General features: G+C 37.2%; 18 protein-coding genes, 13 long non-coding RNA genes, 2 other non-coding genes and 8 pseudogenes across 52 annotated transcripts; 21 read left to right on the top strand and 20 right to left on the bottom strand.

Annotated features, from left to right (window-relative positions):
• The first annotated feature begins 49,111 nt into the window (after positions 1–49,111).
• Positions 49,112–49,729, top strand: LOC145739557 (uncharacterized). Its single transcript, XM_081994951.1, has one exon. The coding sequence runs from the start codon at positions 49,112–49,114 to the stop codon at positions 49,727–49,729; it is 618 nt and encodes a 205-aa protein (XP_081851077.1).
• A 548-nt stretch (positions 49,730–50,277) lies between these two features.
• LOC145739556 (uncharacterized) lies at positions 50,278–67,405 on the top strand. The gene is made up of 6 exons (XM_081994950.1): positions 50,278–50,420; positions 66,399–66,593; positions 66,658–66,726; positions 66,839–66,898; positions 66,952–67,131; positions 67,174–67,405. The coding sequence occupies exons 1-6, from the start codon at positions 50,278–50,280 to the stop codon at positions 67,403–67,405; spliced, it is 879 nt and encodes a 292-aa protein (XP_081851076.1).
• Positions 67,406–81,201: 13,796 nt separating this feature from the next.
• LOC145739555 (uncharacterized) lies at positions 81,202–83,291 on the top strand. The gene is made up of 2 exons (XM_081994949.1): positions 81,202–81,417; positions 82,573–83,291. Exons 1-2 carry the CDS (start codon positions 81,258–81,260, stop codon positions 83,121–83,123), a joined length of 711 nt encoding a protein of 236 aa, XP_081851075.1. The 5' UTR covers positions 81,202–81,257; the 3' UTR covers positions 83,124–83,291.
• Positions 83,292–83,450: 159 nt separating this feature from the next.
• On the bottom strand, positions 83,451–98,394 carry LOC145739516 (uncharacterized). The gene is made up of 2 exons (XM_081994909.1): positions 95,953–98,394; positions 83,451–83,835 (listed from the first exon to the last, which is right to left on the bottom strand). Exon 1 carries the CDS (start codon positions 98,222–98,224, stop codon positions 97,493–97,495), a length of 732 nt encoding a protein of 243 aa, XP_081851035.1. The 5' UTR covers positions 98,225–98,394; the 3' UTR covers positions 83,451–83,835; positions 95,953–97,492.
• A 10,580-nt stretch (positions 98,395–108,974) lies between these two features.
• On the bottom strand, positions 108,975–112,005 carry LOC145739512 (uncharacterized). The gene is made up of 2 exons (XR_014181062.1): positions 109,420–112,005; positions 108,975–109,292 (listed from the first exon to the last, which is right to left on the bottom strand). It is a non-coding gene; the product is annotated as an uncharacterized LOC145739512 (long non-coding RNA).
• Positions 112,006–116,547: 4,542 nt separating this feature from the next.
• On the bottom strand, positions 116,548–124,269 carry LOC145739520 (uncharacterized). 2 transcript variants are annotated; one of them, XM_081994910.1, is made up of 3 exons: positions 118,851–124,269; positions 118,640–118,787; positions 116,548–118,583 (listed from the first exon to the last, which is right to left on the bottom strand). In XM_081994910.1, exon 1 carries the CDS (start codon positions 121,700–121,702, stop codon positions 119,207–119,209), a length of 2,496 nt encoding a protein of 831 aa, XP_081851036.1. In that variant the 5' UTR covers positions 121,703–124,269; the 3' UTR covers positions 116,548–118,583; positions 118,640–118,787; positions 118,851–119,206. Both variants share the same exon structure in this region, with proteins under 2 accessions (XP_081851036.1, XP_081851037.1).
• A 35,306-nt stretch (positions 124,270–159,575) lies between these two features.
• On the top strand, positions 159,576–162,095 carry LOC145739554 (zinc finger MYM-type protein 1-like; annotated as a pseudogene).
• Positions 162,096–174,743: 12,648 nt separating this feature from the next.
• On the bottom strand, positions 174,744–176,576 carry LOC145739553 (uncharacterized). The gene is made up of 2 exons (XM_081994948.1): positions 175,859–176,576; positions 174,744–175,678 (listed from the first exon to the last, which is right to left on the bottom strand). Exons 1-2 carry the CDS (start codon positions 176,574–176,576, stop codon positions 174,744–174,746), a joined length of 1,653 nt encoding a protein of 550 aa, XP_081851074.1.
• Positions 176,577–176,672: 96 nt separating this feature from the next.
• LOC145739509 (protein claret segregational-like) lies at positions 176,673–179,799 on the bottom strand. Of its 2 annotated transcripts, XM_081994907.1 has the most exons (3): positions 179,659–179,799; positions 178,679–179,577; positions 176,673–178,639 (listed from the first exon to the last, which is right to left on the bottom strand). In XM_081994907.1, exons 2-3 carry the CDS (start codon positions 179,224–179,226, stop codon positions 178,468–178,470), a joined length of 720 nt encoding a protein of 239 aa, XP_081851033.1. In that variant the 5' UTR covers positions 179,227–179,577; positions 179,659–179,799; the 3' UTR covers positions 176,673–178,467. The 2 variants fall into 2 exon arrangements, with proteins under 2 accessions (XP_081851033.1, XP_081851032.1); XM_081994906.1 differs by having other exon boundaries at positions 176,673–179,577.
• On the bottom strand, positions 178,405–178,477 carry TRNAK-CUU (transfer RNA lysine (anticodon CUU)). Its single transcript has one exon. It is a non-coding gene; the product is annotated as a tRNA-Lys (tRNA).
• Positions 179,582–179,776, top strand: LOC145739511 (uncharacterized). Its single transcript, XR_014181061.1, has 2 exons — positions 179,582–179,623; positions 179,663–179,776. It is a non-coding gene; the product is annotated as an uncharacterized LOC145739511 (long non-coding RNA).
• A 25-nt stretch (positions 179,800–179,824) lies between the features above and the next one.
• On the top strand, positions 179,825–179,897 carry TRNAK-CUU (transfer RNA lysine (anticodon CUU)). Its single transcript has one exon. It is a non-coding gene; the product is annotated as a tRNA-Lys (tRNA).
• Positions 179,898–180,041: 144 nt separating this feature from the next.
• Positions 180,042–181,808, bottom strand: LOC145739510 (uncharacterized). Its single transcript, XR_014181060.1, has 2 exons — positions 180,999–181,808; positions 180,042–180,935 (listed from the first exon to the last, which is right to left on the bottom strand). It is a non-coding gene; the product is annotated as an uncharacterized LOC145739510 (long non-coding RNA).
• A 16,182-nt stretch (positions 181,809–197,990) lies between these two features.
• On the bottom strand, positions 197,991–199,121 carry LOC145739513 (uncharacterized). The gene is made up of 2 exons (XR_014181063.1): positions 198,367–199,121; positions 197,991–198,312 (listed from the first exon to the last, which is right to left on the bottom strand). It is a non-coding gene; the product is annotated as an uncharacterized LOC145739513 (long non-coding RNA).
• A 5,215-nt stretch (positions 199,122–204,336) lies between these two features.
• LOC145739514 (uncharacterized) lies at positions 204,337–204,927 on the bottom strand. The gene is made up of 2 exons (XR_014181064.1): positions 204,713–204,927; positions 204,337–204,658 (listed from the first exon to the last, which is right to left on the bottom strand). It is a non-coding gene; the product is annotated as an uncharacterized LOC145739514 (long non-coding RNA).
• A 16,116-nt stretch (positions 204,928–221,043) lies between these two features.
• LOC145739522 (uncharacterized) lies at positions 221,044–383,883 on the top strand. Its single transcript, XM_081994913.1, has 2 exons — positions 221,044–221,807; positions 380,113–383,883. The coding sequence occupies exon 2, from the start codon at positions 380,376–380,378 to the stop codon at positions 383,325–383,327; it is 2,952 nt and encodes a 983-aa protein (XP_081851039.1). The 5' UTR covers positions 221,044–221,807; positions 380,113–380,375; the 3' UTR covers positions 383,328–383,883.
• On the top strand, positions 242,767–245,897 carry LOC145739515 (uncharacterized). Its single transcript, XM_081994908.1, has 3 exons — positions 242,767–243,370; positions 243,458–243,654; positions 243,711–245,897. Exons 1-3 carry the CDS (start codon positions 243,240–243,242, stop codon positions 244,625–244,627), a joined length of 1,245 nt encoding a protein of 414 aa, XP_081851034.1. The 5' UTR covers positions 242,767–243,239; the 3' UTR covers positions 244,628–245,897.
• Positions 250,100–258,195, bottom strand: LOC145739567 (uncharacterized). 2 transcript variants are annotated; one of them, XR_014181076.1, is made up of 4 exons: positions 254,886–258,195; positions 254,084–254,196; positions 253,812–253,923; positions 250,100–251,963 (listed from the first exon to the last, which is right to left on the bottom strand). It is a non-coding gene; the product is annotated as an uncharacterized LOC145739567 (long non-coding RNA). The 2 variants fall into 2 exon arrangements; XR_014181077.1 differs by having other exon boundaries at positions 250,100–251,929.
• Positions 251,970–253,164, top strand: LOC145739552 (uncharacterized). The gene is made up of 2 exons (XM_081994946.1): positions 251,970–253,085; positions 253,150–253,164. Exons 1-2 carry the CDS (start codon positions 251,985–251,987, stop codon positions 253,162–253,164), a joined length of 1,116 nt encoding a protein of 371 aa, XP_081851072.1. The 5' UTR covers positions 251,970–251,984.
• On the bottom strand, positions 264,447–268,793 carry LOC145739566 (uncharacterized). The gene is made up of 2 exons (XM_081994960.1): positions 265,189–268,793; positions 264,447–265,040 (listed from the first exon to the last, which is right to left on the bottom strand). The coding sequence occupies exon 2, from the start codon at positions 265,038–265,040 to the stop codon at positions 264,723–264,725; it is 318 nt and encodes a 105-aa protein (XP_081851086.1). The 5' UTR covers positions 265,189–268,793; the 3' UTR covers positions 264,447–264,722.
• LOC145739565 (uncharacterized) lies at positions 272,195–296,843 on the bottom strand. Of its 2 annotated transcripts, XR_014181074.1 has the most exons (4): positions 296,339–296,843; positions 296,062–296,254; positions 274,093–275,854; positions 272,195–274,028 (listed from the first exon to the last, which is right to left on the bottom strand). It is a non-coding gene; the product is annotated as an uncharacterized LOC145739565 (long non-coding RNA). The 2 variants fall into 2 exon arrangements; XR_014181075.1 differs by lacking the exon at positions 272,195–274,028 and having other exon boundaries at positions 275,763–275,854; positions 296,074–296,254; positions 296,339–296,634.
• Positions 297,142–299,210, top strand: LOC145739521 (uncharacterized). Its single transcript, XR_014181067.1, has 2 exons — positions 297,142–297,511; positions 297,568–299,210. It is a non-coding gene; the product is annotated as an uncharacterized LOC145739521 (long non-coding RNA).
• Positions 304,745–318,058, top strand: LOC145739524 (uncharacterized). Of its 4 annotated transcripts, XM_081994919.1 has the most exons (8): positions 304,745–305,809; positions 305,868–305,953; positions 306,015–306,498; positions 306,562–306,888; positions 306,939–307,054; positions 307,104–307,309; positions 307,377–313,773; positions 313,830–314,481. In XM_081994919.1, exons 1-3 carry the CDS (start codon positions 305,797–305,799, stop codon positions 306,177–306,179), a joined length of 264 nt encoding a protein of 87 aa, XP_081851045.1. In that variant the 5' UTR covers positions 304,745–305,796; the 3' UTR covers positions 306,180–306,498; positions 306,562–306,888; positions 306,939–307,054; positions 307,104–307,309; positions 307,377–313,773; positions 313,830–314,481. The 4 variants fall into 4 exon arrangements, with proteins under 4 accessions (XP_081851045.1, XP_081851044.1, XP_081851042.1 ...); XM_081994918.1 differs by lacking the exons at positions 304,745–305,809; positions 305,868–305,953; positions 306,015–306,498; ... (1 more) ...; positions 306,939–307,054; positions 307,104–307,309 and having other exon boundaries at positions 313,067–313,773; positions 313,830–313,961; positions 314,030–318,058; XM_081994916.1 differs by lacking the exons at positions 304,745–305,809; positions 305,868–305,953; positions 306,015–306,498; ... (1 more) ...; positions 306,939–307,054; positions 307,104–307,309 and having other exon boundaries at positions 313,067–313,773; positions 313,830–318,058.
• LOC145739533 (uncharacterized) lies at positions 310,863–488,595 on the bottom strand. Its single transcript, XR_014181070.1, has 2 exons — positions 488,485–488,595; positions 310,863–311,062 (listed from the first exon to the last, which is right to left on the bottom strand). It is a non-coding gene; the product is annotated as an uncharacterized LOC145739533 (long non-coding RNA).
• Positions 317,177–319,949, bottom strand: LOC145739532 (uncharacterized). The gene is made up of 2 exons (XR_014181069.1): positions 318,232–319,949; positions 317,177–318,165 (listed from the first exon to the last, which is right to left on the bottom strand). It is a non-coding gene; the product is annotated as an uncharacterized LOC145739532 (long non-coding RNA).
• LOC145739508 (uncharacterized) lies at positions 370,044–378,943 on the top strand. Its single transcript, XR_014181059.1, has 2 exons — positions 370,044–377,346; positions 377,407–378,943. It is a non-coding gene; the product is annotated as an uncharacterized LOC145739508 (long non-coding RNA).
• On the bottom strand, positions 433,128–460,961 carry LOC145739529 (NADH-ubiquinone oxidoreductase chain 5 pseudogene; annotated as a pseudogene). The gene is made up of 2 exons (XR_014181068.1): positions 459,316–460,961; positions 433,128–435,263 (listed from the first exon to the last, which is right to left on the bottom strand). The product of XR_014181068.1 is annotated as an NADH-ubiquinone oxidoreductase chain 5 pseudogene (transcript).
• LOC145739526 (ATP synthase subunit a-like) lies at positions 433,259–434,751 on the top strand (annotated as a pseudogene).
• LOC145739527 (NADH-ubiquinone oxidoreductase chain 5 pseudogene) lies at positions 435,658–437,044 on the bottom strand (annotated as a pseudogene).
• Positions 437,443–439,530, bottom strand: LOC145739543 (NADH-ubiquinone oxidoreductase chain 5 pseudogene; annotated as a pseudogene).
• On the bottom strand, positions 439,742–440,903 carry LOC145739542 (NADH-ubiquinone oxidoreductase chain 4-like; the record flags this gene model as incomplete). The annotated part of the gene is given in 4 exon segments (XM_081994937.1): positions 439,742–440,155; positions 440,157–440,384; positions 440,386–440,528; positions 440,531–440,903. Coding segments are annotated over 4 exon segments (954 nt in total), but the record flags the coding sequence as incomplete, so codon positions are not given.
• On the bottom strand, positions 442,995–443,949 carry LOC145739541 (NADH-ubiquinone oxidoreductase chain 1-like; the record flags this gene model as incomplete). The annotated part of the gene is given in 5 exon segments (XM_081994936.1): positions 442,995–443,237; positions 443,239–443,295; positions 443,297–443,605; positions 443,607–443,807; positions 443,809–443,949. Coding segments are annotated over 5 exon segments (732 nt in total), but the record flags the coding sequence as incomplete, so codon positions are not given.
• On the top strand, positions 452,908–456,201 carry LOC145739540 (NADH-ubiquinone oxidoreductase chain 2-like; annotated as a pseudogene).
• On the top strand, positions 457,135–457,990 carry LOC145739525 (ATP synthase subunit a pseudogene; annotated as a pseudogene).
• Positions 458,125–458,789, top strand: LOC145739531 (cytochrome c oxidase subunit 3 pseudogene; annotated as a pseudogene).
• LOC145739528 (NADH-ubiquinone oxidoreductase chain 5-like) lies at positions 461,500–462,144 on the top strand. The gene has a single exon (XM_081994921.1). The coding sequence runs from the start codon at positions 461,515–461,517 to the stop codon at positions 462,094–462,096; it is 582 nt and encodes a 193-aa protein (XP_081851047.1). The 5' UTR covers positions 461,500–461,514; the 3' UTR covers positions 462,097–462,144.
• On the top strand, positions 478,939–502,514 carry LOC145739530 (uncharacterized). Of its 9 annotated transcripts, none has more exons than XM_081994927.1 (18): positions 478,940–479,097; positions 479,204–479,329; positions 491,099–491,249; positions 491,302–491,528; positions 497,231–497,461; positions 497,733–497,825; positions 497,896–498,035; positions 498,096–498,312; positions 498,410–498,671; positions 498,722–498,837; positions 498,925–499,083; positions 499,151–499,349; positions 499,407–499,567; positions 499,648–499,826; positions 501,392–501,588; positions 501,653–501,937; positions 502,001–502,101; positions 502,161–502,514. In XM_081994927.1, exons 6-9 carry the CDS (start codon positions 497,763–497,765, stop codon positions 498,413–498,415), a joined length of 426 nt encoding a protein of 141 aa, XP_081851053.1. In that variant the 5' UTR covers positions 478,940–479,097; positions 479,204–479,329; positions 491,099–491,249; positions 491,302–491,528; positions 497,231–497,461; positions 497,733–497,762; the 3' UTR covers positions 498,416–498,671; positions 498,722–498,837; positions 498,925–499,083; positions 499,151–499,349; positions 499,407–499,567; positions 499,648–499,826; positions 501,392–501,588; positions 501,653–501,937; positions 502,001–502,101; positions 502,161–502,514. The 9 variants fall into 9 exon arrangements, with proteins under 9 accessions (XP_081851056.1, XP_081851053.1, XP_081851055.1 ...); XM_081994929.1 differs by having other exon boundaries at positions 499,407–499,826; positions 502,161–502,246; positions 502,310–502,514; XM_081994925.1 differs by having other exon boundaries at positions 498,410–498,625; positions 499,407–499,826.
• A 14,807-nt stretch (positions 502,515–517,321) lies between these two features.
• LOC145739507 (uncharacterized) lies at positions 517,322–520,676 on the top strand. Of its 2 annotated transcripts, XM_081994905.1 has the most exons (7): positions 517,322–517,690; positions 517,749–517,843; positions 517,927–517,984; positions 518,043–518,117; positions 519,422–519,591; positions 519,647–519,804; positions 519,857–520,676. In XM_081994905.1, the coding sequence occupies exons 1-5, from the start codon at positions 517,637–517,639 to the stop codon at positions 519,497–519,499; spliced, it is 360 nt and encodes a 119-aa protein (XP_081851031.1). In that variant the 5' UTR covers positions 517,322–517,636; the 3' UTR covers positions 519,500–519,591; positions 519,647–519,804; positions 519,857–520,676. The 2 variants fall into 2 exon arrangements, with proteins under 2 accessions (XP_081851031.1, XP_081851030.1); XM_081994904.1 differs by having other exon boundaries at positions 518,043–519,591.
• Positions 520,677–530,265: 9,589 nt separating this feature from the next.
• On the top strand, positions 530,266–534,135 carry LOC145739504 (uncharacterized). The gene is made up of 2 exons (XR_014181054.1): positions 530,266–531,181; positions 531,245–534,135. It is a non-coding gene; the product is annotated as an uncharacterized LOC145739504 (long non-coding RNA).
• A 5,639-nt stretch (positions 534,136–539,774) lies between these two features.
• Positions 539,775–543,479, top strand: LOC145739550 (uncharacterized). Its single transcript, XM_081994944.1, has 2 exons — positions 539,775–539,827; positions 539,891–543,479. The coding sequence occupies exons 1-2, from the start codon at positions 539,775–539,777 to the stop codon at positions 543,477–543,479; spliced, it is 3,642 nt and encodes a 1,213-aa protein (XP_081851070.1).
• Positions 543,480–553,793: 10,314 nt separating this feature from the next.
• LOC145739505 (uncharacterized) lies at positions 553,794–571,914 on the bottom strand. 3 transcript variants are annotated; one of them, XR_014181057.1, is made up of 7 exons: positions 571,760–571,914; positions 571,436–571,635; positions 560,471–560,718; positions 560,278–560,415; positions 559,192–559,982; positions 554,343–554,554; positions 553,794–554,202 (listed from the first exon to the last, which is right to left on the bottom strand). It is a non-coding gene; the product is annotated as an uncharacterized LOC145739505 (long non-coding RNA). The 3 variants fall into 3 exon arrangements; XR_014181056.1 differs by lacking the exon at positions 560,278–560,415 and having other exon boundaries at positions 553,794–554,554; positions 560,513–560,718; XR_014181055.1 differs by lacking the exons at positions 559,192–559,982; positions 560,278–560,415; positions 560,471–560,718 and having other exon boundaries at positions 553,794–554,554.
• Positions 571,915–576,716: the final 4,802 nt, after the last annotated feature.

Raw genomic sequence — 576,716 nt, 5'->3', positions numbered from 1 at the left:
TTTAGGTTCTTCAATGTAGTAGTCTGTGCGGTAGTTGGAAAAATATAGTACAGGATGGTACTAGTTCGTGAAGAAGATAGACCACTTCAGAAAATATTCTGGCGTTCAAACCCAAAGGATGATTTGAAGGTGTGTGACCAGCTCAACGCGGTCACCTATGGAACCAAATCCGCGTCTTACTTGGCTATTCGTTGCTTAAAACAGCTTGGGTTGGAATGTGAAGAATCAGCTCCTGAGGTTTCAAATATTATTTTTCATAATTTTTTCGTAGATGATATGTTATTTGGTATTAATACTATCGAAGAGGCTGTTAGTTTGATTAAGCAAGTTTCCAGCACTTTGAAGAAAGGTGGTTTCAATTTGAGAAAGTGGATTTCTAATTATCCAGAGGTATTGTCTCAAATTGGGGATTCTTCAACTCGGCCTGGAAATATATTTCATTTTGGTGAAAAGTCTGAAAATAAAACTCTCGGTTTGTACTGGGACTTTTGTAGAGATACTCTTATGTATCACATATCTTTGAATGTTGTTGAAAAATACACTAAACGTACAGTGCTTTTGTCGATAGCCAAAATTTTTTATCCTCTTGGACTTTTGGCTCCTTGCATAATATTTGCAAAAATAATTTTGCAAAGGTTGTGGAGTGAACGCATCGGTTGGGATGAATCTTTGCCTGCCGATCTTCATACTTCTTGGCACAAATTTAGAATGCAGTTAAACTGTTTAAATGACCTTCATGTAAATCGTCAAATTGTTTGTGAAAATTATGTTTCAGTGGAATTGCGCGGATTTTGTGATAGCTCTATTAATGCTTATGGTGCATGTCTATATCTTAGAAACATGGATTCGTCTGGAAAAATCGCGATTTCACTTGTTTATGCAAAAACTCGAGTAGCCCCTTTGAAGGTTGTCACTTTTCCCAGATTAGAACTGTGTGGAGCGCTTGTTTTGGCTAAATTAGTTCATTGTTTTCATAGTTCCATCAGTTTGACAGTTGAAAAAACCTTCTTATGGACTGACTCTACTGTCAAAATGGCCGCAATCTAATTTTATTTTAAATGACACCTCGGTTGATGAGCAGTCAAATTCAACACTTTTGGTGGGTAGTTGTCAAGTAGTTCCTGAATTTTTTTCTTTATCTAGATTCTCGAATTTAACGCATCTTAAAAGATGCTTTGCTTATGTTGTTCGTTTTTACAGAAATTGTGAGTTTGTCGAACAGATCGGACATTTGGTTCACTCTCTGTTGATGAATTGGCACACTCTTTCAACGAGTTGCTAAAGATTTCTCAAAAGGAATCATTTCCTGAAGAGATCAAACTTTTGAGGACATCAAAATCATGTTTAAAAAGTTCTTTGAGTTCACTGAACCCTTTTATTGATGCGCTAGGTGTGGTTAGAGTGGGAGGTAGCAACTCTCAAATTTGGACTATGCTAAGAAGCATCCTACGGTTTTGTCACGTTTACTAGGCTTATATTTGTGCATGAGCACAAGCGATTGTTACATGCTGGACCTCAACAGCTGTTAGCTTCTCTTCGAGAAAATTATTGGCCTTTAGGTGGTAGGAATTTAGCTAGACAAGTTACTCGCAGGTGTGTTATTTGCTTTCGCCGGTATCGGTTGAACCCCAGATGGGTAACTTACCTACTGAACGAATAAATCTTTCTCCTCCATTTTATGTTACTGGAGTGGATTACGCCGGTCCTTTCAATATAAAATCAAAATCAGGTCGCGGAGCAAAAATAACAAAGTGCTATTTATGTTTATTCGTTTGTTTTTCAACTCGCGCCACACATTTAGAACTCGTATTAGAACTAACTTCTGAGGCTTTTATCGCTACGTTTCGTAGTTTTGTGGCCTTCTGCAATTTGGTCAGATAACGGACTGAATTTTGTTGGCGCCCACTCAGAATTAAAAGATCTAGCCACATTTTTGGAAAGCAAGAGTTAGAGGTGTTTGAAAATGAGGGCGTACAATGGAAGTTCATTCCCCCAAAATCTCCTAACTTCGGTGGTTTGTGGGAATGGGAGTCTGTTTAAATTTCATTTAAAAAGGGTAATGGGAAATGCCTATGTAATCGCTCCACCACGTGGCGGAGCGATCTCATACGTTTATACAAACGACACATGGCCTGTGCGGCATCAACTCCGCATAAAATACCGCTCCGACTCAAATCGTTTCGTCCGACGAAATCCGACTCAAAAAAGCGGCAACACCGCGGCATAACTCACTGGAGGCCAGTTGATCGAGAGCATATACCAAATTTCGTAGTTGCATATAAGAGTGAGGGGATTGGAGGCCAAATGATCGAGAGTACATAACGAATTTGAAGGCCACTCAACTTATATTAATATATACTGGGCGTCCTAACTAGTTTGCTGTATTATACAGAGTGTCGCACCAATATCGGCTTCATTAATTGAATGTGTGATCTTTTAAAAAGTTATGTATCAAACTAAAGCTGACTTGGCATACTCATTTAGAATATTTTCTAGAGAGAGGCACTTTTATTCATGTCGGAAGTAGAGACCAACTGGTTGACTTCATTTTTTTAATTCTGTCTATTATAAGTTTTCGACTTTGATAGTATTGCGCTAACTTGGAAAGGAACCAAAAATTTAAATATTTTCGACCTTCTTTTGAAACAGCAAAATTTCTGGTTATTTTGTGAACTTTATCAAGAGACAGAAATTAATCTTTCTACCGTGGTTTGTATACTATTTTATTTTCAACCATTTATCAAAATCTCATCAAACTTTTAATAAATCATTTAGTTGAAATATTGATTGCTAATAGTCTCTAACAATAAGGTAGTATAGGTTCGAGTAGTTATGACTTCAACCATAATAAACGACTGGTGATTTGTTTACTATCTTGACAACGCCATTATTGTGCTATTCTGTCTTTCATATGTGGAGCTGAAACGTCTCTTAAAGTGCTTTTAACATGGAGATTTCTGAAGACGCAGATGTTACTCATCATCACCTGAGCTGCGAGCTGTTGCAGAGGTGGCGGCACAGTCTCTTAACTATAAAAAGTAAGCTCAGATATGACAAAACGCATATTGATCTTATCCACCCGGGTGGAAAGTGACATTTACCCGGGTGGAAAGTAAGAGCAGGTAATTTTCATCTTTCCACCTGGTTTACACATAAGAAATAACGTTATTAAATACCTGGTTGAAAATAAAAGTAATTTCTTTATTAATTACAGTAAGTAATACAGGATACGAAAAATTGTACTAGACGTTTTTGCATACAACCTAGATTAATTAACAGCTGGGAACATTTTAGAACTTTACTTGTGTCATATACAATAATAGGTCTGAATGGTATCTCAAAACACACGTTTGGAGATTTTTAAAATTTAAAAATTGCTACCCATGTTTCGAAATTTTTAAATTACGGTGTATTTTTGAAAGATGTCTTCTGTTTAGATCTCTAATAGTAAAAGGTTAAAATTTAATTCACAAACTTCCAAGCGGAATGTCTATTTTAATATTACATTTTATGGTGTTGCACCTTAATTCGAACACTTCCACCATTAGGAGAATTGACTAGTAGGAGTGCAGTTTTTGAAAAGTAACTTAGAAGGATAACCAACTTAAACATATCTAACTAATTAGCTTTTACTCTTTTAAAGTCTTAGTGTTGTGAAAAATTTCAGTATTTTGTTGTACAAAAATGTCAGTCAAAAATGTAAAAATTGTCAAATGGACAGAAGTAATTTTTTAATTTTTTACGTTCATTTATTTTGACAGTAATTATGTACTAGGTTAAGAGCCAGTAAAATAAAAGTATAGTAGTAAAAGTATACCATTCTTGAATGGATTGCTATAAAACTTTTAGACAATATTGTTTGAATACTATTTAGTAGCTAATATCAAAAATACCTATTTAACAAGAACAGACAGTTGAAAAGAGAAGGCGAATTAGAGAGAGATGGACTCTTCCTACCAAAGTTAAATTGACAATCGAATGATTAAAACACTTTGACTCAAAAGAAGTAAACAATGATTATGAAAAATTAGTTTATATTATATTTGATTCTGAAAATTGGATGCAATTTTCATTTCAAAGAAAGAGACAACCGGCAACATGTTTCCTACCAAAAGGAAACCGAGGTCAGCCAAAAACATCACCCCATCATCAAAGAAATTATGTCCCTTCTTGTTAAAATATATTAGGCATTTCACATTTTTTTTGCATATTGAATTTGTATTAGCGCCATGCGCATTGCATACTGCTGCAATAAAAAATAACAATAAGCTTCAAATAACAACATTTTAAGACAAGTTAATATACAGTGTGCTGCACCTGAAAACCCTCGGATGCATACGGATTTATATCTTGCCCAATTGAAAAAAATAAGTGTCGGTTGCAACAGGCTGTCCCAGAAAATTGTGGTGTAGAAAAGATTTGCTTTAAAGTTTAACACCCTGTATACTAAGGCAATCATTCCTTTATGTGGCACTCTGAAGATAAAATGTAAACATTTACTAATACAGTTCTAAATTATTATGTTTTTAAACAAACTGTAAGAACTAGTTATTTGCCACAGCCTTTTTTATCGACCTATGGTTCGACAACAAATTTATAACTTTTATTTATTTTGAGGTGTGCTTATCCCTTACATAAATATGCGCAATTTGCTAAAAGATGGCATGCGTTTTAAGCAATAGACAACATGCTCTACTAAAAGATGGCATGGCCATCTTGTCCATAGATGACTCTCTTCTCAGTTTCTTCCAAATATAGCTAATTCTCTCTCTCTCTTCACACTGATTTCCGGCTGCCATACTCGAAATAAACTTTGGTCCATATTTATGGCAGGTAGTACATCAGTTTCATTGAGAATAACTTGTTTTTGGACAAACTATAAAGGTTTAAATTCCATCAAATATTTTATTGTGAATAGTTTTATTTCTTTATAAGAAGGATTAGTTATATGCTGAATTAAATCTAAATTTAAAGCAGACATTTTATTCCAAGTTTTGTCAAACTTTTTTTTTACCCGAAAAGGATCACAAAAGGCATTTTGACATAGTTTAGATAAATGAAAACGTGCAAGTCAAATTCCTTGACGTTCACTACTTCTAATTTCTTCTTTGGTTTTCGGATTTGCAAACATGGAAATTTTGCTCTTGCACGCTTTTTTCTGAGAAAACGATGCACGCTAGAAGTGTCATTAATTTAACAAATCCTTCTGCTACATGCTACCCATGTTTCGAAATTTTTAAATTACGGTGTATTTTTGAAAGATGTCTTCTGTTTAGATCTCTAATAGTAAAAGGTTAAAATTTAATTCACAAACTTCCAAGCGGAATGTCTATTTTAATATTACATTTTATGGTGTTGCACCTTAATTCGAACACTTCCACCATTAGGAGAATTGACTAGTAGGAGTGCAGTTTTTGAAAAGTAACTTAGAAGGATAACCAACTTAAACATATCTAACTAATTAGCTTTTACTCTTTTAAAGTCTTAGTGTTGTGAAAAATTTCAGTATTTTGTTGTACAAAAATGTCAGTCAAAAATGTAAAAATTGTCAAATGGACAGAAGTAATTTTTTAATTTTTTACGTTCATTTATTTTGACAGTAATTATGTACTAGGTTAAGAGCCAGTAAAATAAAAGTATAGTAGTAAAAGTATACCATTCTTGAATGGATTGCTATAAAACTTTTAGACAATATTGTTTGAATACTATTTAGTAGCTAATATCAAAAATACCTATTTAACAAGAACAGACAGTTGAAAAGAGAAGGCGAATTAGAGAGAGATGGACTCTTCCTACCAAAGTTAAATTGACAATCGAATGATTAAAACACTTTGACTCAAAAGAAGTAAACAATGATTATGAAAAATTAGTTTATATTATATTTGATTCTGAAAATTGGATGCAATTTTCATTTCAAAGAAAGAGACAACCGGCAACATGTTTCCTACCAAAAGGAAACCGAGGTCAGCCAAAAACATCACCCCATCATCAAAGAAATTATGTCCCTTCTTGTTAAAATATATTAGGCATTTCACATTTTTTTTGCATATTGAATTTGTATTAGCGCCATGCGCATTGCATACTGCTGCAATAAAAAATAACAATAAGCTTCAAATAAGAACATTTTAAGACAAGTTAATATACAGTGTGCTGCACCTGAAAACCCTCGGATGCATACGGATTTATATCTTGCCCAATTGAAAAAAATAAGTGTCGGTTGCAACAGGCTGTCCCAGAAAATTGTGGTGTAGAAAAGATTTGCTTTAAAGTTTAACACCCTGTATACTAAGGCAATCATTCCTTTATGTGGCACTCTGAAGATAAAATGTAAACATTTACTAATACAGTTCTAAATTATTATGTTTTTAAACAAACTGTAAGAACTAGTTATTTGCCACAGCCTTTTTTATCGACCTATGGTTCGACAACAAATTTATAACTTTTATTTATTTTGAGGTGTGCTTATCCCTTACATAAATATGCGCAATTTGCTAAAAGATGGCATGCGTTTTAAGCAATAGACAACATGCTCTACTAAAAGATGGCATGGCCATCTTGTCCATAGATGACTCTCTTCTCAGTTTCTTCCAAATATAGCTAATTCTCTCTCTCTCTTCACACTGATTTCCGGCTGCCATACTCGAAATAAACTTTGGTCCATATTTATGGCAGGTAGTACATCAGTTTCATTGAGAATAACTTGTTTTTGGACAAACTATAAAGGTTTAAATTCCATCAAATATTTTATTGTGAATAGTTTTATTTCTTTATAAGAAGGATTAGTTATATGCTGAATTAAATCTAAATTTAAAGCAGACATTTTATTCCAAGTTTTGTCAAACTTTTTTTTTACCCGAAAAGGATCACAAAAGGCATTTTGACATAGTTTAGATAAATGAAAACGTGCAAGTCAAATTCCTTGACGTTCACTACTTCTAATTTCTTCTTTGGTTTTCGGATTTGCAAACATGGAAATTTTGCTCTTGCACGCTTTTTTCTGAGAAAACGATGCACGCTAGAAGTGTCATTAATTTAACAAATCCTTCTTACAAACAATAAAACTATTTAAATAAATGTAATATAAGGCATTTAAAAAAATGCAACTTTACCACATCTTAAATTCCTGCGGCACTCTGTAAAGTTGACCATGAATTCCACGGATTATAGTTATATGATGGTGTTTTTAGGCACAATGCCTGATATTAGACAGTTATTGGTAAGGTTACGTTTTTAAACTTTTTCTTCATATTGGCTCATGAATATTGTCGCAGATTCCAACATTTACATACCTATCGTACTATACACCGAATAATCGCGTATGTCAGCAAGTCTAGTAGGAATCTGGGTCAATCGACGAGTATTTATTCAGCAAGGCTGGCCATCTAAAATCACTGGTCTCCGGGTCGGTCGGCGAGCAACAGTCTCTAACTTGAAGTGGTGGGACGGCTCGCTACCGTCTTAGGATCCCAGGCTGATAAGAGAAGGGTTCTCTCGCAACTTGAAGTGACCGTTAGAACCCTTAACCCTGTCAGTTGTTCACTTGGTCTTTTGGTCACATCGTACAAGAACACCTTTGCGTGCCCCTTTACGGTGTAGCTGAAGGACTAAAACCCCCACTCGTCTCTCCCGAACTCACATGCGCTCTACGACAGTTACGGCCGTGTTGGCCCTTTTATTCTGGGGGTAAGAATAACCCCTCTTAAGTGTATAGTTTACATTGTTTTATAATAAACGAGGCTTGCCTGTGACCTAGGTTGTTTCTCTACCATCCCTCACTACGCACCCCTAAACGTGACATGGTGGAGGCGCTCCGTTCAATCCCCGTCTATTAATCTCCATATTGGTAGACACACCCTCGCAGCCCAAGCCACTGAAGGCGAAGGGGAAAAAAAGGAATGAATAGAGGGAATTACAACCTGAGGTCTATAAAGCCAGACAGCCCATTTGAACCGAGACATAGAAGCTCGAGTGTAGGGGATACACGAAGACAAGAGCCAGAGGGCTTACCTGAATACATCACCCTCACTGTAGTGAGACAGAAAGAAAAAGCAATACTTGAAAAGAAAGAAGGCAGACAGGGGGACAACGAGGATACAGAAAGCGAACTCGACGTAACAATAAGAGAGAAAAACTTACCCCCGCTAGCACAAGCACAATCAGAGAGATTAGAAAGCAGAAAGAAAGTGATAATAGGCACCAACGTCATGGCAGACGTTACAATCTCCACTGTAGAGACAGGAGAAAAAACACCCGCACTACCCCAGTTCATCAGCCCCCCAACTTTCAACCCCTGTACAGACTCAGCACCAGTATTTATAGCTACCTACGAGCGAACAGCGGTGGCTAACAACTGGAATGATGCCTTAAAAATACTGTACTTTCACTCCTTCTTACAGGGGGCTGCAAACATATGGTACAGGGAATATAAAGAAACTTACCCCGACAGTAATTGGCACCATATCTGCCAGGCCTTTAAAATCGAGTTTAGTGACGGCGACATCAATTCACGGCTACTCTCAAAAGTGCGGGAAAGGAAACAAGGGTCCCTGGAACCAACAAAAAACTACTTTTACGACCTAAGGGTTCTATACGAAGAGTACAAGCAAGTGGTAGACCTTGACGAGTTCCAAGAAATTTTTCACAACGGCCTAAGAGACGAATCCAGAGCAAGATACTACTGGCTCACGCATTTCCCCAACCGGGCCCATCGAAACTTGGATGAAATGAAAATGCTGTGCATTACAATGGACAACGCTCCTGTAGAAACCACCCCACCACCAGCATTTAGACCCCAGCGCCAATTCGAGTACAATTCAGCCCCCAGGCAACAGTCAAGCTACGAAGTAAACCGCCCCTATCGAGAAAGAACCCCGCCACCACCCAGAAGGACGAGACAATAAACCCGCGTGCTATTACTGCGGGAAACCAGGGCACTTTGCTGCAGTCTGCAGAAGCAGGCAGCAATACCCAAACGCCAGGGGGTGGCAAAACTAAGCCCTGTCACCCTCTCCACTCAGGGCCCAACATGCTGCAAAATTCTACACATCAACGCGGTGGTGAACGGTTACTATGTACCAGTAATTATCGACACAGGTGCAGAGTTAAACATAATAAGCCACCACCTCACAGAGGGGGTGTACAAGCGTGGCCAACACCCAACCCTACTACTCACAGCACGAGGACAAAGAATAGCTAGTCAAGGAGAGACATGGGCATCTCTTGAACTTAGGGGCAACCAAGTAAGAAAATTGAAAGTGAAAGCAACAGTATTGTCAGGCCCTCCCCAACCTTTGATATTAGGGATGGAATTTTTAAGGGAAATGAAGGCCTCCATATGTTTAATAATGAACACACTCAGCTTGGCACAAAACATGATTATACCACTAAGACAGAATACAAAAAGCACCCACAAGCTGCACCCAATTGCCAATATAAGAAGCACCCACAATTTTAAATTAGAGCCAAGACAGGAAAACAGCATACGAAGCTGGAAAGAAGTTTTCCGAGAAATGCCCGGATCAATTTTCAGCTTGCCGAGCAACGTTGCATGGGCCTTTACGTGCTCCACTACACCAAGCAAAGACAGAGGAGTCGGAAAAGCCATTAGAAATTACCTAGCGGAGAAAGAAACAGGCAAAATAAGCTTAGGCAATACGACCAGCTTTCAGAAAGGAAACAGGCACGTCCTACAGATGGCGATAATAGAAAATAATGGTGAATGCACGTCCGCCCAGACACTTAAAAACTGCTGCACTAAATTAAAAGAATGGACAGTACGGCACGGTATCTCTAACATAGCCATCCCTAGGTCGACTGCCGCAAATAACAAATCCGACTGGACAGAAATTAAAAATGCACTCTACGAAGAATTCAAAGACACAAACCTAACAGTATGGGTCTCTAAGGATAAGAACCCGCGGCCAAAACCCCATAAACTGAGCAAAGGCAGCTCATGGGACGCCCTGCCGTACTTCGTAAAGGACGAAGAAAACATGGCTGAAAAAATAAGAATGTCTGAAGATTGCGTCCTTAATCCAGGGGAAAAGAAAACAGTAAAAGTTGAACCTCAGCCCCCAGGAAACGACAAAAAATTCATGGTGCCAAACGAAGGGTGGTTGGTCCGCAATAACCTCTTGTGCAGCTTAGATCAGGCCGGAGAAAAAATCACGGTAAATCTGACAAACATAGGACCCACAAATAGAGTAATTTTCAAAGGTACAACGATAGCATGGTTAGAAGCTACAAATGAAGACATAAGCCACCTCTATACAACGTACAAAACTGAAGAGGACGTAGTGACACTAGACGACCATAAGTTAGATCACATCGCAGAAAAAGAATTCAAAAAGAAGCTGGAAAATTTGCTAACCGAATATGAGGACATTTTTTGTAAATCGCCTAAGTACATGGGAAAAACACAACTCATAGAGCACAAAATAGAAGTCACGGAAAATAAACCAGTCAAGTGCCGCCCTTACAGAGTATCTCAAACTGAGCAAGAAATCATTGACGCACAGATACAAGAAATGTTAGAGTGCGGCGTAATAAGACCGTGCCATTCACCCTGGGCAAGCCCAGTTGTACTGGTGAAGAAAAAAGATGGCTCCACCAGATTCTGCGTTGACTACAAAAGAACAATAAACCCAGTGACTAAAAAATCTTGCTACCCAATACCGCAGATCGACGACATTCTTACATATCTGGGAAATGCCAAGTACTTTACCACCTTGGATATGTTTTCAGGGTATTGGCAAATACCAATCGAGGAGTCATCAAAACAATACACCGCATTCACGGCACAAGGACACGGGTCATACGAGTTCAATGTGTTGAGTTTCGGTCTGTGCAACGCACCGGCAACTTTCCAACAATTAGCAGATAGGATATTCAAAGACATGAAATGGAAAGACATCCTAATATACCTAGATGACATTATAATTTACTCAGAAAACCTAGACGACCACATCACAAAATTAAGAAAAGTGTTTCAAAAAATGAGAGAAGCACATTTAACCCTTAAGCCAAGCAAGTGCGAATATTTACAGCAAAAGATAAGAATTCTAGGATTCTCTGTAAGCAGTGATGGAATAAGCCCCGAAGAGGATAAGTTAGCTGGAATTAAGCAATTTCCCACCCCTAAGAAAACAAAGGAATTACAAAGCTTTTTGGGATTATGTAATTTTTATAGAAAGTTTATTAAAAATTACGCAGTATTAGCTCGGCCCTTGCATGAGGCCACAAGTGTCGCGGACACCGCCTCTTCCGGCCGTAGATTGACTGCGAACTTCCCCGGCAGCCAGTCCGAACTCCGAACCGGGGAGGGCAGCCGAACGACCGGCCGCAGCGGGCGCTACGTGTCCCGTGTAGCGTGGAGTTGGGTTCTGTGTTGGCGGAAGATTTAGATGGGAGGAAAATGCGGCCAAGGGGTCGAGTTCATCTAAATTAATCAAACGATCGTCCGCTTGGTCCATGTTAGGGGCAATGATACTGTACAAATCAATGTCAGTATTTTAAAAACTCAAAAAAAAGTTAGAAAGAGTGATGTCAGCTGTTCAGACCTTCATGAGTATGCACATTAAATTAATAAGTGAACTCGGTCATAGTTTCATCATACCATCACCCTTACGACCGTGACTGGTTCTTCGACTTTAAAAATTATGAAACCGAAAAAAAAATTAAAATCTTAACTTTAAACCCCTTTAGAAAAATTATTACTGGACTGACTTTAATCGTTTTTTATAGTCACGGCCGTCTACCGGCCCCTGAATCGAAAAATCAAAAAAATATAAAAAATTATTTTATTTAAAAAAAATTCAAAAATCAAAACAACGGGATGCCAGACTGTTTTCGGCCAAACAGTCAAACCTTAAATTTAAATTTTTAAAGAGAGCAACCTGAACCAAGGGTTGCTGCACGCTATGGCCAAGTGCCTTAAAAAATTTAACCCTTTAAAGAAAATTTTTAATTTAATAAAAAATTAAAAAATAAAAAAAATACAAAAAATAAACTTTGACCCCAAGGTTAGGTTAGGGAGAGGATTTGGTGAGTGAGTTTAGGTAGGGGAACTGCAGCAGTCGTCCGGACGCCCAGCACACCCGATGAACCTAATCCTGAAAGAAAACCCAAAATTTTCCACCCCGTGGAAAATCAGCACAACTCACAAATCCTGGAAAAAACCCCTGAAAAATAAGGTCCCCGACGCTTTTCCCTGGGTGTACCGGCGAAGAGAGAACTGGAACGGCCTACGGTGGACGATTCCCAACACTTCACTTCACTTTCACTTTTCACTCACTTTCACTTTTTTCACCCACTGTTCACTTTTCACTTTTCACTTTTTTCCCGATTTGAAGTCCCGAACACGCGCGCACTAACTGTCTCTCCGCTGCGAAACGACCCTTCTTTTATACTCTCCCGTATAACGAAGGTCGTTCCTGATTGGTCCGTTTGGGTTCCAAACTGCAGGGGGCGGAGCTTGTTTACGGACTCGGGTCTCTCTTAAAAGCGGGCACGAGAAAATGTACCGCGCTTGCAGATTAGCCATGGCTCTGGATTAGCCATGACTCTGTGGATTTTCTGAATCCACGACAACAAGAAAGAACAAATTCTGCTGGGGTAGGGAACAAGAAGAAGCATTCCAAGTACTAAAAGAAAAACTCACTTCAGCACCAGTCCTGAAACATTACAACCCCAACATTGGCTGCACAATGCATACAGACGCCTGCACAGAAGGAATAGGGGCAATTCTACTACAGGAGAGCGACGACGGACAAGAACACCCTATAGCCTATACAGTGCGTTTTTTTTAACGCGCAACATAGGATTTTACGTGTTAAATTTTAAAGCCCATGTTAGACCACGTTGTTTTGGAACTACAAGTGTAAAACTTGACGGGTGTGTGTTTAGTACCCTGAAGCTTAAGTAAGTTTACCAATTCGGTCTAAAAAGTGTTTACAAATTAACAAAAAATCATTTTTTTTCGAAAAGATTTTATCTTTCCATACTCCCTGTATGCATGGTAGGTGCTTGTTGTTTTTGATACTGGCACGACAGGTAGCAGGTAAAATTTGGCGTAGAAAGTAAAACAGGCTGATCAAAATGCTAATATTAACTTTATATCAAGAAAATTAAGAACAAAAGAAGTATTTCTATAAATGATTGTTCAAAGTGACCTCAATTTGAAGCCAAACAGTATCCCAAACGATCATAAAATGCCCTTTTGACATTTTAAATAAATATGTCACTCTACCTGCTACCTGCCCTACCAGTATCAGAAACAAACACCTACCATGCATACAGGGAGTATGGAAAGATAAAATCTTTTCGAAAAAGATGATTTTTCGTTAGTTTGTAAACACTTTTTAGACCGAATTGGTAAACTTACTTAAGCTTCAGGGTACTAAACACACACCCGTCAAGTTTTACACTTGTAGTTCCAAAACAACGTGGTCTAACATGGGCTTAAAAATTTAACACGTAAAATCCTATGTTGCGCGTTAAAAAAAACGCACTGTATAAGCAGGTCACTGTCAAAAGCGGAAAAAAATTATTCAATCAGCGAATTAGAGTTATTAGCAGCAGTTTGGGGAATGACCTACTTAAGGCATTTAATTTATGGACACCCAGTAAAAATAGTAACCGATCACCACGCTTTATGCTGGATTCATAATATTAAGGATCACTCAAGGAGGTTGGCACGCTGGGCTCTCAAACTAGCAGAATTCGATTACACTGTAGTGTACAAGAAAGGGAGTAAACATCAGGATGCAGACTGCCTGTCGCGGAACCCAGTGAGTAGTGCAGATGAGTACGTCATAGAAGACTTAGACGAGGTACCAACGTTCACCATCTCAACAGTTAATATGGGGTACTTGCAGGATCAAGACAAGAATTTACAGGACTTGAAACTTGCAATACGCAACCCTGAAGAAATCAGTATTAACGCACTGACACGCAGAAAAGCAAAAAATTATAGACTAGAAAACGACATTTTGTTCAAAACTACCCCTACGAAAGATGGATTGGAATACGCACTCGTAATTCCAAGGGCTTTAAGAGAAGAAATCCTATGGGAAGCTCATAATGCACCCACCAGTGGACACATGGGCGTCACGAAGACACTAAGCAGATTAGTCCCTAAATATTACTGGGACTCTATGATTAAAGATGTCCGCGGATACATTAGAGGTTGCAGGGATTGTCAGGCTAGGAAGGGGCCCACAAACAGAAAACCACTAGGGTTTCTTCAACCCATAAAAGTTGGTCGGGTTTTTGATCAAATAGGCATAGACTTACTTGGGCCATTCAGGAAAAGCAGCCAGGGAAAAACCACCATTATAGTAGTAACGGACTATGCAAGCAGATATGCCATTACAGCTGCCCTACCCAATGGAAAAGCAGGTCCCGTGGCAAAATTTCTGCTAGAAAAAGTAATACTGATTCACGGGGTCCCACGGAGCATCCTCAGTGATAGGGGAAAAGTTTTTCAGTCGGAAATAGTGCAGGAGTTGCAGCAAATCATGGGGATGAGGAGTACCTTTACAAGTGCCTACCATCCATCCTGCAATGGCCTTACAGAACGGCTGAACAAAACACTGGCTGACATGTTGTCACTCTACTGCAGCTCTGATCAAATAGACTGGTGCTCATACTTGCCTTTCGTCACCTTTGCTTATAACACAGCAAAACAAGAAACAACGCAGTTCAGTCCTTTTCAACTGGTGTTAGAGACCCCACACTGCCGCTAGACGCATCTTTACTGGACAGTAATGATGACTTAAACTCCCATAAATTGAGAGAAAAGGCACTACTTCTAAGGGCAACAGCAGTAGATAATATCCACAAGAAACAGGACAAAGACAAGGGCATTTATGACGGCAAACACAGAGAAGGGGAATTTGAAGTAGGTGACAGGGTCAAAATTTTCATCCCAATTAGAAAAGTGGGTAAAAGTGAGAAATTGCTACTACGTTGGTTTGGGCCCTATAAGATCACGAAAAAACTTAGTGAGGTGAATTACGAGGTGAAGCAAGAGAAAGGGAAGAAAACAGACGTAGTGCATATAGGAAGAATCTTGCCATTTTACGACGAATGGACGCTGGGGGACGCGTCAGAAGATAACTCAGATGAGGAAAACGTGGTGGAAGAACAATAACTGGCGCAGGTCAGCCAGGGCCCTTATTACAAATATGGTATAAAGAGAAAGCATAAAGGGAAATCATATTTTGGTTGTATATATTATTGTTTAAACTTAACGAAATACGCTTTGACAAACATTCATTCCTGCAGGCAGACAACAAACCACACTAAACCACAAGCGCCTCTAGCAGCATAAACAAGCACTCTCCGAGGAACGACACAGCAAACTACCCGGACTTAGCTGATAACTTCATGCAAATGTGCCAGCGAACCGTAAGATGGCAGGGTACCACCACCTGCGAACTGAGTAACAGGTGCTCGGGTACCAGTCAAACGAAGTCCAACCCGGGCCTACCTCAACACCAAGCCGCTTGTCCAGGAACGATGCAGCGTTATATATAAGAATCAGTGAGCGTACAATTTAGGTTATATTATTTTACAAATAAAGGCAGTGGCCACACCTCCTGATAGAATAAGGCATTACAACATAAAACTAGGATAAGCAGTGTTCGGGGCGAACACTTTTTGGGGAGGGAGATGTCGCAGATTCCAACATTTACATACCTATCGTACTATACACCGAATAATCGCGTATGTCAGCAAGTCTAGTAGGAATCTGGGTCAATCGACGAGTATTTATTCAGCAAGGCTGGCCATCTAAAATCACTGGTCTCCGGGTCGGTCGGCGAGCAACAGTCTCTAACTTGAAGTGGTGGGACGGCTCGCTACCCTCTTAGGATCCCAGGCTGATAAGAGAAGGGTTCTCTCGCAACTTGAAGTGACCGTTAGAACCCTTAACCCTGTCAGTTGTTCACTTGGTCTTTTGGTCACATCGTACAAGAACACCTTTGCGTGCCCCTTTACGGTGTAGCTGAAGGACTAAAACCCCCACTCGTCTCTCCCGAACTCACATGCGCTCTACGACAGTTACGGCCGTGTTGGCCCTTTTATTCTGGGGGTAAGAATAACCCCTCTTAAGTGTATAGTTTACATTGTTTTATAATAAACGAGGCTTGCCTGTGACCTAGGTTGTTTCTCTACCATCCCTCACTACGCACCCCTAAACGTGACAATATATGTATTAGACTCAGCAAATAGTTTTTGTCTACAAGCATCAAATAATAATGCATTTTTTTTACTTTGGTATTATGAAAATTACATGTGTGATTTGTGTTGATTTTTTTGTAACAAATCAGTTAAAAGACACTAAAAGTTCCTGAAAATACGAAAATTTTAGTTTATAAACTGAACAAATTTTTGAACATATTATAGGCAAGGCTTTTTTACACTAAAATGTTACTTGGTCGTCAAAAAAAAATGACAGGCCTTTTTAATATATAAGCGTTATAAGTTAGAACGTTCTTTAATTTGCCACCCTAAAAACTATAATTTGTTTCCCCCAAAAAACTAGAATTTAAAGTTTTAAACAAACATTAGGAAAATTTCCTTTTTAACGACCTATTGAAAAATTGAGGACACAAAAATGACCCAACTCAATAAACATTGTTAATCTAAGGAATAAATCACGTATATAAAATAATAACAATATTGATTTTAAATACTCAAGGACTGGTATTATATTTAAAACGAGATAGTCTAGAAATGCAAGTCAAAGTGAACATAATAAATTAATAAACGATTTATAATTATATTGCAATGTTTGACAAAACTTGTTCAACCATATATTTTATCAATTTCCTTGAGTTAATGAAGTATTAAAAAAGAAATGTCATTATATTCAGTTACTGTTAGACGTGTGTCTAATATTAGAATGAATAACGCAGAAACTATACGATCAGTATATAATATAGAACACCAAAAACTTTCTAATGTGGCTCCTGTAGCGATCGAAAAACAACGTAAATACGGCTGGCCTGAATAGTAAAATACGCTTCCTGTTCCAAGAAATCTATTTTTAGCTGTCAAGGCCAAATCAGTCGGCGAACCAGACAGATAAACTTGGCAACTGTGTCGGTGACGCCTGAGTCGGTTCCACATGGCGCTGTATATTGCGCGGAGGCCAGTTAACCGCAGCATCGTGGAGACCGGTTACATTTAAACCCATACCGTATATACAACTTTTTTCCTTATAGTTTTTCCTTACCCCTCTGCTGTGCCCATGAAAAACCTTGAATTATGAAGCGTAATCATGCAAAATACACTCCTGTAACTATGGCGGTTATAGTGGAGGCTTGGGCGCCTGGGTTATGTATGGAGGCGACTAAGACAGAAATGCATGTACATATATACAGTGTGACCCATTTAGAATGGAAACACCCCTATAAAATTTTAGGTTATTAACCGATTTCAATGAGTTTTTTTTTGAAATAATTAGGAATGAAATGTCTATTACGGGAGAAAATTTTAAATATTTATTTCAGTTTTCAGGTCATATTACGAGACTTTTTCTTGATAGAAAATGGATAATTTTTATTAGCGATTTTTTTATTGAAAAAATTACTACGCCACTGGATCTATAGTGCTTTCAAATAGCTGTGACCAAATTTTTTTTTGATTTTTTTTTATTTTTTTTTTGATATTTTTTTTTGATTTTATTTTTTATTTTTTTTTGATTTTTTTTTTTGATTTTTTTTTTTTAGAAATTAATCAATTAATAAGTAATAATAAACAAGTAAATAGTAACACCATTTCTATGGCAACAGTTGATGCAGGGTGTTCTTTTGTGACCGTTAGCTTAGAGGATTTTTGAATTTTAATTTGTCATAACTTTGTTATTAATGAATGGATTTTCATGAAATTTTGGTCACAGCTATTTGAAAGCACTATAGATCCAGTGGCGTAGTAATTTTTTCAATAAAAAAATCGCTAATAAAAATTCTCCATTTTCTATCAAGAAAAAGTATCGTAATATGACCTGAAAACTGAAAAAAATATTTAAAATTTTCTCCCGTAATAGACATTTCATTCCTAATTATTTCAAAAAAAAAATCATTGAAATCGGTTAATAACCTAAAATTTTATAGGGGTGTTTCCATTCTAAATGGGTCACACTGTATATATATATTTTCCATTTTTTTTCCTTTTCCTTTTTTTGGTATTAGGGATTCCGGGCGGAGGTCCATTTCTTTAAGGTTCGGGGTGAGGATTGGCCGCCGGTACCTCCGGCGGGGCACATCGTCGTCTACGAGGGTCCTTGTTGTGGGCAGATGTGCCTACTGACCTTTACCCCGCGGCTTCGGAGGCCCATTGTGCATTTCTATTGTTAAATAAATTAAATTAACTAAAGCTTTGTCTTATCTAGTACTTATTTAATCCTTATTTGTCCTGCTGTGTTGGCTTGGTGTCAGTCACTTGTCGCTCAAGTTGGCAGACCACACCTTTTTCTAACTCATGCGCTAGGTCGGATGATTCGTCAATTTTGATGACGAAGGTGTTCTGCCGCGCACCGTTTCCGGTACCATTTCCTGGTTGTTGTCGGTGAGGTGTCTGGCTTCGTATCTATTTTTCCTTCTGTGCCCGTGGCTAGTTCGTCTGGAGGTGAGAAAATGTTTTATTATACTATATACGAGTACTGTGATTACTAGTGCCCCTGTAGACCAGGTAAAAATGAGCAACCAGGAGCGGTTTGTTGCCGTACTGGGCATCGCCATGGTTGATGCACCTGTTGGTACCGCGTAGGTGACCGCCATTATGGCTGGCCTTCTGAGGAGCAGGTAGGTTACAGCTAAGGATAAGGTAATATTCCATAAAAACATGAAGGAGTGATTTCCGCTGTGCACGGCGACAATGTTGGCCGTTGGGACTTTGTTCCAATTTTCTTCTAACGTATGTCTTAGGGTTCTTTCCGAAGATAGATTAAAATGGGGCAGGTCTGTTGTCCAATTGCCATTTAGGCACTCCGAGAAGTTGTGGAAGGTAGGTAAATATGCTTGGTTGTTTGTTGGTTTTAGTACAAATGTCTTTAGGTTAGTTCATGCGGCTGGTAAAATGTGCTTAATGGAGGCCGTTGACTTGTCGGATTTGCAAAGGAAGCGTTTTTGGATCATGGTTTCCCCATTCACGCTCAGCTGGCATTGATAAGGTAGGGTTATCTTTAATGCCCCTGGTAGGCGTAGCATCTGAGTTTGCAGGTTAGAAGTTTCCCGGGGGCACATAATTGTGGTGTTGGGTTTAGGATGTGTCAGCAAAAATTCTTCTGACCCAATTTCCGATATAATCATGAGGCTTGACTGATGGCAGTGCATTGGACAGTGTTCTGCGATGTCCTCAACCGTGGTTCCGTGGAATAATTTGCGTGCACGGGCCTTGTGTTTGATCCCCCGCAAACCTCGGTAAGTAGCATAACCTATCTTGGTATGGTTTACATTCGTGAAGTGCAATGCCTGTTACTTTCTTTAGTATTCTTCGAGTTTCTGTGGCGGCTACTGCCATCATCAATGGTGCATGTCTAATTGTGCATGTTTGACTTTCCCATGCAAATGGAGATGTTAGTAGTAGGAATAGACGCCACTGACTGCCCCGAGAGATAATCGGAATTTATATGTGCACCACCAGCAAGCCTTCAGAGAATGTGCATTCACTGATGGGTAAACGGAAATATGATGACAACTGGTGGATTGATATAAGTTCAAATCCATTTTTATTTATTTCTCCCTCTATTTTCCGCAAATCTGATAGTAGTGTTTCTGGTTTTATTAGTGCCATGGGAATTTGTTTCTGCCTGCACTCCTGGAGTGCTGCCTGGCTCCGCATTTTTCTCAGTAAGTTAGTTTGAATCATGCCTGACACCCATTCACCCTCTAGCTGTTCTTATATATCATATTGTCATGAAGGTCCGTTATATGGGTCTCCAATTTACTTTCTTCCATAGACATGGAGTCCATTTTTGTGTTGCTACGCCGCAAAAATAGTTCAGTCCATCTGCTATGAATCCCAGCGAAAACGTGCGTTTTGCTCTTAATGACCTTGGTGCTTCCTCATCTGAGTACCAATTTGCCCTGTATAGCTTCATTTCTTCGTCTATTGCGTCTTCTAAGTCTCTCGTGTTTTCGAGCTTGACAGAGGGAGCTTTGATTTCCCTTCATGCAGTTTTCCAAGGGGCTTCTTCTGGGGACCGGGTTTACTTTTGGTTCTGACCAGGGTATTATATAGGTTAACGGGATAGTGCTTTCGTATATGATGGTACTAGGTAGTTCCTTCCAGGTGGCTCCTGCTGTTACCTCTACGTGCTGGGAGTTTACCGAACAGTACCTGGAAAAACGTTCTGCCTTAGTATTATTTTCGAATTTGTGGGTGCCCTGTGGCCTTTGTCATCCCCCTTTTCTTCTTCTTCTGATATGTCTCCCAGTGTCCATTCATCATAGAATGGTAGTATTCTGCCTATGTGTACTACATCAGTTTTTCTGTCTCCCTCTTGCTTTACTTCGTATTTTACCTCGCTTACTTTTTTCGTAATTCTGTACGGCCCAAACCACCTTAACAACAATTTTTCGCTCTTGCCCAGTTTCCTTATTGATATGAATATTTTTACGTCTCCAACTTCATACTCTCCATCTCTATGTTTGATATCGTAAAGCTCCTTATCTTTCACCTGTTTTTACTGTATGTTGTCCACGGCTAATGCCCTTATTAGCAACGCTTTCTCCCTTAGTTGCTTGGCATTCGTGCTTGTTTCTTTCTATAAAAGCGTTGCGTCCAAAGGTAGGGTCGGGCTTCTTGCGAATATCAATTCAAAGGGCGTGAATTGCGTAGTCTTTTGTTTCGCTGTGTTGTAAGCGAAGGTGACGAAGGGCAGGTACGAACACCAGTCTGTTTGTTCCGTCTTACAATACAGGGACAGCATGTCGGCTAGTGTTTTGTTCAGTCTTTCCGTCAAGCCATTGCACGAAGGGTGATATGCTGTTGTAAAAGTGCTTTGGACACCCATTATTTGTTGTAACTCTTGAACTATTTCTGACTGGAAAACCTTTCCCCTGTCGCTCAGAATGGTACGAGGTATACCGTGTATCAAGAGTACTTTTTCCAGCAAGAATTTTGCCACTGGTCCTGCCTTGCCGTTAGGTAGGGCCGCCGTTATTGCACATCTCGTTGCATAGTCTGTTACCACCACGATGGTTGTTTTTCCCAGACTGCTTTTCCTAAAAGGACCCAACAGATCTATCCCCAGCTAATCGAACACTTGCCCTACTTGAATAGGCTGTAGTAGCCCCAAGGGTTTCCTGTTTGAAGGTCCTTTTCTCGCTTGACAGTCCCTGCACCCTCGGATGTACTTGTGCACGTCTTTCACCATGTTGTCCCAGTAGTTGGGCTAAGTTTACTCAGGGTTTTAGTCATGCCCATGTGTCCACTTGTGGGTGCGTTGTGGGCTTCCCATAGTACTTCCTCTCTTAGTGTCCGTGATATTACAAGTGCATACTCTAAGCCGTCTTTATCTATGGTGGCTTTGTATAATACGTTATCTTTTATCCTAAAATTCTTCGCTTTTTGTCGCGTTATGGCGTTACAGGTGCTGTTATCTGGGTCTAAAATTGCTTTTTTTAATTCCCTTAAATCCTTGTCCCTGTCTTGAAGTTCGTCTATTTTCACCGTCGAGATGGTGAAGGTGGGCACGTCATCCAATTCCTCTATTTCCATATTATCTATGTGTAGTGCGGGGTTGCGAGATAGACAGTCTGCGTCTTGGTGCTTGCTGCCTTTTTTGTATACCACCGAGTAGTCGAACTCGGCCAATTTTAGTGCCCACCGTGCTAATCGCCTCGAGTGGTCTTTTATGTTGTGGATCCAACAGAGTGCATGGTGATCGGTGACTATTATCACCGGCCTTCCGTAAATGAGATGTCTCAAGTACGTCATCCCCCATACAGCGGCTAGCAGCTCTAGTTCGCTTATAGAGTAGTTTTTTTCAGCTTTTGATAGTGACCTGCTTATGTATGCTATGGGATGGTTTTGCTTGTCTTCCCCTTCCTGCAGTCGTGATTGCCCCTATGCCTTCTGTGCATGCGTCTGTGTGGAGAGTGCACCCGATGTTAGGGTTGTAGTGTTTCAATACTGGGGCTGTTGTTAGCAACTTTTTCAGTTCCTGGAATGCTTCTTCTTGCTCCGTACCCCAACGGAATTTGTTTTTCTTTGTGGCCTCATGTATGTGTCGAGCTAACACTGAATAATTTTTTATGAACTTCCTATAGAAGTTGCATAAGCCCAGGAAACTTTGAAGTTCTTTAGTTTTCTTCGGCGTCGGGAATTCTTTAAGTCATGATGTGGGTATAAAAACAGCTTACTTAAACAAACATGTTGTTACATTACAACAAAACAATGGTCTTACTGGAAGTAAGACCATTGTATCAATCATCTTGAATAAAAGTGGATTACCGGTACACCTGTGGTTTCCGTCTTCTGAGCTACTCCTTAACGTGACGTTTTTCCAGCTTCTTGATGTGATCCTCTAGGTTTTCGGAGAATATTATTATGTCGCCTAAATATATCAGTATTTCTCTCTATTTAAGATCTCCAAAAAATTTGTCTGCCAGCTCCTGGAAGGTGGCTGGGGAGTTGCAGAGTCCGAAACTTAGTACATTGAATTCATACGAGCCATGGCCTTGTGCTGTGAAAGCCGTATATTGCCTTGAAGATTCTTCGATCGGAATCTGCCAGTACCCCGAGAACATGTCCAGTGTCGTGAAATATCTGGCGTTTTCTAGATTCTGTAGTAGGGGGTAGCAGGATTTCTTTCTCACTGGGTTAATGGTTCTCTTGTAATCCACACAGAATCTGGTGGAACCGTTCTTTTTCTTAACTAGGACTACCGGGCTTGCCCATGGTGAATGGCAGGGTCTTATTACCCCAGAGTCTAACATTTTCTGTATCTGGGCATCTATTATTTCTATTTTGTTACGTGAGACTCTGTACGGGCGGCATTTTACTGGTTTGTTCTCAGTTACCTTTATCTTGTGTTCGATAAGGTTTGTTGGGCCCATGAACTTAGGTGATTTGCAGAACACGTCTTCCTAATTCGCCAATAATTGCTTTAACTTTTCTTTAAAGCGTCCTTCTGGTATGTGCTCGAGTTTATGGTCCTCTAGGTTCACTCTTTCATCGTTCGATTGGCGGACCGAGAATACTTGACTGGACGCCGTTTCTTTTTCCATCTTTGCTATGGTGGTACCTTTATACACTATTCTTGGTGTCGGGCCGACGTTCTTGAGCTCTATCTTGGTGCTCTCTCTGTTCTGCCCGCAGCTGCACAGCAGGTGATTTTTAATTAACCAAAACTTTCATTAGGTACCACGTGTGATCCCTCTGTTGGGGTATTTTCTGTTCCTGTTATTATTGCTCTTGTTTCGCCAGGCATGATGACCACGTCTTCCGTAGCCCTTAACTTGGTCTGTTTTGGCGACAATTCCTCAAAATAGTTAGGGAGGGTTTTCCATTCAGTTTTTGCCTTGCCGGCGCGCGTTTTCCTCTTTCCTTTTCCTTCGATATCCAGATTTCTATGTTAGTGTCCCTAAAAGTGTCTGATAATATTGTCACGTTAAGGGGTAGCCCAGAGGGAGTAAAACTCAGGTTTCCACAGGTAACCCACTTTATTTGGAAACAACAGATATGATAATCTTAACCCCAGATCGCCAAGATGGCGAAGAGCATGATGTGGGAAGATGGTCGGGGTTGAAGGGAGGTTCACGGAGGGCGACGCTTTATCGGGGATGAATGAACCCTAGACTCGTGTCGGAGGGCATTCACCGGGCCGGTAAAGTCGTTATGTACCTAGCAAAGGGAGGTAAGTAGGTGCGGCAACTCTTGCTGCACGCCCACACCATTATTCCACTATTTCCTTTGCTAGGGCTGATACTCGGGTGTGGCACTTGGTCACCTACTGCTCCAAGTTGCGTTGCACAATAGGCGTACCCAGACTAACCCAGAGATCATTCAGTGACCTCCCTCTGGGGAAGACCTCAGAGTTCGGTGATTTAGTCGAGCTACGGTGCATCTTTTATATTCGTCAGCGACCTCATGATGCTAACCTTGCTGACTGTGCTGGTTACTGGGTGTGCACCGTAACTACTAACACGGGTGTGACAATATTTCTTTCTTGGTTACCCAGCCTGTGTGGTAGTCTCGTTGGCTTAGTCTCAGCAAGGCAATGCTCTTAATTTTCCTTTGATTTGCCCACTGTTTCAGTGCCGTGCAACATCTTCTGAAGAGACGACCGAATGGGTGTTTTCCTGCTTGGCCGTCATTTGAACTATCTGTCGGCCGTTCTTTGAGAAAAAATCCAGTTCTCCCAAGTAAGAGTCATTCCTATTTTTTACCCCGGCGTAGCTTCTGATGGCTCTTGCAATACTCCGATCGTTGCAGGATGTCGTTGATACTGTAAATGCCCACGCCGTATCCTGGGGGAAGGAAAATATTGATCTGGGCACCTCATGTATGCTTGTCTTTGGTGTGGGCGTGACATTGCTTGCCTTTTCCCGCTTTTGCTTCCTGGGTTGCTAGGTTTATGCGTTCTGCGTGCTTTAGTTTTGGTGTTTTGCGGGTGTAAACGTGGGGTTTGTTGGTTTGTGCTTTTTGCTTGGTGGCTGAATTTTATGGCCAATGTTTCTTCCAAGGTTAGGGTTTTATTCGCCACGTTAATCGTGGCTCTTGTTTCTTCCAAAAAATTCATGCCTAAAATGAGCGGCTGGGGCGGGTTTTCCAGTATAGTTGCCCGTATGTCCCATTTTCTGATGTGATTCCCCACTATCTCTAGTGTAGTATCTCTAGTAGATCATGCGCCTTATCAACATCATTTTTTATACCTCTTAATATTATATTCTTATCTATATAAATTGCAATTAAATTATTTATATATTCCTTACTCATTTCTACTTTTGTATCTTTTATAATTAACAATAAATTATCTATATATTCCTTAGTAGTTGCATCATTTTCGTCTATAGGTGGTTTTAAATTACAAATTCTCAAATTTTCTGCATCAATATCTCCTTCAGGTGTATGGGGTAACACTGATTTGGAGTAACTTGTTGCAGCTTGTTTTCTGGAGTGACGTCCGAACTTATCAAGACTCATTTTCATACTGAGACCTAATAAATAATATTTGCTTCTTTAAGTTCCTCAATTATTGATGCGATTTCATTATCATGGGAAGTATTGCCGGCCCCTTTCGATGCATATAACAGTCGTAATCGGTCAACTAGTTCATTGACATCATTCCACCATACATAGTCAACTGGATTTGTATTATAAATCATTTTCACTTCACCACCTTTTTTCTGAGGTGTGGGAGCAGGTAATAGATAATTACGAACAAGATTCTTATATTTAGCAGATGAACTCCCCTTTATTTTCCCAGCAGGTAGAAAGTCTGTTCTGTATAAATTAGTCAGATTTACAATTTTTTTATAATTCTCATGGTCGCTGGTTGCAAAATCACTTGGATCTTTGTAAAACAACAAATTGTAAAGCCCCCTAGTTCCTTTAAATCGTGTACCGTTTATTATTATATCACCATTATCTTTAAAACTGAGATCTGACTTTCCTAAAGTCCATTTATCGGCAGCTTTATTAAATGCAGGTCCAAATGTTATATCTATTTTTGGCGATGCCTTGAGGTATTCTGTGATGTACGTTTGTGCAATCTTAGAGTAGTCAGAATCAGAAGATTCATAATAGTCATCACTTGTGTCATCACTATTCTGCTCTATTTTGGTTTCATTATTTATATCCTCATCGTCCCCCTCAACCTCCTCCTCCTCCTCCTCCTCCTCCTCCGCCTCAAACAATTTCTTAGGTTTTAGTTCTTGATGAGGTTGAACTAGTTGTTGTTGTTGTTGTTGTTGTTGTTGTTGTTGTTGTTGTTGCGTTAGAATTAAAGCAAGTGGTTTTGTAACTGGTTTGAACAATTCGTTCAACGTTTTGTCCTCTTCAGATCGGCCTAGCTTAAGAGATTGATATTTTTTCCGAACATTTTGACTCAATTCGGCAATTCTTCTTTTACGCTCTGCATCTGCTTTACTAAGGAGTTTCATAACGGAAATAAAGTATACAAACAGTTACAACACTTTTATATACTTGTCAAAACCCTTACGGTACCGCCCACTATCTAAATCAAAATCTTTAGCAATAATTAAAACTCCAAACTTATCATTCCAGCATTCAGAACACAATTTTTTAAAAACATCATAAGTCATGTCTGGTGACACGTGTTCATCAAAAGCATGTCTCAAATTCACATCATCTTGTTTAAACAAAACTATTATATTGCAATTATCTCTGATTAATTGTTTGGGTATTTTCGAATACGTTTGACAAATGTAAACAACATCAATGTCATTATGTCGACCCATTGAAAAATATGAACGTATTTTATCCTGTTTTTCACATGCAATATCATCAAATATAAATATGGAATTCTTTTTAGCATTTTGATAGTCAATTATAATGGAAAATACCCCACACCTTTAACATTTTTTAACACTTCCTCCAATAGCGCATATTTAGGTTGAAAAAGAGATTTTGAATACACATACACATTTTCAAATCGTAATCCATTCACATTAAACAATAACGATAAAAACAGGTTTGTCTTTCCACAACCACTTCGCCCACAAATTATGGCGCGAAAACAATTTGGCAATAATTTGCTATGTTTTACATCTTCAGTTGTTTTAAAGTCTAAATTCTCTATTGGAAGATCTATGTCTTGCAGCACTACCTCCATTTTCATAGAGAAAAATGGTTCTTGTTTTAGGTGAACAACCTATTTATATAGCTGTTTTACAGATGGTAACTTCAGTAGTATGTTAATAATCCAAGAGCACACAGGTGCTGGTATTGTCAACTCCCTAATTAACAAATTACCCTTTGAACTACATCTACCTTCCTATCAGTGGTGTGGACCCGGAACTCGTGTGAAAGAACGCTTAGCTAGAGGAGACACTGGAATTAATCCTTTAGATAGTGCCTGCAAAGAGCACGATCTTGCATACAGCAAAAATAAATCGTTACAAGACCGACATAAAGCTGATGCAATATTAGAAAATCAAGCTTGGGACCGTGTTAAGGCGAAAAATTCAAGTTTTGGTGAAAAAAGTGCTGCGTGGCTAATTACAAACACTATGAAAGTAAAAAGAAAATTGGGAATGGGCATGAAAAAGAAAGCAAAGAAAACCCTATCATTCAACACCATTTTAAGACCTACTGCCAAGTCGTTGACTGAACTACTTAAAAATAAGAATAATTTGTTAAATGGTAAGAATGGTAAATTGTTAAGGAAATCATCGTTACATGCGCTTCGTGCAGCGCGTGTTGCTATAAAGAAAGCTGGAGGTAAAATAAAAATTCGAATTCCCCGAAGCATCCCTTTTGATGATAAAAAATTGGGGAATATACACTATATTGGGAAATATTACCACTTTTACCAATTCTCTCGGCGTTAGGAGCGCTTGGAGCACTGGCTGGGGGTGCATCAACTGTCGCCAAGAATGTCATAGATATTACAAATGCAAAAAATAAACTAACAGGAGATAAAAAGAAAACTGAGGAAATTGGAGTGAAAGGCTCGGGACTTTATCTGAAAAAAACGCAACGGGGATTTGGGTTATATTTAAAAAAAAAAACTTCCAATAGCCCTTCCCAAACATGCCTTGAGCAATTATGAAATTTTAAATTATATAAAACAATTGCAAATACCTCATTTTAGAGGGGTCTTTATGCGAGATACGCTTCCCAAAACTATTAAATACAGGGAATGTGGTATAGTCAACTTGGACTCTTCAGTTCATAAAGGTACTCACTGGGTGGCATACAAAAAACATGGCAACACTGTAAATTATTTTGATAGTTTCGGCCAATTAAAACCACCACAAGAACTAGTTCGTTACTTTGGTTCTAATGTTAAAATATTATACAATAAGGATCGTTATCAGAAATTCAACACATATAATTGCGGCCATCTTTGTATTGAATTTTTATATAATGTAATTGAATAATGTAATTGAATAAAATTTTATGTTTTTAGTAACATTTGTCTATAAAATACCCCACAATCCCACTACTGTCAGTCAGTATGTCCTTAATCTTCACTTTAAAAGGACGTCAATCAACTTTATCTATAGACCTCCCCATACCCATCAATTTGAACCCAAGTTTCCAATATAGTCTTGCTTTAATTGGATTTCATTCGTATAATACAATACCCAACATCGAAACAAGCAACAGTATATTTCATTATATAGATAATACCGAATCCGCAAAATCTATCAACATTCCTCCCGGAGCTTATGAAATAACCGATATATACAATTATTTAAAAAGCTTCTTTCAACAGGGGTCAAACAATATAGTTAAAGAAGGAGAGCCAACGTTTTTCTTGCGACCAAATAATAATACCTTAAAGTGTGAAATATTTCACCCCACTTTCGACATAGACTTTAGGCCTGAGAATTCATTAGCCGGACTTTTGGGTTTTTCGCATCGGCTGTTAAAAGCTGGTGAAGTACATAAATCCGATCTACCTGTAAACATTGTAAAAGTACGAACCATTCATATTGATAGTAACATAACACAAGGAGCTTACTACAACGATCGACCTTCACACACCATCTACGAACTTCCGATAAACAGCGACCCCGGATTTGCAATTGACGAAGTGCCGCGAAATTTAATATATTTACCGATCGATCGTACTGATATCAGTAACATTACTCTACAAGTTCTTGATCAGAATTCTAATTTAGTAAATTTTCGTGGCGAAGAAATTATTATTCGATTGGAATTAAAAAAATGGTCTTAGTGATCACACCCTATAAAAATCAAGTGCATGGTACACCGTCAGCAGTTCCCTTGCGGTTCAGCAGGAGTAAAAACCTAAGCGGAACGTTATCTACCGTCAACAGTTTATTCTTATCTTCAATCGGCTATGTTGTCAAGCCAAATTTTAGACCTCTACCAACTGCCTACAAGCGACAATTCCATTAATCACATCGAATTTCGAACGTATTTACCATACATAAAATCCTTTCAAAACAATGATATTATTGAGATAACTGTAAACCGCAATGATGCTTGGGTTCTATTATGCGATGCAGCTTTGTCTATTAAAGGAAAACTATCAAAAATAGCGGGAACGGGTGATGTGAAATTAGTGAATAATGCAGCAGGATTTTTCTTTGATTCCATGACCTATGAACTAAACGGTGTTGAAGTTGAACATGTTAAAAATCCCGGAATTGTCAGCCTAATTCGTGGCTATCTGTGTTACAATACAAGTGATAAAAATCATTTAAAAACAGCCAGCTGGAGTTACCCAGAGAATGTGTCAGTAAATACGGATGGTACTTTTTACATGAGGATACCCTTAAAACACTTTTTTGGCATTTTCCAAGATTATCAAGTAATTATGAGTGGAAGACACACTTTTAGATTCGTTCGTTCACGAACTGACACTAATTGTGTTCTCGTATCCAAGGATGATACAACATTCACCTTAACTATTAATAATATTGAATTAAAAGTCAAACATGTGGCACCCAATGATCAAACTAAACTTGAGCTGCTAAAATCATTACGTAACGATAAACCCATTCTAATTCCATTCCGAAAATGGGAACTACATGAATTACCTAGCCTTAATGCAGGTTCTACAAAAGAGATTTGGAGTGTGAAAACAACTACAGATGTAGATTGCCCTCGTTACATCATCGTTGGATTTCAAACAAACAGAATTAATCAAGCTTTGAAGGACATAACTCAGTTTGATAATTTGAATATATCTGATATCAGACTATTTCTCAACGGTGAATATTATCCTTATGAGCGATTGAATTTAAATTTTACCAATAATGATTATGCTGACGCCCACTACAACTATGTACAATTTGCATCGAGTTTCTTTAATTCAGCGGAAAGGAGGGAAACACTTTTGGATTATGATGCTTTTAAAACCCACAGTATTTTTGTTATTGACTGTTCTCGGCGTGATGATAGCCTAAAATCATCTGCTATTGATGTTAAAATAGAAATTGAAACAAGAGTGGGTATACCCGCAGCTACTAAAGCTTATTGTGTAATAATTCAGGATTGTATTATGGAGCAATTACCACTTAGTGAAATTGTTCGCAAAGTAAATTAAATAAACAAGTTTTTTTTTTTTGTTTTTCAAGTGGGGGTACTAATAAAAACAATGTTGCTGCTGCTGTAAGAGAGTTTTTGTGTGGAAAAATAAAGAACCAAAAAGTATAAAAAACACATTTTATTCTTCTTCTTCTTCTCGTGCTCCCCATAATTTTACCATTTCTAAACGTTTATGTATTTTGTTGCCCCAAACACATGAAAAATTGAAATTATAGGCGCTTGTTTTACAACACACATCACAATTCATATGAAAAAAGTTATGCTCATGCACTAGCAAAAAAGACACACCCTTGTAGTGATAAGCCACTTTCTTGTAAAACTCATCGTCAAAATCTTCATGGCATTCGGGGCAAATATTCATAACTAAATTTATAGATCTTATCTCGAGAACATAATGGAAATTGCAAAAAACTATTAAATCATGGTGCTGTACAGCACGATTCCACAACCACCAATCCTTGTCTCGTTGATTCACATCTCCAGTAATGCTGTGGATGCGCTTGTCAACCTGGGCCTCATAAAAATCATTCACTTCCCTTATTCGTAATCTCACGTCAATATTCGGATTGTACGTACAGCAGCTATAGGTATCACTTACGACATCTTCACCATCATTATTTTGGTTTTCTTCTTCTTCAATCACTTCGTCGGGCCGGATTTGTGGTGGTGTAACAATGTTGCACAACTCGATGAGGGTTTCAGCACAATCACTAATGGCAGGTGACTTAGACATTGTTCTTTGTTGTATCTTAGCTGCTGCAAACTGACTTGGAAGAAAAGAACTGTTTATTTTTACTACTGCGTTCGCTGCTTTTATATGCAGTTGTGACCAAAGAAAGGGGAGATAGGACATTACCAAAAACATATTTTTGTCACTTTTGAATATATTTTTGTGGTCAGATTTATGAAAAATAAGCGAAAAACAACAATTATGTATTGATAGTAGGCCCGATAGGACATTAACAAACCCCATATTTGTTGTTTTTAAATATATTTTGTGGGTAGATACATGAAAAATAAGCGTACATCAACAACAATTATGTGTCAATGGTGGGAAAAGTGCAGCACCAAATATGGGCTGATAGGACATTAACAAAAAGCATAATTTGTTGTTTTTGAATATATTTGCAACCAAATACCTAATTACTTGAAAAATAAGCGTAAAAATTACTACGTAGTGACCCTGGTCAGACCATGTATGAAATTAAAAATCACTTTTTGATCATTTTTCAGTAGGTGTCCGACTGTTGACCTAAAAAGTTGAGCTCTCTCTCTGAAAAAAATGAAAGTGTTTGCTGTTGATATTCAAGGTTTTACCTTAAACGGGGTGCAAGGTTCAGAATTTATTGCTAAAGAAGTTACCATTTCAAATGGGTCGCAAGTTAACCATTACCTGTTTGAATCGCCAATGACGTACGCATCCTTATCTGCTGCTAATAAGAAAAGAGTCAGTCGGGCAACATTTAATTACCATGGACTTCAATTTGCGCGTGGTAATATTAATTATAACCGAATAAATGATATAATTAAACGAGCGCTGTACGGTTGTGACGCCGTTTACGTTAAAAGTGTTGCAAATAAAGATTTCTTAGAAAAAGTTCTCAATGGTTTAGATATTAGCCCAAGTATTATTGATATGTCATTGGATTGGTCCGCACCGCCAACTCAACCGAGTTACCCAAAATGCATGGAGCATTTAGCAGATAAACCATATGTTTGTAGTTTTCGCAATTGTATTGAAATACATGATTGGGTGTCTAATACACTCCCGCAATAAAAAAACATTAAGTACTTAGTATTTTTTTTTATTTTCCACTAGTGGTTGTTTTGGGTTCGGGTTAGGGGTTGGGGTTGGGGTGTAGGGGTTGGGGTTAGGGGTTGGGGGTTAGGGGTTGGGGGTTAGGGGTTGGGGGTTAGGGGTTGGGGGTTAGGGGTTGGGGGTTAGGGGTTGGGGTTGGGGTGGGGGTGACCTTCACCGAACCTGTTTTGACAAGTGACACGCAGGCACCGGGACGCGCCCACCAAAATGGTGACAGGTGGGGTATGACAAGTGACAGGGGGCCCCACCCACCAAAATGACAAGTGACAGGTGGGGTGACGTATGACAAGTGACAGGGGGCCCCACGTGTGACGTATGACAAGTGACAGGGGGCCCCACGTCACGAGGGGGCCCCCGCGCGGGGCTACGGGGGGCAACACGCTACGCCTCGCGCCTTCACCATTTCATCAAAATGGTCCAGTATCCCCATTGCTCTACTACTGTTGTCAAATACCTGTTTAAGTCATTAGGATTCCCATCGAATTGTGGGACACATTGTAAGTACTCTGGTTTAAATTGTGGCATTGTAAAACTACTTAAAATACGATTAGATAAATCTTTTACTTCTTCTTTTGTAATTAGTGGAACTTGAAGCAATTTTTTAGAATTATCAATAGAGTCAGTTAAAGGGATCTTTGGCAACTGTCAACGATTCTGGAATTTCACAGCTGTTCATTTTTTGGTAAGGAACTATCACATTACCATTTTCAACCGTAGTTTTTAGCTTAATTACTTGCTCCATGCGGGGACTTGCAGTAATAAGACAATTTACAGAATTTGTTTGATGAAATTGAATTCCGATACTTGCAAAAAGGGTGACCAAACGTTTTGTATTATAGTTAATGATGGCTTGAAATATTTTAAGTTATCTAATCCTAACAAACCGTCGAACGCATGATGAATTTTAAAAAGATAGAACTTTAAATCTTGGTTATTTGGTAAATTAAATATTTTTGAAAAGTTGGCAACAATGCACTAAACTCGTGGTTTGATTTTTGGAAAACTGTACTTACTACAAACGGGTCGTAAGATATTCGATCAGGATAAATTGCCTTTACTACGTCAGGATTCATGAAAGATCTAGTTGATCCTGAGTCAATGAGTATCTTTAAGTTATGTTTAGGGATTATTATATATTGTCGCAGACTCCAACATTTACATTCACCATACCAATCGTACAATATACTGAATAATCGTTTATGTCAGCAAGTCTGGTAGGAATCTGGGTCAATCGACGAGTGTTTACGTTTAGAATCGCCTAGCTGAATTTTTATTAGTGGCAACAACGCCATGTTTTCTGACCACACGTTGGCAACAAGCAGCCAACGCCCGATGCGCCAGCGCCATCACCTGTTACGGCGGTCCGCCGCACCGCCGCAGCAGTTGTCTATGAAGCCCCAAGCCGTTGATATCGTTTGCCACGGTTTATTGGCATTTTTTAGTAGACACCCCAGCCCCCCATCGTTATTAATACGTTTATTTCATTAATATACCGTTCAAGGTGGAGCTGGGCATTTTCATTCATCAGTAACAATCCGTTTTCATTTAATACAGTCCACTCAATTAACATTAGGGCCAGTAAAGCCCGAACATATTTGGTCATTCGAGCCTGATTTAAACAAGTTTTAAATCAGCAGTCACCGGCAAGTTCGACGTATTTCGAACCATTAACATTGTGTTTTTAGGCGTGCGTCAAATGCACATCTAAAAGGGAATCTTTGGAACTGCACCATTAAGTTCTGGACGTCATTATTGCTTATAATTATAGCAAAGTCTATAGCGAGAAAAGGCTTTGAAACATTGAAGCAAAGGAAATCAAGTAAAAGCATAATAGCCAGGTATTTTCATACAGAAGGGAACAGTGCTAAGGAACAAATACAAGCCTTCCTGCATTCTGGAGTCCAAGGTAACACCTGCATGTTTTTTTGTGCAACTGAAACGGAGTTAAGTGTCGTGTGCCACCGTTTTGGAGTTCAAGCTTCGGTAGCTGATTTCAATAAAAACTTTCGGTGATTTTTCGAAGTTTTTCACAATACCTACTACCTTCTTTCTGTGTTGGCACATCGCACCGTTTACAGTCTGTTTGCTTAGGTATTGTTACGATTTTCCCGTGGGTTCACACAAAGTCAATTTAACTCAACAATTAATAAATTTATTCACACTTCAAAACACTCCGTACAATAATTAACACAGCTACTAAAAACACTACTACAATTCCACAATTATTCCGCTATGTAAAATTTACCGCGTTCCCAAATTCACTACTATACTACTTCCTAACTAACTACGCCGTCGTCAACGCCGCTTCTTTTATATTCGCAAACCACGTTCTAGAATGACCGCGAAACGCTTCGCGGGTTGCCTTGACCATTCAAGAATATTCCAGGTAGCGCTTCCTAACTGTGGCCTACTTTAATACGCGCCCGGCCAGATATTGCGGCGCATCGGTTTCATCCCGAAGCGAGCGCCCGTTAAGAAGTATCGAGCATAGTAGGCCCAGACCGTAACACTGCCCCCCTCTTAAAGCTGATCGTCCCGATCCGCTTCATCTAGTCCCTGGTATTTCTTGAGTCTGTCCAGATGGACAATTTTCATCTTGCCTTTGGGGCTGCGTTGGACTCTGTATGCGACGTCGTTTAACCTTTTTACCACATTGTAAGGTCCCTCCCAGTGTCGTTGCCATCTTTGACTTAATCCTTTGCTCCTCCTGGGTTGAAACATCCACACAGCATCACCTTCCTTATAATTGCCACCAGTTGGTCTGTGGTCCAGCGTCATCTTCATACGGTCGTTGTTTGGTTTCATCTTCTCTCTCTCAGGTTCCCGAATTGTGATGGATTCCTTCTGTAACGAACACTGGTCACACCGTTTACACCATTCCTCAACGTCCTTTCTGAAGTTAATCCAGTAAAACCGATCTCTTATTCTAGCCAAAGTCTGGTTTACTCCAAAGTGTCCTCCTCCGCGACTGTCATGTAGTTCTCGCAGCACATTCTCTTTGCAGGAATTGGGCACTATTGTCTGGTAAACAAAGCGTTTTCCGTCTGGACTTTCCCATTTGCGAGTAATTAAGTCATCTCGCAGTCGAAGCGAATTCCACTGCAACCAGTAACCCCTTACTGTTGGTCCATATCTGGAAATCTGTTGCCAATCCGGTTTCAAATCCTTCTCCAACCATCTTCTGATTACTTTCAAATCAGAGTCTGAGCGCTGTCCTTTTATTATGTCTTCCTTAGAAACGCTGCTCTTCATTCTTCTTGTAGCCTCTTTATCCGTCACCTTCGCGATTTGACCAATCCTCCAACCATTATGAATTTGTCCTTTCCGGTACCTTAAGTCACTATCCAAAGCTTGACGATCCTCTACATATCGCGGTAAATGTCTTTCCGGATTCTTCATTTCCTGCTCCTGGTTACGCCAGTTCTGCGGGGTCGGTAAACGAGACTGCTGTCTGCAATTCCATTGGTAATGTCCTTTACGTCCACAAATATAACATGTAATATTTATTTTAACAGAGGAGTTCCGGTGATTTGTTCTGATGTCCTGATTTCGTCGACACTGTGGGTTTGGAGAACAAGACCGCTGTCTGCAATTCCTTCTAATGTGTCCCGTACGTCCGCATCGATAACACTCCACTCTCGTGATCGGACGTGACCGTTCTAACTGTCTGGACTGACCATTTCCTAATGCTGCCATTTGTTGCACTAATTGGCCGAACATTGATTCAATTTTATTTATTGATGTAGCAACATGATCGGCTGGCGGTACTCCTTCCTCTTGAATAGGCTCTGGCTTTAAATCATTGCACGCAGCTTCAATTTCCAGCGCTCGAATCAGTAATTCGCTGTTGTTGCTCCCTTTGAACATCTTCAGCCATTTCTTTACCTCCAGATCTCGAATCCCATCTACAAAATACTGTGCCACAAGTTCTTCTTGGATTTCATCCGGGACGGCTGGGTAAGCCAGATGCACAAGGCGACGAATTTCGGTTTCAAACTCTTCTAGATTTTCACCAGTTTTCTGCTGTCTTGCCATTAATTGTGTTCGATACAGTCCGTTCTTATGTTGATCCCCATAACGACGTTCTAATGCAGCTACTAATGCTTCATAGTTGCTTCGTTGGGCGATAGGCAGAGTCTGTAACAGCTCCAATGCAGGTCCTCGTAATGCCACCACCAGTGCTACAGCCTTTTCCTCGTTACTCCATCTATTTGCATTTGCAGCGGCCTCAAATTGGAGTTGGTACGTTGCCCATGAAGTTTGACCATCGTATGTGGGAGGCTTGATCTTGTTGAGCCCGTTTCCGGTGAACACTGTAGAGCTGACTCCTGTGCTGTCAATTTTCTGCTCTAAGTCGCGTAGCTTTATCTCAACATCATTCTGAATTTTATTAATGTCCTCCCGAACATCAATCTGAATTTTATTAATGTCCTCCCGAACATCAATCTGAATTTTATTAATGTCGTCCCGAACATCATTAATGTCTTCCCGAACATCGTTTAATTTTAACTGAACATCACTCTCCATCTTTCTGAGACTATCGGTTACATACTCTTGGATTTCTGTTTTAGTCCCCGCTAGAACGTTCAATATTTCTTCGTTACCCTTTTCATGCCGCTCTCTGTCTTCTTCTTTGTCTTGTTGTCGAATTCTTTCTTGTTCTTGTCGAATCCTTTCTTGTTCTTCCTTGTCTTGTTGTCGATGTTGTTTAAGCATGTCCATAATAGCTGCAAATTGGGCCTCCATGTTTGCACTTTGACGTCTTGTTACTGGCATAAAATAAATTTAACACACCACTGTTCCGAAAATCTCTAGTCCGGTTCTGAACACAAGTCTTTAACCCGAAGTTTAGTTCCAATTCACGTCGCACTAAAGTCTGATCCCACTTCTGACACCAATTGTTACGATTTTCCCGTGGGTTCACACAAAGTCAATTTAACTCAACAATTAATAAATTTATTCACACTTCAAAACACTCCGTACAATAATTAACACAGCTACTAAAAACACTACTACAATTCCACAATTATTCCGCTATGTAAACTTTACCGCGTTCCCAAATTCACTACTATACTACTTCCTAACTAACTACGCCGTCGTCAACGCCGCTTCTTTTATATTCGCAAACCACGTTCTAGAATGACCGCGAAACGCTTCGCGGGTTGCCTTGACCATTCAAGAATATTCCAGGTAGCGCTTCCTAACTGTGGCCTACTTTAATACGCGCCCGGCCAGATATTGCGGCGCATCGGTTTCATCCCGAAGCGAGCGCCCGTTAAGAAGTATCGAGCATAGTAGGCCCAGACCGTAACAGTATAATACCATTTACATTTTCCACGTTTTTTTTGTACATTGAATTAATTCTTATTATTTTTATCACAATATGGCACCCAAAAAAGATAAACTTAAGAAAGTTTCAACCACTAATGATGCAGAGAGTGTGTTTGTTGATATTGATGATAAAATTCGTTGTTTAATTCATAAACGTGCAAATATTAAAAGCAAGCTGACTCGTTTTTCAAATTATTATAAATCTGTTAGGGAGGAGACTCCAAACTCAGCTACTTTACTGCAATTAGAATTACGTTTATCTGATCTAGAGTTTAACTTGTTGAATGAATATTCAGAAGTCTCCCTTGAGCTAGAGAGCTTAGATCAAGGTCAAGTAGATGAAAATGATTTAGTCACTTTTGAAAATTTGTATTTTACAACAATATCAAATGTAAAACAATTTCTTGTTTCTTTTAAAACGCCAATAAATGAGGTTCCAGTGCTTCCACCAACCGGAGAGGTATCATTTCCAAGTGTTCAAGTTAGAAAACCAAATGCAAAATTACCAGTCATTGAGTTACCCAAATTTGCTGGTATTTCTGAAAAATGGCTTGAATTCAGAGACCTTTTCTTATCTTTGGTACATGATAACTCAACTCTTGATGACATTGAAAAATTCCACTATTTAAAGGCCTCACTTGAAGGTTCTGCTTCTCATTGTATTCAAGCTATCAGTGTTACTGCTGACAACTACAAAATAGCTTGGGAAATTTTATGTCAAAGATTTGAAAACAAACGTTTAATGGTTCACAGCCATATCAAAGCGTTATTTAACATTTATGAAGTCAAACAGGACTCTTCACACGCCTATAGAAATCTTGTAGATACAGTTTCAAAAAATATACGTTCTTTACAATCTTTGGGCATCGAAACAGCTTTTTGGGATCCTTTAATATTTTTTTTGGTTACTTCTAAGCTTGATGTTGACACTATTAAAGACTGGGAACAACAAGAGTTTGCAAATGATTTACCTACTCTTGACGAATTAAAACAATTTCTGTCCTCAAGGGCCGACTTTTTAGACAAGGTAGCAATGCATAAAGGTAAGGTGCGCAAATCATTTTATACAGGTTCAACCAGTAAAAATCCATCTTGCTTTTATTGCTCCGAAGCTCATTTAATTTATGACTGTGCCAAATTTTTGTCCTTACCTATTTCTGAGCGTAAAATTAAAGTTGAAAATTTAAATCTTTGTTTTAATTGTTTACAAAAGGGTCATAGTGTGCAAAGGTGTAGATCACGAAACTGCAAGCATTGTCAAAAAAAGCACAATTCACTTTTGCACAACGACCAAAGTACAAACATTAACATGAACGTAAGTTCGAATACTCCACAAGTTTCTTTGCATAATCAAACAATTCAGAGCCAAGTTATTCTTGCTACTGCAGTGGTTGAAGTTTTTGACACAAACGGCAAATTACATTTATGTCGGGCTCTTTTAGATAATGCCTCTATGTCTAATTTCATTTCTAAAGAGTTTGCAAGCATTTTGGGCATTAAGTAACAAAAAATTAGTTCATCGATTTCAGGCATTGGCCAGACAGGCTCCAACATTACTGCATCCTGTAACATTGCATTAAGGTCACGTCATTTTAACTATGCTAAAAATCTGAATTGTCTGGTTATCTCTCAAATAACAAATGAACTACCAAACTCAACTTTCGATCCAAGTATCTTAAATATACCCTCACACTGCCTTTTGGCCGACTCTACTTTCTACGAACCAAACAAAATTGATCTTCTAATAGGTGCTGAAGTTTTTTGGGACTTGCTATGCCTAGAAAGAATTTCTTTGGGTTCCGACATGCCATATCTTCAAAAAAGCAAGTTAGGTTGGTTTATTTCTGGTCCATTATCATTACCCAATCCTAATAAAGTGTCATTGTGTCTCCTTTCGAGAAACTTAGATGTTCAAGCTCAGCTTCAGAAATTCTGGGAAATTGAAGAGCTTTCTTCTGAACCAGTTCGATCAAAAGAAGAGCTCGAAGCTGAAAAAAACTTTTGTGACAATGTTTCTCGTTCTAAAGATGGTCGTTTTATAGTGTCCATTCCACTAAAGCAATCACCCGAGGTGTTAGGGGATTCATTGTCGCTAGCCACTAAACAATTTCACTCCCTTGAAAGAAAACTTGCACGAGATTCACTTCTAAAACAATCATATTCTGAGTTTTTGCGAGAATATTTGGAGTTAGGACACATGTCTCACTACTCGCCTTCTAGTGACCAAGAAGTTAAATATTATTCACCTCATCATGGGGTTCTGAGGGAACAAAGCCTAACAACAAAACTTAGAGTGGTTTTCAATAGTTCCGCCAGGTCTTCATCAGGCGTGTCATACAATGACATTCAACTGGTAGGTCCTCAAGTTCAAGATGATCTTTTATCTATTATGCTTCGATTTCGTCAATATCAGTACGTTGTTTCAGCTGATATATGTAAAATGTACCGCCAAATACTAGTCATGGACAAATTTAGACCCTTACAGCTTATTTTATGGCGAGAAAACCCGACTGATGACTTGCAAACCTTTTGCTTAAATACGGTAACTTATGGCACTGCTAGTGCCTCTTTTTTGGCTACACGCTGTCTGCAGCAGTTGTCAATCGAACATCAACATTCTCATCCTCGAACTTCCAACATAATAAGTAAAGATTTCTATATGGACGATTTGCTTACAGGAGCTGATTCTTTACCTGAGCTTGTTCAGTTAAGCAGTGAAATATTATCAATTTTAAAAAAAGGATGTTTTGATCTTCGCAAATGGAAATCCAATAGTACTGAAGCGCTAAAACAACTTGACCCTTCAGAATCTTCTCAAGATTCTTATTTTTTTTGCTCGTCTGAAGTCAGTAAAACACTTGGCATGCTATGGTCCTGTCAATCAGACACTTTTCACTTTTCAGTATCTTCTCTAAATTTAGTTAAACCCGTTACTAAAAGAGTAATACTATCAGAAATATCAAAGATCTATAATCCTTTAGGATTAATTAGTCCTGTCATTATAAAAGCTAAGATAATTCTTCAAATTCTATGGTCATTGAAGTTAACCTGGGACCAGCCTGTCCCTCCTGACCAAGCAAAACAATGGGCAGGTTTTGCCTCTCAATTACCACGATTAAAGGATTTGTCCATTCCTAGGTGGGTATCTAGCCAACGCACTGCTTCTATGCAATTACACGGGTTCTGTGATGCTTCAAATGCCGCTTATGGCGCCTGTCTCTATGTGCGAGTTTTAAGATCCGATGGATCTGCTAGGTCAAAATTATTAATATCTAAAACACGCGTTGCACCACTAAAATCCTTAACCATTCCCCGCTTAGAACTTTGCGCTGCTGTTCTGCTGGCAAACTTATTTCACAAGGTTAACACAGCCATGGATATGAATTCTATCGATACCTTTCTTTGGTCAGACTCAACAGTTGCCCTAGCTTGGTTAAAATCATCTCTAAATAATTTGCAAGTATTCGTAGCTAATCGAGTAGCTACTATTCAGTCTCTTACTTCAACTTGTTCTTGGAGATACTTACCTAGCAAGGACAATCCTGCAGATATCCTTTCCCGAGGCTTGTCTCCAAATGAATTAGTTCTTTCAAAACTATGGTTTTGTGGTCCTGAATGGCTCGAAACCTCTGAAAGCCTATTGACATTACCTCACAAAGTCCCTTTCCAGTTGAGCAGCTTCCGGAGACAAAATGTAAAACAAGTCAAGTTTTTGTCGAAGTAGACTATAACGACAACTTTCCTTTTAATCGTTTTTCGTCTTTTATACGATTAGTGCGTACTACAGCCTACTGTTTAAGATTTATACGACTAGGAAAAACACTCCATCTTAAATCTCAAAGATCCACCGGTCATTTGACAATTCAAGAACTTCGCCAAGCTAAACTGGTCTTAGTAAAACTTGCCCAAAGGCAATCTTTTCCATCTGAAATTCACGATTTAATAGCCAGGGGTGTGGTTTCCAGAAAGAGTAGTCTTCTTAGCTTGGTTCCCTTTCTTGATGATGAACTTATTCGAGTTGGAGGCAGGTTAAAAAATTCATCTTACTCATTCGATAAAAAGCACCCGGCGATTCTTTCAGCAAGGCATCCTTTCACAATACTATTGTTCAAACATGAACATAAAATGCTTCTACATTGCGGACCTCAAATGCTTTTGGCCCACATTCGTAATAATTTTTGGCCTGTTGCCGGTCAAAGATTAGCCAAACGGACTGTCCGAGAATGCTTAGTATGTTTTCGCTACACTGCAAGGAATCCTACTCCATTGTGGATCTAAAACCATAAAATGTTATCTATCATTATTCATTTGCTTATCCACAAAGGGAGTTCACCTTGAGGTTGTGACAGAACTGTCTACAAGCTCATTTCTTGAAGTTTTACTGCGGTTTATCTCTAGACGAGGAAGGCCTTTGAATATTCACAGCGATAATGGTACTAATTTCGTTGGTGCAAGCAATCAGCTGAAGGAACTCGGAAAATTTCTTCGCGACAATAAATCTAGCTTAACATCATGGTGGCATATGGGAGGCTGGAGTAAAATCCGCTAAACATCATTTACGTCGCGTCTTATCAAATACTTTGCTCACTTTTGAAAGCTTTTCTACTGTCATAACACAGATAGAAGGTATATTAAACTCGCGGCCGCTAACACCGCTCTCTTAGGACCCTAATGATCTTGAGGTGCTAACACCCGCGCATTTCCTCATCGGTCGTTCGCTCCAGTCTCTACCATTCCCGAGCGTTAAGGACATTCCAACGAATCGGTTGACTCATTTCGAGCAAATAGAAGCAATGAAACAGCATTTCTGGACCAGATGGTCGAATGAGTATATAAATCAACTCCAACAGCGTATCAAGTGGAAGCTTCCAGAGAAAAATGTTACGTTAGACACTTTAGTGCTAGTGCGCGAAGACCATTTACCTCCATGTAAGTGGCTCGTCGGCCGAGTAATTGAGCTTCACCCGGGAAGTGACGGAATTGTACGCGTTATATCGTTAAGAACACATAAGGGTATAATTAAGCGCCCCGTTGTAAAATGTTGTCCTCTTCCTTAAGTTATTTGCAACTTGACTGTTTAGTTTTAAGTTGTTCATATAATGTTATTTTAGTGTAAGTTTGACTTTGTTGAAATTTCAATTAATATTTCAAGGTGGGGGGCATGTTTACGTTTAGAATCGCCTAGCTGAATTTTTATTAGTGGCAACAACGCCGTGTTTTCTGACCACACGTTGGCAACAAGCAGCCAACGCCCGATGCGCCAGCGCCATCACCTGTTACGGCGGTCCGCCGCACCGCCGCAGCAGTTGTCTATGAAGCCCCAAGCCGTTGATATCGTTTGCCACGGTTTATTGGCATTTTTTAGTAGACACCCCAGCCCCCCATCGTTATTAATACGTTTATTTCATTAATATACCGTTCAAGGTGGAGCTGGGCATTTTCATTCATCAGTAACAATCCGTTTTCATTTAATACAGTCCACTCAATTAACATTAGGGCCAGTAAAGCCCGAACGAGTATTTATTCAGCAAGGCTGGCCATCTAAAATCACTGGTCTCCGGGTCGGTCGGCGAGCAACAGTCTCTAACTTGAAGTGGTGGGACGGCTCGCTACCCTCTTAGGATCCCAGGCTGATAAGAGAAGGGTTCTCTCGCAACTTGAAGTGACCGTTAGAACCCTTAACCCTGTCAGTTGTTCACTTGGTCTTTTGGTCACATCGTACAAGAACACCTTTGCGTGCCCCTTTACGGTGTAGTTGAAGGGCTAAAACCAAACTCACCCTCCCCGAACTCTCATGCGCTCAACGACGATTACGGCCGTGTTGGCCTTTTTATTCTGGGGGTAAGGATAACCCCTCTTAATTGTTTGGTTTAAACTATTTTTATAATAAACGAGGCTTGCCTGTGACCACTGAAGGCTCAAGAGGAAAAAGGAATGAATAAAGGGTATAACCTGAGGTCAATAAAGCCAGACAGCCCGTTTGAACCAAGACATAGAAGCTCGAGTGTGGGGGGTACACGAAGACAGGAGCCAGAGGGCCTACCTGAATACATCACCCTCACTGTAGTGAGACAGAAAGAAAAAGCAATAGTTGAAAAGAAAGAAGGCGGACAGGGGGACAACGAGGATACAGAAAGCGAACTCGACGTAACAATAAGAGAGAAAAACTCACCCCCGCTAGCACAAGCACAATCAGAGAGATTAGAAAGCAGAAAGAAAGTGATAATAGGCACCAACGCCATGGCAGACGTTACAATCTCCACTGTAGAGACAGGAGAAAAAACACCCGCACTACCCCAGTTCATCAGCCCCCCAACTTTCAACCCCTGTACAGACTCAGCACCAGTATTTATAGCTACCTACGAGCGAACAGCGGTGGCTAACAACTGGAATGATGCCTTAAAAATACTGTACTTTCACTCCTTCTTACAGGGGGCTGCAAACATATGGTACAGGGAATATAAAGAAACTTACCCCGACAGTAATTGGCACCATATCTGCCAGGCCTTTAAAATCGAGTTTAGTGACGGCGACATCAATTCACGGCTACTCTCAAAAGTACGGGTAAGGAAACAAGGGTCCCTGGAACCAACAAAAACTACTTTTACGACCTAAGGGTTCTATACGAAGAGTACAAGCAAGTGGTAGACCTTGACGAGTTCCAAGAAATTTTTCACAACGGCCTAAGAGACGAATCCAGAGCAAGATACTACTGGCTCACGCATTTCCCCAACCGGGCCCCTCGAAACTTGGATGAAATGAAAATGCTGTGCATTACAATGGATAACGCTCCTGTAGAAACCACCCCACCACCAGCATTTAGACCCCAGCGCCAATTCGAGTACAATTCAGCCCCCAGACAACAGTCAACCTACGAAGTAAACCGCCCCTATCGAGAAAGAACCCCGCCACCACCCAGAAGGACGTACGATACAAGGCGCACGCCCCCGCCAGAAAGGCACTACGTATCCACAAGAAACAGGACAAAGACAAGGGCATTTATGACGGCAAACACAGAGAAGGGGAATTTGAAGTAGACGACAGGGTCAAAATTTTCATCCCAATTAGAAAAGTGGGTAAAAGTGAGAAATTGCTACTACGTTGGTTTGGGCTCTATAAGATCACGAAAAAACTTAGTGAGGTGAATTACGAGGTGAAGCAAGAGAAAGGGAAGAAAACAGACGTGGTGCATATAGGAAGAATCTTGCCATTTTACGACGAATGGACGCTGGGGGACGCGTCAGAATATAGCTCAGATGAGGAAAACGTGGTGGAAGAACAATAACTGGCGCAGGTCAGCCAGGGCCCCTATTACAAATATGGTATAAAGGGAAAGTATAAAGGGAAATCATATTTTGGTTGTATATATTATTGTTTAAACTTAACGAAATACGCTTTGACAAACATTTATTCAGCAGGCAAGCAAAAAACCATACCAAGCACCTATAGCGGCAAACGAGGACTCTCCGGGAGACAACACAGCAACCTACCCGAGCATAGCTGGTGATTTCATGCAAATGAACAGGCGAACCGTAAGATGGCAGGGTACCACCACCTGCGAACTGAGTAACAGGTGCTCCGGTACCAGTCAGACAAAGTCCAACTTGGGCCAACCTCAACACCTAGCCGCTTGTCCAGGAACGATGCCACGTCATAAATAAGAAACAGTGAGCGTATAATTTAGGATATATTATTTTACGAATAAAGGCAGTGGCCACACCTTCTGATAGATTAAGGCATTACAATAGAAACTAGGATAAGTAGTGTTCGGGGCGAACACTTTTTGGGGGAGGAAGATGTCGCAGATTCCAACATTTACATTCACCATACCTATCGTACAATATACTGAATAATCGTTTATGTCAGCAAACTGGTAGGAATCTGGGTCAATCGACGAGTATTTATTCAGCAAGGCTGGCCATCTAAAATCACTGGTCTCCGGGTCGGTCGGCGAGCAACAGTCTCTAACTTGAAGTGGTGGGACGGCTCGCTACCCTCTTAGGATCCCAGGCTGATAAGAGAAGGGTTCTCTCGCAACTTGAAGTGACCGTTAGAACCCTTAACCCTGTCAGTTGTTCACTTGGTCTTTTGGTCACATCGTACAAGAACACCTTTGCGTGCCCCTTTACGGTGTAGCTGAAGGGCTAAAACCAAACTCACCCTCCCCTAACTCTCATGCGCTCAACGACGATTACGGCCGTGTTGGCCCTTTTATTCTGGGGGTAAAGATAACCCCTCTTAATTGTTTGGTTTAAACTATTTTTATAATAAACGAGGCTTGCCTGTGACCTAGGTTGTTTCTCTACCATCCCTCACTACGCACCCCTAAACGTGACAATATGATAACTCGCTGTTAGAATCTAGGTTAAAGGATATAATTTGGGGTTTAGTTGGTGGTGTTATTAAGTGTTGTTGTCGCTTTCGAAAAGTTGGTGAAAATTTCCTTCTTGAGGGACTGTTGAACAGATTCCTCAGGCATTGTTTCTTGAAAAAAATTATTTTCGGTTTGTTCATTGACGGTTCCGTCAAGATAATATGTACTTGGATTTTCACATTGGTAATTAGATAGACATTGATCGTATATAGGGTCTAATTTGGTATTGTATACTTCTTTAATGACTGGCATATTCCGGGGACGGAAGTTTGAAGAGAAAGGACCTAGTCTTGAACCGTAATTAGATCTGTTTGCATTGGAACCAAAGCTTCGTTGTGTACATACGGACATAGGTGTCGGCTTAGGTAATTGTTTCGAAGGGTCAGGTTTAAAAACATTCGTTGGCTTATTACCAAAAACTTGCGAATTTAGAAAGAATCTTTGAGGTCGTGCGTTAGGGTTAGGTGTGATATTAATTGGTTGAGACGGAAAAGATTAGAACTCAGAGAGGGGTTCTAAAGGATCCCTCAAGAGGCAAATGCAGCCTGGCATGACGCCTCCTGAGGGGAAATTGGGCAAGCGGCGTCGAGGGGCTGACACGTCCCAAGGCGCCAGCTATTCCCTAATTGTTGCTGAGGACAGGGACCTGCAGGTCGTCGTGACCAGGGAGGTAAATCCAGACTTGGGCTTCAACGTCGACCAACTGGCAGAGTTCCTGGACGCAGCGGGGGAAGTCGTCCCCTCAGAAGGAGGCATGGCCGTCCAGTTCCTCTCCACAAGATTGTGGAGGGGACAAATTCTGGTGACGGCGGCCAACCAAACATCGAGGAGGTGGCTTCTAGAGACACTTCCTCTCATTCGACCATGGGGACCGGATGTGCCACTCGTCGCCGCTGATCCCGAAAGGTTTCGGCTGCGGAGGGCCACGCTCTGGATCCCCGGAAAAAAGCACCCGTCGACTGAGATCGCGATGGCTCGGCTGGCTAGCCAGAATCCGAGCCTGGGGTGCTCAGGATGGCGGGTGTGGAGTAGGAAGGAGGAGCCCACAGGCCTCTCGCCGGTAGTGGGGATCGGGGAAAACTCGGTCGCCGCGCTGGCGGGGATCGGGAACCGTCCTTTCTATGGACTGACGAGGGCGAGGCTGTTAATTCTCTCGCCCTCGAGAAATGAAAACGAGGGTGGTACCTCAGAGGCAAGTAGTCAGCCCCTCGCTCCTGTCGAAGGACAGGGGCAGGTCGCGGCTGTCACCGTCTCGGAGGCTACCTCGGGGACAACCCTGGAGTCGGTGGGGGAGCCCGTGAGAGCGGGACTTCCCCCCGGTTCAGGGGAGACGGGAGAAACCGAGGCCATGGGCGGGGCGCTGGATAGCGCCTCGATACCGGGAGCCAGGGGACATACCGCCTCGTCGGACGAGGAGTCTTCTGATTCGGAAGGTGGTCAGAACATGACTGTGGTCGAACGAGAGTAGGGCGCGCAGGCTCAATGATAGATAATATTTTTATCGCACTAATGGATAAAACGCGCTTTATTCAGATAAACCTTCAGCACGGGAGAGCCTCAACGGCGCTCCTCTGTAGGGCCAGCAGTCTGTCATCGACCTTACGATCTGCGGTGGGCCCTTAAAACTACAAGTAAAGCGATGGTGCGTGTCGGAGGAGGATTCCCTCTGCGATCACCGACACATCCTTTTCGATGTCGAGGGGATAAGCACAATCCCCTCTTTCATTTACAGGAACCCCCGGACTACTGACTGGAGCCTCTACAGCGATGAGCTGGCCAGTAGGATAAGGGTCATGTATAAAAGGACGCGCACGGCAGAGGACGTTGAGGCCTCGGTCGAGGAACTCAACGCCGCCGTACTAGCGTCATACGAGCACAACTGCCCGGCTAAGGAACGGGTAGTTGGAGGAACGCCATGGTGGAACTCTCTCTTAGAGAGACACCGTAAGAAGGTCCGTAAGCTTTTTAACAAAGCAAAAAGGATCAATACTGTAGAACACTGGGACAACCACAAGTTGGCTCAAAAGCTCTACAAGAAAGCGATACGAGACTCCCGTAGAGATACGTGGAGGTACTGCTCGGACATTTAGGACACCACTGAGGCGTCCAGATTAACGCGGATCCTCAGGAGGGAGTCGTGCTTGCGCCTGGGCTCTGTGGCCCGGCCGGAGGGGGGCTTTAACGAGACATCGGAGGAGACCCTAGGCATCATGCTTGGGACTCACTTCCCGGGGTCGAGTTAGGTAAGGCCAATACTCACGGATAGCGGAAAGTGTGACGTACGGGCAGACCGTGCGTTTGCAGACCGTATCGTTAGTTTTGAAAGGGTAAAATGGGCTATATGCTCGTTTGCCCCGTTTAAGTCGCCGGGGACTGACGGTATCTTTCCGGCGCTTCTCCAGAGGAGCCCGGAGGAGATGACCCTGGTCCTGCTGGGGATATTTAGGCGATCGCTCACTCTGGGGTACATCCCTGAGGCCTGGAGAAGAGTGAGAGTCGTGTTCATTCCTAAGCCGGGAAAGGCGGATTATTCTAATCCGAAATCATTTCACTCTCGAGCTTCATGTTGAAGACTCTTGAGCGCATTGTGGACCGTCATATTAAGGAGGAGCTGCTCACTGTGGCTCCTCTACATGAGAAGCAATACGCTTACAGGGCGGGTAGGTCTACGGAGGCCGCACTTTATCACCTCGTACAGAGGCTGGAGAAGGGCAGAGCGCCCGGATGCGCCACCCTGGCGGTGTTTGTGGATATAGAGGGGGCGTTTGACAACACCTCCTTTACATCGATATGCCAAGCCCTTGAGCGACGTGGGGCCCATCCGGTGGTTGCCGGGTGGGTGAAAACCATGTTGTCCAACCGTTTGGTTTTTGCGGAGCTCAACGCAGTCACGTCGGTGGCGTGGGTCGCCAGGGGATGCCCCCAAGGGGGCGTTCGATCAACACAGGTTTGGTGTGAGGGGGAGGGGCTTTCTGTGAACCCGGAAAAAGTGGAAGTCGTCATCTTTACGAGACGACGAAAACTCGGGCCGTTGCCGGACTTAAATCTGTTCGGCCACATTCTGGGGTACAAATCCCAGGTCAAATACCTAGGGGTCCTAGGAGAGGGAGGACTGGAATTTTTTTCAAAACTCTATCCTCCCGTCGCATGGAGACGTCTGGTTTACAGATGGATCCAAAACCGTGACGGGGGCAGGGGCAGGTGTGTATGGTGCAACTTCGGGGACGAGGCTTAGCTTCCCTCTAGGCTGCCACTGTACCATCTTCCAGGCCGAGATCTTTGCGATCATCCGATGCGGAGAGTTTATTTTAAACTCACCGCTATACCGGAAAGATATATTTATCTGTACGGACAGCAAGGCAGCAATGGCTGCCTTAAATTCAACGACGTCTGCGCTGGTGCTGGAGTGTAAGAAAACACTCTTGTCGCTTGCGCGGATGGCCAAGGTACGCCTAACTTGGGTCCCAGGGCACTCCGGTGTTAGGGAAAACGAGGAGGCGGACAGGTTGGCCCTATGTGGCTCCAAAGAGAGACCCGTAGGGCCCGAACCTATTGTAGGACTTGCCCGTGCGGTCGGATCCGCCATTGTGGACCGTATCTTCTGGCAAAGATCCGATATTGCTTGGGAGGAGGCCGGAGGCATGCGGCAGTCGCGATGTCTCATGGGCTTCTTTTCAAGGAACAAGTCGAAGTCACTGATGGAATTATCCAGAAAGGACCTCAGATGTGTGACAGGACTTCTCACGGGTCACTGTCAGATGAGAAGACACAAGCACATTCTGGGTCTGTCACAGGATCCGATATGTCGCTTGTGTCTGGAAGACGAGGAAACTCCGATAAATGTTCTCACACAGTGCCCGGCACTTGCGAAGATCAGAAAAGAGCTTTGGGGTAAGAGTGTGATCAACCCCTTAGATATTCAAGGTACCCGGCCAAGGAGGCTCTGCAGCTTTGTCAGAGCCACCGAATTGGAGGGGTACTAGCTTGTGATGGGTCACAATGGGCCCGGCTAGCGGCCTAAGTGTCTTCTCCGTAGGGAGGCCATCTAACTACATTCATTCACCAAGTAGACAATTCAACAAATAGGTATTTTGAAAATTATTTCTATTGGTTCTTCATAAAAATGATCAGAGACTTACAAGTTGCTAAAAACCTGTTTAACTCATTCGAGTGTTACCATCAAATTGTGGTACGCAATTCAGATACTCGGGTTTAAACTGAGCCATATCTGTCATTAAATTATTTGTACTAGAAATTGGTAATACAACTGTTCCCGTTTCAAGAACTTTTTTAAGATTTTCTTCAAAAACTTTAATATTAAAATTAGATTTTGTATTACTATTAATGCTTTCTTGCACTTTCCGACCGAAAAGCGGAGTCAGAGTCACTTAAAGGTTCGATATTACTAATAGATAAATTATTCAGTAAATCAGATAAAGTGTTTTCACTTTCTGTCATTGAGAAAAATTGCACTTACATAGCTAGTGAATTCTTCATGCTGGTTATAGGCGGTAAGAATTTTTTTGTAGCCATGTCGTCCACTTCCAAATTCCCGTCTACCTGCGAACTCGATCAAGCCTTTGATCGAACTGGATCCCATACCGCTAATATCCAAATAGTCGTCAATGGCGATTTTGGTCCAATTTCGATTTTAGGAGCCCGCGAAATCGATGGGTAGATTTCCACGATAACGACTTATTGACCGTTCGCTTCACTGGTAGGTGCTTTTCGCGATAAAAATACCTGATTTTGTGATTGCTAATTAACTCGGAAAATCAATACACGATGTACTGAATTTTGGCAATCCTACCGACTGCGCCACTTAAGATTTGTGATTGAACGATGCCGTTTTCAAAAACTAACTTTTATTACTAAAATCAGAAATTACAAACTAAAGAAATAATACGTCTTAACAAATACAAGGCTAGACTCTCACTGCCTTAATACAAATTTTAATAAAATAATGAAAAATAATTATGGCCGATTCCCAGCAAACTAGTCAGCAGTATAATGGCTAGCTAGCAGGATTCCTGGAATAGGTTGCCTCATAACTCATGGAAAATACTGTGTAATGACAGAAGAAGACGCATTGGGCAAAGCATACAAAATAGCTTTTAAAAACTAAAAATAAAACACAGTAAGGTTCCAACGCAGGTAGTCCATGAACAAGTGATATAGCTCTTTCCCCAAAAAGAACACATTAGATGGCCAGCCATTGGTGTAAATCAATATGAGATATGTAGAAGAGTGAGATATGTGAATATGAGAAGAAAAAGCCCCTGGTATCGATAAAATAACAGCTGAAGTAATAAAAGAGTTTGTTAATACTGTTACGATTTTCCCGTGGGTTCACACAAAGTCAGTTTAACTCAACAATTAATAACTTTATTAATACTTCAAAACACTCCGTACAATAATTAACACAGCTACTAAAAACACTACTACAATTCCACAATTATTCCGCTATTTAAACTTTACCGCGTTCCCAAATTCACTACTACTGCGGTCGAGACCGCGTCTTTTATATTCGCAAACCACGTTCTAGAATGACCGCGAAACGCTTCGCGGGTTGCCTTGATCATTCAAGAATATTCCAGGTAGCGCTTCCTAACTGTGGCCTACTTTAATACGCGCCCGGCCAGATATTGCGGCGCATCGGTTTCATCCCGAGGCGAGCGCTCGTTAAGAAGTATCGAGCATAGTAGGCCCAGACCGTAACACTGCCCCCCTCTTAAAGCTGATCGTTCCGATCCGCTTCATCTAATCCCTGGTATTTCTTGAGTATGTCCAGATGGACAATTTTCATCTTGCCTTTGGGGCTGGTACACGATGTCGTTTAACCTTTTTACCACATTGTAAGGTCCCTCCCAAACAGGTGTTAATTTCGGTGATTTGCCTTTCTTCCTCTGAGGGTTAAACAACCAAACTTTATCATCCTTCTGGAACCCTCCCGAATTGGCCCTCAGATCATAACGAGCTTTCATCTTATCGCTAGCTAGATTCAAACTTTCCCTGACCAGATCATGGATGTTCAGTAATCTGTCTTGCAACTCGTCAACGTAGTTCTCAATGTTCGTGCTTTGGCCTGTTGGAGATCCGAACACCACATCACATGGAAGTCGCAGTTCTCGACCAAACAGAACTTTAGATGGTGACTGTCCCGTTGAGTTGTGGACTGCTGCTCTATAAGCCATCAAGAAGAGCGGAATATGCTGGTCCCAATCTTTCTGATGCTGATCAACAACCTTTGAGAGATGTTGCTCTATGGTCTTATTAAATCTCTCGACCATGCCATCCGACTGAGGATGAAGCGGCGTTGTTCGGGTCTTCCTAATGCCTAGCAGGTCACAGAGCCTCTGAAAGAGCTTGGACTCAAAGTTTCGTCCCTGATCAGAGTGTAACTCCAACGGCACACCAAATCTACTGAAGACATTTTCGACGAGAATATCAGCGACTGTGCTGGCTTCTTGATTTGGAATCGCAAACACCTCAGGCCATTTGCTAAAGTAATCCATGGCAACAAGAATGTACTTGTTGCCTCTGTTGGTCTCAGGAAAAGGCCCAGCAACGTCTATGGCTAAACGTTCGAACGGCAATCCTACGTTGTACTGCTTCATAGGCCCCGGGATCTCGTCTGTGGTCCGTGGCTAGCTGCACAAATGGAACATTGTCGACACCATGATTTCACGTCTTGGCAGTAGTTCACCCAGTAAAAGCGTTGCCGGATTTTGTCCAAAGTCTTATTTACTCCCAAATGAGCACCAGTCTTTCCATTGTGCATTTCCTCCAGTACGTGGTCGACCCTTCCTCTGGGAACTACCAGCTGCTTCCTTATCTCTTTTCCATCGGCACTCTCCCAAGCTCTTTTTAGCAAGCCGCCTTCAACCACAAGCGAGTCCCACTGAGCCCAAAGTGCTTTGAACGTCAGGCCTTTGCTAGAGATTTCTTGCCATGTTGGTCTTGGCTCGCTTTGTTCCTTTCTCAACAACAATGGGCCTATGTCGCTGTCTTCTAGTTGATCCTTCCTAATCTCATCGGGACTCCATTCGTCATCGGTCTTCAGCTGAACTATTCTGATGGACGCAACGCCTTCACGTTGTTCCGCTTTCTGGCAATGTTTGCATTCTTCGGCGCAAGGTCTTCTTGATAGAGCATCTGCGTTATTATGCAGCTTTCCGGGTCGATGCTTGATGTTGAAATTTTTCAAGCCATCTTGCTATGTGTCCTTCCGGTTGTTTCATTCCGAGGAGCCACTTGAGTGCCGCATGGTCAGTCCTTATCAAAATTCCTGTCCGTACAAGTACTTGTGAAAGTGATCGACTGATTTTACTATTGCCAGTAGCTCTTTTCTCGTTACACAGTAGTTCCGTTCTGCTTTGGTAAGTTCCTACTGAAGTATTCTATAACATGTTCTTCCCCGTTTTTGGACTTGAGACAATACAGCTCCAATACCAGAATTACTGGCATCTGTGTCTAAAATGAACTTTCCTTTTGGTTGTGGATAACTGAGGATGGGACTGGAGCAAAGTGATGCCTTTAATCTTCTGAACGCCTGATCACATTGGGTATTCCAACAGTAGGGTGTTTTGTCCTCAGTAAGTTGATGTAGCGGAGCTGCGATGTTGGCAAATCCTTCCACAAACCGTCTGTAGTAGGTGGCAAGTCCTAGAAAGCTTCTGAGTTCGTGTTTATCCTTTGGTACTGGCCATTCTCTAATTGCTTGGATCTTCTTGTCGTCCGTCTGGATTCCGTCGACCGTCACCACATGCCCAAGGAATTCGACTTGCTTTGGAAGTACCAACACTTTTTGGCGTTCAATCGAAGATGGGCACCACCTATTCTAGCAAATACTTCTTGCAAGTTGTCCAGATGTTCTTCAAAAGTTTTTCCATCACCATGATATCGTCCAGATAAACCAAGCAAGTCTTCCAGTTAAGGCCACGAAGCACAATTTCCATTAGTCTTTCAAACGTAGCAGGAGCATTACAAAGTCCGAAGGGCATCACATTGAATTGGTACAGCCCATTTCCAGCAGAAAAAGCAGTCTTCTCCTTATCTTGCTTCTCAATGCCAACTTGCCAGTACCCACTCTTCAAATCTAAAGTAGAAAACCAACAGGATCCTGCCAAAGTCGTCAGTGTGTCGTCGATACGGGGAAGTGGATAGCTGTCCTTTTTGGTCACGTCATTCAGTTTTCGGTAATCTACACAAAATCTGCTTGATCCATCTTTCTTAGTGACCAGAACAACAGGTGATGACCAAAGGGCTGCAGAATTCTTCTATAACTCCGTCGTCAAGCATCCTGTCCACTAATTCCTGCACTTCCTGTTGTTTGGCTATTGGTAGTCTCCTAGGTGGTTGTCGAATCGGTTGTGCATTGCCGGTGTTAATTCGGTGTTTTACAATGGTAGTTTTTCCCATATTGTTCGGGTGTTCCAAATATGCTACCATGGTCCAAAATCAGTTTCCGAGCCTTCTTCAGTTGTGGTGTTGACAGCTGTTTCCAGGTCTTTTCAAGTTCATTTAAGAGCTTGTTTTCCCCAACTGCTCCTCCTGTTCTGGTAACCCATCGCAATTGGTTATTTTGACTACAGGCTCGAATACCGCAATAATTTCGCCTTTGTTGATTTTTACGTCGTCTGAAAAAATGTTTGCAACTCTTATTGGGACTTCACTTCCTCCATTTACAAGTGATTTCCCAATGAGGCATCTTCCTGGTCGGTCCGGGTTTCGTACAAGTCCAACACAGCTCCCAGAATTCTGCTCCAATTGTCCAATAATTATTTGCTCGGAATTGCCCGCTTATTTTTACTGTCTGAGATGCCAAAACATTAATGGGTGACTCACAGCGGTGACTGGTTGACAGGATGAACTCTTCACTTCCAAACCTTAGGATATTTGTTCGGGATCAAAAGAAATCCATGTTGACGAATCAGGTCCATTCCCAGAATAAATTCATCTTCAATATCCGCTACTAACACAGTGTGGTAAAACGTAATCCTTCCAAGGCAAATCTTGACTGTTATTTCTCCCTAAAACTTTAGCCGATTCTCCAGTCACAGTGCGCAGGAGAATACTTCTTCGTAAAGGCTTAATTTGACTTTTATCCACAAGGTTTGACCGGATCAAAGATACTGCCGCACCGGTATCCAAAGTAAAAGTAACGTTCATCGCATCCACCTTTCCATCTACGTTCAGGCTTCCCATTGATCTACCCAGGCTTCTGATGGAGATAATTCTGGGGGCTTTGTCTTCGCTAGCCAACATTCGCCCCGTAATGTTGACTAGTGGGAGTTTTCCTGGTCCCTCCTGGATGGTTGTACGTCCCTCGTTGGAGAGCGGGACGGTATCCTTACTCGACAATCTCGTTTGATGTGTCCCGTACGTCCGCATCGATAACACTCCACTCTAGTGATCGGGCGTGACCGTTCTAACTGTGTGGACTGGCCATTTGCTAATGCTGCCATTTGTTGCACTATTTGGCCGAACATTGATTCAATTTTATTCATTGGTGTAGCAGCATGATCGGCTGGCGGTTCTCTCTCCTCTTGAATAGTCACGGCCCTGATCCTTGGCTTTAAGTCATTGCACGCAGCTTCAACTTCCAGCGCTCGAACTAGTAATTCGCTGCTGTTACTTCCTTTGAACATCTTCAGCATTTTCTTTACTTCCAGATCTCGAATCCCATCTACAAAACACTGTGCCACAAGTTCTTCTTGGAAGCCAGATGCACAAGGCGACGAATTTCGGCCTCAAACTCTTGTAAATTTTCACCAGTTTTCTGCAGTCTTGCCTTTAATTGTGTTTGGTACACTCCTTTCCTATGCTGATCCCCATAACGTCGTTCTAATGCAGCTACTAATGCGTCATAGTTGCTTTGTTGGGCGATAGGCAGAGTCTGTAACAGCTCCAATGCAGGTCCTCGTAATGCCACCACCAGTGCTACAGCCTTTTCCTCGTTACTCCATCGATTTGCATTTGCAGCGGCCTCAAATTGGAGTTGGTACGTTGCCCATGAAGTTTGACCATCGTATAATAAATGAATAACTCTCCTCAACCAACTTATAGAACATATCTCCAACAATTTATTATGTTTATATTTCAATAATATACAGGGTGTCTTAGAAATAAGTACCGTAAATTTAGGGATAAACTGAGCTGGCCCAAATATGAAAAAAGTTTAAAATATACGTGGATCCGAAAACTCTTCGTTTTCGAGATATAGAGAGTCAAACACTCTAAAAAATACAAAACTATAAACTTCTGCAAAGCCGTCTCATCAATTTAACTCAAACTTTGTGGGTAGTGAATGGTTGTTTATTTTCAATAATTTTATATATTTTTTAAATACATTTATTTGTTTTATTCTATTATTCTTTATTTATTAATACATGTATTTCTGAGACACCCTGTAATTTTTATATTTTATTAGGAAAATAAGTGTGTTTGTGTCATTTCATACACATTTTTATTGAACAAATAGTTTTATAAAATGATGAGTCAATAGAGCCCGTTTATGTGCCTGATTTTATGTACTTTATTTGTAACTGGATTATACACATTTAAAATAAAACAAAAACCTACGATGTTTTCAATTTGTCAATGACGTTGAGAATTACTTTATTTTACTAGTACTATTAGGTCTACTAGTTTTTATTAGGTTAGGTGAGGTATTATTGTAACTCGTATTGGGTGTTTCAACCACGGAGTATAGCACTCATAACAAAAATAATTGTAAAGTAGGCGTCGTGACATAAGATGACAATGTAATAGAAAAGTTTGACCCTTACACTTTGACTCTTATACCTTCACTAAACTGATGTTTGAAAATAATAATTAAATTTATAAAGATTTGTGTAAAGTATAAACCTGTTTTCGTTTTAATTATGTTACTTTATTTGCAAATAAATACACAGAACGTTAAAGATATATATTTTTCGCGTTTCTATCACCTCCATAATTTTTTTAGTAAATTTCCGAGTCGACACTACTAGATTATGAGTTGATGCACAAGCCGTTGCGCTAGTCACCTAGTGCTTTAACTGAAAGGAAATATATAGTATAAGTATAAAAAATACCATGCCTACTTGGTTTTTCTTCCATCCCACCATTGTTTATTTGAACAGACCAATCCCATCCACCGATTTGTTAAAGTCGAACGCAAAAGGGCTCCTCTCTCCCCTACACCCTTTCCAATCCCATCCACGGATTTGTTAAAGTCGAACGCAAAAGGGCTCCTCTCTCCCCTACACCCTTTCCAATCCCATCCACTGATTTGTTAAAGTCGAATGCAAAAGGGCTCCTCTCTCCCCTACACCCTTTCCAATCCCATCCACCGATTTGTTAAAGTCGAACGCAAAAGGGCTCCTCTCTCCCCTACACCCTTTCCAATCCCATCCACCGATTTGTTAAAGTCGAACGCAAAAGGGCTCCTCTCTCCCCTACACCCTTTCCAATCCCATTCCACCGATTTGTTAAAGTCGAACGCAAAAGGGCTCCTCTCTCCCCTACACCCTTTCCAATCCCATCACCGATTTGTTAAAGTCGAACGCAAAAGGGCTCCTCTCTCCCCTACACCCTTTCCAATCCCATCCACCGATTTGTTAAAGTCGAACGCAAAAGGGCTCCTCTCTCCCCTACACCCTTTCCAATCCCATCCACCGATTTGTTAAAGTCGAACGCAAAAGGGCTCCTCTCTCCCCTACACCCTTTCCAATCCCATCCACTGATTTGTTAAAGTCGAACGCAAAAGGGCTCCTCTCTCCCCTACAACCCCTTTCCAATCCCATCCACTGATTTGTTAAAGTCGAACGCAAAAGGGCTCCTCTCTCCCCTACACCCTTTCTAATCCCATCCACCGATTTGTCGGTCAAGTCGAACGCAAAAAACGGTTTACGGCTTGAAATTTTGACAGAGTTTACAAATAAAATTTTCCGGTTCAGTAAATGAAGAATCTTATTCATAAATGCAATTTTGATGCCACCAGCGGTTACACATTTCACACAATAAAGATTTTGAATTAGACTCATTTGTATCATTGCCGCATTTTAGGCATAACTCTTTCATATTTCCTGCAGAATTAATAATAAAATTTTGAATTTCGAGTCTATATATATTTGCATCAAAAATGTTTGAATTTATACTTTCTTGTGATAAATAACATTTACTTATATATATCAGAAATACTCCACAATTATACGAATCTTTTTGCTGAGGAACTGCAATGCTCTCCAAAACGTATTTTGTTGGTTTCTTATGTGAAGGAAATTTTTTATTAAATATCTGTATAAAGTGCTCGAATTAATTTTTTTTTCTCAATTTTTTCTTTGAGGTTACTAGGGTTTTCTGCCGAATTTAAATATTGAAATGTCCCTTTTTGAAAATTTACGTACACCAAAGTCCAGTGCTGGCCCTCTCTGGTTTATAGGAATTAAAATTTCTGTGGCTTTTTTCTAATAATGCCAAGTTTGCATCTTTTGCTTTGGGTATAATACCTTCAGAGTTCTGCTGAGGAAATATAGTCGTTCCTTCGTACCAAGATAGCACAGTAATGTTAGAATTTAACTGCATTTTATATTGTTCCAAAACTAAGTCTATAGCAATATTATCCAGCCAGTATATGTCAGTATTCATCTCGTCCGATTGAGGTATTTTTAAAGTTGAAAACTTTCGTAGTTAATAAATTGATGCCTAAAACCTGCTACTTTGAAACTTGCTCACTACAAAATTAATATTGATGTTTTGCTGATAATATCTAATGTCATTTACAAGCCCATTACATAAAAATTTTAAATTTGTAAAATCGTTTTAATTTGCTGAAATCTTTTTGCTTAAGATAAATTTTACTGTTAGCTGCCTTATAATACGAACCAATCTTCTTTATTCTTTTAGACCAACTTTCTATATGTTCCTTTCGTTTTCTTTTATTTACACCGCACGATTTTCTACTAATCTGAAATTGTACCGTCCGATGTGTAGCCAAAACATACTCCCGTACTTTCCTACAAAACCTTGAAGGTTTTTGTCGCAGTTGTTCTGAAGGATTTCATTTTTTAAGTAATTAAATAATTTTCTATTGGCGCATTCGACATTCGCGGTTTTACTATAATTGCCGTCCACAAAGGCAAATAAGTAACGTATCTTTTTAATAGAATATTTAAAAAAATCGGATTATAATATTTATTCAGATTATTATCGCCATCGTTACATATAGTTTTTGAAATACCCTCTCTAATTGAGGAAAAGTTCAAAAAGAACTTCGATTTACTATAGAAATTATCTCTTTGATCAAAAATTGTTGGTTTTTTTCGGCTTCGTCTGAATAAATTCATCCTTTAGAGTACGTGCGAGTGGACGTTAAGTTCTAATATACATTTTTCTGCGTTTTCCACTGATAAGCAGTTAAATTTCGAGTCAAGTAAAATGGTGAGGTATTCAAAAAACATTTCTAACTCATGAATGTTGCTCATGGTGGTCATTGAGGCTAAAGTTTCTTTGAGTAAATCCTAACATTTTTTTCTTTAAAATGTTCATTTACTAATGATGAAAAAAATTTTCATCATATGGGCGCAACACAACTGTATTGGAGTAATATTGCTGTTAATAGAAATATTTTTGTAACTTAATTCATAACAATAGTTAATGTACACTAAGAGTGTCTGTTCATTAAACGAATTACATACGGCATGTATTTCCGCAAGAGAAAAATCTGTCACTATTCGATCAAAAATTGGCCAACTATTTTTAAATTTAAGCCAATAACTTTTAAATTTTAATAACCAGTTACCTATTGAATTGGTATCATGAGTGGACGAGATTAATTCGATCACTGGACATACGCATCTGTTACCCAATTTGGCGGATCCGATTTGAATAACACCGGCGTAGTATAATATGCGCTTCTCGGTTTCGAACCCTTCAAATATAGATGGCTGTCTTACTACAGTTCCAGTGGCGTCCAAGAAATAAAACTGTTTTCTTATTTTCTGATTTTTTCATTTCGTGAATTATCATTTCATTTTGTTCCTTGCTAAATATGTATACAGTTAGTGGTTCGCCAGTAAACTGTATATACTCTCTAGTACTCTACCTAGCAGATGAATGTCTATTTTATCGTCATCGTCCCGGTCTTTCCTTCCTTTAAATTCCGATTTTATATTTTATAAACACTATCAGATTTTATTCCTTGCAGATTTTTTGATTCTAATAATGTTGTATCCGCAACAAGCACGTTTCGCATTCTTATCTGAACCATATTTTTATCAGAATACAGTTTTCCAACTAAATTTCTTTCAACTCCTCTTACTTGTCGCGTTAAGTTATCCGTGTGTGAGAAATTAAACGAAGAACTATATACCTTAAATTCGTATAAACCGGTCACTGTAGGGTTAATTAAATTGCAAACTACTTTAAATGTTTTACAAGAGTAATGCCCGCATACCCGTAAACTTTAATCGATTTTAAATTAATTCGATAAGATTTACTATAAAATGACACGTGCTATTGACTTCTTTTATTTTTTCCTTTAGAAAATACACATAAACACCTTCTTCAAATTTTAACTGCCCCGTTGCATCACAAATAAATGTCATTTCTTCGAGGTCGCATTTGGAAACAAAAAAACTCCCTTCAAATATAGGACAATTAAAAGAAAATTTTCGAGAACTGTTTAAACTTTCATTTGAAGGATTAAAAATATTATTTGTATTTTGAGGTAAAATTTTGACAGAATTTGAATTTTTCCGTTGTACGTCAAAGAATGTTTTTTCCGCATATTGCGGCACGTCAATTTCGTCATCCGTGAGATAATTATTTTCCTGTCTCTCTTTGCGCAAAAAAATGGTACCCTTTTCAACAATTTCCGATTTTTCTACAATTTCTGTTCCCGTAATAGTGCTTGAAAAAGTTTCTTCGTGCAATATAAAAAACAACCTAATTATCCCTGAATTTTTAAGCAAAACCCGTTTAACATTTCTACGATATTCGTACGTGTCCGCCCCGTAAGTATCAATAGCAGCTTGTCGCATTATTTCAGAATCTAATGACAAGTTGCATGCATCACTGTAAGAATGCCCCGATTGACTAAACAAACGCGTGATTTTTTGAAAATCCGTTTAATTTTACGAGAAGTCATATTAAAAACAAAATAAAAACACAGTCACAAAACATGCAATAATAAAAAAACTACTACTACTTAGTAGACACTTTATGGCCAACCAAATACCAAACTCAAACAAACAATAAAAAAACTGTAAACATGCACAAACACACTGAACTTTAAAGTATTAACGAAAAAAATCTACAATCTACTATAACACATGCAGGTATTAAAAACAAATAAAAAAAAACTAATTATGATCTAAACGAAATACTAGTAAATCGTAATATCTAATCTACAAAATCGTGCAGGGTTAACTTGCGTATTTCCAAATATCAAAAATGTAAATGCTAGAAAGTCGCTCTTATATTCGCTAACAAAACCAATTCAACCACTTTGTCAGATATATTTAGAGCAACTAAACTAAGCCTAAAAACGTTTAAAACAAAAGCATACCCACAAGACGTGAGGAAAAGAAATAAATAATACGATATGACTCTTATTCTTTCTAGACAATTTTTATATAGGCTTTGCCAATTTTTCGGCGGTTTCCAACGACTTCGGCTTCTTATACGTCGGCTTACATCAAAGAACACCGTCCTGGCGGTGTCTGGATCTAATGTAAACAAACATCACGCGTCAAAATAGAAAACGCTGAGCCTTGCAACAAGCTCCTGGTCAAAGAAGGCAATGTTGCCAATACGAACGTACTTAACCACCAACTGAATTATCTTTCAAAAATGATTTTTTTTTACGATACATCCATAAGAAAATAAGAGTCGGGTTTTCCAAGGTCTTCCAAGAATGTGATAGCTACATGTATCCTACTTGAAAAATCCTTACTATTTTCATCACCGCTCATTTAATTCACCTTACGTCCCTTAAAAGGGTCGGTCTTAAAAGTTGGCCATTCAAAGGTCTCGCCAGAATGTAATAGATATATGTACACTAAGTCCTTTTAGTTAAAAAAACCCCCAGCAACGGTCCATTTTCAACCCTTAAAAACAATTTAAATTGTAAAATGTTTCTACTTTTTCCACCACCTCGCATTTAATTAACCCTCACTCCCTTAAAGTACCCGGCCTTTCAGAGTTTTTGACAGGATATTATTCCTATATCTACCCTTAGTCGATTTAGTGAAAAAAACCCCCAGCAACGGTCCATTTTCAACCCTTAAAAACAATTTAAATTGTAAAATGTTTTTACTTTTCCACCACCTCTCATTTAATTAACCCTCACTCCCTTAAAGTACCCGGCCTTTCTGAGTTTTTGACAGGATAATATTCCTATATCTACCCTTAGTCGATTTAGTGAAAAAAACTCCCAGCAACGGTCCATTTTCAACCCTTAAAAAATGTTTAAACAAAATACTTGGTTTATTTTTCTTACCATTTCCCATTTGATTAACCCTCACTCCCTTAAAGTACCCGGCCTTTCTGAGTTTTTGACAGGATATTATTCCTATATCTACCCTTAGTCGATTTAGTGAAAAAAACCCCCAGCAACGGTCGATGTTCAACCCTTAAAAACAATTTAAATTGTAAAATGTTTCTACTTTTTCCACCACCTCGCATTTAATTAACCCTCACTCCCTTAAAGTACCCGGCCCTTTCTGAGTTTTTGACAGGATATATTCCTATATCTACCCTTAGTCGATTTAGTGAAAAAAATCCCCAGCAACGGTCCATTTTCAACCCTTAAAACAATTTAAATTGTAAAATGTTTCTACTTTTTTCACCACCTCTCATTTAATTAACCCTCACTCCCTTAAAGTACCCGGCCTTTCTGAGTTTTTGACAGGATAATATTCCTATATCTACCCTTAGTCGATTTAGTGAAAAAACTCCCAGCAACGGTCCATTTTCAACCCTTTAAAAAATGTTTTAAACAAATATTGGTTTTATTTTTCTTACCATTTCCCATTTGATAACCCTCACTCCCTTAAAGTACCCGGCCTTTCTGAGTTTTTGACAGGATATTATTCCTATATCTACCCTTAGTCGATTTAGTGAAAAAACCCCCAGCAACGGTCGATGTTCAACCCTTAAAAAAATTAAATTGTTAAAATGTTTCTACTTTTTCCACACCTCGCATTTAATTAACCCTCACTCCCTTAAAGTACCCGGCCTTTCTGAGTTTTTGACAGGATATTATTCCTATATCTACCCTTAGTCGATTTAGTGAAAAAAATCCCCAGCAACGGTCCATTTTCAACCCTTAAAAACAATTTAAATTGTAAAATGTTTCTACTTTTTTCACCACCTCTCATTTAATTAACCCTCACTCCCTTAAAGTACCCGGCTTTTCTGAGTTTTTGACAGGATAATATTCCTATATCTACCCTTAGTCGATTTAGTGAAAAAAACTCCCAGCAACGGTCCATTTTCAACCCTTAAAAATGTTTTTAAACAAAATACTTGGTTTATTTTTCTTACCATTTCCCATTTGATTAACCCTCACTCCCTTAAAGTACCCGGCCTTTCTGAGTTTTTGACAGGATATTATTCCTATATCTACCCTTAGTCGATTTAGTGAAAAAAACCCCCAGCAACGGTCGATGTTCAACCCTTAAAAACAATTTAAATTGTAAAATGTTTCTACTTTTTCCACCACCTCGCATTTAATTAACCCTCACTCCCTTAAAGTACCCGGCCTTTCTGAGTTTTTGACAGGATATTATTCCTATATCTACCCTTAGTCGATTTAGTGAAAAAATCCCCAGCAACGGTCCATTTTCAACCCTTAAAAACAATTTAAATTGTAAAATGTTTCTACTTTTTTCACCACCTCTCATTTAATTAACCCTCACTCCCTTAAAGTACCCGACCTTTCTGAGTTTTTGACAGGATATTATTCCTATATCTACCCTTGGTCGATTTAGCGAAAAAAACCCCCAGCAACGGTCTATTTTCAACCCTTAAAAACAATTTAAATTGTAAAATGTTTCTACTTTTCCACCACCTCGCATTTAATTAACCCTCACTCCTTTAAAGTACCCGGCCTTTCTGAGTTTTTGACAGGATATTATTCCTATATCTACCCTTAGTCGATTTGGAGAAAAAAACCTCCAGCAACGGTCCATTTTCAACCCTTAAAAACAATTTAAATTGTAAAATGTTTCTACTTTTTCCACCACCTCTCATTTAATTAACCCTCACTCCCTTAAAGTACCCGGCCTTTCTGAGTTTTTGACAGGATATTATTCCTATATCTACCCTTAGTCGATTTAGCGAAAAAAACCCCAGCAACGGTCTATTTTCAATCCTTAAAAACAATTTAAATTGTGAAATGTTTCTACTTTTCCACCACCTCGCATTTAATTAACCCTCACTCCTTTAAAGTACCCGGCCTTTCTGAGTTTTTGACAGGATATTATTCCTATATCTACCCTTAGTCGATTTAGCGAAAAAAACCCCCAGCAACGGTCTATTTTCAACCCTTAAAAACAATTTAAATTGTAAAATGTTTCTACTTTTCCACCACCTCGCATTTAATTAACCCTCACTCCTTTAAAGTACCCGGCCTTTCTGAGTTTTTGACAGGATATTATTCCTATATCTACCCTTAGTCGATTTAGCGAAAAAAACCCCCAGCAACGGTCTATTTTCAACCCTTAAAAACAATTTAAATTGTAAAATGTTTCTACTTTTCCACCACCTCGCATTTAATTAACCCTCACTCCTTTAAAGTACCCGGCCTTTCTGAGTTTTTGACAGGATATTATTCCTATATCTACCCTTAGTCGATTTGGTGAAAAAAACCTCCAGCAACGGTCCATTTTCAACCCTTAAAAACAATTTAAATTGTAAAATGTTTCTACTTTTCCACCACCTCGCATTTAATTAACCCTCACTCCTTTAAAGTACCCGGCCTTTCTGAGTTTTTGACAGGATATTATTCCTATATCTACCCTTAGTCGATTTGGTGAAAAAAACCTCCAGCAACGGTCCATTTTCAACCCTTAAAAACAATTTAAATTGTAAAATGTTTCTACTTTTTCCACCACCTCTCATTTAATTAACCCTCACTCCCTTAAAGTACCCGGCCTTTCTGAGTTTTTGACAGGATATATTCCTATATCTACCCTTAGTCGATTTAGCGAAAAAAACCAACAGCAACGGTCTATTTTCAACCCTTAAAAACAATTTAAATTGTAAAATGTTTCTACTTTTTCCACCACCTCTCATTTAATTAACCCTCACTCCCTTAAAGTACCCGGCCTTTCTGAGTTTTTGACAGGATATTATTCCTATATCTACCCTTAGTCGATTTAGTGAAAAAAACCCCCAGCAACGGTCGATGTTCAACCCTTAAAAACAATTTAAATTGTAAAATGTTTCTACTTTTCCACCACCTCGCATTTAATTAACCCTCACTCCTTTAAAGTACCCGGCCTTTCTGAGTTTTTGACAGGATATTATTCCTATATCTACCCTTAGTCGATTTGGTGAAAAAAACCTCCAGCAACGGTCCATTTTCAACCCTTAAAAACAATTTAAATTGTAAAATGTTTCTACTTTTCCACCACCTCGCATTTAATTAACCCTCACTCCTTTAAAGTACCCGGCCTTTCTGAGTTTTTGACAGGATATTATTCCTATATCTACCCTTAGTCGATTTGGTGAAAAAAACCTCCAGCAACGGTCCATTTTCAACCCTTAAAACAATTTAAATTGTAAAATGTTTCTACTTTTTCTACCACCTCTCATTTAATTAACCCTCACTCCCTTAAAGTACCCGGCCTTTCTGAGTTTTTGACAGGATATTATTCCTATATCTACCCTTAGTCGATTTAGCGAAAAAAACCCCCAGCAACGGTCTATTTTCAACCCTTAAAAACAATTTAAATTGTAAAATGTTTCTACTTTTTCCACCACCTCTCATTTAATTAACCCTCACTCCCTTAAAGTACCCGGCCTTTCTGAGTTTTTGACAGGATATTATTCCTATATCTACCCTTAGTCGATTTAGTGAAAAAAACCCCCAGCAACGGTCGATGTTCAACCCTTAAAAAAAACAAGTTTATTAACTTATCTTTGCATCTTTGACTTAATCCTAGAATGATGCACAATAATTACTTAATAATTACTATAATAAATTTTTAATTATTTAATTGTATTTTATATTTCTACAGTAGTTATAGCAAGAGCAGGCTAGACGGGAGAACAAACGGTAGAAAGCGTAAAGTGTAATACGCGCGACCACTGGTGGAAAAACGAACTGCCGATTTCGTTGCCGAGAATCGTTGCTAACATGTCTCCGGTCAATAATATGCCTATTTTTTTTTTAAATTTTGATATTTTGATCTAAATAAACCAGTAATCAAAGCAATGCATGTCATAACTACTTTATTGTTACTTTCCAGAAAATATTGTTTAATTATCATTATGTAGGTCTTATGTGGCGAAAAATGTAAATCAAGCTAGAGAAGGTTTTATTTTTAAGTTAACAATTTTAGGTATTACTCTATTTCACCATATAATAAAAAAAATATGATTAGGATTAGGCAAAGGTTTTTGAAAGCTAAGTAACTAACACTAACATCAATATTTTAGATTCCCTGCCAATGTGGAGAAACGAAATGTTTGGTTTGCTGCATTGGCAATTGACCCAGAAGCCACATTGCCAAAAGTTTCTTTGGTGTGTTCATCCCATTTTCAGCCATCTGATTACCATTATAAATTAGATGGCAGAAAATACCTCAACAGGGATGCTATACCAAAGATGGTTGAATTTCCTGTGTCATCTAGGTAATTTTTTTACTTTTATTTACATTAAAAGCTTCCTGTAATTAAAATATTTCTGATATTTTAGCTCAAGCCCTACTGCTCAAGGTGTTCAAAGTGAAGATGAAAAGTCAGATTCTTTAAGTGGAATTGAAAGGTATGTTTTTTTTAGTTATCGATTTTTTTTGCCTATAAATGAATTGTTTTATTATTCAGAAAAAGTTTTGTTTTGTGATAGGTATGTTTAAACCAAATATTTTTTATTGCAGTCTTCCAAAGGATGAAGAAGTAGATGAAGAGATAAATGTATCTTCAGAGGTGGTTCGATGGTAAACTTAGCCTTTTTTATATTTATAATTGTTATTTAATATTATTCTTTTAGTTTGTCTGTCGATCCTAGAGGATCTTATGGGTTATTAGAATCTCAACCTGGACCGTCTAATATCCAATTTTTCAAACAGCCAGCATCCTCATCTTCGACTTATACGGCCTCCTCAACAAATATACAATTAAGGAGCAAAAGGGAAAAGCATTTAAAAATGAAAAAAGCTTCTTTAAAAAGGTTTGTTCTTCCTTTCTGTTTAAGGTAAATCAATTATACGAGAAAGAGGTATCCAGGTGATTTATCATCAGATGATTTTGATACACCCACTAAGCGCAAAAGAAATTTTGCAACTATAAAGGGTGCTTTGAAACGAAAAAATTTTAAAATTAAATCCCTTCAAAGCCATGTAAGATTTTTGAAACGAAAAATATTTAATCTGAAGGGACTGCTGGATTATTTTAAGCAGAAGTCTTATTTATCTGAGCATTCAGCATCCATTGTAAAGGTGTAAACTTTGTAGGATCAAAGCCTACATCTGATTTTCTTCTAAACTTTAATAATTTATTTGATATTTTTAATTCTAGAGGTAAATGGGCAAAATATATATATAAAAAACGTTTATCGAAAGAAAATGTAGGCCATTTTTTGCCTATTTTCAGGAAACGAAAAATTATATTTTGGGGTTAAAGTTGCAGGGCCGTTTAATAACGGAAACTCGTAGAAAAACCGGATTTGTAGGATTTTTAGTAGCTATTGAGTCACTTAAATCTCTGTATCAGGAAACAGTAGAAGAAGCTTCAGTTTTAAAATATATAGCTACATATAGATTATCTCAAGACCATTTAGAACTATTTTTTGGTGCAATAAGAAGTAAGGGAGGTTTTAATAATAATCCTACTGCTCGGCAGTTTCAGGCAGCATATAAGCGCTTACAGGTCAAACTTGAATTGTCTGGATCAAGTTCTGCAAATATTTCTGATTTGGAAAATATCACTATATTAAACTGTAGTGGTATTACCAAGTCAGAGGAAGGTGAAAACTTGGAAGCTACTGAGGCTTTCATTGAATTAGAGAGCAAAATAAATGAAGATATTAATAGGTACAAGTATTTAAATTCTCAAACTTGGGATTTAACACTATATGCTGAAGATATAGTGGGATATATTTCAGGATTTATTTTAAGAAAACTTAAAAACTGTGTATCCTGCCCAAAATGCTTAACTTTGTTGGAAAGTGATATATCAACAAGTCATTTGCAAAAGAGAAAGACTTATGGGAAGTTGGTGAAAGCTTCTGACCTTGTAATAAGTATTTGTAAGTCCGGTGAGAAATTTTTCAGATTTTTTTTAAAAACCGAAAATATATTTAATAAAAAGATTGATAATTTAATTCAATTGCTAACAACCCATACTATGACAAACATGAGTCACTCAATTTTGACCGATAATTTTGATGATCATTTTTATGATGGTGATGTTATGAATGGCCATGCATCATTATTAAGTAAATTAATATTAAAACATTATTTCAAACTTCGTCTGCACCATGAAACTAATAAAAGACTAGATCAATCTAAGCCAAGAGTTAGAAGTGTTAACACAAAAACCATTTTGTTTAGAACTGAATAATAAAATTATCGAAAAACAAATAGTTTGTATTTGAAAAAAGTTGATCTTGATTAGACTTGATTTTTTTTTTCAAAAATTCGTAATTTGAAAGATATGTAAGTGGTACACGTAAAAAAAACTCAACTGGTAAATTTAAGTCCACATTATGTCTTTTTTTAGGTTTTTTTTTACATTATTAACAAATTGACAATCTTGGTAACATGATAACACCTTTTTTTATCCAGGTACTATTATTACCTATCCAACATTATTAACAACGTATTTTACGGCTGTTTTTTCATAAAACGTAGCATTGGTCGTAGTAAACATTAGATGCGCAACTCTGGAGTAAACTGCGTTTTTCATCTCAGCTTCTCATCGGGGCTCAAATTGTTCGAGGGAGCAAAACCTCTCATGTTGCGCAAATAACTATTGGTGCATAGATACAAAAATAAATCGTAATTTGAAATAATGCTTTCAGACTAATTTTGTTATCGGTCACATATTAGTACAGAATTGTCGAAAAAAAAAACATTCTAATTAATATTCATTGCACTTTATACAATACTGAAAAATATTCCCCCCCCGTTGCATTCTTACAAATTTCTATTACTAAGTAACCATTTGCTATTATTCTTCCTTACCCGTTTATAAGACATTGAAGTAGCTTTTTTCCAGAATGAAGATTACAAGCAAATTTGAAACGTATTTCCGCAAAATGTTTTCTCTAATAAAACTTTCTAATTAGGTTGAAAAAATCATTTGATAAATATCATAGCATATACTAAATTATGTTGATGGGATGTTAAGATTTTTTTTACAAACCGACAAATTGATAACATCATAAAATAACTATATTTTTTGTAACAGCAGCGTCAAATGTTAAATGAGTTACTAATATTTAAAACAACCACTTTTTTATCTCGACTATTTTTTTTACCATGGGCCCTGTTTATAGCTTTCTAATACCATACAGGAACTTCTATGATTTACTTAAGCCGCACAGTAAAAACTTTTCGAGTTTTAACTCGCTATGTCTTTCCCTTGGTCTTTCCATAAATTCTAGTTGATATGTCAAATAATTCTCATTTCGTCTTTCACAATAATGTGAAATGGTGACTTAACAAGAAATACATATTTTTCATGTAACTAGAAACTCTTTATTACGTTTTGGTTTACTGTAACATATAATTATTTCTTATATATAATTATTACTAAGTTCAAAATTGATCAAATAGTCCAGTTGAAAACCATAAATATAATATAGAAAATGTATAGGGTTCTTTTTTTAAGCATGTTAACAATATTTATAGATAACTGATTTTGTTTAAAATAAATGTAAATTATATTATGCCACTCGTTTGGCATTTGGTTTTGTTAACTTTTGTAGAGAATTGTTAGAAAACTGTACTTATATGTATATCAAACTGTATCTAGAACCTAAGGCTTCAAACAAGAAACTAAACACTCTGTAACATAAAATAGAAGTAAATTTTATTTCTTCCAATAAGTCTAGAGCTTCTGATAAAACAACTTATTATACTTAAATGATCTTTATCTTATTATTGATTAATTATTTTCTTCATTGTATTAGCATCTAATCAAATATACCTGCCAATAATAATAGTGTATTTCTAGTTCCACCAGTTAGAGCCGTTTTACTGATTAAATCACTAGCTGATAAAGTTTAACAGAGATATAATCCAGCTCTTTCGAATGAATTCGTTTTTTTGCCGCGTTTCATACAGTAATAATTTTAATTTGTTCAGTTTGACGCCGCCACTGGAATTTTAATCGCGAGGCGTGGCCGAATCGAGAGCGCGTGGTTTTGTTTTCCTACATTTTTATCCCTACTCTGGTGGGTTTCATTCATTAATCGTTTGTTTACGTCGATAGAATAGATTCGATGTGGAATAAAGAATTTCGGTATTTATGAATTACTTGTCTTGTCTATATACGTTAGCATATATTAATGTCTTTGGTTAGGAATTGACAATTCGAAAATTGGAAAATGTCTATGTGAAGAGTTTTAAAAGGTTTATCTGATAGTAGTGGACCTTCGAATGCAATTCTATACGGGTGTCTTTCGTATTTATTTTGTAAACATATTTCACATTTATTTATGTAATTGGTTATTGATTCTCTTAATTTTGGCCAGTAATATTTTTGTTTAAGGTGGTTATAGGTCTCAGTTATACCATTATGATTGTGTTGATGGTATTGTGAAATTATTTCTATCTGCTGTTCTGTATTCGTTACATCGGTTAAGTATATGTTTGATAACACAAGTTTAGCGGTGGTATTTAAATTTACAGCGATTAATCTTTGAAATTCAATCCGTAACTCTGTATTTGGAATATGAACTGTAAAAGTCACGTCTGGTTTAATTATTTCTTTTAGGATTTTCAAAATATGTTCTTGTCTGTCTTCTTGAGAAATGCGAACAAAGTGATGATTTTTATTAAAAGGTCTTGTGAATTTGTGTTCGAAATTTTTGCCGTAATCGATAATTAATCGATTAGAAGCGTGATTTACTGGTAATTCGGAAATAGGAAGGTATTTTCCTTCGGGGTCATTATTTGAGTGAACAGTGGTATCAGACAAAGTTTCATTTCCTTTCCTTTGTTTATCAGTGGTAGACTGCGGTGTTGTGTTCGGATCATTTTCATTAAAGTATCCTTGATTTAACACATAGTCAGCTTAGTCAAAGTCTGCAAGATTTGCAACTGTCTCGTCGGTGTTAGGTACAATCGACTGCAACTCGTTATTAACGCAAGATCGAGTTTCTTTCGTATTAATGTCTATCCGAGACAATGCGTCGGCAATGACATTTTCTTTTCCTTTTTTGTACTTAATTTCAAAATTGAATTCTTCTAGTTTTAATTTCCAACGTATTAATCTTGAGTTTGGTTCTTTAATTTTTGAAAGCCAAACAAGAGGATTGTGGTCAGTTTCAATTACAAATTTAACACCATAGAGATAGCAACGAAAATGTTTAGTTGACTCTACAATTGAAAGAAGTTCTTTTTCTATAGTAGAGTAATTTTTCTCAGCAGAATTGAGAGTTCGAGAGTAAAAAGCTATAGGATGGTCGTTTTGAGATAAAACACTACCTATTGCTACATTGGATGCATCAGTTAACAATTTGAAAGGTTTGTTAAAATCTGGATATTGAAGAACAGGTGAATTACTAATAAGTTCCTTACATTTCTGGAAAGCTTCTTTAAATTCTTGATTTCCGATATAATTTTTACTTCCTTTACGAAGGCATCTTGTCATTGGAAAAGTAATTTTAGAAAAGTTTTTAATAAACCTGCGATAATAACCAACTAGTCCTAAGAAAGCCATAAAGGCTCTTTTTGAGTTGTAGGAATTGGATATCGTTGGATTACTTCGATTTTTAAAGGGTTTGGTTTAATACCTTCGGACGTTATAAGATGTCCAAGAAAAGCAACTTCTTTACGCAAAAATTCGGATTTATCTAATTGCATTTTGAGATTTACTTCTTTGAACTTTTTGAATATAATTCTGATGTGATCAATATGTTCTGAGAGATTTCGAAAATATTACTACATCATCCATATACACAAAACAAAATCGGTAGAGATAATCACGTAAAATTTCATCCATCATCCTTTGAAAGGTCGCTGGCGCGTTTTTTAAGCCAAATGGCATGCGCAGATACTCATAATGGCCATTATTTACTGAAAAAGCTGTTTTTTTAATAGATGAAGGATCCATTTCAATTTGATGAAAACCTTGAGCTAAGTCAAGTGTAGTAAAATAAGTACATTTACCAAGATTATCTAAAATTTCTTCTATTCTGGGTAACGGGTATTTTTCTTCAACAGTAACATCGTTTAGTCTTCGATAATCGATAACCATTCGAAATTTTCGTTTTCCAGATGCGTCTTGTTTTTTAGGAACTATCCAAACAGGGGCAGAATATGGTGATATTGAGGGTCGAATAATTTTGTTGTCAAGCAATTTTTGAATCTGAGATTGAATTTCTTGATTCATGCTTGGGGGGTGTCTAAAGGATTTTACATAGACTGGTCTATCGTATGAAGTGTTTTGTTTGACTTGTAAATGTCAAATCACAATCTTCATTGTACATTATATTTTTAAATTCATGACATAGTGGTAAAATTTTTGATTTTTCTAGATGGGTTAAATGATCAAGTCGTAATTGATGTTCAGGGTTAAATTATATATTACTTGTCGGTGGGTCAAGTAAGTCGAATTGGTCTTGCGGGATTACTTTTATTTGATGGAAATTAACTTGTACATTTGGTGTTGGATTGGGAACTTTACATAAACCATTATTTACTTCGACTATTGAGTCTGGTATAATATGTTCATTTATGTTAAAAGATGGTAAAATTGCACCTTTTTCATAGTTTACTGGTGTAACAAAAAAATCGTTGTTTAAATTTTCTATTGGTCTAGTTAGAGGTTTGTTGTATGCAAGAGAAAAGGAGATTTTTATGCCATTAATGGTTAGAGTTTTAGTTTTATAGCATAAATTAGCATTTAAGTTCTTCAAATCTCGTGTGCCTATAAGAGCATCAAAATCATTATGCCAATTTAAAACACGAAGCTTAAATGTGTAGTTAATACCTAGTTCTTCTAGCAAATTTAATTTTAAATTCCTATTTTCTTGATGGATTTGTTTACAAGAAATTATTTCGAAAGGTTCAATGTACATATTATTTGAAAATAATTCTGCAAATTTTGGTGAAATTATAGAATCGGATGCTCCGGAATCTATAAGAATTGTGATTTTGTTTTCGGGGTAGTTGGAAGTAAGGCAACTCAATCAAGGAGTCATCATATAGGGGAGTCTGTGAGTTAACTTCAACGTTGGTAAGTTCTTGAGATATAAAGTTACGTGGTCCTGTAGGAATAAACGTATTATGTCTCACTAGGGGTTGTCTTTGTTGATGTAAGAAACGAGAAGGACCGGCAGTTGAAATAGACATAGGTGTAGGTGTATCTTGTCTCGGTCTATTTTGATGAGGTATTTGTCTTGACTTGCCAAAAACTTGTGAGTTTGTGGGATAATGTCTCGGAACAAATCTAGGCTGAACATTTATAGGTTGACTTGGAAAAGGTTGAGGTCGAATTTGGTTAGTATTATGTTGATTAGTATGAAGGTTAATAAAATTATTATTAAAACCTCTGTTATTGTGATTTAATGATTGGTGTGGTTTTTCCATATGATTTCGCATAGGAGAATGGTTGTCAGTAAAATTTACTTGAGAATCAATCATATTATAGTTAATGACATGTTGAAGAGTAGTGTCTAATGTGTTAAGTCTTTGTCTCATTAACATGGTTTTTAAATACAAAAGGAAGGGAATGACACGCAGTCGTCTCCACAAATCTTTATTACGACCTTCAAAGGCCTGCTCTACTAGTTTCGGACATATAAATGGCTTTTCAGGAGCTACAAGAATAACTTACTCTACTTATGCGTAACAGGTGTTTAACAAACGGGAAAAAACCTACCTCAACTCGACAATCAATGTGCGGGCTGTCTTTTTAGAAAGGGGGAGACAGTGAGACCCATGTTGTAAAGGTTTTGTGAATTTAAGGTTGTTAAAGGTGGGAATACAGCTATAAAAAAATTTAACACGTGTAGTATAAATTAAAAGGGTTTTAAAAAATTTAATAATTACCTGAATGGAGAAAAAAAGAAAAAACTGACACTACATCCTATTTAAACAAAAATACTTAAAATTAGACCCATTTTAAGGGCTGGGTTAGACCCTAGGGGGAAAAAAATAAATGTAAATCCAATCCACCATCCACGGCAGAGGCGATCGAACTGGAAACAAAATGGTGATTTTTAAAAAACTTTGAAAAACCGCAGTGATAAGCCGTTAATACGAAGGCAGGGGGAACGTTTAAGAGGGGATTACAATAAAATCAATAACCTAGGTGACAACAGGTGGGTAGTTCTCATTGTCGAGTTGAGGTAGGTTTTTTCCCGTTTGTTAAACACCTGTTACGCATAAGTAGAGTAAATTATTCTTGTAGCTCCTGAAGATGGCCATTTATATGTCCGAAACTAGTAGAGCAGGCCTTTGAAGGTCGTAATAAAGTATTGTGGAGACGATTGCGTGTCATTCCCTTCCTTTTGTACTTGTACAACTACACTGAAAGAAAATGGACTACTACTTCTTCATGGTTTTTAAAGTTTGTGGTGAATTTGCAGTTAGTAATAAAACAGATGTATTTTCTACTTGAGAAAGTAAAGTTGTCTTTCAAATCGGTGTCAATGTCACTTCAAATCGGTAACTTCGCATTGAATTTTAGCAATAATTCGTTGCACAAAGGTTTTTAATCGGTCAACAAATTCTAACATTGATTCATTTCTATTAATTTTAATGTATTGCATTTGTTGCATTAAAACAATCAATCAAGTCACTGGATCGCCAAACTTTTGTCTAAGTGCTGCTCTAATAGCAAGCCAATCATTTAAATCTGGTCTAGAAAGATAGAAATTTCTAGCATCATCAACTAACTTTGATTTAATTGCGGCTGTTACGAGCTGTTTTTGGGCTTCACTATTGCCGTAATATAATGCATAAAATTCGCCGATAGCTAGAATAAAGCTTTCAAGGTGTTCTTGTTTGCCAGAGAAAGTGGGCAAAAGAGAGGTATGGAATCTAATATTTTCCATTTTAAAGTTATTATTATTACTACTTTGTACCTCCTTACTTGTATGACTAGAGTTCTCTAAAATTAAGTTGTCAAATAAATATACTAATTCCTTTTCTTTAGGATTTGAATCGTATCTTGTTTTCTCTTCGCTATCTGAGCTTTCGTTCTCACTTGAACTTGAATCTGAACTGTTTCGTTCTTTTACTAAACCTAAACGAGCCCTATTTCTATACAATATTTCTTTTAGTCGTTTTGACGCTTGAGACATGAAAAACAATGGTCATTCAGCAAAAACTTACAGTAGAGTCAAAGAAGAACCCATAAAGCCTGCACTGCAGCGGTTCACAACCATAGGAGTCCTATAAAGGCGTGGCTGATGTCCTGGGGTTTAGCTTGTCTTGGAATGTCAATCTTCCCGTCTTGTCCCGAAAAATTGGTTACAGATAGTGCACTAAGATTTAAAAACCACTTTCGCACAACGGAATCCGATAAAGGGCGAAATTGCACTATCCTACCGGCTGCGCCAATTAAATGAGAAGTCAGACGGAGTAACTTTTAAAAAAGAGTTTATTTGTTGAAATAGGACGTTTACTAAACTAAAAACTTAAAATTATGGTGAACAATTAAGCCGAACAGCCTGAAGCTTTGACACGGTCTTAATGATTACGGTTGCAGCGTTACAATCGCCTTTATAAAACTTACTACTAGCGTCAGCAGAAATATTGGGTGCATCAGCAGAAATACTAGGTGCATATATGGTTAACGGATATTTCTCGCGGAAATAATAAATGCACCGCGTAGAAATGCCCTTAGCGATTCAAATTTTGAAAACATGGTTCTTATTAAGGCAAATGGGATAACCATAAAGGATAAGAAATAAAATAATTATTGTAATAAATAAAATAATATTAACTGCGTAGAATCGTCGACTGACAGGCTCGAAGCTATTTTTTAACTTTTGTGTTTGTACGAAAGGAAGGAAATGACAAACAGTCTTCTCCACAATACTTTATTATGACCTTAGATGGTAAGGTCTGCTCAACAAATTTCGGTCACATAAATGACCATCTTCAGGAGCTACAAGAATAACCTACTTTACTTGGTGTACCAGAAGTTAAAAGTTAAAAAACGAGATGTTAAAGAACGAGAAAACATACCTCAAATCAGTCGATCAATGTGACTACTGTCTTTTTACAAGGGGAGAGACAGAGAGACCCATGTTATACCGAATTAATGAATTTAACATAGTTCAATAGGCGAACAAAGCTGTAAAATTTAACACATGTAACATGAATTAAAAAGATTATGGGAAATTTAAATGGTTACCTCCTTATGGAGAAAAAACTAACTCTAGCACATTAAATTAAAAACAAAAAACTTAAACTAGACCCATTTAAGGGCTGGGTGAGACCCTATGGGGAAAAAAGAGTTTAAAAGTTATACACCATCCGCAGAAGAGGCGATTAAACAGGAAACAAAATGGAGGTGGAAATTTTTTTTTAAAAAATTCACATTGATAAGTTGTTAATTTGAAGGCAGAGGGGGAAACGTTAAGAGGGGGTTACAATAAAATCAATAACTTAGCTGACAACAGGTAGATAGTTCTGCAACCCACAAAGCAATTGAAGATTAACAATAGAAAGGTTAAAAACCCGCAACCATTCATACCGCAGGTAGTGAAGTTGAAAGTAAACAATGCACCAAACCAGCAAACAGGTGGACAACGTATTAAGCCAGATGGGGGTGGCTAATAGGGGTTCAAACAAGGTGGTAAAACTCGAAGAAGTGCCGATACCGACACACGCCACGGTGAGGGAGGAGATGGTGAAAGAGGAGGTGTTAGGGTTGCGTAAAAGGGTATGGGATGCATTAAAAGGTTAAGGACCTAAAAAAGGAGGTTGATGTATGGTTAAGCTGATCATTCAGGCAGGTGCACCCAGCATCCCCAGTAGCCTTGTTAATCTCAAGCATCTCAAGGTGGTTAAGGAGGCTGCCCTTACCACACACATGCAGAATCTTGAAACCCTGTTCGGTGTTGAAGGTATGATCATTCTGACGAAGATGTCGAGAGAAATTAGATTTCATATAAGTGGTATTTAGGTTGGGGTTGTTGGTGAACTTCAAGTACTCCCGAGTGTGTTCATGAATGCGAGTGGAGAACTTCCTGCCCGTCTGACCAACATAGAGAGCATTACATCCTGGGTACAACAGGACAGTTGGTAAACGCCTGATTTATGGAGTTGGGGAGTAGGATCTTTGGAGTGGGAAAGGAATTGTCTGGAGGTGTTAGAGACTTTGAAGCAAATATTTATGTTATTTAACCTGAAAATGTTTTTAATCTGAAGTGACAGTGGACCCAAAAAGGGGATGGAAAAGAATTTTGGTTTATCAGGTTTTTCTGAATGTATTAAATTCTTATTAACAAATTTTTTAAAATGGTTAAAATAAATTTTATTTACTAATGTGTTTGGAAAATTATTATTGGTTGCTACTGTTCTGATCCAAGAAAGTTCTAAGTTAAAGTTTGTTTCAGACATTGGTATGTTAAATAGACGGTTAAAGAAACAGTTTAATGACGCAACCTTTTGATTAATTGGATTATTGGATTGGAAGGGGATTATGCAGTCAGTGCTTGTGGGTTTGTGATAGATGGAAAACTCAATGTGGTTACAAGACCTGTAAAGCAAAATATCAAGGAAAGGTAGTTTATGGGATGGCTCTAGTTCCATGGTGAATGAGATTGAATGGTGCAAATCATTAAGAAACATGAATAATTGTTGAAGGTCATCAAGAGACCCATCAAAAATACAAAAAATGTCATCCACATATCTTTTGAAAAAGAGTATTTTATTGAAGGAGGGGTAGGATTCTAGGGAATGTTCAATGTTGGACATAAAAATCTCTGCTAGCAGAGGGGAAAGGCATGAACCCATAGCCAGGCCCCCGGACTGTGAATAGAAGGTGTTGTTGAACTGGAAAAAGTTTTGGTCCAGTACCAGAGCCACCAGGGTTAATAAGTCTTCTACCTGGAAAGGGTCCAGACCTTCTGAAGCGGACAACAAATCCTGGACCAAGTTTAAACAATCATTATAGTGATTGTATATTTAACATACCAATGTCTGAAACAAACTTTAACTTAGAACTTTCTTGGATCAGAACAGTAGCAACCAATAATAATTTTCCAAACACATTAGTAAATAAAATTTATTTTAACCATTTTAAAAAATTTGTTAATAAGAATTTAATACATTCAGAAAAACCTGAAAAACCAAAATTCTTTTCCATCCCCTTTTTGGGTCCACTGTCATTTCAGATTAAAAACATTTTCAGGTTAAATAACATAAATATTTGCTTCAAAGTCTCCAACACCTCCAGACAATTCCTTTCCCACTCCAAAGATCCTACTCCCCAACTCCATAAATCAGGCGTTTACCAACTGTCCTGTTGTACCCAGGATGTAATGCTCTCTATGTTGGTCAGACGGGCAGGAAGTTCTCCACTCGCATTCATGAACACACTCGGGAGTACTTGAAGTTCACCAACAACCCCAACCTAAATACCACTTATATAAAATCTAATTTCCCTCGACATCTTCGTCAGAATGATCATACCTTCAACACCGAACAGGGTTTCAAGATTCTGCATGTGTGTGGTAAGGGCAGCCTCCTTAACCACCTTGAGGTGCTTGAGATTAACAAGGCTTCTGGGGATGGTGACTGCACCTGCCTGAATGATCAGCTTAACCATACATCAACCTCCTTTTTTAGGTCCTTAACCTTTTAATGCATCCCATACCCTTTTACACAACCCTAACACCTCCTCTTTCACCATCCCCTCCCTCACCGTGGCGTGTGTCGGTGTCGGCACTTCTTCGAGTTTTACCACCTTGTTTGAACCCCTATTAGCTACCCCCATCTGGCTTAATACGTTGTCCACCTGTTTGCTGGTTTGGTGCATTATTTACTTTCAACTTCACTACCTGCGGTATGAATGGTTGCGGGTTTTTAACCTTTCTATTGTTAATCTTCAATTGCTTTGTGGGTTGCAGAACTATCTACCTGTTGTCAGCTAAGTTATTGATTTTATTGTACCCCCTCTGCCTTCAAATTAACGGCTTATCAATGTGAATTTTTTAAAAAAATTTTTGTACCTCCATTTTGTTTCCTGTTTGATCGCCTCTTCTGCGGATGGTGTATAAGTTTTAAACTCTTTTTTCCCCATAGGGTCTCACCCAGCCCTTAAATGGGTCTAGTTTAAGTTTTTTGTTTTTAATTTAATGTGCTAGAGTTAGTTTTTTCTCCATAAGGAGGTAACTATTTAAATTTCCCATAATCTTTTTAATTCATGTTACATGTGTTAAATTTTACAGCTTTGTTCGCCTATTGAACTATGTTAAATTCACTAATTCGGTATAACATGGGTCTTTCTGTCTCTCCCCTTGTAAAAAGACAGTAGTCACATTGATCGACTGATTTGAGGTATGTTTTCTCGTTCTTTAACATCTCGTTTTTTAACTTTTAACTTCTGGTACACAAAGTAAAGTAGGTTATTCTTGTAGCTCCTGAAGATGGTCATTTATGTGACCAAAACTTGTTGAGCAGACCTTACCATCTAAGGTCATAATAAAGCATTGTGGAGAAGACTGTTTGTCATTTCCATCCTTTCGTACTCTTGCGACTCCACTGAAAGAATATGGACTACTACTTCTTTTTGTATTTGTGTTTTGATAGTTTTCATGTCAATAAATATTTGTGTGTATGTTATTTCAGGTAATCAAAAATGTGTGGCGTAAATTTTATATTTTATTAAAAACATCAGATGAAATAAACTTTTAATAAATTAGAAAAACTAGTAACGTTAAACAACAACAAGTTTAACCGATATTTATTAAATTTCACCCTATTATTAGGTAATTATTCAATGCTTAGCAACGATTTAAACAATCTTTTATTATATAAATAAGAAAGAAAAGTTTTATTTACTATAAAAGTCGTAGAAAAACAATTTTCAGTTTATTAGTAAATAGAACATTGTTTAAATCGTTGTTAAGCGTTAAATAGTTAAACTATAATAAGACGAAATTTCATAATAAATAAAATTAGAAAATTTTAACAAATCCGTCATCAAAATTACTCCGCTGGCGTACTAAATTAGAGGAATTTGACTATAGCATAGGAAAACTAAAAGGAAAACTTAATACGAATGCAGATGTATTGTCTCGTATTCAGATTCATGTTAAAGAAACAGAAAACCCTGATAACTTTGATGTAGACAAGTTTGTTAACGAGGTGTATGACAACACCGTTGAACCTGACACGAATCGCGATATGGATCAAGTTTCTATTATTGCACAACCAGATAATGACCCGCTGGAAATGCCTGACGATGATGATAATAATACGATTCACACTAATGCCGAACAAGATCCAATTGTAGGAATACCAATTTCTGAAACAGCTGTAAATTACGGAGCAAATCAAATTATTATTCATAATGTTTTGCACTCTCCATCCAAGTTTACAACCCACATCTTGCATAAAAGTAAAAAAAGAATTCACGTACAATTATCAAAAAACTATTTTGATCACGACGTAATCAATTTTGTTCAAGCAGCAATGGTACCTAATAAAAGGTCCTACCTATATTTTCAAGATTCCAATATGTTCGAGCCCTTTTGTGAAATAATTAGACAAACTTTTCGTTGGCCTTCGTTCAAATTCATACGTTGCTTGAAAAAATTAATAGATGTACATCTTAAAGATGATATTAGGGATATTATTAAAAATTACCATGAGGGGAAAACTAATCACCGAGGTATAAAGGAAACAGTCAAACGCTTAAAGGCTCGCGCGCACTAGACCGGCCCGGCCCGCTACAGCCCGCACCGCTACGGAACGCGAATGTATTTTTACTTGGTACGTATATCGAGCAGCGCGCACTTATCGGCAACGGACGACAACGTCGCGGCCGGTCGTCGACGGAAATCTCGGGTGAGAATTCTTTTGCCGGTAGTCCGTTGCGTTCCGTCGTGATGTGGAGTAGTGGGCGCTAGATTGTTCGACAAAAAAGACGTAATTAGGTCATAAAATGGATGAAGAAAGGCTTATTTTGCTGGTTAGCGAGTACAGCGAACTATATGATTTAAGTCATAAAAATTACTCTAATCTAGACATAAAAAATAATTGTTGGAAGGAAATTGGGAAAGCGATAGGTCAACCAGGTAAGTTATTGCAAAGAAAAAATGTTATTATTATTCTAAAGAAAAATATTAAAACTATCAAAAATTACAGATATTTTTAACATTGGTTTCTAAAGCCCCTTTGTACCATGTCCATCTGCCAGTTTACAGCGCCTGTAGTGTAAAAATAATTTTTAAATTCGTCTCTAATGCGCATTGCTTCGTCAGTGGGCCTACCGCCAATGTTTCTCAGCTCTTGAAGTGTAGATGCGTTGGTATCCAAATTATTTTCTTGTGTGCCACATTCCATTTGGGGTATATCGTTCGTGAGGAAGTTATGCAAGCACCATGTTGCTAAAATAACATCATCTATGTGCTCCGGGGACATTTGTAACCGTCTTTGATAGATCCTAAACCTTTGGGTTAAAATACCAAACACATTTTCTGAGAGCCTTCGTGCGCGACTCAGTCGATAATTAAAAATTGTCTTTGCTTTATCATTTCCTGTTTGGGTCCCAGGATAGGGACGCATTATACTATTGTACAAGGGAAATGCCTCGTCACCCACAATTACGTGTGGTAAAGCAGTATCAGTACCAGGAAAAATTTTGTTCGGTGGTATTGACAGTTTTCCTTGCAGTAAAGCTTTTCCCATAGTAGAGTTTGAAAAGATCCCACCGTCGGCGGGAACATCGGCGATAAGTATTTTATAATTTGCATTCACCAACGCCATTAATACTATGCTAAAAGTTTTTTTGTAGTTAAAATAGAGCGATCCAGTGTTGGGTGGAACTTGAATTACGACATGTTTGCCGTCTATTGCACCCACGCAATTCGGAAAATGTGCCATTTTTCAGAAAAATCCTTTTCTATATTTTTCCACATTTGTTCTGTGGGAGTGGGCATGTATAGAGGTTGCAAGACTTTCCAAATCGACGAACAGGTTGAATGGACAATCTCTCGTACCGTGGTGTGTCCAAGTCTGTAACTGAAGGCTATTGTTTTGAAAGAGTCGCCGTTAGCTAGAAACGTCCGTCGCCCGTAGCTAGAAAAAAATATATATATTAGGATAAAGGCAGTAAAATGATTTAATATAAATTTACAATACATTTTTTTGACATATTCAAACTTGCATATTTTTCCATTTTAAGAGCTAAAATTAGTACAAACACACACCCACTAATATTATACGGATCGCAGACTATCAAGTATTTTTTTTTCCAGCTTCCGAATGCAAACAAAGGTGGTACAGAATCCGGGACAATTTTAGAAAAGCTCTAAAATTTAGACAATGCAAAAGTGGAGACGCTGCTTCCAAAATTAAAGAATACAAATACGAACAGGAGTTGTCATTTTTAAAGCCATTTTCGTCTGATCGTATTCAAAAATCCAACTTGAGCTCACATTCCCAAGAAGAAGAGAGTAATGATGACACACAAGATGGCAATAATTTTGTTGAATCAGAGCCATCAACACCTACATCGGTAACTAGTATTGAAACTACACCAACGGTAGCTACATCAAACGTGCCAACGTGCTGGAAAATTGCAATGGCTGATACTGCCGAGACCTTTCCCCCTGAAATACAGATAGAAGTTAAATCCAAAGTATTTAAAATAATAGAGGAAGCTGAAATCAAGTGCCTTCAGCCGAAAATAAATGCACCGCCACAGCCTTCTTCTTCTTCTTACGGGTTTTCGCATTCTGGATTTCAAGATGAAAACTCCTCCCACTTCACTAATTACCCGCAGGGATCTCAGACACCTTATCCGTAAGGATCTCAGAGACCTTATCCGCAAGGATCGCAGACTCCTTATCCGCAAGGGCCTCAGCCACCTACGCAGCCCAACATCCAAAACTATTCCAATGATGCAACCGATTTAAATTTTGATATCACTTAAAAATATTATTATGTTTATTGTTTATAAATCTTACTTGCATTTGTATTTTTGTTCTACTTTATTTTATTTGCATTTAATAAAAATTAATTCATATTAACTTTTATTTTGAATCATTAGGATAGGATTTATAATGAATGCCTAGCTAAAAACAAAAACTTACCGGAAAGTTACGGCTAATCGTTCTTCGGGTGGGATGCTGCTTCTAAAATTGGTGTTTTGCCTTGTTAAATCAGTTTTTAATAAGAATAACAGTTCCTGAAATTTTTCATGTGTTATTCTAAAATACTGAAAAAAATTCTCCTGATGCGTGATTAAATCCGGGAATAAAGTTGCAAATTCACCGTCTCTCTTCCTTTTTCTGCAAATTTCGTGAACCCATTTTCGCTTTCTCTTAGCATTTTCTTGATTGCGTTCCTCTTCTTCGCAGAGCAAACTAACAACTATGATGTTTACGTCCATCTCCAACAAAATTTGTATACTGACCGGAAAAATTGAAACATTTTGCCGACTAGTGAGCGCGGAGACCAAAATTCGCGTTCCGTAGCGGTGCGGGCTGTAGCGGGCCGGGCCGGTTAGTGCGCGCGAGCTTTAAAAGAAAAATATTATTGGCCTGAGCTAAAATCTTCAGTCTAAACCTATATTAACGATTGTGAAATATGTGCGCGAAGCAAATACGAATGAAATCCCGTTAAAATTACAATAAATATCACCCCTACAGCTTCAAGACCTTTCGAAATCTTACATCTAGATACTTATACTTTGGAAAAATCTAAGTTTTTTACCATAATAGATAGTTTTTCAAAGTATGCACAAGCATATTATTTGAATTCTTTTGCATTAACGGAAATTGCTGACAACCTACTAAATTATTTTTCACATTATGGTATCCCTAAGCAAATTATAGTGGATAATGGTACAGAATTTAAGAATACAGTGATAACTGAACTTCTTACTTTACATAAAATTAAAATTCATTTTTGTTCGCCGCATCATCCTGAATCAAACGGAGTCGTTGAACGGCTACATTCTACTTTAGCGGAACTGTTACGACTCTACGTAAATAAAGATCAACGTGACAACCCTGCCGCGACGATTAATAACGTGATTGCCGCGGAAACTGAAAGAGAGAGACAGCGATAAATCGCGACCGGGGTGTGTTGTTAAAAAAAAGTCGATTTTGTACACGTTTTGTTGTTGCACGCATTTTTTCACGTTTTGCACGAATAATTTGTCAATTAATCAAATATTAATTGATCTTGCGACTTTAACCCGTTAACTAAATCTAAATTATTTGTTAAGTTCACAATAAACCAATTTTTTGGTAAACGGTCCTTCGAATTTATTTGCTGTTTGCATAACCTCAGAAAGAAGTGCAGTCCAATTAGCTTCACGACTAAACATTTGGTCACTTCAGCCGGATTTAGGACATCTGGATGATGGAATGCATCAACCTCCAACCTATGGAATTGGGAATTGAATCGATTGATATTGATTAACTTGAAGAAGCTGCCGAAAACATCGGTGAGTCCGTTCCTTTCTTATGTTTGTTTTCCATACTTTTTGCCATTACCTATCTCGTTTTGTCCTTGAACCACACTGTTACAGTGAACGTTGGTTGTTAGACATAGGTTTATCAAATTATTCAATATTTGTTTTCCCCGTTCAGTAACGTTTATTGCATGTAAACATTCACGTAAATGAAATTTGTCTATCTCTGCAGGCCTACTATATTAATCCTGTTTAATTTTATTGATTTAAGCTTGAAATGGCCGCGAAAGGGAAAAAAGGTAAAGCTCACTCAGACGAAACAGTTGATGATGAATTTCGGGAACTTTTACATATTCGTAAGGTTATAATCGAGCGGTTGTCCCGATTTGAACAGTATCTATTGACTAACACGGAAATCACACAGCTTTATCAGCTTGAAATTCGTCTCAAAAGTATAGAAGACGATTTTCAAGAATTTGACCGTATTCAAATTCGTTTGGAATTTCTTGATAAAACAGAAAAGCAACATAGGCTTGAAACTGAATCGTCGTATTAAAGAAGAATTAATTAACTCGTTCAGTAACAATCGGTCATTACCGGTAAATTATCAGATTTAGGATTACCTTCATATTATGGGAGCACTGAAACATGGTTTAGCTTTAAAAACATATTCGAATCTTTAGTACATAATACTGTTTAACTGAACCCGAAAAACTGTTGTATTTGAAGCTATGTTGTAAAGGAGACGCTTTTAAGCTCATAGAAAATTTGGACATAACTGCAGACAATTATACTATCGCTTTTAACTTGCTAGAAAAAAGATATGAGAATAAAAAGGTAGTTATAAATTATCACGTAAAAAATATACTTTTTAAACTACCAAGTGTAAGCAAAGAATCATCATCAAATCTAAGAAAGTTGTCAGATACAGTTCAACAGCATAAATCGGCGTTAGAAAAGCTAAAATTGCCTTTAGAACAATGGGACGCATTAGTAATCCCTATCGTTTTGAGTAAGTTACATGAGCAAACTAATAGAGAATGGGAACTTAAACAAAGTAGTAAGGAATTACCTACATTGCTTTAGAAACTGTACGTGATTTCTCGAAACCATTGTCACAAAAAGAAAAACCTGATAACAAAGTTACAAACTTTAAAAATTATTCATACGCTATTACAGAAAATCCCGTAAATAAGTGTTGTATTTGTAGTGAAAATCATCACATCTATCAATGTCCGAAATTTATTAGTTTATCTTTATCAGAAAAATATAATGAAATAAAAAAACATAAACTTTGTGCAAATTGCTTTCGAACTGGTCACATGAAGTACGAATGCAATTCGCGTGGTTGTAAAAAGTGTAATAAAAAGCAACACGGCATTACACGTAGAAAGAACCTTTCAGGGTCAAGATTTCGATGAAAGAGGTCTCAGTAGTGGCAACAGTGCGTTGCAGACGCATTTGGATGTCGCACCGCCTTTGTCTAATAACAGAAATCGCTCTAATGACCTACAAGAGTCGGGTTTTCAAGGCTCTCGTAATTCGCACGGTTTTAATAGGCCTACGCTTGTCACAATCGACCGGAAAAATGACTCGGTAACTGTTGAATACAACGAAAATAATACGCATGAAGAATTTCACAACCCTGACAACTCTTTAACTTTATCTTGCTCAAGTTTAGGTAGAAATCAAGTCTTACTATCAACAGCAATGATTCTTATTGCTGACAGAACTGGACATTGGCATAATTGTAATGCGCTTATTGATTGTGGCAGTCAATCAAATTTAATTAGTGAATCTTTGTGTCGCAAATTAAATTTGTATTGTCATAAAATCGATCTACCATTGTTAGGAGTAAGTAAGATAATCACAAAAATTAACAATCGTACGCAAACCGCGATAAGGTCTCGAGTTAGCGATTATAAAACTACTTTGTCGTTTTTAGTTTTGCCCGTTATCACGGAAAAATTGCCGTTATTGAAATTTGAGAAGTCGCAACTTGACATTCCAAAAGAAATTAATTTAGCAGACGAGAGATTTAATGAACCTAAACAGATCGACGTACTTTTAGGCGCTGAAATATTTTATGATCTGCTCGGAACCGGACAAATTAAATTGGGAAATTCGCTGCCAATACTTCAAGAGACTTCTTTGGGTTGGGTAATATCAGGAAATTTGGTACTTAGTAATTTTTGCAGACAAAAAACAATATGTCACTTAACAACAAACTCTGTCACGAATAAAATGTTGCATGACTCCTTCACAAAATTTTGGGAGTTTGAGACTTTGAGAGCTGCAAATTTCTAACAAAAGAAGAAAACTTTTGTGAACAGTACTTTGAAAAAACTACAACTCGAGACAAAGATAACAGTTTTATTGTTAGATACCCATTTAAAGAGGATTCGAATCTTTGGTTAGGAGATTCAAAAGTAAGCGCTTTAAAGCGACGCTTTTAAGGGAAAAGAGAAATTCCCTCGAAAAAAGATTTAATAAAGACGAAAATCTTAAAAAACAATATTTTGACTTTATGCGCCAGTATGAAGGGCTCGGACAAATGACTCTTCAAGGATCCCTTAAAAACGAGAATTATGAACACAGTGATTCTTTATCAAACGATATTTATTATTTACCCCATAGTGCGGTATTTAGGGATTCTATTACTACGAAATGTCGCGTAGTTTTTGATGCGAGTTCAAAAACAACTTCGGGATACTCGTTAAATGATTGCTTATGGTAGGACCGACGGTGCCAAAGGACTTGTACTAAATTTTGTTGGGAACACGGCTTAGAAAAATTGTACTTAGCGGTGACATCAAAATGATGTATCGAAATATCAAAATTCACGAAGATGAACGAAATTTTCAAAAAATTTTGGCGTTGGAATGAAAGGGACCCAGTAGATATATACAAGCTTAACACAGTCTCGTATGGCACGGCAAGTGCACCCTTCCAAGCTTTAGGTTGTTTAAAAGAATTAGCAAATTTGAATCAGAATGTTTACCCGCAGACGTCAAACATAATCAAAAAGTCATTTTACAATTTACATCAACTCTGAAGCAGAAGCAATTGAAGTGTATCAAGAACTTAATACAATTCTAGGACAAGCTAATTTTAAAATGAGAAAATGGTCTTCAAACAGTGAAGAAGTGTTGACTAAAATTGTTGAGTTTAATAATAACGATAATAATGACAATCTTGTTTTGTTCCAAAATGGTGAACATTTGAAAACCTTAGGCATTGTTTGGGATTCTAAGCAGGACTTATTAAGGTACTCGATTAACGTAACTTCTTCCTCCAATAAAGTAACAAAGCGAACGATCTTGTCCACAATATCGCAGATTTTCGATCCGCTTGGATTGGTGGGTCCGGCTTTAATTAGAGCAAAAATTATCATTCAATCCTTGTGGAAATTACAACTTAGCTGGGACGAAGAAGTTCCTAACGATTTAAAACAATTGTGGATCGAATTTTCAAACCAAATATCTTGTTTAAACAAAGTTCAAATAGAAAGACTTGCTATTATTCCCGAATCGAAACATATTGAACTCTACGGATTTAGTGATAGCTCGGAAAAGGCATACGGAGCCTGCATTTATTTATGTCCTGTAGATACTTTAGGAAAAAGAGAAATTAGACATTTGACTGCGAAATCTAAGGTAGCTCCGGCTAAAAAATTAACTTTACCGCGACTCGAATATTTAGCTGTGTTTTTATTGGCTAAATTAATGCATAAAGTATTACAAACCATTGATATCAAACATGCTAACGTTAAATCTCTTACCGATTCAACTATTGTATTGTCTTGGTTTAGAATTGATCCCGCTAAGCTTAAGACCTTTGTAGCCAATCGCGTTTCTAAGATAACGGAAATTTCTGAATTAAACGATTGGGCGCATGTATCAAGCAAAAATAATCCCGCTGATGTAATCTTTAGGGGATTAAGTCCTAAAGAATTGTTAGGATGCAACCTTTGGTTTAGAGGACCTGACTTTTTACAACATTTTGAATACAATAACCACTCATGCAATTCTAGTGACGACGTAAATCAACTTTTTACTTTAGAAAATGTACTTGAATTTAAACCTGATGTAACAATTATAAATAATGCTGTAGAGATAAAAATTGATCTACCTGACTTGGATATTTTTGACAAGTTTTCAACTTTACATAAATTGCTAAGAATTGTAGCGTACATTTGTAGATTTAAAAATCGTGGATTAAAGAAAATACAGCCAAAATGTAATACGTTGACAATCGAAGAACTGGACGAATCTTTCGTTTCGAAAATGCGTTTTTACAATGAAACAGTTCACTTGCAACGACGTAACAAAATTTTAAACAACAGTAGAATTTTGAATTTAAATTCTTTTTTAGACTCAAACGGAATCTTACGAGTAGGTGGACGAGTAACTAATTCCAATTATAGTTTTGACCAAAGCCATTCTATTATTTTGCCCTAAAAGCACAAGTTTACCGATTTGTTAATCATGAGTGAACACATAAAACACCTTCATGCGGGGATTCAGAATTTATTGACAATTATCCGTCTTCGATTCTGGATAATAAACGGGAAAAATGCGATTACTTTTTAACGAGGGGGCATGTTACGACTCTAAGTAAATAAAGATCAACGTGACAACCCTGCCGCGACGATTAATAACGTGATTGTGTGAGAGACGGCGATAGATCACGACCGGGGAACGGTGTGTTGTTAAAAAAAGTCGATTTTGTACACGTTTTGTTGTTGCACGCATTTTTTCACGTTTTGCACGATTAATTTGACAATTAATCAAATACTAATTGTTCTTGCGACTTTAACCGGTTAACTAAATCTAAATTATTTGTTCACAAATTATGAGTTCACAATAAACGAATTTTTTGGTTCGAATTTATTTGCTGTTTGCATAACCTCAGAAAGAAGTGCAGTCCAATTAGCTTCACAACTAAACAGGAACATATCCGATTATTAAAAAATCAAGAATATGGCGATACCCCAATCAAAACAAAAATGATTTACGCTATTCTCGCTTACAACCATACCATTCATTCTGTTACAAATCTGAAACCAAAGACCTCATCCAAGGACACCTTACTACCAACGACACTTTTGATATAAAATTAGATCAAATTTTAATAAACGATTATATCAATAATTACAAAGAAAATACTAAAGCTTTATATTCCCAATTAAATGCTAATTTACTCAAAAAACAAAGAAAATTTAGCTGAAAAATTAAACAAACATAAAGATGATGTAAATGAACTTTTCAAACCCGATCAAAACCTGTACCTTAAAAAACACAATAGGCAAAAACATACTGATAAATTTTCTAAACCTACTATATTAGTTAGTATAAATACTAAGAAGAAGACGGGAAAAACAGAAAATAAAGAAAAGGTACACCTTTCCAACATTAGGCGACCGTGACAACAAAAGTATAGTTTCTAATAACAGTAATTTTATTCCAGATTTCTTCACATAGTAATTGCAATAGCAATTGAAGAAAAAATAACAGTTGGTTAATTTCAATTAAATTGGGGCAAGCAAAATTGGAAGAATATTCATATACACTTTTGCACTACTACGATATGAACCCCATAATCGAAGAAGAACTAAATAAACTCCATTCTAAATCATTCAACTTGAGTGAAACTAAAACATAAGGAAATAATTCCGCATTCCCATAGGTACAAGCGTGGCTTAATAAATAAACGGTATAGGATCAATTTTCAAAGTAATCACTAACTACAACTAAGTCAAAATAAATTAGCCTCAAATATTAGAAAAGAGAATTCCTTATCTCTCAACCTTTTAGAGAAATTTAACAACACAATTGATACAGTCCAACACGATGAAAAGTTGCTAGAAACTAAATTAGATCAACTCGGACTAATTGTGCAAAAAAAACACATTACGGGAAAACACAGCTTTTATAAAAGATGTTTTAAACCAAGTCATAAATCTGTATGAAATTATCGATGCAATATTAACAGATATAGAAATTGAAATTACATTTTTCAAAATTGAAAATTTTGCATCCAAGCATTTTTAAACCTAAAGATCTCTATTTTGAGCTAATAAACGTAAAAAAGGTCATTGATACAAATCGTATGCCACTGGAAGTAACATTGCAAAATACAATACTGTATGAGAAACTTATTAAAGTAGAAAGCTACATTTTTAACAACATAGTTAACTTTTTACTAAGAATACAAATAACTTCCCCGAAAAATTAAACTACTATCATTTTTATTGAGCTCCAACACATGTTCAGAGTCTCTTTAAGGTTATTTTGCTAAAAAGTAAATATTCACCAAAAAACCAATTGCACTATTCATATCGCAACACTGAAGGTTTTTTTTATTAACTTCCGACTGTTAACGCATGCTCTATGCGTTTATCGCGTTCAGGCAACCCAAATTTCAAATCTTGGACCAGCTCTGATTGCACCGCCGACTGTTCGTGCAGAGTTTGTGGTTGGTTTGATGGCTGTCGGAGCAGTTTGAGGATTCGAGTCAAACTGTAGAGTTTGAGACATGCGTAATACATATTTTGACGGTGGCGTGCTATTTTGCTCGAGCTTTTGTGCTACAAACTTTTACATCAAAAGACATTTCTACTTGTAAGCTCCAACAGAGTATATTGGAGAAAGGCGTAGCGAGATTATCTTGTGAGGGTGTTGGTATAGAACAAGATCAAGTTGGAAAAAAATAAATTGTTAATCCTAGATGTCATGAACAACCTACTACGTTTTAAAAACTAACTACCATTTTAATTTAGATTTTCTTCTGGTGTAGCATTTTGGTTGCCTTTCACCCATATATAAGAGGCATCTGTATGTACAGATGGGACAACTAAGGTATGTACCTGCACGATTCATCAATAAAATATCTGTATTGTTCATAATCGATGTAATGGCAGTTTTCCACTAAACACGCAATACAAAAACAAAACAGAAACTCCTATAGAATAAAACAAAACTGCAACTTTTTGCAAACATTTGAGAGCTACCATTTGAAACAGTTTGAGATTTGTTTTTAGTGTATCCCGCTCACTGAAAAGAAAAGTTTGTCTTTGTTTTTCTAGTTATAAAAACCACAAACAAACCAGCAAGAACCAGAACCGCTATCACATTATAAATTGTCTGCGAATTATATACGTACCATCCATTGTCAATTTATCTTCTAAATTTCTTTTTAGCTCACCAGACTTAAGATTACCCAAAGTTAAAATACAAAGAATTATCAAATTTTTATCTTCTTTGTTAACAGCCCATAGTTGTTCTATTAGATTTTTTGCCCAATTTATTGGTATTTTAGTGTCAGCCTGTCCAGCAGTAAAGTATGGAAAATTATACACTAAAGAGTTTGAAAGGCACACATATTTAGCCTTAAAGGAGTCTAACCAGAACTACAAGACAAAATTGTCAATGCCATTGGTATTCCGAAATGAACTTTCCTGGTGGACTAGTATTATATCCAATTATTTTAATGAAATTCGCACTCATGACTTTTACTTAGAAATTTTCACTAATGCTAGCAAAACTGGTTGGGGGGCAGTCTGCGGTTTACAGCATGCGAGAGAGTTGTGGTTACAACCAGAGCTCTCCCGCCATATAAACTTTCTAGAACTCAAAGCAACCCCCCTTGGCTTGAAATGTTTTACTAAAAACATTAGACGTAGATCCATTCTTCTGTATACCCTCCACAAACCATGTAACCAGAGAAATTTGGCAGTGGTGTGAGAAGAATAACTTATGGGTATTTGCATCTTATATTAAGTCTTCTTCTTCTTCTAGCCGTTTTCTATCCTTTGGATATAGGCCTCTCTCATATTTTTCCAGTTTTCCCTGTTCTGTGCCACTTGGTTCCAGTTAAGTCCGGCTGTTCTTTTGATGTCATCATGCCATCTTTGTTGTGGTCTGCCGGTGCTTCTTTTCTCCCCCCAAGGTCTCCATCTTGTTATTTTTCCGCTCCAGTTGTTTTTGTTTCGGGCAACATGTCCGGCCCAGTTCCATTTAAGACTGCCTATTCGCCTCACTATGTCCTCTACCTTGGTTCTATTTCTTATCCACTCATTGGTTTTATGGTCTTTAAGCGTTATTCCTATCATTTTTCGTTCTATTGATCTTTGGTGTATCTTTAATTTATTTAAGATTTTCTTTGTTAGGACCCATGTTTCACATCCGTAGGTTGTTACTGGGAGAATGCATTCCATGTAAACCTTGGTTTTTAGTTTGAGGGGTAGGTTGGAGTTGAAGACGTGACGCATCTTCCCGTAGGCCGCCCATCCTAGATGTATTCTGTGGTTAATTTCAAGTTCTTGATTGGCTTTACCCAATGTTAACTCTTGACCTAGGTAGACATAAGAGTTCACCTTCTTTACCTCTTGTCCTAGCACATTTATACTCTCTATTATATTAAGTCTGATTGCACCAAAGCTGATAAGAGTTCACGGGTCCTTCTCGATGACTGCGAATGGAAATTGGCGAATTATGCATATGTAAAAATAGTCCTGGAGTTTGGTACTCCAGACATTGACTTTTTGCATCTCGCATAAACAAGAAATGTCAGAAGTACATTTCTTGGGAAATCGACTCCGAATCTGTCAATATTGATGCCTTTACGGTATCTTGGAAAGGACTAAAATTTTATGCTTTTCCTCCTTTTGTCCTTATCTGTAAGGTCCTAAATGAAATAGTCGTAGATCAGGCCGAAGGAATTTTAGTAGTTCCAAAGTGGCCTTCTCAACCCTGGTATCCAATATTTAATAAACTCGCTCATTTATCTAATATTATTGAATTCCAACCTAACAGTGCATTTTATCTTCGCCTTTCAGATCTCATCACCCCTTATATAAGGACCTTAACCAGGTGGCGGCAGTGTTATCAGGGCGGCATTTAAATTAAAGGATATTCCTGAAGAGGCTATAAACACTCACATTAAATCCATTTCCGAGTCTACCATAAAGCAGTACAATAGTTGCACCAAATATTGGTGAGATTACTGTGCCTTAAAGAACGTTCCATATTTTTTAGCTAAACCCCCTGAGGTAATAGCTTTTTTCCATTACCTCATGGACAACAACAAAAGGTAGTTTTTAGTAAGTTTTGCACTTTTAATTCATGTCAAGCTGCCCTAGCTTTGATTCTGCCAGAGGCAACTTCTAATGTCATTCGCCTTAGGCGATATTGTCACGAATGAAAAATCCATTAATTCAAAAGATGGACTTACTGACTTAAAAACATAAGAATATTTGAGGATTGCGAAATATTAAGCGCACGAGGCAAGGTCGCACCATGATGCATCGAGTGCATCATGCACCGGGTACACCATATCAGTGATGAGTGGCCACCACCTGCTTTGCAGGAATATGAAAAATAGGCGACGAACAATAACAGACTACGTCAGCCAATCGGGTATAAAACACGCCGAAGTGTTTAATAGAAAACTCAGTGTTTGATTCCATCCTTAAAACTGAGATCCCGGCGCGACGTTTAACGTCGTGAGTCAGTTTAATTGATGAACCCAGAAGGGCTCATAAATTAAACGTGACATTTGGTGGAGGCGCCGGTCTGTTTTGAGATGGATGAAAAACAATAGTTGAGTTTTTTATCTTTATTTTATTTTTTGGGGTATGATACAGATTCAGGAAAATAATGTGTGGGCTATAAAAGAAATTTTAAGTATTATTTTCTTTTGGCTAGGGATAGTGACGTTGATTTATTTAGTGATTTTTTGGGGATTACCTTTGCTATTGAAGCGCTCATTTGATAAAATTTTGGTTTAATATGGGTGGTACATCTTCAAAAGAGGAGGAAATTATTATTTCTCAAGCGGGAAACAGTGGAGGTGTATCAAATAGTTCGGGAAAAGATAATTTATGGTCAGCTAAGGAAATTTTAATTATTATTTTTTTTTCATGGGGGTATTAATGCTAGTGTAGTTTAGCGTTAAAAAATTATTAGTTTGATGAACAAGCAAATTCGTAAAGAAATTGCCAGGAATAATCAACTTGTTTAAAAAAAAACGAAAATAATTTGAAAAAAAATAAATATAGCACATAAATGAATTTAAACATTGTCCATGAGTCGAGTTACAAAGATCGAGTAAAAACTCGCAGTACGGCTCAAAGTTTGTCGGAAAAAGAAAAATTCGTGTTACGTGAAGCTATCGCTAGAGGTCGAAACCCAGAAAAGGTGATAAAAGAATTAAAAGATTTCAAACCCGAGCATCACAGTTCGACTGTGAGTTCTCCTGCTCCGACACAAACGGCAACTTCTTCACAAAAACAAAAGCTTGACAAACCCAGTTCAGTTGTTTGTTTGACAAGCAGTGAGGACGAAGAAAATACTCTTGACAATACTGTCGTGAGCGGTCAAGCTCAAACTCCCCAAGCCTCGACTTCAACTTCTAAGCCCCAATCCACGGAAGTTTATTTCAAACCAAGAGCTTCGTTAAGTAGAACTCCGCCTAAACCGCGAGAAACAGAAGGGCCTTGGCAGGGAAGTCCCTTAGAAGTGGTAGTGCCACCAAAGATTATCTCCATCCCGCCCCCCAGAATTATTACAAAGTTCTAATAATCCTTGCCCACCCCCTGTGATTCGGGAAAGAAACCGTGCCATACGCCCTAACAATACTTCAGTAATGGCTAACATGACTTTACAGGCAGCTTTGGCTGAGCCAAAAACTCCAGCCACCCCAAAGTTTACATGCCCATCTACATTTAACCCTTCTATTGACTCTCCCAGTATTTTTCTAAATAAATACGAAAAAGCAGCGATTGTGAATAGCTGGTCAGAAAATCACAAAATATCTTATTTAGCTAATTTTTTGGAAGGTCCAGCCCATACATGGTTTGGTAATTATATTAGTGAGCCAGAAAATCAGATGAAAACATGGCTAAATATAAAATCAGATTTTTTGAAAGAGTTTTCTGGAGAACAGCCACTCCGAAAGTTAAAATTTCGATAAAACACTCGCAAACAGCAAGACGTCGAGGATATTGTCACGTTTAATTTATGAGCCCTTCTGGGTTCACCAATTAAACTGACTCACGACGTTAAACGTCGCGCCGGGATCTCAATTTTAGGGATGGAATCAAACACTGAGTTTCCTATTAAACACTTAAATCTATTAAATATGGTATACACAAACGTGTCTGCACAATACGGTTATAAACACTAAAAGTTGACAATTCTACAATTGTACTTACATAGTCACAAGCTAAGGACTTAGCATTTCCTGGTGGCTGGCTTGGTCACTTCGCGTTTGAACAACTTTGGAGAACGGACTAATTAACTTGATCTTTTCCCGAGGAGAGTCGACATTTCGACTTCTCGGGTCAGCTGGTCGCACTACCGTTGATCGGTTCACACTTATCCTATACTGCTAAAATCGGCGTATTTTATACCCGATTGATCGGCTGACGCAGTTTGTTATTGTCGCTTGTTTTTCACATTTCTGTAAAGCAGGTGGTGGTGACTCATCACCGATACGGTGCACTCGGTGCATGACACATTCGGTGCATCGTGATGCGACCTTGCCTCGTGCGCTTAATATTTCGCAATCCTCGAATACTCTTATGTTTTTTAAGTTAATCAGTCCAACTTTCGAATTAACGGATTTTCTATTCGTGACATATGCCTCCGCCCCAGAAAAACTGGTCCCCAGTTTTATATGAACAATAATAAAAACTTTAAACAATAGAAAAAACATATCGTTAACATAAATGTAAAAATTACATGTGTACATACCAAGGCATCCTGATAAATGGTTAGTAAGTTTACATATGTGAGTATTTCATAGTACCCAGTTAAGTTTACAACCATTTCTTAATAATAAGTTAGTACTTATTCTAACAAGAAACTCAATAAAATCTTTCCTCTCCTGAAATTATACATAAACAATATCATGCACTTTTAATCTATTCGGTTCCGGCAATGGCAGAACAAAAAAAATATTGCAACACTGAGAAAAGTTCAATTGAGGCTTAGTCCTATGAGCCAAACTTCGCATCTCACATCACTGAACACCATTGTGATCACTGTTCCATAAATGTTTGTGGTGTGGGTCGATTATTGAATCGATGATTCGGCTAGCTTGGACCTCCGTATCAACGTACAGACCCATCGGGAGTTCCAACAACAATAATGGCTCATCATAGTTCGCCTCTTTCTTACATAGCCCTCAGTGTTACATGAAATATAAGACAAAAGGTTAGTATGTGCTACTTAAGGCTTAATATACAATATTATGTCTTATAACAAAATTAATTTTAGCATCATCTGTAACCGTTATTTATTTGTTAGTATGTACGATCCATTTTCCATTAAAAAATAAAAAATGGAACGTGTGAAATTTATTTTCCAAATGCTGTAAAGCAAGGAATCCCGTGTATGCACCGCGCGATAAAAATTAGTTATGTAAACAACTTGAATTTTTATGTTAGTAGTTCGTCAACAACCAACAAGATTGTCGGAGCGTCATGTCAGGAATATTCGCTCCTTAAGCGAAACATTTTTTATCGCACCTTACTAGTTCATGGCGCTAAAAAATAATTGGATTAATTTCATGACTAGGTTATACTCGCTATTTGGGGATAATATGACATCATACATTCCATTTTTTTTTATTATCATTTTTTTTTATATATATCATCCATGTGTGTATATTATGCCTGTATCAACATATGTATACATATAGCCATTAAAATACAAAACAATAATAAGGTAACATAAATTAAATTGTAGACCTCATAGCTGCTGATAAGTAGCATATGGCCCCATGTCGTCAAACGGTTCTAATTGCGCGATAAACGGCTGTGTTACCGCGTGTCTAAGAACTTCTTCAGTTTGTTGCTGATTAATGGGCCCCCCTTTTTGCACCTGCGCCAGGTTTTCCGGATTCGGGCATAGTGCCGGATTGCGGTCGACCTGACTTGCGTGTGATTCAGGAGGTCCAAATGCACCTCCAGAAGATGTGCCAGCAGAACTGATTTCTGATGTTTCATCCCTTTCTTGTGTTTGGGGCACTACTGGTACCCGAAACTGATATGTCATATCATTTACATAAGCATGCGGATATGGCGGATGACCTGGTTGACTCAAAAATTGAGTTCTCCCGTACACACATGTAGCACAAGGACATCCTTGCACAAATACATTTTCCCATGCTCGCCAAAAATCCTCAGGTCGATATTGAGGTTGTTGGGGTGATATGCAAATTGCACAATCACATGTCGAAAACGGAGTGCCCCCTTGACGTACTTTCTCGCCAAGTAGAAGTATGGTATACTCCGTATGAATGATTTGAGTCCACAGGCCAAGTAGAGATTTTGTAATCCCTAATAATTGTATTGGTACCACTCGATCAAACTCTCCTTGCAGTTCCCACAAGTGGTACAGTGCCAATTTGTATAAATACAGTTTGGTGTTTATTTCGGTAACACACCTAATATAAAACAAGAAATTCACTATCCATTCCATTTTTGGCACTTTCGCGAAACTTATAGGTTAACTTCACCCAAGTGTTACTTCACGACCGATTTCTAAAATGACACTGTAAATTGTTGTCCCATTCGGGTTTATTTAAACCAATCTAGTAATTAGTCATTATTCATAACTGCGCGTAGCGATGAATCAAATTTGTCTTATCGCTCGCGAGTTAGTTGCTTTCTTCACCAAATGCAAAAACAACTATATGGTCAAGGTGATTATTACACTGACAACATCATTATTTATCTTAAAACTGATATCTGTTCTTGAATTTTAAGAATTTGCGCAATAAAAATTCAGACGCAGATAACAGAATAAAATCCTTGGGCCCTGTAAAAATAGGTACATAGCTCAATATGTGGAGCCGTACATTATAATTGTTACTTTGTTTTAAACATTATGCTTAATTGCATTTTTGCATTTTATGCATTAATCGGTCTGCAATGAACAATGTCTGGTCTCATTAAGATATTATTCCGAACTGGCCAAATCAGCGAATCCCATGGGTTTAAGCATGGTGCACCATTTAACTGTTGGGAAAACATTTCTCTGATAACCTTAACATTTGACAAGTTCATCGTCTGGAAGTATTTTGCTAATTTCAGCATCCTGGCTTTCCGGTGGAGAGGGATCTGAATTGTATTTATACGGTTTTCTTATCACATTCTCCACAGTTCGTCCTCCGACCCATACCAGAGCCTGTTCTTTTTTTTCTTTAGTGTATCTTGTTGTGTGCCATATTTGAAAGTAAGTATAAGTGTTCCTTTTTCTTTTATTCATTATTTCCATATAGTTTTTCTTCCAAAGAAAAATTTACTTTGTTTCGCTATCCAATGTTAACAATATTTTCCCTTTCAGATGGAACCTGGAAACGAAGGGGATTTTGAAAAGTGCCGGGGCCGCGGTGCCCGATTGATGGCCCTATTAGCCGCCCAGCGGGCCCGAAAAACCGTGGGTGCGGCCACGCTCAAACTGGGGGCTGAAACCGATGCTGGTCCTTCCATGGCCAGTGAGGTGGAGGCCCCCCCTCAGGTGGCCAGCGAGGTGGAGGCTCCCCCCGGGGTTCCAAACTCCCCCGACGACGAGAAAACTGAAGAGGAAGGCGGCGTCGATGACTCCCCCTCAGTGGTGGCGCCGCGTTTGGCGGTGCAAGCTATCGGCAGCAATGCCAAAACTGTCAACTTTTATTTTTTTTTAAATAAAAAAAACAAAAATAAATTATTAATCGAAATGCTTGTATTATTTTAGTTGCGGGGTTCCTTCTGGTGTCCATGGGTCATGGTAATGTAAAATTCTGCTTACATGGACTACTTCAGTTTTAGATTTTTGTGAAATGCCTTTTCGTATTTCATAGTCCACATCGGACATTTTCCGATTTATGTAATAAGGACCAAACCATCTAAGCAGTAATTTTTCACTTTTTCCCACTTTCCTAATAGGGGTGAAAACTTTCACTTGGTCACCCACTTCAAATTCAACATGGCGGTGTTTACAATCATAACGTAATTTATCTATGTCTTGTCGCCGTTTTATATTTTCAACTGCCAAATTTCTGACTGCCAAACCAATGTCTCTAATTTGGTCGCTATTACTACTTTCCAAGGGTGGCAACAAGTTTGCTTCTGTTGGTAAAATAGGTTCACGACCGTACACCAGCATGAATGGTGAAAATTTAGTACTATCCTGTTTCTCAGAATTATACGCAAAAGTCACATGTGGAAGATATTCATCCCAATTTGATTGATTAGTATTAGTATACATAGATAACATATTGGCTAAAGTTTTATTAAATCTTTCTGTCAAGCCATTAGTTGCGGGATGATATGCAGTAGTAAACTGACTCGTTGTCCCCATCTTTTTTAGCAATTCCGTAACCAATTCTGATTGAAAAACCTTCCCTCTATCGCTTAACAATTCCTTGGGTGCACCGTGTTTTGTAATAATTCTCTCCAGTATAAATTTCGCTACAGGTCCGGCTTTGCCGCTCGGTAATGCGTCAGTCTCCGCCCACCTTGTGGCGTAATCTGTCGCTACCACTATCATGGTTTTGCCGCTGCTACTTCTGCGAAACGGACCTAACAAATCTATTCCAACTTTTTCAAATGGGGTGCCAACTGGAATAGGATGTAACAGACCGATAGGCTTTTGATTTTGTTGGCCTTTCCTGGCCTGACAATCCGGGCATCCTTTTACAAAACGTTCCACGTCCTTTTGCAACCCTTGCCAATAGTATCTTTGTTTTATTTTCGCTAGGGTCTTTGACAATCCCAAATGGCCACTCAGCGGTTCTGAGTGGTGGGAGTACAAAATTTCCCCTATTAACTGTTGCGGTATCACTAAAAGTTTAGTCCGGCCCACTCCATGCGGGTTTATACGGTACAAAACTTCTGATTCAAGCCTAAAATTTTTCGCTTGCTTGCGTATACCAATTGTAGCTTCTTCAGGATGTTTTATAGCCTGAATTATCTCCAAAATGTTTTTATCTTTTGCTTGCAATTCTGCAATGTTACGCATATCCAATAGAAAGGTCGGTATTTCGTCAATTTCTTGTACTTTCGTATTTGCTGGCAAAACAGGATATCTGCTTACGCAGTCTGCATCTCTGTGAGCAATTCCTGATTTATGATGTACTGTGTAGTCAAATTCTGATAACTTTAACGCCCAACGCGCTAAACGTCCAGTAGTCTCTTTCAAGGTTTTTAACCAACATAGCGCATGATGATCAGTCACTATTTTTATAGGTTTTCCATAAATAACATGTCTAAAATAGGATAGCGCCCATATAGCTGCTAACCCTTCAAGTTCTGTTATCGAATAATTCTTCTCAGCTTTACTAAGGCTTCTACTTGCATATGCTATTGGGTGTAACGCATTTTCATGATCTTCCTGCAATAATATTGCTCCGATTCCATCTTTACATGCATCTACCCTCAATTCACATCCTTTATTTGGTTGAAAATGTGCCAAAACTGGTTCACTAATCAATTTTTGTTTTAGTGTTTCAAATGCTTTGTCATGTATGTCCTGCCAATCAAATTTATTTTGTTTCTTTGTTAGATCATGTAAGGGACGTGCAATTTTTGCAAAATTTTCTATAAATTTCCGGTAGTAGTTACAAAGTCCCAAAAAACTTTGTACACCCTTTACATTTTTTGGCCTTGGAAAATTTTCAATTGAAACTAATTTCGATTTATCTGGAAAAATTCCATCTTTCGAAATTGTATAACCAAGAATATTAATTTTTTCTTTTAAATATTCACATTTTTTAGGTTTTAGTGTTAAGCCTGCACTTCGGAGTCTATTGAAAACTTTACGTAATTTTTCCAAATGTTCATCTATCGTTTTAGAAAAAATTATAATGTCGTCCATGTAAATTAAAATTTCTTTCCATTTTAAATCTCTAAACACTACATCTCCTAACTGTTGAAATGTTGCCGGGGCATTGCACAATCCAAAAGGCATTACATTAAATTCCCATAATCCGTGACCTGGCGCTGTAAAGGCAGTAAGTGGCTTACTTTCTTCTTTTACTTTGACTTGCCAATAACCTGAATACATGTCTAACGATGAGAAATATTTGGCGTTTCCTAAGTACGTCAAAATATCCTCAATATTAGATCCTGACCATGAATTTTTTACTGTCACATTGTTTAACTTGCGATAATCCACGCAAAGTCGTGTCTCTCCAGACTTTTTCTTTACTAATACGACGGGACTTGCCCAGGGCGAGTTACTTTGCCTTATTATGTCGTATTGTTCCATTTCTCTTATCTGCTCATCTATTATCTCTCTTTCTTTTTGTGCCACTCTGTAGGGTTTCTGTTTTATCGGTTTAGCATTCCCTACATCAATCTCATGTTCAATGACATCGGTTTTTCCCATATATTTTGGTGTTTTTGAAAAAACGTCACTATATTCTGACAGTAATGTCTGCAATTTGTTATACAATTCTGGGTTCGTTATATTGCTTAGGTTATGGTCATTCATGGTAATCATTTCTTCATCATCTTCAGTTTCATCAATACAATGAACTGGAATTTTTGCTATATCCATTTCTATATTTTTCTCTAAATAACCAATTGTGGAATTTTTCAATATGAACACTTTTTCAAACCTCCTATTGTCAATTTTGATGTACCATTTGCCATTTCTTACAAAAATATTTGAACAAATCAACCCTCTTGGTCGTAGGTATTTATCGTTCTCGATAAAGCAGTACTTCGTGAACTCGTGCGGAGATAAGGCACAGTTCAGTCGTACCGTTATCTCGCGACCAACCTCGACCATGTAGTCGGTTTCAAGTGCAACCTTCAAACTTCGCGCGGTTGACTCAATCTCGACGTTCGCAAATACCTTATTAGTATCTTCCATTTGTTCTATTTTCCCTATGTTGCTGTTGATATTGTTGCCAAAATGTAAAATCAGTATTGGTATTATAGTCAATCAATGATTTTTTACTAGCCAAAAAGTTATGTCCCAAAATTAAGGCTTTTGATAAATTTTGCACCACTAGTGCCTCAATGGAAATAATTGTGCCATTCACTTTTATAATTACCTCAGAATTACCGAGAGGTTGAACTGGATAGCCTCCTGCGGTTATCAGTTGTATATTGTCTCGTAACCGTCCCATGTTACTGATATAATCTATGTCGACTACATTTTTACAAGCTCCTGTATCAAGTAAAACAGGGACGTTATCTTTATCGTTAACCGTGATATGTACTATTAATGTCTTACTGGTGCCCGTAGATGATAATTGGACAATTTCGTTCGGGCTTCTCAATTTTGAAACTGTCCTCTGTCGTTTGGGTTTCTTCGGCCTTGAGGTGCATTCCTTTGGAAAGGCCTGTTATTGAAATTACAAGACACGTGACCGGGCCTACGGCAATCAATGCAAATAACCCGGCCGTCGTGCGTTCTCGTACGAGGCAAATAATTATTGTTATTATTATTTCTCCAGTTCTGATTAGAAAACTGATTTCTGTTCCCATTAAAAGTATCCTGGTTCCGGGGTTGTTGCGAATTGTTTCTTACAAATTGTCGCCCCCTATTGAATGAGTTGTTCCTCGGATTATTTTGATTTGGTCTAAAATTATTCACCCTTGGAACATAGGTATTTCGTGTCTGATTTTGAACCGTATTTGAAAAATTTCTATTAAAAAATGTCCGTGCCCTGGTGTCATTCCAGGTCCTTTGCCGGTTTGTTGGGTTATTACCACTGTTACTGTTCACTGCCGCAGATGCTGACAATAAAGCTGTACTTTGTGTCATTTGGTTTACCAATGTCCTTTCTTTTATATCGCTTATTTTAATGACCAATTGCTTTAAATCGTCAAAATTTCTATTGCTAGAACTAAGCAAATAATACATCTCATAGTAAGACGGATGTAAACCATTTTCAAAATGATCCCTAAACGCGTCAAAAGTCATTTCTGGGTCAATCTCGTTTGCGATTGCCAATAGATCATAATAGTACTTTTTAATATCCTCGACGTCTTGCTGTTTGCGGGTGTTTAATCTAAATTTTAACTTTCGGAGTGGCTGTTCTCCTGAAAACTCTTTCAAAAAATCTGATTTAATATTTAGCCATGTTTTCATTTGATTCTCTGGCTCACTAATATAATTACTAAACCACGTATGGGCTGGACCTTCCAAAAAATTAGCCAAATAAGATATTTTATGATTTTCCGACCAGCTATTCACAATCGCTGCTTTTTCGTATTTATTTATAAAAATACTGGGAGAGTCAATAGAAGGGTTAAATGTAGATGGGCATGTAAACTTTGGGGTGGCAGGAGTTTTTGGCTCAGCCAAAGCTGCTTGTAAAGTCATGTTAGCCATTACTGGAGTATTGTTAGGACGTATGGCACGGTTTCTTTCTCGAATTACAGGGGGTGGGCAAGGATTATTACAACCTTGTAATAAATCCGTGGGGCGGGATGAGGTAGGAACTCTTCTGATTCTCGCGGTTTAGGCGGAGTCCTACTCAATGAAGCTCTTGGCTTAAAAAACTGTTCTGAGGATCGTGATCTTGCTTTGGAATCTTTAGCTTTCTGAACTCGAGAAGTCGAAGCTTTGGTTGTTTGAATTCGCGGGGTTTCAATTTGAGCACTTACGACAGTTTTTTCGAAAGGGCTGTTCTCGTCCTCACTACTTGTTAAACTGTGAATAAAAGTTGTTCTGTCAACTTCTGGGCCACCTGCAGATATCGATGCCTGCACAGAAGCAGAGGAACCGACAGTTGAGCTATGATGCGCGGGTTTAAACTCTCTCAACTCTTTTAAGACTTTTTCGGGGTTTTTTCCTTGGGCTAGTGCTTGTTGCAAAACAAATTTTTCTTTGTCTGATATACTTTGAGCTCTACTGCGAGTTCGTACTCGTGATTTGTCACTTGGTTCACTCATGTAAAATTTAATATGAAATGTTTGGCATTATTTTTAATTTTTCGGTCAAAATTTAAACGATTTTTTTTTTAAACAATTTGATTATTCCTAGCAATTTCTTTGCGAATTTGCTTGTTCATCAAACTAATAATTTTTTTGACGCTAAAATACACAAGCATTAATACCCTGCACTGGGTTAGTATTACTACCCCCCACTGCTACTATGCACAGAAAAATAATAATCAAAATTTCCTTTGCTGACCATGAATTATCTTTTCCTGAACTATTTGATACACCTCCACTGTTTCCCGCTTGGGAAATAATAACTTCCTCCTCTTTTGAAGATGTACCACCCATATTAAACCAAAATTTTCTCAAATGAACGCTTTTATAGCAAAGGTAACCCCCAAAAAATCACTGAATAAATCAATGTTACTATCCCTAGCCAAAAGAAAATAATACTTAAAATTTCTTTTATAGTCCACACATTATTTTCCTGAATCTTTATCATACCCCAAAAAATAAAAATAAAAATAAAAACTCAACTATTGTTTTTCATCCATCTCAAAACAGACCGGCGCCTCCACCAAATGTCACGTTTAATTTATGAGCCCTTCTGGGTTCACCAATTAAACTGACTCACGACGTTAAACGTCGCGCCGGGATCTCAGTTTTAGGGATGGAATCAAACACTGAGTTTTTCTCATATAACACTTAAATCTATTAAATATGGTATACACAAACGTGTCTGCACAATACGGTTATAAACACTAAAAGTTGACAATTCTACAATTGTACTTACATAGTCACAAGCTAAGGACTTAGCATTTCCTGGTGGCTGGCTTGGTCACTTCGCGTTTGAACAACTTTGGAGAACGGACTAATTAACTTGATCTTTTCCCGAGGAGAGTCGACATTTCGACTTCTCGGGTCAGCTGGTCGCACTACCGTTGATCGGTTCACACTTATCCTATACTGCTAAAATCGGCGTATTTTATACCCGATTGATCGGCTGACGCAGTTTGTTATTGTCGCTTGTTTTTCACATTTCTGTAAAGCAGGTGGTGGTGACTCATCACCGATACGGTGCACTCGGTGCATGACACATTCGGTGCATCGTGATGCGACCTTGCCTCGTGCGCTTAATATTTCGCAATCCTCGAATACTCTTATGTTTTTTAAGTTAATCAGTCCAACTTTCCAATTAACGGATTTTCCATTCGTGACAATATAAAGAAGTACTATTATCATCTAGTAGCAATTGCAAACGAAATTGACCCAGAAATGACTTTTGATGCGATTAGGGATCATTTTGAAAATGGTTTGCATCCGTCTTATTATGACATGTATTGCTTAGTTCTAGCAACAGAAATTTTGACGATTTAAAGCAATTGGTGATTAAGATAAGCGATATAAAAGAAAGAACATTGGTAAATCAAATGACACAAAGTACAGCTTTATTGTCAGTATCTGCGGCAGTGAACAGTAATAATAACCCAACAAACCGGCAAAGGACCTGGAATGACACAAGGCCACGAACATTTTTTAATAGGAATTTTTCAAATACAGTTCAAAATCAGACACGAAATACCTGTTCCAAGGGTGAATAATTTTGGACCAAATCAAAATGGTCGACAATTTGTAAGAAAATTGTAAGAAACAATTCGCAACAACCCCAGAACCATGATACTTTTAATAGGAACAGAAATCAGTATTCTAATCAAAACTGGAGAAATAATAATAATAATAATTATTATTTGCCTCGTACGAGAACGCACGACGGCCGGGTTATTTGCATTGATTGCCGTAGGACCGGTCACGTGTCTTGTAACTTCAATAACAGGCCTTTTCAAAGGAATGCACCTCAAGGCCGGAGAAACCCAAACAACAGAGGACAACTTCAAAACTAAGAAGCCCGAACGAAATTGTCCAATTGTCATCTACGGGCATTAGTAAATAAACATTAATAGTACATATCACAGTTAACGATAAAGATAACGTTCCTGTTTTACTTGATACGGGAGCTTGTAAAAATATAGTCGACATAAATTATATCAGTAACATGAAACGGTTACAAGACAATATACAACTGATAACAGCAGGAGGTTATACAGTCCAACCTCTCGGCAATTCTGAGGTGATTATAAAAGTTAATGGCACAATTATTGCCGTTGAGGCACTAGTGGTGCAAAATTTATCAAAAGCCTTGATATTGGGACATAACTTCTTGGCTAGTAAAAAGTCATTAATTGACTATAATACCAATACTGTGACATTATACCATGAACTTGACCCATTGATTTTACATTTTGGCAACAATGTCAACAACAACATGAGGAAAATAGAACAAATGGAAGTTACTATTAAGGTATTTGCAAACGTCGAGATTGAGTAAACCGCGCGAAGTTTGAAGGTTACACTTGCAACCGACTACATGGTCAAGGTTGGTCGCGAGATAACGGTACGACTGAACTGTGCCTTATCTCCGCACGAGTTCACAAAGTACTGCTTTTAAACCTACGACCAAGAGGATTGATTTGTTCTAATGTTTTTGCAAGAGATGACAAATGGTACATCAAAGTTAAAAATATGAGTTTTAAAGAAGTGTGCATATTAAAAAATACCACAATCGGTTATTTAGAGAAAAATATAGAAATGGATATAACAAAAATTCCAGTTCATTGTGTTAATGAAACTGAAGATGATGAAGAAATGATTACCATGAATGACCATAATCTAAGTGATATAACGAACCCAGAATTGTGTAACAAATTGCAGACATTACTTTCAGAATATAGTGACGTTTTTTCAAAAACACCAAAATATATGGGAAAAATTTTATTTATGGAAAGCCGATAAAAATAGTGACTGATCATCATGCGCTGTGTTGGCTAAAAACCTTGAAAGAAACTACTAGACGTTTAGCGCGTTGGGCGTTAAAATTATCTGAATTTGACTACACAGTACATCATAAATCTGGAATTGCTCACAGGGATGCAGACTGCGTAAGCAGATATCCTGTTTTACCAGCTAACACAAAGGTACAAGACATTGACGAAATACCTACTTTTATATTGGATATACGTAATATTGCGGAATTGCAAGCAACAGACGGAAAAATTTTGGAAATTCTTCAAGCTATAAAAAATCCTGAAAAAAGTACAATTGGTTTGCAGAAATAGGCAAAAGATTTTATGCTTGAGTTAGAAGTTTTGTACCGTATAAACTCGCATGAAGCGGGCCGGACTAAACTCTTGGTGATACCACAACAGTTAGTAGGGGAAATTTTGTATTCTCACCACTCAGAACCGCTGAGTGGCCATTTGGGATTGTCAAAAACCCTGGCAAAGATAAAACAACGATATTATTGGCAAGGCTTGCAAAAGGACGTAGAACGTTTTGTACGAGGGTGTCCGGATTGTCAGGCTCGGAAAGGCCAACAAAATCAGAAACCTATGGGTTTGTTACACCCCATTCCGGTTGGCACTCCATTTGAGAAAGTTGGGATAGATTTATTAGGTCCGTTTCGCAAAAGTAGCAGCGGCAAAACCATGATAGTAGTTGCAACGGATTACGCCAACGGTGGGCGAAGACCGACGCAATACCGAGCGGCAAAGCCGGACCTGTAGCGAAATTTATACTGGAAAAGATTATTACTAGACACGGTGCACCTAAGGAATTGTTGAGTGATAGAGGAAAGGTTTTTCAATCAGAGTTGGTTACGGAATTACTGAAAAAGATGGGGACGACAAGTCAGTTTACCACGGCTTATCATCCCGCAACTAATGGCTTAACAGAAAGATTTAATAAAACTTTAGCCAATATGTTATCTATGTATACTAATAAAAATCAATCAAATTGGGATGAAGTTCTTCCACATGTGACTTTTGCGTACAATTCTGCAAAACAGGATAGTACTCAATTCTCACCAGTTATGTTGGTATACGGTCGTGAGCCAATTTTACCAACAGAGGCAAACCTGTTGCCGCCCTTAGAAAGCAGTAGTAACCAAATTAGCGACGTTAGTTTAGCAGTCAGGAATTTGGCAGCTGAGAATATAAAACGGCGACAAAATATAGATAAATTACGTTACGATTGTAAACACCGCCATATTGAATTTAAAGAGGGTGACCAAGTGAAAGTATTCACCCCTATTCGAAAAGTAGGAAAAAGTAAAAAATTACTGCTTAGATGGTCCGGACCTTACTACATAAATCGGAAGATGTCTGATGTAGACTATGAAATACGGAAGGGTATTTCACAAAAATTTAAAGCTGATTAATGAATTGAAATTAAATTTTACCATACCATGACCACTGAGCACCAGAGGGAACCCCGCAAATAAAATAAGTAATATTTGCTTTTTTTCAACTATTTTTATTAAGGTTTTTCTTATTGAGTTACGAAATAAATGTTTTGCGCATACGCCCCGACGTGCATTATGCTCACCCGGGGCGCAGCTACTTGGAAAATTTGGTCGTCCGGGGGAGCCTCCTGCGAAGCCGGAGTAGGTTGCGGCGGCACCGGAGGAGGGGAGGCCTCCGCCACGTTGGCGGTAGATTCTCCCTCGGGAGCAGGGCGGTCTTCCCGGGGCCCGGGTCTTCGGGCCGCCAACGTGGCCATCAAAGCCTTGCCACGACCCCTGCCGCTGGTGAACTGTCTAGGTGCGTTTCCATCTAAATAGAAAGGGAATTGTAATAAAGAGAAAAATTTTTAAAAATTATTATAGAATCGGAACGAAAAAAAAAAGCCCATTGATCCTGGAAAAAAAAAAGAGAAAAGGAAAACAAAAGGGATACTTACGGTTTGAAACAGTAACAATTTTAACACAACAACAAATGGAAAAACGTGTCACTTGAGGCTAGGTTGAACAGCACTATAAGAATGAAACGTTGTTGAACGAAACCAAGTAAACAATTATCAAAGCACTCTCCACTGGAAAACCAGTATGCTGAGACTAACAAAATTAATTCCAGACACTGAGCTTGTCATATAAGGTTATCAGGAAAAATTTTTCCCAACTGTTAATAAGTGCACCATGCTTAAACCCATGGGATTCGCTGATTTCGCCAATTTGGAATATTATTTCAATAAGACCAGACATTGTTTAGTACAGACCGAGGAATGCATAAAATACAAAATGCAATTAAAGCATAATGTTCAAACAAAGTAACAATTATGATGTACGGCTCCACATATCGAGTAGTGTACATATTTTGTTTTTCGGGCAAAACCCAAGGATTTTATTCTTTTATCTGCGTCTGAATTTTTATTGCGCAAATTTCGAAGATTCATGAACGGATATCAGTTTAATTTTCCGTGGATGTTAAAAAATAGTTAAATAAATGATTGAATTTAAGCATGTTTAATATTTTTCTTTTGTAGGCGCCTACCTATAATTATGTATAAAGATAAACCACTGATGGTTAAAAAGAGAGTATATTTTTGTCTGTACAATAATGCGGTAATAGACGTATTACCTTAGGCATATAAGTTGTTTATGCATTTGGCAAAGAATGTAATTCGCGAGCGATGAGAAATGAATTTGTCGCCGCGCGCATAAATAAATGACTAATTACAGATATTATTTAAATAGTCCGAGTTGGGAAGACGTTTTACAGTTTTATTATTCGGTCTTGCAGCAATACTTGTGAAGTGAAGCCAATAAATAAATTTCGCGAAAGTGTCAAACATGGAGTGGATCGTAAATTTAATGTTTTATATTCGATATGTTACTGAGGTGAACGCTAAAATATATTTATACAAATTGGCACTGTACCACTTGTGGGAACTGCAAGAAGAGTTTAATCGAGTGGTACCAATACAACTATTAGGGATTACGAAATCTCTACTCGGCCTTTGGACTCAAATCGTACATACGGAGTATACGATAGTTCTGCTAAATGAGAAGGTACGTCATGGAAGTACCCCATTACCACATACCTGTGATTGTGCATTATGTGCACCACCCCAACAACCACAATATCTACCTGAACAGTTTTGGCAAGCATGGGCAGGTGTGTTTTTGCAAGGATGTCCCTGTACTATTATAGTAGTAGTATTCCAAATACACGCATACTTATATACCGAATGCTACGTTTCACCAGTTTCGGGTACCAGTAGTACCCCGAACACAACAAAGGGATGAAACATCAGAAGTAAATACTGCTGGCGCATCTTCTGGAGGTGCATTTGGACCACAAACTTTTATGGGACCACCTGAATCACACGCAAGTCAGGTTGACCGCAATCCGGCACTGTGCCCAAATCCGGATAACCAGGCGCAAGTGCAAGCAGGGGGGCCCATTAATCCTCAAACTGGAGAGAATCCTGAGCAAGCGGTAGCACAGCCGTTTGTTGCTCAGTTGGAGCTCTTTGGAAATATAGGGCCATATTCTGCTTATCAGCAGCAATAAGGTCGACTTATCGATTATTCTTATTGGAAATTATACATTAATGTTTATACGAATATAATATACGCATATATATCCACATATTGTTATTGTTGAAATAAAATAGTTAAAATTCATAATAGTGTCATATTTAACCCTAATAACGAGAATAATATAGCCATGAAATTAATCTAATTATTTTTTAGTGCTTTACACTGAGAAGGTGCGAACCATATACGATGTTTCGCTGAAGATGCGAATAGTCCCGAACCAATGCTCCGGCAACTTCGCTGGTTGATGCTATTTTGATTTTGTTCGCGCGGTGTATACACGGGAAATTACATCCCAATCCTTGCTTGCAGTATTTTTTGTTGTTCTGCCATTGCCAGAACCGAATAGATTTAGGGTAAATAAAAGTGCATAATGTTGTTTATGGATAGTTTGGTTACATACAACTCACAACTCATTGTCCGTCGGCTCGGTCGGTTTATATATGTGTGGGTGATCGATTCTCGAATGTTCCTGTATGCACAGAATGTTCCCGCTATACGTCCAGTAAACGTTTATTGTATCGCGAACATTCCATCCGATGCGCCGATCCAAGTTTAAAGATACCGGGACATGTCCAAAAGTAGCTGTTTTGTGGATTTGCATTTTACATGGGGTTAAATGGGTAACTTCCTTATTTTAAGGCCTAGAGGGTTGAGACTTCGTATTAGGGGGGTAAGTTTGGGACACCCCTAGGATGCGGTGTTGCCACGTTGTGCACTTTTTCCCTAAATTTAGGGAAATCTTAATCTGGCTATGAGGCCTTTGTAACAGTATCATTGAATGGTCGGTTATTGGCTGTTGGAGGTTTTAATAACCGTCATGACAGTTTAAATTCGGTGTAAGAGTTTGTTAAAACCAATAAATGGACATTAGTCACATGTATGCTTTCCCAAAAAGGTGGATTTGGAGGAGCAGTGCTGGATTTGGTCAATTTAGAGCACCTCGTGGGACAAACTAATACCTAGTTAATGAGAACAATGTGATATGTACATTTGATGATTGATGATTTGTGATCATTTATAATGTCCCCCCTCTCAACTTTTTTATTTTTCACATTAGAAAAAAATTATGAATAGAAAAGTTGTACGAGATGATGTGCAGGACTATTTGCAGAATATATTGTTATTTATACAGGACGTTTCAGAAATGCGTGACAAGTCAAAGTTATATTTTTTCAAATAGAACACCCTATATATTTTTAATTTTCTAGAATTATCAAACAATTCTGAACATTTTTTTTTATAATATGTCCCATACCTAAATGTAATGGTTTTCGAAATATTCGCATTTCCACTAAGCTGCTAGATTCTAGAAAATAATCGATAGATTCCAGTTCTAGGTGGCGGTGAATTACGCGGTCACAAAAAAACAAAAACTTTGTTTATTACTGACAGTAGTGACAGTTACACGTTGTGGGAATATAACATTATTTTAATTAAAATGCCTTATTCCGAAAGAGAAAAACAATTTATTCTGCAAATATTTATTAAAACAAATAATAAAGTTAAAATTGCTCAAAGGGTACTCCATAGAATTAACCCCCGGATGCATATTCCAGATAAGAAAACATTTTATAGGATCTATGAAAAGTTTCAACGAACATCCAGCCTATTGAGACGAAAAAGAACAATGGAAAGAGGTGAAAATATGGATTTGAATATTCTGCTAAAAGTTGAAGAAAATCTAAACATTTCTCTGAGAAAAATATCGAAGAGTTTGGAAGAAGAGCATGGCGATAAAAAAAATACCTCTTATGGGAGGATACAAAACACTCTCAAGAAATCAGGATATAAAGCATTCAAAATAAGGCCCACAACAAAATTAACGCCGAGACAAAGGGAAAAAAGAGTTGAATTTTGCCAAACCATGTTGGAAAAAAATAACTTGAATAACACGTATTTGAAAAATGTATTCTGGACCGACGAGTCATCATTTGCGACCAGCGGTACAAACACCAGACAGTGGGCCACAGTAAATCCCCACTGCTACAGGGAACTTCAATTTCAAGGTCGCCAAACTGTCAATGTTTGGTGTGCTATCCTGTATAACAAAATAATAGGTCTTTCTTTACCGTTACTTTGAACGGAGATGTTTACTTTGAATGTTTACGGAGAATTTTCTCCATCAAGAACTAGAGGACTTTTTTTGATGAGCTTCCGTTGGAACAAGAGAGAAACATTGTTTTCCAACAAGATGGCGCTCCACCTCACAGTGTCGTAGCTGTTAGAAACCATCTAAGTCAACGGTTCAATGAATGGATTGGGAGGGATGCACCGATAAAATGGCCTTATAACAGCCCTGACTTGACGCCGATTGATGCATTTTTATGGGGAACGCTAAAAGATCGAGTGAATGCACATAGCATTGAAAATACTGAACATTTGAAAGAACTTATTAGAATGGAAATTCAAATTCTGAATGAAGATTATAACCAATCGCTCACTCCGTGTGAGAAAGGTTACGAAAAACGTATATCAAATGTATTGAAGAAAACGAGGGCCCAGTTGAGCAATTTGATTTGTGAAAACTACATGCTTTATTATATATTATTATATCTATAGTTGTTTCAGATATTGAATTTCACTTCAAAATAAAATCATTGATATTTTCTTTATAAAAAGGTCATGAATAGTGGTCTCGTATTGATGACTAATTCACCAATTCACCAATTATTCACAGCTACAAGAACGAGAACTTGTTTTTCTTTTCGAATTTAGCCGCTTAGTGGAAATGCGTGTAACGAAGTTACTAAGTTTTACCGTTTTCTTAATTAAATCGATCAACCGGAATCATCATTTTAAGTACTTAAGTTCCAACAGTCGGATTTTCTCCGTTCTTGTCAGTTTAGGTTCGGGATGTCGGTTACTTTTCGTTAGGGTCATAGCGATGTGTCGCGGAAAACCGCTAATTGATAAGTGCGTGGTTAATAAGTTTTACGCGGCCGAATGTTCAGCGGCTATAGTACCGCAGTTAACCTGCAAAGGCGTCCTGCCGGCACCCAGTGTGTGGCAGTGCGCGCGGTTCCGGTCCCCCATACGTGGTACGTAGGTGAGTGGGAGATTGCAGGAAATAAAACTGGCCTGCACGTGGCAAACGGCCTCTTCCACCTGCGGTCAGCGTCTGAACCAGTCAACCTGCTCCGACTCGAAACCCGACCAGCAGTAAGTACCATTCAACCACGTGTACCGGTACGGCATCTGTTCTGGGCCTATACCGCAATACCTGTCCGTTCCTTTTGATTTTTCCCTGTATTTAGTACACCGTAATTAGCCGTCGTTGGACTCGTATTGACCCGACGGATTTCCCCAGAAATTAGTATACCGTAGCTAGCACCCGAATTTCTCCTGTTCTTGACCGCCAGGACAGCTGCCGTAGACACCGTTAACGCGTACACTTTTTATTTGACCGCTTTTATTGGTACGTTTAACTGCTTTGTCACCCGCGTCCCGACTTACACGCTTTAGGTGGAAATTGATCACTTAAAACAAAGTTACACGCTCTCTCTCATTTTTTACACTTGCTTTTGTTTCTGTTTAAGACTTAAGATACCGTTAGGGTTCCGACTTTTGTTTTTCCGATTGGTTCTGTTCGTTAACCACCGTAGGTCCGTAGTCATAATTTTTGGTTAAGTGTTTCCGAGTGTTAATTTCTGTTTAGTTTATTTGGAAACACGACCCGGTGAGCTTGTAAATTTACTTTTGTCTTTCATTGGGCCTGTCAGCCTTGCAAAACCTTAGCGCCCGCTTTCCTTCTTCGACTGTCTTAAAAGTTACCCCGATAGACGGAGCGTTTTCCTGGTTTACGCTCCGCGGTTGTTTGAAACCAGGTGGCGCCCGAGGCAATTAAAATCAGACTAGTGTCAAAAGGGGTATTTCATTTGCCCCCCAACAAAAGAGCGTCACATGCGAATATTTCGAAAACTATTACATTTAGGTATAGGACATATTATAAAAAAAATGTTCAGAATTGTTTGATAATTCTAGAAAATTGAAAATATAACTTTGACTTGTCACGCATTTCTGAAACGTCCTGTATAAATAATATATTCGGCAAATAGCTGGCATCATCTCGTACAACTTTTCTATTCATCATTTTTTTCTAATGTAAAAAATAAATAAGTTGAGAGGGGGAGGACATTATAAATAATCACCGTGTACACGGCGTTAATTATTTTAACAGATTATTAGGCTAGTTGCTATATTACAAAACCAAAGCTTTAATTTTGCAAAAGAAAAACGGAGCAGTGTGTTCCGTGATATCGTACTTCGGTAGGTTAATAACCCAGCTTCCCCCATCTTCCACCATCCCCTCCCTCAACAGCGTGTTGGCCGTTGTTCGCACTTTTTCTGGGGTTTACCACCTTATTTGAGCCCTTAGCTACCCTCATCTTGCTCATTGCGTTGTCCACTTGCCACCTGTTTGCTAGTTTGGTGCATTGTTTGTCTAATTTTAACTTTCCATCTTGTTGTATGAATGGTTGCGGCTTTAACCTTTTTATTGTTAATCTTTGATTGATTTGTGGGTTGCAGAACTATCTACCTGTCGTCACTTAGGTTATTGATTTTATTGTAATCCCCTCTTAAACGCTCCCCCTGCCTTCGAATTAACGGCTTATCATTGCGGTTTTTTCAAAAAATTTAGCATCTCCATTTTGTTTCCTATTTGGTCGCCTCTGCCGTGGATGGTGAATTAAATCTAAAGTTATCTTTTCTCTCCCCATAGGGTCTAACCCAGTCCTTAAAAATGGGTCTAATTTAAGGTTTTAGTTTTGTGATTAAATATGTAGTGTCAGGTTTTTTTCTCCATAATCAGGTAATCATTCAATTTTAAACCTTTTTTATTCATACTAAAATACTAATATTATACTTGTGTTAAATTTTATAGCTTTATTTCCCCCTTTAAACAACTTTTTAAATGGGTTCACTGTCTCTCCCTTTCTAAAAAGACAGCCGGCGCATTCATTGTCGAGTTGAGGTAGGTTTTCTCGTTTCTTAAACATCTGTTACACATAAGTAGAGTAAGTTATTCTTGTAGCACCTGAAGATGGCCATTTATATGTCCGAAACTAGCAGAGCAGGCCTTACCCTTTGAAGGTCGAAATAAAGTATTGTGGAGACGACTGCGTGTCATTCCTTTCCTTTTGAACTTAATAAATATTTTGTGGAGATCGACTAAGTTTTGTTTTCACTTAAATCAAAATCCGTTGGAACAGATGACTTGAATATCACCCTTATAAACTTCTGTTGTCCCACAATATTACCCTTCTTAACACACAGTATAACGATGGTTAAATTACAACATCTCGTAAGTCCAGTTTTTTTCGATTATGGGGTTTTGATGAAAAAAGTTTCAAAATAGCCTATTCCTTTAAGTGCACTTTACATTATCAGACTTTTTTATCTGACTTTTTAATTTATCGAATCCACAACCGATTTAAATGTATACATCGTTGGATTTTTACATTAGATCAGTTGTGTTGGATCTCGCTTTCAATTTTTCCATCTGATTTTTAGGAATAGAGCGGTAGCTATTTCAATTCGATTTTTGCTTTCAATTAATCTATGGCGCATGCGCTTTCACACAGCCGCCTGTCAATAGTGTCAAATGGCAATACGATTCTAACCTAAATGTTTTGTTCATTTCATACAGTGATTGACGATTGTCAGTGATTTCATGTGTTCATTTGGTTTTGATTTCCCCGGATTTTTCTGCAGTTTTAAGTTTAAAATATGGACCCCAAAGGCATACAGAGTATAGGGATAGAGGAGGGAGGTGGAGAGCCTGTAAAAAAAAAGCTAGAAATGTATGTCCTGGTAAGCTGACCATGTGCATATATAGATAATTTGAACACTGTTTTTTTAGAGCCTGGTTGTTTGGACTAAAGAGGCACTCACAAATTTATTCGCCGAATACGAAGGATACCCTTGTTTGTATGATACGAAATCTAAATTTTATTGCAATAAGCATGCTAGAGCAGATGCTCTTGCTAAAATTGTGATCTCATTAGCAATCCCAGGCCTAACCCTAGATGACTTAAAACCAAAAATTTATAATATAAGGACTCAACTGTCTCACGAATTGAAAAAAATGAAATCTAATCGCAGTGGGGATGGAACAGATGAAAAATATGAACCTGTTTGGTGGTTTGACTTGGCTCAATTTTTGTTACCACACGTAAAAACCCGCAAAGCTCATGATTCACTTGTAGAATTTAAGGTAAGTTAGAAGTAACACAAGAAAGTGAGACTCTTGGGGATATTGATTTTTCTGCATCCCTTATAACTAGTGATAATGAAGAATCTTCACTTTCATCTGTGATCAACAGAGGTATTTCTTATACTCCTACTTCCCAGACCAAGCCCATAGTTGGGTCCAACAGAAGAATTGAGGATAATGATGATGTTTATAAGTCAACATTGCAGACTCTTCAAAATTTGTCTGCAAGCATAGAAAAAAAAACTGTCACACCAGAACACGGGGAGCAAGACTTTGCGAACTTTATTGCCAAAGAATTGTTTGAAATAAATAACCCAGAATTATTACTTCAAGCTAAACATGAAATTACTAACACCATCTTTCGAATAAAACGACAGTGGATAGAAAGCCATAAAAATGTTGTTTTTGAAGTAGTAGAATAAAACCAACTTATGCTAATTATAAAATAGTATATTTTATTTATCCTCATTTGACAAGTAATAAACCAGAAAGTATTTAAGTATTTTTTAAAAATTGAATTTTGCTACAGCTTTTTCTTGCCATGGAACTAAATAAATAAGCAGTAAATTTTTCTCGTATGTCTAATGTTTCATTTGAAGATCTGTTGCCTGCATTATGTTGCAGATTTGTAAGAAAAATATTTCTTCTCCATTCACCATCTGTTACTGTCATGTCACTTATATTATCAATATCAACTCCACTTAGATATTTTTTTCCATCTTTACTTTTAACAAAGTTATGTAAGGAACAACATGTTAGTGTAATTTGTTCAACTGTTTCAACAGGTAAAATAATTTCTGATTGAAGAACTTGAAATTTATTACTTAAAATGCCAAAGGCGTTCTCAACAACACGGCGGGCCCTACTGAGCCTATAGTTAAATATTTTCTTCTGCTTTGAAGTTCGTTGTCCCCAAGGCTTCATTAAAACTCTTGTTGCTTTGAAGGCTTCATCAGCAATTATTACATATGGTACTTTGTCATGTATTCCAGGTAAAAACTGATCTTTTGGAAAATCAAGTGTATTGTTTTGTATAGCAGTACTAAGTCCACTGTTATTGTAAACTCCACCATCACTCACTCTTTCATTACAACCTGCATTTACATAAATAAAATTGTATTCTGCATCCACCAACGCTAATAGTACAATGCTATGAAAGCCCTTATAATTATAATAATATGATCCATCTGATTTCCTTGGTCGAAAGGCAATATGTTTTCCATCAAGGGCACCCAGACAAAAAGGAAAATTCCACATCTTTAAGAATTTGTCAGCAATTTTTGTCCATTGCTCTGCTGATGAAGGTGTCTGTCATAATAATAAAAGTTGTGATACATAATACATTTTGTTTTAAACTAAAATACCTTTAAGTAATCTTTATTTAATGTTTCGTATATGGCTGCTACTGTTTCTGGTATTATGCATGAGATTGATGATACTGATATTCTAAAACTGTAACTTAAACTTGTAAACTTTTCACCAGTTGCAAGGTATCTTAGGGTAACAAGTAATCTAAAACACAGTAATTCGATAAATCATTTACATACATATAAATAATTGTTACAGATTACTTACCTGGTATCAACAGGAATTCATTCTCTAAATACAGTGTCTTTTCTCTGGATGTGTCCAGCAACTTTGGAGAGTAACATTTCAAATGTTGAAGAACTCATTCTAGTGAAATTCTTAAAGCCACTAGGATCTTCAAGCTTGAGTTCATCAAAAACTAAACGTGCCGCACCTCGTCCTTCGTTTCTACGTAACAGCCATTTCCTAGACCATAATTTCCTATTTCTATGTTTTTGAAGTTGTTTTGGTCTTCTCCTGCCCAATTGCACTGTTAGCAATGCTAATATAATACAGAGCTCTAGATCTATAGTCATTGTTGTCTATTCTATTTGCAAATGTTCCTTCCTTCCTTCCTGAATCCCCTATCCAACTAGGGGAATATGGCTTCTGCTCCCTATAGTTAGACGGTTAACCAACTTGTTTGTTGGACTCTCAATCAGACTAGGAAAACCCATGGGGGATGATGCACCACCACTCTGCAGGTCTCTATAAAGGTCAAAGACTCCATCATAGTTGATAGGGCACTGGAAAAATATGTGATTTAAGTCCTCAATTGCTCCACATTCACAAAATGGTGAATCTGCAATCCCAATTCTAAATTGATGTTCCTTAGTAAGGCAATGCCCTGTTCGCATTCTTATAATGGTTGTGATAATTTTTCTGTTTTTATATTTTATTTTTTTGAACCAGGGTACTCGGTTTAAGGCATCCTTCTTTCCCACGTAATGTATACCTTTTGTTCTAAAGCCAATCTGCATCTCGTTCCTCTCTCTATTCATCAATTCTTGCCTTGTGTAAGGCAAGATGTGACTTATGCTTAGTTCTAGTTGCTTAGGTACATTAAGGTTTCTCCCTAAATTTGCCAATTGATCCACTTTTTCATTGCCGTTTATTTTGGAATGGCTTGGTATCCAAGCTAAAGAAATCTCAAATCCTGCGTCTCTTGCCTCAATTAAAAGTCTTTTTGTTTTTAAAGTGATATGGTCATTTTTTGGGTTTATGGTACAATCATCCAACTTGTGTATGGCACTCTTAGAGTCGGTGAGAATTAAGGCCTTCTTGATATTTTTCTTCAGTGCATAGTTAGCGGCCTCATTTATTGCCACTATCTCAGCTGAACATATATCTAGTTCATTTGGTAAACGTGAAGTGTAGCTGTGGTTATTTGTGGGGCAATATACTGCATATCCCGTGCGTCCGTCTTTTTTTGAACCGTCTGTGTATATAAAGATGTTTTCCTTTCTCAGTTTCTCTGTTCTTTCTCTGAACATAATTGAGGCATCATTGGATTTTGGGATGAGTAGATGTATCTGGGGGATGGTCTGTATTTGGGTTTCTCGGTCCATTTCGAAGCATGGTAGAGTGTGACTTTTGTACAACCGATTTTTGTATGGGTAGAATAGTTTGTAGGATTCTACCAAATATGGGACCTCTTCACCCTTCCAATAATTGACATTTCTTTGTTTGTGTTTTAATATGTTTGTTAACATTGGGATAATTGAATGATCTTTTATTTTGATTATTTTTGACGAAAAATTGTTGGCAAGTAATTGTCTCCTAGATTCGAGTGATGACTCTCCTGCTTCCGCTCTCAAGGCATTTATCGAGGTTGATCTCATGCACCCCAATGAAATTCTAATGCTTTGGTTTTGAATTTTTTTCATTTTTAATGCGTTTTTTTTGGATATTGGTTTAAAAAGGAATGACCCGTAGTCCAAGTCAGATCTTACGATCCCTTTGTAGACAATGAGTATGGTCGAAGGGTCCCCTCCCCACCATACCCTGCAGAAAGATTTTATTATGTTTAGACCTCTTTGAGCTTTATTTACACAGTACTCTATATGTTTGTTCCAGTTTAGCCTGTTATCAAGTAGCATACCCAGGTATTTAATATAGTTATTGAGTTTTACCCTTTGCTGATTAATCATAATTGGAGGGACCTCCTTCCTGTCATATCCTCTAGTGAAGTATATCGCCTCGCACTTATTGAATGCTAGCGTAAGGTTATGTTCTGTAGTCCATTGATTGATTACCTCTAACTGGATGTTAAGTCGATTGGTGGTATTTTCAATGTTTTTGCCCTTGGTGAATACTATTAAATCATCTGCATATCCCAATATTTCAATTTCTTGGCCCATAATGTCGTAAACTCCTTTTGTATATATATTGAATAGGATTGTGGATAGGGGTGATCCCTGAGGGAGTCCAACAGATGTTATGTTTGGTCCTAAGAGTTCATCCTGATTTTCACTTCTAATAAATATATTCCTATTTTGTAGTATTCTGAAAGTAATATTACAGAGTTCTATTGGGATATTTATTTTCACCATTATGTCATACAATTTGTGTATATCTACGCAATCAAATGCTGATTTTAGGTCAAGTGCAACTGCCAAGACGTGCTTCTTTTCATTGAAAGCCAAATTTATGTAAGTGGTCAAGTAAGCTATGTTGTCGTGCACACTCATATTTTTCCGGAATCCTGTCTGTGTATGGCTGAAGCATTTACGGTTTTCTAAATCCCATTCCAATCGATTTTTAATTATGGTTTCCAAGATTTTAAGCAGGCAGGATAATAATATAACTGGCCTGTAGCTTGTCGCAAGCTTTGGGTCTTTGCAGGGTTTTAGATTTCCTCGAAGTATTCCATTGTATATATCCAATAATTGTAGTCTTGTGTTTGTGGGAAAGTGTTGGATCATTGAGTATGAGACTTCATCCATGCCTGGGCTGGTATCTTTTTTTCCATTTAGTGCTGCTTGCAACTCAGTTTTTCGTATCGTAAGATGATATATGTCGTGTCTAAGTAGGTCAAAGGTGGGATTCCAGGTGATTGGTGTGGCGTTGTTCAATATCATTCTCCTAATATCATTATTAATTTTGGTACTTTTATTGATTTTATTGATTTCTTTGATTGATTTATTGATATATTCCTGAAAATTTTTTCACTTTGTCCCATACACTTTTTATATCAGTGTTTCTGTTGAGTGAATCGCAGTATTCTATAAACTTTTGCCTCTTCTTTTTTTTTAGGAATCTTCTGACCTTGGCAATGGTGTGTTTCATTTCCATGTAGTTGTCCATATTTACCGATTTCTTATACTTGTCTATAGCTGCTTTTCTTTCTTTGACTTTCTGGGAGCATTCCTTGTCCCACCAAGGATTACCTGTCCGCCTTTTAAAACATGCTTTTTTCCTAGGTATTGTAGCCTCTGCTGTCTGTTGTATAATTTCATCCAGTTTCTCGAATATTAGAACTGATTTCTGTCGGGTTTTTTCTTCCATTAAGTATTCAAACTCGGTCCAGTTAGCTCTGTGGTACATTCTTTTTTCCGGTAGTCTGTTATAGTAGAAGGCATCATTTAGATTATACTGAGGTTTGATTTTTATCAAAGTAGGAAAGTGATCGCTTCCATCAGAGTCAGCAACCACCTCCCAAGAGATATTACTGGCCAATTCCATACTTGATATTGTCAGGTCAACACTACATTCATTTTGGTTAGGTGAAGTTATTCTGGTAGGGGTCCCGTCATTATGGACCACTAGGTTGTGTTCTGAGATAATATTTATTATCGATCTGCCATTCGGATTAACATTTTGTCCGCTCCAAATATGGGAGTGTGCGTTTAGGTCCCCTACAAGAATAACTTCACCCTCAATATGGTTGAGGATAAGATTTAAGTTTGATTCAAGGTGGGGAGATTGTCTGGGGATGTATGCAGTCAGTATATTAATTTTACCTATGCTTATACCTAGGAATTGAAAGTTATCTCCTCTTTCTGGAAGTTGGGTCTGTATTACTTCATACGAAATATGTTTTTGGACCAGTATGGCAACGCCACCGTATCCATCATCCCGATCATTCCTGATAATATTATATCCCTTAATGTATACATTTTTATTATTTTTCATCCATGTTTCATTAAGTGCTATTATATGGGGGTTGTGTTCCCAAATGAGGGAAAGCAGTGCATGCCTATTACTTACTAGGCTCCGAATATTCCATTGCAAAATTTTGAAGTGTTTGCAATTAGCCATTTTTAATTTTTTGTCTTGTGATTTCCTGCTTTCTCTTCTTTGAGAACATCTATAAATTATTTACTATTTAGTTAGAATTCGCTATCCGAACCCATTTGGTCATCCTGTGTTTCCTGGCTGTTTATAATGAATGGCATTAATGTTTTTACAATAAGTTGTATTGTGTTATTAGGCATTTCCTTAAAGTATTTCAATATGTCCTCTTTTGTAGAGAACATTCTGTTTTGATTACGATGATCTGCACTAGGTGGCTGAGTCTGTTGGGTTGAGGGTGTATTTGTGGTTTGTCTTATTGTATTAATCCCATAAAGCAGGCATGCATAGCATTGGGTGACTGGTGGAATTGTTGACGGTGAATGTGTGAATGTTAAATTAAAAACTTTTATTTCTTTTGGTAGGTATGTTCCATCAAAAGTAATTAAAATAGAGCTGGTTTTTGGATATACAAATTTGGGGCTATTTGGGTTGTCCTCTTTGTAGTCTTTATTAAGAGCTCTTCTGTTTAGTCTTGTAATATTGATTATGTTGATTGGGGAGTAAATATAATCTTGTAATGTTTCTTCTTCAAAATCTAAATCTACTTTTTTAACCACTCCTTTACAAGAGGTATTATTGTAAGGTATGGTAGTGACAAGTCCTTTGTCCAAAAGTCTTTTATCAAGTACAAACTCATTGGCTGCAGCAGCATCTATCATTTCCACACTTATTTTATTTCTGCCTTTGACCTGGGTTTTAACTATGGAGTTTATTCTCATATCACATATTTCTTTTGCTATTTTCATGGCCGAATATTTACCAATGTTTACAGTGTTGGATTCTATATTAACTATATATGGTTTAGGGTCTGTGTTTTTATAGAGCCTTTGATATCTTTTTTTATTGTTGACATTGTTATTGCTAGATGTATCTTTACTTTCTTGGTTTTGCATTTCCCCATGAGTTATTACATCATTGCTTCCTATATTTGCTAAAATATCAGTTTCGGGTAGTGTAAAGGGAGGGCCGCCCCCCCCCTGGATCGTACATGTTTATGTGTAACTTATTCACTTAACAACAATAATAAGGGAAGATGAACAATAAATATAGTACTTACAATTCGTATACGTCCCACTACTAATTAATAGGGTACACTAAACAAAGGTTAGTACTACTGCACCTGATTTTTCCGCTTTTCGGGTGAACTCGACAAGCGGTTGACTATTCCACGCGCTAGCCCAGAACCGAATCATTTGCAAATGTTTAAGTTTAATTACATATTACATGTAAACAAATAGTAAACATAAACATTGAGATGACAGATGACTTTTAAGACTTGACAAATGACACGATGACAAGTGACAGTATATCGAATTGGAAAATTACATAGATGTAAAACTTCTAAAATTTGCGTCCTTATTTTTATCGAACAAAAATATCCAACAGAAAAGTGGAATAGAAATATCTAACCATGTAAAGGGCACTTAAAACTGCAAAAACTAGTAAGTGAGCTTTGATTATTAATACCCTATAGCGCCATCTATAAAAACCTCGTAAAACTGATACTGAAAATAGAAAAATGCAGAAACCTTCTTAGTTGACTTACGAGGTTTTAATATTTAAAATTATTTTGTTTACCCTGACTAAACTCGTCTTAAAAGGCTATGTAGAACTTTTGAATAGTGATGGCAGGTTCCCAGTTTTCTTAAGAATAAAAACGCAGTTATGTCGGGCTTTCGCGGTAAATATATATTGAGTTTAGTACGTTCTACGGAAAACAATGGGTAAGTAATTCTGATCTTTTCTTCTTATCGACCGATATTGAGAGGTAAAATGTTATGTTTTTGTAGTTGTGAAAACAAAAATGATATTTTAGACGCTAATACAAGTATTATCGTTGGAAGAGACGTAAACTTGCACAGTTTTTCGGATCCACAACAATCAAATTCAAATTCCGATGTCGAAAGCGATTGTAGAAATAATCCTGGGAGAAGCACTCTGAACAAGAGCTATACTAATTTTGTGCCATTGACATCAAATAATACATTATACAACACTGAAAACGAGGGCAGTGAGGAGAGTGAGCCTTTCCAAGACAGTGGTTCTGAGTATCGAAACTCTGAAAGTGCTGATTCTGAACAAAGTCGATGTTCTTTAGAGGCAAAACCTACAGAAAATGGTCAAGGCGAGATAAGAAATGTTGCTGGAGTTGTATCTAAAAGACCTGTATCTATAGGACCTGCTTGTAATTGTGCTCTTTCAAAAAAATCAAAAAAGATGTATTCATCATTATATGTCAATCATTTTTGGAAGTGGAAAGAAAAATTCTATTTGATAACTTTTGGCAAAAAATGGATTGAAACGCAAGAAAAGTATACATTACCGAACTAGTTGATATAGCACCAATTAAATCTCGTCGTACTGGTAATTTTTTTTAACTAACTTCAAAAAGTTTTTTGATTTAAAGCTTTGCAGATGTTGGAAATGATAAGCAGAGAAACGCATCTTTTATTTTTCACCTCAAAAAGGACAGGATTTGCGACAACGGGTTTGCAAAAAAATGTTTCTCTCAACCCTTACTATTGGGGAGTGGAGTGTTCATAGTTGGTTGAAAAATGACATGCAGAAGGCTCAACCTAGTAGCGAAACAACTGCACAGATAATGACAGATCCAAGACCTTGTAAAACTAAACCAGTCTCTAAAGATAAGGAATTTCTTATTAGGTACCTGTCGGAACCTCCTAAAATGGAAAGTCATTATTGTCGCAAAGATACAACAAAATTATATTTAGACTCTCAATGGCAAAATGTTAATGAGTTATACAGGGTGTCTCTAAAAGGTCTGTACAAAATCCTATGACATATTCCTGACATCAAAATGATCGATTCCATCCCGAATCGAGTGCTCGTTCAGAAGTATCGAGCATAGTAGGCCCAAACTGTAACAGTATTATTTTCAAATCTGGTACCCAGCGGTTTTTTGAGATGCGAAACCCGAATTTAGACACATTTTTACTGCGGCCGGTAGAGGGAGCTTTACAGTGTACTTTTGATGGTTTTAAGTGACCGTGACTTTTTTCTCGGTGCAATTTTCCTGCTAACGGTACTCCTGCTAAGAACCGTTAATGTAAACCGTTGTCGAGATATTTCGGTTTTTATTGTTCGATACTGTACCGTAATACTGTCACCGGAAATTTGTTCAAATTGTAAGTGTCTAAATTCGGTTTTCGCATCTCAAAATATCTCTGGCTACCAGATTTGAAAGTAATATGCTACAAAATGTACAATAAATTTTACCAAGGTAAACTTTACCACGCTGTATCTCGAAAATGGGGTAGTTTCGGACTATGATAAGTTGCTTTAAATCGGCTTATTTTGATATCAGGAATATGTCATAGTATTTGACCCAGTTCACAGGGTGTCTCTAAAAGGTCTGTACAAAATCCTATGACCTATTCCTGATGTTAAGAAATAATAATCAATTTTTTAAAATTTAATGGACGTTTTGTAACGTATTACTTTCAAATCTGGTACCCGGTACCCAGGGGTTTTTTGAGATGCGAAACACGAATTTGGACACCTTTTAACTAGTGGTCGTTAGGGAGCGGTTTACAGTATATTTTGATGGTTTTAAGTGACTTACTAAAAGTTTATGATATGTAATTAAATGTACTTTCAAAATTCGGGTTTTGCATCTCAAAAAATCCCTGGGTACCAGATTTGAAAGTAATACGTTACAAAATGTACATTATATTAAAAAAAATAGAATTTTATTTTTTAACTTTACCACCCTTTATCTCAAAGACAGAGCAATTTCGAACTAAGGTAAGTTGCTTCAAATCGGCTTATTTTGATGTCAGGAATATGTCATATGATTTTGTACAGGGTGCTGCATTTTCGATGGTTTTACGGGGTACAGAGAAAACGGTAATAGATAGAAAAAAAGTAGCATACGTGTTCTGATCTTTTTCTGAGCTGAGATGACTGGCGAAGAGTGGGCAGCGCAAACTTCTTTTGTTTCAAAGATACGGGGGGCTTTTGAAAATCGGTCATTTTGGAACCTCGTCTGTATTTCATTTGCTATTAAAGTTATCAAAGAAGGAAAAGCGGTTTTCGGTAGAAGTTTTGACGTAGAATCCAATGGTGTAGTCAGTTTTTTTCTATTACGTTTAGTTTCTGACATATGACAGTAAGTTATATTTTTTTTAAATGGAACACCCTATATATTTTTAGTTCATTTAATTCTGTTGATTTTTACTTTTTTAACGGTGTATTAAAACATATAAATTTGTAAACGTTAATCTTGGTAATTAGAAAAAAAGCGTTTCCTTAACAAAAAAGTGCTAAATAATATGTATAAAAATACCCACAATCGAAACAAAATTTGGCTATATTCATATTAACATGTTACATGTCGTTTATAAACAGCTTTTTCAACTTCTACCTTAAAAATAGTAGAAAATAGAAATGTCCACTTTTCTTATTAAAGTGACGGTAGAACTGTTTGTAACTTAGATTTTTAATAAGATTTATTAAAAATATTTAATTTTCTGATGTGTTCTTGATATGATTTCCGATTTTGTTTGGTATTTTAGATATTGGTCTTTTTTTAGCTTAGCAAAGGTTTTTTTTTTAAATAACAGGATTAACCTCTACAAACTTATATGTTGTAGTACACCGTTGAAAAGGTAAAAATAAACAGAATTAAAAGACGTAAAAATATATAGGATGTTCCATTTAAAAAATGTAACTTACTTTCATATGTCAGAAATTAAACGGAATAGAAAATAACTGACTACGCCATTGGATTCTACATGAAAACTACTACCGGGAACCGTTCTTCCTTTTTGATAACTTTAAGAGCAACTGAAATACAGAAGAGGTTCAAAAATTAACAATTTTCGAAAACCCCCCGTATCTTTGAAACAAAAGAAGTTTGCGCCGCCCACTTTTCGCCATTCATCTCAGCTCAGAAAAAGAGATCAGAACACGTATGCTACTTTTTTTCTATCTATTACCGTTTTCTCTGTACCCCGTAAAACCATGGAAAATGCAGCACCCTGTACAGACCTTTTAGAGACACCCTGTATAGGTGTTATTGTAAACAATGTACAGGGTGATTGATTAAATTTTTGACCACCCCCTTAACTTTCTTAATTTTGATTTTAGCAAAAAACGTTAAATACAAAACCAGTAGATATTTAGGTCTACTTTATTTTTAGATAAACAGTTATTATACAGGGTGTCCCAAATTTGAGTAATAAACCAAACTTATGTTTTTTTAAATACGATGACCAAATTTTTATCCGATATTTGAATTCTACGTCAAATTCTAGGCCTAATTGATGTAAAATGTCTGTATCGATATTCAACTGTTTCCGCAGCAGCGTCCTTGATTGGTTGAATTTTGACCACCCCTTTAACTTCTTTAATTTTGATTTTAGCAAAAAACGTTAAATACAAAACTAGAAGATATTTAGGTCTACTTTATTCTTAGATAAACAGTTATTATACAGGGTGTACCAAATTTTAGTAACGAACCAAACTTATGTTTTTTTAAACACAATGACCAACTTTTTATCCGATATTTGCATTCTACGTCAAACTTTAGGAATTGATGTAAAATGTCTGTATCGATATTCAACTGTTAAATCGAGAAATTTACGTACCTGGTAGCTACGTTCAAATTTGTAAAACTGCAAAACAAAAGGATCCATACAATGTTTACTATATTCCTTACGATTTTTTCAAAAACTATAGTGTTTTTACTAACTATTCCTCAATTCGTCCGGGCAATACAACCAAGGATCCTAAAGTTACCGATATTCGATGCCTTGCTTATAGGATAGATGGTTCTATTGACTATAAACTTAATTATGGAGACAACTGGGTTAAACATTCAAAACGTGTAAAAAAACAGAAAGATAATCTGATTGCACCTCAATTATACCATGGGCCACTCCAGATAAAATCGGATAAATTTAAGCACCTACAAGAATTGAAAAAATATATTCCTGTAGATTTTAGGCCATTTTATGAAAGCCATGAGTAGGAGAGATTTTAAAGATTTTAAAGAAGAAGATTATTCCTTATCATTATTTTTTTAAGACCTGTTTTTTTTGTTTGTGTCTTATTTATCTTACTTATTATTTTCTGAGAGTTTGAGTTTATTTTCCAAGTATTTATCATAAATACACACATTTTTTCTGGTATTTTGCTTTTTTTTTATAATGCTAGTTTAAGAATTTATATTATGATAACTTAAATACAAATCAAAACCTCACAAAAGCAAAAAAAAAAATAAAAGAATAGATAGCAAATCCACGTAAGTATTATTTTTTCGAATATATTTCTGATGTACAAAATATTATCAAATGTTCAAAATGTAGTAGTAATAGGCCCAAAGTGTCACCCAAAATATCTTAGAAAATTATAGGTTTGGACAGAATAAACGTTTTTCCTTCCTCCTGTAAAATATTAAGAAATGGACTTTGCACTTTACCCATCGATAAATTCTTGTTTAAAGAAATCGTACTTTCCAAAATATTGGAAACACGCTAAGGTTATTCCTCTGCCAAAGAAAAATAATCCAACAGAAATGAGTGACTTGAGGACGATATCAATACTACCAGTATTTTCAAAAATTCTTGAAAAAGCGATGTATTACCAAATAGCTGAGTTTGTGACAACTTGTGGTGTAATACCCCCTAAGCAATCTGATTTTCGTAAAAGTTACTCGTGTACTACCGCGTTATCTGATATTGTCACGAATGGAAAATCCATTAATTCAAAAGATGGACTTATTGACTTAAAACATAAGAATATTCGGGGATTGCGAAATATTAAGCGCACGAGGCAAGGTCGCACCAAGATGCACCGAGTGCACCATATCAGTGATGAGTCACCACCACCTGCTTTGCAGGAATATGAAAAATAGGCGACGAACAACAACAAACTACGTCAGCCGATCAATCGGGTATAAAACACGCCGATTTCAGCAGTATAAAAGGAGTGTGAACCAATCCACAGTAGTGCGACCAGCTGAACCAGGAAGTCGAGATGTCGACTCTCCTCGGTCAAGAAGATCAAGTTAAGTAGTCCATTCTCCAGAACTGTTCCAACACGAAAGTGACTAAGCCAGCCGACAGAAAATACTAAGTCCTTAGCTTATGTATTCATGTAAGTACAATTGTTAAATTGTCAACTTTTAGTGTGTTTATGACCGTATTGTGCAGACCCATTTGTGTATACTATAGTTAATAGATTTAAGTGTTTAATAGAAAACTCAGTGTTTGATTCCATCCTTAAAACTGAGATCCCGGCACGACGTTAAACGTCGTGAGTCAGTTTAATTGATGAACTCAGAAGGGCTCATAAATTAAACGTGACAATATAGTGGACGACATTGTTGATTGTCAGGATAAAAATTTAGCTACTGTTCTCATACTGCTCGATTATACTAGAGCATTCGACATGATAGATCATAAAACTATGATTACAATTTTAAAGTTTATAGGGTTTGGAGAAAGAGCATTGTCTCTTCTCGCATCTTTCCTTGTTGATAGACATCAAATAGTTCAAATAGGTGATAAGGTCTCTGAAAACTTAGACAGTTTTGAGTAGAGTGCCGCAGGGAAGCAAATGCCGTTTTAAAATTTTTTAATTTTCCGAGTGCTTCCGAAGATAGCCGAAAAAAACTGAAAATTTTATTTTTTGTTTTTATTTATTTCTAACCTCAATTGAAGAGATATCCCAAAACTAAAAGCATCTTTTCATTGCCACTTTTCCCCAGGTATTCGATGATGGATTGAAAATGATGAAAAATGTATCTAGAAAAGAAACCGCCGCACAAAATGTTATTATTATTTAAGCATTGCTGCACTATTTAGGTTAATCAGAAGAACAGATTTGTTAGCATTATCTTTAACTTAAACCGCTCATTTATGTTTCCAAGAGAAAGATCATCATTTTAGGAACTTTATTTTAAATAATTTAATATTGGATTTTGAAAAACACCAAATAGAGCCATGTTTTGGTTAAGTTTTTATTAAATAAAGTTATGTTGGGCGGTTGGCTTAATGATTACAGTTGGCTTGCTCTCATATTATTAACTTAATATCAAATTTGTGATGAAGCTTAAAATAATATTTCCTCGTTTTTCCTCATTATGACTAAGTATGTTCAAGCTAATTGCGTGTGACAAGTACTACCAAGTAATCTTCATATAACGTCTCATTAACTCAAAGCCAACTAAGGTAAAATTAGTTTTTATTGAATTATTTTGGATCGATCCACCTTTACAGGGAACGTAAAGGGAGTAGTTTTGCTTTTGTTTATCAAAGTTTAGCAACTTAGCCTTCTCAACATTCAATCTCAAGCAATTATCTGTGCACCATTCTTCCATGGTTTGTAGCGTTTTTGAGCAAAAAGATGATAGGATTTTGTCAGTTGAACATGCCAATATGACCGAAGTATCGTCAGCATATTGACAGACCATTCCATCGTCAACTCGTTCGGACATTTCGTTCAAAATGGATCCCTGCGGGAATCCTTGTGCTATAGCAGACTTCCGTGAAGAAGAGAAATTTGTGGAAACCCTTCAGAAAGATATTTCTAATTTAATCGTAGGGGATTGGATTTTAGTAAAATTTTCGACAAATAAATCCTATAAAATGTACGTGGGACAATTAACCTCTATTCAGCCTTGCTTAGAGGCAAAATTTGCCAGACGTTCAGGATCTTCCTCCCAATTTCACTGGCCGGTAAGGGTAGGGCTTTCGTGGAAAACGCTATATTTTTCGTATTTTTAAAGATATGGATCTGAAACTTTCTGTATGTACAGTGTGTAGTGTTGGCTCGAATCTGACGTTATCAGATGCCGGTTCTGTGACCTTGGGGGCGACTTTGAGCTGTCAAACATGACAAATTTCATTTTTTTTTTTCGTTTTATTACCCAGAATCGTGAAGAGCATCATCAATAACCCCTATACCAAATTTGAGCACTTTAACTTCAATAGTTTTTCCTCTACGTCAAGTTAGATCTAGCAATTCCTATATGCAGAGTTCACGTGAAAAACGCGATAATTTCATCATTTTTTGAGACAAAATTTTGAAATTTGGTATATGGGCAGGGTAATTAAAGGGCTTGAATTTACCAAAGTCTGTTTTTCGCTATTTGATCTCCAAGGTGACCTTGAACTGTCTCATATATATGTCAAAATAAAGGTTTTATAAATTTAGCTTTAGGAAACGATGAAAAGCACTATAGATAATTCACATACCAAATTTGAACCGTCTACGTAGCCCTGATAGCTTTCTACGTCAATATTTTAGTGCGGCTCCTCCTGTGAACAAAGCATTTTGTAAAAAACGTCTTAACTTTAACAGTTTTTATAATAAAAACTCGAAATTTGGGATACCAACGTTCAGTCTGGATATCTCGAGTGTGCCGTAGGTGGCTTCTTGGAATTCAATATTTGACATGACCTTTGCTTGTCAAATAATCGTGATAATGTTAAAATTTATTTATTTTTTTCTCAAAACTGTAAACGGTACTCTCCAAAATCTCTATTTTGAATTTAGTGCTTCTAGGTTGTTCCGTTATTATTATAGGTGAAATTATTTTCATCTTAAAAACATTCCGAAAAAAAAATTATTTCAGAGAATGCCCCACGCAAATGGTGGAGCACCGCGGCTTCTTTTGACTCTATTGTTACAGTTCATAGACGCGACGCCATCTCGTAAATTGCGTCGATCGCCGAAATGTTTATTTTCTGGTTTTATTTATTTAATATAAAATATAAGGCATTAATACACTACTAGTTATCATCTGGTTATTTGATCCTATTGTTCCTTACAAAGAAGTGTATACATTTACTATTTACCTGAATTAAAAACTTGCTGATAAAAAAACTGTAGTTACGTATAAGGCTATAAATGCATATTTGAAATATAAAATTTTGTTACTTATTAGATATAAATCTAAACCAAAAAGGCCCAGTAGTGTTTGTGACATTAATGGCGGCATATTTTTCTCTTAACGCCATGAAAATTATTTTTATGAACTATAAATAACTTAAAAAGAAATTTTAAATATATTTTATATTATTATATTTTAATATATTGTTACGATTTTCCCGTGGGTTCACACAAAGTCAATTTAACTCAACGATTAATAAATGTATTACACTTCAAAACACTCCGTACAATAATTAACACAGCTACTAAAAACACTACTACAATTCCACAATTATTCCGCTATTTAAACTTATCCGCGTTCCCAAATTCACTACTACTGCGGTCGAGACCGCGTCTTTTATATTCGCAAACCACGTTCTAGAATGACCGCGAAACGCTTCGCGGGTTGCCTTGATCATTCAAGAATCTTCCAGGTAAACTCGGTTCCTAACTGTGGCCTACTTTAATACGCGCCCGGCCAGATATTGCGGCGCATCGGTTTCATCCCGAGGCGAGCGCTCGTTAAGAAGTATCGAGCATAGTAGGCCCAGACCGTAACACTGCCCCCCTCTTAAAGCTGATCGTCCCGATCCGCTTCATCTAATCCCTGGTATTTCTTGAGTCTGTCCAGATGGACAATTTTCATCTTGCCTTTGGGGCTGCGTTGGACTCTGTACACGACGTCGTTTAACCTTTTTACCACATTGTAAGGTCCCTCCCAAACAGGTGTTAATTTCGGTGATTTGCCTTTCTTCCTCTGAGGGTTAAACAACCAAACTTTATCATCCTTCTGGAACCCTCCCGAATTGGCCCTCAGATCATAACGAGCTTTCATCTTATCGCTAGCTAGATTCAAACTTCCTCTGACCAGATCAGGGATGTTCAGTAATCTGTCTTGCAACTCGTCAACGTAGTTCTCAATGTTCGTGCTTTGGCCTGTTGGAGATCCGAACACCACATCACATGGAAGTCGAAGTTCTCGACCAAACAGAACTTTAGATGGTGACTGTCCCGTTGAGTTGTGGACTGCTGCTCTATAAGCCATCAAAAAGAGCGGAATATGCTGGTCCCAATCTTTCTGATGCTGATCAACAACCTTTGAGAGATGTTGCTCTATGGTCTTATTAAATCTCTCGACCATTCCATCCGACTGAGGATGAAGCGGCGTTGTTCGGGTCTTCCTAATGCCTAGCAGATCACAGAGCCCCTGAAAGAGCTTGGACTCAAAGTTTCGTCCCTGATCAGAATGTAACTCCAACGGCACACCAAATCTACTGAAGACATTTTCGACGAGAATATCAGCGACTGTGCTGGCTTCTTGATTTGGAATCGCAAACACCTCAGGCCATTTGCTAAAGTAATCCATGGCAACAAGAATGTACTTGTTGCCTCTGTTGGTCTCAGGAAAAGGCCCAGCGACATCTATGGCTAAACGTTCGAACGGCAATCCTACGTTATACTGCTTCATAGGTCCCCGGGATCTCGTCTGTGGTCCGTGGCTAGCTGCACAAATGGAACATTGTCGACACCATGATTTCACGTCTTGGCAGTAGTTCACCCAGTAAAAGCGTTGCCGGATTTTGTCCAAAGTCTTATTTACTCCCAAATGAGCACCAGTCTTTCCATTGTGCATTTCCTCCGGTACGTGGTCGACCCTTCCTCTGGGAACTACCAGCTGCTTCCTTATCTCTTTTCCATCGGCACTCTCCCAAGCCCTTTTTAGCAAGCCGCCTTCAACCACAAGCGAGTCCCACTGAGCCCAAAGTGCTTTGAACGTCAGGCCTTTGCTAGAGATTTCTTGCCATGTTGGTCTTGGCTCGCTTTGTTCCTTTCTCAACAACAATGGGCCTATGTCGCTGTCTTCTAGTTGATCCTTCCTAATCTCATCGGGACTCCATTCATCATTGGTCTTCAGCTGAACCATTCTGATGGACACAACTCCTTCACGTTGTTCCGTTTTCTGGCAATGTTTGCAATCTTCGGCGCAAGGTCTTCTTGATAGAGCATCTGCGTTATTATGCAGCTTTCCGGGTCGATGCTTGATGTTGAAATTATACTGCTGGAGTTTTTCAAGCCATCTTGCTACTTGCCCTTCCGGTTGTTTCATTCCGAGGAGCCACTTGAGTGCCGCATGGTCAGTCCTTATCAAAAATTCCTGTCCGTACAAGTACTTGTGAAAGTGATCGACTGATTTTACTATTGCCAGTAGCTCTTTTCTCGTAACACAGTAGTTCCGTTCTGCTTTGGTAAGTTTCCTACTGAAGTATTCTATGACATGTTCTTCTCCGTTTTGGATTTGAGACAATACAGCTCCAATACCAGAATTACTGGCATCTGTGTCTAAAATGAACTTTCCTTTTGGTTGTGGATAACTGAGGATGGGACTGGAGCAAAGTGATGCTTTTAACCTTCTGAACGCCTGATCACATTGGGTATTCCAACAGTAGGGTGTTTTGTCCTCAGTAAGTTGATGTAGCGGAGCTGCGATGTTGGCAAATCCCTCCACAAACCGTCTGTAGTAGGTGGCAAGTCCTAGAAAGCTTCTCAGTTCGTGTTTATCCTTCGGTACTGGCCATTCTCTAATTGCTTGGATCTTCTTGTCGTCCGTCTGGATTCCGTCGACCGACACCACATGCCCAAGGAATTCGACTTGCTTTTGGAAGAACCAACACTTTTTGGCGTTCAATCGGAGATGGGCACCACCTATTCTAGCAAATACTTCTTGCAAGTTGTCCAGATGTTCTTCAAAAGTTTTTCCCATCACCATGATATCGTCCAGATAAACCAAGCAAGTCTTCCAGTTAAGGCCACGAAGCACAATTTCCATTAGTCTTTCAAACGTAGCAGGAGCATTACAAAGTCCGAAGGGCATCACATTGAATTGGTACAGCCCATTTCCAGCAGAAAAAGCAGTCTTCTCCTTATCTTGCTCCTCAATGCCAACTTGCCAGTACCCACTCTTCAAATCTAAAGTAGAAAACCAACAGGATCCTGCCAAAGTCGTCAGTGTGTCGTCGATACGGGGAAGTGGATAGCTGTCCTTTTTGGTCACGTCATTCAGTTTTCGGTAATCTACACAAAATCTGCTTGATCCATCTTTCTTAGTGACCAGAACAACAGGTGATGACCAAGGGCTGCAGGATTCTTCTATAACTCCGTCGTCAAGCATCCTTTCCACTAATTCCTGCACTTCCTGTTGTTTGGCTATTGGTAGTCTCCTAGGTGGTTGTCGAATCGGTTGTGCATTGCCGGTGTTAATTCGGTGTTTTACAATGGTAGTTTTTCCCATATTGTTCGGTGTTCCAAATATGCTGCCATGGTCCAAAATCAGTTTCCGAGCCTTCTTCAGTTGTGATGTTGACAGATGTTTCCAGGTCTTTTCAAGTTCATTTAAGAGCTTGTTTTCCCCCAACTGCTCCTCCTGTTCTGGTAACCCATCGCAATTGGTTATTTTGACTACAGGCTCGAATACCGCAATAATTTCGCCTTTGTTGATTTTGACGTCGTCTGAAAAAATGTTTGCAACTCTTATTGGGACTTCACTTCCTCCATTTACAAGTGATTTCCCAATGAGGCATCTTCCTGGTCGGTCCGGGTTTCGTACAAGTCCAACACAGCTCCCAGAATTCTGCTCCAATTGTCCAATAATTATTTGCTCGGAATTGCCGCTTATTTTTACTGTCTGAGATGCCAAAACATTAATCGGTGACTCACAGCGGTGACTGGTTGACAGGATGAACTCTTCACTTCCAAACCTTAGGATATTTTGCTCGGGATCAAAAGAAAATCCATGTTGACGAATCAGGTCCATTCCCAGAATAAATTCATCTTCAATATCCGCTACTAACACAGTGTGGTAAAACGTAATCCTTCCAAGGCAAATCTTGACTGTTATTTCTCCTAAAACTTTAGCCGATTCTCCAGTCACAGTGCGCAGGAGAATACTTCTTCGTAAAGGCTTAACTTGACTTTTATCCACAAGGTTTGACCGGATCAAAGATACTGCCGCACCGGTATCCAAAGTAAAAGTAACGTTCATCGCATCCACCTTTCCATCTACGTTCAGGCTTCCCATTGATCTACCCAGGCTTCTGATGGAGATAATTCTGGGGGCTTTGTCTTCGCTAGTCAACATTCGCCCCGTAATGTTGACTAGTGGGAGTTTTCCTGGTCCCTTCTGGATGGTTGTACGTCCCTCGTTGGAGAGCGGGACGGTATCCTTACTCGACAATCTCGTTTCATGTGTCCCGTACGTCCGCATCGATAACACTCCACTCTCGTGATCGGGCGTGATCGTTCTAACTGTGTGGAAAGACCATTTCCTAATGCTGCCACTTGTTGCACTATTTGGCCGACCATTGATTCAATTTTATCTATTTATGTAGCAACATGATCGGCTGGCGGTTCTCTCTCCTCTTGAATAGTCACGGCCCTGATTTTTGGCTTTAAGTCGTTGCACGCAGCTTCAACTTCCAGCGCTCGAATCAGTAATTCGCTGCTGTTGCTCCCTTTGAACATCTTCAGCATTTTCTTTACCTCCGGATCTCGAATCCCATCTACAAAATACTGTGCCACAAGTTCTTCTTGGATTTCATCCGGGACGGCTGGGTAAGCCAGATGCACAAGGCGACGAATTTCGGCCTCAAACTCTTGTAAATTTTCACCAGTTTTCTGCAGTCTTGCCTTTAATTGTGTTTGGTACACTCCTTTCCTATGCTGATCCCCATAACGTCGTTCTAATGCAGCTACTAATGCGTCATAGTTGCTTTGTTGGGCGATAGGCAGAGTCTGTAACAGCTCCAATGCAGGTCCTCGTAATGCCACCACCAGTGCTACAGCCATTTCCTCGTTACTCCATCGATTTGCATTTGCAGCGGCCTCAAATTGGAGTTGGTACGTTGCCCATGAAGTTTGACCATCGTATGTGGGAGGCTTGATCTTGTTTCCGGTGATCACTGTAGAGCTGGCTCCTCTGCTGTCAATTTTCCGCTCTAAGTCGCGTAGCTTTATCTCGACATCATTCTGAATTTTATTCATGTCCTCCCGAACATCATTAATGTCCTCCCGAACACCGTTCTGAATTTTATTAATGTCCTCCCGAACATCATTAATGTCCTCCCGAACATCGTTCTGAATTTTATTAATGTCCTCCCGAACATCATTGAGACTATGGGTTACATACTCTTGGATTTCTGTCTTGTTCCGTGCTAGAACGTTCAATATTTCTACGTTACGTTTTTCTTGCCGCTCTCTATCTTCTTGACGCATTTCTATATCTTGTTGTAGCATTCTTTCTTGTTGTTGTCGAATCCTTTCTTGTTCTTCCTTCTCTTGTTGTCGAATCCTTTCTTGTTCTTCTTTGTCTTGTTGTCGAATCCTTTCTTGTTCTTCCTTCTCTTGTTGTCGAATCCTTTCTTGTTCTTCCTTCTCTTGTTGTCGAATCCTTTCTTGTTCTTCCTTGTCTTGTTGTCGAATCCTTTCTTGTTTTTCCTCTTGTTTTTCAAGCATTGCCATAATAGCTGCAAATTGGGCCTCCATGTTTGCACTTTGACGTCTTGTTATTGGCATAAAATAAATTTAACACACCACTGTTCCGAAAATCTCTAGTCCGGTTCTGAACACTAGTCTCTAACCCGAAGTTTAGTTCAAATTCACGTCGCACTAAAGTCTGATCGCACTTCTGACACCAATTGTTACGATTTTCCCGTGGGTTCACACAAAGTCAATTTAACTCAACGATTAATAAATTTATTACACTTCAAAACACTCCGTACAATAATTAACACAGCTACTAAAAACACTACTACAATTCCACAGTTATTCCGCTATTTAAACTTATCCGCGTTCCCAAATTCACTACTACTGCGGTCGAGACCGCGTCTTTTATATTCGCAAACCACGTTCTAGAATGACCGCGAAACGCTTCGCGGGTTGCCTTGATCATTCAAGAATCTTCCAGGTAAACTCGGTTCCTAACTGTGGCCTACTTTAATACGCGCCCGGCCAGATATTGCGGCGCATCGGTTTCATCCCGAGGCGAGCGCTCGTTAAGAAGTATCGAGCATAGTAGGCCCAGACCGTAACAATATTATTATAGATTTTTAAATTAATTTTTTACCGCTCAAAGTACATTTAATTCAGGACCGAACTAGCCAAGTAGGGATCTCGTGGAAAACCGGATAATTTCCAGTTTTCTACTTAAATTTTTGAAATTTAGTGTACGTCTAAACTAACCGAATTTCTCGAATCTGGCGTTGATAGAATTTCTATTTTCGACCTTGGACGTCACCTTCACCTGTCAAAAATACGTCAATTTTGACAGAACATGATTTTTTCATTTTTTATCGAAAAGTATCACCTTTGGCGATATCTGTGTCAAATTTCAGATTTTTAAGCTGATTGGTTACCTCTCAAAGTACATTCAAGTCAGGACTGAACTAGTCAAGTAGGGAAAAATTGACATTTAGTAACCAGGTATACAATGGTTGTCAGAGTAAAGCAGCAGGTAGATATTTTGCAAATTAAACTGAAGAACGCTTTATTCTCTTCCAATAAATTTTTCCAAGATATTCCAAAATTATCTCCACCTTTCCCAAAAAACTGTAGTAAAACCATCATAAATGCGCATTATTAGCGCGTCCTTTTGACGCGTTTGCCGGCAGTCGGCGCGCTTTAAGATCGCCTTAACTACTAATATTGTATTCTGTAAACTTCGAATTTGAATGCTCGCTGACTGGGCAGAACTCTGGCTCACACCGTCGCAGAGGCGATACCCGACAAAGATAGAACTATGTCTGGGCCTACTATAGGTGCGGTTAGGTCGAATTGCACGCCTACTATTCTGTTACAACGTACTGCGTATTAGTATGCTGTAATATGTAAAAAATAAAATATTATATACAAAAGGAAGGGAATGACACGCAGTCTTCTCCACAATACTTTATTACGACCTTCAAAAGGTAAGGCCTGCTCTACTAGTTTCGGACATATAAATGGCCATCTTCAGGAGCTATAAGAATAAATTACTCTACTTATGCGTAACAGGTGTTTAACAAACGGGAAAAAACCTACCTCAACTCGACAATTAATGTGCGGGCTGTCTTTCTAGAAAGGGGGAGACAGTGAGACCCATGTTGTAAAGGTTTGTGAATTTAAGGTTGTTAAAAGTGGGAATAAAGCTATAAAAATTTTAACACGTGTAGTATAAATTAAAAGGGTTTTAAAAAATTGAATAATTACCTGAATGGAGAAAAAAAAGAAAAAACTGACACTACATCCTATTTAAATTTAAACACAAATACTTAAACTTAAAATTAGACCCATTTTAAGGGCTGGGTTAGACCCTATGGAAAAAGATAAATTTAAAAACCAATCCACCATCCACGGCAGCGGCGATCGAACAGGAAACAAAATGGTGATTTTTTAAAAAACTTTGAAAAAACCGCAGTGATAAGCCGTTAATACAAAGGCAGGGGGAACGTTTAAGAGGGGATTACAATAAAATCAATAACCTAGGTGACAACCGGTGGGCAGTTCTGCAACCCACAAATCAATAAAAGATTAACAATAAAAGGTTAAAGCTGCAACCATTTATACAACAAGATGTAAAGTTAAAACCAGAAATAAACAATGCACTAACCAACAAACATGTGGCGGGTGGACAACGCAATGAGCAAAAAGGGGGGTAGCCAAGGGCTCAAACATGATTTTAAACCCCGCAGAAAGTGCAAACACCGACCAACACGCTAGTGAAGGAGGGGATGTTGAAAGATGGGGTGCTGGGAGTGTTTACGAGGGATTAGGAAGCATTAAAAGGTGAGGGACTTAAAAAAGAAAGTTGATGGATGGTTAAGCTGATCATTCAGGCAGGTGTGCCCACCATCATCAGAGGCCCTGTTGATCTCAAGCACCTCAAGGTGGTTGAGGAGGCTGCCCTTAGCACACACGTGCAGAATCTTGAAACCCTGTTCAGTATTGAAGGTGTGGCCATTCAGACGAAGATGCCGAGAAAAATTAGATTTCATATAGCTAGTGTTTAGGTTGGGGTTGTTAGTGAACTTCAAGAACTCCCGAGTGTGCTCGTGAATACGAGTGGAGAACCTCCTGCCCGTCTGACCAACATAGAGAGCATTACATCCAGGAGTGCAACAGGACAGTTGGTAAACGCCTGATTTATGCAGTTGAGGAGTAGGATCTTTGGAGTTAAAAAGGAAATGTGGTCTTCCCAAAATCCACAAACCCAATATCCCCATCAGACCAGTAGTTTCCTTTTGCGGCTCTCCCTGCCACCACCTCTCTGGTTGGTTAAATAATATTATCCTTAAAACAACCGGATTTAAAAGTAAATACTCAATAAAAAATTCTTTTAAACTTTGCTCACAACTTAAAGACCTAACCATTCCTGATACTGCAATCATGGTCTCCTTTGATGTTTCCAGCCTCTTTCCTAGCATCCCACCCCTCGATTGTTTAAATTTTGTCCGAGATCTGCTGTCTGCTTCCGAAAGCCTGGACCCTTTCCAGGTGGAAGACTTACTAGCCTTGGTGGCTCTGGTACTGGATCAAAACTTTTTCCAGTTCAACAACACCTTTTATTCACAGTCCGGGGGTCTAGCTATGGGTTCTTGCCTTTCCCCTCTACTAGCAGAAATTTTTATGTCCAACATTGAACATTCCCTAGAATCCTACCCCTCCTTCAATAAAATACTCTTTTTCAAAAGATATGTGGATGACATTTTTTGCATTTTTGACGGGTCCCCTAATGACCTTCAACAACTATTCATATTTCTCAATAATTTACATCATTCAATCTCATTCACCATGGAATTAGAGTCATCCCATAAACTACCTTTCCTTGATATCTTGCTTTACAGGTCTTACAATCAGATTGGGTTCTCCATTTATCACAAACCCACCAGTACGGACTGCATTATCCCCTTCCAATCCAATCATCCTCTCAATCAGAAGGTTGCGTCCCTAAACTGTTTCTTTAACCGCCTATTTAACATTCCAATGTCTGAAACAAATTTTAATTTAGAACTCTCTTGGATTAAAACAGTTGCAACCAATAATAAATTTCCCAATATATTAATCAATAAAATTTATTTTAACCATTTTAAAAAATTTGTCAATAAGAAATTAATACACAAAGACACATCTGAAGAAACAAAATTCTTTTCAATCCCCTTTTTAGGCCCTCTCTCACTTCAGATGAAAAATATTTTCAGGTCTAACAACATAAATATTTGCTTCAAAGTTTCCCACACCTCCAGACATTTCCTTTTTAACTCCAAAGATCCTACTCCTCAACTGCATAAATCAGGCGTTTACCAACTGTCCTGTTGCACTCCTGGATGTAATGCTCTCTATGTTGGTCAGACGGGCAGGAGGTTCTCCACTCGTATTCACGAGCACACTCGGGAGTTCTTGAAGTTCACTAACAACCCCAACCTAAACACTAGCTATATGAAATCTAATTTTTCTCGGCATCTTCGTCTGAATGGCCACACCTTCAATACTGAACAGGGTTTCAAGATTCTGCACGTGTGTGCTAAGGGCAGCCTCCTCAACCACCTTGAGGTGCTTGAGATCAACAGGGCCTCTGATGATGGTGGGCACACCTGCCTGAATGATCAGCTTAACCATCCATCAACTTCCTTTTTTAAGTCCCTCACCTTTTAATGCTTCCTAATCCCTCGTAAACACTCCCAGCACCCCATCTTTCAACATCCCCTCCTTCACTAGCGTGTTGGTCGGTGTTTGCACTTTCTGCGGGGTTTAAAATCATGTTTGAGCCCTTGGCTACCCCCCTTTTTGCTCATTGCGTTGTCCACCCGCCACATGTTTGTTGGTTAGTGCATTGTTTATTTCTGGTTTTAACTTTACATCTTGTTGTATAAATGGTTGCAGCTTTAACCTTTTATTGTTAATCTTTTATTGATTTGTGGGTTGCAGAACTGCCCACCGGTTGTCACCTAGGTTATTGATTTTATTGTAATCCCCTCTTAAACGTTCCCCCTGCCTTTGTATTAACGGCTTATCACTGCGGTTTTTTCAAAGTTTTTTAAAAAATCACCATTTTGTTTCCTGTTCGATCGCCGCTGCCGTGGATGGTGGATTGGTTTTTAAATTTATCTTTTTCCATAGGGTCTAACCCAGCCCTTAAAATGGGTCTCATTTTAAGTTTAAGTATTTGTGTTTAAATTTAAATAGGATGTAGTGTCAGTTTTTTCTTTTTTTTCTCCATTCAGGTAATTATTCAATTTTTTAAAACCCTTTTAATTTATACTACACGTGTTAAAATTTTTATAGCTTTATTCCCACTTTTAACAACCTTAAATTCACAAACCTTTACAACATGGGTCTCACTGTCTCCCCCTTTCTAGAAAGACAGCCCGCACATTAATTGTCGAGTTGAGGTAGGTTTTTTCCCGTTTGTTAAACACCTGTTACGCATAAGTAGAGTAATTTATTCTTATAGCTCCTGAAGATGGCCATTTATATGTCCGAAACTAGTAGAGCAGGCCTTACCTTTTGAAGGTCGTAATAAAGTATTGTGGAGAAGACTGCGTGTCATTCCCTTCCTTTTGTACTTGTACAACTCCACTGAAAGAAAATGGACTACTACTTCTTTTTGAAAATATTATATGTCATCATTTTAAGTTTTGTTTTGCTAAGTCTTCTAAAGAAATCTTGTAGGTATTTGTCTTGAAATGGCAAATCTTCAATATAATAAATAGGGAGTTATTTTTATACGCGGCTTTTGGCGGATTTTTTTTTTACGTCTCCACCACTGAACATCTATGGCGGTGTTCTTTTGAATAATATATGAACATTTCGTTAAAATACGTTAGTCTAGTTGAGACTTTTTACTGATGCGTTGCGTTTTACTGCTGTTGTTGAGTATTGTGTTTGTTTTTGTGCCACTTTTACCAAAATTTTTTTTTTAAATTAAACCTGTTGATTTGTTTAACGGCGGCGAAAGGCTAGACATTTTTACGAGTACTTTAGGGGTTTATCTCGGGACTGACTGAAATGAGGAGGAAAAACGGGCTGCTAATCACCAAGGAGTTCGGCTGTTTCAGCATTTGGGCGTAATTCCGGCAAGGGGCGAAGTCGTAACGTGTCCAGTTGTGAATTGTGGTCGAGAAATGAAAGACTCGACTGACAGAGGAAGGAAATTAGGGTGGAATTTTCGATGTCCTGCCAAACATAGGCTTGAACCTACGAAAAACACGTTTCTGGAAAGTGCACGATTGTCGGAGATGGTCGCCGACAAGATAGTGAAACTTGTTTATTGTTGGTTGACGGGGCAACCAGTCGTAGCGGCCGTGGAAAACGTCCATGTTTCCAAAGACACTGCAGTAGCGTGGTACCAGTACTGCAGAGATGTGGCCAGAAAAGTTGCGTGGCATGATTTTCGTCAGTTAGGGGGCGATCAAGATATTGTGGAGGTGGATGAGACTCACCTCGGTCTTCGGTGGAGTCTCTATGACCACCAAAAAAAGGTTTGCGGTTTTGGTGGAAAATCGTACTCGAGATACTCTTATTCCGATAATGCAAGACTTCGTTGATGTGAATAGCTTCATATGTTCCGACGAATGGAGGGCATATCGGATTTGTGGTGAAGCTTTTTCTGGACATGGGACAGTAAACCATTCGGTGGAGTTTGTCAGACCAACAAGACCATTGGATCCCATTTGGGTGGCCGAAGGGCGGTTAAGTGATAAATGCTTGGATGATTTCATCGGACCAGCACCAGGTCCTAATTTAGTACCCCTTCGATATCACACGCAGAATATCGAAAGGGCATGGAGAGGGCTAAAGAACGACTTGGGAGTCTGCACCAGTATCATCCATGCAGACGCTTACATTGGAGAGTGGATGTATCGTCAGAACATTTTGGGGGACATTCGATCGGTGACGGGTCGATTTATGAGGTTTTGTCAGGATATAAAAAGGGCGTATCCTGGAATTGGCAAAATTTCTATGGCGGCTAAACTCCAAAATTGTCAGTGTCATGAATGTGAACCGTAACATTCATTCAAATTCAACTTCATCGAACGTCAGGGGCTTCGAGAGTGTGGATTTTATCGACATCGTGGGACGATTCGTCGATTTTCTTTAGTAATAGGGAAGTGTTAGTGAAGTGCGTGTAGAATCGTTGTTTCATTGTATTTTCAGGGCGTCCGTTTTTCCGCTGTCAGTGAAAATAGTGAAACCGGGAAGTGAATAAGGTCTGTCCGAATTTAGTGCCGCGTCGGGAAGTGTTCGGGAGTGATCGGGACGTGGTGGACAATACGTGTCCCTTTTTCCCCCACACCGCCTTATTTTTCCTTAACCTAATCTCCAAATTCCAAGCCACCTAAACGGGGAAATCGTCTGGTTGAAAGTTGTTAAAAGTAAAGTTAATTAAATACGGGCCACTCTCTGACCCAAATTGCACGGATGAAAATTGGTCCAGTTCGTCCATTTGTTTTTGAGTAAACCTAAGGTTTGTTGGTTTCTCCAAAAACCAATTGGCATCCCGAAGTCGAGTTTTGAAATCATTTTTTCTTTTTGCTTTAATTATTAAGTTAAAGCAGGGAGGTCGGTAGACTGCTCCAGTGTTCTTGATTTTTGTTAATTAATTTTCATAAAATTAATTTGGGGTTTTTAATTAAAAATAGGGATTATCATCATCATCAACGTTACGGTACCCGCTGGAGTCCTATAAGGGTTGACAGATGATGACTTGTTAAGTCGAAAACAGCAAGTTGACTGGTCGTAGGACTTACACTGAGTTGACCCTTTTTAACTTTTTGTTTTTAATCAATTTAACGAAATAAAATATGAACCCCAAGGACGTTTTGTAAATCATCATCTTGTTCTTGGACTTTCGCTATCGTGTACCCCATTTACCTATCCTCCTTCAAAAAAAAACAAACTCCATTTTTTTTGTGTGCAAATAAAGTAAACGCTTGTCCTGTCCAGTCAGGCACTCGGTCAATAAAGTAAATCATTTTGATTTAACTAGTGTTTTTGGGACATAAAAACTAAGGTTCGATTGTTTAACCAAGAAAAACAATCTGGCCTCCCAAAGTTGACAATTTGTAGTTAGACACACTTTAAAGACAACAATTTTAATATTTTTGCTTTGATAAAAGACAGGGAGGTCGGTAGACGATTCCGGTTTTCTGAAGTCAGATAATTAAAAAAAAGTGTTCGTTTTCTTTTTATTCTTAAAACGTACCAGAAAACTTATCATGTGCACGAATTTCAACCTAATTACTTTAGGAGAGTTTAAAAACCTTATCCCTTTGCATCCCCACTTGCCCACAGACGTCAATCCTTCCGCTGCAACCTACAGGAGCACCGTAGTACCCACAGAAGCGCCGAGGAGTTTAGACTTTTAGACCACAGGAAAAAGAGACCTCGAATTGTACAGGCAGAATGGTGAATTCTGCATATTGCATAGACCGGAAAACATACATTTTTGCAAATACTCTGAAAGGTACATGTTAATTTAATTTAATTGATATTTTGTTAAAATTGTTTGAACTTAATAAAAAAATGTATCAACGACTTTATCATGTTTTCAATTATTAGACTTAATGAACCCAATATAAAATTTACCTTACTTCGTAATTACGAACTACATTAGAGTTATAAGAAACTGTGGAAGGAAATTATTCGGTTTTCCACGAGATCCCTACTTGGCTAGTTCAGTCCTGACTTGAATGTACTTTGAGAGGTAACCAATCAGCTTAAAAATCTGAAATTTGACACAGATATCGCCAAAGGTGATACTTTTCGACAAAAAATGAAAAAATCATGTTCTAAAATTGACGTATTTTTGACAGGTGAAGGTGACGTCCAAGGTCGACAATAGAAATTCTATCAACGCCAGATTTGAGGAATTCGGTTAGTTTAGACGTACACCAAATTTCAAAAATGTAAGTAGAAAACTGTGGAAATTATCCGGTTTTCCACGAGATCCCTACTTGGCTAGTTCGGTCCTGAATTAAATGTACTTTGAGCGGTAAAAAATTAATTTAAAAATCTATAATAATATATTAAAATATAATAATATAAAAATATATTTAAAATTACTTTTTAAAGTTATTTATAGTTCATAAAAATAATTTTCATGGCGTTAAGAGAAAAATATGCCGCCATTAATGTCACAAACACTACTGGGCCTTTTTGGTTTAGATTTATATCTAATAAGTAACAAAATTTTATATTTCAAATATGCATTTATAGCCTTATACGTAACTACAGTTTTTTTATCAGCAAGTTTTTAATTCAGGTAAATAGTAAATGTATACACTTCTTTGTAAGGAACAATAGGATCAAATAACCAGATGATAACTAGTAGTGTATTAATGCCTGTTAATAACGCGCCTTATGTTTTTGTTGTACTTTGTAAATTGTTTATTCAAAAAAAAAATTAAAATTAGAAAACTTATTAATGGTTGTGTTTTTCAATGTCGCCGTTTTCGTTGTCTCGATGTAAATTCGTCGTCTCTCTTGCGTTTGCTTGCTCGCCAATCCTCCCAGCGTTGCCGGTAATAGCTCTCGCGACCCGATCTTGCTCCGACGTTGCCGAACCTAACCGTTTGTCAGATTCTTCACCGACATGCCCCCCGCCTTGAAAGATTGAATGACTTTCAACTTCTTCTTCTGCGTTCTTCAAAGGAAGGACACACAGCTTCTGAACAGCCCTCTGAATTTCACCAGTTCTCGTCCGAAGGGTAACAACTCGTGTGATCCCATCTGGTCCAGGGTGTAAAGCTGTCACTCTCCCCAGTTTCCAAAATAGTGGTGGAAGGTGGTCGTCTTTCACCAGCACTAAGTCGTATTTCTTTATCTCATTTTTAGTGGTTTGCCATTTTATCCTTTGCTGTAGTTCCGAAACGTATTCCTTAGCCCAGCGAGTCCAAAAGTTTTGCCGAATTTGTTCCAACATTTGAAATCGTGATAGGCGCCCCATTGGTATATCCGTCAAGTTTGGTTCAGGAACAGACAGTATTCTTCGTCCAATTAAGAAATGGGCAGGAGTCAGGGGATTTAAATCATTAGGATCGGACGAAAGTGGAGAAAGTGGACGGGAGTTTAATATTGCCTCAATGTGTGTGAAAATCGTATATAGCTCTTCGAAAGTTAAGGGTGTTTTACCGATTACTCGCTTTAGATGGAATTTGCACAACCCCCCGAAATGAGGTGAGTTTACTGGAATAAAACGCCATTCAATGGTGTCATTTGCGCAAAAATCAGTTATAATCGTTTTATTTTTGTCGTTTTTTAGAAATTTAGCAAGTTCCTCAAGTTCAGAGTGGGCACCTACAAAGTTGGTGCCATTGTCTGAATAAATTCGTTCTGGTTTTCCTCGTCGGTTAATAAAGCGTTTTAATGCCTATAAAAAATTATCGGAACTCAGATCTGACACTAGCTCTAAGTGCACAGCTTTGATCGAAAAGCAAACAAATAACGCCAAATAACACTTTGTAATTTTACAACCCCGTCCTCGGCGGTCCTTAATCAAAAAAGGTCCCGCATAATCGACGCCACACGTTTGAAAAGGATAGCTTATTTGTAGTCTTCTTTTAGGGATATCACCCATTTTGATTGAAATTGGTTTAGGGTTATGTCTGAAACAAACTACGCATTGTCGGACTGTTAGTTTTGCTAAATTTCTTCCAGAAATCGTCCATAGCGTTTCCCGGATATGATTCAATAAGGCTTGTGGCCCTATGTGAAGAAGTTTTACATGTTCAAATTTGAATATTAATTTAGATAAGTGATGTTTTGCTGAAATTATAATTGGATGTTTTTTGTTTTCATTAAAATCGGCATTACTTAAACGACCTCCAACTCTTAACAATCCCAAATTGTCAACAAACGGATTCAGATTGAATAACTTACTTTTTGAAGACAAGGTATGTCCTTCTGACAATAAATTGACTTCAGAAAAAAAATCATCTGTTTGTGCTCGTTTTAATAAAAATGTAAATGCATTTTCAAGTTCTTGGACTGATAAAGGTCCTGTCCTATCCTAGCACAATCGTCGAATCTGTCCAAAACGTAACTTTGTTTAGTTGAGCCTCTAAGGATAACTCTACCTTTTTGGCCAATCGGGCAGACATAACTGCACCACACAATTCAAGCCTGGGTACAGTGATGACCTTTAATGGTGCCACCTTTGTTTTGGAACACATTAAACGAACATGAGGTTGATTATTTGAGTCTATCGACCGAACGTATATGCAAGCCCCGTAGGCTTGTTCACTCGCATCAGAAAAGCAATGAAGTTCTATAAATTTTGGATTGTTACATACAACGTGACGAGAAATATCAAGATATTTTAAAAATGGAATTTCATCTCGAAACTTGATCCACTCTGTATGAATAGAATGAGGTACTGATTCGTCCCACGATAACCTTTCCAGCCAAAGTTTTTGCATTAATATTTTTGCCAAAATAACAGCTGGACTTACAAGCCCCAAAGGATCAAAAATTTTTCCCACGTTGGAAAGAATTATGCGCTTAGTTACCCTGCCTTCCTTTGCGTTTGAACCTATATTAAAAATTAATTTATCGTTTGCGCATAACCATTTTAAACCAAGAGTTTTTGTAGATTCACTGGGACAGATTTCTATTGCTTCTGATAAAGTGGATCCATCATTTATCAAACTGATTTCCTCGATAACTTCATTTGAATTTGAATGAAATTTTCTTAATTCAAATCCTGCATCATTTAAGATCTTGTACAAAGAGATCCTAAGTCGTGATGCATCCTTAACAGAATCCGCACCGAAAAGAACATCATCGACATAAAAATTGTTCTTAATTATTTGAGAGACTTCAGGATGTGAATTCTCACAATCAATTCCAAGTTGAAATAAACTACGTATTGCCAAAAAGGGTGCACTACTTGTGCCGTAAGTGACCGTTTTAAGCTCGTATGTACAAAGAGGATCAGAAGAATTTTCTCGCCAAAGAATTCGCTGAAGTGATTGTTGTTCGGGTGTTATTAAAATTTGGCGATACATTTTTGCGATGTCAGCCGATACCGCATAAGAATATATTCTGAATCGCAATAAAATTGACAACAGATTGCTTTGGATTGTTGGGCCGACCATTTGCAAATCGTTGAATGAAACACCCGTTGAAGTCATCGCGCTGCCATCAAATACTACTCTGAGTCGAGTAGTAGTGCTGTCTTGCCGCCATACTCCATGATGGGGCATATAATAGCAATTATTTACCGTATTACAGTCAGAAACCTTGTTCATATGTCCAAGATCTCTATACTCCCGCATAAACTTAATGTATTCGCTTTTGAATTCCGGATTTTTATTTAACCTTTTTTCTAAATTTAAAAATCGTTTTTCCGCCTGTTGTTTGGAGTCGCCTAACTTTTCTAAGCTGTCCTTTAAAGGAATTGTCACTATAAACCGCCCATTCTCGTTGCGTTTCGTATTTTGTTTGAAGTGCTCTTCACACATTTTCTCTTCTTTTGAAAAACAAGGTTGTATATTACACTCTTCCAAAATCCAGAATTTTGCCAATTGATTTTGAACATCTTCGTTCTTTGAAAAGTTACAAAAGGTATTTACACCGTTATTATTTGTATTTATTGGCCCTGAAATTACCCATCCAAAGACCTTAAAAAAATATAACTTATCATCGTCATATGTCAGAAACTAAACGTAATAGAAAAAAACTGACTACGCCATTGGATTCTACGTCAAAACTTCTACCGAAAACCGTTTTTTCCTTTTTTGATAACTTTAATAGCAAATGAAATACAGAGGAGGTTCCAAAATGACCATTTCTCAAAAACCCCCCGTATCTTTGAAACAAAAGAAGTTTGCGCAGCGCACTCTTCGCCAGTCAACTCAGCTCGGAAAATGAGATCGGAACACGTATGCTACTTTTTTTCTATCTATTACCGTTTCCTCTGTACCCCGTAAAACCATCGAAAATGCAGCACCCTGTACATACAGAAAGTTTCAGATCCATATCTTTAAAAATACGAAAAATATAGGGTTTTCCACGAGAGCCCTACCCTTACCCATCTATGTGTTCTGAGTTTTTTTTTTAAATAAATTTTGATATAGCATATAAACTTAAAATAGTTTTTTACGGTTGCCCCAGTTGATTTTCTAATCTAAATCATTAGTATTCTCACCAGATTTACACTTGCCCCTCGACCACGAGGTAAGGGTAAACCATTAAGATATTGCTACGGTCTGGGCCTACTATGCTCGATACTTCTTAACGAGCGCTCGCTTCGGGATGAAACTGATGCGCCGCAATATCTGGCCGGGCGCGTATTAAAGTAGGCCACAGTTAGGAAGCGCTAACTGGAAGATTCTTGAATGGTCAAGGCAACCCGCGAAGCGTTTCGCGGTCATTCTAGAACGTGGTTTGCGAATATAAAAGACGCGGTGTGAACCGCAGTAGTAGTGAATTTGGGAACGCGGTTAAGCTTAAATAGTGGAATAGTTGTGGAATTGTAGTAGTGTTTTTTTTAGTAGTTGAGTTAATTATTGTACGGAGTGTTTTGAAGTGTAAATAAATTTATTAATTGTTGAGTTAAATTGACTTTGTGTGAACCCACGGGAAAATCGTAACAATTGGTGTCAGAAGTGCGATCAGACTTTAGTGCGACGTAAATTGGAACTAAACTTCGGGTTAGAGACTTGTGTTCAGAACCGGACTAGAGATTTTCGGAACAGTGGTGTGTTAAATTTATTTTATGCCAATAACAAGACGTCAAAGTGCAAACATGGAGGCCCAACTTGCAGCTATTATGGCAATGCTTGGAAAACAAGAAGAGATTCGACAGCAAGACAAAGAAGAACAAGAAAGGATTCGACAACAAACAGAAAAGATTCGACAACAAGACAAAGAAGAACAAGAAAGGATTCGACAACAAGAGAAGGAAGAACAAGAAAGGATTCGACAACAAGAGAAGGAAGAACAAGAAAGGATTCGACAACAAGAGAAGGAAGAAAAAGAAAGAATGAGACAATAAGATATGGAAATGCGTCAAGAAGATAGAGAGCGGCAAGAAAAACGTAACGTAGAAATATTGAACGTTCTAGCGGGGACCAAAACAGAAATGCAAGAGTATGTAACCCATAGTCTTAAAAAGATGGAGTGTGATGTTGAGGAAAAATTAAAGGATGTTCGGGAAGACATTAATGATGTTCGGGCGACATTAGTAAAATTCAGATTGATGTTCGGGAGGACATTAATAAAATTCAGAATGATGTTGAGATAAAGCTACGCGACTTAGAGCAGAAAATTGACAGCAGAGAACCCAGCTCTACAGTGATCACCGGAAACAAGATCAAGCCTCCCACATACGATGGTCAAACTTCATGGGCAACGTACCAACTCCAATTTGAGGCCGCTGCAAATGCAAATCGATGGAGTAACGAGGAAATGGCTGTAGCACTGGTGGTGGCATTACGAGGACCTGCATTGGAGCTGTTACAGACTCTGCCTATCTAGGAAATGGTCTTTCCACACAGTTAGAACGATCACGCCCGATCACGAGAGTGGAGTGTTATCGATGCGGACGTACGGGAAACATCAAACAAGATTGTCGAGTAAGGATACCGTCCCGCTCTCCAACGAGGGACGTACAACCATCCAGAAGGGACCAGGAAAACTCCCACTAGTCAACATTACGGGGCGAATGTTGACTAGCGAAAACAAAGCCCCCAGAATTATCTCCATCAGAAGCCTGGGTAGATCAATGGGAAGCCTGAACGTAGATGGAAAGGTGGATGCGATGAACGTTACTTTTACTTTGGACACCGGTGCGGCAGTATCTTTGATCCGGTCAAACCTTGTGGATAAAAGTCAAATTAAGCCTTTACGAAGAAGTATTCTCCTGCGCACTGTGACTGGAGAATCGGCTAAAGTTTTAGGAGAAATAACAGTCAAGATTTGCCTTGGAAAGATTACGTTTTACCACACCGTGTTAGTAGCGGATATTGAAGATGAATTTATTCTGGGAATGGACCTGATTCGTCAACATGGATTTTCTTTTGATCCCGAGCAAAATATCCTAAGGTTTGGAAGTGAAGAGTTCATCCTGTCAACCAGTCACCGCTGTGAGTCACCCATTAATGTTTTGGCATCTCAGACAGTAAAAATAAGCGGCAATTCCGAGCAAATAATCATTGGACATTTGGAGCAGAATTCTGGGAGCTGTGTTGGACTTGTACGAAACCCGGACCGACCAGGAAGATGCCTCATTGGGAAATCACTTGTAAATGGAGGAAGTGAAGTCCCAATAAGAGTTGCAAACATTTTTCCAGACGACGTCAAAATCAACAAAGGCGAAATTATTGCGGTATTTGAGCCTGTAGTCAAAGTAACCAATTGCGATGGGTTACCAGAACAGGAGGAGCAGTTGGGGGAAAACAAGCTCTTAAATGAACTTGAAAAGACCTGGAAACATCTGTCAACACCACAACTGAAGGAGGCTCGGAAACTGATTTTGGACCATGCTAGCATATTTGGAACACCGAACAATATGGGAAAAACTACCATTGTAAAGCACCGAATTAACACCGGCAATGCACAACCGATTCGACAACCACCTAGGAGACTACCAATAGCCAAATAACAGGAAGTGCAGGAATTAGTGGACAGGATGCTTGACGACGGAGTTATAGAAGAATCCTGCCGCCCTTGGTCATCGCCTGTTGTTCTGGTCACTAAGAAAGATGGATCAAGCAGATTTTGTGTAGATTACCGAAAACTGAATGACGTGACCAAAAAGGACAGCTATCCACTTCCCCGTATCGACGATACACTGACGACTTTGGCAGGATCCTGTTGGTTTTCCACTTTAGATTTGAAGAGTGGGTACTGGCAAGTTGGCATTGGGACTAATGGAAATTGTGCTTCGTGGCCTTAACTGGAAGACTTGCTTGGTTTATCTGGACGATATCATGGTGATGGGCAAAACTTTTGAAGAACATCTGAACAACTTGCAAGAAGTATTTGCTAGAATAGGTGGTGCTCATCTTCGATTGAACGCCAAAAAGTGTTGGTTCTTCCAAAAGCAAGTCGAATTTCTTGGGCATGTGGTGTCGGTCGACGGAATCCAGACGGACGACAAGAAGATCCAAGCAATTAGAGAATGGCCAGTACCAAAGGATAAACACTAACTGAGAAGCTTTCTAGGACTTGCCACCTACTACAGACGGTTTGTGGAGGGATTTGCCAACATCGCAGCTCCGCTACATCAACTTACTGAGGACAAAACACCCTACTGTTGGAATACCCAATGTGATCAGGCGTTCAGAAGGTTAAAGGCATCACTTTGCTCCAGTCCCATCCTCAGTTATCCACAACCAAAAGGAAAGTTCATTTTAGACACAGATGCCAGTAATTCTGGTATTGGAGCTGTATTGTCTCAAATCCAAAACGGAGAAGAACATGTTATAGAATACTTCAGTAGGAAACTTACCAAAGCAGAACGGAACTACTGTGTAACGAGAAAAGAGCTACTGGCAATAGTAAAATCAGTCGATCACTTTCACAAGTACTTGTACGGACAGGAATTTTTGATAAGGACTGACCATACGGCACTCAAGTGGCTCCTCGGAATGAAACAACCGGAAGGACAAGTAGCAAGATGGCTTGAAAAACTCCAGCAGTATAATTTCAACATCAAGCATCGACCCGGAAAGCTGCATAATAACGCAGATGCTCTATCAAGAAGACCTTGCGCCGAAGAATGCAAACATTGCCAGAAAGCGGAACAACGTGAGGGAGTTGTGTCCATCAGAATGGTTCAGCTGAAGACCGATGATGAATGGAGTCCCGATGAGATTAGGAAGGATCAACTAGAAGACAGCGACATAGGCCCATTGTTGTTGAGAAAGGAACAAAGTGAGCCAAGACCAATATGGCAAGAAATCTCTAGCAAAGGCCTGACGTTCAAAGCACTTTGGGCTCAGTGGGACTCGCTTGTGGTTGAAGGCGGCTTGCTAAAAAGAGCTTGAGAGAGTGCCGATGGAAAAGAGATAAGGAAGCAGCTGGTAGTTCCCAGAGGAAGGGTCGACCACGTACTGGAGGAAATGCACAATGGAAAGACTGGTGCTCATTTGGGAGTAAATAAGACTTTGGACAAAATCCGGCAACGCTTTTATTGGGTGAGCTACTGCCAAGACGTGAAATCATGGTGTCGACAATGTTCCATTTGTGCAGCTAGCCACGGACCACAGACGAGATCCCGGGGACCTATGAAGCAGTACAACGTAGGATTGCCGTTCGAACGTTTAGCCATAGACGTTGCTCGGCCTTTTCCTGAGACCAACAGAGGTAACAAGTACATTCTTGTTGCCATGGATTACTTTAGCAAATGGCCTGAGGTGTTTGCGATTCCAAATCAAGAAGCCAGCACAGTCGCTGATATTCTCGTCGAAAATGTCTTCAGTAGATTTGGTGTGCCGTTGGAGTTACACTCTGATCAGGGACGAAACTTTGAGGGCAAGCTCTTTCAGAGGCTCTGTGACCTGCTAGGCATTAGGAAGACCCGAACAACGCCGCTTCATCCTCAGTCGGATGGCATGGTCGAGAGATTTAATAAGACCATAGAGCAACATCTCTCAAAGGTTGTTGATCAGCATCAGAAAGATTGGGACCAGCATATTCCGCTTTTCTTGATGGCTTATAGAGCAGCAGTCCACAACTCAACGGGACAGTCACCATCTAAAGTTCTGTTTGGTCGAGAACTGCGACTTCCATGTGATGTGGTGTTCGGATCTCCAACAGGCCAAAGCACGAACATTGAGAACTACGTTGACGAGTTGCAAGACAGATTACTGAACATCAATGATCTGGTCAGGGAAAGTTTGAATCTAGCTAGCGACAAGATGAAAACTCGTTATGATCTGAGGGCCAATTCGGGAGGGTTCCAGAAGGATGATAAAGTTTGGTTGTTTAACCCTCAGAGGAAGAAAGGCAAATCACCGAAATTAACACCTGTTTGGGAGGGACCTTACAATGTGGTAAAAAGGTTAAACGACGTCGTGTACAGAGTCCAACGCAGCCCCAAAGGCAAGATGAAAATTGTCCATCTGGACAGACTCAAGAAATACCAGGGATTAGATGAAGCGGATCGGGACGATCAGCTTTAAGAGGGGGGCAGTGTTACGGTCTGGGCCTACTATGCTCGATACTTCTTAACGAGCGCTCGCTTCGGGATGAAACTGATGCGCCGCAATATCTGGCCGGGCGCGTATTAAAGTAGGCCACAGTTAGGAAGCGCTACCTGGAAGATTCTTGAATGGTCAAGGCAACCCGCGAAGCGTTTCGCGGTCATTCTAGAACGTGGTTTGCGAATATAAAAGACGCGGTGTCAACCGCAGTAGTAGTGAATTTGGGAACGCGGTTAAGCTTAAATAGTGGAATAATTGTGGAATTGTAGTAGTGTTTTTTTAGTAGTTGAGTTAATTATTGTACGGAGTGTTTTGAAGTGTAAATAAATTTATTAATAGAGAGTTAAATTGACTTTGTGTGAACCCACGGGAAAATCGTAACAATATTTTATATATTTGACATTTCATAAAAAAATATCGGTTATTTATTTTTCATCCTTTGATCATCTATTCAAAACATGTTGACCTGACCATGATTGAATGACTCATACAAATTTCAAAACGTTCCGCTGAAAAGCAAAATTTGACACTATAAGAAATAAGAAATTTTGAATTTCTAGGTCGGTTACCCCGGTGTACCTTACCACAATAAGTGTTTAGAAGTAATATCGAAGAGAGTTTTGGAATTTGGACACAGTTTACTTCCTAATGATGCGGATTTCAGTGATATAGAGAAAGCATTAAAACAGAGCCTCTATTCACCTTAGGATTACATTAATGTAATGAGAAACTGAAAAAAACACTCGTAGTAGTCTCTATGGACCTCTGACTTTAAGGTACAAGAAATTTGGAAAAAAACATTGTTAACGATGAACTGCATTGACGGAATCAAAATAAACCGTCTTTCTGTAAAAGAAATCCAGTTAAAAAAATAAACCATATTGTCACGTTAAGGGTTGGTTGAGGGGGAAGAATACTCAGGTTTCCACAGGTAACCCACTCTTTATTACGTATTAGTGCCTTAATCTCTAGACGATAATCTTACCCCCAGATGGCTAAGATGGCGGGGATCATGACGTGGTCTGGCTTCTAGGCAAAGGTACACGGAGGGCAACGCTTTAGCGGTGGTGAATGAACCCTAGACTTAGGTCCGAGGGCAGTCACCGAGCCGGCAAAGACGCGAAGAGCCTAACAAAGGGAGGTAAGCTGGAACGGCAACTCGTGCTGCGCGTCCACACTAATTCCTTTGTTAGGGCTGATCTAGGGTGTGGCACTTGGTCACCTACTGCTCCACTTTTAAGTTGCACAATAGGCGTACCCAGACTAACCCAGAGATCAGTCAGTGACTTCCCTCTGGGGAAGACCCCAGAGTTCGGTAATCTGTACGTGCATTTGGTGCAGTATTTATACTCACATCATGACCCCAATTCGCCAATACTGCTGACACAAACATTGTACTGGGGGAGACCGGGGCAACTTAGGGTAACGGCACCTAGTGTAATCTTTATGTTACATGCCCCTCCCCTAGAAAGTGTTCGCCCCGAACACTAAAAGCGAAACTTATACGTAAAGTCTACATATACTAATGTTAATCTTAAATGCTATAGGGTGTATAAAGGTGGTGGAACGAGTCCTTTATTTCTTCACTAGATTACAGCTTAATATAGTCCTATTCTTAATGCTTGCGAGAGATAGGGGTGTACTTTAAAATATCACAAATGTTACATTGGGTCACCTTTCAACCTTGCTGTTGCGCCTATCTTATTGCCTTCCTTATTAAGCGAAATTCCGTAAATTGCTCATTGTACCCTTCTTTGGCACCATCGTCTAAGTGGAAACGCTTCACCTAGGCTTCATCTCATCGTAGTGCCTTCTCTTGGCACTGTATTCTCTAAGCGGCAAACTTCATCGCTTAGCTTCATTTCTTCATATTCTGTCCTTTTGCGTGCTCCTTTAGCACACCTATCCTTGGACATGTATATTTCTTCCTAATTAACGTGAGCCCATCTGGAGATGCTTCTTCAGCTCGACTTATTAAAGACTTCGGGTGCACACGGGTGTAAGTAGAACTGTCGTGGCGGGACCCATCTGAAGATGTCGGCTTCTCCAAGACATAAGGCTAGTTCGCTTTTCAACAAGGCTGTAGCAGTTGATCGATAGACGCAACAAGATTGCCAGGTTGACCCTAAAAAAAATAAAACAAGATCCCAATCATTACTTTGTTTGCCATACATCTCTTAAAACATAAATAAAATCATTATGTAAACCTGTACACTTTGTTGTTGTAACCTAGAACTTCATAATTGCACGAATTTGCTAGGTCATCACATACCTACACTTAGGTCAGGGATCGCGACACTGGCCTAGAAATCAAGATATTGTAAATAAATAATTGCGCTAACTATACACATATTCTATGAAACCTAATTAAGAAAATTTTCCTTTTACCATACCCAATATAATACAAAAATAATGTGCTGCTATGCACCAAAAATGTTGCGCTATGGTTGCCTTCTTAGAGCGTCCTACAGGCCCCTCCTTGACATTGCCCTACTCAGTTCAAGCAACTGTGGACCTGCAGGCTAGCCCTTTTTCTTCCACAACCTATCATTGTGTTTTCGCTATGTCTCTTCCTTACCCTTCTGGCCCTTGTCTTAGCTTATCTTCTTCCACTTGAGCTTCTGTACCTTTTTCCTGCGCCGTTAACTGCGTCTGCGAGGGCGTGTCCACTAATGTGAAGATTAGCAGACGGGGATGAAACAAGGCGCCTCCACCATGTCACGTTAAGGGTTGGTTGAGGGGGAAGAATACTCAGGTTTCCACAGGTAACCCACTCTTTATTACGTATTAGTGCCTTAATCTCTAGACGATAATCTTACCCCCAGATGGCTAAGATGGCGGGGATCATGACGTGGTCTGGCTTCTAGGCAAAGGTACACGGAGGGCAACGCTTTAGCGGTGGTGAATGAACCCTAGACTTAGGTCCGAGGGCAGTCACCGAGCCGGCAAAGACGCGAAGAGCCTAACAAAGGGAGGTAAGCTGGAACGGCAACTCGTGCTGCGCGTCCACACTAATTCCTTTGTTAGGGCTGATCTAGGGTGTGGCACTTGGTCACCTACTGCTCCACTTTTAAGTTGCACAATAGGCGTACCCAGACTAACCCAGAGATCAGTCAGTGACTTCCCTCTGGGGAAGACCCCAGAGTTCGGTAATCTGTACGTGCATTTGGTGCAGTATTTATACTCACATCATGACCCCAATTCGCCAATACTGCTGACACAAACATTGTACTGGGGGAGACCGGGGCAACTTAGGGTAACGGCACCTAGTGTAATCTTTATGTTACAATATAGACTCTTTTTTAAAACGTCACATACATCTGAAGAATTTGTCGAAATGGATCTCAATCTGAGACAAAAGCAAAAGCGCTAACAAAAAATGTCAGAGGAATTAGAAGTACTTTGGCCAGAAGGAAAGGCCATTTCCGCACCAAAATTAAAAGACATTCAATCAACTTTCCATTTAATACGGGAAGCAGAACAAGAATTTTATAACACTTTTATCTCTAACTAAAACGTCGACGATATTGACGGAAACGATGCAATTATAGTTTTCCCGTTTCTAAAAAACGAAATTTCCGGTTTCAAAGGAAATGGATGGTAAGATTTTCCTGGTTGTCATATTATGAATATAAAAGTGGAGCGTTCTGCAGAATTTGCGTCGTAATAAGACGTTCCCTGGACGAAGGTAAAGGGGACCATCAGCGGGTTGGTCAGCTTGTAACCGTGCCTTTTTGGAAGTGGAAAAATGTATTAGAAATATTTGAAACTCCTGCAAAATCAGAATACCACAAACGAAATTCGGAACTGGCAGATAACTTCCTTAAAGTAATGTCATCTCAGGCTATTTCAATCGACGAGAAATTGTCTTCTGAGAGAAAGAGACAGCAACAGGAAAATCGAAAGAAACTAATCCCTATCGTAAAAGCAATATGTTTTTTCGGCAAACACGGCATACCCTTTAGAGGTAAAACTGATTCGGGGCAAATCAACATTCCACCAGAGTCTGAACAACCACTTCAGAATGATGGTAATTAGTTAATAATTAATAAAGAGAGCACTGTTGAGATACGCAGCCGAATCTGGGGAAACAGATCTTTCTGAGCATTTGGCCACATCTCAAAAGAATGCCCGTTACACAAGACCTCAGATCCAAAATGAAATAATAGACATTTGCCGTGAAATTATTCAACATAAGATAATAGGTGAAGCAAAGGAAGCAAAATTGTTTGCTATTCTCGCTGAAAAGACGACTGACATTGCGCATATGGAACAAGTCTCGCTGTGCTTGCGATATATACATATATCAAAAGATGTTAAACATCATAAAGTTCCTCGAGTACATTCCAACTGTTGACGTGACAGGATCCGGTCTTGCAAATCTCATAATTACAGCTCTGAAAAAGCATGGTCTTGAATGTTCTCATATATTTGCACGGTGTCCAGGCATATATTCGTCAAGAATGTGCTTTAGCTCTTTATGTACAGGGTGATTGGTTGAATTTTGACCACCCCTTTAACTACCTTAATTTTTATTTTAGCAAAGAATGTTAAATAGTTACATTCCCACGATAATGATAATTCTGCTTAGTTAGTTAAGTTCCCATGCTATTCGCCTATTTTATATTCCCGTGCAAACTCAGCAAATGCAGATGTATTAAATATAGATTAAGCATGATAATAGTTAGTTCTTTAGTACCATCCATTGTATTCGCTTCTTGGCAAAATATATTTTTTTTAAAAACCTAAATTTCATTTTTGAAATTCTAACTAAATACAAAACTAGTAGATATTTAAGTCTACCTGACTTTAAAATGAACAATTATTACACGGTGTCCCATATTTGAGTAACGAACCAAACTTATGTTTTTTTAAATACAATGGCCAACTTTTTATCCAATATTGGAATTCTACGTCAAATTCTAGACCTAATTGATGGAAAATGTTTGTATTGATATTCAACTGTTTCCGCAGCAGCGTCCTTGATTGATTGAATTTTGACCACCCCCTTAACTTCCTTATTTTTAATTTTAGTAAAAAAACTAGTAGCAACTTAGTTGCAGATATTTAAGTATACTTTACTCTTAGATAAACAGTTATTATACAAGGTGTCCCAAATTTGAGTAATTTGGACACTTGTATAAAAACAGTTTATCTAAGAGTAAAGTAGACCTAAATATTTACTAGTTTGGTATTTAACGTTTTTTTCTAAAGTCAAAATTAAGGAAGTTAAGGGGATGGTCAACATTCAATCAATCACCCTGTTCATTGTAGTGCACTCTCTCTATCTTGCTATTGCTGACTCTTGTTCACAGGCAGATGTGAGAAATTGCGTTGGGATCGTACAGTCTGTTGGTTCCCACTTTAGATATTCTGCTCAACGCACTGCCGCTTTGAAAGGTAAAATTCGGGAGCTATTACCGGCTGATCATCAAAAAAGCCTGCTTGCAATGTGTGAAACACGGTGGGTTCCAAAGCATAAAGCTGTTCTGAGATTTAAGGAAATTTATCCAGCGATTGTGAATGCTCTCGAAGAACTCCAATCTAGCCACAATAAAGAAACATCGCAGAAAGCTGTCCAAATGCTCAACACACTTCGATCTTCGAATTTTGTTATGTGCCTAGTGTTTCTCCAAAAAGTCATGAGCTATACATTGTCGCTATCAAAACAACTACAAGCAGTTAACATCGACCTCATAACAGCATTCAGCCACGTGGATGATGTTATTAATGCTGTCGGAGCCAGCAAATTATTGTTTAAAAAGAATAGATCGTTGTTTGTGGCAGCTATCAGTTCATTTTTCATACGGTAGGCGGCGCGTCGATTAGTTGACGGCGTGTGTATCGGGCGCAAAAGAGAGAGAGAGGTTAAGAAAAGAGGAGAGTTGTTGTTGATATAACCAAGAAAGGGGAATGTAACACGCTTTTGGGGTTTTCCGAGTATTTTTTAAGGACTCTTGTTATTAAACCAGTGTTCTTTTTGAAACGGGTTGTTTTATTGTGCCCACTCATCAAAGACCGGACAGTGATTACCAGGATCACCTTACGTACGTGGCTTCAGGAAGCGGTGTTTTCTTGAGATGGCGCGACAAATGCTTTGCAACTTTTGAGAAATAAAGTTGACTTTCCCTAAAATAAAGAGTACTTTTCCTTCATCTGTATGAAGACGCAAAGGTGATACTCGAAGAAAATGGTGGTATACTGCAAATGCCACGTATCGTGGGAAGACAAATAAATCGCTTTAACACTCCTTCTTCGGATATATGCACGTACTACAGAATACATTTATTCACCCCATTTCTAGAGCACACAATTCAACAATTAATAGAGAGATTTGCGAAACACCCTAAAGTAGTGAAAATGGTGAGGTTTTGTTTTTTGTTCATCAATCCCAATCCTCTGACCGGTTTCTCATCAGAGAGACTATAGGGCTTGATTACCAAAGAACAAAACCTTCATTCCAGTATAGTCAACTGGATGCCAGAAATGAGAGGGTTGTGCAACATCTGTACTCAACTCTCTGAGTTAGAAAGTACAGATGGCGTTCCCAAATCTAGGAACAGCCCCATTAATGCCGCATCATTCGGTAAACACCGATCTTAACGTGAACAATGAAATTATTGTTTAGTATATGATAAGTCGTTTTGCCAGTGGACAGATGACAGTGAAGATGTCAGTAGTCGGAAAATAAAAGTATGATGTGATGTTTTAGTAAAAAGTTTTTTATAAAAAAGTATTATTATAAAGTTGTGTTGTGTTATTCAATTCAATCACTGCCCATTGCGCAACAATCCTAATTATTAAATAAAATAAAAATATTCTAACAAATTCCCTTTAATCCTGTATGTTACTTCCCATTTAGAACTCGTTTTAAACTCGATTAAGGTTACTTTGAACCATAAATTTATGTTTGTGAGAATTGGCGTTAGACCGAATTTTTCATTTTTTGATTACACCTCAGTCACACCCTGTATACTCGGATCCGTGACAACTTTCAAAAAGATTATTTAGGTCATCAGAAAGAGCAAGAAAATACCTCGTAATACTCAGACAAATAATTAATAAAATCGAGTGAATCAATTTGAAGAAACAGCCGCTCAAAAATGTTGCCGTCCCAATCTTTTTGACAAGCAGTTTATATAATTCATGCAAATTCTGTAGCCTATTTTTTCTACGACTAATTGAAATTATACCAATTTTTCATAATAGAGCAAATCGATGTATTTGGATCATGTCTATGTTTACAATGAAACATGTCATTTATAAGATGCAATGCAATGTTTGATGCCAACTGTCAGTATAAATGACAATAATATTTCACGGTCAAAATTAACTATAATATATCAAAGACTTTATATCCGTTCAGCCAATTGTAACTGCTTACTTAACCAATCCTTAACCTCTTTTGAAAAAAGCTTCTAATTATTAAAGCACACATAATTTACAGATGAAATGTTAAAGGTAACAAATGTAATTATTACAGGTTACTGGGTCAATATTTCACACTGGACAGACATGACTGAATGCTGACAAACCTAAATTGACATACATCACATTTGAGTTTCAAAGTCCCAACCAATATCGGATCATGCCTCAAGTCATGTGAAAAAAAAAACTTGATTGTTTTTATTTACTGAAGTTCTAATAACAAACGATTTGGATAGTTCTTAGAAAACACACGTTATTGGCATTGATTCTTCGATATAAATAGGAGCTGAGCAGACACAAATAGTTTAATTTGCTGTAGGATGTTACTCAGTTGGAAAATAAATTGTACGTTTGATAGATATGAATGACTGATTGTTGGTCCTTGTTCACTCCCAATGTCAACTTCTGCACAGTTACTCAGTTCGCCATGCGTAGATTGACATTTAAAGGAATGATAATTTTTCTAATACTTCACCATTTAGTCGGACATTAAATGAAAATAATTCGGCCAGATATTGTGGATAGAACAATGCTGCATATGACATAACACCAAATCGAAATAGCAAATAAAACCACACACAACCCGCGCCCCAATCTTTAGTTTATTATTAAAATAAATACAAATTCCAAGATTCACCTGGATGACTTTTTTAATGCTTCTTGTTTCAACGGGAGAATATCTGAAACAATAAAAATAATATTACGACGAGAATATAAGAAATGTCAATGCGTTTCAACTGATGTTAGCTGAAGATTTATTATATATTGTAGCATAAAATCAGTATAAAAATTCATTTTATATTGAATGGTAATCTAGCACCAAACTTTAGAAACGTAATGAAAATTATACGCAAAGTTGCGAAGAATTTATTTACCTTACACATCGGTACCAAAATATTCATATACGTAAATTAACGTATAATGTCACAAAATTACCGACTCTTAAAAAATTAGATTTAATGAAAAACACGTATTTGGCAGCGCTTGGGAAACCCCATCAGTTAAAAACAGGACAAGAAATTTATTGCAATTTTGGAGAATCTTACTGATTATAACAAAAATGTTAGTGGAACGATTCAACTTTCAAGTGAAATCGTTTCTACTTGCAAAAATTTAGGAAACCCACAGCATTGCACTTAAGGAAAGATCGAGTGCACATTCTGATCGTACTTTTTCTGTTAACCATTTAAAGATACCACTAACAATTTTCTTTGGACAAAACATTTTTAATAAAATTGATCATTTTAAAACAAAACCAAAAAAATGCCGAGTGCCGAGTTTAAATTAAAACAACTGATATTCTGACCTCCTCTGTGGTGACTTCCATCGTGGTTAAAATCGACCATCGTAACCCCGACGAACCAAATAGAAGTCACCGTCGTACCCATTTCTGCATTCCGGCGTCGATTACGCAGGACCTATTCAGATCAAAACTACAAAAGGCAGAGGATACAGATCTTATAAAGGATATATCTCGATCTTTGTCTGTCTTGCTACAAAGGCAATTCACATAGAAGTCAGTGATATGTCATCAGACATGTTTCTGGCAGCATTCCGGCGATTTACCTCCAGACGAGGACGATGTGCGCATCTCTATAGTGACAACGGCACCAACTTCATAGGAGCCAGTAAGATACTCCATGACGAAATTTACAATACAATACAGAAGTCAGAGATCCAAGATACCTTAGTTGCAGGTGGAACCCAATGGCACTTCATTCCCCCAGCTTCTCCTCATTTTGGAGGACTGTGGGAAGCTGGCGTTAAGTCTATGAAATTCCATTTAAAGCGAATAATTGGCGACACACCACTAACGTATGAAGAAATGACGACATTAACTCACCAAATAGAAGCTTGCCTTAACTCTCGACCTCTGTGTCCATTATCAAATGATCCAGATGATTTAGCAACCTTAACTCCAGGACATTTTCTAATTGGAAGAGAAATTATATCGTTTCCCGATCCAATATCTACAAACATAAACTCGGACGTTGTTGGGAGATGGAAACTTGTTCAGAAAATTAAGAAAGACTTCTGGAAGAGCTGGACTAATGACTATCTCCATCAACTTCAGCAGCGTTACAAGTGGAAGAAGCATCAAGATTCACTGAACATTGGAGATTTAGTACTTGTAAAAGATCAGAATATCAACCCAAGCAAATGGCCATTAGCCCGAGTAACTGAAGTGCACCCAGGTAAAGACACAAATGTTAGAGTGGTCACTATAAAGAGAGCAGAAGGAGCTCCCATCAAGAGATCTACACACCACTTAATTCCAATAATATCAAACACCGAGAATGAAAAACCACTATTCCACAACAAAAACAAACAAAGCCCAAGACAACACTGGAAAAAGGTATTGATCGCTGTTCTTTTTGTTGTGATGATCCAAGCGTCCAAGGCAACTCAATATTCGATTCATTATCCTCCACCAGGACTATACATTGAGCACATGGGACATGCACGAATAGACAGGGGCACCTTCAGAATTGACCTTAAGTACGAGAAAAGTAGAATGGTAAACGACTCAATAAACGTTCAAGATGCAATTAATCAGATAGACAACCTCTGTCAACGAGCAAAATCAATAGCAGGGGACACACAATGCATATCACTGATACATCATTTAAAAGAGAAGGAAAAACAATTTCAATGGACACAAAACGGATTACAAACTGTGGTATCCAAGCGTGGAAAAAGAGGAGCGTTGGGAAAACTACTTACCGCTGTATTCGGAGTAAATGATGAGATCTACACAAATATTGACGAATTAGATAAAAACCAAAAGGAGCTAATCAAGGCATCCAACCACCAAACCAAATTTATGCTACATGCTTTATCTACTTTTAATGATACCGAATCCAGAATCAACAATCAACTCGAAAGATTCCGGGAGAAAATCAATGAAGGCATTGCTTCAATAAATGAAATGGAAGAATGGTATCGAATGGTGGATACAAATAAACTGACAATTCACATTCTTAGTTCATATCAAGTGGTTTCCAATTACATAGATGAACTTTTGGACTATTATAAACGATTGTTAGATGTTCACTACCACAAAGATCACATATATGACTTAATATCTCCGACCCACATTGAAAAGATTATAGCAGCTGCGTCCAGAAAGATTCCTTCCAACATCGAAATAATATCCTATCCTGTGCTCCAGACCAGAGTGGAACACAGTGAAGAATTTATCCACGTCTATGGATATTTTGTGATGATAAACCACAACAAATTTATGCTAATCAGATCGACTCCAATTCCACTGAAGACAGAAAATAAGTCCTATTGGATCCTGGATATTCCAAACGAATTACTAGCAATCGACTATGATTCACAGTTGTACTTCCAAATTTCTGAATATGAGTTGAACAACAGTCTGAACATTGCGGAAAATGTCTTCGTATGTTCACCCACTACAACAAGAGGCATAGAGACTAGTCCAAATTGCGTAATATACCAAATATACCAGCGCGAAGAAAATACCTCATGCAAAATCACACAGCATTCCATATCATCAATAATATGGAAACAGTTACACACTCCAAACTCATGGTTAGCAATTACGCCTGAAAAAACTAAAATTGTCATTATTTGCGATGGAATCCGAAACGATGTGTCTCTAAATCAGACTGCTATTATAGAAACAACTCCAACTTGCCTCATTCAAACGAAGAAGAACATCCTAACGCCTAAGAGGTCAGACACTGTCACTGTCTTACAGGCATTCTCCAAACCTATACTACAAAATATATCATTATTCCCAGTTATGCACGGAAGAGAAACCACGCTAATTGACGAACCTGTAATTGACGCATCCAACAAGCTTAATGAAGTCAGGAGTGAAGAAATGAGTATCAAACGACAACTTGAAACCACGCATTGGGAGACAGTCAAAAAGCACTTTCTAATCACAAGCCTTAGTGGTACAGTGATAACTATACTTGTTGTTATCACACTTATGGTACTATTCGGGTTCTACAAACGACGACAAAGTAACAGCTCCAATACGAGAAGAGACAGAGATGCAGCAGATATTCTATTAAATACAATCAGAGCTGCCCAGCCACCCACAGAAGCGATTGTCCTCGAACCAGTATTTCCCCATGACGGCGCTGAACATTGATGGCATGGCAATAGACTGCCCAGAATGTCTAAATTCACATTTAGTCATAAAAATTGTATCAGTTTATATATTTCATAAACAACACAAAGGTAATTAACTAGGTTATTGCGGCTAATGCACCGCCAGCAGGTCACCGGGCAACCAGGTACCAAACGCAGCGTCAGCAGGAAAATCACCAAACCTTCGAATGTGGAGCACAGAACAATATTGGTCAGCACTTATTATTTTCATTTGTTTATAACGTTTGTAAATGTGTATAAATAGTTGTTAATTGTTAAATAAAACTCAGTATTAATCCAACAGCGGTTCTTACTCAACCTTCCAACCTAAACTACTATAAACTACCAAGTATCCTGAGCATTCTTCCTGAATTCCATTACAGGAATTTACACATAGCTTATAAAAAACAAAACTCAAAAAAGGTGCACGAAAACGGTCGTTCTACCAACCTTTCAAAATCGTAACAAATCGTTGTCAGTCATTCTGTAATCAAAACATTCAAAACAAGTTTATTTAGTAATAATTTTAAGTTACTACCCACAAACTGCGAAGAAAATACATATAAATCGTGATAAAAACACTTTATCAGTAGCCACAGCCCAAAAATCTGGTAAGTTGCATTCATAACCTCATTCAATGTCTCTACTAAACTTATTTACTTTGTAGCAAAATTCATTAAGAACACACTGGTTTTGCTTGCAAATATTTAATGAGGATGACCGAATCACCTATCTCAAGCCTCTTCATAACACTACCAAACGATTTCAAGTGATGAAAACAGTGGACAATGAAGATCTTTGAAGATAAGTTTCCTACTGTACAGGGACAACAACAAAGGGGCCAAATACTTCCTTCAAAAGTGGTGTGATTTAGTTTCAATGTGCTTAACTTCATGGACTATCATCAGCGAGGGTCTCCACCAGTGTTGCAACTAAAACTTAAAATGATTCAGTGTTGATATCTGACTTAAATCTCAAAATTTGATGTGCCTGTGAAATGTGAATAATCTTAAACTGGCTATAAAACCTCTGAGAAACCCCTTCCAAGAAGAGAATATGGACTTACATAGTCAAATTATCAGTCAGGTGACAAAACTTTTTGTATATGGGTAGGTATTGTCGAAAAACCAACTTTTCAATTGAGCTATCTACATGAGCTGTTCTATTCTAGGTTTAGGTATTAACATTATAATTGTGTTCTTTTTTCCACACACTCAATTGTTCCAAATAAAACTTTGTACACTGAACGTTTGTATTATTTATTTATTCACAGTTCAAGGTACAGTATACATTTTCTTCAAGTGAAAAGCTTAGGTACAATAGGTGGCAAAGAAAACTGGTCTTACCACATAAACAGTGATTGTTCCACAGATTGAGTGTGAGTGGGTGAACCTGTCACCATACAAGCTATGCTAAAAACAACTTTGTCTTACTAACCTAATGTTTGTTTGGATAATAGTGGAGTTCCAAATTAGCAAAGGTAGGTGAAATGTAGTGATTGAAAGTTTCTAAAGAGAAACAATTTGCTTCTAATTCAATACACCATTTCACAGGACATACTACCTTTACTAATCAAATGTGAACTCGAGTTACACATTACTTGCAAATAAACTATTTTTGGTTAGTAGACATTTTACAAGTAACCTTGTAGGTGAATGATGTTCAAGTTAACTAATGGAGCTAATTAAATATCAGTACTTACCTTACCCTGTAGAGATGGGAAAAAACATTGACAATCAGTTATAAAAAATGCCTTTTTATTAACATCATACAATGTAAAACCACTTAAACACTATGGTGTGTTGATAACACTACAAAACAGAAGGATACAATAATACTATCAGTTACATAGGTCACTAAATTGCACCACTTTTGAGGGAAGTATTTACCCTCTTTTGTGATCCCTGTATAGTAAAGCAACTTATCTTCAAACATCTGCAGGCCTTCCTAGTCCATTGTTTTTATCACTTTAAATCGTTTGGTAGTGTTATGAAGAGGCTTGAGATAGGTGATTCGGTCATCCTCATTAAATATTTGCAAGCAAAACCAGTGTTTTCTTAAAGAATTTTGCTACAAAGTAAATAAGTTTAGTAGAGACATTGAATGAGGTTATGAACGCAACTTACCAGATTTTTGGACTGTAGCTCCTGATAAAGTGTTTTTATCATGATTTATTTGTATTTTCTTCGCGGTATGTGGGTAGTAACTCAAAATTATTACTAAATAAACTTGTTTTGAATGTTTTGATTACAGAATGACTGACAACGATTTGTTATGATTTTGAAAGGTTGGTAGCACGACCGGATATAAACTTTCCTTAACGACCGCTTGGCGGGAGATTTAAAATTTCCGAATTTTAGATCCGTTTTTCGTCTTAATGGTCAAATCTACGGTATTGAAAAAAATACAAGTAGATAGCCGAAAATGTGCTCTACAACTTTTATCTAAAGCGTTTTTCCATTAAATGAACCGTACAGGCGCAAAAAAATCAAAACCATTTTCCCATGTTAATCTCCTATGTCCAGGGTGCTCTTGGACACCTGGTATATTTGGCTAAAAGTCATTCAAATGTCAAACAATGTTTTCAAAGAACAAGTTGGCTATGATAGAATGTCACATTCTTTTATTATTGTTTGACAGTGATTCGTCAAACTCAAATACATTATTTTTTTCTAGTAAGTTTTTTTGGATGCGTTACAAAGGTTTTGTTGTTATAACTTAGTAGAAGACAAGTTTCATTTTTGTTTTAAAATGGATCCTAATTGTAGGGGTAAGTAGTAAGTTTTTCACATAAAAATGTTTGATCATTTTGATACTTTTAAATATTAATATACTCAAAATGGAAATGCGTTTTTACGTCACATTAAGAGACAAAATTTTGCATGTTTTTTTTTTATGTTCCGCCCAATATCCCACGGGTTTGTTTAGTGTTTTGTTGAAGAAACTTACTTAATAAACTAATGCTAAACAGAAACCTTGCTCATATTTGCACATAAGTCTAAAATACGGGGTTAATTTTTTACTGACGTTTCAAAAGTTCAAAATGCTATACTTACCTATATTTTGTTCTGCTTACAGATGTGGACGAAAACTTTTTTTTATTATTAGTTACCAGGACCTTTTTGACATGGTTCAGAGTTTTTCCGATAAAAGTATTAATAGTAGATTCACTACTTTAGAAAATAAAATTTTAGAACTGACGAAAAATGAGCAACTCAGCAAGAACGAAAAAAGAAATTTATCAAGATTTAAATCAGATTTTGTAAAAAAATGGTTGGTTTCGTGTCGATCTAAAGACAGATTCATACAAACACATGCAAAATTGTTGAGTTTGCAAATTAAATTTTTCAAAAGAAGCAATCAAGTCAAACGAAAATCAAGCAATAAAGGTTGTTACGTACGAAATAGAGTTTTCGTCCGTTAACTCGTTTGATTTGTGTTTTTAATGTCCGTGGGCCTAGTTACACTAGTAGACCGATTCCGATCGCTTAAATCCTCCAATTGCACTTTGTGCACATTTTGTTGTAAATGTGGGTGCGTGACCTGATAAGTTATCAGGTGCCGTAGTCACGTGATTGGTTTCGATTTTTGTCAGGGAAGCGTCGGTTTGTGGTCGTGTTTCTTTGTGTCAGGTACCATGTTGTTACGTACGAAATAGAGTTTTCGTCCGTTAACTCGTTTGATTTGTGTTTTTAATGTACATGGGCCTAGTTACACTAGTAGACCGATTCCGATCGCTTAAATCCTCCAATTGCACTTTGTGCACATTTTGTTGTAAATGTGGGTGCGTGACCTGATAAGTTATCAGGTGCCGTAGTCACGTGATTGGTTTCGATTTTTGTCGGGGAAGCGTCGGTTTGTGGTCGTGTTTCTTTGTGTCAGGTGCCATGTGGCCTATTTAATCACCCCACTTTGTGATATCGGTCTCTTTACCACTACAGCACCCGAACTGCCGACATCTGATCTTTTTTCTGAGCGGTGTGGCGCGTGTGTGATTTTGAATTTTTAATCCGTGATCATCTGGCCGAATTACAGGTAAATTGGTTTTATTGTTAGTTCTTTTGAATTATTTTGTATCGGCCCAATTTTCCAACACAGCATTGTGTTCGGCCCAACCGGATATCCAGAGATTTTTCCAACCGGAGATTCAGGGACTTTTCCAACCGAGATTCAGAGACTTTTCTAGCCGGAGATTCAAAGACCTTTCCGACCGGAATATCAAGGGTTTTCCCGACCAAATAACATTTCGATCGGGGATTGAATCATCCTGACTGGGACTGCTTTGTCCAGAGTTTTCCGGACCAACCCACGTGTTGGAAAAGCCGACCACCGGCCACAGAGTCTCAAAAGGTCAGAATCGAACCACCACAATTCCTCACTTGATTTAGTTTTATTCAATTTTATTTTTATTTTTTAGTTTATATTATTTTGCTCTAAACAACTTCAACACTTGTCATCACCTCTGGTCACCTTTTTGGTTGCCGGAACAAGTGTTGAAGCTGTTTGTTCGTTTTCCCTGGTGTTCTGCTGTTTTCTGCCTTAGGTACCTGTCACCAGTCTCTGGACCCCATTTCCTACCTGGAAATCAGCGGTGGCCACTACTGACTACTGGGAAGAGGATACTGGAGGTTCCAGGACCCAAACATCGTCTTAAGAACTGGTAAGGGCAGTTAGAGACAGTTTGGCACTGGGAAAACTTTTCCTGTTTTTTTTAAATTTCAAATTTAACTTTTTTCTTTCATTTGTTTTAAATTCAACTCTCTTTTTGTTTTCAACCTTTTTTGTGGCAACTCTTGTAAATTTTGTAAATTCTGTAAATTGTAAATATTGTAGTTTGTTTGTTTTTAATTTGTAATATACACGTGTATGTAAGAATTGAGGGAAGAATAAAAACAAATTTTCCCGTACTAAACCAATTTAATGATTCTTCTTCCAATATACCACTCTCTCTGCTGGTGAAAATCAGAATGCTCTCCACTTTTCTTCAATCCCTTAACTAAACACCCTAAGAGCACCCGTCTCACAAGTATCATATTACATACTCCTATCTCTTATCTGTTACAATAATAATTCTAAGGACACTTAAAATAACTTAGCCTAGCAAATTCCCAAAGACGTCCTTTTACACCAATAAATATGTCGCCATCCAAGAGTGGTTGATAAAAGACGCCCTCAAGTACCACGAGCCCGTGTGAAGTTCTCACGGTGGGCTCGCCACCTTGATATGATTGCTAACACGGCCAACCTGACACGTAATTCGCTCTCGAATTACCAAGTCCTGTAACAACAGAAAAACCAGCAGGATCGTACGACAACTATTTAATCGATACAAGGGATGCCTGGTGCAATGAATGTGACAGAACAAGTTAATTCACCAAATAATAACAAATACAAAAAAAACGACAATAAATTCGAATAAATGTAAAACGGTACCAATAACGGTTCAACACAATAAAACTGTACCAAGTGCAAAGCGTTATGCTTTCAACACAATAAAACGGTACCAAGTGCAAAGCGTTATGCTTTCAACACAATAAAACGGTACCAATGTGCAAAGCGTTATGCTTTCAACACAATAAAACTGTACCAAGTGCAAAGCGTTATGCTTTCAACACAATAAAACTGTACCAAGTGCAAAGCGTTATGCGTTCAACACAATAAAACGGTACCAATGTGCAAAGCGTTATGCTTTCAACACAATAAAATGGTACCAAGTGCAAAGCGTTATGCTTTCAAAACAATAAAACTGTACCAAGTGCAAAGCGTTATGCTTTCAACACAATAAAACGGTACCAATGTGCAAAGCGTTATGCTTTCAACACAATAAAACTGTACCAAGTGCAAAGCGTTATGCTTTCAACACAATAAAACTGTACCAAGTGCAAAGCGTTATGCTTTCAACACAATAAAACGGTACCAATGTGCAAAGCGTTATGCTTTCAACACAATAAAACTGTACCAAGTGCAAAGCGTTATGCTTTCAACACAATAAAACGGTACCAATGTGCAAAGCGTTATGCTTTCAACACAATAAAACGGTACCAATGTGCAAAGCGGTATGCTTTCAACACAATAAAACGGTACCAAGTGCAAAGCGTTATGCTTTCAACACAATAAAACGGTACAAATGTGCAAAGCGTTATGCTTTCAACACAATAAAACGGTACCAAGTGCAAAGCGTTATGCTTTCAACACAATAAAACTGTACCAAGTGCAAAGCGTTATGCTTTCAACACAATAAAACGGTACCAATGTGCAAAGCGTTATGCTTTCAACACAATAAAATGGTACCAAGTGCAAAGCGTTATGCTTTCAACACAATAAAACTGTACCAAGTGCAAAGCGTTATGCTTTCAACACAATAAAACTGTACTGTCGCAAGCTAAAGTGCTTTTTATACTTTGAATTCTATTTTCTATTCGAATCTTTCATTCGGAAGGATCTGTATGATTTCAAAAGACCCTTGCCGTCCAATTTCGACAAGTGGCTATTGCCCGATGGACGATAGACACAGTCACCTATCGCAAATTGCTTATTGGACCTCCTTTTTTTTATCAAAAAGATTTTTGGCCAACTCTGCCTGTCGCTTCATACGATCATATGCCAGATTTCTGTCATTTAATAAATGTGTCGGAAGTAGTTTTAACGCAAGCGACTGTGTTAACGACTTGATATCGGGACTATTACTTTCGACCCCAGTCAACAAATAAACGGGCGAAAACCCAGTTGATTTTTGAACGCTTGTATTGAGTGAGGTTTACAGTTTATGAATTTTGTTCGGCCATTCTGACTTATTTTCGATTTCTGTCCTCAGTAAATTAATGACTGTCCCGACATACCGTTCTACCTGACCGTTCCCTCGAGGGGCGCTTTTAGCAACTAAGTGTTGTTGGATACCCAATTCTAAGAGTACCCCCTTTACCATTTTATCTGTAAAATTAGTACCTCGATCACAAATTAATTTTTTGGTGATTTTAGTAATGCCTCTACCTTGTTTGTCCCCGGTCTAATACCGCGTTCGAAAATTTCCTAACATAAATATCCTATTTGTTTTTCAAAAAAGTGACATTTGGCAATATTTAGAGAAAATCCCGCGGTTGTGAGACAACTTAATACTCTATTTAATTTATCTAAACCTTCTGTAATTGACAAAGATGGAATTAAAATGTCGTCTAAATAGACCATAGCATCCTTATCTTTTAAATCCCCTAAAGCTTTGCAAATTGTCCGCTGGAAAACGGCCGGTGCATTTGAAAGACCAAAAGGCATTCGCAGATATTCGTAATGCCCATCGGGTGTAACAAACGCAGTTTTTTTCTATGGAGGAGTGGGCTATCGGAATCTGATGAAACCCCGACGTCATGTCTAGAGTAGTAAAATATTTATGCTTCCCTAAGCGGTCTAGCTGATCATCAATCCTAGGCAACGGAAAACGGTCTTTAATAGTAATTTTATTAAGTGCGCGAAAATCGCAACACATTCGCGTGCTACCAGCCTTCTTATGGACCAGAACTATAGGACTAGCATAGGGAGAAGTACTTTCACGAATAATTTTGTTTTCCAATAGGTCCTTGATAATCAACTTGACTTTTTCGCGTTCCGAATGAGCCATTCGATAGGGTCGGTGATTAATTATTTTATCTTCTTTCAATTTCATTTCCAGTTCTGCAGTTGTTATTGGTGAAACGAAGGTACCAAGAAGGTTTTGTTCGTACCCTTTAAGGAGACGCAATAAATCACTTAGCTCTTGACCTTTTAAGGGTGTGTTTACAGTGTCCGGTGATACAGAAATGAGATTTACTGCTTTAGACATTGGCGACAGGTCATTTTCTAGGAACACACGCGTTCCACTATTGTCAGCATGGATTTGAATCCCGTTGTGTTTTAGTAAATCGCGTCCCAAGATACAATCCGGTTTTATAACCGATTTGTCCACAACAAAAAATTCAATTTCAAAAGCGGTACCGTCTTTCTCGACAGTTAAAGTCGTTTTATTGTTTGCGAATACCGTGGCCCCTCCAATACCATTTAAAGTTAGAAAGGCGGCTTCTAAATGACAGTCTAGTTGTTTGACAATGATTTTGGTAATCAAACTACATTCGGCTCCCGTGTCAATTAAGCAATTTACTGAGACATATTGAATTTTGAACGTAGTACAAAAATCACTATCTAATTCAATTGAAAAACAATTTACCTGTCACGAAGTAGAAGGGCGGTCTCGCTTTAATTGGTAACAGTCATTAATTTGATGTCCGATTTTATGGCAGTAAGTACAAGAAGGCCTGTTTTGACTTTTATCAAAATTACGATTACTCAAATCATCAGAATGATCGATCTTTTGTCGTTTCGTACAGTGGCGACTAATATGCCCAGGTTCGTTACACTTATAGCAAAGGTTCTGCCTGAATTTAGATTCAATTTTAGAATTAAATGGGTTGCTTTGTTTGAGTTTACTGAAATCGTTTAGCTTTGGTTTTTTGTAATTTCCCAAAAGAGATATGAGTTCCCCAATACTGTCAAATTTACTATTAAAAGCGGCAGTTTTTACTTGGACGTCAGTAATATCCCCGATAACAATTTCACGAATGTGCTCATCAGACATGTCAAACGGTAAAGCTTTAATTAATGACACTTTTTTTCTGGCATACTCACAGTAAGAGTCCGCTTGATCGCTGTTGTAGAGGCTAGCTTTTCGCAATTTGTCATTCAAGTTCCGTTTTGCTGGATATATGCTGCATAACTCCTCTTTAAAAACGGTCCAGGACTTGTTGGGGGGCTGCCAACTCGCAAACCAATCAGCTGCGTCACCTTTCAATCCGGAAGCACTTCTCACCACTAATTCATATTCTGACCAACCGAACATATTCCCGAGTTTATCCATTTCGATGCACCACGTATTCACATCACAATCATCCGAATGGGGATCAAAATTAGGAATTGACACAGGCGTGGACACGACACTTTTATTGTTTTGCTCTTGAAGAGATTTCACCGAATTTGCAAACAATTGCACAAATTCCTCCATGGTTTAAAGCACAGTATCACTTAATGTAGTTAGCTGGAGGGTGTAGTTGTTCTATCCCACTTCTGATGTAAGAATTGAGGGAAGAATAAAAACAAATTTTCCCGTACTAAACCAATTTAATGATTCTTCTTCCAATATACCACTCTCTCTGCTGGTGAAAATCAGAATGCTCTCCACTTTTCTTCAATCCCTTAACTAAACACCCTAAGAGCACCCGTCTCACAAGTATCATATTACATACTCCTATCTCTTATCTGTTACAATAATAATTCTAAGGACACTTAAAATAACTTAGCCTAGCAAATTCCCAAAGACGTCCTTTTACACCAATAAATATGTCGCCATCCAAGAGTGGTTGATAAAAGACGCCCTCAAGTACCACGAGCCCGTGTGAAGTTCTCACGGTGGGCTCGCCACCTTGATATGATTGCTAACATGTACATATACAACAAGTGGTTCGTTTGATTTCCTGCAGTATATCCAAGTGTGTTCATCTATAGCTAGTTATGAACTCATGCAATTAATCCACGACCTTGAGCTATCTAATTAAAAAATGTTGAAATCTCATTAACGTGAGGTTTCATCATAACAATGTGCCTATTTAATCACCCCACTTTGTGATATCGGTCTCTTTACCACTACAGCACTCGAACTGCCGACATCTGACTTTTTTCTGAGCGGTGTGGCGCGTGTGTGAATTTGAATTTTTAATCCGTAAACATCTGGCCGAATTACAGGTAAATTGGTTTTATTGTTAGTTCTTTTGAATTATTTTGTATCGGCCCAATTTTCCAACACAGTATTGTGTTCGGCCCAACCGGAGATTCAGGGACTTTTCCAACCGGAGATTCAGGGACTTTTCCAACCGGATATTCAGAGAATTTTCCAACCGGATATCCAGAGATTTTTCCAACCGGAGATTCAGGGACTTTTCCAACCGAGATTCAGAGACTTTTCTAGCCGGAGATTCAAAGACCTTTCCGACCGGAATTTCAAGGGTTTTCCCGACCGAATAACATTTCAATCGGGGACTGAATCAGCCTGACTGGGACTGCTTTGTCCAGAGTTTTCCGGATCAACCCACGTGTTGGAAAAGCCGACCACCGGCCACAGAGTCTCAAAAGGTCAGAATCGAACCACCACAATTCCTCACTTGATTCAGTTTTATTTAATTTTTATTTTTTTTTAGTTATATTAGTTTGCTCTAAACAACTTCAACACTTGTCATCACCTCTGGTCACCTTTTTGTTTGCCGGAACAAGTGTTGAAGCTGTTTGTTCGTTTTCCCTGGTGTTCTGCTGTTTTCTGCCTTAGGTACCTGTCACCAGTCTCTGGACCCCATTTCCTACCTGGAAATGAGCGGTGGCCACTACTGACTACTGGGAAGAGGATACTGGAGGTTCCAGGACCCAAACGTCGTCTTAAGAACTGGTAAGGGCAGTTAGAGACAGTTTGGCACTGGGAAAACTTTTCCTGTTTTTTTTTTAAAAATTTCAAATTTATCTTGATTTTTCATTTTATTTTAAATTCAACTTCAATTTTGTTTTCTTTTATTTTTCCTTGTTAATTCTTTCGATAATTTGTTTCTCGGCAACTTTTGTAAATTTTGTAAATTTTTGTAAAGTTGTAAATATTGTAGTTTTGTTTTTTAACTTGTAATATACACGTGTACATATACAACAAATAGTTCGTTTGATTTCCTGCAGTATGTCCAAGTGTGTTCATCTATAGCTAGTTATGAACTCATGCAATTAATCCACGACCTTGAGCTATCTAATTAAAGAATGTTGAAATCTCATTAACGTGAGGTTTCATCATAACAAATTGGCGCCCAACGTGGGGCACGAACCCACGACCCTGAGATTAAGAGTCTCATGCTCTACCGACTGAGCTAGCCGGGCCGCACCCTACAGAATACTCTAATATTCCCTTTCAAATCCTGGATCACATTATGCCAGATTCTTCTTTCAGACTCGAACCAGATGAGTTCTTGCTTCAAACCAATAATCTGATCTTCTAAGGCTTTGTTTTTCTTTATAGACTCACTCAGTTGGTCATTCAAACTGTGTATTTTTTCACAGGACTCTTTGGCGTCTTTCAACAGTTTTTCATTTTCAGTTTGCAATTGTTGTTTCCAATGCAAAGCATCAGTTTCAGCACCTAATTTTTCGTAAAGTTGTTGGTTTTGTTGAGTCAAACCTTTCACTTGAGCTCTCAATTCTTCAATTTCTAAAACATCTTGTTTCATAGTTTTCAGTGCATTTTGGCTAATTTGGTACTTTTCATTCAACTGAGTAAATCTAGCCTTATAGTCCCAATCAGGGATTTTTTTAAACACCTTGGGTTTTGATGCTCCATCTTCAGATTGACTACCCAAAGGTCGTTTTGTACCCACTGGTGGCTTGGTGGTTTTAAGGGTGGCTGTTGGGATGGCTGAGGCTGTTTTGATGGGTGCAGCCCTAGCACTCACATTAAGTTTGACCTTAGGTAAATTGTTTAATGGCTGCTGATCTGTGACAGTCGTTAAATCCGAGACAGAGCGCGAACGTCTTAAAGGGGCTCTCATAATTGCATTTTGACTTGTGGAAGCTCGAGCTGCCTGAGCTTCGGATAATAAAACTCTAAACTTGGGCAATTTAGAGTGTTGCATGTTAATTAATTAATATGAGGATAAAAAAACCCAAAATAACAATTATTACAATAAATAAAACTTGCACCACACACAACAGTTATCAACAAACCACCAAGCCACCAGTGGGTACAAAACGACCTTTGGGTAGTCAATCTGAAGATGGAGCATCAAAACCCAAGGTGTTTAAAAAAATCCCTGATTGGGACTATAAGGCTAGATTTACTCAGTTGAATGAAAAGTACCAAATTAGCCAAAATGCACTGAAAACTATGAAACAAGATGTTTTAGAAATTGAAGAATTGAGAGCTCAAGTGAAAGGTTTGACTCAACAAAACCAACAGCTTTACGAAAAATTAGGTGCTGAAACTGCTGCTTTGCATTGGAAACAACAATTGCAAACTGAAAATGAAAAACTGTTGAAAGACGCCAAAGAGTCCTGTGAAAAAATACACAGTTTGAATGACCAACTGAGTGAGTCTATAAAGAAAAACAAAGCCTTAGAAGATCAGATTATTGGTTTGAAGCAAGAACTCATCTGGTTCGAGTCTGAAAGACGAATCTGGCATAATGTGATCCAGGATTTGAAAGGGAATATTAGAGTATTCTGTAGGGTGCGGCCCGGCTAGCTCAGTCGGTAGAGCATGAGACTCTTAATCTCAGGGTCGTGGGTTCGTGCCCCACGTTGGGCGCCAATTTGTTATGATGAAACCTCACGTTAATGAGATTTCAACATTCTTTAATTAGATAGCTCAAGGTCGTGGATAAATTGCATGAGTTCATAACTAGCTATAGATGAACACACTTGGACATACTGCAGGAAATCAAACGAACTATTTGTTGTATATGTACACGTGTATATTACAAGTTAAAAAACAAAACTACAATATTTACAACTTTACAAAAATTTACAAAATTTACAAAAGTTGCCGAGAAACAAATTATCGAAAGAATTAACAAGGAAAAATAAAAGAAAACAAAATTGAAGTTGAATTTAAAATAAAATGAAAAATCAAGATAAATTTGAAATTTTTTAAAAAAAAACAGGAAAAGTTTTCCCAGTGCCAAACTGTCTCTAACTGCCCTTACCAGTTCTTAAGACGACGTTTGGGTCCTGGAACCTCCAGTATCCTCTTCCCAGTAGTCAGTAGTGGCCACCGCTGATTTCCAGGTAGGAAATGGGGTCCAGAGACTGGTGACAGGTACCTAAGGCAGAAAACAGCAGAACACCAGGGAAAACGAACAAACACCTTCAACACTTGTTCCGGCAACCAAAAAGGTGACCAGAGGTGATGACAAGTGTTGAAGTTGTTTAGAGCAAACTAATATAACTAAAAAAAAATAAAAATTAAATTAAATTAAATAAAACTGAATCAAGTGAGGAATTGTGGTGGTTCGATTCTGACCTTTTGAGACTCTGTGGCCGGTGGTCGGCTTTTCCAACACGTGGGTTGGTCCGGAAAACTCTGGACAAAGCAGTCCCAGTCAGGCTGATTCAGTCCCCGATTGAAATGTTATTCGGTCGGGAAAACCCTTGAAATTCCGGTCGGAAAGGTCTTTGAATCTCCGGCTAGAAAAGTCTCTGAATCTCGGTTGGAAAAGTCCCTGAATCTCCGGTTGGAAAAATCTCTGGATATCCGGTTGGAAAAATCTCTGAATATCCGGTTGGAAAAGTCCCTGAATCTCCGGTTGGAAAAGTCCCTGAATCTCCGGTTGGGCCGAACACAATACTGTGTTGGAAAATTGGGCCGATACAAAATAATTCAAAAGAACTAACAATAAAACCAATTTACCTGTAATTCGGCCAGATGTTTACGGATTAAAAATTCAAATTCACACACGCGCCACACCGCTCAGAAAAAAGTCAGATGTCGGCAGTTCGAGTGCTGTAGTGGTAAAGAGACCGATATCACAAAGTGGGGTGATTAAATAGGCACATGGCACCTGACACAAAGAAACACGACCACAAACGCTTCCCTGACAAAAATCGAAACCAATCACGTGACTACGGCACCTGATAACTTATCAGGTCACGCACCCACATTTACAACAAAATGTGCACAAAGTGCAATTGGAGGATTTAAGCGATCGGAATCGGTCTACTAGTGTAACTAGGCCCACGGACATTAAAAACACAAATCAAACGAGTTAACGGACAAAAACTCTATTTCGTACGTAACAAGGTCGACCTAAAGTATCTTTTGAAGATAGCAGTGATCGTTCCAAAAGAATGAAAACTAGTAATTTGCGAAATACATCTAGTGCAGTAGAACTCGCCTATGCAACGCAAATGAATTTTCGTGCCGAAGGAAACAATCAAGCTGCAAAAATACTCAAAGACATTACCAATACACCATCAAAAACTGACGAGTATTTCAACGCCTTAAAAAATCAAACAACAACTTATACTAAATTGAGTGCTGATGAGGCACTTTCTCTTCTAATAGAAGCAAAGTTAAGCAAGAGTCAATACAATTTAATCAGGCGTCAAGTCAAAGAAAAAAACTGTCATATTTATCCTTCCTATGATGAAATCCTTAAAGCAAAGAAGCGATGTTACCCTAACTCAATAATTGTCTCTTCGGATACTGTAGCCGAAGTTCCAATGCAGTCAATGCTGAATCATACTTGCAAAAGATTGCTTCAGTTACAAGAAGAAGTTATTGATAGGTTAAACTCCTGCTCAAACGTAAATTTAGTTTTAATATGTAAATGGGGCTTAGACGGTTCTTCAGGTCAATCGGAGTACAAACAAAAATTTGACAAAACTGGTAGTTCTGACTCTAGTATAGTATTGACATCATTAGTACCCATAAGGCTTATATATCGTACAGAAACCAATAAAAATAATCAAATAATTTGGCAAAATGTAAGAACATCATCGCCTCGTTTTTGTCGTCCTTTAAAATTACAGTTCATTCACGAAACAGCAGAGCTAATTAAACTAGAAAAAGAGTTTGTGGACCGTCAAATTAATAATATCGTTCCATTTACTTGTACCTCCAATGATGGTAACACAGCTCGTAGGTTCTTTGAAAATGTAGAAGTAGTATCAAATATAACCAAAATTGACAAACAATTAATTACAAAATTTCATGTAATATTGCAAACTTTATCGTCTGGATTTGACATCAATACAGATAGATTTAAGGAATATGCGTTAACAACTGCAAGCCTTTTTGTGACATTGTATCCTTGGTATGCCATGCCTCCAACTATACACAAAATTTTATTACATGGCTTTGAAGTTATTAAATCATTTTGCTTGCCAATAGGACAATTATCCGAGGAAGCACAAGAGGCACGCAACAAGGATATCAAGAAGTATAGAGCGGATTTTTCCAGAAAAACATCCAGAAAAGATAACATACGAGATATAATAAATCACCTTCTGGTTTCGTCAGATCCTTGCATCTCGAGTTTACATAAACTACCTATTAAAAAATTAAAATGTTTCCTTCCTGAAACTTTAGAGTTATTAGATACTCCAAAAGTAAATAATTCCACGGATACTAAGTTTTTAGAGTTAAGTAGTTTTGATGAAGAATAAAAATATCATTAGGTATGTTTTTTAATTAAAAAGATGTTTTTGATATTTTTAATGAATTATGTACGATATATAAGACCTTAAAATGAAATCATTAGACACATTGAACCGAATATTACCATTCAGCACTTTACTTTAACTAACAACTATTTATCTTTATGAAATAATTCTGTATATTATATTGTGCGACTATTAATTTCTTTAAAAACCTGCATAAATAATTCCATTGTGTCATTTATTAAAAATTCCTTAACTGTATTTAACTCTTTTAATTATTGCCTAGTTTTTTTAAAAATCGACCACTGTGCGCCGTACTTACACCGTGTCACAGACAGTCATACAGTAGTGAAGGGTCCGTAGCTAGTTTTCATAACCGTTACACGCTTTCCCCGTATCACCGAACAAGGTAACTTTCGTTTCATTAGGTATCCGTTACCGTAAGTATTTACTGTAAGTACAGAGAGCCGCAATACAGTGCATTTAGAGAAAACAGTTGTTTTAATTTTGTTTACTTCCCGAACCCTTTAGAACTTTTCTCCAGCTGTCTAAAGGCTACCCAGGTACCGTAAAATAGACCTTCAGCCACTATAAATAACGAAGGTGGCGCCCGAGGCAACGTAACCGAGGAAATCCGCTAGAAAAGCGCTACAATCTAACAAAATCATTCTTATAGCCAATAGGATTATCCAAAAATTCAATAATATACAGGTATTTCCAATTAATAAAAAAGCAAAGTTTGGTCTGTCACAATGTTATGAGATACCCTCTAACTACCCACATAGTGTACTTTGGTTTAAGTGTGGTTCCCGTAGATAAATCCCTACAACGTTTGTATTTACTATTTGTTGTTGTAAAATCAAGTAGAAACAATTTAAGGTTGGGTGCAAAATAAAACTAATCACTGTATAGGTGGAGCAATGAGAGAGTAGAGTTCCTTATCTCATTTATCTTGAGAAATACAAATAAATGATAAATACAAGTTTTACAGAATATTTATATTTTTTATAGTTTCAAATTACTTTCGGGTATACAGGTTCATAAAAGCGTGACGGTGACAGATAAAACTTTAGATTTTTTTAAAACAAAACCCCGTTTTTAAAACATTTTTTGATTCTTCATAAAATTCTAAAAGTTAATGTCATATCTAAACCTAATAGATCATCTAATTATTGACTGCATTGTCATTGTTTCTAAAAGCAGATTACTCATGTTTGGTACGAACGCTTTACAGGAACGACAAAAATTAGTTGTGCAAATCAACATGCAATAGATGTCCGACAGGGCGTTCATTTTTTAAAATTTATTTGTATTATTTCAGTTCAATTTCAATTTCAACTTTTATCTATACAGCCTGTACATAATTCGTTTTTCTTATAGGTTTTACGATACACTATGTCAAATTAATAAGTTTATGTTTTGCTGTAAGTAACGTATAAAATTAGAACAAGATTTAAAATGTGTATTCTTGTTCAATTGAATTGTCAACGACAATTTTCAGGTTTTAGTTTAGTTAACAAAAAACGGAGGTAATAGTAAATAAACATAAATAAATCGCAGACTATTAAAATGAGGTATTATGACTGTTACTTCATAAACGTTGAAGTGTTCCGTAAAAGCTATCAGAAAAAAGAATAATAGACAGATGAGTGTTTCGTTTTAAAAAGTCGAAATTTCTTCAACATATACAGGGTGTTTCAGGTTTTAATACGCAAACTTAGGCCACGTATTCTACGCCTAAAAATAGCTATAATTTGCTATATAAAATAAACTAAATTACAAAAAAGCTTTGTTACAGAAATACAGAGTGTTAAAAATTTCAATTTTATTCCACTTTTTTTCTGGTGCGCCATCGATTTTTTTTCTTAAAAATTCCAAATCCTTATTTGATTAAGAAACTTTTTTGTATTAATTATTTCTTCCGTATCTTTAACCGTTTTCAATAGTAATATGTAAGAGCGATAAGTTGACGAAACACTGTTGTCTATGGAGCTATTCACACGGGCGCGACCACCGATTTAGCAGCGCTACGGTGGCGGGTAGTGGTCGACTCTCGCCAAAACGCTCGACCGTTAAAAAACACGCCACCAATAGCAACACATGCTTTTAAATGCGAGTGTTCACACGAGACACCTCAGTGTCGCCACAGAAGCCCACAGAGATGGATGAGGAGGTAAATACAGACGATTTTATAGCTGCCGTTGAGCAATTTCCCGCTATTTGGGACACGTCGTCCAATAATTATAGTAGTAAAATAACTAAAAAAAATAGTTGGGAGCTCCTTATCGTAAAATTTTGCCCGAACTTTGCCGAAAGAACAAACGTGGAAAAAGCCAATATCGGTGAGTTTTTATTAAAGCACGTAATTTATTATATTTATTCGTATTTTACATTTTTCTTAAAACGTAAACATAATAATATGTTAAACTAAAATAACCACGGTAGGGTATACCTACATATTTTGAGAAACCATAAACGTAACTCTATATTCTCTATAGCTGCCAAGGTATCTGACCTTCGTTACTTAAAAAGTAATTTGCAAGCCTGTCGGGTATATCATTAATTTCTCTACCACCCCTTGTTGCATCAGGTACCATATCAACCATTCCTTCTACAGTTAATGTATGCTCAAAATTATAGCCATCACGTTCTCTAACAAAATTATGAAGAACACAAGAAGCTTGCACAATTTTTTCAGCAAGATCAATGGAAACGTTTAATGGTCGATGAAAAATTCGCCATTTATTAGCGAGAATTCCAAAAGAACATTCAATATATCGTCTTGCTCTTGACAGGCGATAATTAAAAACTCTTTTCTTGAATGTTAAAAAATTCCCTCCATAAGGGCGCATTAAAAAATTTGAAATTCCAAATCCTTCCTCACCAATTAGTACAAATGGATTGGCAATATGGGATCCTTTTAATAGTCTACTTTCTGGAATGTTCAGTTCATTGTTATTCAGTTTTTGAAAAAGTTTTGAGTTTTTGAAAATGTTACAGTCAGCTGACTTTCCATAAGCTCCTATGTCAACATATAAAAATTTATAGTTAGAGTCGCATACTGCTAACAAGATTAAGGAGAAAAAATGTTTACAATTATAATACAAAGAGCCGCTGTCCGTTGGCTTAACTATTCTTATATGTTTGCCGTCTATAGCGCCAAGGCAATTAGGAAAATGTGCACGTCTTTCAAACAAATTAGCTACTTTTAGCCAATCATCTTTGGACAGCGTGGGCATACAGATGCTTCTCATAACGTGCCAGATAGCTGAACAAACTTCACGTATAATCTCACTAATTGTACTAACCCCAATCCAATACTGAAAATGCAAATCAACCATTGAACAGCCGGTACCCAAATACCTGAAACAATATATATATTCATTCACATATACATTTCAGCATTGCAATTCCAAAGAAAATGGAAAAGTCTTCGGGACAGTTATATGAGAGAGGTGGCAAAAATGAAGAAAGAAAAATCTGGTAGTGGAGCTTCAGGCAGGAAGCAGTACATTTATTTTAACCAACTCAGCTTTCTACAGACCTCAATAAAAGAGACTACCTCCAGCATTTCAGAAAATCCGGTGGAAAGTGAAGGAAATGGCACAGAGAGAGAAATCATACTGGACGATATAGAAATATCAGAGCGCCCAGTCCCACTGCCGTCTAACGAAAAAATATTTCTTCAGCTGCAAAGACCGACGAAGATAAATTGTTTGTCGCCGTAGCAAACAAGATCATGAAAGAGAAACCAGAAACTTATGTTGAACAAGATGAAGACACTTTATTTATGTTGTCTTTAAAAGGGGAATTAAAAAAGATTCCTGATAATTGGAAGTTAGATGTGAAGTCCGAGATATTAGGCGTTTTTCAGAAATTTAGAAAAGCTCAACAGTTTCCTCTGCCGCCTCCAGAACATCATCTCCAGAACCACCAACATTTCATGCCGCCCCTTCCATTCACCTCTACCACGGTATACCCAATACGACACCACCCAACGCACACTTCTACAACAATCACCCCTTTACAAGCACCATCAAGTTTCTTTCCATTTTCCTCTACCACGGTACATCCAACACAACACCACTCAACTCGTACATCTACAACAATCGCCCCTTTACAATCACCGTCAAGTTTCTTTCCATTTACCTCTACCACGGTACACCCAACACAACACCACTCAACACACACCTCTACAACCAGCACACCTCTACAATCACCATCAAGTTGCCAAACGTTTTCTTCTGCTTTTTCTCCGCCCTCACCTCAATCCCAGTATTCATTCATAGATTTTTAAGATTAATTTAATTTGTTCATTTTAGAATGCAAAAAATTGTATTTTGATTTTGTTTCAATAAAGTAGCTAATAACTTTTGAATTAAATTTTACTTTTCTAACAAAACACTATTTGAACAAACATAAGCATTACCTTAAAGTTATTGCCAGTTTTTCTTCCACTGAAATGCATCGTCTCATAGTAGTATTTAGTCCACAAATTTCATTATATATTATAGATTTGAGTTCATGAAACGACTTTCTCGACATTCTAAAGTAGCCAAAAAATTTGTCGTCGTCTTGTTCCAAATCTTTGTACAACGTTGCAAACAATCCTTTTTCAAGTCGTTCACTTAGCAATGGATGGACCCAAAAATCTTCTTTTTTTTTGGGACGACGTTGACGCCTCCGAATTGTTAACAAAAGAAACAATGCTTCTGTTTTAATATCCATTATAAACCAAACTGAAGACTGACCTGACCCGAGGACTTGAACTGTTGATCGGTGGCGCGTTTATGACAGGCAAACGTTTGCAAAAAGTTGCACGCGCTTCTAAGTGGCGCCACTTAGAAGCGCTGCTGAGTGGTCCGTGTGAAATAGCTCTTAAGTGCATGTAAAATTGCCGTAAATCATGCATGAAGGGTGTTGTCCTAGAAACAGTTTGAGTAAATTTTAAGTTTATTTGACAAAAAGTGCCCGATCCGAAAGAGAGGGCACTTTATTAGGAAAATAACCATAACATGCATGAAAGCTGTTTCTTTAGCGAGGGCAACAAGTCTGAAGATTTTCTAAAATTTTACATGCACAAATCGTTATTTGCATACCTAGGCCGTGAAATGGTATTTTTTCACAGTTTTTGTCAGATCCATGAAGATGTAATAAAAAAAAATGATTTTTTTTGGACAAATGATATTGTAACATAGAAATTACACTAGGTACCGTTAACTTAAGTTGCCCCGGTCTCCCCCAGTACAATGTTTGTGTCAGCAATATTGGCGAATTGGGGTCATGATGTGAGTATAAATACTGTACCAAAAGCACGTACAGATTACTGATCTCTGGGTTAGTCTGGGTACGCCTATTGTGCAACTTAACGTGGAGCAGTAGGTGACCAAGTGCCACACCCTAGATCGGCCCTAGCAAAGGAAATAGTGTGGGCGCGCAGCTTAAGTTGCCGTTCCAGCTTACCTCCCTTTGTTAGGTTCTTCACGTATTTGCCGGCTCGGTGAATGCCCTCGGACCTAAGTCTAGGGTTCATTCACCACCGCTAAAGCGCTGCCCTCCGTGTATCATCAGCCTAGCCAGTTTCACATCATGCTCCCAGCCATCTTGACCATCTGGGGGTAAGATAACTATCTAGGCAATAAGGCACAACTACTTAAATAAAGTGGGTTACTTGTGGAATCCTCTGTGTTCTTTCCCCTTAACCAACCCTTAACGTGACATGGTGGAGGCGCCTCGTTTCATCCCCGTCTGCTAATCTCCAAATTGGTAGACACGCCCTCGCAGACGCAGCTAACGACGCAGGAAAAAGGGAATGAATAGAGGGTACAACTTGAGATCCGCAAAACCCGACAGCCCATTTGCACCAAGGCACAGAAGTTCAAGTGTTGGGAACATTCAGAATCAAAATACAGAGGGATCAGCGAGACATATCACCCTGACCTTGGTACGACAAAAAGACGCAACAGAGGCAGAAAAAAGAGACGAAAGACAAAGCGAAAACGAAGAATCAGAAAACGAAGAGAACGTAACGATACGTGAACAGACACACCCCCAAAGGATAATCAAGGAATTAGAAGCGCACACCGGAACAATGGCAAACATCACAATCTCCACAGTGGAAACAGGAGAAAAAACGCCCGCTTTGCCACAATTCATCAGCCTCCCGACATACAACCCTTGCACAGATTCAGCGCAATCATTCATAGCGACATACGACCGAATGGCCGTGGCCAACAATTGGAATGATGGCCTAAAAATTCTATACTTTCACTCCTTCTTGCAGGGGGCTGCAAATATATGGTACACAGAATACAAGGAAGGCCACCCTGACAGTAATTGGTCCCTCATATGTCAGACCTTCAAAAATGAATTCTGCGACGATAACAGTAGCCTACGACTACTTGCAAAGGTTCGAGAAAGAACACAGGGTCCCTTAGAACCCACGAAGAACTATTTCTACGATCTAAGGGTCCTTTATGAAGAATACAAGCGGGAAGTCGATTTCGGGGAATTCCAAGAGATTTTTCAAAACGGTTTGACGACCGAAACAAAGGCTAAGTACTACTGGCTCACGCATTTTCCCAATCAGCCACCTAGATCATTAAAAGAAATTAAATTGCTATGCATCACGATAGATAACGCCCCTACAGAACCACCCCCACGGCCCGCTACACCAACATTTCGGCCGCAGCGCCAAGCATACGATCACTCGGGCTTCAGAGAACCGGCACGGTACGAAAACCACCGCGCTTATGCAGGCGAAAGGACCCCGCCACCGCCCAGGAGAGAATACGACACAAGGCGCACACCCCCGCCTCAAAGGCGTTACCCTAGCACGAGGGCACGAGACAATAGGCCAGCATGCTATAGCTGCGGAAAAATTGGGCACTTTGCCACAGTCTGCAGAAGCATACCGCATCACCCAAACTTCGAAGGGTGGCAAAATTGAGTCCCGTCACCCTCTCCACTTGGGGGCCAACGCGCAAGAAAGTATTGACAATCAACGTTATTTTAAATGGATTCTTTATACCAGCAATAATAGACACAGGGGCCGAGCTGAACATAGTAAGCGATCGCCTAATAGAAAACAAGCAAAGAAGCACAAGACACTCCACCCTCCTGCTCACGGCAGGGGGCCAGAAAATCCCCAGCCTGGGGGAAACGAAAACATCACTAGAGATAGTAGGGAGCTACGTAGGAAAATGGGACATACGAGCTACTATACTAAGAAACCCACCCCAACCACTCATCTTGGGAATGGAATTTTTGGTGGATACAAAAGCGACAATCGACATGGCAAAGAAAACGTTAACCCTCGAAGAAGGGTTGACCATAAGTTTCAGCCACCAAGCAAAAAGCACAAGCAAACAAGACCCACGTTTACACCCGCAAAACAAATTATAACCAAAGCAAAGCAACCCAGCAAGCAAAAGCAGGAAAAAACAGGAAAAAGCAAGCAAATTCTCGTTTACCAGAGCCTAGCATACACGAGGTGCCCAGATCGATTTTCTCCTTCCCCAAGAACACGGCATGGGCATTTACAGTGTCCACGACACCCTGCAACGACGGGGGTATTGCTAGAGTAATCAGAAGCCACGCAGGGGTAGGAAAAATAAATGACTCCCACCTGGGAGAACTGAATTTCTTCTCAAAAAACGGCTGACAGATAGTTCAGATGACGGCCAAAGAGGAAAACGCCCATTCAGTCGCCATCGAACCGTTCAGAAGATGCTGCACGGCACTGAAACAATGGGCGAATCAACACGAGATTAGGAGCATCGCTTTACCAAGATTAAGCCAACGAGACGATCCCACAAGCTGGCTAACCAGCAAGGAAATACTAACAGACGCGTTTAGGGGCACTAACATAAAGATCTGGATATCGAAAGGAAAAGGAAAGAGGAAAACACGCGCCAGCAAAGCAAAAACAGGATGGGAAGTTTTACCTAACTACTTTGAGGAAATCCCGCCAGAACAAACTAAATTAAGGGCTGCGGAAGATGTGGTCATCATGCCTGGCGAAACAAGAACAATAACAACAGGACCGCAGAATACCCCAACAGAGGGAACACACGTGGTACCTAATGAAAACTGGTTAATCAGGAACCACCTGCTGGGCAACTACGGGCAAGACGGAGAGAGCCCCACGATAGAGCTCAAAAACGTCGGCCCAACGCCAAGAATAGTGTACAAAGGTACCACCATAGCAAAGATGGAAAAAGAAACAGCGTCCAGTCAAGTATTCTCGGTCCGCCAATCGAACGATGAAAAGGTGAACCTAGAGGACCATAAGCTCGAACACATACCAGAAGGACGCTTTAAAGAAAAGTTAAAGCAATTATTAGCGAGTTATGAAGACGTGTTCTGCAAATCACCTAAGTTCATGGGCAAAACAAACCTTATCGAACACAAGATAGAGGTAACTGAGAACAAACCAGTAAAATGCCGCCCGTACAGAGTCTCACAGAACGAAAGGGAAATAATAGATGCCCAGATACAGGAAATGTTAGACTGTGGGGTAATAAGACCCTGCCATTCACCCTGGGCAAGCCCGGTAGTCCTAGTTAAGAAAAAGGATGGTTCCACCAGATTCTGTGTGGATTACAAGAGAACCATTAACCCGGTGACAAAGAAATCCTGCTACCCCCTACCGCAGATAGATGATATATTGACCTATCTAGGAAACGCCAGATATTTCACGACACTGGACATGTTCTCGGGGTACTGGCAGATTCCGATCGAAGAATCTTCAAAGCAATATACGGCTTTCACAGCACAAGGCCATGGCTCGTATGAGTTCAATGTACTAAGCTTCGGACTCTGCAACGCCCCAGCCACCTTCCAGCAGCTAGCAGACAAAGTTTTTAGAGATCTTAAGTGGAGAGAAATACTGATATATTTAGACGACATAATAATATTCTCCGAAAACCTAGAGGATCACATCAAGAAGCTGGAAAAAGTATTCACAAGAATGAGAGAAGCTAACCTCACGCTTAAACCCAGCAAATGCGAGTATCTGCAGGAACAAGTAAGAATACTGGGCTATACAGTAAGCGGGGAAGGCATATACCCCGAAGAAGGGAAGTTAGCAGGGATTAAAGAATTCCCGACGCCGAAGAAAACGAAAGAACTTCAAAGTTTCCTGGGCTTGTGCAATTTTTACAGGAAATTCATAAAAAATTATTCAGTGTTGGCACGGCCCCTGCATGAGGCCACAAAGAAAAACAAATTTCATTGGGGTACAGAACAAGAAAAGGCATTTCAGGAACTGAAAGAACGGCTGACAACAGCCCCGGTGTTGAAACACTACAACCCTAACATCGGGTGCACACTCCACACAGACGCATGTACAGAGGGCATTGGGGCGATACTATTGCAGGAAGGAGATGACAAGCAAAACCACCCCATAGCATACATAAGCAGATCACTATCTAAAGCTGAGAGAAACTACTCTATAAGTGAACTAGAACTGCTGGCCGCTGTATGGGGGATGACGTACTTGAGACATCTCATTTACGGAAGACCGGTGGTAATAGTCACCGACCACCATGCACTCTGTTGGATACATAACATAAAAGACCACTCCAGGCGGTTAGCACGGTGGGCACTAAAACTAGCCGAGTTCGACTACTCGGTGGTATACAAGAAAGGCAGCAAGCATCAAGACGCAGACTGCCTATCGCGCAACCCCGCTCTACATATAGATAACATGGAAATCGAGGAGTTAGATGACGTACCCACCTTCACCATCTCGACAGTAAAGATAGACGAACTACAAAACAGAGACAAGGATCTAAGGGATTTAAAAGAAGCAATTGTAGACCCTGATAACAGTACCTGCGACGCAATAACACGACGGAAGGCGAAGAATTTCAGGTTAAGGGACAACATATTATACAAAGCCACCACAGATAAAGACGGCTTAGAATATGCGCTCGTAATACCACGGGCACTAAGAGAGGAAGTGCTATGGGAAGCCCACAACGCACCCACAAGTGGACACATGGGCATGACCAAAACCCTGAGTAGACTAAGCCCAAAGTACTACTGGGACAACATGGTGAAGGACGTGCATAAGTACATCCGAGGATGCAGGGATTGTCAAGCAAGAAAAGGGCCCTCAAACAGGAAACCCCTGGGGCTACTCCAGCCTATTCAAGTGGGACAAGTGTTCGATCAGCTGGGGATAGACCTATTGGGTCCTTTTCGGAAAAGCAGTCTGGGAAGAACAACCATTGTGGTGGTAACGCGTGGATACGCGATAACAGCGGCCCTACCTAACGGCAAGGCAGGGCCAGTAGCAAAATTCTTGCTAGAAAAAGTGCTCTTAATACACGGTGTACCCCGTACTATTCTGAGCGACAGGGGAAAGGTGTTCCAGTCAGAGATAGTGCAAGAGCTTCAACAAATAATGGGCGTCCAAAGCACCTTCACCACAGCATACCACCCTTCGTGCAATGGATTGACGGAAAGGCTAAACAAAACACTAGCCGACATGCTGTCTCTGTATTGTAACACGGAACAAACGGACTGGTGTTCGTACCTGCCCTTCGTCACCTTCGCGTACAACACGGCGAAACAGGAGACAACACAATTCACGCCCTTTGAATTGATATTTGCACGAAGCCCGACTCTGCCGTTGGATGCAGCACTCTTGGAGAAAGAAACGAGCACGAATGCCAAAGAGCTAAGGGAAAAAGCGTTGATAATAAGGGCATTGGCCGTAGACAACATACAGAAAAAACAAGGGAAAGATAAGGAGCTCTACGACGCTAAACATAGAGAAGGGGAGTATGAAGTTGGGGACAGAGTAAAAATATTCATACCAATAAGAAAAGTGGGCAAGAGCGAGAAATTGTTGTTAAGGTGGTTCGGGCCATATAGAGTTACAAAAAAAATAAGCGAGGTAAATTACGAAGTAAAGCAAGAGGGAGGCAGAAAAACTGATGTGGTACACATAGGCAGAATACTACCATTCTATGACGAATGGACATTGGGAGACATATCAGAAGAAGAAGAAGAGGGGGATGATGAGGAACACAGGGCGGCCAGATCCTCGTAGAAGTAGTAGCAGTACAAAAAAAAAGGGTAGACAATTCAGAGTAAGGGAAATTAGTAAGGTAGTAGAACATAATTATCGTTAATGAACACATAACATAGTTTTAAGAAAAAATATATAAACATATCTTTTTGCATGATACCGGGCCACACGAAAGCAACACCACCTAACACACAACACAAGCACCGGACCGAGACAAACCACCTGCCAAAAAAAAAAAAGAAAATCACAGTGTGCACCAATAGACGGCAGCACCAGTACGTCCTGGGAGCTGGTAGCCTTGGTATCCGTGAACTGAGTAACGGCCAAGGATGCTGGAACGTTCAGACGAGCCCTCGGGCGCTTAGCGTAATTAGTGGTTAAAATTATAAGACTTTGGATAAATAAAGGATTCGTTCCACCACATAAACCCACCTGATAGCATGTAAGGGATTTTAGACTTGTACAATTAGGGTATTTTAGTGTCCGGGGCGAACACTTTCTAGGGGAGGGGCATGTAACATAGAAATTACACTAGGTACCGTTACCTTAAGTTACCCCGGTCTCCCCCAGTACAATGTTTGTGTCAGCAATATTGGCGAATTGGGGTCATGATGTGAGTATAAATACTGTACCAAAAGCACGTACAGATTACTGATCTCTGGGTTAGTCTGGGTACGCCTATTGTGCAACTTAACGTGGAGCAGTAGGTGACCAAGTGCCACACCCTAGATCAGCCCTAGCAAAGGAAATAGTGTGGGCGCGCAGCTTAAGTTGCCGTTCCAGCTTACCTCCCTTTGTTAGGTTCTTCACGTCTTTGCCGGCTCGGTGAATGCCCTCGGACCTAAGTCTAGGGTTCATTCACCACCGCTAAAGCGCTGCCCTCCGTGTATCATCAGCCTAGCCAGTTTCACATCATGCTCCCAGCCATCTTGACCATCTGGGGGTAAGATAACTATCTAGACAATAAGGCACAACTACTTAAATAAAGTGGGTTACTTGTGGAATCCTGTGTGTTCTTCCCCCTTAACCAACCCTTAACGTGACAATATAGCAATAAAATGCATTAGCATTGCTATCTCGGAAACTATAGTTGATAGAGTTTTAGTTAAATGGAGACAAAGTTGCGCATTTGATTGCTGAATAATTTGTTAAAAAAATGCAACATTTTTTTTTATTGGTCACAATCAGAATTAACTCCCATAGAGGCCTTACAACAGCAACTGACATTGGCAATGGGCCTGTCCCACAATTTTTTTTTTATTTCATAACTACAAAGACGGATTGAAAATATTATACCCGTATTTTTTTGTTTTCAAAAATATTAAGTCTAAATAGAAAAAAAATGATGATAAAAACTACGTTAATCACATGTTTAAAACGCCCGCCGCCGGTGACGTACTACACTATCAACCAATCAGCGACAAGAAGTGAAACAGATGGCGTGCAACAGCCAATAAAATCGCCCAGAATTACGTACGTCACATGCGCGCCAAAACAGATCTTTTAAATTTAATGGACAAATTCAAACTAATGTAGGGACATTTACGACCATAATTTTTTCTTCAAGAATATGAAAAATTAGTTTTTTGATCCTATTCTTTCGATTCCAGTCATTAAAACAAAAATTTATGATATGTGGGATAGGCCCATTGAAAAATGTACACCGACAATAAAAAACTCATTCTACCAGCATACATTACCCAAATTCATTTTAAGACTTATCAAGCATAAAACTGTACAGACTATACACACAAACACAATACAACGAACTAAAACGAACACTTAACCATCTTAACAGGAACATTAAAACTCTAATTGAACAATACCGACAAGACTAATGGCTTGAAGCGCCAAGAAATAGAAAAAGACCGAGGCAAGTCATATTGGCAAAAAAATAAAAAGCTGGCGCAGTACAAAAAAACTAATAATATTGTCACAAGTAGATTTTCGTTAATTACTTAGTCAGCAAATAATCGGCCACTGACCGAAACAAGTCGTCGACCACTTGGGTTGCAAAATAAGCAATCGAACCTTTTAGAACGGAAGCTAGCTAAGGTGTTGCAATCGCCAGTCAGCAATAAGTCATCAATTGTTCGGACAATGATCCAAGTGCTTAGACAAGCAATTAAGAAATTGAACTGACTAAGGGATCGCAATACCTTACAATAAATAGCCGAGAAATTGGGAAAGAAAAGTTAGTTAGAAATTATCCGCGAAACTAAACGGTTCGGTCGCGAAAGTTAATGGAACTCTACCCTGACACTTACCCTCGTCCAAAATGGTTTGTGAATTAATTATCATGTAAGTACAAACCTTATAATTTGAATGAAACCAACTTATGTCTGACCATGCTTTTTATAAATTCAGTTTTCATTTAATTTTTCTTTATTAGTTTCTCTATGAATAAACGTTGTTGTTTTTGTTATCCAATCTTTGAGTTTAACTTGACTACGACCCCAGCCTACACGTCCCCGCGTTACGACTAAAAATTAGATCGTGACAATATGGGCACTATTGACGAAAACGGAATAGAATGCCACACTGACAAAGACAAAGCTGACGCGTTTGCCAGACACTTTCATAGAGCTTTCAGCATATCGACTAACCCTAACGTTGACAATAACAACTGGAACACCATTAACAATTGGTACTCAAACTTCTTTGAAAACTCATCACAAAACACTTACAAACTAATTACAGACACAGAATATGACGAGGCAATATCTCACATCAAAAACACAGCACCGGGAAAAGACAAAATAAAAGCCAAAATACTTAAAAGCCTATCTCAAGAAGCCGACAATCTGATCCTTACCCAACTTAACCACTGCATTGCAACAAACAAAATTCCAAAAACATGGAAAAATGGCATAGTTATTCCCATACCAAAAAACGGAGTGGACAACACACATACACAAAACTACAGACCAATAACATTACTCCCGGTATTGAGCAAAGTTTACGAACACATAATAAAAAACAGACTGCAAAAATTAATTGGACAACATATCCCCGCATACCAATTCGGTTTCAAAGAGAATCAGTCCACTATTCATCCACTTTTTGTCTTAACAAACAACATCCAAACTACTCACCTTAACGACGGCAAATCAGCATGTTTATTTATGGACATCAACAAAGCCTTTGATAGTGTCTGGCATAAGGGCTTACTGTATAGGGCGAGTTATCGATAGAGTAAAGTTAATTATCTCATTTGTTTGGAGAAATAACAACAACAAACTAAAAAAGTTAAATACAAGAGTTTTAGAGCATATTAAGATGCATAATTTAAAATTACTTTTGAATATACAAAATGGGTGGTTCATAAAGACGTGGCATGTAAAATATTAGTTTTTTTTTTGAAATAGAACCCCCTATTTCTTTAAACATTTTTATTTTCTCCATGGAATTCTAAAAATATTTTGTTAATAATGTCATACACCTAAACCTAATAAAAGTGATGGAAAAGAACACACAGCCTTGTCCACAAAAAATTTATTCAAACCCCCCAAAAAAGTTAGAGGGGTCGCTCGACATATGTTTCGGGCACATAAGTACCCATCTTCAGGAGCTCATATGACAAGGTGAAACGCCGGCTATCTTTCTTTAAAGGGGAGACAGCAAGACCCAAGTTTAAAATTAGTATGCCGTAAGGCCAAACATTACTGTTGTACTTAAAGAAGTTTAAAAAATCTTATTATGGAGAAAACACTAAAACTAAAGTAACACTAAATAATTAACATTATGTGTTAAGTAGGTCGGGGCGACCCTTAGAATTTAGAATTAAAATTAAAATTTAAATTAAAAACAGAACCTGTTCTGTTAGCTTCGTGCAACTGGGCATTAGTTAAGATAATTGAAATTTTAATTCTAAATTCTAAGGGTCGCCCCGACCTACTTAACACTCTCCTGCTCACTACTATAGGGCAGTTCGTAAATTTTTAAACCGTTACCCACAAAAATGGATCGGTAGTAGTGGATTCATAGGGTGGCCCCTTCGATCATGTGACTTAACGCTTTTGGACTTTTTTTATGGCGCTACATTAAAGACCCCGTTTATGTGAATCTCCCTACAACACCAGAAGATATGGAATAGGATACGCAATGCCTGCATGACAATAACACCTGTAATGCCGTAAGGGCCGTTCAACAAAATATTGTCACGTTGAGGGGTAGCTCAGTAGAAGAAAACCACAGGTATACAGGTAAGCCGTTTTTATTTAAGACAAATCAACAAAGGTCTTACCCCCAGATTGCCAAGTAGGCGAGGATCATGATGTGAGGAGCGTCTGAAGGGTTTCGCGGAGGGCGCACGCTTACCGGGGGTGAATAGAACCCTAGACTAGTGTCCCAGGGCATTCACCACGCCGAATAAGACGCGTTGGTACTGTCAAAGGGAGATAAGTCGGTACGGCAACTAATGCTGCTCGCCCGTGCTATTTCCTTTGACAGGCTGATTTCCGGGTGCTTGCACTTGGTTACCAACTGTTCCACTAGAAGCTACACAGATGGTAATCCCAGACTATCCCAGAGATCAGTGGTCTGTACGTGCTTTTGGTACCGTATTTATACTCACATCATGACCCCAATTCTCCAATCTTGCTGACACACACATGGTACTGGGGGAGACCGGGGCAACTTAAGGTAACGGCACCTAGTGTAATGTCTATGTTACATGCCCCTCCCCTACAAAGTGTTCGCCCCGGACACTAAGATACCCTAACTGTACAATTCTAACATCGCCTATATACTAATAGGTGGGTTTATGTGGTGGAACGAATCCTTTATTTATCAAAAGTCTTATAATCTAAGCCACTAATCATATTGTGCGCCCGAGGATTTGCCTGAACGTTCCAGCATCCTTGGCCGCTACTCAGTTCACGGATACCAAGGCTACTAGCTCACGGGTCGTACTGGTGCTGTCATCTATTGGCGCCTGCTGTGAAACCGTTTATTGGCCGGTGGTTCGTCTCGGTCCGGTGTCTGGGTTGTGTGCTCGGTGGCGTTGTTTTCGTGTGGCCCGGTATCATGCAAAAAGATATGTTTATATATTTTTTTCTTAAAAATATGTGTTCATTAATGATAATTATGTTCTACTACCTTACTAATTTCCCTTACTCTGAATTGTCTACCCTTTTTCTTTGTACTGCTACTACTGCTACGAGGATTTGGGCGCCCTGTGTTCCTCATCATCCCCCTCTTCTTCTTCTTCTATGTCCCCCAATGTCCATTCGTCATAGAATGGTAGTATTCTGCCTATGTGTACCACATCAGTTTTTCTGCCTCCCTCTTGCTTTACCTCGTAATTTACCTCGCTTATTTTTTTTGTAACTCTATATGGCCCAAACCACCTTAACAACAATTTCTCGCTCTTGCCCACTTTTCTTATTGGTATAAATATTTTTACTCTATCTCCGACTTCATATTCCCCCTCTCTATGCCTAGAGTCGTAGAGTTCCTTGTCTTTCCCTTGTTTTTTCTGAATGTTGTCTACGGCCAACGCTCTTATCATTAACGCTTTTTCCCTTAACTCTTTTGCGTTTACGCTCGTTTCTTTATCCAAGAGAGCAGCATCCAATGGCAGAGTCGGGCTTCGTGCAAATATTAATTCAAAGGGCGTGAATTGCGTCGTCTCCTGTTTCGCTGTGTTGTACGCGAAGGTGACGAAGGGCAGGTATGAACACCAGTCCGTTTGTTCTGTGTTACAATACAGCGACAGCATGTCGGCTAATGTTTTGTTCAACCTTTCTGTTAGCCCATTGCACGAAGGGTGATATGCTGTGGTGAAGGTGCTTTGGACGCCCATTATTTGTTGAAGCTCTCGCACTATCTCAGACTGGAAAACCTTTCCTCTGTCGCTCAGAATAGTGCGGGGCACACCATGTATTAAGAGCACTTTTTCTAGCAAGAATTTTGCTACCGGCCCTGCCTTGCCGTTGGGTAGAGCTGCAGTTATCGCGTACCTAGTAGCGTAGTCGGTTACCACCACAATGGTTGTTTTTCCCTGACTGCTTTTTCGAAAAGGACCCAACAGATCTATTCCCAGCTGATCAAACACTTGTCCCACTTGAATAGGCTGTAGTAGCCCTAGGGGTTTTCTGTTTGATGGTCCTTTCCTTGCTTGGCAATCCCTGCATCCCCGGATGTATTTGTGCAGATCCTTCACCATGTTGTCCCAGTAGTATTTTGGACTTAGTCTACTCAGAGTTTTGGTCATACCCATGTGACCACTTGTGGGTGCGTTGTGGGCTTCCCATAGCACTTCCTCCCTTAGTGCCCGTGGTATTACGAGCGCATATTCTAAGCCGTCTTTATCTGCGGTGGCTTTGTACAATATGTTGTCCCTTATCCTGAAATTCTTCGCCTTTCGTCGTGTTATTGCGTCGCCGGTACTATTTTCGGGGTCCATGATTGCTTCTTTTAATTCCCTTAGATCCTTGTCTCTGTTTTGTAGTTCGTCTATCTTTACTGTCGAGATGGTGAAGGTGGGCACGTCATCTAACTCCTCGATTTCCATATTATCTATATGTAGAGCGGGGTTGCGAGATAGACAGTCTGCGTCTTGATGCTTGCTGCCTTTCTTGTATACCACCGAGTAGTCGAACTCGGCTAGTTTTAGTGCCCACCGAGCTAACCGCCTAGAGTGGTCTTTTATGTTATGTATCCAACAGAGAGCATGGTGGTCGGTGACTATTACCACTGGTCTTCCGTAAATGAGATGTCTCAAGTATGCCATTCCCCATACAGCGGCCAGCAGTTCCAGTTCACTTATAGAGTAGTTTTTCTCAGCTTTTGACAGTGACCTGTTTATGTATGCTATGGGGTGGTTTTGCTTGTCATCTCCTTCCTGCAATAGTATCGCCCCAATGCCCTCTGTGCATGCATCTGTGTGGAGTGTACACCCGATATTAGGGTTGTAGTGTTTCAACACCGGGGCTGTCGTCAGCCGTTCTTTCAGTTCCTGAAATGCCTTTTCTTGTTCTGTGCCCCAATGAAATTTGTTTTTCTTTGTAGCCTCGTGCAGGGGTCGCGCCAACACTGAATAATTTTTTATGAACTTCCTGTAGAAGTTGCATAAGCCCAGGAAACTTTGAAGTTCTTTCGTTTTCTTCGGCGTCGGGAATTCTTTAATCCCTGCTAACTTCCCTTCTTCGGGGTATATGCCTTCCCCGCTTACTGTATAGCCCAGTATTCTTACTTGCTCCTGCAGATACTCGCATTTGCTGGGTTTAAGCGTGAGGTTAGCTTCTCTCATTCTTGTGAATACTTTTTCCAGCTTCTTGATGTGATCCTCTAGGTTTTCGGAGAATATTATTATGTCGTCTAAATATATCAGTATTTCTCTCCACTTAAGATCTCTAAAAACTTTGTCTGCTAGCTGCTGGAAGGTGGCTGGGGCGTTGCAGAGTCCGAAGCTTAGTACATTGAACTCATACGAGCCATGGCCTTGTGCTGTGAAAGCCGTATATTGCTTTGAAGATTCTTCGATCGGAATCTGCCAGTACCCCGAGAACATGTCCAGTGTTGTGAAATATCTGGCGTTTCCTAGATAGGTCAATATATCATCTATCTGCGGTAGGGGGTAGCAGGATTTCTTTGTCACCGGGTTAATGGTTCTCTTGTAATCCACACAGAATCTGGTGGAACCATCCTTTTTCTTAACTAGGACTACCGGGCTTGCCCAGGGTGAATGGCAGGGTCTTATTACCCCACAGTCTAACATTTCCTGTATCTGGGCATCTATTATTTCCCTTTCGTTCTGTGAGACTCTGTACGGGCGGCATTTTACTGGTTTGTTCTCAGTTACCTCTATCTTGTGTTCGATAAGGTCTGTTTTTCCCATGAATTTGGGTGATTTGCAGAACACATCCTTGTAACTCGACAATAATTGTTTTAATTTTTCTTTAAAGCGTCCTTCTGGTATGTGCTCTAGCTTATGATCCTCTAGGTTCACCCTTTCATCGTTTGATTGACGGACCGAGAATACCTGACTGTATGCCGCTTCTTTTCCCATTTTTGCTATGGTGGTGCCTTTATACACTATTCTTGGCGTTGGGCCGACGTTTTTGAGTTCTATCGTGGGGCTCTCTCTGTCTTGCCCGTAGTTGCCCAGCAGGTGGTTCCTGACCAACCAGTTTTCATTAGGCATCACGTGTGTTCCCTCTGTTGGAGTATTCTGCGGTCGTGTTTTTATTGTTCTTGTCTCGCCAGGCATGATGACCACGTCTTCTGTAGCCCTTAATTTAGTTTGTTCTGGCGGGATTTCCTCAAAGTAGTTTGGTAGGATTTCCCATCCTGTTTTCGCTTTGCTGGCGCGTGTTTTCCTCTTTCCTTTTCCTTTTGATATCCAGATTTCTATGTTGGTGCCTCTAAACGCGTCTGTTAGTATTTTCTTGTTGGTTGGCCAGCTTGTGGGATCGCCTCGTTGGCTTAACCTTGGTAAGGCGATGCTCCTAATTTTATGTTGATTCGCCCATTGTCTCAGTGCCGTGCAGCATCTTCTGAAAGGTTCGATGGCGACTGAATGGGCGTTTTCCTCTTTGGCCGTCATCTGAACTATCTGTCGGTCGTTTTTTGAGAAGAAATCCAGTTCTCCCATGTGAGAGTCATTCATTTTTTCTACCCCTGCGTGGCTTCTGATGACCTTAGCAATACCCCCGTCGTTGCAGGGTGTCGTGGATACTGTAAATGCCCAAGCCGTGTTCTTCGGGAAGGAGAAAATCGATCTGGGCACCTCGTGTATGCTAGGCTCTGGTACCCGTGAATTTGCTTGTTTTTCCCTGTTTTTTCCCGCTTTTGCTTGCTGGGTTGCTCTGCTTGGGTCACTTTTTTTGTTTTGCGGGTGTAAATGTGGGTTTTGTTTGCTTGTGCTTTTTGCTTGATGGCTAAATCTTATGGTTAATCCTTCTCCAAGGGTTAACGTTTTATTTGCCATGTCTATTATCGCTTTTGTATCCACCAAAAATTCCATTCCCAAGATGAGGGGTTGGGGTGGGTTTCTTAGTATAGTAGCTCGTATGTCCCATTTCCCTACGTAGTTCCCTACTATCTCTAGTGATGTTTTCGTTTCCCCCAGGCTGGGGATTTTCTGGCCCCCTGCCGTGAGCAGGAGGGTGGAGTGTCTTGTGCTTCTTTGCTTGTTTTCTATTAGGCGATCGCTTACTATGTTCAGCTCCGCCCCTGTGTCTATTATTGCTGGTATAAAAAATCCATTTAAAATAACGTTGATTGTTAATACCTTGTTGCACGCGGGCCCCCAAGTGGAGAGGGTGACGGGACTCAATTTTGCCACCCATTGTCGTTTGGGTGCTGCGGCCTGCTTCTGCAGGTTGCGGCGAAGTGCCCAATTTTACCACACCGGTAGCACGTGGGCCTGTTATCTCGTGCCCTAGTGACCGAGTAACGTCTCTGAGGCGGGGGGGTGCGCCTTGTGTCATATTCCCTTCTGGGCGGTGGCGGGGTCCTTTCGCCTGCATAAGGGCGGTGGTTTTCGTACCGTGCCGGTTCTCTGAAGCCCGAGTGATCGTATGCTTGGCGCTGCGGCCGGAATGTTGGTGTAGCGGGCCGTGGGGGTGGTTCTGTAGGGGCGTTATCTATCGTGATGCATAGCAATTTAATTTCTTTTAATGATCTAGGTGGCTGATTGGGAAAATGCGTGAGCCAGTAGTACTTAGCCTTTGTTTCGGTCGTCAAACCGTTTTGAAAAATTTCTTGGAATTCCCCGAAATCGACTTCCCGCTTGTATTCTTCATAAAGGACCCTTAGATCGTAGAAATAGTTCTTCGTGGGTTCTAAGGGACCCTGTGTTCTTTCTCGAACCTTCGCAAGTAGTCGTAGGCTGCTGTTATCGTCGCAGAATTCATTTTTGAAGGCCTGACATATGAGGGACCAATTACTGTCAGGGTGGCCTTCCTTGTATTCTGTGTACCATATATTTGCAGCCCCCTGCAAGAAGGAGTGAAAGTATAGAATTTTTAGGCCATCATTCCAATTGTTGGCCACGGCCATTCGGTCGTATGTCGCTATGAATGATTGCGCTGAATCTGTGCAAGGGTTGTATGTCGGGGGGCTGATGAATTGTGGCAAAGCGGGCGTTTTTTCTCCTGTTTCCACTGTGGAGATTGTGATGTTTGCCATTGTTCCGGTGTGCGCTTCTAATTCCTTGATTATCCTTTGGGGGTGTGTCTGTTCACGTATCGTTACGTTCTCTTCGTTTTCTGATTCTTCGTTTTCGCTTTGTCTTTCGTCTCTTTTTTCTGTTATTGTTGCGTCTTTTTGACGCACCAAGGTCAGGGTGATATATCTCGGTGTTCCTTCTGTATCCTGACCCCGTATGTCCCCTACACTTGAGCTTCTGTGCCTTGGTGCAAATGGGCTGTCTTTGCGGATCTCAAATTGTACCCTTTATTCATTCCCTTTTTCCTGCGCCGTTAACTGCGTCTGCGAGGGCGTGTCCACTAATGTGGGGATTAGCAGACGGGGATGAAACGAGGCGCCTCCACCATGTCACGTTGAGGGGTAGCTCAGTAGAAGAAAACCACAGGTATACAGGTAAGCCGTTTTTATTTAAGACAAATCAACAAAGGTCTTACCCCCAGATTGCCAAGTAGGCGAGGATCATGATGTGAGGAGCGTCTGAAGGGTTTCGCGGAGGGCGCACGCTTACCGGGGGTGAATAGAACCCTAGACTAGTGTCCCAGGGCATTCACCACGCCGAATAAGACGCGTTGGTACTGTCAAAGGGAGATAAGTCGGTACGGCAACTAATGCTGCTCGCCCGTGCTATTTCCTTTGACAGGCTGATTTCCGGGTGCTTGCACTTGGTTACCAACTGTTCCACTAGAAGCTACACAGATGGTAATCCCAGACTATCCCAGAGATCAGTGGTCTGTACGTGCTTTTGGTACCGTATTTATACTCACATCATGACCCCAATTCTCCAATCTTGCTGACACACACATGGTACTGGGGGAGACCGGGGCAACTTAAGGTAACGGCACCTAGTGTAATGTCTATGTTACAATATACTTAAAAGACTTAACATGTGTATTCAAGTAGACGGTCATATATTCGAACACTTATTACGCCCTAATAATTAAAAATAAGTTAGTTAAAATAGTTATTTATGTTTATAGGTTTTTTTTTATTTAGTGCTAACAAAAAACGAAGGAAAAAATTAAAAAAATATAAATAAATCGCAAACTATTAAAATTAGGTATATGTCATACCTAATAAAAGTTGAAGTGTTTGGAAAAATCTATAAGAAAAAATAATAATTCACAAGGTGTTTCGTTTCAAACAATCGAAATTTCTTAAGTTAATTAAAGAATTAGTCAGAATAAATTGAACGTAGCATCTAACGCAAGTTCATTTGCATAAATGTTTTTTGTGGTCTCTATATAACGTTCATACCAAATGTGAGTATTCTACCTTTAGAAACAATGTCGATACAGTCAATTTTCCGTCATAGTAAAAAGTAATAATTTTTTTGAAAAAAATTAAATATTAGATGAACTATTAGGTTTAGGTATATGACATTATTAACAAAATATTTTTAGAATTCCATGGAGAACCTAAAAATGTTTAAAAATATAGGGGATTCTATTTAAAAAAACTAATATTTTACATGGCAAGTCTTTATGAACCACTCTGTATAATCAAAAGTAATTTTAAATTATGCATCTTAATATTCTCTAAAACTCTTGTATTTAACTTTTTTTTTTGTATTTCTCCAAACAAATGAGATAATTAACTTTACTCTGTTGATGACTCACCCTGTACAAACTATACGAACTTCAAACTCCCAAATACTTACTTTACATTATCAAAGACTTGTTAGAAAATAGACAATTGGAAGTACGAATTGACAACACCTTTTCCTTTCCTTTCTCTCCAGAACAAGGACTACCTCAAGGATCACCGCTTTCGCTTTTTCTGTATAATGTTTACTGCCATGACATATACAATAACAACCTACAGAACAAAACACAAATAGACAAAACGGTATACATACTACAATACGCTGACGATACCGCTCTCATTGTCCATGAAAAGACTACTGAAAAAGCGGTAAACAGACTCCAGTCACTCACAAACAACACACTGACATGGTTTTATAAATGGCGACTAATACCTAACGCGACAAAAAATCAGCTTTTGCTTTCCAATCACAGAATTAACATAAACTCTCCTACAATAACAGCAGACGGCCATATAACTGAACCAAGATCTCACGCAAAATACCTCTGCATTACGATGGACCATAAACTTAAATTCACAAAACATGTACAAAACATCAGAACAGAAATGACAAAAAGAACAAAACATTTTTGCTCACTGACCTACAAGAACAAAGGAATTAGCACAAAGACGGCTACAAAAATTTACAAAGCAATCTGTAGACCACTACTTGACTATGGCAACGTACTCATGGCACGAGTACGAGTACTCAACGCTTCAGAAAGAACTAAACGACACATACAAACAACCGAACAAATCGCCCTAAGACTGATAACACGGATAAGACATCCCCAAAACTCACTCCACAATCCCCCAAATGAGTTACTGTACCAGCGCACAAACTTAACTAGAATAACAGAAAGACTAATAGAAATTCAATCCATTCCATTCCAAATTCAATCAAACAATTATAAATGTAACAAAATGTAATTTTAGGTTAAGATAAATGTTTGTAATACTTTATTTTAGATTATTAATTATACCAGAACTTAAAGTAAGCCCAAACCAACAAATGTACACAAGGGCAGAAAGACCATTCCGGTCGATAGCCTATTTCGTAATGAAATAAAGATTGTTTATATATATTGTTACGGTTTGGGCTTACTATGCTCGATACTTCTGAACGAGCGCTCGCCTCGGGATGAAACCGATGCGCCGCAATATCTGGCCGGGCGCGTATTAAAGTAGGCCACAGTTAGGAACCGAGTTTACCTGGAAGATTCTTGAATGATCAAGGCAACCCGCGAAGCGTTTCGCGGTCATTCTAGAACGTGGTTTGCGAATATAAAAGACGCGGTCTCGACCGCAGTAGTAGTGAATTTGGGAACGCGGATAAGTTTAAATAGCGGAATAATTGTGGAATTGTAGTAGTGTTTTTAGTAGCTGTGTTAATTATTGTACGGAGTGTTTTGAAGTGTAATAAATTTATTAATCGTTGAGTTAAATTGACTTTGTGTGAACCCACGGGAAAATCGTAACAATTGGTGTCAGAAGTGCGATCAGACTTTAGTGCGACGTGAATTTGAACTAAACTTCGGGTTAGAGACTTGTGTTCAGAACCGGACTAGAGATTTTCGGAACAGTGGTGTGTTAAATTTATTTTATGCCAATAACAAGACGTCAAAGTGCAAACATGGAGGCCCAATTTGCAGCTATTATGGCAATGCTTGAAAAACAAGAGGAAAAACAAGAAAGTATTCGACAACAAGACAAGGAAGAACAAGAAAGGATTCGACAACAAGACAAGGAAGAACAAGAAAGAATGAGACAACAAGATATAGAAATAAGCGTAGAAACAAGAAAACGTAACGTAGAAACATTGAACGTTCTAGCGGGGACCAAAACAGAAATCCAAGAGTATGTAACCCATAGTCTCAAAAGATGGAGTATGATGTTCAGGTAAAATTTAATGATGTTCGGGAGGACATTAATGATGTTCGGGAAGACATTAATAAAATTCAGAATGATGTTCGGGAAGACATTAATAAAATTCAGAATGATGTAGAGATAAAGCTACGCGACTTAGAGCGGAAAATTGACAGCAGAGGAGCCAGCTCTACAATGATCACCGGAAACGGGCTCAACAAGATCAAGCCTCCCACATACGATGGTCAAACTTCATGAGAACGTACCAACTCCAATTTGAGGCAACTGCAAATGCAAATGGATGGAGTAATGAGGAATTGGCTATAGCACTGGTGGTGGCATTACGAGGACCTGCATTGGAGCTGTTACAGACACTGCCTATCGCCCAACAAAGCAACTATGAAGCATTAGTAGCTGCATTAGAACGACGTAATGGGGATCAGCATAGGAAAGGAGTGTATCAAACACAATTAAAGGCAAGACAGCAGAAAATTGGTGAAAATCTACAGGAGTTTGAAGCCGAAATTCGTCGCCTTGTGCATCTGGCTTACCCAGCCGTCCCGGATGAAATCCAAGAAGAATTTGTGGCACAGTATTTTGTAGAAGGGATTCGAGATCCGGAGGTAAAGAAAATGCTGAAGATGTTCAAAGGGACCAACAGCAGCGATTTACTGGTTCGAGCGCTGGAAGTTGAAGCTGCGTGCAACGACTTAAAGCCAAAAATCAGGGCCGTGACTATTCAAGAGGAGAGAGAACCGCCAGCCGATCATGTTGCTACATCAATAAATGAAATTAAATCAATAGTCGGCCATTTAGTGCAACAAATGGCAGCATCAGCAAATGGTTAGTCCACACAGTTAGAACGGGCACGCCCGATCACTAGAGTGGAGTGTTATCGATGCGGACGTACGGGACACATTAAACGAGATTGTCGAGTAAGGATACCGTCCCGCTCTCCAACGAGGGACGTACAACCATCCAGAAGGGACCAGGAAAACTCTCACTAGTCAACATTACGGGGCGAATGTTGACTAGCGTAGACAAAGCCCCCAGAATTATCTCCATCAGAAGGCTGGGTAGATCAATGGGTAGCCTGAACGTAGATGGAAAGATGGATGCGATGAACGTTACTTTTACTTTGGACACCGGTGCGGCAGTATCTTTGATCCGGTCAAATCTTGTGGATAAAAGTCAAATTAAGCCTTTACGAAGAAGTATTCTCCTGCGCACTCTGACTGGAGAATCGGCTAAAGTTTGGAAGGTTTGGAAGCCTAAGAGTTCATCCTGTCAGCCAATCACCGCTATGAGTCATCCGTTAATGTTTTGGCATCTCAGACAGAAAAAATAAGAGGCAATTTCGAGCAAATAATCATTGGAGCAGAATTCTGGGAGCTGTGTTGGACTTGTAGGAAACCCGGACCGACCAGGAAGATGCATCATTGGGAAATCACTTGTAAATGGAGGAAGTGAAGTCGCAATAAGAGTTGCAAACATCTTTCCAGACGACGTCAAAATCAACAAAGGCGAAATTATTGCGGTATTCGAGCCTGTAGTCAAAGTAACCAATTGCGATGGGTTACCACAACAGGACACCGGACAACAGGACAGTTGGGGGAAAACAAGATCTTAAATGAACTTGAAAAGACCTGGAAACATCTGTCAACACCACAACTGAAGAAGGCTCGGAAACTGATTTTGGACCATGCTAGCATATTTGGAACACCGAACAATATGGGAAAAACTACCATTGTAAAACACCGAACTAACACCGGCAATGCACAACCGATTCGACAACCACCTAGGAGACTACCAATAGCCAAACAACAGGAAGTGCAGGAATTAGTGGACAGGATGCTTGACGACGGAGTTATAGAAGAATCCTGCAGCCCTTGGTCATCACCTGTTGTTCGGGTCACTAAGAAAGATGGATCAAGCAGATTTTGTGTAGATTACCGAAAACTGAATGACGTGACCAAAAAGGACAGCTATCCACTTCCCCGTATCGACGACACACTGACGACTTTGGCAGGATACTGTTGGTTTTCTACTTTAGATTTGAAGAGTGGGTACTGGCAAGTTGGCATTAATGGAGCAAGATAAGGAGAAAACTGCTTTTTCTGCTGGAAATGGGGTGTACCAATTCAATGTGATGCCCTTCGGACTTTGTAATGCTCCTGCTACGTTTGAAAGACTAATGGAAATTATGCTTCGTGGCCTTAACTGGAAGACTTTCTTGGTTTATCTGGACGATATCATGGTGATGGGAAAAACTTTTGAAGAACATCTGAACAACTTGCAAGAAGTATTTGCTAGAATAGGTGGTGCCCATCTTCGATTGAACGCCAAAAAGTGTTGGTACTTCCAAAAGCAAGTCGAATTTCTTGGGCATGTGGTGTCGATCGACGGAATTCAGACGGACGACAAGAAGATCCAAGCAATTAGAAAATGGCCAGTACCAAAGGATAAACACGAACTCAGAAGCTTTCTAGGACTTGCCACCTATTACAGACGGTTTGTGGAAGGATTTGCCAACATCCCAGCGCCGCTACATCAACTTACTGAGAACAAAACACCCTACTGTTGGAATGCCCAATGTGATCAGGCGTTCAGAAGGTTAAAGGCATCACTTTGCTCCAGTCCCATCCTCCGTTATCCACAACCAAACGGAAAGTTCATTTTAGACACAGATGCCAGTAATTCTAGTATTGGAGCTGTATTGTCTCAAATCCAAAACGGAGAAGAACATGTCATAGAATACTTCAGTAGGAAACTTACCAAAGCAGAACGAAACTACTGTGTAACGAGAAAAGAGCTACTGGCAATAGTAAAATCAGTCGATCACTTTCACAAGTACTTGAATGAAACAACCGGAAGGGCAAGTAGCAAGATAGCTTGAAAAACTCCAGCAGTATAATTTCAACATCAAGCATCGACCCGGAAAGCTGCAGAATAACGCAGATGTTCTATCAAGAAGACCTTGCGCCGAAGAATGCAAACATTGCCAGAAAGCGGAACAACGTGAAGGAGTTGTGTCCATCAGAATGGTTCAGCTGAAGACCGATGATGAATGGAGTCCCGATGAGATTAGGAAGGATCAACTAGAAGACAGCGACATAGGCCCATTGTTGTTGAGAAAGGAACAAAGCGGGCCAAGACCAACATGGCAAGAAATCTCTAGCAAAGGCTTGACGTTTAAAGCACTTTGGGCTCAGTGGGACTCGCTTGTGGTTGAAGGCGGTTTGCTAAAAAGAGCTTGGGAGAGTGCCGATGGAAAAGAGATAAGGAAGCAGCTGGTAGATCCCAGAGGAAGGGTCGACCACGTACTGGAGGAAATGCACAATGGAAAGACTGGTGCTCATTTGGGAGTAAATAAGACTTTGGACAAAATCCGGCAACGCTTTTACTGGGTGAACTACTGCCAAGACGTGAAATCATGGTGTCGACAATGTTCCATTTGTGCAGCTAGCCACGGACCACCGACGAGATCCCGGGGACCTATAAAGCAGTACAACCACAGACAAACTAATATATACAGACGGTCAGCCAAATGGTTAAAAAACGAAACGCTAAATGGAGACCCTTTGCTGTTCAACAGTCTCCATCGGCGAATCGACGGTATCTATTTCGAGCGTCTCATAACAGATGGCAGTGCAGCCAGTAAATTTTTCTGCAGTTTGGCTCTTGTTTGAAGGCATAATTACGCAACGTTGCCTGGTATTGCTAGAATTCTTTGTACCATCAGAAATTTTTTTAAATGATCATTGCAATTTGCTTATATTGTTTTATTAAGAAATATTAAGATATTGAGGGTAACTAGGAATCGTGTTATTGGAGTTAGAACAGATAAAACTTTATTTAGAACGTATATAAGTTTATAATTGGCACTGTATTTACGGATAATGTTTTCCCGCCAAATTCATCAAAACTGTTGCTATTTGTTAACCGTACGTGCAGACATCGGTAGTGGAAGTTTAACTTTTGTGTTATTTATTTATTTTTTTCTGCTCACATAGATATCTGATATTTACAAATATGTCGGGAAATGTGTGCAAGTACTTAAACTGTGGAAAAAGTGGTCGTGACGGTGTCCGATTATTTAGATTTCCCCATAAGAACCCTGAACTTTGTCGAAAGTGGGTGATTTACTGCGGTATGGGCTATTTTTAACTAAAAATTGTTCTTATTTAGCTTGCTTTAATGTAGTGCCGCATGATGCTTTTCTGTATTAACCTATTACCTTACTTAAAAGTTAAAAGACTATTTAAAAACCCATTGTCGCACTTTGCAATAGGTATTCAATTTGTTCAGGGTTAGGACTTCTTTAATATTATTGTCGATCAATATTATTGACTATCTCGTTTATTACGAATAGGTAGGTAGGTACACTTTTATAATACAGGGTGATGCTTAATAACATGATAGTATTCTACTAATTAGTACTATATTCATATCATAGACTAGACTTGCACATGTTTTAATGTGCAAACAATTTGGTAATTTTAACCAGTGGCGTTCGTACAGATTTTGCATTAAATATTTATTCAAAAAAATTATGCGTTATTGCATAATTCTTCGTGGTTTTTTCATATTATCAAAATTATTTTGAAAGTCCTAATTGGACATGTAACATAAATTGTTAATAAAATAAACAAGGAGCTGCTTTTTTATAAATATTCGAGAAATATTATTTGAGGTTATTCTATTATAATTATTATTATTATAAATACTATTTGTAACTGATAAACTTTGTTTCTTTGGATAGGTAACAGTATTATAAGCTCGAGTATAAAATAAAAAAATTAAGTTTTGTTTATAATCAACATCAGTAAACAGAAATTTATTAGTAGATTATAACATTTCATTTTTTCAAACAAAAGGTGTTATGTCGAATAGGCACCACATTTTTTCGATTTTAGAGAGTTACAACCATTTGAGAAGAAATAATTACCTAAACTATTATTTTTGACAGCATTTTTCCGCAATTTGGTTACCCTGCTTTTTGCAATTACAAAATGCTTTTTTTGCATTTTTTTCGTATACAAACAGGATGGTCCTCCGGGAACTCCATCGATTGTTGATAAAGTACACTTAAAAAAAATCGAAAATTTGGCTACCAACCAAAATCGATGGGGGGTCGTTGATCTAAAATATTTCCAAGTTGGTGGTACTTCCGGTTATAGCAAAAGTAGCTACCAACTTCCGTATTTTAAATGGAACACCATGGATTAAAAAAATATTAAAAATATTCTTTTTTGTACGACTTGTCTAATTTTGAGTGATTACAGTACCTGTTTTGAAGGTGGGAAGGACTAGTTCCTGTCTAGTTTATAAGGTTCAATATTAGCTTCACAAAAACATACAATCTAAATTTAAAAAATTCATTTCTTTCAAAAACCGAACAAAAAGATGTTTTAATGTCATTTTATAAGGCCATGAATACCGAACTTATCTCCCATGTTCAACCAAATCTGTATCTGTAATCGTTTTCAAGATCTCCATAGTGGCTCGCTATATCGTGAACACTTTTGCTAAAGAATGGATTTTTTCTTTGTCATTACACATACAGAATTCATTAAATAGAAACATTTTAAGAGAACTTCAAATCTCGTTTAGTATTTGCTTTAACTTTTACACCGTTACTTCTTGTAACAATGTGAATCATTGCTTTTTTATTTGAAAAGACCACTTTGTTAGGTAATTTTTATTTTTCTATTTTAGGTAGATTATTATTTATTAATAATTATTATTATTGTCTACTTACGCTGTGGTTTAATGTATAGTCTAGAAGACAATGAAGAAGTGTCATATCACATGTGTATTCAAAAAACAACATAATTTAAAAAATGTTCAACGTAAATTTGAATTTCTCTTATTATTCAGTACTTTTCAATTTGATTGATTTTATGTATCAATCAATAAAAAAAATTCACACATAAATCCCAAAATGTTGCATTCCGTATTACACTTATTATTTTCTGCGATTTCTACACAACGCTGATGAGTTTCAATAAAAACGAAACAATTGATATAAACACAACGGAAAATTGCATTATTCTCAGAGTATATTTTAATAATTGTACACAAAATTTCTTGGAAATTCTGTCATTAGAAAGTAATTTTTCAACTACTATAATGACCGAAACAATCAGTAATTTCACTTAGAGTATTTAATTTAATTTAATATCAATGTAATAATCTTTGTCTAATGTACTATTCCTTAAAATTAGGTAGAATTTTTAACACGTACTATTTTAGATTAAATTTAATTATTTGCAAGCATACGTACAAAATGCGCTCGGCTTTTTTTCTTATTTCTATTCCGTACCGACCCGTCGCGTCGCGCCGGTGATTTGATGCAGTTGTATAATCATAAATACCGTGCGCCGAACGCGTCTCTGCAGAAATATGGCAACACTGCGGAAAACAAATTTCGCTCGTTCAGACGATCGCAGCCGATTACGCATGAGTCATCAAAATATTTTAAAACAATTTATTAGTCTGACTGGTCTGGCGCCTTCACCAAAATTATATGGCTTCCATTTGCTCTGACCGTCTGTATATATTAGTTTGTCTGTGGTACAACGTAGGATTGCCGTTCGAACGTTTAGCCATAGATGTCGCTGGGCCTATTCCTGAGACCAACAGAGGCAACAAGTACATTCTTGTTGCCATGGATTACTTTAGCAAATGGCCTGAGGTGTTTGCGATTCCAAACCAAGAAGCCAGCAAGCTCTTTCAGAGGCTCTGTGATCTGCTAGGCATTAGGAAGACCCGAACAACGCCGCTTCATCCTCAGTCGGATGGAATGGTCGAGAGATTTAATAAGACCATAGAGCAACATCTCTCAAAGGTTGTTGATCAGCATCAGAAAGATTGGGACCAGCATATTCCGCTCTTCTTGATGGCTTATAGAGCAGCAGTCCACAACTCAATGGGACAGTCACCATCTAAAGTTCTGTTTGGTCGAGAACTTCGACTTCCATGTGATGTGGTGTTCGGATCTCCAACAGGCCAAAGCACGAACCTTGAGAACTACGTTGACGAGTTGCAAGACAAATCACTGAACATCCATGATCTGGTCAGGGAAAGTTTGAATCTAGCTAGCGACAAGATGAAAGCTCGTTATGATCTGAGGGCCAATTCGGGAGGGTTCCAGAAGGATGATAAAGTTTGGTTGTTCAACCCTCAAAGGAATAAAGGCAAATCACCGAAATTAACACCTGTTTGGGAGGGACCTTACAATGTGGTAAAAAGGTTAAACGACGTCGTGTACAGAGTCCAACGCAGCCCCAAAGGCAAGATGAAAATTGTCCATCTGGACAGACTCAAGAAATACCAAGGATTAGATGAAGCGGATCGGGACGATCAGCTTTAAGGGGGGGGGCAGTGTTACGGTTTGGGCCTACTATGCTCGATACTTCTGAACGGGCGCTCGCTTCGGGATGAAACCGATGCGCCGCAATATCTGGCCGGGCGCGTATTAAAGTAGGCCACAGTTAGGAAGCGCCACACCTGGAAGAATCTTTGATATTCGAGGCAAATCGCGAAGCGTTTCGCGGTCATTCTAGAACGTAGTTTGCGAATATAAAAGAAGCGGTGTCGACCGCGGGAGTAGTTGATTTGGGAACGCTGTAAAGTAAATAGTGGAATAATTGTGGAATTGTAGTAGTGTTTTTAGTAGCCGAGTTAATTATTGTACGGAGTGTTTTGGAGTGTAAATAAATGTATTAATTGTTGAGTTAAATTGACTTTGTGTGAATCCACGGTAAAATCGTAACAATATATTCAGGGTAATTCAAATTCGACCCTCACCATTGGGATCTCGGAAACTATAATAGATACAAGAAAGTTTAAATTGGGGCAAAGTTGCGAAAAGTAAAGCTCAATCAAATGCCGTTTTAAAAATTTCGATTTTCCGAGTACTTCCGAAGATATCCGAAAAGAACTGAAAAATTGATTTTTTGTTTTTATTTATTTCTGTCTAAATTCACATTTAGTCATAAATTATTATCAGTTTATATATTTCATAAACAACACAAAAGTAATTAACTCAAAAGTAATAAAAATCAGTATTAATCCAACAGCGGTTCTTACTCAACCTCCCAACCTAAACAACAATAAACTACTAAGTATCCTGAGCATTCTTCCTGAATTCCATTACAGGAAGTTACATTGGTCATCCGGCTCGAAGGACCAATTATTTAACAGTTAACATCTATTTATACACATTTACTGTTTAATATTGAGGAGGTTAAAGGTTTAGATTGGGCATCGGCGAAACTATACACTTCACATACTTAAAAAGTTTCGCATAAAATCGAAATTTGTTTGAGATTAGGCTATACAGGGTGATTCCAAAGTTGGTGCTTTCCTTTCACCTGCGAATAGGGCTTCAAAAAATAAGGTTTTTTTTTCTTTGACGTTTTTTCAAATTTAATGATTTTGGCCAAACCACATGAGATAATTAGACAAAATTTTGTAGGTGTCAGCAGCTACGTGGAAAGGAAATTTTCCAAGAAACAACAATTTTCTTGCGTTTACCAGTGGCGCGCGTATAATTTTTTTAAAACATTTTCGAAAAAAAATATTACCCTACTGGTTTTTTTTCAACATAAAATTTATTATTGAATTCCTTGTTCAATTCTAAAAATAAAACCCCTTCTATTATTTTTTGCTACGACGCACCGCTTTTGAGTAAAAAAATAAAACCCGTCTTAATGCGTGCCTAAAATTAAATGCTGTTTTAATTTAAAATGTCAAATTATTAAAACTTAGTTCAAAGGCGGCTGAAATCTTTTGTTTTCGTTTATGTCTGTTGATAAGGAATAACCTGTAGTTAGGTAAAATTAAATTTAAGTTATTTTTTATTTTGTTTTTTTTCAGTAAAACTTTGACACCCTGTATCTTCGTTATTGTTCATATTTCGAAAAAGTGTCAAAGGAAAAAAAAGCTTATTTTTTGAAGCCCTATTCGTAGGTGAAAGGAAAGCCCCAACTTTGAAATCACCCTGTATATATATTGTGTCCAGATTTTGGACCTCCATGCAATTAGGTGATGTTTGATTATTTTCGCATCTTAGGTGATCGCCATGGATTCGGATTATCTTCCATTCAGTTTGGTTGGGATGTCGAAAGCGGAATTTGAGAGGGAACTGGAGGATGTGTACAGCATACCAAGTGATCAGAATTCGGTTCTTTCTGATGACGAAGATGAAAATTTGGGACAAGTGTTTTCTGAAAGCGAAGATCTAGTTTTACAGGAGTCAAATGAATCCAATGACGACGAATCGCTTATAAAATATGTGAGTAAAAACACCTCACTACCAGAACCTCCTGTTCTATGGTCTCAATATAATATTACATCTGCTGGGGTACCTGACTCTTTCACTCACGAATATGGTTTATCTCAAGAGCTATTACAAATTGAGAACGATGATAATATTACGCCGTATTTTTTGTTCAGTTTGTTCCTAACAAATGACGTAATAGATGATATTGCATTCCAAACTAATTTATACGCGGAGCAGGAATTCCAAAAAAGTAGTATAAAATACACTCCAACATCTACCGACGAAGTAAAATTGTTCCTTGGAATAAACCTACTCATGGGAATAAAAGTGCTTCCGAGCTATCGTGATTATTGGTCGACTGATAATGATTTGAATGACCCTTATATTTCCAAACTGATGGTTGTAAATAGATTCGGCTGGATGTTAAGCCATTTGCACTTGAACAATAATGCCTTACTCCGAAACAGACAACAACCGGATTTTGACAAACTATACAAAGTTGGGCCATTTATCGACGCATTACAAAAAAAAATTCAAAAACACTACAAGCCGCATGAAAATATTGCCATCGATGAGTCGATGATTAAATTTAAAGGTAGATGCGGATTGAAGCAATACATGCCAAAAAAACCAATAAAGCGTGGGTTCAAAGTATGGGCTTTAGTTGATTCTGAAGGATATCTTTACAATTTTGATATTTACACAGGAAAAAGCAAGGATTACGTTGAGCATTCTTGGTAAGTGGTACTGCGTTTGACTGAGGGCTTGGAACAAAAAAATCATTGTTTATATTTCGACAATTTTTTTAATTCTTACGTTTTATAAAAAAACTAAAAGAAAGAAAAATTTATGCGTGCGGTACTGTAATGGCTAATAGAAAAGGACTTCCAAAATTAAAGAGAAGTCGATGAAACAAGGAGATTATGATTTTTCAGTTAGTAGTGAAGGAATTGCATTAGTAAAATGGAAAGATAAGAGAGCCGTTCATCTTCTCTCAAATTTTCACAACCCGAAACACACAACAACAGTAAAAAGGAAGCAGAAAGATGGTAGTAAAGAAGAGGTACCCTGTCCGACACTCCTGACCGATTATAATAAAAACATGAATTTTGTCGACCGATTTGATCAGCTGAAATCTACCTATGAGCTTGACAGAAAAAGTAAGAAATGGTGGATGCAATTTTTTTTTTTTACTTTGTCGACTGTTGCGTAGTAAACGCGTTTATTCTCTACAAGAAAAAAAAATTGCCTGCAATTACTTTGAAACAATTCAGAAGAAGAGTCGTTGATGGTTTGGTGGCTAAAAAACTTGCAGAAATAAAATCTCGGAACGAACGTTTCATTAATAAAAGTTTACATTTTTAGTTATTGGCCGGGGAGGGCCAATAACTGAAAATTGGTATAAGTATAAATTTAGTAACCCAAGCCTATTTTTTGGTTTAGTTTTTCATTAGAGTGATATATTTGTGTTGCACAACACATTATTTTCCTATTTTCCAGTAATTGGCCGGAAGCCCACCACTAAAATTAGGGTGGCCAACGACTGAACGCACTTGCGCCTAAAAGTGTTTTGTCTAATATTTCAGAGTTTGATTTTTTGAAAAAATGGCCACGCATTACACTGAAGAACACATTCAAAAAGCGTTAAAAGCCATTGATGATGGAATGCCCATTAGGAAAGCTGCTACAAAGTTCCAAATACCACGTGCCACGTTACAATTTAGAACAAGTGATAAGTGATAAGTTCAAAAAAACTGGACATGGTCCTGCACCAGTTCTAATCAAAGATGAAGAAACTGCACTGGTGGAATGGGTTTTCGAATGTCATCGAAAGGGATTTCCAAGAAGAAAGGAAGATGTTTTATACTCTGTGAAGCATTTCCTAGATATGAAGCCAAAGGCAAACCCATTTACAAATAACTGTCCGGGGAACGGATGGTACAAATCGGTTCTTAACAGACATCCACAACTGGCTTCACGAACAGCTGAATTTGTTACAAAAGCTAGTTCAAATATTTCCCCAAATGATTTGAAAAAGTGGTTTAGTGAAATAGAAGAATATTTAAAAGAAAAGGGATATTTCCATATTCTGCAATACCCATCCAGAATATTTAATGGAGATGAAACAAACTTCTATTTGTGTCCAAAAATACATCTAATGTATATGAGGTGGAAATTGGTTCTTTCAAATCCAATATAACCGTGATGTTTACATTTTCCGCCACAGGTTTATTAACTCCCCCAATGGTAATCTTCCCATATAAAAGATTACCGAATTATATTATTCAATCGGTTCCAGAAGAATGGGGAATAGGGGCCACAGAAACAGGTTGGATGCGAAGCGAAACATTTTATGAATACATTTCTAACGTCTTGTATAATTTTTTATTAAAATCGGGCACAATATTTCCAATTATTCTTTTTTTGGATGGACATAGCACGCATTTAACTTTGCAGCGGAGTAATTTATGTCAAAAACTTCAAAAAATTCTTATTTGCCCGAATGCTACACGGATACTTCAGCCCGCGGACGTAGCTGCCTTTCGACCAATAAAAGCAGGATGGAAGCGTGCTGTAACTGACTGGAAAAGAGATAATCCGACTGACTCTTTAACAAAAGGAAAATTTGCTCCCATATTGCAGAAAGCAATAAAAAATTCACATAACCCGGTGGGACTTGTCAATGGGTTCAGGGCTTGTGGCATTTGCCCTTGGAATGTAAATGCTATAGACTTTTCCAAGTGTATTGGTAGAGTTTCAAAACAAAAAGATGATGATTGTACTGAGATAAATATCGGAGTTGTCAGAAATACAGGGTGTCTATAATAGAACTCCGGGGTTTAAAAAATTAATATTTTTTTAAATATATAAAAAAAAATATTATTAAAAAATTTAATTAAATATAAAAATATTAAAAATATTATATATATTAAAAATATTATATTAAAAATATTATTTAAATATATAAATAAATTATATTTTTTAAACTATAAAAGATAGCAAAATTTGATCAATTCCTTTGAAACAAGCAGCTCAAAGAGTTTTACTCATACGAATTGGGAATGTTTCTCTCAACAGTTGGCAGCGCTGCGGAGCGTTGACCTTGGAATGACGTAGCGGCTGCGGCAGGCCGTCAGTGTCGTCTGGACTGCCGCGCTATGGCGACGCCTCAACAAAAGGCTCAGTGTGTTATTTGGCTCATAGAAACTAATTCTGTTGTTACTGTACAAAGAAACTTTCGACGTAGCTATGGTGTTGACCCGCCTACAAACAAAACAATTCGTCAGTGGTTAAGTGCGTTCAAGGAAACAGGAAGTGTTTTGAAGCAAAAGTCGCCGGGTAGGCCGCGTGTGTCTGAAGAGAATGTGGACAGAATCCGAGCTTCATGCACTCGAAGCCCTAAGAAATCATTAACAAGACGCAGTCTGGAATTGGGGTTACCAAGATCAACGGTCCATAAGGTAATTCGTAAAAGACTTCGTTTAACTGCCTACAAGATTCAACTTTTACACCATATCAAACCGGCAGACAAGGTTAAGAGATTCGACTTTTCTGTTTCCATGCTGGATAAAATTGATGAAGATAACGATTTTTTAAAAAGTGTGGTTTTTAGTGATGAAGCTACTTTTCATGTGAACGGAACTGTAAACAGGCATAATTGCAGAATTTGGGGTTCACAGCCGCCCCATGAGTTTATTGAGTACGAACGTGACACGCCCAAAGTGAATGTTTGGTGTGCTTTATGCATGACAGAGTCATAGGTCCCTTCATTTTTTCCGAAAGGACTATCAATGGTGATGTCTATTGTAACATGTTAGAGGAGTATGTTTATCCTCAGTTGCATGACATTGAGACGGAGAAAGGTTTAGTTTACTTTCAACAAGATGGGGCGCCGCCACACTTCAGTTTGCGTGTGCGGGAGTCACTGGTCGCTCGTTTCGGTAACAGGTGGATTGGAAGGGCAGGACCTATTCCATGGCCACCAAGGAGCCCTGATATGACTCCGTTGGACTTTTTCTTCTGGGGGCATATCAAGAATCTTGTGTATGCAGAGAACATTCGAGATGTTATCCATCTCAGGGAACGAATAGTGAATTGCGTGGCGTCCGTTCCCCCAGACATGCTCGCCAGGACATGGGAAGAGGTAGAATACCGTTTCGACGTGTGCCGTGCCACTAACGGAGCTCACATTGAACTTTACTAAGTTGTTAAAAAATCTTGAAAATGTAAGCTTTCTAATCATGTATAAAACATATTTTGTCTTAAAACCCCGGAGTTCTTTTATAGACACCCTGTACATTGTCCTATGAGAAATTTGTCAGTATAATAGGGCCCGAAAAACTTAAAATAATAACAGCTATAGATGATAATGTGACTTATAAAGATATATTGCTGAATAAAATACTTAAAGAATTTGTTCCGATACCAGAGCCAGAAGGAGAGCCAGAAAAAGTACCAGAACCAGATGAAAAGGTTGAAATCATAAATGAAACAAAAACATCAGAAATAGAAACCGGTGAGTCCAAAATTGATCTAAAATCATCAAAAATACCTGATACATCTCTAGATATTTGTAATAGTTTTTACGTTGCAGATGCTATAATAGAAGAGAGCTCATTTACTTCCACATCAGAAAATAACACATCATTCAATAAGTCCCGGGACTAACCCACAGGTGGCACTACAAATCGCATTTTTATATTTTTCCCTTGAAGTACCATCTTTCAAACGACAGCTGTCAAATCCTGAGCTCATTCCCTCCAATATTTTGTTTGTGAGAATTTTTTAAAGTGAACAACTTTTGAGTTTTTTTAAAACATGAAAAAAAGTGATTTTCGTGTGCTGATTAAACACTGTTACCTGATGGGAAAAAACACCGTCCAAACAGAACAATGGCTTGAAAAATGTTACGGGGACTCTTCTCCATCGAAAACAACGATTTGTAGTTGGTTTGCTGATTTTAAACGCGGTCGTACAGACACAAATGACGCTGAACGGTCTGGACGCCCAAATTCGGCTGTTGTTCCAGAAAACATAAAAAAAATCCACAAAATGATATTGTCTGATCGTAAACTGAAAGTGAGTGAGATAGCTGAGGCCTCAAAGATATCAGAAGGTAGTGTGTTAACAATTTTGCATGAACATTTGGGTATGCGAAAGCTGCTTTCGAAATGGGTGCCGCGAGTGTTCACTATTGACCAAAAACAACAACGAATTGATGATTCAGAGCGCTGTTTGGAGCTGTTTAACCGTAATAAAAAGGATTTTTTGCGTCGATATGTGACCATGGACGAAACCTGAATCCACCACTACACACCTGAATCAAAACGGCCGTCATCTGAGTGGACTGGACCCGGCGAAAGCCGTCCAAAGCGACCAAAAACGCAACAATCGGCTGGCAAGGTTATGACCTCTGTATTCTGAGATACACACGGTATATTGTTCATTGACTATTTGGAAAAGGGAAAAACAATCAACAGCGACTATTATTGTGCATTATTGGACCGATTGAAGGATGAAATCGCACTAAAACGGCCCCATATGAAGAAGAAAAAGATTCTCTTTCATCAAGACAATGCACCGTGTCACAAGTCTATAAAAACGAAGGTCAAATTCAACGAATTGGGTTTCGAATTGCTTCCCCACCCACCGTATAGTCCAGACCTGGCCCCCAGCGACTACTGGCTGTTTTCAGACCTCAAAAAAATGCTCCAGGGAAAGAAATATCAATCAAGTGTCGTCATTTTAGTCATTCAGTCATCGCTGAAACTGAAGCGTATTTTGAGGCCAAGGAAAAATCGTTCTATAAACATGGTATAGAAAAGTTGGAAAATCGTTGGAATGATTGTATCACTCTAGAAGGAAACTATATTGATGAATAAAGACAAATTTCATGAAAAATAATTGTTTTTCTTAGTTGGTCCCGGGACTTATTGAATGAAGTGTTAGTCAAATTTTTAATATAGAGGACATTCCCATTATATATTCAGATATATATAATATCTGAAGAAGAGCTCATTTCCAAATGTGATAATGATAAAATGGGGACCCAGATAGAGGCAAATAAATTAGTTACATCCGAACAAACTGAATCTAAAGATTCGTTAAAAGATTTCTTATATTGGCCAATAACACCTCAAAGAAAGGGAAAAAGACAATCAGATCATGATTCATATGTGTTAACATCGACGCAATGGAAAAAAATAAAAACAGACAGAGAAGAAACAAAAAGACAAAGAGAAATAGAAAAAGAAGCCAGAAAACAGAAACGGGTAGAAAACAAATTACAAAAAGAAAATACAAAAACAATCCTCGAAAAATGAAAAAGAATGTAAGCCAAAGAAAAAGAGCGTTGTATCAAAGGCTCCTGTCTCGGCTCCAATACGGGCTTCACTGCTCGAGAGAACACCCGAAGAGAAGGAACCTCTCCTGTATACTCTGGAAAAAGTTAATAAAGCCTCCAGATTTTTATTTGTCGAATCTCCTAATTCTCCTAAAATTAAAGTAATATCAGACATAACTTTAAACGTACCGCCTAAAGTTACTCAAGAAAATATTTTAGATCAAATTGGATTGATTCGAAGCAAAAATTGTATTTTAACTGACGGAATGTGCTATAGTTGTACACTTAACTTCAGTAAACGACACAGTGGTTTTCTGATAATTAAATACAGGGGTCTTAACAGCGACCAACAACTCATTTTCTCTAGGCCAATAACTGATTTTGATGGCCAACTACTGTACATTTCATCTGTTATATTTTTAAATATTTGTTTTTTGTTAATTGTTAAACCCATTTTAATATGAATAAAAACGTTTGAAAGTATTAAATATCTACTTAATTTTTAGTACATAAAAAATTCAATCTACTTTTTAACTTTGAAATTACAAAATAATTTGTTGTCTGAAATCCTTAAGGGGCCAACAACTGTATAACTTACCCTAAGCGTAATGGAAAACGGTAAAAATACTTTTATTTTCATAGTAATACAAAGCATAATTTGCATTATTTTTTAATAAAAGTTTTAATGACCAAACTTTGTTTTCTTTTTACTTTGGTTGCACGCTGGTCAATTTTATGAACCACCGTCTATCTGTCATTTTGACAGTTTAGTTATTTACACAATCTTAAAATTGAATTAACCCTAGATGTATAACGTATTATAGGTTAAAATTTTTCATTTATAAGCAAGTTTTTATTCTTGTGCAACTTCTTCTTGTAGCGCTACAACCCTGGATGGGTCTTGGCTGACTGTACGACTTTTTTCCAATTTGTTCGGTCTTCCATCTTGTGCAACTAGCGTTTAAAAAGTATGCAAAATCCTGTGCCGCAAAGAGTTAAACCATGTCTACTTCACCAGCAGTTAGTGATTGTGCAGAAGCTTTAGAAGAATTGTGCAACGTTGTTACATCACCAGAAGTGCCGATGAATAGTGAAACAGAAGCAGACTTAGAAACTGGTGAAGATGTCGTAAGTGATAGATATCGTTGCTGCGAATTTTACCCCAATAATGAAATTTTAAAGAAAATCAAAGAAATAAATAATTTCTATGAAGCACCCGAAGATATGCGTGGACAAAATGGAACTGGAAAAATTACTGAAGCACAAGAAAATTGGTGGTTGTGGAATCGCCCAACACAACACCATACCATGTTATCATTTTGCAATTATTACTATTCAGCTATGATAGAATCAAATGGAACTATAATGATTCTTTGTGCAAAGTGTTACCGTACATTAAGTAATACGTTTTGGGAAAAAGTGGCATACAATGTTAAAGATGTAAGTTTAAGGTTGGTTCACGAACATACTAAAGGCCACTTAAATTGCTATATTTGTGCTGTAGATACGTGCAATAATGATAATTCTTTAATATGTTATTGGGGAGAAATTAGTAAGCGTCGAGAAATTGTAAAGTTATGGAGCGCACGTGAAGATTAAATATTTTATAGCAATTGCGAAGACGTTTCACCACCTCAACTAACCAATTCAATGATGGCACCATGCGAGATTTCCTGTCTTCTGAATTTGCTGGAACTTCTTTGGCTCATTCAAGTGGAGCAACTTCCGTTTTACCTGATATTTTAATGGTTAGAATTAACGCAAGTAATAGAAAACAACTTAGCTGGCAAACTCTCTTTAAAGACCTTTGTACTACCACTCCAGAAAATAAAGAAGCAAATCAAATAGCGGGGAGCAACAAATTCAACGAATACACAATTTCATTTCCGAAGTTCGTAGATCTCTTAAAGGAGCACGACTACTTCACGACATTTTACCAAACGTCACTAGAACCGAATCTGCAGCAATGCTTAAAAGCAACAATGAGACCAAAATATAACGGTGGTTTATTCTGGTGGATCTTCCACACTGACCTTGTCTACATCCTCCGGTTTGTTCCTGGGCAAGCGGGTACTGCAAATGTTCCCGAATCCTTAAATTACCAAGAAAACGTGGAAAACGACGAAATATTCGACTTTATGGAATCTCCAACAGCTACATCTTTAATCTCACAAAGTATCTCTAGGAATCTCCCCGACAGTGTGAGTACTGTGACCTCGCCGGGAGAAAAAGGTGCATACCTAGTTAGATTAGACATATACAATTGTCTCAATATTGCCAAGCTACCGAAGAACCAATGGTGGAGGAATGCGGACCTTCGGATGAATTTTATGACAACGAGTGTAGTGGATCCTCTTCACATGCAAGTTCAGCAAGTAGTACGGGAAGCTACACAGCAAATAAAACGCATAAAGGACCTCAAAAAAGACATTTGGAAGAAGAGCTCCTTCAGTTCTTTCAACAATATCCGACATCACCCATATTAAATATTTTATCTACTAAAATATGGATGACTTCAAAATTTAAATATTTGTTTAAAAATCACGCTTCAAATCAAGTTCTATGAATTTATTTAATTCTAAGTTGGTTGAAAAAAGTATAAATGATATTTATGAGTGGATAAGTAACAAAACTCCATTGTATTCATGGTAATACAGATGATTATTATTATTCTATTGAAGATTCAGTACAAGTTTTAAATGAACTTCTGCATTTTCTTCAATACAGGGTGGGCCAGAAAGGCATACGATTTTAAAAACACTCTTGCGTTTGAACCTTATGTGAGGGGGCGGTGCGGGTGGTGGGGTTGAGAAGCTCGGTTCTCGGAAATTTAGTCGCGATGGATCACTTCACCGGAGCGCAACGTGCATTCTGCGTTAAACATTATTACAAAAATGGCGATTCGTGCGCTATTGTTCGGCGTTTGTTTCGGCGCGAATTTGGATTACATGACTTAAATCAATGTCCAAAGGAAAGTGTGTTTCACCCTGTATACCATATACAAAGTAGAAATGTCACGCTACCGAAAGATTAAAGCTTTTAATTAAAACACCGGGAATGTGTTGTCCAGAAGGGATACATTTTTAAATAATATTTTTTCAAAATTCATATTATTTTGAAAAGTGTTGAGGTTAGGTATACAACATTTTTCAGAAAGTTTCCGGTAATTTTCCGGAAAAAATTGAAAAATCTGAAAATTCAAAAATAATTTGTTTTTTAATTATAGTAATTGTACAACAATCTAATATCAATTCAAATAAAGTTTAATGTACCTACAGGGTCTTTCACTGAGGACTGACCAACCCCCCTTTTTGGGCTTCCCTGTATTTAATTAAAGAAACTGAGATAGCCATTTGATGTTTAACCCTTTCTGTCCCAGTGATGCCATGTTGATATAGGTATCGTTAATACAGTTTCTACAAATCCGGTATAGGTTGGGCGCTGTCTAGTTTTGCTACTCGTTCCTAGATGGCACCACATACGCAGTATTTTAGTCGGGTCTTGTAAACAACACATTTGGCGCCAGTTGATGTTTCAACCGGGTTTGATGAGTTTTTGGTCGTATTTTTCTGTTGTTTTGAATACCCGCAGAGGTGTATTTATGTGATAAAACTTTTTTCTCTAACTCACGGTGTACTTTTGAGTAGAGTAGTTCAGAGCAACTTAAAAAAACAAGCTCATAATCTTTGTAAAAGGGGTTAGAACTTTTGATTCCATTTGGCGTCAGTGGTTCTACACGGTAAGAAATATTTCTAAATGCTGCTGATAACATATTTTTAAAAAAAATTTAATTTTTTTAGATGACTTGTTGCGGCCTCAATGACAAAGAAGAAAAGAAGCTCCTTTTACTTCTTGAAGGGGACTGCTCCGATTTTGACGACATTGACGAAAATTCATCAGATGAATTAGATGAAGTTCAACATATAGCAACTGATCTACATGGAGATGAAGAGGCAGTTTTTGAAGAATATTGTCACGTTTAATTTATGAGCCCTTTCGGATTCATTAATTAAACTGACTCACGACGATAAACGTCGTGCCGGGATCTCAGTTTTAGGGATGGAATCAAACACTAAGTTTTTCTCATATAACACTTAAATCTATTAAATATGGTATACACAAACGTGTCTGCACAATACGGCTATAAACACTAAAAGTTGACAATTCTACAATTGTACTTACATAGTCACAAGCTAAGGACTTAGCATTTCCTGGTGGCTGGCTTGGTCACTTCCACGTTTGAACAACTTTGGAGAACTGACTACTTAACTTGATCTTTTCCCTTCGACATTTCGACTTCTCGGGTCAGCTGGTCGCACTACCGTTGATCGGTTCACACTTCTCCTATACTGCTAAAATCGGCGTATTTTATACCCGATTGATCGGCTGACGCAGTTTGTTATTGTCGCTTGTTTTTCACATTTCTGTAAAGCAGGTGGTGGTGACTCATCACCGATACGGTGCACTCGGTGCATGACACATTCGGTGCATCGTGATGCGACCTTGCCTCGTGCGCTTAATATTTCGCAATCCTCGAATACTCTTATGTTTTTTAAGTTAATCAGTCCATCTTTCCAATTAACGGATTTTCCATTCGTGACATATGCCTCCGCCCCAGAAAAACTGGTCCCCAGTTTTAAATGAACAATAATAAAAACTTTAAACAATAGAAAAAACATATCGTTAACATAAATTTAAAAACTACATGTGCACATACCAAGGCATTCTGATAAATGGTTAGTAAGTTTACATATGCGAGTATTTCATAGTACTCAGTTAAGTTTACAATCATTTCTTAATAATAAGTTAGTACTTATTCTAACAAGAAACTCAATAAAATCTTTCCTCTCCTGTAACTATACATAAACAATATCATGCACTTTTATTTATCCTAAATCTATTCGGTTCCGGCAATGGCAGAACAGCAAAAATATTGCAACACTGAGAAAAGTTCAATAGAGGCTTAGTCCTATGAGCCAAACTTCGCATCTCACATCACTCAACACCATTGTGATCACTGTTCCATAAATGTTTGTGGTGTGGGTCGATTATTCAATCGATGATTCGGCTAGCTTGGACCTTCGTATCAACGTACAGGCCCATCGTGAGTTCCAATAACAATAATGGTCATCATAGTCTCCTTCCCTCTTACATAGTCCTCAGTGTTACATGAAATATAAGACAAAAGGTTAGTATGTGCTACTTAAGGCTTAATAACAACAGATAATAATATATAATATTACGCGCATATTTCTTTTATATCTCAATTAAATCAATAACCTTTAACCGAGTGAATTTTATTCACTGGTATACTTCGAACCGATTGCAATAACTTTTGCATATGTTTAACTAATGTCCCAATTTCCATATCAACTAAATTGCTGTAAAAACTGGAACATTAACATTCTAATTTTATTTGAAATCCGTGCGGAGAAATATTTTATTTATCCAAAAACAAAACTAAATTGACGATAACGTTTGATTGCTTCTCCCCTAGATTATCTGTAAACAAAAACAAAAAAGTAAATTATCAAAACGTAAACACAAAATAAAATTTATGGTTGTCCAACAACCCCATGGTCTGAAATGCACCTAAGTGGTGTAAGCAACCTATACTCGGTTCATTTCGTCTTGGCAGCGGTTTTGACGTAGGTCAGGGTAACGCTTGTATCAGCGTGCGGTTGCATATTATTGATGCATTTGTTTCGACCTAATACATTATGCTGGTATTCAAAAATATCCAACACTTAAATAAAACGAAAACTCGTTATTTTAATCTGTCTATCCCCCCATTATCACATACCCCTGACATTTATATTTATTCAAGTATTTACTTGTTCGGCACCTACGGCATTTCCCGATATATTTAACGTCCCTCGTATTTTTTGTTTAAGTATGCCATTTTAATTATATCATTTTCCTCATTGTAGGCAAATAACTTGTAACACGCGCGCTTAGATAATCATTTTACACACTTTTGGCGTAACTGCGGAAAATTAGACTAATATCCGTTCGTGAATCTTTCAATTGGCCATTAAATTCAGACGCGGATAAGAGAATAAAAATCCCTGAGCTCAGTAACTTCAAATTTAGGTACAACTCGGTATGTGAGGTTTGTACCCAACAAACGTAATATTTTCACTTCAACAAAATTATTACTTTGTATACAGTGCGTTTTTTTTAACGCGCAACATAGGATTTTACGTGTTACATTTTTAAGCCCATGTTAGACCATGTTATTTTGGAACTGCAGGTCTAAAACTTGACGGGTGTGTCTTTAGTACCCTGAAGCTTAAGTAAGTTTACCAATTTGGTCTAAAAAGTGATTAAAAACTGGCAAAAAATCATTTTTTTTCGAAAAGATTTTATCGTTGTATACTCCCTGTATGCATTGTTCTTTTTTGTTTTTGATATCGACAGGGCAGGTAGCAGGTAGAGTAACATATTTTGACTGCATCATGGCCCGACTTCTTTTGAACGTCAAAACGGCATTTTATGATTGTTTGGAATACTGTTTGGTTTCAAACTGAGGTCACTTTGAACAATTCACTTATAAAAATACCTCTTTTGTTCTTAACTTTCTTGATATAAAGTTAATGATCACCCTGTTTTACTTTCTACGCCAAATTTTACCTGCTACCTGCCGTGCCAGTATTAAAAACAACAAGCACCTATCATACATACAGGGAGTATGAAAAGATAAAATCTTTTCGAAAAAAGATGATTTTTTGCAAGTTTATAATCACTTTTTAGGCCCAATTGGTAAACTAGCTTAAGCTTCAAGGTACGAAACAGCCACCCGTCAAGTTTTATACTTGTAGTTCTAAAATAACATGGTCTGACATGTGCTTAATAATTTAACACGTAAAATCCTATGTTGCGCGTTAAAAAAAAACGCACTGTATACAGTTGGTTATAACTTAAATTCTCAAATTTATCTCCAACTATAGGAAATTAACGGAATGCGATATACAAGTTGAAGATCGTTTCTTTCCTAATGGCTTGAAAATTATTATTATTATTATTTGTCTACGCAATCATCTCACCTTCATCAAAATAGTTATGGACACAACTGACGTTTAGTGCTTTCCATACAAGGGAAAACGCATTAGTGTTGCCGCATTTTTTTAAGGTAAAGTCAATAAAAGAGTTTCTGAAGTGATTTACTTGCCCAGTATTCGTGAAATGTGGGTTAAGGATACTGGCAAAAGACATTGCACCTGCTCCTCCTCGCATTAAGGTGTCTCAATTACGACAAACGTAAAACTGCACAGGTTTTTTTAAAACATTATTACTCTTTTACAAAAAAGAAGTTTAAATGATAAATGACTTGTCAAATCTACTCAATTATTAAGCTGGTTTAGATTTCTCAATCTTTATATAACTTAGAATGTACAACAAAACAGGGTAAAGACATCTTTGATGAATTCTTAACAATGGAGATCCATTTTACCGGATGAGACCGACTACATCGAACCTGTTGTGAAAGTATTTCATTGGAGTAGTAAATGTGTCTTCAAGTCTATAGGTATTGCCGGTCATTTCACAATCAAAATTGGTATTAGGTAATGAAAGCAAAGAAGATGTATTATCACGACTCCACAATAATTGTGTTAACCGCCAGACACTGTTTTTTGCATTGTCAATACTTTTAATTGAGAAGACAAAAAAAAACGAACGTACCAAGACAATTCAGATTGATAACAATAGCAGGACTCTTCATCACTTCTCTTTGTGATAGACTTTCGCAATTCCAAAGTTACTATATCATATACATTAATTAGAGATTAGTGAATACATTCAAAAAACTTTTACGTTGAAATGAATAAAAAGTAACGTGTAATAATTGCAAAAAAAAAATCCAGACAAATTATTGGTGTTCTTATAAATAAAAGAAGCACGCTTCGAAGCTTTTTAGATGAGCTGGTTGATTAAAATTTTATATTATAACGGGATTACAAGTGTAGATTAACAGATAAGACAAGTTGAAAAGAATCTATTAGACAAAAGTTATCACACTTTCACTAACAGTACATTTGGACTAAAGTTTAGTAATGAGATCACAATAATAAAATAGTGGAAATATTTGTATACAGTGCGTTTTTTTTAACGCGCAACATAGGATTTTACGTGTTAAATTTTTAAGCCCCTGTTAGACTATGTTATTTTGGAACTACAGGTCTAAAACTTGACGGGTGTGTCTTTAGTACCCTGAAGCTTAAGTAAGTTAACCAATTTGGTCTAAAAAGTAATTAAAAACTGGCAAAAAATCATTTTTTTCGAAAAGATTTTATCGTTTCATATTCCCTGTATGCATTGTTGTTTTTGATACTGGCAGGGCAGGTAGCAGGTAGAGTGACATATTTTGACTGCATCAAGACCTGACATCTTTTGAACGTCAAAAGGGTATTTTATGATTGTTTGGAATACTATTTGGCTTCAAACGGAGGTCACTTTGAACAATTGACTTATAAAAATACTTCGTTTGTTCTTAACTTTCTTGATACAAAGTTAATGATCACCTTGTTTTACTTTCTACGCCAAATTTTACCTGCTACCTGCCGTGCCAGTATCAAAAACAACAAGCACCTATCATACATACAGGGCGTATGGAAAGATAAAATCTTTTCGAAAAAAGATGATTTTTTGCAAGTTTTTAATCACTTTTTAGGCCGAATTGGTAAACTTACTTAAGCTTTAGGGTGCGAAACAGCCACCCGTCAAGTTTTATACTTGTAGTTCCAAAACAACATGGTCTAACACGGGCTTAAAAATTTAACACGTGAAATCCTATGTTGCGCGTTAAAAAAAACGCACTGTACAAAGTGTTACAATCTTTATGTCAGTTAGGGATAGACGGTGCCTTATTATCGTTTATTTATTTCACTTATACAGCACTGCATTCACAGCAGTTTTGTCATTTTATGGACGAAGCGGTCCTTTATTTTTTCGTCTCCAGTCACTGTGAGCGTGAGTGACCGAAGTTGTTTCTACTGCAGCGAAATTTTCGTTGTTAATTTCCCCTTTGTTTTTCCAGTTTGTGTTTCCAGATTGTTTAAATAGTCATGGGCGGTAAGTTGATCTGTGCTCTTTAGCTCATTACTCGTAGGGTATGTAACCTCACGTTTTTTTTTTTTTTTCTATTTCATAGACAATTCACCTCCACGCTTTACCCCAACTCCGGACAGTGCGCGCGCGGGTGGCGTATCGCCGCCCTACTTGCCTTGGGCTGCCATTCTCGCACGTGTATCCAGCGGACGGGGTTCCCAACCATCCTCCCAGCAAAGTAACCCGTGGGGGTCTCCTGACCCGTCGAGGCCAGCGACACCCCCGGCCCAAGCCGAGGAGCCCGCTCCGGAAAACGGGACTGCTCCGCAGCCTGCTGATAGAAAGGCTCCTGCCCCTGGGCATGGAGCCACCATAATAATTAGTGGTGCCAATTGCACCATTAATTTCAATTACTATTAAGTTTGTTTTTTATATATATTTTAATATACTCTTTAGTTGTTCAAAGTTGTCTCTTTCGTGTGTCTTTCCCATCTTGTCCTCTTATAAAGGCGTGCATTCTGGGGTCCAGGGATCATAATAGGGTAATATTCTGCTTACGTGCACAACTTCTCTTTTTGCTTTATCTGATCTGCCCTTCTGTATCTCATAGTCCACGTCTGACTTCTTTCGTCTTATATAATAAGGTCCGAACCACCTAAGCAGCAATTTTTCACTTTTCCCAACTTTCCTTATCGGGGTGAAAACTTTCACTTGGTCACCCTCATTAACAGTTCGGAGGATGAAATTCCACTGTCCTAGTTGAGAAAAAAAATATCTAAAAGTTCAAAATTTCGAGACTTGAAGTGGACAAAAAAAGAAATTGATAATGTTGATTATATGTATAAGCCAGATAAAATATTAACGCCCCTAAACTACTTCAAAAAGTTTTTTGATGACTATCATGAATTTATTTGTGGAGCAAACAAACCTGTATTCAACACAGAAATCTGGAAGATGTGTAAACACTACTTACAATGAACTATCAAATTTTTTGGGAATTCATGTAATGAGTAGCATTGTTAGGATGCCTAGTTATAAAATGTATTGGGCACAAGAGACTCGCAATCGGTTCGAAGCTTTGAAAACTGCTTTCCACATAAATGACAATTCCAATTGTAAGTCACGAAGCGACCCGGCCTATGATAAGCTATTCAAAGTTAGGCCACTAATAGATCAACTACGGGAAAACTTCTTAACAATTGAACCAGAAGAACATAACTCTATAGATGAAATCATGATTCCATTCAAAAAGCGTAGTTCTCTAAAACAGTATATCAAGAATAAACCCCATAAGTGGGGTATAAAGGTGTTTTCCAGAGCTGGCATTAGTGGCATAGTGTATGACTTTGAAATATACGTAGGGAAAGGGACAACGAGAGAGAGCACTGATTTAGGTATAAGTGGTGATATAGTGATAAGACTGGCGCCAACATATCCCATAAAATAAAAATTACAAAGTTTACACAGATAACTTTTTTAGTTCATATTATTTATTTGAGAAAATGAAGCAAAAAGGTAATTTAGCTACAGGAACTGTGAGGCTCAATCGTCTAAAAGGCCTGAAAATGCTAGATGACAATTTGCTGAAACAACAGGGAAGGGGCTCTTTCGATTTTTATACTGAAAATCACAATAACATCATAGCAGTCAAATGGTATGACAATAAGTCTGTTAGTCTCATATTGTCATTTATTGGAGTGCACCCAGTTGAACAAGTGAATAGGTGGTCATTATCTCAGAAAAAATATGTTACCGTTGATCGTCCACAAATAGTAAAAAACTACAACTTACATATGGGCGGAGCAGATTTGAATGATATGCTTGTGGCATTATACCGCACCAATATCGGCGTAAAACGATATTATTTACGAATCGTTTTTCATTTGATGGATATAAGTACCGTAGAACGGGGATATTTTGGAGAGGACAAAGTCCGATACCTGGCTGCGGTTATTTTTTTGTCGTGCGTTTAGAGTAAAATTGTATTATAGTTTGCTATACTAAATGAAACGAATACTCGAATGGCTTATCGGGGAGATGAGCGGAGAAAGAATGTAAGGTAAAAAAAGATTGTCGGTTGAAAGTGGTTCGTGCAGGTCTGTTTGAATCGAGATTTCGTAGTAGTAGGCGAAATTATCTTGTGTTTAAGAAATTTAAAAAGTATTATAAATCAAAATAGTATTTTGATTAATTAAGACTATACTATAGGTGTTCTTTAGGTGAATTCGAGTCAAAAATGTTCTATGAACATGGGTCCGCAAATGCTTCCTTACCGAGATATGATTTTTTAAATTTAATAGTGATTTTGTGCCGAAAACTACAATGGCTCTCATCCACATCATTAAAAGGGCTAGACTATGCTTACAATGGGAAAATGGACACTTTGAACAATTATTATACACAGTTATTTTCCAAGAGGTACTAATTTTTTTTGTAAAAAAATATTTTTGTGAGGTTATTGTACTTTTCAACACAATAAAACTATTAAACTGAAAAAATCATATCTTGGTAAGGAAGCATTTGCGGACCCATGTTCATAGAACATTTTCGACTCGAATTTACCTAAAGAACACGTAGTGAAATTTTGTCCCTTACCTCGCGGGACACCCTGTATAAGATAAAATAGCTGGATAACACAGGGCATGTTGGCCAAATCTTCCAGGTAAATAATGATGTTGTTAGGTGAATATAACTAAGATGGGGAATTTACAACCCTTTAAAGCTTTGATTGCTCCAAAGTTTAACATTGACGAGGAAAAGTTACTACTGGACACTGTAAACGGACTCCGGCGTATAAGGGTGTATTTGGTACAGCACGAAATTCCCGGATGGGCAAGTGTGTCACCCTGCCTAATGGACGATCACCCGTGGCACGTTTTGAATTACCTCGCCACTAATAAGACTTAGTGTGTAAGTTGCGTTGACAGGCCTGTCTGATGTAAGTTTAGTTTTGTTTGTTTCTATTTAATTCTAAGTGTTGTATGATTATAGTTTTACATGCCTTATTGTATTATCGTGCAATTCGTCCTATGTTGATACTAATATACATATACCGAATATATATTTAAGATTTACGGGTATAATTTAAAATCTGGCGTTGATGTCTTGAGCAACCCGTTACAACTGGCGCCCGAGCAGGGACCCAGTTTTATAATCTGGTCCTTGATTGGAAGAAAAATTATCCTTATCGTAGCTAACGCTAAAACGATTTGAATTAAAATGGAAGGTGAAAAGAAAGTGTACACCGCGGAAGAGATCAAGATCGCTCCGGGTTATAAAGGAAAAGTGGAGAATTTCAATCCAACTAAAGTTGGAAAGAAGAGAACCTTCACTCCAAAACCCAAAGGAGAACGCAACACTACACTACCACCACCATCAAACCTGAACGTGTAAAAGCTGATCGAAACCAAGGCCAAGCAAGGAGACACAAGTTTGACAAGTGCGGAAAAAGATATAAGAAAAGCAACTTCTGACGATGTGTTTAATGTTCCTCAGCCAATCTTCACTTACCTGAAGGAAATTGGAACATACACAGATAAGATGGGGAAAGAAACTAGACTGGAAATACCACCACTGCCTACAACTGTAGTGCAAAATTTCGGTGGATATCACGCACCAGTAGTTAATGTTGACACCCACATCATGTTCGAAGAGGTACCATCACTAGGGATAGCAGGAGACTGGTCATGGCGCTCGCTTCAGAAGAAGCGGAACCAGTGCCGAATTTTGATGTCGGAAAGCCTGCAGCCACCAACTGGACAAACAATCTTGTTGGGAGGTTCTATCCAATAGGTCCAAGACGACCAGAGATTAAGCAACGGTTAGCCGGCTTTGGAATTACAGTAAATTCATTCACGGAGTACGTTCCAGGCACAAGGTTCAACTTGCGCTACATCCGATCAATTTCGGACATTCTAGGACGAATAGAGACTTTCAGAAACGAGAAGGTCACAGTTAAAAACTTGAGACTCGCAGGAGGAGAAACTCAAGTGATCAAGACACAGCCTATGGACCACGAGGAAGCTGGAAACTGGCGGGAGAAAAGTGCGCAAGCACTCTCCGCAGCCACCAGTTCCACTGCCATTATGGGCGCTGCCAATGTGTTTGTCTTCCAATTATACAAGGAAGACGGACCAGGCGACGACCGCAAGGCAAAGGTCGAGAATTGGAGCTGTATTACCGGAGTCGCATGGAATATGCCAGACGACTGGTATGAAAATAGGAATAACAGGCGAAATCTGCCCGACGGAATCGGAACAAGCAGGTTTAGAGCCATATCTCTAAGGCAAGACATTACGCTGTCAAATGTGACAAGGCGCTTGATCAAAACGCCGAGATAAATCTTTCTATGCAAAGAGTTGGTCGAAAGACAGACGCCCACTTCATTGTGGTTAAACCTGCGGACTCAAAGCAAAATAGAAAATAAAAAAAACCGCAGCCAGGTATTGGACTTTGTCCTCTCCGATCCGAAAGGAATCTGGCCACCGACGTCATCACCCATACGCACGTCACCACCAATCATCTCGAAAACTGTACCAATTAATTTATATACGTTGCATAGCCCCACTAATTTATTTGATAAAAAAAATTTTGAAAATTTTTGAAATTCAAACTTTGAACCGCCTCCAATCAACAATCATTAAGCTTCAACACCGATCCCACTTTTCCAAAATACCAGGTGTCCAAGAGCACCCTGGACATAGGAGAATAACATGGGAAAACGGTTTTTATTTTTTTGCGCCTGTACGGTTGATTTTATTGAAAAATCGTATTAATGAAAGTTGTAGTACCTATCACGGACTAGTTTTCTGTATTTTTTTCAGATCTCTAACTTGAGCCGTTTTGTCATAAAACACGAACAAAAATGCGAAAATTTTAACTTTTTACCTGCACTGTATAAGCGGTTGTCGAGCAACCGTACCAGCAACAATGACCTGTTTACCCGCTCCAAAATGGCCAAATTTCTAATGATATGTACTTACTATTTATTTCTTAAGGATATCTGGCACGTGTATTTTGTAACTGTTCTCTACTTTGCTGTAATGAAAAAGCACGCCATTGTATAATTTATCTGTTATCTGTTGATTGTCAGTATTATCTAAATTTAACTTGTCAATAATCTTACCCAAATGTTCATCTAAATGTTGTAAATTCTGTATATTTTTTAGTCGTTTTTCTAGGCTTGTATTTTTAAGAACTTGAATATTTGCTATTTTGACGTCTTTTCCTTCTAATGTTTCGTACGGTAATCTGGACAGAGCATCCGCAACAATATTGTTTCTCCCCTCTATATGTTTGATGCCAAAATTAAAATTTTGTATTTTTAGATACCATCTCGTCAATCTTGGGTTTAGTAATTGACAATTTAACAGGAACGACAAACTTTTGTGATCACTCCATATTATTATCCTTGCCACCATTACAATCGTTTTCCATTTTAGTAGGCATGCTATTATGGCCAACAGCTCTTTTTCACATGTATAATAGTTTGTTTCGGCATTAGTTAGTTTCCTACTGTAATAGGCAATTGTCAGCTGTTCATTTTCTACGACTTGATATAACCTTCCGGCGATAGCAACATCACTAGCATCTGTTTCCATATGAAATTCCTTGCCTAGGTCCGGATGGTACAGCTGACTAGAATTAATTATGCTTTCTTTGGCCATGTTGATCGCCTTCTCCTGAATGTCATCCCATTTCCATTTCTCTCCTTTCTTCAAAAGTTGGTACAAAGGTTGTAGTGTTTTCGAGTATTTCGGACAAAAACGCCGATGATAATTGCAAATTCCTAAAAATCCTCGCAAAGTTTTGATGTTAATTGGTCTTGGGAATAGTTTCAAAGATTCAAGCTTAGTTGGATCAATTTTAACTCCGTCACCTGTTAAAACATGCCCCAAGAAAGGAATTTCTTCTCTAAAGAATTTGCACTTTGATACATTTACAGTCATACCTGCACCTGTCAACTTCTCAAATACGATCTTAAGGTGTTCATAGTGTTCAACCTTTGACGAAGAGGTAACCAAAATATCATCTGATCTGATCTGATCTGATACAAAATCAGTACAATCCCTGAAAATTAAATTAATGCATCTGGACATTCCTGCTACCGCAGTTTTAAGACCAAACGGCATAACCAAGAATTCGTACACCTGATTATCAAATAAAAATCCACAATACTTGGTTGAGTTTTTGTCTAGAGGGATTTGCAAAAAACTGCTAGTTAAATCTAGAGTGCTAAAATATAAACTCCTATCTACCCGATACAACAAATGTTCTGCTGGTAACGGGCATTCATAATCCATGTCTATCTTTTTATTCAGTGCTTGCGCATCAAGACATACTCGCACAGTTCCATCTTTTTTGATAATAGGTACTAACGGCGAAATATACGGTGTTTCAGATCTTCTAATTACACCCCACTCGATCATTTCTTGAATTTTATTTTTAACTTTTTCTTTGTGACACCAAGGTATTGGGTATGATCGTGGTTTAAAAGGCTTGTCATCTGACAATCTAATTTTATGTATATACACATTTGTCCTGCCAGGTTCATCTGAAAATAACGTAGAAAATTGAGCTGTCAATTCTAAGATTTCTTTTTCGAATACCTGACTAAGTGCGTTGACATACTCAAAGTTTCGATCTGAAATAACAAACATATCATGCTCTTTTCCACTTTTACTCTCCATTCTAACAAAAGTACATTTTGTATTTCTGACCCGAAGAGCTTTTTCTCCAAAATCTATTTGACATTCTTCTTTGTTAAGCCAATCAGTGCCTATTATCACATTACATATCAAATTTTCCACCACCAAAGCTGCCAGATGAAATTCCTTATCTTCAATTTTTAATTTTATGTACACCTGTTCTCCAAATTTTGCTCCTTTACTCAAATTAGGGGTATTATCGGAGCTGTTATAATACACCTCAATTAGTTTTCCGAATTTTCACAGTTCTCCTCTCCAAAGTCCTGTCTGTCCTCAATATTGTCATTCTTTTGTATTCTTATAGAGTTTATATTGTATCTGCTCCTCTTATACTGAGACTCCTTATCTGTTTTGTGTTCTTTACTGGTCATTCTGTGTGCCTCCCGGTACTTACTTGCATCTGTGGATCTGTCGTTACCACCCCACTGTCGGTTATCACCAATTCTACGGTTGTATCTTGCCGGCTGACCATATGCGGTGTGGTCCTGTTCATCTTTATAGTATCGATTAGCTTGATCCCTATAGTATCTCCGGTTGTCCTGGTACTTTTCCCTAGTAGTATCTCTGCGCCCCCACACACGGCAAAATCACTACTTTAGGAGGCCAAAAAGCAATTTATTGAAATAGAGATAGAGCCCTAATTAGCTTGTATTTCTTTAGTCAGGTAGTCAATCTATCCCAAAGCGCATCAAGTCGCCTTTGTTATGATCATAACAAAGGAGTGCTAGGGTCCGGCAGGTAAGCGAAGTGATTGTACTGTCAGTTGCTTTCCAAACCGTCAAGTAACATTACGCATTTTTTCGTTCGTCTTGTGTTTAAATATCAACAGTGGTCAAGAATATGGAATGTACAGGTATGTATATTATATTTATAGAGTTAAAATAAAATCAATGTTATCGTAAGTATTAAAATATTACATTGCGGTTCAAGCTTATTTTCTATTAAAAGTTGATGTTAACTTAGACTTACGAAAAAAGTTCCGCTAAGTACCGCTTTCTGACTTTGATATTTCCACTAAATAGTTAGTTTGCCGTTATCTATGTGAATTTTGAGAACTCAAACCAACTCATTGTGACACTATCCTCTTTTATTTACAGGTAGTCGGAGTGATCAAATTTACTCGAAATTACATGTTAGAAAAATGAACCTAATTCTGGTGTTACAAAATGAAAACTTTTATAAATTATCGTCGTCTAAGTGTGTAGAACGATTAATTAGTTATATATTGGACAATCATGGAGTTTACAAACAATCAAAAGACAGTGTTTTACAAATAAAAGGTGTTCTCAAAGTGTTTGTTTCTAAATTATTGAAAAAGTGGAAGAAATCGAATTGGAAGATTGAGAGATTCACTAAGTGCAATTCAGAATGGTTAAAAAACGATTTAATACTGCCAGCCGTGAAACCTGTAAGCAACGTTTCAAACTTACAAGGCGTAAAAGGCAGACCATCTAAATCTTTCGAAGAGGGCTCTGTACGAACAAAAAGAAGACGAGTTCAACCAATCGTTGCCAAAACAAGTCCCGAGGTATTGTGTGCTGCTGCTCAAGCTAGTCTAACAAAGAGTGGAAAAAAAACAGCTGCACAAATGGTGAATCTGGCGTTGACTACCAGCCCCCGCAGATACAAACGGAAAAAAAAAATTCATGATTCACCGAAGACTTCTGGTATTATACCCTACTCCCCTGAGGAGGCTTTAGCCTTCATTATCGACTCTGACATGGGTAAAGAAGATTACATTCAAATGCAAAGAGGAGCAAAATCTCGTGGCGACAACATATATCCTGCTTACAATGTTATAGCGCAGACAAAGAAACAGTGCTACCCTGACAATTTAAAAATATCAGAAACGGAAGTCCAAATCCCCGTACAAGATATTCTTGACCACACTGTTCACAGACTTGCAGAAGTACAGCAGGATGTACTTCTTTTACACCACAATCACGGTGAGAACTCACCCATTGAAGTGGTGTACAAATGGGGTCTTGACGGAAGTGGTGGTCATTCCATATATAAACAATGCTTTTCAAACAACTCATTGTATGGAGACACCAACCTTATTTTGTGCACTATAGTGCCATTACAAATGTCAGTAACAACAACTACTAATGGAAAACAGATTGTTGGGGTAATCAATGAAACTGTGTAATAATTTGAGTGGACTGTATTAACTTTGGTTCTTGAACATGCATCAAGGTAAAACAATGAAAAGGTGAACAGATTTACAAAATCATGCCACCATGCTTGAGCCAGAAAAACAACAACGCCAAAAAACGATTAACAACCAAAATTAGGTTAGGTATACATGAAAAGCTATTAAAACAAAACCAATCCTTAATAATACCAATGTAGAAATTGCAATTTTGGGCTATTTTGTTGCAAATCCAACTTTGTCAATAAGACAAGTTTCCGTAGAATCAGGCATATCCAAAAGCTCAATTCAGAGGATCCTGAAGAAACATAAATTTCACCCTTTTTCATTTAAATTAGTGCAAACACTTAAAAGAGGTTGACTTTCCGAAGAGAGTTGTTTTTAGTGAGTTTTTGCTGACTAGTCACTATGGAGATGAATTGTTTTTGAATAATATTATTTGGAGCGACGAGGCCAAATTCACTAAAAATGGAATGTTCAATAGACATAATTCACACTACTGGTGTGACATAAATCCACACGTAATTAGAGAGAGAAATTTTCAAGAAATCTGGAGTTTTAATGTTTATTGTGCTGTGAGGAATGACCAAATTGTTATGATACGTTTTTATGAAGAAAATTTAAACGGTATATCGACGATGTTAAACGACAAATGAAGTTCTGAAACTTAATTTAATGCTATGTTTTTATTGTAGGTGATCGATATCTAGCTATAATTCAAGATTTAGAAAGGGAATACTTGGATAATTTACCTCTAGCCGACAGAAGACGGGTAATTTATCAGCATGATGGCGCACCTCCTCATAATGGTCATATTGTCAATAATTTTCTACAAGCTACGTTTGACGACCGGTGGATTGCTAACAACGGACCGTTTCAATGGCCACCCCGCTCGCCAGTTTTAGATTATTTTGTATGGGGGGCAATTAAAGATGAAGTTTACAATCTTCCTTTAACAACAAAGGAAAATTGTATTGAAAGAGTGAGAAACGCGTTTCGTGGTTTAAGCCCAAACGCAATAAGAGCAGCAACCCATGAGCAGCTGATCCTAAGGTGCGCAAAGTGTCACGAAGCTGAAGGTCGAAATTTCGAACATTTGTTAAATTAATTATTAATATAAGTACAAAAATATGTTGAGCAATGCAACTATAACTTTTTTGGAAAAACATCAAAAATTTCGAAAACGGCTAGAGATAGGAATAGGGCATTGTACACAAAAGTTGGTTAGAAATTGCAATTTCTACATTTGTAAAGGGTGTTTTTTTTCGAGGTACAGAACTTCAAGTTGGCATTACTGTTCAAGATGGCGACCGATTTAACAGCTGTCAAGTGATTTATTCTCAGTTTGGTTTGGCAATTCATCATGAATAGACTCACGCCTGAACAACGCTTGCAAATAGTGCAATTTTATTTCGAAAATAATGGTTCTGTGCGGAATACGTATCGCGCACTACGTCCATTTTATCGTCGACAAAATCGTCCATCAGAGCAGTTAATTCGATTAACCATGGAACGTTTTCGCACCACGTTTACTCTTATTGATAACTCGCATCCCCAGAGACGCCGTACGGTGCGTACAGAAGAAGCTATTGCTGCTGTAGAGCGTAGCATTGAGGAAGACCCGAATGAGTCTATCCGCCATCGAGCACAGGAATAGGGTCCTTGCACAGAAAATATTTATAGACATTTTGTATTTTAGGGAGTAGTACGTCATTAAAATAACCCCACCCCAAAATATTAATTTTCTTTTTTATGTTATAGTGAAGATATCTTGAAATGAAAATCCTACAAATTTTCATACTTTGTTCCCGCGCAAAATCAATTATGATGGGCCTGACGTAACAGACCCGTAAAACGTTGCCTATTCACACCGCATACAGTTAGTACAATTTCAAAATAATTTCAGGTTTGAGCTATGTTGCCATATTTATTAGAAAATGCAGTTAACAGAAACTCAAACAAGTATGTGTGGGTGGGTATATTATGAGGTTTTTATATCTGAGATGTCAGTTATAAAACTACGTCTTTTCCTTTAGTACAAAAGAGAAATAAAACTATTTACCATAAATTGAAAAACTCGTAAATATTACAATTCTATGAAAAACACAAATTATTAAGAATTAGAAGACAATCCGACAACGTTGCAACATAAAATTATACTATTTTTTTGACAGTAATGAGTACTGACATTTGACATGCCCTTGCCGTTTTGCGGTTTGTGTCTCGTGTTTGGTAATTTGGTTTTGTTTTGAATTTGAAGGAGTTTAGTGCTGTTGAGTTCAACTGTTTTAATTTTTTTTTAAACATGACCGAGTTAGGGTTTGTGAAAGCCGATTCACGGAATCTACCTACAGTGGATGCTGTTATGGTGGCTAATTTTTTTGCAGAAAGTGATGTTTTTCACTGTGCTGAAATTCGTGGGGTTAAAGCTGAAAGGTAATAATACAATAAAATAAATAATTCAGTTATGTGTAGAAAGGTGCACTTTGTAAAATAACATAATAATTACAATATTGGTTTTAGTGCTGGGAGGCAAAATTATGGTGATTCTGCGATAGGGTATGTGCAAATAAAGCGGGAAGCTAACATATGTACAGTCAAAGAAAAAATATGTCCAGAGCACAAAGTAAGAGGGAAATCTTACAGTCAAACCATCACTCTGGATGAGCAAGCAGAAAAAGTTGTTAGCTGTGATTGTCATGACTGTGCTGCATCTTCTGGTATTTTTACTTAATGTTTATCAAGTATTTATTTATAATTTAATTTTGTTTATTAGGAGGCTGTAAACATATGATTGCTTTCCTAATGTGGCTGCACAGACGAAGTGAAGAACCATCACCAACAGAAGTAAAATGTTACTGGAAAAAATCAACATTGGCCTCTGTTGGATCAAGCATTAAATTCATCACACTTGATGATTTTGGTGCCTCAGCTGGAAAAGTAAATCCAAAATCAAATCCTGATGAGTTCTTGTCTTCAGTTATTCAGAAGGCTAAGGAAACAGGATCTCAAATGCAGCTGCTCAAACACTACTCAGAAGAACCAACTGAAAAGCAACTTAGTATCCATAAATTGGTGGTACTTTTTTTACAGAAAAGTGGTAATAATGATGCAGATGCATTTTGCAACTTTGCAAGTACACAAATGTCAATTGATGTATGTCAAAAAGCCTGCATAATGACAACTGAGCAGTCAGATTCAAAGTTGTGGCATGACTTAAGATATGCTCGAGTTACTGCATCAAAAATCTATGAATTTGCGAAATGCAAAACAGCCCCTGGTTCACTTATAGAATCTGTAACTGGTGGAATTAAAATTAAAGAGACCAATGCTATGAAAAGAGGAAAACTATTGGAAAAGAAAGTTTTGCAGACAGTTGAGAAACTGACAAACATCAACTTTAAAGCAACAGGCTTGCTAATATCACCAGGACATCCACTTCTAGGGGCATCACCAGATGGAATCTCTGAACAATATGTGTTGGAAATAAAGTGTCCTTCAAAAGAAAAAACAGTGTGTTTGTACATTAAGAATGGAGAAATTGTGAATAAATGTAAAGCACAAATACAGTTGCAAATGCACCTTTTTGGAAAACAAAAAGGTATCTTTTGTGTTGCAGACCCATTTTTTGAAACTAATGGAAAAGTGAGTTTGTTGTATGTGGACTACGATCAAGAATCACTGAAAATTTAATAGAAGCAGCAGAAGCATTTTGGAAAGAGAATATATTTCCCTTTTTACTTAGTAGTTTTAAAAAACATTAGCTGGTTAGTTTTGTTGACTTTAGAGTATGTATGTATTTCTGATTTTTCTCTTTCTGATATTTTTGTAAATACATTTGTAGAGATCTTAATTTTGTTTTCTTTTTTATTAAAGCTATTAAAGGGTTTGGGGTTGTTAGTTTAATAATACAAAATAAAATTATATTGTAGTAGTAAATTGGCTAACCTGGAAACATTAGAACCACTTCCTTGCTGCAAATAAAAAAATCATTTTTGAAAATTAAATTATTCTATTTGAATAACTAGAAAAAGAAAAAAATTAATAATATTTATTTAGCATAAAAACTACATAATCTATCAAATATAACATTACGTGTACAAAAGACACAGTGCTATCCACTACAACAAGACACATGTTTATATAAATTTAGGTAATATCACAGTAATGTGTAACAAAACTAATGATTATCCTTTTATTAAAGGATCTTGTAAATTTACTAATCCACAAGCTATGTTTACAACATGGTCAGTTAAGGGAATCAACTTAGAATGTAAACAAGAATGTGGCCTTAAAAAGTTAAACTCCCTCACTCGGCGAATGACACGTTCAATATGTATTCTTAAGCTAGCAATTCTTTTTGTGGCCATCACTTCCTCCTTTGACAGCTTAGCATCGCTGGAAACACTGGGCGGACGCACTAAGGTACAATTTTTTTCAAGGAGTAGTTTCTCAATGTTTTTAAACCCCCGGTCCGCCATCACAACTACTCCAGGTTTTAAAACTTCTAAATAGCCACTGTTTTCTAAAACACATTGATCTGTGGTACGGCCACCAAATCCTTTTGAAATAAAGTTTATTATTCCATCTGGCGTACAAGAAATCAAATACTTTAAAGTATTTGCCTTTTTATATTCTGACCATGTCAGTGCTTGTTTAACAGGATCTACAGGTTTATGAATTTCTATTTCAAAGCAGTCAATAATGCTCTCTACACTTCCAAACCGCGCTCTAAATGGTAGAGGAAGTTGAGCTTTTATTGACTCACTAGAAGGCCATACAATTAGTTTTTTTAATAAGGGACCCATCAAAACTACTCCTTCTTTGAATATCTTGCTTACTGAACTTTCACTTAGTCCAAAGTCATCTGCAAGTTGAATAAATGTACGTCCGGTTTTGATTTTCATCAAAGTGATATGTATATTTATTTCTTTTAAGGCAGTTTGTTTTTTGACCTCCTCAATGAACCACATCAACTCCTTTGAAATACCTAAGTACATCTTGGGATGCCTATTTATTTTAACCATAGTTGATTGCAATGCCAACTCGGAAATATTTTCTTCCCTTATCAAATAAGCCTCACTCTCACTTGTTGGAATTTCTTCCGATGTGGAAATGTTTGGAGGTGAAGATGTACTTGATGAAGGCTGTGACAAACTGGGGGAAAAGTGCAATTTTCTAGGTTTACCACTAACTTTCCGTTTATTTGGCTTCTCTTCTAAATGTTTGATTGGAGAAGTAGCTTGTTCTCTTGTCAAATTTTTTATAGGTGAATTCAACTTATTCACACAATGTGGTGCAACTTGAACAGCTTTGCTTTTATAGTGAGGTTTATATAAAACTTGCTCACTTTTATGAACCGTCTGTAACTGGGATGCAAGTGGCGGTGTGTTTTGATCACAAACAGTTAAGCAAGCTGATGTACTTTGAAAAGTGGTACAACTTACTGGAACTACTTCACTTGCTTCTTGAAATTTTGCCACTTTTCTTGGAACTTCTTCCTCTTGTTGTGTGTTTGTGAGTGCACTACTCGTTGAATTAGAAGCCAAAACATCACATGAGGAGATGGATAAACTCTGTGGAAGGTTGCATCGCGGGATGGCAGTTTTTTTCATTTTTTTTCTGCATTTCATCATTTTCCACTCCATGTAGTTCTCCATATCGTTTGGCAGCTACAATAAAGTACAACATAGAGTAAAAATATTTCTACAAAATTTCTGGTAGGAGTAGGGGCCTTTAATAGTATCAGTTTAAATTAGATTCAACCAAGGATTAAACTAAGTATATTACCTAAAATGTACTTACGTCAAAGTGATCTTCACAGATGTATAAAGACTTTCTGGCAATTTGTTGCGAATCACGTCCAGTTGCCGCTGTCCACAACAATCTTGTGCTTCTATTTGAAGGGATTTGAAAAAATTCTTTGGTTGGTGTTTTGATGGAAGTGTTGCTGCAGGACGACATTAAACACCACTTATATTCTCCACTCATGTTTAGATACAAGGTATAATACGATAATTGTCACTTGATAATAACAGGAAAATTAACAGTAACCGTATAATAACTCAATTTCAAAAGGAACACAGAGGAAACACACAACAAACAACTAAGAGACAAGACAATAAAGGACAAATTGACAATACGAATATTACGAATACGCCATTACGCCAATCTGCTCTAGCTCCACTTCACTTCAGCACCGAGCATAGAGAATAATACTATCACTAGTACAAAGTCAAAGTCGAAGTCCAGAATTCTCAAAATTGTACTGCACTGAATTTTGGCAACGTTGTCTCATACGGGTTATCTACGTCACACGATTCGGCGAGCGTTTCAAACGCATAATTGTTTTATGTCCATTATTGGCATTAAACGGAAATTAAAAAAAAAAGGGAATGTTAAAGCTTTGTATTTGACCCCTATAGTGCCGATTAAAGCAAAAAAAAAATGTTCAAGAACCCTATTGGATCTGTGTCCATCCACTTTATGGACGATTTTACGGAAGGATCTTGGTTTGCGTGCTTACAAAATCCAACTTGTGCAAGAATTGAAGCCAAACGATCATGAAGTAAGGCGTAGATTCGTCGAATGGGCCCAAAACGAGATTGTCGTTGTTCCCGATTTTCATAAGCGAATTTTGTTTAGCGATGAAGCGCACTTCTGGTTGAATGGCTACGTCAACAAACAAAACTGCCGCATTTGGAGTGAAGCTAATCCTCAAGTGTATGTCGAAACACCGTTACATCCAGAAAAACTGACTGTTTGGTGCGCTTTATGGGCTGGTGGAATCATTGGTCCGTACTTTTTCAAAAACGATGATGGCCAGAACGTTACAGTCAATGGTGATCGGTATAGAGCCATGATTACTAACTTTTTCATTCCTGAATTGAACAACCATGATGTCCAGGAGCTGTGGTTCCAACAAGACGGCGCAACATGTCACACAGCTCGTGCCACAATCAATTTATTGAAAGACACGTTTGGTGACCGCCTAATTTCACGTTTTGGACCTGTGAATTGGCCTCCAAGATCTTGTGATTTAACACCGCTAGACTACTTTCTGTGGGGCTATGTAAAGTCATTGGTCTATGCGGATAAGCCACAAACGCTTGACCATTTGGAAGACAACATTCGCCGTGTTATTGCCGATATACGGCCACAAATGTTGGAAAAAGTCATCGAAAATTGGACAACCAGATTGGACTACATCCGAGCCAGCCGTGGCGGTCATATGCCAGAAATCATACAGGGTCCGGCAACCAAACTTGCTGATTTGAACAGGGCGCCATGGAGGGAGTGGGTGTAAGACATGGGTGGGTATAGGCTTACAAGCAGGTGTCGGTTGGGAAGTTTTTTTGATATTAGCTTCAGTAGCGAAAATGCATTGGCCGAAGGAGCAACGTGCGTTTGTCGTAGAGGCCTACTTCTCCAACGGTCACTCGATCATCGCCGCGCAGCGTGCATTTCGGGCACACTTCAATATTCCCCCCCGAGGTGTCGTTCCTGGACGAGAATCGATTATTTCGTGGGTCAGCACCTTCAGGAGAACTGGCAATGTTCAGAAAAAAAGAATAGGGTTACCAAGGCCGGTAAGAACACCACAGAACATCGAGGCAGTAAGACAGTCAGTTTTACGATCTCCTCGGCGCTCGGCAAATAAGCATGCAGCTGCTCTTCGACTTTCGGATCGTTCGGTAAGGCGAATTCTGCATGATGACCTCCATTTTCATCCATACAAATTGGCTGTAGTGCAAAAACTTTTCGTACGAGATTTTCTTGCTCGACGAAATGCTTGTGAAGCGTTGAATGAAAACTTACCTTCCGATGCACTTGTGTTCTTCAGTGATGAGGCACATTTTCATTTGTCTGGGTGCGTGAATAAACAAAATATGCGCTATTGGAATAATAAGAATCCGAGAGAACTTCACGAGAAACCTCTTCATAGTGAACGTGTTTCTGTGTGGTGCGCCTTGTCGCGAGAAAGGATCATTGGTCCTTATTTCTTTGAGGAGAACGAGCGTGCGGTTACTGTGAATTCTGAGCGATATGTCAATATGATAGAGAACTTTTTTCTGCCTACTCTGGGAGATTTTGACATTAGAATATGGCTTCAGCAAGATGGAGCTGCAGCACACCCAGCGCGGAATGCAATGCGTGTTTTACGAGAGTCAGATCGCCTCTCCTTAAGAGGCGATCTGACGTGGCCAGCACGCTCGCCTGATTTAACCCCCTTTGACTTCTTTTTATGGGGCTATCTGAAAAGCATTGTCTACACTGATCGTCCAAGGACCATACCCCAATTAAAGGAAAATATTCGTCGAACAATAGCTGGCATACCCGTCGCTATGTTAGAAAAAGTATATCAGAATTTTGTAAATCGATTAACTCAGTGTATTGACAATGACGGGCGTCATTTGCCCGATATTATTTTCAAAACCAAATAATATTTAATTTCCCATTTTGTATAAATTTGATAAAAAATAGTTAAAACGATATCTATTTTCTTTTTTGTTTTATTCACCTTTCAAATCAGCAAGTTTGGTTGCCGGACCCTGTATTTAAAATGTAATGTTGTTTTATTGCAATTTAAAGTTCTATACCTCGAAAAAAAACACCCTTTATTTATACTTTTTCCAATATCAATCGAGGTCTTTCGTCGTGGAACACCCTGTATACGTACTACATAATAATAAATTGGTTACGGTTGAAAATGTCTTTATGAATGGGCTTATAATTAGAATTTAAAAAAATATATAGAAAAAAAAACTTCCTGACATTTGGTGAATGCCAAAAATTGAGTATTAGTAATGCGCTCTGTTACGAGATGGCGCTTCTTTTACTTCCAAACGTTAACATTGCAGTTTCCAGTCTAAAGGGGGATAGTTTGTGGAGTGCATTTGTCATATTTGTAAACTGTACCCGAGCTGCTTTCTTTCGACATGTGATTTCGGATCAAAACGCGTTATGATTTAAGAATCACGTTCCTTTGATTTTTGCGAGTTCCAGAACACGAACAAATCGAACTGTCAAAAATCGGATTCGGATCGGTAATCCCTCTTTCCCTCCGAAACATGAATTATTTATGTTTCAGAGGGGTAAGGGGCGAAGATTTCATGATTGAAATTCAAGTGACATACGTCAATATTCTAATCACAACATACATAACCTCAAATTTTATTTTTATTTGTAAATACAGACAACAGAATTTAGTTTATATTCATAAAATTCATCAATCATTCATCAATGGCTTCCACAAAAAACATTTCAGAGGTTCAGGATCCTGAAACCAACTCATTGATAACGTTTGAGTTAAATGAGGAGGATTATCATCGAGCTACTAATGGTAAGTTTATTCTTATGGATTTTGTATTTAGTATTAATATTTTACGGAAATTTTAGATATGCATTTTGTTCAAATGTTACTTAATAAATTCATGTTGTTGCTTTTTGGCAACATATAGCTATCATCATATAGTTATCATACTGGAACGCAGGGGACGGCAAATATTGAACTGCTGCATGGTGTGTCCGCCTGTCTACATACCTCCTAATTACATGCCGCGATCAAATCGCTGCAAGTGGAGTGCGTAGGAAGGACAAGCGACCATTTTGCTCACTAGGCACGCCTGATTCAATCCGTTTGTGTTATTCAATTTCAACACGTGGTATATTTGAACAGAGTTTTACTGAGTGATGTAAAAATTGTGGTTTGAGTTTTGAAAGGTATGTATTATGCATATAAAGGGTTATCCATTTCGTGGTCCGGATTTCACAGCCCTGTTTCAATGACATATGTCAAACAGAACTCTCATCCGAGGCATCATATTTTTAGTTGAAGGTTTGCCATTTAACAATATGGATCGTTTGTCTACTGCAGAACGTGTTAAAATTGTGAAAACTTACTACAAAAATAGTGATTCAGTAGTAAGTACGTTTCGTGCATTACGTGCAGATTATGGTCGACATAATCGTCCATCTGAGCGTACAATTGGAAAGACAGTGAAAAAATTCGAAGAGACTGGATCTGTTACTGATGTCTTAACTCTTTTAGGGGCATGGGTACATAATTTGTACCCAACAAAAATCTTCTTTGGTAGGGCGATGGTACAAGAAGTATACCACTTAATCTAAAAGCGTACCGCCCGCCTCTGCAACAGGTCACGACTTGTTTTTCGGCTATGGCGCATCTCAGTGTTTAGAAGTGGTCTGTGTTATGCGCATGATTTGTAATTTTGTTCGGAAAGGCTTCTAAAGTGTAAGTAAAACTTAATTTTATTTTGAAACTACTCAAAAGTTGTGTAATGTACCAAATTCATCATATCTATAGAAATATTGACTAGCGTGATTCAACTCTAGATTAAGTTGTTATCGAGTTGTACTAAATTAGGTTGTTGTTATTATTACGTTCTAATCAGGGTCTCACGATTAATTTCGCATTAGTACTATTTATTGTAAAATCAAATAGTCATAAGAATCACAGATAAGATAGTTCTGTATTTCAACCCCTAATTATCATAACGATAGTAGTAACAAACAATCATCAAATAATTAGTACCCTAGTATAAATATGCTCGGAAATAACTATTAAGGAGAATTATATCTTAAAACTTAACAGAGTCCACAACTACATCTCGTGAGAGACATTTTTGTAACTTAGCAATAAAGTATAGTGATTAAGTGACCCTACGACTACTTTCTTTCTTCCTGCATCAGGGCTCATTACAAAACTGGTGTCAGAAGTGGGATTATTTTCGCGACGTTATTCCGAAACAGTATCCATCGTATTCGCGTTCAACGGAAGGCCGGATCTACAAGTTTCGTACGTCAAGAATCCAATTGGAGATCTTCTTGTTCCTTCAGCCAAACAAGCCGCCTTTTTCCAGAAAGGAACAACAAGGACCAGCAAGACAGATCTTAACTTGTATCAGCCACAACACTGCAAGAAGACAGCTAGAGGACATCAGGTAGACTCCTTCAAGAGCAGCTTACCTCCTCCTGGGAAATGAATCTAGGTTCTTACATCACCATACTGTAAGTCAAGATAATTTAAATGTCCTTATATCCTAACTTAGAACAAATATCATTACTAGAAAACGCTGACAAAAATTTAAACTCAAAAACTAAACTAGAACAAAAATTCAAAATGTCTAAACTATCGATAGAACTTGTAAAAGATATGCTAATTAAGTTCGACGGAACAAAGTCTAAATTATTCGAATTTGTTGACAATTGTGACAAAGCCTTTTCCATTATAAAAGAAGAACAAAAAGACTTACTATTCACCTTAATCGAAACAAAACTCACAGACAACGCTAGAAGTATCGTTCGAAACAGACATTTTGACAAATGGGAAGAATTAAGACAATTTCTCTTAGATGCATATTCAGATCGAAGAACTAGCAGCCAATGGCAGTTAGAACTCAATTCATGTCGTCAAAACCTATCTGAACCTGTACTTTCTTATTCTACAAGAGTTGAAAATTGCTATCTAAAACTCATTAATACTCTAAATCCATCTCTAGACCAAAGAAGTCGTGAAGCATGCGTAGAATTACTTAAAGAACAAGCCTTAAATGTGTTTATATCAGGTCTGCAAAGAGATTTATGCATATTAGTAAAAAGTCAAAAACCTAGTTCCTTAGAAGAAGCGATAGCGATTGCTCAAAATGAAGAACAAGAAATTAAATCTAAAAATGAGATGAATAAGCTACAAAACTTAAGTTTTCTTCCTAGATTTTGTACTTACTGTAATAAGCCTGGTCATATAATTAATAATTGTAGAAATCGAAATCACCTTCAACAAAAAAATCAAAATATCCGTCATGTGACACAAAATCATAGCTATCAAAATCCTAAACCACCTAACTTCAAATTCTGCAACTATTGCAAAAAACAAGGGCATGTCATCAATGAGTGTCGAAAACGACAATATAATAATGATCGAAATTCTCAAAACCAAAGCCGCTATCAAAATAAAAATCCTCAAAATGATAATCGAGATAATCAAACTAGAAATTTTCAAATCAGACAAAATAATCAAAGCACAACCAATTCTTTAAACGATCAGGGCACAGCAGGCAGCGACTCCGCCGAGAAACGCCCATCTTATCAAAGTCGCATATCGACAATAAATCACGCTGTCACCACCTATGTATCCCTTAAAATACCTAAATTATACCAAAACCCATCCTCATTTCTACTTGACACTGGTGCAGACATATCCCTCATAAAACTTAGCAATCTACGTGATGACATTCTTTGTTACGAAGACAACCTCATTACTCTAAAAGGGATTGACAACACAGCTAATCTTCAAAAAACTCTTTGCTATTGCTATCTTCCTGTTGATCTAGATAACACTGTTCTGAATCACTGCTTCCATGTGGTACCAGATAATTTTCCTATACCATTCGATGGATTATTAGGGAATGATTTCGTAAAAGCTAATCAATGTGAAATTAATTATAATACTAACACTCTCTTAATCGGAGCTCATACAATTGATTTACAGCACATAGTGCAACCTATTCAAAACAGTGATGTTTTTAATAATAATCCAAAACCTAAATCAGAACTGGTGCTTAAACCTCGCTCAGAGACCATGGTGCAAATTAAAATTATAAATTCTGACTTAAACGAAGGAATCTGTGAGCACATCCAGTTGTTAGAAGACGTTTTTGTCTGTCCGAGTATTGTCAAGGTCACTAATGGCCAAATAATCACTTTCTTAAATAAAGAAGAAAAGGAATCTTTGATCGAAATTTGTCATGAATACAACAACATCTTTTATCTAGAGGAAGACAAACTATCATACACTAACGCGATAATGCATGAAATTCCAATGACGTCATGTTCACCAGTTAATACAAAGACTTACCGTTATCCTGAAGTGCACAAAGAAGAGGTCAATAAGCAAATTAACAAGATGCTAGAAGACGAAATTATTCAACCATCCACGTCACCTTGGAACTCACCTGTATGGGTAGTACCTAAAAAACCAGACGCATCAGGGAAAAAGAAGTGGAGAATAGTTATTGACTATAGGAAAGTTAATGAACTCAGCATAGGGGATTCATTTCCTCTCCTCAATATTACAGACATTCTAGACCAACTAGGTCATTCAAAATATTTTACTACAATAGATCTCACCTCGGGGTTCCACCAGATTCAAATGGCTCCTCAAGACGCAGAAAAAACCGCCTTCTCTACACCAATGGGACATTATCAATTTAACAGGATGCCATTCGGACTTCGAAACGCACCTGCAACATTTCAAAGGTTGATGAACACAGTACTAACTGGAATTCAAAACATTAAGTGCTTTGTATATCTCGATGATATAGTAGTATTTTCCGACAACCTTGAAAATCACAATAAAAGGTTAATTGAAGTATTTCAGAGACTATCTGAATATAACCTTAAGATCCAACCGGACAAATGTGAGTTTTTAAGGAAGGAAGTAATGTACTTAGGGCATTTAATTACAGACGAAGGTGTCAAACCTGACGCAAACAAGGTCAAAGCTGTAAGGGAATTTCCAGTTCCAAAAAGTCCAAAAGACATCAAATCATTCCTGGGTTTAGCCGGATACTACCGAAGGTTTATCCCGAATTTCAGTAACATTACAAAACCACTAACTAAGTTACTAAAAAAGGATATTTGTTTTGCCTGGACAAGCCTTCAGCAAGACGCTTTCGAGAAACTCAAGGATGTCCTATGTTCAGAACCACTTCTTCAATATTGTCACGTTTAATTTATGAGCCCTTCTGGGTTCACCAATTAAACTGACTCACGACGTTAAACGTCGCGCCGGGATCTCAGTTTTAGGGATGAAATCAAACGCTGAGTTTTTCTCATACAACACTTAAATCTATTAAATATAGTATACACAAATGGATGCACAATACGGTTGTAAACATACAAAAAGTTGACAATTAACAATTGTACTTACATAGTCATAAGCTAAGGACTTAGCTTTTCCTGGCGATGGCTTGGTCACTTCGCGTTTGAATAACTTTGGAGAACGGACTAATTAACTTGATCTTTTCCCGAGGAGAGTCGACATTTCGACTTCTCGGGTCAGCTGGTCGCACTACCGTTGATCGGTTCACACTTATCCTATACTGCTAAAATCGGCGTATTTTATACCCGATTGATCGGCTGACGCAGTTTGTTATTGTCGCTTGTTTTTCACATTTCTGCAAAGCAGGTGGTGGTGACTCATCACCGATACGGTGCACTCGGTGCATGACACATTCGGTGCATCGTGATGCGACCTTGCCTCGTGCGCTTATTATTTCGCAATCCTCGAATACTTTTATGTTTTTTAAGTTAATCAGTCCATCTTTCCAATTAACGGATTTTCCATTCGTGACAATATCCAGACTTCTCCAGAACGTTCTACTTAACGACTGATGCAAGTCAATATGCGGTCAGTCAATATAGGGTCAGTTTTATCGCAAGGCGACCCACCAAACGATCTGCCAGTTTCATATGCAAGTCGTACTCTCAATCGTGCAGAATCCAACTATTCTGCTACAGAAAGAGAACTTTTAGCAATCGTATGGAGTGTTAAACACTTTCGTCCATATCTATATGGCCGTAAGTTTACTATCTTAACTGATAACAAACCTCTAATTTGGTTATTCAACGTGAAAGATCCCAGTTCAAGACTAGTACGCTGGAGATTACTGTTAGAAGAATATGACTACGAAATCCATTATAAACCTGGAAAAAGTAATTACGTAGCTGACGCACTGAGTCGAAATCCAGTACAGACATCATTTGAGCAGGACGAACTTCAGATCCACCATATCAATACTCAACCAACGAAACCTAACCCAACCTACCAAGATTTCCTAGAAAAGATCAAACATTCCTTAATAACATGCGACAATCTTAATGAAACAACTAAAGACATCACTACAACAACAAATGATATTGTAACTTTTCTCTCAACAGACTTAGAATATGGAGGGAGTACATTTTTACAAACAATAGATTCAAAATTTAATTATGTTCAACTATTAAAAACTGAAGAAAATACATTCAACGAAATTAAATTAATCAAGGTCAATTCAAAACAGATTATATGCGTGTTTTACAAAGAACACTATTGGGAAGATTGTAGTTACGAATCTATTTTTCACCTGATCTTAAAACTACTAGAATACTTAAAGACTAAATGAATTAATAAAATTGCCTTACCTGAAATAGGAAATAACTTTGATAAATTTAAATCTCATAAGATTAGATCAATTCTAAGATTCATATTTCGCAGTACTAAAATTGAAGTAAACATTTATAATAGATTGATATCAATACCTGATCCTGATCAAATCCCTATTATACTCACTGAAAACCATTCAAATCCGACATCGGGGCATTCAGGATTCCTTAAATCTTATAACAGAGTTAAACAAAACTATAAATGGAAAAACATGAAATCAGACATTTCATTAAAAAATGTGAATCTTGTCAAAAAAATAAATTAGTCAGGAAAAAGAATCGAGCACCTATGGAAATAACAACTACCAGCTCCAAACCCTTTGAAAAGATTTTTATTGATGTCGTCGGACCTTTACCTTTAACGGAAAATGGGAATAAATTCATATTAACACTACAAGATGATTTGACTAAATTCTCAAGAGCTTACGCGATACCTAATCATGAAACCGAAACCATTGCCAAAAAACTTGTCGAAAACTTTATATGTACATTCGGAATTCCAATAACCATAGTATCCGACCAAGGTAGAGACTTTACATCCAACCTTCTGAAGAATATATCTAAACTTTTAAAAATCAAACATATCAATTGTACCGCATATCATCCACAATCTAATGGGGCTTTAGAAAGAAGCCATGCAACTCTTGCCGACTACTTGAAGCATTTTATCAACGAAAATCAGACCGACTGGGACAATTGGCTTGAATTTAGCATGTTTAGTTACAACACCAGTGTTCACACTTTAACAAAATTTTCACCATATGAATTATTGTTCGGACATCAAGCTACCTTACCTTCTTCACTTACGAAACCTACGGAATTCAAATACACGTATGACGACTATTTATCTGAAATAACCTTAAAAATGCAAAAATCGCAGGAATTAGCAAGAGAAAATTTAATAAAATCAAAGGAAGTGAATAAAAGATCTTATGATAAAAAAATAAATAGTCAAGATTTTAAAGTAGGAGATGCCGTATACCTAATAAACGAACAAACCAAACTACATCGTTCAAAGAAATTAACTTCAAATTATAAGGGTCCTTACAAGATAATAGAAAAAAACTCTCCAGTAAACTATACAATTAAAGTAAAGTCTAAGAAACAAAAGGTGCATGCGAATAGGCTAAAATTAGCTTTTGTTACAGAATCCTAGTATGGGAACTTCGTCCTAGCAACCAAACGCTATACGAGACGACGGAATTACCATCATCAGGAATCTATTACGATCAAATAGCAAACATAAAATTTATAGAAAACTCATGGGAAATCATAACTTATCTAGACCTAGAAGTAATTAACAATAAACTAGACTTTATCGAAAGTACATACGGTAAAACTAGATTATTATGTCAACATGAAAAATTAAATATTCTAGCAATATGCAAAACAGGACTGAAAATTCTAGAGAAAATAATACCATCTTTGTACAATCAGGAACAAACCTTAAAATCACTTACGCGTACTGATAGAACAAAAAGGGCACTAATAGATATAGCTGGTACCGTTTTCAAAACATTATTTGGAACTCTAGACGCTAAAGATGGAGAATACTATGATACAGCTATTAATAAGGTAAATTCTAATGAAAAAGAGTTACTTAACCTCTTAAAACAACAATCGCATGTAGTACAAACAACTATTGCCAATTTTAACGCTACTGTATCAAGTCTAAATGATGATATAACTATCCTTAATAAAAATCTAAAGAAAATAGAAATCGCTCTCGAAGAATCTAGCCACCAGGGTTTCAACTTAGAACTAAAACAGTCAATAGAAGAGCAGCTTTCACTAATTGAAATAATGGTAAATCAGCTAGAAACCGAATTTTCTGCTATCATTAATGCAATCCTATTTGCTAAATCTAATATATTGCACCCTTTTGTCATGACACCTATACAATTGATTAAAGAACTAAGAACTACGATACCTCATCTCCGAGGAACATCTTTTGTACTACCTTTAGAGGATGACTTTGCGTATCAATTACTGGAACACATTTCAATTCATACCTACTACAAATCAAAACGTATCATATTGTCACGAATGGAAAATCCATTAATTCAAAAGATGGACTTGTTAACTTAAAAGTTACCATGAGGAGTGGTACACGAAAGCGTGAATGACGTTCGTGATTCACTACCCGTGGCAACGCGGCTTAGGAATGTTCGAGGATTGCGAAATGTTAAGCGCACGAGGCAGGGTCACACCATGATGCACCGAGTGTGTCATGCACCGGGTGCACCGGGTCGGCGATGAGTCGCCACCACCTGCTTTGCAGGAATGTGAAAAATAGGCGACGAACAATAACAAACTACGTCAGCCAGTCGGGTATAAAATACGCCGATTTCAGCAGTATAGGATGAGTGTGAACCAATCGACGGTAGTGCGACCAGCTGACCCAAGAAGTCGAAATGTCGACTCTCCTCGAAAAAGATCAAGTCAAGTAGTCCGTTCTCCAAAGTTGTTCCAACGCGAAAGTGACCAAGCCAGCCGCCAGAAAATGCTGAGTCCTTAGCTTATGAATCTATGTAAGTACAATTGTTAAATTGTCAACTTTTAGTGTGTTTATGACCGTATTGTGCAGACCCATTTATGTATACCGTATTTAATAGATTTTCGTGTTTAATAGAAAACTCAGTGTTTAATTCCATCCTTAAAACTGAGATCCCGGCGCGACGTTTAACGTCGTAAGTCAGTTTAATTAATGAATCCAGAAGGGCTCATAAATTAAACGTGACATTTGGTGGAGGCGCCGGTCTGTTTTGAGATGGATGAAAAACAATAATTGAGTTTTTTATTTTTATTTTTATTTTTTGGGGTATGATAAAGAATCAGGAAAATAATGTGTGGGCTATAAAAGAAATTTTAGGTATTATTTTCTTTTGGCTAGGGATAGTAACGTTGATTTATTTAGTGATTTTTTGGGGATTACCTGTGCTATTTAAGCGTTCATTTGAGAAAATTTTAGTTTAATATGGGTGGTACATCTTCAAAAGAGGAGGAAATTATTATTTCCCAAGCGGGAAACAGTGGAGGTGTATCAAATAGTTCAGGAAAAGATAATTCATGGTCAGCAAAGGAAATTTTGATTATTATTTTTCTGTGCATGGGGGTATTAATGCTTGTGTACTTTAGCGTCAAAAAAATTATTAGTTTGATGAACAAGCAAATTCGTAAAGAAATTGCTAGGAATAATCAACTTGCTTAAAAGATTTAAATTTAAATTTTTAAACAAAACGGGAAAAAAAAAATAATTTAAAAAAAAATAAATATAGCACATAAATGAATTTAAACGATCATTTAAAAATTGTCCATGAGTGAGTCGAGTGACAAAGATCGAGTAAAAACTCGCAGTAGGGCTCAAAGTTTGTCGGAAAAAGAAAAATTCGTGTTACGTGAAGCTATCGCTAGGGGTCGAAACCCAGAGAAGGTGATAAAAGAGTTAAAAGATTTTAAACCCGAGCATCACAGTTCGACTGTGAGTTTCCCTGCTCCGACACAAACAGCAACTTCTTCACACAAACAGAAGCTTGACAAACCCAGTTCAGTTTGTTTGACAAGCAGTGAGGACGAAGAAAAAACTCTTGACAATACTGTCGTGGGCATTCAAGCTCAAACTTCCCAAGCCTCGGCTTCAACTTCTAAGCCCCAATCCACGGAAGTTTATTTCAAACCAAGAGCTTCGTTAAGTAGAACTCCACCAAAACCACGTGAAACAGAGGATCCTTGGCAAGAAAGTCCCTTAGAAGTGGTAGTGCCACCAAAGCTTATCTCATCCCGCCCCTCAGAATTATTACAGAGTTCTAATAATCCTTGCCCACCCCCTGTGATTCGGGAAAGAAACCGTGCCATACGCCCTAACAATACTCCAGTAATGGCTAACATGACTTTACAAGCAGCTTTGGCTGAGCCAAAAACTCCGGCCACCCCAAAGTTTACATGCCCATCTACATTTAACCCTTCTATTGACTCTCCCAGTATTTTTATAAATAAATACGAAAAAGCAGCAATTGTGAATAGCTGGTCAGAAAATCATAAAATATCTTATTTGGCTAATTTTTTGGAAGGTCCAGCCCATACGTGGTTTAGTAATTATATTAGTGAGCCAGAGAATCAGATGAAAACATGGCTAAATATTAAATCAGATTTTTTGAAAGAGTTTTCAGGAGAACAGCCACTCCGAAAGTTGAAATTTAGATTAAACACCCGCAAACAGCAGGACGTCGAGGACATTAAAAAATACTATTATGATCTATTGGCAATCGCAAACGAGATTGACCCAGAAATGACTTTTGACGCGTTTAGGGATCATTTTGAAAATGGTTTACATCCATCTTACTATGAGATGTATTATTTGCTTAGTTCTAGCAATAGAAATTTTGACGATTTAAAGCAATTAGTCATTAAAATAAGCGATATAAAAGAAAGGACATTGGTAAACCAAATGACACAGAGTACAGCTTTATTGTCAGTATCTGCGGCAGTCAGTAACAGTAACAGTGGTAATAACCCAACAAACCGGCAAAGGACCTGGAATGACACCAGGCCACGGACATTTTTTAATAGGAATTTTTCGAATATGGTTCAAAATCAAGCACGAAATACCTATGTTCCGAGGGTGAATAATTTTAGACCGAATCAAAATAGTCCGAGGGACAACTCATTCAATAGGGGGCGACAATTTGTAAGGAACAATTCGCAACAACCCCGGAACCAGGATACTTTTAACGGGAACAGAAATCAGAACTGGAGAAATAATAATAGCAATAATTATTTGCCTCGTACGAGAACGCACGACGGCCGGGTTATTTGCATTGATTGCCGTAGGACCGGTCACGTGTCTTGTAACTTCAATAACAGGCCTTTTCAAAGGAATGCACCTCAAGGCCAAAGAAACCCAAACGACAGAGGACAGTTTCAAAACTAAGAAGCCCGACCGAAATTGTCCAATTGTCATCTACGGGCACCAGTAAACAAACATTAATAGTACATATCACAGTTAACGATAAAGATAACGTCCCTGTTTTACTTGATACAGGAGCTTGTAAAAATATAGTCGACATAAATTATATCAGTAACATGAGACGGTTACAAGACAATATACAACTGATAACCGCAGGAGGTTATACAGTTCAACCTCTCGGCAATTCTGAGGTAATTATAAAAGTTAATGGCACAATTATTTCCGTTGAGGCACTAGTGGTGCAAAATTTATCAAAAGCCTTAATTTTGGGACATAACTTTTTGGCTAGTAAAAAATCATTGATTGACTATAATACCAATACTGTGACATTATACCATGAACTTGACCCATTGATTTTACGTTTTGGCAACAATGTCAACAACAACATAGGGAAAATAGAACAAATGAAAGATACTAATAAGGTATTTGCGAACGTCGAGATTGAGTCAACCGCGCGAAGTTTGAAGGTTGCACTTGAAACCGACTACATGGTCGAGGTTGGTCGCGAGATAACGGTACGACTGAACTGTGCCTTATCTCCGCACGAGTTCACGAAGTACTGCTTTATCGAGAACGATAAATACCTACGACCAAAAGGGTTGATTTGTTCAAATATTTTTGTAAGAAATGGCAAATGGTACATCAAAATTAATAATATGATGTTTAAAAAAGTGTTCATGTTGAAAAATTCCACAATTGGTTATTTAGAGAAAAATATAGAAATGGATATAGCAAAAATTCCAGTTCATTGTATTGATGAAACTGAGGATGATAAAGAGATGATTACCATGAATGACCATAACCTAAGCAATATAACGAACCCAGGATTGTGTAACAAATTACAGACATTACTTTCAGAATATAGGGACGTTTTTTCAAAAACACCAAAATATATGGGAAAAACCGATGTCATTGAACATGAAATCGATGTAGGGAACGCTAAACCTATAAAACAGAAACCTTACAGAGTGGCACAAAAAGAAAGAGAGATAATAGATGAACAGATAAGAGAAATGGAACAATACGACATAATAAGGCAAAGTAACTCGCCCTGGGCAAGTCCCGTCGTATTGGTAAAGAAAAAGTCAGGAGAGACACGATTTTGCGTGGATTATCGCAAGTTAAACAATGTGACGGTAAAAAATTCGTGGTCAGGATCTAATATTGAGGATATTTTGACGTACTTAGGAAACGCCCAATATTTTTCATCGTTAGACATGTATTCAGGTTATTGGCAAGTCAAAGTAAAAGAAGAAAGTAAGCCACTTACTGCCTTTACAGCGCCAGGTCACGGATTATGGGAATTTAATGTAATGCCTTTTGGATTGTGCAATGCCCCGGCAACATTTCAACAGTTGGGAGATGTAGTGTTTAGAGATTTAAAATGGAAGGAAGTTTTAATTTACATGGACGACATTATAATTTTTTCTAAAACGATAGATGAACATTTGGAAAAATTACGTAAAGTTTTCAATAGACTTCGAAGTGCAGGCCTAACACTAAAACCCAAAAAATGTGAATATTTAAAAGAAAAAATTAATATTCTTGGTTATACAATTTCAAAAGACGGAATTTTTCCTGATAAATCGAAATTAATTTCAATTGAAAATTTTCCAAAACCAAAGAATGTAAAAGGTGTACAAAGTTTTTTGGGACTTTGTAACTACTACCGGAAGTTTATAGAAAATTTTGCGAAAATTGCACGTCCTTTACATGATTTAACAAAGAAGCAAAATAAATTTGATTGGCAGGACATACATGACAAAGCATTTCAAACACTAAAACAAAAATTGATTAGTGAACCAGTTTTGGCACATTTTCAACCAAATAAAGGATGTGAATTGAGGGTAGATGCATGTAAAGATGGAATCGGAGCAATATTATTGCAGGAAGATCATGAAAATGCGTTACATCCAATAGCATATGCAAGTAGAAGCCTTAGTAAAGCTGAAAAGAATTATTCTATAACAGAACTTGAAGGGTTAGCAGCTATATGGGCGCTATCCTATTTTAGACATTTTATTTATGGAAAACCTATAAAAATAGTGACAGATCATCATGCGCTGTGTTGGTTAAAAACCTTGAAAGAGACGACTGGACGTTTAGCGCGTTGGGCGTTAAAGTTATCAGAATTTGACTACACAGTACATCATAAATCAGGAATTGCTCACAGAGATGCAGACTGCGTAAGCAGATATCCTGTTTTGCCAGCAAATACGAAAGTACAAGAAATTGACGAAATACCAACCTTTTTATTAGATATACGTAACATTGTAGAATTACAAGCAAAAGATGAAAACATTTTGGAAATAATTCAGGCTATAAAACATCCGGAAGAAGCTACAATTGGTATACGCAAGCAAGCGAAAAATTTTAGACTTGAGTCAGAAGTTTTGTACCGTATAAACCCGCATGGAGTGGGCCGGACTAAACTTTTAGTGATACCGCAACAGTTAATAGGGGAAATTTTGTACTCCCACCACTCAGAACCGCTGTGTGGCCATTTGGGATTGTCAAAAACCCTAGCGAAAATAAAACAAAGATACTATTGGCAAGGGTTGCAAAAGGACGTGGAACGTTTTGTAAAAGGATGCCCGGATTGTCAGGCCAGGAAAGGCCAACAAAATCAAAAGCCTATCGGTCTGTTACATCCTATTCCAGTTGGCACCCCATTTGAAAAAGTTGGGATAGATTTGTTAGGTCCGTTTCGCAGAAGTAGCAGCGGCAAAACCATGATAGTGGTAGCGACAGATTACGCCACAAGGTGGGCGGAGACTGACGCATTACCGAGCGGCAAAGCCGGACCTGTAGCGAAATTTATACTAGAGAGAATTATTACAAAACACGGTGCACCCAAGGAATTGTTAAGCGATAGAGGGAAAGTTTTTCAATCAGAATTGGTTACGGAGTTGCTAAAAAAGATGGGGACAACGAGTCAGTTTACTACTGCGTATCATCCCGCAACTAATGGCTTAACAGAAAGATTTAATAAAACTTTAGCCAATATGTTATCTATGTATACTAATACTGATCAATCAAATTGGGATGAATATCTTCCACATGTGACTTTTGCGTACAATTCTGCAAAACAAGATAGTACTAAATTCTCACCATTCATGCTGGTGTACGGTCGTGAACCTATTTTACCAACAGAAGCAAACTTGTTGCCACCCTTAGAAAGTGGTAATAGCGACCAAATTAGAGACATTGGTTTAGCAGTCAGAAATTTGGCAGTTGAAAATATAAAACGGCGTCAAGACATAGATAAATTACGTTACGATTGTAAACACCGCCATGTTGAATTTGAAGTGGGGGACCAAGTGAAAGTTTTCACCCCTATTAGGAAGGTAGGAAAAAGTGAAAAATTACTGCTTAGATGGTTTGGTCCTTACTACATAAATCGAAAAATGTCGGATGTGGACTATGAAATACGAAAAAGTATTTCACAAAAATCTAAGACTGAGGTAGTCCATGTAAGCAGAATTTTACCTTACCATGACCCCTGGACACCGAAAGGAAACCCCATCCCAGAGAATCTCAATTGAGTGATACAATCAATTTATTATAATAATTTTTTATTTTTCTCCATAAAAACTACATGAAGTAAAAATTTATGTTTTTGGAGTGACTTCCTATGGCCCCGACCGCCATTTGAGGTGCTGGAAATACCGGGAACGCTTGCCCCGTAACCTCCCCCTGGTAAGATTGCGGTGTAGTCGGAGGTTCATGAGGAGCCTCCTTGTCACTAGCATCTTGGGCGGGAGTGTGACTGTCTCTGGCCTGAGCCTCCGCCTGGGGGTCCACCGCGGACGCGGCCTCACGAGCGGCATCTCGAGCTCGTCTTGCGGCCAATATGGCCATAAGCGTAGCACCGCGACCCCGGCCCCGTCCAGCTCCGTTTCCACGTTCCATCTTAATGAAAAAAACAAAAATTTGAGGAATAAAAAGTTTTTTTCCCATATAATAAAAAAAAAAAAAAAAAAAAAAATAATAATAATAAAATAAAAATGTAACGAATAAATGGCAAGATAAGGTGGATTTGAAAAAACTTTGTACTTACATTTTTCTTTTTTAATAAATCAAACACCAAAAATACACTAGAAAATTCAGCACGCGCATCAAGGGACAAACTGAATGAAAGTGGTGATAGCAACCGTATAAAGGCAATTCAGAACCCTCTCCACCGGAAAACCAGGATGCTGAAATTAGCAAAATGCTTCCAGACGATGAACTTGTCAAATGTTAAGGTTATCAGAGAAATGTTTTCCCAACAGTTAAATGGTGCACCATGCTTAAACCCATGGAATTCGCTGATTTGGCCAGTTCGGAATAATATCTTAATGAGACCAGACATTGTTTAGTGCAGACCGAGTAATGCATAAAATGCAAAATGCAATTAAAGCGTAATGTTCAAACAAAGTAACAATTATGATGTACGGCTCCACGTATTGAGCTATGTACCTATTTTTACAGGGCCCAAGGATTTTATTCTGTTATCTGCGTCTGAATTTTTATTGCGCAAATTCTTAAAATTCAAGAACAGATATCAGTTTAATTTTCCCTATAAGATAAAAAATGGTTACAAGCAATGAAAATAAAAATATTGAATGTTGTTATTGTGATGTAGGTACCTACCAACGAATAAAGATAGATATATGAAAAAATTAATATTGTCGGTGTAATAATCACCTTGAACGTATGGTTGTTTATGCATTTTTGCGAGGAACGCAACTAATTCGCGAGCGATGAGAAATGAATGTGTCGCTGCGCGCATAAATAAATGACTAATTTAAATAGTCCGAGTTAGGGAGACGGTTTACATTATGAGCATATTGATTTTCATTATGTGATTTTTGAATCCACCGAATCATTCCCAATACACGCATACTTATATTCCGAATGCTACGTTTCACCAGTTTCGGGTACCAGTAGTACCCCAAACACAACAAAGGGTTGAAACATCAGAAGTGAATTCTGCTGGCGCATCTTCTGGAGGTACGTTTGGACCACAAACTTATGGGACCACCTGAATCCCACGCAAGTCAGGTTGTCCGCAATCCGGCACTGTGCCCAAATCCGGATAACCAGGCGCAAGTGCGAGCAGGGGGGCCCATTAATCCTCAAACTAGAGAGAATCCTGAGCAAGCGGTAGCACAGCCGTTTGTTGCTCAGTTAGAGCCTTTTGGAAATATAGGGCCATATTCTGCTTATCAGCAGCAATAACAGTCTATTCTGCTTATCAGCAGCAATATGGTCTACTTATCGATTATTCTTATTGGAAATTGTACATTAATGTTTACGAGAATAATATAGCCATGAAATTAATCTGATTATTATATAGTGCTTTACACTGAGAAGGTGCGAACCATATACGATGTTTCGCTGAAGATGCGAATAGTCCCGAACCAATGCTCCGGCAACTTCGCTGGTTAATGCTAAACTACTAACATAAAAATTCGAGTTGTTTGCATGACTAATTTTGTTCGCGCGGTGTATACACGGGAAATTACATCCCAATCCTTGCTTTACAGCGTTAAGGAGATCAATTCATACGTTCCATTTTTAATTTTGAGAATGGAAAATGGATCGTACATACTAACCTATAAATAAGAGTTACAAATGATGCTAAAATTAATTTTGTTATAAGACATGATATTGTATGTTAAGCCTTAAGTAGCGCATATTAACCTTTGTTCTTATCTTTCATGTAACACTGAGGACTATATGAGAATGAAGGAAGCAGACTATGATGAGCCATTATTGTTGTTGGAACTCACGATGGGCCTGTACGTTTATACTGAGGTCAAAGTTAGCCGAATCATCGATTGAATAATCGACCTAGACCACAAACATTTATGGAACAGTGATCACAATGGTGTTCAGTGATGTGAAATGCGAAGTTTGGCTCATAGGACTAAGCCTCTATTGAACTTTTCTCAGTGTTGCAGTATTTTTGTTGTTCTGCCATTGCCAGAACCGAATAGATTTAGGGTAAATAAAAGTGCATGATATTGTATATGTATAATTTCAGGAGGGGAAAGATTTTATTAGGTTTCTTGTTAGAATAAGTACTAACTTATTATTAAGAAATGATTGTAAACTTAACTGAGTACTATGAAATACTCGCATATGTAAACTTACTAACCATTAATCATAATACCTTGGTACGTACACATGTAATTTTTAAATTTATGTTAACGATATGTTTTTTTTCTATTGTTTAAAGTTTTTATTATTGTTCATATAAAACTGGGGACCAGTTTTTCTGGGGCGGAGGCATATGTCACGAATGGAAAATCCATTAATTCAAAAGATGGACTTGTTAACTTAAAAGTTACCATGAGGAGTGGTACACGAAAGCGTGAATGACGTTCGTGATTCACTACCCGTGGCAACGCGGCTTAGGAATGTTCGAGGATTGCGAAATGTTAAGCGCACGAGGCAGGGTCACACCATGATGCACCGAGTGTGTCATGCACCGGGTGCACCGGATCGGCGATGAGTCGCCACCACCTGCTTTGCAGGAATGTGAAAAATAGGCGACGAACAATAACAAACTACGTCAGCCAGTCGGGTATAAAATACGCCGATTTCAGCAGTATAGGATGAGTGTGAACCAATCGACGGTAGTGCGACCAGCTGACCCAAGAAGTCGAAATGTCGACTCTCCTCGAAAAAGATCAAGTCAAGTAGTCCGTTCTCCAAAGTTGTTCCAACGCGAAAGTGACCAAGCCAGCCGCCAGAAAATGCTGAGTCCTTAGCTTATGAATCTATGTAAGTACAATTGTTAAATTGTCAACTTTTAGTGTGTTTATGACCGTATTGTGCAGACCCATTTATGTATACCGTATTTAATAGATTTTCGTGTTTAATAGAAAACTCAGTGTTTAATTCCATCCTTAAAACTGAGATCCCGGCGCGACGTTTAACGTCGTAAGTCAGTTTAATTAATGAATCCAGAAGGGCTCATAAATTAAACGTGACAATATTTGTAATTTCCAACCCATTGGTTAATCTAAACGTTTTTCCTCTTTATCATTTGATTCCCCTACCTATACTAAAAGGTCATGGTAATATGATCTTCATACTACCTACAGTCGAATATCTAGCTATATCCGAGGATAAAAGCTCCTACGTTATCCTAAAATCAACAGATTTATGTAAACCTGCAAACAAATTTCTTATCTGTCCAAACCCAGATCCTTACTTTAGTTCTCACATAAGACCTATTTGCGAAACCAAAATTCTATTTCACCCAACATCAATTCCAGTAGAATGCGATACTACTTCAACACCAGCCGAGATATGGCAAAAACTAAAATCTTCCAATAGTTGGATCTATGTTTTACCATCCCAAACCGATGTTACAGTCACTTGTAGCGGATCACAATCTGCAAACTTTTTGCTTAATGGGACTGGATTAATCTCAACAAAGAATAACTGTAAATTATATACGAGTTCGACCAAATTAGTTTCAGAAACCACACATTTTGAAAGCCCATATAAGGCAATAGTTCCAGATTTTGAAATTGATATTGATAATTGTTGCGATCAATATCAAAAGAAATTAAATAAAACTTCAATTGAATTTTTGTCAATTCCGCCGGTTGCCTTAAATAAAGAATCACTAAACATCGCAAGTCAAAAGTTAAATCACATTGACAATACTATTGACCAACTCTCAAAGGAAAGCGTTTTTTTCAAAAGTTGTCAACAATTCGTATTTTTCTTATATATTTCTTAGTATTGTTAAAATAATATTAGTTTACTTAGGCTATAGAATATGTAGAAGATGTTGTAAGAAACGGCGCAATAACAAGGAAAATGATAGTGAAAGTAATAAGTGTTGCGGTATGATAAGCAATTGTTTAACTTTTAACATAAATAAAAGATCCAATAAAGTTAAGGATATAGCAATAGAACTAGACGATATTCGCAATGAATCATCTACAAGTGAAATTGAATCAACCAAAAATGAGTCGACTCCTTTAAGACGTAGCCTTAGATTAAGTAAACTTAAGGATAAGATATAGACGATAATATTTACACCCAAAATATGTTATTGTAACAAATTTTATGCACATTAGTTTATAAAATTTATTCTAAGGGAGGAAGTGTAATGTACCAAATTCATCATATCTATAGAAATATTGACTAGGGTGATTCAACTCTAGATTAAGTTGTTATCGAGTTGTACTAAATTAGGTTGTTGTTATTATTACGTTCTAATCAGGGTCTCAGGATTAATTTCGCATTAGTACTATTTATTGTAAAATCAAATAGTCATAAGAATCACAGATAAGATAGTTCTGTATTTCAACCCCTAATTATCATAACGATAGTAGTAACAAACAATCATCAAATAATTAGTACCCTAGTATAAATATACTCGGAAATAACTATTAAGGAGAATTATATCTTAAAACTTAACAGAGTCCACAACTACATCTCGTGAGAGACATTTTTGTAACTTAGCAATAAAGTATAGTGATTAAGTGACCCTACGACTACTTTCTTTCTTCCTGCATCAGGGCTCATTACAGTTGTTTTATTGGAGCATCTATAATAAATTGTTTATGACAGTTTCCATAATTTTTGTTTAATTTTTTTGTAAAAAGAAATTGTGTTGTGGTATTATTTTTGTACCAGTGCGCTTGATGTGGTATTTGTTTCTAGATTATAAAATGGAATTTATACCATTTAGACTAAAGGATATGACCTATAATGAATTAATGGAAGAAGTGGAAGGCATTGACGCAGAAGAAATACCTTCAGATCCGGAATCAGTGGTCGAGCAATCTGAGGAGGAAGAAGAAGTTGTCAACGCTATGATTAGTATCTCACAATCGGACAGCGAATCGGATTCAGAAGAAAACATCCCTCTATCCGTAATTCAACATAATCTAATAAAAGCATCAAATAAGCGGAACTGGTCTAAAAGTACAGTGCCTGAAGAACCAGGAAACTTCACTGCAGAATCTGGAATAAGCGAGTCTGTAAAAAGTATGGACTCTCCTACACCAGGAAAAATTTTTCAACTTTTTTTTTAGGGACGATCTTTTGGAGCACATAGTTTTTCAAACAAACCTATACTGCCAGCAAACATCTACAAAGCCTCAAGTAACATCTTTGAGTGAAATAAAAGTTTTTTTGGGTCTAAACATACTCATGGGCTTGAAAAAACTTCCCAGTTATAGAGATTACTGGAGCGCGTCGCCAGACTTTCATGACTCCTACATCAGCTCAGTTATGTCAGTCAAACGATTTAGTTGGATTTTGTCTAATTTACATTTGAATAATAACATACTAATGCCGAAAAAAGAGGAACCCAACTTCGACAAATTATACAAATTACGTCCAGTGCTGCATGAACTGTCAAACAATTTCAAAAATTGTATGGCTCCATCAAGGGAAGTATCTACAGATGAATCGATGATAAAATTTAAAGGACGAAGTAGTTTGAAACAGTACCTACCAAAGAAACCCATCAAAAGGGGATATAAAGTTTGGATGATGGCCAACAAAAACGGCTACTGTCAAAAATTTGAAATTTACACGGGAAAATCAAAGATCAACGACGCCGACGCAGAAAAAAACTTGGGTGCAAGGGTGGTAAAAAATTTGTTGGAAGGTATGGAAGGCAAACACCACCTTGTTTTTTTTTGACAATTTTTTTAACTCTGTGCAGTTATTAGAGGACTTGAAGAGTAAAAGGATCCATGCTTGTGGAACGGTTAATCCTAACAGAAGACTTCTTCCAAATTTCAAGCCGGACAGAATGATGAAACGTGGTGATTGTCAGATTTTTACATCCGATACTCGTATTATCGCTTTCAAATGGAGAGATAAGAGAAGTGTTTATCTGCTTTCAAACTATCACAATCCTGGTGAAATGAGTCAAGTTTAACGTTTACAAGATTGATCGTAAATCTAAAAAATGGTGGCATCGCATTTTTTTTATTTACTGGATGCTGCTGTGGTCAACGCATTTATTCTTCACAAAGAACTAAATTTAGAAAAAATTACCATGAAAGATTTCAGAAGAGAAATTGTGAGTTTTCTTATGGCGGATACTGTGGTGAAGCGTAAAAGATCTGCAATAAGTACTAATGTTGTTGCTATCAAAAAGTCCAAACCCTATGTGCCTGTTGAAATACGAACCACAGAAAGTGCTCATCAGCCTGAAAGATCCACAAGGCGCCGTTGTGCCAATTGTAGTACTTCAAAGAAACAAATTCGAACAGACTGGATGTGCTCCATATGTAAAGTTCCCCTTTGCTTAGGGAAGAGAAAGTCGTGTTTTCAAGATTTCCACAGTAACCGTTAAACTCATTACAGGACAGGGCAGTGGTACGCTATTTATAACATCAGTTTTTTTCCAAAATACTGAAAAAAGTTTCTTAAGTTTTTTTTTTTTTTTAATATAGAATGACCTATTTTTAAGTTTTTTTACATTTTTTGTCTAAATAATAAATAAAAATGTTCTGCCCCTCAAGACCATTATTTCTTGCCAAATCCCTTGCCCCTGAAAGAGTTAAGGCCTATACATCATCGAAATGCACGCTCGACGGAAAATATTGCCGCTGTAAGTGAAAGTGTTGAAGAAGACCCGAATTTATCCATTCCTCGGCGTGCGCAACATTTGGGCCTGTCTTACGGCACGCTATGGCGTATTTTGCATTTGGATTTGCATCTCCATCCTTATAAGGTTCAGTTGACACAAGAACTGAAGCCCGCTGACCATGGAATGCGTAGAACATATGCCGATTGGGTGCTTGAACAACAACGTTTGGATGACGATTTTTCGCATCGAATTTTCTTCAGCGACGAAGCACATTTTTCACTCGGTGGCTATGTAAACAAGCAAAATTGTCGCATATGGGGCAGTGAAAATCCTCATGTAACTGTTGAGAGACCATTACATCCACAAAAAGTCACTGTTTGGTGCGCCATTTGGTCTGGAGGAGTGATAGGCCCGTACTTCTTTGAAAATGAAGAAGGCGTCACTCAAACTGTCAATTCTCATCGCTACAGCCAAATGATTGCCGATTTTTTTTGGCCTGAAATTAATGATATGGATTTGGAAGAGATGTGGTTCCAGCAAGACGGTGCAACAAGCCACACAACACGACCAGTTTTGGCTTTATTGCAAGAAAAATTCGAAGGACGTGTAATTTCTCGTTTCGGTGATGTCAATTGGCCACCAAGGTCGTGCGATTTATCGCCTTTGGTTTTTTTTTATGGGGTTATGCGAAGGATCGTGTTTATGCCGACAATCCCCAAACTATTGAAGCTCTGAAAACCAACATACGTCAAGTTATGGGTGAGATATTGCCTGAAATGTGCCGGCGAGTCGTGGAAAATTACCTCACAAGGATCGAGTCTTGTAAGAAGTCACGTGGAGGACATTTAAATGATGTTGTATTCCATACATAATGGCAAGGTCTAAGCATTATATTGAAATAAAAATTTGATCAAAATTCTAAATGGAAGTGTGTTTTATTTACGTTACAGTATTATGTTGCGTGGCAAAAATTTAGTACATTTTTGTAAAATAACGTTACCTTTGTTTTGTTACCAAACGGCAACACTATGCATTTTTTCTATTTCATGTTTTTTTCTAGAAGTTGCCGATCGGTAACATTAGGCATTTATAATAGGTTTTCTAAAGATATTTCTGTTTTTTATCCTCTAGTATGAGCAAAAATAAGCTACTCACAGACCAGGACCTTGCGGCCTATTGGGAGAATTTTACCGGTCTGAGTGATGACGGATGCCATGTAAGCGATGCAGACAGTTTGGAGGACTGTTCTTTTATACCAGAAAGTGATTTTGATGATGAAAACCATGATCAAAGTGAGGTAACACTGGAAGTTGAAGAAGTCAACCAGCAGTCCGATGATGATGATGATTTGCCATTGTCGACTTTTTTGTCTTCCAAACAGAAAAAGGCACAGGCAAAGTCACTAAAAAAAGACATTGACTGGAAATCAAAATCTTTGGAGTTGAATGAGGATCAGTTACGGTTTTATGGGGATACTGAGTTGTCTGCTGAAATAATGTCATTAGAAACTCCTCAGTTTTTCTCATTCTTTTTCTCAGAAGAACTAATAGCTAAGACGACTGAAGAAACCAACTTATATTCAGTGCAAACTAAGCCTAAAAGACCAACCGTTTTTACAGAGAACGACATGAAGAATTACTTTGGCATAATTATTTATACATCTCTGGTACACATGCCCAACATCAGATCATTCTGGAGTGAAGAGTTGAGATTTGCACCTATTGCAGATGTGATGTCAGTGAACAAATTTGAAAAAATACGCCAGTTTATTCATTTCAACAACAATGCCACCTTCATTCCTCGTGACCAACCAGGACACGATAGGCTTTATAAGATTAGACCTCTCCTTGAATACTTGAACAAAAGATTTTCTTCGGTGGCTTTAGAACAATATCTTAGCATTGACGAACAAATGTGTTCAACGAAGGTTAGACATTATATGAAGCAATATATGCCAATGAAGCCTCATAAATGGGGCTTCAAATTTTTTGTAATGTCAGGCCATTCGGGGTTTGCCTATAAATTTGAAATTTATACTGGTGAGCAAAAATTTGATCAACCTGATGATGAACCCAATTTTGGTGTTACTTCCAATTTGGTTCTACGCTTAGCCAGAATTATTCCTCGCCAAAAGAAATACAGACTGTATCACGACAATTACTACACATCTTTGCAGCTGATGGTACATTTGGCCAAAGAAGGAATTCTTTCTCTCGGCACAATACGGCGAAACAGAATACCAAATTGCAAATTGCCACTGGAAGCTGCTATGAAGAAAGCGGAACGTGGGACAAGCCACGAGTTGGTTGCTTTAGTGGACGGTGTTGACATTTCTACTGTTGTGTGGAAAGATAATAAATATGTAACTTTAGCGTCATCTTTCGCAGGAAAAAAACCTACCTCCAAAGTGAAACGATTCGATCGCAAAGAGAAAAAATCTGTGGAAGTTGAGTGCCCATTCATTGTTTCCGAGTATAACCGACATATGGGGGGCGTTGATTTACTAGACAGCTTCATGGGAAGATATAAGATAAAACTGAAAAGCCGCAAATGGTACATGCGTATTTTCTATCATCTCCTGGATTTGAGTTTGGTAAATGCCTGGCTACTCTACAAAAGAGTGCTTTCGAAAAAGCAGCCTGGTTTCAAGCCAAAAAAACAAGCTCAATTTAGAGCAGAAGTTGCTTATAATTTGTGTAATGTCAGAGCTCTCTCTAGCAAACGCGGTCGTCCGAGTACTAGCCTGGAAAACGAATTGAAAGAAAAAAGAACAAGGGGTCCAATGAAGCACCTGCCGCCCATGGAAGTTCGTACTGACCAAACGGGGCACTGGCCAGTCCTTCAAGAAGCCAAGATGAGGTGCAAGTTTCCAAAATGTAAAGGTTTTACGCACACCAAATGCGAAAAATGCGGTGCAGATCTTTGTTTAAATCGGAAGAACAACTGTTTTAAAAATTTTCACATGTGAGTCTCTTGGCTTGTAATACATGATGTTGCCATTTGGCAACAAACAGTTTTTTCTAAAAATAAAGTAAAAAAACATAATGTAGATTTTTTCCCTATTTTTCCCATATTAAGACCAATGCAAAGTACAGTATTTATGATAATCGGAATTAAAAAAAAAAGTCATGCATTTAAGGATTTTAATGAAAACCAGGTGGAGAGCTTGAAAAATTTTGTCTGCTCGAAAAAGGCATCTGCGTCTTTCATAAACGATGGTATTTCTGCCGCAGACAAGTAGTGCACTTTGTCAAAAATGTGGAAGATCTAACTTTGAAACAAATAGTTCAGATAGTGATATCAGTTTCTTGTAGCAATGCTTATGGGAAAGATTTTCAACTTAATGAACCAGTTATATAACTGAAATGGTGACAGCAGAACTTTGCATACGTTCTAGCATTATGCCCTCCTGTCCCGAATTGTATTCACCGTTAAGTGATAAACCAGAACTTTTAAAGTCTGCAAAATTTAATACAAAATACTATTGTAAATGTTGACATAATATGCAATTAGTTAAGTTTTAGAGTTCGTTCTTTAATAAAGTTTTAATTTGGATTTATAAATGTTTTGTGTGTTTTTAATTATCTTGTATAAAAAAGCGATTGAAAAAATCACCTAAGTACCTATTAACCTCTCGACAAATTTTCGTTTACTGTGTTTTTGCTCCCCTATTTTCCAAGAGACGATTTTCTTTTATAAAAAAGGTGGCAATCGTATTTATTCCACGAATGATTTTGCTGCAGAATGTCAATCAGTTGAAAAGTAAATCGTACGTTTGATAGATATAAATGGCTGATTGCTGGTCTATGTTCACTCCCAATGTCAACTTCTGCACAGTTACTCAGTTCGCCATGCGTAGGTTGACATTAAAAAGAATGACACTTTTCCTAATACTTCGCCATTTATTCGGACATTAAATTCTTGAGCCAAATATTGTGAAGATGTCGAATCAATAAATTACGTAACAGTAGTAATACGTTTTCATTAATGTGGAACTAAAATATATGTTCTCGGTAATTGCTCAATGCTGCATATGGCAGAACAATAAAGCAAATAAAACTACCCACAACCCCCGCCTCCATCTTCAATTTATTAATAAAAAAATAGGAATTCCACTCTTCACCTGGACGACTAGTTTTGCTTCTCACCACCGGGACAATATCTGGAACAAAAAAATATATTAATTTTAGTATGTATTTCAAACCAATTTCTAAGCTTACAAAACAAACACTTGCTTCTGCGATTTTTAAAAGGTGATTATTTTATAAATAAAAAATATCTGTATAAAAATCTGCGTTTGACACTCCTACGCCTAACTCACAACGTACCACAAAAATGGTAAGATTTTATTTTTTGTTTATTAATCCCAATCCTCTGATGCGTTTCGCCGTACTACGGCTCATCAGGCCATAGAGGCTTGGTAACCAAAGAACAAAACCCATGCAATATTTGGTTCCATCTGTACTCAAGTCTATGAGTTGGAACGTATTAATAGCGTCCCAAAAAAAAACAAAACATTACTATACCACATCATATCAGTTCCTAGATTCCGTTAAAGCGTCAGTTCAACAATGGAATTTTTAATAGTGACAAAAAATATTCGCGGTTTTAAATCATTAAGTGTTTCCATTAAAAAAAAATCAAATGTTTGTACCATAGTTCAAAAACCGACGACGCTAGAAATTTACTACGTCACTGGATTCTACAGAAAATGTCTTTAAAAATCCGTTTTAACTTCTTCAAAAAGTTTAAATTATATCTGAGATACCTCAAAAGTGATATTTTTCAATTTTTCCCTAACAAAAAAATGTTATGAGAATTCTGCTGTAGCGATGTGTAATTTCAAACAAAAGTAGCAAACTGTCGCAAAAAACACAACTTTATATCTATGAAAATAAGCGAGATAGTTGAGATTTTTTTATATTTAATTTTAAATAAGAAATTTTGTTAATTGTAATTTTTGTTTAGAATGCAGGATAAAAATTTTATGGCTTCGGCTTTGCCTCACACCTGAATTGGTTATACGCGAACGGAAAAACCTTTATTTTTGTACTAATAAAATATACTATTTTCGACGACTGACTTTGAAAGTACCTCATGTACGCTTCCATTTCAAAGCAGAAAGTGGTCATTCGCCGCACGTGCGCAGAAAGTGAATCATTTTCTGCTCTAGAGCGTTTTCGCTTTCTACTAACAATCTAGTCACCAACTTTTTTCGGCGTTTCCATAATAACGCTTGACATACCTGTTTGAAATAACCACATTCCGTCAAAGTGATTTATCGGTGACAATGAGTTCGAGCGACGAAAATGATGTGAGTTGTCCTTCTAATCCACCCCACAGCAGTCGTCGAAAAAATATCGTCTATATTTCGAGCCAAAAGTACTTTTGCCGCTTTTACATGATTGCAGCGTTCGGCTTCGCCTCAAGCTGCAAATTTCATGTGCAAGCGGCAAATATATACTTTCCGCTCTTAATATAGAATATACTATTACCGCACTACAGCGGCAAAGTGCTACTTCCGCTTTGAAAAATCGTACGGCAAAGTACACTTTTCCACACGATCGTAGGAAACATTATTTTAATCATCCAACTGAACACTGCCTTAACCCCTATAATAATTCAACAACAGCCGACCAAAAAGTGTAAAGTGTGCATTAAGCAAAGTAGTTTTTGAATATACTATTACCGCACCTTAACAAAAAAGGTGGTACCTACAAATAAGGGTAACAACCAACAAACATTTTCAAAAACTTTTAATTCCGACTTTGTTTAAAAAAATTATTACACAGGGTGTTACGAATTCGATGCATTAGCATTGCTATCTCAGAAACTATAGTTGATAGAGAGAGATGGAGGCAAAGATGCGCATTTTATTGCTAAATAATTATGGTGCAAAGACATACTTTAAAACAACTAATTATTACTAAAAGACCTTAAAAAACCTATTATACAGGCTGCTTAAATTTGGATAAACAAATCTGAATTTATTTTTCTTCAAAACCGCTGCAGATATTTTCATAAATTTTTGAAGGTAACTGTCAACAATACGAGTAAAGCACGTTTCGCAATAAAAAGAGAGATGCAAGTCATGACGTTGTATGTACCGCTATGCAATTATATGAAACGTAGAGTTGAGCAATTGCTAGCAATTTATTTTTCATTATTCTACTCCGAATACTATCTTTTTCTCGAATTAATTATAGAGAAAATGTAACTTTGCCGTGAAAACGCCGGAAAAGCTTATTTTTAAGGCGCTGTAAAACTCAATACAAACAAATTTCAAAAGCTACGCAACTTCAACAACGAAAGGTAAATTCGGTATTGTGATGGTGGCTTAAGGACATAGTGAGGTCGCTGGATGGAATCAGACCAATGTACTCAAACCTGAAGTAGCATTAGCTTTAAAACGATGCAGCTTCAAAAAACTAAAACTCACTTTAGTATTTCGTAAAAAATGAGATCGAACAAATGCTCCCCGTTCTGGACGGTAAAGCTAAGAAGCTTTTTTAAGAGAAATTCGGATCACCTGGGTGTCCAAATTTATCTTGAAAATAATTTCGACCATAGGAAACAGCAGTTCAAAACTCTGACCCTTACAGCGTTTTGCCTTTAGACTATTTTTTAACTAGCCATTGTTTATCGATCTTTTACGTTATGTCTGTATTATATTGTCACGATAGAAATAAATCAAATTTATTTCACTTGAACGGAAACATTAAAAAATGTGGAATTCATATTACCTACTTGAGCGGAAAAAAAATGTGGAATGCGGTTAAAATGCACCTGCACTTATGATGCAATAGCTAAACTATGCACCGGAGTATAACCGGATGCTGGGTTGTAAAATATGCGAAATAGCGAGGGTCGACAGGTCGTCACGAGTGGTCGGCTAAAGGAGACTAAGTATGGAAGCTTCTCATTGGTGGAACCAGTGTTTGGCATGAAGTTATATCCTAGAGAGGGGATAATTTCAGTCAGTCCTGCTTTGCCGAGCAGAAACTCGGAAAATGGCGCTACAAGTGACAAACCTCTCTCCAAGATTCTATCTTCATTAGAAGTGTAAGTATTACTATTGTACTTTATTTTTGTGTATTGATCTTACACCTATTTAATTATGATTTTATTGGAAGTTAGTAACGTTTTTATAAGATTAGTAAACCGCTTATTTTATTAGTTAGTAAGTTATGAGTTGTTTAGGTTAAGGAACTTATTTAATAAAATTTAATGGTGTGTAACTATGTGTTTTATTTCACACTGAAACGAGATCCCAGGCAGTAAACTTGCATTCAATTCAACACGTCACGTTAGTCGTGGCAATATAATACCTTTAAACGTATTAAACCTATTTCATTAAAAAATATATTTTTTTACCTACTGAAAATTTTATAATTTGTCACTGGCAACGTTACGGAAATGGCCGCCTCACTTAATATACTAATTAAGCAAATCCTCTAGTTTAGACACCTTTTATTGTCCGTATGTCAAGGTGCTAGAAATTAAATGGCGATTATGTAGAAAAGTTAACAAAGGTCTAATAAAAAAATAATCTTAAAAAAAAATTGATTTATAGGGCAATTTTTTGTATGTCAAAACGGCCCTTGCTTAGTAGTTGCCTGAAATAACCATGTAAGTAACCAGACAATAGTGTGGTTTAAACTTCAGATCATGCAAACATTACTTTACACTTCAACTCATTAAAGAGGAAAACGGTGTTCCATATCTATACAATGTTATTGTCATGTTGTGTAAATTTGGTTGGCAATACAATCACCTCTGTTATGACATGCAACTAAAGTTATAATAATCAGACTATACCTCATTATTACTATTACTTTAAACATGTCTTTAGACAACAGTACATACATGGTGTTTTCTAACAATTGCAAAAAATCTTAATCATCGATTATACACCAAGAAATAATGCCAGTTTGCTATACAGGTAATTCAAATTCGACCCTCACCATTGGGAGAAAGTTTAAATTGGGGCAAAGTTGCGTCATTTAAAGCTCAACCAAATGCAGTAGTAAACATTTTGATTTTCCGAGTACTTCCGAAGATATTTAAAAAAACTGAAAATTTTTATTTTTAATTTTATTTATTTCTAACCTTATTTGAAGAGATATTCCAAAACTAAAAGCATCTTTTCATTGCCACTTTTTCCCAGCTATTCGATGATAGATTCATATTTGCCGGCCGACGTTTTTTGGCAGCCATCATCAACTTTCTTTTTTCTTATGGGGGCCATATTGGATTTTTAACCCACCAAATAGTACGTTTTATGCTGATTTTAGTGATGTATAATCAGTTATGATTTGCTTCATAAATAACAAAACAATTGAATAAAAACTAATTTTACCTTTGTTGGCTTTGAGGTTATGAGAGGTTTTATGAAGATTACTTGGTAGTACTTGTCACACGCAATTGGCCTGAACATACTTAGACACAATGAGGAAAAACGAGGCAATATTATTTTAAGCTTCAACACAAATTTGGTACTAAGTTAATAATATGAGTGCAAACCAACTGTAATCAGTAAGCCAACAGCACCACATAACTTTATTTAGTTAAAACTTAACCAAAACATAGCTTGGTTTGATGTTTTTCAAAATCCCATATTAAATTATTTAAACTTGCAATTAACATTACAAAAAAAATCAATTTGGCAAAAAATGTTCCTGAAATGATGATCTTTCTCTTGGAAACATAAATGACCGGTTTAAGTTAGAGATGCTACCAAATCTCTTCTGATTAACCTAAATTCTGCAGCAATCCTTGTATAATAATAACATTTTGTGCGCCGGTTTCTTTTCTAGATACATTTTTAACTTGACTTGCTCTAATAATCGTCCGAATTATCGTGTTTGACAAGTACTGTCAAATAATGACATTTCATAAAACGTCTCATTAACTCAAAGCCAACTAAAGTAGAATTAGTTTTTATTGAATTTTATTTTGTCATTTATGAAGCAAATCATGTCATTATACATCACTAAAATCAGAATAAAACGTACTATTTGGTGGGCTAAAAATCCAATATGGTGCCCATAAAAAAAAAGAAAATTGATGATGACTACCAAAAAACGAAACGTCGTGTGGCAAATTGGAATCTATCATCGAATAGCTGGGGAAAATGACAAAGAAAAGATGCTTTTAGATTTGGGATATCTCTTCAAATAAGGTTAGAAATAAATAAAAACAAAAAATCAAATTTACAGATTTTTTCGGATATCTTCGGAAGCACTCAGAAAATCGAAATTTTTAAAACGGTGTTTGGTTGAGCTTTAAATTGCGCAACTTTACCCAAATTTAAACTTTCTCGTATCTCTTATGGTTTCTGAGATCCCAATGGTGAGGGTCGAATTTGAATTACCCTGTATAGATCATATTTCAAAAATGCTTTGTTAAAGAAATACAGGGTGTTTGGAAGAAAATCATTTATTTCTTCAGTATCGGTAACTGTTTTCAAGCAGATTTAATTTTTATTTTCAGAAAAAACATCTCAATTTCATAATGCACATTGATAGAGAAATTGGTATGTTTTTTCTGAGAAATTTGTAAAATTGTAAATTTGTTATTTTCTCGAAAACTGTGACAGGTACAGAAAAAACTAAAGAAGCAAAAAAGTTTCTAAATTAACAGAAATATTTCATAAAAAAATCATTGTGGCACCATTAAAAAGTTTGTGGAAGGAAAAAGAAGGCCTTAAACCTCAAACAATAACACAGAACTAACACTCAAGTATTTCATTAATTTCATAACAAAGCATTTTTGAAATATGGTTTGTACAGTTACAAATTTGATGCAAAAACATTGCTATCTCAGAAACTATAGTTGAGAGAGCTTTAGTTAAATGAAGGCAAAGTTGCGCATTTTAATGCTAAATAATTTGGTTAAAAAAAATTTTCATTACTTCCGGAGATATCCGACAAAAAGCGAAAGTCAAATTTCTATTTTATTTTTTTACTACTTTATTATTGATTATTTTGGAAAATCAATGGCACCTTCTGGAGGCACTTTTTTAGGCTCTTTAAGAAAATAGTTAGTTTTCAGCTCCGACGTTTCGATTTTAAGATACCATCATCAACTTAAATTTTTCAATACGGACCTGAACTTTTTATTTCGTTTTTTAGTAGCTACAGACCTCTTGAAACTAATGTGGAGTCAAAATCTAATCTCGCAACATCGTATGTCACAGCCTTGAAAAAGAATGACAATAAAGTATTAGTAGTGAAACAAAAAGGCTCTGAAAAAAATATCCAACAAGTAAAGGAAGACTTAAGAAAAAATGTGAACCCCAGTGATATTGGAGCTGGATTATCGTTGGGTAAGCCCACAAAAAATGGTGGTATTATCCAGTGTGGTAACGAGAAGGATTTAGGTAATATTCAGGCTCAGATACAGGACAAAATGGGTGATTCGTATAGTGTGGATGTACCCAAGGTATTGGAACATCGTATTAAAGTGGTAGGTGTGAATGAGTCTGAATATTCTCTAGCAGATCAGGAGATTGTTGCAAAAATCAAAAAACAAAACAATATTCAGGAAAGCCCCAACAAGAAAATCAATATTATAAGGAGGTCAAATGTGGTGAACGGAAGATTTAATATAGTCATGGAGGTGGATGCCACTACTTATGGAGTTTTTATTGAAAAGGAGAGGATGAATATTGGATGGAATCGCTGTTTGGTTTACAACGAGTATGGAATCAGAAGGTGCTTTAGGTGTTGTCGCTATGGTCACTTGCTGAAGGATTGTAAGGAGAACAAAGTGTGTGCTAGATGTTGTGGTAGTCATGATTTTAAAGAGTGTAATGCTAATACTGTTAAATGTGCAAACTGTGTAGTGTCTAATGAAAAGTGTGGTCTTAGTTTGATTGTGAATCATGTTTCTTGGGATGTTAGTAGGTGCGAATCGTACAAAAGAATTGAAGAACTACAAAGAAGTAAGTACATTAAGTAGCAATTAGATTTGAATATTGTTCTTGATACTAGTATTATATATTTTAATTGTCAGGGTTATGTCAGCAACCGGGTTAATATTGTGTTATTAATTAATGATTGGAAACAAAAATAATACTACTGAGTGAGACTCATGCACGTGAACAATGCACTAGTAATAACAGTAGAACAGGGGGAGTTATGGCTTTGATAAGATGTGATATTAGACATAAGCTTAAGACTTTGCGTGTTAATGATTTTGTTTGGTTATTGTGTTTTGAAATGTCGATGTATGTGAGTATTTGTGTTCTGTTTTGTATCATCCACCTAAAAAAGAAGATGCTGGATTTGTGGATTTTTTTAACGAATATCTCGATGAAATTAGTAGTTTTAATGGCACAAATATTATTTTTGGTGATTTTAATTTTGATTTGTTCAGGGACACATTATCTGCACAAACGGTTTTACACAAATTGTAAAAACGCCGACCAGGATAGTTCCGAGGAGTCAGACATTAATTGATTTTATTGTCACTGATGACAAGCATCTTGCGCATAAGGTGCATCTCACACCTAAAATAAGTGATCACTCAATTTTGTCAATTTCTCTTAATCAACAAAGAGAATCATCATCTGTCAATATTATAAGCCATCAGATATTTTAAATCTTTTAAAGACTACAAATGTGATCAACTACAAAAAGAGCTGCTTGAAGTTAACTGGAATAAGGATATCTCCGACGTGAATTTGTTGGCTGATTCTTTTATAGCGGATATTAAAACTATTTTAGATCGAATGTGCCCTGAGGTCAGAATTATTCAAAAACAAAAATATGTGGATAAAATATGGATAACGTCGGGCATTAGGAAAATGATGCTGGATAGGGATATTTTATACAAAAGGGCTGTTCTGGATAAGCGTGAGGGTGCTTGGGATGAGTATAAAACAAAAAGAAATTTTATTGTACATAAAATCAGAGAAGAAAAAGAAAAATATTATAAAGAATGCATAGATGAAAATAGAAACAACCCTAAAGAATTGTGGAAAAATCTAAAGACCTTACTACCTAATAAAAAACAAATGATATCTGAACATATTATTTTTGAAGGAGAAAAAGTCTACCAAGAGGCAGATATTGCAGAAAAATTTAATAAATATTTCATAGAAAGTGTCGACCAGATAGTTAAAAATATTCCACAAGCAACATTTATAACCCATATTACCAGAGCTCCCGAAATAAATAATTATTTTTTACAATTTGAAAAAGTAACAATGACTAAAATGAAAGAAATTTTAAAAAATCTGAAAAATGTGGGGGGAGGTGAAAGTGGTATATCCAAACAGGTTCTGTGTGATGTATTTTATGCTGCTGGTGATCGACTGTTAGATATAATTAATACGTCTTTGAGCAATGGGATGTTTCCCGAATGCTGGAAAATGTCAACGGTTGTCCCTGCACCTAAAGTTCAAAACACAAAAAATTACAATGAATTCCGACCCATCAACACTGTGCCCGTCTATGAAAAGCTCATTGAAGTTTGTGTTAAAGAACAACTCCTTAAATTTTGTACTGAAGATTCGATAATAGTTCCTTGTCAATCGGGTTTTCGCGAGAATCACTCATGTGAATCTGTGGTTGTTGATATATGTGATAATTTTCTGAAAGCTCTTGACTGTGATAATTTTGTATTGGCGGTTTTTTTAAATTTTAAGAGAGCGTTTGAAACTATTGATAGAAACATTTTAATTAAAAAATTGGAACATCTAGGAATTAGGGATGGTGTTTTAAAATGGTTTGAATCGTATTTGTCAAATAGAGTCCAACGTGTTAAGTTTAAAAATTATATGTCTAACGTTATTGATGTAATGTTTGGTGTGCCGCAAGGCACAGTTTTGGGTCCATTACTATTTTTGTTATATATTAATGATATGGTCTACGCGCTTAAAAGATGTAAGATAGTTTTATTTGCAGACGACACCATGATTTATATAATAGGGAAAAATCTCCGCGAAATGTCAATTATTATAAACAATGAACTTAATGAACTATTTAACTGGCTCTGTAATAATAAACTAAGCTTAAATACAAATAAGTCAAAATTCTGTGTATTTAGCAAAAAATCGAAAATAAACCAGGAAGACATTCACAATGTAAAGATAACTGTAAACGGGGAAAATATTCTTTATGAAAAAGATATTAAATATCTGGGTGTAATTTTGGATGCCAACTTAAATTTCCATTCTCATGTCGATTATATAATGAGAAAATTCGCAAAAAAAGTTGGATTCTTAACAAGGATTGGGAAAAATTTGTCAATGAGTACAAAATTAATGTTGTATAATGCCATTGCGGTTCCACATTTGCAATTCTGCTCAACATTGCTGTTCAAATTACCCCAATACAAGATAAATCAATTGGAAATAATCCAAAACAGAGCAATGAGACTGATTTTAAAATGTAATCATTATACTCCTGTGAAGTCTATGTTGAGTGTCCTAAATATGCTGTCTGTCAACCAAAGAATTATGTTTAGTGTTTATTTGTTTATTTTTAAATTAAAGAAACGTTTTTTACCTGACTATATCTGCGATAAGTTAACAGTTTTTGAAGATGTACACAATTATGGTACAAGAAATTGTACAGATTTTATACTGACAAACAGATGTAACACGAATCAGTTGCTCAACTCTGTGCTGTATAAAGGCTTAATAGAATTTAATAAACTACCTGTGATTATTAAAACCTGCGATAATTTGACACAGTTCAGGAGGCTTTTAAAAAAATTTATTATAGATAGGTTGTAGGATTTGTTCATTTTATTTAGTTTTAATTTGTGAGTGTGTGTTTTATTTTTACATTGCTTGTTTAGTTTTAGACATTAGTGTTCCCATTTAGATAAGACTCAAAACTTTTAGTTTATTCTTATAGTTAAGTGACCTTTTTATTTTTCTTCCTTTGTCAGATTTTTCCGACATAGGGCTCTGTGGGCCTAATGCCTGTTTCCCCCACACTTCCAAGACAAATTTAAGTATGTACCGGTTGACCCAATGAGACTGTTTCTCGGCTATATCTCGGGAGCCGTTCGTCGTAGGACTTTGGTGTAAAAAAAATTATTGGGCCATGAAGAATCGCTGGAAAATATTTTCTAGTTCTAAAAATAACCACCAGAGGGCGTAACTGCCATCTTAAATTTTAAAATCGTTTAAATTTTCTCTAAATTTCCCATAATAAACTAAAAAGTTTTTTTCACATTTTGAAAGAGAACCAGTTTATCTATAATTTTCGTTAAATAAAATTTTCAGTTATTTCAAAAACAAAGATGGTGTGGGGTGTTCAATTGATTTTGCAATAACCTGCTTTAACTTTTTAACGGTTTGACCGATTTTAACAAATTTTGTATCGTTGAAAAGAGCATCCTTTGGGCAATAAGAATCAACCAAAATATAGTTATTTTAGTTGAACCTTTCTCCGCCAGAGGGCTAGTTTTGACACCATGACCCATATACTAAACAAAATCAGAACAATCAAATGAAATGATATGTCCAAATATAGATATAGCCTAATAACATCCAAATAGGCCAGGGAAAACCGTTTTTCAAAATCTCGATCCTAACATCAAATATTGGAAAAATTAGATTAATAAATCTTTGAAAGCCAAGGATCGCGTGGTAAATGTTCTAAAACTATTAAATATTTAGCTACAAAATGAATAAGATGTTAAAGAGGCAGTTGTGAGTCTAAATAGAATTTATTTAGGCATTATTTAAAAAAATATATATCATCAGAACATTCATGTTGCTCCAAAGGGACTAAACGCATCCTGAACTTACTAAGTCACTTTAATATTACTCTTGGAATTCTTACTTACTTTTAGTTTAAAAAATAAGCCTAAAAACCCAAATAAATAACTATATCCAAATTTCACATACTTTGCAATCATTAACAAAGGTTTTTTGTCAAATTTGATGCCCCAAATCATTTTGCGTAAAATTTTAAACTGTTTTTTTTTCGTTTTTTAATAAAACCCATGAGAGGAAAAAGAAAGAGATCTAATGGCCACCCAGGTGTTCAAAATGGCCTCCGTTATTTTGAATGCACATCTGAAGACGCCTCAATTTCAGCTCTTGGGATGTTCAAGATGGCATTTCTAATTCTTGCAATCATATCCTCGCGGGAAGTTGGCCTTGTTGCAAAGACTATAATCCTTCCCCAGAGATAAAAATCGCAAAAAAAAAAACAGTTTAAAATTTTACGCAAAATGTTAGATTTGGGGCATCAAATTTGACAAAAAATCTTTGTTAATGGTTCCAAAATATGTGTAATTTGGTTATAGTATATTTATTTGGGTTTTTAGGCTTCTTTGCTAAACTAAAGGTAAGTAAGAATTTCAAGAGTAATATTAAAGTGACTTAATAAGTTCAGGATGCGTTTAGTCCCTTTGGAGCAACATGAATGTTCTGATATATATTTTTTTAAATAATGCCTAAATGAATTCTATTTAAACTCACAATTGCCTCTTTAACATCTTATTCATTTTGTAGCTAAATATTTAATAGTTTTAGAACATTTACCGCGCGATCCTTGGCCTTCAAAGATCCATTAATCTAATTTTTCCAATATTTGAGGTTAGGATCGAGATTTTGAAAAACGGTTTTCCCTAGCCTATTTGGATGTTATTTGGCTACTTTTTTATAAAGAAAAAGTCATATCATTTCATTTGACTTTTCTGATTTTTTTTTAGTATTTGGGTCATGGTGTCATAACTAGCCCCCTGACGGAGAAAGGTTCAACTAAAATAACTATATTTTGGTTGATTCTTATTGCCCAAAGAATGCTCTTTTCGACGATACCAAATTTGTTAAAATCGGTCAAACCGTTAAAAAGTTAAAGCAGGTTATTGCAAAAACAATTAAATACCCCACACCATCTTTGTTTTTGAAATAACTGAACATTTTATTTAACCAAAATTATAGATAAACTGGTTCTCTTTCACTCTTTCAAAATGTGAAAAAAACTTTTTAGTTTATTATGAGAAATTTAGAGAAAATGCGATTTTAAAATTTAAATGGCAGTTATGCCGTCTGGTGGTTATTTTTAGATCTTGAAAATATTTTCCAGCGATTCTTCATGGCCGATTTACCCAATAATTTTTTTTACACCAAAGTTATACAACGAACGGTTCCCGAGATATGATCGAGAAACAGTCTCATTGGGTCACCCGGTACAACTAGCTAAGTTCAAGTTTGAATGTGACAGATCCGATGCAAAATAACTATGCAACAACAGTCTAAAGTAAACTTATCTGAGATGTCCTTATAATCTACTTAGCCAAAGTTGGGGAAACTGACATAAGTGAATTGAGCAAATAACAAAACACAAAACACAAACTGTAATCAAACAATTAAGCACAAGGTAAAAAAAAACCTCTCAAAACAAATTAGTACATCAAAAGTTGTTTATACCAATGTACAGGGTGATTGATTGGATTTTGACCACCCCCTTAACTTCCTTAATTTTGATTTTAGCAAAAAACGTTAAATACAAAACTAGTAGATATTTAGGTCTACTTTATTCTTAGATAAACAGTTATTATACAGGGTGTCCCAATTTGCGTAACGAAGTAAACTTATGTTTTTTTTTAAATACAATGATCAACTTTTTATCCGATATTTAAATTCTGCGTCAAATAGGCGTTACTGATGTAAAATGTCTGTATCGATATTCAACTGTTTCCGCAGCAGTGTCCTTGATTGATTGAATTCTGACCTCCTCCTTAACTTCGTTATTTTTGATTTTAGTGAAAAAACATGTTGTATCAATTTAGATGTAGATATTTAAGTCTACTTTATTCTTAGATAAACAGTTATTATACAGGGTGTCCCAAATTTGAGTAATAATAATAATAATAATAATAATAATAATAATCTTTATTTCCAATTGGTTATTACAATAACAAATAGAAATAACGTCAAGAAAAATAAATAATGTAGAAAAATTACAGTATACAATATCAAAATTCTACTATCTTAAATAATCCTCAATACAATATGGCTCTAATTCAAGCAAAAGTTTCTTTACTTCATTTTTAAAACGTTTACATCCATTGATTTTTTTTATACTTAAAGGCAACTTATTATACAATTTTACGCACATATATTCCGGGTTTTTTTCTGATAGCTGGAGTCTGTGCTGAGCATAAGTAAGATGTTCCGCTCTGGTAAAATATCCAGTTTCATGTTGTTTTTCAAATAAGCTTTTATTCTTACTGACAAACATCAAACACTCAAATATGTATAAGGCATAGACTGTCATGATACCGCTGCTTCTGAAAACTGATCTACACGATTGTCTAAAGTCCATTCTTTTTACTATCCGTAAACATCGTTTTTGTGCGACAAAGACGCTCCTAACATGGCTGTCCCTTCCCCAGAAAATTATTCCATATCTCATTATAGATTCCAGATTTGCAAAATAAAGGATTTTCAATGATTTTTCGTTTAGATATTTTCCTACTACTCTAATACCATAAGTTATCGAGCTAAGCTTTCCCAGCAAGTGTTCAATATGAGTTGACCAATCCATATTTTTATTGATATAAATACCCAAAAATTTTGCATTGTCCACTGTTTTGATTGTACTATTTAAGATCTCCACTTCATTGATACTGTCTCGCCTTGATTGCTTTGTTTTAAAATATACTACATTAGTTTTATCTGTATTTATTATTAATTTGTTTTTAGTAAACCAATTGAGGATGTCTTCAGTTAAATATTTCGTATCCATTATTAATTTAGCTGCAGTTGTGTTGCCTAAAATTAAGTTTGTATCATCCGCGAAACTTATAACGTACTGATCAGGCTTCATTGCAGTGAAATGTAAGTCATTAATAAAAATCAAAAATAAAGTGGGTCCTAAGATACTGCCTTGTGGGATTCCTATGTTATTAACCAGTGAATTAGATTTGGCATAAACCGAGTGTTTTTCTATAGCGACAACCTGTTTTCTATTTTCTAGAAAAGATGACAGCCACCCCAAAGCGCATCCCCGCACTCCATACGCTTCAAGCTTTAACATCAACAAATCTATATCAAGAGAGTCGTATGCTTTTGATAAGTCGAGGAATATCCCCATTGCTGGCTTACCATTCTCCATGAAATTCAAAACCCTTTTGCTGAAGTCAAATATGGCTGTTTGAGTTGATTTGCCTTTTAGAAATCCATGTTGGCTAGTGCTAAATATTTCATTAGTGATCATAAAATCGACAATTCTTTTAGCCATGGCGAGTTCAAAGAGCTTTGAAAAACTTGGCAGTAAACTGATAGGTCTGTAGCTGTCAAAGCTCTGAGGATCGCCTTTCTTATAAAGTGGTTTTATTAGCGCGGTTTTCAACTCAGTGGGAAATTTACCATTCACAAACGAGCTGTTGATTAGGTAACTGAGTATGTCTTTTAGAATCAGAGCGGAACATTTTACGATGCTAGATGGTATCTCGTCTAGCCCGCTACTAAGCTTATTTTTTACTTGACTTGCCAGTTCGCATATTTCATCTGGTGTAACTGGGTTTAAGAACATGGATTGACAATTTTTAGTTATGCTGTGTGAAAACGGTATTTTCTTCAGATGTTTTTGCATATTAGGTACAATTGAATGTATAAAGTTATTATACGAACTGGCTATGCAATCAGCTCTTCCCTCTATTTGAATCCCACTTTTACCCTTTGCTTTCCCTGTTATTTCTTTGGTAATTGACCACATACATTTCATTTTGTTATCTGAATTTCTAATTTTATTTTTATATTTGTTTATGTGACTTAATTTTAGTATATTATCATATTCTTTCTTTGTTTGCCTATATTCAGTTTTATATTTATCACTTAATCTGCTAAGACTTAATAAAATATCTAATTTATGTTTGCAAGCACTTAATTCGGGGTTGGTTAATTTTATTTTCGTTTGTTTTTTAGTCTGAATCAATTTTAGAGGGAAGTTCTGATTGAAAATCGGAGTGAAAGTGTTCATAAAACTACTCCACTGTTGATCTATGTTATTACTATCTGATTGGTATACGTCTGCCCAGTTTTGCCTACCTAGCTCACACAGAAACTTATTTTTGGCATTTTCCGTGAAAAACCGCTTGTATTGCGTATCCATATCTATAACCTCGTTTGGAATTTCAAAAAGAACTCTCTGTGCCATGTGGTCAGATGCCCAATTCTCTATTACACTAGCTTCTATTAAGTCTGAATTTGTTAAAATATTGTCTATGCAGCTCTTTGAAGTGGCTGTAATTCTTGTATTTTCGAGTACACAGAGATATAAATTAAAAGTGTTTAATATTGCAACAAATTCAGACCTCATCTGGTTTTCTTGTACCATTTCTATATTAAAGTCTCCGGCGAGAAAGATTGACTTTCCTTCATTAAATATTGTTTGATGTAAAAGTTCTAATTTATCAAAAAATACCTTAACATTACCGCTTGGTGGTCTATATATTGCCACTACTATTATAATTTTTGTTCGACTTATTCGAACTTCCGCCGCCGCGCACTCAAATACTCCAGATACTGATAAGTTATTAAGTTTTTTTCGGGTTTTGGCACTCGCACTTTTCTCTACAAAGACCGCAGTCCCACCATGTTTACCTTCATCCCGACAGAACATCGAAGTCAGCTTGAAGTTCGTGATTCCTAATTGTTTTAGTTGACTCTCAGATTTCCAATGTTCAGATATACATAAGATTCTGCAATCTGGATTTTCTTCAATCATTTGATTTATGCAAAGTATTGAGTAGTTAGTTAACGATTGAACATTCTGGTGTATAATGCTTATTTGGAATCTCTGACTATTTGGTTTTATGACTTCATACAGGTTTTGGTTTGCTTGTAATGATTGGTCATTTGTTGATGTAGGTTCTATAAAAAATTATTGCCATAGTCAATTTGATTTTTGTATTGCACCAGTCTTCTTTGATACACGGGGCACTTTGTGTCTATTGCTGAGTGTTTGCTCATTTCGTGTGGAAGTTTCATTTTTATGCAATTTGGACATTGCCACTCTGTTGCTTGACAATCTTTTGCGTCATGTTCGCCAGTGCATTTATAGCAGCATTTTTTCTCCTTACAATATTTTGCCACGTGTCCCAGCCCTGAACAGTTGTAACAGATCGCAAGGTTAAAATGTTCTTCCACATGCAGTTTTGTCAGATCAAAGTTTATTGTTTCCTTCTTCAAAAACCATTTTACAATCTCTGGTTCGGCCTGCAGAATTATGTTCTCTTTCAATTGGTTTCTACACTGTCTTCTACTCACTACTGTTATTTTGTCCGCCGTTATTGGTGTAGACAGATCGTTCTTAATATCTTCATTTAGTCTTAAGAGTTCTTCCACAAGCTCTTCATTGGATGAGCCTTTGAGCACCCCTGTTATTGTAAACATAGGGTATACGTTTTTAGATTCTTTTACTGTTATGTTGTTTTTGTCTTTGAGCGCAGCTTTTAGCTTGTCTTGTTGTGCTTTGTTGCAGCTTTCAAGCACCAACGCTCCACTTTTTAAATATCTGATATTTCTGAAGCCTCCATCTAAATCTTTCAGTGACAGTTCATTTTTCAAGCAGTGTAGGGTTTCCTTTGGATTCGACACGTTTTTTATTTGGATAATTGTTTCGATCTTCTTAACAGTTTTTGGTGTCGACCATGTTGTAGGCGTCTTATTTGTTGGCAGGTTTGTTGTATCCGTGTGGGCTATTTGAGCATATGTTTTTTGAGTTTTATATGTTGGGTGTTGCGTATTTTTCAGTGTCTCTTCAGTGGTAATATTATCTAGGTGTGTAGATGTATTATTAACCTGTTGGGTGTTAAATTTATGTTCCAGCTCTAATTTTTCACGTTCCAGGTGTCCTATCTTGCAAGTTAACATAGTTAAGCATTTATGTATGACAATAATGTCATCTGTTACGGATTGAAGATGCGGTTTCTTGTTGCTTTCGTGACTTGCTGCCAGTTGTATATTGTCTAAGGCTTGAAAAATTGCTGTAATAAAATCTTCTGTTGTCGGTGTACTATGTTGGAGCTCTTCGGTTTTTCTATATAAAATATTTTCTTCATTGTTGTCATTATCTTGTTGTTTTGATTCACAATCTTCTGTTTGCGTTGTGCGTTGAGTGCCTTCACATTGTCTTTTGCTCTGTTGGCTGTTTGACGACGCTTCAGGTGACATTTCCAATCTGGATCTCTTATTTAAGGGGGTGCGGGTGTCTTCATTTTGAGGTGGGCTTCTTCTTATCTGAGTAACTAAATAAACACTTAATCACATAGTCGAGGCAACATTGTTAAAGTAACAGATGCTGCTTCGGAAACAGTTGAATATCGATACAGACATTTTACATCAGTTAGGCCTAGAACTAAGAAGAAGATAAAAAGTTGGTCATTGTATTTAAAAAAAACATAAGTTTGGTTCGTTACTCAAATTTGGGACACCCTGTATAATAACTGGTTCTCTAAGAATAAAGTAGACCTAAATATCTACTAGTTTTGTATTTAACGTTTTTTGCTGAAATCAAAAATAAGGAAGTTAAGGAGGAGGTCAACTGTTTATCTAAGAATAAAGTAGACCTAAATATCTACTAGTTTTGCATTTAACGTTTTTTGCTAAAATCAAAATTATGAAAGTTAAGGGGGTGGTCAAAATTGAATCAATCACCCTGCACCTATCAATCAACTCCCAAATGATATGATTACAAGATAATATGAAGCTCATCAAACAAAAAATTATGATGAGATCTTAGACAGTATGGAGGACAACTTTGTTAGAAATTGTTCTGAACAAATACAGGAAGCAATTTATTTTAATAACGTAAGTACAAAAAACCCAATTTGACAATGCCGATAAACAAAATAACTTGGTGAGGCACATGCATACAGGGTGTTACAAATTTGAGGCATTAGCGTTGCTATCTCAGAAACTATAGTTGATAGAGCTGTGGTTAAATGGAGGCAAAGTTGCGCATTTTATTGCTAAATAATTTGGTAAAAAAAAATCAAAACATTTTCATTACTTCCGGAGATATCCGACCAAAACCGAATAAGTCAAATTTCTATTTTATTTTTTTACCACTTTATTAGCGATTATGTTGTAAAATCAATAGCACCTTGTGGAGGCATTTTTTTATGCTCTTCAAGAAAACAGGTTTCGTTTTCAGTGTTTTTTAGATACCATCATCAACTTCAATTTTTCAAATACCGACCTAAACTTTTTATTTTGTTTAGTAGGTACAGACCTTCTGAAACCAATGATGTGTCACACTTGTCAAAAAAGTATATCTAGTGTATTATGTACATACTTGGTTTTTAAAGTTTTTTAAATAAATTAAGCAATTGAAATTGATATGTTGTCATAATAAGTAGATAATTTAGTTTGATATAATTTAATAATTAGGTTCATTGCTGGTTGGTTTTTTGGTGAATTATTTATTTTTCAAATACTCACATGTTTGAATTCGAGGTTGAATTTTGATGAAACAGCTTAAACTTTATTTTTAGTGTTAAAAAGAGCAAAACCTAAATCTTAAATCATATCAATCTAAATTATCTACTCATTATGACAACATATGAATTACAAATGGATTAAAAAAAAAAAAACAAGTACCTAAGTACACTAGGTATAATTTTTTGACAAGTGTGGCACATCATTAATTTTGGGAGGTCTGTAGCTCCTAAAAAATTAAATAAAAAGTTCAGGTCTGTAATTGAAAAATCGAAGTTGATGATGGTATCTAAAAAACGAAACGTCGGAGCTGAAAACTAAAGCTGTTTTCTTGAAGAGCAAAAAAAAGTGCCTCCACAAGGTGCTATGGATTTTCCAAAATAATCAATAATAAAGTAGTAAAAAAATAAAATAGAAATTTGACTTTTGTGGTTTTTATCAGATATCTCCCGAAGTAATGAACATTTTTTGGCGCAACTTTGCCTCCATTTAACCAAAGCTCTAGCAACTATAGTTTCTGAGATAGCAATGCTAACGCCTCGAATTTGTAACACCCTGTATATTTTTGGGTCTGGTGCGATATAGGTGCAACCATATTTTTGTTTTTTTGATGAAATTGATGTCATATTGTTTATTTAACTTAGTTCTACCCAAAAACGGGTGGTTGGAGCTGTTTGTTGGGAAAAGAATAGAAAAAAAATGCCTTTGAAAGTGGTCAGGTTACACCAAGTACATGAAGGGTTTAATAGTTAAATAACTTGAAAATTTGTAAATTAAATAAGTATTTTTAGTTTTTACATGCAAAGTGACACTTTACTATCTATAATTACAGTTGACAATGTTAACCTTAGTGTCAGATTAGTACGAGGGGCAATGTTTATTTGTGGTAAATGTATTGAAAAAGATGCATAGTAACCTAGTGCTAACCATAGTGGCCGATTCATATACCAGGTGTCCAAGAGCACCCTGGACATAGGAGATTAACATGGGAAAACGGTTTTGATTTTTTTGCGCCTGTACGGTTGATTTGATTGAAAAATCGTATTAATGAAAGTTGTAGTATCTATCACGGACTAGTTTTCTGTATTTTTTTCGGATCTCTAACTTGAGCCCTTTCGTCGTAAAACACGAACAAAAATGAGAAAATTTAAACTTTTGGCCTGCACTGTATAGGCGGTTGTCGGGCAACGGGTAAACATTTTATTGTTGCTGGTACAGTTGCTCGAGTGCAGGTAAAAAGTTAAAATTTTCGCATTTTTGTTCGTGTTTTACGACAAAAGGGCTCAAGTTAATGATCTGAAAAAAATACAGAAAACTAGTCCGTGATAGGTACTACAACTTTCATTAATACGATTTTTCAATCAAATCAACCGTACAGGCGCAAAAAAATCAAAACCGTTTTCCCATGTTAATCTCCTATGTCCAGGGTGCTCTTGGACACCTGGTATGTAGCAATAATTATTAAGATCTCAAAAAGAGAAAAAATATGGAAACTTCCATTGTAAGAAATTAAAAATCAATTTTTAGAATGACTTTACTAATTTTGAAGAGAAAAACAGTTCTGTTTGACAACATTGCTAGGGTTGTTAGGCACCAAACAAAATGTTCAACAATCAGGCTGGTGGTGCTGGTACCGATCAAAAACAAGTCATTTATGTTTAGTATGGAGAATGCCATAGGAGTTTTTCCTGTGTGAAAGTGATTCATCCACCCTTATTTTGGTAAAAGTAAGTTAAATAAACAATCTGACATGGATTTCATCAAAAAAGAACTAAAAATAAGGTGGCATCTAAATTGCACCAGAACCATATTTTTTTCTTAGCTGTTAATTTCATGCTGAAAATTGAATGTAACTACAAACCTTACTTTCATTTAGTATAATTCTAACTTGCTTTAATTTAACGTCTGCATAAACCCACCTTTAATTTAAGTAAAATCAGTTAACTCACCTTAAAACTTACTTTTTTATCCACCATTGTAATGTAGTTGCAAAAATTGCACATGATTTGGCTCTTTAACTTTATTGATATGTTGCACTTCTTGGTGGGTAATATGGGCCTCAAATAGGACAATTTCTTCAAAGTTGTGCTTTCTCATCCAGATGAAAAATGGGGAAGTATTCAGCATATACGGGATAAGATTCTGTAAGATTTGTTAAATTTGTAGTAATGCAGCCATGTTGGTTACACATGTATCAATTTGCCACTGTAATCAGTGTTATCTTACCTGGGCAAGCAGCCGTTGTATCCATTGTGCTTATGCATATCAAAAACTCTACATTTCCTTGATTTTAGTGTATAATCTTCGTCAATTATTAGATAATTGTAATATAAATTAAAATAAACTACAATTATTTTAAGCTGCATGCTGAATGCATGGCAATTTTTTTGACAACACGACAAAAAGCTAGCAATGCATAGTGACAAGCTGACAGCTGACAAGTCGGAAGTTTAAGGCGTATTTTGACGGCAGTACTAACCTGAGTTTTAAGTTGTAGTAGCATAGGGCGTCTTTTTCTATCAGAATGAGTTAAAATGAGACAGGCATTGTAAACACTCCAGTAAACACTGACGCCAAGCCAAAACACGCCTTTAGTTGACATCGCAAATCGCAACACAACAGAAATGACAGATCGAAGATGTTCAGCCGAGTTTGGGATAAAACGATACGCTGCATGACGTCACAGTGGGTGCTCGGGTGTACAATATGCAATTAAAACCCAGGTGGAAGGTTTAAGGGGAGCCAGAGGGAACAGCCGTTGTCCATGGTTTGGGTCTTGTTAACTTTAGGTATCCACGAATTTCGAGTTGTTTCTTTTTTTTTAACATGTAGATTATGGCTTATACACGTATGGTAAATCCAAAACCGACCATAGGAAAACCGTGTAACGGACAGAGAAACATAGATAAATGCATGTGCAGGAAAAATATCAAGAAGGCCAAAATTTGAGCGCGCTGTTGCCAAACGCCTAAGTATCTAATACCGTCGACAAAACCAATTTTGTTGTTGGATTGTTCCTAATTTATTTCCATTCATTTGGATAATCTGTCTTCGGTCAGCGAGTTGTATTTAGTCCGATTTCTGTCTATTTGTTTAACAATTTGAATGAAATTATTTATTTTTCATTTAGCAGTCGAATTGCTATAGCGCTACCACACCTCCCTATATTTCATCTGTCATCTGCGATTAAAATCTAACCTCAATTGTCAAATTAAAAGTAAACAAGAAATCATTTACAGTAACAGGCATATTAATACCAGAATGTACTCCTATCAGTCCTATTATTGTAAGATTTTAGGAAAACATGAACAAATAACACTATTTACACAATAGTAAGAGTTCCTCTAGTTGGTGGCCTTCTCAATTTAAGGTAGGAAACTCCCCCCAGACAATTCATCAGTGAGAGAATAGCAAGAGACTCCTCTAGTGTAGTGTTATTAATAAGTTATTTTTAGGTAGTAAAGCCGATTTGCTAGCTTAGCCATACAACATCGCAACTTTTATTGAGTCTAGAGTCCAGTTACCAACAAAGCCACATTTAAGGAACCAGCTAACAAATGGGGTGTACAGTATTCTGTTGTTATTAGCAAAGTTACTTAGTTGAATGTTTGAATGACAATGATATAATAAGGTGTGAAACATCTAAAAGCTTCAGTTCACTAGACAATATACAAGCCATCTGATCCAGTGTTCAGGTTGTGTTCAATCAATTTGCCAAAAGATATAATACTTAGATCAGTGCTCCATTTTAATTAAATTGTAAACAATTATATGGTTGCTGAGCAATTTTTTGTGTGACAAGCAAGTTCATCCCCCAACTTGGTTGCTGTAAAATGAAGTGTAAAGTTGGCTAATGACTGTGCTTTTTAATTTACAGTTGTAGTTTCAGATCATGCACACAGAAGGTTGTAACACAGAATTCATTCTGCCACTATCTGTATTGCTAAGGAATGCAACCAACAATGTACTTAATAATTATTATATCAAGTCTATAATTATATCAGTTCATAAAATAATGTAATATGGTTATTTGTAAGTATAATAGTGTGTTTTATCATAGGGAATACAATAACAAAAAGTTTTCAATCAACATATCTATCTGCCACTGTAACCAAAGTGAAGGTGCAGACACACATGCTCATAAAAAGGCCTGCTTCTTAGCATATGCCAAGAATCATTGTACCCTTCAGCTGTTCACATTTCCTAGCAATAGGCATGCCTGCTTTAAGTAGACACTATGTACTTTATGGCTTGCTCATAAGCAACCGAACTTCAGATGTGCCAAAAGCATGCCCCCTTTCACCTATGCTCCAGATAGTAGGTATACTAAAAAATCTAAATACGTATTGCTATTTTATGAGCATGATATTTGTAGCAAACCATGACCACAGATGCTGCTCCACACAAGTAGCAATTGGTCAGTAATAATGTATGTATGTAATACTAATGACATGCTTTTGTGTTTTTATTGAACATGTGGGTCTGCACCTCTATTCTTAGAGTTTAGTTGATTCCTTATGATTATGAATAAAATACATAGTTAATATTTTACATAGCAAATAGGTGTTATCAAATAATAATATGGTCTAGGGGTTTTACCTTTAGGCATATTTTGGTCAAAGTATTAACTTGAGTTTTAAGCTGTAGGAGTAACATAGCATATCTCATTATATCAGAACAAGTTAAAATAAAGTAGTCAAGATAAACAATGTACACAAATGCCAACATTTTGTTTTGTTATAACCTACTTAAAAATTAAATTGATTTCATCGAGAATATTTTTGACCTTCTAATGAGGTACATACACTTCTATTTTGTTTAAAAACATGCTGTTTAGTATAACTAAAGGAACTTGTGTTGACAATCTACAGTATAATGTAAAACCCACCATGTTTATAACATACAAGAGGAGAATCAAAGGGCAGTTTTATAAAAATAAATGTTACTTAATATTTTTCTTAATTTCCTTCTATTGATGTTACTGATGTAAGAAAGTTATGGAATGCTACTAAATATTTAATTTAACATTATTGAACTGTCTTTAAGTAAAAATCTGTTCTTTTAAATAGTATGTATGTAAATAAATGTATTAAAATTGTTTGTAAAAGTGTTGGTTTTTTTAAAAAAGCCACAAAATTTAAAATTTTATTTTGTAGCAGGATTCTCTCAAAATTTCAAAAATCTAGACTAAGCTAGTTTGGTACAATTAATTGAATTATTAATACATTATCATATGGACCACTTATCTTAATAGTATTCTATTAGTTCTTTAGTACGCAAACTCGAAATCATAGTCATTATAAAACAATTACGGATAATCAAAAATTCTGAACGCAGCCTGTCAAAAGTATTCGGCCCAACTCAAAAATCAACGCGGGATTATTTTCAAATGACATGTAGTTTATCCTTTGTTTTTCAAATAAACATTTTGTATTTGCAAATTGAAGTTTTCTTGTTCTGTTTTATTACGTCCTTATACTACCACCTATAGTTTTAGCTTGGCATGAGCACTCAAATAATACAACTTATTGAGTCAATGAACTAATTAACTGAACTTTATTTAACAATATTTTAAATTAATAACACCACATGTACAGTACAGTATTTAGTGACAAGTTTTGTTGACAAGACAGAACTTATGTCAAGTCACGCACTGACTGAATAAAGGAATAGGTTATGCTAAAGCAAAGCGCTCCCTATACTACAACTAGTACAAGCGTACAACACACTCTCAGATGTGTATTCCTACATTCCCCCTCAAATCTGAGTTTGTTGTAATTGTTGCTTACCTAAACCGTTTAAACTAAATCTTACATTCTACAACATTCAGTATGTTTCTAAACTTAATAAATTTTTGCTGTGCTAATGCTTTAGTCAAGATATCAGCTTGTTGATATTCTGTTGGTACATAAAACAATTTAACCTTATTTTGTTCTACGCAATCACGCACAAAGTGATACTTTGTATCAATATGTTTAGATCTTTTGGTTTCCATCGTTGAAGCCATTTTCATACATGATTGGTTGTCCTCATACACTTTAATTAGTAAATTATTACATTTCAGTATTTCTGATAATAACTGTGAGAAAAACAGAGACTCACTTACACACAGTGACAATGCAACATATTCAGATTCTGAGCTTGATAATGCAACAATATTTTGCTTTTTAGATCTCCAATAAATTGCATTATCATTACATTTTATTACAAAACCACTAATGCTTTTACGATCAAAATCGTTAGCATAATCCGAATCAAAATAACTGTTTAAAGAAATTTGTGCATTAGAAGCCTGACTCTTGGTATATTTTAAAGAAAAATTCTTAGTTAGTTTCAAATATCTCAATACAAACTTCAAGTAATTCCAATGTTCTGAAGAGTAATTAGTTTGAAATTGACTGAAATACGTAATTGAGAAACAAAGATCTGGCCTAGAGCCTAACATTATGTACATTAAACAACCTAACAACTCGCGATAGGGATATTTTTCTTACATTTCTGTGTCAACACCACGTAATCTTAATTTCGGTTGCATAGGCACATTTGATGTTTTACAATCCAGCATATTAAATTTCTGTAAAACCTTTTTAACTAAGCTTCTTTGTGAAATATATAATTCATTCTTTAACCTTACAATTTCCAATCCAAGAAAGACAATATTTTTATTTGATAATTCTTTCATTTTAAAATGTTTACAGAGGTAGAATTTAATTGAATTTAACTCTTTTTTCGTTTTTGATCAAATTAACAAATCATCACCATGAATTAAAATGAAGCTTAAGTCAGTAAAATATAAACAAGGATCCTTCATTGAACGTTGAAATCCGTTCAATGAAGGATCATTAAAACATTATTAAAAACTGTGTTCCAACACTTGGGTGACTGTTTTAGTCGGGGGTTCGGGAAGAAAACAAAATTAAAACAACTGTTTCCTCTAAATGCACTGTATTGCGGCTCTCGGTACTTACAGTAAACACTTACGATAACGGGTACCCAATGAAACGGAAGTTACCTTATTCGGTGATACGGGGAAAGCGTGTAACGATAATGAAAACTACCTACGGACCCTTCACTACTGTTTAGCCTGACTACTGTAGATTAACACTGTCTGTGACACAGTGTAAGTACGGCGGTACGGTACGGTTATGTAAAACTGACTACTCGGCGCCGGAATTTGTTCCAAAAACCCAAAGAGGCCCAATTACGTGACCAGCGGTGTTCCCGTCACTCGACCTAACCTCTAGGTGCCGCCCCGATTCCCCGGGGTTCGACAAATAGAGCCTCCGTTGCACACTGTTTCCCCAATCATGCAACAGAGGTTTCAAGTCTCGTGACGTTGCCAGTCACACAGCCGCTAATCCCTCCAGTATCCCAAACCCGTTTACTACTCCGTTTCCCCGGAGCTAAGCAAACGAGCTACAGGATTCACCGTTCCCGCTTGCTACACCGTTTCCCCGGTGTCCAACAAACAGGAACAGGACCAGAAGGATTACCTAACTGTTTTCAAAAACAAGTTACTGTAGCCGGCGCCGTCTTACCAGAAATACCCTCAAACGGAAAACCCCGGAAAGATATAGCAAATGCCCCAAACGGAAATCCCCGGAAAAATACTGAAAATGCCCCAATTTACAGTTTGTTAAAATAGCTACAGTTAACGGTACGGGTTTAAACAGCAAACAGAACAAATACCGGACGGTCGGTATGTGCCTATTTTTTACTTACAGATTCGCGGAGATAAGAGTTATCGATCGGCACGGAACGGCCAAGCTGGCTGGTTTCGATCTTTTGATGATCGAAGAAATCCCCGTTTTCCGGTGCGGGGCCTTCTTTTATACACAAAACCCACGGTGGGGGCTGTTAGTGGCGGTACCCACTCCCAGCGCCCACCGAACCATTTCGAACGGCCCCGGACGGCCCCGATAAAATCGACGCCACGACGGCCGCGGTCTAGCACCCAGCAGTGAAGGTCACGCGCATTTAAACAAATTCAATAGAAACAGTGAAAAATTAGTAACTTCGTTACAGTCTGTGAATTAAATATACTGAAGTTCTAACTGCCTCTCCCCACATTTCCTTGTCTAGTTTAGCATCATAAATAAGACAACGTGCCTTTTCCATGATGGTATGATTGTATCGTTCAGCGACACCATTTTCCTGGGGGTTGTAAGGTACAGTATATTGGATTCTGATACCTCTTTCCAGACAAAATTTCTTAAAACTCTGTGATGAATATTCTCCACCATTGTCACAGCGTAATGCCTGAATTTTTCGGTTAAATTTGGCTTCAGCCATTGCCAAGTAATTTTTAGAACATTGTTCAACTTACGTCACTTGATATTATTTCCAAAAAATTCTTGGCCTTCCGGTCTGCAGGCAGCTTTCTGTAGGGTGAATGAGTCTGTTTTCCCATTTGGCAAATTTCACATAAACCAACAGCTGGGTATTTGGAAGAATGACCCATTCTTCTATGCATTAAAGAATCAGTCTCACTAACTGTTACATAATGTCTTTCTGGTACTAAGAAAGTAATCACATACAAATTTCCTTTTAGAGTTCCAGACAAAATAATATTTCCATTTTTGAGCACCAAAACTTTTCCATTACTAAAAGTTATCTGTAGTCCAAATTCTTGCATTTTCTTGACTCACAACAAGTTATAGTTTAGGTTTTCACATACCCATACATTATTGAGAGTGACCACTTTTCCTGTTGATGTGTTCAGGTTCAGATTTCCTTCCTTTATTGCATTCATTGTTTGACCAGCTTTAGCAACATGTATTTTATTGTCTATAACTTTTCCATTGAATAAAAATTCCTCAAAATTTCTTCCTACTAAATGATTGGTAGCCCCACTATCAACAATGAAATTTACTTCCACTGTTGTTTCTTCGTTGGTAATTAAAGCATTATTTTCTTCCAATGTTATAAATGATATATTCTGGGAGATATCTTTTTCAACATTGCTTTGTTGCACTGAGTGAGCACCCTCTTGAGAGAATTCGGACCTGTCATAACCTCTCCAGGTGCCTCTTCGTCTACCTTGATGTAAATTTCCTCTAGAAAAGGCTTTTTTGGGCATTGTGATCTTTTATGTCCAGCTTGGTTACAGAGATGACAGTTAAATGGAAACTGTCTTGGAAATTGTGCATTTGAGTTATAATTTCCTCTAAAGTTTCCAGAAATACCTCTTCTAGAACCTCTCCAAAAACCCCGTTGCAGTTGTGACCCCATAAAAGCTACATTTCTTTCCACTTCTGGTTTAGATTTTGATTGTCGAGCCTCTTCCAATAATAACTTGTTTTTAACAAAGTCCATGTCAATTGCATTTTGATTTTGGCTAAACATTATATCAATTGCAGTGGTTACAGTTTGACAGGATTCTGGCATTGATGACAACAACTGCAGCACAAGTTCAATATCCTCAATCTTACTTCCAGCTGATTTTAGTTCACACACAGTTTGTTCAAACTCAGTCAAATATTCTGTTAAAGATTTGTTTTCATTATACTTCATTCCTCTCAACTTTCTTTGCAATATTACTTGATTGGCAATTCCCTTATTAGCATAAGTGTTCTTTAGAGATTCCATTATTTCTTTTGCAGAAGTTTTAGTTTTTAAGGTTTCCAGTATATTGTCAGCAACACATTGTATAATTACTGTGCGAGCTTTAATTTCATTTTTCCTGTACTTTTCCAGTTCATCGACTTCAGTGCTTGTAGGCGGATCATCAGTAATAACATTCTTAACACCTTGTTGTTCTAACAATAGTGTTACGCGAAATTCCCAATTTGAAAAAGATGTACCATCAAACGGTTTTACATAAAACAAATTTTGTTTGTCTGCCATTTTCCGCGTTCTTCCAGTTAGTGTTAGATATGCAAATTTCCAGCAGAATTTCTTCACTACTTCCTGGGTATTGAGGTTATGTCGAACTGTTTCAAATTTGTCCAAATTTCCAGTCAAATTTCACAAAGCATTGTCTGGGCCCATAACCTATAGTTTTAGCTTGGCAAGAGCACTCAAATAATACAACTTATTGAGTCAATGAACTAATTAACTGAACTTTATTTAACAATATTTTAAATTAATAACACCACATGTACAGGGTGCTGCATTTTCGATGGTTTTACGGGATACAGAGAAAACGGTAATAGATAGAAAAAAAGTAGCATACGTGTTCTCATCTCTTTTTCTGAGCTGAGATGACTGGCGAAAAGTGGGCGGCGCAAACTTCTTTTGTTTCAAAGATACGGGGGGTTTTCGAAAATTGTTAATTTTTGAACCTCTTCTTTATTTCAGTTGCTCTTAAAGTTATCGAAAAAGGAAGAACGGTTTCCGGTAGTAGTTTTCATGTAGAATCCAACGGCGTAGTCAGTTTTTTTCTATTCCGTTTAGTTTCTCACATATGACAGTAAGTTACATTTTTTTAAATGGAACATCCTATATATTTTTACGTCATTTAATTCTGTTGATTTTTGCCTTTTCAGCGGTGTATGGCAACATATAAGTTTGTAGAGGTTAATCCTGTTATTTTAAAAAAATACCTTTGCTAAGCTAAAAAAAGACCAATATTGTCACGTTGAGGGGTTGCTCAGACGAAGAAAACCACAGGTATACAGGTAAGCCGTTTTTATTTAAGATAAATCAACAAAAGGTCTTACCCCCAGATTGCCAAGTAGGCGAGGATCATGATGTGAGGAGCGTCTGAAGGGTTTCGCGGAGGGCGCACGCTTACCGGGGGTGAATAGAACCCTAGACTAGTGTCCCAGGGCATTCACCACGCCGAATAAGACGCGTTGGTACTGTCAAAGGGAGATAAGTCGGTACGGCAACTAATGCTGCTCGCCCGTGCTATTTCCTTTGGCAGGCTGATTACCGGGTGCTTGCACTTGGTTACCAACTGTTCCACTAGAAGCTACACAGATGGTAATCCCAGACTATCCCAGAGATCAGTGATCTGTACGTGCTTTTGGTACCGTATTTATACTCACATCATGACCCCAATTCTCCAATCTTGCTGACACACACATGGTACTGGGGGAGACCGGGGCAACTTAAGGTAACGGCACCTAGTGTAATGTCTATGTTACATGCCCCCCCCCTACAAGTGTTCGCCCCGGACACTAAGATACCCTAACTGTACAATTCTAACATCGCCTATATACTAATAGGTGGGTTTATGTGGTGGAACGAATCCTTTATTTATCAAAAGTCTTATAATCTAAGCCACTAATCATATTGTGCGCCCGAGGATTTGCCTGAGCGTTCCAGCATCCTTGGCCGCTACTCAGTTCACGGATACCAAGGCTACTAGCTCACGGGTCGTACTGGTGCTGTCATCTATTGGTGCCTTCTGTGAAACTGTTTATTGGCCGGTGGTTCGTCTCGGTCCGGTGTCTGGGTTGTGTGCTAGGTGGCGTTGTTTTCGTGTGGCCCGGTCGATGTGTTCCGTGATAGATGGCGGTACTTGTTGATTGTACTGACCGGTTTGACCTGGGCGGCGTGAAAAAATGCAAAAAAAATGTTTATGTTAGTATTACCTATTATTTATGTTATGTTTTTGTTTAATAAACTAAATCTAGTACCCTACTAATTTTTTTTTTGCTTACTATGCATCGATACTTATTATTACGACTTATACTGTTCAACATTTGGTCCCCGAAGCCCCAAAAGAGTGTGTCAGAATGGAATTTAAAGGTGAGTGGTCGGGTTCGCTCTTTTTTCTTTTCTCTAGGTTTCTGGTCGTCTATTCCAGATTCGCGTGGTTTCCCCCTAAGTTTGCGACGCGCCCGGCGGAGAGTGATCTCGTGCCTGCGTCGTTGGGCACCCGATCTTCCCCAGGTAGGTCCCTGTACTTTCAGCTTGATGTATAATTGGTTGCCTATACCCATTGCTGCTTTAGGATTTTCGAGCGGAGGTGTACTTCTTCAAAGTACGTGGGGAAGACTGGCCGCCGGAGATCCCTCCGGGGCATGTTGTCATCCAGCATGGTTCGTGCTGTGGGCGACTATGCCTTGTAACCTTTGTGTCACGGCTTCGGAGACCAGTAGTTCATTGTTACTACTAAAATAAAAAATAAAAGTTTTTTAGACTAAGTTATATGGCTTATCTATTAATTCTCTAATCCTCCTTATCCCTACTGAGGTGGCTTCTTGCCTGTTTGCAGTTGGCGGGTGTCCGTCATTTGTCGCTGAAGTTGACAGACCACGCCTTTTTCTAGTTCGCTTGCGAGATCGGATGATTCGTCAATTTTTATGACGAAGGTGTTCTGTCCGCGCATGACCTCACCATCTTCATTTTCTTGTGCTGCCGTGTGGGTATTGCTTTGTAGGTGTTTTCTCTCGTCCTGATTTTCCCTTTCTTGACGGTGCTTCTGTGACTTGTGGGTAAGAAAATGCCTTATAAGACTGTAAATGGGGACCGCAATAATTAGCGCCCCTGTTGACCAGGTACATATGAGTAACCAGGAGTTGCCATTGTCCAAGTTTTGGTCCAAGCTTGGTGTCGACGTGGATGACGCCTCCGTTTGTACCGCGTGGGCGACCGCCATTATGGCCGGTCTTTTCAGAAGTAGGTAAATTACAGCTAGGGACAATGTGATGTTCCAAAGAAACATGAATGAATGATTCCCGCTGTGGATTCCCGAAATGTTGGCCGTGGGTATTTTTCGCCATTTTTCGTCTAGTGATTGCCTGATGGTTTTTTCCGAGGATAGATTAAAATGCGGTAGGCTGGTGGTCCAATTGACGTTTAAGCATTCCGTGAGGTTGTGGAAGGTAGGTAGAAATGCTTGGTTATTTGTAGGTTTTAGTACGAACGTCTTTAGGTTGGTCCATGCGGCCGGCAAAATATGTCGAACCGAGGCAGTTGCCTCTTCTATTTTACATGGGAAGCGTTTTTGAATAATGGTTTCCCCGTTTACGTCCAGCTGGCATTGGCAAGGTAGGTTCATTTTCAGAGCTCCTGGTAGATTTAATAACTCTGTTCCTAGGTTAGAAGTTTCCCCTGGGCATGTTATAGATGTGTTGGGCTTAGGGTGGGTTAGCAGGAATTCTTCTGACCCGGTTTCTGAGATAATCATAAGGTTTGACTGGTGGCAGTGCATTGGGCAGTGTTCCGCTATGTCCTCTACTGTTGCCCCATGGAACAGTTTTCGTGCACAAGAAGGGCCCTGTGTTTGATCCCCCGAGAACCTGGGTAAGTAGCATAACCTATCTTGGTATGGTTTACATTCGTGTAGTGCAATTCCTGTTATTTCCTTTAGTATGGTTCTTGTTCTTGTGGTGGCTACTGCCATCATTAATGGTGCATGTTTTATTGTGCATGTCTGTCCCTCCCACGCGAAGGGATTTGTTACCAGCTGGAACAGTCGCCATTTCCTGTTTAGAGAGATCAAAGGGATCTTCACGTGTACCACTAGTAGCCCATCGGAGAAGGTACATTCGCTGATGGGGAGACGAAAATACGATGACACCTGTGCTGTGGATATGGCAAGTTCAAATTCATTTTTCCTTATTTCCCCTTTTATTTTCTTTAAGTGGGACAGAAGTGTTTCGGGTTTTATTAGTGCTAGTGGAATTTGTTTCTGTTTGCATTCTTGCAGAGCTGCCTGACTGCGCATTTTCCTTACAAGGAGAATGATTCTATTTGCCATTCCCAGATTTGCCTCCATATTTGCTTGAACCATCTCTGTCGCCCATTCCTTTTCCAGCTGTTCTTTGTTAACGAACTCCTCCAAGTTATGTATCTTTGATTCCGTCATTCTTATGGCCTGATTCGTTTCTTCCTGACAGCGTTTTTGGTCCTCCGAGCGTGTGCTTAACATTTTTAAGGTGTCCTCCATGGTATCGTGGAGTGCCGTGATGTGTGCCTCTAGTTTCCCTTCCTCCATATACATTGAATCCATTTTTTCTTGCGTGGCTACGCCGCAACAGTAGTTCAAGCCATCCGCTATGAATCCCAAGGAGAGCGTTCTTTTTTCCCTTCTTAATTTTTTAGTTGTTTCCCAGTCTGGATACTCGTTTGCCCTGTATAAACTTATTTCTTTGTCTATTGCCTCCTCCAATTCCCTCAAGTGTTTCCTTCCTTGACAGATATAGCTTTGGTTGGCCCTTTCGCAATTTCCCGGTGGATTTCCCCTTGGGGCTGGGTTTACCTTTGGTTCGGACCAGGGTATTACATAGGTTAGGGGGATTGTGCTTTCGTACATAATAGTGCTGGGGAGTTCCTTCCATGTGGCCCCGGCCGTCACTTCTACGTGTTGGGGCCTTACTATGGTGACCCTGCAATACGAGTGGAATCGGTTAGTATTTTTTGTGGCGCCTGGGCTTCCCTGTATTCTTCTTCGTCTGTTTCTTCAGCTATTTCCCCTAACGTCCATTCGTCATGGAATGGCAGTATTCTGCCTATATGCACCACGTCTGTTTTCCTACCACCCTCTTGTTTTACTTCGTAATTCACCTCGCTTATTTTTTTTGTAATCCTGTACGGCCCAAACCACCTTAACAACAGTTTCTCGCTCTTGCCCACTTTCCTTATTGGTATAAATATTTTTACTCTGTCCCCGACTTCATACTCCCCCTCTCTATGCTTAGAGTCGTAGAGCTCCTTGTCTTTCCCTTGTTTTTTCTGTATGTTGTCTACGGCCAATGCCCTTATCATCAACGCTTTTTCTCTTAGCTCCTTGGCATTCGCGCTCATTTCTTTATCTAAGAGAGCTGCATCCAATGGCAGAGTCGGGCTTCGTGCAAATATTAATTCAAAGGGCGTGAATTGCGTCGTCTCCTGTTTCGCTGTGTTGTACGCGAAGGTGACGAAGGGCAGGTATGAACACCAGTCCGTTTGTTCTGTGTTACAATACAGCGACAGCATGTCGGCTAATGTTTTGTTCAACCTTTCTGTTAGCCCATTGCACGAAGGGTGATATGCTGTGGTGAAGGTGCTTTGGACGCCCATTATTTGTTGAAGCTCTTGCACTATCTCAGACTGGAAAACTTTTCCCCTGTCGCTTAGAATAGTACGGGGTACGCCGTGTATCAAGAGCACCTTTTCTAGCAGAAATCTTGCTACTGGCCCTGCCTTGCCGTTAGGTAGGGCCGCTGTTATCGCGTACCTTGTTGCATAGTCGGTTACCACCACAATGGTTGTCTTTCCCAGACTGCTTTTTCGAAAAGGACCCAACAGGTCTATCCCCAGCTGATCGAACACTTGTCCCACTTGAATAGGCTGGAGTAGCCCTAGGGGTTTTCTGTTTGAGGGTCCTTTTCTTGCTTGACAATCCCTGCATCCCCGTATGTACTTGTGCACGTCCTTCACCATGTTGTCCCAGTAGTATTTTGGGCTTAGTCTACTCAGAGTTTTGGTCATACCCATGTGTCCACTGGTGGGTGCGTTGTGGGCTTCCCATAGCACTTCCTCCCTTAGTGCCCGTGGTATTACGAGCGCATATTCTAAGCCGTCTTTATCTGCGGTGGCTTTGTATAATATGTTGTCCCTTATTCTGAAATTCTTTGCCTTTCGTCGTGTTATTGCGTCGCTGGTACTATTTTCGGGGTCCATGATTGCTTCTCTTAATTCCCTTAAATCCTTGTCTCTGTTTTGCAGTTCGTCTATCTTTACTGTCGAGATGGTGAAGGTGGGCACGTCATCTAACTCCTCGATTTCCATATTATCTATATGTAGAGCGGGGTTGCGAGATAGACAGTCTGCGTCCTGATGCTTGCTGCCTTTCTTGTATACCACCGAGTAGTCGAACTCAGCTAGTTTTAGTGCCCACCGTGCTAACCGCCTAGAGTGGTCTTTTATGTTGTGTATCCAACAGAGTGCATGGTGGTCGGTGACTATTACCACCGGTCTTCCGTAAATGAGATGTCTCAAGTACGTCATCCCCCATACAGCGGCCAGCAGTTCCAATTCACTTATAGAGTAGTTTCTCTCAGCTTTTGATAGTGACCTGCTTATGTATGCTATGGCGTGGTTTTGCTTGTCATCTCCTTCCTGCAATAGTATTGCCCCAATGCCCTCTGTGCATGCGTCTGTGTGGAGGGTGCACCCGATGTTAGGGTTGTAGTGTTTCAACACTGGGGCTGTCGTCAGCCGTTCCTTCAGTTCCTGAAATGCCTTTTCCTGTTCTGTACCCCAATAAAATTTGTTTTTCTCTGTGGCCTCATGTAAGGGCCGTGCCAATACTGAATAATTTTTTATAAATTTCCTGTAGCATAGGCCCAGGAAACTTTGGAGCTCTTTAGTTTTCCTTGGTGTCGGGAATTCTTTAATCCCTGTTAGCTTCCCTTCTTCGGGGTATATGCCTTCCCCGCTTACTGTATAACCCAGTATTCTTACTTGCTCTTGCAGGTACTCGCATTTGCTAGGTTTTAGCGTTAGGTTAGCTTCTCTCATCCGTGTGAATACTTTTTCCAACTTCTCGATGTGATCTTCTAGGTTTTCGGAGAATATTATTATATCGTCTAGATATATCAGAATTTCCCTCCACTTAAGATCTCCAAAAACTTTGTCCGCTAGCTGCTGGAAGGTGGCTGGGGCATTGCAGAGTCCGAAGCTTAACACGTTGAACTCATAGGAGCCATGCCCTTGTGCCGTGAAGGCCGTATATTGCTTAGAGGTTTCCTCGATCGGAATCTGCCAATACCCTGAGAACATGTCCAGTGTCGTGAAATATCTGGCTCTCCCCAGATAGGTCAATATATCATCTATCTGCGGTAGGGGGTAGCAGGATTTTTTCGTCACCGGGTTGATGGTTCTTTTGTAATCCACACAGAATCTGGTGGACCCGTCCTTTTTCTTAACTAGGACTACAGGGCTTGCCCAGGGAGATTGGCAGGGTCTTATTACCCCACAGTCTAGCATTTCCTGTATCTGGGTATCTATTATCTCCCTTTCGTTCTGTGAGACCTTGTACGGGCGGCATTTTACCGGCTTGTCCTCAGTTACCTCTATCTTGTGTTCGATAAGGTCTGTTTTTCCCATGAATTTGGGTGATTTGCAGAACACATCCTCGTAACTCGACAACAGTTTTTTTAATTTTTCTTTAAAACGTCCTTCTGGTATGTGTTCACCCTTTCATCGTTTGATTGACGGACCGAGAATACCTGACTTGATGCTGCTTCTTTTTCAATTTTTGCTATTGTGGTGCCTTTATACACTATTCTTGGCGTTGGGCCGACGTTTTTGAGTTCTATCGTGGGGCTCTCTCTGTCTTGCCCGTAGTTGCCCAGTAGGTGGTTCCTGATCAACCAGTTTTCATTAGGCACCACGTGTGTTCCCTCTGTTGGAGTATTCTGCGGTCGTGTTTTTATTGTTCTTGTCTCGCCAGGCATGATGACCACGTCTTCTGTAGCCCTTAATTTAGTTTGTTCTGGCGGGATTTCCTCAAAGTAGTTTGGTAGGATTTCCCATCCTGTTTTCGCTTTACTGGCGCGTGTTTTCCTCTTTCCTTTTCCTTTTGATATCCAGATTTCTATGTTGGGGCCTCTAAACGCGTCTGTTAGTATTTTCTTGTTGGTTGGCCAGCTTGTGGGATCGCCTCGTTGGCTTAACCTTGGTAAGGCGATGCTCCTAATTTCATGTTGATTCGCCCATTGTCTCAGTGCCGTGCAGCATCTTCTGAAAGGTTCGATGGCGACTGAATGGGCGTTTTCCTCTTTGGCCGTCATCTGAACTATCTGTCGGCCGTTTTTTGAGAAGAAATCCAGTTCTCCCATGTGGGAGTCATTCATTTTTTCTACCCCTGCGTGGCTTCTGATGACCTTAGCAATACCCCCGTCGTTGCAGGGTGTCGTGGATACTGTAAATGCCCAAGCCGTGTTCTTCGGGAAGGAGAAAATCGATCTGGGCACCTCGTGTATGCTAGGCTCTGGTACCCGTGAATTTGCTTGTTTTTCCCTGTTTTTTCCCGCTTTTGCTTGCTGGGTTGCTCTGCTTGGGTCATTTTTCTTGTTTTGCGGGTGTAAATGTGGGTTTTGTTTGGTTGCGCTTTTTTTGTATCCACCAAAAATTCCATTCCCAAGATGAGGGGTTGGGGTGGGTTTCTTAGTATAGTCGCTCGTATGTCCCATTTCCCTACGTAGTTCCCTACTATCTCTAGTGATGTTTTCGTTTCCCCCAGGCTGGGGATCTTCTGGCCCCCTGCCGTGAGCAGGAGGGTGGAGTGTCTTGTGCTTCTTTGCTTGTTTTCTATTAGGTGATCGCTTACTATGTTCAGCTCCGCCCCTGTGTCTATTATTGCTGGTATAAAAAATCCATTTAAAATAACGTTGATTGTTAATACCTTGTTGCACGCGGGCCCCCAAGTGGAGAGGGTGACGGGACTCAATTTTGCCACCCATTGTTGTTTGGGTGCTGCGGCCTGCTTCTGCAGGTTGCGGCGAAGTGCCCGATTTTACCACACCGGTAGCACGTGGGCCTGTTATCTCGTGCCCTTGTGACCGAGTAACGTCTCTGAGGCGGGGGGGTGCGCCTTGTGTCATATTCCCTTCTGGGTGGTGGCGGGGTTCTTTCCCTTGTGAAAGGGCGGCGGTTTTCGTATCGTACTGGCCTTGTCAAGCTGGAATTATCGTATGCTTGACGCTGTGGGCGAAATGTGGGCGTGTCTCTGTAGCCCGGGCGGCGGGTTTCGTACCGTGCCGGTTCCCCAAAGTTTGTGTTATCATATACCCGCCGTTGTGGCTGAAATGTGGGCGTCGAGGGTCGTGGGGGTGGTTCTGTGGGGGCGTTATCCATCGTGATGCACAATAACTTGATTTCTTCTAGCGATCTAGGTGGCTGGTTGGGGAAGTGTGTGAGCCAGTAGTACCTAGCTTTGGCTTCGGTTGTTAAACCCTCTTGAAAGATCTCCTGGAATTCCCCAAAATCGATATTCCGCTTGTATTCCTCGTAGCGGACCCTTAGGTCGTAAAAATAGTTTCTTGTGGGTTCTAACGGGTCCTGTGTTCTCTCTCGGACTCTTGCCAGCAGACGTAGGCTGCTGTTGCTGTCGTCGAACTCATTTTTAAATGGCTGACATATGAGGGGCCAGTTACTGTCCGGGTGGCCTACTTTATATTCTGTGTACCATAAACTTGCAGCCCCCTGCAGAAAAGATTGAAAGTACAGAATCTTCAGGGCATCATTCCAATTGTTGGCCACTGCCATTCGGTCATATGTTGCTATGAAAGATTGTGCTGAATCTTTGCAGGGGTTGAAAGTTGGGGGGCTGATAAACTGTGGCAAAGCGGGCGTTTTTTCCCCCGTTTCTACCGTGGAGATCGTAATGTTTGCCATTGCGCCGGTAAGTGTCTTCGATTCCCTGTTTATCCCCTGGGAATGTGCTTGATTAATTATTGTTACGTTCTCTATGTCTGCGTCACTTTTTCCTGCTTCTGTGGCGTCTTTTTGCCGTACCAGGGTCAGGGTGATATAACTCGGCGATCCCTCTGTATTTTGGTTCTGAATGTTCCAAACACTCGAACTTCTGTGCCTTGGTGCAAATGGGCTGTCGGGTTTTGCGGATCTCAAATTGTACCCTTTATTCATTCCCTTTTTCCTGCGCCGTTAACTGCGTCTGCGAGGGCGTGTCCACCAATTTGGAGATTAGCAGACGGGGATGAAACGAGGCGCCTCCACCATGTCACGTTGAGGGGTTGCTCAGACGAAGAAAACCACAGGTATACAGGTAAGCCGTTTTTATTTAAGATAAATCAACAAAAGGTCTTACCCCCAGATTGCCAAGTAGGCGAGGATCATGATGTGAGGAGCGTCTGAAGGGTTTCGCGGAGGGCGCACGCTTACCGGGGGTGAATAGAACCCTAGACTAGTGTCCCAGGGCATTCACCACGCCGAATAAGACGCGTTGGTACTGTCAAAGGGAGATAAGTCGGTACGGCAACTAATGCTGCTCGCCCGTGCTATTTCCTTTGGCAGGCTGATTACCGGGTGCTTGCACTTGGTTACCAACTGTTCCACTAGAAGCTACACAGATGGTAATCCCAGACTATCCCAGAGATCAGTGATCTGTACGTGCTTTTGGTACCGTATTTATACTCACATCATGACCCCAATTCTCCAATCTTGCTGACACACACATGGTACTGGGGGAGACCGGGGCAACTTAAGGTAACGGCACCTAGTGTAATGTCTATGTTACAATATCTAAAATACCAAACAAAATCGGAAATCATATAAACTAACACATCAGAAAATTAATTATTTTTAATAAATCTTATTAAAAATCTAAGTTACAAACAGTTCTACCGTCACTTTAATAAGAAAAGTGGCAATTTCTATTTTCTACTATTTTTAAGGTAGAAGTTGAAAAAACTGTTTATAAACGACATGTAACATGTTAATAAGAATATAGCCAAATTTTGTTTCAACTGTGGGTATTTTTATACATATTATTTAGCACTTTTTTGTTAAGGAAACGCTTTTTTTTCCAATTACCAAGATTAACGTTTACAAACTTATATGTTTTAATACACCGTTGAAAAAGTAAAAATCAACAGAATTAAATAAACTAAAATTATATAGGGTGTTCCATTAAAAAAAATATAACTTAGTGTCATATGTCAGAAACTAAACGTAATAGAAAAAAACTGACTACGCCATTGGATTCTACGTCAAAACTTCTACCGGAAATCGTTTTACCTTTTTTGATAATTTTAATAGCAAATGAAATACAGAGGAGGTTCCAAAATGACCAATTTTCAAAAGCCCCCCGTATCTTTGAAACAAAAGAAGTTTGCGCAGCCCACTCTTCGCCAGTCATCTCAGCTCGGAAAAAGAGATCGGAACACGTATGCTACTTTTTTTCTATCTATTACCGTTTTCTCTGTACACCGTAAAACCATCGAAAATGCAGCACCCTGTACAGTACAGTTTTTAGTGACAAGTTTTGTTGACAAGACAGAACTTATGTCAAGTCACGCACTGACTGAATAAAGGAATAGGTTATGCTAAAGCAAAGCGCTCCCTATACTACAACTAGTACAAGCGTACAACACACTCAGATGTGTATTCCTACACCACCTACTACCTATTACACTATTATTATACATATTACATTACTGAATATTTAAAACTACCTAATTAACGGTTTGCGCCCCAGATAAAGGTAAGGCTTAAAATGCTTTTAAAATTACATTTTTGGCAACATTTTTTGTTTTCAAGATGTTTTCCGTCGAAGAACGAGTACAAATTATTAAATGGTACTATTCTGGTTGTACAGTGGAGGAAATTATCGGAAGATTCATATTTATGTTTGAAAATCGACCTGTGCCAGCGAGTACGACAATTAAAGATATGGTCCATAGATTTGAAAATACTGGGTGTACGCAAAACTGTACCAAATGTAGAAATCACGATTTTCCGCAGCCTCCCGAAGGTATCCGTCATCCTCGAAATGAAAATCAAGAGCAGCGCGAAACGGCAGTTTGCAGTTTGACAGAACTCAACTTCCCATGTAATAGTACTGCTATTGCTGCGGAGCTTGTCATTGCACCAACTACTGTGCGAAATATTTTAAAACGGAACAAGTACCGGTGCTATAAGTTACGCACAACACAAGAAATATTTCCGGAAGACTGCGAAAAACTAATGTTGTTTTGCCAAGACATGATTGAAAGGTCTAACCAAGACAACACTTTCATAGCTAATATTTTATTTACCGATGAGTCCTCTTTTTCCTTGCATGGTCATCACAATCCGTCCGTTACTGTGGCTTATTCAAGGGAAAATAGGCATATAAGCGTACCTATTCGGACTCAATATCCGCAAAAGGTCAATGTGTGGGCTGGCATTTTAAACAATCATATTATAGGACCTTTTTTTATTGATGGAAACTTAAATGCCAATAAGTATTTAAACCTTTTAAGAGAGAACGTGCTACCAGCTGTACATAATCTGAACATTAACTTGCAGGAAATCTGGTTCCACCAAGACGGTTGTCCAGCGCATAATGCCAGAGACGTACAAGCATTTTTGCACCAAACATTTCCAAATCGTCTGATTTGCAGAAATGGTACTGTCAATTGGCCTTTTCTATCGCCCCAAATGACTTCTTTCTTTGGGGGCATGTAACCTAAAAACTTTACGGTCATCGTCACATGAGGGCTGAAGATTTAGGCCAATTGCGACAGAAAATAGTTCAAATACTAGGTTCTATTTCTAATCAAACTTTCATTAACGTGCGTCAGGAATTTTATGACAGGTTAGGCTACTGCTTGGCTAAAGCAGGAGATTTATTTGAGAACGAAATCAAATAAATGTTACGTTATTATTATTCTCTTAACTATCATTTCTTTCGAGTTTTCTGCTGTTCTTGCCACTTCTGCATAAACAATTTGTTATAAGCGTCCCTAAAGAAAGAAATATGGTGGTCAAATCAGGCATACTGGCCAGTTAACAGTACCATCACGCCAATCCACCGTAAGAAAAAAAGAATGAGCTGGACAGCCGCCATGTTAATACCAACACATGGTCATTCATCGATTTAAATTTATTTCTTTATTTTCTTCGTTCTCTCTTAAGAAGTAGCGTATTTTGTCGCGTTAATATTTCCATCAATAAAAAAGACCAATATTATCGCCCACAATGTCACACCAAACATTAACCATTCAAGGTAGGGACCTTTCTTTTTCAAAAAAGAAAAAAATAATAAAATGTTCTTGCGTAGCGAAGCAACAACAATTTAAGTTTTTTTTTGAAAAACGTACATTTATCATACACACACAGGACATTCGTCATTTTAAACTAAAACTTGAATGTTACCACTTTAATATTTTTGTACTACTACAACAGCTGACATTTTCGCTCACTTTTGACAACATAAAGTACGCACACCTTTCCGCGGATAAAGTAGATTTCAATAAGTTGTTACACTATTATTGAAATTGATGTTTCTCTACAGATATTACCAGTAACATTTGAGACAGGCATCAATTGAACAACAAATTGGGCACTATATTGACACCATCAAACTGTTGAACCAATGCTCTTGGTCAGTTACTACAATCACAATGCCCTCTGTGTTCAATTGTTGATTATACAGGGTGTTTTATTAAAAATCAGTCATTCCAAATCATTGGCATCTATTTGGTTCATCCCTTACAATTCAAATAAGCTGTGATCAAGTTGTGAGGGAAGTTATAGTTTATAAACGGCTACCTAATAATATACGAGTAGTTACAGTACAGATACAATTTTTTTAAGAATTTAGGCTAAGTGCGTAGGGATTAAGTAAGTAAGTATAATGATTTTGAAGTGTTTTCCAAACTTTGAAGCTGTGATCTAGAAAGATTACTTTCTGATGTTTTTTCCACATCTGAGACAGACATCACAATGGCTAAGATGCAAACAAAATACCAGAAAGTAATTTCATTAGATTAAACAAGAGTTTACACATGCATAGATTTATTTGCGCCAATAAAAACAAGTAGTACAAACTTGCATGTAAGTCGATGTTTATACGTGCAAATTTAATTTACTTGGACACAAGTTTTTATTGGCGCAAGTAAATCTATGCATGTGTAAACTCTCCTTTAGGTAAAAATAGGATAACTAAAAACTAAACTTAAATTAAAAACAATTATAAGTAGGTACCTACATTTACATACACATAAGAAGAATTTTGGTGTGTTTAGAGTGTCTATCTCATTTTACCCGAGATTTGACCTCATTCTGACAAAACAAGATAGTTTAGATAGTCTATGTTACTACAGTTCAAAACTCAGATCAATACTATCGCCAAACCAAAACCACCAAAATATGCTATTTGTCAAGTGTAAACTATAATACTATGTAACTATTATTATTATACATAATCAAAAAAAAAAAACTGTCTCAAATAGTATGTAATTAACTTAAAATTTGTTACTATCCAGTTATTATTGTTCCTATTATTGATTAACAACATTGTTGTTTTATTGGCTATAATAAAGCACATTATAAAAATGACATCATTTATACCTATGTTATGTTGCTTTACCCTAGAGGTATAATAATTACCAGCTACAAATGCAGTTGCATTCCAAAACAGTACAACCATGCTGATTTTTTGCATTCTGAAATTAGATCAGTAAATTAGGTTTCTCATACCTTGCTATTCAAACATTCAACTAAGTATCAACCTTATTATCATCAAGGAAGTTCCTTATGAGCTGGTTTGTTAAATCTTCACTTTGGTTGCTGGAAACAAAAGTTATGGTGTTGTTTGCTTTTAACAGGATATTACTTTTGGTCTTCAATTCAGTTTAACTTCATCAATGTGGATGTGATGTGAGCCTTACAAGTTAGGTTTGGCACTTCTTTCAGTCACTTTTATTATGGCGTAAAAAGGGTCATTCTTTGTTGTTTTGCCAAAATCTTACAATATAGGGGTATATTACTTGCTTATTAATATGATTATCACTGTTATTGCTGTGTGTTATTGTCATTCTAATGTTTAGTGTGGTAAACAAGCAAGGTTCGACAAAGAAAGACAAGACATTTGAGGTTAGATTGCTTTGCAATCGCATTTGACAGTTGAAGTTTACCACAATAGGGAGGTGTCGCAACGCAATAGCAGTTCGTGAGTTCGAATAGTAACAGTTTTCTGTCAAAAATCACAACTAACCGAGATATTTGACATGAAATGCAACAGTGTTATACGAAAAACAATTATTATTATTCAAATTTTAAAACAAATTACACAGAAACCGAACTAAATATGTTGTAAATGGAAATAATTAGGAATGTTCTAATAACAAATTTATCTAAGTAATTATAATCCAGTTGGTAAATTCAGTCAGTTTGACAACACTGGGGCAAAATTATGGCCTACTTGGAATTTTTGGACGTGTTCTGTCTTTGTCCCGCGCATGCAATCATCTATGTTTCTCTGTCCGTTACACGGTTTTCCTATGGACGGTTTTGGATTTACCATACGTGTATGAAGAATATCTATTTCATGTCTATTAGGAGTAATAAAAAACGCGTTTTACTGTGCGCCCGCACGAATATTTTTTTCCGTGCGCTGAATTAATTAGCACAAACCTGCATTGTCATTTAATATGTAAATACTGGAATATTTATACCCTGATTATTATAACTTTAGTTTCACGTTATAACACAGGTGATTCTATTGCCAACGAAACTTACTGGACAATAACATTGCATAGAAAAGGATATTTAAATTACGCGCCTTAAAATATGTTGGCAATACTGTGCAATGTTGTCGTCTGTTTTTCGATTTTCTTACTACCGAGCTATTCTGATCACCGATTATCTCACCCGATCGTTATACGTCTCGAAGTATCAAAGTTTGACGTAAATATCAGCTTTTTCGAAATTTGTTGTAACTTGTGATCCTATTTTACGTTCCTGTGGTCATTAAACGGTTTACTTGTGGACAAACCACATTCCAACAACCTGCCACGTAGCTACCTGTTATGCCAAAACCGTCGAATACTGATTCCAAACGACTTTATTCTATTAGATGCAAAGCTTGCATCTACAGTTTGATCTAAAAATGTGTCTGCAGTACTAAAGCTAAGTATTATCATTATCATTTACTAGCATGAGTAAGCTTATTCAACCAATAAAAAAACATTGAATTGTTAAGCGTCTTCCTGAAAATCTACGCAAATAAACATATCTCCATTATTACTCAAGTTTAGGTATACACAAACGCCGAGTAAAACACATCAGATCTTAAAACCCTCAACTCAGGGTCTCCTAAACTCGCTTAAACTAAGCTTCCCTCAATCTCAATACCCTAAAAGTTTAATTAAAACAGTAAAAACCACTCAGACCTTTCTGAAAATGCAATTCAAAATGTAATTTGTTTGAACTTCCGGTGTTCGGCTTTGTCTCACACCTGAATTGGTCATACGCGCACGGAAATACCTTTATTTCTGTACTCCTAATGAAATATACTATTTTTTCGAAAAGATTTTATCGTTCCATACTCCCTGTATGCATTGTTGTTCCTTGTTGTTTTTATACTGGCAGGGCAGGTAGCAGGTAAAGTGACATATTTTGACTGCATCACGACCCGACATCTTTTGAACGTCAAAAGGGCATTTTATGATTGTTTGGAATACTGTTTGGCTTCAAACGGAGGTCACTTTGAACAATTCACTTATAAAAATACTTCTTTTGTTCTTAACTTTCTTGATATAAAGTTAATGATCACCCTGTTTTACTTTCTACGCCAAATTTTACCTGCTACCTGCCGTGCCAGTATCAAAAACAACAATGCATACAGGGAGTATGAAACGATAAAACCTTTTCGAAAAAAGATGATTTTTTGCAAGCTTTTTAACACTTTTTAGGCCGAATTGGTAAACTTACTTAAGCTTCAGGGTACGAAACAGCCACCCGTCAAGTTTTATACTTGTAGTTCCAAAATAACATGATCTAACATGGGCTTAAAAATTTAACACGTGAAATCCTATGTTGCTTGTTAAAAAAAACGCACTGTATAGAAAAATGACTGCTTGGTAGTTTTTTGTTAAATGTAATATTCTAGATATGTTCAGAATGAAACAATGATTTGTAAATTTTGATAGAAATATGATGGTTGTAAATAAAATAGTATACAAACCTCGGTAGGAAGTTTCATTCCTGTCTCGAGATCCTAGCTAAACCTCGACGCTTCGCGTCTCGGCTATCTAACTAATCTCTCGACAGTAATGAAACTCTTCCCACCCCGGTGTGTAATATACTATTACCGCACTAGAGCGGAAAACGAATTTTATAATTTGTCATACGTTTTACAACGTTACGGAAATGCACGCCTCACTCAATACAGGATGATTCCAAAGTTGGTGCTTTTCTTTCACCTGCGAATAGGGCTTCAAAAAATAGGGTTTTTTTCCTTTAACGCTTTTTCGAAATATGAACAATAACGAAGATAAAGGGTGTCAAAGTTTTACTGAAAAAAAAAATTATAATTTTGGCCAAACCACTCGAATTAATTAAACAAAATTTTGTAGGTGTCAGTAGCTACGTGGAAAGGGAATTTTCCAAGAAACAACATTTTTTTTGCGTTTACCAGTGGCGCGCGTATAATTTTTTAAAAACATTTTCGAAAAAATATATTACCCTACTATTTTTTTTTCAACATAAAATTTATTATTAAATTCCTTGTTCAATTCTAAAAATAAAACCCCTTTTATTATTTTTTGCTACAACGCACCGCTTTCGAGTAAAAATAAAAATCTTAATGCGTGCCTAAAATTAAATGCTGTCTTAATTTAAAATGTCAAATTATTAAAACTTAGTTCAAAGGCGGCTGAAATCTTTTGTTTATGTTTATGTCTGTTGATAAAGAATAACCTGTAGTGAGTTAAAATTAAATTTAAGTTATTTTTTATTTTGTTTTTTTTCAGTAAAATTTTGACACCCTGTATCTTCGTTATTGTTCATATTTCGAAAAAGCGTCATAGGAAAAAAAAACTTATTTTTTGAAGCCCTATTCGTAGGTGAAAGGAAAGCACCAACTTTGGAATCACCCTGTATACTACTTAAGCAAAGCCTCTAGTTTAGACAGCTTTTAATGTACGTATGTCAAGGTGCTAGAAATTAAATGGCGATTATGTAGAAAAGTAAACAAAGGTTTAATAAAAAAATAATCCAAATTGATTTATAAGGCATTTTTTTGTATGTCAAAACGGCCCTTGCTTAGTAGTTGCCTGAAATAATCTTGTAAGTAACTAGACAATAGTGTGGTTTAAACTACAGATCATGCAAACATTACTTTACACTTCAACTCATTAAAGAGGACAACGGTGTTCCATATCTATGCAATGTTATTGTCATGTTGTGTAAATTTGGTTGGCAATACAATCACCTCTGTTATGTATTTGTCTTGTCTATAGCTATTCGATGATGGATTCATATTTGCCGCCCGACGTTTTGATTTTTGGCAGTCATCATCAACTTTCTTTTTTCTTATGGGCGCCGTATTGAATTTTTTGCCCACCAAATAGTACGTTTTATTCTTATTTTAGTGATGTATAATAACTTATGATTTGCTTAATAAATAACAAAACAATTCAATAAAAACTAATCTTACCTTCGTTGGCTTTGAGTTAATGAGACGTTTTATGAAGATTACTTGGTAGTACTTGTCACACGCAATTGGCCTGAACATACTTAGACACAATGAGGAAAAACGAGGCAATATTATTTTAATGATTTTTGGTTTACGATCCTACGATCTTACGTAGTAAGTAGTGGCTTTTTCTTTTTTGGAAGTTGGTTCGGGTTCACGTAGAATCAAACTACAACAGTTTAGCCGACGTTTTGCAAATTTATTTTTGCATCATCAGGGCACTCTGTTCTTGTGATTCCGTGTCATTGCTTTTTTTTTGCACTCATTTGAAGTCATACACGGGGATATTATACTTAAATAAAACATCTAACATTTAGAGCACACACAAATTAGAACATTTAAAAACCGATGGCGATTTGGTTGGTAAACCGTAGTCGAATGATTTGAAACGGCCGACCAGGAATACTGCTAAATCTATTTGCTAAAAAAAAAATAGAAAAATAGCAGTATTCCTGGTCGGCCGTTTCAAATCATTCGACTACGGTTTACCAACCAAATCGCCATCGGTTTTTAAATGTTCTAATTTGTGTGTGCTCTAAATGTTAGATGTTTTATTTAAGTATAATATCCCCGTGTATGCCTTCAAATGAGTGCAAAAAAAAAGCAATGACACGGAATCACAAGAACAGCGTGCCCTGATGATGCAAAAATAAATTTGCGAAACGTCGGCTAAACTGTTGTAGTTTGATTCTATGTGAACCCGATCCAACTCCCAAAAAAGAAAAAGCCACTACTTAATATTATTTTAAGCTAGAGAGCAAAAGTACCAATCAACTAACGTATATTCTCTGTGATTAACTTAAAATGCCAGCAAACTTAACTAAAGCAAATACTTATGCAAACAAACGTATCTTAAATCCCCCCTCCCCTTAATTAAACAAGAACGAGAGTGAGAGTGTGCAACTTAGTTACGGTACGGGTCGGATGCGATGCAAAACAGGTCAACGGTATAATGCAGAAAGTTAAAAAGCCACGCAGTGCAATGAATGTTACAGGTACAAAATGAATCAAAGTTAATTACAGGGTCAATGCAGGTCTACGTTTACAACTAAGCAATTAACCGTCCTAGTGCAAATAAAGTTACGGTGTCACGGGTCGGTAAAAGAGTTGTAACAGGGTATTACTGAACCACCCGGTCTTTACGAGCCTTGTAGTGGTTCTTGTTGGCAACGGGATCTAGAAACTTGCCTCCTACGCCCGGTCTAGCGAACCATGTAGCGTAGTCAACAAAAGACAGGGCCAGGAAGTGCGGCCGGACTACTAAATGACACAAACGCCCGGTCTAGCGAACCATGTAGCGTTTGTGTTGAAGATGGACTATCGTGTAGCGCCCGGTCTAGCGAACCTCGACGTTACAGAGTGAACTAGGGCCGGAAATTGGCCTATCGGGGAAAAGTATTCCATCACCCGGTCTAGCGAACCATGTAGTGTTTGTATAGAAGCCTACAGTGCCGGATCTATGGCGTAGCACCCGGTCTAGCGAGCCACGATGCTACTGAAGTAAGAGGGCCGGAAAAATGGCCGGACTGGGACTAACGGTGCAAACGCCCGGTCTAGCGAACCATGTAGCGTTTGCAATGAAAACAGGTGACGTGAATGTTACAGCAGCGCCCGGTCTAGCGAACCACGACGCTACAACAAACGGCGGTACAGGGTTGGAGTAAACAAGGAACGAACACCCGGTCTAGCGAGGCTCGCTATCGTTTTCGCCAACATTTCGGCCGGAATAGCGGCTATTTCTTCACGAATGTTGTCCTTGAGCTCTTCTACGGTCCTTGGCTTGTTAACGTAAACCTTTGACTTCAAATATCCCCACAAGAAGAAGTCAGGCGGCGTCAAATCGGGCGAACGCGGTGGCCAGTCCAAATCACCACTTTTCCACATCAAACGGCCCGGAAACAATTTCTTCAGAAAATCGATTGTTATGCGACTTGTGTGCGGTGGAGCGCCGTCTTGTTGAAACCAGAAGTGCCTCATACGCTTTTGACGAATAATTTGAAATTATTTGATATAATTTGAAAATTTCTTTAACAAAGCATTTTTGAAATATGATCTATACAGGGTAATTCTAATTCGACCCTCACCATTGGGATCTCAGAAAGGTTGGTAGCACGACCGGATATAAACTTTCCTTAACGACCGCTTGGCGGGAGATTTAAAATTTCCGAATTTTAGATCCGTTTTTCGTCTTAATGGTCAAATCTACGGTATTGAAAAAATTACAAGTAGATAGCCGAAAATGTGCTCTACAACTTTTATCTAAAGCGTTTTTCCATTAAATGAACCGTACAGGCGCAAAAAAATCAAAACCATTTTCCCATGTTAATCTCCTATGTCCAGGGTGCTCTTGGACACCTGGTATAAGCAGCTGAACCAGGCCTAGTTGGTTAGTTGTTGAGTTGATGGTTGTAGTGAAGTCGAAGTTGTCAGATAACGAGGTTAAAAGTCAGTGTCCGTTTATTGTTTGTAAACAATATACAGTGTTGTACAAGAAGTGTGTTATTAAGGAGTACGACGGTACAATATACTTGAGTGTTAGTTTTGTGTTATTGTTTAAGGCCTCTTTTCTCCTTCCACAAACTTTTTTCTGGTGCCCCAATGATTTTTTTTATAAAAGGTTAAAATTTCCTAATGATTTAGAAACTTTTTTGCCACTTTCGAGGCCTCTTTAGTTTTTTCTGTACCTGTCACAGTTTTCGAGAAAATAACAAATTCACATTTTACTGATTTATTAGAAAAAACATACCAATTTCAATGTGCATTATAAAATTGAGATGTTTTTTCTGAAAATAAAAATATAATTTGCTTGTAAACAGTTACCGATACTGAAGAAATATATTATTTTCTTCCAAACACCCTGTATTTCTTTAACAAAGCATTTTTCAAATAACGGGTTGCCCATATTCGACGGACCCATGTTTTTTTTTAAAAAAATCAAAGAAAAAAATAAAAATTTGGCGGTTGGCAATCTTAATCATTTAATTTGTTCCAAGTAGACTTGTTTACATCAATTTTTGAATATGATATCTCTCAAATGGCCGCCTCTGGCGTTGATGGCGTATTGTGCCCTTTTTGCAGCATTTTCCATCGTTTTCGCCAACATTTCGGCCGGAATAGCGGCTATTTCTTCACGAATGTTGTCCTTGAGCTCTTCTACGGTCCTTGGCTTGTTAACGTAAACCTTTGACTTCAAATATCCCCACAAGAAGAAGTCAGGCGGCGTCAAATCGGGCGAACGCGGTGGCCAGTCCAAATCACCACTTTTCGACATCAAACGGCCCGGAAACAATTTCTTCAGAAAATCGATTGTTATGCGACTTGTGTGCGGTGGAGCGCCGTCTTGTTGAAACCAGAAGTGCCTCATACGCTTTTGACGAATAATTTGAAATTATTTGATATAATTTGAAAATTTCTTTAACAAAGCATTTTTGAAATATGATCTATACAGGGTAATTCTAATTCGACCCTCACCATTGGGATCTCAGAAACCATAAGAGATACGAGATAGTTTAAATTGGGGTAAAGTTGCGCAATTTAAATCTCAACCAAATGCCGTTTTAAAAATTTTAATTTTCCCAGTGCTTCCGAAGATATCCGAAAAAATCTGAAAATTAGATTTTTTGTTTTTATTTATTTCTTACCTTATTTGAAGAGATATCCCAAAACTAAAAGCATCTTTTTATTGCCACTTTTTCGTAGCTCTTCGATGATGGATTCAAATTTGCCACACGACGTTTCGTTTTTTGGCAGTGTAACGAAGTTACGAATATTTTTCTGTTTGGTTTATTAAGCCGTCCGTTAGTACCGTTGGATTTGCGGCGATATGCAGATAAGGGATCTATTAATAGAAGCCGTTTAGTACAGTAACCAGTGTTAGTACGTGGCCAAAATACGATAAGCCGTATTATTAAGTTATTATATTTTCTCAGGTTTGGCCAGTCCGATTTTTACCATTCTTGTTGGAAACCATTGGTAGTATTACAGGGTTTACAACAATGCTGCAGTATGATAGCGCGTAATAGGAAATTAGTGGTTTACGACTTTCCTTGTAATTATAATTCGCGAGTTGACGTAGCTGGCTAGGTTGGCCGAAGCGTACCGTTTTCCTGCAGTACTGCGTTTCGGTACGCGTCACTCGAGTAGGGCCGTGTTTCCCACTACCCGAAAGTGGGGAATCAGACTGTCTATAAAACTGGCGTGCGCCGCCAGTTCGTTGTCTGTTGAGATCACTAGCTCACCCCGAGCAACATCTCAACCTCCCAGCAGAACCGCCGCATCACAGTAAGTATACCTGTTTGGTGGTTAGCTCTCCTAGTGCACTGTGTACCTGTTATTTGAACACCGAGCCTCGCTAGACCGGGTGTTCGTTCCTTGTTTACTCCAACCCTGTACCGCCGTTTGTTGTAGCGTCGTGGTTCGCTAGACCGGGCGCTGCTGTAACATTCACGTCACCTGTTTTCATTGCAAACGCTACATGGTTCGCTAGACCGGGCGTTTGCACCGTTAGTCCCAGTCCGGCCATTTTTCCGGCCTCTTACTTCAGTAGCATCGTGGCTCGCTAGACCGGGTGCTACGCCATAGATCCGGCACTGTAGGCTTCTATACAAACACTACATGGTTCGCTAGACCGGGTGATGGAATACTTTTCCCCGATAGGCCAATTTCCGGCCCTAGTTCACTCTGTAACGTCGAGGTTCGCTAGACCGGGCGCTACACGATAGTTCCATCTTCAACACAAACGCTACATGGTTCGCTAGACCGGGCGTTTGTGTCATTTAGTAGTCCGGCCGCACTTCACAGTTACGGTGTCACGGGTCGGTAAAAGAGTTGTAACAGGGTATTACTGAACCACCCGGTCTTTACGAGCCTTGTAGTGGTTCTTGTTGGCAACGGGATCTAGAAACTTGCCTCCTACGCCCGGTCTAGCGAACCATGTAGCGTAGTCAACAAAAGACAGGGCCAGGAAGTGCGGCCGGACTACTAAATGACACAAACGCCCGGTCTAGCGAACCATGTAGCGTTTGTGTTGAAGATGGAACTATCGTGTAGCGCCCGGTCTAGCGAACCTCGACGTTACAGAGTGAACTAGGGCCGGAAATTGGCCTATCGGGGAAAAGTATTCCATCACCCGGTCTAGCGAACCATGTAGTGTTTGTATAGAAGCCTACAATGCCGGATCTATGGCGTAGCACCCGGTCTAGCGAGCCACGATGCTACTGAAGTAAGAGGGCCGGAAAAATGGCCGGACTGGGACTAACGGTGCAAACGCCCGGTCTAGCGAACCATGTAGCGTTTGCAATGAAAACAGGTGACGTGAATGTTACAGCAGCGCCCGGTATAGCGAACCACGACGCTACAACAAACGGCGGTACAGGGTTGGAGTAAACAAGGAACGAACACCCGGTCTAGCGAGGCTCGGTGTTCAAATAACAGGTACACAGTGCACTAGGAGAGCTAACCACCAAACAGGTATACTTACTGTGATGCGGCGGTTCTGCTGGGAGGTTGAGATGTTGCTCGGGGTGAGCTAGTGATCTCAACAGACAACGAACTGGCGGCGCACGCCAGTTTTATAGACAGTCTGATTCCCCACTTTCGGGTAGTGGGAAACACGGCCCTACTCGAGTGACGCGTACCGAAACGCAGTACTGCAGGAAAACGGTACGCTTCGGCCAACCTAGCCAGCTACGTCAACTCGCGAATTATAATTACAAGGAAAGTCGTAAACCACTAATTTCCTATTACGCGCTATCATACTGCAGCATTGTTGTAAACCCTGTAATACTACCAATGGTTTCCAACAAGAATGGTAAAAATCGGACTGGCCAAACCTGAGAAAATATAATAACTTAATAATACGGCTTATCGTATTTTGGCCACGTACTAACACTGGTTACTGTACTAAACGGCTTCTATTAATAGATCCCTTATCTGCATATCGCCGCAAATCCAACGGTACTAACGGACGGCTTAATAAACCAAACAGAAAAATATTCGTAACTTCGTTACACTGCCAAAAAACGAAACGTCGTGTGGCAAATTTGAATCCATCATCGAAGAGCTACGAAAAAGTGGCAATAAAAAGATGCTTTTAGTTTTGGGATATCTCTTCAAATAAGGTAAGAAATAAATAAAAACAAAAAATCTAATTTTCAGATTTTTTCGGATATCTTCGGAAGCACTGGGAAAATTAAAATTTTTAAAACGGCATTTGGTTGAGATTTAAATTGCGCAACTTTACCCCAATTTAAACTATCTCGTATCTCTTATGGTTTCTGAGATCCCAATGGTGAGGGTCGAATTAGAATTACCCTGTATAGATCATATTTCAAAAATGCTTTGTTAAAGAAATTTTCAAATTATATCAAATAATTTCAAATTATTCGTCAAAAGCGTATGAGGCACTTCTGGTTTCAACAAGACGGCGCTCCACCGCACACAAGTCGCATAACAATCGATTTTCTGAAGAAATTGTTTCCGGGCCGTTTGATGTCGAAAAGTGGTGATTTGGACTGGCCACCGCGTTCGCCCGATTTGACGCCGCCTGACTTCTTCTTGTGGGGATATTTGAAGTCAAAGGTTTACGTTAACAAGCCAAGGACCGTAGAAGAGCTCAAGGACAACATTCGTGAAGAAATAGCCGCTATTCCGGCCGAAATGTTGGCGAAAACGATGGAAAATGCTGCAAAAAGGGCACAATACGCCATCAACGCCAGAGGCGGCCATTTGAGAGATATCATATTCAAAAATTGATGTAAACAAGTCTACTTGGAACAAATTAAATGATTAAGATTGCCAACCGCCAAATTTTTATTTTTTTCTTTGATTTTTTTAAAAAAAAACATGGGTCCGTCGAATATGGGCAACCCGTTATTTGAAAAATGCTTTGTTAAAGAAATACAGGGTGTTTGGAAGAAAATAATATATTTCTTCAGTATCGGTAACTGTTTACAAGCAAATTATATTTTTATTTTCAGAAAAAACATCTCAATTTTATAATGCACATTGAAATTGGTATGTTTTTTCTAATAAATCAGTAAAATGTGAATTTGTTATTTTCTCGAAAACTGTGACAGGTACAGAAAAAACTAAAGAGGCCTCGAAAGTGGCAAAAAAGTTTCTAAATCATTAGGAAATTTTAACCTTTTATAAAAAAAATCATTGGGGCACCAGAAAAAAGTTTGTGGAAGGAGAAAAGAGGCCTTAAACAATAACACAAAACTAACACTCAAGTATATTGTACCGTCGTACTCCTTAATAACACACTTCTTGTACAACACTGTATATTGTTTACAAACAATAAACGGACACTGACTTTTAACCTCGTTATCTGACAACTTCGACTTCACTACAACCATCAACTCAACAACTAACCAACTAGGCCTGGTTCAGCTGCTTATACCAGGTGTCCAAGAGCACCCTGGACATAGGAGATTAACATGGGAAAATGGTTTTGATTTTTTTGCGCCTGTACGGTTCATTTAATGGAAAAACGCTTTAGATAAAAGTTGTAGAGCACATTTTCGGCTATCTACTTGTAATTTTTTCAATACCGTAGATTTGACCATTAAGACGAAAAACGGATCTAAAATTCGGAAATTTTAAATCTCCCGCCAAGCGGTCGTTAAGGAAAGTTTATATCCGGTCGTGCTACCAACCTTTCAAAATCATAACAAATCGTTGTCAGTCATTCTGTAATCAAAACATTCAAAACAAGTTTATTTAGTAATAATTTTGAGTTACTACCCACATACTGCGAAGAAAATACAAATAAATCATGATAAAAACACTTTATCAGGAGCCACAGTCCAAAAATCTAGTAAGTTGCATTCATAACCTCATTCAATGTCTCTACTAAACTTATTTACTTTTTAGCAAAATTCTTTAAGAAAACACTGGTTTTGCTTCCAAATATTTAATGAGGATGATCGAATCACCTATCTCAAGCCTCTTCATAACACTACCAAACGATTTAAAGTGATAAAAACAATGGACTAGGAAGGCCTGCAGATGTTTGAAGATAAGTTGCTTTACTATACAGGGACCACAAAAGAGGGTAAATACTTCCCTCAAAAGTGGTGCAATTTAGTGACCTATGTGACTGATAGTTTTATTGTATCCTTCTGTTTTGTAGTGTTATCAACACACCATAGTGTTTAAGTGGTTTTACATTGTATGATATTAATAAAAAGGCATTTTTTATAACTGATTGTCAATGTTTTTTCCCATCTCTACAGGGTAAGGTAAGTACTGATATTTAATTAGCTCCATTAGTTAACTTGAACATCATTCACCTACAAGGATACTTGTAAAATGTTTTGTACTAACCAAACATAGTTTATTTGCAAGTAATGTGTAACTCGAGTTCACATTTGATTAGTAAAGGTATGTCCTGTGACATGGTGTATTGAATTAGAAGCAAATTGTTTCTCTTTAGAGACTTTCAATCACTACATTTCACCTACCTTTGCGAATTTGGAACTCCACTATTATCCAAACAAACATTAGGTTAGTAAGACAAAGTTGTTTTTAGCATAGCTTGTATGGTGACAGGTTCACCCACTCACACTCAATCTGTGGAACAATCACTGTTTATGTGGTAAGACCAGTTTTCTTTGCCACCTATTGTACCTAAGCTTTTCACTTGAAGAAAATGTATACTGTACCTTGAACTATGAATAAATAATTAATACAAACGTTCAGTGTACAAAGTTTTATTTGGAACAATTGAGTGTGGAAAAAAGAACACAATTATAATGTTAATACCTAAACCTAGAATAGAACAGCTCAATTGGAAAGTTGTTTTTTCAACAATACCTACCCATATACAAAAAGTTTTGTCACCTGACTGATAATTTGACTGTGTAAGTCCATATTCTCTTCTTAGAAGGGGTTTCTCAGAGGTTTTATAGCCAGTTTAAGATTATTCACATTTCACAGGCACATCAAATTTTGAGATTTAAGTCAGATATCAACACTGAATCATTTTAAGTTTTAGTTGCAACACTGGTGAAGACCCTCGCTGATGATAGTCCATGAAGTTAAGCACATTGAAACTAAATCACACCACTTATGAAGGAAGTATTTGACCCCTTTGTTGTTGACCCTGTACAGTAGGAAACTTATCTTCAAAGATCTTCATTGTCCACTGTTTTCATCACTTTAAATCGTTTGGTAGTGTTATGAAGAGGCTTGAGATAGGTGATTCGGTCATCCTCATTAAATATTTGCAAGCAAAACCAGTGTTTTCTTTAAGAATTTTGCTACAAAGTAAATAAGTTTAGTAGAGACATTGAATGAGGTTATGAATGCAACTTACCAGATTTTTGGGCTGTGGCTACTGATAAAGTGTTTTTATCACGATTTATTTGTATTTTCTTCGCAGTATGTGGGTAGTAACTCAAAATTATTACTAAATAAACTTGTTTTGAATGTTTTGATTACAGATTGACTGACAACGATTTGTTATGATTTTGAAAGGTTGGTAGCACGACCGGATATAAACTTTCCTTAACGACCGCTTGGCGGGAGATTTAAAATTTCCGAATTTTAGATCTGTTTTTCGTCTTAATGGTCAAATCTACGGTATTGAAAAAATTACAAGTAGATAGCCGAAAATGTGCTCTACAACTTTTATCTAAAGCGTTTTTCCATTAAATGAACCGTACAGGCGCAAAAAAATCAAAACCGTTTTCCCATGTTAATCTCCTATGTCCAGGGTGCTCTTGGACACCTGGTATAGGCTTCCATGGTTTCTAGAAAGTTCCCAAATATTCATGAAATTAACTTTCTCACACTCATTAAGCTATAACATAAATCTCTCTCTATATAAGCAACGGAGCCAGGATTTTCTAGAACACAGACAAAAGAATGTAGAACGTAAACAAAGCAACGTAACATACAGGGGTAACAACAAATAACTAAAGAAATCCTAATCAAAACTCCAAGTATCCTAAACTAATAATCAAAAGTTCGCTTCGCAACACTGCCCCCCTCCTAGAGTTGATCGTCCCGATCATCAACTTCACCAGCTTTGGGTGGTCGGTAAGGTGCAAGTCGATCCAGGTGAACTATTTTCATTTTCGCCCGATGTCCTCGCTGTATTCTGTAGACGACGTCGTTCAGACGCTTTATAACGTCGTAGGGTCCCTCCCATGACCTCTGTAGCTTCGGTGACTTTCCTTTCTTTCGAACAGGATTGTATAACCAGACCTGATCACCGGCTTGGAATCCGCTGCTGTTGGCCCTTATGTCATATCTTGTCTTTAGTCGGTCGCTTGCAAATTTCAACTTCTGCCGGACTTCCTCATGGATCACGTGCAAGCGTTGCGCCAATTTTTCTGAATAGCTATCACAAGAGGCTGGGGGTTCTTCCGGTAGTCCAAAAAGAAGATCCATTGGCAAACGAAGCTCCCTTCCAAAGACAACACTAGCTGGTGTTTTGCCAGTGGAATCATGTACTGCCAATCGATAAGCCATCAGGAACAACGGAATGTGCTTATCCCAATCTGTCTGATTGTTATCGACGACTGTCCTTAGGTAGTTGTCTAGTGTCCGGTTGAAACGTTCCACCATTCCGTCTGACTGTGGGTGTAATGGAGTAGTTCTGGTTTTCTTAATTCCCAATCGGTCACACACTTCCGTGAATACTGCCGATTCGAAATTACGCCCTTGATCCGAATGCAGCTCCCTCGGTACTCCAAATCTGCAGAAGAAGTTGTCAACCAGAACTTCTGCTACAGTAGCGGCTTTTCGGTTTGGTATTGCGTACACTTCTGGCCATTTACTGAAGTTGTCCATTGCGACCAAGACATAGCGATTTAAGGAATTAGTTTTGGGAAAAGGTCCAGCTACATCAACGGCAATCCTCTCAAACGGAGCTCCGACATTATACTGCTTCATACATCCTCGGCTTCGAGTTTTGGGACCCTTGCTACTGAAACAGTCTGCGCAACGCCGACACCAATCTTCTACATCTGAGCGGCTTTGTAGCCAATCGAACCTTTCCCTAACTTTATTTAACGTTTTGTTGATGCCAAAGTGCCCTCCACCAATTCCATTATGGGCTTCTTTCAGTACGTCACTAACTCGGTTTCTTGGCAGAACTACCTGTAGTCGTTCTTCTTTCCCATCCGGACTTTCCCATTTTCTTTTTAGTAAATCTCCATCAATAATAAGGGACTCCCATAATGCCCTGTTTAGTTGAGTAATGATAAGACTGTGCTTTAACCAAATACTAACTTTATTCTTCTATCTACTTCTACAATCACTTAAAACTAACCAGTATTACCAGTGATGTTCAAACTGTTGTACAAACATAAGTTACAATATATTTACTGGTTTCACAAACAAAACAGTTTAGTGGTCGCTGTAAACCTGATGTTGCAAATGCTGCCTACTGATCGTCCTACATAATATAGCTTGTACAAACACATTATGCGGATGTTTACTATTTCTTAATGGTTTCGATTGAGCCATATTGAAAGTAATTAAACACTTAAATCATGTCATGTCAATAACCTATTGTTTAAATGAAGATTAAACATGCTGGCAACTCTCAAGTTGAGAGGTGAGTGGTCGAGGTGTTTTCCTTAGGTCAGCTCTGCAGTGTTAATCATGGGTGTCGTTTGCCTGATGACTGTAGTGACGGCAAATTGATTCTGTAACACTATAACCGCAGCAGTTTGATGCTCACATGGATCTTATCCTAAATACAGCTTAATGTTGTTTTAATCGTTTCAGTGCAATAGACTACTAATAACTGAATTATAAAGATATCTTATCCCCTAAGTTACCCTGGTTAATGTAGTATAATTCTAACTAAAGGAATTTTGTTCCTTACGCACAAATCTAACTAAATAGTGCAACTCTAAACTTTCGTATATTAAGCCAACATTATAAGTCAAGATTTATAGTCGGACCAATGATATGCTAATAAAATGGTTGACCACATTCTATGACTAGGCGTATTTATTTTATGACCTTGATCTTAGGACGGCAGTTGTTGCCTTGTGGTTCTTAACGGGCGTAGTTCGATTTCTTCTTCTTCATCCTCAGTTGGTGTCCTAGGAGTTTTTGGTTTTAATCCTTTTTTAGCGATGATATGCTTTCTAAGTCGCCAACCTCCAAACACTACTATAGCTACTACTGCCGTGAGTACTAGTGTAGTAATCACACTTGATATTGATGCGTGATGTCTTAAGTTTTTCCAAACTGTATGTTGAAGTTCTTCTTGGATCTTCTCTTGTTCCTCAAAGAGATCATTAATTTCTTCGTCGGGTTCTATAATGTCCTCATTCTCCGTTGTAGAGTGAGATGGTTTTCTGTGAGGTGTGGGTGTTTTTGACAACGTCAAATTTGCCTCCACCGGCCTAATATAGCCGGCAATGACTGGAACGCTCTGTATTCTCGCCGGTGATAGTGTCGCTGTTCTAGTTACTATCACACAATTCTGTGATATTGTAATAATGCCACATTGATGTAACATTACCTCCTCTCTATGCCCACTGCAAGTGATTGCCACTTTAATCCTTGCAGGTGCCACAAAAATCCACGTATTGCTTGTGTATACCTTTTTCCAGATAGTACTCGTTAGTCTCATTTCTTTCACTGGACACGTCACATTTTCGTTTCTCTGGTATAATTCGTCTATCAAACAATTCGGGTTGTTCTCAATATTCCTTATGATAGATGGAGAACAGATGTAAACTGTCTTATTCAATTTTACACTGTTTTTTAGCATCGCATCATTTAGTTGAAAATATCGCTGATTATCATAGTCTATTGCGATAATGTCGGTGCTTATATCATATATCCAGTAGTTGTTCGTTTTCATTTTTAGTGGAAGTACATTTGCCTTAATTAGGTCAAACTGTGTAACTTCCGTCATTGCAAGGTAAACGTAAATGTACGTGTCGTTGCCAATTTGTGTTAATTCTGTTTTAATTATAGGCTGTGACTGAATTTCTATGTTATGAGGTAATTTTATAGATGCTTCGTTGACAATTTCTTCTATATGTACTGGAGATACTATCTCATAAAAGTTTTCTTTACTGGTTTGTATATTTAATATATTCTGATAGTAATCTATCAATTCGTCGATGTACCCTTTTGCTACATCGTACAGATTTAGTAATTCAATTTCCAATTTGTTATTGTCAACTTCGGAGTACCAATTTTGCATTTGTTCTATCACCTCCATGCCTTTCTTAATTTTTACTGTAAATTGGTTGAGCTTCTTAGATATTCTTTCCTCCGTGTCGTTAAACTTTAATAGTGCTTTAAGCATAAACTTGGTTTGGTGATTTGACGCTTGAATCAACTCTTTTTGATTTTTATCAAGATCATCGATTTCCCTGTATACTTCATCGTTCACGCCAAAAATTGAAGTTAGTAGGTTTCCCCATAAACCTCGTCTTGTCCTATTTAAAACAATTTTTGACACACCTTTATGTATCCATTTGATTCGCCTTTCTTCTTCGTGAAGATGATCAATCAGTGGTTGGCAATCCACGTGAATAGTGGTTTTTTTAACCTCATTGCACATCTTGTCTACCTTTGATATTACATCCTGTATAGACTTTATGTGTGCCTCTAAATCTTCTTTTCCTATTTTAGCTTCGATTCTTAAAAAACCTCGATCAATTTTGGCTGTTCCAAGATGTTCTATGTAGAATCCAGGTTTTGGATATTCCACGTGATATTGTGCTGTACTTGTTTTTATGTGGGCTGCATGTGCTTTCCCGCTGTACAATTGGAGTGCAAAAATAATTGCCAATGTCCAAATTTTCCAAATGTTACTTGTTTTTCTACGTGGTTTTGAGTTGTTTTCATTGTGGATTATCGACAGCGGTACTAGTTTATGGATTGGTCTTTTAATTTCAGCTCCTTCCGCTTTTTTCAACGTGACGACTCTCACTAAATTTTTGTCGTCTACTTGAACTCCTTCCACCTTTGCCATTGGCCATTTGCTTGGTGACATTCGATCATCCTTTATAAGTACTAATTCTCCCACCTTTAGATTTTCTTGTTCCAGTTTCCATTTGTTTCGTTGTTGAAGTTCATGCAGATATTCATTTGTCCACACTTTCCAAAAATCTTTTTTCATTTTTTGTATTATTTTCCATCTGCCTTCTAAACCTGTATCATTATGGGTAATAATTGGACTACTTGGTGATAATAGTTCTCTCCCTATCAAGAAATGCCCTGGCGTTAGTACTGAAATGTCATTTATTTCTTCTGTTAGTTTACACAAAGGCCTCGAATTCAAACATGCTTCAATTTGGTGTGTTAATGTAGTTAATTCTTCATAAGTTAGGATTGACTCTCCAATCACCCTTTTTAGGTGATGTTTGGTTGATTTCACAACTGCCTCCCAGAGCCCTCCAAAATGTGGTGCTGATGGCGGTATAAAATGCCATTGAGTTCCAATGTTTGCTAATTTGTCCACAATGCTGGAAGTTGTTATCGTGTTTGCTACACATTTAATGCATTAGCTGTCCCCACAAATGTCGTACCATTATCGGAGAATATATTTGCGCACGTCCCTCTTCTTGCCATAAATCGTTTTAGTGCGGCAATAAAGGTTTCTGACGTCATGTCGCTCACCACTTCTAAGTGAATGGCCTTTGTACACATACATACAAATATTGCAATGTAGCCCTTGTAGGACTTATGTCCCCTGCCTTTAGTAGTTTTTATTTGAATGGGCCCAGCGTAGTCAATTCCTACACTTAAAAACGCTGACGCCGGATTAACTCTTGTTGGTGGTAGTTGACCCATCAATTGACCAGCTGTCTCAGCCTTGAATCTTATACACCTTGCACATTTATTAATTATTTTCTTTGTAACCTTTTTTCCATTTATTATCCAATATTTTCTTCTTACAAAAGCCATTGTTTGTTGATTTCCGCCGTGTAAGGTTCGGTCATGTGCATTCCTTACAATCAATCCTGCTAAGTGACCTGACGCAGAAATTATGATCGGATGTTTTTCACTGTAACTTAGTAATGAGTGTTGAAGCCTGCCTCCCACTCTAAGTACTCCATGGTAATCTACGAATGGATGTAAATTTAGAATTTTGCTCTTTTTTGATACTCTATTTTTGAGTCTTAGTTTGCGTATGTCCTCTGAAAATGAATCTTGTTGATCTAATTTGATAATTCTATTCATCGCATCTTGTAGCTCTTGAACTGTGAATGGACCTACTAATTTCCCGGTTTTGGGACTGCAATTGTTAATAAACCGAAAACATACAGCTATCACACGTGTTGCGCGATGTAAAGATGAGAATTTCTCTAGAACATTGATTTTGTCGACTTCTATGCTTACTCCCACATGTAAGCATTTTTTACGCTCCACCTCAGTGCTGTAATTTTTGTTGTATTGTGGCCATTGGTCTTCACTTTGGTTTAGATAATGTGGTCCATTCCACCATAGTAGATTGTCCTTAATTTTTGACGGTTTAATTCCTCTTGTTATTAGGTCTGCTGGGTTGTCTTTAGACCCAACATGATGCCATTGTACTTCTGAAGACAGTTGTTTAATTTCTGAAACTCTGTTTGCTACAAACGTCTTCCAATGTCTTGCGTCGCTCTGAATCCATGACAAGGTGATCATCGAATCCGACCACGCGTGAATATTCCAACTTGGAGACCCAAGTGTTTCCTTGACTCTCCTTATTAGTTTACTCAGTAGCACCGCTGCACATAATTCTAACCTAGGTAGTGTAGGTTTAGTTCTTATTGGTGCAACCTTTGATCTGGACACCAACAACGAGATCTGTATTTGTCCTAACTCGTTCATGGTTCTCACATATACTGCAGCTCCTAACGCCTTTTCTGAGGCGTCACAAAATCCATGTATTTCTGTCCTTCTGGAGTTTGAAGTGTAACTCCACCTCGGAATTTGTATTTCTTCCAACTGGTTAAGTTCTTTGTAAAATTCCTTCCACTTGGTTGAAATCACTTCTGACACAACGTTGTCCCATGAATTTTGTTCTCTCCACAAGTATCGCAAAATTATTACTACTCCATTTTCTCAAGTTAAATCCTCCTAATTTAAACATATTTATTAAATCTTGCTGCAGTTTTGTTGCTTCTAACTCAGAGTCAGCTCCAGCGAGAACATCGTCTACGTAGCAGTTTTTTCTTACGATCTCTAACATATTAGGAAAATTATCTTGTTCATCTTCAGCTAGTCTTTGGATAGTCTTTACTGCTAAATATGGTGCTGCCGCAGTACCATATGTGACTGTCGTTAATTTGTATTCACGAATTGGCTCATCTTCTGTACCCCTCCAAAGAATTCTGTGGTATTCTTGATCAGACTCCTTGATCTTTATCTGTCTGTACATTTTTTCAATGTCAGCTGTAAACGCTATCTTGTAACTCCGCCACCTAATTAAGATGTCGCAAAGCTCTTCTTGGATGCGTGGTCCAGTGTGCATTAATTCATTCAAGCTTTTTCCGTTTGACGATTTGCATGATGCATCAAACACAACTCTTAATTTAGTTGTTGTGCTTTCTTCTTTTATTACATAATGATGTGGTATGTAATATTTTCCTTTCTTTTCGTCTGCTTGGCTGACAAGTTTCATGTGGCCTAACGTTATATAAGTTTGCATAAACTCTTTATATGCAATGTTTTCGTTCATTTGTTGACGTAATCTTTTTTCTAGTTGCAATAACCGTGCCATTGCCCTAGTTCTTGACTCACCTAAGGTCAGGTCTGTGTTTTTAAATGGAATGCTGACCGTGTAAGTCCCATCGTCGTTTCTCATTGTATTTTGATTATAGTCACGTTCACATTCTTGTTCTTGGTTATTTACAGCTGGTTTTGACGTTACTTCTTCTAGCTCCCAAAATCTCGTTATGTCTTCTTCTTGCAGTGTTCTTGTCATCATACTAGCAATTTCTATGGTGCCATTAGTTTTTCCTGGGCTACACCCAAGTAAAATCCATCCGAATTCAGTATTTTGTCCTGTTAGTCCAACATCCGTTTTCTTTATACCATTCAACAAAATTTCCTGATATTCCTTTGCCCCTAAGAGAATGTCTACCGGACCTGGCTTGTAAAATAGTGGGTCTGCTAACATTACGTTTTTCCAATAATTCTCGTCGTAATCAATTTCAATCTCTGGTGAACTTTTTGTTAGTTTTGGTAACACTAACAATTCTGTACTTAGCGAGTACGCACTTGAAGCTCGCGCTTTACATTCTACTCTTATTTTATTATTGCTGTACTTAGGCTGTTCTTCTCCTAACCCGGTAATTTCTGCTCGAACTTTTTCGCGTGGCAAACCTAACAGTACTGCTGCCTCTTCGGTAACAAATGCCGCCTGAGATCCAGGATCAATTAACGCTCTAAAATATTCCCATGTATTGTTCACGTTTTTAACTTTAATTAAAGCTGTTGCTAATAACACCGTTTCGCCTTGCACAGTCATGTGGTATGCAACCCCTGCAACTCTTTCTTGGCCCTTTGCCTTGTCTGAATTATAATTGTGGGTATTTTTTGAATTTCTGTAGTTATCTATATGAATCAGCGTATGATGGTTTTTGTTACAAGTTCTACATTGAAAACGAGAAAGGCATCTTTTACTACTATCATGATTTAAACAGTTAAAACATAATTTTTGTTTTTTTATAAATTCATGACGCTGTACATTGTCTAACCCTTTAAAATCTACACATGAATAAATAGAGTGCGATCGATTACAATACTTACAATTAGTTACTGCTATTCTCTTGTCCTCGACATCTCTGGAGTTTGCCTGGAGCCCTCGTTCGTAAGTGCCCTTGTAGCCTCCTCTCTCCTCAAAGCCTCTGTAGCCTGAGTGTGCGCCTCTTTCCTCAAAGCCCCTGTAGCCTGAAGGTGCGCCTCTTTTCTCACTTGATTTCGTCTCTGACGCCTCCATGGTTTGAAATCGCTTCAGTATAAATTTTAGTACACTCTCCAATGATTGCATTTCGAAGATGTTGTCAACCGTCGACTCAAACAAGTCGTTGGTTCTGGCATCCCATTTATTGCTGACGATGCATACTATAATAGGATCCCATGATGCTATGTCAATTTTTTGCATTTTTAACGCTTCCAAACACTCTTTTACTGTATTGTACAGGGTATTGTTCAAATGGTCGGCTGATTCTCTTTGCGTCTGTGGAATATGTAGTATTTTGTTAATGAGCTTATTGACAATTCGTCTTTTATTGTCATATCTCTCTTTAAGTTCATTCCAGGCACTAGTATAGTTTGTTTCTGTTATCTCGTAATGTTGAATTGCTTTCTCTGCTTCTCCTTTCACGTACGTTTTAAGGTATTGCATTTTTTCAACCATGCTAATGTTGACGTGCGTGTCGATCATCGTTGCAAATATGTCCTGGAAGGTAGGCCATTCGTCATATTTTCCATTGAAAAATGGTATTGTTAGCCTAGGTAATGCCATAGTGTTGGTGGTGTGTGTAGGTAAACACCGTTGCTGTTTAATTTGTCTGTCTAGCGCTATTGTTGCAGTTCGATACTCCCTTTTAATGTTATGAAATGTATCTTCCGTATAGTATTGACGGTCAGAATATTCGTGCCTTATGCGGCTTAGCTCTATATCCTTGTCTACAACTATCATAAATTGCTTTTTTATGTCTTCCAGATATTGCTCATATCCTTCAGTGGCCGTTTTTGAGCTTTCTATGTCAGCTCTTAGGAGATCAATTCTTCTTTCCTGGTCACAAATTTTCTGCACTTGTGCATCGTTACTTTTGTCTCTTAGAATTTCTTGCTGTTCTTTCAAGTATGCCTTTGCTTTCAAGTATATTACCTCAACTTGATTAAAGTAGTTTGTTTTTATGTACGGGTTCTCGGTGCTCTTACCAGTAATTTTTGCGATCTCCTGATGTTGAGAACTAAACTCTTGCCATATGTCGTCAACCTCCTTCAATTTTTCCAGCAGGTAAGCTTCCGTTTTTCTGGACCTTGGATCCTTTCTAATGTTTATGAACTTTTTGTTAAGTTCTTCTGCTAGCTGCTCCTGTTTTTCTACAATTTTGTTCAATTGTTCCATGTCTGTAGTAGTTTCTTTGTAGTTTGTGTTGACAGTGTTGTTTGGTTTTGTTTAATGTAGTATAATTGTTTGTATTAATGTCACTTGGTTCACTGCTTTACTTCACAGCGGTTAGGTTAAGTTAGTCACTACGCGTTTTTCCTTTTCCTGTTAACAAAACGCGCACTTTTACTGTTCGTAATCCGGTTTAACGCGATTACCGTATGAAGAAAATCCCGAACGCTATTTTCTTCAGTTACCCATGACTTATTCCTTTTTTGCTCGAAGGACCATGTTTAGTTGAGTAATGATAAGACTGTGCTTTAACCAAATACTAACTTTATTCTTCTATCTACTTCTACAATCACTTAAAACTAACCAGTATTACCAGTGATGTTCAAACTGTTGTACAAACATAAGTTACAATATATTTACTGGTTTCACAAACAAAACAGTTTAGTGGTCGCTGTAAACCTGATGTTGCAAATGCTGCCTACTGATCGTCCTACATAATATAGCTTGTACAAACACATTATGCGGATGTTTACTATTTCTTAATGGTTTCGATTGAGCCATATTGAAAGTAATTAAACACTTAAATCATGTCATGTCAATAACCTATTGTTTAAATGAAGATTAAACAGCCCAATATCCCTTTAATGTTGGAGACTTAGCGGAAATCTCCTCCCAATTTGGTCTTTCTCCACGCTCTTTCCAGTTAATTATCTGTCCTAAATCGGGGTCTTCTCGTTGATCGGCAGCCAAGTTTTCCCGATCCCATGCGATGTCATTTTTCAGAGCGATCCTTCGACAAGGCTTTCCAAATTCAGCTATCTCCAGGCGTTTACAGTGATTGCAACCTTCCACACAAGGTCTTCGTGACACTGCGTCCGCGTTTCCGTGCAAACGTCCCTTTCTGTGCTCAATCTGGAAGTCATATTCTTGAAGTCATTCTTCTAGGTTTGCGGCACTGCGATTGAATGTGCCCATTTTCTCCACAGTTCCAGAATTCCAATGACCGAGTAAACGTGGTGGTTTGAGCGTTTCGGTTGTTCTGACTTCTTCTATTTAACGCTCCCATTAGTTCTTTTCGAAATGTCTCCAGCTGACGATTCAAGTCTGACTGAGTGATTGTGTGATCTGAATTGGAATATCGGTTTCTCGGTTCCGGTGTAAGGCTTCTGACTTGACGCACTCGAGTATGTCCTCGTGATACTTGCTTGACCGCCTCAAACTCCAAAGCGTAGGCAAGAGCATCATGCAATGTTTGGCATCTCGCTAATCGTATTGCTTGCTCTGTGTCACTATCTTTAAGACCTCGTACAAAAGCCCGAACTGCCATTCGCTCTCTAATGTCGTGAGAGGCCGTTGGATAGGCCAGACAAACTAATCGAGCAATGTCGGCTTCATACTGTTGAAGTGTTTCCGTGCTTCTTTGGGTCCTACTAGACAACTGAGCTTCGTATACTTGTTCTAGGTGCTTATTTCCAAATCTCATCTCCAAATGTTGGATTAAGTCGTCGTAGTTTTTGTACTGGCTCTCGTCCAATGTCTGCAAAACCTCCAGTGCTTCTTCTCGAAGTGACAAAACCAAGGCAGTGGCTTTGTCACTTGATGTCCAATTGTTGGCCTCTGCGGCAGCCTCAAACTGTTTTTTGTAAACCTGCCATGAGGTCTTACCGTCGAAAACTGGTGGCTTAATATTTGAGCAGACACTAGAACTGGCGACTACGGTTGGCTTTGAAGACTTTTCCTGTAGTTTGTCAAATTCCTCTCGCAAGGTCTGAACGGTCTCCTCCATACCGCTTATCCTCTCATTTACCTTTTCTTCCAAAATTTCCATCCTGTTGTCCATTTCTCCTTTTATTTCATTTATTACTCGGTCTAATTTTTCATCTTGTTGTTGAAACTGGTCTTTAATTTGGTCTTGGCTCGCTTTCATTTCTTCGAACTTTTGGTCCTGACTTGCTTTTAACTCCTCGAACTGCTCTTGACTTATTTGGCTTGCTTTCATTTCTTCGAACTTTTGGTCTTGGCTTGCTTTCATTGCTTGAATCATCTCCATAAGTTGTTTCATTCGTTCATCCATTTTGGCGCTTTGTTGTCGTGTACTCACAGGCATTCAACACACCTTCTGCTTTTGTCGGTTTATTCTGTCTTCCTCTGGATCTCTTCTTCGATTCTCCAATCCCACTTCTGACACCAAATGTACCGTCGTACTCCTTAATAACACACTTCTTGAACAACACTGTAGAACAAGAGACTTTTAACCTCGTTATCTGACAACTTCGACTTCACTACAACCATCAACTCAACTACAAACTAGGCCTGGTTCAGCTGCTTATATAGGCTTCCATGGTTTCTAGAAAGTTCCCAAATATTCATGAAATTAACTTTCTCTCTCACACTCATTAAGCTATAACATAAATCTCTCTCTATATAAGCAACGGAGCCAGGATTTTCTAAAACACAGACAAAAGAATGTAGAACGTACAGGGGTAACAACAAATAACTAAAGAAATCCTAACTAATAATCAAAAGTTCGCTTGGCAACAATATCATTAATTTCATAACAAAGCATTTTTGAAATGTGGTCTATACAGGGTGTTACATATTTGGTGCCAAAGCATTGCTATCTCAGAAACTATAGTTGATAGAGCTTTAGTTAAATGAAGGCAAAGTTGCGCATTTTATTGCTAAATAATTTGGTAAAAAAAAATTCAAAAATGTTTTATTACTTCCGGAGATATCCGAAAAAGTCAAATTTCTATTTTATTTTTTTACTACTTTATTATTGATTATGTTGGAAAATCAATGGCACCTTCTGGAGACACTTTTTTATGCTCTTTAAGAAAATAGTTTTAGTTTTTAGCTCCGACGTTTCGATTTTTATATACCATCATTCAATAAAATGATGATGTATATGAATGATGAATTTGTGCAAGACATTAAAATAGAATTAAGCTAAACTAATTTAGTACTAAAGGCCGTTTTAGACTTCAAAAGTTTTTGCGGAAGGCGGCAATAAACTTGCCAACGCATGCGCAGTACGGACACAGCTGATCGATTTTGGCAAGTTTCTTGCGCTTGCCGGGAGATCGGTTCTGCTCGATTTTTCTTTCAACTTGCCGGAAAGTTTGGTAACTTTTCTAGTGATTTTTGAGGTACCATCTTAGCACAAAATCCACTAGTGTTGAGCGGTTGATGTATTATTGGGCTTCAGCAGACTTTAGCTTCCACAAATAAACAAGAAACAATTCATAACAATTGACATTGATGACAGTCACGAATTTCAGGAGGAAGGCAAGGGGTTATTTTTTTCTGTAGGTTGGTAACTAAAAGTTACTTTCTGAAATGATAATAAACAACGAGATGAACAGCTGTTTGATCGCCTCTGCCGCGGATGGTGGATTATATCTGAATTTATCTTTTTCTCCCCATAGGGTCTATCCCAGCCCTTAAAATGGGTCTAATTTTAAGTCTTTGTTTTTTAAATATGTAGTGAATTACGTCTTCGAATATGGTAAGACCGTTTTTAAAAAATACAAATTACAAACTAGTACAGAAGTATATTGATAATGTTACATTAAAGCACTTAATAATAATAATAATGCAATACGCGATGACACTGGTTTTGTTCATGGAACTGCATACTCAGCATCTGTCCTGGTCTATGGAGGTGGTACAACCTCGTGACTTAACTCCTCCATCCCTTAGATTCAACTGTACCATTGAGGGAAGTTGGATTGGCTGATGCTCAAGGGTGACTTCTATTTCTTGTTTCTTCTTGCAGAGGGCTTGGCCGAATTTCTTGTAGCCATAATACGCAATCCCTGCTACTGCAAAAACATACATTAAAATAGTCCAGATAGATGGATTTTTGGAAATGTCAATAGGCACTATTTGGGCAGGTTTCGAAGATCGTATTTGACCTTGAAGATCTTGAAGTCCGTCTAACTTGATATCGTCTAGCTTGAAGTCAATTTCCATGGAGGGAATGAAGCTTGGCAACTCATTATTGTCCGGGAAAAATATGGGCTGTATACTAGCGTTGACTGCCTTCTGGTCGTTGAAAATTGTTCGGTCGTTCATCATGATTTGACAACCCTTGGGAATTTCGGCGATGTAAGTACCAATCAAATTCAATGTTTCCATTTGTGTTGGGCATTGTAGTTTGATTAGTTGCTTTTTAGGACTTATCAGCAACCACTTGTCAGAATTCGATAGTTGATTGATCACTGGATCGTTGAGCTGGATATCGATTGGTTGACAGGCAGTACTTTCTTTAATTTGCGATAGTAGGCATACAGCGCAAGGACTTTCTTCATGGATTTCCTTTAAATCTTTGTTAGCACATAAATATAATTGTGCTGTGATCTCATGGCAAGCTTTATTTCGATATGTATAGTGCAATTTTGATTTAATTAAAAATCTATTGCGCGGTATTATCGCCTTGAACTGACTCTCTTTGAAAATTGGTGCAGAGTATAGATGGAAAAGTTCAAATTTTTCATTTAGAGTTATAGGAACATGCAACAAATACGTCACTCTATTATTTAAGATAAAGCATTCTATATCTATGAAATTAAGGAATAAATTGATGTTATAGAGTTCCGGTTTTAACGGCATTTGATCGGTGCCTATGCGATTTTCTAGAGCTTTCAGCTCTTTAAACAAGTCTTCGGTTTTTATTATGCTTGGATGTATTGTTCTTAGTTTGCAAAAAGTAATTGAATTCTCTATATCTTGTAATAATGAATCTACAAAAGTATAAAGTTCAATGATTTCAATTAAAGAATTCCTGATATAGTTAGAATTCTCTGTATAAGTAGTTTTTTGCACAATCCAGGAGATTTGTTTGATTTTAGACTCTAAGACTTTTTCGTGTTTGGCAACCTGATTGATGGTCTCATTGAATTTAGAGACAATTTCCAGAGAAATTGAAATTTGTTTAGACATACTTTCTGTTAAACTTTTTTGATTGGTTTGCATTTCTCTGATAATTTTGTCGTATCTTTCACCATCGGACGCGTCTAGATTACCGCTTATGGCTTTGAAGACTGAACCTAACATATTAATTAAGCCTCTTTTCATCCTATTAGGATGAGGAATTATTTCCTTAATTTTGTCATCAACTCTATTTTGAGTGATTGTCAATAACTGAATATAAATAGCGTTGTCAGCCAAATATTCACCGTGAACTTTTAGAATGTTCGTAATATTTGATGCTTTTAAATGCAGCTTATTTATTTCACTAATTAAAGGATTTAGGTCATAAAAATGGATTAGAGTGTATTTGTAATCAATTAATTTTGCTTGTCCTAATTTTATAGGAATTAACCCAACATTGTCAGTTAATTCTCGTAGGGCAACCTTATCCTGTAATCCGATACTGCTACGAAGCAAAATGCTGCTGGCGACCAGCCTGAAAGTAAAAATATAACTTCTGTACACCTATAATGATAATTTGTTAACTACTAAGTTAAAAACTTAATTATATACTAAAATCTAAGGTTAACTAATATTTGCAATGATAGTATTTAATCAAAGCTGTATGTGTTTCGTAAAGGTCTCTTTACGTTTGCCATATGGATTTTTCCATGGGCATTAGTCATAATAGTTTTACGTTTTTTGTTAACCTTGGTAATTTTTTCTGGCTTTGTAAACTTTTCAGCTAGTTTTTGTCTAGTATGCTTTTTTAAGTAGACATTTTGACCAGCTTCAAACAAGTCGGGATTCTCACGGTTCTGATTAATTTTGCTGACACGTTTTTCCTTACTTTGTGCAAGTTTCTCGTTAATCGTGGAATATAAGAGTTTTGTTTGTTCTTTATGGTTTGTAATATAATCCGATAGCAACAGTTGTTCTAAGTTTACATCAAACGGGTCATTGTCAGTAATATGACCGTTGATGATATCAATCGGTTTCATCTTGGTTGCGGAGTGAATTGAATGGTTATAAGCCATAATTGAATAAGTCATTTTTTGGTTAATACTTGAATTATTGAAATTTTGAGCATTCAATAGCTTTACATGTTCGCTAATCGTTGAATGTAATCTTTCAATATTTCCATTAGATTGAGGATGGTGTGGCGAAATGAAATGAATTTTGACTTTATGCAATTGCAGCAGTTCAGTGACAACAGAATTTTTAAACTCAGTCCCGTTATCCAAAATTATCTGTTTTGGAACTCCGTGATGAGAGAAAAACATTAATAGATTATCAACAATTTCTGTTGCCGCTAAAGATTTGAGAGGGTACGCTTGCGCGTATTTCGAAAAACTATCCAAAATAGTTAAAAATTTTGATTGTTCTAATGTGTACGTGTCCATATGTACTATTTCAAACGGCTTTGTCGCAGTTGGGGTGACATTCATTTCAATATTGACGGGATGTCTGTCATATTTTGTTCTGATACAAATATCACATTGATTGATATACGTTTGGATTGATTGTTTTTGATTAGGCCAGTAATACTTTTCTTTAATTCTTGAAAGAGTTTCATCAATTCCTCGATGGTTACTTTTACCTTGGTGGTAGTTTTCAATTATCTCTTCAATGTCCCCTTTATTTGTGACGTCAAGAAGTTTCTTTAAACACCTTTTTAGATTTAATGAAGGCCACCTAAAGTATCTTCTTACAACTTCACAAAACTCTTCGTATACACCCTGTTCCTCAAAGTATATGTGATACTGTTTTTCAGGAACTATGTTTTCTTTAATAAACTTTAAGATATCATCTTCAAAGTTATTTTGACTAAGTTGAACTATCAATCGGCGTTTCTTTTCGAATAGTAGTGTTAATTTCGGTTTTGCCGGTGAATGTAAAACTTTAGAAATAATTACCTGGTTTGCACCGTAATTGACTGGTATATCGATGATTGGTATTCCTACAATTGGGTCTTGATCATTTGTGTGAATTGTATCACTGTCGTCCTGTTCGTTGGGGTTATTTAACTCTTCAGTTTGTTTTTTATTAAAGTCAGGTTCTTCGTTGTCAGTATGAACAAACATTGAAGCTTTGTCTATATTCTCATTTTCCTGTTCTCGTGACGTCGAAGGTCGTTGTAATATTGATTCCTGTCTTGTTTCTCTCTCTAATTCTCTATTAAATTCTTCCATATATTCTTTTAGAGAAAACTCTTGATCTTCTTTTGTATGCAACTCAATGCGTGACAGTGCATCAGCATTTGTATTTGATGTCCCTTTTTTATAAAGGATTTTATAATCATACTCTTCGAGTTTGATTCGCCACCGTAATAATTTAGAACTAGGATCCTTAAGTGAAAATAGCCACTGTAAAGGCTTATGATCAGTAATGATGTAAAATTTTTGACCAAACAAATATGGACGAAAGTATTTTGTTGCCCATACAAGACAAAGGCATTCCTTCTCAATTGTGGAATAATTCCTTTCAGAATCATTTAATGTACGCGACGCGTACGCCACTGGAAGATCTCGGCCTGGAGGTCCTTGACTTAGAACTGCCCCTAGAGCTACGTTGCTAGCGTCAGTTGTTAAATTAAACGGTTTCGAAAAATCAGGGTACTGTAAGATTGGTTCGTTGATCAACAAATTTTTACAAGATTCAAAACAATCCAAAAATTCTTGATCATGCTCAATTTTTGCTCCTTTCTTTAGACACTTTGTGAGAGGTTTCGTAATTTTTGCAAAATTATTTATAAACCTTCTATAGTAACCTAACAATCCGAGAAAGCCTTTAATTTGTTTCGTATTAGTTGGAATAGGATATTTCTTTATGGCTGAGATTTTGTCCGGGTTTGGTTTGACACCGTCAGGGGTGACGATATGTCCCAAATAAGCAACTTCGCGGCGCAAAAATTCGCTTTTGTCCAGTTGTACTTTAAAATTGGACTCACGTAGCCGTTTGAAGACTAATTTCAAGTTTGTTATATGCTCTTGTAAAGAAGTAGAAAAAATGATTATATCATCTAAATATACTAAGCATTTTTCATTTTGAATACCTCTCAAAATTGAGTCCATGACTCGTTGAAAAGTCGCCGGTGCGTTCTTTAAACCAAATGGCATTCTTAGGTATTCAAAGTGTCCACTTTCGGTACTAAAGGCTGTTTTTGGAATATCTTCTTCTTTCATTTCGATTTGATGAAATCCTGAAGCCAGATCCAATGTCGTGAAATATTGACATTTACCTAATTTATCCAACAGATCTGTAATATTAGGTAAGGGAAATTTGTCATCTATTGTTTTCTCATTCAACTTCCGGTAATCTATCACTACACGCCATTTTTGTTTACCGGAAGCGTCCATCTTTTTAGGTACTACCCAGATAGGACTTGACCACGGACTATTTGATGGTCTGATTATATTTTGATCAAGCATTTTGGCTATTTGACTTTCTACTTCCTTTTTGTGTATGAAAGGGTACCTATAAGATTTTGTATAGATTGGAACTTCATCTGTTGTTCTAATTTGATGTTTTATTTTGGTTGTAAAGGTGAGTGGTGTATTTTCTTGGTAAAATACGTCCGAAAATTCTTTACACAATTTTAAAATTTCTTCTTTTTCTTCTTCATTTAGGTGATTTAATCTTAATTGGTTAAAATCTAGTCTTTGTTTTGGAGAGTCGTCAAAATTATTAAGGTCTATGTTTTGAATTTCTCTGTGATTAAATTTTTCTACGGAAAGGGGTTCAGAAAAATCTAAAGTTACAGGCAAACATGAGTTATTTAAGATAGTAGTTAATGCATATCCCTCTTTTGCTATTGTTAAACATTCAGGTATCTCACAATTATGAATTTTTTGATGTGGGATAATTATTTCACCTTTAGTGATATCAGTTTTCACTCTTATCACTTGTTCAGTGCGAGGTGAGATGGTTATGCAATTTAATACTGGTTCTGTTTTGTAAAACATAAGTTTTATCTTTGCATACGGTGTAATTAAATATCCGCTGTTAAAGTCGATGTTTGCTTGTAGTAACTTGAGATTATCTAGCCCGATGAGGCCGTCGAACACGTTGTGGAACTTGAATAAGTAGAATTTAAGATTTTGCTTATTAGGAAGTTTAAAAATGCTAGATGCTGGAATTAAAGCACTGTAGCGATGTGCTGACTTTTGAAACACTGTACTAACAATGAACGGATCATCAATTATGCAGTTATTGTAGTACTTTTCAGCTAAATTAGGATTAATAAAAGATTTTGTGGAACCAGAATCGATTAGAAGTTTGATGTTAAATTCAGGCAATGAAATATAAGATAGTTCACTAGTATTGGTAGAGTTTAAAGATATGACTAAGTTTGATTGTCCTTTTGAGGCGTCATCGAAAAATTTATATTTTTCTCTTGCGAAACTGAGTCACACTCATTGTCAAAAGTAGGGTTTTCTGGTGTTTCTTGTGAATATGAATACTCAGCGTATTCTGGGTTATATTCGTAGTAATTTGTCATATTATTTATATTTGCATATTCGGGGTCAACGCACGCTTCTGGCAATGCATATTGATCAAATTGATCGTAATTTGAATTGGACTGCGTTTCAGCGCTGTACAATTCTTCAGCAACGTACTTAGGTTGATTATTTTGGAAATTTCCTTGAAAGTTTTGTGAATTTCCTTGAAAATTAGGCCTTGGAAAACGATTATATTGAGACAAAGGTCCTTTTGGGCCTGAAGTGCATACACTCATCGGTTGTGGTGCTGGAAGTGATTTGTTTTGATTGGGCTTAAATACGTTTGATTGATTTGGCCTTCCAAAAACTTGAGAGTTTGTTGGAAACCGTTGCGGCATTCTATTGAAATTTGGTCTTATATTGATGGGTTGTGAAGGAAATCTGTTGAAGTTACTCCTAGGCATAAATAAATTATGCGGTGTCTGTGCATTGAATGATGCAAAATTTTGTTGCGGTTGTGCAACAAATGGCATTCTGAATTGCTGATTAAAATGATTAGCTTGGGGTTTAGAATTTGTTTTCATAACCTGCGTGGATTGGTGTGGTAATCGGTTAGACATATTTTGGAAATAATGATTATTATATTCCTGCGTAACGTACTGAAGGGCTTCAGCTAAAGATCTGGGTTTCATACAACGAATCGTTGTCCCTATAGGTTCCTTTAACCCTGATAAGAAAGTTTTTAAAGCTAAATCGTTATATAGTGATTTCTTTAGCATTTTTCCACCATCGCTAGATTCGTGGCAATCTATATAAGAACATAGTAAGTTTAATAAGTGTAGAACTCTGTCATAAAATTGGTTTGGATTTTCATTTTGATTTTGTCTTAACATAACTAGATCCCTATTTAAGCAAGCTTCATCCCTTTGATCAGCGAAATTTCGGTGAAGAATAGATTTTAAGTCCTCCCAAGTGGATATATTTTGAATGTTTACAACAATTTTTGCTGTACCCGAAAGTTTTCCGATCAAACTGTTTAACAGAAAAGTATTTTGAAAATCCAATGGATTTGATACATTATAGAAATTATCAATTAAACTTTGGCAGGTTGTCAAATACCTGTTTAAGTCATTAGGATTCCCATCGAATTGTGGGACACATTGTAAGTACTCTGGTTTAAATTGTGGCATTGTAAAACTACTTAAAATACGATTAGATAAATCTTTTACTTCTTCTTTTGTAATTAGTGGAACTTGAAGCAATTTTTTAGAATTATCAATAGAGTCAGTTAAAGGGTTATCAGAATTTTCTATCGATAAGCTACTTAATTCTTCAATAATTGTGTCTAAGTTCGACATGAAAAAATTGCACACTTACATAAAAACGATGACCTTGACCATATTCTGCCTATAAGGGTCCAAATCTTCCGGATGGCGATGTGGTCCAACCAAAGTTTGCGATCCTTGCAAAAGTGCCCGATGCTGTGACACTTTCCACCAATATGTTGAATTCGCTGCCCGGTAACTGTAAAACTCGTCGATATGCCCTCGAACAAGTCTTTTTTGATTATCGAACTCGCGAACTATTCGAATCTGTCACAAATCGTTATACGAAAAAGTCCCTCAGCGATTGATTGACTTTTGACAGATCCTACCGACTGCGCCAATTACGTCTTCGAATATGGTAAGACCGTTTTTAAAAAATACAAATTACAAACTAGTACAGAAGTATATTGATAATGTTACATTAAAGCACTTAATAATAATAATAATGCAATACGCGATGACACTGGTTTTGTTCATGGAACTGCATACTCAGCATCTGTCCTGGTCTATGGAGGTGGTACAACCTCGTGACTTAACTAGTGTCATTATTTTTCTCCATAGTCAGCTTTATTCCCACCTTTAAACAACTTTAAATTCACAAAATCTTTATAACATGGGTCTCACTGTCTCCCCCTTTCTAAAAAGACAGCCGGAGCATTGATTGTCGAGTTCCTGAAGATGGCCATTTATATGTCCGAAACTAGTAGAGCAGGCCTTACCTTTTGAAGGTCGAACTTCTTTTTTAATTATTATTATTATTTGCTTATAGCACATAGCCAGAATAGGATTTGGACAAATGGCAAATGTCAATTACATCTTATCCTGATTGATGTTTTCTTCCTTTGTCAGATTTTTCTGCCAAAAGGCTCTGTGGGCCTAATGCGTGTTTCACTGACACTTCCAAGGCAAATTCAAGTAGGTACAACTAGGTAAGTTGAAGCTTGAATGTAACAGATCCAATGCAAAACAACTAACTATGCAAAAACAGTCTAAACTAAACTTATCTATGATGTCCTTATACTCTACTTAGCCAAAGTTGGGGAAACTGACATAATAATAATAATAATAATAATAATAATCTTTATTGTGCAAAATATATCTACATCTTACACAAAAGGCTGGGGGCCATTCGCAATAGCGTTCTTCCATGGAGCCCGCAAGTAGCATTACAATAACAATTCATATACATAAAAAAAAAAAACATATCCCAAACCACTACATACAAATAATGTATAATCCGACTTAATGATTACAGTTATGTAAGTACAATCAAACATTGCGCATTTCTTCAAGAAATATGTTTTTTAATCTATTTCTAAGTACCGTTCTGGAATAATTTATTAGTGGCTGATAGAGTGCTGAGTTCAATATTTGAATGGACACATACTCAAAACTATTCTCAAATTTAGCAGTCCTATGGTATGGGATATCATATTTAACAATACCTCTCATGTTTCGTTCACACCTGACAGATCTAAGAACAAACATGTCATACAAATATTTTGGGATGGCGGTAATAATAACTTTTTGAACAAATAATATAAAATGCAGTCTAACTCTCAAGTTAACTTTCAAAACATCTTTTTGAATGTATAAAGGAGTTATATGATCGAATCTATTATAATTATATGCAAACCTCATACACATATTCTGTATTTTTGAATTTTATTTTTCAGTTCTACAGTTAGGTAATTATAATAAACTACGTCGCAATAATCAAACTGTGACATAACAAGCGTGTCAATTAGTTTAAACTTGACATTCTGCGGAAGTATGAATTTAAATTCATACAACCTTTTCAGAATAACAAAAGCAGATGACACTTTTTTGTTCACGTGATATTCAAATGACATGCTGCTGTCAAAGACCACTCCCAAATTCCTAGCGCTCTCTACCATCGGTAGTACAACATTATTTACATTAATAACGCTAAAATTATAGAAATTAAACCAATCTCTAACCGTTTTAGTCCCCATGATCATGTATAAGCATTTACTCACATTCAGCACCAAACCATTCTTATTTGACCATTCATATATCTCATGTAAGTCTTCGTTGATTTTCTGGATGGCCACGTTTGCTTGTTGAGGCAAAAAGCCAGTGAGCAGCTGAGTATCATCAGCATATAGATTAACAGTACCATGTGAAACATGTCCCGGCAAATCCGCGGTATAAATATTGAATAATAAAGGTCCAAGAATACTGCCCTGTGGTACACCCTTGTTATAAGTGGTCAAATCAGATCTTGCCCCATCCAACTCTACTAACTGCATTCTATCCCTCAAGTAGCTCACCAACCAACCGCACACTGCGCCTTCAAAACCATAAAATCTCAGTTTTGCTATCAGAAGGTCATGCACTACTGAGTCAAAAGCCTTGCTATAGTCCAACAAGACCAAACAAGACACCTTACCCTGGTCTGTAAAAGCAGATACATCTGTGGCTATCTTACATAATGTTGTTGCGGTACTAAACTTAGGCCTAAAACCAGACTGCACAGGAGATAAAATCTGCCGCTTGTCAATAAAAGCACACAATCTATCAGCCACTAATTTTTCGAAAATTTTTGCTAAAATGGGTAACTTATTTATTGGTCGCAGTTCGTTGAGCGATTCAATTTTACTATTTTTAGGCAAGGGTATTATTATTGATGTCTTCCATTGACCAGGAAATTGACCCGTTGTTAGGCATTTATTAAATAATTGAGCCAGAGCTGTTATTATATGATCAAGGCTAAAAAGCAGCATGTCATATGAGATTTTATCTATACCAATGGATTTAGATTTTATTTTTATAAATGCCTGATAGATGTCCAATTCATTAATCTCAGCAAACTCAAACTGCTCAACACCGCCACTGGCAAATCTCTTGGTATTGTTAAAATAATTGAGCATCTCAACATCATACAAAGTATCAGAATGGACAATGTTCCTGAAATGGTCGCTGATAAGATGAACATCTCTCATATGTGATGGAATTTCATAAGATGGCCTGGAGTGCACATTCCAAGCCCGTAGTTTTGACCACATATTTTTAGGATTGTTTTTTATTCTATTAAGTTCATAAGTGAAATTAGCTTTTTTTTCAGTTCTTATTGCAATTGCAAGATAATTTTTTATATCCATATAATAGTCTTTGTCTCCAGGATTCCTGGTAGTAGTGTACTTTTTGTAAGCTTTTTTTTAATTTAATTATTTCTTTTAGAGTTTCAGTAATATATGGTTTACTTTTATGATTGGCAATAATGGAAACAAACGGGGCATGTTTGTCAAAAACAAAATTTAGAGTATTATTAAGTGAGTCAATAGCGGTATCAATTGAATCCGATCGGTCAAGCATCTCTTCAAAGTTGATATTTCTAAGGTCGTTATCAAAATCAGTTCTATTAAAATTTTTAAAGCTTCTGTAAGTGATTTTTCTAATAGTTTTTTTATTGGTAGCAACGCAAAGTTTAGTGTAAATTAATCTGTGGTCAGTAAGATTGTACATTTCGACCGTTCCAGAATCAATTACCTCTATGCCTCTGTCTATGAAAATAACATCAATCAAGCTATCACTTTGTCGCGTAATGCGAGTTGGCTCCCTAATAACTTGTTTAAGGTTAAATGATTGGGCAATTGAGAGTAGGTATTTCGACTCAACACTGTCGACCAATAAATTTATGTTAAGATCTCCCAATATGAACGTGTAACTATAAGACGCTGAAAACAAAGACAGAAAATTTTCCAGCATTTCAAGATTTCTATAAGACACTGCCGGAGGTTTATAAAAAACTCCGATTAAACATTTTACTCCTGCCACAACCAATTCACACCAAAGTGTCTCTAAGCTATCGCCTGATTCCGTCTGCCGAAACATCTCAATTTCTAGCTTCTTACACCTAATTGTTCCTATCACATACAACGCTACACCACCACCCCTAGTAATCCTATCCGTTCTATATAGTTGATAGCCAGGAATGCTTATCAAATAATCAGGAATATCATAAGATAACCATGACTCACTCACTGCAAATATATCGGGTTTCTCCATCTTTATCCAGTCTAGAAGATCAGCAAATGACGGGACTAATGACCTTATATTTACATGCGCAATATAAAGAGATTTACGAATGGCGCTTTTGCCTACATTAGATTGATTGCCAGTAAGTGACATTTCTGTGTTCATTTGATGATAGGAAGTGACATTTATTGATTGGGATGTGTTTGGGAAAGCAGGATATTTGGAAATCTCCCTACTAGCTGCATTTATGGAAAAAAATCCTTTGTTTCACTCACGAAGTCTTTGTGCTTTGCAAAATCAAATCTACTTATACCCACGTTTTTCGGCCAAAACTCGGCATTATACAGCTCGTCCTTTTTTTCCATAGGACCAACTACTACAAAGGCTTTTAGTTTGTTGTTTTGTTCAGTAGGTAGCTCTTTGACTATAAAATTGAGGTTCTCAAATCCTGGCTTATTTTTTAAATATTTTTCTATGATCGTCTCCGAAGCCTCTTGTTTCACCCTGTATATGTATAACCAAACCCGGCGATCACCACCTACAAATTCCTTAGTGTCAGAATTAACTATGTCTTTTCCTGTGCCTAGTCGCTTTGGGTTTTTAAAGCGTTTTTTTTGTCCATGGTAATCCTGAAAGTTTCCTAGTACTTCTTCCTCTTGTACCCTATTATTATGCGAAATTTGGCGTGAGCGTTCCGACATAGTAGACTGTACTGAATTTGACCTAATTCGAAACTGTGTGGGCGGTTGCATACCATTTGCACATAAGTGTGTAACCGCCTTTACGTACCGGTCCTGGTACGGTTTTTGCCACACCTAGGGGTAGGTGTTTCAAAACTCGGGCGCCACCTTAGTTTTATTTGAAAAAGCGTAACTAAGGAACTTGCTTCGTATACCTGGGGAGCTTTTACACAGTCGAAGACAGTTCACGTTTATCTGTTAATGGATGAAGGGAGTGGGACAAAAATAAGGAAACACAGGGTTGTCAGCAAAACTAAACAAGTCGTGTTAACCAGGAAAAATAACAATCAGCAATCATTCATATTCTAACCTACTTAAAAACTGTAGCACAAATGAACAAACAGAGAACAACACAGCCTCGTGTTCAAATCAATAAACGGTACAGTCGGACCTGGAGATCCTAACTAAATTAATACGGTAACTTTGAAACGGAAAACCAACGGACAACACAACCTAGTGTTCAGAACGGGGAACGGTACGGAGAACTAAGACGGTTTCGAAACGGTTTTTCCCAGCCAGGATAAACAGACGGTTACGGTATGAATGACAGATTCAGATGGTATAATTTGGTCAAGAATTGTATAACCAGACAGTGCACCTGCTATACAAAGGAATAACTGAAAAGAACCACTACCACCCAAGGTATTCTTGGGCACCGCACAGGCTTGATAGAATTCTAATCAGTTTGGAATGCTGCAACCAGACAAGGCACTTGTTACAGCAGGAAGGAAGGTATGTGTGTTTATTTGTAAAGGGAATTAACTGAGAAGAACCACTCCCACCCAAGGTCTACTTGGGCACCGCACAGGCTTGAGAGAATTCTAATCAGTTGGTTTTTTGAAGGTTTTTTGCTCGAAGGACCAATGTAAATTCCTGTAATGAAATTCAGGAAGATTGATCAGGATACTTGGTAGTTTATTGTAGTTTAGGTTGGAAGGTTGAGTAAGAACCGCTGTTGGATTAATACTGATTTTTATTTAACAGTTAACAACTATTTATACACATTTACAAACGTTATAAATAAATGAAAATAATAAGTGCTGACCAATATTGTTCTGTGCTCCACATTCGAAGGTTTGGTGATTTTCCTGCTGACGCTGCGTTTGGTACCTGGTTGCCCGGTGCCCTGCTGGCGGTGCATTAGCCGCAATAACCTAGTTAATTACTTTTGTGTTGTTTATGAAATATATAAACTGATAATATTTTTTATGACTAAATGTGAATTTAGACAACCATTGTAATGTAATTGCAAAAATTGCACATGATTGGCATCAACGGTCACATAGCAGGAACCAAATGTAGTGTGTTCAGACATATAGTCACTTAGAGTCAGTCACACAGCCAGTCAGCTACGCCCCACAGTAATAAAACATCTATCAAAATGGCTCCCAACAACCAAAAATCAGAACTGAAAATAATCCAAATCAACCTAAACCGCTGCAAAGCTGCACATGATCTTTTACAAGCCAAACTTACAAAAGAAGAAATTGACATTGTGATTGAACAGGAACCTAATCAAAATTACCTTGTGTCCTGTATAAGCGATAACAACCGAGACTGCTTTATAAAAATCGACAGAAAACTTAAAATCCTTAATATACAGAAAGGTAAAGGTTACGTTATGGTGGAACTGTCGAATCTCCGGATATGTTCCTGTTACTTCTCTCCCAACGGTAATACCGATGATTTCAAAGATTTCCTCAGAAACATCGAGATAAATGTGAAAAACTCGCCAAAGTCCACAGTTTACGGTGGAGACCTAAACGCAAAGACGCACTTAATTGGATCAAAAAATAGTAATGGAAGAGGAAATCTTTTTGAGGACTGGATCTGCTCAAATAATTTATTGGTAGTAAACAGGGGCGATAGCCCTACCTTCCAAACAGGGAACCGCTCATCGGTAATCGACTTCACTTGCGCCTCAAGTAGCCTCTATCCACGAATCACTGAATGGAAAGTTCGCACAAACGAAGAAAATCTCAGCGATCATCGAACTATCACCTTTAACATAACCGACCAACCCCATAATAATTCTACAAATTTTACAATAAAACAGAACATAAGATACTCATACTTACCATCGAATAAAAACACGCAAAAGTTCTTAGAATCCATGAAGAAGCTGTACGACTGCCAACACGTGACCCCGGAAACCCTAATGAATAGATTAAGCGAAAAATGCGATACTTACCTTACAAAACACACGTATATCATGCAAAACCCGCTGTATATTGGTGGAACCAGTCCATAGCTGAAAAAAGGAAAAAATGCATAGAAGCCCGACGAGTACTTACCAGGAACCGCAGATGTGGAAGCGTGGACCAGATCGAAGCCCTCGAAAAAGCACATCAGCAATCCAGACACGACCTGAAAAAAGAAATAAGAATGAGCAAACGACAGAAATGGACAGAACTATGCCAAGACTTAAACAATAACATCTGGGGAAAAGCCTATCAAATTGCTGTTAAAAAACTAAGCCTGTTTCAACAAGAACGAATGAGCGACGCTACGGTATACGAACAAACCAGAAGACTGTTTCCACTGGGCAAAATATGCAACTGGCAATTAAAGAATACGGATAAACAACAGATACCAACCTTCAATCTCAAAGAGCTGAACAAAGCAATACTGCAACTGAAGCCAAAAAAAGCCCATGGACCTGATGGTATTACCGTGGAGATCCTGAAAGCTGCGGTAGCTGAAAATCAAGAAGTATTTCTACATGTCTTAAACGACTGTCTTGTTGGCGGCTGCTTTCCCAACATATGGAAAGTTGCCAAACTGGTTCTTATTGAAAACCCCAAAAAATCGGAAAATGCAAATTGTGTCATATCGCCCAATTTGTCTCATAAACAGCTGCGGCAAACTCTTGGAAAGCCTCGTTAAAAACAGGTTACAAAAGGAATTAGAAGAATGTGGACAATTACACGAAAACCAGTTTGGCTTCAGATCCGGTAGGTCAACTATAAAGGCAATCGAAAAAGTTGAGGAAATAATTGATAGCATCAGAGCAAAAGCATATAAAAATCGAGAGAACTGCATTATGATCCTGATTGACATTGAGAATGCTTTCAATTCAGCACCGTGAAATGGAATAGTAGCCGCTCTGAATCGACAGCAGGTCAGCCCCTACCTGATTAACATAATCATGTCATACCTCACGAATAGAGGAATTTTGGATCCTACAGGAAGACTGGTCAAAGTAACTTGCGGAGTACCACAGGGCTCGGTATTGGGACCAACCCTTTGGAATTCGTATTACGATGACATTTTAAGGATAGAAAAAGAGGACGGAGTAGACATAGTGGTTTATGCGGACGACCTGGCAGTATTGGTGAAGGCAAAATCCAAAGATGCCTTGGAAGATAAAGCATCCCGGATGGTTTTTAGAGTAATGGAAAAGCTGGAGCAAATGAGATAGCGACGAGTGCGGACGCTATTGTGGTCGCTCTCTAATAATCGCCGTTTTCGCATAGTTTACTTAAACGTTTTTCATCTAAAATACTGTGATGTGTGTCAATAGTGTTGGGGACAAAAATCCCCCCGACAAGCGGCCTAAACGAAGAAGTAATTCGTCCGGAAATATCAATTTAAGCCAAGCTGAAATTAATAAAATTATTGGATTCAACAAAGAAACCAGTTCAAAGTATGCAAAAGCATATCTTGATAAACCCAAGGAAAAGAATTTAACCGATAAAGATAAAACTAATGATTTACCTGGACGTTCCAAAGATAGTGGACAACCCGAGGAGAATTTTAGCACGTCGGACGCTAATGAAATATTTAAGGCCGGAAAACTTTTACCACGAACACCTCCAAACAACAGTCTAGAAAGTAAGTTAAATATGTGTAATGATTCTTTAGATCAAAGTAAGAAAGTCTCTGGTGATCCTAATGGAATTTCCCAACTAAACAAGAGGCCTAGATCTGGTTCCAATCCCGCCTCACTGGAGAAAAATAGAGCAAAGAGGTCTAATAATAATCAGAACATCCAACATATTTCAAACGCTTCTCAAATAAGTTACTCTCTACCAACCGAGCAAATTTTAGATGAGGTATTGAAGGAACTAGAAACCCTTCAAAAAACAACTGATTCGAGATGTAGTTCATCCTGCTCAATCTGCACTTTTCACTATTCATAAGCAAGTAACTTTGGCTTTTAGAATTGGACAAACTGAGAAGATTGATGTGGAACTGAAGCACAAACTAACATCAACAAGTACTTATTCACCGGATAGGAATCTTAGTTCGGAACCTACGTTTGTGCTACCATCCCTATCTAGTAAAAGGCCTGCATTTAGTGATGTATTAAAATCAACAGGATATACCCCAGCTACAAACAACCCAACATTGAAACCAGATATTCCAGAATAGAAGACGCCTCCTCCAAAAACAAAGCATGAAAGTCTAATTAAAATCAACAATCAAACTGACTCCAGGATAGTTCTACAAGAAATAAAAAAATTTGTCAAAGCTACCAATATGGAGGGAAGCTTTAAAAGAGTAAAACATCTTCAAAATGTAGCTGTAATTATTGAGTGCCAAAATGCTATTCAGCAGCAAAAACTAGATGATAGTCTTATGAACAAAGAAATAGAAATAAAACATATATCCAATAATGACCCCATGATTATGATTACTGGCATATTTAAAGGATTTTCTGATAAATAATTTATCAAGGAGTTTATTGCCGAATATTTCCCTCATGTGTTAAATGTCCCATATGAGCAGTGCATTTTCACCAAAATGACAGCGATAATTGCATTCTAAAGTGATAATTGCATTTCGATAATTGCACTGTACGTATCTATAACGACTGCATTGTTGTAGAGCCTATTGCTAGTACACTAATTGTTGTCCATGCGCATTTTTTTGACTTTTTATAACCAAAAAATGTCAAACGCGATGTCAACAAAAATTAATAAACGGTTTGGAACTTGCTCATTGAGCTCCATTGAGCAATCTATAGTTGCAGCAAAACCAAAACATTTTCTTTATTCGGGAAATATTCCCCAAAATTACATTCGTGCCTTAAAAATGACCTGATAATTCTGCGTTCAAACTTGTTATCTTTGCAAACTGCATTCGGTCATTTTCATATTTTTTTCTAAAAAAGCCCTCCACCTTCGGTGTCGGGCTCTTTCGCCAAAAAAATATGAAAATAAACTCATGCAGTTAAGAGATAACAAGTTTTCATGCAAAATTATCGGTAATTTTTATGCACTTGTGCAATTACCCCCGAAAATCCCGAAATAACAGATACCTTGAAGTAACAAATACCTTAACAGAAAGCTGTTGACCTGTTTAAGTTTGTCACAAATAGGGAATGCCGTAATAAAAGTAAAGAAAACTGGATTCTTCAAACGCCACCCCAACTGTTTAAGTGGTTAATTAAAAATAATAATTTAACTTTTGATTTGTCTCCAGTGTATGTGCAGGAATATACTAATGTGGCATTATGTTTCAAGTGTTGTCTCTTCGGGCACGTTTCGAAATACTGCACAGCAAAAGAATGCTGTTATAAGTGTGGTGAGGCTCATAATGTTACAGAATGTACAGCTACTGTTAATAATTGTCCCAACTGCAGTAAGTTAAAACTAAGTGACCGAAATCCAAATTGTCCAGTATTTAACCAAAGGATTCAACGCCAACAACAGCTTACTAATTATAGTAATGACAATTTTTTAGCACAATAGTAAGTAACGGAGTGTTTGAAGAAGAATGCACCTTTATAATTGCTTATCAGAAAATGAATATGATGCTGTTGCACTAACTGAAACGTGGATTACTGACGGTGTCTATGACAGTGAATTATTTCCAGAACGTTTTTCAATTTTTAGATGTCGAAACAGAAGTGATAATCTGCGCGGTGGAGGTGTGCTTTTGGCAGTAAAAAGTAAATATAGTTGCAGTTTGATTAACGTAGATTTTAAAAATACCACAGATTGATTTAGTAGCTGTCAAGATACAAGTTGATGAAATTAGCTTTATATATGTGTTATTAGTATATGTTGCGCCCAGTAGTACAATTTCAGATCGGGAAGACCTTTTTTCATATATGGAAAGCTTGCAATATCTCTATCAAAAGAAGTTTATTATTTTAGGAGATTTTAATATTACGCACCTAAATCAGTATTATGTCAATAACTTTAAGGATCAACAAGTTGAGCTGCTATTGAACTTTCAAGGTTTCTATGAATGTACACAACAAAACAGAGTTCTAAATGCCAACAGTCGCATATTGGACTTAGTTTTGACTAATCTTGGAAGTAGTGTGTTTAGTGATGGCTGTGGCTTTGTCGGCAGCGATGCTCATCATCCACCATTGACAATTGAAATTTCATTAAAAAATCCAAAGCAAAAATCTTTACCCAGTAATAATACGACATCAAATTTTAATTTTAAAAAAGCGGATTTTCTTGCAATGTATCAGCTCTTTCAAAATGTCAGTTGGAGTGACCTCGAATCTTTTAATGATGTTAATTTGGCAGTTGAATATTTTTATAAGAAAATTAACTCAATATTTGAAATATGTGTACCAAAAGTGAGACCACATAAAAAGTATCCTGAATGGTTCAACAAAACAATAATAAAAGATATACAAACCAAAGATAAATTAAGGATTAAAAATAAAAATTATTTTATCTAAGATAACCATAACCGTTTTATACAACTTAGAACTAAAATCAAGAGGGACGTGAAAGCTGCATATCAACAATACTTAAATAAGATTCAGATGGATATTAACGAAAATTCGAGGTCATTCTGGCAACACATTAGAAATAACAAAAGTGCGCCAAACATTCCATGTAAAATGTTTCTTGATGGTGACGAGTATACTGACGGGACGGATATGGCAAACGCATTCGCTTCCTACTTTCATTCTGTATATATTGAGAATGAGTCATTTTCAATCAATGGCATTACCCACGATGTTGTGTGTGAGGCAGTCGGAAGACTTAAGATCAATAAGTCTGTAGGACCTGATAATTTGCCATCATATTGTCACGAATGGAAAATCCATTAATTCAAAAGATGGACTTATTGACTTAAAAACATAAGAATATTCGTGGATTGCGAAATATTAAGCGCACGAGGCAAGGTCGCACCAAGATGCACCGAGTGCATTATATCGGTGATGAGTCAACACCACCTGCTTTGCAGGAATATGAAAAATAGGCGACGAACAATAACAAACTACGTCAGCCGATCAATCGGGTATAAAACACGCCGATTTCAGCAGTATAGGGGGAGTGTGAACCAATCGACGGTAGTGCGACCAGCTGAACCAGGAAGTCGAGATGTCGACTCTCCTCGGTCAAGAAGATCAAGTTAAGTAGTCCATTCTTCAAAATTGTTCCAACACGAAAGTGACCAAGCCAGCCGCCAGAAAAGCTAAGTCCTTAGCTTATGAGTCTATGTAAGTACAATTGTTAAATTGTCAACTTTTAGTGTGTTTATGACCGTATTGTGCAGACCCATTTATGTATACTACATTTAATAGATTTAAGTGTTTAATAGAAAACTCAGTGTTTGATTCCATCCTTAAAACTGAGATCCCGGCACGACGTTTATCGTCGTGAGTCAGTTTAATTAATGAATCCGAAAGGGCTCATAAAATAAACGTGACATTTGGTGGAGGTGCCGGTCTGTTTTGAGATGGATGAAAAACAATAGTTGAGTTTTTTATTTTTATTTTATCTTTTGGGGTATGATACAGATTCAGGAAAATAATGTGTGTAAATATGTGTATAACACTGTTAAAAAAAAAGTGAATTTTTAAACCAGGAAAAATATTTTTGATTTTTCTCATCGTGAGTGAAAATTACCTCTTTAAAGCAAAAATACAATTTTTCTTTTTGCATAATTAATTTTGTTCTACATTGTCATTTTGAATATTTGTTTTCTAAATTGTTAAAAGCATGTCAGTATTACTGAAACGATCGTGTCTTATGTTAAAAAAGTCAAGAAATTAATGGCTAATATAACTTTACGTACAGCACTGGCCGAACCAAAAACCCCGGCCATCCCTAAATTTACGTGAAATAACTGTCACGCACCAGAAGACTTCTTTTTAAAAAGCTTTAATAATACCAAAAGATACAGTTAAAGAATATGTCTTAACTAGATTAATAAATTTTACCGACTAACTAGAAACAATATGGAAATGACCAATGTCCGCACTGACTGTGGAGGGGATCTGCTGACAGTGCTGACTCGGTGAATCTTCATTAGGGTTAGCGTACTGAGCGGTGAGATAATTCCTCCCCCCTGAGATCCAACGACGAGGGTTAGTGAGGTAGTTGGACATCAGCTAGCTCTATTTTAAAACGATCCTTAGCTTCTTTGTCCGCTGGTTTACTTCTGCTTTTTGGCAAACAACGGGATCGGTCCATCTTCTTATAAATGAGGTAGGCTACCACTATGATCATAAGGCAGGAAACAACATGGGTTGAGTTTGGTTAACAAAAAACTTGATGTTGGTTACCGTGCCTTTGGATGAACTAAATCGGCAGCTTACAGGTACTTCGAACAAGTAAGTTCCCATGATAAGTCGTTGAACTTCATTTTGTGAATTGCATTTCAATTTGAACGTTTCTTCATTAGGTACCGTTATAATCCATTGGTTAGAGTTTTCTAATCGTGTGATCATTGTGCCAGATAGATTGATTGGCATTTTTTGGCAATTTGAAGTATCTTTCATTCCCAACAGTTGGATTTCACAGGGATTGTTTGCCTTTAAAGGTTCGATGTCCAGATTTGCGCAAAAGAAATGCTCAGGATATATTTCTTTGCAGGGGTTGTTTGAATATGCAAAGTACAATTGGTTTTTTATTAAGTACTTATTACGCGGTACTGTAACTTGAAACTGACTCTCAGTTAGTATAAGAACTGGGTATAAGTGATAATATTTAAAACTTTCAGAAAATGAGATTGGTATTCGAAGTACATATACAACTTTGTTTCCGTAGATAAAGCTTTTAATACTGATGTATTTAATAAATAAATGCATAGTATTTTTATTTAATTTCAAAGGAAATTCGTCCTTTTCTAAGAACTGCTTTATTTTGAGCAATTCGACATATAAATCAGCTGTGTTAATTATAGACGGATGCATTTGTTGTAGCATAGAAAATGAGATAGAGTTTTCTATGTCTTGCAAAATTGATATGAATATTTCAAACATGTTTATCAGTTGGTTAGCAACGTCGGTTATCATATTCGCGTTCTCACGTTGAGTTTGCGTTTCCACAAATAATGAAATCTGACGAAGTCGTGTTTCAAGTAATTTCTCGTTATGCCTTATCTGCTGAACCGTTTCGTTGAATTTATCTATTAAGGCCACGGTTAGAGAATTTTGCGTACGTATTGTTTTTGATAATTTAATTTGATTTGTTTGAACTTGGTTAATCAATTTATCATATCGTTCGCCATCAGTATAATCTAAATTACCTGTGATTGATTTGAAAATCGATCCCAGTGCATTGATTAGTCCTCGTTTGGTTCTTTGAGGTTGAGGCAAAATTTCAGAAAGTTTTGTGTCGACTCTATTTTCGGCAAATTTAAGAATTTTTAGATAATTAGAAATCTCAAATTGATAATCTTCATTTGTTTCTACAAGTTGTTGAAGTATTAGTGATTCATTTTTAAGTTTATTAATTTCTTCAATGATTGGATTCAAGTCGTAAAAATGTATGAGTTCGTGGGAATATTTTTCTACTCTTGCTGATCCTAGTTTTAGTGGAATTATTCCAGGATTGTTATCAAGTTTCTTGATGGCAATTTTTTCTTCAAATCCGAGAATTCCAGTTAATCTGAAATTGAATACCAAGAATTAGTCGAATGAGTATGTTTTTTGCAGAGGTCGTCTTAAATTATCCATGTGAACCTTTGGTTGTCGTTCGGTAGAAACTACCTTTCTTACAGGGTTGGTTCCAGTTAATTTAACAGGTTTAGAATATTTATTAGCACTTTTTTGTCTTATGTGTTTCTTAATGTATACCTTTTGATCAGGTTGAAAAATATTAGTCTCGTCTCGTTTTTCATTCCTTTTCTCAATGAGTTTTTGTTTATTATTAATGAGATCTGAATTCAATTTTGAATACAATAATTTTGTTTTCTCTTTATGGTCATTAATGTAATCGTTTACTAGAATTTTATCTATTTCAAGATTAAATGGGTAGTCATTACAAATATGACCATTTACAACGTCGATAGGTTTTAATTGCGTTGAAGAATGTATTGAATGATTATATGCTAAAATAGCGTAAAGCATTTTCATTCTAACTGGTGTTTTAGCAAAATCTTGAGTGTTAAGTAAACGGATATGTTCGATAATAGTACTATGAAATCTTTCTATTTGTCCATTTGACTGAGGGTGGTATGGTGAAATAAAATGGATTTTGATATTGTGTAACTCGAGAAGTTCGGTCACAACTGAATTTTTAAACTCGGTTCCATTATCTATGATGATTTGTTTTGGAATGCCATGATGAGAGAAAAATTGAATCAGGTTGTCCGTTATTTCTGTGGTTGAAAGTGAATTTAGGAAATAGGCTTGCGCATATTTGGAAAAACTATCAATGATTGTCAAAAATTTAGATTGTTCCAAAGTAAAAGTGTCAAGATGTACAATTTCGAAGGGTTTAATGGCTGTTGGTGTTAAATTCATTTTTATTTTTATTGGATTACGCTCATATTTGCTTTGTTGGCAAATATCGCAATCATTAATGAAACTTTGTATAGCGTCTTTGGTATTGGGCCAATAATATTTTGTTTGTTACACGTTGGTATGTTTCATCAATACCTCGGTGATTCGTTTTTCCTTCGTGGTAATTTTTAATTATTTCCTTAATACTCGTTTTATCGGTTACATCAATTAGTTTTTTAAGACATCTTAAAAGTTTAATGGACGGCCATTTAAAATATTTTTGAATTGTGGCTGAAAATTTCTCGTATATATCAGGGTTTTCAAAATAAATGTAATATTGAACACCTGGTAATACATATTCCTTGACAAAACTTACAACATCAATTTCAAAGTTGTTTTCCGATAATTGAACATGTATTCTCTTTTTCTTTTCAAACAAAATTGTAATTTTGGGATTTGCTGGAGAATGTGATACTAGACTGAAAATAATTTGATTTTGACCAAAGTTAACTGCAGTGTTACTCACGGGTATACCTACTACAGGATTTTCAAGGTTTGAATGCACCGTGACGTCATCGTCATCAGCTGGTTGTTCATTTTCTTGCGTAACTGATGGTACGGTGGGTTTATTAACTCGTGATTCTATAGTGTCGTTGTCCGTATGTACGATAAGTGATACGTTGTCAGTCTCGTCTGGAAAATGTGTTTTTAAAGCGTCTTGAATGATTTGATCTATTTCAGAATTATTTTGTTGCGGTTGGTCTTTATCCAAATTATTAGTATCAGTGTTATCTAATAAATGATGAGTTTCATTGGCGTGGATTTCTATTCTTGAAAGAGCATCGGCATTACTATTAAGTTTACCTTTTTTGTACATAATATTATAGTCGTACTCTTCCAATTTGATTCTCCAACGAAGAAGTTTAGAATTTGGATCTTTTAGAGAAAAAAGCCACTGAAGCGGTTTATGGTCAGTGATGATATTAAATTTACGTCCGAAAATGTAAGGTCTAAAATATTTCGTAGCCCATACAATGGCTAACAATTCCTTTTCTATAACAGAATAATTTTGTTCCGAATCATTGAGCGTGCGCGACGCATAAGCTACAGGGAGATCTTGCCCTATCTTGCCTTGTGATAGAACAGCGCCAATTGCAACGTTACTTGCGTCGGTGGTCAAGTTAAATGTTTTAGTAAAATCAGGGTATTTTAGTATAGGTTCATTGGTCAACAAAGATTTACATTTTTCAAAACATTCTATAAATTCGGTGTTATGCTCGATTTTTGCACCCTTTTTTAAACACTTTGTCAAAGGCTTTGTTAATTTAGCAAAATTATTTATGAAACGTCTGTAATATCCTAAAAGTCCGAGAAATGCTTTTATTTGTTTTGTAGTTTTTGGTATGGGATATTTTTTGATAGCTTCTACTTTGTTTGGGTTAGGTTTCACTCCTTCTGGGGTAACGATGTGTCCTAGATAGGCGACTTCCTTTTTCAGAAACTCTGATTTGTCTAGTTGGATTTTAAAATTGGATTCGCGTAAACGATCGAAAACTGATTTTAATTTTTCGATGTGTTCTTGTAAGGATGTAGAATAAATAATTATATCATCTAGATATACGGCACATTTTTCATTCTGGAGACCACGAAGTATGTTGTCCATTACTCGCTGGAAGGTAGCGGGGGCATTCTTCAAACCAAATGGCATGCGCGTATATTCATAATGACCTTGATCAGTGCTGAAGGCTGTTTTTTCAATATCGTCTTGATCCATCTCGATTTGGTGAAAACCACTCGCCAAATCAAGTGTCGAAAAATATTGACATTTTCCGAGCTTATCGAGAAGATCATTGATGTTAGGTAGGGGATACTTATCATCAATGGTTTTCTGATTTAAACCGCGGTAATCAACAACAACTCTCCATTTTTGTGTTCCCGAAGCGTCTAACTTTTTCGGTACTACCCAAATAGGTGAGGACCACGGAGAATTACTCGGTCTGATGAAATTTTGATCAAGCATTTGTTTTATCTGTCTCTCAACTTCGGCTCTATGTATGAAGGGATATCGATAGGACTTTGTGTATATTGGTATCTCATCAGTAGTACGAATTTTATGTTTGATTTTACTCGTAAAAGTTAATGGAGTATTTTCGCGATAGAAAATGTCTGAATATTCACAAATTAATTTAAAAATTTTTGACTTTTCTTCAGGATTTAAATGATCCGTTCTAAATTTTGAAAAGTCCAGTGTATTGGTTCTGTCATAGTCATCGAAGTTATTGAGATTTATTTGTTCGATTTCTTGTTTGTTGAATTGTTCGACTGCAATAGATTGTGAAAGGTCAAGAGTAATGTGATCTGTTGTTTTATTTAGTATAGTAGTTAGCGCGGTACCATTTTCAGCAATTGAAAGACTTTCTGGAATTTCACAATTGTTATCAAAATTTTGGTAAGGTATAATTATTTCGCCGTTTTTTATTGAAGTTCGAATTTTAATAACCTGTTCAGTTCGAGGTGACACAGTTATTAAATTTTGGGAATTTTTTAGTTTATGATATGAAATTTTTATTTTAGTATAAGGAGTTGTTAAGAAACTGCTTTCGAAATCGACATTAGCTTTTAACTGTTTGAGGATGTCTAAACCAATAAGTCCATTAAATAATTCATGAAATTTAAATAGATAAAATTTCAATTTCAAATTTTCTGGTAGATTGAAAATTTTAGATGCAGGTATTATTGCACTGTAATCATTCTGAGATTGATTGAAAACTGTTGATACAATAAATGGATCGTTTACTATAGAATTTGGAAAAAACCTAAATGCAATTTCAGGGTCAATGAATGACTTTGTTGAGCCGGAATCAATGAGCACTCTAATATTATACTCAGGAAAAACAATGTAAGCTAATTCACTTGCATTTGAGCTGTTGAAATTAAATGAAAATTTTTGAGGCGTTTGTGGTGATATTAAGTTTGTTCGTTCTCGAGAGGCGTTATTGAAAAATTTGAATTTGCAATTTCATTGTCAATGTCACAGGTATTTTGGTTCAACTCAGTGTCATTTGAGGTTTCATCTACTGAATATTGACCTGTTTCTTCATCATAAAAATATGCATATTGATTAGAAACTGCTCCGGTAAACTGTTCTTCCATGTTATTTACTTGTTGAATTTCTGTGTTATATAACTCCTCAGAAATAAAATTCTGGTTTGCAGGTGGGTTATAAGAAGTGGAAGGTTGAGGAAAACGTGGAAAACGATTGGTTGAATAACTATTTCTAGTGCATAAACTCATTGGAGTTGGTTTGTCAAGTTGTCTATTTGGATTAGGTTTAAACACATTTGTATTACGAATTGAATTGGAATTTTGAGGTCTTGGTGAGCCAAATACTTGAGAATTAGTAAAATATCTTTGAGGCCTCATTGGAGGTCTGGGTTGAATTGGAATTGGACCAGTGGGAAATGAATTTTGTATTCTGTTAAAATTATTTCCATTATTAAAAGGAAAGTTCATTGGGAAACTACTGTGTCTTTGAATTGGTTGATTTTGCTTTATGTGTGGGCGTGCTGGTGTCATATTTTGAGCATTTGGTCCAAAGGAATTCTTAATAGGTGGTTTGAAGGATGGATTTTGAAAATAATGAGCGTTATCTTCGGCCAACACGTACTGTAAAGCTTCACTAAGAGAAACAGGTTTCATACACCTTAATGTTGTCCCTAGCGGTTCTCTTAATCCAGAAAGGAATGTCTTAAGAGCCAGATTTTGATATAGATCTCGTTTTAATTGTTTAGCTAAACCAGTAGTTTCATGAAGATCAATGTATGCACACAATAAGTTCAAAATATTTAAAATTCTATCGTAAAATTGTTGAGGAGGTTCATGAGGATTTTGCCTCATCATAACAAGATCGCGATTCAGACAGCTTTCGTCTCTTTGGTCTGCAAAATTTCGAGTCAATGTACTTTTTACATCATACCAAGTAGCTACGTTTTGTATATTAATAACTAACTTAGCATTTCCTTGTAGTTTCGAAATTAACGAATTTAGCAGATAGACATTTTTAAAGCTTCCGGGATTTGTATTATCATAGAATTCATTTATAATGGCTTCACAAACTGCTAAGTATCTATTCAGATCGTTCGGGTTTCCATCGAAAACAGGAACACATTTGAGATATTCAGAGTTAAATGCTTGCGACATATTTGCTTCTAAATTTTTATCTTGGTTACTGTTTTGTGAAAATGTATTTGTAACGTTTGATAAAACGGATGGTTTTAAAGAAATATTATATTTATGATTAACTGTTTCAAAAATTTGAGAGTCGGTTTCAAGTGAATCTTCGGTTTCAGAATCGGAAGACATCAAACAATTGTACTTACATAAAACAAACAATCAATATCTTCATTGCGTTTGGTATTGTACTATAAGGCTAACGGTCTAAATTTGGCAATGGAGTCCTCTTCTAAACGTTATCCTTGCGGAGCTGGACGATTTGGTTCCAAGTCCCAGTCTTCTTAAATAGCTGCTGCGTCTTCGATAGATCCAACACACCACGGCACGGAAAGTCTCAAAAATTCAATATTCGGTAAATCGTTAACACGAAAGTCTATCGTTCGATACGATCGACCCCAAATATCCTACCGACTGCGCCAAATAACTGTCACGCACCAGAAGACTTCTTTTTAAAAAGCTTTAATAATACCAAAAGATACAGTTAAAGAATATGTCTTAACTAGATTAATAAATTTTACCGACTAACTAGAAAAAATATGGAAATGACCAATGTCCGCACTGACTGTGGAGGGGATCTGCTGACAGTGCTGACTCGGTGAATCTTCATTAGGGTTAGCGTACTGAGCGGTGAGATAATTCGTGTCCACCTACGTTTAATCCATCAAGTGATTGCCCCATTACATTTTTAAATAAATATGAAAAGTCCGCAAGATTAAACAACTGGACTTATTCTTTAAAGATTTCATATTTTAATAATTATTTGGACGGACCAGCACAAGTTTGGTATCAAAAATATGTAAATGATCCAAAAAATGTTTTGAATACTTGGGCAATATTTCGAACAGATTTTCTAAAAGAATTCGCAGGTGACCAACCATTTCGTAAACTGAAATTTAGATTAAACACGCGTAAACATCGGGACAATGAAGACATTAAAACTTATTATTATGACTTACTTACCTTGGCAAATGAAATTAACCCAGACATGTCTTTTGAAACTTTTAGAGATTATTTTGAAAACGGTTTAAATCCGTCGTGTTTTGAAATGTATTATTTGCTAAGCTCTAATAATAAAAATTTGAGTGATTTAAACCAACTAGTCTTGAAAATAAGTGATATTAAAGAGCGTGTATTATTTAGTCAAATGAATCGGCAAAGTAAATTTTACATTTCGGACGGAATGAATTTTCGGTCTCGTAATGATCGGTTGAAAAACAAATTTGACAAATTCGATGCTAATCGCACTGGGACAAATAAGTATGGTAAAAATTGTGAATTTCAGTCCAACAATTATTGTGGAAATAATAAATACAAAGGGACCAAGTTAAACAAAAATGATTTCTACTATCAAAATGTGTCACGAGAAAAGCAAAATTATTCTAGGTTTGATCAAAATCGCGGTATAAGAAATAATAATACCAGAAATAATTGTTCATCAAAATGTAAAAATTTTAATCGAGGTAGCAACAAGTTTTACAACTTTGGACAAAATAAGAATGTTTCTACACATCAGAATCCTAGTGAATGTGAAAACTCAATGTTAAGTGTCGATGAAGTTGCTCTAAACTCGACAAACAGTAAAGATAGCAATTTATTGTCAATCAAAGCTTCAATAAATAACGAAGACAATTTGTTTGATGTAATTTTAGACACAGGATGTGGACCAAATTTAATTGATTTAAATCTTATAACTAACATGTCTTTATCATCAGAGAAAATCCAATTAACTTCAGTAGGAGGTTATACTTTTAACCCAGTTGGTACTTCAAAAGTAACTCTAAAAATTAACAACATAAAGTTGGAGGTTGAAGCATTAGTAGTGAAAAACCTTTCTAAACCTTTAATTTTGGGACATAATTTTCTATCAAATTTTAACGCAATAATTGATAACAATAAAAATATTTTGAGTTTTTCAACAAACAACAACGATAAAGTAACAGTTAATCTCAATCGACCTGATTTTGATGTTACATCTAAAAACCAAGTTCAGAAAGAGTATCTAATGGGTGTAGAAATTTCTGACGTCGAAAAAACAGTAAAACCTGTAATAAAATTGAAAGTTGCTCGAAAGTATATTGTAAAACCAAATAAGCAAATAACGTTACGATTGAAAACCGCGAATAATGAGCCTGATTTAACAAAACGCATTTTTATTAAAAGAGACAGTTATTTATGTCCAAGAAATCTGTGTGTAGGCACACCATTTTTGCAAAATGGGCACAATTTATACATTACAATTGTCAATAAGGGATTTAGAACAGTTCCTATTTTAAAGCATTCTGTTATAGGTAAATTCGACGTTAATGAATCAATCAATACAAATACGACAAAGGATTCAATGTTATGCATTTCAGAAAAACGCAAATCAAAAACTGCTAATAAGTTTCAGTCCGATTTTCCTGTTCAATCGAAAATGTTACATCCTAATTTACAGACAAGTAACATAAATGAAATCGATAATATAGATTATCGAAGAAAAGTTGAGATGTTTAAATCAACTCGTAAAACTTCACACCAAAATAGAGACACAGCCGACCAAGTCGAATTAAAAAAGTTCCTCTGATGAGTGGGATCAAGAAATAGAAGCAGTGGCAGGTTTATTAGTATTAGAAGAAAGAAAAAGACAAAAACATTGGATACATCCAATAAACTTGACACGTTATTTTCATGGAGAATATCACACGTTAGAGCTTCTCGAAATGAATGATAATAGAGACCGATTTCATATGTATTTCCGAATGAACAAGGACCAGTTTGAGAATTTGCATTCATTGTCGGACCATTTCAATTAACATAATTTCATCAATTTTTGCCGCCATCACCTCGATTTTATTACCAACACGTGTTGATCTCTTGCACACTTCCAGAATCCACGCTACGTTACACGACTCGATGTGACGAAAATCAGACAAGTTCAGATTTGTATCAGGTTGCGGGGCGTCGCGTGGCGTGGGGTAGTATCGCGTCAGAACAGTATGCACACGTACATAAAAATGCACGGTGCAGATCCTTATGACGTCGCGTCACGTCGCGTGGCATGGCGTCGCGTCAGAACAATGTGTCCCTGCCTTAATTAGTTCTATTTGACGCCGCGTGCCGGTGTGACCGACTTGCTTTATTGCACTCGTCTCGTCGCATCGCCGCGAAGGTGTTGATAAAGAAACTGCTGATTGATGAATTTTAATGTTTTTTTTTTCTAAATGCACATGATAATTTACCTACATGGAATAACAAGTCGAAATATTGTATTGGCTAAGAATAATTAAATTTTATTTTACTATGGAAAAAATGACAACTGATTTAAAAAGTGGCTCAAGTTTTTTTAATACAAATGGAAAATGATACATTTGTAATAAAGTATTTCTGAAGTGATATTTAACACATTCAACACACATACTACTCGAATGAGACGATAAGACCCACACATCATGATAATGTGACTTTATTTTTAATTTATTTCAGCTGAATTTTATTACGTTAAATAATTAAGGTGAAAAACGCTAGCTGAGCGTAATACCTTATTATGTAAGTGGCACATAGAGTTTGTTTCTTTAACCGACCCATTGTAATGAGTTTTATGAGTAATAAAGTTTCAACTTACATGCAGTTGAACTATTTTTGGTGCATCTATACGAAGATGTCCAGCTCAGGATTCATAATTAAATGAAATAATTATTGAATTGCCAATGAAAAAATATTGGTATCTTTTATAAAGGAGTAATTTAAATACTCAAGAATTCAACAGGAAAAACAGTATAATTCAATGTTGGTAGGAGTATTAGCTCTCAAAGTAGTTGTTTCTGATTTTTCCCTTCTCAGTTGAGAAGTTTTTGATACAGAAAGGTCTGTACATGTTGAGAAATATTTGTTTTAGTGCCACACAGCAATATTGTTTGCTGTTATCGATGTTGGGGCGGTGCATGAATTTTTCTTAAGAAACGAACCAAAAATACTCGTTGAATGCGAAATTAGTAGCAGGCTGAAATGATTGTGTGTATGCTAAACCTTATACATACGTTTATTAGGTTTTGAAAATTGGGTCTTTGAAGCAAATTGATACTAGACTTCTTTAAACTCGGATATAAAAAGGTCCATATAAAGTAGCTAAATTTGTCAATATTTTCAGGCAACGGAAATTCCTATTCCTGACAGCAACCGGTTATACGTTATCCTGGAAGTTTGCGTATTAGTTGCTTTAATCGTTTACCTTAATTCCGTTTATAGGATCGTCTCATTACGATGTACAATAAGTTGTACAAATTTCTAGCAGACTGACTACGACTACTTTTTGAAACAAATATTGAACTGCTGAATAATTCAGAGTAACAAGTTACAAGCCCGATAAAGTCAAAATGCTCATAATTAAGTTATAAAAATGATTTACTTTTATTTGCTTAAATGAATTATCCTACAGTAGGATATATTTTGTTTTTTGTGCACATGAAAAAATGCGATATATAGGTACGTAAGTACCTAACCAAATGATTAGATAATTCTTTTCTTATGCCGCAGACAGATGGTAATCACTTTGTTATTTAAGTCATCGTGGTAACGACGCGTCTAAAAAACTGCGTATGGATAAATATCATTGTAATTTCATTTTGACATGCAAATTTTTAGCATATGAGAATAATTAAGAAAAATGGCCATTGTTATTATAAAAGTTAAAAAGTGTACACTTGAGTTTTGTATCGTGATTTTTCATTGTATGAGTAAATTGATTAATTGAAGACTTTACTAAATAAAACTGGGCTAAATAATTATTGAACAGTGACAAGTAAAGACTGTATTGCACGGTCAAGATGTTAAGATACTAGTAGCAAATTTTGAAACTTGAACACTTGTCATATTAGGTTATCAGAGAAATTTTTCCCAAAGGTTAATGAGTGCACCATGCTTAAAACCATGGAATTCGCTGGTTAACCAATTCGGAATATCTGAATGAGACCATGTATGAATAAAGATAAATATATGAAAAAATTAATATTGCTTATGCATTTTTGCGAGAAACGCAACTAATTCGCGAGCGATGAGAAATGGATGTGTCGCTGCGCGCATAAATAAATGACTAATTTAAATAGTCCAAGCTAGGAAGACGGTTTACATTATGTGCATATTGATTTTCATTACGTAATTTTTGAATCAACCGAGTCATTCCCAATACACGCATACTTATATACCGAATGCTACGTTTCACCAGTTTCGGGTACCAGTAGTACCCCAGACACAAAAAAGGGTTGAAACATCAGAAGTGAATTCTGCTGGCGCATCTTCTGGAGGTGCGTTTGGATCACAAACTTATGGGACCACCTGAATCCCACGCAAGTCAGGTTGTCCGCAATCCGGCACTGTGCCCAAATCCGGATAACCAGGCGCAAGTGCAAGCAGGGGGGCCCATTAATCCTCAAACTAGAGATGATCTAGAGCAAGCGGTAGCACAGCCGTTTGTTGCTCAGTTAGAGCCTTTTGGAAATATAGGGATAATACAATAACAAGATACTACTTATTACCTATTCTGATTTTTATACTATTTGGAAAATAGTAAGACAGATACATGGTATATTATGAATTATACCACACGAAGTAAAGAGTTACAAAAATACATCAGTTCCTGGACTAAAACGAAAGCGTACATCGCTTATTTTCTACTTCGTCCGGCTGATAATCCGAATGATGACAAACTTTAGCCTTGATTCAGCTTTGTAAGGCAAAGTGAAATCAAGACAAACAATGCAAATTTGTGGAAATGCAATAATTAGAGTTTTTTTAATACGCCAGAAAGGATTTAAGTTAATCATTTAATACCTACTTGCATTTACATACTAATGGCATATTTTTTATTTTTAAAGAAATCAATGAGGGAAAAGCATTTGATTGAGGACATTATATCCAATTTTTGATAAAACAAACTTCTCCAAAAGGATTTGAAGTTAATTAGAGACGGTTAATGTTTCTGTATTTTTTGAAACAGGCAAATACGTTCTACTTTCCATAAAATGAAAACTAGAGCGTCTTATACTTACGGAGTTCAAACTTTTTAGTTTCAGGACCGGATTCCTGTTTATTTTAACATGTCAGTTAACTTCATAAAGTATACGTAACACTGCATGCAGAGTATACTTTGAATATAAGTATATTAAGCCTTAATGAACACATATTAACCTTTGTTCCTATTTTTATTTCATGTAAACGCACACATGAGAGTCAACAAGCCAGATCGAAATAATACCACACGTTGATCCTGCTCTGCTGAAGACATTTAATTTCTTCCACGACTGTTGACGTTGGTATACAACATAGTCCACACGCAATACTAACACGTCATTGGACTTTTACCCACGTCACATCCATCAATTTGATGCAAGTAATAAGGAACACGTAACATTATGTTGGCATTTAGTTATGCGCAGTGAACATCTTCGTGGTAAGAGTGAACTATTCTCGGCTTAACAATAATGTGCTCTGTGTTGCGCTATTAAACTATGTTAGATTTAAGAAATTATTTAAATGGAAGCGATGTAAGGCAAATGGAGTAAAGTATTTTTACGCACATTCAATAATTGGTATTTTCAAAGCCTAGATACTTCTTTCTTTATAAATCTACTCCATTATCCTTTTCTGGGTTTATTAGTAAGTTATTTGTGTTAATCATAAGCAATACTATGCTTTAATCATAATGTACTTAATAGTACCGTAGCTTATCGATTGTTCTAATGGTCTTTATGTACGTCAATCTGAAATTTTAGTTTAATTGTATAAAACTGTTACAAGTTAGATATTTTTTCAAGATGGTTGTTTTTAAGGAGAGTATATAGTGTCTTTTGTTTTAAAACTGGGGACCAGTTTTTCTGGGGCGGAGGCATATGTCACGAATGGAAAATCCATTAATTCAAAAGATGGACTTATTGACTTAAAAACATAAGAATATTCGTGGATTGCGAATTATTAAGCGCACGAGGCAAGGTCGCACCAAGATGCACCGAGTGCATTATATCGGTGATGAGTCAACACCACCTGCTTTGCAGGAATATGAAAAATAGGCGACGAACAATAACAAACTACGTCAGCCGATCAATCGGGTATAAAACACGCCGATTTCAGCAGTATAGGGGGAGTGTGAACCAATCGACGGTAGTGCGACCAGCTGAACCAGGAAGTCGAGATGTCGACTCTCCTCGGTCAAGAAGATCAAGTTAAGTAGTCCATTCTTCAAAATTGTTCCAACACGAAAGTGACCAAGCCAGCCGCCAGAAAAGCTAAGTCCTTAGCTTATGAGTCTATGTAAGTACAATTGTTAAATTGTCAACTTTTAGTGTGTTTATGACCGTATTGTGCAGACCCATTTATGTATACTACATTTAATAGATTTAAGTGTTTAATAGAAAACTCAGTGTTTGATTCCATCCTTAAAACTGAGATCCCGGCACGACGTTTATCGTCGTGAGTCAGTTTAATTAATGAATCCGAAAGGGCTCATAAAATAAACGTGACAATATATAATAAAAGGTTTGGTAGGATTTGTTGCTGAACCGTTGAGAATTTTGTTTAACATGTCAATAAGTACTAGAAACTTTCCGACAATGTGGAAAGAAGTTAAGATATGTCCAGTTTTTAAGAAAGAAAATACGTCAGACATTAAGAATTATAGACCGATCGCTATTTTGTCATGTCCTGCAAAAATATTTGAATCAATAATATATAAACAGATTTATAATTACGTACGAAATAAAATATCACCCATGCAACATGGATTTATGAAGAATAAATCAACTGCCACGAATTTATGCAATTTAACACAATACATAGCAGAAAAGTTAGACAAGAGTTGTCAGGCAGTTGTTATTTACACAGATTTTGCAAAGGCTTTTGACTGCATCCCACACAACATTCTTCTAAAAAAACTAGATACAGAGTTTGGGGTTGACGACGGCCTGGTTAATTTTTTTCAATCTTGCCTTAGTAATAGGCAGCAGAAAGTCTTACTCAGGGGGTTTAGCTCTAATTATTTTATACCAACTTCAGGTGTCCCACAGGGATCTAATCTCGGACCACTACTGTTCCTTTTATTTATAAACAATTTAATTGATACCGTTAATAAGTCCAAAACGTTACTATTTGCTGATGACTTAAAATTGTACCTTAGAATAAAAAACATGGAAGATTGTCAATCACTTCAAGAGGATATGAACAAAGTTCATAGTTGGTCGGTTGAAAACGGTTTGGAACTTAATGTCAATAAATGTTATGTCCTTAGCTATACACGAAAAAAAAGTCTATCCTATTTTAGCTATACAATTAATGGAGCAGTGTTGCCTCGTGTTAGTGAAATGGTGGATCTAGGTGTTACTTTTAACTCTCAACTTAATTTTAAGACACATATAGGTAATATTGTTAATAAAGCCTATAATATGTATGGATTTATAGTTCGAAACTGCAAGGACTTTAATAATATGACATGCATAAGGACACTATATGTGTCATATATAAGATCAATCCTAGAATATTGCTCGGTTATTTGGAGTCCTCATTATAATATCCATAAGTATAGCTTAGAGAGGTCTCCCCCCCTCGAGGTCTTTCACCTTGACGTGGTGAGTGGGGCTCAGTAACCTTCAATGTCCAGAGAGCGATGCCGGCGGTAGCGTAGCTACTGGTAGGGCCACCCTTGCCGGTAAGGTCTCGAAGTGACGAAGGTGAAGCTAAGAAAGACCACAACGGTGCAGCGTCTGACCCAGAGTGGGCGGCTGCCAACAGCGTCTGATCCATAGTGGGCGGCTGAACTTACGCATCAGGAAAGCAACGGGAAACTACCTGATGTATGAGCCCTTTCCCCAGGATTATCATTATGGCTGAAGAATTAAAAAACGGCCCCGAGTACGGGCGCCCCTTAAATGGGGCAGGGGTGCGAAGAATCTCCCGTTCGGCCACAATGGACCTTAAATCCAAACTTAAGATAGGTACTTGGAACCTACGCAGTCTATACGAAGCCGGAAAAACCCACAACACAATACAGGAGATGAAAAGACTCGATATCCCGATCCTAGGGGTTAGTGAAATGCGCTGGCCAGGCTCCGGTAAATGCAACATAGAAGAACATACGGTGTACTATTCAGGAGAGGACAGTAACTATCATATCAATGGGGTTGCTTTTATAGTTTCCAAACATGTCGAGAAATGCGTTAAATCCGTGTGTTACGTTTCTGATAGGGTCATTATGTTACAACTGAACTCGAGACCTGTTGACATCAACCTTATTCAAGTATATGCACCAACCTCAGTTAGTGACGAGGAGGAAATTGAAAAATTCTACGATACCATCAAGAGCGTCACTGACAAAATCAAGAAGAAAGATATTACCATTATTATGGGAGACCTCAACGCCAAAGTTGGCCAAGGCAGAGAGGATAGGGTCGTGGGTGACTTTGGGCTCGGTATACGTAATGAGAGAGGAGACCGATTGGTTGAATTCTGCAAGGATAATAATTTGTGTATTATGAACACCTTCTACAAACTCCCGAAGAGAAGGCTCTATACTTGGAAACATCCATCAGATGGTCCAGAGAAACCTGTCAGAAATCAGATTGACTATATCACCATCAATGAACGTTACCGAAACTCAGTACAGGCAGTCAAAACTTTTCCTGGAGCCGATGTCCCTTCAGATCATGTCCTCCTAGTAGCGAGGTTCAAGCTCAGATTAAAGAAAGTCGAAAGAAAACAACCGTCAAAAAAGTTAAATGTCGACTATATACGGGACAATCACGAGGTAATTATGAACACTCTGGAAAATAAATGTGAGGAAAAAATACTTGACTGCAACATCGAAGACCACTGGAATAAGTTTAAAAATATAGTATCAGAAACAACATCTAATATACCTATAGCCCAACAGAAGAAACAGAATTGGATGAATGACGCTATTCTGCACCTAATGGAGGAAAGAAGATCATTTAAAAATCAAGACCAACAAAAGTACCAACTTATTAATAAAGAAATTCGGAGGAAAATACGAGCGGCAAAGGAGGCATGGTTTGTGAATCAATGTAAGGAGATTGAAGAGTTACAGAAGAGACATGATACCTTCAACTTACATAAGAGGGTTAAAGAGTTAACGGGGGTGAATACCAGCAGAACTCATAACCTTGTTGACAAGGATGGTAATCTCATTGTAAATGACATTGATAAACTAAGAAGATGGGAGGAGTACGTCGAGGAATTGTTTGATGACGAGAGAATAGAAAATGTGATACAGCAAAGTAACACAGGCCCTATGATAACAATGGGTGAACTAGAGAAGGCTATAAAGACAGCAAAAGATAGAAAGGCAACGGGTCCGGATGAAATACCATCGGAAATACTCAAATGTCTCGATATTAAAGGAAAACAGTCGCTACTATCGCTTTTTAACAAAATATACGTATCCGGAGTTATACCAACGGACTGGATCAGGTCAACATTTGTAATGATCCCCAAAAAGGGAAACGCTAAGAAGTGCTCTGATTACAGAACTATCAGTTTAATGAGCCACGTCCTAAAAATTTTCCTTCGAATTATACATTCAAGAGTATATGCCAAAATAGAGGAACAAATTAGCGAGACACAGTTCGGATTCCGCAACAATCTTGGAACTAGAGAAGCACTTTTTTGCATCCAAGTCCTTGTTCAAAGATGCAGAGATGTCGATCACCCCGTCTTTATGTGCTTTATTGATTTCGAAAAAGCATTTGACAGGGTAAAACATGATAAATTGGTTGCGATTTTGCGGGAAGTGGGCATTGATGATAAGGATCTCCAAATAATTAGAAACCTTTATTGGAACCAGCAGGCAAGTGTTAGAATTGGCAAAAATACCTCGGAAACAGTAGCAATTCGTAGAGGTGTGCGACAGGGATGCATTATGTCGCCACTACTTTTTAATCTTTACTCTGAATTCATCTTCAGGGATGCGCTCGAGGAAATCGATGGCGGTGTCAAAGTGAATGGAGTTAATGTCAACAACTTAAAATATGCTGACGATACCGTTTTGTTGGCCAGTAGTCCGGAAGAACTGCAGTTGCTGTTGGATAGAGTTACAAGTACATGCGATGAGTATGGGTTAAAACTTAACACTCAAAAGACTAAGCTTATGACCGTTAGTAAACAACCTATAAATCCGATACCAATAACAGCTTATGGAGTCGACCTTGAGCAAGTTGATAATATCGCCTACTTGGGCTCTAACATTAATAACGATTGGGATATGAGCAAGGAAATCAAGCAACGTATAGAGAAAGCTAGATCGGTGTTCTACCGGATGAAGAAAGTGTTATGTAGACGAAATATTAACATAGAACTAAAGTTAAGACTTACAAGATGCTACATATTTTCCACCTTACTCTATGGGGCGGAAAGTTGGACACTCACAGAGACATTGCTAAAGAAACTCCAGGCTTTTGAAATGTGGGTGTATAGGAGATTGCTGCGGATAAGTTGGGTTGACAAGGTTCGTAATGAGGAAGTTTTGAGTCGCCTGTCCAAACAACCCGAAATAAATAAAAACATCAAGATCCGGAAGTTAGAATATTTTGCGCACGTTATTCGACACCCTGAACGATACAACGTCCTCCATCTAATTATGCAGGGTAAAATAGAGGGTAAGAGAGGACCTGGTCGTAGACGCACATCGTGGCTTCGAAATCTGCGGGATTGGTTCCAAAAATCAAGTGCAGCACTCTTTAGGGCTGCTGCCAACAAAATTATAATAGCCAATATGATAGCCAACGTTCGTTGAGGACATGGCACTCGAAGAAGAAGAAGAATAGCTTAGAGAAAGTACAAAATAAAATGCTAAGATATATAAAATACAAGGAAACCGGTATATATCAACTTCATATACCTAAAGTAGACATCCTGAAGAGATATAATTTGCACACCTTAGAAAGTCGAAGATCTGTAGCATATTTGGTGTTTTTACACAAACTGATTAATAATAATAATATTGAAGACCCTAATTTGTTAGCTTTAATAAGTTTTCATGTGCCAAATTATCGAATCAGGAATCCAACAAGCATGTATGTTGATAATGCACGAACTAATTTTTATTTTAATTCTCCCATTATAAGTATGTGTAAATTATATAATCAAGTTAGGGACCAATGTGATATTTTTAGTGTAGATTTGAATCGATTTAGAAAGATGATTCAAGAAATGCTGTAAACTTATTGCTTGTTACTTTGTATATTTGCTATGTACATTAATAATTGTCTTTAACCAACCTACCCTATAATTGTATGTATTTCTGTGGGGTTTGTAATCAAATAAATAAATAAATAAATAAATGGGACTTAAAGTGGCTATAAAAAAGACCGAGTTAGTCATTCTCCAATCCCAACGCTGCATCAAAGAACTAGAAATGGAGATTCAGGGGGCAAATATCAGAAGTGTTAATGTGTGTAAATACCTGGGTGTATACTTAAACCGAGGGATGAACATGACGCAGCATGTCACTGCAATTGCTCAGAAGGGGCTACAGGTGATAGGCAGCCTCATGAAAATTATGCCAAGAATGACGGGACCTACTGCGAGTAAAAGAAGGTTGATCAGTACGGTAGTTATTTCAACACTGTTATATGCAGCACCAACGTGGAGTAGCGCATTAAAATATCAAAAATATGAAGATCTCTTAAACAAAACCATCAGAAAACTAGCTTTGCTGATCTGCAGCGCATATCGAACATCTCCAAATACAGCTATACAGGTTATTGCTAAATTGCCACCAATAAAACTCCTAGTAATAGAAATAGAAAAGCGAAATTCATGAAAAAGGTCCAATCTACTCCGCAACACCTCGTCGAAACTTACTAAATGAATGGCAGTCCCAATGGAATTTGTATACAGGTTGGACAAAGACTTTCATCAAAGACATAGAACTTTGGATGGAGAAAAAATGGATCGAGACAAATTATTATATATCCGAGGCATTAACCGGAGACGGCGTGTTCGGCTCGTATTTGCATAGGATTGGCAAAGCCGCATCCAACCAATGCTGGTACTGTGACTCGGAAGACACGCCTGAACACACTCTTTTCCATTGCAAGATACATCATGAGGTGAAGGGGGAAGCAGCGTCCATCTGTGGAGAACCTTTAAGCACAGAAAACGTTTCTAAACTACTTTTGAGAAGCGAAAGAGATGGTCAAGCAATTCTAAAGATGTTGGACAACATTATGAGAGACAAGAACAAGGAAGAGCAAAGAAGAAACAAGGCAGTTAATTAAGGACTTTCAGCAGCTTTCAAAAGCACAATCAGCAGCGAGCAAGTACCACCCTCCATCTGAAGTAATGCCTAGCGGCGGTTTCCGGGTGGATAAAGGGTGAAGGGTGGCAGAGGGCTCCGCCCCCACCAGCGAAGTAGTGGGTCGGCAAAAACAACGCCACCCCCACACTACCTGGCGATGGGGATCAGTAACAACGATCCCCCCGGTGCCTGAAAAGCAGGTTTTTCTTCGCTAAAAAAAAAAAAAAAAAAAAGGTTAGGTTAGGTCACAAAACACCACGAACGCAACTTGGACCAAAAAGACTTATACCGGACCTCAAAACCTGGAAAAATTGTGGGCATAGACGGACCGACTACTACTTGACGCAAATTCTTTCTTCAACAGGACATGGCTCCTTTCGGGCATACACACCCAGACTTGGAAAGACTGAGAATACTTGTATATATTGCAACGACGTGGACGATGCACAACATACGCTCTTCCACTGCCCTAGATGGTCTGTGGAAAGGGCGGAAGCAGCCACATACTGTGATGCGGAACTGACACCGGGCAACTTAGTAGCTTTAATGATCAGTGACGAAGAAAACTGGAATGCGTTACATAACATGATACGCGCAATCATGACTGGAAAAGAAAAAGAAGAAAGACTGTGGTCGAATCAATAACTAAGACCAGACACTCGTAAGTGCTCTGTGAAGTATATCTTACCAGGATGTTTCCGCAGAACAACTGTACGCTACCAGGACCAAAAAAGAGGAAAGCAGTTTAGTCGGTCGGTGATCCCTGGATGGGAAGCCAACCCGACACTATGTGAGCACACTGGATCGCTTTACGCCAAGCTCACATGTCTGGAAGGCAGATTCTGTAAACCTCTATAAAAAAAAAAAAAAAAAAAAAAAGGTTAGGTTAGGTTAGGTTGGGGGTCAAAGTCCTATCCGTTATCCTCCACGTGGTGACCCCTGGACACGCTGGTTTTCTCGAGATCGGGTAACCAACCCCGGTGGAGAGAAAACCGGGGTGACTGAAACGGAAGGCTATTAACAAAATACAATGAACAAGGAAAACGAGATGAAGTTAACGGTGCAGAAAGGAAGGAGCAGAACCTAAGCCGCGAGAATATATACTGCTCACTGTGTAGGAAACAGTTAAACGATAACGTGGACTTAAATCGTGCTGACCCGGAGGACATAAACTCTTTTAGACAATACGTCACCAAGCCATGGCCAGAGGGTCTTTTCACACGGACAAATATCGTTGAGAAAGACAAAATAGGCAGAATTCCCGACCACGTGGCGGTGCTGTCAGATAGTCTGTTTACTGACCAAAAAAGAGGTCACACGGCTAAAGGGAACAGATTAGAAAATGATATTCTCGATCAATTTCCCGAGATAGACACGGAACCTCTAATTGAGTGCCCAGGAGGATTCAGTATCACATTGGAGGAGATGAGCAGCTTTAGGATAAAAGCGACAAACAAAAATATCGAGAAAAGGCGGACCGTGAGCATTATGTTGCGACGCGACGACAAAGGAGACAACGTGGAAAAAGTACATGGACTTTTACTAGAGCTTAAAAAAGTTCTTCTAGAAGCAAAAACAAACATTGCGACCATAGTGGCCCCCACATACATTAAATGCAAAATTTTACAGAAAATCGTCGAATGCGTCTTTTGAGATGTCCTAATCGAGATAGAAATAATAGTAGCTAAGGGTGCTCTCGGATCTTACGCGAAAGCAACACGTGGCAGAGGGCGACCAGATCGGGGAGAAGCTCTAATAATTGACGCGAGTGAGAGTAGGGGGTACAACTCTCTGCTGGGGACACTCAGAGAAAAGTTAAATGCAAGCACGGCGGCGGGTATAAAAAGTGTAAAGAAAACGGCGAACGGAAATCTTCTCCTGCAGATACGGGGAGAAGCAAAAGCTGAAGAACTTAGAGGACAAGTAAAAGAAGCGCTAGGGACCGACAACATTAGAATGGCAGACGGCCTTCCACGAAAAACTCTCTTTATCAGAGGCATAGACGGCATGGCGGAGACAAAAGAAATCCGGGATGCACTGTTTGCGGCGTGCACCCTAGATCATGCCGACCAAGTGAAATTGACGGTCAACAAAAATGCTCGCGATGAACAGTCAGCGGTGATAACGTTGATAGCCGGAGACGCTGAAAAGCTATTGATCATGCGTAAAATTAGAGTTGGCTTTTCTGACTGTTACGTACAAGAACGGATTAAAGTGGATCGGTGCTTCAAATGTTGGCAGTTTGGGCATAGTGCTCGCGCACCTGTCCCAATTCAGGCATCAATATGTCCGATTGCTGCTTTAAATGCGGGCAAGCAGGCCATCACAAAGCCAAATGCGCAAGTGAGAAGGATTTCTGCCCCTCCTGCGGAATAGAAGGACACCAGTCGGGTACGGGCAAGGGTAAAGCTTTCAGAACGGCACTGGGGAGAGAAAGAAAGCGAAGAAAGGCGAGTGTAACGTCAGTGTTTGCTGGGACGACCGCTAACCATGAACAAAATTAAGATACTTCAAGCAAATGTGAACCGAAGCGTTGCGGCCCTGGATCTTGCAAGGGCACAGAGCGAAAAATTGCATTGTAACTTTTTATGTGTACAAGAACCGAACAAGAAAGTGGCCTCGGCTAAGACTGCAAATCTCTTTGCTTCTGGCGGAGTAGATAAAAATGCGGCCATCTATAGATGCAGAAGCTCTGCCATACCTGTGTTAAACTTCAGCATGCAAGATTACTATGTGTTTATCCAGTGCTCGTCGCTGTGCTTGTATAGTGTATATACCAGGTGTCCAAGAGCACCCTGGACATAGGAGATTAACATGGGAAAATGGTTTTGATTTTTTTGCGCCTGTACGGTTCATTTAATGGAAAAACGCTTTAGATAAAAGTTGTAAGGCACATTTTCGGCTATCAACTCGTAATTTTTTTAATACCGTAGATTTGACCATTAAGACGAAAAACAGATCTAAAATTCGGAAATTTTAAATCTCCCGCCAAGCGGTCGTTAAGGAAAGTTTATATCCGGTCGTGCTACCAACCTTTCAAAATCATAACAAATCGTTGTCAGTCATTCTGTAATCAAAACATTCAAAACAAGCTTATTTAGTAATAATTTTGAGTTACTACCCACAATACTGCGAAGAAAATACAAATAAATCATGATAAAAACACTTTATCAGGAGCCACAGTCCAAAAATCTAGTAAGTTGCATTCATAACCTCATTCAATGTCTCTACTAAACTTATTTACTTTTTAGCAAAATTCTTTAAGAAAACACTGGTTTTGCTTCCAAATATTTAATGAGGATGATCGAATCACCTATCTCAAGCCTCTTCATAACACTACCAAACGATTTAAACTGATAAAAACAATGGACTAGGAAGGCCTGCAGATGTTTGAAGATAAGTTGCTTTACTAAACAGGGACCACAAAAGAGGGTAAATACTTCCCTCAAAAGTGGTGCAATTTAGTGACCTATGTGACTGATAGTTTTATTGTATCCTTCTGTTTTGTAGTGTTATCAACACACCATAGTGTTTAAGTGGTTTTACATTGTATGATATTAATAAAAAGGCATTTTTTATAACTGATTGTCAATGTTTTTTCCCATCTCTACAGGGTAAGGTAAGTACTGATATTTAATTAGCTCAATTAGTTAACTTGAACATCATTCACCTACAAGGATACTTGTAAAATGTCTACTAACCAAAAATAGTTTATTTGCAAGTAATGTGTAACTCGAGTTCACATTTGATTAGTAAAGAAAGGTATGTCCTGTGAAATGGTGTATTGAATTAGAAGCAAATTGTTTCTCTTTAGAAACTTTCAATCACTACATTTCACCTATCTTTGCTAATTTGGAACTCCACTATTATCCAAACAAACATTAGGTTAGTAAGACAAAGTTGTTTTTAGCATAGCTTGTATGGTGACAGGTTCACACACTCACACTCAATCTGTGGAACAATCACTGTTTATGTGGTAAGACCAGTTTTCTTTGCCACCTATTTTACCTAAGCTTTTCACTTGAAGAAAATGTATACTGTACCTTGAACTGTGAATAAATAATTAATACAAACGTTCAGTGTACAAAGTTTTATTTGGAACAATTGAGTGTGTGGAAAAAAGAACACAATTATAATGTTAATACCTAAATCTAGAATAGAACAGCTCATGTAGATTATAGCTCAATTGAAAAGTTAGTTTTTCGACAATACCTACCCATATACAAAAACTTTTGTCACTTGACTGATAATTTGACTGTGTAAGTCCATATTCTCTTCTTAGAAGGGGTTTCTCAGGGGTTTTATAGCCATTTTAAGATTATCCACATTTCACAGGCACATCAAATTTTGAGATTTAAGTCAGATATCAACACTGAATCATTTTAAGTTTTAGTTGCAACACTGGTGAAGACCCTCGCTGATGATAGTCCATGAAGTTAAGCACATTGAAGCTAAATCACACCACTTTTGAAGGAAGTATTTGGCCCCTTTGTTGTTGTCCCTGTACAGTAGGAAACTTATCTGCAAAGATCTGGCTTCATTGTCCACTGTTTTCATCACTTTAAATCGTTTGGTAGTGTTATGAAGAGGCTTGAGATAGGTGATTCGGTCATCCTCATTAAATATTTGCAAGCAAAACCAGTGTTTTCTTTAAGAATTTTGCTACAAAGTAAATAAGTTTAGTAGAGACATTGAATGAGGTTATGAATGCAACTTACCAGATTTTTGGGCTGTGGCTACTGACAAAGTGTTTTTATCACGATTTATTTGTATTTTCTTCGCAGTATGTGGGTAGTAACTCAAAATTATAACTAAATAAACTTGTTTTGAATGTTTTGATTACAGAATGACTGACAACGATTTGTTATGATTTTGAAAGGTTGGTAGCACGACAGGATATAAACTTTCCTTAACGACCGCTTGGCGGGAGGTTTAAAATTTCCGAATTTTAGATCCGTTTTTTGTCTTAATGGTCAAATCTACGGTATTGAAAAAATTACAAGTTGATAGCCGAAAATGTGCACTACAACTTTTATCTAAAGCGTTTTTCCATTAAATGAACCGTACAGGCGCAAAAAAATCAAAACCGTTTTCCCATGTTAATCTCCTATGTCCAGGGTGCTCTTGGACACCTGGTATTTCTCCCAACTGCGACACGAAGATCTTCGAATATAAAATTGAACATCTCTTCAATCATGCTCGTCTGACCGCGGCACCAACCAGGCTGCCAATTATTATGTGTGGGGACTTAATGCTAAAAATCGACTGTGGGGGGGAACCGTGACCGACGCGAGGGGTCAGTTTCTGCATAGCGCTGCCACAACGGGGAATTCTATATCGACCTGAGCTTTGCGTCTCAGGAACTGGTAGAGGCACACTGGCGGGTTCTGTACGAGGAGGAAACACTCAGCGATCACCGCTTTATAACTATCGAACTGAACCTGGTGGACAGACTCCTCTCGATCAATAAAGCGTGCGGATCCCAAAACGTTTGCTGAAAACCTTAAAAAAGTTGCAGAGGAAGCATGGAACGCTAATGTGGACGAAATGATTGCCAAAATAAGTTTGGCCTATAAGCGATCACTAAGGCAGGTGAGAACGAATTCTTCGTCAACTCTGCCGTATTGGTGGGGGGACGAGGTGGAGGCTGCGGTCAGACAGACGAGAGCAAGTCGAAGGAGGTTTCAGAGGCAACGAGACAATAACACCAGGATGCTGTTGCGAGAGGAATACTTAGATTCCCGCCGGAATCTCACCAACATGATTCGCAAAAGTAAAAGGGAGAAATGGAAGACGCTCTGCCAGGCTCTGGACGAGAATGTCTTCGGAGACGCCTATAACATTGTTCGAGCTCAGATGAAGTGCAGAGGACCCAAAGTGGAACTCAGCTTAGCTGACAGACGTCGAATATTTTGGGAATTGTTTGACAGCGCGAGAACTTGCTGATGCAGTAGGACGCATTAGAATTGGCACGTTGCCCGGCCCAGACGGGATGTGCCCGGAACATGTCCGAGACGCTATTAATCAGGAGGAGCATCTTTTCCGGCGCATGTACTCGTCTTGTCTGCGTGACGGCTATTTTCCGCGCGAATGGAAATTGTCTCGTCTTGTCTTGATTGAAAAACCAGCTAACAACAATGTAAAGAAATACCGACCAATATGCCTACTCAACGTTATGGGAAAGGTCCTGAAATCAATTATAAACACCTGACTAAAGCTCGAGATTGAGAACTCAGGCGATCTAAATAGCAACCAGTTTGGATTCAGAACTGGAAAGTCTACACTTGAATATTGAGAAGATAACAGAAACTGTGAAGCTTGCGAAAGGAAAAATAGTTTCAGCAGTATTTGTCGATGTTAAGAATGCATTTAACACAGCCAGCTGGAACTTGATCATGCAGAAAATTAAGCATCGCAACATTAGCAGCGACCTAGTGAGGATTATCGCATCCTACTTGAGTGAGAGGAGGGTGATTGTGGGTCCCGACTGTGTTGAGGAAGTGGGGGCTGGAGTTCCACAGGGATCCGTCCTGGGGCCAACCCTGTGGAATGTTCTGTATGATGACGTAATGCGCTCGTGTGACGGCATTGGCGTCGAACTACTTTGCTACGCGGATGACCTAGTCGCAGTCATTAAAGCTGACAAAGTGGAGGAGACAGTGGACTTGGGCAACAGGGCGTTAGCTGCCATCAAATGGTGGATGGATGCGAATGAGTTGGAAATGGCACCGGAGAAAACATCGTCCGTCGTTTTCTCCTGGAGTGTAAAACATATTAGGGATATTGCGTTTACTATAGGAGAACATGTAATTCAACCAGCCAAGCATGTTAAATATCTCGGAGTCACCTTGGACTTTTCCCTCACTTTCTCCAAGCATGTGGAATCAATCACCGAGAAAGCTGACAATATCATGAAAATCCTAACAATACTAGCATACAGCTTGGGTAGATGCCCTGCAGATTAAACGAAACGTTCAAAGGCTCAGAGCACATCAAAGAGCAATGACACTAAGATGCTGTTGAGGTTTTAGTACAGTGTCCGCTGAGGCGGCAGCGGTTCTGGCGGGAATAATCCCTATTGATCTGTTATTAGTGGAAAGAGCAAAAATACGAGAAAAATTGAAAGAAAATCACGACGCAAATCCAAAATCAATCAAAAGCGAAGCAAGAGAAAACACGATAAGGCTGTGGCAGACAGAGTGGACCCAGGCAAGTATAAACAAGGCCGCGTGGACTAAACGCCTAATAAAGAATCTTGACAAGTGGGTGAATAGAAAACTCGGCGAAATGGATTACCACCTTACCCAAGTATTCACGGGCCACGGCTGTTTTCAGCAATACCTGTGCAGAATAAAAAAGGCCGAAACCCCCGACTGCGCTTGCGGGGAAGGCACAGACGATGCCGAGCATACGCTCTTTGCTTGCTCTAAGTTTCTGAGACACAGGACTCAACTCGAATTTGAGATAGGCGAACGGCTGGTAGAGCAAAATATAACGGAAATAATGTTGGGGAACAAAAGTAACTGGAAGGCTGTACAAACATACGTCAGAACTGTCATGCTACAGAAGAAAAATGAAGGAATTTATTCCTGTATTTTGTAACCACTGTTTATAGTACTTTGTGACTCTTATTGTAAATGTAATTTGTTAGTATAAATGCTCATGTTATATTGTTATGTAAATATTTTAATATTTCAATATTTTTAATTGACATGTAATGCTGTTGATGACGTAATAAATGGGGTTATCTGGGCGAGGCTCCCGCATGATGATAGGATAATTAGGTCAGTCCCGTGCGGGTGTTCTCGTGTCATAGAGCCTGAAACTGAAAAAAAAAAAAGGTTAGGTTAGGTTAGGTTAGAGAGCTGTGAGACCTTGTCGTTGGTGGGGAGGCTCATTGGGATTCTGCCCCCGGACCTACTGGAACAGGGACAGAGTCCCAATGCCAAAGACAGCTCATACACCTGGGAAACGGTCGGAATTTCTTCGGAAAACCGGCCTGCTGGGGGATATGTGAAGACCGTGGCTTAAAACCCGCTGCGTTCGGAGCAGAAGACTCGGCCCCAGGTGGTCATCAGACCGTAAACACCCGGTTTTCTCCGCCGGGGTGACTGTTGAAATACACGCCGTCCCGTCGGGAGCCACCGGATGAACGGGGATCTTGGCTCCCAGGATCGCGTGGTGAGGCCACTATAACGCCTCCCAATTCTCAAGGTGTGTTGCGCGCTGAAGGGATGCAAGGATGGGGGGAAGCCCATCCACTAGCGAACTCGCAGGGGCCGACACCTGAACTCGCAGGGTTTTTTAACCCTGTTAAAAAACCCAGACATAAGAATTGGTCTGGTTAGGTGCAGAATTGAAGAAAAAGAAAACTATACAGATGAAACAGATGCTGGAGCTACGAAAATCATGACACTGAGAAATGTGAAGGACCGGATAGAAGACAGAAGTGCTTCAGATGCGGCAAAGATGGTCACCTGGCCAAAGACAGTAAAGATCAGATCGAACAGTGTCTAGTATGCCAAGAAAAGGGTCACATAATGGGAAGCGGGAAATGCATGGCATTCAAAAGCGCCCTCAATGCAGTTAGGAACAAATTGAGAAAAGAAAACAACAATACATACAACATATTCCAGGCAAAACACCGCACAAAACTCCCAGTAATGTACACCGAAAAAACCATGACCAAGAAAGTAAAAATTTTACAGATAAACCTGGATAGAAAACAAATGGCACTCCACCTTTTTTTTTTTTTTTTTTTGTTTTGTTCTTTGGCTCTGCTACAAGGCAATTCGCCAGCACGAGTTGAGAGGGGGCTGAGATAATCGAGTTTGTACTCCCCAACCCCCAGAATTTTTCACAAAAGTTACTTTACACACATAAAAAAGACTAAAAATCGCTTAAGGGCACGATCCGAGTAAAAGATATAGTCATTCCTCGTGGAAACTATAACCGTCACTGTTACATCCACGTGGTCTTGACCTAGGTTTTCACCCTTTCCGCCTCCTGGAAGTGCACCGCACAAGACAATTCCCCGTAGACTTTTAGGAATCGACGTTCCCACTTAGAGATCCCACCATCTCCACTCGACCGGCTGCGGAATTCGATCGTCAACTTCAAACTCCTCTGAACACCGTTTCAAGAAACGTGGTTTCTTAGCGACAAAAAATTGCACCCAGGAAACAGACGTGCGATACGTTTCAAGTTGAAAATCGAACTGGGCACTCGACCTTCTTCATCAGTTTGTTAGGGAACAAAAGACTGACATCGTTCTGGGACAAGAGCCTGGCAAGAGTATTCCTACTGCGGCAATCGTAGACCAACTAAAAAATTGTTTTATATGGACACCAAAAAATAACAAAAACATCACTAACAAAGTCATTGGAAACGGCATCGTGGGGGTCGAAATAAAGGGGACTCTATACATCTCCTGTTATTTCTCACCTAATAAAAAAATCGAAGAATTTGAAACCTTCCTAGAGGATCTAGAAAACACAATCAGAGCAGCAAACGGTCCAGTTAAGAGTCCAGTCCACGATAAGATCATTAGAGTAACCAACGAGAAGAACATAAAAATCGTAGCGTACGCCGACGATTTAGCGTTGGTTATTAGCGGCAGAAATAGTCAATCACTGGAAGAAACGGCAACGTATATTTTGACTGAAATAAGAGGAAAACTCGGCGAAATGGGACTCGATCTGGCAAAGCACAAAACAGAGGCTACAGTGCTACGAAGGTGGAGGAGGTGTTTGGATATGAAAATAAAATTCGACGATACAGCGGTAAAAATAGAAAAAGCCGTAAAATACATGGGAATAACAATAAGCAACAATTGGAATTTTCATTCGCACATTAACAATGTCAAGAAGAAAACCCAAGACATGATCCGATACCTAGGTAGACTCACCTTGAACAGGGACGGACCTAGAACGGCTAAGAAGAGGGTGCTGGTATCTGCAGTGCACTCGGTCATGCTGTATGGAGCTACGATCTGGGGGGAGGTGTTGAAGCATAGAGCACACGAGAACACAATGGAAACCATAAATAGAAAACTGGCTCTCATGGTAACAGGGGCATACAGGACATCTCCGACGGCGGCCATCCTGGTTCTGGCAAGGATTCCACCTGTGAGAATAATGGTTGAGGAACGAATTGAGGTACACGACAAGGTCAAACACAAAAACCAACTGAAACAGGAAATGATGGAGAAATGGCAAACGATCTGGCAAAACTACGATGGACATGCAAAAACTTACTTACCGGACCTACGAGACTGGATACAAATGGAGTGGGCGGAAACAGACCACGCGTTTTCGCAGGTGGTGACGGGCCATGGCTGTTTCGGATCTTTTTTCTACAAAATAGGGAAGAGGTCTACACCTAAATGCTGGTACTGCGGCGATGATAACGATACTGCGGAGCACACAGTATTTAATTGTGAAAGGTGGGAAGAAAACCGTGAGAGGATGGACCTGAAATTGGGTATTAAAATTAAAAAAGCAAACATTGGAACGATTCTGCTCAAAAACCAGGAGACGTGGACGACCATAAAAGAGTTCTTAAACACAATCATGAATGAAAAGATTGCGGATGAAAAAGGATTACCTAGAGAGTAGGTGAACAGTACTACATACCACCCCCTCCCTGAAGAAATGTCTTCCGACGGTCCCGGGGGGGACAAAGGGTGAAGAGCGGGATGGGTTTAGTGGGTATTAGCTACTAGAGTAGGACTGGAGCCCCACACTCCCAGGTCAATTCACCAACAGAACAACAACGGCCTGGGGTAGTGCGTAAATGAATTCCTAATCTGCTATAGCAAAAAAAAAAAGGTTAGGTTAGGTTAGGTTAGGTCAGTTCCGACAGGCACGGCGTGCGAACCGGACGTGTTTTAGTGGTGCTCCGCGAAAATACGCTGTGTAAGTGGGAAACTAGTGAAAAATAGCAAAAACAATATAGGTATAATATAGACAATTAGACCATTAGACCGCGGGAGAGACTGAAAAAAGATCCGAGGCAACTCGGGCCTTTTACTTCTTCCCTGTTGGGGTGCAAAAATCTCTGATCAGCCAGCATTTGCCGAACCGTTTGGTAATTTTCCTGCTGACGCTGCGTCTGGTACCTGGTTGCCCGGTGACCTACTGGCGGTGCGTTAGCGGCAATAACCTGGGCAGGGACAAACTGCACGGACATAAATTGGTAATCCATTCCGGCAGAGAAGAACAGTATGGATTCTGGGAAAAGCCAACAAACGTCTGGCGCAAATCGCTCTTTGACGTCTGACTCTGAGGAGCTGACCCCGTGGACCCAATGCCCAAAAAAACACCGAGCACAACAACATCCCCTTTATCATCATTCCAAACTACTAAAAAGATGAACTTTTCTGCAAACACGTCACAAATAATACCGCCTCATAAGCGCAAAAGCTCACTACCAGACAATCTGGCACTAAACAAAAACAACGCCGTTTTCGACCTCAGACAGGACGATCAACGTACGTATACAGATAGAGATAGGAAAAGAAAACTAGCAGACACATCAATAAGCGGACAAGGAAGTAAAACAAGAGCAGCCAAAAGAAAACAAAACTCCGTAGTGTTGGAAATCAAGGAAACTATAGACAGTATAGTGAAATACGTAAAGGACTTGGACAAAGTAATCTCAGAATATAATAATACTAAAAAAGAAATAAAAGAAATAGGAACCAGACTGAAAAGAGTAACGGAAAACTTCAACCGAGATAGCATAAAGAACTGGATTAGAAATAATGAATATGAAGTCGAGGAAAAGCTCACCCACGACGTAGATATACAAACAATTGAAACAAACTCTTGTGAAAAATGTCTACACAACCTAGAACACAATGTGCTTACATTACCAGAATGCAAAAACATTCAAGACTTTGAACAAATAGAAACCAAAACTTGGACACAAACATTATACAAGAATACTGAAATAACAACGGGAAACCCACTGGAAACAGAATCAGCCACTGTTAAAGTTGTCATCATAAATCCGGAAGACCCTCACATGGAAACAAGCATACAAAAACAGTTCAAAGCAAGATACCCAGAACTAAAAGAGTGCCAGGGCCCTTTTGAAGTAATAGAACACTCAATTAGCATTAAATCAAACGCAGAAATACCAACATCCAACCAAAAAATAGTTAAAATAACAGCCAACACTAAAGAAGACCTTTGGACCAACCTCAAAAAATTAAGAGTAGAAACTGCGACTGAAAAACAGATTGCAGTTCACCACATAGAAGAATACAACATTCACCTCTTCAGGAAGATGCTCGAAGCAATCTTTTACAATACAAAAATCAATATTTTCACAACAAACTAATACATGGAAAAAATAACTGACTCAAAAAAGAATATAAACAATCCAAAAACTAAAAACCTACCAATAAGCTACGCATTAATCGTAGACAAAAACAAAGAAGATCATAGAATAATTGTAATCGAAATAAAAACCGCAGTTAAAAACACAGATGAAGCAGACATAATAAAGTCCGTAAAAACCGCCAAGGATGGGAAACTAATCATAACCACAATTAATAACGACAACGAAGCCATGACCTCTCTAAAGAAACACATAAGTAAAATAATAAACGACGACACAAAAGTTAGAATAAGTACCAGAAACGCAAACAAGGTGTCAATACACATCAGGGGAATGGACATTGACACAAATAGCGAGGACGTTATTGCAGCAATCGAAAACGAAACAGGAAGACTAAGCGAAGGCAGCTACAAGCTGAGCGCATTAAGACCAAATGCCAATGGTACCCAAGCCGCAACTTTCACAGCTGAAGAGAAAATTGCAGACAAACTACTGGCTCAAAATTGGATGAGAATTGGACTTGTAAGATGTTCCCTGGAGAGACAAATAGTTTTAGACAGATGTAACAAATGCTGGAGTTACGACCACGAAACAGGGAGATGCTCAAGAAAAGACCACTCAAAAAATTGTTTCAAATGTGGAAAAACGGACCACACCGCCAAAGATTGCAAAAGCGCAGAATTCTGTTTATGCTGTAACGAAGCAGGCCACGCGGCCGGGTTAGGAAAATGCGCTGAATTCAAGAAAGCGCTAGCCAAGGCACGAAAAAACTATAGAGCGTCAGTAATTAACGAACTTCGCTTATAAAAACAAAATGGCGGCATTTACAGTTTTCCAACAAAACATAAACCGATGCGGAACAGCGCACGACTTCCTACACCAAACGATACAAGAACAGAATATTGACCTCCTTATAGGCCAAGAACCTAACCTCAAAAGAGTAAACAGATACCTCCATGACAGAAATAACAACTGCTTCATAGAAATAAACAGAAAACACGCTTTAATAGACACACATATAGGAACTAACTTTGTAACTGCAGAATTGGAATTCTTTGTTGCCATCTCCTGCTACTTTTCGCCAAACGGCGACATAACAGACTTTGAAACTCTGCTAGAAGACATAGAAAGGGTTATAAGAGGATCCGCAAAGGAGATAATTCTGGGCGGCGATTTAAATGCTAAGACAACGCTACTAGGCTCCCTCATAACAAACCGAAGAGGTCAAATTTTAGAAGACTGGTTAGCCAAGAACAGTTTTGTTGTAATCAACAACGGAAGAACGCCAACATTTTCAAATGCAAACGGGAGCTCATACATTGACATAACAGCAACAACACCTAAAATCTCAAGCAGAACAAGAAACTGGACCGTAGACGTAGAATACGAAAACTTTAGCGATCATCGACTAATTCATTTTGAAATCTTTTTTCCACCAACCACAATTTTTCAAACAATAAGCAACCCACGCATATCGGGATGGAAACTGACAGAGTCCGGCATGAAAGAATTTAAAACCAAATGCGTCGACATGCTTCAAAAAATAAAAATGGATAGCAACCAATCAGCTAAGCACATCACAGAGATCACCACAGAAACCTGCAACAAAACACTTCCAAAGAAAAAAAATCCGAAGAAAGGTTACCCTCCCGTTTACTGGTGGACACCGGAAATTGGTGAATTACGGAAAACCTGCATCTATCAAAGAAGAAGAAGTCAAAGACTGAACAGCGGACAGAACTCTGAGGAGAAGAAAATCGAAGCCAAACAGCCTATAAAACTTCCAAAAACATTCTTCAAAAAGCCATACGCAAGGAAAAACAAAAATGCTGGAATGAACTCTGCAATGATCTGAACAAGGATATAATTGGCAAAGCTTACCAAATAGTTGCAAAAAAGCTGAAACTAAATCCAAACATTATACTAACTGAAAAAAAGAGGCAGAACAAATTAAAATTCCGTTTCCAACTAACGCAAATGAACCATGGAAATACGACAACATCCAAATCGAGCAAATTCCACAATTTCTAGAAGCGGACATTATCCTCGCCGCAAAAAACCTAAAAACTAAAAAAGCGTCAGGACCAAGTCAGATACCAAACGAAATCGTCAAGGAAGTAGTACTAAACAACAGCAAGGACTTTACCGCCCTGATGAACTACTGCATCAATAGTGGACGCTTTCCTAAAATCGGGAAGAAGTCCCAACTAATTTTGATCCCCAAGCCACCAAAAAGCCCAGAACACAGCAGCACAGCAAAATACAGACCAATTTGCCTGTTGAATGGATATGGAAAACTTCTCGAAACTTTGATCAAAAACAGACTCCTCGAAGAAACGACCGAAAAGAACAATTTGCACCCCAACCAATTCGGATACAAAAAGGGAACATCTGCGATCAACGCTGTTAACCTGGTCAAAGAAACGGTAGATAAGATACGGGAAAAAGCATACAAAAACCGGTAATTCTGCGCGATGATTGCGTTAGACGTAAAAAACGCATTTAATTCTGCCCCATGGAAGGAAATAAAACACGCGATGGAAGCCAAAAGATTTAGTCCGTATCTGATCAGAATCGTCAAATCATACCTTAGCGACAGACACATAATCACATCGACTGGAAAACAAATACCAATGACATGCGGCATCCCACAAGGCTCTGTCCTGGGCCCAATGCTATGGAACATTTTTTATGACAAAGTTTTAAGAACAGACCTAGGACCAACAACACTAACTCTGGCATACGCGGACGACCTAGCGATAATAGTGAAGGCAAGTAGCAAAGAATCCCTCTAAGACAAGGCCAAATTTGCCATTACGGAAGTTAGGAAGGAACTGACAGATATCGGAATATGCCTAGAAGAATCGAAAACGGAATTGGTGCTCCTACTTGGCAAGCGAAACGTAAAAGACATCGAAATAAACTTAGGACGTACTACTCTCAGAAGCACCAAATCAGGAAATACCTGGGAATCCATTTGGACAACAATATGAGCCAAAAAACACACATAAGGGAGACATGCAGAAAAGCTAGTAAAGCAATGATGAACCTGTCAAGACTAACACACAACATTAACGGACCGACATACGCAAAGAAAAGGATGATAATGGCATCAGTCAACTCAATACTTACATATGGTCCTCCAATATGGCATGCAACCCTGAACTTTTCACATTACCGAAACATGATGGACAGAATTAACAGACAAGTAGCCCTTCGCATTATATCCGGATACAGAACGATCTCAACAACGACAGCACTTGTTCTTGCTAAGATTCCACCGATCGCCACAAAGTGTAAAGAAATTACGACCATATTCACTTCTAAAGACAACCAACTAATAGCAAGACAAACCTTATTTGAAGAATGGCAGAAGAACTGGGACCAATACACCGGATTTGCAAAAGTATTTATAAAAAACCTGAAAACATGGACAGAACAAAAATACACAGAAATAGACTTTCACTTATGCCAAGCACTAACAGGACACGGTACATTTAGCACTTACCTACACAAATACAAAAAGCAAAACACTACAAACTGCTGGTTCTGCCAGGAAATAGACGATCCAGAACACACTCTTTTTCACTGCTCAAGATGGACATATTTAAGAATAGAAACGGAAATAGAAGTCGGAGAGCCCATTACCACGGAAAACATATCGGATCTACTCGTTTCTTCGGAAAAAAACTGGAAAGCAATAAGCGGCATGCTACGAACCATTATACAAAGAAAGTCGGAACACGAAAAAGACGTACTGAAAAGATAAGACAACCACAACAATGCAAAAAGCATATAGACACTTAAGAACTACAAGAAATTACAACAAACGATAAGCAACTACAAGAAACTACAAACAAAACACAGACATTCCACCCCCCACTGATGCAATGTCTCACGACGGTCCCAGGAGGGAACAAGGGTGAAGAAAGGGAAGGAGTTTAGTTGGTCGGCCTAGTAGCCGGAGTCCAACAGTACCTAGGGCGCTAGAACATCCGAACATCAATGCCCTAGGTCTGCATAGATAAGCATTCTCTAATCCTCTATAATAAAAAAAAAAAAAAAAAAGGTTAGGTTAGGTTAGGTTAGAAAAACAGCGAAGCTAAACCAAATTGAGATGTGGGACTGGTTAGAAGAGATCGTGGACAATTCAATTGAGACCTGGAGCCATACTTGCCCATTAACAGAAAAAACTGGACCAGCTACAGTCACAGACCAATGTACCCAAACGGAACCGGACGGGAATGGGAACAGAAAAATACCAAATAAGAGGGATACGGAAACCCAAACTGAAGACGATACAATGAAAGCTGCTAGACTTAGACAACAGATACACGAAGACTTAACACCCCCAAACCTGGAAGATTTATTGTCCGAACGATGGCCAGAAGAAGTATATTTAAAAACTAGACTGAAAGAAGGACATCCCCTAGATGCAAACGACAGGGACACGGACCAAATTATCTTCGTCCAGGATGGTGAAAAGGACATGAATAAAGGGGTCTACAAGGCGTATGCGGAGAGATTTCCTGAACTGGTGGACATGACCGAGGAGAATTCAATGAATTACATAACTCAGACCGTAAAAACATTTAAAGGGGAGACAGAAGTCACAACAGAAACTTCCATCTACAGAATAAACATTGATAACGCCAACACGATGAGTCTCCTTAGTGTCATGAAAAAAGCTGCTCTGAGAATCAGTGAAAACAGAAGAACAAAAGAAGCCATGCCGCGAATAACAAACGTGGAAGAAAGCAAGCTAAGAAAAATAATTGAAATTGCTTTCCGCAATTTTAATGGCATAGTTGACTTAGATATTCGTAAAGCAAGAAGGCAACAAAACCCCAGGACTGAACGCAGCAAAAGAAGTGGAAATGACGCAATACTAATCAGACGGACGGAAGGACAGACTTACGCTGACCTCTTGAAAAACATTAAGGACGAAATTATAACCCTGAAAACCGACGCAAAAATTACTAAAATAAAGGAGACACGAAAGGGAGATGCCATAGTATCCCTGGAAAAAAATGACAAGCATTTAAATGTCTTAAGCCAGAGTATCAAGAGGAGATTTGGACAGCAGGTCTATGTCAATCCCGACGAAAAGCAAGTCATTCTACACGTCAGAGATATAGACGCCATTGCTACAAAACAGGATATCGAAGATGCAGTAAAAACAACATTGACGGAAAACGACCTAATGTGCGCAGAAAACTCATACGTAACAAACGTTAGACCAACCTATGGTACATGCCAAATGGCGACCGTAAGAGTTCCCGAAAGCGCAGCCGAAGCTCTAACAAGAAAAGGCAGAATACGCATAGGAGTCACCTACTGCCGCATAGAGCGAAGAAAAGAACACCCTAGGTGCTTCAAATGCTGGGGGCTAGACCACCTCGCTTTAAGCTGTACGGGGCCAGACCGGACGGGTCTTTGCAGCAATTGCGCTCAGCCAAACCACCAGGCAAAGACGTGCAAAAATAATAGTTTTTGCCCCATTTGCAACGTAGAGGGACACAGGGCAACCACTATGAGATGTCCAATATACCGGAAGGCAGCAAATAAAGAGCAGTCATGAGCTGTGACACAAACATAACAAACGACTGTAATAAAAGAAATTACTGTAAAAGAAATGGTAATAAAAAAGAAACCCGCAAGTTATCAGGAAAGCAAAAAAACGCTCAAGAAGGCGCACTGACAATCCTGCAAATAAACGCTGACAGATCAAGAGCTGCTCACGACCTGGCCTACGCTGTTGCCCTAAAAAAAGGAGCAGATATCATAATAGCGAGTGAACTTAATAAGAAACTAATAAGTGAAGGTGGCTGGATAGGGGACCAGCAATCGGACGTTGCCATACTGCTGTTGAACCGGAGGCTGGAAATAAAAGGCATATCAAAACAAAAGGGCTTTGTCATTCTAAAAACAAAACAACTGGATATAATAGGGATATACATCTCACCAAACATATCTTTAGAAAGTTTCGAAACCTATATAGCAGAACTTGACCGTACGCTATTAACAATGGATGGAGAAAAAATCTTGGCTGGCGATTTCAACGCCAAGTCAGTAGAATGGGGGTCACCCACTGATGATTATAGAGGCAAAACACTATCGGAAATGACAGCGGCTAGAGGACTGACACCTCTTAACACCGGAGAGCCCACTTTCGTCCGAAGAAATACTCGATCCCACATAGATATAACTTTCGCTAGCTGCAAACTGACAAAACAACTCAAGTCCTGGGAAGTACTAGATGAAGAAAGCATGTCTCCTCACAAGCATATACTCTGCGAGCTAAGAAAAACATGAAAAAGATTTCAATTAAAAGAGAGATATGTTTTAATAAATCAAACTTCGACAAAGCTCTAACAAAATGTCTCGAAGATAAAACTAAAACTATTATCTCAAACAAACTCCACCACAACGAGCTGACAAAAGTTTTGGTAAAAGCATATCGGGAATCAGCGCAAATGATAGAGATAGAAAATTCCAAAATACCCTACTGGTGGAACGAGCAGATCGCTGAAGTAAAACGGAAATGTATAGGCCTAAGACGAATATTTACAAGAAACAGGAGACACGCTGAAAACAGTACAGATCTAAATGATAAATGGGACGAATACAAGAGCGAAAGAGCCAAATTAAAAACAGAAATAAGAAGATCAAAACGTGAAAGGTGGAAAAACTTATGCCGGGAGCTAGACAAAGACATATGGGGAGAGGGCTATAATCTCGTTCACAAAAACTTGAGAGAACTGAAAAAAGCGACCAATAAACTGAAAAAAAAGAAAGCCCCGGGACCGGACGGGCTCCCAACTGAAGCGCTGATAGAGGCTGTAAACAAGATTCCTGGAAAGATCCTCGAGACGCTGAACCAGTGCCTGGAGAATCAAGAGTTTCCTGACATATGGAAGGTAGCGAAGCTAGTTCTAATCGCGAAACCAGGCAAACCGGTGGACGAGCCTGGGTCATACAGACCACTATGTTTAATAAATTCTGCGGCCAAACTGTACGAACATCTTATCAGAAACCGACTAGAAGAAGAGTTGGAGCAGCGAAGTCCGCTAGATGAAATGCAGTTTGGATTCAGGAAGGGCCGGTCGGCCATACAAGCGGTAATGGAGATCTAAAAATGCCTTGAGAAAATGAAGAAAAAACCAGGAGGAAGGAGGACATGGTGCGCTCTGGTTACACTAGATGTTAAGAACGCGTTTAACAGCGTGTCCTGGCCCATTATTATAAAGAATTACATAATAGAAACATATCAAAATACCTGGTAAACCTCATAATAGACTACTTTGGTAACAGGAGAATAAAGATTGACAAGGATGAGGAATTCGAAATGACAGCAGGAATCCCGCAAGGTTCGGTACTCGGTCCGCTCCTATGGAATCTGCAATACGACTTCATTCTGAGTAACACTTGCAACGAAAACGTCAAAGTTTTTGGCTATGCGGATGATATTGCCTTACTTGTAAACGCCCCATACCACTACGAGCTCATGGAATTAACAAATAAAACAATCAATAAAATCACGGTGTGGCTGGCAGATAGATCGCTAAATCTGGCCGCGGAGAAGACCGAAGCAGTCATTCTAAAAGGCAAAAGAGACAGAAAGCACATCCGGTTTAAAGTGGAGAACGTAGAAATAACCCCAAAAAAAGCGGTGAAACATCTAGGTGTTATAATTGGCGAAAATATGCGTTTTACAGAGCATGCTAAATATATCTCGGAATAGTGCTTAAACAGACTGGCTACCCTGCAAAGACTGATGCCGAACATAGACGGTCCGATAAGCTCCAAACGCAATATGCTTAATGGAGTTATACAGTCGATTCTGCTGTATGCTGCCCCTGTATGGGAGATCAACAAGTACAAAGAAATGCTGTTATCAGTACAAAGAAGATCGTTACTGAGAGTAATCAGCGGTTACCGCACAATTTCTGCAGCGGCAGTCCAAGCCGTTGCGGGCGTACCTCCGGTGGACTTACTGATAAATGAGCGGACACGAATATATAAGGGGCTCCAAAACCAGTGTGGGGCCAGAGAAGAGACGATGCAGAAGTGGCAAGACCGATGGACGCAAGAAACAGTAAAAGCACAGTGGACTAAAAAACTTATTCCGGACTTAACAAAGTGGACTAATTGCAAACACAGACGTACCAACTACTTCTTCACCCAAGCACTTAGCGGCCACGGTAGTTTTAAAAGCTACACAAATAGGATACAAAAGACAGACTCTATTGCAACTATTGCAGCGACATAGACACCCCTGAACACACCTTATTTGTTTGCCCAAAGTAGACTGAAGACAGACGGCTTTTACAAACGACGTTAGGAACTGACATAACTGCTGAAAACATTATAGATGAAATGATTAAGTCAAGACAAAACTGGGACTATTGCGAAGCATATATTATCAAGATCATGAAAGAAAAGGAAAAACAAAGTGTGGCAAAACAAAACTGAAACATAAAAGAGACAGGGGCACCTCCCACGTGGCGATGTGAAGCTCTACCGAGCAGTTCCACCACGTGAAATAGCGACCGCAGATACGCAGGCCTGAAAGAGGAACAAGAAACAGGGAGTTTTTTAGTGGGTAAGGCGCTTGGGATCTTTTCCCGACGAAAAGAAGTTAGGTTAAATAGCCGAAATCGCCGCAAACGGAAAAAACCTAAAAATAAAAATACACGGACCAAAGTCTATTATGGACAAAATACTTACCGGACAAACACTTACCACAGAAGCAAAGAAGACACGAGCGCAGTCTGCCAAACAGGACACCGATCGCCCCCGGAACATAAATCCCAATGTTATAAGTGCAGCTAAGGAGAAAGCAGGCACTAAAAAACAAAACGCAGCTAAATCATCAGAACTCAGGGAAAAGAGTACTCTGAAGTACTCAAAACTATTAAAGACACTTTTACAACACAAAAAGACAAACCTACAGTTAACGGAATCACAGAAACAAGAAAGGGCGATGTCCTAATTACGACGGACAACGAGGCAAACGCCACCCTGATACAGAATACACTAGCCGAAAAATTCGCGAGTGGAGACATGGTGCTAAGGACAGGCAAGAAACGCATACTACATGTGAAAAACATTGACGCTATCTCATCTAAGGACGAGGTAGAGCAAGCCATCAAACTCGCTACATCCGACATCCAGGGCAGTATCGAGGCAACAAACATTAGACCAGCATTTGGAAACTGCCAGAACGCTACAGTACGAACGAGCGACAAAATAGCAGACCGGTTACTCCAGAACGGCTACGTCGTGATAGGATTCACTCGATGCAAGATCACGGAAAGGATCGAAGTCCTCAGATGCAATAGATGCTGGGCATACGATCAGTCCCAAAAGAACTGCGATGGGCCAGACCGCACACGCCTGTGCCTAAAATGCGGGCAACTCCCAAAAACACTCAGCCAACAGCCTAAAATGCCCACACACCACAGCAGAGCCATACAGGAAATCTGGAGGAGCAAGCAAACGAACACCAAAACCATGCTACTTAACGAACAACCCCAAACACCGACCCAACTACAAATACCACATACGAAAAAGACTCTACTCAACTTCCTACAGACCAACCTCGGGAGATGCGACGCAGCGTACGCTACAACTCTTGAGAAAGACATTGACATACTAATTGCCTCGGAACCAAACAAAAAAATTGTGTGCGGGAGGAGTTGGATCGGCGATAACAAAAAAGATGTAGCGGTAAGCCTTATTAATAGCAACATCCAAGTACACACGATCAGGAAAGGTGATGGAACGCTAACCATCAGTTTCAGAAACTTTGACCTCATATGTTGTTACATCTCACCGAACTGCTCAGAAAACGCATTCACGCTATACGTAAACAACGTCGTCACACAGATTTGATCAGGAAACCGTAATTTCATCCTGCTAGGAGATTTCAACGCAAAGTCTCCAATGTGGGGTTCACCCACGAAGGAACGCAGAGGCGAAGTGCTAGCAGAGGCAGCCATTGGCTTAGGCGCAATACCAATAAACGACTGGAACCTGCCTACTTTCGTGCGAGGAAGATTCCAATCGCACATCGACGTCACTTTCTTGTCGGAGCCGCTACTGACGCACAGCGCAGGCTGGACTACTCTGGACAACGAAGCGATGAGCCACCACAAACACATATTCTTTCAAATCAGGGAAACAATATCACCTAAAAGAACGTTTAGGGAAAAGACTATCATCAACACGAACAAATTGAAAGAACTACTCACCGCAAACCACGTCAAATCCCTCATCTCCGACCCCAAGCGCTGCTCCGGGGCAGTCAAGAAACTCTACCTCCAGACCACTACCAGCAATACATTGCCACGGAGGACTTTTCCATACTGGTGGAACGACCAGATTGACCTGAAAAGGAAAGAATGCGTGATAAATAGGAGGAAATACTCACGTATGCTCTCCAGATCAAACACCACAGAACAAATCGCCGAAGCCCACGCAACTTATAAAGAATGCAAAAGGGAATTAAATAAACTAATACGCGAAAGCAAGAGACAGCACTGGTCCACTCTATGCTCGGAGCTCAACAACGACGTTTGGGGCAGGGGCTATAAATTAGTGATGAGCAACATCAAGAACACAACACCACTGTACCAGTTGACCGAGGAGAGAAAACGAAGCATTATCAACTCGCTGTTTCCAACAAGAGAAGATGATCTGTCTAAGGAGCCGCTGAGGGGCAGTATACCGCAGTTTACCATGGAAGAACTAAACGAGGCATCTTCCAGATTTAGGACAGGCAAAGCTCCGGGTCCGGATGGGGTCCCTGCCGAGCTCGTCAAGAGCCTGGTCGGGCTGGTGCCTGAAGAAGTCCTAAGTCCATGAACGCGATTCTTAATAATCAATAGCTACCAAGATGTTGGAAAAGGGCAACCTTGATACTCCTTCAGAAACCCGGAAAACCTCCATCGCTGGACAGCTCTTTCAGGCCACTGTGTCTGAACAACTCACTGGCCAAATTATTTGAGCACCTTATCAAGAACAGATTAGAGCGTTCATTGGAGCAGGGGATGGGACTCTCAGAAAACCAATACGGCTTCAGAAAGCACAGGAGCACCATACACGCCATAGAACGTGTGCTAAAACTGGGAGAGTTGCAGAAAACCTGCGGCAGGGGTCAAAAGTGGTCAGTTATGATCACTTTCGACGTGAAAAACGCTTTTAACAGCGCCTCTTGGGGCGGGATAATCAGTACGTTGAAAAGCAGGAACACACATCGCTACTTGTTTAACTTAGTGGTCGACTACTTCACCGACAGGGTGGTGGTAGACAAAAACATCAGGCACAGCTTGTCGGCCGGCATACCACAAGGATCCGTCCTGGGACCCCTCCTCTGGAACATCCTGTACGACTCTTTGCTCAGGCTGCCTTTCCCAGAAGGTGTAGAGGCTATCGGATATGCAGACGACTTAGCAACGATCATCAATGCTGAAGACACATACGAATTGGGACACAAGATTGACACAACAACTCAAATGGTACTCGCATGGATGGCGAGCAACCACCTGGAGCTTGCCGTACACAAAACAGAACTTCTGGTGCTAAACGGAAAAAGAGACAGGTCAAACATATCGGCCAGCATTGGCGGTATCACAATCAGGCCTAAAGATCATGTGAAATACCTGGGATGCCACATAGGAGCCAATATGAAGTTCGGCTGTCATGCCAGTCTTACAGCCAAAAAAGCGGAGGAGAAAATCTGCGCAGTTGCAAGACTCATGCCAAATATAGGTGGACCGGAGACCAAAAAACGCCTACTGCTGTATGGCGTGGCCCAGTCTGTGATCACATACGCGGCGGAACTGTGGGGCAGCATAGTCTCCGTAAACAAGTACAAGTCGATCCTGGAAAGCGCACAGAGAAAAGCACTCATCAGAGTCGCAACGGCATACCGCACCGTGTCAACGGAAGCATTGCAAGTTATAACGGGCATTCCGCCAATTGATTTGATTCTGGAGCTTCGAACAACAAAGCACAAGGAGAAGAGTCAGGGGCGGAATTTAACAAAAAATGACGAAGACCATATCATCATAAGCAAATGGTCTGCAAGGTGGGCTGAAACAAGCAAAGCGGCATGGACTAGAAACCTAATAAAAAACATACAAACATGGAAAGACTGTAGGCACAGACGGACGGACTATTACTCAGATTCTGAGTGAACATGGATCTTTCCGGACTTACACAAGCAGACTCGGTAAAATCGACGAGAAATGTATTTACTGCAACGCCACAGACGACGCTGAACACACAGTCTTCTACTGCCCGCGGTGGGAAGTGACAAGAGCCACGACTAACACTGCCTGCGGAGTGGTACTATCAACCGACAACTTGATAGACACTATGACTAGCAGTGAGGAAAAATGGGCGCACATTCAGGCCATGTTCAGGACAATAATGATAGACAAAGAAAAGGAAGAAAGGCAATGGAATTCGCTCTAGACTAGAGTAGATAAGACGCCAGTAAACTACCCTTGACGAATATCTTCCCAGATGGTACCGAGGTGCAGTTTGCTAACAAAAGACCCAGGGAAAGAGGAAAGCAGTTTAGTCGGTGGGTGCTCCCTGGATTGGGACGCCAACCCGACACTATGTGAGCATCCAAGATTGAATTACGCCAAGCTCACATGTCTGGAAGGCAGATCCTGTCAACCTCTATAAAAAAAAAGGTTAGGTTAGGTTAGGTTCCTAAACTGCACCTCCAAAGACCACGTTGCTAAAGACTGCAAAGCAAGCCCCAAATGCCTGAACTGTGAAAATGAAATTCATAAAACACTCAGCTTTTCATGCCCATTGTACAGAAAAGCTCTTTTAACTCAGAGGCAAAAACGAACAATGATTTAGACACAAAAATGACGCACGCGCACGTACAGAGAAAAACAACAAGTGAAAGACCAATTCATATACTCCAAATAAACATAGACAGAAAATACACAGCATACGATCTACTCAGACAGTTTAACTACGAAAATGACATCGACATCGTACTAGGGCAAGAACCAACACACAAACAAAAAGAAAACCTACTGTACGACCTCAACAATGACTGTTTTATGTGGATATCTAAGTCACTAAACGTTATTAACACACATAGAGGACACGGATTCTTGGCTGCCGAATTTGAAAACTTTATCGCTCTAACTTGCTACTTCTCCCCTAACAAGGACCTCAAAGCCTTCGAAACCTTTCTGACATCTCTGGACAACTACATAAAATGCACAAACAAAACCATCATACTTGGAGGCGACTTGAACCCTAAATCAGGATTCTTTGGCTCACCAAACCAAAACCAACGGGGCATTCTTCTGGAAGAACTTCTAATTGCGAATGGGCTTGTTCCAGTTAATACTGGCAACACGCCTAGTTTCTCAAACGCAAACGGATGCTCATTAATCGACTTTACAGCAACTACATCCAGATTCTGCAAGCATATTTTAAATTGGCAGGTCCTAGATCAAGTCGATAGCACAAGCGGCCATTTTTACATTACTTTCCAAATCCAGCTCACCACTCCAGAACAAGAGACAAACTACAAGACTCATCATAAAGGATGGAAAATAAACGAAACAGGACTTAAAAAACTACTACTAACACTTTTTTGAACATAACATACCACGCACAACTAACAATGCTAAAGAACTAACCGAATACATCACCCATATATGCAACACAAACTTTAAAATAAGAAAACCGTATCTCTTCAACCATAAGCCAGCATACTGGTGGACCGAAGAAATCGGTCGAATGCAACTCACTTCGTAGAATAACTACACGACTACATCGCACTGACACTGACGGAACCGCCGCTGACAGGGCACTACAAGACTACAAATCCGCAAAGCAGCAACTAAAAAAAATGATTAAAAAAGAAAAAGTTGCAAAATGGGAAACCTTATGCAACGACCTCGACCAAGATCCTTGGGGAAACGGTTACAAAATTGTGCGCTCTAAACTAAGTAACAAACCCAGGATTCACATGGACGATCAAAAACAACTCGACGAATTCCAGAAACTGTTTCCTGTACACCCTAATACCGACTGGACGAAACCCGCCATAGAAGAAGAAAAAATCCCTGACGCAACAACAGACGAAGTAAAAACTGTTCTCAGTAAGCTAAAAAATTAGAAAGCCCCGGGCATAGACAATATCACCTGCGAAATCATCAAAAAACTAGCCGAAAACACCATCTTTCTAGACAATGTGGTAAACGTCGTAAACAACTACGTCAAATCGGGCACTTTCCCAGACGATTGGAAAACGGCAAAGCTTCTGCTTATCGAAAAACCCCAAAAACACTTAAACGATGCAATTACTTACAGACCGATCTGCCTGATTAATGTCATGGGAAAATTCTAGAAGAAGTAGTAAAAAACCGACTAGAAGAAGAACTCAACGCCAGAAGTATTATTCACAACCACCAATTCGGCTTCAGGAAAATAAGAAGCACCCTAAATGCCCTACAAAATGTTAGACATTTCAGACAGAATCAACCAAACATCATACGGGCACAGAAGTTATGCATCAATGGTCACCATAGATATAAAGAACGCTTTCAACTCGGCACCATGGAACAAAATCGTCGATGCTGTACAGAAAGCAAAAACCAGTCCGTACTTACTCAAGATAATACAAGAATATCTGGAAAACCGTACGATCATACTTCCCAGTGGCAGGATCATGCCAATGAGCTGCGGAGTTCCACAGGGTTCCATAATCGGCCCCCTTTTATGGAACCTCGTCTACAACAAAGTCCTTGAAGAAGTAAACCTGGAAAAAAACAACATTGGTGGCATACGCGGATGATCTTGCAATAATAACCGTTGCAAAGACTAAAGAAATGCTCGAAATCAGAACCGAACTTGCTGTAAATGAGACGAAGAGAGTGCTACATAACTTAAACATCGAAATCGCCGTTAGCAAAACAGAACTCATACTGCTAAATGGTAGACGAAAAATAAGCAACATAACAATCAACATAAATGACACAGTCATACACTCCAAAAACGCCCTCAAATACATGGGTATATACATAGGAAAGGACTTAAAATTTAACACCCACATACAGAATACAGTAACTAAAACGAAAGCCATTCTCAATCAACTAACCCGACTGACCACACACAATAACGGACCGACATTCACCACACGACGCGTCATCATGTCTGCAGCCGTCTCTGTCCTGATGTACGGCGCCCCCATCTGGGGCAGTATAGTAAAGTACAACCATTACCAAAATATGTTGGACAGAAGCTTTCGCCAAATGGCTCTCAGCATCACGAGGGCCTACAGAACGTCTCCGACTGAAGCCATATTACTAATAGCTTTCCACCAGTGAAAGTCCAAATCGATGAGAAAACGCAGGTATTCCATAACGGCAAAGCCTTCAAAAAAAACGCCGCAACAAACGAAGAAAAATCTTGGCAAGAAATCTGGGACAAGTACGAAGGGACAACAAAAACGTATATTACGGACGTAGCCAAATGGACTAATACGAAATGGACGAACACAGATCACTACTTCATACAAATACTGACAGGACACGGTGTCTTTTCTAACTATCTGAAAAGAATCGGAAAAAGAACATCTGAAAACTGCTGGTATTGCGACAAACCCGACAGCTCCACCCACACCCTATTCGAATGTCCTAGATGGGAAAAACTCCGCCTAGAGACAAACATCAAGTGTGACATAACCATAAGCGCAGGTAACATCGCCAGCGTCCTAACTAAAAACCAACCATCCTTCGAAGCTATTAAAAACCTATGCGCCCAAATTATGAAGACCAAAATATTCGATGAAGAAAATACATTCAAACAGTACGCAGAAGAAAGCTAGACAATCGGAAAAAGCAATTTTTCCTGAAGTAATGCCGTAAGGCGGTTCCAGGAAGGGTGGCAGAGGGCTTCGCCCCCACCAACGAAGTTTTTTAGTGGGTCGGCAAAACAACGCCACCCCCACACTACCGGGCGATGGGGATCAGTAACAACGATCCCCTCGGTGCCTGATAAGCAGGTTTTTCTTCGCTATAAAAAAAAAAAAAAAGGTTAGGTTAGGTTAGATTAGGGTCGAGTTCCGTCAGGCACGGCGTGCGAACTGGACGTGTTTAAGTGGTGCTCCGCGAAAATACGCTGTGTAATGCGGGAAACTAGTGAAAAATAGCAAAAACAATACATAATATAGACAATTAGACAATTAGACCGCGAGAGAGACTGAAAAAAGATCCGAGGCAACTCAGGCCTTTTACTTCTTCCCTGTTGGGGTGCAAAAATCTCTGATCAGCCAGCATTTGCCGAACCAAGTTTGGTGATTTTTTTGCTGACGCTGCGTCTGGTACCTGGTTGCCCGGTGACCTACTGGCGGTGCGTTAGCGTCAATAACCTGGGCAGGGACAAACTGCACGGACATAAATTGGTAATCCATTCGGGCAGAGAAGAACAGTATGGATTCTGGGAAAAGCCAACAAACGTCTGGCGCAAATCGCTCTTTGACGTCTGACTCTGAGGAGCTGCCTCCGTGGAGACCAATGCCCAAAAAAAAAACACCGAGCACAACAACATCCCCTTTATCATCATTACAAACTACAAAAAAGATGAACTTTTTTGCAAACACGTCAAAAATAATACCGCCTCATAAGCGCAAAAGCTCACTACCAGACAATCTGGCACTAAACAAAAACAACGCCGTTTTCGACCTCACACAGGACGATCTACGTACGTATACAGATGGAGACAGGAAAAGAAAACTAGCAGACACATCAATAAGCGGACAATGAAGTGAAACAAGAGCAGCCAAAAGAAAACAAAACTCCGTAGTGTTGGAAATCAAGGAAACTATAGACAGTCTAGTAAAATACGTAAAGGACTTAGACAAAGTAATCTCAGAAAATAATAATACAAAAAAAGAAATAAAAGAAATAGGAACCAGCCAGGACTGAAAAGAGTAGCGGAAAACTTCAACCGAGAGAGCATAAAGAACTGGATTAGAAATAACGAATATGAAGACGAGGAAAAGCTCACCCACGACGTAGATATACAAACAATTGAAACAAACTCTTGTGAAAAATGCCTACACAAGCTAGAACAAAATGTGCATACATTACCAGAATGCAAAAATATTCAAGACTTTGAACAAATAGAAACCAAAACCTGGACACAAACATTATACAAGAATACTGAAATAACAACGGGAAACCCACTAGAAACAGAATCAGCCACTGTTAAAGTTGTCATCATAAATCCGGAAGACCCTGACATGGAAACAAGCATACAAAAACAGTTCAAAGCAAGATACCCAGAACTAAAAGAGTGCCAGGGCCCTTTTGAAGTAATAGAACACTCAATTAGCATTAAATCAAACGCAGAAATACCAACATCCAACCAAAAAATAGTTAAAATAACAGCCAACACTAAAGAAGACCTTTGGACCAACCTCAAAAAATTAAGAGTAGAAACTGCGATTGAAAAACGGATTGCAGTTCACCACATAGAAGAATACAACATTCACCTCTTCAGGATGATGCTCGAAGCAATCTTTTACAACTGCGACACAAAAATCAACATTTTCACAACAAACAAATACATGGAAAAAATAACTGACTCAAAAAAGAATATAAACAAACCAAAACCTAACAACCTACCAATAAGCTACGCATTAATCGTAGACAAAAACAAAGATGATCATAGAAAAATTGTAAACGAAATGAAAACCGCAGTTAAAAACACAGATGAAGCAGACATAATAAAGTCCGTAAAAACCGCCAAGGATGGGAAACTAATCATAACCACAATTAATAACGACAACGAAGCCATGACCTCTCTAAAGAAACACATAAGTAAAATAATAAACGACGACACAAAAGTTAGAATAAGTACCAGAAACGCAAACAAGGTGTCAATACACATCAGGGGAATGGACATTGTCACAAACAGCGAGGACGTTATTGAAGCAATCGAACACGAAACAGGAAGACTAAGCGAAGGCAGCTACAAGCTGAGCGTATTAAGACCAAATGCCAATGGTACCCAAGCCGCAACCTTCACAGCTGAAGAGAAAATTGCAGACAAACTACTGGCTCAAAATTGGATGAGAATTGGACTTGTAAGATGTTCCCTGGAGAGACAAATAATTTTAGACAGATGTAACAAATGCTGGAGTTACGACCACGAAACAGGAAGATGCTCAGGAAAAAACCACTCAAAAAATTGCTTCAAATGTGGAAAAAACGGACCACACCGCCAAAGATTGCAAAAACGCAGAATTCTGTTTATGCTGTAACGAAGCAGGCCACGCGGCAGGGTCAGGAAAATGCGCTGAATTCAAGAAAGCGCTAGCCAAGGCACGAAAAAACTATAGAGCGTCAGTAATTAACCAACTTCTCTAATAAAAACAAAATGGCGGCATTTACAGTTTTCCAAAAAAAACGTACTGAAAAGATAGGACAACCACAACAATGCAAAAAACACATAGACACTTAAGAACTACAAGAAATTACAACAAACGATAAGCAACTACCAGAAACTACAAACAAAACACAGACATTCCACCCCCCACTGATGCAATGTCTCACGACGGTCCCAGGAGGGAACAAGGGTGAAGAGAGGGAAGGAGTTTAGTTGGTCGGCCTAGTAGCCGGAGTCCAACAGTACCTAGGGCGCTAGAACATCCGAACATCAATGCCCTAGGTCTGCATAGATAAGCATTCTCTAATTCTCTATAAAGAAAAAAAAAAAAAAAGGTTAGGTTAGGTTAGGTTAGGTTAGGTTAGGTTAGGTTAGGATAGGTTAGGTTAGGTTAAGAATTGAAAATAATACAAAAAGAGATATTAAAGAGCTCTCATCACGTTTTAAAAGGATCATTAAAACCTTTAACGACGCAGAAGTTTCGGCATGGCTAGCCTCTCGCAGAAACGAATACATAAGTACTCAAGAACGCGAAAAACAAACACAGACGGAATGTACTAAAGAAGTAAAACGCACAAGAACGATAGGCACACAAACGGAAGAAGAGATGACACGACAAAAACTGGTACGATAAACATAACTTTGGTGGAAACATCAGTATAGGAGAGTTACACAAATTGATAAACCAGGACTGGCCTGATGAGTACTATAACAGCACGACCAAGGAACAAGGAAGTATTTTAGACCAACAGACAGACACCGTTATCCTAATAAACGTCAAAAAAGAAAAAAGTCGTCTACTAAAACGACCTTCTAGTTAGGCACCCCCAATTAGGAAAGGTAATAAACGAGGGACATAAAAACAAGATATACAGGGTGTCCCGCGAGGTAAGGGACAAAATTTTACTACGAGTTCTTTAGGTAATTTCGAGTCGAAAATGTCCTATGAACATGGGTCCGCAAATCCTTCTTTACCAAGATATGATTTTTTTTAAATTAATAGTGTTATTGTGCCGAAAACTACAATGCTATAATAATTATCCCTAGTATGACATTCTATCAACATCAAGTAGGCCGAGTGCAATGGATACTTCTTTTGTTTGTTATTCTGTTACAGTAGTTGCGACAGTTTGACACACTAATCTGTGCAAACACAAATTATTGTCATGTTTGTTTTCACACATGAAGAATGTGCAGACATGCTGCTAGTATACGGATATTGTAACGGAAGTGGTAGAGCAGCAGTGGTTGAATACCGCCGTCGGTTTCCAAATCGAAGAATACCTGATAGACGAGTATTTGGGAGAGTTTTTAATCAACTGAGAGTAACAGGATCATTTCCAAATGCTTCTCTCAGACGTCCATCAGCAGCTGCCCAAGATCTAATACTGGATAGTGTAGAACGGTCACCATCGCGTCACGTTCGCAGAATATCACGTCGAATGACTGTATGGAGAACAATGCATAACTTTGGTTTGTACCCATTTTATCTGCAACCAGTCCAAGCTCTGCAGTTCACTGATCTGGGCCTTCGTATGCAGTTCTGCAATTGGCTAATTACACATCGCAATTTGGTTAATGACATTTTGTTCACCGATGAGGCTACATTCACCCGAGACGGTGTCAATAATTTAAGGAATTCCCATTCTTGGCAGCTTGTAAATCCTCATGCAACAATCGAACGGAATTTCCAACACCGTTTTTCGGTTAATGTTTGGTGTGGTTTGTTATGAGATCAGTTAGTCGGCCCTTATGTGTTTGACGGTCGTTTGACATCTGCAATTTACCTTCAGTTCTTACGAGAAGAACTACCTGTGTTGTTAGAGGATATCGCGATACAAAGAAGACAACAAATGTGGTTACAGCATGACGGTGCTCCGCCCCACAGTAGTAGAAACGTGACTGAATATTTAAATAACACTTTTCCTGGACGTTGGATTGGACGCAGGGGCGCAGTTTCTTGGCCTTCCCGCTCACCGGATTTAAATCCTTTGGACTATTACTTGTGGGGACATATGAAGAGTTTAGTGTATGCAGAGAAATCACATACCAGGGCTGAAAAATTAATAATATCGCTAACGACCTAAGTAATAACAACCGTGTTATTGGGAAAGCTATCAGCCACATCATTAAAAGAGCTAGACTATGCTTACAATGTGAAGGTGGACACTTTGAGCAATTATTGTAAACAGTTATTTTCACAGTAGTATTAATTTTTTTTTGTTAAATAAAATTATTTTTTGGCATTAGTGTAGTTTTTGGCACAATAACACTATTAAATTTAAAAAAATCATATCTTAGTAAGAAAGCTTTTGCGGGCCCATGTTTATAGGACATTTTCGACTCGAATTTACCTAAAGAACTCGTAGTAAAATTTTGTCCCTTACCTCGCGGGACACCCTGTATACACTCAGCCTTAACTCAACGCTAGAAACAGATGATGGAACAACTCAGGAAACGTGCGCGAATAAACGAATCTCTCTGGTTGGCATTGACTCTGAAGAAGGGAGTATAGCAGAGACGACGATTATACATGACGCAATGGCGAAGGTTAAAAACATGGCAGTAAGAGATGGCAGAGAAACCACCACCATATCTGTGGCCTCTACATCTATTAACATGTCCAAGAAAGTACGGAAGATATGTGAGCATGTATTTTACCAGGATAACCAAAGTATAAAATTCTTTGGCATTCCTGCAAGCAACAGGCGAAAATCCAAGAGCAATGTCAACCAAATAGATGCTATTACAAAAAACAACAAATAAGACGAAGAGTGGCAGAGCTTACCGGGAAAAAAAAGCACCGAAACTCTTATAGTAAAACTACAAGAAGAAAGCTACTCCGAAGTGGTCAAACAGCTACAAAAGAATATTAACATAGAAGAACTAGGAGTCAAAATTAGAAGTATGAAAAAAACAGTGGAGGGAAATATACAACTGACAATACAGGGCGGCAAGGAAGAACAGAATAAGTTTGCAGACGAAGTGAGAAAGAACACGGCGGACAGAGGAATAGCAGATTTCGTTAAAGATATGAAAACGGTTCACATTAAGGATCTGGACGAATTCACCGATAAAACTGAAATCAGGGAGGCAATCGCTCAAAAGTACAAGGTACAGGAAGAGGACATTAAAGTTGAGATGCCAAATGGAAACAAAAACCAGAAATGGAAACACGCTTTTGCCAAGCTACCAAAAGAAGCCGCCGAGAAACTGATCATGGAAAGAAAACTCAGAAAGAAAAACGGATTCTGAAGACACGGACTCTCCTACCTACCAGATGCTATAAGTGTAATTTCTTTGGACACCCTGCGGACAAATGTAATAACAAGATTAGAATGGACAACCGGTGCTTAAATTGCTCAGAAGAAGGTCATAAAAAGGACTGTAACAATAAACCAGTTTGTTACATGTGCACCGAAGATAAATCGCACAGGGCACAAACTATGAACTGCCCGGCATACAGAAAAGCGGTGGAACAATGGAGAAGGGAAAGAAAAAGGGTGTCAGGTAGCAGATCATAATGCAAAACCTTTTGCGCCTAAACCAGCAACGTAACGTACAATGCAGAAAAAAACGGAGTGTTCTTCAAATAAATTTAGACAAAAACGGCTTTCACATGACCTCTTACATCGGATCGTCTACGAAAAAAAAAATAGATATTGTTGCAGGCCAGGAGCCGGGACAGGGTCTTCCGACATCCGCCCTAGTAGATAACAGAGGAGATTGTTTCCTCTGGTTTCCTAGACATCAAAAGTTGTCAAAGATACTCACTGGAGAAGGTATCGTCGGGGCTGAACTCGATGGAATCCTCTATTTGTCTTGTTATTTCTCGCCGAATAGGGATATTCACTCATTTGAAGCCTATCTCAGCGATTTGGAAACCATAGTCAAATCTGCGGGTGCACAAATAATAATTTGCGGAGACCTAAATGCAAAAAGTGCATTGTGTGGATCCACAGTGACCGACGGAAGGGGAGATCTTTTGGAGGAAGTTATTCTCAGTAACAAGTTATTTTGCCTTAATGAAGGAAAGGTAACCTTTAGAAACTATAACGGTGCTAGTCTCATCGATCTTACGCTGGTGTCGGAGAAGCTTGAATCGTCCATTAAAAACTGGAAAATCCTAGACTCGCTGGATAGCGGTAGTGAACATATGTACAGGGTGATTGATTGAATTTTGACCACCCCCTTAACTTTCTTAATTTTGATTTTAGCAAAAAACGTTAAATACAAAACCAGTAGATATTTAGGTCTACTTTATTTTTAGATAAACAGTTATTATACGGGGTGTCCCGATTTTGAGTAATAAGCCAAACTTATGTTTTTTTAAATACGATGACCAACTTTTTATCCGATATTTGAATTCTACGTCAAATTCTAGGCCTAATGGATGTAAAATGTCTGTATCGATATTCAACTGTTTCCGCAGCATCTGTTACTTTAACAATGTTTCCTCGACTATGTGATTAAAGTTTAATTTAGTTACTCAAATTTGGGGCAGTCTGTATAATAACTGTTTATATAAAAGTAAAAGTAGACCCAAATATCGCTAACTGTTGCTACAAATAGTTTTTTTACTAAAATCAAAAATACGGAAGTTAAGGGGGTGGTTAAAATTTAATCAATCAAGGACTCTGCTGCGAAAACATTTGAATATCGATACACACATTTTACATCAATTAGGCCTAGAATTTGACGTAGAATTAAAATATAGATTAAAAAGTTGGTCATTGTATTAAAAAAAACATGTTTGGTTTGCTACTTAAATTTGGGACACCCTGTATAATAACTCTTTATCTAAGAGTAAAGTAGACCTAAATATCTATTAGTTTTGTATTTAACGTTTTTTGCTAAAATCAAAATTAAAGAAGTTAAGAGGGTGGTCAAAATTCAACCAATCAACGACGCTGCTGCGGAAACAGTTGAATATCGATACAGACATTTTACATCAATTAGGCCTAGAATTTGACGTAGAATTCAAATATCGGATAAAAAGTTGGTCATCGTATTTAAAAAAACATTAGTTTGGTTCGTTACTCAAATTTGGGACACCCTGTATAATAACTGTTTAGCTAAGAATAAAGTAGACCTAAATATCTACTAGTTTTGTATTTAACGTTTTTTGCTAAAATCAAAATTATGGAAGTTAAGGGGGTGGTCAAAATTCAATCAATCACCCTGTACATAATTTTTACTGTAAATAACGAACCTAAGCTTAATATACCACCACCCCAAAAACGCACGGGCTGGATCTTCACTGAAACCGGCAAAAACAAAATAAACCTCTACTTGGTAAAAAACTGTGATCTTAAAATACCGTTAGAAGCTTGCTCTCTAGTGGAGAGCATAGTTAGCTGTTGCGACAAGTCCTTAAAGAAGAGAAGTAAACACCAAAAACTCAGACCAGTTTACTGGTGGACTCAAGAGATAACCGACAAGCGATGTGAATGCCACCAAAAGAGAAGAAAATTGACCAGAGCTGACCAAAAAACAGCACATCTAAAAGCTCAACTAAAACAATCCAGGAAAGAACTCAGAATCCTGATCAGCAGGGAGAAAGAAAGATGCTGGAAAGCGCTATGTGAGGACCTAGACCAGGACGTCTGAGGTCGTGCCTACCAAATAGTAGCAAAAAAATAGGACGAAAAAACGGATCACCACTAACCGACAACCAAGTTCTAGAACAGGTACAGAACCTTTTTCCTACTGTACATAAACAAACATGGAATTACGCCACCCTCAAAGAGACAAAGGACGGCCAATCCGTAAAAAAGGCGGAGGTTGACAAAATTATATCGGAGCTTAAAAACAAAAAAGCGCCAGGTCCGGACTGCATAACAGCAGACATTCTGAAAGCCGTTAAAAAGAAATACTTACCAGCTATAACCACAGTGATGCAAAAACACCTGCGCAACTCAACGTTTCCTGAGATATGGAAGATAACAAGAGTAGCCCTAATAGAAAAACCAGCAAAAAACCCTACGGACAGTAAAACATACAGACCAATTTGTATAATGGATACGCTCGGTAAAGTTCTGGAAAAGATTGTAACCTCCAGACTTCAGGATGAACTTCAAGCAAACGAAGGTATCCATGCCAGCCAGTTTGGCTTTAGGAAGGGATTCAGCACACTGGACGCACTGAAAAACATCGAGTCAGTCGTCGAGCGCATTACCAAGCTTGCATTTAAAAACCAGCACTGCTGCGTGATGGTTACTTTAGATATAAAAAACGCATTTAACTCTGCCCCGTGGAATCAAATCATCAAATCACTGGAGGCTGCAAGAATTAGCGACTACCTAATCAATATGGTTAAACACTACCTGAATAACCGTAAAATCCTTCTACCCAATGGAGAATTTTTTGAAATGACATGCGGAGTGCCAGAGGGTTCGGTCCTAGGACCTACTCTCTGGAATGTCTTTTATAACCAGGTGCTAACTTGTGTGGAGGAAGAGCATATCAGGTTGGTGGCATACGCCGATGATCTTGCCATAGTGATCACAGGACGCAATCCGACAATTGCCGAAGAAAATATAAGATACGCCATGACGAGTGTTAGCAATAAGCTCGAGAAAATGGAGTTAACATTGGCAAAGCAAAAAACGGAGGCCATTATTCTGCGAGGCTGGCAGCGCTGCAAAGAAATGAGAATTACCCTCGCAGACACCGTCATACCTCTGTCAAAGTCCATCAAATACATGGGAATACACGTCAGCAATAACTGGAAGTTTCATGAACACATCAAACAAATGAAAATAAAATCCCAAAAAATTATACGATACCTAAGGCGGCTAACATCTAACGTAAATGGTCCACGCGCCGGTAAAAAAAGAGTGTTAATCTCTGCAGTACACTCCGCAATCCTATACGGAGGTCCGATCTGGGCGTGCGCGCTGAAATATAAAGCTCATGAAGCAACGCTGGAGTCCATTAACAGAAAGCTCGCGTTAATGGTCTCTGGAGCATATACAACGGCTCCTACGGAAGCGCTACTCACAATGTCAAAAATACCACCTATCCGACTATTGATCGAGGCGAGATTAGAAACTCACAAAGGAATCAAAGAAAAAACGGAAATAAAATCGACGTTGCTTAACAAGTGGGAGAATGCTTGGCAACAATATGACGGTCATGCAAAAATATTTATTCCCAACCTTAGAGCGTGGATTGAAAACCAGTGGGCGGACGTCAACCATTACATGGCCCAAATAATAACAGGGCATGGCGTCTTTGCGTCCTACATTTGTAGGATCGGAAAACGCGCAACACCATGGTGTTGGTATTGCGGACACGCCGTAGTAGATAATCCAGAACACACGTTATTTTGGTGCAAAAACTGGCAGCGAGAGCGAGAAGAACTGAACAATGAAATTGGGATTGAGCTAGATCGAAACAACATAGGAGATCAAATGCTGAAGTCAGAAGAAAACTGGAAGGCTATTAATAGCTTTATCACTGATGTAATGAAACAAAAAATGAAAGATGAGAAATCCGCAGAGCAATAATTAAAATTATGCAAGAAACGTTGTTCCGCCCCCCTCCTGAAGTAATGTCCTTGGATGGTTCCGGGGGGGAAGAAGGGTGAAGAGTGGAAAGCAGTTTAGTCGGTCGGTGCTCCCCGGATTGGGACGCCAACCCGACACTATGTGAGCAACCAAGAACGCATTACGCCAAGCTCACATGTCTGGAAGGCAGATTCTGTCAACCTCTATAAAAAAAAAAAAGGTTAGGTTAGGTTAGGTTAGATCCCGTAGATCCCGTTGCATCATTCGACTCCTTTTCTGAAACAAAAAACCTGGCAGTAGGTATAAAATGCAATAATACTAAAAAAGAAATAAAGGAAACAGCCTTCAAAATGCAATTTCAAATCGAGCAACGCAACTCAAAAAAGACGAAAGAAATAATACAATTTTTGAAAGAAGATATGCAACCTAGCGACGAACAAGAAAAAACAGAGGAATATAGAAAAAAAGACGAGAAGGAAAAATCACTTAAAAATGGGAATTTCAAAAAGACATGTGACCAGGGAACACAAACTATAAGGATAAATTAGGTGCTATTGAATCCACATGCGTATACAGGACAATTGGAAACCCAAATAAACAAACCACTACAACTAAAATAATCAAACTAACCCACGACGGAACCGATAATGATATTTTTGACGGATTTTTGCAGTTAAGAGAGGAAGTCATGCATAGCGAGTGGATAGCAATTGAAATAGGGGGGAAAGTTAACCTGCTCAATACCAGAAAAATGCTGGAGGTGATTCTCTACGATACCAAAACCCAAATAATACTGTATTCACAGAACAAAACAAAACCCAAAAAAGAAAGACAGACATATGCCATGGTAGTAGAAAACAGCGCAGAAGTGTACGTAAACACTCTAAATAAAATTCCTCACCTGGTTCCACAAATACAAAACTATTTAAAGAATTTGGTCTAGTTTACCTTAACCAACTGGTCAAATCGATTACAAAAAGCGACAAACTGTACATAGTTTTGATTTAATATATCGATAAACAAATTTATACATTGGATGGTCATACGAGGACTAATCAAAAAGTAGGATGGACCCTGGGAGCTCGTTAGAGTCCGAATCGGACCGCGCCTCCCAGGATGGTTCTTTTGCGAAACCTAAAAATAAAAAAAGGGGGAGAAGACCGACTCGAACTACCCCTACATCTCCAACTCAAGAAGCTAAAAAGCTGGCCTTGGATCTTCCTTCAACATCAACCAAAATTACACCTCAAACAAAACCAACTACAACACATACAACATCAACCCCAAAAACCCTTCATCAGCGACTGCCTACATTCACCCACATGTATGTGGTATATGCAACACCATCCACCACCAGAGTGCAACTGGCCATCAAATGGGACGAAGTCAACAGAGACAACCATGACGTCGTCATCAAACAGGAACATAATTTCATCATTAAAACGAAGAGAAGAACGAGAATAAAGCCACCGAAGCACTTCAATTGCTCATACAACAAAAATCAATAAGTTCTTTCAAAAGAGCAGACACAAACCATACAACAATCCAGCAAACAAGCAACAAACGGTATATAACACCTTCGTACTCTGTGGTGGCTACTGGAGTCGACTTGGATATTCCAGACGACATGTTTTTGAAACACTTGCAGAAACTTAACCTGGAAATAAGATTTTGCAAAAGGATTATTTATTGAGGGAATTCCCAACGTCAGGGTCAAATGCGTCAACAAGCGTACTTCTGATATAGCAGCCACGGTAACAGTACAAAGTAGAATACACACACCCATCACAACACACGACTACATCATAAACAAATATAAACACCAACTTAACAAAACAACCAACACAAATAGAGAAGAGTTACTAAAAAAAATGCGAAAACAATTTGTGGATGACTTTGACGTTGATACTTCCGTGGTCTTCTTCGGAAATCACATGTATATATTAATGTTCGATTTGCAGATCCCTACCCGAAACTCCCCCACTGAACCTCACGACCAACTAAAACAGACAGTAACAAATATAGAACATTCACTTTAAAATTCCTTTACGCCAACATCAATGGACTAAATCATAAAAAACCGCTTGTAATTGCCAACTAATTGTCATGGCGCCGCCGGGTAAGGACGTAGTCCTGGTCCGTTCGAAAAGTGTGAGCGAAATACAATGCAAGCAGTGTGGTAAAACGGTGGTTAACGCGGTAAAGTGCTATAAGTGTTTGGAGGTATTCCATCCAGCATGTATGGTACAAGCGGCATCGTTAAAAAAGACCGTTTGCAAACACTCAGCCGATGAATCCGATGAGACTAGAATCTCTATTGGCAACGAGTTGTCTTACTTACTGAAGATCGTAAAGGAATTAGAGGAAAAAAATACACTCTTGGAAGAAAACTGCAAACTATGGAAAGAAAAAGCAACATGCTTAGAGGAACAAATAAAGAAAACCAATCAACCAAGTTTAGCAAACAAAAGGACTGATTCATCAGTATCATCACAAAAAAACTCCCAGATTCAAGGCTGCAATAATGATAAGGATTGTAGTGCAGTTAAAACGGCAAATCAAACGTTGCCAAATACCATTGTTGCTAGTAACGCTTATCCCCGACTGAAGCAAACAATTGCCCAGGATAATCTCCCAAGCAAAAATGTTAACAGTGCCAACGTCGCTAGGACTATCTCAAAACCAATCGAGATCCAAAGCGTGGTACCCGATGTAAAATCAAATGCCGATGAATCCGATGTTTTCGACGATCCCCCGGAACAAACTGAATTTGAATTTCAGCGAGCTCGGCGCCGGAGACACGAAAAAGGGATAACAAAGCGTAAACGGAATTTTTTGGTGGGAACCAATGATGATGCCGACAACTGTAAAATGTTTAACATGTCAACTTCTAACAACAGAAAAATATGGCTTTTCATTTCGAAGGTGAACGGAGATGTAGCAGAGGGTACGATAAAAGACTATATCGCAAAGCGAACAAATTCAAAACCTGATTGTATCTCAGTCAAACTGTGCGTTCCAAAGGAGGGCAAATCCAAGAAAAAATGCTTTATGATAGGGGTGTCACCGGACCTTAAGGATGCAATTTACGACGTGCAATTTTGGCCTACTGGAGTGGCTTTCGAACGATTCAACTTTTCAAGAGGAAAAAATTTTTTAGATTAATCTCATCAAACGCCGAACCCGATGATAAGGCAGGTAAATTAAAATCGAAGAAATTAATTAAATCAGTAAAAATATTACATTTAAACGCGCAAAGTATTAATAATAAAATGCTAGAATTAGAAGTCCTTACATCTGTAGAAAACCCCAACCTGTTATGTATTTCCGAGCACTGGCTTAAAAACCAAGATATTGAAAAAGTTTATTTAAATGGATACAATCTCGAAAGTTACTCTTCTCGATCTGAGCACCGAGGCGGCGGTACTGCAATTTTTGCTCGAAACATTAACACAATCTCCACTCGCACTCAACTTGGAACAATTGAAAAATCTTTTGAATTTTGTACTTGTAAATTTATTTTAGGTAATCAAGAATGTATGTTAATATGTGTGTATAGGCCCCCCAGTGGTGATGTGGATGTCTTTCTTTCTAGGCTTGACGAACTACTGCATGAGTCATGTGTCAGTGATGGCGGACATTTGATAGTGTGCGGCGATTTCAATGTGGACTTTGCTGTCAATTCAGAAATGGTTAACACCTTATTGCAACTTATGTTATCTTACGGCTTGACACCCCATATTTCAGAACCAACTCGAGTGAGTGCTACCTCATCCACCCAGATAGATAATATTTTTTCTGGTTTCGGCAGTGAAGTTCTGAACTGTTTTGTACTCCAATCGCATATATCGGATCATTACGGGCAACTAATGATGATTCGCGATCCATCAAGCATCGTGCCCAAGCCTCCAAAGGTGAAAAGGCGATCGTTTACAGACGCAAAGCTTGTTCGTTCAATTGAGCGTCTCAGTACTGTCTCATGGCAGGAGGTCTATGCGACTGTCGGTGTCGAGGCAAAGTATGAATGTTTTTTCGAAATGCTGTTTAACTGGTTTGAAACGGCCTTCCCTTTAGTGGTTGATATTCATAAATACAAACCAAAAAGCTGGATCAGTAAAGAAATTAGAGACTTCTCGGGTCATCTGAAGGACTTATATGTTTGGTACAAGCAGACTAATGACACAAATGTATACTATCGATATAAACAGGAGCGGAAACAGTACAGAAACTTGCTAGCTAATACAAAGAAAGCGCTTTTTGATAATCAGATCTCAAACTCTAATAACAAATCGAAATCAGCATGGAATATTTTTAATCAAATTACAAATAAAATTAAGTGTCAACGCAATTTAACTCTTGAACTTGATAATAATGTGGTCACTGATCTTGAGGAGATATCCAACCTATTTAATATACACTTCACTGAGGTAGATGATGATCGAGAATTTGTTTCACCTCTGGGTGATGCACGTCAATACCCCACAATATTTTTAGAACCAACAGATCAGGAAGAGATTTTCAGGCTATTGATGAACTTGCCAAATAAGTTTTCGGCCGGATTTGATGAAATTCCTGTAAAGATTCTTAAGTACGTAGCGCAGTTCATTTCCCAACCATTATCTGATATAATTAATGAGTCTTTTTGTGAGGGCCATTTTCCGGATTGCTTGAAGAATGCTAAAGTGGTCCCAATATATAAAAAGGGTGATCCCACAAACATAAAAAATTACAGACCGGTGTCTCTTCTGCCCTCTCTTTCCAAAGTCTTCGAACGAGCAATTTATAATAGGCTATATAAGTATTTTGATACTTTTAGTATTCTTTCAAAACACCAATATGGATTCCTACCTCGTAGATCAACAGAGTTGGCCATATATAATACAGTTACTTATATAATGGAAAACCTTGACAAAAATATTAAAATTGCGGGAATATATTTTGATCTGTCAAAGGCATTTGACAGTATCAACCATGCCCTTTTAATAGAAAAACTGGCAAACTACGGTATACGAGGCATCTGTTCTAATTTGCTCGAATCTTATTTGCAGAACAGAAGACAAGCGGTCTGCGTGACACAGGATAGTGAATCGTACATATCACGGCCGAGAGATATTTCTCAAGGAATACCGCAGGGATCCATTTTAGGCCCGCTACTGTTCTTGGTTTATGTCAACGAGCTTGCGGAGCGGTTGAATGGAAATATGGTCTGCCAATATGCCGACGATACGTCCGTTGTCTTGGCAGATCTCTCTGAGAATGCCTTGTCTGCGGCGTGTTCGTTGGCCATCCAAGATATGGAAAACTGGTGCTCAGACAATTGCTTAAAACTAAACCTACAAAAAACTGGTTTGATTAACTTTAGTAAAAGTAAACCAAATTATTCACTTTATGTCCCCTCTCATGGCAAGGCCACCCCAGTGAGTGAGAGCATAAAGTTTCTGGGGGCCACGATGGACTCACAGCTTGGTTGGGAGGTCAACTGTCAGATACTCGTATCTAGATTGTGCAGCGGTTGTGCTCTGTTACGCAGACTTCGAGATGTTCTCACTATCCAATCAATCCGGACATACTATCTTTCTTGTATCCAGTCATTGATCACCTACACTGTCTTGTTCTGGGGTGCTTCCAGTAGCAGCGCATCAGTGTTTGTTGCACAAAAACGCATTATTCGTGTGATTTTTAACCTTAAACCCAGGACAAGCTGTAGGCCTTACTTTGCTAGGCTTGATGTACTCACCGCCCCATCTTTGTACTTTTTCTCCCTGGTAGTGTTTATGAGAAAGAACCCTCATTTGTTTCCTAAGAACCGTGATCATTACGCCCTAGGAATGTCAATTGAGACTAGAGGTGCAAGTGAACCCCGCATCCCTCAACACAGGTCAACCTTTTTTGAGAGAAGTCCATCATACAGGGCTATAAAAGCGTACCAAATGCTGCCGCCCGCTGTTCGTGGCGCGGGTAGCGTCGCCGTGTTTAGAGAGAAAGTCATCCACTTTTTAAAACAAAAGCAGTTTTATTCTTTTAATTTTACTAGGTAACATTTTATTGATTATTTTATGTATCTATTTTCATATTATGAGTGTATTTTACTATTATTACTGCCGGTGTCTTTTATTATTGTATACTGGTTGGTATATCTGCTGCATGTTTTGTAACGTTATACACGTATTTAGCCATAGTTTAGATCAGTAAGATTATTTGTAAAGGTGTTACAGACACCATTTGACGTTGCTTTGTGATTTGTATATCATTTTGTTGGCAAATAAAGTTTATTATTATTATTATTATTATTATAATTACTTAGAACAAAACAATACGAACTGCTGCATGTTTGTGGAGACTAAGACTAAACTGGGACAGACACCGACATACAGAAACTGGCAGTACATATGCAAACATGGTAACACTATCAATAACGCCAGAGGAGGAGCAGCAGTGCTTCTCATCCCAAAAATTAGACTAGGCAAAGCTAACCCTCCTCATCTGAACCATCCACTAAACGACTGTCTTCACTTCACTATTCCCTACTTAGACGATCTAATACACGTATTTTTAGTATATATTCACCCTCAGTCCAAAATAGAACAAAATATACTAACCAAAGCTTGCCTGTACAAATATTCTATAATCGTAGGAGACTTTAACCTTAACCGTGACAAAACCAAGCAACTGAACGGATTTCTTGGCAACTCGGACTTTACAAAACAACATACACCACCAACATTCTTAATGCCCGAGAACCAGGACTCTACACCGGACATTTTAATGCATACAAAAAACCTTACAAATACCATTAAAGATATAAACCTAACCAACGAACTTGGATCAGACCACTTAGCTATAACCTTTAACATAGACTTACAGCATACGCAACTTCCGCCACCTACTCAACATAACACTAAAAAATTAAACTTAAATAAAACCGACATAGAAAAAGTAAACCAACACTTATATGATTACATTCAATCAAACTCAGAATTCACTTCCTTAGAGACCATACAACAACAACTAACATTGGCAATTGAAAAGTTTACACCGGAAATAAAAAACTCATTCTATCAACATAATTTACCTAAATTTATTTTAAGACTGATCAAACATAAGAGAGAACTGTACAGACTATACATACAAACGCAAAACAACGAACTAAAACGAACACTTAACAATCTTAACCGAAACATTAAAACTTTAATCGCACAATACCGACAAAACAAATGGCTTGAAGCGTGCCAAAAAATAGAAAAAGACAAAGGCAAGTCATATTGGCAAAAAATAAAAAAACTAGCACAGTACAAAAGAACTAACACCATGGGTACTATTGACGAAAACGGAACAGAACGTCACACAGACAAGGACAGGGCCGACGCGTTTGCCAGACACTATCAGAAAGCCTTCAGCATATCAACTAACCCTAACTTTGACAATGACAACTGGAACTTTGTAGACAATTGGTACACTAACTATTTCAATACCTCATCAAACCACAACTGCAAACTAATTACGGACATAGAATACGATGAGGCAATATCTCACATTAAGAACACAGCACCAGGAAAAGACAAAATAAAAGCCAAAATACTTTGCAAACCTTCTTTATGGTTCCACTAACAAAACAAAACAGTATCGTTGGTATTTCAAATCCAAATAAAAATAGACGACCGAGTAACAAAGCTAGTTTATTAATGATTATTAATGTTATTTACCATAAAGTAATTTATCAAAAGTAAATGATCCAAAGACTCGTCCAAAGAAGATACCAGCCACTATCTTGAATCTTCATGACGTAAAATTAGGTATTTTAATGAAAAATATTTACAATTAGCAATCGTAATTTAAAAGAAGTTAATTACAAACGTAACTTAAACCTAGTCCAACAGATGCTGAAAATGTCCTCCATTAACTTCCATACAATAATACAGATTTTGTACAAATCGTTCACGCACGTTGGATAACATTTCAGGAGTTATCTGTTGGAATTCAAAAGTTATTCGTTGACGTAATTCTTCTAGTGAAGCTGGCTCGGTAGCGTAGATTTTACTTTTAATATGACCCCAAAGAAAGAAATCTAAAGGTGACAAATCTGGTGATCGTGCAGGCCATTCGATAGTGCCCCTCCGTCCAATCCAGCGACCAGGGTATACCTCGTTCAAATAATTGCGGACAGCCATTGCATAATGCGGAGGTGCTCCATCCTGCTGAAATATCACCTCATCTTCGACGTATTGAAGATTATTATCATTTGCAATGATATTTGTTAGTTCTGGATTGATACTTTCTTGCAATAGTCTAAGGTACATGTCCCCATCAAGATTGCCATCGATGAAAAATGGTCCAACGATATGGTTTCCGAAGACACCACACCAAACGTTTAATTTTTGTGGATATTGCGTATGTGTTTCGCGGTAAATTCGTGGATTGCTGTCAGACCAATAACGGCAGTTATGTCGGTTTACAGTGCCATTTAAGAAAAATGAACATTCATCCGAGAAACAAGTATTAAATACAAAATTCGGATTATTTGATGCTCTTTCACTTACTGTTTCACAGAACTCTAAGCGTCTGTCATAATCATCTTCATTGAGCTCCTGCACCAGCTTTATTTTATACGGGTGAAAATGATTACTTTTTAGTATTCTTTGTACACTTCGGCGATTAATACCAGACACAAGTGCTAATTGCCGGGTGCTTAGCCTAGGATCCATAATAGCGTGTCCCAAAACCGCAACTTGTGTAACTTCGTTCCTTACTGGCCTTTGAACATTTCTTTTCTTATTAGCCACTGATCCTGTTTCCCTGAATTTTGCAATCAGTTCTAAAACATACTTCCTTTGCACATTTCTATTTTCTCCACGTTCGTTGAAGAGCTCAGCTGTCCGAAGAGCATTTTGGTTATTTAAAAAAAACAGCTCAACGATTTGGATTCTTTCTTGCAGGGTATAAACCATTTTTATTACTTTCTTTAAAAATCAAAATACAATAAGCAATACCTAAACTTCACTCAAAGTTTAACTGGTATCTGACTGAGAGGCTTTGTTACTCGTCGTCTATTTTTATTTGGATTTGAAATACCAACGATACTGTTTTGTTTTGTTAGTGGAACCATAAAGAAAGTTTGCAATGCTCATTTTTTTGCTGCGGCGAGGTAAAAAATATTTCTTCCAATAAAATGTGTAAATTAATAAAATAGTCTGTTGTTTGAGAACCGCTGAAGTAAAAGTCCTTAAACCAGGTATTTTTGTAAAAAGAATCGAAAGACCTATCAAATGATGTGTAACTCGACCTATCATTCCATTTAAGATTTTGGGGGTGGATTCCGCCCTGACCAGAGTGTGACAGGTAGGAACCCCTTTATAGTCTAAAAATGTTTCCCCCTCGAAAATAACATTGACGTGTCCGAGCGTTTTTCGAAACAATATACCGGGTGGCTGAAAACGTCGCTGTTTCGTTTTCGTTGCGCCACCCTGTATAATCCCATCAAATGAATTAAAAAATTTTAACTTTCGCCTATTAGACGTAGATAATCGACTAGTAGTACCGTTTAATTCACAAATTCGTATTCTTACAACATCTACGGATGTAATTCATTCATGAGCAATCCCCTCACTAGGAATTAAAATTGATAGAACCCCTGGCCGCCTAAACCAAACTAACTTTTTTATTAACCGAGCTGGATTATTTTTTGGGCAATGTTCTGAGATCTGTGGGGCAAATCATAGATTTATACCCATTTCAATTGAAGCTATTAGATCTAAATATTTCATTTCCTGAATTAATTCTCAATAAAAATATATAAAAATATATAAAAATTAAAAAACATTAGATAGCTTAAAAGCAAGCACTGGTCTCTTAAACCAAAATATAGTAAATTAGCACCTACTTCTAATGAATAAAAAATTAATTTTAAAAATTTAGTTAAAATTATAACATTAGCTTGTCAAGCTAAAATTATTAATAAAATTGATAATTTTTAATTCCTCAGATAGCTCCCATAAACTGATTATTTTTATTTATTTTTTTCTCCTTTCTTTTTGTTATCTCAATTTTAATTAATTACTATTTTAATCTTTTTTTCCACAATCATAATCAACAAAAAAATAATAAATCATATAACCTACAAAAAAATTGAAAATGATAGCAAATCTATTTTCCTCATTTGAACCCTCTACTTTTAATTCATCAACTTTATCATTAAATTGAATAAGATCATTAATTATAATTATCATTATCCCCCCTCTTTTTTGATTAATCCCGTCACGATGAAATCATATTTGAATCTTAATCATATCAGCCATTCATAAAGAATTTAAAATTTTGATTAAAAACCCAAAATGAAAAGGAAGGACATTAATTTTTTGCTCATTATTTTCTATTATTCTAATTAATAACTTTATTGGTTTATTCACCTACATTTTTACTAGATCAAGACATATAAGATTCACTTTAGCACTAAGCCTTACACTTTGAATTAGATTCATAATTTTTGGTTGAATTAATAATACAATTCATATATTTGCACATTTAGTTCCTCAAGGTGCCCCGGCACCGCTTCTTCCATTACTAGTAATTATTGAATCAATTAGAAATTTAATTCGACCGGGTACTTTAGCCATTCGATTAACAGCAAACATAATTGCTGGGCACTTATTATTAACTTTACTAGGAAATTCTGGAGCTTCTCTCAACTTTCAAACTCTAAATATTCTAATTATTATTCAAACTCTCCTTTTAATTCTTGAGTCTGCAGTAGCAATAATCCAAGCTTACGTCTTTTCAATTTTAACAACCATTTACTCTAGAGAAGTAGCTTAACTTTAATGAAACAAAACCACCCATTTCATCTTGTTGACCAAAGCCCATGACCATTAGTTACTTCCTTTAGAGTATTTTCTATACTTATAGGAACAATTAAATGATTCCACCTTTATGACAATTCTTTATTTATTATAGGATTTATTTTAACATCAATCTCTTCTTTTCAATGATGACGAGATATTGTCCGAGAAGGAACTTTTCAAGGGCATCATACTTTAAAAGTAGTAAATGGTCTTCGATGAGGTATAATTTTATTTATTACCTCAGAAGTCTTCTTTTTATCGCCTTTTTCTGAGCATTTTTCCATTCAAGCCTTTCTCCATCTATTGAACTAGGTATAAACTGACCACCAAAAGGAATCTCACCTTTTAACCCCCTAGAAATCCCCCTACTAAATACTTTAATCCTACTAACTTCAGGTCTAACAATTACCTGAGCTCATCACAGACTAATGGAAAATAACGCTAATCAAGCTACCCAAAGACTTTTTTTAACAGTTCTACTAGGATTTTACTTTTCTCTTCTACAAGCTAATGAATATATTGAAGCCCCATTTTCTATTGCCGACAGAGCCTACGGATCAACTTTTTTTATAACCACAGGCCTACACGGCCTTCATGTGTTAGTGGGCTCTACCTTCTTATTAGTATGTCTTTTACGAATAATAAAAAACCACTTCTCAATGACCCATCATTTTGGATTTGAAGCTGCTGCCTGATACTGACACTTTGTCGATGTAGTATGACTTTTCTTATACATTTCAATTTACTGATGAGGTAGATAAAATAAAATTTAAAAATTAAACTTAACTTAAGTATTATAATTATTATATTTAACTTCCAATTAAAAAACCTAGAAAACTCTAGCTTAAGTAATTATTATAATTTTTATTATAAGAATTATTATCTCTTTTATTTTGTTAGTCTTAACTTTAATTTTAAATGTCATCTCAAAAAAAAGCTTCTATGACCGAGAAAAAAATAGACCGTTTGAATGTGGCTTTGACCCTAAAAATTTGGCACGACTCCCCTTCTCCCTTCATTTTTTCCTAATTGCTATTATTTTCATTATTTTCGATGTTGAATTAACTCTTTTCCTCCCTTTTATTCTAATTTTTAAAATCTCAAATTTTTTAATTTTAAGATTTTGTGTAAGATTTTTTATTGTTATTCTTTTAATTGGCTTATTCCATGAGCAAAATCAAGGCTCCTTAGACTGAACAAAATAAATATAAAAAAATTAGGATAATAGTTTATAAACCAAAAACATTTAACTTGCACTTAAAGAAACTAAAATTTTTAGTTATCTTATTAAAAATTTACTTATTTAAAATGACCGAAAACAAAAATTTGTATTTAATTTCGACTTAAACCTCTGGTAAACCTTAATTTACCTCCGTTAACCTGCCCCTATTTAAAATCCTAGATAATTAAATTAATTGAAACCAAAGAAGGAGGTATTCCACTGTTAATGGAAAAATTGGAAAAATTCCCAATTAAAGAATTAAGAGTACTCAGAAAGAAGCCTCTAACTTCATCTCTAAGCAGTGAAACACTGTTTTTAATTCTTATTTTCATAGTTTAATTTACAAAACTTAACTCTTTCATAGTTAAAATGAGAGACCCCTTCTCTCTGTGAATATTTTTATTCCTAAACAAACCCTGTTACCCCAGTATCTTCAATACTGTGCTCTCTTTTCTTTTAAGCTATAGAAATTTTTAAAAATTAATTTAATAATTAATTAGCTATAAAAAATATAAATAAGCCACCCAGTAAAATAAATTAAAAATAATGTAAAAAACATCTTTAGATGATTTCTAGAAAAAAGAGATTGAACATTTGCACTCAATATTTTTGTAACCCTAAAAAGACCTTTTCTACCATAGTATTCTAATCAACCCTGATCTAGAACAGAATAAAACGTTTTACCTAAAAATAAAACATGTTTATTAACCCCTATAGTTGAAATAACTGGTATATTTCACATTCCTACTAAGAATAAAGAAACACTCTTTATACTTAAATATAAATTTTTGTAAAAAAACTCTATTTGAATTAATTCTAGGCCAACTATTAATCCTAAAAAAATAAAAAATAAAGTTAAAAACTTTATAAATCTGGGTAAAATAATAAAATATGGAATATTTAAAAAAACTCATGAATAGCAGCTACCCATGAAAATTACTAAACCTACTAAACCCAATATTCTTTTTGTTATACCCTCATTGTTTCTGTCTCTAAACTTCTTAATCTTAAAAATTTGGCCTCTCTTCAAAAAACATAGTAAGAAAGCCGGATTGAATAGGCTGCTGTTAGCCCAATAGAGAAATAAAAAATAAAATAAACAAAAGTTCTTGAATACTGTATAGATAAAGCTTCTGCAATTAAATCCTTTGAGTAAAAACCTGATATAAAAGGCAATCCACAAAGAGCAAAATTTCTAATATTTATACAAGCCCTAGTTAATGGAAGATTTTCTGTTAAGCCCCCATATTTCGAATATCCTGGTTATCCCCAAAATTGTGAATAATCGCCCCCGCACACATGAACAATAAAGCTTTAAATAAAGCATGGATTAATAAATGTATAAAAGCTAAATCTCTTTCCCCTAAACTTAAAATTGTTATTATTAATCCTAACTGACTTAAAGTTGAAAGAGCAATAATTTTCTTCAAATCATACTCAAAATTTGCAGCTAACCCCGCTATAAACATTGTTAGTAAAGAAATAATTAATAAAAACTCTATTATTTCCATAGATAAAGCTTCTCTTACCCGAATTAAAAAATAAACCCCCGCAGTAACTAAAGTTGAAGAATGAACTAAAGAAGACACGGGAGTAGGGGCGGCCATCGCAGCTGGAAGTCAGGATGAAAAAGGTAATTGAGCACTTTTAGTTATAGCTGCAAGAATAATTAAAACTAAAACTATTTTTATTAAATTTTCTGTTTCCCCCCCACTTTGAGCCCATCTTAAATAAAAAATAAAATTAAATGAACCGAAATGAACCCCAAAAGAAATAGCTAAGATAATTGCAGCATCACCAATTCGATTAGATAGAGCAGTCAATATCCCCGCTCTATTTGACTTAACATTTTGATAATAAATAACTAAAGCGTAAGACACCAAACCTAAACCATCCCAACCAATTAAAATAGAGACTAAATTTAAATTTAAAATAAGTATTATTATTGAACAAACAAATATAACCATTAAAAAAATAAAACGTTTTAAAAACTTGTCCCCAACTATGTATTCCGAACTATAATTTAAAATTATTGATGAAATGAAAAAAACGAAACTTATAAATAAAAAAGTTTTTCAGTCAAAATAGAAAACCCCCTCAATAGAAATCCCTAATAAATATTAAACCCATAAAAAAACAAAAAATTGAAAAAATTGAAAAAATTGAAAAATAAACCATGCAATATAAAATTACCTAAATCAAAATTATTTGTATCTTTAACCCCACATATTATTTTTTTTATTAAACTATCTAGGTCTTTTTTGTTTAAAACGACTTAGGTTAAATACTAAAAATTAAATTCACAGGGATAAAGATTCAGACTTTAAAAACATAATATTTAAAGGGAGTGTAAAATTACTACATAAAATTCTCGAATAGAAATCTGGTAAACTCTGAACATTCTTGATCTTAAACTACCATGTTGAGTGAAAGAAAATAAAAATAATGAGTAAACTGCTCTAAAAAACACCATAATCAATAAAATAAAGGAAAAATTGAAAAATTGAAAAAATTAAAATAATTTCACCTAATAAATTTAATGAGGGAGGAGCCGATATATTAGACGAACATAATAAAAACCAACATAATGCTAAACTTGGAAAAATATTTATAACTCTTTCATAGTTAAAATGAGAGACCCCTTCTCTCTGTGAATATTTTTATTCCTAAACAAACCCTGTTACCCCAGTATCTTCAATACTGTGCTCTCTTTTCTTTTAAGCTATAGAAATTTTTAAAAATTAATTTAATAATTAATTAGCTATAAAAAATATAAATAAGCCACCCAGTAAAATAAATTAAAAATAATGTAAAAAACATCTTTAGATGATTTCTAGAAAAAAGAGATTGAACATTTGCACTCAATATTTTTGTAACCCTAAAAAGACCTTTTCTACCATAGTATTCTAATCAACCCTGATCTAGAACAGAATAAAACGTTTTACCTAAAAATAAAACATGTTTATTAACCCCTATAGTTGAAATAACTGGTATATTTCACATTCCTACTAAGAATAAAGAAACACTCTTTATACTTAAATATAAATTTTTGTAATAAAACTCTATTTGAATTAATTCTAGACCAACTATTAATCCTAAAAAAATAAAAAATAAAGTTAAAAACTTTATAAATCTAGGGTAAAATAATAAAATATGGAATATTTAAAAAAACTCATGAATAGCAACTACCCATGAAAATTACTAAGCCTACTAAACCCTAGTATTCTTTTTGTTATACCCTCATTATTTCTGTCTCTTAAACTACTTAATCTTAAAAATTTAGCCTCTCTTCAAAAAACATAGTAAGAGAGCCGGAATTGAATAGGCTGCTGTTAGCCCAATAGAGAAATAAAAAATAAAATAAACCAAAGTTCTTGAATACTGTATAGATAAAGCTTCTGCAATTAAATCCTTTGAGTAAAAACCTGATATAAAAGGCAATCCACAAAGAGCGAAATTTCTAATATTTATACAAGCCCTAGTTAATGGAAGATTTTCTGTTAAGCCCCCTATATTTCGAATATCCTGGTTATCTCCCAAAATTGTGAATAATCGCCCCCTGCACACATGAACAATAAAGCTTTAAATAAGCATGGATTAATAAATGTATAAAAGCTAAATCTCTTTCCCCTAAACTTAAAATTGTTATTATTAATCCTAACTGACTTAAAGTTGAAAGAGCAATAATTTTCTTCAAGTCATACTCAAAATTTGCAGCTAACCCCGCTATAAACATTGTTAGTAAAGAAATAATTAATAAAAACTCTATTATTCCTATAGATAAAGCTTCTCTTACCCGAATTAAAAAATAAACCCCCGCAGTAACTAAAGTTGAAGAATGAACTAAAGAAGACACGGGAGTAGGGGCGGCCTATCGCAGCTGGAAGTCAGGATGAAAAAGGTAATTGAGCACTTTTAGTTATAGCTGCAAGAATAATTAAAACTAAAACTATTTTTATTAAATTTTCTGTTTTCCCCCCACTTTGAGCCCATCTTAAATAAAAAATAAAATTAAATGAACCAAAATGAACCCCAAAAGAAATAGCTAAGATAATTGCAGCATCACCAATTCGGTTAGATAAAGCAGTTAATATCCCCGCTCTATTTGACTTAACATTTTGATAATAAATAACTAAAGCGTAAGACACCAAACCTAGGCCGTCCCAACCAATTAAAATAGAGACTAAATTTAAATTTAAAATAAGTATTATTATTGAACAAACAAATATAACCATTAAAAAAATAAAACGTTTTAAAAACTTATCCCCAATTATATATTCCGAACTATAATTTAAAATTATTGATGAAATGAAAAAAACAAAACTTATAAATAAAAAAGTTTTTCAGTCAAAATAAAAAACCCCCTCAATAGAAATACCTAATAAATTTAAAACCCCAATTTCTATAAAAATCGAAAAATTTTTTCTCATAAAAAAACAAAAAATTGAAAAAATTGAAAAAATTGAAAAATAAACCATGCAATATAAAATTACCTAAATCAAAATTATTTGTATCTTTAACCCCACATATTATTTTTTTATTAAACTATCTAGGTCTTTTTTGTTTAAAACGACTTAGGTTAAATACTAAAAATTAAATTCACAGGGATAAAGATTCAGACTTTAAAAACATAATATTTAAAGGGAGTGTAAAATTACTACATAAAATTCTCGAATAGAAATCTGGTAAACTCTGAACATTCTTGATCTTAAACTACCATGTTGAGTGAAAGAAAATAAAAATAATGAGTAAACTGCTCTAAAAAACACCATAATCAATAAAATAAAGGAAAAATTGAAAAATTGAAAAAATTAAAATAATTTCACCTAATAAATTTAATGAGGGAGGAGCCGATATATTAGACGAACATAATAAAAACCAACATAATGCTAAACTTGGAAAAATATTTATTAAACCCTTATTTAAATAAAATCTCCGCCTACCAGAGCGCTCATACATAAAATTAGCCTAAACAGAATAATCCAGAAGACCTTAAGCCATGGGCCAATATTAAAATTAAGCCTCCTGTTATACCCCAAAGACTTAAAGATAAAATGCCGGAGACAACTAAACCCATATGAGAAACTGAAGAGTAAGCAATCAATATTTTTATATCACTTTGTCGGATACATTCCAAAGAAATAATAAAACCACCGATTAAGGAAATAAAAATAAAAATTATATTTAAAGAAAGCCCAATAGGTCCTAGTGAATATTTTTATAACTCGTATTAAACCATAGCCCCCTAGCTTTAATATAATTCCAGCTAAAATTATTGAACCAGAAATAGGGGCCTCTACATGAGCCTTTGGAAGCCATAAATGAATCAAAAATAAAGGATTTTAACAAAAAAAACCATATTTAAACACAGATACAATAAAATATTATCCTCAACTAAAAAAAAAATAAACTCTATTCTTAAATACTTAGTATATAAATAAAATAAAGCTACTATTATAGGAAGAGATATTAGTAAAGTATAAAAAAATAAGTAAACCCCTGCAGAAACCCGCTCAGGTTGATTTCCTCACCCAATAATTAAAAATAAAGTAGGGATTAATCTAATTTCAAAAAATAAATAAAAAATAAATAAATTTAAGGAACAAAAAGTAAAAATTAATCTCAATAATAAAAATATTACAAAAAATAAAAATATTTTTCTAAAAAATTTTTCCTTATAAATATTAAAACTAGCTAAAATTATTAAAAAACAAATTCAAAACCTTAAAGATACTAGAACGTACCTAAGTAAATCTTCTCCTATACCGTAACCCAAAGAAAGAAACTCTCATGAAAACCTTATTTTTAAAAGTCTTAAAAAAGTTATAATTAACCCAAAGTAAAATAAAGACCACCAAGCACCCCTAACTAAAGATATAATTATCAAAAATAAAACACCTAAAATTAAATCTAACATTTCAAATTATCATAATAAATCAAATGTAAATAAAGAATCTCTGCCATAAGTTCGAATAATCAAACCAACAAACTCAACCCCAAAGCCCCCTCACAAACAGATAAAGCTAAATAAATAACTGATAGAAAAACTTCTAAAGAAAACCCACTACAGAAAAAGAAAATTAATGAAAAAACTGAAACAACCACTACTTCAAGCCTTAGTAACATTACTAAGAAATGCTTATAATTTAGAGAATAAACAACTAAACCTGAAATAAAAAGAAGAGAAAATGGAATAATATAATAATTAATTACTGTCATTATTAAAACTTAAAGCATTAATAATTTAAATAAAATATTAGTCTTGTAAACTAACTTTAAGAAAAACTTTCTTTTAATGCTTCAGGAAAAAATAAACCTACTTTTCTTTAATCTCCAAAATTAAAATTTTTATATAAACTATTTCCTGATATTTTCCTAATTATTAGACTAATTTTTGTGTTGTCCTACCTATTCATTTTTTTAAAGCACCCTCTTAGGTTGGGGGGAATTTTATTTACTCAAACATCTTTAGCCGCTTTAGCAAGAAGCTACCTTTTTATAAACTCTTGATATAGATATATCCTTTTCTTAATTATAATTGGGGGTATATTAATTCTTTTTATTTACATGACTAGAATCGCGTCTAATGAAAAATTTTTAGAAATTGCTTTTTAATTAGTGTATTTCTTATCTCTTATTCTTTTTTTAATGATACTTTTATAGAGAAATTAATTAGTACAAAATGAAATTTTTTCTGACTAGATGAAAGATTTAAACCATGAACTCTTTCCAAATTTTTTAATGAACCCTTTTACCAAATAATTATTTTTTTAATAATTTATTTATTTTTAATTCTAATTGCTACAGTAAAAATCTTAGGAAAGCCAAAAGGATCCCTACGGCAAAAATAATAAAATTTATGTTATAATGCCCAAAATAAAACACCCAACCACAACAAACTTTATTTATTCTTTAAAATTATCAAGAATATAATAAATAATATAATGGAAATACCCCCCATAATATTTTATTCCCTATTTAGGAAATACTATTGTTCAATGAATTTGAGGAGGATTTGCAGTAGATAATGCTACTTTATCACGATTTTTCGCTCTTCATTTTATTCTTCCCTTCATTATTTCTATTCATCTTCTTTTTCTCCATCAAACAGGATCTAATAACCCACTAGGAATTAATAGAAATATTGATAAAGTCCCATTTCACCAATTTTTTACATTTAAAGACCTATTAGGAGCCTTAATTATAATATTTATCCTCTCCCTCCTCTCTCTTCAAGCCCCCTATTTATTAGGAGACCCGGATAACTTTACTCCTGCTAACCCTCTAGTTACCCCAATCCATATTCAGCCTGAATGATATTTCTTATTTGCATATGCTATTCTTCGATCAATTCCTAATAAACTAGGGGGGGTAATTGCACTTGTTTTAAGAATTGCTATTCTTTATATTCTCCCCTTTAGAAATAAAAAAAAATTTCAAAGAAATCAATTCTACCCTATTAATAAGCTCCTATTTTGATCACTTTTTTCAATTGTAATCTTATTAACTTGAATTGGAGCACGACCAGTAGAAGACCCCTATATTTTAATTGGACAATTACTCACAGTTTTATATTTTTCTTTCTTTTTAATTAACCCACTAACTGCTAAATTTTGAGATAAATTGATTTTTAGTCAATAATTATGTGTATAAATATAATTAATTGATAAATAGATACTACTCATTCTATTTATTATTGATACTCATTAAGCTATTAAAGTTAATGAGCTTGAAATAAGTATATATTTTGAAAATATAAAAAAGAAACTACAAATTTTCTATTAACTTTTATACTAAAAAAAGTTAGTTAACAAAAAAAAATTGAGATACTCCCAATTGAAATAAATAGTATTAAATATATTAAAGATACAGGTAAAAACCTCTTTCAAGCTAGATATATTAATTTATCATACCGATACCGGGGTAAGGTCCCCCGAGCTCAAATCCAAAAAAATCCGATTAAGCCTAACTTTAAGAAAAATCAATAATTAAATACATCAGCGCCTAAAAAAACTAAAACTCTAATTCATTCTATAAATAAAATTCTGGCAGTACTCTGCTAAAAAAATTATAGCAAACCCCCCACTTCTGTATTCTACATTAAATCCAGGACACCAGCTCAGATTCCCCCTCAGCAAAGTCAAAAGGAGAACGATTAGTCTCAGCTAATAAAGAAATTAAAAATATTGCTCTTAAGGGTAAAAGTAAAAAAATAAATCATACATTTTCCTGAAAATTAGAATAATCCCTTAAATTAAATCTAAAAATTATAAATAAAAAAGATAATAAAATTAAAATTAACCTTACCTCATAAGAAATTATCTGAGCAATAGAGCGAATTCTACCTAATATTGCATAATTAGAATTTGAGGACCAGCCAGCTAATATAACTGTGTAAACCCCCAGCCTTCTAATTCCTTAAAACAAATAATAATGAATTAGAAAAACTAAAATTTAAAGAATAAAACGGAAATCTTAACCATAATAATAAAGAAAAAAATAAATTTATAATCGGAGATAAATAATAAATCACTAAATTTGAAAAAATAGGAAATGTCTGTTCTTTAGAAAATAACTTAATAGCATCTCTGAAAGGCTGGAGAAGTCCAATAAATCCTAAGTTTATTAGGCCCCTTTCGAATATGAATATAACCTAATACTTTTCGCTCCAATAAAGTTAAAAAAGCAACTCCAACTAAAACACAGATAATCTGAATTAATCTAGTTACAATTAATAAAATACTATCTTTTAAAATCAAGTATTACATATGAAAGGAACCCTCATATTTGTAAATTCTAAATTTATTGCACTAATCTGCCAATGTAACTAACACAAACAATAATAAAATAGATGATTAATTTTTTTTTAAATTTTAATAGTATTCAAACATTTTACTTTAAAAAAGAAATATCTGGTCCTTTCGTACTAAAATATTTTTTATTTTATAAAGATAGAAACCGACCTGGCTCACGCCGGTCTAAACTCAGATCATGTAAAATTTTAAAGGTCGAACAGACCTAATGTTTTAGCTTCTACACCAAAAATTTATTTTAATCCAACATCGAGGTCGCAAACTTTTTCTTCGATTTGGACTCTAAGAAAAAATTACGCTGTTATCCCCAAGGTAATTTTTCTTTTAATCTTAAAAAAAGGATCATTTTTATTCACTTATTAATGAAATTAAAAATAAAAAAGGTTAATTAAATTTTTCAATCACCCCAATCAAATACTTTTTTACTAAAATAAATTTATATTTCCATATTTTATTTTTAAAAATAAATATTAAACTCTATGGGGTCTTCTCGTCTTTTATAAAAATTTAAGCTTTTTAACTTAAAAATAAAATTCAAAATTCTTAGATTGAGACAGCTATTTTTTCATCAAACCTTTCATTCCAGCTTTCAATTAAAAAACTAATGATTATGCTACCTTAGCACAGTCAAAATACCGCGGCCGTTAAATATAATACATCACTGGGCAGGCCCGACTTTCAATTATTAAAAATTTCCTGAAAGACATGTTTTTAATAAACAGGTGAAAAATAATTTGCCGAGTTCCTTAACCTAATCTCTAAATGCTAATTAAATTTTTTACCAAAATTACCCTACTAATTTTATCATTATTTCCCCATTTTTATGATTTAAATATATATTAAAGTAAAATAAGTAAAATAAACTTTAAATATAAAAAATTATTTTAAATAAATTAGTTATTAAACACTAAAATAAAAACTTCTAATTCTATAAATTTATTTTTAAATTTTAAATTTTTTATACTTTTTTTAATTTAAAGCTCAACCCCTAAACTATTTAACTTTAAAAATAACTATTATCCCCTAAAAAATTATTTATTAAAATTATAAATTAAATTTATTTCCTTTAAAACTAGATATATTAATAAACGACTAGCATTTCACCCCCATAAACTTATTTATAATAATTTTTCTACATTAAAAATTATAAGTCTATAAATCTTATTAATTCGAGAAATATTAAACTATAAACATTTTTTTTAATAAACCCTGATACACAAGGTACAAAAATTTAATTCTTCTTTTTTTCATTAAAAAAATTTCTTTCACAATACTAATTATCTATAATAAAATAAAAATTTTTTCTTTTAAAATAATAAAACATAAAGATTTTTCTTTAATTTTTAAAAATCAAAAACATCGACAAATTTAAAATAATAATTCCCTTATTCAAGGCATATTAAATTTAATATTCTATTTAATGTAAGTAAAATGCTTCTAAAAGCTTTACCCTGTCTTCTAGAGACACCTTCCAGTACACCTACTATGTTACGACTTATTTCATTTTAAAATGAAAGCGACGGGCGATATGTACACATTTTAGAGCTAAAATCATTTTATATGAATTTTACATAATTACTCTCAAATCCAATTTTAAAATTATTTTAAAAAATTTTTCCAAAATTTAAATTATTGTAACCCATCTCTTCTTTCTTATAAACTACATCTTGACCTGAATTTCTTTTTTTAAAAACTCTGAATATTTAACTCTTCAAAAAAAATATTCAACCACAGCGATATATAAACTAAAAAAAAAAGTAATAAAAATCGTGGACTATCAATTACAGGACAGGTTCCTCTGAAAAGACTAAAATACCGCCATTCTTCTTAATTTTCAAGAATTTAAAATCTCTCTTAATTTTCTCTCCTAGCACTAATTTAGATAAAATAATTACATTTTAATAATAGGGTATCTAATCCTAGTTTTAAAACAAAATTTCTAAGCTTCAAAATCTTATATATTTAAAAATTTTATAAAAATAAAATTTCACCTAATAAAATTACTCTAAATTTTTAGCTTATCTAACTTAATTTTTAACTTCATCTAAACTATTTTTATAGCACAATCTGTATAATCGCAACTGCTGGCACAAATTTAGTTTGTACTAAATATTATTATCTTTATCTTAAATTTTTAAATTTAAAAAACTAATTACTGTAACCACTGAATTTTAGGCAAGCCCCCCTATTTATAACGAACTTTAGTATAACACAAAAATTTACATTAAATTTAAAAATAAATAAAAATTTAGAACTGAAACACTCTTTCGACATTTTCAACTTTTATAACATAAAGGGGGTTAGGTCCCCACGGGATCCTCATCCCGACCGGTATTCGGCTCTATTGGCTATTAAAAAAGAAATTCCCCAACTTCTATTTTAATTAGCTCTCAACACCCTAAAATTTTAATTATTTCCCCCCAACTTTAAAAAATAAAAAATCTTAGTGTATCTTCCGTTCTAGATTTATTTAAATAATAAAATAAATCTACTAATAAGACTTACGAAATAGTTCCCACCTCAATTTTTTTCAAAATTGAATTTTTTTTGACTTAGAACAAAAAATATAACATCATTATTACCCCATAATAAAAACGCCTATAATTTTTCAATTTTTACCCTAAGGGAAAAATATACCACTAAAAAGTTAATTAATAAAATACCTCAATTAAGTACCTTTTAAATTTTATTTTTAATTAATTCTTTCATCTGCACTTAGAACAAAAATATAACATCATAATTACCCCATAACAAAAACGCCTGTAATTTTTCAATTTTTGCCCTAAGGAAAAAATATACTACTAAAAAGTTAATTAGTAAAATGCCTTGATTAAGTACCTTTTAAATTTTATTTTTAATTAATTCTTTCATCTGCACTTAGAACAAAAAGTATAACATCATAATTACCCCTTAACAAAAACGCCTGTAATTTTTTAATTTTATCTCCAAGGTAGAAATATACTACCAAAAAATTACTTAGTAAAAATGCTCTAATTAAGTATTTTTAAATTTTATTTTTAATTAATTCTTCCATCTGCACTTGGAACAAAAAATATAACATCATAATTACCCCATAACAAAAACGCCTGTAATTTTTCAATTTTTGCCCTAAGGAAAAAATATACTACTAAAAAGTTAATTAGTAAAATGCCTTGATTAAGTACCTTTTAAATTTTATTTTTAATTAATTCTTTCATCTGCACTTAGAACAAAAAGTATAACATCATAATTACCCCTTAACAAAAACGCCTGTAATTTTTTAATTTTATCTCCAAGGTAGAAATATACTACCAAAAAATTACTTAGTAAAAATGCTCTAATTAAGTATTTTTAAATTTTATTTTTAATTAATTCTTCCATCTGCACTTGGAACAAAAAATATAACATCATAATTACCCCATAACAAAAACGCCTGTAATTTTTCAATTTTTGCCCTAAGGAAAAAATATACTACTAAAAAGTTAATTAGTAAAATGCCTTGATTAAGTACCTTTTAAATTTTATTTTTAATTAATTCTTTCATCTGCACTTAGAACAAAAAGTATAACATCATAATTACCCCTTAACAAAAACGCCTGTAATTTTTTAATTTTATCTCCAAGGTAGAAATATACTACCAAAAAATTACTTAGTAAAAATGCTCTAATTAAGTATTTTTAAATTTTGTTTCTAATTATCCTATCTGCACTTAGAACAAAAAGTATAACATCAATACTATATAACTAAAATGCCTTAATTAAATACTACTTCCAAATTAATTTTAATATAAAAATTTAAAAAATCAAGTAATTTCAATTAATCTTGGAATAAAAATTTAGAAAATTAAGTATTTTTAATTAATCATTGGAATAAAAATTTAAAATCTGTAATATTTTTAGTTATTTTATAGAAAATTGCTCATATAAGATTTTGGGGTGTTTAAAAAATTTTTAAAATTAATGACATTAAGTAATTCTTTAACAAAAAGAAAGAAAATTTTTTTTTTTTACTAATCTATTATATATTAATAAATTTATTATATACATATATATATTATAGTTTATTTATATATTAATAAATCATTTATAGATTTAGTTAATATATAAATGTATAAATCAAATAAAGTTTCTCTCTCACCCTCATCTAAGAACCTTTAAAGATCATATAGATAATGGTATATTAAACAATCTCTTTGATTTATAAATTAACCAATTAGAGTTTAATTTAAGATTAATACTTAGATCGATAATTAGAATGCCAAAAATGGCTCACGATTTAACTGTGTGATTAATCTATAAATAATTTATATATTAATAAATTACAATACTTATTATATATATGTAAGCTATTTATTATTTATATATTACAATATTCTGAGCAATTATGTATTTAAAAATTATTTATAAATGTTCATAACCTTATTGATTTATAATTATAATTTATAAATTATCTATATATTAATAAATTATTTATATATATATATATTATATTATTATTTATATATTAATAAATTATTTATATATTTATTTATTATTATATATTAATGAATAAATAATTTATGGGGGCTTGAAAATTTAGAAATGCTTCCGAAATAAAAATTTAAAAATTTAAAAAATAAGACACCTTTTATTCAAATTTCAACATAAAATTAAGTAATTTCAATTAATTTCGAAATAAAAATTTAAAAATTTAAAAAATAAGGCACCTTTATTTAAATTTCAACATAAAATTAAGTAATTTCAATTAATTTTGGAATAAAAATTTAAAATCTGTAATATTTTTAGTTATTTTATAGAAAATTGCTCATATAAGATTTTGGGGTGTTTAAAAAATTTTAAAAATTAATGACATTAAGTAATTCTTTAACAAAAAGAAAGAAAAATTTTTTTTTTTTTTTTATTTTACTAATCTATTATATATTAATAAATTTATTATATACATATACAGGGTGTCCCACGACGAAAGACCTCGATTGATATTGGAAAAAGTGTAAATAGGAGAGTTTTGAAAATTTGGTAGGATACTGATGTGGGCATGCCCAATCCAACTAAAATATTTTCAAGATGGTTGCACTTCCGCTTATACCGGAAGTCGATCACAACTTTCTTATTTTAAATAGAACACCCTATATATTATTACATATTTGGATTCCTCACAAAATTCTGACCAACTTTTGTATAGAATGCCCTATGCCTATCTCTAGCCGTTTTCGAAATATTTGATGTTTTTCCAAAAAAGTGACAGTTGCAACGCTCAACATATTTTTGTACTATGTTAAAACCGTATTTCATTTTGCAATGAAACTTTGGGTTATTGTAAATAAAGGATCGTTTTATTAAACTGAGGGTGCGTAACGACTCATTTGTATACAGGGTCGTCAAAAAAAAATCATAAATTTGCCACTAAAAAAAATGAAAAATCTCAAGTTTTTTAAATGGAAACCCCCATTTTTTATGACGGAATCATTTTGAGCATTAAAAATTACTATAAGTTTCAATTTACTTGCCTATACCTAAATCCAACCCATTTCGTTTTATTTGAGAATAAACATTTTTTTATTGGGCTGCATGCTCGGCTGCATGGTTGGAATTAGCTGGTACTCTAGTTGGCCATGCTTTTGACACACGGTGATATTGGAGAACTGCAGGGCATGTTAATAACACTAGTTTTGAGTGTTTTGACAACTGCAAATATGCCGTCGCGGTTACGTTATTCAAACCAAGATTGCTTAAATCTGTTTATTATTTACGGAAAATGTGATAAAGTTGTGAGTAGAACATGTGAGGTATTTGCCGCTCGTTATCTAGAAAAACCAAATCCATCACCAAAAGCTGTCAAGCAAATAATTGAAAATTTTAAGAATACGGGATATGTGAAGATAAAAGCTATTAAAACAAAACCAATTCTTAATAATACAAATGTAGAAATTGCAATTTCTAACCAACTTTTGTGTACAATGCCCTATTCCTATCTCTAGCCGTTTTCGAAATATTTGATGTTTTTCCAAAAAAGTGACAGTTGCAACGCTCAACATAACATGCTTTGCAGTTCTCCAATATCACCGTGTGTCAAAAGCATGGCCAACTAGAGTACCAGCTAATTCCAACCATGCAGCCGAGCATGCAGCCTAATAAAAAAATGTTTATTCTCAAATAAAACGAAATGGGTTGGATTTAGGTATAGGCAAGTAAATTGAAACTTATAGTAATTTTTAATGCTCAAAATGATTCCGTCATAAAAAATGGGGGTTTCCATTTAAAAAACTTGAGATTTTTCATTTTTTTTAGTGGCAAGTTTATGATTTTTTTTTGACGACCCTGTATACAAATGAGTCGTTACGCACCCTCAGTTTAATAAAACGATCCTTTATTTACAATAACCCAAAGTTTCATTGCAAAATGAAATACGGTTTTAACATAGTACAAAAATATGTTGAGCGTTGCAACTGTCACTTTTTTGGAAAAACATCAAATATTTCGAAAACGGCTAGAGATAGGCATAGGGCATTCTATACAAAAGTTGGTCAGAATTTTGTGAGGAATCCAAATATGTAATAATATATAGGGTGTTCTATTTAAAATAAGAAAGTTGTGATCGACTTCCGGTATAAGCGGAAGTGCAACCATCTTGAAAATATTTTAGTTGGATTGGGCATGCCCACATCAGTATCCTACCAAATTTTCAAAACTCTCCTATTTATACTTTTTCCAATATCAATCGAGGTCTTTCGTCGTGGGACACCCTGTATATATTATAGTTTATTTATATATTAATAAATCATTTATAGATTTAGTTAATATATAAATGTATAAATCAAATAAAGTTTCTCTCACCCTCATCTAAGAACCTTTAAAGATCATATAGATAATGGTATATTAAACAATCTCTTTGATTTATAAATTAACCAATTAGAGTTTAATTTAAGATTAATACTTAGATCGATAATTAGAATGCCAAAAATGGCTCACGATTTAACTGTGTGATTAATCTATAAATAATTTATATATTAATAAATTACAATACTTATTATATATATATAAGCTATTTATTATTTATATATTACAATATTCTGAGCAATTATGTATTTAAAAATTATTTATATATATATATATATATATATATTATATTATTATTTATATATTTAAAAATTATTTATATATACTTATTATTTATTTATTATATATATATAAGTAATTTATGAAATGGGATAAGCTAAAGAATTACTTAATGTCATTAATTTTTTTAGTTTGATGTTATGTTTTTTTTACTGCTACATTAAAAAAAAATGAAAAAAATTTGAAAAAATTTGAGACTCAAAAATGAAGTAAATATCTTCTTTTTTGTTTAAAACGACTTAGGTTGGGGACCTAGCGCCTTTGATGTTATGTTTTTTTTACTGCTCGAAGAAGAAATTTTTTTATTTTTAAAAATAGAATGCCTGAAAAAGGGTTATCTTGATAGGATAAATCATACAATAAATTTTGTTTCTATTAAAAATTATTAACTTCCTGAAAATCCTAACCAGATAAGAGTTTAAATGAAAAATCAATATGGATCCCCCGACATATTGATTGATTAGTTGAAAATTACTTATGAAACCTTCATTCGATGAGAGTTTAGATGAAAAATCAATATGGATTCCCCGACATATTGATGGATTAATCGAAAATTACTCATGAAACCTTCATTCGATGAGAGTTTAGATGAAAAATCAATATGGATTCCCCGACATATTGATTGATTAGTTGAAAATTACTCATGAAACCATCATTCGATGAGAGTTTAGATGAAAAATCAGCATAATACCCAGTTATGTTGATGGATTAATCAAAAATTACTCATGAAACCTTCATTCGATGAGAATTTAGATGAAAAATCAATATGGATTCCCCGACATATTGATTGATTAGTTGAAAATTACTCATGAAACCATCATTAGATAAGAATTTAGATGAAAAATCAGCATAATACCCAGTTATGTTGATGGATTAATCAAAAATTACTCATGAAACCTTCATTCGATGAGAGTTTAGATGAAAAATCAGCATAATATCCAGTTATGTTGATGGATTAATCGAAAATTACTCATGAAACCTTCATTCGATGAGAGTTTAGATGAAAAATCAATATGGATTCCCCGACATATTGATTGATTAGTTGAAAATTACTCATGAAACCATCATTCGATGAGAGTTTAGATGAAAAATAAGCATAATATCCAGTTATGTTGATGGATTAATCGAAAATTACTCATGAAACCTTCATTCGATGAGAGATTAGATGAAAAATCCGAGGAAAAATCAGCATAATATCCAGTTATGTTGATGGATTAATCAAAATTACTCATGAAACCTTCATTCGATGAGAATTTAGATGAAAAATCAATATGGATTCCCCGACATATTGATTGATTAGTTGAAAATTACTCATGAAACCATCATTCGATGAGAATTTAGATGAAAAATCAGCATAATATCCAGTTATGTTGATGGATTAATCGAAAATTACTCATGAAACCTTCATTCGATGAGAGTTTAGATGAAAAATCAATATGGATTCCCCGACATATTGATTGATTAGTTGAAAATTACTCATGAAACCATCATTCGATGAGAGTTTAGATGAAAAATAAGCATAATATCCAGTTATGTTGATGGATTAATCGAAAATTACTCATGAAACCTTCATTCGATGAGAGATTAGATGAAAAATCAGCATAATATCCAGTTATGTTAATGGATTAATCGAAAATTACTCATGAAACCTTCATTCGATGAGAGTTTAGATGAAAAATCAATATGGATTCCCCGACATATTGATTGATTAATTGAAATTGAAAATTACTCATGAAACCTTCATTCGATGAGAGTTTAGATGAAAAATCAGCATAATATCCAGTTATGTTGATGGATTAATCGAAAATTACTCATGAAACCTTCATTCGATGAGAGTTTAGATGAAAAATCAGCATAATATCCAGTTATGTTGATGGATTAGTTGAAAATTACTCATGAAACCTTCATTCAATGAGAGTTTAGATTAAAAATCAGCATAATACCCAGTTATGTTGGTGGATTAATCGAAAATTACTTATAAAAATAGCCTTCGATGAAAATTTAGATAAAAATTAAGCGCCTCATATGAATTTTTTATAAAATAAGTATTTTTAGTACAAATTAAATTTAAATTTATATCACTAAATTATACCTGAGAGAATCAAACTATCTCTTAAAGCATCAAAAACTTTTATACATCCGTTATATTAAAGTATAAAGTATAATTTTTTTAAAAAGATAAGCTAAATTTTAAGCTATTGGGCTCATACCTCAATTATAAAGGTAAAATCCTTTTCTTTTTAATTATAAATTTTTATAAAATAATATTTTCTTTTAGTTTAATCTTAGGAACTATCATTTCTATCTCAGCAACTTCCTGATTTACAGCTTGAATTGGATTAGAAATTAATCTTTTATCTCTAATACCTTTAATAAAATCATTTAAAAATAAATTTTCAGCAGAAGCCTCTTTAAAATATTTTATTACTCAGGCCATAGCCTCCGCAACTTTAATTTTTTCTATTATTTTAATTGCCAATTTTAAATATTCTAGATTCTTTGAAATTTCTAATTTAAGATCCCCCCTTTTAAACTTAGCTCTATTAATGAAAATCGGTGCAGCCCCCCTTCATTTCTGGTTACCTGAAGTAGTAAGAGGAATTTCTTGATACATAAATATAATTATTTTAACGTGACAAAAAATTGCCCCAATAATTCTTCTTTTCTATTCAATAAAATCTTCTATTATAATCAGAATATTTATTATTCTCTCGGCTCTAATTGGAAGACTAGAAGGAATTAACCAAACATGTTTACGAAAATTACTTGTATTTTCTTCAATTAATCATATTAGGTGAATACTCTCTGCTCTATCAAGATCTTTAAATTCATGATTATTATATTTCTTAATTTATTCTTTTATAAATTTAAATATTATTTTTTTACTTAACCTAAATAAAATCTTTTTCTTTAGACAAATTGATAAAATCTCTCCTAATAAATCTATTAAATTCTTCTTTTTTATAAATTTTTTATCTTTAGGGGGATTACCCCCATTTATTGGATTTTTTATTAAATGAATTACCCTAAACGAAATAATTTATAATAAACTTTTCTTTTTATCTATTATACTAATCATTTTAACTCTTATTGCTCTTTACTTCTATTTACGAATAACCTTTAGAACATTAATACTAAGAACAATAGAAAATGTCACCCCCTTTTATTCAAAAATCTCTTTTTTTTCTACTTTTTCATCTTTTATTACTCTATCAAGAATAACCCTATTATTTTCTTTTACTTCCTTCATTTAAAAGAATTTAAGTTAAGAAAACTCTTAGCCTTCAAAGCTAAAAATAGGGTAAAATAAACCTAATTCTTATAAAAGTATTTATTTTTCCCTAAACTTTAAAACTTTAAAAAATATTTATTTTACCTTTAAACTTGCAATTTAATATCCTTATTCTTAGACTATAAAATCCTAAATGATGAAAGAAAAATACTTTTCATAGATAAATTTACAATTTATTGCCTAAACTTCAGCCATTTCATCAAAATTTAAATTTTTATGTAGTTTATTTATTTCTTCTATTTATATTACGCCCGAATAAATGATTATTTTCTACTAACCACAAAGACATCGGCACTTTATATTTCATTTTTGGATCTTGATCAGGAATAGTGGGAACATCCCTAAGAATACTAATTCGAACAGAACTCGGAACCCCAAGAAGCTTAATTGGAGACGACCAAATCTTTAACACAATTGTTACTGCTCATGCCTTTATTATAATTTTTTTATAGTTATACCAATCTTAATTGGAGGTTTTGGAAATTGATTAGTCCCATTAATACTAGGAGCACCTGATATAGCCTTCCCACGACTTAATAATATAAGATTTTGACTTCTACCCCCATCCTTAGCTCTTTTAATTATAAGAAGAATTGTAGACAAGGGAGCTGGTACTGGTTGAACAGTATACCCGCCTTTATCAGCCAATATTGCTCATGAAGGAACTTCAGTAGACTTAGCAATTTTTAGCTTACATATATCAGGAGTTTCTTCAATTCTAGGAGCTATTAATTTTATTTCTACAATTATTAATATACACCCAAAGGATGTAACCCCGAACAACTTACCTTATTTACATGAGCAGTAAAAATTACAGCAGTTCTTCTCCTTTTATCTTTACCAGTACTTGCCTGGAGCAATTACTATATTACTTACAGATCGAAATATTAATACATCATTCTTCGACCCAGCTGGATGGAGGAGATCCTATTCTTTACCAACATCTATTTTGATTCTTTGGACACCCTGAAGTATATATTTTAATTTTACCCTGGATTTGGATTAATTTCCCACATCATTAGACAAGAAAGAGGAAAAAAAGAAGCTTTTGGAGTCCTAGGAATAATTTATGCTATAACTGCAATTGGACTTTTAGGATTTGTAGTATGAGCTCACCATATATTTACAGTAGGTATAGACGTTGATACTCGAGCCTATTTTACTTCAGCTACTATAATTATTGCTGTCCCCTACAGGAATTAAAATTTTTAGATGATTGGCCACTTTCCATGGAGCTCAAATTTCATTTAACCCTTCAAGACTCTGATCTCTAGGATTTATTTTCCTTTTTACTATAGGAGGACTTACCGGAGTTATTCTAGCTAACTCTTCTATTGACATTATTCTTCATGACACTTACTACGTAGTAGCACACTTTCACTACGTTCTATCAATAGGAGCCGTATTCGCTATTATTGCAGGAATCGTTCAATGATTCCCTTTATTTACAGGTCTAACCTTAAACAAAAAATATCTTAAAATTCACTTTTTTACTATATTCGTAGGAGTAAATTTAACATTTTTCCCACAGCATTTTCTAGGGTTTAAGGGGAATACCACGACGTTACTCAGACTACCCAGATGCGTATCTTTTATGAAATATTATTTCCTCTATTGGAAGGATAATCTCCCTATTAGAATTTTTTATTTTATTTTTATCATTTGAGAAAGATTCTCTTCTCACCGAAAAAGTATTTCAGCCTTAAATTTAAATTCTTCTTTAGAATGACTACAAAATCTACCCCCTACTGACCACTGTTATAATGAGTTACCAGCAGTAAGAAAAACCTAAATTTAAATAAAGAAATTTTCTTTTCTAATATGGCAGATTAAGTGCAATGGATTTAAGCTCCATAAATAAAGAATTATATTCTTTTTTTAGAAATCGCACCATGAAAAACCCTTCTTCTTCAAGATAGAGCCTCTCCAATTATAGAACAACTCACTTTTTTCCACGATCACACTCTTCTAATTTTAATTATTATCACCATTCTTGTCGGACAAATATTAATTTCAATATTATTTAATAAATTTACTCACCGCTTTCTTCTTGAGGGACAATTAATTGAAATAATTTGAACAATTCTCCCAGCTCTAATTCTTATTGTCATTGCTCTTCCATCCCTTCGAATTTTATATATCCTAGACGAACTTTATTCCCCAATAATTACTATTAAAGCTATCGGACATCAATGATATTGATCCTATGAATACTCAGATTATAAAAAAATTGAATTTGACTCATATATAATCCCATCAAATGAATTAAAAAATTTTAACTTTCGCCTATTAGACGTAGATAATCGACTAGTAGTACCGTTTAATTCACAAATTCGTATTCTTACAACATCTACGGATGTAATTCATTCATGAGCAGTCCCCTCACTAGGAATTACAATTGATAGAACCCCTGGCCGCCTAAACCAAACTAACTTTTTTATTAACCGAGCTGGATTATTTTTTGGGCAATGTTCTGAGATCTGTGGAGCAAATCATAGATTTATACCCTATCTCAATTGAAGCTATTAGATCTAAATATTTCATTTCCTGAATTAATTCTCAATAAAATATATAAAATATTAAAAAATAAACATTAGATAGCTTAAAAGCAAGCACTGGTCTCTTAAACCAAAACATAGTAAATTAGCACCTACTTCTAATGAATAAAAAATTAATTTTAAAAATTTAGTTAAAATTATAACATTAGCTTGTCAAGCTAAAATTATTAATAAAATTAATAATTTTTAATTCCTCAGATAGCTCCCTATAAACTGATTATTTTTATTTATTTTTTTCTCCTTTCTTTTTGTTTATCTCAATTTTAATTAATTACTATTTTAATCTTTTTTTCCACAATCATAATCAACAAAACAATAATAAATCATATAACCTACAAAAAAATTGAAAATGATAGCAAATCTATTTTCCTCATTTGAACCCTCTACTTTTAATTCATCAACTTTATCATTAAATTGAGTAAGATCATTAATTATAATTATCATTATCCCCCCTCTTTTTTGATTAATCCCGTCACGATGAAATCATATTTGAATCTTAATCATATCAGCCATTCATAAAGAATTTAAAATTTTGATTAGAAACCCAAAATGAAAAGGAAGGACATTAATTTTTTGCTCATTATTTTCTATTACTCTAATTAATAACTTTATTGGTTTATTCCCTACATTTTTACTAGATCAAGACATATAAGATTCACTTTAGCAGTCAGCCTTCCACTTTGAATTAGATTCATAATTTTTGGTTGAATTAATAATACAATTCATATATTTGCACATTTAGTTCCTCAAGGTGCCCCGGAGCCGCTTCTTCCATTACTAGTAATTATTGAATCAATTAGAAATTTAATTCGACCGGGTACTTTAGCCATTCGATTAACAGCAAACATAATTGCTGGGCACTTATTATTAACTTTACTAGGAAATTCCTGGAGCTTCTCTCAACTTTCAAACTCTAAATATTCTAATTATTATTCAGACTCTCCTTTTAATTCTTGAGTCTGCAGTAGCAATAATCCAAGCTTACGTCTTTTCAATTTTAACAACCATTTACTCTAGAGAAGTAGCTTAACTTTAATGAAACAAAACCACCCATTTCATCTTGTTGACCAAAGCCCATGACCATTAGTTACTTCCTTTAGAGTATTTTCTATACTTATAGGAACAATTAAATGATTCCACCTTGATGACAATTCTTTATTTATTATAGGATTTATTTTAACATCAATCTCTTCTTTTCAATGATGACGAGATATTGTCCGAGAAGGAACTTTTCAAGGGACATCATACTTTAAAAGTAGTAAATGGTCTTCGATGAGGTATAATTTTATTTATTACCTCAGAAGTCTTCTTTTTTATCGCCTTTTTCTGAGCATTTTTCCATTCAAGCCTTTCTCCATCTATTGAACTAGGTATAAACTGACCACCAAAAGGAATCTCACCTTTTAACCCCCTAGAAATCCCCCTACTAAATACTTTAATTCCTACTAACTTCAGGTCTAACAATTACCTGAGCTCATCACAGACTAATGGAAAATAACGCTAATCAAGCTACCCAAAGACTTTTTTTAACAGTTCTACTAGGATTTTACTTTTCTCTTCTACAAGCTTATGAATGTATTGAAGCCCCATTTTCTATTGCCGACAGAGCCTACGGATCAACTTTTTTTATAACCACAGGCCTACACGGCCTTCATGTATTAGTGGGCTCTACCTTCTTATTAGTATGTCTTTTACGAATAATAAAAAACCACTTCTCAATGACCCATCATTTTGGATTTGAAGCTGCTGCCTGATACTGACACTTTGTCGATGTAGTATGACTTTTCTTATACATTTCAATTTACTGATGAGGTAGATAAAATAAAATTTAAAAATTAAACTTAACTTAAGTATTATAATTATTATATTTAACTTCCAATTAAAAAATCTAGAAAACTCTAGCTTAAGTAATTATTATAATTTTTATTATAATAATTATTATCTCTTTTATTTTGTTAGTCTTAACTTTCATTTTAAATGTCATCTCAAAAAAAAGCTTCTATGACCGAGAAAAAAATAGACCGTTTGAATGTGGCTTTGACCCTAAAAATTTGGCACGACTCCCCTTCTCCCTTCATTTTTTCCTAATTGCTATTATTTTCATTATTTTCGATGTTGAATTAACTCTTTACCTCCCTTTTATTCTAATTTTTAAAATCTCAAATTTTTTAATTTTAAGATTTTGTGTAAGATTTTTTATTGTTATTCTTTTAATTGGCTTATTCCATGAGCAAAATCAAGGCTCCTTAGACTGAACAAAATAAATATAAAAAATTAGAATAATAGTTTATAAACCAAAAACATTTAACTTGCACTTAAAGAAACTAAATTTTAACTTAATAAATTTTTAGTTATCTTATTAAAAATTTACTTATTTAAAATGACGGAAAACAAAAATTTGTATTTAATTTCGACTTAAACCTCTGGTAAACCTTAATTTACCTCCGTTAACCTGCCCCTATTTAAAATCCTAGATAATTAAATTAATTGAAACCAAAGAAGGAGGTATTCCACTGTTAATAGAAAAATTGGAAAAATTCCCAATTAAAGAATTAAGAGTACTCAGAAAGAAGCCTCTAACTTCATCTCTAAGCAGTGAAACACTGTTTTTAATTCTTATTTTCATAGTTTAATTTACAAAACTTAACTCTTTCATAGTTAAAATGAGAGACCCCTTCTCTCTGTGAATATTTTTATTCCTAAACAAACCCTGTTACCCCTAGTATCTTCAATACTGTGCTCTCTTTTCTTTTAAGCTATAGAAATTTTTTAAAATTAATTTAATAATTAATTAGCTATAAAAAATATAAATAAGCCACCCAGTAAAATAAATTAAAAATAATGTAAAAAACATCTTTAGATGATTTCTAGAAAAAAGAGATTGAACATTTGCACTCAATATTTTTGTAACCCTAAAAAGACCTTTTCTACCATAGTATTCTAATCAACCCTGATCTAAAACAGAATAAAACGTTTTACCTAAAAATAAAACATGTTTATTAACCCCTATAGTTGAAATAACTGGTATATTTCACATTCCTACTAAGAATAAAGAAACACTCTTTATACTTAAATATAAATTTTTGTAAAAAAACTCTATTTGAATTAATTCTAGGCCAACTATTAATCCTAAAAAAATAAAAAATAAAGTTAAAAACTTTATAAATCTGGGTAAAATAATAAAATATGGAATATTTAAAAAAACTCATGAATAGCAGCTACCCATGAAAATTACTAAACCTACTAAACCCAATATTCTTTTTGTTATATCCTCATTGTTTCTGTCTCTTAAACTTCTTAATCTTAAAAATTTGGCCTCTCTTCAAAAAACATAGTAAGAAAGCCGGATTGAATAGGCTGCTGTTAGCCCAATAGAGAAATAAAAAATAAAATAAACAAAGTTCTTGAATACTGTATAGATAAAGCTTCTACAATTAAATCCTTTGAGTAAAAACCTGATATAAAAGGCAATCCACAAAGAGCAAAATTTCTAATATTTATACAAGCCCTAGTTAATGGAAGATTTTCTGTTAAGCCCCCCATATTTCGAATATCCTGGTTATCCCCAAAATTGTGAATAATCGCCCCCGCACACATGAATAATAAAGCTTTAAATAAAGCATGGATTAATAAATGTATAAAAGCTAAATCTCTTTCCCCTAAACTTAAAATTGTTATTATTAATCCTAACTGACTTAAAGTTGAAAGAGCAATAATTTTCTTCAAGTCATACTCAAAATTTGCAGCTAACCCCGCTATAAACATTGTTAGTAAAGAAATAATTAATAAAAACTCTATTATTTCCATAGATAAAGCTTCTCTTACCCGAATTAAAAAATAAACCCCCGCAGTAACTAAAGTTGAAGAATGAACTAAAGAAGACACGGGAGTAGGGGCGGCCATCGCAGCTGGAAGTCAGGATGAAAAAGGTAATTGAGCACTTTTAGTTATAGCTGCAAGAATAATTAAAACTAAAACTATTTTTATTAAATTTTCTGTTTCCCCCCCACTTTGAGCCCATCTTAAATAAAAAATAAAATTAAATGAACCGAAATGAACCCCAAAAGAAATAGCTAAGATAATTGCAGCATCACCAATTCGATTAGATAGAGCAGTCAATATCCCCGCTCTATTTGACTTAACATTTTGATAATAAATAACTAAAGCGTAAGACACCAAACCTAAACCATCCCAACCAATTAAAATAGAGACTAAATTTAAATTTAAAATAAGTATTATTATTGAACAAACAAATATAACCATTAAAAAAATAAAACGTTTTAAAAACTTGTCCCAAACTATGTATTCCGAACTATAATTTAAAATTATTGATGAAATGAAAAAAACGAAACTTATAAATAAAAAAGTTTTTCAGTCAAAATAGAAAACCCCCTCAATAGAAATCCCTAATAAATTTAAGACCCCAATTTCTATAAAAATCGAAAAATTTTTCGCGGAGAAAAGTGGGGGGGAAACAGAAAATTTAATAAAAATAGTTTTAGTTTTAATTATTCTTGCAGCTATAACTAAAAGTGCTCAATTACCTTTTTCATCCTGACTTCCAGCTGCGATGACCGCCCCTACTCCCGTGTCTTCTTTAGTTCATTCTTCAACTTTAGTTACTGCGGGGGTTTATTTTTTAATTCGGGTAAGAGAAGCTTTATCTATGGAAATAATAGAGTTTTTATTAATTATTTCTTTACTAACAATGTTTATAGCGGGGTTAGCTGCAAATTTTGAGTATGATTTGAAGAAAATTATTGCTCTTTCAACTTTAAGTCAGTTAGGATTAATAATAACAATTTTAAGTTTAGGGGAAAGAGAATTAGCTTTTATACATTTATTAATCCATGCTTTATTTAAAGCTTTATTATTCATGTGTGCGGGGGCGATTATTCACAATTTTGGGGATAACCAGGATATTCGAAATATGGGGGGCTTAACAGAAAATCTTCCATTAACTAGGGCTTGTATAAATATTAGAAATTTTGCTCTTTGTGGATTGCCTTTTATATCAGGTTTTTACTCAAAGGATTTAATTGCAGAAGCTTTATCTATACAGTATTCAAGAACTTTTGTTTATTTTATTTTTTATTTCTCTATTGGGCTAACAGCAGCCTATTCAATCCGGCTTTCTTACTATGTTTTTTGAAGAGAGGCCAAATTTTTAAGATTAAGAAGTTTAAGAGACAGAAACAATGAGGGTATAACAAAAAGAAATCTTACAACATTAAGCTGTATTTAGGATAAGATCCATGTGAGCATCAAACTGCTGCGGTTATATTGTTACAGAATCAATTTGCCGTCACTACAGTCATCAGGCAAACGACACCCATGATTAACACTGCAGAGCTGACCTAAGGAAAACACCTCGACCACTCACCTCTCAACTTGAGAGTTACCAGTATGTTTAATCTTCATTTAAACAATAGGTTATTGACATGACATGATTTAAGTGTTTAATTATTTTCAATATGGCTCAATCGAACTCATTAAGAAATAGTAAACATCCGCATAATGTGTTTGTACAAGCTATATTATGTAGGACGATCAGTAGGCAGCATTTGCAACATCAGGTTTACAGCGACCACTAAACTGTTTTGTTTGTGAAACCAGTAAATATATTGTAACTTATATTTGTACAACAGTTTGAACATCACTGGTAATACTGGTTAGTTTTTAAGTGATTGTAGAAGTAGATAGAAGAATAAAGTTAGTATTTGGTTAACGCACAGTCTTATCATTACTCAATTAAACAAGCTGAATATCGACATAGGATATGCTACATGAAAAATACCCAGTACTTTACGTAGAATCCATAATTGCAATAAAAAATGGGGGTTCTTATTTGAAAATGTCAACTCGAAGGTCATATTTCAATTTTGGGACGCCCTGTATATTTAATTATTTTCTCAAAAAATGTCCGAGCGTTTTTCTAAAAGATAATTTCGTGAATTGTAATCGAATTTATTCCATACTTTATGGACACACTGTATACAAAAACCATTCATAATACAGGGTTATTCACGTTATTCGACACGGAAGATGTGACTAAACTATTTTGTTTAAAAATTTGTTGATTTTGGGATTGGACCTATTGGAAGTACCTTTGAAAAACTTTATTTTCAGAATCTACTGCCCCACCCCCCAAACTAAAATTCCAAAAAAGAGAAAAAAATTGAAAGAATGGGGGGGTATTAGAAGTGTTTTTTAAGTACTTTTTGCAATTCAATATCTCGGTAACATGAGAAGCTAGAGAGGCCATTTTGAACTCATTTTGTAGTATTTTTTATGCTTTTTCGAATGACGTTGGAACGATCTTCCCTGCGAATCTAAATAAAAAAGCTATATTTGTCAATTCTTGCAATTTTGGCCAATTTTTATTTTGTTCCATAAGGGTTCCAATTTGTCCTACATTGGGATTTTCAATGACAGAGCCGATGACGTCCAATTCAATGTTTTCATTTCCCAGGTTTATGTTTTGTGGGTTTCTCATATTGAACACTACCACTTTGTCTAAATTTACTTAATAATCTTTAAAAAGCGAATTTGTTTAGATGTTTTCTGTTGGGAAATTTTGTAGCGTAAACTCATGAGGCCAATAAACAATTTTCCAGACATTCTTTAAGAACAAAGATCATATATATCCTTTCTTCCATTATATAAACTAACATCTTTGGTAGAACAAAAAACTTACAAAATCTACCACGAGAGAACGAAAAATTACCACTAACGAACGATTTGACAGCTACTAATAATAATTTGCGTCAAAGTCATTTACAACAATTGCATTCAGTGATAATAACTGGTATTAAAATTCCGTAAAAATTAGTTTATATCGATTTTCCAAGAAAACACGCATAGCTATATGAGACCTTAATAATTTTCGATAGATAATTAAATTTTGCATCTACTGTAACTATAAAGGGGGCGTTTTATTTCATTTTGTCGAGTTAACACGATTTAAAGGTTGTAATTATTGACTAAGCATTTTGAGACATCTTGTATAAGTTAGACAATTTATCACCCCCCAATCAAAAAACTTCACCAACAAAACGTTCTTTTAGCAATACCCAAGCCAATTTTCGTTAATAAACAGTTGAAATCATACAGACGATGAGTGATTAAACTTTAAAATTTGTTCTACGTTTTTAGAAAATAACGAATATCTGAGAAACTGTAAAATTTAGACATATTTCACCTTAAGAAAATCATCTTTTATTTTCAACGCAGATGCTAAAATGTAAGTAAAATACTAGGTATTCCATTTGAAAAAATGTAACTTTTTAATTAATAACAATAAAAATTTAAGTAATTATGATACGTTTTTTACTTTTGGGACGACCGGATAATTTTAAAAGATACTTTTAATAGCCTCATATTCATTCCAAAATTAAACATATTTTAAAGCTAAATAGTTTAGTCACAATCTTCCGTGTCGAATAACGTGAATAACCGTGAAAAAAAAATTAAAATAAGTGACGATTATACACATTAAACTAAAACTTATTGACTATATATGCTCTGGCAAGTTGTTTAAAAGCAAGAACGGTAAACAGTAAAGGATTTCTTAATCCCATAAGCACAATGTTGCCCGTATCGGCTCGAGCCGGTGACGATTTTTATGTCACCATCAAGTCAGAGATCGCGCGTTTGCGCGATTTTTATCCGATTGCAGTGGATCATATTTAGCGTATTGTAGTGATGGGCGTAAATTTACCATGATTGGTTATTTACCGATAAGGTAAAGTAAAATTCAATGTGACAGGAAAATTTACCAATTTTGCCAGTAAATTTATTGGTCTAATTGAAATTTGCTTGAAAATATCATTTTCCTGTCCTGACTGTAATTAATTTGAAAAGTCATAAATCTGAATCACTATACTTTTCATGCCCCCCCTGTATAGTAGCGGCACTGACGGACTGTGAAATTCCATGGATGAATTTAGCAGTTCTTTACGAAAATTTCTGCTTTCTTTCAAATTTGTCGAGTTATTTAGGAAAAACTGGTTTGGTGCAACAAATTTTCAAATCAATTCAGGGAAGTTGAATCGCTTAAGTTAGCCGTCTTGAGCTCCTCTTTCCAGTAGTGTTGAGCAAAAAATTCTATCCCAAAAAATGTGTACAGGGTGACCGAAATCATTCAATCACCATACTTTTCATGCACACCCTGTATACTGGAAGCTAAAACGGTCCTGCAACCTTACGGTGCTAAGTTAAGGAGTTGATTAGGAACATTTTTGGTCTCCTGCAATTTTTTTTAACAGTCACCGTTTTCGAGTAATTCAGGAAAAATTGGTTTGTTAAGTTAGTAAAATTGTGATCTAAATTTTGAACACGGTTTAAAGGACTAAATTGACTGTAAAACCCATTTGGAGTGACCGAATCATATTTTTAAGCACATTTTTCTAATTCTCATTCAATTTTCTATCTAATGACATAAAAAATCACTACAAAATCAAGGAAAGTCACGGAGAAAAGGATTGTCAAAATATAAAATTCCAGAGACACAATTTGAAAGAAAAGTCAGGGACAAAATCGCCTGTAAATCCCACTTGGAGTAAGAAAATGACTGTTTTAAGCAAATTTTTGAAATCCCCATTAAACTTCCTATCTGATAACATAAAACAACACAACAAAATTTAATACAGTCAGGGGAAAAATGGGTGTCAAAGTTTGAACTGCTAGTAACACCGTTTGAAAAACAGTCACGGACAAAATCGCTTGTAAAACGCACTTAGAGTTAGAAAATGACTGTTTTAAGAACATTTTTGGATCCTCATTAAATTTCCTATTCAATAACATACAAAAATACTACAATATTTAGTACAGTCAGGGAGAAAAGCGGTGTCAAAGTTTGACCTGCCAGAAACATATGTTTGTAATATACCAGTAATTTACCGGTCAAATTTTCCTGGAAATCTAAAATATTTACTTTACCGGTAATTTACCCATCACTACGACTCGAGACTTTACTGAGACGTCAGGCCATTCGCCGCCGGGAAACAAAATTGGCCAATCGAGCAATCCTTTACAGTTTACCGTCCTTGGTTTAAAAGTACCTTAGTTTTCACATTCCTTAATATTAAGGGGCGACAAATTAAAAGGGTACAATCCTCGACATAAAACAGTATTTAACATTTGGTTAGTGTTGCATCTATCAGGCAATATAAATTCGAAACAGTGTCAAGTAATATCTATGTATATTTTTATTTTTTTTTGTTTTATCACAGATATATGGTGCTGTTATTTTATTTTGTATCTTAAAAATTAAAACATAAACCCTAAAAAAATATTTTGCTTGACGCATAAAAAGGTTAAAACATTAAGCATCGTGGCAACAGGTGTTATCGGTTATATTTTAAAATTGATCTAATTGCCCTATTCTGTACTATTTGTTGTGTGCAGCTATGCTGTTATACATCAACAACTTGGTTTCCATGGACAGTTTCCCATTCTTGCAATAAAACTAACTTTTTGCAAACTTCCTAGTTATATAGTGAGAATGCCAGTAAATATCCAAGAAATTTAAGTTTGAGTCTAAAATAACACCTAAGTATTTAATTTGGTTTACGTGAATAACTTGAGTGGTGCCGATAATAATATTCAGGTCTTAGACATTAATTTCGCTTAGACTCGTTTATTTGAAACATTCAGTATTGACACATTATAGGACTCAGTTGGAACAGATATTTGGAAAATCACGTGACTCTTTTTAAGGTGCAAACGGTCACGTGAATATTTTCAATCATAAAATTTAATTTTAAACGGAAACCTAAAGGTCATGCGATTGTTTTAAATGGCGAAATCGTATTTGAGAGGTCACGTGACTATTTTTAAGGTTAAAATATCGTCCATAACGTCACGTGGTAGTTTTAACGTTAAAACTGATATTGTCGCGTTAAGGGGTAGTTAAGGGGGAAGAACACACAGGTTTCCACAGGTAACCCACTTTTATTAAGTAATAGTGCCTTAATGACTAGTCGGTAATCTTACACCCAGATGGCCAAGTTGGCGGGGAGCATGATGTGATCCGGCTTCTAGGCAAAGGGTACACGGGGGGCGACGCTTTAGCGGTGATGAATGAACCCTAGACTTAGGTCCGGGGGCATTCACCGAGCCGGTAAAGCTAGGGCTGATCTAGGGTGTGGCACTTGGTCACCTACTGCTCCACGTTACGTTACACAATAGGCATACCCAGACTAACCCAGAGATCAGTCAGTGACCTCCCTCTGGCGAAGACCCCAGAGTTCGGTAATCTGTACGTGCTTTTGGTGCAGTATTTATACCCACATCATGACCCCAATTCGCCAATCTTGCTGACACAAACATTGTACTGGGGGAGACCGGGGCAACTTAGGGTAACGGCACCTAGTGTAATCTTTATGTTACATGCTCCTCCCCTAGAAAATGTTCGCCCCGAACACTAAAGGCGAAACTTATCCATAAAGTCTACATATACTAATGTTAATCTTAAATGCTATAGGGTGTATAAAGGTGGTGGAACGAGTCCTTTATTTCTTCACCAGATTACAATATAATAGCTTAATATAGTCCTATTCTTAATGCTTGCGAGAGATAGGGGTGTACTTTAAAACATCATAAATGTTCAATTGGGTCACCTTTCAACCTGGCGGTTGCGTCTATCTTATTGCCTTCCTTATTAAGCGAAATTCTTTTAAATTGCTCATTGTACCCTTCTTTGGCACCATCGTCTAAGTGGAAACGCTTCACCTAGGCTTCATTTCATCGTAGTGCCTTCTCTTGGCACTGTATTCTCTAAGCGGCAAACTTCATCGCTTATCTTCATTTCTTCATACTGTGTCCTTTTGCGTGCTCCTTTAGCACACCTATCCTTGGACATGTATATTTCTTCCTAAGTAACGTCAGCCCATTTGGAGATGCTTCTTCAGCTCGACTTATTAAAGACTTCGGGTGCACACACACATTTTTCCTACCTGCAAAACTTTTTTGGTTGCAAAAATAACTATAGCACATTCCCCAAACCTTCAGCTATATAACGAAAAAAAAAATCACGCAAATAATTTAAAAAAATAAAGTCGTAATTTGGGTTAAAAGATAGGACTAAAAAGTTGCCCAAAATTCAAATCCAAAATTTGCATCTTTGTTCCACATCACTCTAGAAACATCGTCGCTTAAACAGAAATGCATTAACATTGCCGTAGTTTTGTCGGCAGAAACGAAGAACGAACAACGTTTGTTTTTTATATATTTTGCTACACGTAGCCCAAAATCATGATTCCCTTAAAAGTATAAAATAAATTGCGTTGAATGAGTTGAATCCGGCACTGGATGTGACAACGCTAGAATTACAAAAAATATTTTTAGAAAAGCTTTCTATATTCATATTACTCAATAAAAATCTTCAGTTTCTAATTAAAAGGCGACCTACTATCTTATTTGATCACCGGGTGCACTAAAACAGCATGTTGCCAATGTCCATGAAGTAAATCTAAATGGTTAGGTTTGGTTCAAATCAGGAAAAATTTATTATTATATGAGTTTTTAGTTTCAAAAAGTTTGTAGTTTTATGCACTTTAGCTAAAAAAGTGCAAACGCATCATATTTACAAGGCGTTTATACAAACAGTATGATACCAACAATTCAGGACATTCACATAAACCAACCCAGGTAATATGAGTATTTTAGTGCTTCATAGGCACTTAACAAATCAACATTGCTGAAAATATCCCATTACGGTATACATTGTAATAAGTCAGTTATTTTTGTAGGTTTACTTTATGTTTTAATTTAATTTTCTCATTCCGTACATCATCTTCATTGACTGATTCTCAAAATGGAATGTCTACATTGCAATCTAGAAACTATACTACAGTATATTTAACAGAAAATTTAATGGAAAGTGATGGAAAATTAAAGTAATGATTTTTGATCAGGCTTTAACATAGGTTTTGGGGTGTGACAAAAAACACAAAATAATGGATTTAAAGCTTTCCTAATTCTGCCCAAAAATGTGTTTCTATTTAACTTTTTTGAGAACTTTACTATGATGGTTGTTTCAAACAATTCAGAACACCAATAAAAACTCAAAAAAGTATGATGATCACATGAAAACGATTTTGCTCTATTTTCATTCGTTTGCTTTGTAGAGCCTTCCAAATCTGAAAAATATAATTGTATAATATACCATTATCTCGCAAATTATAACATTAGAGTAAAGTTGATTAGTAGAAGGAAAAGTGTCTAGAATAAGTTACAGAATCTAAGAATATTATAGTTACTAGGGTTTTTGAACAAAATCCCTTTCCAGAACAAAGGAAGATAGTAAAAGGTAAAAGGTTTTGCTATATAACAATAATAATATATTTATTTAGCAAGCTGCTATAAAATTGACAAAAAAATAAAAAAGTACAATTATTGGTGAACAACAACTGTCAAATAACGTATTGTAGATTGTAGCTGTCGGGGTGACAATGCACTGCGGCGTTGAAGCCTATTGTGTCCCCCGTTACTAGGATCTGGGCTGAGGCTAGTCTCATCACAGTTCCTCCTACAGCTTCAAGGTCTTAATAAAGGTCAGCAGCTGAGTCGGTTTTAGAAAATAAATCTCCCCATAGTTGAAGATGGTGCTACCAAACAAGTTGGTCCTTATGTTTGAGACTGCATCACATTCACAAAGCAGGTGTTTAGGAGTCTCTTCCACATCCCCACAGAATCTGAACTTTCCGTGTTTTGCTAGGCCTATCCGCTTCAGGTGGCCTCTCAAGCGATAGTGTCCTGAGAGGAAACCTGTGAGTGAGTGTTGGTTTCTTTTGCTCTATTTTACAAATTCTTTAATCCTTTCCCGGTTGTTACCTACAAGAAGTTTCTTAGAGTGCGCCAATCCAGTGAGTTGCTCCCAAAGCTTGGCTCTTTCGTGTTCAAGTTAAGCTCGTGTTTACAGGTGTAATCCCCCAAGCCACAGAAGGGTTCTGATGCTGTAAAAGGAGTGGCGGCCTCTTTTTTAGCCAGAATGTTGGTTTTCTCATTTCCCTCAATTCCTCTGTGTGCTGGAACCCAGAGCAAGGTGACTTATATAGTACCTATATTTGTCAACATTTTGAACAAAGAACATGAAATAAAATAAAAATAATACAATACATAGATATAGGTGAGTCAATTTCTTAAACAAGAAGAAATGTTGAAAAAAAATTTAAATAAAAATTGTAACTTAATACTTGATATTTAAAAAATAGGCACGTATCATACCTAGTTTTTATTACTTGGCACTAGCAGGTATCTGATGTGTCAATCAAATGATACCAAGCACGTTGATTGCGTTTAATACTATTTCCAAACAAACTTTGTTAGATTTTATGGAAAACTACAAAAGACTATTACACTAATTGTGTATTGACCGTCATGGAAAGAGTTTCAGTTTAACAAACTCAGTTTTCCTTTTGAATCGAAAATTGAACAATAATTGGGGTTACCCTCCTCCTCCATCCAAAAAGCCTAAAAATAAATAAACAACATTATTGTATTCTCTCTTAGAGTCTAATTTGAATTACCAGGAACTGGTCATCGACGTCATTGAAATTTTCTTTAATTAGTGCGTTGATTTTCATAAACATCAATTTTCGCTGGCAAATTTCCCAAAAACAGAAAAATATATTCGTCAGCAGCATGCAGATGCAGATTGGTTCAACCGTGATGGTTGCTCGATTTTATTTTATTTCTAAATGAACCAGATAATTAAAGCTGGCAGTTAATTGTTATAAAGATCATAACTCTTTGATACATAATAATAATATAATCAAACAGAGCTGGCATTAGTAAGAGCCTCACACATTTTACAAAATGTGGATGTTATCGAAACGATGGTTCAAAATTTGAAAAATGCAATGGGGTAATATTTCATAAAAACTAGGTACTTCTAACATAATATAATCTTATAAATTTCGAAAACGCCGTGGAAAAAATGTAGATTATTTGTGACGTTAAAAAATTTACTTACCTTTGGAGCTTGTCAATTATTACACAATATTGTTACACAATATTTGTACCACGCTACTATAGTACTTAGCAGGGCAACTAAACACCAAGGACGGTAAACAGTAAAGGATTGCTCGATCGGCCGATTTTGTTTCCCTGCGGCCAATGGGTCCTGACGTCACAGTAGAGTCTCGGGAGCATAATACTGTTACGGTTTGGGCCTACTATGCTCGATACTCGATGAAACCGATGCGCCGCAATAACTGGCCGGGCGCGTGTTAAAGTAGGCCACACTTAGGAAGCGACACCTGGAAGCATCTTGAATATTCGAAGAAAATCGCGAAGCGTTTCGCGGTCATTCTAGAACGTGGTTTGCGAATATAAAAGACGCGGTGTCGACCGCGAGTGTAGTGTAGTAGAGTAGTAGTGAATTTGGGAACGCGGTAAAGTTTAAATAGTGAAATAGTTGTGGAATTGTAGTAGTGTTTTTAATAGCTGAGTTAATTATTGTACGGAGTGTTTTGAAGTGTAAATAAAGTTATTAATTGTTGAGTTAAACATGTATACCAAGTCAGTTTATGTTGTTTAAGTCAGTCTTTGTATATACGTATATAATATACAGGGTGTCTAAAAAGTCTGGAATATTGCAAATATCTCGAAAACTGCTGATTTTATTTTTCTCAAAATTTGCGTCTTGTTAAAGTAAATAACAGCGCATGACGTGAGGGTGAAATGAGGTTCGCAAGTATACAGGGTCAGTCACAAAGTATACCAACTTTCTTAATTCAAACCTAACACACTGTATATTACTTCAGATTTTAAGAGTACTCATAAAGGCCAATTCAACGATATACGATTTTTTTTTTTTTAATTTTTTTTTTTTTAATTTTTTTTTTTTTTTTTTTTTTTTGATTTTTTTTTTTTTTTTGATTTTTTTTTGTACCTACCTATAACAATGATAGGTGTAACAATGACAGCTAACGTCAATATAATGTTAAATTAATTGGCAAATTTTCCTATTACTGAAAATGGTGTTTTTGAGTGAGAAGGATACTTAAGATGTCAGTCTTTTCCTTCTCACAAAGTATACCAACTTTCTTAATTCAAACCTAACACACTGTATATTACTTCAGATTTTAAGAGTACTCATAAAGGCCAATTCAACGATCTACAGTATTGCTGCTTTATTCTTAGTATTAGTCAATTTTATTTGAGGAAATTATGAAAACACTTAAACGTTAAGTAAATTAATTAAAACTAGCCCAACATTAGAAATAAAACACAAACTACTTTATAAGATGTTCAAAATGTCTGCCATTTTGAGCTAAGCAATAGCCGAGTCTATCTCTGAATTCCCGTAAAACATTATCAAACGTAATTCGCGGAATGTGGCGCATTTCATTTACAATTTTTGCTTTTAAATCTTCAATGTTTTCTGGCTTATTTTCATACACCTTATCCTTTAAATAACCCCACAAATAAAAGTCCAAAGGAGTGAGGTCTGGAGATCTAGCGGGCCACTCAATTTCGCCTCTCCTTCCGATCCACTGATTTGGAAATGTTTCATTTAGGAAATTGCGCACGATTAGCCCAAAATGCGCGGGAGCACCATCCTGTTGAAACCAAATGTTCTGGCGATCTGGATAAAGAACTTCTAATTGTGGAATAACATTCTCGACCAACAAATTTAAATAAACTTCAGACGTAAGATTTCCATTAATGAAAAATGGTCCGATAAAGTTATGGCCTACAATACCGGTCCAAACATTAACTTTTTGGGGTTTTTGAGTCTTTACTTCTTCCATCCATCGAGGATTAATCTGGGACCAATATCTACAATTATGCCTATTGACGGTGCCGTTAAGCATAAAAGTAGCTTCATCCGAAAAAATAATGTTATAGACGAAATTAGGATCAACATTGCACTTTTCCATTAAGACTTCGCAAAATTCTGATCGTCTATAAAAGTCATCTTCTACTAGTTCTTGAACTAAGTGTATCTTATAAGGCCGAATCTTTTCCCTTTTAAGTAAATTTAAAACTGACTGAATACTCACGTGGTGGTTTAAACTCAATTGTCTAAGGGATTGCTTTGGATTATCTTGCAAATCAATTAAAACATTCAAACCGACATCACCGCCAGTGGCTGCCTTTGGTCTGCCTGATCTGCGTCTGTCTTTCACAGTTCCCGTCTCGTTGTATTTTTTCACCAATTTGCTTACACAAGATTGAGTTATTGCAACACGATTTGGGTAACGCTGATTAAACAAATCACATACTTCCTGCTGCGTTCTCTTACGGTCGCCATATCCCACCATACTTAAGATGTCAGTCTTTTCCTTCTCACTCAAAAACACCATTTTAAGTAATAGGAAAATTTGCCAATTAATTTAACATTATATTGACGTTAGCTGTCATTGTTACCCCTATCATTGTTATAGGCAGGTACAAAAAAAAAAAATCAAAAAAAAAAAATCCAAAAAAAAAAAAAAAAAAAAAAATCAAAAAAAAATAAAAATCGTATATCGTTGAATTGGCCTTTATAAGTACTCTTAAAATCTGAAGTAATATACAGTGTGTTAGGTTTGAATTAAGAAAGTTGGTATACTTTGTGACTGACCCTGTATACTTGCGAACCTCATTTCACCCTCACGCCATGCGCTGTTATTTACTTTAACAAGACGCAAATTTTGAGAAAAATAAAATCAGCAGTTTTCGAGATATTTGCAATATTCCAGACTTTTTAGACACCCTGTATACAGTGTCTCCGTAAAGTCGCGCATACATTTTATTATAAATCAGGGATTTGTTTTCTGGGAAAACGCTCGGACTCGTCAATATTTATTTTTTATTGCGATTTTTTTGATAATAAATTAATGTATACAGGGTGATCCAAAAACAAGTTACGACTGTCAACTTTATTTTTTCAAATAGAAACCTCTATTTTTTATTTCATTTTTGGATTCGGCATCGAATTCCAAGTATAACCTAACCTTATTTTAACCTAACCTAACCTAACTTAATCTAAATATTAATTGAGTTATTTTAACTTATTTTTGGGTCACCCTGTATACATTAATTTATCATAAAAAAATCGTAATCAAAAATAAATATTGACGTGAATCCCCGATTTTTAATAGAAGACACAGTGTATATTTATATACAGAGTGTTCCAGTTTCCATGGCCGAACTTCAGAGACCGAAAAAAATATGAGTTTGCATTATAAACTATATAAAAATTTTACATTTCAATTTTTTTTTATTTTTATTTTTTTTTAATTTTTATATCCACTGAGTAAACTGTAAGAAGAACTATAAAGCAAAAACTAAAAAATATACAGTGTGACCCATTTAGAATGGAAACACCCCTATAAAATTTTAGGTTATTAACCGATTTCAATGATTTTTTTTTTGAAATAATTAGGAATGAAATGTCTATTACGGGAGAAAATTTTAAATATTTATTTCAGTTTTCAGGTCATATTACGATACTTTTTCTTGATAGAAAATGGAGAATTTTTATTAGCGATTTTTTTATTGAAAAAATTACTACGCCACTGGATCTATAGTGCTTTCAAATAGCTGTGACCAATTTTTTTTTTTTTTATTTTTTTTTTTGATTTTTTTTTTGATTTTTTTTTTGTTTTTTTTTTAAGAAATTAATCAATTAATAATTAATAATAAACAAGTAAATAGTAACACCATTTCTATAGCAACAGTTGATGCAGGGTGTTCTTTTGTGACCGTTAGCTTAGAGGATTTTTGAATTTTAATTTGTCATAACTTTGTTATTAATGAATGGATTTTTATGAAATTTTGATTCTTGATTGATTTTGATTTTGCTCTCATTGGTCGAACTAAAAATGTTCCTTAAGTTTATGGACCCCTAGTAAAATAAAGGAAATAATGAGTTTCGAACGGCTCTCATTGGTAGAACTAAAAAGGTTCCTTGAATTTTATTTACTCCTAGTAAAATGAAGGAAACAATGAATATTTTACGGCGTGGAAACTACAAAGGTTCCTTGAATCTTAGTGGATCCTAGTAAAATGAAGGAAATAATGAATATTTGAAGGCTTTCAATGATTTAACTACAAAGAATCATGGAATCTTATTGGCTTCTAGTACAATGAAAGAAATAATCAGTTTGAAACGGCTCTCATTGGTCGAACTAAAAAGGTTCCTTAAATTTATGGGCTCTTAGTAAAATGAATAATGAAATAATTAATATTTTACGGCTTTCAATGGTGGAACTACAAAGGTATCTTGAATCTTATTGGCTCCTAGTACAATGAAGAAAATAATCAGTTTGAAACGGATCTCAATGGCTCGAACTAAAAAGGTTCCTTAAGTTTATGGGCTCCTAGTAAAGTGGATAAAATAATCAGTTTGAAACGGCTCTCATTGATCGAACTATAAAGGTTCTTGAAGTTTATGGGCTTCTAGTAAAATAAAGGAAATAATCAATTTGGAACGGCTCTCATTGGTCTAACAAGTAAGGTTTCTTGCATTTTGTGGACACCTAGTAAAGGTAGGGTTCCTTGAATCTTATTGGCTTCTAGTACAATGAAGGAAATAATCAGTTTGAAACGCCTCTCATTGGTCGAACTACAAAGGTTATACCAGAAAATTACAATAGAAAATTAATAGAACCACGGGATGTATTACCTGCTCGTGTGTTTTGATTAAGATTTTATAGTGGCGTAAAGAATGGCTCAAAATATGTAAGTAGATACAATTCCGATGCATTTCTTGCAGATACTTCTTGACGTGACACATTTGTAGTTCCAAAACAAGGTACTCTTAGCATTAAAGTAAAACTTTTCAAATTAATTGTTGTTTATATCACTAAATAACTCAGTTATGTGAAATTTTTGCTAATTGACAATTTTGGTTAAGTTAATTTTTTGGGAAAAAAATTAAGAGTGATTTGGTCCCTAATTAGAAATACAGCGTATTTCCTAAATAGAATACCTACATGCTATTGCTGTACTATTCTATACGTGGATATATGAACAAATATCTCATAAACGGTGCGAAAATACAAAGGCTTTCCTTTAATTGTTGTTGAAAAAAAATTTGAGATAATTTAGCGAAACTTGACATGTTTTAATTATTTTGGCATGTAGATCTTCATGAAAAAAAGGTGACCTACTATATCTTTTTTAAACATCAATTATTTTCCTAGGTTGCAGCCTGTATATGCTAAGCATTATAAGAGAAAATTAATTGAATTATGTTTATTTTTTTTAGGATCCATTTGTTGATGCTAATTGTTGTATGATCGTTGGTTTGGTTCAAGGAGTTTGCTCCAACAGAGGATTGAAGAACTTCGATTTCAAATAACGAGCCATCTTTTATGCTTGTTTGTACCTTGGGTCTTATGATTGTTGTAACTTTACCACCACAACAAAATAGATTTATGGATTTTACTGTAATTTTTTCGAAAATAATATTCCGTATTTTTGTGACGTTTATGACAGTGCCTATTTCTCTTATGAGGATATTGTCACGATCTAATTTTTAGTCGTAACGCGGGGACGTGTATGCTGTGATCGTAGTCGAGTCAAACTCAAAGATTGGAAAACAAAAACAACAACGTTCATAGAGAGAAAATAAAGACGGAATTATAAGCATTGTCAGACGTAAGTTGGCTAATTTTGGATTATAAAGTTTGTACTTAATGATAATTCATTCACAAACCCTTTTGGACGAGGGTGCGTGTCAGGGTAGGTTTTCCTTAATTTTCGCGACCGAACTGTTTAGTTTCGCTGATAATTTCTGAGTACTTTTTTCCAACATTTATCTTCTATTTATTGTAAGGCATTGCGATCTCTTAGTCAGTTCAATTTCTTGATTGCTTGTCTAAGCGCTTGGATCATTGTCCGAACAATTGATGACTTATTGCTGACTGGCGATTGCAACACCTTAGCTAGCTTCCGTTCTAAAAGGTTCGATTGCTTACTTTTCAATTTAAGCGGTGATCGACTTGCTCCGGCCAACGGTCGATTTTCTGCTGACTAAGTAATTAACGAAATCTACTTGTGACAATATTTTACCACTAAGTTTGAAATTAAATTGTGATTCATAAAGCAATGGAAAGATAGAGTTATCAGAACCTGATGTCACATGTTCCATATAATAATCTGTGGAAATTGGATTATTCAGACAACAATATCTCGAAAATATATCCAGGATATTTTATGACGATTCACAATCTAAAAGAATTGAATCTGGCTAATAATTTACTAACTTCAATAGACGATGATTTTACCAGAAAACTTTTAAAGTTTAACTACCAGAACCATTTAGAATTAGTTTTATTAAATAATAATCAAATCAAACATTTTAGTGTGAATTTACTCACCTACGTTGTTCAGCTTCCTGTAGATCTGAGTTTTAACATGCTAAACACTTTTGACGTATTTTATAATTTTAAGAATATATCTTTAAGTAGCAATAAGTTAACATACTTCTCACTACCTTTTACTCAACTTAAGTCACAACAGTATCAAAACTTTAAATGTGTCATTATTTGTAATCGCTCTAACGTGTTTTTACGTGTTTTGGATGTCAATCACAACTTACTGTCTTCGATGCCAACAAGTTATTTTAAAAATGCTAAAAAACTGGAATATGTGGACATATCTCACAATTTGTTCTATGAAAGTACCTACGGGGTGAACAATAATTGTATTTCGTTCTTTTTAAGTTGTAAATTTTTGAAACAGTTTATTTAGATGGGAACAGTTGGAGTTGTTCGGATTTGAAAGATATCATACACAATCTGATATTTCAAGACATTAAAATAGTTGAAGGCAACAAACACGATAATGATATGCTTGGTATCAACTGTAGAGACGTGGCAAATAATAAAAGTGACAAAGTTAAGTTTGATCTTTTTGAAAGTGTTCAAATGCTGGTAGATCAACGAATTTAACTGACTAAAGTTATGTTAGGAGAAAACCTTACCAAAGCTACAAACTCTGAGGAACGGGATCACATTTTGACGGATCACTTTGCTTCTGTGTAGGACGACAAAATTTCTGATCTAAAAAACCAGTTGCAAATCCCAAAACAAGAGAAAAATTACGTTGAAGTGCAGAAAATGGAGAAACTCGGCAATGATCAGTCTCAACTGGCAGCACTGGATCGATCATTACTAATATTTTGCTTTTGGCTTTACTCTGCGGTTTAAGTTTCCTGATATACACTTTGTATAAAGATGTCTCATATGCATGTCTAGTTCTTCTGTGCGAGAAAATATTAATCTAGTTTAAGTTTTTTTTCGTAAATAATGGTAGAACTTGTAAAATCATAGTTAAATTGCTTGAGACTATCTTGTCAATTATACTAACCAACTATAGATTTAGTAAAAATATTTAATAGACATTTTATTTACTTTTTTGTTTACCACTATTATTTTTTTCTTAGTAAAAACCGAAAAAAATACAGAACTTTCTCACGAGACTAAATATAAAAAGCAGCTTAAGACGAACATTTTTAGTTTTTTTTTCGGTTGCTGAGACCCAAAAAATAACCGATATAAATTTTTCCGTTAAGTTCACCAAGGAAACGTTCAGGTAGACCAAAGTCTCTTACAGACCTTGCCAATTTATTAATGTTTTGGTAACACTTTTTTGTAGAAAAAAACATAACCATGGAAAGAAGAAAAAGAAAAGAATTTTCTTTGGTGGATTAAAATCGGTCTAAAGTGCTTCACAATATTAATAACCCTCAATGTTGACTGATAATATTATTAAAATCTCTCTACTAAAATGAACTGTCACTTCTATATGTTTAATAAATAAATAATTACAAAATTGATGTTAAGTTCGGGTTTTAATTATAAAAAATAACGTCTGGCAACGCGGCGCGTTTGAAGGGTTTACTAATTAAACGTGACAATATTGTGCACCCGAGCACCCACTGTGACGTCATGCGGCGTATCGCTGTGAGGAAACAAGTTCCGCTTGTAGAGCCATCTTGGATCTCTTGTCATGTCAACTAAAATTTCCACTTGCCAGTTGTCACTATGATTTTGTTTTTGTTTTGTTATGTCAAAATGGTTTACATGCACCTACAATAATTACATTCTGATAATAAGCCATTAATTGTTACACATTATACACTAAAATTAAGTAATTGGATATTTTTCATTTTTGACGGGCATAACCGTTACAACGGCTGCTGGCCCAGGTAAGATTTCAAGGGCAATTCAATACCTAACCTATGTAGCCCTGCCTTTTTAAGGGTGCTTTAAGTAGTTTAGTGTGGTTTAAGTTAAATGAGGCCTATCTTACAGATCTGTATCTGGTAGATGTTGAATACTTACCCACTAAGAAGACTACATAATCAAGTTGAGGAGTAAAATTGTGTGCAGTTTTCAACTATCTACAGTACAACAGTGGATAAAACATCAAGTTTTCAGGTCAGTTAACTGATTTTATTGAAATTAACATTAAAATGAAAAGCATTGCATTTTTTATTATTATTTGATGTTTAACACAATAATCATCACTATACACTTTAGTAAACTGCAGTGAACAATTTTAAGTTAACATGTGTTATCTAAAAGCATGTCTAAAGTAATTGTAATAATGAGGTGGTTTATAGTGAGATCATGTGATAGCGGAATAATCAACTTGTATGAGGAAACGGTTACCTATCTCTACCTATCCAGCACAATGATTGTGAAGTAAAAATATTTCTCCAGCTGCAATCATTTTAAAACAATGCCAGTAGGTACTTTTAAATCTCCTAAATTTTTAGATATTTTAAATACTCCAGGTTTTCCTTTTCTATAAATAAAGTCTCAGATGGGATGTAATTAACATTAAGGGTGATTTTCTTATTTTAATCCTCATTTGCACCATTGTACAGGGTGAGTCAACTATAGAGTAAAGTTCATTATCTCATTAGTTTCGAAAAATACAAATGTTTTAGAGAATATTGAGATGCATAGTTTAAAATTACTTTTGGATATACAGGGTGGTTCATAAAGGTGTGGCAGTTTTTTAAATGAAATCCTCTATTTTTTAACACATTTTTAGATTTTACAACTTTTTGTTATTAACTAATGTCATATACCTAAATCAAATAGTTTTTCTAACAATTTTTTCAGCAAAATATTAGTTTTTACTATGATGGAAAATTGTCTGTATCGCCATTGTTTCTAAAGGTAGAATACTCATATTTGGTGTGAACAATCTACATGGATGACAAAAAAGATTTATCCAAGTAAACTTGCGTTAGATGCTATAGGGCGTTCAATTTATTAAAACATGCTTTGACTAACTTAACTTGAGAAATTTTGACTTTTTCAAATGTATGCACAGGGTGTGCATTGTTCTTTTTTCTGATAGCCTTTATGAAACACTTTAACTTTAATTAAGTCATATACTTAATATTAGTAGCCTGCAATTTATTTATACTTCTTTAATTTTTACTTTCGTTTTTGGTATCTTGTGTGTGTTTATGTTTATTTGGCAAAATCTCTATTACTACAAATTTCTTTACATAAGTTAACTTTACTTAAGTATAATAACCCATACAAATTAAGTAAATCCATAAAAAACAACTATAATTAAATGATTTATCTATGTACATTTGAATAATAATCTCTTAAAGATTTTGAAAATATCCTTAAAATTAGTATTATATATTTATTCATTTAGCACCTGGCTATTACACTCAAAACAGCACATTATATTACAATATATTATACACAAATGAACACCAAGGTCTCCAAACAATCTATCAAATTCATACTTTACTTATTAAATAATTACATAATCTAGATTTAAACTCACGCAAATTACTTGAGAATTTAACACCAGTTGGAAGTAAGTTGTAAATTTGTAAGCCCTCATAGAACATTGATTTCTGCAACAAGGTTGATCGAACGGTTTCAATATTATAACCCTGCTCTATGCTTCAGAAACTTTCCCAAGTACTGAGTCATCATTTCACGTTCCACTTTAAAAAGAATTACAAGATTAGCTTTCTCAATGTATTGCCGTATGTTAAGCCAATTTAATGTCGTCAACATGATCTGAATAGGAGTATATATTACAACCGAGTATAATTCTCATTGCCTTGTTCTGTTGGAGTTGCAATCTCATAATTTCTTCCTGGGTACAGGCAATCAGTAAGGAAGAACAATAATCAAAATGTGGTAAAATTATCGTATTGTACACCAGACGTTTTGTCCAGTCCGAAAGAGAAGCAGAAATACGTCGAAAAAACCCTAGTTTCTTACTGAGCTTTCTGTAAAGATAATCAATATGACTTGAGAAACAGAGTTGCGGATCCAACAGAATTCCCAAATACTTAATTTCAGACACAAATTCGATTTTGTCGCTGTCCATATATAATGTTAAACCTAGATCTTTATATATCTTGCAATTCCGCTTTGAACCCACAACCATACATTTTGTTTTTGCAGTATTTAGTTTCAATGTATTTTGACACAACCATTCGCAGAGATTTGTAGCTCCAGATTCATAATATTTGTGATATCCTGGCAATTCTTTCCTGATACACAAATTAATGTGTCATCCGCAAAAAGGTTAATAATCGCATTATTAAATATCCTATCAATTACATATATTACAAATAACAAGGGCCCTAGTATACTTCCCTGTGGAACACCATATCTGCTAACTACACTATCAGAACAAGTCTCACCTAGCTGAGTTTGGTGATATCTGTCTTCGCTCCAGGCTAGTGCCGCACCCACCACACCATAACATCTCAGCTTCTTTAACATAATGTTACGGTTTGGGCCTACTATGCTCGATACTTCTCAACAAGCGCTTGCTTCGGGATGAAACCGATGCGCCGCAATATCTGGCCGGGCGCGTGTTAAAGTAGGCCACAGTTAGGAAGCGCCACACCTGGAAGAATCTTGGACGTTCGATGCAAATCGCGAAGCGTTTCGCGGTCATTCTAGAACGTGGTTTGCGAATATAAAAGAAGCGGTTTCAGACGGCAGGAGTAGTGAATTTGGGAACGCGGTAAAGTTTAAATAGTGGAATAGTTGTGGAATTGTAGTAGTGTTTTTAGTAGCCGAGTTAATTATTGTACGGAGTGTTTTAAAGTGTAAATAAATTTATTAATTGTTGAGTTAAACTGACTTTGTGTGAACACACGGGAAAATCGTAACAATAACATCCCGCTCAATTGTTTCCAATGCCCGCTTTAAATCGACAAAAACTGCAAGCACTATATTCCCTGCACTAATTTCTCTCCTCCAATTTGCACACACATACTGTAACGCCGATTCACATGAGTGACCACTTCTGAATCCTGATTGACCGCTGAATAAAAGATTATTTACTTCAAAATATTCTCTGAGTTGGCTGCTCAGTACTGTCTCTATGATTTTCTCCACCGCGTGCAGAAGATTGATTGGTCTATAATCACGTGGAGTCAACGGTCTTTCAACCTTAGGTATCGAAATTATAACGCTCACCTTAAGGTCATTGGGCCATTTTTTTGGTAGTCAATGAGGTGTTAATCAAAGACAATTTTTCTCAACTGTTTAATATCAATAGTTTTAAAAGTATTAAGTTCCGTCATTTTGTGTTTGTGCATACCTTCCCACTGAACATGATGTATACTACTTGATATTTCTTCTAAACTGTCTTGGTAGTAATTATTAAAATACATAAAACAGTACAGAGAGTGCTTAGTAAACTACAATAAATCACTCAGGAAGGCTAAATATGACTCCTGGAGAAGGCACTGTGAGGATATTGATAGCACTCCAGAATGCGCCAGACTCCAACGAATCCTATCTAAGAACTTCCAAAATGTGATAAGCAATATAAAAACTCCGAGTGGAGAATACACAAAGTCAGGCAAAGACACCTTGGAAGAACTTTTCAGGGTACACTTTCCTGGCTCAACAATCACAGAGGAACTTTCAGTAACTGAAGGCCTGGAGACTTGCAAAAAAGCCTCCAGAAGCGACTGGAAGGTAGCCTCACAAGTGGTGACCTATGACAAAGTAAAATGGGCAATAAATTCGTTTGAACCGTATAAATCACCGGGACCTGACGGAATACTACCCATAATGCTACAGCAAGGAACAGACTTGCTCACTAGCAAACTAACCAATGTTCTAAGAGCTAGCTTAGCACTAGGACATATTCCAATGAACTGGAGGCAAGTTAGGGCGATTTTCATACCCAAAGCAGGGAAACCATCCGACCTGGCTAAATCATTTAGGCCAATCAGTCTCATGTCATTTATTTTAAAAACATTGGAAAAACTGGTGGACAGACATATAAGGGATGGTGTTTTAGTAAATAGACCACTACACCAAGACCAATATGCGTACACAACAGGCAAGTCAACAGAAACAGCGCTTTTCCAGGTTGTACATCGACTGGAACAAGGCCTGGAAAACAAAGAGATAACATTGGGTGCCTTCCTGGATATAGAAGGTGCTTTTGATAATACCTCTTTTAAATCAATCATCACGGCAGCCAAAGAAAGAGGACTTGATGACACCTGCTGCAGGTGGATCAAGGGCATGCTCAAAAACAGATTGGTACACTCTTCACTCATGGGTGAAAGTCTTTCAGTGCAAGTAGCTGGAGGATGTCCCCAGGGTGGTAACCTATCGCCTATCCTATGGAACCTTGTCGTTGACGGACTGCTCAATAAGCTGAGCAGGGAAGGCTTCCATGTTAATGGATATGCCGACGACATAGTTATCATGGTGAAAGGGAAGTTCACAAGTACAATACGGGAAAGGATGCAGATGGCCCTAAATACTGTAGCAAGATGGACTGCAAGTGAAGGGCTGAATATAAGCCCCACAAAAGCCACCATCGTCTCATTTACCAGAAGGAAAAAATTGGATGGAATTGGACCAATTTATCTTCATGGTGAAGAGTTAACATTCAAGGGAGAGGTTAAGTATTTAGGAGTCATCCTAGACTCAAAACTAACCTGGAACCAGCATCTGGAAAAGGTCATAAACAAATCGGTAACCACATTTGCAATGGTTAGACGAATGTATGGAAAAACATGGGGTCTCAGACCTGGTATGGTGCACTGGGTGTACACCAGGGTGATCAGACCAGCAATAACTTACGCAGCTGTAAGCTGGTGGCCAAAAGTCATGCAAAACACTGCGATACACAAACTAGAGAGGATTCAACGAATGGCCTGTCTAGGCATAACTGGTGCAATAAGAACCACTCCTACTGCGAGCATGGAAGCTATATTAGACCTGCCTCCACTGGACCTAATAATTTTAGGGGAGGCAAGATGTGCTTACCAAAGGCTCCGGGACTTGATTGACCTGCCGGGGAACATAACAACGACAGGTATAACATCAATTTGGAACACAGTAAGGGATCCAATTCTTGAAATGAGATCGGATTACATGTGTCCTAAATATCACATTCAGAGGAAATTTGAGGTAATACTGGATCAAAAATTCTGGGTAAATAATGCGAAAAAACTGACCCAGGACTGTCTAATATGGTTCACAGATGGATCTAGACAGGAAAGGGGAAGTGGTGCAGGAGTTTATGGCGAGAGACCTAAGGTAAGCATCAGCATACCACTAGGAAAACACGCCACAGTTTTTCAAACGGAAATATATGCTCTGTTATGGTGCATAGAAGAAAACATTAGAAGGACTTACAAAAATAAGCAAATTCTAATAATAACTGATAGCCAGGCGGCCTTGAAAGCACTGCTTACGTGCAAAACATCGTCAAGACTGGTAGATGAGTGTCTACAGAGAATTACGGAACTGGCAGAACATAACAGGGTAAAACTTGTATGGGTACCAGGTCACTCAGGCATTCCTGGAAATGAAAAAGCAGATGAACTTGCCAGGCAAGGCTCAAATGCAAACATGATTGGACCAGAACCATCTGTAGGCATACCTAGATGCTCAACAAGACGGGTCACTGGAGAATGGATCAACACAAAACACCTGGAACGCTGGAAGACGTACCCAGGAAATAAGCATGGGAAACAAGCTATTGCAGGACCAAATAAAAATAAGGCTCAAGAACTGCTAAAGTACAGCAGGAAAGAACTGAAAGACCTAACAGCGCTTCTCACAGGGCATGGACCTGTGAGACAACACCTGTCCACCATGAAACTATTCGATGATAACCTGGACTGCAGACTATGCGGGGAGGAAATCGAAACGTTTGAACACATCATATGTGAATGTGAAGCACTTGGTCAAAGGCGACAAACAATCTTCGGGAAAACTAAGTTAGTACTGAAAGAGATACAAAGAGCACCAAGCAAGGACCTTCTTCACCTCGTACGGGAAACAGGGATAATGGACTGGTGTAACTAAAGTACCACAAACATGGGGACAGTACAATAAGCCATTAGGCTTACGTGCTATCTGAAGCTGACAGCCGACAGACCCATGGAGAAAGAAATTATTAAAATTATCGTCCAGTGGCAGATAATCATTTTCATTCTGTTTCTCTTGCCGTATTATTTTAGTAACTCTGTTACGTCTTCGTTTATATTAATTCCAGTCATTAATGGTTTTGGTCAGGCTAAATTTCTTGTAGGCATTATCTCTAAGATCTTAAGTAAACTAAGTTTTATAACTAAATTTCTTACAATAAATCAAATATGCAGGTGCCAAACTTTGACATGTAAATTAAGTAAGTTAGTTAAAAAAATATTATTACTTATTTTCATGACTTATTTTTGTTAGTCTTTCCAAAAGCATATAAAAATGATTCTAGTAAATCCATATATGTATTTCTTTTTAGAAAACAACAAAAATGTTTTATTTTTTACGTCAGTTACAACAATTTAAAATGTTTATTCTTACTCAACTTACATCTCAAAGGCAATGTTCAGATTTTACTTTAGTTAATATAATATTGTCACAGATTCCAACATTTACATTCACGATATCTATCGTACTGTACACTGAATAATCGTTTATGTCAGCAAGTCTGGTAGGAATATGGGTCAATCGAGGAGTATTTATTCAGCAAGGCTGGCCATCTAAAATCACTGGTCTCCGGGTTGGTCGGCGAGCAACATTCCCTAACTTGAAGTGGTGGGTCGGCTCGCTACCTTCTTAGGATCCCAGGCTGATAAGAGAAGGGTTCTCTCGCAACTTGAAGTGACCGTTAGAACCCTTAACCCTGTCAGTTGTTCACTTGGTCTTTTGGTCACATCGTACAAGAACACCTTTGCGTGTCCCTTTACGGTGTAGCTGAAGGGCTAAAACCAAACTCACCCTCCCCGAACTCTCATGCGCTCAACAACGATTACGGCCGTGTTGGCCCTTCTATTCTGGGGGTATGATTAACCCATCTCAAGTGTTTGGTATATTTTTATAATAAACGAGGCTTGCCAGTGACCTAAGTTGTTTCTCTACCATCCCTCACTACGCACCCCTAAACGTGACAATATATCAAAAAACAAATGTAGAAGTTAAAAAATAAATCACAGACTATTAAAATGACTTAATAAAAGACATACTTAATAAAGGTTAGTGTGTCGTAAAAGCTATCCGAAAAAATAATATGTAAATTAAAAATAATATAATGTGTTCCGTTTAAAAAAAGTTGAGATTTCATAAGTTGAATTAGTCAAAGTATATTTAAAAAATTGAACGCCCTGTAGCATCTAACACAAGTTGTTTTGGATACATTTCTTTTGTTAGCCCTGTAGAACGTTTGCACCATATTTGAGTAGGTATTCTACCTTTAGAAGGAATGGTGATGCAGACAATTTTCCATCAAAGTCAAAACTAATATTTTTGTGAAAAAAATGAAATATTAGAAAAACTATTAAGTTTAGGTATATGACATTATTAACACCAAAGTTTTAAAATTTCATAGAGATTATAAAAATGTGTTAAAAAATAGGGGGTTCCACTTTAAAAAAGTAATATATTATCTGGCACGCTTGTGGGGTCGTCTCGTTGGCTTAATCTTGGTAAGGCGATGCTCCTAATCTCGTGTTGATTTGCCCATTGTTTCAGTGCCGTGCAGCATCTTCTGAAGTGTTCGATGGCGACTGAATGGGCGTTTTCCTCTTTGGCCGCCATCTGAACTATCTGTCGGCCGTTTTTTGAGAAGAAATCCAGTTCTCCCAGGTGGGAGTCATTCATTTTTTCTACCCCTGCGTGGCTTCTGATGACTCTAGCAATACCCCCGTCGTTGCAGTGTGTCGTGGACACTGTAAATGCCCATGCCGTGTTCTTGGGGAAGAAGAAAATCGATCTGGGCACCTCGTGTATGCTAGGCTCTGTTAACCGTGAATTTGCTTGCTTTTCTCTGTTTTTTCCTGCTTTTGCTTGCTGGGTTGCTTGGGTCATTTTTTTTGTTTTGCGGGTGTAAACGTGGGTTTTGTTTGCTTGTGCTTTTTGCTTGATGGCTAAATCTTATGGTCAATCCTTCTTCAAGGGTTAACGTTTTCTTTGCCATGTCGATTGTCGCTTTTGTATCCACCAAAAATTCCATGCCCAAGATGAGTGGTTGGGGTGGGTTTCTTAGTATAGTAGCTCGTATGTCCCATTTTCCTACGTAGCTCCCTACTATCTCTAGTGATGTTTTCGTTTCCCCCACGTTGGGGATTTTCTGGCCCCCTGCCGTGAGCAGGAGGGTGGAGTGTCTTGTGCTTCTTTGCTTGTTTCCTATTAGGCGTTCGCTTACTATGTTCAGCTCTGCCCCTGTGTCTATTATTGCTGGTATAAAGAATCCATTTAAAATAACGTTGATCGTCAATACCTTGTTGCACGTGGGCCCCCAAGTGGAGAGGGTGACGGGACTCAATTTTGCCACCCATTGTCGTTTGGGTGCTGCGGCCTGCCTCTGCAGACTGCGGCGAAGTGCCCAATTTTACCACACCGGTAGCACGTGGGCCTGTTATCTCGTGCCCTTGTGCCCGAGTAACGTCTTTGAGGCGGGGGGGTGTGCCTTGTGTCATATTCCCTTCTGAGAGGTGGCGGGGTTTTTTCCCTTTTGAAAGGGCGGCGGTTTTCGTATCGTACTGGCCTTGTCAAGCTGGAATTATCGTATGCTTGACGCTGTTGGCGAAATGTGGGTGCGCCTCTGTAGCCCGTGGACGGGCGGCGGGTTTCGTACCGTGCCAGTTCCCCAAAGTTTGCGCTATCATATACCCGCCGTTGTGGCTGGAACGTGGGTGTAGAGGGCCGTGGGGGTGATTCTGTGGGGGCGTTGTCCATTGTGATGCATAATAATTTAATTTCTTCCAGTGATCTAGGTGGCTGGTTGTGGAAGTGTGTGAGCCAGTAGTACCTAGCTTTGGCTTCGGTTGTTAAACCATCTTGAAAGATCTTCTGGAATTCCCCAAAATCGATATTCCGCTTGTATTCCTCGTAGCGGACCCTTAGGTCGTAGAAATAGTTCCTTGTGGGTTCTAACGGGTCCTGTGTTCTTTCTCGAACTCTTGCCAGCAGACGCAGGCTGCTGTTGTCGTCGTCGAATTCCTTTTTAAATGCCTGACATATGAGAGGCCAGTTACTGTCCGGGTGGCCCTTCTTTATATTCTGTGTACCATAAACTTGCAGCCCCGTGCAGGAAAAGGTTTGTCCTCAGTTACCTCTATCTTAAGTTAATTTGATAAGGTCTGTTTTCCCCATGAATTTGGGTGATTTGCAGAACACATCTTCGTAACTCGACAACAATTGTTTTAATTTTTCTTTAAAGCGTCCTTCTGGTATGTGTTCTAGCTTATGATCCTCTAGGTTCACCCTTTCATCGTTTGATTGACGGACCGAGAATACCTGACTGGATGCCGCTTCTTTTTCAATTTTTGCTATGGTGGTGCCTTTATACACTATTCTTGGCGTTGGGCCGACGTTTTTGAGCTCTATCGTGGGGCTCTCTCTGTCTTGCCCGTAGTTGCCCCTAATGGCAAGGTAGGTGGTTCCTAATCAACCAGTTTTCATTAGGTACCACGTGTGTTCCCTCTGTTGGAGTATTCTGTGGTCCTGTTGTTATTGTCCTTGTCTCGCCAGGCATGATGACCACATCTTCCATAGCCCTTAATTTAGTTTGTTCTGGCGGGATTTCCTCAAAGTAGTTAGGTAGGATTTCCCATCCTGTTTTTGCTTTGCTGGCGCGCGTTTTCCTCTTTCCTTTTCCTTTCGATATCCAGATTTCTATGTTAGTGCCCCTAAACGCGTCTGTTAGTATTTCTTTGTTGGTTAGCCAGCTTGTGGGGTCGTCTCGTTGGCTTAATCTTGGTAAGGCGATGCTCCTAATCTCGTGTTGATTTGCCCATTGTTTCAGTGCCGTGCAGCATCTTCTGAAGTGTTCGATGGCGACTGAATGGGCGTTTTCCTCTTTGGCCGCCATCTGAACTATCTGTCGGCCGTTTTTTGAGAAGAAATCCAGTTCTCCCAGGTGGGAGTCATTCATTTTTTCTACCCCTGCGTGGCTTCTGATGACTCTAGCAATACCCCCGTCGTTGCAGTGTGTCGTGGACACTGTAAATGCCCATGCCGTGTTCTTGGGGAAGAAGAAAATCGATCTGGGCACCTCGTGTATGCTAGGCTCTGTTAACCGTGAATTTGCTTGCTTTTCTCTGTTTTTTCCTGCTTTTGCTTGCTGGGTTGCTTGGGTCATTTTTTTTGTTTTGCGGGTGTAAACGTGGGTTTTGTTTGCTTGTGCTTTTTGCTTGATGGCTAAATCTTATGGTCAATCCTTCTTCAAGGGTTAACGTTTTCTTTGCCATGTCGATTGTCGCTTTTGTATCCACCAAAAATTCCATGCCCAAGATGAGTGGTTGGGGTGGGTTTCTTAGTATAGTAGCTCGTATGTCCCATTTTCCTACGTAGCTCCCTACTATCTCTAGTGATGTTTTCGTTTCCCCCAGGTTGGGGATTTTCTGGCCCCCTGCCGTGAGCAGGAGGGTGGAGTGTCTTGTGCTTCTTTGCTTGTTTCCTATTAGGCGTTCGCTTACTATGTTCAGCTCTGCCCCTGTGTCTATTATTGCTGGTATAAAGAATCCATTTAAAATAACGTTGATCGTCAATACCTTGTTGCACGTGGGCCCCCAAGTGGAGAGGGTGACGGGACTCAATTTTGCCACCCATTGTCGTTTGGGTGCTGCGGCCTGCCTCTGCAGACTGCGGCGAAGTGCCCAATTTTACCACACCGGTAGCACGTGGGCCTGTTATCTCGTGCCCTTGTGCCCGAGTAACGTCTTTGAGGCGGGGGGGTGTGCCTTGTGTCATATTCCCTTCTGAGAGGTGGCGGGGTTTTTTCCCTTTTGAAAGGGCGGCGGTTTTCGTATCGTACTGGCCTTGTCAAGCTGGAATTATCGTATGCTTGACGCTGTTGGCGAAATGTGGGTGCGCCTCTGTAGCCCGTGGACGGGCGGCGGGTTTCGTACCGTGCCAGTTCCCCAAAGTTTGCGCTATCATATACCCGCCGTTGTGGCTGGAACGTGGGTGTAGAGGGCCGTGGGGGTGATTCTGTGGGGGCGTTGTCCATTGTGATGCATAATAATTTAATTTCTTCCAGTGATCTAGGTGGCTGGTTGTGGAAGTGTGTGAGCCAGTAGTACCTAGCTTTGGCTTCGGTTGTTAAACCATCTTGAAAGATCTTCTGGAATTCCCCAAAATCGATATTCCGCTTGTATTCCTCGTAGCGGACCCTTAGGTCGTAGAAATAGTTCCTTGTGGGTTCTAACGGGTCCTGTGTTCTTTCTCGAACTCTTGCCAGCAGACGCAGGCTGCTGTTGTCGTCGTCGAATTCCTTTTTAAATGCCTGACATATGAGAGGCCAGTTACTGTCCGGGTGGCCTTCTTTATATTCTGTGTACCATAAACTTGCAGCCCCGTGCAGGAAAGATTGAAAGTACAGAATCTTCAGGGCATCATTCCAATTGTTGGCCACTGCCATTCGGTCGTATGTTGCTATGAAAGATTGTGCTGAATCTTTGCAGGGGTTGTATGTTGGGGGGCTGATAAACTGTGGCAAAGCGGGCGTTTTTTCCCCCGTTTCTACCGTGGAGATCGTAGTGTTCGCCATTGCGTCGGTAAGTGTTTCCGATTCCCTGTTTATCCCCTGGGGATGTGCTTGATTACGTATTGTTACGTTGCGGCGCCTCCACCATGTCACGTTAAGGGTTGGTTGAGGGGGAAGAATACACAAGATTCCACAGGTTATTATTGACCTTATTGACTAGTCAGTAATCTTACCCCCAGATGGCCAAGATGGCAGGGAGCATGATGTGATCTGGCTTCTAGGCTGAAGGTACACGGGGGGCAACGCTTTAGCGGTGATGAATGAACCCTAGACTTAGGTCCGAGGGCATTCACCGAGCCGGCAAAGACGTGAAGAACCTAACAAAGGGAGGTAAGTAGGAACGGCAACTTAAGCTGCTCGCCCACACTCTTTCCTTTGCTAGGGCTGATCTAGGGTGTGGCACTTGGTCACCTACTGCTCCACGTTACGTTACACAATAGGCATACCCAGACTAACCCAGAGGTCAGTCAGTGACGTCCCTCTGGGGAAGACCCCAGAGTTTGGTAATCTGTACGTGCTTTTGGTGCGTATTTATACCCACATCATGACCCCAATTCGCCAATCTTGCTGACACAAACATGGTACTGGGGGAGACCGGGGCAACTTAAGGTAACGGCACCTAGTGTAATGTCTATGTTACAATATTTAGGTGTAATTTACCCTTAGATAAACAGTTATTATACAGGGTGTCTCAAATTTCAGTAACTAAATTACACGCCGCTGCGGAAACAGTTGAATATCGATACAGACATTTTACATCAATTAGGCCTAGAATTTGACGTAGAATTTAAATATCGGATAAAAAGTGGATCATTGTATTTAAAAAAAAAAACATAAGTTTGGTTCGTTATACAAATTTGAGACAGCCTGTATAATATCTGTTTCTCTAAGAATAAAGTAGACCTAAATATCTACTGGTTTTGTATTTAACGTTTTTTGCTAAAATCTACATTATGGAAGTTAAAAGGGTGATCGAAATTGAATCAATCACCCTGTACATACAGTGTGTCCCAAATTGGTTCTACATGTATTGGGATCTCGGTAACCGTAAGAGCTATAGAGTCGGTTAAATGGGGAAAGTTTTAGATAATTTTATGTGAAACTTATTCCCGGTTTCCAAATTAGATTATCTTTCTTCGTTTTCCGGAAAATTGGTAAAACGTCAGAGGCTGCATTTTTAACAATTTCTAGCTTCTTTACTAAGCCAAAGATAGTTTTGAAACTAAGACACTATTAGGGCACTTTTTTTACGTAGAACACGATGACGTAATCTATCGTCATTGGTTCCCGAGATATGGATGATAACTTTGTAAATTCTTATAGCCTCTATCATGAATTTTTGCATTTTTGGAAAACGCAAAATTCCATGACGTACTTTATGATGGTATTATTTAATTTCTAAAAAGCAGAAAAACATTTTGTAAATTTTTGACATAGTTGGCATTGGAAAATGTCGCCGCCACTATGAAAAACAAATGACATCATTGTGTTACAACACAATGATCAAAGCTATAGCTTTGCTTATGTCTCCAAATTTTTATAACTTACAAAATCGCAACCCAATGTTGTATTTACTGACTCCATTACTTGATTTTTGCGTACATTAATAATGTAAAATTTGGCTAACATTATAAAAAGCAAAAAACTGCGCAATTGCGATCAGTTTTGCATAAACTAAAAGTTTTGTAAAAGTGCTCTATCAAAAGTATGTTATTGTATGTATGTTATCATATTTTTTCACTTTATTTAGATAATTTACAATCTTTTTGATAGCAACTTTACAAAATCTTACTTACATCAACTTTACAAAGTTTTTTTATTATGCCAGATAAAAAATTTACAGCATTCTGTACGCCAAAATCAAGTAATGAAATCAATAAACATAACATTCATTTTTTTGCGGTTTTGTAAATTGTAAAAATTTGTAACACACTGTAGTAGTAGTATAAAAATTAGTAGCACAAAGCACACTGATTGCCACTTGTTTTTCATAATGGCGGCGACATTTTCCAAGGCCAACTATGACAAAAGCTTAAAAAACGTTTTTCTGCGGAAAATGGAAGAAATTGGGCATAATAATACCCATTCCAAAAAATGGACTCGACAGCACACAAACTCAAAATTACAGACCTATTACACTACTTCCAGTACTAAGCAAATTACTCGAACTCATCATAAAAAACAGACTTTAAGAACAGATTGGACAGCGCATTCCATCATACCAGTTTGGCTTTAAACCAAAACACTCGACTATACATCCACTTTTCATCTTAACTAACAACATACAAACAACGCACCTCAACGGCAACAAAACAGCTTGTTTGTTCATGGACATTAACTAAGCTTTTGACAGTGTCTGGCACAAAGGACTACTTTACAAACTACATAAACTTGATACACCAAAATACTTACTTTACACAATCAGAAATTTACTAGGAAATAGACAACTGCACGTTCGAATAGACAACAGACAACACACTTTCCTTTCCTTTCCTTTCAGTCCTGAACAAGGACTACCCCAAGGATCACCCCTCTAACCTTTACTTTACAACCTATACTGCGACGACATATACAATCACAACAAGCAGGACAAAAATCAATTTGACAAAACCGCATACATATTACAATACGCAGACGACACTACACTTACAGTACACGACAAAACTACATCAAAAGCAGTGTCAAAATTACAATCACTTACTGACGATACTATGACATGGTTCTACAGATGGAAACTGACCACCAACGCAATTAAAAACCAACTTTTACTACCAAATCATAAGATCAAAGACGAATCCCCAAACATAACCGCGGACGGCCACATAACTGAACCCAAACATGACGTAAAATACTTAGGCGTAATACTGGACCAAAAACTAAAATTTACAAAACACTTAAAAAATGCAAGAACTGAAACTATTAAAAGGACAAAACACTTTAGATCACTGACATACAAAAACAAAGGTATTAGCACAAAAACAGCCAGACAAATATACAAATCCATCTGTAGACCAGTTCTAGACTACGGACACTTACTTAGAGCAAACGCTACTGACAAAACTAAAAGATATACTCAGACTAGGGAACAGATTGCTCTAAGACTAATAACCAAAATAAGACACCGAGAAAACCCACTCCACAACCCATCCACCCAACTTCTCTATGAACGTACAAAGATGACCAAAATAACTGACAGACTCGTAGAACTCCAAAACAAATGGAAAAACAATCCACACAACTGGACTATAATTACTCCACTGTGCTTAACAAGACCAACTAGACAATCCCGTTACCTCTTTCCCGCATCCACCCTGTTGGGGCACTTCCAATAGAATTTTTTAAATTATTTTTAGATCTGATCAATAATTTGTAAATATTGAATAGAAATAAGATTGTAAATAGCTATATAACTAAAACCTGTAAACATAGGCAGAAAGACCACGTGTGGTCGATAGCCTTTTTTTTCGTATATACAGGGTAATTCAAATTCGACCCCCACCATTGGGATCTCAGAAACCATAAGAGATACGAGAAATTTTAAATTGGGGCAAAGTTGCGCAATTTAAAGTTCAACCAAATTCTGTTTTAAAAATTTCGATTTTCCTAGTAGTTTCGAAGATATCCGGAAAAAACTGTGACAAGTGACTTAAACCATTTTTTATTCACGAAAAGAACAACTAGGTCCACGAGCGTAGCGAGTGGCCTAAGATCTTCGAGTGAATAAACCGGTTTAAGTCACGTGTACACCTTTGTGACTAAGTATGTTCAGGCCAATTGCGTGTGACAAGTACTACCAAGTAATCTTCATAAAACGTCTCATTAACTCAAAGCTAACTAAAGTAGAATTAGCTTTTATTGAATTGTTCTGTTATTTATGAAGCAAATCATAAGTTATTATACATCACTAAAATCAGAATAAAACGTACTATTTGGTGGGCTAAAAATCCAATGGCGCCCATAAGAAAAAATAAAGTTGATGATGGCTGCCAAAAAACGAAACGTCGCGTGACAAATTTGAATCCATCATCGAATAGCTGGGAAAAAGTGGCAATGAAAAGATGCTTTTTCAGTTTTGGTATATCTTTTCAAATAAGGTTAGAAATAAATAAAAACAAAAAATCAATTTTTCAGTTTTTTTCGAATATCTTCGGTAGTACTCGGAAAATCGAAATTTTTAAAACGTCGTTTGGTTGAGCTTTACATTGCGCAACTTCGCCCCAATTTTAAACTTTCTCGTATCTCTTAAGGCCGTTTTACACTTCGAAAGTTTTTGCGAAAAGCGGCAATAAAATTGCCAACGCATGCGCAGTACGGACACAGCTGAAGTTTCTTGCACTTGCCGGGGATCGGTTCTGCTCGATTTTACTTTCAACTTGCTGGAAGGTTTGGTAACTTTTATAGTGATTTTTGAGGTACCATCTTGGCACAAAATCCACTATGGTTGAGCGGTTGGCGTATTGATTGACGCTTGACGCCACCGACGGGCGAAGACTGACCGAAGTGACCGAATGGCAAGAGGGGCTTCAGTTTACAGTGTTTTTCTGTTTTTATTATAATATTTTATCTAAAGTTTGTTGCTGTATTAAAAATGTGCAGGTAAGTTTTATTTTTATTCCATAGTTAATCTAAATCTAAATATTAATACTAAACAACAAATTTTATCAAGAAAGATTTGGCTTTTAAGTGGTCTCGGGGGGCACCACGAACTTTAGTAGAATTCTACGAGCAACACGCATGTCTATAGGCAATATCTGATAAAAATTATCAGAACAAAACCATGAGGGGAAAAGGCTGTGCAACAAATCACAAAAGATTTTAATTTTCAAACATTGTCAAATTTAAGTGCAGAGGGTATATAAACCAAACTTCGAAGACTAAGGACACAATACCTGGCAGAGCTAAATAAAGTAAAAAAAGTGCAGTAGCTGGTGCAGGAACCAGTGATATATATGTTCCAAAATGGTGGGTCTTTGAATTACTGGCTTTTTTTGCAACAGGGGAATTTTGTGTCTGGAGGTGAAAGCAATTTTCAAGTTGAAGAAACACAAATCAGAACAGCAGAGCCAGATCCTGAGGTTGAGTCTCAAATCGTTTATGAAGGCACCCCCCAACCGAGGATTTAACAGACTTCACCCCAGACCAAACTTTGTTTTTGCCATCCCAATCTTTGCTTTCGCCATCCAGGCCTTAATCAGCTCTGGGCACTGGTTTGCAAAAAAGGAAGTGAATCAGAACAACTCCAGTGGCACCAGACTACTTGCAAACCCTAAGTGGGTTGTTAAACACTGCAACAACCACCCTACAAGAAGTTTCTTCAGAAAAAACTACTGTGAAAGTTAACAAGCATGCCCTATTTGGATAGTAAGTTACGCAATAATTTTATTATAGTAAATAATAAATATGTATATATACTTCCAGAATGATTGCCAATGAAATAGAATCCATAGATGATGAGGAACTACTGGATGACTTAAAGCAAGAAATACTGTCTGCGGTTTATCCTACAAAAAAAACCAAAGAATTCAAAAACATACATATTAGTTTTATGTTTTATTTATTATTAGTTTTTTATATGTGGGAAAATATATTTGGGTTGTTTTTTGTACAATAAATGTGTTCATCTAAAATTAGTTGCTAAATTAAATTATCTTGCCAAGGAACTCTTCCACATGTGTTAAAATATTTCTTGAACTCCAAGAGCTTCATTTGTAGGGCGTCCATAGTTTTGCTTACTCAGCCCATACACAAAGCGATATCTTCTGTCAATGTCTTCATGCACACTTGTGTCTAAATAAGTATTATTGGACTCTTGATTTAAAAAATTGTGAAGAGCACAACATGCTTGGGTAATAACTGTTGCCTTCCCTGGCCTTAAAGGTATTACATTGAGTAGGACTCTAAAGCGATTTGCTAGGATGTCAAAAGCATTTTCTACTACTCGTCTTGCTCTACTTAATCTATAATTAAATATTCTTTGCTCCTGTGTCATGTTCCTGAATGGGTATGGTTTAAGAATATGAGTTGATAAAGAAAAAGCAGCATCAGCGACTATTACATGTGGAACTGACTTTGTTCTTCCAGGTAGTGGCTTATCTTCAGGTAAATTCAAGCTATTACACTGGATAGCCTCATACAAATCGCTTTCTCTGAAAACTCCTCCATCCGAAAGCCCTTTATTTTGCATCAACTAGAGCCAACATAATTACGCTATGCTGTTTTTTGTAATTAAAATATGCAGAGCCTTGATCAGTGTTACCAATAAATATTGTCATAAAGTCTATTACCATTAGATAATCTTTCTTTGATTCAAGATATATTGCCTTGTGCCAGTCTGCGGTGGGGAGGTGTCCGTCACTTGTCGTTCAAGTTGGCAGACCACACCTTTTTCCAACTCATAGGCCAGGTCGGATAATTCGTCAATTTTGATGACGAAGGTGTTCTGACCGCGGACCGTTGCTGGTACCACTTTTTGGTTGTCGTCCGTGAGGTGTTTGGCTTCGTCCTGGATTTTACTGCTGTCGTCGTGATTAGTCCGTCTGGAGGTGAGAAAATGTTTTATTATACTATATATAAATGGTAACATTATGGTCGCCATGCGATCAAGATGAGCGTCATAAAGCTAAGAATTTAATACACTTTACTGCCGTCAGTAGGAGCCACCATGTCTATATTACCCCTTTTACTGGTATGATTTTAGTGGGTCGCAATTAAAAATTGAAAACGTTATCGCTTTTCGGCTAGGGATGTTAATAATATAATGTTAATATGTTAATATTTGAATTTTTTCATATCTCTTTTTTTCTTGTGTACCAGGTACCAGATTCCCGTGGACTTCCCCTGTCTATGCGTGTGGTGCGCCGTAGGGTGAATTCTTCTCCACGGCGGCGTCTTTCTGATCTCCCCAGAGTAAGTGTTCTACTACTTCTCCTTACGGTGTTTTTTAATTTTTTTTTCTCTCCTTTTCTTTTTGTATTAGGGATTCCGGGCGGACGTCCATTTCTTTAAGGTTCGGGGTGAGGATTGGCCGCCGGTACCTCCGGCGGGGCACATCGTCGTCTACGAGGGTCCTTGTTGTGGGCAGCTGTGCCTACTGACTTTCACCCCGCGGCTTCGGAGGTCCATTGTGCATTTCTATTATTAAATAAATTAAATTAACTAAAGCTTTGTATTATCTAGTACTCTCTCTACTTATTTAATCCTTATTTGTCCTGCTATGTTTGGGCAGACCACACCTTTTTCTAACTCATGCGGCAGGTCGGATGATCCGTCAATTTTGATGACGAAGGTGTTCTGGCCGCGCACCGCTTCTGGTACCATTTCCTGGTTGTTGTCGGTGAGGTGTCTGGCTTCGTCCCCATTTTCCCTTCTGTGCCCGTGGCTAGTTCGTCTGGAGGTGAGAAAATGTTTTATTATACTATATACGAGTACTGCGATTACTAGTGCCCCTGTGGACCAGGTAAAGATGAGCAACCAGTAGCTGCTTGTTTCAGGATTAGGTACCGTCATGGTTGATGCACTTGTTGGTACCGCGTGAGTGACCGCCACAGAGTAGGTCAATTACAGCTAGGGACAAGGTGATGTTGCATAAAAACATGAAAGAGTGATCCGCTGTGCACCGCGACAATGTTGGTTGTTGGGATTTTTGCCCAAGTTTCTTCTAACGCCTGTCTTAGCGTTTTTGTGGAAGACAGATTGAAATGTGGCAGGTATGTTGTCCAATTGCTGTTCAGGCATTCCGAAAAATTATGAAAGGTTGGTAGATATGCTTGGTTATTCGTTGGTTTTAGTACGAATCTTTTTAGGTTAGTCCATGCGGCCGGTAAAATGTGCTTGATGGAGGCCGATGACTTGTCGGATTTGCATAGGAAGCGTTTTTGGATCATGGTTTCTCCTTTCACGTTTAGCTGACATTGGCGAGGTAGGTTTATTTTCAATGCCCCTGGTAGATTTAGCATCTGATTTTGTAGGTTAGAAGTATCTTGGGGGCACATTATTGTTGTTTTAGGTTTAGGGTGTGTCAGCAAGACTTCTTCTGACCCGATTTCTGAAACAATCATGAGTCTTGACTGGTGGCAGTGCACCGTAGCCCCCCATGTCTTGGACCGTAGCCCCATGGAACAATTTGCACAGGAGGGGCGTTGTGTTTGATCCCCCGAGAACCTCGGTAAGTAGCGTAACCTATTCTGGTATGGTTTACATTCGTGTAGTGCAATACCTGTTACTTCCTTTAGCACAGTTCGTGTTTCTTTGGTGGCTACTGCCATCATCAATAGTGAGTGTCTAATTGTGCATGTTTCACCTTCGCATGCAAATGGAAATGTTAGTAGCTGGAACAGACGCCACTGACTGCCCCGCGAGATAAGAATAACTGCTGGACTGATATTGTCACGTTAAGGGGTAGCTCAGAAGAAGGAAACCACAGGTGTACAGGTAACCCACTTTATTTACAGCACTGAATAAAACATAAAACGGGATTCTTACCTCCAGATCGCCAAGATGGCGAGGATCATGATGTAAGGTGTATCAGCGGGAGTGGTTACTGAGGTTCGCGGAGGGCACACGGTTACCGGGGGGTGAATAGAACCCTAGACTATTGTCCCTGGGCATTCACCACGCCGACTAAGACGCTATGGCACTGCTAAAGGGAGGTAAGACGGTACGGCAACTAATGCTGCTCGCCCGTACTATTTCCGTGTTGCACTTGGTTACCACCTGCTCCACTAAAAAGCTACACAGATGGTGAACCCATACTAACCACGAGATCAGTGATTAGTACGTGCTTTGAAGCTGTATTTATACCCACATCATGACCCCAATTCGCCGATCTTGTTTACATAAGTCTGGTATTGGGGGAGACCGAAGCAAATGCAGGGACGGATCATAGTATAATTACTATGTTACAATATGGCAAGTTCAAATCCATTTTTATTTATTTTCTCCCCAATTTTTCTCAAATCTGATAGTAGTGTTTCTGGTTTTATTAGTGCCATGGGTATCGATTTCGATTTTTGAAATGGCAGCTTTCCAATTGTCGTCACTGTACTTAAAATGGTTTAGAAATACCTCAGCGTTAAATCGTTAAATTTGTTAAAATCGCCGACAGAAAATGCTGGAAAATATTATATATTATTATTTATATATATTATTATTATTATATTGAAATTTAAACTCCAAAATTTAAATTATTATTAAACGATATATTTTTTAGTCGGAATGAATACCTGAACTCTGTCTAGCATTGGTTAAAATGTTTCTTGCATTATTTTGTTGTAAGACTATGCCAAATTATCCCAGTTGGTTATTTCTTCCACTGCAGAGATGGGACAATATCTTACCTAATGTTATTTTAATCACTCATTTTGTCGCCACCCTATGGCAAAAGTTCCACTTTGCTAAAAAATTAAATCGTTGGTCTGCTGCAGTTTATTTAATATCGTGGCATCTGACCGCATTTTCTCAACTTTCAATAAAGTGTAATTCTCTTAACCTTTTAGCTGATATGCAAACCAACACTATTATGCTTAGTGTAAATTTTATTTCAAGACTATCGTTATGGATAGAAAGCTTTATTTTTCTTTTGAATCACACGTTTTCTGTAATTTCATAGAAAATATCGCATTTTAATCGTCGCTGTATAATAATTCTCTCAGGTCTTTCTTTGTCCTTAACATATTGGAGTCAAACGTCAATTATTCAACGGTCTCACTATAATAATAGTTTTTTTTTCTTTAGACAATAAGTTAATGAATTCTAACTTAACAAAATCGTTACTTTAAAGACCCTAAACCACTTACGTAGATATACGGGGTGCGGCAGGGACTTGCTAATTTGAAGGGTCAATAAAAGAAAAAGTTTGTTAAATATTGATTTAATCCTTTTTTTATCGTATTGTACACATCCTCAATTTATGCTTCAAGTGGTTTGAAAAATGACATCGGACAAATGGCGGTTCTCACTAGCGATACACTGATCCATCCGCTTTTTCGAAGTTTTGCTCCACTCTTTCGAGCATATCGACGGGAAAGTTTTCGATGACTTGGCGAATGTTGTCCTTCGGGTGTTGCAGGGTCCGTGGTTTGTCATGTAAACAATGGATTTGAGGTATCCCAATAAAAAGAAATCACGCGGAAGAGTCAGTCAGTCGGCGCGCTCCCCAGACAAATCGGGGAAGCGCGCTGGCTACGGTACATCACCGCTCAAGGAGATGAGGCGGTCATGAATGTGTTTTCTGAAAAATTTCATTGCAGTTCTGTGGTCAACACCTGAAGGACAACATTTTCCAAGCCCATCGTTCGCCAAATGATAATAATTTCTTGCAAAGTATATTTTTCTGCCGGGATATCAGGTTTAATAAATTGCCTTGCAGGGAACAACTTTTAGTGGTAAACTTTAAAAACGTAACACTTTAAACAATACCTTTAACATGCACAAAATATTACAATTATTAAATAGATTGTACTAACACTTGTTAGACGATGAAACGATGTCGCTGTAGAGGATAATAGGCCATCATGCTACAACTGTGGAAAAATAGGGCACTTTGCGGACGCCTATAGAAGCAGGCAGCAATACCAAAATGCCAGATGGTGGCAAAACTAAGCCCCGTCACCATATTGTCACGTTCAGAGGAGCGTAGTGAGGGATGGTAGAGAAACAACTCAGGTCACAGGTAAGCTTCGTTTATTATAAAGCAGGTTAAGTAGACAGTAAAGAGGGGTTATTCTTACCCCCAGATTAGAAGGGCCACTAACGCCGTGCTTAACGACGTATTCATGAGAAACACGGGAAGGGTGTGTCTTGTTTAGCCCTTCAGCTACACCGTAAAGGGTGGCACGCAGCTTCAAGCACAGTGTTCTTGTATGGTGTGACCAAAGGACCAAGTAGTCAACTGATAGGGTTAAGGGTTCTAACGGTCACTTCAGGTTGCGAGAGAACCCTTCTCACCAATTTTGCTCGGGTAGCTTGCTGTGTCGTTTCCCGGAGAGTCCTTGTTTTTGCCGCTAGAGGCGCTGTGGTTGGTATGTTTTTTTTTTGTTATGTTTAAACAATAATATATACAACCAAAATATAATTTCCCTTAGCTTGCTTTCTACTTCTATTGTGCACTAATGTTACCCTTTATACTTGAACCATGTTCGTTTGGGTTGCCGAAGAGTGGAATTCGCAGTAATGCAGTCTGCCAGTAAGTTTTTCAAATTTCCCACTCTTTTGTTTTCGTCTACTTTTTTTTTCTTTTCCTAGGCTTTCAAAGTTTCCCTAGTAGTTCCCGACCCGTCAAGGGTCGGGTAAATACCTTATTGCAGAAGGTTCATCCGGACTTGCCCAGGGTATGTTGATCGTCAGAGTTCTCCACTTCTGAATCTGATGTCGAGTTTTTCGGGGCTTCACAGTGGGGATTTATGTGTTTCGGGTTACTCCGGGAGACTGGCCTCCTAGCTTGGCCGGAGGGTTATGTGGTTCTGCGTGAGGGACCTTTTTGTGAGCAGCTTTGTCTGTTCACTTTTACCCCTCGCCTTCGGCGATCCGTAGTTTATTTACTATTGACCAACAATAATTATAATTTAATAATAAAAATAAAATAAAAACAGTATTCTATCTAGTGTGTGTTATTTGCTTCATGGGTAATGGTTACATGGCCTGCTGCCCCTCTAGAGGGTGCACATTTTCTGACAAGTGTCGTCCCAGTTGGTAGACCACGCCTTCGGTCAAAGTCTTTCTTCAATCTGATGACTCATCGACTTTTACCACCAAGGTTCTTCGATAGGGTTCCGACGATAATTTTCTGGTGCCACGCCTGCCGCTTCAGGGTTAATTTGCTTTAATCCCTGTTTCGTTGTCTTGACGAAATGCTTTGAGTGTTTTGAAGGTAAGGTGATGTTTGATCAGGCTGTATAGTATGATTCCTATCACTATTTCTACGATAAGCCACGATGCGTATCATAGCCCCCCCCCCGTATCTAAGTTTGGTGACTGAAGGGAGTCTGCCCCTATGTGAGCGGCTTGTGCAACTGCTATCATGGCTGGTCTCTTTAGTAGTAGGTATATCACAGATATTGTCAGCATTACGTTCCATGTGAACGTTACCTTGGTGGATATCTATGTGTACGGGGGGTGTTGCTCGTCTTCCCATGCTTCGTCCAAGTTTCGAACAATGTCCTTTTCGGAGGTAAGGTTAAAATGTGACAAATCCAATTGCTGTTGAGGCATGCCGATAGTTATGGAACAAAGGGTTGGTTCATTGGCTGGTTTGAACACAAATGTTTTTAGGTTAGTCCAGGCCGCTGACACTATGGTGTGACCAAAGGACCAAGTAGTCAACTGATAGGGTTAAGGGTTCTAACGGTAACTTCAAGTTGCGAGAGAACCCTTCTCTTTTCAGCCTGGGATCCTAAGAGGGTAGCTAGCCGTCCCACCACACACGGAGAGCAGTGATTTTAATCGGCCAGTGAAGCTGATTAAATATTCAACATTGACCCAGATTCCCACCAGACCTGTTTACATAGACGATTATTCGGTGTGAAGTACAACAGGTATGGTGAATGCGAATGTTGTAATCTGTGACAAAATCAACACGGGGCCCAACGTGCTAGTAAATCTTGAACATCAGTGCGGTGGTAAATGGTCATTATACCCAGGCAATCATCGGCACAGGGGCTGAATAAAACATTATAAACCACCAACTTGCAGGCAAAACATACACAAACAAGCATCACCCCACCTTATTAATAACTGCAGGGGGACAAAAAATTACAAGCATGGGAGAAACACGGGCGTCCCTGGAGCTCATTGGAAACCAGACAAGGAAATTAAGCATCAAGGCGACAGTGCTGGCAAACCCGCCACAACCGTTGATTTTGGGAATGATTTTCCTAAGGGAAATGAAAGCCGCCATTTGCTTAGTACAAAATACGGTAAACCTAGCCCAAAATCTAATTATACCCTTAGGCGCCAGCTACAGTAGGGTAGGGTTTCCTAGCGGAGGAATATTTCTTCAAAGTTTGCGGGGAGGATTGGCCGCCGGCGATTCCCGCAGGGAATGAGGTTGTTGTCTTTGCTTTCCTTTTTGTTGGTTTTATATGCGGGTTTATCTGGTTTGTGCTTTTTTTGCTTGGTGGTTGAATGTGATGGTGAAGTGTTCTTCTAGGGTTAGTGTTTACTTAATCATGCTAATAGTTGCTTTTGTATCTTCCAAAAATTCCATGCTCAAGAAGAGTGGCTGGGGTGGATTTTTCAGTATAGTTGCTCGTATATCCCATCTTCCTCTCTCGAGTTATCGTACGTTTGGCGCTGCAGCCGGAATGTTGGTGTCGAGGGCCAAGGGGGTGGATCTGCAGGGGCGTTATCTATCGTAATGTGTTAGCCAGTAGTATCTAGCCCTTGTCTCGGTTGTTAATCCGTTTTGAAAGATTTCCCGGAATTTCCAAAATACATTCCCGCTTGTATTCTTTATAGAGGACCCTTAGGTCGTAATAATTCTTGGTATGTTCTAAGGGTGTTCTTTCTCGAACCTTTGAAAGCAGTCGCAGGCTGCTGTTATCGTCGCAGAACTCCGTTTTGAAGGCCTGACATATGAGGGGCCAGTTACTGTCAGGGTGGCCTTCCTTGTATTCTGCGTACCAAATATTTGCAACCCCCTGAAGGAAGGAGTGAAAGTATAGGATTTTTAGGGCGTCATTCCAATTGTTAGCCACTGCCATTCGATCGTAGGTTGGGTGTGCAGGTGTGTGTTCCTAATTCCCTGATTATCCCTTCGGGGTGTGTCTGTTCACGTATAGTTACGTTGTCTTCGTTCTCCGATTCTTCGCTTGTTTTTCTCGCTCTGTCTTTCTTCTTTTTTCTCTGTGATTAGTGCATCTTTTTGACGTACCAGGGTAATATATCTGGGATTCTTCTGGTTCTTGGCTCCCTGTGTCCCCTACACTTGAGCTTCTGTGTCTTGGTTTGAACGGACTGTCGGTCTTTGCGGATCTCAAATTGTACACTTTCTTCATTCCCTTTTTTTGGCTTTGTCGTTAACTGCGTCTGCGAGGGCGGATCCGCTAATATGACGATTAGCACACGGGGATGTAACGAGACGCATCCACCATGTCACATTAAGGGGTAGCTCAGAGGGAAGAAAACTCAGGAATCCACAGGTAACCCACTTTATTTAAGACGTTATGACAACAGTTACAATATTCTTACCCCCAGATTGCCAAGACGTCGTAAATCATGATGGGGGATGCTGGACAGAGAAGACGGTAGGACAAGAGACAGAGATAGGTAGGGTTCACGGAGGATGAACGCTTTAACGGGGACGAATGAACCCTAAACTCTTGTCCGAGGGAATCCACCGAGCCGGTAAAGACGATGTGGTACTAGGAAAGGGAGGTAAGTAGATACGGCAACTCTTGCCGCACGCCCACACTATTTCCTTTGCTAGGGCTGATACTCGGGTGTGGCACTTGGTTATCTAATGCTCCACGTTAGTGTTTTGCGTTATGCTGGTCAAGTCCAACTCAACAGGTCCTATATCCTCGATTACTATAAAGACATCCAACTTCTCTGAAAGGCGGCACATCACACAAAACTCAATTGTTTCTACTCCTACAGGGATATTGGTTCATTCCTTAACAGTTAAGATTACGGATAAGGACGCATCCTAGAGTTTCCATAACTGCGGAATATGAAATAGACATTTCACAGACTATCTTCAACTCGCGATATGAAATAGACCAATTACTTTCAAGTTTCAGTTTGTGTTCAATTAAAATATAAAAGCATCTACTTTATTAAATAAGAAAGAAAATGATACAAACTTACAATTTATAATGAATCAAACCAATTCAACACCTCAACCTAAAAGTTAATCAGCTGTCACACGGTGACAATCCTGGACACCGGTCGAACTTTGGCTGGGTCAAAAGTGATATGTAAACACGGATACGTTCCAAAAATTCTTCGTCTTGCTCAAACATTCGTGCTTGTGCGATAAGGACATCTTATTCACCCTTGTTGTACAATATACTATAATAATTCTTTTTTCTTTATGTGTTTCATACCAAATAGCCAATAGCCATAATTACCTAGTTGGGGCACAACTCAATGAATTTCTTATTAACACATTTTCTAGTCAAATTGTACATTTCAATTTGAGGTAGCTTGACTTCCTGACGGCCTTCCATTAAAATTTTACACCAGTCCTAAATGATCATCATCAGAGATCAATAAAGCACCTGACCTCGCATAAACGAACTTAAAATATTTAGCCAAAAGTTGCACTTTCACGTAAAATACCACACGTTTTGTAAATGTTTCTTGTATAATTTGCTTGTAAGACTATGCCATATTTATTGCAAATCTTTGTACATAACTGAGAAGAAGTTTCCTGAGGGTTGGTATTGGTTTATTTCTTCCACTGGAGAGATGGGACAATACCTTACCTAATATATGTATTTTAAATCGTCGCTTTATAATAGTTTTCTCTGGTCTTTGTTTGTCCATAACATATTTGACCCAAAGGTATTGTTGCAAAGCGAACTTTTGATTATTAGTTAGGATTTCTTTAGTTATTTGTTGTTACCCCTGTATGTTACGTTGCTTTGTTTACGTTCTACATTCTTTTGTCTGTGTTCTAGAAAATCCTGGCTCCGTTGCTTATATAGAGAGAGATTTATGTTATAGCTTAATGAGTGTGAGAGAGAAAGTCAATTTCATGAATATTTGGGAACTTTCTAGAAATCATGGAAGCCTATATAAGCAGCTGAACCGGGCCTGGTTAGTTAGTTGTTCAGTTGATGGTTGTAGTAAAGTCGAAGTTGTCCGATAACGAGGTTAAAAGTCAGTGTCAGTTTATTGTTTGTAAACAATATACAGTGTTGTACAAGAAGTGTGTTATTAAGGAGTACGACGGTACAGTATGAATGAATATTCAACGATCTCATTATTAACAATGGTTTCTTTTTGTCGATAAATAAATTAAATTCTAATTTTAGAAAGTCTTTACTTTAAAGACCCAAAACCGCGTTTGTGGATATATGTGGAATTCTCGCGCATACTCTGTTTCTGACAATTTTATATTGAGCATATTCTTACACACACAACATATTCTTGTTCTATTGTTTAAGTACTGCCTGTATAGTTTTCTTTTTAGCTATTTCTTTACCTTCCGTCCTGAACTATGATGGTTTCGTTGGCTTGGATTTCTTGTTTACCTTCTTTTTCCCTTGGGATTCCTCTGCCGAATCTTTTATGTTGTGTTTCATTTCGTTCCAGGACCTCTCAGTGCTATCTTCAGGTCTTAAGCTGTTCCCGTTAATCTTCTGCTTCATGCGCCTGGTGTAAAGATATCTGATAATTTTGTCTCGAGTTAGTTCAATTTTGTCTACATAGATATTTCGTGGTTTCTTCTTTTACTGAACAGAGAGTCGCATTTTCCTTAGAACAAAGCCGTGTTTGAATCCAAAAAGAATGAAGAGCAGAATTTCTAAGGAAAACATTATAAAAGGACAGCGCTCAGACTCTGATTTGAAAGTAATCAGAAGATGGTTGGAGAAGGATTTGAAACCGGATTGGCAACAGATTTCCAGATATGGACTAACAGTAAGGGGTTACTGGTTGCAGTGGAATTCGCTTCGACTGCGAGATGACTTAATTACTCGCAAATGGGAAAGTCCAGACGGAAAACGCTTTGTTTACCAAACTGTGACGTAGTGTAAAGTCACCGAGTGTTCTGCGCTTGGACCTGAACGGATTCGCGCAGTGTGCCGCATGAAATGTAGTAGAGTAATGGCGTAAACTGAGAGGAATAAAAATGTTCTTCAGTATGAAACTCGAGTGTTAATTAACCAAAGATAAAGACATTACAAAGTGGCGACGAGGATATAGGATTTTCCTTCGACTTCGTGGTATAAAGATAGTTACTACAAAACAATTTTTTTTTTAACACTAATTCACGGAAAGTAAATACGTGTAAAAGTGCAGTGTTAAAATGGCGACCATTGGATTGCAATTGGAATTTGATCCCAAGGTTCATGATTGGAGTGTCCACATAAGCCGGTTGGAGCAGTTTTTTGTAGCTAATCAAATCACAGAGGAGGCAAGGAAAAGGGCAATTTTGTTAAATGGGCTGACGCAAGAAGCTTACATACTACTTCAAAATTTGTGCCATCCCACTAAACCATCCGAAGCAACCTTCAAAGACCTGGTGAGGTGTTTAAATACTTACTACAAGGGTAGAAGTGTCGTATTTGCTGAAAGATGTAAGTTTTATTCGGCACACAAGTCACCAAACGAAAGCGTTCAAGACTGGGCAGTCAGGCTTCGTAGTTTAAGTATGAGATGCAATTTTGGAGACCACCTTAAGGACATTTTGCGAGATCGATTTATTTGTGGAATGAATCCGGGGAAAGTTTTGGAAAAATTATTAGAGCAAAACAGCAGTATTACGTTTGACGAGGCCATTAATATGGCATTAATAGCCGAAACGACCTGGGTGAATCGACAGTCAGATATTATTTTTCCGGCAAACCAACAACCACAAGAAGTTTTTCGACTCCAAAGGTTCCAAAGAGGCCGAGAAAATGCAACAAGCTGGAGACAAAGGGAACAAGATGGCAATCGTGCACGAACGGCTAATAGAAATTTTGGACAGGCGAGTGGCGTTGGCAACGCTGGAAGCAGGAAACCAAACACAGGCGAGTTGTGCACTATTTGTGGCAAAGGTAAACATCAGGAAAATAAATGTTTTTATCGAAATTCCTCTAAATATTGTACTTATTGTAAAGTTAAAACACACAATTCGTCCAATTGTAGAAACAAAAATAAGAACGTAAATAGTTTAAATCTTGACGATAGTGACGTCGAGGTTTCTAATTTTAATATTAATTTAAATGATTTTCCTGTTTACTCTATTAATGACAGTATTTCCAAGCCTATTATAATAAACGTAAATATTAACAAAATACCGTTTAAATTTGAACTAGATTCTGGGGCAGCTGTTTCATGCATACCGGAATTTATGTATGTTAATAATTTTAGGAATGTGCCTTTAAAGAAATGCGACATCACTTTGGTTAATTTTACTGGTGATAAAATAGCACCTTTAGGCGAAATATGTGTTCCGGTAGAATATAACAATAACAAAGATGAGATAACATTTTGCGTTATTAAAAACAGTAAAGCGGCTTTACTAGGCAGAGATTTCATTTCAAAGTTTAAGATTGTTTTTAAGCAAATAAATTACATTTCAGACGACTTCAAATCTAAATTATTAAGCAAATATTTGGATGTATTTTCTGATAAAATCGGTTGTTTCAAAAACTTCAAACTAAAATTGTATTTAAAAGAAAATTTTGTTCCAAAATTTTTTAAACCTAGACCGTTACCTTATGCATTAAAATCCAAAGTTGAACTTGAATTAAATAAATTGGTTGATTCGGGGATATTAATTCCAATTCAGTATTCTGAATGGGGTACACCCATTGTACCGGTTTTAAAGCCGGACGGGTCAGTTCGATTATGTGGTGACTACAAAATTACTCTGAATCCATTTTTGATTGACGATAAATATCCCATTCCACGAATTGATGACTTGTATGCTAAATTAAGTGGGGGTAAACGATTTTCAAAGATTGATTTGAGTTCAGCATACCAACAAATTGTACTTGATCCAGATTGTGCTAAAGTAACTACAATATCTACTCATAAAGGCTTATTTTATTATAGTAGGTTACCGTTTGGAGTCAGTTGCGCACCTGGTCAGTTTCAAAGACTAATGGATCAACTTTTCACGAATGTTAATGGTGTTTCAGTATTTTTGGATGACATTTTGATCACTGGCAAAGATGACAGGGAACATATTGAAAATTTAGAGAGTGTTTTAAACATTTTAAAAGACAATAACTTGACTGTCAAACCTGAAAAGTGTAAATTTTTTGCGGAGAGTATTTCTTACTTAGGTTATGACATTAGCGAAAAAGGGTTACATAAATCAAAAAATAAACTAGAAGCGATTAGTAAAATTCCAGAACCACAAAATGTTAGTCAATTGAGATCTTTTATTGGAGCAATTAATTATTATAATAGATTCATACCTAACATTCCAACTCTTTTACATCCACTTTACGAGCTAATAAAAAAGGACGTTAAATGGAATTGGAGCAGGGAGTGTCAAGAATCATTTGTAAAAGTAAAAAACATTCTTATATCAGACACAGTTTTAGTACATTTCGATTCTGTATTACCTTTAGTACTCACAGTAGATGCTTCTGATTATGGAGTCGGTGCAGTACTATCACATATCTTTGAGAATGGTGTCGAAAGACCAATTTGCTTTGCTTCTAAGACGTTAACTGACCAACAGAAACGTTGGAGCCAAATTGATAAAGAATCCTTCGCTATTATTTTTGGAATTAAAAGATTCTACCAATATTTGTTTGGAAACAAATTTACATTAGTAACCGATAATAAAGCCTTAGTGACAATTTTTGGACCAAAAAAAGGAATTCCCACCATGGCAGCAAATAGATTACAAAGATATGCTTGTTTTTTAAGTGGTTTTAACTTTGACATTAAATATGTGCAGACAAAAAATAATATTGCCGATTTTCTTTCAAGATTACCAGTTCACATTGCTGAAGTTGAAAATGATGATAGCGATGCGCTTCAAATAAACTATTTGACTGAAGCTAGTGATTTAAATTTAAATTTATTAGATATTGAGCGTGCTTTACATAAAGACAATATTTTATCAAAAATAATTACATTTGTTAAGTCTGGATGGCCGAAACAAACCAAAGATTCAGCACTAAAACCATACTTTAGAAAAAAAGAGGAAATAAATATAGTAAACAATGTGTTGGTATGGGGTCATCGAGTTATAATTCCGGAATCATTCCAATCAAGAGTTTTAGAAATGTTACATAACACGCATATGGGTATTGTAAAAATGAAATCTCTGGCTCGGTCATATGTGTGGTGGCCAAACCTAAATAATGATATTGAAGGCATTAGTAAATCATGTAATATATGTCAGACTTTTCAACGTAATGTAAACACTGGAATACTCCAATCCTGGCCAATTGAAAATTATCCTTGGAATCGCATTCATATAGATTATATGGGGCCTATAAAGGGCAAATATTGCTTAATTGTGATTGATGCGTTTTCAAAATGGCTGGAGGTATTCCTAATGTCGAGTATTACGTCAGAGCAGACGATTGACAGGTTACGAGGATTGTTTTCAAGATACGGATTACCAAAAACTCTTTGTTCGGACAATGGTACACAGTTTACCTCTCATGAATTTAAAAATTTCTTGACACAAAACAATGTTACACACATAACTTCACCAACTTATCATGCTGCGTCAAACGGAGCAGCAGAGAATAGTGTAAAAACGGTAAAGAACTTCTTAATTAAGGAACTCAATACATGTAATAACGTTATAAACTTAAATCGTTCGTTAGATAGATTTTTAATGATGTATCGAATGACGGAACATTGTTCAACTGGTGAGTCACCTTCTCGTTTGTTTTTGGGTAGGCAGATTCGGTCTCGATTTGATTTAATTAGACCAGATAATGTTAATATACTACCGAAAAATACGTCGGAAGTGATTGATAACTTAAAAAAGTCGCAAGATCGAAACCAGAAATATTTTAAGGGGAAGAGAGAGGAGATATTCACGGTTGGACAATGTGTTTTCGCTAAAGATTATCGTAACATACAAAAACCGATTTGGACAATCTGTCATGTGATTAAAGTGTTGGGTAAAAACGTATATTTAGTGAAAGTGCATAAAAGTGATTTGACTTGGAAAAGACATCAAAATCAATTGCGACAATGTGAGACACACACCCAATCGGGATCGGTATCAGAGTCTGTAAGTGTCGTTGACGAGAGTCTAGAGTTAGATGAAAAGGCTGACGAGAGTGAAACCGTTCCATCGCGACAATCTTCATCGAACAACTCATCCGTTCGCACATCACTTCTTATACATAATCGACCTCAGAGAACTCGTAAATCACCAGACAGGTTAAGATACGACTAGCTATAAAAGAAATTGTCGAGAAACAAAATTGTTAATATGTAAATATGTAGTCCATAGGAATAAATAATAAGGGTAACAATTATTTTCGGTTATGTTTTATAATTAAGTAGGGGAGAGTGTGACGTAGTGTAAAGTCACCGAGTGTTCTGCGCTTGGACCTGAACGGATTCGCGCAGTGTGCCGCATGAAATGTAGTAGAGTAATGGCGTAAACTGAGAGGAATAAAAATGTTCTTCAGTATGAAACTCGAGTGTTAATTAACCAAAGATAAAGACATTACACAAACAATAGTGCCCAATTCCTGCAAAGAGAATGTGCTGCGAGAACTATATGACAGTCGCGGAGGAGGACACTTTGGAGTAAACCAGACTTTGGCTAGAATAAGAGATCGATTTTACTGGATTAACTTCAGAAAGGACGTTGAGGAACGGTGTAAACGGTGTGACCAGTGTTCGTTACAAAAGGGGGAAGGGGGTCCAGCACAATTCGGGAACTTGAGAGAGAGAAGATGAAACCAAACAACGACCGTATGAAGATGACACTGGACCACAGACCAGCTGGTGGCAATTATAAGGAACGTGATGCTGTGTGGATGTTTCAACCCAAGAGGAGCAAAGGATTAAGTCAAAGATGGCAACGACACTGGGAAGGACCTTACAATGTGGTAAAAAGGTTAAACGACGTCGTGTACAGAGTCCAACGCAACCCCAAAGGCAAGATGAAAATTGTCCATCTGGACAGACTCAAGAAACACCAGGGATTAGATGAAGCGGATCGGGACGATCAGCTTTAAGAGGGGGGCAGTGTTACGGTTTGGGCCTACTCTGCTCGAGAGCACTCGATTCGGGATGGAATCGAAGCGCCGCAATTTCTGGCCGGCCGCGTGTTAAAATAGACCACAGTTAGGAAGCGACACCTCTGTAAGAATCTTCGATGTTCGAAGCAAATCGCCAAGCGTTTTGCGGTCATTCTATAACGTGGTTTGCGAATATAAATATACAGTGCGTTTTTTTTAACGCGCAACATAGGATTTTACGTGTTAAATTTTTAAGCCCATGTTAGACCATTTTATTTTGGAACTGCAAGTTTATAACTTGACGGGTGTGTCTTTAGAACCCTGAAGCTTAAGTAAGTCTACCAATTTGGTCTAAAAAGTGATTAAAAACTGGAAAAAAATCACTTTTTTTCGAAAAGATTTTATCGTTTCATACTCTCTGTATGCATTGTTGTTTTCGATACTGGCAGGGCAGGTAGCAGGTAAAGTGACATATTTTGACTGCATCACGATCCGACATCTTTTGAACGTCAAAAGCGCATTTTATGATTGTTTGGAATACTGTTTGGCTTCAAACGGAGGTCACTTTGAACAATTCACTTATAAAAATACTTCTTTTGTTCTTAACTTTCTTGATATAAAGTTAATGATCACCCTGTTTTACTTTCTACGCCAAATTTTACCTGCTACCTGCCGTGCCAGTATCAAAAACAACAAGAACAACAATGCATACAGGGAGTATGAAACGATAAAACCTATTCGAAAGAATATGATTTTTTGCAAGCTTTTTAACACTTTTTAGGCCGAATTGGTAAACTTACTTAAGCTTCAGGGTACGAAATAGCCACCCGTCAAGTTTTATACTTGTAGTTCCAAAATAACATGGTCTAACATGGGCTTAAAAATTTAACACGTAAAATCCTATGTTGCGCGTTAAAAAAAACGCACTGTATATATTATACACAAAAATCTAAATTAAGCACAAAAAGAAGATTAAAGCAATATAAGCATGAAAAAAATCTGACAAATGACGTGTTTTTGCGTAAATCGTTTACATTAAATGGCAAAGGTTGGTTGCTTTTATTATTTACAAAAAGCAAAATTCCTAGAAATCCGGACTCTATCACTGTTTCTTTTTTGAGAAAAATTCTATACTTACCTCATTAGATACGGATGTCAATTCCGTCTGATTCACGTGACTAACATAAAACAGGTGAAAGTTTATCATCTGCATTTGGTGACTTTTCTGACAAAAGTTTTGTTTTTGTAACTGCTGGTTCTTCTTTTCACAATCCATGTGTTTCTGATCAAGAACATCATCGTGTTTTACAATCAAATGAAATTACATCAAATATTTCAATACTTTAATTACAGATTGTATGGATTTCGAATTTTGAAATGGCAGCTTTCCAATTGTCGTCACTGTACTTAATATGGTTCAGAAATACCTCAGCGTTAAATCGTTAAATTTGTTAAAATCGCCGACACAAAATGCTGGAAAATATTGAAATTCAAACTCCAAAATTTAAATTATTATTTAACGATATCTTTTTAAGTCGGAATGAATACCTGAACTCTGTCTAGCATTGGTTAAAATGTTTCTTGCATTATTTTGTTGTAAGACTATGCCAAATTCTCCCAGTTGGTTATTTCTTCCACTGCAGAGATGGGACAATATCTTACCTAATGTTATTTTAATCACTCTTTTGTCGCCACCCTATGGCAAAAGTTCCACTTTGCTAAAAAATTAAATCGTTGGTCTGCGGCAGTTTATTTAATATCGTGGCATCTGACAGCATTTTCTCAACTTTCAATAAAGTGTAATTCTCTTAATCTTTTAGCTGATATGCAAACCAACACTATTATGCTTAGTGTAAATTTTATTTCAAGACCACCGTTATGGATGGAAAGCTTCATTATTTTTCTTTTGAATCACACGGTCTCTGTAATCTCATAGAAAAATATCGCATTTTAATCGTCGCTGTATAATAATTCTCTCAGGTCTTTCTTTGTCCTTAACATATTGGAGTCAAACGTCAATTATTCAACGGTCTCACTATTAACAATAGTTTTTTTCTTTAGACAATAAGTTAATGAATTCTAACTTTACAAAATCGTTACTTTAAAGACCTTAAACCACCACTTAACGCACCCCGTAGATATACGGGGTGCGGCAGGGAAACTTGCTGATTTGAAGGGTCAATAAAAGAAAAAGCTTTTTAAATATTGATTTAATCTTTTTTTTATCGTATTGTACACATCCTGAATTATTGCTTCAAGTGGTTTGAAAAATGACATCGGACAAATGGCGGTTCTCACTAGCGATACACTGATCCATCCGCTTGTTCGAAGTTTTGCTCCACTCTTTCGAGCATATGGCTACGGTATCACCGCTCAAGGAGATGAGGCGCTCATGAAAGTGTTTTCTGAAAAATTTCATTAAAGTTCTGTGGTCAATACCTGAATGGCAACATTTTCCAAGCCATCGAAAACATTCCCGTCGATATGCTCGAAAGAGTGGAGCACAACTTCAAAATGTGGATAGATCAGTGTATCGCTAGTGAGAGCCACCATTTGTCCGATGTAATTTTTAAAACCACTTGAAAGAAAAATTCAGGATGTGTACAATACGATAAAAAAATAATAAAATCAATATTTAAAACACTTTTTCTTCTATTGACTCTTCAAATCAGCAAGTTTCCCTGCCGTACCCTGTATATACATATTTTTTTACAGCATTTTCTGCGCATTTTTATACCATATTCATTATTTGGTTCGCCAAATGGTAATAATTTCTTGCAAAGTATATTTTTCTGCCGGGATATCAGATGTAATAAATTGCCTTGCAGGGAACAACTTTTAATGGTAAACTTTAAAAACGTAACACTTTAAACAATATCTTTTACATGCACACAATATTATAATTATGAAATAGATTGTACTAACATTTGCTAGACGATGAGACGATGTCGCTGTAGAGGACAATAGGCCATCATGCTACAACTGTAAAAAAATAGGGCACTTTGCGGACGCCTGTAGAAGCAGGCAGCAGTACCCAAATGCCAGAAGGAGGCAATACTAAGCCCCGTCACCATATTGTCACGTTCAGGGGAGCGTAGTGAGGGATGGTAGAGAAACAACTCAGGTCACCGGTAAGCTTCGTTTATTATAAAGCAGGTTAAATAGACACAAGAGGGGTTATTCTTACCCCCAGATTAGAAGGGCCGTGTTCAACGACGTATTCATGAGAAACACGGGGAGGGTGTGTGTTGTTTAGCCCTTCAGCTACACCGTAAAGAGTATCACGCAGCTTCAAGCACAGTGTTCTTGTATGGTGTGACCAAAGGACCAAGTAGTCAACTGAAAGGGTTAAGGATTCTAACGGTCACTTCAAGTTGCGAGAGAACCCTTCTCACCAATTTTGCTCGGGTAGCTTGCTGTGGCGTCTCTCGGAGAGTCCTTGTTTTTGCCGCTAGAGGCGCTGTGGTTGGTATGGTTTTATTTGTTATGTTTAAACAATAATACCACATTCGTTTGGGTCGCCGAGGAGTGGAATTCAAATTTCCCACTCTTTTGTTTTCGTCTTCTTTTTTTTTCTTTTCCTAGGCCCTTTCAAGGTTTACCTAGTAGTTCCCGACGCGTCAAGGGTCGGGTAAATACCTTATTGCAGAAGGTTCATCCGGACTTCCTCAGGGTATGTTGATCGTCAGAGTTCTCCCCTTCTGAATCTGATGTCGAATTGTTTTTCCGGGCTTCACGGTGGAGATTTATGTGTTTCGGGTTTCACCGGAGGACCGGCCTCCTAGCTTGCCGGAGGGTCATGTGGTTCTGCGTGAGGGACCTTTTTGTGAGCAGCTTTGTCTGCTCACTTTTACCCCTCGTCTTTGCCGATCCGTAGTTTATTTACTATTGACCAACAATAATTATAATTTAATTATAAAAATAAAATGAAAGCAGTATCCTATCTAGTGCGTGTTATTTGCTTCATGGGTAATGGTTACATGGCATATTGCCCGTCTAGAGGGTGCACATTTTCTGACAAGTGTCGTCCCAGTTGGTAGACCACGCCTTCGGTCAAAGTCTTTCCTAAATCTGATGACTCATCGACTTTTACCACCAAGGATCTTGGGTTCCGACGATAATTTTCTGGTGCCACGCCTGCCGCTTCGGGGTTGCTTTAATCCCTGTTTCGTTGTCTTGACGAAATGCTTTGAGTGTTTTGAAGGTAAGGTGATGTTTGATCAGGCTGTATAGAATGATTCCTATCACTATTTCTCCGATTAGCCAGGATGCGTACCATAGCCAATTATCCCCCGTATCTAAGTTTGGTGACTGAAGGGAGTCTGCCCCTACGTAAGCGGCTTGTGCAACTGCTATCATGGCTGATCTCCTTAGTAGTAGGTATATTACAGCTATTGACAGCATTACGTTCCATGTGAACATGAAATTATAGTTACCCCAGACCCCACACGGGGCCCAACGTGCTACTAAATCCTGAACATCAGTGCGGTAGTAAATGGTCATTATACCCATCGGCACAAAGGCTGAATTAAACATTATAAGCCATCAACTTGTAGGCAAATCATACACAAACAATCATCACCCCACCTTATTAATATCTGCAGGGGGACAAAAAATAACAAGCATGGGAGAAACACGAGCGTCCCTGGAGTTCATTGGAAACCAGACAAGGAAATTAAGCATCAAGGCGACAGTGCTGGAAACCCGCCACAACCGTCGACCCTGGGAATGGTTCTCCTAAGGGAAATGAAAGCCGCCATTTGCTATGTACAAAATACGCTAATCCTAGCCCAAAATCTAATTATATCCTTAGGCCCAAGCAGCAGCTACAAGCAAAAGTAAAACAAAGCCCTCCATCAAACCCGAAGCACTATACCACGCGCCTCCACCATGTCACGTTTAGGCGGGTGTGTACGGGATGGAAGAGAGACAAATTTAGCACAGGTAATCCTTTATTCCTTCTTCTTAATAGTAGGTATAATATAATGTTTCTTACCCCCAGGTTAAGAGAACCGCCAACAGTAAACTTAGAGGCCGACCATGTAGGCGAGGAGATGATGGAGTTGGTGGGAGTATGTATGGGCTCTTTAGTCACTGGTAAGTGAAACCCGCTGATTTAAGCACTAGATACTTAGGTAGGGTTGGTGAGTAACAGACCCTTTCTGTGTCTTTCTCCTTAGGTTGCTTTTACCAGATTGCCGTGAATCCCCTATGAGCTTGCGGCTAGTCCGGCGAAGGGTGATTGCTTGAATTTGTTAATTTTCTTTTTGGTAACCGTTTCTTCCGGCGTGCGTAGGATTTCCGAGCGGAGGTATATTTCATCAAAGTTTGCGGGGAGGATTGGCCGCCGGCAATTCCCGCAGGGCATGAGGTTTGTTGTCTGTCTTTGCTTCCCTTTTTGTTGGTTGGTTTTATATGCGGGTTTATCTGGTTTGTGCTTTTTTGCTTGGTGGTTGAATGTGATGGTTAAGTGTTTTTGTAGGGTTAGTGTTTTCTTTGTCATGTTAATCGTTGCTTTTGTATCTTCCAAAAATTCCATGCCCAAGATGAGTGGCTGGGGTGGGTTTTCTTGTATTGTTGCCCGTATTTCCTACGTAAATCTCTAGTGATGTTTTAGTTTCCCCTAGGCTCGGGATCTTTTCTCCCCCTGATGTGAGAAGCAGAGTGGGGTGTTTCACGATCCTACCCCTGTTTCCTATTAGGCGGCTGCTTACTATGCTGAGCTCTGCTCCTGTGTCGTTTGTTATAACTTCATTGATTGATGATAATTGTTGAGACTATATTGCACGTTGGGCCCCAAGTGGAGCGGGTGACGTGACTCACTTTTACCACCCCTTGATGTTTGGGTGCTGCGGGCTGCTTCTGCAGACTGTGGCGAAGTGGCCAATTTTTCCGCAGCGGTATGTCGGCCTATTGTCTCGTGACCTTGTCGAAAAATAACGCTTTTGAGGCGGAGGGGTGCGTCTTGTGGCGTATTACCTTTTGGGCGGTGGTGGGGTCCTTTCACCTCCAAAAGAGCGTGGAATTTCGTAACGTGCAGGTATCGTACGCTTGGCGCTGCGGCCGGAATGTTGGTGTCGAGGGCCGTGGGGGTGGATCTGCAGGGGCGTTATCTATCGTGATGCATAGTAATTTGATTTCTTCTAACGATCTAGGCGGCTGGTTGGGAAAATGAGTGAGCCAGTAGTATCTAGCCCTTGTCTCGGTTGTTAATCCGTTTTGAAAGATTTCGTGGAATTCCCCAAAATCGACTTCACGCTTGTATTCTTTATAGAGGACCCTTAGGTCGTCAAATAATTCTTGGTATGTTCTAAGGGTCCCTGTGTTGGCCAGGGTGGCCTTCCTTGTATTCTGCGTACCAAATATTTGCAGCCCCCTGCAAGGAGTGAAAGTATAGGATTTTTAGGGCGTCATTCCAATTGTTAGCCACTGCCATTCGATCGTAGATTGGGTGTGTGTTCCTAATTCCCTGATTATCCCTCCGGGGTGTGTCTGTTCACGTATAGTTACGTTGTTTTCGTTCTCCGGTTCTTCGTTCTCGCTCTGTCTTTCTTCTTTTTTCTCTGTTATTAGTGCATTTAGTGAATCTGGGGTTTTCTTCTGGTTCTTGGCTCCGTGTGTCCCCTACACTTGAGCTTCTGTGTCTTGGTTTGAACGGACTGTCGGTCTTTGCAGGTCGCAAATTGTACACTTTCTTCATTCCCTTTTTTTTTGCTTTGCCGTAAACTGCGTCTGCGAGGGCGGATTCGCTAATGTGAGGATTAGCACACGGTGATGTAACAAGACGCCTCCACCATGTCACATTAAGGGGTAGCTCAGAGGGAAGAAAACTCGGGAATCCACAGGTAACCCACTTTATTTAAGAAGTTATGACAACAGTTACAATATTCTTACCCCCAGATTGGCAAGACTGCGTAAATCATGATGGGGAATGCTGGACAGAGAAGACGGTAGGGTTCACGGAGGGCGAACGCTTTAACGGGAATGAATGAACCCTAAACTCTTGTCCGAGGGAATCCACCGAGCCGGTAAAGACGTTGTGGTACTAGCAAAGGAAGGTAAGTAGGTACGGCAACTCTTGCTGCACGCCCACACTATTTCCTTTGCTAGAGCTGATACTCGGGTGTGGCACTTGGTTACCTAATGCTCCACGTTCACGTTACACAATACGCGTACCTAGACTAACCCAGAGATCAGTGATTTGTACGTGCTTTTGAAGAGCCGAGGCAAGATTTGATAACGGAACATAATTTCTATGTTACACAAGAATCAGCGCAACAGATCCATTCGAAGCTTTTGTGAAGGAACTTCGGTAGTTTTTTTTCGGTAGTTTTTATTTACGGAATTGTTGTTCAGCGGATTTTCTTTTTATATTAAAGATGTTCATTTTATTCCGGTAAAGTATAATAGTTGTCAAGTGGTTTTCCTTTCGCCTATTTGATCGCTGTATCACACCGGGTTAAACCATCCTGATTTTCGCCTGTGAGTATCTGTTATAACGCCATTTATGTCTTGCCTTTGTTCAGTTTTGAACAACCAGCTGCCGTAGTCTAGTTGTTAGTTTGGTCAGATTCCCAGGCTCAATATTAAGTATCCATCCATCTAGTACTCTATAATTAGACAGCCTGTACACATAAAATAAAATACTCACATAAAAATCATCTCTATCTTCTGACAAATCAAACGTCTCTGCCGCTAACGCATTGGAGGAAATGGTAGTGCGTTATATTCTGTCGCGTATACTATGGTGGTCAAGTCCAACTCAACAGGCTCTATATCCTCGATTACTATAAAGACATCCAACTTCTCTGAAAGACGGCACATCACACAAAAATCAATTGTTTCTACTCCTACAGGGATATAGGTTCATTGCTTAACAGTTAAGATTACGGATAAGTAGGCAATTGTCACCGGCTGAACGAATATGGAATCCTAGGCTTTCCATAACTGCGGAAGATGAAATAGACATTACACAGACTATCTTCAGCTTGCGATATCAAATAGACCAATTACAGCTTTTCTTGAACGTAAATAAAATAATTCTTTTGATTGCCATCCTCACTGACTGTTGGCATCAAAATTTCATTTTGGCTTATGTTTTGGGAAATGAAAAAACCTTTCGAGTTTCAGTTTGTGTTCATTTAAAATATAAAATCATCTACTTTATTAAATGAGAAAGAAAATGATACAAACTTACAATTTATAATGAATCAAACCAATTCAACACCTCAACCTAAAAGTTAATCAGCTGTCAACACGGTGACAATCCTGGACACCGGTCGAACTTTGGCTGGGTCAAAGTGATATGTAAACACGGAAACGTTTCAAAAATTCAGTGTTTAATTCTGTGAAATTTGGTAAGTAATTCTAATCAGTCGTAGAAAAAATTGCCTGCAAATCTCGGTTGAATTGTCCATATCGCCCTCGTCCGATTGAAACTTTCGTGCTTGTGCGATAAGGACATCTTATTCACCCTTGTTGTACAATATACTATAATCATTCTTTTTTCTTTATGTGTTTCATACCAAATAGCCAATAGCCATAATTACCTTGGAGCACAACTCAATGAATTTCTTATTAACACATTTTCTAGTCAAATTGTACATTTCAATTTGAGGTAGCTTGACCTCCTGTCGGCCTTGCATTAAAATTTAACACCAGTCCTAAATGATCATCAGAGATCAATAAAGCACCTGACCTCGCGTAAAAGTACTTCAAATATTTAGCCAAAAGTTGCACTCTCACGTAAAATACCACACGTTTTGTAAATGTTTCTTGCATAAATTGGTTGTAAGACTATGCCATATTTCTTGAAAATCTTTATACAGAACTGAGGAGAAGTTTCCTGATGGTTGTTTTTGTTGAGTTATATTTTGACATTTTAGTGACTTATGCCATTTTTCTATTTGCGCGGTTTTACTAGCTTAAGAGTGAGGTTAGGTTAAAAAACAACTTGTGAAAAAGTTAGACAAGTCAATTATGGCATGAGCGTTTTGGACATGTAGATGTAAGGACAGACTTAACATTAGTCTGTAAAAGATTCAATTATTTCAGCAGTAGCAGAAAAACTTGAATTTAGTGATGTAAACAATTTATTCTGTGAAATATGTATTTTGTCAAAACAAACTTGTAAGAATCATCCGCCATCATGTCAAGAAAATAATTTTAAGGTAGGTGAAAAGATACACACTGACGTATGTGGCATTATAGCTATTCCTTCACCACGAAGTTCAAGATATTTCCTTCTGTTTAAAGATGAATGTTCTGGTTTTCGCTCTGTGTATTTTATGCAAAATAAATCAGAAGTGTTAAGCTTCATTTCATTCATCATTCATTTCAAGTTCTTCATTCTGATAATGGAACAGAGTATGTTTCTGCAGCATTTAAGCAGTTTTTAAAGGAAAAGGGAATAATCCATGAAACTTCATCACCTTATATACACCAACAGAATGGACGAGCTGAACGAGAAATACGATCATTAGTAACTGTTGCCAGGTCCATGTTGATTGCAAGAAGTATTCCCACCTATTTATGGACCGAAGCTCTATTTGCTGAATCGAGTTATAACTAGGCAAAGTAATGGCGTCACTGCATATGAAAAATGGTTTAGCAGTAAACCACAAGTAAAACACCTCAGAATTTTTGGCTGTAATGCTTACATGCATGTACTCAAGGAACGTCAGACATCAAAGTACAATCCAAGGTCAAAGAAGCTTTCGTTTGTTGGCTATGATGGCGAATCTAAAAATTACAGATTGTTTGATGTATCAACTCAGAAAATACACATTAGTAGTGATGTTGATTTTAATGAACTTGACTTAGAGCCATTGAATGCAAAACAACACAATAAACCTGCAAAAGAAATAAGTTTAATTTTTCCATATCTAGATGACGACCATGACAGTGAACTGACAGCTCCTGAGCAGCAGTTAGAAGTGACAGAAGCCTTTGATGAGGATGTAGAAGAAAATGAAGCAGTAGAAGAGGAAATTCAGCCCAGTCCTCCAAGACTTCGAGATCGTAACCAGCTACATCGACCTAGTTATCTAGATGATTATGCGTTTGTTTCTGATAGTGTTCCACTAACTTACGATGATGCAATTTGCTGTTCAGAGTCAACCAAATGGAAAAATGCCATGTTGGAAGAGTTAAAAGCTCTTGATGAATGCAATACCTGGATTCTCACTGAGTTACCACCTGGACGAAAACCCATTGGATGCAAATGGGTTTATGTGTTGAAAACTGATAACGACGGAAATATTTTGAGATACAAGGCACGTTTGGTAGCAAAAGCCTTCTCTCAACGAGAAGGCATTGACTATTTGGAAACTTTTGCTCCAGTTGTTCGATATGAGTCTGTTCGAGTGTTGCTGTCAATTGCTGCTAAAGAGGATTTGCAGATATCAAAATTTGACGTAAAAATAGCATTTCTAAACGGTGATTTACAGGAAGAGATATATATGGAGCTGCCTCCAGGAATTGAAGTTGACCAGTACCCAACCAATACTGTATGTAAACTTCAACGAAGCCTATATGGTCTGAATCAGAGCCCTAGATGTTGGAATTCAAAGTTTGTACAGTTTTTGAATAAGTTTGGTTTTACATCGATTTCAACAGATACATGTGTGTTTATTGGGTATATAAACAATAATAAGATATACTTGGTGCTCTACGTTGACGATGGGTTACTCATATCAAAATCCAAAGACACCATAGCTCAAGTTTTGTCCCATTTAAAAGAACATTTTCAAGGTACAGTTGATAAGCCAAATAATTTTGTAGGGCTTGAAATTGAGAGAAATCGAGACAAGCGACAGATAAAAATAGGCTAAAAGAAATACATCAAAAAGGTAATTGAAAAATTCAATCTAAATGACGCAAAACCATCTTCAGTTCCAGCAGATCCAGGCCTGTGCCGAAACAAGTCTGACCATACTTATGACGATGCTACTGGGATCTTCCTTATCGTGAAGCTGTTGGTTCACTACTTTTCGCAGCACGAGTGAGCAGACCAGACATTGAATTTGCTGTCAATCGGGCAAGTCAGTCTCTGACAAAGTATAGACGACAACAGTGGTTAGAAGTGAAAAACATTATTCGTTATTTAAAAGGAACTCTCGAATATGGTATAGTATTTAGTGACACTGGGAGTGAACACGCCCTTGTTGGATATACAGATGCCGACTATGCAGGTTGTATTGAGACACGTAAATCAACTAGTGGATTTGTTTTTATGCTTAATGACGGACCAATAGCATGGTCAAGTCAAAGACAACCTGTTGTGTCGCTATCAACGACCGAAGCTGAATACATGCTTTAGCTCACGGTGTAAAAGAATGTATTTGGCTCAAACGAATGTTAACTGAACTGGAATTAAGGGTAATGATAGTATTCAGATATTTGTTGATAACCAGTCGGCAATTAGAATAGCTAACAACCCGGAGTTTCATAAGCGCACTAAATACATAGACGTGCGTTTCCATTTTGTACGTGATGTTTGTGATAGAGGAGAGGTAAATATTCTGTATATTCAGAGTAAGGAGCAGTTAGCTGATCTATTACCAAACCTTTAGCTAAGGGCCACTTTACGGACTTACGAGATAGGTTAAGTATTTGTGATATAAGTCTCGAAAATGCAAAATAAGTGGGAGTGTTGAGTTATATTTTCACATTTTAGTGACTTATGCCATTTTTCTATTTGCGCGGTTTTACTAGCTTAAGAGTGAGGTTAGGTTAGAAAACAACTTGTGAAGAAGTTAGACAAGTCACCTTGAAGTAACACGTTTTAATTTAATGTTCATATTCTTTTCTTTTTTGTAACACTTAAAGGTGTAATATTCTTCCAAATATATGTTCTTTTGGGAGCCTGCTGTTTTACTTAACAAAAACACGTGTTGACAGCCCAAAAGAAAGCGACCCAATTAGCCAACTTGGACCCTGCTCCACTTAAAAAACAAGTGTGCAACTATTTTGCCTATTATAATGGTCAACTACAAACTGTCGAGTCACTGTTCCTGGAAGAGTTGGATCAGTTCAAAACCAGTTATCGGGGTTTGGACTCTATTCAAACCTCATTGAAAAGCTCGGCAGAGGAACTAAAACAACTGATCGCACTTGACTTGGACAGAATCGATGACAAAAAACTGAATCTCCGCGCAGCTTTGGAAAAGTTGAGAAAGCTGCATGAAATTACGAGTTTTTTGTTAAACGACGCCGGCCAATTGTACCCAATCAGATTTGTACCAGATGAGTCCATTTTGACCAACTTGCCTCATCGAATCTCTTTAGAAAAGAACGAGGGCACAAATTATCGCCTGGTAAGAGAGGAGGAATTACCTGAAGGATATGTGAAGGAAGATGAAAGTGATGAAGAGGTTGACAAGAGCATCAACGCCATTTTGAATCAACCTGAGCTGCAGCTCGCATCGTCGAGCAAATTATACCACTAAAACTTCTCGTAAATCCAAATCAACGCATGTTCCACGTAAATCTCCACCGAAAAGACCGGATACATATGGTTGGAGTAGAATTGCAACATATAAACTCCATGGATAGTTTCTACGTGCACTTGAAAACTAATTACGCAAAACTGGAACAATTAAGTAAGGAAATAGAAAATTATGTCAAAATGGGCCGAGCTGAACCGGTGGCGGAACCAGAATTAAATGGGATGTATCTGGTGAAGTACATTATTAAAAAGCATAATAAAAACGAACAAATGTGGTGCAGTGCTCGACTTCATAACATACAATCTCAAGGGGAGTTTGAAATTATCCGCGAAACTAAACGGTTCGGTCGGTTGTCGGGTTGTAGATACATGTATCATTTTTTCCTTTTTTCCTTACTAAGGAAAATCACTTGCGTACTTTAGTACACTCTATTTGGGCTAATACTATTTCGCCTTGGGACAGTGAGCGTAATTCTTTATTTTTTTTTAATTCGAGCGTAAAAATTTTTGATTCTGTAGAGCTTTATTGTCGCCCATCTTAGTCATTTCAATTCTTTCTCTTTCTTTTATAAGCGATTTCGAATTTCCACGGCGTCTGCTTTTCCTGCAGTTTACTACGTATTTTATGAGTTTATGTGCTATAATAATTATGAAAAGAATGAGGCACGCACAAGTAGTATAAAAGAATACATCATGTAGATATTCAGATGATGTTTCCCCGTTTTTGTCTGCTCTCGTGGCGGTTACTAAATTTGACGCTACTATTACTCTATTTTGACTTTGTATCAAATATACTATAAGAATTGACAATATGATATTCCACACCAGGAATATTGTGTCACTGTGCAGACCGTATCTGTCTCGTTGCTAGTCAGATTCAAGTGCGATATTTGCAGGGACCAATTCGTATTTAAACATTCTTCTATGTTTTTATAAGTGGGTACATTATTTGTTATTTTAGGGTTAAGTATGAACCCTTAAATTAGATCGTGACAACTTGGTGGAGGCGCTGGGTATGTCATAATTAGTATGTATAACTTTAAAGAAAAAGTTGGAACTATGTATGAATATACGAGGTTTATAAACGATATCGAGGAGGCTAAAAAAGATTGGACACCCTGTACAATGACGTTTGTTGTAAAGAATTTTTCGAAAAGCGTAGTGAAGCAAACGAAATAATTGACCTTTTAAAATACTTTTCAAAAATAAGAATTACTGTCAAGATATTAGAAACTACGCTGATAGGAAAAACTGTAAACAAGCACAGAAAACTAGGGGGCGCAATAAGTTTCTGGGCCACCAAGATAGTACACAAATGGAAACTCCAGTTAATTATTGAGGAAGAAATGGAAAAGTTTTTCAGTGTAATTGAAACTCCTGAATTTTGAAAAGGCGTCTAGTGATTAAATAGATTTTTACATATTTTTTTTTTCTTCTGTCAGACTAAGTTCGGCTGTGTGCAAATGTGTTTAAATATTAATCGGGAATTTTTTATGTGGGAACTAATGATTGCCTAAGATACCAGGGTAAATATTTGTATGCGTATATTACTTCTAAATGAGCAGTGGGGATAAAAGAACGACACGTAGTGTGGCAAAAAATAAATTGGATTTAAGATTGCAAATCGGGACATCGCCCACCCCATCGCATTCGCTATTTGACCCTCCCCTAAGCAGCACCACCGTAGAAGACCTAAAAGACAACGTTTTACATTCGAGATTCACCAACCACAAAGCAGTCAAAAGACTGCCGGCATAGTTCCAAGCCCTAATAGTTTGTCCGACTAGGGCGTTGATCTTCCGTCCAACCCACTAGACCAAACGATTATACCAAATCCTCAGTCAAAGAACCTGATACAGTCTTTCCCGCCAAATAATCGAGCAACTACAGTTGCAATGGCAAATGTTACTCTATCTAACGCTATATCAGAAACAAAAAATCCTGCCAAACCAAAGTTTGTCCCGCCCCCAACCTTCAACCCAAGTTTGGACTCGGCAATAACCTTCTTAAATAATTATGAAAAAATAGCGTATTGTAATGGTTGGGACGATGGTTTCAAAATAGCATACTTAGGGAGTTTCCTCGAGGGTCCAAGAGGTCAATGGTACCAAGGCTACACCGTGGACGACACAAATTGGAATAAGACCTGGTCGAACATAAAAGAGGATTTTATTAAAGAATTTGGAGGAGAAGGCCCTCTACGAAAGATAAAATTTAGGTACAATAAAAGAAAGCAAGGGGACAGCGAAGATATCAAACACTATTACTACGATCTATTGAATTTAGCAAATGAAATCGACCCGAATATGAACTTTGAAACATTCAAAGACCAATTTGAACAAGGATTGCAACAAGACGAACGTCAGATGGCGAATAACATAAGTCCAAATAGAAATTACCGGACAAATTATCAAGCTCAGTATAGAGGCTACCGTGGAAACAGAGGATACAATGGGTACAGAGGAAACGGTGGATACAGAGGAAACGCCAGACCGTCGAACTTTGCGAATAATGGTAACTACAGGTCCCAGCCCAGGAGGAATGAAAACATTTGATACGACGAAAGAAGAGAACAGAACCCCAGAGGAAGAGGATTCACACACCGGGGACGCCCAACAGGACAGGAACGCAAAATCTACCTAACACTAGGTATAGCGACGGGAGACCGAGATGTAACACGTGTAATCGAGTAGAACACTATACATGCTACAGTGAGAGAAGAAGCGGAAACGCGCACCCAAACGAAAGTGGGCGACTCCAATAAGGGGGCCAACAGAGTTCGCCCTCCAAACATCAGGCCCGAACATACTGAAAATAAAAGGACTACTGGACAACACATACTGTGACATAATTTTGGACACAGGATCCAGCAGAAGCATAATAAAAGAATATAAACCCCTTGACGAAAATTTGAATTCGGTTACAGCCGGGGGAAATAGAATACAACCGTTAGGAACGGGAGAAATCTTAATAGAACTAGGCGAATTAAAAGGACGTAAATCAGTCTTAGTTGTAAACGACTTGTCTAAACCACTAATTCTTGGAAACAACTTCTTGAACAAAAATAATGCCGAGATCAATTACGGCACAAAAACTGTAAGACTAACAAAAAATGACGCGACAGTAACGTTAAACTTCGGAACAGAATTCACAAATTGTATTAGTACAATGAAAATAAACTCCGCCAAATCAGTCTCAAAAAAGAGTACACAAACCCAAACAGAGAACGAAGAAGAGGGCTCACCAGAAATTAATTTAATTCAAGAAAATTCAAAAAATCTACAAAGGAACCACCATAGGATAGTTACAACGGAAGACCAACCATAACCTCAACCAACTCTCCGTTCTACAAATAGAAGACGATGAAGAAGTAGTCACCTTTGAAGATCATAAAATCGGGCATCTTAAAGACGAAAACCAAAAAAACATCTTCAGGGAAACACTACTCGAATTTTCAGACGTGTTTTCTAAAACACCAAAGTACATGGGAAAAAGGAATTTAGTCGAGCATAAAATAAACGTGGGGGATGCGAAGCCAATAAAAAGCAGAGCTTACAGGGTGTCACAAAAAGAAAAAAATATAATCGACCAAGAAATCGTCGAAATGGAAAAATACGACATCATAAGACCCAGTCAATCACCATGGGCCAGTCCGGTCGTCCTAGTAAAGAAAAAGTCGGGCGAATCTAGGTTTTGTGTGGATTATAAAAAACTTAACGACGTAACAAGAAAATCAGCATAAACAGTACCAAATATCGACGACATCTTAACATACCTAGGCAATTCAAAGTATTTTTCAACGTTGGACATGTACTCCGGGTTTTGGCAAGTACCGATAAGCGAAGATTCTAAACAATACACTGCATTTCAAACACAAGGGCACGGACTATGGGAATCTAACTATATAAGTTTTGGACTCTGTAACGCGCCGGCGACATTTCAGGCACTAGCGGATAGAGTGTTTAGAGACGTGAAATGGAAAGAAATACTTATATACATGGATGACATAATTATATTTTCAAAAACAACAGAAGAACATCTGTTTAAGCTAAGAAAAGTATTTCAACGCTTGAGGGACGCAGGACTAACCGTAAAACCCAGAAAATATGAATACCTAAAAAAAAAAATTGATGTTCTAGGGTACAGCGTCTTGCGGGAAAATTAATAGCGATAAGAAACTTCCCAACCCCAAAAAATGTAAAAAGTGTACAAAGCTTTCTAGGGCTGTGTAATTATTACCGAAAGTTCAGAAAGAATTTCAGCGAGTTGGCCAAGCCACTATACGGGGTGAGACACAAAGTCAAGAGGAAGCATTCCAAATTTTATAGGAAGAACTTTGCACTGCACGAGTGTTAGCGCACTACAATCCCGAGAAGCCGACGGAGCTAAGAGTGGACGGAAGTTTGTTAGGCGTAGGAGCTGTGTTACTACAGGAGGATGAAGAAAGAAAGAAGCACCCCATCGCCTATGCTAGCAGGACACTATCAAAAGCGGAGAAAAATTACACCATAACAGAAATCGAAGGACTCGCGGCGGTATGGGCATTAAGATATCTCAGATCATTAATATATGGAAAACCAGTAAAAATTATAACCGATCATCACGCGCTCTGCTGGTTAAAAACTTTAAAGGACCCAATAGGCAGGCTAGCGAGATGGGCTATCACATTGTCAGAATTCGACTACACCATAGAACACAAGAGTGGGGTTGCTCACAAAGACGCCGATTGCGTAAGCAGACACCCAGTTCTACCGCCGGAAGAGGTGGAAGAAGTAGACACGTTTCTGTTAGAGGCCATTGACATTCAAGGATTTCAAAACAAAGATGAAGCCAAAAGAGAGCTAGTTAAAGCTGTAGAACACCCGGAAAACGCAAATATTGGATTAGCAAAAAGGGCCAAGAGCTTTAGACTGGAAAATGGGGTCTTATACAAGATAAATAGTATAGTGGTAATCCCGAAAGCATTAGTAGGAGAAATCATGTACAGCCACCACTCGAAACCTCTTTGCGGACACCTCGGCATGGCAAAGGTTTTGCACAAAATCAAGGCCGTTTTTACTGGGACGGACTTCAGAAGGACGTCGAAAGGTTTGTGAAAGGCTGCGCGGACTGTCAAGCGAGGAAAGAAGAGCAAAATAGAAAACCAATAGGACTCGTACAACCGATCCCTGTGGAAACCCCTTTTGAAAGAGTAGGAATCGACTTGTTAGGACCATTTACCATGATTGTAGTCGCAACAGATTACGCAGCTAGATGGGCTGAAACAAAAGCATTACCAAACGAAAAGCCGGGCCCGTAGCAAAATTTATACTCGAAAATATAGTAACAACCAAAATATTTACTTAGTGACAGGGAAAAGGTGTTTCAATCGGAATTAGTCAATGAATTATTAAAGAAAATGGTTACAACTAAACAATTCACAACAGCATACCACCCGAGTACGAATGGTCTCACGGAGCGATTAAATAAGACACTGGCGGACATGTTATCAATCTATACAAACACGCAACAGACAGATTGGGACGAATATTTGGGCCAAGTCACCTTTGCCTATAATATCAGCCGACAAGATACGACACAATTCTCACCTTTGTGACGTACGAAATAGAGTTTTCGTCCGTAACTCGTTTGGTTTGTGTTTTTAATGTCGGTGGGCCTAGTTACACTAGTAGACCAATTCCGATCGCTTAAATCCTCCATTTGCACTTTGTGCACATTTTGTTGTAAATATGGGTGCGTGACCTGATAAGTTATCAGGTGCCGTAGTCACGTGATTAGTTTCGATTTTTGTCGGGGAAGCGTTGGTTTGTGTTCGTGTGTTTCTTTGTGTCAGGTGCCATGTGGCCTATTTAATCACCCCACTTTGTGATATCGGTCTCTTTACCACTACAGCACCCGAACTGCCGACATCTGACCTTTTTTCTGAGCGGTGTGGCGCGTGTGTGTCATAAGTTTTTTTAATCCGTGATTATCTGGCCGAATTACAGGTAAATTGGTTTTATTGTTGGTTCTTTTGAATTATTTTGTATCGGCCCAATTTTCCAACACAGTATTGTGTTCGGCCCAACGGATCCAAAGACTCCGACCGGAGATTTAAGGGCTTTCTGACCGGAAATCTAAGGGCTTTCCGGCCAGAGATCTGAGGGCTTTCCGACCAGAGATCTGAGTGTTTTCTGACCAGAGATCTAGGGGTTTTCCCGACCGGAGAACTTTTCAATCGGGGATTGAAGGAGCCTGACCGGGACTGCTTTGTCCAGAGTTTTCCAGACCAACCCACGTGTTGGAAAGGCCGACCAGCAGCCACAGAATTTCAGAAGGTCAGAGTTGAACCACCACAATTCCTCACTTGATTTAGTTTTATTTAATTTAATTTTATTTTTTTTAGTTTATATTAGTTTGCTCTAAACAACTTCAACACTTGTCATCACCTCTGGTCACCTTTTTGGTTGCCGGAACAAGTGTTGAAGCTGTTTGTTCGTTTTCCCTGGTGTTCTGCTGTTTTCTGCCTTAGGTACCTGTCACCAGTCTCTGGACCCCATTTCCTACCTGGAAATCAGCGGTGGCCACTACTGACTACTGGGGAGATGATACTGGAGGTTCCAGGACCCAAACATCGTCTTTGAGAACTGGTAAGGGCAGTTACAGTTTGGCACTGGGAAAACTTTTCCTGTTTTTTTTTTTACTTTAATTATTTTTTTTATTTTCTCGGCAACTTTATGTAAATTTTGTAAAATTGTAAATATTGTAGTTTGTTTGTAAAATTTTCATTTGTAATATACACGTGTACATATACAACTAACGGTTCGTTTGATTTCCTGCAGAGTATCCAAGTGTGTTCATTTATAGCTAACTATGAACTCATGCAATTAATCCACGACCTTGAGCAATCTAATTTAAAAATGTTGAAATCTCATTAACGTGAGGTTTCATCATAACAAATTGGCGCCCAACGTGGGGCCTTTTTGATTTTTAGTGGATTGAACGCGCTTGGATTGTGGGTTATCGGACTATCCTTGTTTGTGCATGTGTATTTTTGCATGACTACAGTATTTGCTTAATTTGTTTCACGGTGCCAGACGTGTTGATAGTTTAAGATATTTATTCTTAAATTAAAGAGTGTCAAGTTTGGAATTGCTGGTTTATCGTACTATCGTTGCATTTTTACCTTTTGCTTTGCTTGTGGTGCCAATCTATTTTTAGACCGAAGTTTCAGGTTTGCCCCGTTATCTTAAGTTTTTTTGTAGTTTTTTTGTTAGTACCTATAACATTGTGGTTCGGTTTTGCAGTTAAAAGTGCGAATTAATTTTCTCTTTTGGTAGAGATTTTATTTGTACTGATTTGGACAATTTTAATTTTCCTTAATTTGATTAAGGGTTTAATTATTGATTGACTGATTTATTTGATCAGTTTTGAGTAACTTGGATTACAGGTAGTGATCAAGTTTTTGATTGTTGTCCAAGTCAGTTGTTTTTGTTGCACTTTAGCTGTAAAATTTATATATCACTTGTGTTTATTTAGTTTTTGGGATTAAACTAGAAATTTTAATAATGGCTCTCCAAATTAATGCCTTGCAAGCCCATGAGCTAGATTATGAAATTTCCATCAGATCTATTAAGCCATTGGGTACTGTTGATCAGAGACGTAAAATTTTGAGGGGACTGTTGTCATCTGAAGTGTCGAACCCATTTGAATTTGATTTTGATGAAAAGGAGCTGGTGTTATCTATTGCATCAATTAAGGTTAAAATAGTAGGTTTTACCGGTACGTCTAGTGATCCTTCATACAAGAACATTTCAACTCGGCTCTGGCATGTCTCAGGCCGACTTAATCGTATGAATCATACTTCTGATGAGGAAACTCAAAGGAAGAATGATTTATATGTTGAGATATTAACTTTGGAAGGTGATCTCGATGCTAAAGTTTTTCCAGCTGCTTCGACTCCTCTCGACCCAAATTTGGAGTCTGTTATAAATGCCTGTCAAGTAACATCTCAGAGAATTTCTAATTCACAATATGTTGCCAAAAATAGTACAGTAATGAATTCTATTTACTTATCAACTACAGATAGCCGAGAGGTTTTCAATGTTATTAAAACTTTAAAAAATATTAAATCGTCCGGAGACGATGAAATTCCAGTTTTTGTTTTGAAGGAGGTTGCAGGTGTCTCTGCCGATCCACTGGCATTCATAATAAACTTTTGCATCGAAAGGGGGTGTTTTCCAGATAAACTTAAAAATGCTTATATTGTCACGAAGGATAATAAATCAAAGTTATTTCACTTGAAAGGAAACATTAAAAATGTGGAATGTTTATATTACTTGAGCGGAAACATTAAAATTGTGGAATGCGGTCGGAGTGCAACTGCAATTAAGATGCATTTGCTGAATTTGCGAAATAATGTGGAATGTTTTCCAAGTACCGATGGTCGAAGGTCGTCACGAGTTGTCGGCTAGACGAGGCCAGGTCTGGTTTTGATTGGTGGAACCAGTGTCTGGAATGCTATAAAAAGGAAGTTGTACCCTAAAGAAGGTTCAGTTCAGTTCAGTTCAATTCAATCAGTTCATTCCAATCAATCCAGTTTTGCTGTGCACCACGTCGGAGAAGGCAGTACCTAGCCAGAAGACTCCGCTCACGCCACAGAATGTAGTCGTCCTGAATTCTGCAACCCGCACCGGGTTTACAAATTAATTAAATAGTAAACCATCTCTTAAACTATAATAAACCGCAAGTGCCAAACCCTCCACGAAGCTGCCCTCATAATTGTTTTACAAATGTAAGTACAGATTTGTTATTGTAATATTTTGTGCATGTAAAAGGTATTGTTTAAAGTGTTACTTTGGGAATTATGTTGAAGGTTTTATTCCGATTCACCAAGTTGATAAACCAACCATTTTGTCAATTAGTTTTAACTATTATTTAGTTATTAAATTATATTTTTCTACCAAGTGGTTTGATTCTACCTCTGAAACAAGATCTCGGTAAAGGCGTTTATTAAAGTAATAAACGCACGTCTCGTTTAACTTGTTGGGCCAAAAGGGCTTTTCAATTTAAACGTGACATTTGGTGGAGGTGCCGGCCTTGTGTCAGAATGGCATTTGGTGGAGGTGCCGATTTTGTGTCAGAATGACATTTGGTAGAATTGTTTCAAGTAGATGAAAAACACTGCTAAAAAAAAAAAAAAAAGTGAATTTTTAAACCAGAAAAAATATTTTTGATTTTTCTTATCGTGAATGAAAATTACCTCTTTAAAACAAAAAATATATTTTTCTTTTTGCATAATTAATTTTGTCCTACATTGTCATTTTGAATATTTGTTTGCTAAATTGTTAAAAGCAAGTCAGTATTACTGAAACGATTGTGTCTTATGTTAAAAAGTCAAGAAATTAATGGCTAATATAACTTTACGTACAGCACTGGCCGAACAAAAAGCCCCGGCCATCCCTAAATTTACGTGTCCACCTACGTTTAATCCATCAAGTGATTGCCCCATTACATTTTTAAATAAATATGAAAAGTCCGCAAGATTAAACAACTGGACTTATTCTTTAAAGATTTCATATTTTAATAATTATTTGGACGGACCAGCACAAGTTTGGTATCAAAAATATGTAAATGATCCAAAAAATGTTTTGAATACTTGGGCAATAATTCGAACAGATTTTCTAAAAGAATTCGCAGGTGACCAGCCATTTCGTAAACTGAAATTTAGATTAAACACGCGTAAACATCGGGACAATGAAGACATTAAAACTTATTATTATGACTTACCTTGGCAAATGAAATTAACCCAGACATGTCTTTTGAAACTTTTAGAGATTATTTTGAAAACGGTTTAAATCCGTCGTGTTTTGAAATGTATTATTTGCTAAGCTCTAATAATAAAAATTTGAGTGATTTAAACCAACTAGTCTTGAAAATAAGTGATATTAAAGAGCGTGTATTATTTAGTCAAATGAATCGGAAAAGTAAATTTTGCATTTCGGACGGAATGAATTTTCGGTCTCGTAATGATCGGTTGAAAAACAAATTTGACAAATACAGTACTAATCGTACTTGGCCAAATAAGTATTGTAAAAATTGTGAATTTCAGTCCAACAATTATTGTGGAAATAATAATTACAAAGGGACCAAGTTAAACAAAAATGATTTTTACTATCAAAACGTGTCACGAGAAAAGCAAAATTATTCTAGGCTTGATCAAAATCAAGGTATACGAAATAGTAATACCAGAAATAATTATTCATCAAAATGTAAAAATTTTAATCGAGGTAGCAACAAGTTTTACAATTTTGGACAAAATAAGAATGTTTCTACACATCAGAATCCTAGTAAATGTGAAAACTCAATGTTAAGTGTCGATGAAGTTGCTCTAAACTCGACAAACAGTAAAGATAGCAATTTATTGTCAATCAAAGCTTCAATAAATAACGAAGACAATTTGTTTGATGTAATTTTAGACACAGGATGTGAACCAAACTTAATTGATTTAAATCTTATAACTAACATGTCTTTATCATCAGAGAAAATCCAATTAACTTCGGTAGGAGGTTATACTTTTAACCCAGTTGGTACTTCGAAAGTAACTCTAAAAATTAACAACATAAAGTTGGATATTGAAGCATTAGTAGTGAAAAACCTTTCTAAACCTTTAATTCTGGGACATAATTTTCTATCAAATTTTAACGCAATGATTGATAACAATAAAAATATTTTGAGTTTTTCAACAAACAACAACGATAAAGTAACAGTTAATCTCAATCGACCTGATTTAGATGTTACATCTAAAAACCAAGTTCAGAAAGAGTATCTAATGGGTGTAGAAATTTCTGACGTCGAAAAAACAGTAAAACCTGTAATAAAATTGAAAGTTGCTCGAAAGTATATTGTCAAACCAAATAAGCAAATAACGTTACGATTGAAAACCGCGAATAATGAGCCTGATTTAACAAAATGCATTTTTATTAAAAGAGACAGTTATTTATGTCCAAGAAATCTGTGTGTAGGCACACCATTTTTGCAAAATGGGCACAATTTATACATTAAAATTGTCAATAAGGGATTTAGAACAGTTCCTATTTTAAAGCATTCTGTTATAGGTAAATTCGACGTTAATGAATCAATCAATACAAATACGACAAAGGATTCAATGTTATGCATTTCAGAAAAACGCAAATCAAAAACTGCTAATAAGTTTCAGTCCGATTTTCCTGTTCAATCGAAAATGTTACATCCTAATTTACAGACAAGTAACATAAATGAAATCGATAATATAGATTATCGAAGAAAAGTTGCGATGTTTAAATCAACTCATAAAACTTCACACCAAAATAGAGACACAGCTGACCAAGTCGAATTAAAAAATGTAACATTCCCAGTATACGAATTTTGTGGATTACAATATTCAAAGCAAAATGGGTGCTTTTAGCATTTCTATTTAGTAAAAGTTTGTATAAAATTTAAGCTAAAAAAAAAAAAAAAATAAAAAAAATAAAAAAATCAAATACTTTGAGCGAAAAAAATGAATTTTACATACTGCAGCATGCTATTAAATTAATTTTTACATGACTTCTAAATCAGAAGTAAAAAATAAAATCCACACTGTAAAACCGCGGATTGTGTTATTTCGATGTCGAGGTCAAGCATTCCCGATAACGACAAAAAATGTGCCGGAATGAAACTTCTATTTGTCGACAAATAATTTTAATATAAGGTTTACTTATTATGTGTAGGTACCCGTTTTAAATAAAAGCATAGTGCAGAGTTTAAAGAGGATTTCCATATGTTTCCACCGTTCAAAACTAAGAGTACATAAAAAATCGAAGGTTATTATTTGGTTGCTTACAAAAATCGCGACATTAGTGGAAAATAAAGTAAAGCAGACTAATTAGTTGTATTTGACGCCGCGTGCCGGTGTGACCGACTTGCTTTATTGCACTCGTCTCGTCGCATCGCCGCGAAGGTGTCGATAAGAAAACTGCTGATTGATGAATTTTAATGTTTTTTTTTTCTAAATGCACATGATAATTTACCTACATGGAATAACAAGTCGAAATGTTGCATTGGCTAATAATAATTAAACTTGATTTTACTATGGAAAAAAATGACAACTGATTTAAAAAGTGACCCAAGTTATTTTTTTGAATACGAATGTACCATGATACATTTGTAATAAAGTATTTCTGAGGTGATATTTAAAACATTCAACACACATACTACTCGAATGAGACGATAGGACCCACACATCATAATAATGTGATTTTATTTTTACTTTATTTCTGCTGAATTTCAACCTGTTAAATAATTTTAACCTGCTATTTAATTGAGGTGAAAAACGCTAGCTGAGCGTAATACCTTATTATGTAAGTGGCACATAGAGTTTGTTTCTTTAACCGACCCGTTGTAATGAGTTTTATGAGTACTAAAGTTTCAACTTACATGCAGTTGAACTATTGTTGGTGCATCTGTACGAAGATGTCCAGCTCAAGATTCATGATTAAATAAAATAATTACTGAATTGCCAATGAAAAAATATTGGTATCTTTTATAAAGGAGTAATTTAAATACTCAAGAATTCAACAGGAAAAACAGTATAATTCAATGTTGGTAGGAGTATTAGCTCTCAAAGTAGTTGTTTCTGATTTTTCCCTTCTCAGTTGAGAAGTTTCTGATACAGAAAGGTCTGTACATGTTGAGAGATATTTGTTTTAGTGCCACACAGCAATACTGTTTGCTGTTTTCAATGTTAGGGCGGTGCATGATTTTTTCTCAAAGAACAAACCAAAAGCATTTTTGAATGCGAAAACTAATAGCAGGCTGAAATAATTGAATGATGAAACCTTATACATACGTTTATTAGGTTTTGAAAATTGGGTCTTTGAAGCAAATCGATACTAGACTTCTTTAAACTCGGATATAAAAAGGTCCATATAAAGTAGCAAATTCACGAAAGCAATATACAAAAAAGGTGATACAACCAGTGAATCAAACTATAGACCAGTGTCCATATTGCCGAATATTAGCAAGATATTTGAAAGAGTATGTATCTGTTATTTATAACAGATTGATCTGTTTTCTTGAGCGCCAGTCAGTGTTCTCAGACAGGCAGAATGGATTTAGAAAAGGAAAAAATACGATTAGGGCCATACAGTGCGTTTTTTTTAACGCGCAACATAGGATTTTACATGTTAAATTTTTGAGCCCCTGTTAGATGTTATTTTGGAACTACAGGTCTAAAACTTAACAGGTGTGTTTTTAGTACCCTGAAGCTTAAGTAAGTTTACCAATTTGGTCTAAAAAATAATGAAAAACTGTCAAAAATTCATTTTTTTTCCAAAAGATTTTATCGTTTCATACTCCCTGTATGCATTGTTGTTCTTTGATACTGGCAGGACAGGTAGCAGGTAGAGTGACAAATTTTGACTGCATTACGACCCGACATCTTTTGAACGTCAAAAGGGCATTTTATGATTGTTTGGGATACTGTTTGGCTTCATACGGAGGTCACTTTGAACAATTCATTTATAAAAATACTTCTTTTGTTCTTAACTTTCTTGATATAAAGTTAATATTCTCATTTTGATCACCCTGTCTTTCTACGCCAAATTTTACCTGCTACATGCCGTGCCAGTATCAACAACAACAAGCACCTATCATACATACAGGGAGTATGAAAAGATATAATCTTTTCGAAAAAAGATGATTTTTTGCAAGTTTTTAATCACTTTTTAGGCCGATTTGGTAAACTTACTTAAGCTTCAGGGTACGAAACCGCCACCCGTCAAGTTTTATACTTGTAGTTCCAAAATAACATGGTCTGACATCTGCTTCAAAATTTAACACGTGAAATCCTACGTTGCGCGTTAAAAAAAAACGCACTGTATACTAAGCATTGTCGGATGTGTTTTCTTCGCTAAACAGGAAGAAACATACTTGGCGATGTGTCTAAATTTATCAAAAGCTTTCGATACAGTAAATCATCACAAACTATTTGTTGTAAACATTGTAAATATTCAAACCCTTAAGGAGAGTAGCGCCCTAGAATTTTACCCCCACCAAGAGATGCCTAAAGTTGGACTTTAATAACTGGCAACGCTGCATCTCTCTCTCTCGTACGAAGCCGTCGCCGTGCCGACACGTTACCGTTTTAATTCCCGAATATAATCGTTTAATTAGCATAAAAAAGTTCGTTTCATTAAAATAATCGAATCATACAGTCCACTACAAACGAGAAGTATAAATCAAACATAAATTTTGGTCCTTCGAGCCGGATTGCAAAGTGATAAGTGATAAGTAACCTCAAAAAGCATCGGTTTGATGTAAACTCCGCGTGCCGCGTTCCGTGAACGGGTGCAAGATCAACAACAGCGAGCCATACACAGCGTTGCCACGTAGAGCAGCGAGAAAGAAGCAAGACGTCAAAATATAAAGTAGGTCCTTTCCATTATTTTCCGTTAGTGTTCCTACCTGGATACATCCATCTGCATGCTAAAATTTGTGTGAGAAGCTTAAAGCAAATAATCAGATTTAGTTTTTTAAAAAAAAAAAAAAAACGTCTAAACGGTCAACTTACATCAAGTAACAATGCCCGATGACACAGATAATGGTGTCGATTCAAGAATAGACGAGTTTAAAAGGTTGGTATTTCGAAGAGGCCAATTAAAGGCAACTCTAACTCGTTTTACTAATTTTTTGAACAGTCCAAATCCCGGATATACTAGCTTAAAATTGCGTGTAAAAGATCTCGATACAACTTGGGCAGAGTTTCAAGACATTCAATCAAAAATCGAAGAATTAGATTCAAAACAGGATGTTGAAAGACAGTCGTTTGAAGACAATTATTACAGTAGCGTTGCGATAGCGCTTGATTTAATTGAACAACAAGAACATAACGTAGTTTCGAGTGCTGGAGCAAATTTAAATGTGTCTCAACCAGCAATAAACAATAATAATAACGCAAAGTTACAATCTATTTCCCTGCCACAGTTTAGTGGATCGTACGAAGGGTGGATTCAATTCTACGAAGTATTTCAAGCGTTAGTAGATAAAAACAGCGACTTAACAAAAATTCAGAAATTTTATTACTTGCAGTCGTGCCTTCGCGGTGAGGCAACACAAGTATTACAATCTCTAGAAATCTGCGAAGCTAATTACGATGAGGCATTAAAGTTACTACGTGAAAGATATGAAAATAAGCGCATGTTAATTCACAATCATGTTCGAAATTTATTTGAAATGTCCTCAGTATCTAGAGAATCTCATCAAAATTTACGAAAACTCATAGACAGCGTAGTTCGAAACCTTCGAGCATTAACGAGTCTTGGTCAACCAGTAGACCAATGGGATACGTTGATAATATATTTAATTTCACAAAAGTTAGACAATCACACCCGTAAAGAGTGGGAAGTGCTGAACAATAAAGATTCGCCAATGCTCGATGAGTTATTAAATTTCTTGAAAAATAAATGTCAAGTACTTGAAACTATTGACAATAAACAACAGCACGCGTACGAAAAAGCTCCTCAAAACCGCAGTACAGTAGCTCATGTAAACACAGGAGATTCCACACAACAGTTTTATCAGAATTCGGCAAATCAAGGGCAATTTAATAATTTTTATTGTTACGTTTGTAAAGAAAAGAATCATTATACATACAAGTGCCCTAAATTACTTGCGTTATCCTGTAAAGATCGTTATCTTGAGCTGAAGCGTTTAGGAATATGCACTAATTGCTTAAGAAGTGGTCACAATAATGAAAATTGTACAGGTAAAACATGTAGGATTTGCAAGCGTAAACATAACTCCATTTTACATGATTCTAATTTCCAATTTAATCGAAACACTCATTATAATAACAATAATACCTTTACCGCCATTAGTCCCACAAACGTCAGTTCTGAAAATACCGTTAATCTTGAAAATAGCGAACAAGGTTCCAGAATCTTGCAAATGTCCGATCAAAATTACAACAGTACGCGTCAATCGATACAAGAACTCGATAGTTCACTTCAGAGGCAATGTACCTTAACTAGCATAAATACAGGTGCTAACGAAACGGTCAGCAATGCAACAGCGTCATCAGCTGCTCGTTGTCACAACACTAATTCCTCGGGTAAAACTCAAATTTTGCTTGCAACAGCAATCGTTAACATTATAGACACAAATGGCAAAGCTTTAAAGTGTCGCGCGTTATTGGATTCTGCGAGTCAATCCAACTTTTGCTCTGAAGCTTTGTATCAAAAGTTGAACTTACCAGGATGTATAGTAAACGTTCCTGTTCTTGGAGTAGGAGGCGCGTCCTGTAATGTGTCAGTCAAAGTCAAAACAACGATTAAAGCGTTAAATGATTCATTCCAGGCAAAGGCTGAATTTTTAATTATAAATAAAATTACCACTAAATTGCCGCAAATTTCTTTCGATCCTACTTTTCTTAACTTGCCCGAAAACATTCAATTAGCGGATTCCGATTTTTGTAACTCAAACGAAATTGATATCTTAATCGGAACCGAATTATTTTTCCGTTGTTTAAATGACCAAAAAATTATGTTAGGTGAAGACGCTCCTATCTTGCAAAATACCAAGTTCGGATGGGTTTTAGTTGGTCCTTTAAACTTATACCGTGTACCGAAAGAAAAATATCATAGTCATTGTTTTTTGAATCTCAATGAATCTTACGAAAACCTACATAACACCATACAAAAATTCTGGCAAATTGAAAATGTAGGAAGCAAACAAGATAAGCTAACTAATGAAGAACTCGAATGTGAGTTAGATTTTCGAAATAATCATAAAATCGAAACAGACGGACGTTATACAGTTAAACTTCCGTTAAAGCAAAATTATGTAGAGTTAGGAGAATCTTATTCGATCGCATTAAAATGTTTACTTTCTTTGGAGCGACGTTTGGAAAAGAATATCGAATTAAAAACCCAGTACACTGACTTTCTAAAGGAATACGAGAAAATGGGTCATATGTCCCGCATTAATCCTGATTTAGATTTACCAGGTAAAATTTGCGTATATCTCAGCCATCATGCCGTCATAAGGGAAAGTAGTAGCACTACAAAATTACGCGTCGTTTTCAACGCAAGTTTGAAAACGAATTCTGGCTATAGTCTAAATGACGTACTCAAGATAGGGCCCAAAGTACAAAAGGACGTATTCGATATGGTTTTGCGTTTGCGCACTTACCCAATTTTGATTGTCGCGGACATTGAAAAAATGTACCGTATGATATGGATTGACAAATCCCATCGAAAATTGCAACGCATTCTTTGGAGAGATGACGTCACTGGAAACGTCGTTCATTACGAATTAAATACCGTGACGTACGGCACAGCTAGCGCATCGTTCTTAGCTACGCGTGTTTTACATGACATTGGACTTAAATATAAAGATTTACAGCCCGAAGTTAGTAAAATAATTTTAAACAATTTCTACATGGACGACTTAATTTTTGGGCACCACGACCTTGACAAAGCAATTGAATTAAAAGCAAATATCGACAAAACATTGTCTAAACATGGATTACAATTAAGAAAATGGGTGTCAAATAATCCCCGCGTGATCAAAAAATCTGACGATTCACAGAATACAGAATTTTATATACTAGGAGACGATGAAACAAAAACGTTAGGTACCGCTTGGAATACAAAATCTGATACTATTCATTATAATTTTCAATTAAAAATTGATCTTTCTATAATAACTAAAAGAACCATTCTAGCAACCATTGGACAGCTTTACGACATATTGGGTTTAATTAATCCTGTAATAGTGACGGCTAAATTAATCTTACAAGAGGTTTGGAAAAGTCAACTAGATTGGGACTCTCCAGTGCCTGCAATTATAGCTGATCAATGGTCAATTTTTGTCAACCAATTGCCTAAACTCAATTCTATACACATTCCACGTTGCGTGATAGATACCGAAATAAGTCATAGATCAGTTTTACTTTGTGGTTTTTCGGACGCGTCACAGCTCGCTTACGGAGCTTGCATTTATCTCGTATCTTGCGATAATTCAAACAAACCCTCTTCACATCTGATTTGTTCTAAATCTAGATTAGCGCCATTAAGTTCGATGAGCTTGCCACGCTTAGAACTGTGCGGAGCACTGTTATTAGCTCAATTAGTCGACAAGGTGTTAAAGTCTCTAGAAATTCACATACCTCAAGTAAATCTTTTCACCGATTCTATGATCGTTCTGGATTGGCTAATGAACCGAGTCGATGGAAAGTGTTTGTCTCAAATCGAGTTGCCGAAATCCAACGACTTACCGCAAATATGACTTGGTATCATATAGAGTCTGATATCAACCCCGCTGACATAGTCTCCAGAGGTTCTGATCCTGTAGCCATTCAAACTCAACCTCTTTGGTGGCATGGTCCTCCTTTTTTATTGACAGATTGTGAGCAGTGGCCTAAATGTCCAAACGTTAAAATAGCATTGCACGAAGCGCGAAAACAAAATATGAACCTATCTTTTTCTACCGTAAAACAAATCATCGGTAATCCTAATGAGATATTTTTTAGATGGTCTTCTTATAACACATTAATTCGAGTTATTGCACATGTTTATAGATGGTCTCATAATGCTCGAAATAAGGAAAAACTTTCAGGGCCGTTATCTACCCGTGAGTTAGACAGCACTATTTACAAAATATGTAAGCTAGTGCAGATTGAAAGGTTTTCGGAAGAAATTCGTTGCTTACAGAATTCTCAAGTTGTGCCTAAAAATAGCCGAATTCTTTCTCTTAATCCGTTCATTGATGAACAAGGATTACTACGAGTAGGCGGACGATTAATAAATTCTAATTTGAATTTTGAAAGGAAACATGCTATTATTTTACCATCCAAACATGCATTTGTTCAGTTGTTAATCAATCACTATCATCGGAAATTCCTACATGCAGGTCCGTCATTCATTCTAAATCAAATTCGGGACAAATTTTGGATTATTACCGGAAGAAACGAAGTTCGAAAGGTGTTAAGGAAATGCGTTATTTGTTTCCGAATAAAACCGTCAAGCCCCAATCAACTAATGGGAGCATTACCAAAACCTCGAGTCGTACCATCTCGACCCTTTTCTCATTGCGGCATTGATTATGCTGGCCCTTATTGTCTGAAAGATGGTAAAACACGGAATCGGGTAACTATTAAGGCATATATTTGCGTTTTTATTTGCTTCAGTACCCGCGCTGTTCATGCCGAACTTGTAACGGACTTAAGCTCTGAAGCATTTCTTAATGCCTTCAAACGATTTGTCTCGAGACGCGGTTTATGTCAGCATATTTTTAGTGACAATGCAACCAATTTTGTGGGTGCTAACCGTGAATTACTTAGACTTTGCCAGGTTGTGCGAGATTGCGTCTCTAATAAATACTCTAACTACTTTTCTGATCATCGAATTAATTGGCATTTTATACCGGCGCGATCACCTCACCATGGAGGTATTTGGGAGTCTGCGGTGCGTTCGTTTAAATATCACTTGAAACGTGTCATTGGGGATAATCATTTAAATTTTGAACAATTTTATACGCTTCTTACACAAGTTGAAGCCATCCTAAACTCTCGACCTATCCTACCCCTATCCAATGACCCTACTGATATTGATGCACTCACTCCTGGGCACTTCTTAATCGGCGAGAGTCTAGTCGCTGTACCCCAATCCCACGACAGTGACATTCCAACCAACCGATTACGTCAGTACAAACAACTGCAAAAGTTAGCGCAACGATTTTGGAGTCTTTGGAGTAAAGACTACCTCAACACGTTACAGCAGAGAGCCAAGTGGAAGACTCGACAAGAGAACATCAAGATCGGAACTCTCGTACTACTAAAGGAAGAAAATGAACCTCCCTTGCATTGGCCTATGGGTCGCATAGTGGCTGTTCACCCCGGAGCTGATAAATTAGTGCGTGTAGTGTCAGTGCGCACGAAGAAAGGTGTTCTGTCACGCGCGATTACGAAAATATGTCCGTTGCCGATAACGGACAATGGCAGTGACTGTTAATGTTTTCTTAAGAATTTGTTCTCTTAAATTATTTTTATTTAAATAAGGACATGTTGTTCGAACTGTTGAAATATCTTTGTATTTCAAGGCCGGCGGCATGTTGTAAACATTGTAAATATTCAAACCCTTAAGGAGAGTAGCGCCCTAGAATTTTACCCCCACCAAGAGATGCCTAAAGTTGGACTTTAATAACTGGCAACGCTGCATCTCTCTCTCTCGTACGAAGCCGTCGCCGTGCCGACACGTTACCGTTTTAATTCCCGAATATAATCGTTTAATTAGCATAAAAAAGTTCGTTTCATTAAAATAATCGAATCATACAGTCCACTACAAACGAGAAGTATAAATCAAACACTATTGGAAAAATTGGAACGATATGGGATTAGAGGTCGTGCACATGAGCTTATCAAGTCATACTTGACGTGTAGAACCCAGCAGGTAGTAGAACGTGATCATGAAGGACAATTAATAAAATCTAATAAAATTGACATTACTAGGGGGGTTCCACAGGGGTCCATACTGGACCCCCACTCCTTTATATTATTTATACAAATGATCTGGTGGCTGTCTCTGGGGGAAAACACCGTCTTGTATGCGAAAAAAATGGTGAACTTATGTTGACTTCTGTTGAAACAGTTATGGACAGGCTTGATGACTATTTTTGCAATAATGATTTGGTCTTAAATATACTTAAAACGCAATGCATTTTGTTTGGTAATCGAACGCACAATGAGTTCCATTTGACTTATAACTCGGAAAACATAACATCTGTAAAACATATTAATTTTTAGGGAATTAACATTGATGACCGCTTAGACTGGGGAGTGCATGTTGGGGAGGTTGCTGCTAGTCTGAGTCGCTATTGCTATGCGCTAAGATAGTGAGGGAAAGAGCGGGAATTGAAGCAGCGTTGACTGCTTATCATGGCTACATCGACTTTAGAATCAGATATGGCTTGATTTTCTGGGGTAACTCCAGGGATATAAACAGGGTATTTATTTTGCAGAAGCGTTGTATTCGAAATATATTTTCTATGAGTCTGATGGGGTCATGTAAGCATGTATTTGTGTGTAACCAAATTTTGACTGTCACTTGTTTGTACATTATGGATTGTATTATGTTTGTTTTTAGAAATAAGGATTTGTTTGATGCATGTAGATTGGACCATAGCTATAACACGTCTAATCTTATTTGCAAAAGAGATATGTGTTTAGTTTTCTTCAGAGAAATGTTACATTTATGATGATGAAAATATATAATTTTCTTCCTGAAAAATGGCGTGTAATGACTTGGAATCGCCTGAAAAGTACTTTAAAACATTTTTGAATTGACAAAGCGTACTACAATCTTGACGAGTTTTTTAATAGTGACATGGAGGAGCTAAATTGTTATTCGTAAATCTTGTGACGTATTTTATTTATTTGTATTGTAATTTTCATTAACGGATTTTATTATGTTTAAATTGTTTTCATGTACTTTGCTTGTATTGTGTGACACTGTTCTACGCCCATTTTGTTTTGAATAAATAAACAATTATCTATCTATCTATCAAGAGAGACGTGAAAGCTGCATATCAGCAATATTTACATAAAATCCAGATGGATATTAACGAAAATTCGAGGTCTTTCTGGCAACACATTAAAAATAACAAAAGTGCACCAAATATTCAATGTAAAATGTTCCTTGATGGTTGCGAGTATACTGACGGTATGGATATAGCAAACGCATTCGCTTCCTACTTTCGTTCTGTATATACTGAGAATGAGCTGCCCTACTCAGGGCAAACCCAGCACTACATAAATGAGTAATTTTCAATCAAATATGGTATTACCCACGATGATGTGTGTGAGGCAATCGGAGGCCTTGAAATTAATAAGTCTGTGGGACCTGATAATTTGCCATCATATGTAATAAAAGGTTTGGTAGGATTTGTTGCTGAGCCTTTGAGAATTTTGTTTAACATGTCACTAAGTACTAAAAATTTTCCGAGAATGTGGAATGAAGTGAAGGTATGTTCAGTTTTTAAGAAAGGAAATAAGTCTGACATTAAGAATTATAGACCGATCGCAATTTTGTCATGTCCTGCAAAAATATTCGAATCAATAATATACAAACAGATTTACAATTACGTACGTAATAAAGTATCAGATAGACAGCATGGATTTTTTAAGAATACGTCAACTGCCACAAATTTATGCTTTAACTCAGTACATAGCAGAAAAGTTAGACAAGAGTTGTCAGGTATATGTTATTTACACAGACTTTGCAAAGGCCTTTGACTGTATCCCACACAACATTCTTCTAAAAAAACTAGATGCAGGGTTTGGGTTTGATGACGGCCTGGTTAAGTTTTTCAAATCTTATCTTAGTAATTGACAGCAGCAGGTCGTACTCAGGGGGTTTAGCTCAAATTATTTTATACCAACCCCAGGTGTCCCACAAGGATCTAACCTTGGACCTCTACTGTTCCTGTTATTTATCAACAATTTAATTGATACCGTTAATAAGTCTAAAACATTACTCTTGGCTGATGACTTAAAATTGTACCTTAGAATAAAAAACATAGAAGACTGTCAATCACTTCAAGAGGATATGAACAAAGTTTATAATTGGTCAGTTGAAAACGGTTTGGAACTTAATGTCAGTCAATGTTACGTCGCTATATACGGAAAAAAAGTCTATTCTATTTTAACTATACAATTAATCGAGCAGTGTTACCTCGTGTTACTGAAATGGTGGATCTAGGAGTTACTTTTGACTCTCAACTTAATTTTAAGACGCATATAGGTAAAATTGTTAATAAAGCCTATAGCATGTATGGATTTATAGTTCGTAACTGCAGGGACTTTAATAGTATGACATGCATAAGGACACTGTTTGTGTCATATATAAGAAGTATCCTGGAATATTGCTCTGTTATTTGGAGTCCTCATTATAATATCCATAAGTATGGCTTAGAAAAAGTCCAAAATAAAATGCTAAGATATATAAATTACAAGGAAACAGGTACATATCAATTTCATATACCTAAAGTAGACATTCTAAAGTGACATAATTTGCACACCTTAGAAAGTCGAAGACCTGTGACATATTTGTTGTTTTTACACAAACTAGTTAATAATAATATCGAAGAGCAGAATTTGTTAGCCTTAATAAGTTTTCATGTGCCGAATTATCGAACCAGGAATCCAACAATCATGTATGTTAATACTTACTGCACAAACTAATTTTTATTTTAATTCTCCCATTATAAGTATGTGTAATTTATATAAATTTAAGATTTAGAAAGATGATTCAAGATATGCTGTAAATTAGTTGGTTGTTACTTTGTATATTTGCTATGTTCATTAATAATTGTGTTTAACCAACCTACCCTATAATTGGATATATTTCTGTGAGGTTTGTAATTAAATAAATAAATAAATAATCATGCGGCGCTGTTGCAAAAAATGCCACCTGAACTATATCGAAAATATGTCAATCAGGTAAAAATATGCCGATTCCAGCAATATCGGTATTCAGTCTGAATCAATCAACAGTTGTGCTATCATCCGAACTAAAGTCGAAATGTCGACTCTTTATTTTTTCGTGTTCTCAACGAACAATTTTGCTATTGTTAGAAATTAAAAGCAAAAGATCGATCCGGCAACGCTGCGTTTTAAAATCATGGACGATGTTTCGCAATTTTGGTGGGGAGAAGGGGACACTTTCGGTGGGAGGTGCTCGGTCGTGACAGTGTTTGGCGTTTTCGTTATTTTTGGAGTATTTGTTTCGAGGGTTTCTTTTTGGGGATAATTTAAGTATAGTTCAGTGGACGTTTTGTTGTGTTTAAATTTATATTTTTCCTAACATCAGAAGTGGGATAAGTGCCCATAGTCCTTAGAATAAAAAATTTACGATGGAAGGATTAATTTCAGAGTTGGTAAAAGCGATCAAATCATCACATACTTCATCTGAGCAGGATGATTTGCCATTATTCAAATTTAATGGTTGTTAGAAGTTGCAGATATTAAAAATTAATTTGAGTGGTCTGATCAGCAAACGTTGGCCCTATTGTCGTTTTTTCTCAGGTATATCTAAAAATTGGTTTGATACCTGGAATCCAGAAGTAAAATCGTGGAAAGCATTTCAACGAGACTTTCTGGAAGCGTTTCCTCCGAAGAAAAATCTTGGATTTTTGTTACTGAGGGCTGCTAGATTTAATAGTGACTCAGGCAATACGTCGCGGACGCTTATGTTTTTGAAAAGGTCAACTTACTTCGAAATCTTCGAGTTCAGTGGGAAGAAGAAGACCTTGTCGAATTAGTAATCCACGGAATCAAGGAACGAGATATTTGTACCATTGGCAGTAATCAAAATTTTAAAAAATTATCTGAGCTGATCAGCATGTGGAAAAGGTAACTACGGACTTAGCGGAACCCCTCGCAAACGACTTCGCGAAGGACCATCTGTGGGATTTAGGCGTTGCCAAGTTACGTGTTTTAAGTGTGGGAAAGACGGGCATATGCAGAGAGATTGCAACGAAAGTACATCTAACCCAACCCGATTAAATGATAAACCCAACCCTTCAGTCAATAGTAACCAAGTTTGTTCGTTTTGTGAGAAAAGTGGGCATGATGCTAATCGATGTTTCATTCGACAAAATATTGAGAAACGCAAGAGTGTTAAGTTTTGTGGCAGTGGAAAGTTTCACACTTCAGCGGAAGTAAGAGTTGATGGCATATGTTTAACAGGTATGATTGATACCGGAGCAGATATATCATTAATTGCTCAAAAACATGCTGTGCACCGCTTTTGTGATCCCCGATGGCCATTACGAGTACAATCGAATGCCCTTCGGACTTGCTAACGCTCCTGCCGTATTTCAGAGGGCAATAAATAATCGGAACAACGTAGCACTGGTGTATTTAGATGACGTATTGATCCCGTCTGAAACTTTCGAAAAAAATTTGGGCGGGAAATATCGGTAGAAGGTATTCGTCCTGGAATGAGGAAAATAGAGGCACTGCAAAATTCGCCCATACCAACATCTGTAAAGCAGGTTCGACAATTTATGGGTTTAGCTGGATACTTCCGGAAATTCATTCCTGAATTTGCTTCTCGCACCGCCTGTTTTAGTAAACTAACCAAAAAATGTGAAGAATTTATTTGGACCGAAGAACAAGAACTCGCTAGAAAATACATTATTGATCGCTTGACAACTAGACCTTTGCTTTGTAAGTTTGACCCCGATTTGCCTACAGAACTACACACTGACGCAAGTAGTATAGGATACGGTGGCGTTCTACTACAAAAGACTGATGGAAATGTCAGAGTAATTGGCTACTTTAGTAAAAGAACTACGAAGTTTGAAGGAAAATATCATTCATATGAGTTGGAGACTTTGTCAGTAATAAACTGTTTAAAACATTTTCGAGTTTATCTTCTGGGAATACAATTTACGCTTGTGACTGATTGCAATGCCATAAAGTCAACTGCAACAAAAAAAGATCTCCTACCTAGAGTAGCCCGTTGGTGGATTTACATGCAGGATTTTAATTTCAATATTGTGTATCGTAAAGGAAGTTCTCTGCCTCATGTAACCCAGCTGTTGTACGACGCGTTGGAGCACATCACAGCTGGCTTTACATTGAACAACGAGGAAATGCTGAAGTTAGACAGCTTTTGGATGATTGGAAAGAAGGGCGCTTGGATAAATCTCAATACACCGTTAAAAACGATATTTTACATCACATGGTGAAACCAAAGTCGATTAGGTCTATTAAGAATATTCCATGATGAGCAGTATCACGTAGGAGCGGACAAAACACTGGAATCAATTCAGAAGCACTTTTGGTTTCCCCGACTACGTCAGTTTGTGAAGAATTATATTAGACATTGTCTTGTGTGCGCTGTGAGGAAAACTCGTTCGGGACCATTACAGGGCTACATCAGAAACGTTGAAAAACCTACAGAACCAATAAAAGTTCTGCACGGTGATTGTTTAGGACCGTTAGAAACGACTAGTGACTGACATGTACTTGTATGAATCGATGCCTTCACGAAATACTGCGTCCTTTTAAACCTTTAAGGACAGTGAAAGCCGATGAAACCTGCAGCGCTTTTCAATCTTTCATATCGCTATTTGGAACTCCTGGAAAGATCATTATGGATGCAGGAAAACTTTTTAAGAATTTAAGTTTACCCCAATATTTGGACTGCCCTGGTATAGAATACCATTACACAACTCCAGACATATACAGGTCCAATGGAGAAGTCGAGCGATATATGCGAACTATTATAAATTTAATTCGAATAGAGACAAAAGTGCGATCAGGGTGATCAGTCCCTTGAAAGCTTTAATGGGCCTGTCCCACAATTTTTTTTTATTTCATAACTACAAAGACGGATTGAAAATATTATACCCGTATTTTTTTGTTTTCAAAAATATTAAGTCTAAATAGAAAAAAAATTATGATAAAAACTACATTAATCTCATGTTTAAAACGCCCGCCGCCGGTGACGTACTACACTATCAACCAATCAGCGACAAGAAGTGAAACAGATGGCGTGCAACAGCCAATAAAATCGCCCAGAATTACGTACGTCACATGCGTGCCAAAACAGATCTTTTAAATTTAATGGACAAATTCAAATTAATGTAGGAACATTTACGACCATAATTTTTTCTTCAAGAATATGAAAAATTAGTTTTTTGATCCTATTCTTTCGATTCCAGTCATTAAAACAATAATTTACGATATGTGGGATAGGCCCATTGGAATCGACGGAGCAACACCACTCATACAATCTTTACTTCAAAATATTACCGACGACTTGCAACCTATACGTAATATGCAATTATATATTGCGTGACAGAGTAATAGACAGACTTGAAGCCTCTGTTCAAACCTGCTTGCAGGCAAATCGAAAGCGTCTCAACAACGCTCATTATAAGGTGGGCGGCTTTGTTCTTATGCACCGAGATGACTGTATGCACCAAGGAAAACTGAAATATGAGTTCCAAGGACCTTACGAAATCATAAGTGTGACACCAGAGGGTCGCTTTGAAATTCGAAGAGTTGGAAAGTCCTTGATTACAAAAGCAGCGAAAGAGCAGTTGAGAATGTGGCCGACCAGTTGGTCACTTTCAATGGATATCACAGAACTACTTGATTTAATGGAAAATGATATAAGGTGGGTCATATATTTGTAATGTTGAAATGGCTCGTGTTAGAATGTGTTTTATAAAATTATAATGTTGAAAGCTTGTTATGCTTTGCATGATATTTTGTTGAATGTTGAAAACTTGTTACGCTTTACATGATATTTTGTTGAGTGTTGAAAGATTTTTACGCTTTGCATGGTATTTTGTTGAATGTTGAAAGCTTGTTACGCTGTGCATTGTGTTCCGTTGAATATTAAATGCTTGTAGACGCTGCGTATGGCGTTCTGTTAAATGTTAAAAGCCTGTTGCATTTGGCATAATATTTGATTGACGAAGTTAGTGAATGTGTAAATCAATGTCTACGGGATATTAAAAAAAGGCTTGAAAAGTTATATTGCGAATCTTTGTTCTTTTTCTGTAAAATCTCGTTTTTTTTTAGTGACGAAGATGTGTGTGTAGACCGACCAGAGCAGGAGGAATGTACCGATAATTAATTAAAACATCGAGAGCGATGTTTGGTTTAGGATTGGCCGTGTTAGAAATTAAAAGCAAAAGATCGATCCGGCAACGGTGCGTTTTAAAATCATTTTCCGTGGGAGGTGCTCGGTCGTGACAGTGTTCGGTGTTTTCGTTGTTTTTGGAGTATTTGTTTCGAAGGTTTCTTTTTGGGGATAATTTAAGTATAGTTTAGTGGACGTTTTGTTGTGTTTAAATTTATATTTTTCCTAACACTATTTAACTTTTTTTATCCCTCATATAACGTGGGAATGATGCAAAGTTTGTTTTGAAAGAAATGAAATATCTCAATAATCGCTGAATAGTAGAGACTTTGTCTTTGCGGCATTTTAAAGAGAACTCGGTCCTATACAGTGTCCTAAAACAAAATTTTACTTAGTCTGTGGTGGAGGTCGTTTTTCCAAAATTTACGCTTTCATTCTAGATAGCTCTAAAAAAAATTAAATACAATCGTATTGCTTTCTATTGCTTATTCCATTCAAAATCCGATTATCTACTATCGTGGTGTGAAACTGCAGTACTTCATCTCTTCTGTAACCCAAGATATCAGTAGAAAATCGTTAAAAAAGGCCTTTTTATGGTTTTAAACGTTAAATTACTAATTAAATAAGATTACTAGGTTTCACATGAGGTGGTTATAATGACAGTAATTAGTAAACGCAACTCCGCTTCGATTCGAATCATTTCTGTTTGTTTTTTGAGTTTATGAACATAATACTGCAGAAACTAACATCGCATTGAGAAACTGGTACCTGGTACTTACAGACGGTATTACGGCATCTGGCAACATCAAAATGATTAACGTCATGTAATTCAATCAAATCTATTAAATTACAGGAAATTATCAGCAGCTTTGGTATCGGCGGAATTGGGTAAAAGCATTTTGGAATATCAATTTGGAAAAAAAAATATTATAGAAAAATAACGAAAGTTTAAAAGCATATAATCTTTCAAAAATTACGCCCACACATGCGCGTGATAAAACAAAGTAGTAACAATAATACGATAAGGGCGAAAAACAGTCGTTGGTCAATTCAACAGCAGAATATTAAAGCCATCTCTGAAAATAACAATATTATAATAAAGTACGCTAAAAAGGGTCAAAAATTCATCCATATCTAAGAGCAAAATCAACAAAAAAAATATTACTTTTGAGTTCAAACCAATAACCCTTAAGTCATGTGAAGAAAACACACACATGTTCTATCTTTGTATACACATACAAAAGAGAGTTTATTTTAAGTCCTAATAATCATCTTGGATAGTTCTTCTTCTTCTAGTAATCACGAAAACACAGGTGATTAGCATTTATTTCTCGATTTATGCTAAACCAAAGCTGAAATTAAATCGTACGTTTAATATGAATGGTTGATTGCTAGTTCACTCCCAGTGTCAACTTCTGCACAGTTACTCAGTTCGCCATGCGTAAATTGACATTGAACGAATGAAACTTTTCCTAACACACATTCCACAGACCTTAAATGAAGATCCTTCTGCCAAATATGGTGGAGCTGACAAAGCAATAAATTACACATATAATAAATTCTGCATATGACAGAACAATGAAACGAAACAGCAAAAAAATTATATACAACCCGCGCCTCCGTCTTTAGTTTATTAAAATAAAATAAGAATTTTATCGTTCACCTCGACGAGCTTTTCTGTTTCAGGTTTTACCGGGAGAATATCTGAAACAAAAAAATAATATTACGACAAGAATATATAGGACAAACCTATCGCCGCTTAAAAACGAACCGCTCGGGAAAAAAAAACGAATGAATTAGCATTTTATAGCCTAACTCACTCGTACCACTTTTCAACCACAAACTTGTGATTTGCCTGTTGAATCATAGTAAACGTTTACCGCTTTTCTATGATCAATACAAATCGGACGTCTTACTGTGTATACTGGACGACTAATTGTATATATTTGTAACCTTTACTAAATGTATAAAAGAAAAAAATATAATGATATTTTATTTAAGTGGTTTGTGTTGAAGGTATTTCAAAAAATGTGTTGAGATGAGAAAGAAAATTAATGAGCTACACCGTAAAGTTCGATTTCTAATACCGATCCAACAACGTTATATCACAGTATGTTTTACTTAATAGTTAACAAAAAAACTGAAATTATAATTTCTATTAAAAGAATGATTTTTATTTAATTTTCTATCTTGAATATCTATCTAAATGTACAGTGTTTGCATTCCATGTTGAAATTCACTGGAAACCTAGATACTGCATGGCAATCTTTTTATAGAATTTATAATTCTATTTTTTGGAACCACCAAAGTAAATGATATACCTACGTATATTCTCACAGAGAAGAACATCACCAATGATATTCGTACCTTACACTGTATAAGTTGCTAACATAATCGGATAAATTGAGGTCAGGTACGAATATAACAGTACCCGTGGACATCTACGATTACTGGTCTCTGGGCCGGTCAGCTAGCAGCGGACAACTTGTAGTGACACGAACTGCTAGCTACTTTCCTACCTTCTCCGGATCCCCAGTCTGATAAGAGAGGGTTCCTTCGTATAACTTGTAGTGGCCGATTGAACCCTCAGCACTGTCATTTTTTTATAATGACACCTTGTATATTATTGCATTTGTGGAAAGTCCTACTGATTATAATAAAAATGTTAGATGAATAACACTCTAGCTTGCACAGTTTTCGAGACAAATAAACTGCTAACGGAAAAGATCGATACAGTTTTTGGCCATTTTTAACGGTATGTCCAAAATGCCTCAGTCGAATTTAAAAGATAAAAAAAAAAAATTTGAAAGGCCGTTTCTTCTAAAACCAGGACAGGTTTTCATTTTGCCTCAAAAGTGATTTCTTCACAGATATACAGGGGACATTTGGACCGAAACTTTTAAAGAGGCCGGAAGGGCGTTGTTTGGTTAGCAGATTTTTGGTTAACAACTTACGTTTGAGCTATTTGCCAAAAAGAAGTTTGGGGGGTTTGTCCTGATCCGGCAACTGATTGTTCGTAGCGATGTTCACTGAGGTTTGGGCACTTAATTGACAGCAGAGGAGGATCCGACACACAGGCAAAGAGAAGACTACTATAGGTGATCTGCACTGGTGATCGGAACTGTGGACTGTGGGTACCCATAAAGACTTTCAAATTTCGCTTCTGGCAAGTAGAATATTATTAGCTTTAAGTTTTGTAAATAAGTTAGGGTAGAAGATCGTCTAGTCTATTTAATTTTGAATCGTAACGGTTCAGAAATTTAGTCCGTAAAAATTTCTTGGCATCTCTTATTAAAACATGTCAAACGAACATTTGGATTTGATTACTTTTGAAAATTTATCTGATGATCTAGGGGCAACCTTAGGGACCTCACCGTTGGATACGAGGGCAAAATTAAATCGGGGTTCTTTAAGGGGTAACAGAATTCACAATAGTAATTTCATGGGCTTGATTGATATCTCGGGACATGTTTGGGGGTTTTTCAATTTTTTGTAATTATTGTCCTATAACCCCATTACATTTTTTCCATTTTGCAACACTAACAGAATTTTTTTATTATAACCTCCATGGTGCGTTACTGATTTTACAACCAGTAAACATAGATAGTTGCGATTTATATCTAATTAGTCGTGGTATTCCCGATATAACCCATACCACAGAAATCTGCCATGTCGCACTTAAAACCTCATTCAGTGTCTCTACCTAACTTTATTTACTTTACAGCTATGTTCTTAAGAAAACACAGGTTTTATCTCGCAAAAATATTTAATTAGAACGTCCGAATCACCTATCTCAAGCCTCTTCGTAAAACTGCAAACGATTAAAAATAATGAAAACGGTGAAAGTTAATGTTATGTCGACATAACACATTCAGTCTATTACTACAGAAGAAACAAATCAGATTGGAAGAGTCTGTTGCAATACTGGACAACGAAGGCGTGCCAGATGCTTGAAGAAAAGTTTTTTAGCTTCTATAATATGCTTAACATGGAATATCAGTGAGGGTATTCTTGTAACTAAAACTTGTAGTGATTCGGTGTTGATATCTGACTTAAATCTCATAATTTGATCTAACTGTGAAGTTTGAAGAATTATAATCAATCTGGCTATAAAATGTGTCCAAGATTCGATTCTCTGTACAGGAATCTCGCCTCCCGTAAAAGCTACTGCAAAAATTAAATGGGAAATTTAGAGAATTTAATGGACAATCCAACACCGTTTTAACAACAAAAAATGTTTGGTTTATTCCTGAGATATTTTCGAAAAACCAAAAACAAGCATTTTCAAAAAAGGGCTCTCTTTAATTTTGAAAATGTTCGAATTTGTCTTGAACATTTATCGATTTTTATTCTCTTATCCGCGTCTGAATGTAATGCGCAATTGAAAAATTCACGAATGCATATTAGTCTAATTTTCCGCAGTTACACCAAAATTGTGTAAAATGATTATTGAAGCGAGCGTGTTATAAGTTATTTAATTACAATGGTGAAAATGACGTTAAATATATCGGAAAATGCCACATGGGTGCCGAACAAGTTTATACTTGAATGAATATAAATGTCAGGAGTATGTGATATTGGGGGATATACAGATTAAAATAACGATTTTTCGTTTTGTTGATATTTTTGAATACCAGCATAATGTATTCGGTCAAAATAAAGTGCATCAAATGAATAAGATGTGACCGCATGCGTCCCGTAAAAAGTGTTGACATCAAATTAAAAGTATATAAATAATTCCATCGCGGTGATTTGCATTTTAATTAGCGAAGTACCGTAACATTACCGCGAGTGCATTTCCTTGAAAAATTGCTGATCGAAAGTTTAGAAGAAATGGAGTGGATGGTTGATGTTTTTATATTATGCCCGATGTGTTTCGGACATAAATGTCAAATTACATTTGTATGACATGGCTTTATACCACTTATGGGAATTAGACCAGGAAATACAACGACCAGGAATAGTGCAACATTTGGGAGTCACGAAGGCGTTACTAGGACTTTGGACCCAAATAATTCACATGGAGTACCAAATGATTCATATTGATGCAATGATGAGACAAGGAAGAAACCCTACGGAGAGATGTAGTTGTGCAATTTGCGCACCTCCGAGGGCGCCGTTATATCAACCAAGACAATTTTGGGAAATATGGAAAAATCTGTTTGTGGATGGATGCGCATGCAATCTTTGTGCGTATAGAAGGAATTTCACAGTTCAGGCGGCGTGAACCATATCAACCTCCCCAACCCCATTTGCTACCAAGGATGATGGGACATCAATTTAAGGTGCCATCAAGACGTGAACCGACGTTAGTTCAGGTGCCGAGGGTGATTTTGACTCTAATGAATATTGTGGCACAAGAAAATAAACGATATTTGACCATTATTCTTGTTTAATTAAAGGTAAGATGGGTAATGTTAATAAAGGCGTAATACGTATAAAGGCGTTAATACGTTACTGTTTATTGTCACGTTAAGGGGTAGCCCAGAGAGAAGAAAACTCAGGTTTCCACAAGTAACCCCCTTTATTTGAGAAGTTAAGTCAGTTGGTATAGTAATCTTACCCCCAGATTGCCAAGATGGCAATAATCATGATGTGGGATGCAGGATCGAGTAGATGGAAGGTTCACGGGGGGCAAACGCTTTATCGGGGATGAATGAATCCTAGACTAGTGTCCGAGGGCATTCACCGGGCCAGTAAAGTCCTTATGGTACTAGCAAAGTACCATACACGACCACACTATTTCCTTAGCTAGGGCTGATAGTCGGATGTGGCACTTGGCCACCTATTGCTCCACGATGCGTTGCACAATAGGTGTACCCAGACTAACCCAGAGATCAGTCAGTGACCTCCCTGTGGGAAGACCCCAGTGACGGTCCTGCAAACTTAAGCTATTGGGTTAAGGAGTTGATTAGGAACATTATTAGTCTCTTGCAAATTTTTCGTAACTTTTACAGTTGTTGAGTTATTTCGCAAAAACTGGTTTGGTGCAACAAATTTTCAAATCAGTTGAAATTGCGGTTTAAATTTAAACACTCTGTAACTCAGTTATTTTTTGGAGTTGAGAGCTGTTCAACCACTTAAAATAACCGCTTTGAGCACCTCTTTCCAGTAGTGTAGAGTAGAAATTATATCTTAAAAATTGCCTTCAGAGTGACAATAATAGTGAACCACCATGATTTTCTTGCACATCCTGTATACAGGAATCAAAAACGGTATTTGGTCGAAGAGTTCTACATGACATGGGAAGTCACTAATGCGATATTTTAGCAAAGGTTATTAAGGGCGCGTACAAATTGCGAACAGGCGTCCGAAGGTGAAAGAGAACGTGCGTCTCAAACCTTTTTGTTGACCCATGACATGCGCCTTTTTGATAAGTGCCAAAACTGAAAATGTATGGTTCTCCCCAACAATTCTTCTTCTTTTTAAGTCGCCGTCTCCACACGAAGGTTGGCGATCCAAATGGCTAACATGGTTCTGGATACTCAAGCTCTGAAGATGTCTATTGATGAGCATCCAAACCATCTTCTGAGATCTTTTAACCAAGAATTTTATTGTCAGTAAGAGTTCCTACGAGTACGCCTCAGCACCTCTTAGAAGCCGTACAGTAAAACTGAGAAAATATAGCACCTGACCATACGAGTTCGAAGTTCAAAGCTGAGGTGTGATCTTGTGAAGAGTGTTTTTATTTGTGTAAAAACATTTCTAGCTTGTTCAATTCCGGATCTTACTTCCTTCTTTGGGTCGACCTAATCGATTTATTATTGTGCCCAGATATTTGAAGGAGGGAATTCCTTGATACTTGTTGTACGAGATTTCCCTTAATCGACAGGTTTGCGTTGATGTTAGTTTTTGAAAAAACGAGCACTTTGCAGTGTCATCCGTGTGCCGAATATTGTTAATCTGGATGTCATTCACTGCGATGCCCCTATTTACTGTGTTTAGCGCCTCTCTAAATATGGCCTCTGAATGTATGTTGAAAAGGAGTGGAGAGAGTATGCAGCCCTGTCTTTCTCTCACATCGACGATTTTGTGCCAGTAAAGGATGGTCTACTCCGGTTTTTTTTTAGGATTTGCCTTTTGGTAGTCTATGAAGCAAGCGAAAACGTTGACGTTCATGTCTCTCCATGCTCTGCAAAAATTATTAACGATACATTAAAAGTTGTTTAAATTAAGGCATAGTTTTCTGTATTTCGGAGAAAACAAATCTTAATTAATCGCTTTCGGAACCTGGAAGGCATTTATCTGAATTGGATGCATTCGATTTGTCTTGAGCTTTTAAATAAAAAAGAATATTTTGTTTCTCTCTTTATAAATCTTTTCGTTGAATGAATATCATTTATTTTAATATTAATTAATTTTAATAATTATAATTTTTTATGTATCAAGTTGCTGGCAGCCGGGAGTATACTTCCACAGACACGTACTGACAAATTCAAGAAACTTGGACGCAATATCCATGTACGACTCTATAGTTCTGGTGTACTTGCAGGTTTTCACTAAACTGGCAGGCTCAGATGCTACCGACGAAAATTCTAGTTCATCTTCAGACTATTTAACATTATCTGAAATTTATATTCAAAAACATAATTGAAAAACAGATAAAGTTTTCTTAAAAACCAGATTGATGTTTTCTCCTCACACATCTGAAATTCTCATTACCATGATTGAATCTGATGATGTGTCCTCCCGAATTTTTCTTCTGTCTGTTCTTTCCGATATTATTTTTCTCAAAGTTTGTGGCGTTATTAGATACTGTTGGGTCCTGGTGAATTCCGTGAGAGAGGAAGTTGGGGAATTTAAATGGTTTACCGCCATGAATAACGTTCTGGTCAAGGTGTAAGTGTCTCTGTGTGGATCATCTTCATCTGATGAGGACATTAGGTTATTTAGACTAATATGCTTTTATTGATGACATATTCACGAAAATGTTGGAAAATTGCCGTTCTAAAGCAGTGACAGTTTTGGTTTTAAGTGGATGGATTCAATATGGTAAGTCCACTTGTGCAGTATTTGCGTAAATCACAGCACTGTTTCGAAAAACCAAAAACAAGCATTTTCAAAAAAGTGCTATCTCTAATCTATATAATAAATACTCTCTAAAACGTTTTTTTTTTTTGCTTTAAAATGGTATATTAGATTTTACAAAATATGGTTTTATGTTAAAAAAACTAATAAATAGTCAATTTCTAAGCTGGATTTGCCCTTGGCGACCATTTGCAGTAAAAAACAAAACAGTGCTTAATCAATGTCATTTTCTTGAAACAAATTCCAAAATAATTGTCAAAAAAATATCTAAATAAATGTTATAATAACCACTTCATATTATAAAGAGATTTTTGATTGTTCCGTGAAACTATATGTAGATGATTAAATGTGATATTGATGGATTGTCAAAATGATCATAGTTTTATTGGTTTTAGGTTACAGCTGAAGGCAGGGTCTAAATAAATTATATATTATGCTGGTGTTCTACTCTCGGTTCTACTTCTACAGGGTGCTGCATTTTCGATGGTTTTACGGGATACAGAGAAAACGGTAATAGATAGAAAAAAAGTAACATACGTGTTCTGATCTCTTTTTCTGAGCTGAGATGACTGGCGAAAAGTGGGCGGCGCAAACTTCTTTTATTTCAAAGATACGGGGGGTTTTCGAAAATTGGTAATTTTTGAACCTCTTCTGTATTTCAGTTGTTCTTAAAGTTATCTAAAAAGGAAGAACGGTTCCCGGTAGAAGTTTTAATGTAGAATCCAATGGCGTAGTCAGTTTTTTCTATTCCGTTTAGTTTCTGACATATGACAGTAAGTGAAATTTTTTTAAATGGAACATCCTATATATTTTTTCGTCATTTAATTCTGTTGATTTTTACCTTTTCAACGGTGTATTACAACATATAAGTTTGTAGAGGTTAATCCTGTTATTTTAAAAAAAGACCTTTGCTAAGCTAAAAAAAGGCCAATATCTAAAATACCAAACAAAATTGGAAATCATATAAACTAACACATCAGAAAATAAAATATTTTTAATAAATCTTATTAAAAATCTAAGTTACAAACAGTTCTACCGTCACTTTAATAAGAAAAGTGGCCATTTCCATATTCTACTATTTTTAAGGTAGAAGTTGAAAAAACTGTTTACAAACGACATGTAACATGTTAATCATGTTAATAAGAACATAGCCAAATTTTGTTTCGACTGTGGGTATTTTTATACATATTATTTAGCACTTTTTTGTTAAGGAAACGCTTTTTTTCTAATTACCAAGATTAACGTTTACAAACTTATATGTTTTAATACACCGTTGAAAAAGTAAAAATCATCAGAATTAAATGAACTAAAAATATATAGGGTGTTCCATTTAAAAAAATATAACTTACTGTCATATGTCAGAAATTAAACGTAATAGAAAAAAACAAACTACGCCATTGGATTCTACGTCAAAACTTCTACAGGAAACCGTTTTTCCTTTTTTGATAACTTTAATAGCAAATGAAATACAGAGGGGGTTCCAAAATGACCAATTTTCAAAAGCCCCCCGTATCTTTGAAACAAAAGAAGTTTGCGCCGCCCACTTTTCGCCAGTCATCTCAGCTCAGAAAAAGAGATCAGAACACGTATGCTACTTTTTTTCTATCTATTACCGTTTTCTCTGTACCCCGTAAAACCATCGAAAATGCAGCACCCTGTACAGTAATAGCATGAATTTGGAATTTTTATTGGTGTAAAATTAAAAAAAGGAGGTTTTTGATCTTTGAAGTGAGCATTGATGTTTGCAATGGTTCTCATTTCATCACGTTTATTTTCTATGAAATTATCATACTTGTACATTTACGTTTTGTCAAAAAAAAACACAGAATATCATAGTGGCTTCACTAGTTCGTTTTGTAAAGTTTTCATTTTTCTTTACACCGTTCAGGATGATGTTTTGCGCAGTAAATTTCGAAATGCTTAAAGCATCATCTAAAACTCTCCTTAAAATGTGGCATCAATAGTCAACACTCATAAACAGCAGTTTATTAAAAAAAAAACTTACAGCGTTTAGCATTAATAATGTTTTTCCAGACACTTTCTCCTTCTGGATTAGTTCCTTTTCACTATACCTGAAAGGTATTTTGGACAGACCTACTCGATTTAAGACGACTTGAGCTGTTTGTTTACGAAACTAACAAAAACGTCAAAATAACCTGACATTAATGGGGTCATCAACTATAGTCCAATTTTCCGTTCAAAACAATAATATTGTAAAGCTTTCTGTTTACAAATTTGTTTTAACTGATAGTTTTAAACTTTACGCCACTAGTTTTTTTTATAAAAAACTGATTAAATACTAAATTGAGCTTGGCACACCCCTGTGTGTGACGTATGTATGGGACACTTCAATATGCTAACGTAGGTGGAATTCTACATTCATAACCACATTGTGTATTGCTGGTGTTACCCAAGGATGGTAAACAGTAAAGGAGTGCTTAATCCCATAAGCGCAATCTTGCCGGTATCGGCTCGGGCCGGTTCAAAAAATACGCACCATGGGGCTCTCGCGTTCGCGCGATTGTTTTGCGCGATGCGCGATTGCAGTCGATCATTCACGAATATGATCTCGTACATAGCGTCTCGGGCGAATATTTAGCGTATTGTGCACCCGAAGGCCCACTGTGACGTCAGAATTCATTCGCCGCCGGGAAACAAAATCGGCCGATCGAGCAATCCTTTACTGTTTACCGTCCTTGGGTGTTACCACCTGCATTTCATTTGAAGGAAGGAATGAAGGAAATCTGAGAGAGAAAGAGAGAACTGTGTCAACTATCGGTAGTGTCAGTTTTCAGTGCTTTCATTGTCGACTGGCGACTGCTAATATCCGACGTACGTTCATATACTCTATTTCGCTGGAGGCTCTCTAAGCTGAAAAGAAACAGCGAACACCGTTTTACGTCAAAAACTAGTCCCCTTATGACGTCAAACGGGATACAACGTATATAGGGTGAAACAACCAAATAAAATTTTTATTGTAATTTTTCTTAGGTTTAAATGTTTCTAAAGACGAAAACAAAAAATACGTGTTAAATATTTTTTGAAGCGCTATCGATTAACAAAATAAAAAAAATTGGTTGATGACCCCATTGAACCATCAAACTGACAATAGCTGGTAGTATGATGTTATAAAACACAAGCTTTTATTCGACCTTTATCTGATGAAATAAGATAAGGAATGTGACGCAACAGTCAGAAGTCACTGAACAGATAATATGATAAATTATCATTCATATTAAACTGATAAATTAATAATATCATAAGAACTATTACATTTATTTAATTATGGTGGACATGTCATAAAAATAATGACATTTACTAAGCACCGTTTTGGCTTTTACTGCAAATGACTGCTAAAGTCAACTTAAAAACCAACTGTTTTTGGTTTAAAAAACAATTTTTTTTGTAACAAAGCAAAAAACGTGCCCTTTTAAACTAAATAAAAAAACAAAATGGCGTTTATAAGAAAAAAAAATATGTTGATGATAGTTATACAGGGTGATTCCAAAGTTGGGGCTTTCCTTTCACCTACGAATAGGGCTTCAAAAAAACAAGTTTTTTTTTTCCTTTGGCGCTTTTTCGAAATATGAACAATAACGAAGATACAGGGTGTCAAAGTTTTACTGAAAAGAAAAAAAACTTAAATTTAATTTTAACTAACTACAGGTTATTCCTTATCAACAGACAAAAACAAAAACAAAAGATTTCAGCCGCCTTTGAACTAAGTTTTAATAATTTGACATTTTAAATTAAAACAGCATTTAATTTTAGGCACGCATTAAAAAAGTTTTTATTTTTCTTACTGGGAAACGGTGCGTCGTAGCAAAAAAGAATAAAAGGGGTTTTATTATTAGTATTGAACAAGGAATTCAATAATAAATTTTATGATGAAAAAAAAAACAGTAGGGTAATATTTTTTTTCGAAAAAGTTTTAAAAAAATTATACGCGCGCCACTGGTAAACGCAAGAAAATTTTGTACTCTGAAGCTTAAGTAGGTTTACCAATTCGGTCTAAAAAGTGATTAAAAACTCGCAAAAAATGTTCTTTTTTCGAAAAGATTTTATCTTTCCATACTGCCTGTATGTATGGTAGGTGCTTGTTGTTTTTGATACTTGCAGGGCATTGCAAAAAAAACGCGCTTTAAAAAAAAACACTGTATAGTAAGTTGGCATTATTTTTCGATGTAGTGTTTTTTGCAATCATTAAAAAATACCCTGCATGGTATTTTTGCATAGTTCTATTGACTATAAGTTTTGTTATAGTATATTCTATATTAAGAGCGGAAAGTATATATTTGCCGCTTGCACATGAAATTTGCAGCTTGAGGCGAAGCCGAACGCTGCAATCATGTAAAAGCGGCAAAAGTACTTTTGGCTCGAAATATAGACGATATTTTTTCGACGACTGCTGTGGGGTGGATTAGAAGGACAACTCACATCATTTTCGTCGCTCGAACTCATTGTCACCGATAAATCACTTTGACGGAATGTGGTTATTTCAAACAGGTATGTCAAGCGTTATTATGGAAACGCCGAAAAAAGTTGGTGACTAGATTGTTAGTAGAAAGCGAAAACGCTCTAGAGCAGAAAATGATTCACTTTCTGCGCACGTGCGGCGAATGACCACTTTCTGCTTTGAAATGGAAGCGTACATGAGGTACTTTCAAAGTCAGTCGTCGAAAAAATAAATTACACATCTAAAGAAAATGGTAACCAAAAATTGAATTTTAAATTAAAACTACTATTATCACACAGCTAATAAAAAACAAAAATCGAAAAAGGTGCAAGCTAGATGTGTTATTCATCAAACCAGTCTTTCTTAAAATCAATTGGACTATCCAAAAATTATGATATATGCCTACACTGGCACTAATATTTGAATGGATTGACATGAGTACTGCAGTAAAGAAACTTCATATTTGGTCGAAAAATACAAAAAGCTTTGAAAATCATGGTTCAGATGTTGAACACACCTCATACAGACTAAATTAGTGTTTAAACTGAGGTTTGAGAATTGCTTATCTTTGTTTTACAAATACAACACATTTATCCTCATTGGCATAGTTATACTTTAGACCAAGCTTAAGCTAAATGTGGTTTCCAACTGTGACACTATGGGTGAAAAAAGTCACAGTCAAGTACAGGGTGAGTCAACGTTAGAATAAAGTTCATTTATCTCATTTGTTTTGAGAAATACAAAAAAATGTAAAAAAAAAGGTTTAGAGAATATTGAGATGCATAGTTTAAAACTAATTTTGGACATACAGGGTGGTTTATAAAGGCGTGCCAGATAAAATATTACTTTTTTTAAATGAAACCCTTAACATTTTTAGAATCTCTATGAAATTTTAAAACTTTTGTTAATAATGTCATATACCTAAACCTAATAGTTTTTCTAATATTCCATTTTTTTCACAAAAATATTACTTTTTACTTCGATGGAAAATTGTCTGTATCGCCATTGTTTCTAAAGGTAGAATACTCATATTTGGTGCGAACATTCTACATGGATGACAAAATAGATTTATCCAAGTAAACTTGTGTTAGATGCTACAGAGCGTTCAATTTTTTAAATATACTTTGACTAATTCAACTTATGAAATCTCAACTTTTTTTAAACGGAACACCGTGTATATATTTTTTTTCTGATAGCTTTTACGAAACACTTTAACTTTTATTAAGTATGTCATATACATAATTTTAATAGTGAAAGCAAAACTCAGAGTCGATCTCCAAAAATATTTATTAATAAAGGTTGTTATCTGCCTAACATGTTTCGGGTGTATTCAGACACCCATCTTCAGAGGCTTAACTAGATCACTAGTCTGCTGACTGTCATTCTAAAAGGGGGGACAGCTGAACCCAGATGTACTAAGGTGGTTTTTTTATTCTGCACAGGGGAAAAAAACCCAGTTCTGGTTCAGAGGTGACAGGTTGCTCCGTTTTTTATTCTCGAAGGGGAAAAAACTTAATCAAAACCCAGTGTTAATGTCAAAAAATGAAGTTAGTAGTTCGGTTTTTTATTCTTGAAGGGGGAAAAAAACTTAATCAAAACCCAAAGAAGTTGAATGATGTAAAAACTGCATGTTTATCTCCTCTTTGATCCAGATCCTCGAGGCATGATGGAGTGCCTTCTTGGAGGCTGTGGTGTTGGAGTTGGATCGCAAAGAGACATACTTGGGTTGTAGGCCTCTACGCAGACACTCAGAGTTGAACCATATGTCCAGGCGGGTAAACTTCCTCCTTAGTAAGTTCTTCTTCAGTTCACGGACCAGGAAAGCTTGACCAGCTGATTGTATCGAAAAGTAGTAGTCCATATGCACACAGTGGAGTAGTGAGTGTAAGTGAAAGCAAAACTCAGAGTCGATCTCCACAAATATTTATTAATAAAGGTTGTTATCTGCCTAACATGTTTCGGGTGTATTCAGACACACATCTTCAGAGGCTTAACTAGATCACTAGTCTGCTGACTGTCATTCTAAAAGGGGGGACAGCTGAACCCAGATGTACTAAGGTGGTTTTTTTATTCTGCACAGGGGAAAAAAACCCAGTTCTGGTTCAGAGGTGACAGGTTGCTCCGTTTTTTATTCTCGAAGGGGAAAAAAACTTAATCAAAACCCAGTGTTAATGTCAAAAAATGAAGTTAGTAGTTCGGTTTTTTATTCTTGAAGGGGGAAAAAAACTTAATCAAAACCCAAAGAAGTTGAATGATGTAAAAACTGCATGTTTATCTCCTCTTTGATCCAGATCCTCGAGGCATGATGGAGTGCCTTCTTGGAGGCTGTGGTGTTGGAGTTGGATCGCAAAGAGACATACTTGCTACTACTCCACTGTGTGCATATGGACTACTACTTTTCGATACAATCAGCTGGTCAAGCTTTCCTGGTCCGTGAACTGAAGAAGAACTTACTAAGGAGGAAGTTTACCCGCCTGGACATATGGTTCAACTCTGAGTGTCTGCGTAGAGGCCTACAACCCAAGTATGTCTCTTTGCGATCCAACTCCAACACCACAGCCTCCAAGAAGGCACTCCATCATGCCTCGAGGATCTGGATCAAAGAGGAGATAAACATGCAGTTTTTACATCATTCAACTTCTTTGGGTTTTGATTAAGTTTTTTTCCCCCTTCAAGAATAAAAAACCGAACTACTAACTTCATTTTTTGACATTAACACTGGGTTTTGATTAAGTTTTTTTCCCCTTCGAGAATAAAAAACGGAGCAACCTGTCACCTCTGAACCAGAACTGGGTTTTTTCCCCTGTGCAGAATAAAAAAACCACCTTAGTACATCTGGGTTCAGCTGTCCCCCCTTTTAGAATGACAGTCAGCAGACTAGTGATCTAGTTAAGCCTCTGAAGATGGGTGTCTGAATACACCCGAAACATGTTAGGCAGATAACAACCTTTATTAATAAATATTTGTGGAGATCGACTCTGAGTTTTGCTTTCACTTACACTCACTACTCCACTGTGTGCATATGGACTACTACTTTTCGATAATTTTAATAGTCTGTGATTTATTTTTTAACTTTTACTTTTGTTTTTTGATATATTATATTAACTAAAGTAAAATCTGAACAATGCCTTAGATATAATTTGAGTAAGAATAAACATTTTAAATTGTTGTAACTGACGTAAAAAATAAAACATTTTTGTTGCTTTCTAAAAAGAAATACATGATTTTACTAGAATTATTTTTATGTTTTTGGAAAGACTAACAAAAATAAGTCATGAAAATAAGTAATAATATTTTTTTAACTAACTTACTTAATTTACATGTCAAAGTTTGGCACCTGCATATTTGATTTATTGTAAGAAATTTAGTTATAAAACTTAGTTTACTTAAGATCTTAGAGATAATGCCTTCAAGAAATTTAGCCTGACCAAAACCATTAATGACTGGAATGAATATAAACGAAGACGTAACAGAGTTACTAAAATAATACGGCAAGAGAAATAGAATGAAAATGATCATTTGCCACTGGAAGATAATTTTAATAATTACTACCAAGACAGTTTAGAAGAAATATCAAGTAGTATACCTCATGTTCAGTGGGAAGGTATGAACAAACACAAAATGAGGGAACTTAATACTTTTAAAACTATTGATATTAAACAGTTGAGAAAAATTGTCTTTGGTCACAAGAATAAAAGCACCAGTGATAAATCAGTGAATGTTAAACTGATAAAACGCTTATTCTGTGTAATTGGCTACCCCATACTTTATCTGATTAACACCTCATTGACTACCAAAAAAATGCCCAATGACTTAAAGGTGAGCGTTATAATTTCGATACCTAAGGTTGAAAGACCGTCGACTCCAAGTGATTATAGACCAATCAATCTTCTGCACGCGGTGGAGAAAATCATAGAGACAGTAGTGAGCAGCCAACTCAGAGAATATTTTGAAGTAAATAATCTTTTATTCAGGGTTCAATCAGGATTCAGAAGTGGTCACTCATGTGAATAGGCGTTACAGAGTGTGCAAATTTGAGGAGAGAAATTAGTGCAGGGAATATAGTGCTTGCAGTTTTTGTCAATTTAAAGCGGGCATTCGAAACAATTGATCGGGATGTTATGGTAAAGAAGCTGAGATGTTATGGTGTGGTGGGTGCGGCACTAGCCTGGAGCGAAGACTATCTCAAAAACAGATATCACCAAACTCAGTTAGGTGACATTTGTTCTGATAGTGTAGTTAGCAGATATGGTGTTCCACAGGGAAGTATACTAGGGCCCTTGTTATTTGTAATATATGTAATTGATAGGATATTTAATAATGCGATTATTAACCTTTTTGCGGATGACTTTAATTTGTATATCAGGAAAGAATTGCCAGGATATCACAAATATTATGAATCTGGAGCTACAAGAACTCGGTTAATGATTGTGTCAAAATAGATTGAAACTAAATACTGCAAAAACGAAATGTATGGTTGTTGGTTCAAAGTTTTGCAAGATATATAAAGATCTAGGTTTAACATTATATATGGACAGCGACAAAATCGAATTTGTGTCTGAAATTAAGTATTTGGGTATTCTGTTGGATCCGCAACTCTGTTTCTCAAGTCATATTGATTATCTTTGTAGAAAGGTCGGTAAGAAACTAGGGTTTTTGCGACGTATTTCTGCTTCTCCTTCGGACTGGACAAAACGGCTGGTGTACAATACGATAATTTTACCACATTTTGATTATTGTTCTTCCTTACTGATTATTATCTTATGAGATTGCAACTCCAACAGAACAAGGCAATGAGAATTATACTCGGTTGTATATAGAGTATATAATATATACTCCTATTCAGAGCATGTTGACGACATTAAATTGGCTTAACAATGTATTGAGAAAGCTAATCTTGTAATTGTTTTTAAAGTGGAACATGGATTGATGCCTCAGTACTTGGGAGGGTTTCTGGAGCATAGATCAGGGTTTCACGACTACAATATAAGATCAGGGACGAATTATAATATTGAAACTGTTCGATCAACCTTGTTGCAGAAATCATTGTTCTATGAGGGCTTACAAATGTACAACTCACTTCCAAATGTTGTTAAATTCTCAAGTAATTTGAGTGAGTTTAAATCTAGATTATGTAATTATGATTAGTAAAGTATGAATTTGATAGATTGTTTGGAGACCTTGGTGTTCATTTGTGTCTAATATATTGTAATATAATGTGCTGTTTTGAGTGTAATAGCCAGGTACTAAATGAATAAATATATAATACTAGTTTTAAGGATATTTTATAAATCATTTAATTATAGTTGTTTGTGTGCATCCCTTGGATCCATTGAAAAAGTCGAAATTTCTCAAGTTGAGTTAGTCAAAGTATGTTTTAAAACTATTTAATTTAGGTATATGACATTAGTTAATAACAATAAAGTTGTAAAATTTCATAGAAAATCTAAAAATGTGTTAAAAAATAGAGGGTTTCATTTAAAAAGCTAATATTTTATCTGCCACACCTTTATGAACCACCCTGTATATCCAAAAGTAATTTTAAACTATGCATCTCAATATTCTCTAAAACATTTCTATTTTTCGAAACTAATGAGATAATGAACTTTACTCTATAGTTGACTCATTCTGTACAATGGTGCAAATGAGGATTAAAATAAGACAATCACCCTTAATGTTAATTACATCCCATCTGAGACTTTATTTATAGAAAAGGAAAACCTGGAGTATTTAAAAAATCAAAAATTTAAAAAATTTAGGAGATTTAGAAGTATCTACTGGCATTGTTTTAAAACGATTGCAGCTGCAGAAATATTTTTGCTTTACAATCATAGTGCTGCATAGGTAGAGATAGGTAACTGTTTCCTCATACAAGTTGATAATCCCGCTATCACATGATCTCACTATAAACCACCTCATTATTACTATTACTTTAGACATGCTTTTAGATAACACATGTTAACTTAAAAATTGTTCACTGCAGTTTACTGTTTAAAATAATAAAGTGCATAGTGATGATTATTGTGTTAAACATCAAATAATAATAAAAAATGCAATGCTTTTAATTTTAATGTTAATTTCAATAAAATCAGTTAACTGACCTGAAAACTTGATGTTTTATCCACTGTTGTACTGTAGATAGTTGAAAACTGCACACAATTTTACTCCTCAACTTGATTATGTAGTCTTCTTAGTGGGTAATTTGTTCCTCAAGTAGGTCACTTTCTTCATTAAAGTTGAGCTTTTTCATCCACATGGAAAAGTAATGAAGTATTATTATCAACATATACCAGATACAGATCTGTAAGATAGGCCTCATTTAACTTACTACTACTCATTTAAACCACACTAAACTACTTAAAGCACCCTTAAAAAAGGCAGGGCTACATAGGTTAGGTATTCAATAATTACCCTTGAAATCTTACCAGGGCCAGCAGCCGTTGTAACGGTTATGCCCGTCAAAAACGAAAAATATCCAATTACTTGATTTTATTGTATAATGTGTACTAATTAATGGCTTATTATCAGAATGTAATTGTTGTAGTATAGTTGCATGTAAATCATTTTGACATAACAAAACAAAAACAATAGCCTAGTGACAACTGACAAGTGGGAATTTTAGTTGACATGACAAGAGATCCAACATAAGCGGAACTTGTTTCCTCACAGCGATACGCCGCATGACGTCACAGTGGGTGCTCGGTTGTACAATATTGTCACGTTTAATTAGTAAACCAACAGCACCAGTTAAAACGAGACGTTTTCAAGATATTCTACTTTTCTAACTTTTTTCGGAAATTGCATTTAAAATGTTAAAAAAAATTATATCGGTTATTTTTTGGGTCTCAGCAACCTCTCTCTCATTTTTTCGTTGTAGTAGGCACCAATAAGATTTAAGACACCTTTGTAGTTCCACCATTGAAAACCGTAAACCATTTATTATTTCCTTCATTTTACTAGGAGAAAATAACATTCAAGGCACCTTTCTAGTTCTACCAATGAGAGCCGTTCCAAACTGATTATTTCCTTCATTTTACTAGGAGCCCATAAACTTAAGGAACCTTTTTAGTTCGACCAACGAGAGTCGTTTCAAACTGATTATTTCCTTCATTGTACTACAAGCCAATAAGATTCAAGGAACCTTTGTAGTTCCATCATTGAAAGCTGTAAAATAATCATTATTTTCTTCATCTTACTATTAGTCAATAAAATTTAGGAAATCTTTGTTGTTAGACTAATCAGAGCCGTTCCAAACTGAATATTTCCTTCATTTTACTAGGATCCACTAAGATTCAAGGAACCATTCTAGTTCCACCATTGAAAGCCGTAAAATATTCATTGTTCCCTTAATTTTACTAGGAATCAATCAAATTCAAGGAACCTTTTTACTTCTACCAATGAGAGCCGTTCTAAACTGATTACTTCATTCATTTTACTAGCAGCGCATAAACTTAAGGAACCTTTTTAGTTCGAACAATGAGAGCTCTTACAAACTGATTATTTCCTTCATTTCACTAGCTGCCAATAAGATTCATGGAATCTTTGTAGTTCCACGATTGAAAACCGTAAAATATTCATTATTTCCTTAATTTTACCAGGAATCAATAAAACCTTTTTTGTTCGACCAATAAGAGCCGTTCCAATCTGATTATTTCCTTCATTTCACTAGAAGTCAATAAGATTCAAGGAACATTTCTAGTTCCACCATTGAAAGCAGTAAAATATTCATTGTTTTCTTCATTTTACTAGGAGTCAATAAAATATAAGGAACCTTTCTTGTTAGACCAATCAGAGCCATTCCAAACTGAATATTTCCTTCATTGTACTAGGAGCAAATAAGATTCAAGCAAACTTTGTAGTAATTTAAAACCGTATAATATTCATTATTTTCTTCATTTTACTGGGAAATAATAAGATTCAAGGAACTTTTGGAGTTCCCCCATTGAAAGCCGTAAAATATTCATTATTCATTTTACTAATTGTCCATAAAATTCAAGGAACCTTACTTGTTAGACCAATGAGAGCGGTTCCAAACTGATTATTTACTTTATTTCACTAGAAGCCCATAAACTTAAAGAACCTTTGTAGTTCCACCATTGAAAACCGTAAAATATTCATTATTGCCTTCATTTTACTAGGAGTCATTAAAATTCATTGAACTTTTCTAGTTCCACCAATAAAAGCCGTTTCAAACTGATTATTTCCTCCATTTTACTAGAAGCCCATAAACTTAAGGAACCTTTCTAGTTCCACGAATGAGAACCGTTCCAAACTGAATATTTTCTTCATTTTACTAGGAGTCCATAAACTTAAGGAACCCTTTTAGTTCGACCAATGAAAGCCGTTTCAAACTGATTATTTCTTTTATTGTACTAGAAGCCAATATGATTCCATGATTCTTTGTAGTTCCATCATTGAAAGCCTTCAAATATTCATTATTTCCTTCATTTTACTAGGATCCACTAAGATTCAAGGAACCTTTGTAGTTCCACCATGGAACGCCGTAAAATATTCATTGTTTCCTTCATTTTACAAGGAGTCAATAAAATTCAAGGAACCTTTTTAGTTCTACCAATGAGAGCCGTTCCAAACTCATTATTTCCTTTATTTTACTAGCAGCCCCTAAACTTAAAAAACCTTTTCAGTTCGACCAATGAGAGCCGTTCCGAACTGATTATTTCCTTCATTTTTCTAGGGGTCCATAAACTTAAGGAACCTTTTCAGTTCGATCAATGAAAGCCGTTTTAAACGGATTATTATCATCATTGTACTCGAAGCCATTGAAAGCCGTAAAATATTCATTATTTCCTTCATTTTACTAGGAGCCAATAAGATTCAGGGAACTTTTGAAGTTCCACAATTGAAAGCCGTAAAATATTCATTATTTCGTGAATGAAATGAAATGAAAGCCGTTCCAATCTGATTATTTCCTTTATTTCACTAGGAGCCAATAAGATTCAAGGAATTTTATACAGTTAGGCCGTAAGGGGATTTTTATGATGAAATTAGACTGAGTTCACCCTCTAAACTGGGTTTGACACTCTAAAAGGTCGCCCCCGTTCTGAAATTTCCCTTTTTAACTTTTTTTTTAGTTTTCAAGTTGAAAAACTTAGTGTTATTTTGGTGATGGGAAATTTAAATTCCAACTGTACTCCCCTTTTCCATAACAACCGTTCTCCAACTGCTGCAGCGGACCCATCTGCCAGCTACATGGACAACGTATCCCGTTTGTGTCCGCAGGCCTGATGGACACTCCAGTGCCCCTAGAAACGGCACCGATGGACAACAAGTGCTCTTATTATGTAACGTTATCAATATACTTCTGCACTAGTTGGTAATTTGTAATGTTAAAAATGGTCTTAGCATATTCGAAGACATAATTGGCGCAGTCGGTAGAATCTGTCAAAAGTCAATCGATTTCCGGAGGGACTTTTTCGTATAACGATATGTGACAGATTAGAATAGTTCGGGAGTTCAATAATCAAAAAGACTTGTTCGAGGACTTATCGACGAGTTTCACAGTTACCGGGCAGCGAATTCACTATATTTGTGGACAGCATCGGGCACGGCAGCAAGATTTGGACCCTTTGTTATGATGAAACCTCACGTTAATGAGATTCAACACTTTTAATTAAGTTGCACAAGGCCGTGGATTAATTGCATGAGATTATAGCTAGCTAATAAATAAACACTCTTGGATATTTTGCAGGGGATCAAAACTAACCTTTATGCTATGTACCGGGTGACTCAATAAGAAACCGTTCATTCATTTTGGTATTGTTTTGATACAAACTCTTTCTAGAACATTCTGAAGGTTTCTAGAACATTATGGAGGCTTCTGAAACGTTCTAGAATATTCGAGAGAGTTCTAGAACATCCTGGAAGCTTATAGCACGTTTTAGATACTTCTAAAGAAATGTAGAATCTTCCAGAACGTAACAGATCTCTCTGAAACTTTCTAGAACGTTATAGAGAGTTCTATAACAGTCTGGAAGGTTCTAGATGTCTCTGACACATTCTAGAATATTCGAGAATTCTAGAACATCCTGGAGGCTTTCAGAACACTCCGGATACTTCTAAAGCAGCCTAGAAGCTTCCAGAACGTATTAGATCTCTCTGAAACTTTCTAGAATATTCGAGAGAGTTCTAGAACATCCTGGAGGCTTTCAGCACGTTTTAGATACTTCTAAAGAAAGATCTTCTAAATTTTTGAGCACAATTTGACAGTTTTGACGTTAATGACAGTTGTCACGTGATTTTCGAACACTAGTTAACGAGTCAGTCGCTTGACAACTTTCAAAATAATTGTCAAAAATGTCAAAAACACGTTTTATATCGAATACTGCAAGAAAACTGTTCTAAACTCTGATTTTTGCCACTTTTGAGCACAGTTTGACAGTTTTGACGTTAGTGACAGTTGTCACGTGATTTTAAAACACTATTTAGCGAGATCACGTGACAACTGTCATAAAGTAACAATCTCAATAGTAACAATTATGCAGACTAGAACAACAGCAGAATCGATCCTTGCCGGTTTTGAGGCGAAAGAATACAATTTGGCACAGATTGACCACGAACGAGCCAAATTCAGCGGTCAATGTGGTCCCAACAGACGTAGAATGGCTCAAAAGTAACAAATATGCAGACTAGAATAACAGCGGGATCGATCCTTGTCGGTTTTGAGACGAAAGAATACAACTTTTCACTGATTGTTCACGAACGAGTCAAATTCAGCGTCCAATGTGGTCCCATCAGACGTAGAATGGCTCAAAAGTAACAAATATGCAGACTAGAATAACAGCGGGATCGATCCTTGTCGGTTTTGAGACGAAAGAATACAACTTTTCACTGATTGTTCACGAACGAGTCAAATTCAGCGTCCAATGTGGTCCCATCAGACGTAGAATGGCTCAAAAGTAACAATGCTGGTTTTGAGACGAAAGAATACAATTTGGCACTGATTGACCACGATCGAGCCAAATTCAGCGTCCGATGTGGTCCCAACAGACGTAGAATGACTCAAAAGTAACAAATATGCATACTAAAACATCACCGGAATCGATCTTTGCCGGTTTTGAGACGAAAAAAATACTCTTTGGCACAGATTGACCACGAACGAGCAAAAATCAGCATCCAATGTAGTCCCAACAGACGTAGAATGGCTCAAAAGTAACAAATATGCATACTAGAACATCACCGAAATCGATCTTTGCCGGTTTTGAGACGAAAGAATAATTTTTTTCACAGATTAATCACGAACGTCGTAAAAATTCTGCAGACTAGAACAGCAGCGGAATCGATTTTTGCTGGTTTTGAGACGAAAGAATACAATTCGGCACAGATTGACCACGAACCAGTCAAATCCAGCGACCAATGTGGTGC

Source organism: Ips typographus, unplaced genomic scaffold (assembly GCF_016097725.1).
Source record: "Ips typographus isolate SLU unplaced genomic scaffold, UJ_Ityp_2.0 IpsContig33, whole genome shotgun sequence".
Taxonomy (NCBI): Eukaryota; Metazoa; Arthropoda; class Insecta; order Coleoptera; family Curculionidae; genus Ips; species Ips typographus.
This window is presented reverse-complemented; position numbering and strand designations above follow the sequence as displayed.

Coding starts and splice junctions, on each gene's coding strand:
- LOC145739550 (XM_081994944.1), top strand. CDS start 539,775: ATGCCCGATGACACAGATAATGGTGTCGATTCAAGAATAGACGAGTTT. Junction 539,828..539,890: donor AGAATAGACGAGTTTAAAAG/GTTGGTATTTCG, acceptor TTTTTTGAACAG/TCCAAATCCCGGATATACTA.
- LOC145739552 (XM_081994946.1), top strand. CDS start 251,985: ATGTCCTTATATCCTAACTTAGAACAAATATCATTACTAGAAAACGCT.
- LOC145739553 (XM_081994948.1), bottom strand. CDS start 176,576: ATGGAGGAATTTGTGCAATTGTTTGCAAATTCGGTGAAATCTCTTCAA. Junction 175,679..175,858: donor TTCTGATGATTTGAGTAATC/GTAATTTTGATA, acceptor AATATGTCTCAG/TAAATTGCTTAATTGACACG.
- LOC145739528 (XM_081994921.1), top strand. CDS start 461,515: ATGACCGCCCCTACTCCCGTGTCTTCTTTAGTTCATTCTTCAACTTTA.
- LOC145739530 (XM_081994930.1), top strand. CDS start 497,763: ATGCGTGTGGTGCGCCGTAGGGTGAATTCTTCTCCACGGCGGCGTCTT. Junction 497,826..497,895: donor GTCTTTCTGATCTCCCCAGA/GTAAGTGTTCTA, acceptor TTTTTGTATTAG/GGATTCCGGGCGGACGTCCA. Junction 498,036..498,095: donor TTCACCCCGCGGCTTCGGAG/GTCCATTGTGCA, acceptor TGTATTATCTAG/TACTCTCTCTACTTATTTAA.
- LOC145739566 (XM_081994960.1), bottom strand. CDS start 265,040: ATGGAACGTGGAAACGGAGCTGGACGGGGCCGGGGTCGCGGTGCTACG.
- LOC145739524 (XM_081994918.1), top strand. CDS start 315,275: ATGTTTTCCGTCGAAGAACGAGTACAAATTATTAAATGGTACTATTCT.
- LOC145739516 (XM_081994909.1), bottom strand. CDS start 98,224: ATGGAATGGATAGTGAATTTCTTGTTTTATATTAGGTGTGTTACCGAA.
- LOC145739520 (XM_081994910.1), bottom strand. CDS start 121,702: ATGATATTGAACAACGCCACACCAATCACCTGGAATCCCACCTTTGAC.
- LOC145739509 (XM_081994906.1), bottom strand. CDS start 179,226: ATGCAACACTCTAAATTGCCCAAGTTTAGAGTTTTATTATCCGAAGCT.
- LOC145739515 (XM_081994908.1), top strand. CDS start 243,240: ATGACCGAGTTAGGGTTTGTGAAAGCCGATTCACGGAATCTACCTACA. Junction 243,371..243,457: donor CGTGGGGTTAAAGCTGAAAG/GTAATAATACAA, acceptor TATTGGTTTTAG/TGCTGGGAGGCAAAATTATG. Junction 243,655..243,710: donor TGACTGTGCTGCATCTTCTG/GTATTTTTACTT, acceptor TTTGTTTATTAG/GAGGCTGTAAACATATGATT.
- LOC145739556 (XM_081994950.1), top strand. CDS start 50,278: ATGTCGTCCACTTCCAAATTCCCGTCTACCTGCGAACTCGATCAAGCC. Junction 66,727..66,838: donor TCTTTAAGTGGAATTGAAAG/GTATGTTTTTTT, acceptor TTTTTATTGCAG/TCTTCCAAAGGATGAAGAAG. Junction 67,132..67,173: donor AAAAAAGCTTCTTTAAAAAG/GTTTGTTCTTCC, acceptor CAATTATACGAG/AAAGAGGTATCCAGGTGATT.
- LOC145739555 (XM_081994949.1), top strand. CDS start 81,258: ATGGATGAAGAAAGGCTTATTTTGCTGGTTAGCGAGTACAGCGAACTA. Junction 81,418..82,572: donor ATTGCAAAGAAAAAATGTTA/TTATTATTCTAA, acceptor TTTTTTTTCCAG/CTTCCGAATGCAAACAAAGG.
- LOC145739522 (XM_081994913.1), top strand. CDS start 380,376: ATGAGCCCTTTCCCCAGGATTATCATTATGGCTGAAGAATTAAAAAAC.
- LOC145739557 (XM_081994951.1), top strand. CDS start 49,112: ATGGCTGCCTTAAATTCAACGACGTCTGCGCTGGTGCTGGAGTGTAAG.
- LOC145739507 (XM_081994904.1), top strand. CDS start 517,637: ATGTCACGTTTAGGCGGGTGTGTACGGGATGGAAGAGAGACAAATTTA. Junction 517,691..517,748: donor GAGAGACAAATTTAGCACAG/GTAATCCTTTAT, acceptor TCTTACCCCCAG/GTTAAGAGAACCGCCAACAG. Junction 517,844..517,926: donor TATGGGCTCTTTAGTCACTG/GTAAGTGAAACC, acceptor CTTTCTCCTTAG/GTTGCTTTTACCAGATTGCC.